We start from the raw sequence: 576,716 nt of genomic DNA, 5'->3' as shown, positions 1-576,716 counted from the left end.
TTGGTATTCTTCTCAGCAGGAGACAGGGACTAGTAGTTAATTAAACTGAGTAAATTTATACTTTTACATTCTTGGTGTAGCATCTATGATGGCGCTGGCCAAAAGTTTATCGCTAGTAAATCTAATCTTAAATGGTTGTAGTGTCACAAAACGAAAATAAATGTTGAATTCTTGGCGCTTTCACGTTCTCTTGACTACTCGGGAAGCAGGAATGCAGACATTGAAGGTTCGCTCACAATGTTTTGTAGCAGCATACGATATATATCTACATTATATGCATGTACATATTTGATATTTTGAATATGAAATTCAAAATATTGTGATAGCATCCAGCAAAGCTGCTACTAAAGTGCACACTACTAAAGCGTATATAAGATGATATTCTCATCAAATTACTTAATAGCAAAATATAAAGTATTGTAATGGAAAAACAACAACAAAATATGTTAATTGAATTATATCATTTGTACCAGAGGATTTCCAGGTTAAAGGTATTTAATCATGCACGAACTAATCAGATACAAGTACACTAATCTTCACTGAACTTTAAAAAGGCATTCACGTATTATTAAATGCATAAATTGTTGCCTTATTTCCACTACAGTGAATCCTAGCGATGTAAACTTGACACTCGATTGTTGAGTTACTGCTTACTTCAAAGTTGTCATTAAATTAGAATAAAATCGCTTCCACAATAGTCTTCCTATTTAAAGGATGACTGGCGAAACAAATTATTAAAACTCATTATTGAAGTCGATATTCAAGTATTATTTCATTGAAATGTACAGACATAATGCAATTTTTGACATTAATTTCAGGTGAATGGGAAAGTCAACAAAAACACTCTACATATAAAATTTGAATACGTCTGCTGATGAGTCAACGTCAAGTTTATGGATTTACAATGATAAAAATCTGAGGTTTGATTCCATGCAGTGGACACAATACAGATAGCCCATGGTGCAACTCTACGCTAATAAAATTAAACACGAGGAGGGAGTCACTTTAGCATATTAGAATTTCATGTATGATTGTATTTGAATATTTTGATTTTTACAATATTGTTTCTAAAAACAAACATGGAATATATAATTACAAATTTAAAAAAAAAAACGCCAGAATTTCCTTGTTATTGACCGTAATGCTGAATCCAAAGTTATGAGTATGAGACAACATCTTCATACAATGCTTAACGACATGTCGAAATATCAATAGTAGTTGAAATATGTGGTCAAAGGTCAAGAAACTTACGTGAGCATAATGAGAAGAAACGAAATAACACTGTGAATATAAGACCATTTATGAAATGTGTTGATGTTTATTGATTTATTTTATTATTGATATGTGTTGTATAATACATGAAATCAGTTTCATTTCATCTGAGGATACATTTGGAATCGTAAAGCTCACGTTAAAATCAGAACTGTGGTCGTATCCTATGGAACTATCTTGAGCTCTATTTTTTGTTACATCACATCATTGTTTCACAGTTAATAATTAGTCAACCATTTCTTACGTATTATAATTTGTCTCTGAAGTGTCAGAGACTTATTATGTGACGTACGTTAGGTATTACAATTTCAAATAACCAGAAATTTTAATTCTAATTTAGAAGTTGAATTCGATATGAATCAAATTTATGATATTTGTCAACAAGATTGATATAAACAATTTTCTTTATAAAACAAATATATTTTAGTATACAAATAGCAATACAAGTCATAATAACGATTATTATAAATAATAGTTTATATACAAGAGTTTTAAACAATGAGTCTTTTGTCTTGTCTAGAATTAGATATTTTATTGACGATTCACAACGAACAAATAATTTAATGTTGATATCTGTACAGTTTACTTAATAGGCAAGATATCTCTTGCTGCTAACACACGAGTTTTTCCGTTTAAGTTTTGCGATGTCTTCGTAAAATACTAACGGGCGAAGTTTATTACCTGAGATTGAATATTTTTAACGTTCATATCTATAAACATTCGCGGTCAAATATCTGTACTTCTGATCAGAAAGCGTTTAACACGATTATAGCTTCCAAGGTTTATAGTATACTGATTGTAGCGACCCAACAATATTAAAACTGTCTCTTGGCAAGTCGATTTGTAATCTTCAGGCGAAGTTCTCGATAGTTCAGTAGGCAATAATGTAAAACAGGGGTGTGCAACATTTTTCGTCGGTGGGCCATATAAGCAACTTCATCAATCAAGCGGGGCCACTTAAAAAACAAGCTTATTCGTGTACATGCACAATAAATTAAAAAAAATTCTCAAAATGCAAGCAATGATATTTTATATTTTTGCATGAGTGATCATTTTAGTGCGACACTTGAAATTTAGAGTCCTTGCAGAGCTTGTCAATATCAGCTTTGACAGAAGTGGTTGCCACTCTTAACTGACTGGTCAAATGTTCATCAGTCAGCTGACTTCTACATTTGGTTTTGATGAGCTTCATTTTGGAGAAAAATTGCTCACAGCAGTAGGTGCTACCAAAAAGGGAGGCAATTCTTTGTGCATGACGGGACAACTTGGGAAACTTTTCACGTACACAGAGTTTGTAAAGTCTAGCAAACTGTTTTCAGAGAATTTCCTTTTAGTGTCCATGTCAGCCTGCAGTTCAATGAGTTCCATTTGGCAATCATCAGGACTGTCTTCCACTGCCAAATCAAAAGGTTGAGCGAACAATTTCAATCTAATTTCAGTTTGTTTGAAATCTGGAAATCTGTTTGCAAACTCATCACGCAGCTTTTGTACACTAGTTCCATATTTGGTGCAATCCAGATTAGGAAATTCCAGTTTCCTGGTTGCAAGACATGTAAAATGGGTCAATATGGCTCTTCTCAACTGAACCTGGAAAAGTTCCAATTTCTTCTCAAAAGCACAAATATGCTCAAACAACTTATTCACAAGTTGACTTTTCCCTTGTAGTTTTAAGTTTAAATCAGACAGATGCTGTGTAATGTCTGTGAGGAATGCTAAGTCATTCAGCCAGTTCTCATTGCTCAAGAAGTCCACATTCTGACGTTTGCTCTCCATGAAGAACTTAATCTCCTCTCGCAGATTCCAGAATCTCTTCAAAGTAGCAGCTCTACTAAGCCAACGTACAGCAGAGAAGTACAAAACATCTGAATACTCACTGTCCAGCTCATCTAAAAAAGTTTTAAATTGTCGATGATTTAATCCTCGTGTTCGAATATAATTTACGCATTGGACGACATTTTTCATGACTTCTGCAAAATCCAGAACTTTGGTGCACAAGCTCTCTTGGTGAATAATGCAATGGCTTACAACTACGTCTTGTGCTCCAATTGCAGTTAGAAATTTCTCGGTGAATCCATTTGTCCTACCTGTCATGGAAGGAGCACCATCTGTTGTAACACCACATAATTTATAAGGATTCAGTTCAAACTTTTCTACAACCTTAAGCACTTGTTCACAAATATCCTGTCCTGTGGTTGTGGAGGAAAGGCTTGCCATATCTAAAACTCTTCGAAAACATCAAAGCCTGCAGTAACAGCTCTGATGAAAATGACAAGTTGGGATGTGTCATTGATATCAGTGCTTTCATCCAAAGCCAGACTGAAAGCTTCACACGAATTCAATCTCTCTTTCAAAGTTTCTTTGATGTCCTCTGAAAGATCTTTTGTCCTGCGTGAGACAGTAAAGCGGGAAAGGCTAGTTTGCTCCACCAAATATTTTTTCTCTGGACATGCATATTCTGTGAATATTGTTAAACAATTTTAATAAATTCTCCATCACTGAAAGGCTTTCCCTTTTCTGCCATACATTCACAAAGCTTAAAACTCAGTTTTGTCACCAGTTCTGAATTTTTCTTGAAAGTGGTAAAACACCTTGTTGCTTTTCAATGGATGTTTTAAATGTTTAATTTTGTCCTTTCGTGCCTGACCAACAATTTCATCAAACTGGGAGGAGTGCTTAGTTGCGTAATGTCGCTTAATATTGTACTCTTTCATGACTGCAATTGTAGTTTGACAGACGAGGCAGACAACACCTTGATTATGTGGGACAACAAGATATTTTGTGCACCATTCACTGTTGAATAACCTTCCCTCATCATCAATTTTTCGTTTCTTAACTGCTGACATTTTACTAGCCCTGAAATCAAAACAAAAATTATTCTCACGAAAATAGCAAAGTAGAAAAAACATAGAATTTATTTACACATGGAACCTCTTATGGACAGAAACACATGTTTCTAAATTGGCATCCCGATCATAGCCTTCCGGTACTTAAATTAATTGAGAATAGCAAAATACAGTGTGACCTCGCTTATTCGCGGTTCGCCATTCGCGGCCCCGCATATTCGCGGGTTATGCGCGAACTGCGTTTTGTAGGTCACAGAGACTGAAAGGGCTTTTCGAGGAGATTTCTGTTGTATTTACTCAATCAAGCCGTTTTATCAATTGTCGTCTTCACCAAACAAGATTGGACTGCTATTGGCTGACTGCCTCAGCTTCCCCAACAACGCAAACGGCAAAGCACAGCCCGGTAACGCACGGTACAATTTAGTGAAATACATAACAGTATGCAATATTGCTACATTATTACTGCATCAATGAGTATAAGTATCATTAGTGTTTGGGAAGCATTTCATATAGTATATAATCGCATACATATACGTTTTAAAACTGCATCCAATATTCGCGGTTTTCGCTATTCGCGGGAGGGTAAAGAACGTAACCCCCGCGAATAACGAGATCACACTGTACATAGAATCAGATGCATCTGAAAGCAAAAATTTTAATAAATTCAGTAAAGTCACAACAATATGCTAAATAATAATCAATTTACCTTCAATCTCTTGTAGTAACTGTAAAAGGTAATAAAATTTTCACCAATAATGAATGACGGACAGCAGAGGTTAGGGAAAATTGTCGCCAGCGGGCGAAGGCGAGGTTCAGGACATGACGTTGAGTCGTAGACAATAGTGCTAGTGCACGTCACCTATTCATGCCCTAAGGAGGCCGACCAATCGAATTCGGCCTGCTCCTCTCTAGCAAAGATAATTTTAGAAGTTTGTCGAGTCGAAGCCTGGGAATCCCGTAGGATCGATGCTTTTAAAAATATTCCATTTGCGTTGGATTACAGATCAGGCCACATGGTTAGATTACAACAACTAGGGCCACACTAAATGGCTTGGCGGGCCGGGTTGTGGCCCGCGGGCCGCCTGTTGCACACCCCTGATGTAAAACATATATTGTTGATTTTTACACTCAAGAATCTTTTACCAATTTTGAGAACATTTAACAACATATGTTACATGCATTTCTAAATATATATTAAACTAAAACAAACATAGATGTTAAAATAAATATATATGACATTAAATCCGTTACACATGTTATCTCTTCAACAAGCTATTATTTTGTGTTCTTACACATCAGAAAGAGCCAGTAATCTCGTTCATATTTTTTGACCCTCTACTTCTTTATTTTATGAAGGAACTGCTTTATATAATGTCTGTTTTAAGATCCTCTGGATTTTAACACTTAGCAATCTGAACTATTCGATACTAATACGAATATTGTAGTAGATGTGCAAATTAATCTATGAAGTGGCTCAGATATATTTCTAAAAACTATAACGGACCAAATCACACTTCTTGTACCTATCACGTAATGGTACTTGAATTGTCGGAATTATTTCGAATGATCCAACTGGAGGAAAATGTAAATAAAACATAATGACTGTATGTAACTAATATCTGTTCAGCTTTTCTTAATTTTAACTAGTTTACATTTCTAAATCATAGCTATAAAATTCGGGCCAGTTTTAGTAGAAATATTGGAATAAATTTTTACTGGTTAACTATGTGCTTAAGAAATATTCAAAGATCTTCTTAAGTTTTTAACGTAATGTTATTTTTAGGGACAACAATGGACCTATTAGTCTTTCCTATAAGTTAAATTTAAACTATTAAATAAAAAATAATAAAACCAGCCCTTATCATTCATATATCTATCAAACTTTCTTTTAAACTCACTCAAATTTGTGCCTCCACAACATCAGAAGGAAAGAAATTTTGTTGGTCAGCCACTCTATTAAAAAATAAAATTGTCTTAGCAGAAGATGACTCCTAACCTGCCAAAATGTATATCTGTGTCCCCAAATCCTACCATTCTCATTGCTAAGTATTAAAACAGATCATACTTCAGCACCATCAATTTTTTTTTATATTCATAAACACCTCAATCAAATACCCTAACTCTTGTTTTTCAAGGGTAAACAATTTGAGAGATTTCAGCCTCTCCTCATATGACAACCCCTCAATCCCAGGCACCTCTCTGGAAACCACTCTCTAAACCCTTTCCAATAATTTACTGTTTTTCCTAATGTAAAGAGCCCAAGATTGAACACAATATTCAAAATGTGGACTATACAATGGAATTATAACATTTTTAGACTTGCACTAAATATTTCTATAGATACAACCTGAACTTCTTTTTGCCTTACCACTAGCAACAACTCACTGCTTGGATGGCTTAAGAGGCTGGTCAACCATTACACCAAGTTTCTTTTCTTTCATGACTCTCTCAAGGTTATTAATATTCAAATTACAATAATCAACATGCAATATTTTGCATTTATCATAATTAAAACCCATTTGCCATTTAGTTGCCCAATCACTAAATGATCTAAATCTTTTGTAAAGCAGCAGCGTTTTCTTTACAGCCAGCTACACTTATGACCTTAATATCATCAGCAAATTTAAGTAATTTATTGACCATTCCTTTATCCATGTCATGAATGTCAATCGAAAAGACCAATGGTTTTAAGACTGAGCCCTGATGTACACCACTTGCAACATTAATCCAGTTTGACTGTATTCCATTGACAACAACCCTCTTACTTCTTCTATCAAGCCACTCTTTTATCTATTTAATTAACTTATCCCCCACCCCTCTAGAGATAAATTTCTTTACAAGCCTTTTATGTGGCGCTTTGTCAAATGCTTTCTGAAAATCCAGATACACCAAATCCAACACTTTTACCCTCATTTACAAAAGCAGTAACATTTTCAAAGCATGTCAAAAGATTTTTAAGACAATTTTTTCCTCAGTGAGACAGCGTTGACTAACTATCCTATAAAATTCTAAACTTTGCCAAGTATCTTTTATCACACTTTTCGAAACTTTTCCCACATCTGATGTAAGATTAATAGGCTTATTATTAGTGAGACAACTTCTACTGCTTACCTTGTAAATAGGAGAGGCATTAATTAACTAATGTACTTTTTAAAAAATCCTTACTATTATTTTTTATGTTTTCAGCCAATTTTTTTCGATACATCCTTTTGAATATCTTAAGTTCCTGTTTGACCAACTTGATCTCCTATAATCTTCTAACTGTTTTATAACACCAGTCAATTTAAATTTCTGACATTTGTGATGCTGTTTTTCATTAATTTTCTCTCATACTCTTTTTGAGCCAACCTGGCTTTTCTTTTTACTTGTTACAACCATTTTTTTCTATAAGGAATACATTTATTTTGAATATTGAAAAATATTTTCTACGTTTGTTCAGTTTCTCCAAATAACTCAGATGTCAATTCACAACAGATATTTCTTGTTGTGTACCTTCAAATTTGTTTTTTTAATTTGAAATTAAATATCATTATTCCTGATTCCACATACAGCAAAACATAAAACGTAATACAGCAATGATCACATGTACCTAGATGTTCTTTAATTCCCACCATCTCAACCATTTCTATATTAGAAGTTAACAATAAATCTAAAATAGTATTGTCTAGTAGGTTCCTTAAATAAATCTATCTTGAACAGTTTCCAGAAACCTTTCTCCCTCATGGTTTGACTCTATCGTTCCCTAATCAATGTGTCTGAAATTAAAATAGACCATAATTATGACTTCATTAAAAGCTGAAATATTAATATTTAAGTAGTATTCACTAATTTCATCAGTTTCATTTGGTAGGCTGTAACAACTTCCTACTAAGAGCTTTTTTCCTTGATGTCCATTAGCAGAAACTCAAACGGATTCACTCTCTTTGCTAATATCCTTAATATTATCAACTTCAACAGAATGTAACTTATGTATAGAGCTACTGCTCGCCATCTCTTTACTACTCTGTCTCAATTAAAACCATGTATTTCAAAGAAGTTTATATAGTTAAAATTTTCCTATTATAGCATTTGTATTCCCTTTTGTTTGTATGCTTGAAGTTAAGCATAAAGCTATACAATGAGCTATGTGTGCTCTGTCCACCACAGGCATCAAAACCCAGTTTATAGCGTTGTAATTCCTCAAATATACAGCTGTTCCACCGTGAGGGAGCTTTCTCTTTTGTCTGTAACAGTTTTACGTTTTCAGATTTTACAGATTTTTTTTATTGCTGGCGTATACATGCATGCGATTAACGACATTGTTTTACTACAAAATATTTGGGTCAAATATTTAGTTTCTTACACACAAACACATTTATACATATATATATATATATATATATATATATAATTACATATTAGTTCAAATATATTAGTCAGATGATTCTATTTCTTGTGTCGTAATTATTTATTCAGATAAGACATCTGTCGCTTTTAAATATTATTGTTTCTGTAAATACATCTATAAATAAAAATCGAAACTACGATTACTTCGTATATGCAATATGAAAATTCGAGTGCGTAAAAATACTCAAATATCAATATATTGGGATATTATTTACGTAAAGAGTTACTTAAGTTTGGTTTATACAGATAATTTTACTTTACAGTGCAAATTTATTCTACAATTTGTAGCTAATTTGTACCACAAGTAAATGTATGAAACTTAAAGACATAATTAAAGTATCAATAAAACTTAACAAAACTAAAATGAAGCTTTCTACTTCTTAATTACATAATTACGTATTCTATACTGCTACGAAACTATTATAAAATATATTTATTGTCTACAGTCTGATATTGGGAACAAATAGAAAAGTTCAAAAATCCAGCAACTGAACTGGTAAATCGAATCTTTGGTTTCAGATTATATTGGAAACTGAAGGAAGACAAAGAAGATAATTTTATTCAGTAATAGTAAGTCTTGGATATTAATGATATACAACTTAAAACAATTTTCAAAGTAAGATAAAATTAGAACTTTTATAAACATTTTATGAAAATAGTACATATTAATTTATCCACCATTAATCGAAAATTTTATAAGTTTAAAATAAAAAACAAGCAGAACTCTAAATTTTAATTTATCTTCTCATACTACTTTCAAGACTTTCATGAACTTCATGTTTTTCTCTATTTTATTAGGATAATAACGTTTTCCGATTAATATGAATGTAATATGTTGTGTTGTGAATAACCACAGAAGCTTCGAATAAAACAAAAAATGTCAATTTGCCAGCAGTTATCTGTAACAAAATCACAAGAGATTTTGAATACCTTCTCTTATTTCTAGTTATTTTATGCTTCAAGAACTCCAATGTCATGTTTTATATAGCTCAACTGATCCTTCATTCCATTATATTTGGATGTAAATAATGCAAATAAATAAAATATATATTAATGTAATACTTTCTTTAAAATATTTTATATAGTTCTGTTGCATTGTATCTGAGCAGAATAAGTTTGAAACTTATTCATTAGCCTTAACATTAAGGCTCTGTATATTGTAAGAAAATGATTTGAAATAAAAAAAAATTATTATTTTTACATTTTGAAAACGAAATATCAATATTCAACATGTTTTAAGAATTTGTAATGCAAACGTGTATAACTTTATCTTCAAGATAGTAGAACGTTCTAAAGAATGATGAAAACCTACGAGGTCTTCTATTCACATTTGCAACATCCATGGACGAACTATAAATCGTTAATTATAAATGTATGTCTGGTATTCCTGTACTATGAAAACTATTTGATACTTCAGTACTTTGAAAACTATTTGATGTTACTTTTTTTATTTTTGTGGGGAAGTCAAGTAAGTAAGGCTATTTAATTGGCGTAGCTTTTCAAAACCAGGAACTAGCCATGTGCATTTAGCTGTAATTACATAGATGATTTATTGTGCCTTAAAAAAAACACAAAAACATAATGTTTCAAGACGCCTCCAAGTCGAGCTGTGCAGAAAAGCAAACATCATTATCCAAATATGAAATGGTGTAACAACGTTCTGCTACAAACCATCCAGACGCTACCAATAATATATTCCTGTGATGTTTCTCACTTTAATATCTACGTAATGATTAGCGAAAAAAACCAAACAAGAAGAAATTTTCATTTTATGCAAATAATAAAAAATGTGTATATAAAAAAAATGAGCAACTAACAACAAAATGAGATTTGAAATATATGGAAGAAATGTATTACTTGCAAAAACGGTATAGTTTCCATGCAACATGTGTTATATTATGTGCTCTTAGAATCGTTTTTTTATACTTTTTTTCCTTGTTTTCTTTTTTAGTCAGTTTTCGTTTTCATATTATTCACTATAAAAGAACCTCTAATGTCTATAGACCTTAAGCTTGAGAGACGTAAAACAGTCAGATACACCTTGGTTTATAAATGTATGTTTGTTTGTTTGTTTTACATTTTAAACTATATACATTGATTGTTTTCCATTCGTATTATTTGACACTGACAAAAGTTTACATTAGAAACTTATAACAGCAAAAGTTTTAGATTAAGTATTTCAGTTAATCCTGTATTTAAGGTAGTTTTCATACGATATCGTTTTCAAGAATACAATCCATAAATATAATTGGTAAACACAGTACACTGGCAATAACTAAAATCCTGTAATAATGTAATTGTAGAGGTAAATCAATAACTCTTATAATGGTGAATAGAAGCAGCTGTAATTTCGTTTATTTTCATATTTAATATCTTGCCTACTGGAATATAAGACTAAAAAAACAAATCTAGAAATAAAAATTGCATAATCAAATAATTTTTATCAGTGTCCTTTTATTCGAAATATATACAGTCAAAATATGTATCCTCGCATAGCAGTAACATTTAATCAACGATAAAATGCCCAATACTTCAGAGGATTCCTTTCGTACTGTCTGGACGCCATTCCATGTTGCTCTTATCTTTAACATTTTAAAAAAATATAATTGTGCTTATTTCGACATTCATTAAGTATTCTTGAAGCGTAAAGCTACATCCAATGAAAAAAGAAAAAGACTTGAAATCCCTGAGGACTCAAAAAATATATATATATACTAAAAGGTTAAGAATGTATTTGGGCTTTCAGATAAAAAAGAATCGCTCTTTCTGTCATCTGTGCAGTATGCGTGAGTCCATTGATATCTACAGCTTAGCCACAACAAGGATCAATCGAAACCGTCGAGATATAATGGAAACTGACAATGTCCCAAGACAGAGTTCGTAATATAATCCAGTCACAGGGGAAATTTCATCTGTAAATTGTTTACTGACTTGGAAAGGCTTGTTCTTCTGAATCAGGTTCAGTAGGGTATCCCATTAACTAAATAACTTTTTGTTTGATTTCACCCAAGCACAAAAGTACTGATATCCTTTAAAGACTATATATGTGTGTATTTGTATATAAACCATTCACAATAATCTGGAGAAAAGATAACTCTTTAGCAGAATAATAAAAATGATAAATAAATTTCATTTCTAATCTATTTTATAATCAGTTTGACGTTTTCCATTATCTTTAATTTATATAACAAACTAAACATCTCAAAATTTTATCAAATGGCTCTGTTGTTATCTCTTGGACTCGACTTGAATTTAATGAATCAAATATATGAAACATTTCAAGATAGACAAATTAGATAGAAAATATGCTAAAGGTTACTGTGTCTTGCTAGAAAATCTGTCTGTAATCAATTACTTAGTAGAATCCAGTAAAATACCATTTACTTTTGCAATATTGTGCCATTGTGTAATCTTTGTTTGTTCGTTTTAAATTTTCGCGTAAAGTAACTCAAAAGCTAACTATATGCGCTAGCCATTCCTAATTTACCAGGGTAAGACTAGAGGGGAAACAGTTAGTCATTAGCTCTTGGAATACTCTTTCACCAAAGAATAGTAGTATTGACTGTCATATTATAACGCCCCCACGGCTGAAAAGGCGAGCATGTTTGGTGTGAAGTGGATTCGAACCTGCGACCTTCATAATGGCAGTCGAGCGCCCGAACCACCTGGCCATGTCGGGCCTCTTATCATTCTCCAAAGGGTTTTTAAGAATAGCTATTTATATACAAAAAGAAACTGAACTTTGTATTGTAAATAATAATTTATACTTACATGGATTTGTATATTCACTAACGTACAACATTCTTATATATGGGCACCCAACCCTGTACGAAAGGCGCAGCATCAGCCCCCCCTCCCCGAATAATTTTTTTTTTTCTGTGATCTTACAGTGTGGTGCATACATGAAATGCATTAACCATCCGAGTTGCGATTACATTATAAAAATTTGATATCAGTTACTCCTCTTAAAATGAGTAACTCTATGTTGAGAATTCTGCCTTGCCGTTTAAACCTTCGGAAGCAACGCATATTAATGCTTTGAAGCTTAATAATTCAACAATACGAAGGCACCACAGCAAGGTTTCTGTGGTGTACTCTTTCAGCAGTATTACGCATCCAGTAGGAGATACACACTATCGCAATGTCTTGTCTACTTACTGTAAATGTCATCCCTGTAAATGCATGGTGAGATAAGACAAGAGAGCAGGTTTATTAGTGTACCACAATTACCTGTTTAAATGTGTTCAGATTTAGTCATGTATTCCATCATACCTCCCTCCAAATCTTGCGACAACTGACTGCAACAAATATAGGATTATACTGGAAATTACTAGCTTCTAATCTGCGTCAACAAGATGGATATTTGTAGTTAACCGACTGCATCCGGTTTTACTGGTTGAACCGAGCAGCATTTTTCAGTTCTGATTAAGACGTTAGCACACAATCGCATATAAAAGTTGTAATAATTTTAAACAAAGTATAAAACTCGAGCGCTTTCGAAGAGTTCACTATTCTTCTTAAAAATGTGATCAGTATAAAGTTCACCTTTTTCACACTATCGCGGCTGGTTAGTCAGTCTATGACACTGGTCACACAAAACTAAGAACTATATTAACACCAACCTGGTGGAATGTCCTTACCCTACTAGACATCTCGGAACATCAGCTGGAATACAGGAGAGTTACCCTTTCTTTGCCAGACAGCTAACCATATGCAATGATGAACTTATACTTCGCATGGTTTATTTTAAAAAGTATCACTAAATTAATCTTCACGTTATTATTTTATTTAAAATAATTTAATTAGTATCACAACTTACAAAATGTTTTAGTTTGTAAAATTTGCTAACATTATATTGAATTAATGTTAAAAATTAAAATTATCTACAATAACTCTCTCAACTCGTGTGTCCCCCGCTAGTACAGCAGTAAGTCTACGGATTTACAACTCTAAAATCAGGGGTTCGATTTCCCTCTGTGGACTCAACAGATAGCCCGATGTGGCTTTACTATAAGAAAACACACACACTCACATTAGTAAAAAACTATTTTTATGACATATGCAAATCAGTGTTCCTTTATTTTCACACGAGTGTAACTAATTTTTATTAATACTGCGCTTAAAAATATAAGGACGACGCTGAAATGATTATTTGATGTTGACACTAGGCTAGCGGAAAACTAGCCCGATCAATATAAAACTGGTTTGTTTTTTAGAGAAAACTGATATTCAAGTTATGTTTATAAAATGAATTCCTAATGATTCTTTCCCAAAATTTAAACTACTTTTATTTGAATTAAAATTAATACCGTACCCTAATATAGTAGAAAGTAGTAAATATATCCTTTATATATATATACACACACTACTTAACATTAGATTGGTTATCCGATCGAACTAATGTCAACAACGTGCGAAAATATTAAGTAACTTTATACAGAAAGCAGTCTTTCTGTTTTGTTAAACATTTGCTCAACATGGAACTTTCAACAATGAAATCAACATATATACTAAACTTCTGATTTGATTTTCATTTTATTTCTGAATGATTTGTTCCAGTTACTTCAGAGTAATGATTCATCATTATTTTAGAGCTTATTTACAAAATAGATGCTTTAAATGAAACGGTACAAGTCAACTACCAACGTAACTCTATCCACCGAAGATACCTAACTGCCGATTTTAATCTCTAAGCACACATACTCGTTACTGGGTTACTAGGGTGGTGGTGGTAGGGGTCAACTACAGCCTTTTGAGGGTTTTGTTATAAATAATTTTTTAATTGGTTCTTATACAAAAAATAAATATTTCGAATTATTTTTACACATATATATATATATAAATTTAACCTTGCAACCAACATTGATTCAGATGTCTTGAGATTACGAAAGACTTACATCTATTTTATTCTCAATTGGTAATTTCATCAAATTGTCGTAAAATAGCTATAATTTTACTTGACTTTAAAATTCTAATGAACCCAGTTGTCACAACATCCTTAACATTTTATTCCACCATCAAGTATTTAATTGAGCGACATATTTTCCATAAAATTGAAGGTAAGACACAAATAGAAATCCCAAAAATCGGTTTGGTTGGTTGGTTTTTTGAATTTCGCACAAAGCTACTCGAGGGCTATCTGTGCTAGCCGTCCCTAATTTAGCAGTGTAAGACTAGAGGGAAGGCAGCTAGTCATCACCACCCACCGCCAACTCTTGGGCTACTCTTTTACCAACGAATAGTGGGATTGACCGTAACATTATAACACCCCCACGGCTGAAAGGGCGAGCATGTTTGGCGCGACGAGGATACGATCTCGCGACCCTCAGATTACGAGTCGCACGCCTTAACACGCTTGGCCATGCCGGGCCAGCCCAAAAATCGGATACACCCATTATTTTAGAGGTTAATTTATATTATGTAGGATTAAATACGTAATGTAAGTTTACTAAATTAAACTTGACATCTTCTGACTAACAGCATTCTTCATTTCGTGAGATACACTTGTTTTTGTTGTTTCTTGCATCTTCACTTTTAAAACCCTTACGCTGTGAAAGTTCTCATAAAAAATATGTGTAAGTGCATATATAAACAAATTTCTATGCATAAGGCCATGTTATATATGCAAATACAAATACCACATAAATTGACTTTGGTAGCAATGAGGTCTTACATTACAGAAACCACACCGATTTGTGTGCATTTCCGCTTCAATAAATTACAGCAGAAAAAGTTTAATACAAAATTTATTCAAGGAACATGCACGTGCATTAAAAAGAATTTTTGAAATAATCTATGCAGCATTTTTGTGGTGTTACAAACTCCCAGTCTTTCAGAACAACTTTTTCCCCGACAGTTGGTGGAGTGAAATCTTAACTTGAGCTACAAAAGAACTATTTTTAAAGTCTGGTTCTCATAATAAATGAATAAGTTACTTGCTATTTTAGTTGTCACGATTTTTTTTTATGCTTGTTTGTCAAATGTGCATTGTGGTTTTGCTATTTTCCCATATAACAGCAGCAACTAAAGTTTAGCTAAATGGATTACTTAGAAAATATTTATGTATTATTTTTTCATGGCGATAAGATATTAAACTCATGGTGCAAGTTTCAATCATAAGTTTCATTTAAAACGTTCAACTTCAGATTTTAATAATTTCCTTGATGATCACAATATGAATTGTAATTACAACAATTCTTCTGAATAAATACGTTTACTATTTTACTCTAACAAAACTATAACAGAATCTTTCAATTGATCTGACAGTATATTGCTGGTAAAGTTCTTTGTAAACAGCTCCATGTTTTAAGTAACATGTATAGCAAGAACATTTGACTTAATACATGCTGTATTACTTATCCAGCATTAATTCTAATTCTTTGACGTTAGAGTGTACACGTTTTGCTTTCCACTTTCTAACAGCAAAATATATAAACAATTGAATTCTAATCTACCACTAGAAAATCAAAATTAATAAGACAGTTTCAACTTAACATGTTTAATGTAGTTACCCTTCAATACAAAGAATTGTGTTCCGTAAAATAAAAACACTAATGTGCTTATAGAATCAAATCTCCTGAAATCATCTTAATGCTCCTTTTATCAGTCCGGGTCTTTATATTTGTTTATCAGTTCTACCATATGTTCAGCTGCACATACCTTAAGTCCTCTCCTAATACCATGTACAAGAATTCTATCCCATTATAGTGTATGTTTTTGTTGGGTTTTTTTTCTTCAGCTAATCTTATTTATTCTTCATTGTATGTAAGCTTATTTTCGTGAAATAATCCTTTCTAGAGTACTACCATTGTTTTCAAAGAACGTATGGACAAACAGTGCGTTTTCTTATAGCAAAGCCACATCGGACTATCTACTGTGTCCACCGAAGGAAATCAAACCTCTGATTTTAGTCTTGTAAACCCGTAGACTTACCGCTGTACAAGCGGGGAACTCGATAAAGAAAATAAGTGCACCTATGGTGGAGCTTATGATTTTTAAAGGTCATACAATAATGACCTTAACTTCTCAGTTTCACTGTTTTAGTAAGAACGTCATTAAAGAGAAATGAGGTGAAGCTGAAGCAAATATTGTGAAATCAAGAGAAAATGTTTCACATGAACGCTTTCTCTTTATATCGAAATAAATAATGTTTAAGTCTCGATAAAAATGTTATGTTCAACTTTAAGAAATAGTCATCATGTTCTCGTACGTTTTCTTTTTCCAGTTCAAACCTATCGCCTGAGCGTCCTAGGCACCAGACCCTGAAACAATAGGGTACAGCTTACGTATTTCTTCATCCCCTGCTGGTACTGAGGTAAATCTACGGATTTACAACGCTAAAATCAAGTGTTCGATTCCTCTCGGTAGACTCAACAGATAGCCCGATGTGGCTTTGATATAAGAAAACACACACACACATTATTTGTAAAAAGAGTTAAATATTGCGTAGTGCAATAAAAACGAACTACGTACATCGAAAACGACTTATAGCACTCCAATGAGTATATTTTACTGTTCTCCCCAGTTTAATATTCATTTTAAATTGAAATTTCCAAAAGAGAATATTTAAATATATTACTTTACATAACTCAGTAATTATAATATTAAAAGCTCTGAGTTTCTAAAGTAAAATTATTTTAAAAAATATTTTAAACATTTTCCAAGTTTTTTCTCTTTAATGACCTTAAGTGCTGGTTTGTAACTCCTTCTGAATGACAGGTAATGTAATTCTGGTAAAATAAATAAATTAATAATATTAATAATAAACAGTTTGGTGTTCATAGAAGTCACAAACATAATTAGGTTGTGTAATAAGTATAATTTATAACAAAAATTGCAATTCATGAACTTAGTCTAGTTCACATTAGAACAGTTGTTCATGAGATAAATAGCGTCTTGACCACTGGTACGTTTGTCCAACTTGTTCAGGGGAGTTGTGGTGTCGAAGGCATCGTCGGCACCAGATATTCTCACTCTTCAGTTTTAATAACTAACATTTCCGTTTTGAAATTGTGAAAAAAACATTGATTTATACTTTTGTAGTTATCTATTGTAATATTAATTTTAAGTGGAGAAACCTGACGATGACCGAAAAAGGTTGAAACGTTGTTCGCTCCTCTACATAGAGCTTTCTCTATCCATACCAGCCGTTTTTACATATATATATTTCTCTATAAGTGCGTTTTCTCGTCATCACGGATTATTATTTATGTGCAGAAATCAAGCACATTGTCGAAAGCAATTACTCCTAAAATTCTGGCCCGGCGGTTAAAACACTAGACTCGTCATTCAAGGATCAGGGGTTTGAATCCCCGTCACACCAAACATGCTAGCCCTTTTAGTCGTGGGGGCGTTATAATGTGACGGTCAATCCCACTATTTTTGTAAAAGTGTAGCCCAAGAGTTGGCTGTGGGTGGTGATGACTAGCTGCCTTCCCTCTAGTCTTATACTGCTAAATTAGGAACGGCCAGCGCAGATAGCCCTCGAGTAGCTTTGCGCGAAATCCAAAACAAACCAAACCTGAAATTGATTATTGAATTGCATATTTTTATGTACTTTCTCAACGCTGGATTCCCTAATGCATTGCAAGGCATTAGATCATTTTCTTTGTCACTAGAAAAGAGTCAAGAACATTTTGGTTTTGTAATATGCTTTTTCTTTATATTAAATTATTTAAAAAGTATCAATATTCCTATAAAGATTGGTAATCTTTACATCATCTAATTCTCTCGATTTCTTGCAGGTAATTTTTGTAAATGTGTTTAGAATATTCGCACAAATCTACACAAGACATATTTTAATTACATGTCTCTGAATAAAGCGTAGTTTGTCTTCTACAAATATGCACCACAGATTGGATATTTGCTCTTCCTGTGTGAAATCGCTTTTGACCAACTGTGACAATTTACACTACTTCACAGCTGTTAGAACGAAAATCGAAAATGTTGAGCTTCCAATGTTATAACAATAATGATTCGATCGATGAGTGAGGCTATATATCGAAATAAATATTATAATTTAAAGTACTTATTCACTGGCTTGTGAGAACATCTAACTATAAATTGTGTGTCTTTGTTCGCTCACCAGATAATTACATAATTAACAAGGAAAATATTTTGTCTTAATCTGATTTCTGAAATGTCAAAGTTCAGTGATAAAATATTAACAGGAGTCGATAATCATAACCAGAATTTTAAAGGCTAGTTTTTTACGTAGTTGAATACGCTAATAATATTCCTGATAAATATATTTACGTTTTCATGTCACATTATCCATCACAATAGCACCTGCATGCCCAGGTGGTTAAGGCACTCATCTCGTAATCCGAGAGTCGCGGATTCGAATCTCCGTCACACCAAACATGTTCCCCCTTTCAGCCGTGGGGGCGTTGTAATGTGACAATCAATCCCACTATTTGTTGGTAAAAGAGTAGCACAAGAGTTAAAGGTAGGTGGTGATGACTAGCTGCCTTCCCTCTATTTTTACACTGCTAAATTACGGACGGCTAGCGCAGATAGCCCTCTAGTAGCTTTGCGCGAAATTTAAAATAAACCATCATAATGTCCTATTGTGCATAAATGGCTTTTAAATAATCAAGCGAATATAGTATTATTTCACAAACCATAATACATAAACATAAATATGAAAATACTATACCCAATTTTTGAAATCAAAGTACTTGAAATAAAACAAAGTAGCGAAAACTACGCAGTTTTGACACAAGTCGCTTGAAGCTCAGCACAGAGATAGACCAACTTGTTTAAAACTAGTCACGATTCGTTTACGAGATAGGAATCTTATACTTCGATTTTGAAATAATCTATCATAATTTAATTTCTAACTTCTTGTTAAATGACAATTTGTGTTATAAAAATATACACAAATAAAGCCTGAAATTTGGAACATCTTCTATAATAATCCTTGTAAAATTTAAAGGTAGATGCTGCACGAGTACATTAGTAAAAGAAAGGAAACCCTACAATTCCTACAGCTCCTGGATAGCAACAGTCAATAAAAACTACCACTTATGCATTTTCTGAAAGTACAATAAAATAAATCACATAGATGTTATATAATTTATTAAGTATAGTAGCCTTATAGCAGTCAGGTACTTTTAATTAAGTTTTAAAAGAAGAACACCTTACAAAGAGACTTTTATTAGCATTTACTTACAATTATCATGTTTTAGTTAATAAACACTCATATATAGAAAATAAATATCATTAATGTGAATACGCAGATTTTCCGTAGGCCAGCGCAAATATTTAGTTGCTAAACAAACTATTACAATGTGATTTTTTTTTCCTTGTCGTAAAAGAACCAATCTGGCCAGGTGGGTTAAGGCGTTCGACTCGTAATCCCAAGGTCGCGGGTTCAAGGTTTCACCCTTTCAGCCGTGGGAGTGTTACAATGTGACAGTCAATCCCACTATTCGTTGGTAAAAGAGTAGCTCAAGAGTTGGCGGTGGGTGGTGATGACTAGCTGTCTTCCCTCTAGTCTTACACTGCTAAATTAGGAACGGCTAGCGCAAATAGCCCTGGTATAGCTTTGCGCGAAATTAAAAAAAAAACAAAAACAAAACCTTGTCGTAAAATCGTTACAGGCTACAAGCAGAAATACTATTTTCACACTTTTACTCGCATGATTCTTTACCTTAATGGGTTTCAGAATTACTGATGTGTTATTCATAATCTCGTTGAAACATAACTGCAAGTTTTAATTTCCTTTACTTTCAAAAGAAGTTTTCACTCGTATAACTAAACATTAAACGTACTCCATCTATATCATAATAGCATCGCTTATAATATTTCTTCATCTACTAATGAACGGACCTTACTTTTTTTATTCCAAAATGAAAACTCATTAAGAGAAAACAAACTACTACTTGGTTTGATTAAGCATGTAGACAAAAGAGTGCATTGAAACGCGACTTTAAACTTGCCCTAAAATCTTGGTTCTCCTCAGCTAGAATAGACATTAACTACATAAAATTTCTAAGCTTCTATTTTCTGAAAGACTAAATGACGTGGAGGACGAAGTGAAAAGGCTTTATCGCAAGGTGCAGAAATGTTTATGTTGTGTTATCACCACTACTGTCGTAGACTTGGAGAGCAACGTCTATTAAGATGGAATAACTTTCTACGAAATTCTATGTGGGCAAAGTTTCCTATGCAATAAAGGATTCTGTTAATAGCTTCATAAATCTGTTATCTCGGCTAATAAGTGCCGTATTTATAGAAATTGTGCTTTTCTTTCAGTGCAGTCTATGGGAGAGTATAGGTGGCGAAGAACTCCAATCACTGGTTCCCAGTTTCCAAGGCTCTGTGTACACTTGCATGTATTTTTGGCAGATGTTTTGTTTATGCCTAACTGGTTCCAATCAAAATACAAATACATTATTGTGTGTATCGTTTTTCCTTCACAATGTTCACAAACATATATGCTCTTATATCCTGCATAGCATCCAGGCTGAAACAAAACATTATGTGTTATAATATACAGATAAAATAACAATGTTTTAGCTCGGAGTAAATTTATCAAAAACAAAAAAGTATAAAATTTACAACAAATTAAATTTGTGAACAACTTGAATTTTAATTGTTATACTATTCATTGTGCTGTCACTGTTGTTTATAATTTTGGTTGTAATATTACCTCTAAAAATACTTTTAAACACCAACAATTAATCGCCTCTATACTTTTGTATTTAAATTTGCTAGAAATATGTTTTTAATTAATTATCACTTGCAAATAGATATCATTCGAATAAAATATTCTTATTTAATTCAATTTCAAAATTCGTTCAGAAACTTATTTGTAATTCTCTTATTTTAGAAACAGTTAGCATTTATACTTAAAGATTAAACGTATTCTCCTCAGATTTTATAAATTTATACTTAAAAATTAAACGTATTCTCCTCAGATTTTATAAATTGTTATATCTGAGTGTAAAGGTTTTGAAAAATACCAGAGTATTTTATTTTTTTATGCTAAAAATATTTTTTAAAATGTTCTTGAAGTATTGTAAATGCTCTACAGAAGTTATTCTATACAAATATTTATCTTATTTAAGGTAGATTAGTAAATGTCCTTTCCAGAATAGCGACTATAAGACATAAATTTGATACAGTGAAAGATAGCAGTAAAACACTGCAAGGTACAACGATGCAGAATTGTTCTATTTTTATATACTTTGGATAAGTACTCTTCCAACCGGAAGTTGGCCCATCACTAAGTAACCCATTCCTCCAAACTTATGTTCCATAACTACATTACAGACAACATGCTGGCCCTGTTTAATGGTCCTTAATAATCTATATCAATATGTTATATGTATATCTGTGATCATTTCCTCTGTCATGGTTTCTACTCAAGCTGTTTTACGAGCAATATGCGGCAAATTTGTTTTCCTTGTGTTATATCTTCTGTATTAGTACACAATGGGATGTCTCTTCACTATCAGTATACTATAATTCTATTTATACCTATCATTACTCATGAAACTTCGAAGTATTGCATCAGTTTATCAAAGTTACTTTCATTGGAAACATTTAGACCATTCCTAGAATCCCTTGCAATAGGTGCCCACGATGTGATGAGTAAACTGAACTACGTTTATCTGCTGACTCATTTTAGTCACCAAAGCTATTAATGTGTAGGTTTAAACCTCTCGTTTAACTTCGCTTCAGGCATTAACACGTTAATACAAGCCTTCGAAATTTAATGAAAGTCATCTCATGAGTCATATGAGCTTTCCTTTTCTTCGTGAATTCTTTTATGGCGATGACGTATTTCCATAACAAAAACTTTGAGCTTTGAACCTGTTCACTCCACTTGAAATCCAAGCTATTATCTCATAAGGTACTCACCTAAAATAATATTAAGATAAATTGAAGTGTTGACACGATATATAAAATGATATGTATTGAGACATCATTTTTGCAACATAATTTTGATATGCTCTGCGCAAAAATGTATTATCAAACTATTTGAAAATATAGAAGGCAGTAACAGTGTTAGAGACTAATTTTAAATGTTATAAATGAGATATATAAAAGCTGAAAAACAAATGCTGCTATTTTGGAGTAGTTTAGTAAAGTTAATGAAAGATATTTGAGAAATGTTTTCCTCTATATTTTCCAGTTGTAACTGTATCTGCGTTGCTTAAATTACATGAGATACTTCACTCTGAAACCAGCTCCTCGGCGCCGCAGCAGTAACTCTAAGAACTTATAATGTTAAAAAAATCATGTTACGATTCCCACAATGGGTAAAACGCAGACAATCCGTTGTGTAGCTTTGCTCTTAACAACTAATAAACATTTCCTGGTTAGCGTGTTATTCAGTTTGGATGCGCCAATAACAAAGTCTCTAAATCTCAACGTTGCAGAACAACGCTTGCAAATCGTGATGACGAGAAACCCACTTGAAGTCAAATTGTATCTAAGGACGGCAGGTATCAGTATTAACACTTTTACTAATAAAACAACGTTTCGACCTTCTTAGATCATCTTCAGGTTAACCTAAAAAGGTCGAAACGCTATTCTCTGCTTTATTAGTAAAAGTGTTAATACCCATGTCATCAGTCCTGAATTACAACGATTGTAAATATTATTGTACAATGTTATCTGAGAAATCGTTTTTCTTTTTATTATCTCAGACATCACACATAGGCGTTGCTAGTTACTTTAAAAAATCGGAGCTCAAGGCTACATGAATTTTTAGCGTTTCAGTATATTATCAGTTACGTTTCATTATATTATCAGTCACGTTTCAGTATCTTCTACTCTGATTTATTCAAGTCACCACCCGGGAATTTTGGACACTGTCAAATATAATCGGGATACGAGCCCCGTGTGTCATTGCCTAGTGACGCTTCTGAGTGCACGTACAATGCAGCGTACTTTGAATGGAACAAACACACGAAAGTTTGGGATAACGGTTCGTTTTATCCAAATATTTAGGGAAGTTAAATATACCTCTATCTATAGAGGTATATAACTCTATTAGAGTTATCTATAAAAACTTATTCATGCGAAGTCAACTGATTTATTTACACATATTCATCACATGTATGAAAAGAAAAAATTTATCTTCATGAAATATTCCTTTCTATATGTATCCAAGATTGTATACAGTTTTCCAAAAACGCCATCACAATTCACGGAATAACAATTTTTGCTTAGTAAAATCCCATACGGTATAACTTGTGGCTCAACTCGAATACATTAACTCTTCTTTTCTTTGTAAGAGAAATTGCATAAACTTTAAATACAAATATGTAAAAGAGATCCTCATAGTTCAGAAAAAAATATCCTCCTGAATCAAAAAGCTGCTTTATCATGCCCACACTTCAGCTTTCCGATAAAAATTGTATACCATTTTATACTATGCTGTTCACGTAAATAAAGATCATTACATTATATTTGCATATCCATCAAAGACACGTTTTCTTGTTTGTGGAGTTTACTGTATCATTTTATAATGAAAGCAGCATATTTACATTAAATACGCAAAAAATCATTCTAAATTGTTTGTTTTTTTTCGGACGCGCAAATCAAAATTTACTTTTAAAGCTATTTGTATTAAGAAAGAAGTCTAAATGCTTTTAACGTTGTTTGTAATCCATTTGTCATTAACACTTAATCGACCAATAATTTGCATAACACTTGTAATACCACACAGAGTCCATTAGATCTGTGGGTAAAATTATTTTTTTCTTACGCGTACTTTCTACAATGTGAGCGCTGTTACGTACGGTATGTCAATACTGAATAAACAAACCTTATATGAAAGAAAGTTATAATCGAAGACTATAGACAAATAAGTACATATTAACAAACTACTTTTTGATGCACCTGAGTAACACATAAAGTCTGATTATTTTTCCATTTTTCAGTAACCTACAATTTTATTTTGGAAATAACGTAGCACAAATTTATGTTTTTCTTATTAATCTCAGCAAATTCTACTTTGAAAACTGGTACATGTTTATTGATTCATGTGGGTCGATTAAGAATGCAATAAGCACCTCGTGTTTTATCAAAAGAGAAACATTTGATCCAACATTATTTATTCATAATACGAATTTCGTAAATACAGAGATAAATATCTCTATTACTGTATTATATAAAATTTACAAAAATAATGTTTGACTTTTGTCATTTTACTAGTTTGGTTTTGAATTTTACTCAAAACTACACGAGGACTATCTGCGCTGGCCGTCCGTAATTTAGCAGTGTAAGACTAGAGAGAAGGCAGCTAGTCATCACCACCCACCGCCAACTCTTGGGCTACACTTTTACAAAAATAGTGGGGTTAACTGTAGCATTATAACGCCCCCACGCCTGAAAGGACGAGCATGTTTGGTGCGACGGGGATTTGAACCCACGTCCCTCGGATTAAAATCTAATGCCTTAACCGCCGGGCCTCCGTTTGACTAGAAACATCGTTGTGTATCTAAGTTTTATTTTAATAATCACGCAAAACAAGACTAATTAATGAACAATTTCTTACATTGTTAACTTTCTGAGGTAGGAGAATATTTAAATACACATGCACATAATTTGTTGAATAATTTAAATTTTCAGTAGTATTTTAAAATACTACTGTATATTTATTAAGGTTATCAACAATTCGGTAGTTGAAATAAAATAATTATTATACTTTTGCTAGTTGCAATTTTCAGCCGTGATTATCATATATATGTATATCTTTCCTCCCCGATGGATCAGCAGTGGGTTAACGGACTTGTAACTCTAAAATCTGGAGCTCGAATCTCTACGATGACCAAAGTGAGATAGCCAATTGTGTAACAACACTAAGCAGTTCAATTTACATCATATATATATATAGGAATGCAGAACAGTAAATATTTTACCATCGACTAAGATGATTTATTAACAAATATGGATTTTTTACCCATTATCAAGAAGATAAAAGTACTTAGATGCTCTTATCATGGTCGTTTATTTTACTAGACATGAAAGTATGCCTGGTTCTTCATGTTTTTACAGGAGCTTAATGTTTCATACAGAGCTTGACAAAATCCATTAAGCTATCACGAACGTCACATCAGAAGCACTCTTGTTAAGTCTTTAATGCCATTTACTTCTGTTTCCTTATTCTAATTTGCTGTTAGATTCATTTATTACTAATAGCATAACATGTTGTTGAGGTATACAGGCAAAAAGTGTCCTCAGATGTTGGGTGGAAATTTTCCCTAAACAAAGTTATCTAATGTACTGTTATTACAGTTGAAGCTTTCACTAAATAGTTTTACGTATACAGCAGGAAAACGAATAAGCTTATACCGAGAAACGCCTCGTCCTTAAAGTACAGCGTAACATTTACTCAAACAACCGAACTACTGAGCTGAATAACGTACTATCATGGTGATACAGTGTTTTGGAGCAGGTCTTATTAAATCTTACATATTGTATAACGTTTTACAATAATATGCTAACCCTAACTTATGTGTTTAGTAATTTGTGAGAAAATCTGTGTTAGTTGTTGACGTACTTTGCTTCAGATGCTCGAGCGGCGGGAACAAGCAAATCATTCCAGTGTTAATTTAAAAATATATATATATATATTTAAAAACACTTGTATGACTTGTAACATATACATATAGTTGACTTTTAAAGTTTATTTTTACACCAAAAACTTAAAAATTTTAAAAAGTATAAATTATTAGGAAATTTAAAATAAAAATAAAAAACAGTTGCGAAAATATTCATATTTTAACAAACATTTAAAACTCAACAAAATAAAATACTCGAAAGAATTTTAGCGTAAATGTAGTGAAACAAGCCCTGCCCATAAAAATTTCAGATTTTAATGACGTTTGATAATAAAGATAATAAATTTGAAAAAAGTTCACATAAATATGAAAACAAACTCGGTTAACCTAAAAATCTACAAATAGGGCTCAATTTTAACAATGGATTTATTATGTGTCGTAAAATGATTTAAAATTATCTGAATAGGGGGTTTACTTTGAACAGTGGATTAATTATATGCGATAAAACAACTAAAAGTTCTCTAAATAACAGAATCACTTTGAAAAATAGATTAATTACGTGATAAAAGATGTAAGACTTTCGAATCAAAACAGCCATGAAACACAAACATTAATTTACCAATACACAGAAGCCTTATTTATTGTGTGTCTAACTTTTATTTTTTACATCAATACCGTTGGTTGTAATTATTAGTTATTATTTCACATATTATTTTAGGTATTTTGATGTTTTACTGACGTTACTAATCTTACCCAGGAAATGTTTTAGTATCTTATACATTCAATATGATCAACTCCTCTGTTATCTATTTATAGATATAAATACAGACATATAGATATATGTTACTGAAGCATTAACATCGTTAGAGACTTTTAACAAAAAATTAAAAACATAAATGGGATTTGTACCACTTTAAGCATATACCTAACTGCATATTTCAATTTCATTTCAATATTATTGTATTTTACATACAAATACGTATAAGTTATGATTTCAAAAGTTAATATTGGATGTGTACACACAAAATGTTCACTTTACAAAGATCTAGTTAGTTTATAATGCATTCAAGCATACAAAAAACACTTACTTTAAACTAATCGGTCTGTTAATATTATTTTACTTAAACTAACCTTTTAGTTAATTAAGACTCTTTATCAATATTTGAAAACTACACACATTATTGCTTTCACTATTCCATTAAAAATATTTTAAATTTTACTATCCCTTATATATATATATTTTACGTAAAATATATTTCGTCAAAAACGTTTGCTTATGGTTTGAGTAAGACATGCATATATAAGACAAAGATAAAAATTCTTAATAGATATGCATTGTCAAATCCATAAAATTGATCATAGAAAACATATCACTTTAATTTACATTAGTGTTATAGGCTATGCCAAGAAAACACAATCAGCATAGTTATTTTCTGTGCAAAGCTTAAAGACTCGCTACTTAGATTTTCTGTTCGCCATTTGAAGTGTGTCCTCTATCGGCTACATAACATATTTAATTTACGTCTGGCATGTCACCAGTTTGTTGCTTCTAAATGTCATTATAATGTATTATAATTAATAGAAGCCTCTCACTTTTGCATTTTAAAGGTGGGCAATCTAATTAGCTTCTGGCCCTAAGATAGCCTTTTGTTAATAAACATTTCAACGTGCTTGAAACAGACAGACCCAATTAGAATAAATGACATTTACAACTGGAAATACCTCGTTCCTTTTAGCTAAACTTTCACTGGATGTTGATGTATAATTTTCGTATTTTTGTCAAAACTCATTTGTAACATTTGTCAAGTCAAAACAATAACAAAATAGGTCAACTATAATTATTTCTTTATTTGTCCAGTTATGTTAGTAATGTTTTGTTTATTAGATCAACATTGATTTATAGTCTAACTTTTTTTACATCAATAGCTTGTTGGGTAGTAATTATTAGTTATTACTTCACATAAACATTAATTGTTTTAAAATATTTTCCAACTAAATTCTGAAAAGAAAATTTTATTTAACTGTATTTCTGTAAGAAAATTTATTTAAAGCTCATAAAATCTAAATAAATCCTATTACACATTCAAATAACCAAAGTATTAAAACTCAAATAAATACTAATTATTCTAGGTATTTTGATGTTTTACTGATGTTATTGAATTCACCCAGGAAATGTTTTAGTGTCTTATTTTTTCAATACGGTCAACCCCCTCTGCGTTATCTATTTTTGCAATTACTTCTCCAATTGACCGATTTGAGATTTTAAGATTAATTGTTTCGTATTTGTATAAATAATTCTGAGGATCTTCTAATACTTGAATACGTAAGTGAGAACTTTTGTATAGCTTATCAACATATTATTACATTTTATAAGCATTTTCTCCTCAGCTAACATCGTCAATACTGTGACAGCTTTTAGATCAAATGTGTAAGTATCGCTAGTCATATGCGAAATTACATTGAATCAAAATAATGTGGGGATAAAAAATAGAAAAGAAGTAATGCGTGACTTCAAATCTACAGCCATTTTTTATTTTTGAAAGGTTTCTGTACTTGTGAAAAAAAAAGAGATCATTATCAAGTAAAACATTAAACCAACCAGTCTCAGTTGTTTCTAAATCCGTTTACTGTATAAGATTTGGTAAGGAAGAACCGAAAAGCCCAAACAACGGAAAATGATTGATGTACACGCTTATACCCCAAATTCCACAGCCATTAGCACTAAATACACTGTTATGATAAGAGAACGTTATAATGTGCATTGTGAATGTTTAACGCGCATTTAGACCACTGTGATATACTTCCTTAGCGATACATCACAATACCACATTGACAAATTGCTCAGGTTCTATCTTAAGCCATATGATGACAGGTTATGAGACGTTGCGTCGACTAATGTTTCTCATGTCTAAACTTCGCTCTGTATAAATTGCACATATGAACTCATTAAAATGACTTTTACGATTAACGAAGAGCCAGCTTATAGAGTTTACTTATCTTTAATCACTTATATTTGGAAACGCTTCAATAGAACTTCAAAATAAGATACTCCTATAGGTATAACCAATATTAAATACATGGCTCATATAAAGGTAAATGAGTGCAAAAGCATGTTGCAATTAACATGACATTACCAAAATACTGGTTACAGTACACGTACAAGATCAGTTAATGGTTTTGCAATGACACGTGCAATTACAAATCATTTACTTGGATAATGATATTATGAAATACCAGAATTGTATTCCTAATACGTTCTTGTTATAGGAGAAGTTTACTGTAATAAAGAACTTTTTGAATAATATGTTTTTTGTTTAGCACAGAACTTTATTATGAGTTGATTGCATTGTGTTCACCACAGAAAATTTAACCCCGGATTTTAACGTTGAGAGTTCTATAAAACAGTCAGAAACAAATATACAAAAGTCATTTGCTTTCCTATAATGAAAATCTCATGAATGTTGCAATAGAAAAGCAAGGCCTATTCATTGGTAACTGCATCTAAAAAGAAATATTTAAATAAAATATACTCTGTGATATAACGCTGCGATGACAGCTAATTGTTAAACTAAAATTTTAATAAAACCTGTTTCATCATAAATGATAAACATTATTGAATGTCAAATGTGAGTACAATGTTATAGTACTATCAAAAAGTTCCAGAAAAGGTCTCAGGCCAGATAGCCTTCCGCAGGAATTAGCAGTTATACCTATCTGAAGACAGGTGATTCTGCTAGTGTATATACTTATTTAATAAATAATAAAAACATTTAAAAAACAGATTACGTCAAAAGCAAGGATAGTGTGAATTTTACACATCCAAACCTTAGATGAAATATAATTGAATATAATTTGATGAAAACAAAACAAAAATGTAGCCACAAAATAAGCATCGAACACCAGGGCACAAATCGTAAAGAGTGGACATTATATAATGAGACCTGTTTTTTGAGGAATCGGAAGAAGTACCGGCGTTGGGGGTACACCGTCTATTCTATTTAACCTCAACTTCACCAGTTCCATATACTTATTTTTAAAACAAAAGAGCAGAAGTGGACGCTCTAACCCCAAACATTTAACATATTTACCTCCTTTCGCGGTCTGCAATTAGATGTGGGAAGGTGGTTGCTTACGATAAATGAATAAATGTAATAAAAACAACAATAGGTTTGTTTATTTGTTTGTAGTTTCTAGCATTGTAAGTCTGCAGACATACCACTGAGAGTAGGGGAGCTCGTTAATTACTAATGAGAAGTACATAATTAGAATACAATAAATCAATGAAGGTGACAGAAAAATTGTCCTTGAAGTTACTATTCCAGCCCTGAAGATGATGGTTGAACATAATTACCAATAAAATAAGCCAAACGTAAATTATTATTATAGATTCAATGGATGTAAAACGACCCACACAACAATATTCCTTATATATAGATTTTGTTTTGGAATTTCGCACAAAGCTAACCTTATATATAGAAAGTGATATAACTACTATATAAGATACAATATGTCAAATAAGTAATGCTAATTTATTCTCCTACAACAAATTTCAGAATTTATTTATATTTTGTATATTATAATTTTGTTTAAGATATATAAATCTTTACAATTATTGTAAGATAATTTAAAATATTTAATTAACGTTTTGTCATCAAGTTCATTGAAACTCGGTTTATATACTAATATATTAATATTAGATATCAAGAACTGTATACTGCTGCACATTTTACAATGCCTAAGAAGCTGTGAATATATATAGTACTTTATATCTCATTTTGTGGTACATTACTATTTTAAGACTCATTATAAACGTTTTAATTTGTATTAATTTCATCATTGTTATATTGTGATGAGTTGTTCACTCATCAATGTAATCTATAGTACTAGATCTATTAATGTACATATATACACACACGATTTTTGTTATAAAACACAGTTTGCTTATCGTTGGCTTTCGTTTTTAGGCAAAGGAAAACATAACACTATTAAAGTTTGTAAATTTCACTTTCGTCATCAATCACTACTGCTGTCGATTCAATCTTATAGCAAAAATTCTAGATTTGCGTTTGAATTAGCGATAAGTTACATGTTATTCACTTACCATTGTAATCAGTCATGCACGTTTTGTTTCTTAAATTCAACATTAACGAATCTATCAGGTTTTTTGCATGATTAAATATTTGCTAGTTAAAAACTCGGCCATTTTAATTTACAAGCTTTTGTCGTTGTTGTTTCTCATTAAGCACAAAGCTACATACACGACTATCTGTGCTCTGCCCACCACGGTTATCGAAACCCGGTTTTTAATACTATAAATTCGGAGACATACTACTGTGCCACTGGGGGCTAATTTATAGGCATCATAAACCAGACGGACAAACTTGTGTTTAATAAATATAGATGAAAGGCGTGCGACTCGTAATCTGAGGGTCGCGGGTTCGCATCCCCATCGCGCCAAACATGCTCGCCCTTTCAGCCGTGAGGCGTTACAATGTGACGGTCAATCCCACTATTCGTTGGTAAAAGAGTAGTCCAAGAGTTGGCGGTGGGTGGTGATAACTAGCTGCCTACCCTCTAGTCTTACACTGCTAAATTAGGAACGGCTAGCACAAATAGCCCTCGAGTAGCTTTGTGCGAAATTCAAAAAACAAAACAAGCTTTTAGCACAGATAGCCCTCGAGTAGCTTTGTGTGAAATTCAAAACAAACAAACAAACAAATAAAATTCGTATTTCGAATTATTATAGATAACCTGCGAAAACAGACCTGTTTATACATCGTAATTGTCCTGTAAATTTTGAATACAAGTTCAGTAATTAAAGATTTTATTTAAATGCTGCTTTAAGCATAAAGTAGAATTTTTTTCGGAAATAAACATCCAATCAAAATATCTGTTTTTACTACTTTATATTCTGGAGTATTTTGTTAAAATTTATACTTGGAAGATCTTTCAGATGTCTCTGTTGCAAGCACCACAAAATAAAACCTATTAGTTTTTCGCCTTAGAAAGACAACCACTAGGAACAGACATCAGTAATTAAGTCCATGAGGAAACGATAGGTGATTTGTCTTCTTTCTGAATTTGGCCATGTAAGTTAAGGTTTGTTGTTCCTTCAAGCGTCTTTAATGGAGGTGTTTCTTTTTCAACATTGCTTAAATGTCAAAAGCACTCAATGTATTGAGTCACTAGGTGGCCAATGGTAAAAATACGAACAATGAGTTTTCACAGAAAATTTTATAGTTGTTTTTTATTAGTAGTATTAGAACTTGGAAACATTTCATAATTTTTGTGTATCAAAAGTATTAAGCCAAGCACGTGATATTCTTTTCACTATGTCACCGCACTCCAATATTTCAACATATTAGTGTTTGAGATTACAGTGCTAAAACATTCCTATTTAAACCAAATATTATTTGATACACGTTTATATTTAATTTCCCGGGTACTCACTGGTAAGTCTAATCATTTATAACGTTGAAAATCAGATTTCCATACCCACGATGTTGCAGAACACATATATCTTTCTTTGTGCTTAAACAAACTATCACTTATATTTTAAGATGTCTGATGATTAAATGCACAAAATATAACAATAAAAGGTTTGTGAGTCTGAAAATTTTCAACATTTGTAAGTGAAAATGCTGAAAACAAAATTAGAATATCTTTCATGATTGCGTCGAATAAATGTTATACACGAGAATAATAAACCATGGACACCATACCTAACACTAAACATGGAAGATTAACGCATTGAAGATCATTCAACTAATAGAATAAGCTAAATAAATCATCTTCGAATAATAATGCAAGGACACGAACTTTAATCGCACTGAAGTAAGATTCTGCAGAAATTAAAATTGTCATTTCGACAATCCTTTCTTTACATGTTACCTAGAAAGATCGATAAACATTTTTATTTAATCTTTCTAGAACAAACTATGTACTTTTCACTGAGTTTTTTTCTTTCCAAGATCCAGTACGAAAGCAGCAAAATTGATGTTCTGTTATTCCTTTTATATGTAGAATCAAAGATACAGGAACTTTCTAGTTCTAAGACCCTAAGTCCCGATACTTTGAGAACACGTTTAGGTGCCAGTATAGATTTTTATTTCATTTCCCTTGAGTACTATTCTTTTCAGATTGGTTACATATATCATTATAATAGTATCTAACCGTACTTTTCCTATATTAACGGTTCGTTCCCCCTTTCTGGAATAGTGAATGACATAAAATATCGATGTCTCAAAGTAGCAAGCAAACACGCAGACCCAAGTAACACCGAAATACGTAGAGGTAATTATTTTTTCACTGAACGTAACGCATAACAAGCTATGTTCATCTAGTATTTATCTGCCTTTACTAAACTGAAGATAGTAACATGAGAAATACTGAAATAAGGAAAGTTGAAAAGTGTTGGTACATGGCCGACGTTTTTTTATTGTTTTTATAAATAACGGAAGATTTTGTTTGTGTGCTTTCACGTACTTTAAAAAAAAATCTCTATTTACAACCGAGAAGACTACTTAAAGACGTAAAATGTTGAATGCATGAGGCCAAGTGGTATATTACAATTTTCTTGTTTTTTTTTAGGCATGTAAAAACTGTCTCTTTCAGATATAGCATTCAAACCTTTAATCTAAATAAGGCGTGCGACTCGTAATCCGAGGGTCGCGGGTTCGCGCCCGCGTCGCGCTAAACGTGCTCGCCCTCCCAGCCGTGGGGGCGTATAATGTGACGGTCAATCCCACTATTCGTTGGTAAAAGAGTAGCCCAAGAGTTGGCGGTGGGTGGTGATGACTAGCTGCCTTCCCTCTAGTCTTACACTGCTAAATTAGGGACGGCTAGCACAGATAGCCCTCGAGTAGCTTTGTGCGAAATTCCAAAAACAAACATTAATCTAAGTAATCAAACAAAGCAAATACCTTACCGTCTGCTCGTCGGTTACTGTTAACAATTATTTTAAATTAATCAAATAATTTGACTACAAAACAAACTTATTTGTAAAGTGCATATTTGAAAAAATTTCTAAACAATGTTTGAATGCAGACGTAACATACGTAATATGAATATTTTAACCAACACTTGTATCAATTTTAGCTGTGACCTTCATTTTCATGATTTTTCGCGTGGTTAAAAATATGCCTTTTTGCCAATTTTTTAAATATGGGTTAACTGTATATATTATACATTGTGTTAGTTTTGAGAAACTAAAGTTTCAAAAAGCCTCTGTATTTTTAATCTTTCTTTTCTGCGTATAATTTCTTGTAGAAAGATAAATGGTTTTCCCATATTTATATTTTAAAGTTTATCATTTACCAAGTAAATTACATTAAGGGATTTATGATTTTATAAATTGGCGGGTTTGATATTCGTGAAAAATTAGTTGGTTCTTTTGTCTGTTTTTTAATTGCAACGTTGAGCAGTCAGTACCAACAAGTAACATTGGAAACAATAACAAGAATTAAAGAGGTCGCTAAAACCATAAAGCAGGAAAGATCAAACCTTAAAGACGAAATGTGATTTATACTGTCTCACCAAGGCATGTCATGCGCTCTCATAGTATGACATATAAAACTGGCTCATAACTAACGTTATTTCGAGCTTTGGAATTATAGAATTGTATTCTCATAACTAATCCTTTGATGCATATGAGTATATATATATATATATATATATATATATATATACGTGTTTGTCTGTATACACTATTTACTATTACTACGAAACTATTTTTTATTTTTTTTAAATTAAAATTAAAAGATGCTATACACAAACCTATATTTTGTTATTTACGAAGACGATTATTACTAATACATTTATTTCATATTAAAATCCATCATACATCAAGTTTTATCGATCGATGGAATATAGTATTATCTGGAAGTATTCAGCTTCCACTACTAATTTTGATCTATAGATCTCTTTGAGTTAGTGTATGTGTTTCTTTGCAAAGTTCACCGAAAAGAATCGAACCCCTCATTTTAGCATTGTAAATCCGTAGACTTACCGCAGTACCAGCAGGGGACTCGATAAAGAAAACAAGTGCACCTATTATATATTTAAAAGCGGCTGGGTCCCCCGCTGGTGCAGCGGTAAGTCTACGGATATACAATGCTAAATTCGGGGGTTCGATTCCCCTCGGTGGACTCAGCAGATAGCCCGATTTGGCTTTGCAATAAGAAGACACACACAAAGACGGATGGTATAGATAAAGAAGGCACTAGTAGAGGAGCGAACAACGTTTCGACCTTCTTCGGTCATCATAAGGTTCACAAAGTGCACCTGTTGTAGAGCTTATGATCTTGTTTGGTTGTTTGTTGTTAAACACAAGTGTGTGCAGCGGTGTATCTGCGCTAGGTCCACTGCAAAGAATCGAACCCGAAATTTTAGCGTTATAGGTACCTCAAATTTAACGAGGACTTATGAACGGTTGTTTTAATATCAATTAGTTTTTACATGGTATTTATTGTGAAGCTGTATTTAGCAACATTTATATCTTCAACAACGGTAGATTCTGTCAGTCTAAATTGTCAATGAAAGTAAATATATAATTTGGTATTTCAAAAGTTTATGATAATCCTGGCAACTAACTGATCTCTCCTTTCAGTCAAGCAGACGTTTTAACACGATTACTACAATACAAGTTCCCCGCTGGTACACTCATAAGTCTATGGATTTACAACGGTAAAATCAGTTGTTCGATTCCATTTGGCGGACTCAGCAGATAGCCCGATGTAGCTCTACTATAAGGAAACATAGAAAAATGGTTTTCAGAATATTTTTCTCAAATAACACTAAATGTCGGAATGTAGTAAGAAGAGAGGAAATTACTTATATTTATTACCCTTAACAATTTAAAAACATTTCCTAAAAAATCCAATAACGCAAGGACGTCAGGCGTGTCTTGAAAGATATCTTAGAGTTTGGAGCTATTCAAAGCAAACTATTCTGAAGCTGCCATATTAATGGAGATAGTTCTCAGAACTAAAGTCGCGATGCATTTCCAATAAAAGTGATGAAGATATGTCATTCCTATATAAGGCAGAGTAAGATGTGCATTATTTTAGCTACGTCAAAACATTAGTTTTCAGGAAGATAATCAATGGAAGTGCTCTTCTATGTGAAACTTCTCAGTAAGACACATACATCATATCCTGAAGTTAACGTAGAATACTTCTATTATTTATTTTTATCTTATTTGTTCAGTTTTATATGTATCAAAATTGCAATTATCACGAGATTGGGCCATAACAGCTATGCCATCAATGTATTGTTTGTTACAAAGTTTGACAGTCTTATCTGTAATGTATTATCTATATTATAACATTGTCTAATTTAAGTACTTCACAACTATTTTTTTCGGATTTTCAGGTTTGATCAATTAAATGGCAACTGACAAAAGAAGTAGTCTCCTCAGTGGCATAGCGATGTGTCTGCGAACTTACAGCGCTAGAAACCGGGTTTCGATACCGTTGGTGGGCAGAATACAGATAGCCCATTGTGTAGCTTTGTGTTTAACTTTAAACAAATAAACAAACTAAAGAAGTAAAATAAAAAAGTTAATATCTATCTATTTTGAATTTTGCGCAAAGCTACACAAGGGCTGTGTGCACTAGCCTTCCCTAATTTTGCAGTGTAAGACTAGAAGGAGAGCAGCTACTCAGCACCACGTATTACCAACACTTGGACTACTCTTTTAACAACGAATAGTGGAACTGACCGTCACATTATAATACCCTCACGGCTGAAAGGACAAGCATATTTGGTGTGACGGGAATTCAAACCCGCAACCCTAAGATTAAGAGTCGAGTGCCTTAATCACCTGGCCATGCCGTGCCTTGTTATTGTTAACTTGTTATGTAACTTTACATGAAATGTTTTTAATAAAATAAATAAAGACAACATATGGTACTCAAGACTCATCTTTCTTTATTGGATTATTAATTTTTAACAAAATATATTTTATTAGAAATTCTGACTTTTTCTGTACAAAAGACATATCTTCACTAAAATGTTGCCAAATTTCATAAAGATACATAAATCTTATCGGACGCTATATCGATACAGCAATTATCGCCGTATCGTCACAACTTTGATAATTACTCAAAGGTTAGTCGTTTGTTCAGGTTCTTTTAAAAAAATAACAGTTGCTTATTTGATAGATACCATTATTTCTAGAGCAAATTTTGACGAAAAATAAAGTCCAATAGCGCATTTATATAATTAATGCAAAATAGTTATTAAAATAAAATCATGCAAAAGTCTATCAGTCACTGGAGTTACTTTTCATATAGGTATAAACACCTACATAAGACACAATAAATCAGTGTGAGGAGCTTTCTTTTTTAAATCATTTTGCTTTGTTTATTTTATTATAAATTAAACGTATTGGTGAATAATATTAAATCGTTACTGTTTGCGAAACCATATTATTATTACTTAAATCTCATTAAAGACTTTTAAAGTGAAAAAGCCTTTACGAAATAAAATAACTTACAATGATAAAATAAGTATCATTAATGTAAAGAAATAAATTTTTGGAAAGTCAGTAACAAATTGATTGGTTTGGAATTAAGTACAAAGTTACTCCATGGGTTATCTATGCTCTGTCCAAGATGGGTATCAAAACCCGGTGTCTAGCAATGTGTCCTCAGACATACAGCTGACCCAGTTGTTGGAATTTGGGAAGTGTAAAAACTATTTTCTGTGTCGTTGTTTTTTTTATTATTATTATTTAAATAAAATCTTTATTTTGTTTGACTGCTGTGTCACTGGGGAGCATTTAGAAAGTCTAAAAACTATTTTCTATGTTGTTGTTGATTTTTATTATTTAAAGAAAATAATTGTTTTGTTTGCTTGTTTGTTTTCAACTTTGCGCAAAATTATACGAGGGCTATTTGCGCTAGCTTCCCGAATTTAACAATGTAAGACTAGAGGGAAGGCAGCTAGTCATTACCATCGACAACTCTTGGGCTACTCTATTACCAACAAATAATGAAGTTGACCGTCACATTATAACGCTCCCACGGGTGAAAGGTCAAGCATGTTTTGTGTAACAGTAATCTGTACTCTCAGATTACGAATCGATCGCTTCAGCCATCTTGCCATGCCGAGTTGAAAGAAGACTTAGTATCAGTTCAGAGTATTACGTACGAAAGTGTCGTTCTTTAAACTGGATCACACCAATGTGACCTTGTCAATATTTTCCGCATCATTTCAGAAATAAAAACATTTTAAAGGTACTTAGTTATCCTAAGGACAATACCTTTTGCCTCATAGAGAACTTGATGAAAGGCAGAGTTACATTGCGTAGAAATCATCTGTGATTATATTAATGTATTGAAAGGACAAGTTGGTAGAAGCGAAATGAAATAATCGCAGATATATTTTGTGATAAATCACATAGAAACGAAACAGATCTTTTTTGTTTATTTCAACGAAATTTTGGGATAAAGTTACACAAAGGGCTATCTGTGCTTGTCGTCCCTAATTTTAAAGTGATAGATAAACTAGTGGGAAGGTGAATAATCAAAACTACTCCCCATCAGTTCTTGGGCTTTTCTTGTGGAACAGTGGAATTTGACTATCTCTCTTATAACGCACTTTTTCGAAGTACAAAGCATGATATATTTGAGTGTGTGCTTTCTTCTGTGTTTCTGTATAAAATGACGCAAACCGCTGAACACTAGTTCCACAATTCATTATGGTAACCATTAGTCTTAACTTTGAATTGATGGATAGAAAGAATGCGACGAATCAAAAGCGCCCACCGCAAACTATTGTATTGCTCTTAATTAACCAAATGATAGGTTTTGACCATCTTTCTTTTAACCCAGTTAAAGCCACAACTCGTAAATATTACATCAATTTAAAATACAGTGTAATAAAACCTTACAATCACAAAATTCATTTCTTCATACCCTGAAATCGGGGGTTGATTGTACAGAACTTGGTGGTTGTTTGGGCAGTTAAAATACTGTGAAAAAACAAAAACAGAAAGCATTAACGTTGCGTTTCGACGATAAATTAGTATTGAAGCTTTTGAATAATGCAAATGTTGTGATCTTCGTCTCTCCTCTTGCAAAGAACCTTCATTTGAAGATGAGTTTTTCTCCATCCCCATGTATGTATCTAGTTTGAGATGAAAGCACATTGCCTCTAGAAGCACATTTACTCCAGAAGAACTGTTTTCAGTGCTAAATTAGTCCTTAAACCCTGGGATAATATTCGAAAGTCATGTATATTTAAGTCTCGGGTGTCGGTAGAAGATTTAAAAGTGTGATATTTGCATGAACTTTCAAGCGTTGTGTAAGCCTTCACAATGTGATTCCTGTTGAAAGTAAAGCGATCAAGAGAGTTAGAATCCGATCAAAAGAGACCAAGAAAACTGCGAGGTAAAAGAAGCCGTAAAAATAAAATACTTTGTCTTGTCATTTTAACCACTGTGGTCACCTTGCATCGTTAGAGATTAACAGACTTAGATGTAATTAATTAGTCCTTCATCATCGAAAGTATGTGAATGTCCTAAATGTCATGAACATGTTCCGAACAATTTTTACAACGTAAATCAAAGTCTGTTGGTCTTGAACAAAAGTAGCCCCGTTTTTGGAAGACTTCACCAATGTCAAAACAACATTCTGCAAATCTCACTTGTGTTTTTTGAAGAGATGAAACCCTAAACTTAAGCAGAACTTTATAAGAGAATTTGATCCAATGGACTGAAGTTTCTTTTTTTAAACGTTTCCACCAAATGATAATTTCTATAGGATCGATTTATAATCTTAGTGTGTGAGTGTTTTCTTTTAACAAAGCCACGTTGGGGTATCTGTTGAGACCACCGAGGGAAATCGAACCCCTAATTTTAGCGTTGTAAATCCGTAGACTTACCGCTGTACTAGTGTGGGGGGCAAATCTTAGAGTTCAGTAGTTAATTACTAGCTATTTTTTTAATCAAGTCTGTTATTATAAATTCTGGTATTGATAGCAAAACTTCGTCAGTGAGGTGCATTTATACATTCTTATAAGGTCGAGCGGAACCTAAGATTAGCGTTTCCGAAGTATAAACCGACCATTTATGGTTCACGGCCCATTGATGCAAATTGCACTCTGCAATTTAGGGGTTTGCATGAGCTATCTGAGTGACAGTCAGTTAATTACGTATTTTAATTTATATTTAAATATCAATTAATTTATCTATTTATTTGAGTAGTAATACATTCTCTACGTAGATGGACTTACCGAATATGCAACTTAAGGTTCAAGTTTATGTGACTGTGTTCATTTGCAAAACTGAGTAAACAAATAAAACATGTTACAATATTGCTAAGTCCTCTACTTCGTTCTTCCTATTTAAAAATATTACTGTCTTCTATCGTATCGGGCCTGGAATGGCCAAGTGGTTAAGGGGTTCAACTCATTATCTGAGGTTGGTAGATTCAGATCTCCTTCACACCAAACATGCTTGCCCTTTCAGCCGTGTAGGCGTTATAATGTGACGGTCAATCCCACAATTCGTTGGTAAAAGAGTAGCCCAAGTGTTGGCGACGGGTGGTGATGACTAGCTCCTTTCCCTCTAGACTTATACTGCTAAAATAGTAACGGTTAGCGCAGATAGCCCTCGAGTAGCTTTACGAGAAATTCAAAACAAACTAAACCAATCCTATTTAAAAATATTGCTATCTCTTCTATCTTATCTGGCTTGACATTGCCAAGTGGTTAAGGGGTTCGACTCATAATCTGAGGGTGGTAGATTCAGATCCCTGTTACACCAAACACGATCTCCCTTTCGATCGTGGTGACGTTATAATGTAATGGTCAATCCCTCTATGCTAAATTAAAGATGGCTAATATAGACAACTCTCGCATAGCTTGGTGCGAAATGCAAACAAACAAATTTCTAAATTACCCTTAACTTATACATATCTACTCAATTTGGCATTGCTTAGATTCATTCAGTAGACATGATAATGTAGACAGTAGGATGGATTGATCGTGCTATTGTTTATAGTTCCTTCACTTGAAGGTATTATACGGAAAAAAGTTGACATGTTAAATATCTTAAGTTTGTTAACCAGACAGGTGTTCAGCCCTTTATACCAGTTTTATTTATAACATTATTACAGTAATCATATTCTATATGTTTTAGTGACAATACTGTTCTGATATATCTTTTTAACACATTTTAAACGTGTAATATATGAATGAATCTATTATCTATTAAGTTACATTAATTTTAATTTATTCATCAGTTTCTTTACATAAATTATATTTCCAATTGCTGATTTCTTCATTTCAAGATTAACTAAACTATTCAACTGAAATAACATAAAATGTAAAGTTAACTGTATGTGCTTCGTGCAAAATCACACTTGATGTTTTGTTTTCCTTGTGGATACTGCTAAAAGCAATCTATGCATTGTATACTCTCGTTTTCACCTTAGCTTTGTCCCTAAACTCTTATATATATATATCCATCAAAGTCTTCAATGGGCTTTTAGAGATTCTTTGCTTAAGTTATCTAATTGGAAGCTTTCAGGTTCGTTTTTATGCTTGACTGCTAGCATTTCACAGTTCAGTTCTTCCTTAATACTCTAATTAAAGTATCTCTTCTTAAGACATCGACTAGACATTTGAGCCTAAAAAGCATTTCTGTGTCATAGACACACACATCAAAGCACCACAGAAAACCAAGTCAAGCTAAATATGCATGAACTTGCTAAAGACTATGGCTACAGAAAAACAAAAAGAAAATTGAGATTCAAAACTTCGAACTGGAAAGAAAACCTTAATTAAACTGAAATTAAAAGAAAGTTCAGTTATTTAACGCCTATTTTGAGCTTAATTACAAATTTTTGGTGACACTTACACATTATGGAGAATGCTTTTAATGCTAAACACATAAAAATTATGCATGGGAGTTAAGCTGTTACTAAAACGTCATTTAACGCTTAATTAGATTTAAATTACTACATTATTTTGTCACATTACATGATAGAAAAATTATCACAATAGGATTTGTTATGAGTGTAGGAGCTTAGTCCTCTTGTTTCTTCTAAACTCAATGTCTTATATATATATATTGAGAAATAGACAAAAGTAAATAACATTATAACTAGAAAATAACTTATTCCTTATGTAAAAATAATCATTGAGTAGGTTCACTAGAAAATTATAGTTTTACTCCACTTTTTAAGAAAACAATTGTCAATTAAGCTGTAAATAAATCAATATATAAACAACTCTACTCACTCTGTTTATAATAGTACTACATGTGGTTCAAACAACTCATAGAGAACACAAATAATCAAACCAACTACTATATGTTTACAAATGTATTTAAATAATGCAGGAGGCCTGGCATGGCCAAGCGCGTAAGGCGTGCGACTCGTAATCCGAGGGTCGCGGTTTCGTGCCCGCGTCGCGCTAAACATGCTCGCCCTCCTAGCCGTGGGGGCGTATGATGTGACGGTCAATCCCACTATTCGTTGGTAAAAGAGTAGCCCAAGAGTTGGCGGTGGGTGGTGATGACTAGCTGCCTTCCCTTTAGTCTTACACTGCTAAATTAGGGACGGCTAGCACAGATAGCCCTCGAGTAGCTTTGTGCGAAATTCCAAAACAAATAATGTAGAAATTTTATGATGACAAAGGTAAGGTAACTTATAGATTTGCACGTATATTTAAATCTTGCAAGCAATAGAAATTATTAGGATTATTTTAATATTAATATATATGTGTGTGTGTGTATATACACAAATATATATTCTTTTTTCATTGGCTTAATATTTGCGTGTATATATTTATTTTCCTTTTTGATTAGAGACATTTACTTTGAAACTGCCCTTCCCCATGGCATAGCGGAATGTCGGCGGACTTACAACACTAAAAAACGGATTTCGATATCCGTGGCGGGCAGAGTACAGATAGCCCATTGTATAGCTTTGTTCTTACTTCAAAACAAGAACAATTTTGAAATTAAATTTAAAGTGAGTCTCCTTTATAAATAAAAGAATGTTTAAATGTATTACGAAAGAACAAAAATAATTGTTAATCACATGCTGATTTTCCTTTTTATTCTTTTACTTATACTTTCCAGTAGCTTCCGTAATTTTGAACGATTACATGCTAAAAATTAAGTTTCGATAACAGTTTTTGACAGAACACAGATAGCCCATTATGTAGCATTGCTTACAAATATAAACAAACAGCTCTTTAGTGAGTCCGTTTGACGAATATAAGAAAAACGATAACTGCTTCATGCTGAAGAAAATATTTTGATCTACAAGGGAAAAGTTATTACATAAAACTTATAAAATTATTTAAAGAGAAACGTATGAATTTGTATGTTGATTCATTTGTCTATTTTATTTACTGTTTTCAAAGGGGAAATATTCATTGCGGCCTGTATAAAACTTGTTACAAAACCAAACTTACTTAAAGTAAATATTACGTCTGTTAAAATAAATAAAGTATTAAAAGATATTTAGTGATGTAAATTCTTTCAGCAGAACATATTATATTAAATTAACAGCCATATAATTTAAGAACAATAAGAAATCTGTTGGTCTATCTAGGCTATCCTATCAAGTAAACTAATTCTTAAAAGAAAAAATAAAATGCCCAAAACCAGTTCTTATGATTCAAATATTTATCCAACCTTTATTTTAAATTTCTTTACTCGACTGCATCCTCCACATCTAAAGGCAACCCGTTTCAAAGGCCAATCACCCTGTAAAAAAGTAAAGCAGTCGAAACTAAAGACAACTCCCACGCTACCAAAATTTATATTTGTGTCTCCTAATTTTACCAACCTCACCAGTACTTAAAGATGATGCACATCAGGACCAATTCCTTTAACAATCTTAAACATCTCAAGTAGATCATTTATAACTATAATTTTTTGTCAAGAAAAATCAATGTCAGGGATCATAACCTATCCTTCTATATCAACCGTTCAATCTTAGTTATTATCCCAGCAACCCTTTTTTGAATCTTTTTCAACAATTCGATATTCTTCCTAGAATAAGAAACCCGAAACTGAAGACAAAGCTCCAAATGTCAAACCGATGTCTTATACAATGACATAATGACGTCTTTGCACTTGTACTTAATATATATATACAACTTAAACTCCTATTTGGCCTACCACTAGCAACATCCCGTTGCTTGGATGGATTAAGACACTAATCAGCCGGAACACAAAAATTTTTTTTCCCCTTTTTTGGTACTATTGTCATCTAGAAATTGTTCGAGATGAGGAATATGTTGTTTAAACTTTCATTAGTATAAATTGAAAAAGTATAGAATCTAACCAAATAGCCATCCTATAATCACCAGATATTAGCCTTTTTTATCATTCCTGATATATCCTAACATTTTACTTATCCTTAATATATTTTAGGAAACCCTCACTATTAGTACTTACATTTTCAGAAAAGATATTTTCACATAGGTTGTGACTTCCTAATTTCCTAATTGATCAACTCTTTTGACCTCCAAATACCCTATCACTACAGTTAACTTAAACTTCTTAAATGGTTTTCTATAATTTTATCTTGTATATATACCTTTTGTGAATCAACTTGACTTTTTGCTTGCAATATCCTTTTTTATCTAAGAAAGTCGCCTATCTTGAATATTTGATAAGTTATTTTAAAAATTTTCTTATTTAATCAATATCTCCAATTCATTGAGATAATTCATGTCTCATCCCTTCAAAAGTTCATTTTTGGAAATTTAGAACCAATCTTTTATTATTCCACACGCAAAACAACATGAAACCTAACAGAGCAATAATCACTTGACCCATATGTTACACATTTTAAATTTTATTAACCAGTTTAGTCAAAAGTTTACAATAAATCTAAAACAACATTGTTCCTAGTAAGTTACATAACCAGTTGGTAAAAACTAAAACAGCCTGAACGATATCTGTAAGTCTGTGTCCCTCATGATTTGGCTTTAACATTTCCCAGTATATACGCCTAAAATGAAAAACTCTCATAATCATAGCTCCATTAACAGCTGAATTACTTTCCTCGTTCCAGAATTTCTCTGTAACTTCATCAGTTTCAGTATTCTGTCTTTCACCTCTTTCTTGTCCTAGTTTAAATCTGCCCTTATAACTGAGTTAATTGTCAGCACAGCAGTTATGATGTACATGTTGCTAGTTACATATAACTAAGTGATAATCTGAAAATTTGCTAATGTATCGAATTATGAACAGCTTTCAAATAATAATAGAGTAATATAAAGTTTTAAATTAAACAAATCATTCTTAATTTATTTGCTTGTTTAGAATTAAACACAAAGCTACACAATGGGATAGATGTGCTTTGCCAATCACAGAGCTGGAAACCCGGTTTCTCGTGGTGTGAGTCTGAATACATACCGTTGTGCCACTAAGGGTCCTTAACTTATAATTCTGATGTTTTTCAAGCATACAATTCTAATTTATGAAACAATTAATTCTGTTTTTGTTATTAAGCACAATGAGATAGTGGTGTTGTGTCAATCAAAACCATCGAAACCCAGCTTTAGTACTATTATGTTTTGTGCCTTTAGTTTTAGAAATGAATTTAATACTTCCAAAATTTCTGTTTTGGAAGATATAATAGCCTTAATTAATTTACAGTCACATATTTTATACCATTATTAACTATGAATATGACATTTTCCCATCAGTTATATTTAATATTCCTGGCATTTACATAAAGAATTTTGTGTTTTTGCTTTATTCACATTATGTTCCGTTTTGTTGTTTTGTTTTTTTCCATCGTGGTTTCGCGGTTCATACAGTTGCTCTGAGTTTTTTGGGTTTTTTCAAGTATAATCTTTTCACTCATAGCTTCATCTATTGACGAATTTGAGATCTAATTACAACCGCGGATATTTAGAATGTTGTTTTAGAAACGAAACACATTGTGAATGTACCTCGTAATGTGACTCAATAATTTGTTGTTTCGATTAGTACTTTTAGCTTACTGAAGTTTCGATCCGAGTTATGCAATGTGTTAACATTTACTATCATCCTAATCAGTTCGACACTTCGGACTAGTATCTTCAAACGCCTGTGAATAGTCTTGTATTCCATTTCCACTGTAATCTGAAAAGATCCCTCCAAATTATTACTCCTACTTTTCATGAGTTATACCTGTGTGTCTTAATCGTGAAAGTGTTTCATGTATGCATTGTGTCCCAAAGAACCTGTTGTTGTTCAGTGTAAAAATGGTTATGGTAACTATACAAACTATTTTTCTTTTCTTTGAGTCTATAAACGGTTCTTATCTCGACTTTTCTGTGTTCTTAAATTAAAATATGTTTCATCATCCAACCGAATCCTTTCCAATTGATTTAAAATAGCAATCTATAATGAATGGTAATTTTTGACACTTAATGTTCTTGCAGCTCACTGTTCCTCTTTCAAATTCAGTCACTTGAGGAATAATCCCAAGTCAGTTTCTATACTTTTTAGAATAATTATTATTACAATTGCTTGAGTTTTCTTCGTTTCCGAAATGTTGAGGTGATCTTGAAAATCCTGCTGTTTAACGGTTTGTTAACTATATAAGAAGTTTTTGGGTATCTGACAAACGGAATTTCAATTGATATGGAGGTGATAATTGGAGTATTCTACATGAGTTTTAAAGCTCCAGATAGCATGAGGGCGGTGATGACTTCAAGTCCTATGTACATAATAACAGGAATCCATATAATTCATTTTTTGTATCTAATCGGATTAATTTGTTTGTTAGACATTTGTTAGGCCTACTACAACACTATTAATTGATAAATTTACAATTGCAAATTCATATCTTCATCAAGATCCTTTGACGAGGTAATATCACCACCTTTAGGATAAATCAAGCTCGATATCAGAGACTTTGGAAAAATACTGAACATCGTCAAGCTTATCAGTTTTTATTTTCAGTGCTCTTTCAACTCCATTTCATTCGCGTCCCGTCGAAGATGTTCGTCTTTCAAGCCGTAGAAGCATTATAAGTGACGGTAAATCCCATTGTTCGTTAATAAAAGAGTATCTCAAGAGCTAACAGTGGGCGATGAAGACTAATTACCTTCTTTCTAGTATTTAACATGGACTGATATGGAATTGTAGTTAGAGCGTTCGACTCCCAGTCTGTGGGTCGCGGTTCGAATCCCCTTCACATCAAACATGAATACCTTTCAGTTTTAGGGGCGTTATAACATGTTATTCAATTCCACTATTCATTAGTAAAAGTATAGCCCAAAAGTTTGAGGTGGGTTGTGTTGACTAGCTGCCTACTCTCTAGTCTACTAAATTAGGGAGAGCCAGCGCAAATAGCCCTAGTATAGTTTTGCGCGAAATTTTAAACCTGTACTAGAACTATTCTCTGGGCGCAATGATAAGAGTATTATGTTACTATTTACTTTTGTGAGGAGCGAAGAACAACATTTTTATGTCACGTGTAACATAACGTTTTGAGACAACATGGGACCTATTGGTCCATCTCGGCTGTTTAATCCTCTAAGTGGGTTAAGGCGTTCGACTCGTAATCTGAGGGTCGCGGGTTCGAATCCCAGTCGCACCAAACATGTTCGCCCTTTCAGCCGTGGGGGTGTTATAATGTTACTGTCAATCCCACTATTTGTTGGTGAAAGAATAGCCGAAGAGTTGGCGGTGGGCAGTGATGACCAGCTGCCTTCCTTCTAGTCTTACACTGATAAATTAGGGAAGACTAACGCAGATAGCCCTCGTGAAGCTTTGCGCGAAATATAAAAAACAAACAAACAACCTCAAACTAAATTAATATTATTAATAAATAAATTTAAGAAGGAAAATATTCAGTATGAGCCATTAACATTCATACACTTATGAAGGTTTTTCTTAAACTTGCTTAAATTTAGTTTCCACAACTTCCAAAGACAATCTATTCCAAAGACCAACCACCCTGTTAGAAAAATAAAATTGTCTTAGCAAATGATAATCCTACCTTGCCAGATTTTACGCTTCTATCTCCAAGTCCTGCTATTCTCACTGTTAAGTATGAAAAAAGATGATGCATCAAGACTATCAATATCATTCACAATCTTAAATACTGCTGGGTTCAAATTCTCGTCACATCAAACATGCTCACCATTTTAGCCATGGGGTGTTATAACGTAACGGTCAATTTAACTATTCGTTGGTAAAAGAGTAGCCTAAGAGTTGGCGGTGGATAGTGATGATTAGCTGCCTTCCTCTAGTCTTATACTGCTAAATTAGGAACGGTTAACGCACATAAACCTTGTGTAGCTTTGTGCAAAATTCAAAACAATCAATCAATAAAACTTAAACTTCAATTAGATCCCTCAAACTCTTTTTTGTAAGAAAAAACATTTTGACAGATTTTAACTTCTCCTTGTATGACAAACCCTCCATCTCAGGCACTATTATCGTAACTAACCCTTCCATGGGTTTCTTCCAATAATTTAATATTTTTCCTAAGGTGCAGAGCCCAAGACTGAACACAATGTATGATGTATATCCGTGCTTTACTAAAATATAAGGCCTGGCATGGCCAAGCGCGTAAGGCGTGCGACTCGTAATCCGAGGGTTGCGTGTTCGCGCCCGCGTCACGCTAAACATGCTCGCCCTCCCAGCCGTGGGGGCGTATAATGTTACGGTTAATCCTACTATTCGTTGGTAAAAGAGTAGCCCAAGAGTTGGCGGTGGGTGGTGATGACTAGCTGCCTTCCCTCTAGTCTTACACTGCTAAATTAGGGACGGCTAGCACAGATAGCCCTCGAGTAGCTTTGTGCGAAATTCCAAAAAACAAACAAACTAAAATATATAAACTTGTAAATATATATTGAATAGTTCAACCCTTAACCTTTGAAAGATATTTCAAAACGTATTACACTTACATTTGAAAATAGGCTTCGTTAGCTTGGAGATCCCAGTTAATATGGTAGTTGTTAATTGAGAATCAGAAATTTATATAGTTTTATTCTCATATATCAGATGATCGTCTGGTTGGCTCACTTTCTTTATCTGGTTTGTTAAAAAAGTTTTTTACATAATTATACTAATATAATAATTTTGTGCCATCTAGTGGTGACTTTAAGTTGACGAAATTAGTATGGCAGTACTACTGGTAGGACTTTGAAAACCTTTACTTTTACAGTGTGATTAGAAGAGGAAAGGAAGAGGTTGTAATAAGACAGTGAAGATGGCTTTTTCACTGAGAATTCTGAGTAATGGAAAGTTTTTTCCTCATCTTCCAAAATATTCTAAGAATTACATATTTTATGAGGCAAAACGATGGTGTACAGTAGCTCATACGCTTAGTGTAAGGCAAAGAATCGAAGAAAAACGTAAAGAAGCTGTCCTTGGTGGAGGTCAAAATAGGATTGATGGTCAACATAAGAAGGTAGGTTTCTTCACCCTCATCAACAACTCTGGACAAAGTCAAATGTAAATCACATTAAAATATTAAATGCAAAATGTGAACAGTTTTGGCAAAAATCTTGGTCATTAAACTTTGTTATTAGTATTTATAATCACTGTAATAATATGAGTGTAAAAGTCATGTACATTTCACTAATTCAGTAATTGTATTAAATTTACAGTCAAAGTTGGTTATTTTTAATTTTTGCTTGGTTTACATTAAATATGTAGTCCATTACTATAATTTATCCTCAAAGCAAAATCAAAATAAATATTAAATATAATTTCAGAAAATTTTAATTTGTAATTGTGCTAGCCCTTTTTTTTAATATAAACTTGAAAATTAAATAGTTGCAGCTGTAGCTATAAGTTATTGTTTCTTTATAAATTGCATTTAATGTTTTAATGATAAATAGTTGTACACATAAAGTACTAATTATCAAAGAAGCTACCTTCAAATGGAATATCTGAGGTACATGAGTTACTAAAATAACTAATAGAATGTTTCACAAAGTAAAATAATTATTTGCTATGCAAATTTCCGTAATACAGAAAATCAGTATTTCTAGTACTGGGGCATAATAATGTTGTTGTACATTATTTATGTCAAAATGTCACTATTTTTATGGGAATGTACTAGTACTAAACTCAGTTTGTGAACTTTCAACAGTATTAATGTTAGGATTTCAGAATGAACTGTTTATAAATTCTCATTGTGGCTTTATGAAATAATGAAGTTAAACAATTTTACGTTAGTTTTGCTTTAAATATTTGACCCTTGTTCTTCAGTCTTCTACATAGTGTCACTTTTTTTAACAGACATACTTTTGAAAGTAAGGAATTCTTGAAAGTGTTTAATGCCAGATTTAGTAGTGGTGAACAATAAATTTATAAACAAAAAAAAAGTGTGAATATAATTAACTTGTGCTAAATTTTGTTTTATGCATCATTGCAGTTGCATCTGAATGTACATGTAACAAGTTTTTTGTGAAAGATAAGTCTTTCATTAAATACAAGCGTTCCAATGTCTTCCATTCCATCAGTTCCAATTTACATTAAGTGCAAGACAAGGCAGATACAAAACTATAATAATATCATCCTATATAATTTCTAAACAAAATAGTTTTATGTGTATTTTACCAGGATAGCATGCTTTTGCTGAATGGTAATGCATCTAATAAAACTTGTATAACTAATTTGATTAACATTAGTGCTGAATAGGAAAGCTTTTTGCATTCTGTATTATATGTTTAAATATCAGATTATTTTTTAAATAAATGTGCAAGAGTAAAAATTTGAAATGTAGAAACAAATGCTTGTTTTTGCCTCTCCAGAATAAAAGTAAGCAGTTACTTCATACTTACATTCAGTACAATTTTCTCACATTTTTATATGAAAAAGAAATTCTATTGCTTCCTTGCAGGGTAAACTAACAGCAAGGGAAAGAATCAACATTTTAATGGACCCTGGTACTTTTGTGGAATATGATATGTTTGCTGAACATACCTGCACTTACTTTGGAATTGACAAAGAAAAGGTAATATAAGTAAGCTGTTTTTTTTATTTTGAATTTAATATTTTCATTGGGAAATAACATTCAATTACTTTTATTTATATTGATTGAGAAACTTGTAGAACTACTGTAATTCTTTTTATGTCATCCTTGTTTTTAATATTGACCTTAATTACCTGGTATATTGAGGGTTAATTCAAAATATTTATTTAAAAAGAGTAAATTATGTTGAATATATCAGTAATTACACCCAAGTAACTAAATGAATAACAATAATAATGTTAACTATATGTTGTATACTTATAATAATAGTCAGACAGAAATGCAATTATTTTGTGTACAGTAGTAAATTATCCATAACACTGTTTAACACAACATATCAAGGTTGACTAAACATTAGCTGATAATACCAAAAAATGTGTACGCAGTATTAAACAATAGTCCTTCTGCTTGATTGAGTTGACGGTTTCATTTTTTCTAACTGCTTCTGCACATTTTCCATCTTGGGATGTGAAAATGCAAATGAAACTAAAATAGTCCTAGTTGTTGGAATATTTCAATAGGGAGACCCAGTTAGTTTTAACAGAAATATTTTTTTATAAATTTTTGTTGTTGTTGTTGGAGGTAGAAATTGAATCAAAAACTATTTTGGAGGTAGTTAATAAATATAAAGTAATATTTGGAATAACTCAGTTATAAAAGTAGCTGTTACTCCCCCCCCCCTTTTTTTTTTCAGACTTCATAACTACACATTTGATTGTTACTATGGTTAAAATTTTGAATTATGTATTTAAGAAATTAGCTTCTAGTGTTCAGGGTTTTCAAAAATTATTTTTTATTTTAGGTTTATTTTCTGCATTGTATCTTTGATCTTTCTCAGTTGGTTTGTGTATAATTGTTGAAAGAATTTTGTAAACTTTTGTTTTCCTCTATCCTTAAATACAAGTTCTTTATTTTTGTCTCTTACCCCAAAAAATATTGTTAATTATAAGTTCATGTATTGCCTCTTTTTATACCTGCTTTAATGCTAGAGTTTCAGTTATCGTTCTTGGAACTTCTCTGACACTTGTAATTATTTTTTTTCAAATTTTGATTGTAGTTTCTGTTTTTGTTGAATATTCAAATGTTTTTAATTTTGTTACATATCAAAGTTGCAAAATAATATAGATAAGATATACTAGTTGAGATATTTTTGTCTAAGGTAATTCATATGGTGTTATAGAAGGTGTATGTCTTGTACTTTGATCACTTTATACTTATTTTATCTAGCCAACTTTGCCTAATAAATTCTGAATTTATTTACATCACCTGTCAGTAGAGTAAAAAAAGTGTGCTAATGAAGTATTTGATATATCTATTATTTAAGTGCTTGATATGAAAATTTGAGAATAATATCTTAAAAAATTTAGATTAAACAGTGTTATAAATAAACTTTGTACAATGTGTAGTATATAGTTTCAGTCATCTGAGATGTTTCTTTTACAGTTTTATTATTCAATAATTTTCAATTATTTTCTACCCATCTGTCTACTGCATATTTTTGTTGTAAAAATAGCTATAAATGTGAGAATTAATGTTTTACAGTTCATGAAAGAATGAATCTTGTTAGATGTAAAAGGTACATTTTATACTATACCAAATTATTTCAAACTAGTTGCTAAAACCAATTTGTTTCATTGATTTCTTAGTACCCTGGAGATAGTGTTGTAACAGGTCATGGATTGATTCATGGAAGAACTGCCTTTATCTTTAGCCAGGTAAAAATTCTTTTGTGTTAAACTAATTTTAACAGTAACATAACCATAAAATGTTTTAGGACTATTTGTTTTAAATTTCCCCCTGGGTGTGGATTCGTGTACGTGGTGAGGGGACCTCCCAGGGAAGGTTCTGTTCTATCTGGTTACCTTCTCTGGGATCTAAACATCCACCCACGTGTTTGCCGCGCGTGGCGACCCGTGAAAGGGAGGAGAGGATCCTGGTGGTTGAGGGGTCCAACCCTAACACACCACTTGCCTCAATTCCTGTAGACGGGCGGCCTTTGGGTGGCCCCCCTTGGGTCAGTCGGCTGGTCCACTTGGGCTAGAGTCAACCAAGTACCAGTGTTGGAAGTTCTCAACGGGTGTTGTGGACATTGTGCCTGATTCTGGTGTTTGGGTATAGTGCTCACGAAACCCTGGCGTTGCTGCATTGTCCTTGAGTGACTTTGTAGTGCGTCCCTTTGTAGGGCTCCATGGTGGGTTGGGTCAGTGGGTACCGAAATTTTTTCTTTTTCCTATGGATCCTCTAAAAAATTTAAATAAAATTGTAAAAAACAGTCAATGGGTAGCGACCACGCCTTGGATACTCAGAACAGCAATCTTCAACATCAGTAACACACGCACTTCATTTTCTTATATTACATTCTCTTCGAAAAACCTTTAGGGCAAATGTCCCCTTTTTTTATTCAAAAGGGACTAGAGGGAGTTGCTGGCTCTCCAAAATCAGTAAAGAAACTTCGATCTGGTGACATATTGGTTGAAACATCCACATCCCAACACAGTGAACTCCTCTTGAATTCAAAGGCAATTGGGGATATACCTATTGAGGTTACACCCCATACTACCTTGAATTCTTCACGAGGAGTTATTGATGAAAGGGATTTGAAGAACGTTCCGGAGTCAGAGATTCTCGCTGGTCTCTCCACTCAAGGAGTTTCTGCAGTGAGGCGCATCTCCACTCGCAAAGATGGAGTTACACTGCCAACAAATACCCTCGTTTTAGCATTTACTTCACCACGTGCACCTGCCACCATCAAGGCAGGTTATCTCATTTGCAGGGTTCGGCCATACATACCAAACCCCCTTCGATATTTCCAATGTCAGAGATTCAGCCACTCAAAGACATCCTGTCGTGGTTCCCTGACATGTGCTCGTTGTGGAGGCAAGGACCACGATGCCTATGACTGTGACATGAACCCACATTGCATAAAATGCAATGGTTCTCACCTCTCTTACTTTCATTCTTGCCCAAAATGGTTGAAGGAAAAAGAGGTGCAGCGTTTGAAAACGACACATAACATTAGTTATCCTGAGGCTCGGAAATTGCTGTCCACAACTCCATCTTGGGCATATGCTGCTGCACTTCATTCCACAACTACAGTGGAGTGCAGACAGATCTCTCTGTGCCTCCAAGAGAATCGTTTTTAAAACAAATGAAAAGCCTTTTGACCTCCGTGGTTAAAAAGGTTGATGAATCGACTTCCACACCCATCTCTGTTCCTCCCATACCTTCCAACAAACCTCAAGATCCACGTCCTTCAGTTTCAAATACAGGCATTTCTTCTCATACATCTTTTTCTCCCACCACAAGAGACAAAACAATTATTCGTTCGCGTACTCAGTCACTGGATTCCCCTTCCAATAACAAAAACCTGCCCACCCAACCCAGAGCAGGATCCATGGAGGTTGATAGACCTCCTCCGACTAAAGACAGTAAAGAAAAAAGACGTGGTCATAAACCGAAGGGTTCTCTAGCCACTTCACCTACCCGTTCTTAAAAATGGCCACCTTGATACAATGGAACTGTCAAGGTTTACGTTCTAATCTGGATGATATCAAAACGCTGATTGCTTCCTACCATCCTGTTTGTCTTTCTTTACAAGAAACATTTCTCAAAACTGCTGATACTGTCTCCATTCGGCAGTTTTCTCTGTACAGAAATGACAGGTTGTGTGATGGTCGAGTACATGGAGGGGTGGCACTGTTGGTTGATCAACACGTGCCCACACTGTCTTTGTCACTCAACACACCCTTGGAGGCTGTAGCCATCCGTGTTTCCTTGGGTTATACCATCACTGTTTGTTCTCTGTACCTGTCCCCTGGAGAGACATATGATCAATCAGATCTTGATGCTCTCGTTGAACAGTTGCCATCTCCATTTCTAATCCTAGGGATTTTAATGGACATCATCCCTCTGGGAAGTGCTATTATTGATGGGAGGGGCGATCTGTAGAGCGTATGCTCTCTGATCACAATCTTTCTCTTTTCAAAACTGGTTCTTCCACTTACTTTCATGCACCTAGTCAGTCCTTTACCGCTATTGATCTCTCAGTTTGCTCCCCTTCATTATTCTCCCATTTTTCATGGAGGGTTGACAGTAATCCACTAGGCAGTGATCATTTTCCGATCCTTTGAGAGAGACTGGCCATGGTCGATGCCACCCTACCAGCGTGCTCCCGGTGGAAGCTGGATCAGGCAGACTGGTCCACTCTCACTGCTCTCGCAGAACTTGATCCTGCCATCGTAAATCAGCCATCAATAGACGACTGTGTAGCAGCGGTAACGGACTGTATTACACATGCAGCTGCTCAGTGTATTCCTAAAACCTCGACACGTTTTCCACGATATCCTCGTCCGTGGTGGAATCCTGCTTGCCACTTAGCACGGAAGGCTCAAAAGCGGGCCTGGGATACTTTTGGTAGATATCCCACACTTTCAAACCGGTTGCTTTCCAACGGGCCCGTGCACATGCTAGGTGGGTAAGACGTCAAAGCCAGAAGGAATCTTGGATTAAGTTCACAACCAGCATATCTTCTACCACCAGTTCCAAGATCATATGGGACAGGATTCGAAAGGTTAATGGTCACTACAAATCAATCCCCCTCTTGATCTTACTCTCTGATGGTCAGGAAGTGACTGATGTTCGGAACATCGCTAACACTCTAGGTGAAAGCTTTTGCTGGGTATTTAGCACTTCTGCTTGTTCCTCCACCTTCCTGGCCATCAAGACTCGGGCAGAGCGATCACCTCTTTCCTTTCGAACTGACTGTTTCTTTGACTATAATTATCCCTTTACCCTGGTGGAACTAAAAATGGCCCTTCATCGGTCTGCCAGTATGTCTGTTGGACCTGATAATATTCATTATGACATGCTGCACCATCTATCTCCTGCTTCTCTTGATGTCCTTCTGATTGTTTTCAACCGCATCTGGCAGGAGAATGTTTTTCCTGATGCCTGGTGCCAGGCTATTATTTTACCTTTCTCTAAGCCAGGGAAAGATCCCAAGATTCCTTCAAACTACCGTCCAATTGCTTTGACGAGCTGTCTCTGTAAGACATTAGAAAGGATGGTTAATGCTCGTCTTGTTTGGTTCCTTGAATCAAACAACCTCCTCTCGCCCACCCAGTGTGGGTTTTGTCGACAGCACTCCACCACAGACCACCTAATTCGTCTTGAAACATCTATCAGAGAAGCCTTTCTCAACCGCCAACATCTTGTATCAATATTCTTTGACATAGAGAAGGCTTACGACACAACATGGAGGTATGGCGTTTTGCGAGACCTCCATACATATGGGTTACGTGGCCATCTACCCATGTTTATTAAAAACTTTTTAATGGACAGGAGATTCCAAGTTCGTGTGGGTTCGACACTTTCCCGTTCTTTTGTACAGGAACTTGGAGTCCCTCAAGGCTGTGTATTGAGTGTTACACTCTTCAGTATAAAGATAAATGCCATCACTGAAAAACTCCCTCTCACTGTTGCGAATGGGCTGTATGTTGACGACTTTCACATCTCATGTCAGTCGTCAAACATGAGATATATTGAGCGGCAACTACAAACTGCCTTCAATTGTGTACGGAAGTGGACTCTGGCGAACGGCTTTAATTTCTCTCTCTCCAAAACTGTATGCATGCACTTTTGCCATCGACGGGGGTATTCACCCTGATCCTGAACTTCATATCAGTGAAGTTTTGCTGCCAGTGGTCCCGGAGACCAAGTTCTTGGGGCTTATCTTTGATCATAAACTGACCTTTATACCACACTTAAGAAGCTTCGGGTCAAATGCACAAGAGCACTGAACATCCTCCGTGTTCTCTCTTCTACCAGTTGGGGGGCAGATCACTGTTCAATGTTAAAGGTATATCGTGCTCTTATTAGATTGAAACTCAATTATGGATCAATGGTCTATTGCTCTGCCAGACCCTCGGTCTTAAAGATGCTGTACCCCATTCATCACCAAGGACTTCGACTCTGCACTGGGGCTTTCCGTACCTCTCCAGTTCAAAGTATATACATTGAATCTCATGAACCTTCTCTACACCTTCGCCGTTTGCAACTATCTTTACAATATACTTCGAAACTTCATTCCTTACCAAAGCATCCCACCTGGAAATGTGTTTTCCTTCCTTGGTGGGCAGTACTTTTTCAGAACAGACGATCTGTCATTGCTCCGTTTGGCCTTTGCATCCGGGGGCAATTGGATGAATTGGGTCTGTCCTTGCATAACATTGCAGATTCCACAGGTCAGCCCATCCCACCATGGCTTATCACAGCCCCCAAATGTGACCTTTCTTTCAGTCACCTAAAAAAGGCAGATACTCCAGATTGGAAGTACCGTCTTTTATTCAATGAATATCTCTCAAACAATCATTCAGTTCCCATTTATACAGATGGTTCCAAATCAGGTAAGTAAGTGGGCTCTGCTATGGTTTGCTATGGGTCAGTAGTTGCGTGCAGAATCCCTTCTACTGCTTCTGTGTTCACTGCTGAACTGTATGCCATATCTCTTGCCCTGGATCATATTGCAGCTGAGCAGTACTCCAACTGCACTATTTATACTGATTCGCTTAGTTCTATACTTGCCTTGGAATCGCTACATGTTAGCTCACATCCTATTTTCGCTGATATTCGAAACCGACTGGCCCATTTCTCATTAGCAGCTACTTTAATCCAGTTTTTCTGGATATCAGGCCATGTTGGTATTCGCGGGAATGAGCTTGCAGACATGGCAGCTAAATATATCTGCTTCAGCACCATCACTCCTATGCCTATTCCGTACATGGACTATGGTGTTGTCTTCAAGGCTCGGTTCCGTGCCAGCTGGCAGTCCACTTGGAATGAGCAACGTGACAACAAACATTTTCAAATCGAACCCAAAATTGGACTTTGGCCATCTAGCTTCCGTAAAGTTTGGAAGGAGGAAGTTGTTCTCACTAGGCTACGCATTGGTCACAGTTTTTTAACTCATCATTTTCTTTTATCTGGAACTGATGCACCAATGTGTAGTTTGTGTAACACTAAAATCACTATCAGCCACGTTTTACTTTCTTGCCATCGTTACAATTCTCAACGACGGCAATATTTTAAACATATTTTTTCCCAGGGTCAGTCTGTAACATTGGACAGAGTTATTGGTGATGGTGACTCTGTCCACCTTGATAATGTTTTTAATTTTTTAATGGCCATTAACCTTTTTAATCTCATTTAAGTGTTGCATATTTATTCATTACACCTTTTTAATTGTGGTTCCTTTTTTTCAGTTTTAATCTCTCTCCTTCCATTTGACATTGGACAATGGCCAGAACATTAAATAACTCGACACCAGGACTGGAAAGGCCAATTCAGGGACTAACGCTACTGTTTGAACTACTCGTTAGTCGTCCTGGCGAGTTGTTATTATACTTTTGCTGCATATCACTTCACACTTTTACTACTTAATTTTTTAGTACTGGCCATATTGACTCATAACCCGGAACCAGGACTGGAAAGACCAACTTCAGGTGACTGATGGTGGTTTTTATACTTACCTGTTAGTCTTCATGGCGGGTTACGATCATTACCATTCTGCTACAGGTAGTCCTTTACAACTTTGTTGACTGGATGTCACCATTGGTTTTTACACCATTTTCTGTTTTAATTGCTGTTTTGTTTTTACCTTCATTTACTTTTACAAATTTTACTCCATTTACTTGACTTTATCTTTTTACTGGACATTTGGCTACTCATTGTTACAATTTTGCTATGTATCTTTTAAAACTTCTATTCTTTTACATTTTGATACTGGTTGCTATGACACATAACCCGGAACCAGGACTGGAAAGACCAACTTCAGGTGCCTGACGGTGGTTCTTGAACTTACCTGTTAGTCTTCCTGGCGGGTTATGATCATTACCTTTTTGCTAGAGCAAATACCTTACAACTTCTTATACTCTGCCTTCTATCTTAACATTGTAGACTAGGTGTCAACATTGGTTTTATACTTTTTTGTTTTACCTTCATTTCCATTTATGTCTATTACTACATTTATTTATTTATTTTATATTTTTTTTACATTTTTACCGAATGTCTGGCGCAGATAGCCTCGCTGCTTTGTGCCATAAAACACTAAATCGATCAATCAATCAATGTTTTTAATTTCACTGAAGTTATTGATGTACAAAATTAATATTTTTAATGTTCAAAATAAGTAAAAAGTCAAACAGTTCATTTTGTTTTTTTCTGTACCTTAAGAAAATATTTTTTGTGGAATATTTTTAAGAGTAATTTATAGATGTTTGATATAACCTAGAAATTCATAGCTTTTTAGTAGCAACAGTATTATATATAATCAGGAAAATGTAAAACCTGTATGTAAGATGACATCAGCATTATTACTAAAGCTCAGTACAATAATTAAATTGCACTTGCAACAATTACTTTTAAAATAATTAACTTTAAACATACTTGTGAAACTAAATGAACATTAGATACCAAATAACTAAATTTTACTGAAGTCTTATATTCAATAAGCTTTAATACCTGCCACATTAGCTTGCCCACCATCTTTATGTGGATCCAAAAAAATGAGTCATTATGGAAAGGTTTAAGTTATTTTCATCAGATAAAAAGAAGACATTTGGCACTATTTTCAAGGTTTCGATTCTCTGAATCATGTATAAGAAATCAATAGGTTTAGTATTGTGTGAAACTAATGGCACAACAAAGCTTTAAGTTGAGGCATATGCATAATGAATTGCAAGATTATTTCCCTAGCAATCTTCAGATTAAAAATGCCTTTTTTACAGGGAAGAGTAAATATGAAAAGGATTATATGATGTGCAGTATGGTACAGTCATAGTATACTGTATATTTCATGTCATGTTTTTATTCACATTTAAATTTGTCTTTTAGGAGTTGTGCTGAGTTTCATCCATTGAGATGTACTGCAGTAGCCCAAAATCAGTTTTTTCCACCTTTGTCTGTCATAGGATCTGTACTAAAATATTCTTAGCTGAATCATGAGGAAGGTGTTAATAAACTTTTTATAAAACTTTATTTACATGGTAAAGTTCCAGAATTTCTGGCTAAAGTGTTTAGGTATGAAATGTATAGAATAGTAAGTGAATGTATTGTCTGTGTCTAGCATTGTGTATGAATATGATTTTCAACAATTTCTGCTTTTCATAGGATTTTACAGTTTTTGGGGGTAGTCTGTCAAGTATCCATGCCAAGAAAGTTTGCAAAGTGAGCCTATAAATTTTATTTTTGTTCTATTAATGCTTATTGCATTTAATATTATAAAAAGTATACAGGTCTTGATATGAAGTAATTTTCATAATGTATTGTTTGTTCTTTCTTTTTAGTCCATGTTCTAACTCATTCTTAACAGCTGTACTTTGAATGCTAAAATATATGATAATGATGATGATGATAAAATAAGGGTAAAGACAATTTCTGTATTGTATTTAAAATGGATAATATGATTAATTTGTTTGGGTTAAAACATGAGATGTAAATTTGTTGAGATCAAAACATTTCATTTAAAAACAATTCCTTTATATTCTGAACATGTAAATATTTTGTCTTGGAACTTGTATATAAATATTCTCTTTGCACAGATTTCATCTTTCATTCCTGACAAATTAGATTTGATTTTTGTACTTTTGTACAAGTAACACTGAAATGATATTTGTTTTCAACTATTTGATCCATCAACTATAGTGGCTACATAATCAAATTAAAGTAAATAAACTTTTACATATTGGCAATGTCTCTTAAACAATCTTCTATTCATGAGACTTTTCTACACTGATAAACCAAGTACCATGTGCAAGGTACACAATGCATCTTTATGGTTAGATCACATAGTTGCTAATTTTGTTTACCTCACCAGTGCTGTTATACTTTATATTATGAGTTTTTCTATAGCTTTGTTCTTTCTGTTCATCAAAATAAATATGAAAGTATAAATAGAAGAAAAAAAAATACTTAGCAGCTGAGCTTATATTAAGGTTAATTTATTGCTAAATGTTTGAAGTACATTTTTTTGCAAATAATGCTAATTTTGTAACAGAATTTTTATATTCACTTGATTAAGTCTATACATGTTAGACATACAAGAAAATGTTCTGCCAGTTACACTTTACATTAGTGCTCAGAAAATATGTTAAAAACTGCAATTTGAAGTTGGGGAAAACTACAAGCTGCTTCTTTTTTTACACATCATACATGTTCTTATTATAGTATCTCATTTGTGATATGTTTATTTAACTATAATGTAACAAAAATGTAATATTTTAGTCATTGCTGAGTAAATCTTGTTTACAAATAAAATTTCCTTGTAGAAAGTGTTAGGAAAAAGGAAATAGTTATAACATTTTTTGTAAGAAAATGGAGGCATTACTGTGTTCTTTGGCCCATGAGCATGGGAAACTTTGGTAATATGATATTGATCATATCTTCTATTATGATGTTTCAAGACCACTAACTGGATTTTTGGGGCATGGGACCCATGTTCCAGCACCTACCAAACCTTCAACAAACACCTGTTGATTATAGGAATAAGATAATTTGCAAACTGAATCAAAACATCTTTTATTTTGTACTGTAGAGTAATTTAATAAATGAAGGGACAATTACTGTATGATTTTAACAGTTAAAATAGATTTAAAATAACTAATGAAGCATAACCCTGAGGTTTTTTTGTATGCTGGGTGCTTCAGTGCTATTTGGTAAATTATATTGGCTGTTTTAATAAATAAAAGATAATTAAAATTTTTTTTTAATAAGCTAACTCCTGATAAAATTCTAAGGTTATGGATCAAGCCATGCTTGTTGGTGCTCCAGTCATTGGTCTGAACGATTCTGGTGGAGCAAGAATTCAGGAAGGCGTAGAATCTTTGGCAGGATATGCTGATATCTTCCAGCGAAATGTCATGGCTTCAGGAGTCATCCCTCAAATTTCATTAATTATGGGACCTTGTGCTGGTGGCGCAGTTTATTCACCAGTTCTAACGGATTTCTTGTTTATGGTGAAGGCAAGTGTGTGTATGTTACATGAGAGCTTTATTGGTCATGAGTTTTTATTAATAATACCATCTCTCATCTGGAAATATATTTGTTTATTGATAAAAATGTGTGTAAGCATATTGATACAATGTTTATAAGATGTAATAAACCTATCTATCCTTCCAGCAAAATAAAGTATGTTAATAATGATTTATCATAATTTTATGTGCAGAAATTTTACTCTTGAACATTTGTTGAACTTTATCATAAACAAAAGAAAAAAAAGCAATTTCACTTGCATTTAAATTGTTTTCTGTTCACATGTGTTATTTGTATTTCATTAATTTTTAATACTATCAGTAAGTCTTGGCACATTTACATTAATATCTCGCCAATTTAATAATAGTACATTTGCAGTGCTTTTATAATAAAAATAAAAGTAGATTTATAACTAATTTTTATTTTCAGGACACTTCATACTTGTTTATCACGGGCCCTGAAGTTGTAAAAGTAAGTGTTTATTTTATAAAGTGAAAAAGGAAAAAAATTACATATTGCATGATATGAGGTAATGTGATATAATGGTAAAAGTAACATAAGCATTAGATATGCTGTCAATGTGATTTTTAGAACCTTGTATTTTAAAAATGTTTTTCATTTTGCATTTAAATAAGTAAAATGACAAATCAAGATATTTATTACAATTAGGTGAACAGGGTTCTTACTAGGATCCCATGCTGCTGTAATCTATTCCACTACTATAGTAGGAGTCCATACAGACATTACTGTGCCTCCTACAGAATCCTTAACAGCACATCTTAATCTAGTACTCTCCAAAATCAACAAAGTTAATGAATCAGTATCTACTTCTGTCTTTATCCCTACCACATCTTCCAGTCATTGCACAACTTCACGTTATTCAAGCTCATGTGTTTTCATGGGATCTTCCTCTCTTGACACCACAAAAATTAAACAACCCATTCATTCATGTCCTCAATCACTGGAACGTATGTCTACAAACTCCAACCTGCCTACTTGATCCAGAGCAGGATCATTAGAGAGTGACAGACCCACATCCATTAAAGAAGAAAAGCGCAGTTGTAAACAGAAGGTGTCTGTGCCATATTCTCCTCCAAAATAAAGAAAAATGGTCACACTAATTCAATGGAACTGTCGAGGTTTTCAATCAAATGTGAGTGACATCAAGGATTTTAGTGACTTTTATCATCCCAAATACCTTTCTTTACAGGAAAAAATTTTAAAACCTACTAACACAGTCACAATTCAACAATACTCCTTATACTGAAATGACAAGTCGTGTAGGACAAGGACATGGGGAAGTAGCACTGCTGGTTGATCAACATGTGCTCGCCTGGTCCTTGTCATTGAATATGTCCTTGGAGGCTGTAGCTATCCGTATCTCCTTTGGTCATACCATCACTGTTTGCCCTATGTACCTTATCCCTGGAAAAAATTGTCATCCCTTCTTAGACCTTGATGCCCTCATTGAACAACTGCCAACCCCATTTTTAATGTGGGGGATCTTAATGGGCATAATCCCCTCTGGGGTGGTTTTAAATATTGATGTGAGGGTCATGCTATAGAGCATATGCTCCTGAATTACAACCTGTCTCTCTTCAATACTGGCTCTTACATGTATTTTCATGCCTCCAGTCAGTCATTCACTGCTATAGATCTTTCTGTCTGCTTCCCTTTGCTTTTGACTTGCTTTTCTTGAGAGGTTTACATCATTTCATGGGGTAGTGATCATTTTCCTATCATATTAAGAGAGATTGGCTGTGGTCAGTGCCACCTGACCTGTGTACCTCAGTGGAAGTTGGACAAGGCCAACTGGCTCTCTTTCACTGCTCTCTCGGAACTTGATCCTACCATCTTATGTAAACCATTGATAGATGATTGTGTGGCAGCAGTAATTAACTGTATTGTCCAAGCAGCTGTTCAGTGCATCCCCAAAAACTTCAACATCTTTCCCACGGCATCCATGCCTTTGGTGAAATTCTGCTGGTTCTATGACATGAGAAGATCAGAAACGTGCTTGGGATAAATTTTGTAGATATCCCACACTTTCAAACCACATTGCATTTCATCAAACCCATGCACAGGCTCGGCAAGTTAGACATCAAAGCCAAAAGGAATCTTGAATTAAATATACCTTCAGCATTTCTTCAGCCACCATTTCAAAAGTCATATGAGACAATATCCTGAAGGTGAGTGGACAGTGTACTTCTGCCCCCCCCCTCTCTATTTTAATATTCAATGGCCATGAAGTTGCCGATGCTCAGAGCATTGCCAATACTATTGGTGCATGTTTCTGTCATGTATCTAACTCTTCAAACTCATCCCCTTCTTTTTTAGGTATTAAAACACGAGTTGAACATCTGCTTCTTTCCTCTTCGACTGATCATCCCTATGACAACAATTATCCTCTTACACTTGTGGAACTTGAACTTGTGCTTCATCGGTCTGGTAATACATCAGTTGGACCTGATGATGTACATTATGAGATGCTACACCACCTTTCTCCTGCCTCTCATATTATTTTCCTCCCCTCGGTGTGGATTCCTGTACGTGGTGAGGGGACCTCCCAGAGAAGGTTCTGTTCTATCTGGTTACCTTCTCTGGGATCTAAACATCCACCCACGTGTTTGCCGTGCGTGGCGACCCGTGAAGGGGAGGAGAGGATCCTGGTGGTTGAGGGGTCCAACCCTAACACACCACTTTGGCCTCGAATTCCTGTAGACGGGCGGCCTTTGGGTGGCCCCCCTTGGGTCAGTCGGCTGGTCCACTTGGGCTAGAGTCAACCAAGTACCAGTGTTGGAAGTTCTCAACGGGTGTTGTGGACATTGTGCCTGATTCTGGTGTTTGGGTATAGTGCTCACGAAACCCTGGCGTTGCTGCATTGTCCTTGCGTGACTTTGTAGTGTGTCCCTTTGTAGGGCTCCATGGTGGGTTGGGTCAGTGGGTACCGAAATATTTTCTTTTTCCTATGGATCCTCTAAAAAATTTAAATAAAATTGTAAAAAAACAGTCAATGGGTAAGCGACCACGTCTTGGATACTCAGAACAGCAATCTTCAACATCAGTAACACACGTACTTCATTTTCTTATATTACATTCTCTTTCGGAAAAACCTTTAGGGCAAATGTCCCCTTTTTTTATTCAAAAGGGATTAGAGGGAGTTGCTGGCTCTCCAAAATCAGTAAAGAAACTTCGATCTGGTGACATATTGGTTGAAACATCCACATCCCAACACAGTGAACTCCTCTTGAATTCAAAGGCAATTGGGGATATACCTATTGAGGTTACACCCCATACTACCTTGAATTCTTCACGAGGAGTTATTGATGAAAGGGATTTGAAGAACGTTCCCGAGTCAGAGATTCTCACTGGTCTCTCCACTCAAGGAGTTTCTGCAGTGAGGCGCATCTCCACTCGCAAAGATGGAGTTGCACTGCCAACAAATACCCTCGTTTTAACATTTACTTCACCACGTGCACCTGCCACCATCAAGGCAGGTTATCTCATTTGCAGGGTTCGGCCATACATACCAAACCCTCTTCGATGTTTCCAATGTCAGAGATTCGGCCACTCAAAGACATCCTGTCGTGGTTCTCTGACATGTGCTCGTTGTGGAGGCAAGGACCACGATGCCTATGACTGTGACATGAACCCACATTGCGTAAACTGCAATGGTTCTCACCTCTCTTACTTTCATTCTTCCCCAAAATGGTTGGAGGAAAAAGAGGTGCAGCGTTTGAAAACGACACATAACATTAGTTATCCTGAGGCTCGGAAATTGCTGTCCACAACTCCATCTCGGACATATGCTGCTGCACTTCATTCCACAACTACAGTGGGAGTGCAGACAGATCTCTCTGTGCCTCCAAGAGAATCGTTTTCAAAACAAATGAAAAGCCTGTTGACCTCCGTGGTTAAAAAGGTTGATGAATCGACTTCCACACCTATCTCTGTTTCTCCCATACCTTCCAACAAACCTCAAGATTCACGTCCTTCAGTTTCAAATACAGGCATTTCTTCTGATACATCTTTTTCTCCCACCACAAGAGACAAAACAATTATTCGTTCACGTCCTCAGTCACTGGATTCCCTTCCATAACAAAACCTGCCCACCCGACACAGAGCAGGATCCATGGAGGTTGATAGACCTCCTCCGACTAAAGACAGTAAAGAAAAAAGACGTGGTCGAAAACCGAAGGGTTCTCCAGCCACTTCACCTACCCGTTCTTAAAAATGGCCACCTTGATACAATGGAACTGTCGAGGTTTACGTTCTAATCTGGATGATATCAAAACGCTGATTGCTTCCTACCATCCTGTTTGTCTTTCTTTACAAGAAACATTTCTCAAAACTGCTGATACTGTCTCCATTCGGCAGTTTTCTCTGTACAGAAATGACAGGTTGTGTGATGGTCGAGTACATGGAGGGGTGGCACTGTTGGTTGATCAACACGCGTGCCCACCCTGTCTTTGTCACTCAACACACCCTTGAGGCTGTAGCCATCCGTGTTTCCTTGGGTCATACCATCACTGTTTGTTCTCTGTACCTGTCCCCTGGAAAGACATATGATCAATCAGATCTTTATGCTCTCGTTGAACAATTGCCATCTCCATTTCTCATCCTAGGGAATTTTAATGGACATCATCTCCTCTGGGGAAGTGCTATTATTGATGGGAGGGGCCGATCTGTAGAGCGTATGCTCTCTGATCACAATCTTTCTCTTTTCAATACTGGTTGTTCCACTTACTTTCATGCACCTAGTCAGTCCTTTACTGCTATTGATCTCTCAGTTTGCTCCCCTTCATTATTCTCCCATTTTTCATGGAGGGTTGACAGTAATCCACTAGGCAGTGATCATTTTCCGATCCTTTTGAGAGAGACTGGCCGTGGTCGATGCCACCCTACCCGCGTGCCCCGGTGGAAGCTGGATCAGGCAGACTGGTCCACTTTCACTGCTCTCGCAGAACTTGATCCTGCCATCGTAAATCAGCCACCAATAGACGACTGTGTAGCAGCGGTAACTGACTGTATTACACATGCAGCTGCTCAGTGTATTCCTAAAACCTCGACACGTTTTCCACGATATCCTCGTCCGTGGTGGAATCCTGCTTGCCACTTAGCACGGAAGGCTCAAAGCGGGCCTGGGATACTTTTCGTAGATATCCCACACTTTCAAACCGGGTTGCTTTCCAATGGGCCCATGCACATGCTAGGTGGGTAAGACGTCACAGCCAGAAGGAATCTTGGATTAAGTTCACAACCAGCATATCTTCTACCACCAGTTCCAAGATCATATGGGACAGGATTCGAAAGGTTAATGGACACTACAATTCTATCCCCTCTCGATCTTACTCTCTGATGTTCGGAGGTGACTGATGTTCGAACATCGCTAACACTCTAGGTGAAAGCTTTTGCCGGGTATCTAGCACTTCTGCTTGTTCCTCCACCTTCCTGGCCATCAATCAGGATTCGAAAGGTTAATGGACACTACAATTCTATCCCCCTCTCGATCTTACTCTCTGATGTTCGGAACATCGCTAACACTCTAGGTGAAAGCTTTTGCCGGGTATCTAGCACTTCTGCTTGTTCCTCCACCTTCCTGGCCATCAAGACTCGGGCAGAGCGATCACCTCTTTCCTTTCGAACTGACTGTTTCTTTGACTATAATTATCCCTTTACCCTGGTGGAACTAAAAATGGCCCTTCATCGGTCTACCAGTACGTCTGTTGGACCTGATGATATTCATTATGACATGCTGCACCATCTATCTCCTGCTTCTCTTGATGTCCTTCTGATTGTTTTCAACCGGATCTGGCAGGAGAATGTTTTTCCTGATGCCTGGCGCCAGGCTATTATTTTACCTTTCTCTAAGCCAGGAAAGATCCCAAGATTCCTTCAAACTACCGCCCAATTGCTTTGACGAGCTGTCTCTGTAAGATATTAGAAAGGATGGTTAATGCTCGTCTTGTTTGGTTCCTTGAATCAAACAACCTCCTCTCGCCCACCCAGTGTGGGTTTTGTCAACCGCACTCCACCACAGACCACCTAATTCGTCTTGAAACATCTATCAGAGAAGCCTTTCTCAACCGCCAACATCTTGTATCAATATTCTTTGACATAGAGAAGGCTTACGACACAACATGGAGGTATGGCGTTTTATGAGACCTCCATACATATGGGTTACGTGGCCATCTACCCATGTTTATTAAAAAATTTTTATGGACAGGAGATTCCAAGTTCGTGTGGGTTCGACACTTTCCGTTCTTTTGTACAGGAACTTGGAGTCCCTCAAGGCTGTGTATTGAGTGTTACACTCTTCAGTATAAAGATAAATGCCATCACTGAACAACTCCTCTCACTGTTGCGAATGGGCTGCATGTCGACGACTTTCACATCTCATGTCAGTCGTCAAACATGAGATATATTGAGCGGCAACTACAAACTGCCCTCAATTGTGTAATGGAAGTGGACTCTGGCGAACGGCTTTAATTTCTCTCTCTCCAAAACTGTATGCCTGCACTTTTGCCATCGACGGGTATTCACCCTGATCCTGAACTTCATATCGGTGAAGTTTTGCTGCCAGTGGTCCCGGAGACCAAGTTTTGGGGCTTATCTTTGATCGTAAACTGACCTTTATACCACACTTAAAGCAGCTTGGTCAAATGCACAAGAGCACTGAACATCCTCCGTGTTCTCTCTTCTACCAGTTGGGGCAGATCGCTGTTCAATGTTAAAGGTATATCGTGCTCTTATTAGATCGAAACTCGATTATGGATCAATGGTCTATGGCTCTGCCAGACCCTCGGCCTTAAAGATGCTGGACCCCATTCATCACCAAGGACTTCGACTCTGCACTGGGGCTTTCCGTACCTCTCCAGTTCAAAGTATATACATTGAATCTCATGAACCTTCTCTACACCTTCGCCGTTTGCAACTATCTTTACAATATACTTCGAAACTTCATTCCTTACCAAAGCATCCCATCTGGAAATGTGTTTTCCTTCCTCGGTGGGCAGTACTTTTTCAGAACAGACGATCTGTTATTGCTCCGTTTGGCCTTCGCGTCCGGGGGCAATTGGATGAATTGGGTCTGTCCTTGCATAACATTGCAGATTCCACAGGTTGGCCCATCCCACCATGGCTTATCACAGCCCCCAAATGTGACCTTTCTTTCAGTCACCTAAAAAAGGCAGATACTCCAGATTGGAAGTACCGTCTTTTATTCAATGAATATCTCTCAAACAATCATTCAGTTCCCATTTATACAGATGGTTCCAAATCAGGTAAGTCAGTGGGCTCTGCTATGGTTTGCTATGGGTCAGTAGTTGCACGCAGAATCCCTTCTACAGCTTCTGTGTTCACTGCTGAACTGTATGCCATATCTCTTGCCCTGGATCATATTGCAGCTGAGCAGTACTCCAACTGCACTATTTATACTGATTCGCTTAGTTCTATACTTGCCTTGGAATCGCTACATGTTAGCTCACATCCTATTTTCGCTGATATTCGAAACCGACTGGCCCATTTCTCATTAGCAGCTACTTTAATCCAGTTTTTCTGGATATCAGGCCATGTTGGTATTCGTGGGAACGAGCTTGCAGACATGGCAGCTAAATATGTCTGCTTCAGCACCATCACTCCTATGCCTATTCCGTACATGGACTATGGTGTTGTCTTCAAGGCTCGGTTCCGTGCCAGCTGGCAGTCCACTTGGAATGAGCAACGTGACAACAAACATTTTCAAATCAAACCCAAAATTGGACTTTGGCCATCTAGCTTCCATAAAGTTCGGAAGGAGGAAGTTGTTCTCACTAGGCTACGCATTGGTCACAGTTTTTTAACTCATCATTTTCTTTTATCTGGAACTGATGCACCAATGTGTAGTTTGTGTAACACTAAAATCACTATCAGCCACGTTTTACTTTCTTGCCATTGTTACAATTCTCAACGACGGCAATATTTTAAACATATTTTTTCCCAGGGTCAGTCTGTAACATTGGACAGAGTTATTGGTGATGGTGACTCTGTCCACCTTGATAATGTTTTAATTTTTAATGGCCATTAACCTTTTTAATCTCATTTAAGTGTTGCATATTTATTCATTACACCTTTTTAATTGTGGTTCCTTTTTTTCAGTTTTAATCTCTCTCCTTCCATTTGACATTGGACAATGGCCAGAACATTAAATAACTCGACACCAGGACTGGAAAGGCCAACTTCAGGTGACTAATGCTCCTGTTTGAACTATCCGTTTGAACTACTCGTTAGTCATCCTGGCGAGTTGTTATTATACTTTTGCTGCATATCACTTCACACTTTTACTACTTAATTTTTTAGTACTGGCCATATTGACTCATAACCCGGAACCAGGACTGGAAAGACCAACTTCAGGTGACTGACGGTGGTTTTTATACTTACCTGTTAGTCTTCATGGCGGGTTACGATCATTACCATTCTGCTACAGGTTGTTCTTTACAACTTTGTTGACTTGATGTCAACATTGGTTTTTACGCCATTTTCTGTTTTAATTGCCGTTTTGCTTTTATCTTCAATTACTTTTACAAATTTTACTCCATTTACTTGACTTTTATCTTTTTACTGGACATTTGGCTACTCATTATTACGATTTTGCGGAGTGTCTTTTAAAACTTTTATTCTTTTACATTTTGATACTAGCTGCTATGACACATAACCCAGAACCAGGACTGGAAAGGCCAACTTCAGGTGATTGACGGTGGTTCTTGAACTTACCTGTTAATCTTCCTGGCGGGTTATGATCATTACCTTTTTGCTAGAGTAAATACCTTACAACTTCTTATACTCTGCCTTCTATCTTAACATTGTAGACTAGGTGTCAACATTGGTTTTATACTTTTTTGTTTTACCTTCATTTCCATTTATGTCTATTACTACATTTATTTATTTATTTTTATTTTATTTTTTTTACATTTTTACCGAATGTCTGGCACAGATAGCCTCGCTGCTTTGTGCCATAAAACACTAAATCAATCAATGAATCATATTATTTTCCTAGCTATCTTTAAATGGATATGGCATGAGAATGTTTTTCCTGATGCTTGGTGCCAAGCTATTGTACTCCCTATTCTTAAACCTAGGAAGGATCCAAAGATTCCTTTGAATTACCATCCCATTGTTTAGATGAGTTGTCTTAGTAAGACCTTAGAGAAGATGATTAATGCTCGTCTTGTTTGGTTCCTGGGCATAATCCCCTCTGGGGTGGTTCTAAATATTGAAGTGAAGGTTGAATCAAACAACCTTCTGTCACCCACACAGTGTGGGTTCCGAAGACAATGCTCCACAATTGACAACAATTTCTCTAAAGAGAGAAAATGAATAACAAATGTTATAGTCTCATACTAGGGGAGAATGTAAATTGTTTTAATTTTTTTTAATTAATAATTTAAGCTTTAAATAATACTAAGCTTTGATTTATTATCTATGCCTTTGAGGTCAAGTTTATTCATATCTTTACATATATAACAAAGTAATTTAACTCTGTAAAAGGTTGTAATGTGCACACTTTGACCTACTCAAGGTGAATGGATTAATCATGTGGTAATTATACGTGTTTAAATTCATGCAATTTATTGTCATTGATGAAATATGTCAGAAGTTGATGATGGACAGCTGTGTGCAAATTGTATGCTGTTTAATTCATTATGGTGCAAAGTACTTGTGCTTGCCTCGTGTATGGGACATCTTGTGATGCATGTTTGGTACACTGTGGGTCAAATCTTAAGACCCAACAAATTCTCATGCATGCAGTATCTGAGAGATGGGTTTAACTAGAGTCTTGATGAATAAAAAAATTAGAATAATAGGAGTGAATTTTTGTACTTTCCAATTGAATCAAAACAATTTGATACATTTGTAACTCTGTTAGTATAATGACTATAATTATATGAATTATCAATTTCAAACACTATTTTGCTTACTTGCTACATATGTTTTTGCTGTATATATATAATATTTCTTTGCAGGTATGAATATTCTTTTATTGATCCAAAATGTACAACACAAAACATGTCAACAAAAACTAAGTTAGTCTGAAGCACTATTCAGTTGTTTTTTGTTTTTTTCACACATATTTATCATTTTTGGGTAATGTTTAAACTAACTCTTGAGCAATAAATGTTATATAGTGATCTTGGTTTTAAAAATGTGCTAGCTCCTCTATAATTTTATTTTTTATCTTCACATTTAAATATATTCGGCCCGGCATCGCCAGGTGGTTAGGGCGCTTTACTCACAATCTAAGGGTTGTGGGTTCGAATCTCTGTCACATCAAACATGCTCACTCTTTCAGCTATGAGGATGTTATTATGTGACAGCAATCCTGCTATTTGTTTATAAAAGGCAGGGGGTGGTGTTTAGAATTTGCCTCCCTTCTATCCTTACACTGCTAAATTAGGGACAGCTAGTGCAGATAGCCCTTGTGTAGCTTTGCACAAAATTCAAAATAAACAATTATTTCTTTGTTATCTATTATGTGGTACAGTATTCTCTAAAAATAATGTTTGTTTTTATTACTGTTTCATGGTTCTTTTTACCACAGTGTTTCCAATTTGTTATATTTAATGATCATTGAAACATTGAATACTTGTCTGAAATGGCTCTTAGATGAATAAATGGCATTTTGCTAGTTATTTTTATTGGTATGTTTATGTAGTAAATACTACAAAGTATCTTGAAAACATTTGAGCTTTTGAAAGATGTGATATCAGTAAATATTTGCTTAAACTTAAATTAACGACTTTTACGTTTTTAATATATTAGTGTATGAAAAATGTTTCCATGTAACAATCTTATTTAATTTAATAGGTTTTGCACTTGTAAAAAGATATTTTCATTTTCATCATTTCTACTCTTTTTAGGCAGTAACCAATGAAGATGTGACACAAGAAGAGCTTGGTGGTGCAAAGACCCACACAACAACATCAGGTTAGAATACACTAATTGTTAAAATGTACATGTCCTAACAAACAGTTATTTTGGTAGTATATTGTAAGAAGTATAAAGTATTTTTATGATTATGTAATATTCAAATTCTAGAGTCTCTTTTTTTATTTGTATATTAAAATTATTTTTTACTTTCATTAAGGAGGTGGCTAAAATATTTTGCCTCATTAAATTTTAACAGAAAAATATGTTAACAACAGTGTATATTTCATTTGTACTTTACTGTGATGTCTTTAAACCATAGTTAAAAATTGTGAAATTATCTGAGTTTTACAAGCATTGCTATCTTTATTTTTGATTAGGAATATTGAACTTATCAGAGAATCAGAGAGACACAAGTGCTCATTTCAGAACAAAAAATGAATAACTAATATTCCAAAAAATGGAACATCTTTGTTACAGCAACAATTGTTGTTCAAAATAGAGCAACTGTTAATTAAAAATATTTTTATTGCAAAAATACACTGTTAATTTTTAGTTTATCATGATACTGTGAATTTATTAAGAGAAAAAGATGATTTAAATGTAGAATGATATAATTGGCTTTTAGAGTTCTTTTCACAAAACTATTTATTTAACAAATTGTGAGTTCATGAGTGTTAGTTATGGCATACCTAATACATATCACCCAAAATTATATTTTAAAAAATACCATCAAATTGCAGTCCATTTCTGTAATTACCATCGAGATCCCATAAGTATATTACATACAAAATTTTAGTGGGTGATTGTACCCAGTGTATTTCCTCCTTGAATGTTATAATAGGTAAAAACATAGAATTATGTTCAGTATCATGCAATATGGGGATCCAACCAGTGGTAAAGAGTATAAAATAAAAGCCAACAAGATGGAGGTAAACACAAGTTTAGACTTCAAACATGATGCATTAACATTTCATTTACTACACATCCAAAAATACTTTGAGGATATACTCAAAACAGTCTGAATGTTCAAGGGATTTATTTCATTTTCTCTTTCTAGGAGTTGCTCACAAAGCTTTTGAAAATGATGTTCAAGCACTACTCCAATTAAGGAAATTTTACAATTTTTTGCCATTAAGCAACAAAGATCCAGCTCCTATTAGAGAGTGTGATGATCCTTGGTAAGCTTATGTAATTTGCAAGACATTTGCCTAAAGACAGCATATAATTTCTAGTAAAAGGTCATGATTATGGGTAATTTTAATTTCGAGCATTTAGATTGGGAAATGCTAGTTGAACCCTAAGGGAGAAAGGTTTTTTGAAGCTATACAAGATGGCTAGTTTTACCAATTAGCATAGGAAATTAGTATAGAATTAATTATAACAATTAGTGTAATTGTTACTATTTTAATGCTAAAAGTATAAGAAATAAAATAGGTGATGTTAGAGCACTGGCTAGTTTTACCAATTAGCATAGGAAGTAAGTATAGAATTAATTATAGCAATTAGTGTAATTGTTACTATTTTAATGCTAAAAGTATAAGAAATAAAATAGGTGATGTTAGAGCACTGGTAGGAATGAAGGAATTTAATATAATGGGAATAATTGAAATGTGGTTAAATATAAATAATTTTGATGACAGACATTTTTTTGAGATACAGGGTTACCAGCTTTTTAATATGGATATAGTAGTAAAGAGGACAGGAGTGTCTTTATATGTAAAATGTGAGTTGCATCTTGTTAAAGTCGATATCAAAGATAATAGCAAGGAGATTGAATTCATTGAATTTCTATTAGTGGATAGAAAAGGAAAAGGCTTTTAGAGGGAATTTGTTGTAGACCACCAAATAATGTTGGTAAAATTAGTGAGAAACTTTAAAATGAGATTAAGATTTCAGCTGTTAATGAAGTTATAATTATGGATGAAATATAATTCAAGGCATGTAGACTGGGAAATGCTAGCCAAGTCATGAGGGGGGAGAGGTTTTTCAAAACTGTTCAGGATGGTTTTCTTCACTAATTGGTATTAGAAACAATGCTATTTTAGATTTATTGGTAACTTGTAAAAATTGTTGAAAGGGTAAAAATTGAAGAACTTCTGGGTGCGAGTGATCTTTGATTTATTAGTTTTGGTATTTGTTTCATGTGGAGTTCAGAAATAATATTTAAATTACAAATTTCAAAAACAAGTTTTGAATTGGTGCAACAAGAATTACTTGTTGTGAAATGTTCAGTTGAGTTATTTGGAACTCATCAGATGTGAAAAATATTTAAGTATAAATTTTTAAGTATTCGAGGTAAACATATTCCTCATGTAAAGAAAAAGATAGCTGCAAGTAAAGATTCAGGTTGACTAACAAAAAGGTTAAAGGATAAAGTTAAAGAAAAGCATCACAAGTTTAAGAAAGTTAAATTGACTGGTATGACAGAAGACTTAGCAGATTATAGAATACTAAGAAATTAGCACATCAAACAGGATGTATGAGTAAAGGTCAGCTGAAAATGTAAAAAATTAACAATGAGGATTTCTTTAAATACATTAAGGGTAAACAATATATTAGAATGGAGGTAGAACCTTTGATGGATGATAAAGGAAGGCCAGTATCTGATGGTTATAAAATGACTGGGTTATTAAATTTTTGCCTTTTTTTCTTTTTCACTAACAAAGATTTAAGTGGTATTCCACATCTTGAATAGTTGATAACTGGAAACAAGATGATTGCATTAATTCTGAAGTTTTTAAGAAAAGGTAGGAAGCTCAAAGAATAAGACTCCTGGGCCAGATAATATTTCCCCAAGGGTTTTGAATGAGGTTAAAGATTGGAGATGTAAGCTGCTTACTGCATTTTTTTCACTTTTTATATAGTGGTCAGGTACCGGAGGATTGTAAGTTAGCTAACATAACTCATCTTTTCAAGGAAGTTGATAAAAATTGTCTCAGTGATTATAGTCTCAATAATTTGTCTTACATGAGTTGTAGGAAAAACTTTGAAACTTCTGTTAAAAGTATCTTTGCAAAGTAATTTAACAAAGCTTAAAACTTTATTGGATAGTCAGTGTGGTTTCACTAAGGGAAAATCTTGTGAATCTTTTGACATTCTTTGAAAAGGTTACTGTTTATGTAGGTAGGATAAAAGTGTAGTTTTGGTGTATCTGGATTTTTAGAAAGCATTTGACAAGATTCCACATAGAGTGTGTGTGTTTTCTTATAGCAAAGCCACATCGTGCTATCTGCTGGATTCCACTTAGAAGTTTTGTAAAAGATTTGGGGGATAAATTAGCAAATTGGATAGAAGAATGGATGTATGAAAGAGGAGCAGAGGGTTATTATAAATGGAGTTCAGTCAAACTGGATTAATGTCACAAGGGTGGTACTTCAGGTCTCAGTGTTAGGACCTTTTATTTTTTTATTTTATTTATATCAGCGACATAAATGAAGGAACACTCCATAAATTACTTGGAGCTTATTAATTTGACCTCTTAGACTGATGTTAACATTTGTAATTGTTCTTGAATTTTGTGTATAAGATTATACAAACCCTGCAAATAAAAATATTAATGAGAGCGATAAAATATAGAATTGATGTTTGATAAAGACCAACATTTAGTGGCTACTTTTTTATCCTCTCCTCCCCACCCCACTTACTCAAATAATGTTTGGTGGCACACCATTTACTGAAAAAATACTGTGGATTATGCATAATGCAGTTCTTGTCACATGCTTAAAGGTGTTTTTTTTCACAGCTCATTCATTAAAAAATGTGGTATGCAACTGGTTTGCTATGATTATGGATACTTCTGCAACAGATTTATTCTGTTCTGTTGTATGTGTTAATGACATGTTATAATTAGCCATCTTGTTTTAAACTAATACTAACAATGCTATGAGAAAAATAATTCAGTCAGTGAGCAGCTTCAAAATGTGTATGAATATTGTTTAGCATTTACCTCATCCTTTACGTTTCTGTAGAAATAAATTTTGCCTTTTATATATTTGTCTCACCTTTTTTTTTTATCATGCTTATAAATTTATTATTGTGATTTTGTTAGGAAGTAATTTTGTTTTAACCCTTTCGGCACAGTTGGCGACTGCGGTCAACTTGAAATCTCAGCACGGCAGGCAACCTTCCTTTATTCCTGTTATTCTTATGTATTGAATTTAACATATATAGTATTGGGTACAATCACTGAAACTTTCAGGGACTTTTGTTGAATTATTGCCAAGATGTCATGCTTTTAGTACTGATATCGTAATGAGTTGAAGTATCAAACATATATATTCAGCGCCATGCCAAACATTAAAATGTTTTATTCAGTGCCAAAAGGGTTAAAAACAAGAATAATTACAACAGTATTTCTTTCAAAGTTATGGTTTAGATACTGAAAAATGGAGAAGTGCTAGAAACCAGTGAGCTTAAAATTTGTAATAAAAGTTATGTGAACTACAAGGTTCTTTCCCACATTCCTCTTAATTTGTCCATAGGTATTCAAAATTAAAAATTTAATAATATCATTTCATATATATCTTAAGTCACTGCCAAAGAGACTTCATTCAATAACAACTCATTATTTGTGCTGGTTGATGAGAGAGAAAAATTCAATGACATTGTTTATATATATACATGCAGTATAGTACTTTAAAAGTTATGGTTTAAATGCTGAAAGTTTGTGAATAATTAGAATCCAGTGTGTCTAAAATTTGTGATGAGAAATAGATTTTAAATACAATTTTTTTACATTTCTGATTTTTAAAGTTTGATGGACAAATTAAGAAAAAATGTGGATAAAAATATGTTGGAGTTTGTCTTGGTGTATAATTAAGATGACTAAATTTGCATCTTCAGACCAAGTAAATTGGATATAAAACTAATTTCTTCATTTAATGTAATATCAAAAACAACGATATTTTCAAGGTATTAATTGATATTATACAAATTAGGATACTTTCATGAAACTTGTCCCCTGCTGGACAGCAGTAAGTCTACAAATCTACAATGCTAAAATTAGGGTTTCAATTTCCTTTGGTGAACTCGGCAGATACCCTGATGTGGCTTTGCTATAAAAAACCCATAGACACATGAAACTGTCAAAAGTTCTATTAATACAAACTGATAGAATTTGTCAATAAACTGTTCAAAAGATGTGATTTTGGTTGACTCCGATCCTATATTACAATTGAAATGTCAAGAAATAAGGAGTCTAGTTTTCTGACTATTTCTGAAGCTTCTATTTAATTTTTTATTATTATTATTATTTACAGGGATCGTATTGTTGATGGTCTGGAGACTGTAGTGCCACTGGAAAGTACTCAGGCTTATAATATGCTTGATGTTATTTTGGGAGTGAGTATCTTTGATATATCTTTATGTGCTACTCTTAGGCCATTCAAGCTCAACAGTTTTTTTTTTACTAGAGCATTTAACCTTTACTGGCAGCTCTCCAGGTTCAAAAGGTCACCATTGGCTTGCTTGTGTAACAGATTTCACAATTTAAACAAAAATAATAATTATAAATTCAGTTTGATAATAATTTCTTGCTCAAATTTATTCAAGAATTGATATCTTTTGACTTTGCAAATCTTATTCTGTGTAATATGCAAGTAAAACCCTAATTTAGATTGTTTCTTTTCCTCCATTTGAAATTGTTATGTAGAAATAGAAATGTTTAAATTCCCCAACTGTTTAAATAAAACTTGGGAACCATATAAAACAAAGTTGTAAATCTGTTGTGTTTTTACTTGTTTATAAATTAAATAGTTTGAAATAGTGAATTTTTCAAGTTGATGGTATTAAAAAACAACTAAAAGTGAATTCAGTTACATTTTCAGCAACTTTCACTGAGATTATTTTCTTCTTGTGATCTATTTGTTGTAAAAACTCATCTTTACTTGTTTTAGTTATGTGTGAAAGCCTTTGTTAATCACATGCCTTCAAATTGTCTATTTTGTGTGATATGCAAGGTTTATAATGTTGAAGATATTTCTACTTCTTTTATTATTTTGTTCAATTAGTTGCTTTAACAGGTTGTATAGCTCTACAAAACTTATAATTTAAAAGTAAGCCTTACAATTGGTTTTGTTTTGATTTGAGCTCAGACATAAATCTTTTTGAAACAGTTGTTTATAATTTTCTAAAAGGATTATATCAATAAATTTTAGCATGGTAGTATTTACCTACTGATATTATTTTGTAAAAATATACACAACATTGAAGAATTACTTTAATGAAATGGAACAGTATGTGACATCGTTAGGCCTGTGACTTTAATTTTCTAATAAGTGTTTGTGTGAAACCTAGCCTTCAGCTCAACAGTTATGAGTTTATGGACATATTGGCAATCAGAACAGGTCACATCGTGGATTTTTATTTCATCATGAAGTTTTAATTTTACCAGAAATTTATTGCCAGTAGTTGTAAGTGGCTAGTAAGCTCACCACCTTTTTACTGTTTACATATAATTTCCTGACAAGTTGTGTAATTAATTTTCACTGTGATGCATATCAATATTACACACAAAAAATGCATTTTTTTTTTTAATTTTGACTGTAGCCATATATATTGAGTTTGTAGTGGGTGATAATACCCCATATTGAAATGAATGTAGTCTTTCTTCTAAATATAAATAACAAAAACAATAATCTTTAATATCCTCAAAAACATTATAGTCTTATATATAGAGTCAATGTTCATTATTGAGTAGTTAAACAAATGTTTCTTACATCAGTAAATATACATTTGATCCATACTTAAATTTTGTTTAATGTATAATGTTCTTCTAAAAGGTCATTGAGTATAAAAAGTGAACTACCTGTTTTACTTGTATGAAATAATTACCTAAAGTACAGGAGTTATATATTCTTGCTAGACACACTTCTAGCATCTGTTCACACATTGGAATTAGTAATATATCTGCTGTGATCTTTATTTTCTGCAGAAACTCCACTTATATCCCAATAAACAAACTAAAATGTGAAACCAGAATTTGAAGCCAAATTAAATAAAGTGATGTGAACAGTATCAGAATAGCTAACAAAAAAAAATATTGGCTAAAAATCTTAAAAACTGTTTTAAAATATTTGGAAATAAATTAGTAGTTAACTAGAAAAATAAACATACTGAATAATTGAAATTGATATCTTTTGCAGAAAAAAAAATCCATAAACAACAAAATAGAATGAGAGATACAATACTATTTGAACCAGCCATTCCTTTGGTACTTTTGTGGACAGCTACTTTCTAAGTTATATGAAATGGTTAATATATTTCACATTCATTGCACACACTAAGTCAATTAATTTAAATCCTGATTTTTTTGTTTTCTCTCTGAAAGTAACTAGACAATATATCTCACTTTTACATTGCAGTACCATAATTCTACAGTGTAATTTCTGTTTGATATCATTCATCAAGAGAATGATTTCTGATTTTTCACAATGGCCAAAATGTAATACTTTTATTCAAGATAGGAAGTTAAAATGCTCCACAATTATAATTGTATACAGTAAATAACACCCCTTGTGGTGGATTTTACTTCTACAAAAAATAAAAGTTTTGGTACTGCTAATATTCTACAGAGATAAACTTGTGTTTTATGTCCTGCAGACAAAACATGTAAAGCATTCTGTTCACAAACAATAAGATTTGTTATAAATCCTGTGATTTTGTGAGTTTGTCTTGCTGATGCAATTCAATATTAAAAAAACTTCAATCTGCCACGATAGTATTCCTAATTTTGATTAGTTCTGTGTTTCTGAAAATCTATGAAAGAAATATTAAAACACTAAGTTTTTTTTTCAGGTAGTAGATGAGCGAGACTTCTTTGAGATCATGCCCAGTTATGCCAAAAACATTATTGTTGGTTTTGGTCGAATGAATGGACGAACAGTTGGAATTGTCGGAAATAATCCAAAGTCTGCTGCTGGTATGTGATTTATATTCAGGTTTACTTCTTTCTTCCTGAACCACATACTTTAAAACTTAAATGCTGAGAAAGCTAGGTACTATATTTTTTACGTGTATATGTACATGTAGTGCTTATGATGATGCTTGTTGAGCATCTGTATCAAGAACCTGTTAACACAGAAATCTGTAGGTGCTACATCCAATGATCACAGCAGTATTTCCTAATATGGTAAAACATGAAAATTTGTTTTAATCTCCAAGCTGCTTGAGTTATGTGATAAGTGAGTAGGAGTACATGATTAGAAGCCTCATCATGTTGGACCAGTTCTCATTTCTTATTGGCCTTATAAATGAATATCCTTGGTTGTGTTATGTACTGTTGCCTGGGCAACATGAACTGTTTTTACCATGAATCTTTATTTTTGTACATTTTTCTTTGTTACAAGATGCTATACTTTGCTTACCATGACAAGGGTACAACTTGTTGTATGTTTCTTTTTGCATTATCCACCTTCACCAAGTTGAACCATATTCTTTTGTTTTCAATGGGGTTAGGTAGAAGGAATATCACGATGTTGAAATTTCTAAATCCCTGACCTGAAGACATCTTTATGATCTGAATATTTTGTGTTGAGAAGGGTTGTTACATACCACAGCCAAAAGTGCTAAATGTTTAGTAGCATCACACTACCTGTGAAACATTAAACAATGTAAAAATGTGTTTCTGATGCATTTTTTTCCACCACAACTTCATATAACTCTTGGTAATCACATAACCTGAAATTTGTGAAATCATTTTAATATAATTTAAATTCAACCCCTTGTATTTTGTTTATTTGGAACTTGTTTGAATATTTTGCTATTAAAAGAAATAAGGTAAAGACATTTCAGTTTTGTGAATACACTAATTTGTTCTGGAATGGATGGAACAAATCCTTTATTTATTGACCACATGTTTAACTTATTCTATTCAAATACTGCACCCAAGTAGAAGAATTAGTGTGTTTAAGATAAATTGTAACTAAATGTGTAAATAAATATCAGTCAGGAATAAATGTTGGCAAAATATAACTCCATGAAGTTTGACAAAGGTAAAGGTGATTCTATTTTGAAAGATAAGGTCATTGTTCATCTTTTTCCTTTTTTTTTATAACTTATGTTAGGAAATAAAAGTACAATATAAACTTTGGATATTAAGATAAATCTGATTTTATATATAATTTCATATAATGAATTTCTCTGACCATAAAAAATAAATGTTTTTGTTGTTTTTCTAATCATGAAAGTGTTTCACAAGAAAGTGCTTGAAATTTCACAACCTAAAATTAGTTATGTTAAACAAATTTTGAAAATATTCTCTCAGAATGTAGACACTGTTTACAAAAGTTGTCACAAGTTTATTGAATCTGGGTAAATATTTTCAGTGTTAAGAGACCCATGTAATACATTTTGCATCTGTCATCCTTTAAGAGGTTAATCCTTTCAACAAGGGCAGACATGATTACCATCTGCTCAACTAAGGAAGCACATTTATGCAACAGATATATGGTAACTTACAAAAACTGCTAAGATTTTGTTAAAGTTTGAGTATCTTGTACCCAAAGAATTACATCAATTACATCTTTCTAATAAAAATGTTATTTATCTGTAGTTGTTATTTGTGCTCAAACTATTCAGTCTGAGTGTAAAGTGGTTTCAATTTTAAGTATAAAAATATTTTTCTCAGAGCTTTTGTATTTCATTCACATAATCTCAAGAGCCTCTTGAATGAATATCAAGTTTTTAAAGATAGATGTTTGTGTAGTTTCATTTTCTTTATTATATAAGGTATTACATCAGTGAACAATGTAATATAATGATTAAAACTTGGAATTAGATAAAAAACTTTTATTTTTTTACAATATCTTTAAAGGTTTTTCACTTTGTGAAATTCATAATTTCAGGTCATTTCCTTTTTAATGTTTTATTTTACATTTTTGTTCTCTACCACTCATTATTCTTTGGGAGATGCATGCAATCCTTCGGCAAAATTTCCATTCAGTGAGTAATATCATAATCTTTGAGAATAGGTGCAAAGTATAATCTATGGTTAACAAATGGTTAAACCATTCAATTATGCATTATAAAACATAACTAATACATAATTAACTAAAATATAATAGTAAAACCCAAGTTCACTTTAAACTGTATCTCTAATTATAACATATTTAGGTAAAGAAACAATTATAAGTGCTATAGTCAATCAAGCCAACAATACTACAGTCATTTATTTGTATTCCATGACAACAATTGTGCATCAATGTCAAAATAACCATTGTTAGATTATACTGTAAAAGTATCTGTGCCTAATGGTTAAGCACATGTATGTAACATCTACATATATTCTATAAAGCTCAAACAAAACTATTGAAGGTGGGTGTGGCAACTGCAATAGGTTGAAATGATTTATCACTTGTTCTAACTCTATTTATTCAGAGAACTTTGACATGTATGAAATAAAAGATTATGTAAGCATCTTATTGTCTAAATCTACTTCTGCTTAACTACTATTGTATTGTTGAAGATACAGAGAGCCAAAGTATAGAATTTTCATGGCCCATTTGTCATGTGACAGTGCATCTTAAGTTTTTAAGTAGTTTTTAAAAGCTTATTTTGATATAAAGGACTCAAAACATAGGCAAAATAAATCTTCAAATCAAAGTGTACATTATAATATTAACTTTATTCACATATATTGATAGTAAAGATGTTTAAGTTGTTTATGTATCACAGTGATTTGCACAAAAAAACATTTATAGGGGCACTAATTGTGTAATGTTTAAGAACAACTCTTGCTGAAATGTAATTTTTAAATAGAGAATGTGGAATATGACTCTCTGTTTCTTGGATGTGTTATAGTTGCATACAACTATGATTTTTGTAAGTTTTGCCCTGCTGCAACTCTTTAAAATGTACACCCATTGATATTATGTTTAGGTTGCAACTTAAGTTCAGCTGCAATTTCAATTTTTAAGAGGAGCTGATTCTTTGCTCCAAATCTTCCACATTATTTGAATGTGTGATAAACACCAAATATTGGATGTATCCTCAAAAAACAAAAAAATTATGTGAGACCTGGATGGTATGAAAGTCATTCCACTATCTTGCAATACTCTGTTCATCTGTTAGAAAAAGCAGCATTCATCTATTGTCTGAAATTCACTTCTTGGATGGACAACCCACTTTTCTACTGCAGTTACATCATATTTTATGCTTTATGTCCTGTCAGTGAAAAATTTACCAAAAACAGAGGATCCTATTAGGCCATCACTCTCATCTCTCTGGTTCCTGCAGCCCAATATTTGTTTTCTTAGGATCAGTATTGTTAATTCAATCTAACTGTTGAAATAAAATGCTTTTGTCATTGGTCCAAAACACCTTCTTTGTAAAATGTTTATTCAGTCCATGCTAAACCTTGAACCATTCACACAATTTCATATGCAGGTTTCTGTTATTTTCTGAAGTATGTTCAGTTTTGTAAGGTTTGAGATTCTGTTGCTTCAGAACTTAGAACATGTTTTAGCTTTTTCTGTTTGTTTTTTTGTGCAATTTGATGAATTTCAGTGTGAAGAAAAGGCTTTCCATCTTTTCTCAAAAATTTCATTTGTTATTGTAGAAGGTTATTCACTTGATTTATATTGGCAAAGCAGTTTCTTGAAACTTGGCAAGAAAATAATAAATACTTCTGTAAGACAAAAGAGTCTTCTGCTCAGGATGTGTCAAGATCTCTTGAAACCTGAATCCAGGATCACTTAGCATATTGTTGCAAAATTAATGACTTACCTGCTAATTATCGAAACCAGAGAAAAATTGTTAATAAAGCACAAACATGACTTCCAAAACAGGTCACAGTAAGAGTTAAACTTGGAAATATTGTGGAGGTGTATAACTGTCTATACCATATATGTACAAAGTGCATTTCTCCTTGCATGTAGTTTAAATCTTGGTCTGTAAGTGTATTTATTATTATGAACTTTTTTGTTTAAGTAACAAGTAATTTGGTTCTCTGTATGTAGGTAGATTGTGTGTGGTGTGTATCTAGAATGTTTTTCAAAAATCTAAAGAGTTGATGTATCAATTATTTTTTTACATTTGTCTTGAGTGAATGGTATTTCTACTCAGCATAATTCTTTTCATTTAACACATTTATATTCTGTTATTTCATCTTTTTATTTGTAACATATTCACACTGAGAAGTAGGCAGAGCAGAGTAAGGCCTCATGTGTGAATAAACTAGTTACCTTTCAAAAATAAAACAAACTAATAGATTTGATTTTGAAATGATAAAGAATGATGTAACTCAAGTGCTTTTGACAATACAGACATTTCTTCTTCAAGGGTAAACATTAAGCTTAACAATTTGTGTTGACAACAGTTTACTAGTGTTCACATTTAGTATAGAGTATTTATTCTTAGGATACAAATACAGTGGCTAAGACTAGTGTTGGAGGTAAGTATTCCCAGTTAGGTGTAATTGGCGCAATAAATGAGTTTTAACTGTGAACATGGAACTGGTATGTACTTTTAAGGAGGATAGTACTAATGGTGAATATGTATAATTTGTAGGTTGGAGGTTGTCCTAATTAAAGTGTAAGCAGCGGATAAAGAGAAGAGTAGGAAATGGCAAAAGAATTTTAAGAAAAACTTAAGCTTTTATATTAGCAAACAATGCCTTTTAGGAAGTTAGAGTATTATTAGGGTTAAAACTAAACATTGGATTTAGTTATAGTGAACCTGTTCTATTGAGAAATAGATTTCTGACATATGCTTGTACAGATGAGGAACTGTTGGGTAGAAACTTAAGAAAGTTATCTTTATAGGTAATTCATTGGAAAGGCATTTGTATAGGATAATCTATGGGATAATAATAAGAAAAGAATTAGATTGTTACTAAGGGGTACATGTCAAAAACATAATTAAATGAGCAAGAGATATAATAAAAGGAGCTAATTAATAAGTACACACTTTAGTTTAATTGTGTTCTGGATAATGCCAAGAATTAATTAGGGAGATGCAATTAGGAGTAGCTCAATAAGGTTAAATGCTAGGCTTAGGTTAATGTGTAAGAATTAAGCAGAGAGGCTTGTTGGACCTTTGAGAACAGTTAAATGAGAAAAGGGAGCATTTTTGAATGTATAGTTTGCATTTAAGTAGAGTAGTTTCTGGTTTGTCATTTAAAATATGACTAGACAGTGGTGAAGCTCAGGATAATCTAGCTCAGGGGTTCCCAACCGGTGGGTCGCGACCCCTTTGGGGGTCACGAAGCCTTGGCAAGGGAGTCGCGTAGCCTAGTTAGAAGTAGCTTGGGATAACATTAATTTTATTTCATCAATTACATTTTCATGTCGCGAGTGCCAAAAGGTTGGGAACCCCTGATCTAGCTGCAAGAAAAGTAAAATGTAGAGAAAAGTTTAACATGGGAAATAATTATAGAAGTAGTTCTGACGGTAGCTTTAATTGTTATCAGTGTAATACTAGAAGTGTAAGAAATAAAACATGACTTTAGGGTACTAGTAAAAGTGGAGGATTTTGATATAATGGGAATAACTGAAATGTGATTAACTATAGGTAACTGATGACAGAAGTTTCTTTGGAATAAAACATTACATACTATTTAATATTTATTAGGGATAGAGTACTAAAGAAAGGAGGAATTACATCCTGTTGAAGCAGAGGATATCAAAGACTATATCCATTTGGGTTTCTGTTAGTGGATAGAAAGGGGAAAATCATTTTGTGACAATTTGTTACAGACTCCCCAGATGATACAGGTGAAATTGGTGAGACATTTTACAATGAGATTAAGATCTCAGCTGTTAATGAGGTTATAATTATGGGTAATTTTACTTTAAGGCATATAGATTGGAAAATTATAGTAAAACCATGAGAGGGAAAGGTTTTTGGAAACTGTTAAAGATGGGTTTTTTTTTCACTAATTGGTGAAGGAACCTATCAGAATCAATGCTATTTTAGATTTATTGATAAGTTGTATAAATTGTTTAGTGGGTAGAAAATGGGTAACATTTGGGTGCAAGTGATCATTAATTGCTTTATCAGATTTGATATTTGTTGCATATGGAGATCAGAAATAATGAAGGGATGCAATAAGAATTATTTCTTGTGAATTGGGCTGCTGAGTTATTTGGAGACACTAATAAAATATGAAACAAGGGGTATAAGAGATAAAATTAAAGTATCACAAATTTAAGAAACTTAAATTGGCTGGTTTGATGAGAGGCTTGGAATATAGAAGATCAAGAAAGTTAGTCACACAGGAAATTGATATATCAAAAAGGTTGACTGAAGATGGAAAATTTAACAGTAACTATTTCTTTAAATACATAAATGGAAAACAAAACGTTAGGATTGGAGTAGGACGTTTGAGGGATGATTATGAGATGGCTGGGTATTAAATTTTGCTTTTTCTTCGGTTTCCACTAATGAAGATTTAATCGTTATTCCCGACTTCAAAATTTGGTAGGTGGAAACAAATGTGAATAATATGATTGTATTAATTCTGAGCTAGTTAAGAAGTTTAAAAACTGAGTTCTCCTGGTACAGATATTAATTCCTCAAGGGTTTTGAAGAAGGTTAATGGTTGGATATGAGAGCCACTTGCTACTTTTTTTTTTTTTTCTCAGCCCTTAAGTAGTGAACAGGTGCCCCATTATGGCATGACCTGAAACATAAGCAGTAACATTTGCAAATGATATCAAAATATTTTAAGGCAAGATTTTCCTTGAATTTTCATTAAGTCTTTGACAAGGTGCAATACAAAAGACTTGTGTAATAAAAAATATATATATTTTAGGGAGTTTGGGGCTAAGTTAGTTAATTGGATAGAAGAATAGCTGGATGGAAGAAAGCAGAAAGTTGTTATAAATGGAGTTCAGTTAAACTGCATTAATATCACAAGTGGAGTACCTCAGTGCTCAGTTTCAGAACCTTTGCTCTCTGATTTACATCAACAACACAAGTAAGGAATTGTCAGTAAATTACTTAAATTTGCTGCTGATATTAAGGTCTTGTATGTTGCTAGCTGTGAAGAGAATGCTGCTGATTTACAAAAAGATTTAGATCATGTAGTGGGTTGGGTAAGTAATTGATAGGTGGTGTTTAATTATAATGAATACAAAATAATGCATGTGGGTTATCATAATTTGAATTATAATTTAGATGGGAATAACTTTAACAGTTCACTAAAGGAAAAGGATCTTGTTGTAATGGTTGATGAATCTAAAACCATCTAAGCAGTGTGTTGTCGCTAGTGGTGGGGCAAAGAGGATAGTAAGTTGTATCTGTAGAAATATTAAATATAATTCCAAACAGGTTATAATTTTGTTATATAGTTCACTGGTTATGCCATGTTTGGAATATTGTGTACTATCTCAGGCTGTTTACCTTAGGAAGGGTCACTAGAATGATGCATATAGGATAGAGGGTTGTCATGTGAGGAGAGATTAAGATCACTGAAATTGTTTTTTCTTGAAAACAAAAGAGTTAATGGGATCTGATTGAAGTTTACGATTCTACAGGGAATTGGTAGTGTTGATGCATCATCTTTTTTCATACATAAAGGCAAGAATAGTAGGACAAAGGAACACAAATATAAATTTTGGCAAGGTAAGAATCGTCTTTTGCTAAGATAGCTCTTATTTTTTTAACAGATTGGTTGACCTCTGGAATGGATTGTCTTTGTATGCTGTGGAGACAGTAAATTCAAGTGAATTTAAAAGAAAGCTTAACTATACGAATGATAAGGGCTTGCTTTGAAGCTTTTTTGTTGTTGTTTTTTTAATTTATAATAGTCTAGTTTGGAGGATATGACATCCAAGATGGATAATAGGTTATTTGTTGGCCCTAATCATTGATTATTATGTTTTCATATTTCATTACTTATCTGAAACTTGAAACCTGTGGAAACCTTGTAGGGGAATAGCCTTTTTTCATGGGGTTACAAAATTCCAAACTCTGATCACAGTGGTCTAGAGGTGGATGCGTGTCCATGACAGTAAGAGTTAAAGAATACAGAAATAACTGATAAAAAGTATACGACAGTGAAAGAATTAGAACAATGGTGGGCGACCTAAACCAATCTGTGGGCTAGATGTGCAGTCATCAAACAACTCAAGGGTTTTAAACTTTTTTTATCAGCCAAAATTTTTATATTTTAATAAAAAATTGTCTACATATGAATTTTATTATGCTTGTAGTAACTGTACTGACAATTATAAAACATGCTATGTGCAAAGTAAATAGCTTTAAATTCCTGATATTAATGTACTTGAACATTGCATGCTGTCTTCACTTACTGATTACATTAATTCTTGAAAATCATTTGAATTATTTATTTGGGATGGGAGGGGACTCATCAGGTTTTCAACCACTACTGTATCCAGTGCTTTTGTGTTTGAGTACCTAATAATGGTTTCATGAAAATGCATTTAATGTTAATAAGACTTGTTTTACAGACATGCAAGGAAGCTAATATCTAATTAATTTATTTATTTTGGTTTTTGCAGAAGCAGAGTTAATATTTAATAACAAAGTAATTATTTAATTCACAATGTATGCAAGGTGTATGGACATGAAATCACAACATTCATTAAAATTATTAAAACATAAACATTCTTAGACTTGTTAAAAGTTAAATACTATAAAATATGAAACATCAAGTTCACAAAAATGAAACCAAGAGTGAGATTCTTTATTTCAGTGAGTAAATACAATTCATTAACCCTTAAACAGCAGGAATGTTATAGGTAGAAGCATCAATTGATGATGACTGCTGTTTAAGGGTTAAGTACGAAATTTGAAGGACAAAAAGAAGTTGAATAACCAAGTGTGTATTCCTACCTTGACAAATGAGTTACTTTCTTTGTCAACTATGTGCTACAAAATGGCACTAAACTTGTGTTCCTTAAACATTCAGTTTAAGCACTATAAAGTCAGTATTAATAATTTGTCTTTTACTCAACTGGCATCAGTAAAATTTCATTTTATCATTTCGTATGTTTTTTAAATATCATTAGGATTATAACAGTTTCTGAGTTTTGTCTGTATCCAACACAAAATGTTATTTAAAATTTGAATTGCAAACTCTTGAAATTTATGTAAATGTTTTATGTTTTACAGAAATTAAGTGATTTTAACAAAATACTTTTATAATTGTTGAATACATTATTCTATCATGTGATTCATATTAGGTAGATCTAGAATTTCTAACATATAGTGCATATATTCCAGTTACACTTGGAAGTATAATATTTGCATATTCCCATTTATAGAAAAAGTTCAACTAGTTTGAGGAGAATAAATGGAAAGTCATGTTCAGACATTTCATGTTTTTGACTTTTATAACTAACAAATTGTGAAAAATATTGCTTAGGCAATGAATATATTTTAAACATTTGTTCTAGTGTGAAGTATGGTACTGACAACCAGCTTTCTACAATTTTGTGTACTCCAAGAGTTTCAGGATATCTTCTGGAGTCATACAAATGTGGTAAAAAGCTATGATTAATGGATGATTTTTGAATTTTCACATCATTTTTATTTTACACATTTCATTATTATGTAGTATGTCAACATCCTAATACTTTGTTTTGAATGTTTCAGAGATGGATTATTTTGGAATAATTCAAGATATATTTTAAAACAATATTATGCATATCAAATAGAGACAGATGTGACCTAGTAGTTTGTGTTTAAGTTACAGATTTAAGGTTCCAAGGTTTGAGTTGCAACATGCCATTAAAAACACTGTTCTTTTAACTGTAAGTGAATTATAACCATAATAGTCAACACCATTATTCAAAAGATGACTGCTGGTTGAATGACCTACATCTGTTGAGCAGTTCTTAATTAGGGATGGTTAAGCCTAACTCATGTAGACTCTGATTTGGACTATCTAGCCAAATTTTCTTTAGTGCAAAATTATATATATTTGAAAGAATGGCAAATATGCAATGCTTCACCCTTGGAATTATTTTTATTTGTTTTAATTTCTTTAAAATGTGTACATATTTGTATGTCATTAACAAAAAAATGAAAAATAAAACTGATAACAGTTGTTGCAATACATTATAAGAGAGCATTCAGTTTGTTATTCGTGGCACATTTTAACCATTTAAAATAATTTATATTTCATTTATATGTGCTGGAGATACTTACACTTTATACCAATAGTAGTTATTTGATTGTTTAAAAGTGGTTCGTGGCCTTCAACATTTGATTTTAAAAGAAAGTTCTGAGAAGTATAGAATTATCTTTGCATATGTTTTCAATCAGGTAACCCCTTGAGGTGGATTCCTATGTGTGGTGAGGGAACCTACCAGAGAAGGTTCTGCACTTACAGTTTACCTCCTTTGGGATCTAAACATCCACCCATGTGATGCACCAATGTGTGGTCTGTGTGATGCTCAAGTTACAATAGCCAACATTTTACTGTCATGCTGTCATTATTATTGAGAGTGAAGACACCATTTTAAACATATTTTAACCATGAGTTCACCCTTGACGTTGGATAGTGTCATTTGCAATTGTGATACTGTACACCTCAGTTGTGTTTTTAACCCAGAGATTTTAATTTGAAAATTGGACTATGTTTTCACATATTTTAATGAATTTATCTTTTTATCAGTTGTCTGGTGCAGATAGCCCAGTTGCTTTGTGTCAATAAATGTTAACCAACCAACCTTCAATCAAGTAAAAAGTTAATAGATTATGAATATTTCCTTCAGTATCATACTTGGATCATGAGGACTAAAGATATTAGCGACCTTTTCTCACTTTTCTTTAAATAAGTCTTATATTGTTTTTAATAACATAATTGAGTGGTGGATCCATTTGAATTCTCAAACATTCTTTTCTTTTTGTTTTGTATCATTAGGTTGTCTTGATATCAATTCTTCAGTGAAAGGAGCCCGTTTTGTTCGATTTTGTGATGCTTTTAATATTCCAATCATAACATTTGTAGATGTTCCAGGATTTCTTCCAGGTAAGTACTCAGTTTTTTCCTTAATTGTAGGCCATGAGGATTAATTCTAGTTTAACTTCAGTTCTATATGTTTAGGAATTTGTAAACAGACAAACTGGAAAATGCACATAGTAATAATCATAACAAGACCTTTTATATATATATGTAATGTATATTTTGTGTAAATTGTTGTGAATTCTATGTTGGTGAAACAGATGACTTAAGATTAAAGATGAATTTGTATAAATATCATGTTAATTTCTCGGTAAGGTCCAGAATATATCAGCAAGCATGTGTATTTTTAACAAATTTAAAATTATGAAAGAACCTTATTTTCATGTGTTTCTTTTCAGGGCATATAATATAAAACATTATTATTTTTTTAAAAAACATTTCATAAGATTCTGGAGCCACTTTTAACCCTTTCACAACAGGCTTCTTATAATATGCACAAGTTCATCTGTACATTTTCACTATAACTTTTGATACAACATGTATGTCTTCACAAAAGTTGGTAGATTTTAGTAAAAAATTACAATTTTCTTTGTACACAAAAACTCCAATTTATTAATGAAATATTTTTACTAGAGATTTGTATGCGAAAATATCAAGACTGTTTCATTACTAGTTTGAGTGCAAGGTGATTTCATGTTAGGATTAACAAAACTATTCTTTGTCCCCAAAATATCAAATATAATTTGCATAATCTCTAAAACTTCCAAAATAAATTTCAAATATTTATCAGTAAAACTTTACATTTTGTTATTTTCTGTACCCTATCTGTGTGGGGTCTGTCACTTGACCAACCTTGTAACCATCATAAAAAAATTAGGGAATAAATTATGCTTTTTTCATGATTGCATGTTGTAATATGTAAATACATGTGTTTACTCTCAAGATGCTATATATTTATTGTGTTTTATTATATTGACCTTCCAGTTATTCCTAGTTAGCATTACATAATTTGCATTTTCACAGTGCTCATGCACTCATTACTTATCCAATAGCATAAAACTGACCCCTTCAGTCTTCCCTGTTTTAGCTGTGCTTTATGGGCTAGTATTTTTAATATACAGCCATTTCAACTATTATACATTATTTATAGATAGATAAGTTGTTACAGTTTAGAAATAAAGTATTAAACTTTTGTTTTTTAAATATAGAAAAATAAATAAAGTAAAGCAAACAATTATCTCTTCTAGTTATGACATTTAAATTCAGTTGCTGCTGGACATAGCTTACTAAGCTATTTAAAATTGTTCACATAGAGGATAACGAACAACTTTTTTAGGTTTTATGCATTCAATTGAATAACCAAAAAATTGTAAATAATTATAATGATACAATAGAGTTCCATTATCATTCTTTTTTTTCTAAATCTGAGTACATCTCAGATTTAGAAAAAAAGAATGAAACTTTGAGCAGACTAAAGACACAACCTATCTTCTTGAAATCTTGGTTCAAAAGAATGCAGTAGCCTTTTCCCAGATTAAACTGACTGAGAAAACTGCTAGAGAACATTCTGAGCTGTTCATTGGTTATTTAAATGTCACATACTGAAGTAAGTATGTATAAGGAACAGTTTTCAAAAATGGAAAGAAGTGAACAGGTCACTGTGTTTGATTTGGTACATAAGACATATCTCAGCAGAATAAAAAGATATAATGTTCTTATTTTATACTCTAGTTTGTAAATATTGGTAATTTGATTTCCTAATTAGTATGAAACTATAAACTTAGTATTTTGCCATTACAAATGCCTAATTTTAAACAGTGCTGCATTCAACATACTGTGTGACATTTTAAACTTGATATTTAGATGTGTTGTTTTAATATTATTTTTTTATATTAAGACATTATCTCATGTATAATATTAAAGTTTGAATTAAAATCTACGATTTGATTGTGAACTTATTGACATAAATTTATAAAATAGTAGTTCAATAAAACTTCGAATGCGAGTCAACAATCGCAATGACTTAGCCTTTGAACCATGACCTATAGTCAAAGGGTTAAATGATAGAGGTAAGAGGGCAGAAGTAAAGTTTTAGTCAAAATAAAAATGGTAAATTAATAGAAACGAAGGGAAGGTATAATTTGATAAGCTTAAAACTAATTTATTTTTGTATTTTATATTTTTACAGTTTAAAGTATATGTTTTACTTCACGCTATTTATGTTTAGTTGAAAACTGATATTTGAATGTTCATGAAGTATATATTCTCTGTAAAATTATGTCCTGAACAGTGACCTTTGAATATTTATATGTATAAAACAGGTTTGTCTGTCTTAACTGGTGTTGTGCCACAAGTGGTTGTTTCCTTTAATGAATTGGCTGGAAAATTTTGTAGAAAATTAGTAAACAAACTTGGATAGACTCCTACAGATGTGGATAAGCAACCAGATAAACTGTTTGAGTTTGAAAGCCATTTCCATTTTTATTCTGTGAAGCTAATGCCAGACAAAAATGATGTTTAATGTTGCTTTTATGTAGCATAACTGCTCTTCCTGATCACACGTACTCAGTAGGTCTGCTTTGCAGATATGAAATATTTCATATCACAGCCTCTTTGAGACCAACAATATGAATACCATACGAGGGTTTGGTACCTTTGCTAGTGGGTGTATGTATTAATTTCAGACATTTTAACTCTTTCTTTATTGTAGGAACCTCACAAGAGTATGGTGGCATTATTCGACATGGAGCCAAGCTTTTATATGCTTATTCTGAAGCTACTGTTCCAAAAATCACAGTTATCACTCGGAAGGTCAGTGTAGTTAACTTGTAAGGTGTAAATAAATATATTTCTTTGTGTATTCATGTGTTTGTTTTTCATTACATTAAAATTATTTTAATGATAATTAAATTGTTTGAACTTTTCTTCAAACACAGTATATAAAATATATCAAAACTAAAATAACAAGCATTATACACTCTCTCAGAAATTGAAAGACTATTGGTTGCTGTTATTTTTATTTTTTTGACAGTCGTTAATGGGAGTCCAGTAAGTACATATACTTTGCTTAATATTATCAAAAGTATTGCAACATCAAGCCTAAGATGAGATTGTGACCTGTTGTGCCACTGTAAACACATTTTAATAGGGTATTAACACTTTTACTGATAAAGAGAGAACAATGTTTTGACCTTCCTAGGTTGTTAATACCCATACCAGCTGTTCTGAGATACATTTTTATTTCAAGTGGGTTTCTTGTCATCAAGAGGGAACAGGCTCATTTGTATGGTTAAATTCCCTAATGTTATCAGTTTCTACTAAATATTACTGAAGATTTGATATAATAAACTAACATGATCAAAAACAAAGACCAGCTTCAAATGTTGTGAAGGTGCAGGTTCTGTCCTTTTCCACCCTTCTCATGAATGTTGAGTTACTTTCATGTTTGGGGCTTGACCTATCTAAAGCATTTCCTTAATGATATTTATCTGGAACTGCTGCAGGACATGGGAAATTATTGTAATGGAAAAGGTGTTGTCCTTTTTTATTGAGGCTCAGCATGGCCAGGTAGTTAAGGCATTCAACTCGTAATCTGAGGTTCACAGGTTTGAATCCCCGTCACACCAAACATGCTTGCCTTTTCAGCCGTGGGTGTATTATAATGTGATGGTCATTCCCTCTATTTGTTTGGTAAAAGAGTAGCCCAAGAGTTGGCAGTGGGTGGTGATGACTAGCTGTCTTCCCTCTAGTTTTACCCTGCTAAATTAGGGATAGCTAGTGCAGATAGCCCTCGAGTAGCTTTGTGCAAAATTCAAAACAAACCAAACCTTTCATACTGAAATCTTTCAATGTAGACAAAGAAGAATTGTGTAATATGGCTAACTGTAACAAGTTGTTGACAAATCCATTAACTGTAGTTAGTGGGCTAGGCTTAAAACAGCTAGGCCTTCACCATTTTACTACCTTCACTACTATTCATGTTTAAGCTACCAAAACCATTCTTCAGGTTTTCATTGACCCATTTCAAAAGTGAAATGAGTTTTGAAATGTACTAATTCACATTATGGTGTTGCACTATTCTACAGCTCACTTTTAGCACTTGGGAATCATAAGATGTTAATGCCTTTAATTCACAAAGTTGAGTAACTACTTATGAGCTAAAGTCCATCTAAAACATTAAGTAGTATGGTTCGCTGTTCATAATGAATATACTGGTATTCATTCCTGAAACATAATTAAAAAGCCTTATTGGTGAATTACCATATTTTATGCCTTGTGAAACACACTTTTTCTTTAAAAAAAAAAAACCTTGAAAAATCCCCATACATCTTCCAAGACAAAAATGATGGGTTAAGGCAAGAGGTTAGCTTAGGGTCTGCTCAAAACAGTCTCTCACATAAATCATAATCTCATTACTTACAAACTACTAGTATTTTCAGTTCATAAAACATTGAATTTAACTAATATTGTTGATATACTGTGAAGAAGAATATGTATTTGACTGTATTTATCAGTAGGTTGATTGAAAAAAGTCAAGGCTGCATCAAGGTATTGGTTGCTGAGTCAAAATGTTTTTTCTTAGTATTATCATTCCAAAATTAAGATGTATATTCCATGATGTGTTGTCTTACAAAGCGTAAAATACATTAATGCATGAGTGTAAAATATGGTAATGAATGATGGATAATTATCTTTTGTAGCCTGTTTCAAAACTGCTGTGGATGATTAATTTATGATGGCCAGTTCAACACCATAGAAATAATGTCCTAAGGCCTTTGATTTAAATAAATGTAAATGAACAGGCTCCAATTGTAGAATACTCCTGCCTGTAGTACTTTTTCTAATAATTATTAATCTTTGAAGGCTTATATACTCTTTCTTAGAACATCTCAGCTCCAAACTGGTTCCCTAGACCTCTATATAAGCCCTTTTGTCACATAAGTCTAATATATACATCTTTTTATTTAATGGTTGTAAACTAGTGTTAACAATAAAGTTTAAAAAATCTATTTTATTTAATCAAAATATGTGACACCACAAAGGACAGTGAAAAAAACATAACTAGGAAAAAGTTTCTTAATTTTGGAAATTTTTCACATAACTAGTTTTCCATCTGTTTTTATTGATGTGTGTGGTATGAGTTATAGATCTTGATATAATTGCTTCCAGCATAATGGTTCAAGAAAAAAAAACTAGATTGAATTTTTTAGTTTTAAAGCATAGAATGAGTCAGATTTCCTCATTCAAGTAAATAGGTGGGATCTGTTGACTAGCTTCATACCCTCTAGTCTATCAGTTTAAAATTAAGTATTGCTAGCATGCATAACCATCATGTAGTTTTTGTATAAATACCCAAAAAGAAATTGAGAAATGTTTAGTTTGTGTTTGTGAAAAAGTTATTATCAAAGCATAAAAACAGCATGTTTTAAAGTGGATGGATAGAATAAAAGGTAAAGACTATAGAGTAAAAAGCTTTTTACTGGTAGCTTATTTAACTTATTTCTCAGTTCTTAAAATTATGGGGAAACTTTTTTTATTATTATGATCATGTTTTAAGATTGTGTTACAGCAAATTTTGTATATTATCACATTGTGTCTCTTTTTAGCTTTACTTGTGGTAAAAATTAAATTGTAACAAAAATTGTTATTAATTACAGCTGTATACTGTTTTATATTGCTTTTATATCCTTTGGTCATTAAGAGTTGAGCTTGTATTAAACTTATAATAACTCTTGGATGCAGTGAAGAAAAGAGCCTAATTGTAACTGCTAATAAATAAGATAAATATTTCATTCAGTAGCTACTAATAAGTGTTGGCATGTTATGTTTACAAAGTTGTTACTCTGGAATGTAGTTTTCAAAAAAACCCAAACTGCTATGTTTAGTAAACTCAGCTATTTCAATGTGACTGGTTTGGTTGACTCCCATTCTGAGGATTGTGGGTTTGATTCCCCAACCACATCAAATATGTTTGTCATTTTCGTTGTGGGAGAGTTATAATATTATGATCAATCTCACTATTTATTGCTAAATGAGTAGCCAAAAAGTTGTGCTTGGTGGGGATTGCTAGCTGCCTTTCCTCTAGTCTTTCACTGTTAAATTAGGGATAGCTAGCACAGAGATAGCCTTTGCTTTGCATAAAATTGAAAACAAACCAAATCAAACTGCTTGTTAAATCCTAGTCTGGACTCTTTTTCTTTTTTTTAATATAAGTTTGATCTATACATTTTAGGCATATGGTGGTGCTTATGATGTGATGAGCTCAAAACATCTCAGAGGAGACATTAACTATGCTTGGCCAACAGCTGAGGTTGCTGTGATGGGGGCCAAGGGAGCCGTTTCTATTATCTATCGTGGCAAAGAGGATATAGAACGTTATGCTCAGGAATACATGGAAACATTTGGAAATCCTTTCCCTGCAGCCATAAGAGGTAAGGTACCAATCATACAATTAAGGTATTGAATGGTTACATTTTAGGCAACTTGAAAAGTACAGTTTTTCAAGTACTTAACAGGGGTCAAAGTGCAAAGGGTGTATAAGATTTAATTGTACAGATTAGTGTTCTTTTTTAGTTTGAGTCATGCATAATAACTTCAGAAATTGTTTTCAGTGCAAACTAAAACTACTTGTGATTCAATCAGTTATTTATATATATTGTTAAGGTACCAACAACTCATTGAATTTTGAAGATGTACATTAATATATTTAATTCTTTGATTATTAAAAAAAATCAAGTGTTAACAAGTTATTGTTTAATGGACTGTATATTCAATTAGGCCAGTTTATGTAATTCTGTTCTATGCATTGTCATATATATTAGTGGTATTATTTGCATTGTAGAATAATTCATGAAAAAAATTATAACATAAGGAAACTTACTGTGGAACTGTTTGACAAATAGTGAATTTCATTTCTTATGTATGTATTTGTGGTGAAATATTAGTTTTTCTAATGATCTTTAATTGATACACAGAAACAATCCCTCATACTGTTATTCCTGAGCATATCAATATTAAAACTTAATGCTACATTTTCATACAAACCAAAACAAAAATGAAATAAAATCTCTAAAATTTATGTGTTGCAGGATTTGTGGATGACATCATAGAGCCTCGCACCACAAGAATGCGTATTTGCCGGGATCTTGACTTGCTTCAGCGTAAAAAGTTAACTAATCCTTGGAAAAAGCATGGAAACATTCCTCTTTGAATAAGGAGGTAGATTAAATGTGTTGCTGTGATTGCTTCATTCATTGTGTTTGTTAGCTAATATTTTTTTTTATCTTTCAACTTTCCATTGCTGTTAGTGGGAATTAGGCTTATGGATGGGGTACTCTAATCTTAACATTTTTCATTAACATGTTTTTTATGGGTGTTAGATTATTTGTAGAAACATGTATTAGTGATATATACACATACCTCTTAAAAAAGTTAATAACCTATTAATTTCTATTACAAATATGTGTTTTAGTTATTTCTACAAACATTTATTTTTTACTGTTATTTTCATTAAGTTTGTAAACTTATAAATAAAGATAAGTTAAATTATGGTATTTCTTATCCCATTGCCTTCTAGATTTAATTTTAAAAATATTCTGATCACGTAAACATAGCTCTGCTGTGTTATTATGTTAACTGCCTTAAGAATTATTTTATGAAGAAATTAGGAAACATCAAAAAGTGTTAAATATTTTCAATATGTGCATGATGTGTGGAATATTAAAACTGCAAAACAATCATCACTGAATTAAAGAAAAAGTAAGTTTTTATTTGAAAGTTGCAAAGCAAACCTGTGAATAACAAAATTGTTTGTTCATAAAATCCTTTTTTTTTTTTATTGGAAATGGTGTTTTGTGTTTTCAAGTTTTTAAATTTTGAGTCTCATTTCCAAGATTGTATATAATAATACAGCTGTTGCAATTAATTTCTGTTCAAACCAATTTATACTACTTTCTGGTTTATTAATTATTTTGGTTCTTGGCTGTTTATAATTATTTAACGTTTTTATTATATGTTATAACAGTTGTCTTGGACCTCTACTAAAAAAATATCTAATCAAGTATGCTGTTGTGTTATCTGTGTTATAGGAAACAAGTAATGTTGACTATAGCAATGAGAATTAATTTGCTGTAAAAAATATTGTATTGTTTATTTGTTTATTATTGAGTAAAATATCCAGTATAAACACTCAAACTACATTGTCTTTTATTTTCAATGGTAAAATAAAATTAATTCAGAGCAACTGATCAAAGGAAATGGAAAAAGAAATTGATTTCCTTATAATGAAAAATGTTATATGTTTCAATGAAAGGTTAATGTAACTTTCTTTTACAATATGATTATTTATTGTGTAAAGCCTCATTCTTGTCAGCAGTGATAAAAAGTTTATCCTGTGAATTTTCTGAGCTCTACAGACAATTTTGTTTTAAGCATTAAATTATTTGTGTAGTTTTTATCAGTTTCAGAAATCTAATTGAGCATTTATAATTTTAATTTTAATTTTTTTTTTTCTCAGTTATGAAATACCTTAATTTATGAAGGAAATATATTCTCCATAGATCATGCAATGGGGTGAATAGCCCTGAGTGTCATATTTAGTATTTTTAATAAAAAAAAATTATTATAGAAGTTTGTATTAATGTAAGAAAAGTTATTAGATTTTTCACAATCACTATTATTGTTAATCAATTTTTCTTTGTGTCTGCTCAGTTTTATCAAATATCAATTAGTAGGAATTAGTGTAATGAAACTTACCGGTAGTCTTTTATCTAATTATCTTATAGTAAGTAGAATTAGAAAACAAAATCTTGTTTAAGGATTGCATGACTATCATTTTTGGCCAGTCTTATGTTACAAAACTGTTAAATATGTATTCTGTCAATGGAGTTTACAAAATGAAAATAGCAGTGATGTTTGCACATAGCTAAAATTAAATATTAGCTTAAGAGAAAATAGCCACTAATCCCTAGACATCATGAAGTTGGTAGATAACTTGAAAACTACTTCAAAAATGTCAGATTCATCTGTAGGTAAAACGAGACCACACTTATATCTAAAATCTTTTAATATTCTGATTACAGAACTAAAGATCACTTGATACTGTTTCAAACCAATGAATAATTATATTAAATTGTTAAAATTATATGACAAATATACATTTTACGACTTTTTTAAACTTAAGAGAACATTCAGTTGAAACAGCAGAATTTACTTGCATTTCTGTTTTAAGCGACTGAAAACAATAGGTAAAGAATCCAGATATTTATGTTTTAAATTACTATGATAACCAGAAAATAAAACAATACCTAGTAAAATTTTAAAATAATCATTTAATATATGAAATGTCTTCAATAAAACAAAATTTAAAAACTAGATAAATACAATAAGAATTTGCTCAAAATATTTGTTTCAGTAGTGTTTTTAAAACATCTAAATTATGGTTTTTGCTCTCAAGATTCATGGATTCAATGTTATTCCAAAAACAGTTTTACCACTTTTGAATAAAATGGAAATATGAGCTGAACAAACATCTAAAAAAATAAAAAGATCACAAAGAAACAGAAATAGAAATCAAGTTGTTAAGTTTCAACATGAATTAATTTGAAACAAAGCCAAAAAAGCTTACACGCACACTAAAATAAAGCAACTTTTCTATTTCTAACCCTTCCTGGGTGGTATATTGTATAATACTTAATCACTTTCTAGAGTAAAACGTTTTATATTGTCTGTTAATATTTGTTTCAAAATGAAAACAGTATACAGATTTTTCTCATTGTATCTTTTACTGAAGTTTTTAATCGGTGGCAGTATTTTCTTTCTAAGATTTTAAAACGATCAAAATATCAACAGTGGAGTTTAATTACAAACTTGTAAGAAATCACTCTGATATGAAAATTTTTCGTACAAAATAACTCGTGAAGTGATCAAATTTCTAGTTGGAAATGATTTATGAAAGGGGATCTTACAACATTTCATGCGTCATAAACCAAAAGATCGTGAATTGAAGAAATGAAATTAGATTTTATTACCTATCTTTCGTTTTCCTATTAACTGTTTTAGTATGACACAGATTAGGAGATAGAAAAACAAGAGGCAACTAGAAACGTATGTCAGCTTAATACTATACTTTTGTAGAAGTATATATATATATACAACTACTAAAAATACTTGTAAACAAAATCGCAGTCTTTTTTTTTTCTTTCACAATAAAGTACCAATGTTTTACTCAGAGAAGTGTGGTTGTTTTACAAATGTTATTTATTCGTCATAAAGAAACGATTTAATATGCTAAATGATCATAGTAAGACATTAACTTAAAAACTATATATATATATATATAATCCACACGATGAAGTGCTATCTAAATACACTGATGCTAGTTGATAATTTTGTACGTATCAGAATTATGCAAGAGTACTTCCCGTACAAGGATAATTAGAAATAAAAAATATTTGTGAGTTATTCACCTGATGAGTACTGAAATATATGCCAAATCTCGTGTTTAACACTAGCCTGACGTATCCTTGTATTGTCGAGTTTTTTTAATATCAATTCAATGATGAAACATTGAATAAGAAAACACTATACCTACACAGCTTGTCTGGGTACAAATTTGGTAGATCTAAATTATGATGAAAACAAAAGTTATTTAATTTACAGTCGGAAAAAAAAAATTGTTGATTAGCGTCATATGACTTCAATGATGCACTGAATACATGAGTGAAAAACTAAAACAGTAGTACTCGTTTGTCTGTACCAATTCGCTTCTGTGAATGTTCAGTTTAGGCTTAAATGATGAAAATGCATGACAAAAACTAAATACCCTGAAAGTGAAAAATGATATGTGCTGCGTCTAAATGCCATATGATAAAACTACTAATTTTCATACAGAATTGATGAAATACTTGAACGTTGATTGGCAAATAAATACTGATCCATAAATTATTATTTCATTTGAACCACAAAAATATCAAACCGAAATTTAAGGTTGTCAGATCTATTATGAAGGAATTATAGCTTACTAATAACTCGGAGTCATGTTAATTCTTATTTGCTTTGAAACTGTTATTTTGTGTGAGGTCCTCTGGTTCTTATTCATGAAACCTTGCACTTTATTCTGAAAAGTAAAAATAATGGTTTTTACTACGTCTAGAAAACGTTTATTTCTTTTAGTCATGTAATGACACTTACACTCGAAGCAGAACCAAAGCATTCGCACAAAACATATGAATATTTCAATTTAATTCTGAATGTGTCAAACTAAAATAATATAAATTGATTACAAAGCTTCTAAGAAAAAATACTATATGCACATGATATTTACTGGACGAATAAATGGTAACCACTACAAGTTTCTTCATTTTTACGCACTTCGTAAATAGGCCCTTGCTCTGTGATTTGCGGAGATTAAATTTTAATCGTTTGGTCACGATAGAACATACTGGTTTACGACTTACGCTGTTGAAACTTTGCTCATTAGAATTACTGATTAACATTTACGCTATACGAAATACAATTTGAAGATAGATTAAAATTATTTATAAATTATAGAAATAAACTTAATTAACTGTCTCTCGACTTGTGTAGGTTGTGTATATATACACAAAAATTTGAAAATTAATACAGGAAAACCGAAGCTAAATATCAAGTTTTTATACGAACAGCTAATAATTTGAAAGAAACTCATACCAATGTCCCCACAAATACAAATATTTTTCTCATGAACCGATTTTAAAACTTACTTTCAAAGGTCTACATATTTCTAATATTCCTTATAAATTTCCTCTACAAGAATGTTCTTGAAAGAAATAGCAAAATTGTGTATAAAAATGTCGATAAGTTTCTTTCATCAGGCTATTCACAGAATTTGAATTTTAGGAACATTCAGAAATCTTTAAAATACGCTAATCCCTCATCTTCTACTTTCTTCTTGTCGTTTTTCCACTTCTTGTCCGGAAAACGGTCAAAGTATCGAGTGTCGCCATTGTGGCTCACACTGGGAATGATGGGAGGCTGTCAAAGTACAATGTCACTAATCAGTTTTAATTATTTTTACTAGGTTGTCAATTCGATAACGTTACTAAAAAAGAAAAAGACATAACCGAAACATAAAATATTTGAACAAATAATATTATGTAATAAATTCGTTTTAACCAAATCAATACTTGATTATCTTTTTTTTATCTGAAGTTCTCTTAAACTGTGAGCAAAGTACAGATAACCCATTATTCAGTTTTGTGCTTAAGAACAAACAAACACAACATATTTTGTCTCCAAGAAAAAGTTTTAAGTTTCGGCAATATAACATATTTCTTACAATGTTACTGTTGTAATGAATGAATTATTATTATTAAATCTTCTGTTATGAAAGAATTTATTGTTAATATGTTAATAATGGTTTGTTATTTACACTGGACATAGTAATCATTGTGTCCTTCTCGCTAGTCATCAGGCAGATTTACTGATCCCATGAGTTCAGTATTTAGTAGATATTACATGCTAGTGCTAGTCTATGGTCACTTACCCTGACGCATCGAGGTCATCAGTAAAGCTTACTGATACACCTATGGAAGTAATTAATGGATTCTTCTTGTTAGTATTTAGTCAGTTCTAATGACCCATGGCGTTACCTAAAGAGCTAGCTTGTAACGACAGATGGCGATCAAGAATAGAGAATTTTCATATGTTGTTTGCATCTCTTATTTTTCAAACCTGATCCGAAACTGTCAACGTTATATAATGATAAGACACATATATACACATATGTATGTATTGTGTACCCTCTTTTGCACTTAGTCAATATGAGCCCAAGTAAAATAATAGATAAACTACTTGAAGAAGTTTAGCATATGACTGTTAGTATTGTATCAAGAAAATATTGATATGTATTTTTCAGATACATTAAAAACAATTAAAAATAGTAACGTTACTTTCAAAACCGTGCTTATTACTAATATCAGTATTGACTATTTGTTATAATGTGTTAATCTTTTTACTGAACCTCATATGAGCTGTTCTACAGAATAAACGCTATTACATTTTCAAGTGTTCCACCATATTATCTCTTCGTTTTCTTATGACTGTAAGCATATTAAATAACTATTTAATGAAATTTTTAATTATCTTTATTTTTCAGTTTGATATGCTAATAAAAAGCAATGCCACCATGCGATTCACTTACTGTAAATAACAACAAATTGGAGTTACTTTTATTAAATTGTGATAAACTGCAGTAGAAATTGAACACGCGCGCATATACGGGTTGTCATTACTTAATTTTAGTGATTTTAATTCTGGGGGTTAACAAAAAACAAAGAGATTAGTTACATTTTGGCTCTAGATAGTTGAACAGTTTGTGAGAGGAATAAACTGGGAATGGATGAATGCTAACTTGAAAACAAATCCAGACGCTTTATTAAAACTGCTTTTTAATTTTGCTTTTTTAATTCATATGTTTGTAGTTTTCTAGCTACATTTTCAACACGTTTCACGACCTACTTCTAGTCTATGTAGCCGTGCTTGTTATTTTGTTTTATTATTCGTATTTAATTAAAATGTAATTATGTCATTCGTCCTTATATGAAAGTATTTACTTCCTCTACCAGGAAAGCAAGAGTAAATTTTCAGCATCTAATACAGGGAAAGGGTTATTGGAACACGAAATAAAGAAAGTACAACACCAGGAAGGCAATCTTTTATACCTAAGTGAAGCAACTTAAGTCCTTATATATTAAGAATAGAGATCTTAAACTTATGTTACCAAACAATATCTAAAATGTAACTAATAACTACGACTACGGCATGAATTATTCCTATTACCATTTGATAGTTCCAACAAAATATTTTATGGTAATGTAACAATATTAGGCCCATATTTACTTGAGAGAAGTACGTCTGCCATTAATAATATGGTAGATTTTTCCAAAAGTCATTATCATTAACTTTTGGTTTTACGGCATTGACCATAACCATCATCAAAGATGGACATATAATATCAAACTGTCCTGCATTTAAAAGAAGTAACAACTAAATAATCATCTTCCAACTTTATTTTTGAGAAGAAAATAACTGAAACGGAAGTTTAACGAAAAAATGTTAGGCTTACATTAATGATCAAGAAAAAGAATAACTGCCTGTAAATTTGCATTTTAGTATGTCTAAGATGAATAGGAAATTCCTTGGAAATACAAGTTCATTTATACTGAACATTAATTTCATCAACATATTAAAAGATAGGTTCTGGGCTAGTGTTTTTCACTTTCACGTGTAAATTTTCTTCAAATAAGTTAGTCAAGATGGGATGAATTATTGCATTAAAGTAGAATTTATTAAATGTGTTTAATGGTTACTTGTAGAGATAAGATCCACAAATTACGTTTGAAATGAGCACTGTTGCTAGGTGAGATCTTTTGAGATTAAAAACACTGTAAAATCAAGCAGGAAAAAATAGATAAATATTAAATTGACACAAAAGAGATAAACTGTTACTCTACAGGGATGAACGTACTTTCTGTATTTACAAGCCAAGCTTATTTGAGTTGTTAATTTATAGAATACTTTATTATGTACATAATCAAACAAGTCTTCTTTAGTGTTCTAAAAGCCGTTGAAACTTTCCAGTTCGTTGGTATTCAGGAGTGGTGACCTCTTGAAGTGATCTTTCTCCGGGTAGTTATCAAAGTTCCTCGTATCTCCATCAGAGCCGACATATGGTAGTAGAGGAGGCTAGTTTATTCCAGAAAGAGAAACGTAGAGCAGAAGGTTGAAAGAGAAGAAACTTTGTTAGATATTTTTTTATAATCCCATCACCAGTTACATTAGATGAAAAGGAAATATCTGGAAATAGTTCTTAAAAGTATTCAGTATACGATAAAGAAAACTTGGTATTTGTTAAGTTGGAAAATATCGTACATAGCAAATAACTTTCATTAGAATAATAGCACGAAATATCTGTTAAACTGTTTTGGAAACGACTGTTGTGTTATGACTGAACAAAATTAATCTTCAGAAAAATGAGTCGTTTCACAATATTTTCCATAGATACTGAAGTGTGTACTAGGGAGAATATGTTTAAGGTATTAGAGTTAATAGGAGATGCTCTAACAGAACCTTGAAGGAAATTACTTTTAAAAAATTTCTAGATGTAAAAAAGGAGAGACAATCGAGAAATTAAGCCGATATAAAAATTTCTGGCATGTAATACCGTAAGTATTATTATGGCCAAAATCACAAGAAATTACAATATTTACCTAGCTACTCAACCCCCCCCCCCCCGCGGTGACTCAGTGGTAAATCCAAAGGTATATAACGCTAGAGAAACGCTTTCGATATCCGCGATGAGCAGAGTACTGATAGATGATTGTACAGCTTTGCGTTTAACAACAAATGTTTACTTCAGTGTGTTATATGGTAAAATTGTTCATGCACAAAACGCTATATTTAGAATTTTGTATTTATGGCAAAGACTTTAATCTTTAATTTTGAGAATATTGACCAGAGAGAAGCACCGTCCTACCATCCATGCGAGGACATTGACCATCTCTTGTAGAATGCAACCACGACTAAAATTGCGGGCCCGGCATGGCCAGGTGGGTTAAGGCGTTCGAGTCGTAATTAAAGGGTCGCGGGCTCGAATCTTCGTCGCACCAAGCATGCTCGCCCTTTCAGCCGTGGGAGCGTTATACATGACAGTCAATCCCACAATTCGTTGGTAAAAGACTAATAACTCAAGAGTTGGCGGTGGGTGGTGATGACTAGACTAGTTGCCTTCCTTCTAGTCTCACACAGCTAAATTAGGGACAAATTACGGTGGGACTCACCGTAACGTTATAACGCCCCCACGGCTGAAAGGGCTAGCATGTTTGGTGTGATGGGGCTTCGAACGTAAGTTCTACGGAAGTAAAGCTCCGAGACAAAAGTTTACCCTTGTTAAAAAATATGTAATCCACACTTCCTAGGCGAATCTTTCATAACCAGGAATAAATTATGAAATACAATTGTAACAGATAATTACATAAAGTTGGAAACTAACATTTACCTCTAGCTAAAGTTTACTGCAACTGTACATATGGATGTACATGCTACTGAGGAGATAAAAAGTCACTTTCTAAAACGATCTACAAAATATTGTATCAGATTTATCGTATTATAGTCTGTGAAAAATGTCCTTTAATAGCGCAAGAAAATGTATTTAAATATGATACTACTGTTGCTGTCATTAAAGGAGTGAATTTCATTTTACAATCTTATAATTTATATTTTTATATTCTTTGATCTATAGACTATAAAACCATAATGGCAGGTTTGTTCAATTCCGATTTTCTTAGACTAATCGTTTCCGTTAACGACATAAAACTGAAGGTTTCCTTATACCATATAAATCAAGAAGGCAACAACGTTTCCATCTATCCTTCACTTCTTCATTCTCAGACGTTTCAAACTGTACTTTATATTCGAGCAACCACTGATATTAATTATTCATATAATAATTATTTAATAGCCGCAAGCCACAAAACATTTGCGGTAGTTTTCATGCCTTTCGCTTGCATTTTTGTTATTATATCATTTTCACGCACGGCATTTAAACTACCCTTTCTTGCAGGCATTGTGTTATATCGTAAAAATCTTGATCTATTTAAAAAATATTTACACGGTCAAACAAACTCACGTAGATGCAAGTTTATTTACTAAAACTATATATAAATTAAACGATAAATCATGGTAGTGATATTTATAATAGTGTACAGAACATGAAACAACTTAAACCCAGAATAAACCAATATAAAGAAACGCCTTTATACCTATATTAGTATAATAAAATAAAATTATATATTCAAACATCTAACACCGCCCTCTACATTCCGACACTCAGTTACACAACCCTTTCCAAGCATGTGGTCAGCTTCCAGTCAGTTACCTCTTTCTTTCTTTGTGAACCTGACGATGACCGAAGAAGGTCGAAACGTTGTTCGCTCTTCTATGTAAAATATTTTCTCAACCCAAACGAGCCGTTTTTGCATATACATTTCTCTACAAGTGAGTTTTCTCGACATCACTGTACATAAACGAGTCAACAAAGTCCATAGCAAATGTCTAGAGTGTACAGTATACCCTCACCTGTTCGCGGTTCCCCATTCGCGGGTTAGGCTCTTAACCCTATCGCATCGTATGCCGGTATACCGGGCTAGCGTCATAACGTCATAAAAACGAATGCTCGGTAAACCGGGCTTTTGTAGGTCATAGAGACTAAAAGCGCTTTTCGAGGGTATGTCTGTATTTACTCTCTCAAGCAGTTTTATCGATTGACGTCTTTATCGAACAATGGGCTGAGCTGCTATTGGCTGACTGCCTCAGCTTCCCCCACAACGCAAAAAGCAAAGTACAGCCGGTAACGCACTACACACGCACACACACAGCGCTCGGTCCCGAGGAGGCTAGGAAATAGGTTTGAATTTAGCCAATGGCTGACAGCTTTAGTTTCTCCTTCTTGCTGATTGATACAGTAATACAGTATGGGTAACTATACTATGCGGGGTTACTGTCCTCCTGTACTTCCGTTTCTTTTTGATTAAAATATTGTTGCAGTACAAAATTAAAATGTGTTTACATTATCATTACTACATTAGTGAAATACATGACTGCATGGAATATTACTACATTATTACTGTATTAATGAGTAAGAGTGTCTTTAGAAAGTGTCTGGGAAGCATTCAGTACCGTATATAATCTCATACATAGAAGTTTTAAAACTGCATCCAATATTCGCGGGGGGTAAAGAACGTAAACCCCGCGAATAGCGAGGGAATACTGTAATACTAAGTTTTTTTTTATGAAAGTAAATGCATATTAAGCGTTATTTGTATGAAATAAAAAACCGAAAGCTCAAATCGAAATCAGTCTTAGCTATGAAAACAATATTGTGTAATCATGTACCATAAATGTTGCATTAAAAAGTTCAGCCACATAAAAATAGGTAAGATGATTCCGAATGTAAAAGCCAATATCCAATCTAGGATCTTCGAACAAAGGCCTTTCTATAATTTGTAGAACTTCGCGAAAAAAGTTCTGGACAGAAAATCACAAGCGTATTATTTATACAGGTAATATTAGTTGGCGTTGTTTATTCTCGATATTTACAGATGACTAGTGAAAAAAACACCTCGTTGTTTTTATTTGCAAAAGTTTCATATGTTTAAGTGCTTACTGACAATACCGTTCAACCAACACAAGTGTTTCATTTTAAAGAATTCTATTTTTAGAGAAAGTCCCATAGAAGTATGAATGTTAATTGACTGTGTATAACGATTGTTTCCCGTACAATATAATTACTTTATGCAGAGTAAAAAACTCTAGGTTCACTATAGAAGGAAAGAAAAACGTTAATCTTATTTATTGGAAAGTTTAGTAAGAGTTCCTTTTCCAGCTGTCTTTATGTTCTACTTACCAATACTAAATAACGTATTTCATTAGATTTTATGACGACTGAAATAAATACTCTCGTTAAGGGATTCAAAACTCCCTCATGATTCAGAAGCTTCAATGCATCAGTCAAACTCCTTCTTTAATCCCAGTTATTTATACAGTTATCCAAAGGGGTTCATACACGAAAACAAACCCCGTTAAGACAGCCGTCCGTTGCCACCTGAGGCATTACGTCAGTGAGTGACACCCCCCGAGATCTCTAGAGGGGCGAGGAACATATAAATACGATGTCAGATTTTGGCTTAGCAACCCTTAAACCATTCTATTAGGCTTCCATCTGTTTTGATGACTTTTCAAAGGCATTTTAACCTCCTTAGTAAGGAGATTATGCCATACAGATAAAAGTATACACATGTCTTTCAGGAGGTTGGCAGCGAAATTTGGTTCTACTACATCTGAAACTTCGGAAGGTGTTCACGACCAAGACAATAAAATAATAAACAGAGCAAATTAGTATGGGATAATCTAGAGAAGCCATTAAATGTCTTTTTTTTTCATTTTATGCATTTATAAAAGGTTTAAATTATCAGTAACAACGTCCGTAGAAGTGGACAGTTTTCAAAGATAACATTTAGGTTGAGCTTAAACCTAATCACGGATGTGACAGTTGAATACAGTATATATTTCCAAGGTTTTATTAATCCTGAGTAAAAATAAATTTTGATCCTATCATGAACTTTAACCTCGTGTAAATCATTCAAACATTAACATAAATAAACTGTGCATCTAGTAAATACAAAATATAAATTAATTCTACCACCAATTTTCAAAATGTCAAGAATTCTTAGTTTTGTACGTGTTTCAATTATATTTCTCAATTTAAAATAATTTATAATTTTGTATACTTTCAATCTTTAAGATTTTGTGTATGTAAATAATTTTACTGAAACTTAAATGACAATAAGTCCCCAACTGGCTCAGCGGCAAGTCTGTAGGTTAAGGTGCAAAAAAGCAAGTTTCCATACCAGTGTTGAAAAGAGCACAGACAGTGCAATGAGAATAATTTGTTAGTTTTATACAATTTAGTGGCGGAGTTTGTGTAATTATGAGAAGATATTGGTTTGTTAATGTTTTTCTCAGATTTATTTATAGTGCAACAAGAATAACTTGCTAGTTTCACACAATTTAGTAGTGAAGTTTGTGTAATTATAAGAAGATATTGGTTTGTTAATGTTTTTTCAGATTTATTTATAGTCCAATTAGAATAATTTGTTAGTTTTATACAATTTAGTGGTGGAGTTTGTGTAATTAAAAGAAGATATTGGTTTGTTAATGTTTTTCTCAGATTTATTTATAGTGCAACAAGAATAATTTGTTAGTTTCATACAATTTAGTAGTGAAGTTTGTGAAATTATAAGAAGATAATGGTTCATTAATGTTTTTTTTTTTCAGATTTATTTGTATTGTAATTTAGTGATACATGTACAAAATGTTTTACCTTAAAATGTTACAACAGTTTGTATGCTTTCTTTATATTTCAAATAAATCTATAAAAACATCCTTTTTCCAGTTTAATTAATTCTTATTATTTGCCTGTGATGTGATGTCTGTTTACTTGGCACAATGACAGACACATACATATATTAAACAATAATTTACAATGAAAAAAAAACATTGTGCAAATGTTTTATGCAGATTTAATATATATGTAATTATATATTACATATATTAAACAATAATTTACAATGAAAAAAAACATTTTATTTACGTACCTGTTCACTTTTTAAACTTAACAGCTTAATTAGGGACCATAAAATGTTTTCTATTGAAATAATTTTGTTAAGGTGGTGGTTTTCTTATAGCAAAGCCACATCGAGCTATCTGCCATATTCACAGAATGGAATTAAACCTCTATTTTTAGCCATGTTATAATCGAATTATCTTAGCACAGAGTCTATTTATGCACATAATTTCAAGACTTTTGAAGGGTTCATGTATAGATGTAATAAATTATTAATTGTTTCGTGTGCAAAGTAGCTAAATAATACATTATTTTACAAAATAAACATGCAAAAAGGAAAACTAAAATTTCAAAATTCAAAATCTGTGCAATCACATAACCTTCCTCAAAATTATAAAGGATATAGTCTGCAATGTCTTGCATACCTTGACTCTCTTGTTGAGCATGTCATCCCAGATGGTTCCCTTAAACCACCTGTGTCTTTTAACGTCTTCGGCTCCGTTCTAAAATAAGCAAAGATCAAGTTACATGACACAAAGAATAACGACTTTCTTCTTATAATTATGGAAATGTTGCTTACCAGGACTGATTTGAATGGAATTGAAAGTTGAACGGTAACACCAAATAAATACAGAAACACAGACATGATCTAACATTTAAGCATTAAGCAAATAATTCTGATTGTTTGCATGTGTGAAGCAATAACGTTGTTTGTTTGTTTCTGAATTTCATGCAAAGCTATACGAGGGCTTTCTACGTTAGCTGTCCCTAATTTAGCAGTGTAAGACTAGAAGGAAGGCAGCTAGTCTTCACCACCCACCGCCAACTATTGGCCTACTCTTTTATCAAGGAATAGTGGAATTGACTATTATAACGCCCCCACGGTTGAAAGGTCGAGCATGTTTGGTGTGAAGGGAATTTGAACTCGCGATCCTCGGATTACGAGTCGAGTGCTTTAACCACCTGACAATGTCGGGCCGTCAATATCGAAAGAACATTCAAGATTTTTAGCACTAGTCATACAGATTTTTCTGTTGTCAATTCTATAGTTTAACATTTAACTACTTCCTAAAAAATTACGTCATTTACAGTAAAAGTATTCATGCAAATTTGTAAGTTTAGATCTTAAATAAAGCAAAAAATTCTATTAAATATCTTACCTTCATGTTTCCTATTCTCTTTGTTCGATCTTGAACTAATAACTTCTTTATTAGATCTCTATAAAAATATACAGATACAGTAAAGATATAAAATTAATGATATCAAAATGTGTTGATGGTTTAACAGTAAACGTAAAATACTATCAGTATTAAGTTTCATATTCAAATGGGTTATTTATCTAAATGAAAACATTTTAAATTGCACATTGTTAACATGTATGATAAATAAGCCTGTTTGTTTTTGATATTGTAAGTGCCATATAATTTATGTGATTCTAGTCGAAATGTGGTATGTAATGACGATTTTTTTAAACTTAAACTGAACTGGATCATTCTGATAACACATAAAACAAACATAACGAATAGTGTTTTATCCGTCCTACCGTTAAAAAATATCTTACAGCAATCCCATCAATCTTTTAACTGAAAAAAAAGCCCCAAAACAAAACAAAACTGGTTTTCATATACATTAAATTGGCCATTAATGAAAGATTATATGTGAACTGGCCGAGAGAAAGAATTTTCTGCTTACTTGGCAACTGGGTCAATGTGTCGTGGCCACTCAATCTTTCCGGCCAAGATCTTCTCGTATATAGCAAACGGGTTCTCATCAAAATACGGTGGATACCTATTTTTAAGACATAGAGGTCACATTTCTGCAGTATAACTCTTTCCGATAAAATTACTTATTTTGTTTATTTAAAGAAATAAATTTTAATTGATCTATAATCATGCTATCTAAAAATTAGGGATTAATAAGTAATTATCTGTTCAGAGACAATAGTTCGTGTAATAAAATTATTTCTTTGTAAATAATTAATAATTATTTTTAGTTATAAACAGATTAATTTCAGATATTTAACAGTACCTGTAAAATTGTGAAGAGTGAGTTGACTTTACTAAATATATATATATACAGTGTCCCAAAAAATGTATACACACTTTGAATGATTATAACTCACTCAAACTTTCTTTTTTCAGATGTAACTGATTTGAAGTAATGGCAGAAGCAAAACTAAGCTTTGAGAAAAGGAAATTTATCTTAAAGTGTTACTGGAAGTGTGAGAACTTAGCTGAAGTGCAAAGACGGTTTAGAAGGGAGTTTCAAACAGATCCACAAATGCGACTCACTAATACTCGCATCAGAGATAAGTTTGAAACAAATGGAACTGTTCAAAACGTCCATAAAGGGCGTTCTGGAAAACCGCGGTCGTCCACCAGTCCCACACGAGAAGCAGAGCTGTTGGAAAGTTTCCACCGATCTCCAAGAAAATCTGTTCGGCAAACAGCCCGTGAGACAAGAATCCCAATATCGAGCGTCCATCGCATGTTGAAGCGCATTCATTGGAAAAGTTTTATTCCGGCATTAGTCCACACTCTCATTGAAGATGATCCTGACCGGAGAGTTGAATTTTGCAAGTGGCACCTGGCAAAACCTGCAGAGGATGCATAGTTTCAAAATAAGAGTGTGTGGAACGATGAAGACACATTTAAGTTAAATGGCTCAGTTAGTCGCCACAATTGCACTTACTGGGCCACTCAGAACCGGCAAGTTACGGTTGAACGTCACGTAAACTTACCAGGAGTTACAGTGTGGTGTGGATTATCAGCGTTGGGCGTAATTGGACCATTCTTTTTCAAAAACACAGTCAGTGGTATCGTTTATCTGAACTTGCTACAAGAATCTGTCATGCCACACATTCGAGAGCAATTTGGAGATGAGGAGTTTTGTTTTCAGCAAGATGGAGTACCTCCCAACTACCATCGTAATGTGAGGACCTATCTTGACGAAAACTTGCCGAACAGATGGATTGGGCAAAGAGGTAGCTCTAAATTTCCCCCACATTCACCAGACCTCACACCTCTGGACTTTTCTTTATGAGGATATGTCAAAGATAAGGTTTATAGTACAAGCTCTGCCGCAATCAATGAGCTGAGAACAGCAATTGAAAGATAATGCACCCAAATACCAACTGAAATGGTTCGTGAAGTTTGAAATTCCATCTGTCCGCATTATCAGCAGTGCCTGAATCAGAACGGGCATCAGTTCGAACACCTGCGATAACTCAATAGATTCTAAACGTTTATTCTTAAACTCGGATTATAAAACCTAGATATATCTTAATAAACATTGTATCTATAACCATTCAAAGTGTGTATACATTTTTTGGGACACCCTGTATATGTACAGCATAAAGTTTTCAAAGTAATAATTCATCCAAAATGAATATTTCACGCTTAATCTTGAAGTTAATACGTTATTACTATAGTATTAAAAAATGTATCGTTAAATGAAAATGAATGTATGTGGGCCTGAGCACATTGTTTATCGAAAGATTGGTGTTGGAGTAGAATCTCAGCCTTCATCATTATAGGCTTCTTTTAGTTAACTTTAGATTACTCATTTTATGACTATTTTACAAGTAGATAACTGGCATTTTACGTTTGGAAATTCTGGTTCTATTTGTTTTGCCAATGAGGAAGTTAGTTATGGAGGGATTTTATTCTTCATGTAAAATCGAGACAGCTATGTGATCAATAGCCGGAACAAGTGATATGTCTACTTCCGTCTCCATCTTATTTGGTTTCTTTTCTCAAGTTCAATAGCCAGCCTTACATTAATTTTTATTATTTAGCCATAATTTCCTCATACTTGTTTGTTTATTTTTTTATAAGATGACGAATGTAGCTTGCTAGGTTACAGAGTGTATTCTAAACCTTTATAAATTTTGTGTAGAATATTAATAAAATAGGTAGTCAAAGATTGTGAAAACTGTTTTACCCCACCAAGTGATAATAAAACCACAGTCACTGCTAGAACCTAAAAAAAAAAAAGATGACGTTTAACAAAAATAAAAAACCTCGGTTTCGACTATTCGCGAGTTTTTGATTTTGGAATAATCTGGATAGCTGAAAAGCGGCGTATACACTGTAGAGAGCAAATATGCCACTTATTTCTTCATATCTAGCTTTTAATGACCTGTAGAGAAGAAAACCCAGATAACGTTTGTATTGCTTTAATACAGGGGTCCATGCCATCCCTACACAGAACACTTTACGATAACTTTATGCAATATAACTATGATGGCGATAAATATCCACTGATATCATTATGAATATAAGGTTACTTTATACTGCATACTGTGAAAGTAAATGTTGGGTCTAACTTTGAAGATAGTATATCAAGTAATTTGTCTTTGTAATTAAAGAGCTGAGATTAGATTTACAAAGTTAAAATTAACGATGTAACGTTATGCAAACAGCAGTAGATATCCAACTGTATATATTCAGTCAATTTGCAATAAAATGGAAAAAATATCACCTTCACTTTAAATTTTAACAAAACAAACCTAATTGAACAGTCTATCAGTGAAAGATATTTTTAAGAAATTGATCGATGTATATTCTAATTACAACATACATAATATAAACCTTTTAGGGTTCTGATTTATTTTCATAAGATATACACTCATAATGCAGGTTTTCTTACAACCTATCTATAAAATATATTTCAACATATAATTTATACATAGAATATTTACTTATGAACCTTCTACTTGATACAGCTTACCAACAAGATATTTAATAATGAATATTCATATAAATATAGTTCAACAGCCGGATATTTATTAATAAAACTTCGTCTGGTATAGTTTACCAGCAGAATATTTATTAATAAAACTTCTTTGGAATGTACGTTTCCACAGCATTTTTTTTATTTCAGAATTTTACCGCAAAGATATAAAGAGAGCTACTAATGTCCTTAATTTTGCGCTCTTTATCTCCAGAAGGCAACTAGCCAATAGTACCTATCGCCAACACTTAGGTTACTCTTGTCTAATCGAACATTGTATGTGGCTGTCACTCACGCCGATGACATTAACGTGCGAAACGCGTTTATGCAGTAACGACCTGCAAACCTCGAACCATTAATTCACAGCCCGAGCATGCTAACATTAGGCTACGCATTGCCATTTATCTCCACATAATTTCTTAATAAATTTCATGGGCTATACACAAAATACTGGTTCATAAATATTTTGGATATAGCTTAATAAATGTTAATAAATCCTTTTTATAATATAGTTTGTTTGTAGGACCTTTATGAACAAACTTCTTTCGCATGTAATGTACCAACAGAACATTCGTTTATAAAACCATCTCACGGCGTATTCAGTATGTTATTATAATCTCTTTTGGATTTAATATTTTCAATTCAATAAGTTAAAGCAACCTTATATGACATCATACAAGTCACTTCTCCCTCAAACTTACAAAATATAGTGACATAACAGTACGTATATACATATTCTGACGGATTTTAACTGCAGAAGAAGTTTATTATGTCTATCAGTTCCAGTTGCTCTAATACCAACTAAACCTAGAACCAATAATGTTCAGTCACTTTTGCTGAAAATCACTGCCATAAGTCGTTTCAAATTACAATCCTTTGTCTTTTTCTGATACACACAAGAGAAGTTTGATATAAAAGTATCATCTCACCCGGACAACATTTCATATATGAGAATTCCTAAAGCCCACCAGTCTACAGCTTTATTGTGACCTTTGCTCTGGATGATTTCTGGTGCTAAATATTCCGGCGTTCCACATAAGGTCCACGTTCTGTACATAATGCAGAGTACAGAAAATAAAGAATTGTTAATGGAATTGTCATTTTTGGTAAGACCTTTTTACTCCTACACCAAAAGTTTGTACATACCGTCAGTATTTCTGTATCAAATAATCATATTCTTAATCACAGAAAACATTTGTATTAAATTAGGTAAAATTTTATCATGAAGATACAATACACAATAATTAAATTAAACGCTACAAAAATGTTCATCGACGTACAAATGAAATAACGTATTTTGTATATAAAAGCTAAATATTAATAAATCCAACAAATCAATGCTGCAAAACTACTTGGTAGTAATAACGCTTCTTGAACAATGTACATCTTAATAAAGCATACTATTAATGTTCATTATCTAGTTTTAATGATCTAAATACATTCTGTATATGGTTTGTTATCTGAAATCCATTCAAAATGGTTCTATTCAAATTGAATACAATTTTGACAAACGAAGTACTTCTTTACAAATCCGTTATGCAGCTTTCCCAAAATTTATGTAAGTATAGTGTTAAAGGATACAAACCTTAGGAGTGGTTACTTTAGTACAGATTATGCAAAAACATATTCGTTATCTTTCCCGCTAGATTCTAAAAGCATCTAAAAACCAACATAACAAACTCTACTTTTTATTCACTCTATAATGACAGTGGTATTTGGATTTACAATGCTAAAATTCTAGGTCCGATTTCCCGTGTTGGACACAGTGGATAGCATAAGATGGCTTTGCTCTAAAACAGAAGATGACAGTACCCACTGCCAACATGCTACGTATATTTTATATTAGCATTTCAAACTCACAAGAACAATATTCTGACACACAATACACAAAAAACTAGTCTGAGATATGATAGTATACATAAATAGTACGGTCCAGGAAGACTGAACTAATACATTGAATTAATATTAAAGACAGCAGTATAAACAATAATGCTATTATATAGTACCACTAACCTCACTTTCTCACTGTTTGAATAATCAACTCTAGAATGATATTGATACATTTAGTTAAATAGTTCTTCAGATTTCTGAAAAGAAAATCGAAAAGCTTAAGTTTGGAAGTCTATAAATGTAAAAGGTTAGTCACATGTAAAATTAATATTAATCTTATCATTCACACCTTCACAGTTGTAATATTAAAGTATTACGACAGAAAAAGTTTAAAAAGCCTTGTCATGGTAGCTAATAAGGATATAGGCACTGATAATTACCTATCATTCAGAATTTTGGCAAAACCAAAGTCGGTCAGTTTCAGATGTCCATCCCTGTCTAACAGTAGGTTTTCTGGTTTCAAGTCACGGTAAACTATTCGTTTCTTATGAAGGTATTCCAGGGCTAGCACTACTTCTGCAGCGTAGAAACTTCCAATGATTCCAGTGAAACGACCAGCGTTTCTGAGGTACGTGAACAATTCGCCACCACAAATATATTCGAATAGCATGTAGAGTGACGTATCATCGTGTGTTGTCCATACCCTTGAATGAGTCAACAACATCAAATGTATTCACCAAATGCAACACAATAAACATCTTTAAATGTCTTTAAGTGAAAGATGTAGTAAAATAAACATAATTTAAAATAAAACTGAATTTTACATCATCTTCAAGTTTCTAATCCTCTTCATTCAGACACCTCAGCCTTTGTAAAGAGGTAGCAAAAACAAATCTTAAACTATTTAAACATCTGATAACACCTATAATAAGCAGTTGCGAAAAAATACTGGGAATTACTCTACCTTCCTCGATATATTTTATAAACTACTTACATGTTGATTATAAAGGGGTGTCTAATTTGCTGTAAAATGGTCTTTTCGTTTTTTACATGCTCCACTTGCTTTAATCTAATGATATCTGCTATCTCTAAGATTTTCATTGCGTAATAGCTGGTCGTTACTTTATCTCTACACAGAGATACTCGCCCGAAGGTCCCTGTACCTAGTGCACAATAGAACAATAGGAATGAGTTATACAGAAGTAATTAATTTTAACTTCTTCACTTCTCTTCAGGTAAAACATTGCTGTATTACGATAAGAGTACAAGTTACGACTAACCATTGACTTTTTTTTTTTATCAGTTACTAAGTTTGCAAACAGAATACGTGTCCAAGAAAGGCAAGAAAACTCAGTGAATTTACACATGTAAATAAAAATATAAGAGGTACAAGTGTGTTAAACTGCAGGAACACAGGACGACTTCATACATTTAAGGTGCACCAAAACATTAGCTGCACCAGTGGTGAGAAAATATACTCTTCAAAACAAGAAACGCAAAAGGGATATTTTTGTTATTTTAAAGAGAAATATATGTAATAACGTTACAAGCTCAGAGTATGTGATGTTACACGTGTTAAGGAACTGATTGTCAGACCAAAATGACAATAAAAGTTGTGCACTTTGAAAACGGAGGAAAACGTCGGACTTTTCGCCAAAACGCATGCGTGTCCAATAAATTTGTTTGAGAGATCTGCATGTTCTGCAAGTGCAACATGTCCAAAATCCCTATAAAAGTGACGGGTTCTCGGTTTCCATAGCTCAGTGTTAAGCCACCGACACGCAATACATTTACGCCAAGACTATTTGAAGCACAACGCAACAACGCCATTGGTCGCTTGGATGTAGGCGAATCTCGATCAGATGTTGCCAGAGCTGTGAATGTCCACCCAAGCACCATCACAAGGCTATAGAATCGTCACCAACAACATGGATCAACTCGTGACCGTCCACGATCTGGCAGACCTCGTGTGACCATGCCCGCACAAGATCGCTACATCCGGTTACGTCATCTTCGGGATAGAACCACTACTGCGACGTCTACTGCCTCAACCATACCAGGGCTGCGTAGGATTTCCGATCAGACCGTACGCAACCGTCTACGAGATGCAGGAATCCGACCTCGACGTCCAGTCAGAGGCGTCATCCTCACCCAGCAACATCGTCAAGCACGGCTGCAGTGGACTCGGGCACATCGGGTATGGCCTCATCGACGATGGAGGCATGTTTGGTTCAGCGATGAATCACGCTTTATGCTTCGTAGGCAGGACGGAAGGACCCTTGTTTACCGTCGCCGAGGTGAACGTTTTGCAGCAAACTGTGTGCAGGATGTTGACAGATTTGGTGGTGGCAGCGTCATGATGTGGGCTGCCATCGCCTACAATGCCAGAACAGACCTTTTGCACATTCGAGGGAATCTTACAGCTCAACGATACGTCGACGAGATTCTTAGGCCCCATGTGCAACCCATCATGGTGAACGTCGACGACGTTTTTCAACATGACAACGCCCGTCCTCACACAGCCCGACTTACCACTGTCTTCTTGAGACACCACAACATCAACGTTCTTCCCTGGCCCTCCATATCACCAGATTTAAACCCCATCGAACATCTTTGGGACGAGTTGGACCGACGTCTGCGACGGCGACAACCTCAACCGCAGACTCTACCTCAGCTTGCAGCAGCTTTGCAGGCTGAGTGGACAGCCTTTCCACAGGATGTGATTCGTCATCTCATCGCTTCCATGGGCAGGAGATGCCAAGCAGTTATTGATGCTCACGGGGGGCATACTCGTTATTGACGTTGAGTGACGTTAAACTTCACCTCGTGAGCGTGGACTTCGCATTTGCAGACTTTGGATGTTCAGCAGTGAATGTGCAAAGTTTCACACACGTCATACAGAACTACCCAGAATAAACTTGTTAACAATTTGTCTCATATTTTGCCTTTTGCGTTTCTTTTTTTGAAGAGTATATAATCATTTCGTGGAAGTTGGGAGATTTTTAAGAAATCTAAAATTAAATCTGAGATTAGCGTTTACTTAAATCAAACTAATATTTTTACCTCAATAATTTTGATTGTTTAGGAAATACTACAGGCCACAAACATTTGACATAAAATAACAATCCTTTTCTAAACTTGAAAAAACACTCGTCACGAAAACTAATTTACACTAGTTTCAGTTCTACTCCTGGTAAATAGGAATTACTAACTAACGCCAGTAAGTAAAACTCAAGTGTACTGTCATTAACGTAAACTTTCAAAATCGTCTATGATAACATTTTTTGGGGACATATTAAATTATTTATAAAGAATACATCCTATTTAGCGGCTTACAATACATGGGGGTAAAGTTTAGGAATAATACGCTTCGTCCATTAGCCAGTACTGTAGATAGAGTGCTGTTTCACCTTCTGATAAACATGCGCAAAAATAATTATAATAGAAAGAGAACTTTCAAAACTTCAACGGCTCTACTAAGAAATGAAAATATGCTAACAGTATTCATGTAGTTTGGTGAAGAGGTAAAGAAATATTGACAGTGTACAGCACACAGGTTTTTGTTTATTTTTAAGCTGGTGTTGCACTACAGCTCACTGTTGATGCTATGACTGTATTAAAGGCAAGTAAAATGTCAAAATGGGTACTCAGATAAGTTTTTGGTAAGAAGACTATGAGATACTTCAACTTTTAAATATTCTGTTACTTTTTATATTCCAACAAGATACTCTACGAAAGAAGCTTTGAAAATCATCAAGAGAAATATGTTATCATATACTAAAATTAACGTGAATTTAGAAACGGAAGTTTTCATTTATTAATCTCTATTATGGAAGGGATGAAGACTTGGTGTTCTTAGATTTTAAATAGGTTTCGATAAAACATGATTTGAAAAAAAAAAGTAAGGAAATTATGATGGCTGAGGTTGGGTAAGTTACTTATAAGTTGCATTGTAGGAAGACTGGAGAAGCGAAACGATACACACAATTACCATCTCAGTAGAGTCGCTGTTCCCTTTTCCAAATAAGTATAATGCACGAGGACAGACATGGTTAAGTAAGATTCAAGGCACGCGATACATCAAAATATAGGTTCAGATTAACGAAATCACTCACCAAACCAGAAAAAACCGAATATAATAATGGCTGCCTTTCATGTGATGTGGCCAGTAGTTTAAGTACGGCTACAGTTAAACCTTAGAGGTCATTTCTAACTTGGACATTTGGTGACATTCTTATTGAAAATACCAACACCAACACAGCTAATGTATAAAATAATTACAAATTACAAGTTTCAATATTTATACAGGATATTAAGAAATCTATTTTTAAATATACTAACTTTACGGTTGGATTTAAAATGCACTCCACGCATTAAGTTATTATGTATAAAAACACAAGCTTCCACAATACGTAACAAATATCACAACCTCAGCAGCTGAATTTCATGGTATATATTTGGTTCCCACGAAAATTCCTTTCTCACCTGTACTAATTAATAATCTAACATCCAACTTCAACGCGCCCTACAATCCTGAACCGGTTTACACTCTTAAATACCTAACACATGCGCCCGGCAACAGTCAGTTGCAAACTCTCTCTTATTAATCTCTGTTACGTTTCTCTTTGGTTTATTTTGATAAAAGTGTTAATACCCATACTAGCCGTCCTGAGATACATCCTTTCACATCTGTCAGTAGGTAAAACCTACAAGGCAGAAATTAACAGCAAATCTAGATAAGTGGTCTATTACAGTTAAATTTAAACTTACACTTATAATTTACCTGAATGAACTCTGTTTAACCTGTGCCTCTACTCTTAGAAGAGGAAATGATATTTTACGAAAATAGTTATGAACCCTATTTCGCAAAACAGATATTTCCTACAGCAAAGAGAAGACTACAAGTTATGTTATATAAAGATGCTTGGACTCAACTTTCTGTAATTGATAACACGTAAAACGATATTTCACTTTATAAACAAAACATGTGCGCTATGATTATTACAGGGTGCCTGAACGGATCTGTTCTTGCTTCACAACGATCCCAACGACAATCTACATTAATAATAAGCCCCTAAATTTCCAGCTCGTTATACTCACGAACGCATACATATATAATACAATACTAACTAACTTTACTTTTCCGTCATGGAACGTGTAATGACGTCAGACATCTAATAGGTATGCAGCGTCGTGGCCTTGATTTGTATGTTAATACAGTGAAGGTGTGGGCTTTCAGAATTACAAAGTTTTTACAGTTTCGGCTCTTACGTACAATATACCAATTTATGTGTGTTTCTAATTCACTTAAGGTTCAAATTAGCCAACAACCATTCAGCCTTTGCTCAAATTTTTTATGCGGTAAATGCCTTATGGTCTCAACGAATAAACTTTACTTTATTATAAAATTAGCATTGACGAAATGCAACAATGTACCAGCAGAACAAATCAATCTATGGTTAAAATTCTATTCTGAATTCCCGACTCTTAGTTAGTATATTCTAATCATGCAATGGGATTTGACTAACATTCTTATAATACACCCATGGCCCCAGAATGCCAAACGTGATTTTGCGGCAACGGACGTGCATCATACAAACTCTGGCCAACAATTCAACACATTAAACAAGTGCTACGCCTGGCCACCATGGATCCATGAATGTTTGGCATTCTTGTGAGATAGAAATTCAGCTTCGTGTGATGTGTAAAAGAAATATCATGCAGTCTTTTTCATCAGAAATGTATTCAAACAGGATTTAAAAAGTTATTTTTTAACCACTTAGTAAAATTCGCTACTGTGTTGCGGCTCTGTTATACAGTTTGTTTACTATTCTGCTAAGTATACCGCATCTTAAAGTGGAAACAGCACTATTTGTGTAAACCGATAATTCTTTAATATAAACACTGAATAAAACTAGCTTTGTGTTTAATAAGAAACAAATAAAAAACATCTGTATATTTCAGAACGTTTCTGATATGGTAAAAAAGAAAAATGTTCGAACTTGGATCTTATACACATATTAACTTTGTAGCCAGATCACAAACTAATATCCAAAATATTTTTTCAATTATATAGAATGTCGTTATAAGGTTTGAGAAGAAATAAAAGTGTGACAGAGTTAGTTCCCTGCCGAACGTACATTTGCTATACAAAGTAATGAACCCGAATTTCATCATTGCAATTTGAATGTACTGAAAATGAAATTCGTTATAACTCTAAGCTCGTAAACATGAATTGGCCAAAACCCTATGGTTATAAAAACTAACGTATATGTTATTTAACTTCTAATTATTTTTACGAAACGACCTACAGTGAAAGCTACTTGAACATAAACTTTTAAAGCATCTTTAGTAAAAAATAACAGAAATATTACATCCAGCTATTCAACTATGTTGTTGTTTTTTAAGTCACGCATCGAAAACCCACACTTTCTCTAATGTATAGCCCGTATATTTTAGGATATCTAACTCTGAAAGTGAAGCACAAAAACACGAAAAGACTCAAGTGAATTCTCAGAATTAGTAGACAATATCTTGTCCTCACCCACAAGTCTTAATAAAAGGACCAAGAAATCTATAAACATGATACGGATAAAGAGAATACACTGATATGGAACGCCTTTCATCTAAAGTACATAAATACACTTCTATTTCCAGCAAAACAGTTTTCAGATGAATATCGCTCCTACTGATTCTGAAAAAAAAAAAAGTCACTTTTAAACTTCGTAAGAACTTCTATCTTTGAAGTATGCTCTACTCTGTTCGTTACAAAAACAAGCTATACTCTGAGTGATTTACAGGAAATACAGCAACATCCTGGTTGAAAAAAGTAAAAAAAAAAACAGTTATTGTTAGCAAAGTCCCCAAGTGAGTAAGCGGTAAGTTTTTGACTAAGAACGCTAAAACCCTGGATTCGTGGCGAATAACTTAAAACAAATGTAAAAGCGTCTTAGGAAAACTGTTATTCTTACAAACGGTATGAATTTTTTCGACCATAAACTAAACTAAACAAAACTACAAAAAATAAATTCGAATGTTTCAAATCACTTATTCTGATCTTATGTGCTTCATGTCTTTAATAAAAGAATATAAAAAACACATTATATAAGGTATTAATAGAATTTTAACTTGTTAATTAGATATTTGTTATCTCTAATGAAATGAGTACCTCAGTTGCTTATGATAAAAAGAAAAACATTATACAAATATTTTTGTCTAATTAGGAGTCATTCATGAACAGTTTTGCCACAACTATACTTTTAATAACAATAATAACACACACCAAACAGGCCTTATAACAAATAATTTTAGTTTTTATAAAACGACCAAGCTAAATGGGGCAGTAAAGGCATCAGAGCTTATTTCGTTATGTGAAATATTATTTTATTACGAGACCCCGAGTGGCACAGCAGTATGTCTACGGACTTGCAAGGCTAAAAACTGGTTTTCTGTACCCGTAGTGAGCAGAACAAAGGTAACCCATCGTGTAGTTTTATACTTAATTCCAAAACAAAGAACCATCATTACATGAGAAGGTCTAAATGGCCTTTTCTTATTGCAAATTCAGATAATTTACTCCTTAATATTTAATTGTTAATATTGTGTTCAATAACATTATTTAAGACAATCTGAAACTTGAGATCTACCGATGAGTTTTAATAATGAACAAAAATAATTCAATAGTAACCTCTGCACAAACTTAAGTTTGTTATAGAGGTAGCTTACAGAGATATTAACTCAATAAGTACAGAATGTATTTGATATACCTTTCACTGACACAGTGGTCCACACAATTTAATATTGAGAAACGTTATAATTCTCAATGTAAAAACTTAACCAAAACAGTGATAAAAATCATTCATTTTAAAAGGCAGCAGGAGGCAGAAACTTGTTTCGGTGAATGTTTGATGTTTCTTCATGGTTTTTGACTAATTAGAAAGTGCTGGTTACGAAACCAGAAAGTTCTAGAAAATATATTCTCAAGCTTATCAAAGATAATGAACCCAAAGCGAAAAGACAGTATATATTCATGGTTTGCTGCAATTGGTATAGTATAAATCTTGAAGCTATAACTGTGATAACGCTTATAAATCAGAAAACTACAGATACTTGGCCAAGAACATTTATGGATTTCTATTCCTATCGTTTAACTTAAGCTGATTACTATCGGACGTTAGTGTTTCTACGAAAATATTTGATAACTTTAACAGTGAAAGCTGACGGTGATCAGTGAAAAGTTAGCTAGCTACCCGTTAAATGAAGGTTATCAATATCAACTCGAAATTAATTCGCTCATCGTGAACCGTCGATAAAATATTCAGTTCCAGACCAGATAGAAGATTCAGTATTATTTGTAAGTTTGCAAAACGTGTGTATATAAATCACTATTTGTAATAAACATTATTATAAATTGTATTATTGTTTGTGTATTAAAATATATTTGTTTTAAGAAAGAAAACTGTGTGTATCAATATTATTGGCAAATATCATAAAGTTGATACATTTCGACATTTAATTAACACCCATAGCAACAGTATTTTTTTATATTATATTGTAGGCCAGTAAATACCATAAAACTATCCTATAATTAAAGAAACATTTTCCATATCATAATAAATATTATATTAATTTTGTACACCATAAAAACAGTTTAATACCAACAAAATTCTAATTGTCATATTAGTCAACAAATGTGGTAAAATGGATAAACATTATTAACATTACACACTAGTAACTAAAATACTACATAATGGATATTTAAACTTCGCCAAGAACGGACGCTAAACACACAACTGACTTAAAATAATTTAAAATTATTACACTTACAACTTTCGCAACACACTGTCCCACACATGTGTACTTCAACAGTTTCATTACTTTAAATGACATTATCGTTTTCATCAGTGTAACATTCGGCGAACTTTGTACATCTGTTTTTCTTACTGTTGAAGCTGAGGCATTTCCAAAATACTCGACACAGCAATTCATTTGTCACATATCCATAACTGGTCATTCAACAAGGCTGCTCTGTGATAAAGTACACAGCAAATCATCTGTAGAACCTCCTGTGGTACTGTGTGTCTTACTGTTGACACTCACTGGTAAATATTTTGGAAAATTCATTTCATATCCAACCACATTCAGTTAGATCAAGATCGTGTCTAAAAGCTACCTTCTGTATTCATGCATTGGAAATACATCTATTGTTGACAGCAAAGAACTTTGGATGGGATACTTTCTTTAGCCACAGCTAGTGTTACTGGCTACTGGCCTTGAAACCATAACATGAAACAACAAATACTATTGTCTCTTTCAAAATTATTTCCATGTTGCCATCCAGGATAGTGTTTCGCATCAGAAGTGTCTTGACCAATATTGCTTTGTCGCTACCATTATACATATAGGCTGTTGTGTAACATATGAGAAGAGCGTGGGTTGTTAAGAGTGGTAAAACAATATGAAAGGTTTTTGTTTTGTTGTTGCTTTTTTCTTGCATTAGTCCCAATATTCACATTAGTCCAGTGTGTATTAGTTACTTTAGTTGTTGTGATTGTAATACAATCGACCCCTTCACTGGAAACGCTTAACATTTGTTTCATCATAACAGCATTGGCCTCCTAGTGGCTTTTTCTAGTGTCCTCCTTCTGTATCATATATCCATTATTAACTTCTATTTTTATGGTTTACCAGAGCATATTCTACCACTGCAAATACATTGTGCACGATATTATTTTGAATGAGCATATATGTGTATCTTCTGTGGCTTCAACATTTCCTTGGTAGTCACTTTAGGAATTATAACATCACGTTTTAATTATATTACAAACTGTAATGCTTTGTTAATGTAAAATTCGAGTTCTTAAGTACCATAAAACTAAGTCTATATGTCAAAATTACTGGTCTTTATATTTTACATGCTGGAATATTGCCACTTTTCAGTAACAGTTATCTCGGACGCCATTTTGAATGTCTCAAAACACTCAAAGGTGCCGAGGTTTCAGATCCCGATTTGTAATCAACACATTCGAAATATGTAAAAACCGTAAAGAAAAATTATATATACACCAAAACAAGGTCATATCATAATCTAGGGTTTCAAAAGTTGACTATCTTGTACGTGAAAAAATCAAAAACCAGAAGATCAAAGAAGTAAATAGTGGGATTAAGTTAATAAGTAAGTGGTGATATTTGTGCTTACATTCTATTTTTGTGACTCATATTTTATTACTTGCCCTGTAATCAATACAATTATGAAGCAACAATCAATTTGGTGCATAGATAGTTCAGAAAAGCGTGTTTATCAAGCCTAGGGGTAAAGTGACACCAATAATTATCAGATTAATCCATTTTTATATACAAAAAATGTTGGCATAACTTTACAGTAAATTATATCATTCATACAATTTGACCGTGAAAAAAACCCCCAAAAAACAGCTACTTACGAATCAAATATATAGAGTATAATTATGAAATGCTACAACAGAAACAGTTACAAACTGTTAAACCTTTTTTTTTCACTTAAACATCCATCCACACAGAAATGACCCACCAGGATGATCCGTTTCTAAAGTCATAAAAACCTGTTTTGTCGCTAATGTTCTACTTAAAGCGGTTTACTGTTATCAAGAGCATTTTGTTATAAGACGTGCGACTGTGTTGCAATAGCCTGGAAGAAAATCGTGAGAAAACAAGGCCTGTAAAGTAATATGTGAAGAAAAAAAAACATTTTTAAACGCTCTGTGAAAAGTTACAAAAAGTTTCCCAAATTTGATGCATGCGAAAAACATATGAAGAAAAATATAACTTTTTAGAAAACCATATTTTTATCGTGGAAAACAACGTTTTGAAAACTTGTGAACGAAATAAAATGCTTGTTTAATACATAACTCGGAATACTGCAGTATTCCCACCATAAAACTGTGAAAAATGTTGGTAAATCGAAAATATTGGTTTGTGTTGAATTTCGCACAAAGCTACACGAGGGCTATCTGTGCCAGTCGTCCCTGATTTAGCAGTGTAAGACTAGATGGAAAGCATGGACTAGTTATCGCCACCCACCGCCAACTTTTGGGCTACTCTTTTACCAACGAATAGTGGGATTGACAGTCACATTATAACATCCCCACGGCTGAAAGGGCGAATATGTTTAGTGTGACAGGGATTCGAACCCGCGACCCTCGGATTACGAATCGAGTGCCTTAACCACCTGAACATGCCGGTCCCTGAAAATATTAACTTTATATGAAAGATATGTCCAGTTCCTTGTTTATTTTCGAATTATGCTTCTACTATTGTCGATTAAAGTCACTGATGATCATAAAATATGATTACACACTATTGCACCATGTCACAATTTCCAATGTAATAAATAAATTTTACATGAAGGATAAAGACGTCAATCTTTGAACAATACATATCGATAAACTTTGTACAAACCTTTCCTTTACGTATGTGGAATGCCAAAGGTACAAAATTATATTGCAAATGTACTTATGGGTTGTCACTTTTATAACGCTCCTGAAGCTTAAAGTGCGGCTATATGTGTGTGTGTGTGCGTGTCGTCGAATTTGATTAACTACGACACCAGTTTATTTTACCAATTTGCTCATGAAAGCAGTTGGTGGTTTCAAAATTTGATGGAACTTATGTTCAACTTTATCTCAGTGTTATTCCAACTTAACTTGGATTATGATTTTATAGCCCGCTGCTGTCCTAAACATTCTTTTGTACACGTTTATCCGCTTTGAGGAAAACAGTGGAGACTCCTCTCTTCAACATGTTGTGTTCTACATCACTTAAAAATCTCGCTTTACTAACATACTATCCAGGAAAGAGATTTTATATATAATAAGCTTTCCCATGATGGAATTGTTTTAAATGATTGGGAATTTATTATCAAAGTCGTTGGAAGATAAAACCAATAAACTAATTTTCTTAAATTATTATGCGTAAGTCCAAATCTCCTCTATGAAAAAAAAAATTCAACTTTTAGGAGCCAGATTATACTGATCTTAGAGTGTTGAAAAGTCTCTGTTAAGTGTATACCAAATAGAATATCTGATGGGCTATGTATATGTAACCTGTATGTTTTCCCTGTGAGTTTTTACGTAAACCGTACAAATCGGATTTTTAATTAGATACTCCAGTTTTATAGTTATAAGTGATAACGTTTAATTACTCTTAAGTTACTGACAAATGAACATCTTCATACTATAACTGCAGCAGAATAAAACTGAGATTAATTGCCAGAATTGTTTTAAAAAAAGAAATAAAATTTTACCTCAGTTAGTTGTGCAGACCGGAATCAAGTACTCTATCAGCAACTGTTTCAAATTTTATCACACAGTTACTCTCGGACAATCTCATCCCCTGCCTCTAGCATAGTTCGAAAGATTAACCACGTTATTGTTTTTTAGCTTAGTTATTAGAAAGTGATCAGTGATTTTCCTGGAAAAACAAAAACTCATTGCAGTACTAACTGGATAAGACTTCAAGGAATAGCTATTGTAAAGTGATTATATGTTTAAAGTATTAATTTGATTATTAAAACCAGAGATGAAAACCTAAAGAGCATATTAACGGATAAGTACTACCGTGGTAAATGGTTTCAGTGAACATTGCTTGATATCTTTAAAGATTCGACTGAAAATTTAAATTAAATTACTTAGCATTCTATCTCTCTTTCTTTCAAACATCTATATGTACAAGATAAGGAACAGGAAAAACACGCTCCAAATCCTCCTCGATGCTGGCTTTCAGCATCAATACTGAGTTCAGTTTCAATTTTAGGGCTGGTTGAATTTTAAGACGAATACATTTTACAGGAAGCCTTCAGCCATCTTTTATAGCTTGCCCAGTGTTAATACGAAACTATTATGAGGTATAATTAAAACCAAACTTCAAAACTGATTTTGTGCTCTGAAATAACTGGAATGGTTCTTATTGAGAAAAATCCAGCATGGCCAGGCGGTTAAGGCACTCGACTCGTAATCTGAGGGTCGCGGGTTCGAATTCCCGTTACATCAAACATGCTCGCTCTTTCAGCCGTGGAAGCGTTATAATGTGACGGTCAATCCCACTATTCGTTGGTAAAAGAGTAGCCCAAGAGTTGGCCGTGGGTGGTGATGATTAGCTACCTTCCTTCTAGTCTTACACTGCTAAATCAAGTGTATGTCCCTGCTAGGGACAGCTAGCGCAAATAGCCCTCGTGTAGCTTTGAGTGAAATTAAAAAAAAAGACAATCCCTGATCGAGCGCAAAAACACAAACAATAGAACTCAATTTTTGTGTTCAGTGAATAGTATCTACCTTTGTGGATTTAAAATAATTTGAGAAATTGCTTATGACGGATAATATCCGACTACGTGAAATTCAAACTAAACTTATTGAAAAATAACATAATAATATTCTTGTTAAAACCTTCCACCATATTTTGTTTCTAAGACAAACGTACTCAGTGCCGTCATGGAGAACTACGATACGTAACACCATTATCAAGCTCTTTCTAAGAAATGTCTTCAGTTTTTGTCCAGTCCCTACGTGTTATTCGGTATTTTTAAATTAAGTAAATTCTAACTGTTGATCGAGCAAGTAATATTAACTTCTGTTCAGAATAAGCCACCTGCGTGGAATGAAATTAAAATTCATCCTAATAATTAGTGTAGCTAGCTCTCTCTCTTATCGTTATTTAGGTATTCGTGTTTGTATACCCAGGAGGGTCAGGTTTCGTCGGCCTCTTCCTCCTTCCTTTGCATTGGTTTTAAAACTGTCAAGTGAATTTATAAATGTTACACGAGTGCCAGAGTAACCTGCACTTCTCAGGCCCCTTTCAGAGCAACGTCCATGCACTATCTACACATACACTTGATGCAAATAAATCATTTCTCTTATAGTTCTATAGCAGTTTGCACTATCACTAGATAGGCATTAACCATAAAAGATTTACATAAATCTCCTTTCAATGTTTATTTGTTAATCCCTAAACTAATATGGAGTCTAGTTTCCAGGTGACCCTTTTATTTTATTTGAATATATGTATTTACTGGAGAAAGGTGTTTAGGACTCTCCTCATCATGTATGCAGTATCTGTTTAGTTCGCTTACTAGTTCGATTTTTTTGCATTTTTTTTCTCAAAATAATTTATTGTACTATGTAGGATTCTATCTGTTATTGTTGCTATGTGTGCGTATTTATGCATGAATTCTGATGAGGTAGTTCTGGGTACTTTATAAGTTGTTGTGAGAAGTGAATTTTGTATTCTTTATAGTTTGGCTTGTAATAGTTTTTTACTTACATTTATCCATGCAGTGGATGCACAGTCAATTACGAGTCTAATGTATGTTTTATATACTTTTAAAATATCGTCCACTGTTGCTTCACTATATTTGCCAGTTAGACTTTTAGTATAGTTTGTTCTTCGCCAAATTTTTGTTTTAATATTATTAAGGTGGTTTATCCATGTTAATTTAGAGTCAAGTGTTAGTCCAAAATAATTTGCAGATGCAGCAGTCTGAAGAAGTGCTCCATTCATATAGATCTCTGGTTACACTTTTTTGTGTTTAGTTTTTTGTGAGTACTAAGAGTTGTGTGCATTTTGATTCTGTATTTTTGACATTATTCACTTATTCTATTTAATTGTGGTTGTATGTTTGTGGCTGCTATTGCTGATGTTGGTGCACTTTTCCAGACTGCCACATCATCAGTGAACTATGAGGAGTATCCATGATTTGGATCTTTCAGAGGCATATTGTTCACGTACATGATGAATAGGATAGGGCTAACCACCCCTCCTTGAGGGACATCAGCTTCTGGAGTGAAACACTCTAAGAAGGTTCCTTCAACATTAACTCTACATATTTCGTTTTCCAGAAAGTTTGACAGCCACCGAATAATTCTCCGCGGTAGTCCCATTTCTTTCATTCGGAACCGGAGAACATTATGCCATACAGTGTCGAAAGCCTTCTCAATATTGAGAATGGAAGCGACAGTGTATTCTCTTTTATTAAAACTATCTGCTATTGCTTCTGTTAGTCTAACTAACTGATCTGTAGTTTGTCTGAATTTTTAAAACTGTTTTGTTCTTTTGGGAATTTTGATATTATTTCCAGGAACATAGTTAGTCGGGTACTGATTATTCGTTCAAGAATTTTGCCTACATAGCTGGTCAGGCTGATTGGTTTGTTTGTTTGTTTTCAATTTCGCGCAAAGCTACTCCAGAGCTATCTGCGCTAGCCGTCCCTAATTTAGCAGTGGCAGCTAGTCATCACCACCCACCGCCAAATCTTTTAACAACGAATAGTGGGATTGACCGTCACATTATAATGCCCCCACGGCTGAAAGGGCGAGCATATTTGGTGCGACGGGGATTCGAACCCGCGAACCTCAGATTACGATTCGAACGCCTTAACCCACCTGGCCATGCCGGGCCAAACTGATTGGTCGGTAACTATTTGGTTTATCGGCTGGTTATGCTTCCTTGTGGAACATTAATACATTTGCACGCTTCCAGGAAACTGGGATATAATCAGAGTATAATGATAAATTAAAAATTGTCACTAGATGTTCAAATAGTTTCGGTGTGCCTTTTTTAAGGATGATGGCTTATATGCCGTCTTCACTTGGAGATTTGTTTTTTTCTTTGTTACTGCTTCTATGAGTTCTTGTACAGGAATTTTATTTGTTAGCATTGGTTTATGTAGTCGTTTGTGGTGTTGATGTTACAGTCACTTATGTGACTGAGAAGAGTAGTTCAAGTAATCCAATATTATTCATTATATAATTGTTTACTCTGTTATAAAAATATGTGTTTATGTTTAGGTCGTTGCGTGTTTTGAACGTGTTTAGAAGTTGTTGTTTGAATGCTTCGGCTTTTTCTTTGCTTGTATGTGCTGCGGTATTATTGTGTTCTAGTGTTGAGTATTTCCTTATTGCTGTGTCTCACATGTTTGTGAGTCTTTTTAAGCGTATCCAAAACTGTTTTGAATCTATTTTTTCATTTAGTTGGGAGCAGAAAATGTCCCATTTTTCTTGTTTTAATAATTTGACTTCTTTTCTGATTTGGTTTCTTAATTTATTTATTTATTTGTGTTTTTAATTCTCTGTCTCTTGTTTTTATAAATTGTCTTCTTAGTGTGATTAATGTTATTAGTTGTTTATGCGGTTTTCCTACATTATTTGTCGTTTTATGTTGTTGATTTAGTATTACTTTATTGGCTGCTGTTTGAAAGCACTCCGTGATTATTTGAAAGTATTTATCGATATCTGTTTTATTTTTGCATAATTTCGTTTGATAGCCGCTTGTTATAGCTCTCTCTCGGTGCTTGGGTAAGAAAAGTTCATACCCTGGAGGGTCAGGTTCTCTATGACGTCTTCCTCCTCCCCGTACTTATGGTCTTGCCAGATTGGTATTTGTAATTGTAGAAATGATTATTATTTTGATCCTTTTCAGGGCAACGTCCATGTATTGTGGCTCATATATAGTTATTATTATACTCTATCAGCAGAATATCAAGTTTGTTGGTGGTACTTTTATTATTATTATTTAATTATTATTATTATTATGTATTTATTTATTTTTATATTTAAAATATAAATTAACTAGGTACCTATCTAGTTCACATAGTAATTCGTTTTTCATCCAATTCTTATCTAAGTACATTATTGTAATATGTAGGAATCTATCTGGTGCGGTTGGTGTGTTCGAATATTTGTGAATGAATTGAGATGATATAGTTCTTGGAACTCTGTATGCTGTTGTGAGGAGTGTGTTTTGGATTGTTTGTAGTTTGGTTTTAATTATTTTATTGCTTACAGTTATCCATGCTGGAGCTGCATAATCTATTACTAGTCTAATATATGTTTTATAGATTTTTAGTAAGTTATCAGTAGATGCTCCACTGTTTTTAACAGTTAGACTCCTAGCATAGTTAGTTCTTCGCCAGACTTTATTTTTAATTTCGTTAACGTGATTAATCCAAGTTAATTGTGAATCATAGGTTAGACCTAAAAATTTTGCTGATGGGGCAGTCTGGAGTAAAGTACTCAGAAAAGGTAACCTCAACATTTACTCTGCACTTTCTACTTTCCAAAAAGTTAGATAGCCAGCGAATAATTCCACGCGGTAGTCCCATTTCATTCATTCGGAACGTTAGACCATCGTGCCATACAGTGTCGAATGCTTTCTCGATATCAAAGAAGCAAGCGACAGTACGCTCTTTTTTTATTGAAGCTATCTATTATGGTTTCGGTTAATCTGATTAAATGATCTGTCGTTTGTCTAAATTTCCTGAATCCATTTTGTTCTTCTGGTAATTTTGATGTTATCTCCAAGAATGTGGAGAGTCTATTACTGATTATTCTTTCGTGTATTTTGCCTATACAGATGGTCAGGCTGATTGGTCGGTAGCTATTAGGTTTATTTGTTGGCTTTCCTTCCTTCAGGAACATTAATATATTAGCAAGCTTCCAAGAAACTGGGATGTGTCCTGAGGATAGAGATAGGTTAAAAGTGTTTTTAGGTGGTCAAACAATTTCGGAGTGCCCTTTTTTAGAAGGATAGCTTCCATTTCATCTTCACCTGGAGCTTTGTTTTTTGTGTTTTTTATTGCTTCGAGTATTTCTTTAAAGGATATTTCATTTGTTAGTAACGTGTTTGCAAAATCTGTGTTAGGTCTTGTGTTTGACTTAGTTATGTTTATTGGAAAAATTGGTTCATAGCTAGCTGAAAGTTTGTTTGTTTTTTAATTACGCGCAAAGCTACACGAGGGCCATCTATGCTAGCCGTCCCTAATTTAGCAGTGTAAAAGTAGAGGAAATTGAGCTAGTTATCACCACCCACTGCCAAGTCTTGGGCTACTCTTTTACCAACGAATAGCGGGACTGACCGTCACATTATAATGCCCCCATGATTGAAAGGGCGAGCATGTTTGGTGCGAAAGGAATTCGAACCCGAGACTCTCAGATTACGAGTCGAGCACCTTAATCACGTGGCCATGCCGAACCTTAACTAGAATTACTTTTAAGTGCCCTAGTGGTTTGCGTTTCGGAATATGCATTTATATTCATGTATTTCGTGACCCGTTACCGTAAAAATAAAATAACGCTCTACACTTTCAGGCTATGAGTGCGTTATAAGAATGGTGGTCAAATCCATCTATTTAATATTACATAAGTTGGTGGTTGGTATTGCTGACTAGCTGACCTCCCTCTAGTCTGTCATTTCTAATTTAAGAATGGCTAAATCGTATTTATTTTGGTATGTATATTTGCAAAAAAAAAAATCATGAGATATTAACATTTTTTGAGGACTTACAATTTAATCCATTTTTAACATCTTATCAAAATTGTTTTATCATTTTGTTACGCCTTCATACTGAGTCGACTCAGCATTTTGAAACCCTAAGTGAGATGCAAGATTTTGTAGTGTTTTCTTGCAATTGATATATATATATAAAAGATTCATTAACATACACTCATAGTAAACACCCCAACACTTCATCGAACGTGTACGTCTTTGAAAAACTTGTATTTAGTTTTAATTAATTTGATTTGTATGATATTAAATGTTCTTGTAAATACATACTGAATCTAACATTGCTCCTATTTATCATAATTAACTTACTGTAATATTAGCTTTCTACATAGCTAACTGAACGCATCACGATCTGTGGTAGTGAGACGTGAACAACAGATCCTCAAATTCACAGTTTCTCCAGCTAATCACTGGGTCACGTCGGGCCTATCTATGAATAAATTCACTGAATTCTACTAAGGGTTACTATCTGTTGAACACATAAACGAACACACATATATGTATGAAACAAAACACTGTTTTGTTGTTTGTATTGTGGAAAAACACGAGTGATAAAATCAGTTACAGTTCACATCGTCCATACGGCAAAAATCTACAAGACTGAGCAAAATAATTTCCATCTACCTAATAAATAGAAGGTTCAGTTTCTTATAACATTGCTTAAGATAGTCACCGAATTTTTCAAAACGTATTGTCCTAGATTCGCAATATTCTCAGACATTAATTGTGTTGTATTATAAAACATTGATTCAGACTACTGTCACACATTAACTGAACTGTGATATAAATATTAATACAGAATACTGTCAGGCAAGAATTATATGTAGTGATATAAACACTAATTAAACGTTCTTTTCGTATTTAAAGACCCTATCAAAATAAATACATTTTTATTTTTGTTAAGTATCAGTAATATTATATGGTTTTAAAAAAATGTCGGAAATCTATGCAACTTACTTCTTATGGTTGTTGCCAAGTTAAGATGATTATCTATATTTTTATTTAACTGTGGAAAAAGAAACGTCACAGGCAGTACCAACATCGAAACGTAAAATATCTTGTCTTCAAGTAGGTGTTTTTTTTCAATTGCGATTAATCGAATAATGTTTTTTGTTCTATCGATATACAATAAAATACTAAAATATAGAATCAGCTATTCATAGTGTTTTTCCCTATGGTTATTTCTCTTCTTTAAGTGCAAAAACAAAGAAATCACATTCTTGTACGACCAACAACATAAAATCTAGCAAAGAACACAAGTCAGACCACAAAGTTATTTGACAAATGTGATATAATTCTACCTTACGGTAATTTTTTCGTGAGTCATATTAGAATACAACGTTGAACATAACGAATATAAAATTATTTAATTAATAATAGCCACACGATTTTGAGTTGTTGCTGTGTAACAAGTGTAATATAGTTATAGAGAGAAGGTGGGAAACAAAATTTACTGGTTTATTATTTAGACTCTGTAACAGTGAAACCCAATAACTGAAATAAAATTATGTCCTCTAAATTTGTTTAAAGCAAATATTAATTAATCGACCTCACGTGTTAAGCATGAGGTATTTATGTAAAGAAATACAATAATAACAGAGAAGAATAGAAACAAATCACATTGTACACGCCTTCCTATTGCATGGCCTTGTTTAGTGTTACATTATCTATATCCAAATGTTCACTTCGACAGCTGCTATTTTCGGAAGCTAAGGTCACCTCTCTTCTTTCACGAGGTGAGGCTGTATATTCTATTGGTTCGTTGTCTGAACAGGCCACGAAGAAGGAAAACCTAGGTCGTAGCATTGAACTGTTAGTAGCGACAAAAGAGTTTTCAAAGAAATAGTAAATTTCTTTTAAGAGAAATACAATGGAATAATTTAAGCTTAATACATAAAGTACAACACAATATAAATAATTTAAAATAACGAATATCTAAAAAATCTGCAGACTGGTTCTACAACGTTGATATAATGTAAGGTTTGTTTTCAGATCGCTTCAAATACTTTAGAGAATTCTATAACTGCAGTGTGTTCAGAGCGCTCGGCAACAATCACACAGGTCTGAAGTATTGTAATTTTATAAAGAAAGTCGTGTATTGTTGTTTTTTTTAATGGAACATTGCCAACTAAGCTTAAAAAAAGTGCAATACATTAGAACACTCATCTGCTACGTGTATGACTCAAACTGTCTAGCGTAAAGTTTATAATAAATGTGTCTTAATGTAAGTTTAAATTAGCAAGAGCACCTCGGGTGCTATTTAAAGGCAGGACAAATTCGTTTTATGATATATAAATTCACTTAGGTGTTTGTGGTAGAAACCATCTGCAAGTAAAAGTAAAAGAAATGGTTGTATGGTCTCATAAATTTACGAAATGTTTACAGAACATTCCTTTTACAGAGAGTATGTTTGTAAGTACACTGTTCTTGGCGAGAGATTACTTATAAAAGGCTGCTACTAGCTACTTTTTAATGTAAGTCTGCGAAATTCAGTCATAACTTGCAAAACACTACGAACTGACTTAAAAACATCACGGATCAATGCGTCATTGTACAAGAGGTAACGAGAGCTATTTTCTATTATCGAAAACTTTTAATGAAAACAAGGTACCCAAGTAGACCAGAGTACCTATTAAGGTTTGAACGTTAAGGTTAACCTCATAATGTATTATGTATATGTAAAAACAAGAAAACTTTGTGCATGTCGAAAGTAGAATTTATTATTCTTTAGAAGCCTTGCAATATTTTTTTACGATTTTTAATTTTTATATTTTCTAAGCTACAGGATAAACTCTACAAGCTCTGAGTCATTTGTTTGATTATAGAATAATCGGCACCTAAAATAACTTTCCAAATACTTCGAACATAATATTGTTGCTAACACTGCCGCACTAGTTTTGAATTTTTAACCTGCTAAACTTCTACAGAGAACATCTAGCAGTTAAAATGAACCAATGTACTTTTCAAATGAACTTCCTTCTTTTTTATTCGACTTAGTTTAACAATTCTACTAGAATCTCGCTACTCATGTATAGTTATGACTGAGTCATGATTCACTAACAGCTCCCTATACAGATTAACGTGGGCAGCAAAACTGTTTATCCTGGGGACAAACCTACGTTAACTATGTACACGTTAAATTAACAATTAATAACGGGAACATGGTACGCAAGAAACGTAACTAGTTCTTTATACTTGGATGGGTGTAAAATGTTATATACCATGTTTAAGATATTTTACCAGTTTAACTGAAAAGTGTAGTATTCAGATACACTGATATCCAATATACAAGTTTATAATATTGGTAAAATGCAGATTCGGCACTGTTAAGTGAACAATAAATCCAACAATAATATCAAATGAAAAAAGATGAACAAATATTAAAAATATTTATTTAAAATAAGATTTGGCCGACCATATAAATTCCATGATGTTTCTACTGTCTGCTAAGGCTGGAGAACGAAGCTCTTCCAATTTGTCTGCACAACTCGAGAACATGATGAATTATATCTCACCGTACATTCAAATCAGAAGAATGATCCAAATGCAGTATCTCATAATTCAGAAATAGGCACGTCGCTGATTATTCTAAATAACATATACAGGGCAGGAAACCCTCAACTCGTACCTTCTTTTAGAAGTATTTATTAGCCACTCGAGACGAGTTTGTACCCTCCCCTAAGGAGTGTACGCAAACACAAAGTGATACGAATTTCTAGCCATTTACGTAAGTAAAATGATTAGCACATCTTTACAACACTGGAATCTAGAAATGTACTCCTAGCAAATTGTTAAACACATAAAGAAGTGTTATTAAGTATATATATATTACATAAATTATTTAATTTAATAAAGAAAAGCTAATGGTTTTACACAGTGAAACTGAATCCGAAAATTTCAGTTTATTGCTTCAAAGGAGGAAAACGTACTCAACAAGTATTCATTCTGATAACATCCTAATAGATAACACTATGTAACTAATTTGTTACTTTTTCTTGTTCCTGAGCAGAAAGTGTTATTTTCCAATTGCTTATGCCTAAAGTAAATGGAAAAGACCTATTTTTCTCTTCACACTTTGCTTTTGTGACATGGGTAATGAAATTTTCAAATTTACCCATTTTCCAGGTAGATTCAGTGCTGAGTAGCTGATAGAGAATTTTCTCGAATTTACAAGAATTCTCAAGAACTTTCTAGAATGTTGTAGAACTTATGAGAATTTTAAAGAACCTTTTAGGATTTTCTAGAACTTTCCATAGTAATATATACAGGGGCTCACCACTTCAGTTTACTTCTAGCTGCCTAAGCTGCCTACACATCTGACCTATCTGATTTTATCAGAGATGGCATCAAGAAGCTGCAAGCATTCTCCAGACGCATTCTGCTATGTATGTGGCAATTTATCAAGACCAGAGCGAAAAAGCACTCTGTGATATCATCTGCTAAAATGTGTGAAACCTACAAGGTATATTTCAGCATGACTGTTGGGGATCAAGACAAACCCTGGATACCTCACTTTACCTGTGAGCACTGCAAAAAAAAAAAAAAAAATCTATAGAAGTTAATACGGACAATTTTTGCTTGCTTGAATAGTAACATTCTATATTATGCAAATTTTAGATCTTTTAGAATTTTAATATACTTTTTTTTAATTTCCAATAATATAGAAAAAATATTACATATAAAATATTTTGCATGAACCTCTTACACGTTAGTTGTGGATGAAATAAATTTATTCTTCATAATAACAATTTTATTTTGTTCTAGGATGGTACAGAGGGGAAAAGAGAGCCATGAAGTTCGCTATTGCAAGAATTTGGCGTGAACCCACTGACCACTCAAGCAATTACTACTTCTGCATGATGGACCCTTCCAAACGTCGGGCTGGCAAGAATGTATTTGCTATCATGTATCCGGACCTTCCATCATCCATCGCTAAAGTGCCACACTGCCCTGAGCTTCCTCTACCCACTCCGCCAGAGAGAAAGTAGCTATCCTCAGGAGAGAGCAACAAATCAGAAGAGGAGGTAGACGTTGAAGATCCAGATTACAATTTCAGAGGTGCAGCTGGTGAGAGAAACCCATGCTATCCCACCCAAAGAGACCTCAATGGCTTGATCAGAAATCTTGGTCTAACAAAGTCAAATGCCGAGACTATACTTGGGGGCTGATACGTGAAAGTGATTTACATTACAGTCGCAAATCTTAAAAAACTACTCACTTCTAAACATTTTTGTTCATTTCTGTATAACTTTAGTATAAATACATGTAAATCTTGATTCATATGTTGTTTTATTCAGACCTTATGTAAATGAAAATGTGCAAATTTGCCCGTTTTTACTTAAAAATAGGTTAATTTCTAAATTCCATTATCCAGGTCACAAAAGCTTGGGTCGAAGGAAATAATGACCGTTTTCTGTACTTTTACAACATAAGCAATTAAGAAATAACACATACTATCCAGGAACAAAATTTGTGTTACGTAGTGTGATGAATTAGGTCTAAAACGTTCCTGCTGTTACTTTAAAGAGACAGTAAAATAATCATCTGAAAATAGTAAATGTTATTGAAATATATTAGCAAAGATTTAATTTAAAGAATGGATGACCCGCAAGGTACTGTGATGTGTTGTAGAGTTCGTAGTGCGTTTTATAAACGTTTTCCAATTCTAAACCATCTACATTTAGATCTTGCTAACCATTCTGTTAAATACGTTTAATAAGCTACCAGCAATTGCATCCTTCCATCCAAATATCGAGTTCGCTGCTTAAGATAAACTGTAGCAAAAGTGACTCAGGTTAGAGACAATCTGAGACCGGCATGGCCAGGTGGTTAAGGCACTTGACTCGCAATCTGAGGGTCGCGGGTTCGAATCCCCGTCATATCAAACATGCTCGCCCTTTCAGCCGTGGGGGCGTTATAAAGTTCGGTCAATCCCACTATTTGTTGGTAAAAGAGTAGCCCAAAAGTTGACGATGGGTGGTGATGACTAACTGCCTTCCCTGTAGTCTTACACTGCTAAATTAGGGACGGGTAGCGCAGGTAGCCCTCGTGTAGCTTCGAGCGAAATTCAAAAACAAACAAACAAACTGGATGTTAACCAACAAGTACATTGGAATCACTAAGTTGCAACTTCGAAATGATACGTGTGTGGAATCCGAAGAAGAAAAAAAAGGCACAACCAAAAATGACAATTCGGAAAAAACTTATAACATTAAAAATGATAATACGAAGAGGAAAAATACAGAAAAGTGTATATTTATGGTTTCTACATTGTCCAAGTGAAAACGTTTTCCCACTGCATTATTGCTTTTGTTATTTTCATCAGTGCTGTTATTATCCTGACTATTAATGCTGGCTTTTTTATTTAGTATGTTTGCTTCTCCCACTTTGCATTATAGGAATTTTTGTTAAATACAAAGCTATACAAAATGACTCTCTGTGTTCCACCCACAGTGGGTTTTGAATGTGATAAGCTCCATGTTACGGCTGAACTATGGTTTAATTGCCATATTCGTTTCTCTGCGCTCATTAGAAACATATGAGAACCAAAAAAAAACAGAAATATTCAAATTCTACACGTGCATGAGCCTGACCTTCTAGCGGTTAACAATAGTATTAACATCGTGTAAGTAGGAAATTGTTGAATAGGCTCCGAGGCAACTACTATCACAAATGTTTTCTTTCTCAAAATACACTGTAGAGAAAGTAATCAAAAGCGTTAGCCAAACATATGCATTTTGCACTATAAGGTTAAAGTTGGTCAACCTAAGCATTAGCCACTATTTTACTATATTTTGTAGCGATACGCTTCGTTTTTCAGAAACAGAGTTTGAATAATCTGAAGTTTGAAAACGCAGTGTTCAAGTGAGCATATTACAAAGATAATGTGGCCCGGCATGGCCAAGCGTGTTAAGGCGTTCGACTCGTAATCCGAGGGTCGCGGGTTCGAATCCACGTCGCACCAAACATGCTCGCCCTCCCACCCGTGGTGGCGTTATAATGTTACGATTAATCCCACTATTCGTTGGTAAAAGAGTAGCCCAATAGTGGGTGTGGGTGGTGATGACTAGCTACCTTCCCTCTAGTCCTACACTGCTAAATTAGGGACGGCTAGCGCAGATAGCCTTCGAGTAGCTTTGCGCGAAATTCAAAACAAACAAACTTACATATAGCTTAGTAACATTCATCGCTGTTGCACAAAAGAGATAAAAGTACGAAATATATATAACATTCGAATCTGTTTTATATGTAGAAACGGCTCGTTTGGGTTGAGAGAATTTTTTTTATGAGAGGAGCGAACAACGTTTCGATCTTCTTCGGCCATCGTCAAGTTCACGTTTCTACATATATATATTTTTCTCTACAAGTGGGTTTTCTCGACATCACTGATTGAATCTGTTTTATGTGATACGTGTCACGTGTTTAAGTTACAGGATACTAAAATGTGACTATTGCTTACGATGGATAAGAATTCACAGAACAAACCAGGTGAAGCAAGTCAAATGTCACCAAATCAAATACACAGAAATGCAGCCTCTGGGCTATTTTAAACGGAACCTGACGGAAGACCTGTTTTTGTTTTTTTAAACTCCTATTAGAGAAACGGAAGGCTATGGCCGGAAGCTGGTAAATCCGGTCTTTATGCGGAAGTCATTTTTACTATCGTTTATCATTTATACTATTTATACTACAAGAGGTTCTACTGATGCATCTGGCAAAAAATTAAATTTACCATCACGAAGGCCAGAAGCTAGAAAGTAATTTGTTTGTAGAAACGGTTTTAACCTCATGAGGTGAATTCAGTACAACTTTGATATGTCTAGATGGACGGACCTTGGGTGATAAAATTAAACGTATACAGCTATGGTTTATAAAATAAAATATATAAAAGTGACGCTAGTTTCTTATTTGAAGAAAAAAAGTAATGATAGATAGTCTTTCGAGGTGAAGCTTCAACAAACGGTACAATGAAAGTTACTTCACGTTATTACATAGACAAAGTATTTGTTATTCAGATAAGAAAAAATTAAAAGTTAACAATCCTTTCTATCTCAGAACGGCTGGTATGGGTATTATCATTTCTATTGATAAGGAGTGTTAATACCCATACCAGCCGTTATGAGATATATTTTCAAGCGGGTTTCTCGTCATCAAGAATTTACGATCCTTTACCTAACGTTTGTGTAAGGTTAAACTATGAATTTCTAATACACATCCACTCAGATTTTGTTACAGTAAAGCGATAATTGCTTACAAAGCACTAGCAAATGTACCCGTTAATGTTGGATTTAAGAAGTAATATTATAAATGAAGGGTGTAGGCCAACCACTTCCTGCATTTTAAGCCACACTAGTCGAACCGTTCGTTCTGTACAATGTTACCCACGCCATGTGTGACATTAAGCGTCGCTTTTATTTGGCCTCAGCTTCAAAGTATTTTGTAACCTAGCTCCTCGCTCAGTGGAGCGCTCACTCATGGCTGGATACGATATAATTACTGTCAGCCCAAGTCAAACCGCGTAATCTCGATCTTTGATGAGTCTTCCCGAGCACCTGTATCGGGTTTAATCCAAAATAAGTTCATCCAATTCTTCACAAATTGTTATAACATGATGTTACCAAACAAACAGACTAACAATTGTATTTTATAGAGATATGTAGCAAAGGTACCTCGCGCCAGGTGTGGCATTTCGTTCGTTGTGATCATGGGGTTTACGAAAAGACGGGTGTGTGTGTCATTCGCCCTGCAGATCCATTGAATACGGTCGATAAGAATTTGGAAGGTAGACACTACGACAATAGCAAGGAACATATATTGAAGGGTTCAGGTGAATTCGTCTGTCAAATTTCATCGAAACTAGTTCAGCTAGTTACTCACACAAAGTTGTGACGTCAAGGCACACGGACAGATGTTCTGATGACTCTTTCATATACGTATATATGACGTTTCGAGAACATAAGGTTTAATGACCAATCGTCTTTTTCCTCCTTCACCCAAGTTCGACATAAAAGTAATGTCGACAGTTACAAACAGAAAATGTTAAAGTGGCGAATATTCTATTATTTTGGGTCTGAAACAACTTGTTCTTTTTATGAATAGGTTAATTTTGAAGAATCTCGGTTTAGCTATCTGACATAATGATTTATAGTAACGATTCAATTTTTATAAAAGCTTCTGAATGATAAAACAGTCCTTCCCTAAGCCTTAACTACGTAATCGTCACACTCTAACTAACAATTTGCGAATAAATGACGTAAACCACGCGCATTACGTATTGCTGTTAGTTCTACCACCCCGGTGGAGATTGGTTTAAAACACAAATAACCGATATTGGTCGTCTTGGATTACGTTCGTCACTTTTGTTTTAATAATTCCACAGCACATTCACATATTGTATAAATATATCATGTATGATGTTCGTTATAGAAGACTTCAGGACCAGATTTTTATATTTGTGATTTTTAAAGTTCGCCTCACACACATTATAAAACTTAGCTAAATTTTTACACTGTAATAATTTATCATTCTTAATTCAGCTGTCGTTTAAATACACTATATATATACAGGATGGCCCGTAAGTCCCTACCCATCCATATATCTTATGTATCCAGTGTATTTGTGTGCTGTCCCTCATTCTCGCTGCATAATATTATGCGACGCCATGTTCTGTGAGACATTTTCCTCAACATAGTATGGGTTATTGTTCCAAATGCCGCGGTAACAGCTGCCTTCAATTTATGATATATGGGTAATTGAATATAACATAATAACATATGGATGGGTATCGACTTACGGGCCACCCTGTGTATATATATATATAAAAGCAGTCTTAGATACATACAAAGCAATAAAAACTGACATCAGACGGGCTTCCAACCGCGTGTTCCCCCTAAGTACAGCGGTAAGTGTAAGGATTTATACCGCTAAATCAGGGGTTCAATTCCCCCTCGGTAGACTCAACAGATAGCCCGATGTGGCTTTGTTATACCAAACACACACAAACACTCCAACTGCGTTCGCCATCAATGTTTATTAGTCTAAATTCAAAAACATTTTAACTTCATAAGAGGGCGTGACACAGCTGGAAAACAGAAACGTAATTGAAAAGCCTTTTTTATAGTTTATACGCTTTACAGTACGAGTTAACTTTTTAAATATAATTTTTGCGTGTCTATAAAAAGAGATATACAATGAGGTGTTTTATAAAGGCTCTTTTATAATTTATGTGAATTGTTTGCTTATTTATGTTATATTTAATAAAGTTCTTTAATAACATTAATATAAGTTCTCCCTTTATTAAAAATCCATCTTATAAATGATCAACCTCAAATCTATGATTTTGCTACAGACTTGACTTCATTTAACCTATTCTTATATCAAATTATAACAAAGAGAAGGAATGATACGAAGCATTGTAATAGTAACAACAATCATTTGGGACTTCCCTTGAGCTTTGACTTCGAAATTAAACAATTTTCGGAATACTAAGTACATTATTTATCAATCATGTGTAAAACAGTACAAAAATATATTAAATAAAACCATAGCTTTAGTAACAGGCTGTGAATATTACAATAACTTATAAAATCAGTCTACATATATAGTTGTATATTAAAACGTTTTCAGCCGTTTCACCATTTGATTTACTTTACAATGTTCAATGTACAGCAGTACAAACCGAAGTGTTATTGATTAATACAATTCTGTGAGTAAAATAGATGTATGAAAAACCAATTAACTTTTTACAAAAAATTCCATTGAAAGAAATAAAAACGCACTGAAATTAGATTACAATTTACGTTTTTTTTTCTCAAAACAAAAATATATTATGCGTAAAACGACTTACCTATTGTTTTGATAATGTCAAATTCCTCAAGACGGAAAACCCTATCGCCGCTAACGTTTGTAATTACCGGTGGTTCTTTCATTGTTAGCGAACCAGCTCGTTTCAGCTTTCCACGATAAACTTTGTCTTTACTCGATGCCATGCAAAGAATCGACACAAACAGCTTGGGTAAAACTTTCAGTGAAATAGCAGAGCGGTAGGCGGTCCAGAGTACAATGACGACCTCAAACAAAGGACAAAAAGAAAAATGTCAGGCAGAGAACATACAACAGGACAGTTTGTTGTAGGACCGAAGATTGACCCACAGAAGGCGCACGAATATCCTGTATCAAATACTTAATTCAGATAGGTTAATTTTATACTTAGAAACAATAGTAACATAAACAGCCAGCATTTTCCCCGAACACACAGTAAGAAAAATACACAGCGAATTTTCAAGATAAACAGTTGTAATGAGATTTTGCTTCCAGTTTCACGCTAAATACTTAACGTTTCTGTCAATTCTCTCACGCCACTACATCTGGCGTAACTTCCTTCTTCGTGTACTACTACTAGCTTCAACGTAAATAAAAACAGGCTCTGCAGGACACTTAATGGTTTCGGATTCGTTATTGTGGCGTCCTCTAGTGGTTATTTGTTTTAAGTTTGTTGTGTGTTCCAAAATCCTAAAAATCGGTATTTCCAATACTGTAATTTCTTAAACTTCAGGAAACTGTATTTCACAGTTTATCCAGATATGCAACAGTTTTTATTTTTCAGATTGAGTTTCTTTTCTAAATATTCACCAAAGTGACTTTCGGGTAGAAATTTTCCTACAAACAAAGACCAATCATTTTATCCAAAAAATAGTTTATTCAACAACAGAAAAATCATTCTGCGTTTCATATTTTACATCAGGAAGAATTACGACTGAAGAAATTCTGAAATTGATGCTCATCTATTTTTAACTGTTTATATTATAATTTATAACACTTGTCTATTAACTTTTCTACATAAAATTACCAATAATTTTTCATGTGTTAATTTGTGAAAATCAGCTAAAAGCAAATATAAATAGAAGTTTTAACATAAATTGTTTTTCTTAAAGCTTATATCAACAAAGTTAACTGTGTATACTACAGAAGAAATATTGTTGAAAGAATTCAATCATATACGTCCCCTGCAGGTACAGCGGTAAGTCTACGGATTTACAACCCTAAAATCAGCGGTTCGATTCCTCTTGGTGAACTCAGTACATAGCCCGATGTGGCTTTGCTATAAGAAAACACATACACACACACACACACACACTGAATCACATACGAGTTTATGGGAGTTTGACAAATATATTCAGTTCTTAAATTATTATAAATCCATCCAGACATATTGACTGTAGAACGATTTCTGCTTGAACAGGGATTTCTAGAAAGAATTTAAATATAAATTTAAAATATTTGTTTAAATTGTTTGGAAACGCTACAACGTTAGAGATATTCTTCTTTGAACAATCTTGGCAGGAATCCAATGGATAGTATGACTGTAGAACTTTTCACTAAGACATGAAGTAATTTATACATCTAGAGGCGTCTTTGTGCTCTTTCAAGTGTGGCTGTAGTTGACCTGTTTGTTATTCCTATCCACGAGACAGTATAGATGTCAAATTTAAGGAAACAGACAACTTTGTTTTGAAGAAGGTTTGTTACGTATTATATTTTATTTCGGATGAGTCTCCGATTTATTATGTTACTTACGTTACGCTTTACTATTTCAAATAACAGGAATTGTAATTTGAGTTCAGTAGTTAATTAAATGAAATATATATTAACATTATGTTATTTGCCAACAATATTAACACACAACTTTCTTTTTTAACACAAGTATATTTTACTATACAAAGAAAAAAGCAGTTTATAATAACGGTTAGTACTAATAGTTTTTATAAATGATGGTTTATATACAACAGTTTTACAAACTTACAAACAATACTGATTCTTATGTCCGTTCTAGAACTAAATATTTTATCGATAATCCAGGTCCACAATGATCAAATTAGTTCTGAGTTGATATTGCCATACCTCGCTTAAACTAGCTAGCTTGATTGGTCTCACACCTTTACATGCTGACTTTTCCCTGCGATAACCTTTAACATCCTTGTAGAAATTCTAACATCCGAAGTAATTCACTGAAGTTAAACGGTTTGTCATGTTTGAAATCTGTAAACATTCTTAGTCAAATTCAGTACTTTTCCGATTAATAGGCGTTAATCCCAATTATAGCTCTCTAGGCCTATACTTTTTCTTGTTCCTGGGCAGAAAGTGTTATTTCCCAATTGCTTATGCCTAAAGCAAATGGAAAAGACCTATTTTTCTCTTCAGACTTTGCTTTTGTGACCTGGGAGCGTATAACAAAAACATGATGGGAGACTATATTTAGGTGCTGATACGTGAAACTGATTTACATTACAATCGCAAATCTCGAAAAACTACTCACTTCTGAATATTTTTGTTCACTTTTGTATAACTTTAGCACAAAATATGTAAATCGTGATTCATATGTTCTTTCATTCAAACCTTATGTAAATGAAAATGTGCAAATTTGCCCGTTTTTACATAGAAAATAGGTTAATTTCTAAATTTCTTTATCCAGGTCACAAAAGCAAAGTTTGAAGGGTTTGTTTTTGTTTTGAATTTCGCGCAAAGCTACTCGAGGGCTATCTGCGCTAGCCGTCCCTAATTTAGTAATGTAAGACTAAAGTAAAGGCAGCTAGTCATTATCACCCACCGCCAACTGTTGGGCTACTTTTTTACCAACGAATAGTGGGATTGACCGTCACATCATAACGTCCCTACGGCTGAAAGGGTGAGCATATTTGGTGCGACCGGGATTCGAATCCGTGACCCTTGGATTACGAATCGAACGCCTTAACACGTTTGGCCATGCCGGGCCAAGTTTGAAGGGAATAATGCCCATTTTCTGAACTTTTAGAACATACGCAATTAAGAAATAACACATACTATCCAGGAACAAAATTTGTATTACATAGTGTAATAATACTCTTGTTTTTCGGCGCGTCAGTTCTTTTATATCAGTCAAGTGAAATTCTAGAACATTCATCAAAGTTTGTTAGCAACAATACTGTAAATCACTATTATTACATACGCACCTACAGTTACAACACAGTTAAGTGTTCGTACCCCTGCGTCCCGAGTGGTTTTTTGCTCATAACTTAAAAAGTATCACAGGTAGGCTAATAGAAGTAAGGTATATTATAAATATTATACTAACATACATCTACATAAATTGTTATGTAAATTAAATGACAAATAAACTGTTTATAAACAAATAACCAAAAATAGGAGGAGCAAAAAGTGTTCGTACTGTTCAGAAAGTGTGAAAAAACTGATATTCCCGTAAAGATTTTGTTTAGTTTGGCGAATAAACTACATTATATCATTCCAGAACTAGACACTGGGTCCATAATTACTGGAAGTTAGCCAGCAAAAAATGTACTTCTGGCAATTTAGTGCCGTCTCCATCATTATCTGCTTGGTCAGCATGACGAACAGGAAACAACTGTCCAGTGATTTAAAAATCCGAATTATTGTAAAATACAAGTCTCGTGTGTTTCTTTCCGGTATTGGTACACAACTTAATGTGTCGAAATATACTGTTCAAAGCATAATTGCCAAGTTTAAGCTTACAGGATCAACTGCTAACCTCCCTCGTTCCGGACGCCTCACCAAAATACCAGGAGAACTAAGAGGAAGGTTCTCAGAGAACTTAGTAGGAACCCTCGTTTAACAGGTAATGATATACAGAAACTGGTAAGGGAAACTGGGGTTGAAGTAAGCATCTCTACAGTTATGAACATGTTACGCTCTTCTGGGTTCAAAGCATGCCGTTCTCGTAGAACTCCATATTCAAAGCCTGTTCATTTAGAAGCACAATTGAGGTATACAAGAGAGCATGTATATAAACCCTTTACGTATTAGAAGAGTATTCTTTGGTCAGACGAGATTAAAATCGAGCTTTTCGGCCACAATAATGTTCGTTATATTTTCTGTAAGAAGGGGGAACGGAATCTTCCAAAGAACACCGTCTCTACAGTTAAACACGGAGGTGGCTTGATCATGCTATGGGGTTCCTTCAACTCTTTTGGTGTAGGCAGCCTTCACCGCGTCAACGGAAACATGAAAAAGGAAGAGTACGTTGATGTATTAGGCACTTATATCAAGAATGATGCTCGGAACTTGTGGCTTGGGCGTCGTTGGATCTTCCAGCACGACAATGACTCTAAGCACACATCGAAATATGTGCAATCCTGGTTGCAGAGGAACCATATAAGCGTTCTGGAGTGGCATCGCAGTCACCCGATCTCAACCCAATTGAAAACGTTTGGCATGCGTTGAAGACCAGGGTTCATCAGCGTCATTCGACAAACTTGCAAGAGTTGGAGGCCTTCTGTAAAGAAGAATGGAAAAAAATACCAGTCGAGTACTGTCAAACGATCATGGAGAGCTATGAGGAGAGATTGGGCCAAGTAATTCACCTGAAAGGCTAGACAACTGACCATTAAAGTAGACGCACGAACACATTCTGCTTCTCCTATGTTTGGTTATTTGTTTATAAACAGTTTATTTGTCGTTCCATTTACATAATTATTTATGTAGATGTGTGTTAGTATAATATTTATAATATACTGTACCTTCATTATCCTAATCGTACTATTTTTTCAGTTATGAGGAAAACTACTCACGACGCAGGGGTACGAACACTTCCTGTCGTAACTGTAGCACATTTTTGATTCTTACGCACAACAAAGTTCTACAAATCTCGAGAACAGGCGGGACTTGAACAATATACAGTTAAGAATATTCGTCACATACAAAAAGGAAAACTATATAGGAATGAGCTTAGGCACTAAACTAAATCTACAACGGTAAATGTGTTACAGGCTTCTGAAGTTATATTAGATATTATACAGAGTAGTCATTACACAGTTTTCCAAATATATTAAATCAAAATTTATTCGATACCTTTACTTTGAATACACTGCTTTTTATCTATATGCTGAAACTCTACAAACTTTGTCAATAGCAAAGGAAACTCTATCAATATCCACCAAAAACGCTTGCAATCTCGATTTTAGAAATTTAATGATTTTAATGAATTTTCCACGATATCAGATAGAGCAAAGTGGTATAACTACAATACTAAGTATTAATTATCTACGTACATTTGTAGGTAATACAAGCTTAAAACATTTTTGAGAAAACTTATATAGAAAACGTTTTATAATTTGTTTGTTCTTCTGAAATTATCATTTGTCTCATACAGTTCTTTAATAAAATAAATCTGACGTATGGCATAGAAAATTCGAAGAACTTTTACAATATATTTCAAACACATAAAAACAACGGTTCTTATTGACTTCTAATAAACAAGCTAATATATAATGCAATTTACAAAGTGGTAGAATACAAAATAAAATAAGTATTGTCAGAAATGCATAATAGAAATACTTTTGTGTGTTTATACAAAATGTCTAATGCATTATATAAAAACGATTTTGTAAAATAATGTAAAATCCTATCCAACGCAAAACACTTATACACTCATGTTTGGTATTTACAAGACAAATAATTCCTTTAATTAAAGAGATTGGAAAACAAACGAATATCAGTGACAATGTATTCTAAAGACGGTTGGTATGAGTATTAAAACTTTAGTTAAAATAGAATGCAGAACAACGTTTCGACCCTATTATCCTACATGTACATTGTTCTTATGGGTTATGCGTAGATGACAACCATCGTACTATATTGTTGAGCATTTACTAGAAATTTATTTTTCAATTTATCGAACTTATAAAACCACTAAAGATGAAAATAATATAAAGACATTAATGTAAATTTTTAGTCAAAATCGTAACATATTCTTGTCAGCGACCCTGGATATGCTTATAAAAAAAGGGAAAGGTTTCTGGTTTTCCTGGCCAGATCTACTGGCGCATAAGTTGTGCCAACTGTAAATTTTTTTGTTGACATTATTTGGCGATGTTAAATACTGTTCAGATACTTTCTGTACTGCCACATATCTTTACATTGGTTCCAATGTTGTTGAACATGTTTGCTTGTTTGATTTGGTACGTTAATACTGACATAACAAACGTTTAACTAACAAATTCTCTCACATTACATTGTGATAATTAAAATTATAATGGTAAGTTTGGTGATTCAACGATTTTTTTAATGCAAATTTTACCTTGAAATGTCCAAAATATCTTACGCTAAGACAAAATTTTTTAGCGTTATCACCCAGATTATACAACGTTAAATCGAACACTGAGTTCTTGACAAACAAATATTTATTCTGATATAAATCAAATGTATTCAAAAACCTTATAATTCTTATAAATGTTACATAATTCGGAGCAGAATCTTCCTCTAAGTGTTGATAAAAGCAGAAAGAAATTTCAGCCTCCGTTCGGTGGGACAACAGCAAGTATACAGAATTACAAAGTTAAAATCTAGGGTTTGATTTCCTGCTGTAGACACAACATATAGCCGAATATGGCTTTATTCTGATATAAACCAACAAAACTTTCTCTGCTGTCGATTATACTCATTCTTATGAGTCCATGGTTATGCTGTATTAACTAACATACGATTTACATTGTAATGAGCTTCTACGTAGAACGATGGGATAAAACTTAGCATAAGCGTGTTGAAAAGTGTTCCTCAGATTCGCCACTAAGAAAGGACTTTGGCTTTCAAGACCACAGGGAAGTAAGCCGAACAAAGACACAGACGTCTACTGGAACAGCAAAGTTCCCGTTAGATATTTGTTTGAAGTTGATTACTATTATTTTAAATTTGTTTACCAGCCAAACCACTGATCCTCGTACCTTCGACATGGAGGATTTTATTTTCATGAGCCATGAGTGGTTTGTGCTACTACTATTAGGTATATTATGTCTGCCTGTAAACTTACAATGCTAAAATATCGAAACGGGTAGTTTCGATACCCGTGGTGGAGAAAGAATAGATAGCCACTTGTGTACCTTCGTGTCTAACTATAAACAAACTTATTTGAGAGGATACGATCAAGAAAACTGGTGAGGAGAAGAAATTCTGGGCCCGGCATGGCCAAGTTGTTAAAGCGCTGGACTCGTAATCTGAGAGTTGCGGGTTTTAATCCCCGTCACACTAAACATGCTCGTCCTTTCAACCGTGGGGGCGTTATAATGTTACGATTAATCCCACTATTTGTTGGTAAAAGAGTAGCCCAAGAGTTGGCGGTGGGTGGTGATGATTAGCTACTTTCTTACACTGTTAGATTAGGTACGGCTAGCGCAGATAACCCTCGTGTAGCTTTGAGCAAAATTTCCAAAGAAACAAACAAAATCTTTACTGTGTTACAACTTTATGGGTCTAGTCACAATTTTGTATAACAATCAGTAGGTGATAACTCGTTTTGTGTGTGTGTGTGTTCTAACTTGCCATTATCACGGACAACATTATTTAGTGTCGTGAATGTGTAAGTGACCATAAGTATAATAATTTGTAACAGAAGTCGCGCTGAAAGTGATTATATAAGAGATTATGTAATCCAGTGACACAGCTGAATGTCTGCGGATTTATACCGCTAGAAACGCTTTGTGCTTAATAAAAAAAACAATCAGATATTATTTTTATAATTTAGTCTGTTTCGTAGATCTGTAAGAAAACTCACACAGATAATATTGAAATTACAACTATATTGACAAACTGACACTACTAATCACTTCGTTGATATAATAATAGACAGTATCAAGTCGGTACGTGAGGACTTTTTTTTTAAATATAAAACTAGGTTTCTTACTGAAGTTAACAAAATGAAGCTCATGAAAAAATGTTCAAGATGTATATGTACTTCAAGGAAGTGATTACCAGGAAACCAAATGTTATTATGTGAGTATGTTGAAAACAACTCTTATATTTTTCTTTCAAACTTATATCTCTTCTCGATTCTCTTTAAAGTATTTTTTGCTCTCTAAGGTGAAAACCGATTAGTAAACTGATTCGTTTAAGCTTGGTTACTTGACATTTGATTGATGACGTGTCGAACACACCCACACACGTGGAGAGAAAACTGTGTATTTATTAATATGACATTTTAATCTGTTATTAAACTGTATGCACTAGTGAATATGCTATCGATGGTATACTTAGACTTGATATAATATCTGGAAACCATCATTATACAATCAATTTTGAATTTGACGACACTGTTACTTTATTCAATTGAACCGGTAACTGGCAAATTGTATGACTGCTCAGTGTAATGTTAAGAAAAAGAGTTACTGTAGTTTTCGTTGGAATTACATGCCTGGCAAGACGCGTTTCTCACTCGAGGAGGCCGCCCACGGCATCACGAAATGTCTATGTTTTCATTTTGGGCTGTCTGTTCGTGTTAAAAATCGCCAATGTTAATTGTGAAATAACTACACAAAAGAAGATAGGAATCCAAAATAGTGAAATATATAGGCTGATAAACATCAACAAAACTCTTCAGTAAGGTCGAACACAGGTTTTATCATTTATGTATGTAAGGTAACATACTCCACGTTTCAAGGAAAGTAATAGTTGGAACACATTACTTTAACGAATGTGCCTCGATGCTCATTTAAATTAACGAGCCGAGACATGTTTATGAAAAATTTCGAATCAAAACTTATGCCTACTTTTCTAGTTCTATGTTCAATTCACCTTAATTTTTCTGAACTTCCCAAAACTACTTTATCAAAAAGTTATAAGTTTGCTAAACTATATCATTATTCAATATTCATCTTTTGTAGTGGAATGGAATAAGAACACACGTTTAATTAAAATCAGATAAAATGAGAAACAAGACGACAATTAACGCAGTTTTTTAACAACAAAGAATTAGCAACGTCAACTATTGTTGAAATTTTAGCAGCTAGATGGCACTACCTCCAACATTTTGTTTTAGTTGTGTTTTGATAAAGTTTTTGTTTAACGGCATGACTGTTGACTTATCTTTTAAATTAATTTATGTATCTACACGTAAGAATGTAATTGTTTAATTATATCATTAACTTGCTTATCTTTATATATACTTATAATAATCTGTGAAATATGTTCTTATTAGTACTTAGAATTTAGTTTTCATAGTGTTGTTTACGAAATTTAGTGTACTTTACGAATTTGTTTGTTCGTAGTTAACCACAAAGCTACACAAAGGGCTGTCTGTGCTCTGCTCACCACTGCTTTGTATTTGCTGAACATATTTTTTGTATTTATTTTTTACGCATTTAAATTTCAAGTTCTCAGAGCCATGCAAAAATGTTCCTCTTGAATCAGGAAATGTTACATTTTTTGTCACTTTACATATTGACTGACTACAGTCCTTCTTTAGCATATTTTTTTCAGAAAAAAATCATCAACTTATTTAAAACGTTATTAAGTGAAAATCTTGTTTCGAACAATTCAAAATGTGACACTTTAAAAATTATTGGACTGAATAGAAAAATATTAATGTCATATTACTCTCCACGTTGTGTGAATCTCAGAAGAGTAGTTATAACAATTAACATTACATGTTACGTTTTATTAATTTGTATAGCATAGGATATAACATAGTTTTGTCACCTCGTAAAGTGCGTGTGTGTTTTCTTATAGCAAAAGCACATCGATCTAGCTGCTATGTCCACCGAGGGGAATCGAACCTATGATTTTAGCGATATAAATCCCTAGACTTACAGCTGTCATAGCGGGGGACTTACTTCGGTGAATAAATAATCTGAACACTACAGATCTCAATATCTTAAAATGTTTCGAGATAGAATTAGGCATAAATGTAAAAGTTATAGGTTTTATTATTCTTTTTTTTTGACAATTTTATATATATATATATATATATTTAATGAAAAAGGTGATAAACAATCAATTTTAATTATGCATCGTATTAGTATTAAATATATATGTATACGTGAAATCAATAAACGCATGACCTCTTTAAGTGCAATAACACGAGGGAGCAATAGAATACAGTTGTAAAAGTAAAGAACGTAAAACGATCTGAGTTCACATAATGGGCGGTTTTCATGTGATTTGAGGGAAAAAGAGAACGTGCCTTATATAATCGTATTTTACTCAACATTTAGTGCAACAGTAAAAATATGAATTTCATTAAACCAGTGTATAACTTAATTACTGATTATAAATATAAACGTTAGTGATGAAAAAAATGTCTTACTGAAGTATAATCCACTTTTTCAGAAATTTGAATGTTGTATATTCTCGTTTCTAACACCAAAGTAACGTGACGGTCAATCCCACTATTCGTTGGTAAAAGAGTAGTACAAGAGTTGGCGGAGGGTGGTGACGACTAGCTACTTTCACTCTAGTCTTACACTGCTAAATTAGGAAAGGCTAAGGCAGATAGCCCTCGTGTAACTTTGCGCGAAATTCAAAACAAACTGGCACCAACAACAGTGCAATTTACACCTTTTGCTTTAATTACAATCATTATAAAAAGTTTAGAATAAGCATGTCATTCAAATGTTAACACCAAATCTCTTTGTTGAACGATTCCAAAAGGAAAGTGCTACAACTCAATAGGTCTACAGTTTCACTTTTTTTCTGTTTTACTGGATAATGCTACGACTCAATACTTAATAGGTTCAGAGTTTTACAGAACATTCTTACGACTTAATAGGTCTATAGTTTCACATTGCGTTTTACCGTTTGCGATTACGGTAAAAATGTAAACAGGAAGAACAGTTGCCTTTATAATTTACTTTCGAGTGCTAGTTGTATTGAGAATGAAATTTTGTTTAAGCAATTTGTAACTCATTTGCAAATTCGGGATGGACGTGGCTCAATTATTCTGGAACGAGTGATATTCTGCTTAAATGTTTGATTCAGTTAGCACAGAAACTTGCTCTGTACTTTGAAATCATGGATGCGGTATAGGAGCAACAGTCAAGTCTCTCTGGTCGGTTAGACAATTAAAATCCAAGAGTTGGCCGGAGTTGACGTTGACTAGCTACTTTCCCTATAGTATACTGCTCTAAAACTTGGGTCAGTTACGCACAATAATTATAACAATAAAAAAAAACAACAACTGAAAAGCAACGAAGTACAAAATATAAATAAACTTCATTTATTGTGCAAAGTATAGAAGTAACTATTACAGTTAAATGGGTTTCTCTTGTCGTGCTAGCAATATGGCTATTATATAGAGTAATTTAACTTTTCGCAAGAAGTATTTTAATAATATTTCAAGGAGCACAGACAACTTGTTTCCACATTTGTTTAAATAGTCTCATAACATTGCTCGTGTTCTTCCCAAAATGGTGTAGGCATCAAAATTGTCATCAGATTCTGTAAAACTTGATGTCGTTAATATAAAAAAGATTGAATTCTAATAGAATAACAAGAAAAATGATAAAATAAGAAATAAAATGCATAACACTTATATTCGACATACAGTATTAAAGTGTCAAAATTCAAACACAGAAAGGCAGTATAAAGTATTTTTCTTTATATACAAAACTTTTATTGTATATGAAACATGGATTATTTAACCATTTATATTTCGTTAGAATTAATGAAATATTCCACACTTTTTCATATCCTTAAAAATGTTTCACAAAATCTGGATTGTTCTGTGGCTTGACACAAGTTCGAAGTGGAGACTTCTTGAAAACGCATTCTTATATTTTCTATATTGCAATGAAGTATATCCATTATCTACTCCGTATTATCCTTCATACTTAATCACTTATATATTTCATTTATTACGTTTCCTTTTTAATCGCTTAAATTAATAATTACACTAAATGACACATAATATTTTTTCTGTAAGCTTATCTAAATACTAAAGTTAATGCACTCTCAAGCATCTTACCTTCATTTTCACGAACACTTTGCATAACATTACTAAAACAATCAAGGGTAGCATCATCAAAAGCCAGTACAGCTGACTATAAGTATAAAGCATTTACTAATGTTAGCATTTACACATAATAAGACGATGATTGACCATGCGCTAATGCTTGTATAATCTTATATTTTTCACTAGTACCAGCATTTACGCATAATAATACGAAGACTGACTAGGAATCCCCAAACTTTACGGGATCAGTTACATATTAACTTGCGTGACTGAACTGTTTTCAAAATATTATTTTATTTTAATATAACAACAAATTAAAAATAATTAATCCATTTAAACTGACAATTTTATTTAACACAGAAATAACACATACCGTATAAAACACTTAGGATGTAGTATTCTGAAGAATAACAAAACTGTATAATACATTTTATAGATGGTAATATTTAGATATTGACTTAAAAATCATTTTCGTGTCTTAATGTGTACAAAACTATAAATATATATAATGATTGGTAGTGTTGTGTTTTTTTTTTGCCAGAACTGTTTTTAAATGCTTGTAGTTTAACCCAGTGGGTTCCTATTAACCTGTAGAAGTTCACAACAGAAAACACACACAAAAGAACAGTGGCTTGTTTATATATATATAACAAAATAAGTATTAAAGTAGTAATAGAGAACTTTTGACCTTTAGTGATTAATTTATTTTACATTATCTAATCATCTAGATGTCATGTAGCAATTTTGTTTTAGTTAATTTTAATTAAAATTTATGTAAACGATAATTTAATTTTTCTAACTACCGATGTAATTAACTAATATAAGCACAACATTCTGAAGCCTTGTTATATGCAGCGCCATTCAGTATTCCTTAAAAGAAAAATGAAAAACAGATACAAAGTCATTTTGACATAAATTATCATCTACAAAATCATCCAGTTGGTCAATGATAAGTTAACAAATCTACAATTAAGGATTAGGTTTCCTGTAATGGACAGAAATAACTTGCTGTATATTTTTGATGACGAGAAACACACTTGAAGTAAAAATGTATCTTCGCACAGCTGATATGGGTATTAACACTTTTACTAATAAATCAGAGAACAACGTTTCGACCTTCCTAGATCATCTTCAGGTAACCTTAAGATGATTTAGGAAGGTCGAAACGTTGTTCTCTGCTTATCAGTAAAAGTTTGAATAGCAATACCAGCCGTTCTGAGATACAGCTTGTTGTATGGCTTCATACTAAACAACAAAGAATCATTAAATACACAGGTCTACAAATTTCAACTTCATAAACTTTGTTGTAATTTAGTAACGGATTTTTCCATAATTCAACAATGGTATCCTTTATTTTTCCATAATTAAAAAATGGCATCATTTATTTTTCCCTAATTCAACAATAAAGTTTGTGAAAATCCTTTATTCTTCTTCACGTCAGGAATTTTTTACAAATCGAAAAGAAGAAAAACTCTTATTTAAATTAAATTATTATTATTTTTACAACATTGAACATTCTGTATTATTATGTTTGTTAATTTTTGGTTCTAGACGATCTATAAGACTTTTACGTCGCGATTGGTCTAGAGAAGTCTGTAACCAGTGGTTGTCAACATTTGAAACATAATAAAACGTGATCAGCTTTCATTGTAAATGATTCACTTATGTAAAAGTAGATATGACGTTTTGTGAACAATCTGTACGTGATAGAGAATAATGGATATCATTTTCGCATTCAACGTACAGGACTTATTGTAAAACCTACAAAAATTTTCAAGACAATCAAAACATCGCAGGCCTATTTAATCTACAAAATTATATCACCTTAATACAGTAACAAACTCACTACTTTTATGGAACATAATTTTTATATTCACATAAGTAAATGTTTTGTGTATCTTAACAGTATATGTTTGTTTATAATGTTAAATTTTCAATAACGTAGAGTTTTATTATTGTATAACACATATTCAACCTATGCTGTGCTAATCCATTTTCAAAACGTCTTTGTCAATGATATTATGTCTCCGGATTTACAACGCTAAAATCAGGGGTTCGATTCTCCTCGGTGGGCTGAGCAGATAGCCCTTGGTGGCTTTGCTATACGAAAAACACACACACAAACACACATTGTCAATGATAAAGCTGCCGCTCACAATGTTAAGTTCTTGGCTTCGATTCTCCGCGATGTACAAAATGCAGATGACCCACTGTGTAACCCTTCGCTTAAACAGTATCAATGATATCAAATGTGCACTGTATTTTTATCATCTGACAAGACAGAGAGATTTAACAACATTATTTTTCATTTGGTTTCGTTTCCAAAATCCAAATAGGCTATGCAATTGTCATCTATTGCTAAAATAGTTAACCAATGCTTCAATAAATAACCGAAACAATTGAAAATGGAAATATTTCTCCACATTTAGTATTTACGTCATGTGTTTGTCTACATAAAAAAAAAAATAAAAAAATACTATAACTTCTTCGGTAAGACTAAAACTTTGTACATTAACATCCTGATAGCTTAAATAAGAAATATTATATTTCGGTAATGAAATAGAATTATTCATGGAAGTTTGTTCAGCAAATAGGTGTAACTGGTTAGTGGTGCCTATTTCAGTCATTACATAGGACTAGGTATTGTTGTCCGTTTTAACTAATGAGATGAAAGATGACAGTGGTATTTACTCTGATAATTAGATAGAACTGGGCATTGGTCTCAGTTTCAGTAACAAGGTAGAAGATAATTGTGGACTCTGTTCCAGTAATTACTAATTAAATGAGAATAGGTACTGGTTACCACATCAGTAACAAAGTAAAATATGGTAGTGTCGTATGTAGTAGCATACCTTTTCTTAACAAGGTAAAATTACATAAGATCTGTAATTTATACTATGATTTTAGTTAGATTGGCTTGAATGTATAAGAGTTAACAAGTTTGTTTGTTTTGTTTTATTTTAAATTTCGCGCGAAACTACACTACACTAACATACGCTACATAATAAGTAGATGGTATTGATAATCAGTGTTTCGTGGTAAAAGTTAAATCGTATGAAAAGAAAAGGGAAAGACAGAAACTGACAAAGATCTTAGAGGTCTGAATTTTGCTCAAAGCTACACGAGTGTTATTTTCCCTACCCGTCCCTCATTTAGCAGCGTAAGACTAGAGAGAAGGCAGCTAGTCATCACCACCCACAGCCAACTCTTGGGCTACTCTTTTACCAACGAAGGGTAAGATCGACAGCCACATTATAACGCCCCCACAGTTAAAAGAACGAACATGTTTGGTGTGACAGGGACTCGAAGCGGCAACCTTTAGATTACGACTCGAGTGTCTTAACCAAATTGGACGCTACCAATTTTTTCACTGAAATCTATTCTCTAAGAAATATCCTATTCTCATATGTGGTGCAGGAAGCATCCAAGAGACGACGTTTACGAAAATTAAAACATCGTATACTCAGTGTGTGAAAATGATTTGTTTGTTTTGGAATTTCGCACAAAGCTACTCGAGGGCTATCTGTGCTAGCCGTCCCTAATTTAGCAGTGTAAGACTAGAGGGAAGGCAGCTAGTCATCACCACCCACCGCCAACTCTTGGGCTACTCTTTTACCAACGAATAGTGGGATTGACCGTCACTTTATACACCCCCAAGGCTGGGAGGGCGAGCATGTTTAGCGCGACGCGGGCGCGAAACCGCGACCCTCGGATTACGAGTCGCACGCCTTACGCGTTTGGCCATGCCAGGCCTTATGTGAAAATGAAATTTGAAAGTAATTGTAGAAAAAAACATTTGTTTTCTTATGTGTGGAAAAAATATGCATAATGTTTTACTCTAAGAATGAAGATATGATATAAAGATAAGATTTTGATTTAGTTTAGCGAATGAAATTGAAGAAGTACATATTTACAATAACAATAGACTGAATGAAATATTTATTTGATCAGAATTTTAAAGAGTCCAACCCACAATTTTGAAGCAAAGCAGTGTTCTCTAATGTTGAACAGTAATGGTGTACCTGCAGACTTGTACCACGAACTACGAAATTGATCCATACAAGCTGCATGCGCATGTAACTAGCTCGCTGTAACTCGTGCAGCACTAGGGGTCTGTGACGTGGATAAGAACGTGCTGGGTCCACAAACTATTCAGACAACAGCGCTTGCCGCCTCCTCGAAGAAGAAAATCTATACCTTAGAAACATTGAATCAGACCGTCCTTAACGTTGTAGGCGATTTTTAATAGAAATTCACGAAACAAGGAATTACAGGTTTCGGTCATCTTTTCTTTTCAACGTAAGTTACTGTTTTTTTAAATGTGTTACAACAACTGTTTATTAGTATATAACCATTTTTTATCACCTCGTAAGCAAATTTCCATTGATTATATTAATTATATTGTAACTGCAGAATCATTTTAAAGTAGAACTAGCATCTTGTAGTAACTTAGTAATAATTGTCTTCCATGCAAATTAAAATTGTCCCAACCTACATTCACTGTATTAGACCTTTCATGGTTGCTATTTTAGTATGTGTTTTCCTCAGTTTCTAGCACTTACATTTTCTTTTTAGCATTTAATTGTGTTAATTAAGTTGTTTCAATAGCAACATATATTAATATAACTTGCTGTCGTACGGTGAAGTTGTCACATCACAGTCAAAATATTGATGTTCATATTTGCAAAGTTATCTGTCTTGTTCTTCGCTTAAAAGATTTGAAATACTGTGTATTAATACAGAAATTCACATGTGTTTCAAGGATTGGAGAGAAAATAAACCTACACTAAATTAAAAACAGTGAAACTATGAAGGATTCCAAAGAGAAAACTAAACACGGTAACCCTTAACTTACTTTAGAAAACTGGAAAGTTATTATGATGTTTAAATGTTCATCTTAGTCTGGAACGTTTACAAACCATCCATAAAAATATTTTAAACTTCCGACTTAATTTATTAAATAGTTGTTTAGTGAGACTCCAAGAGATATTTTAATTTAAAATTTTAGAACCTGATTATTATAGATCCAAATTGAAATATCAATTTAAAATATATTGTCAATATTTCTTGTTATAAGAATAAAACAAGTTTAAGAGAAGTGTGATACTTTAACCGTCAACTTACAAAACAGACCTTATAGCTGATCACTAGAGCAACACCAATGAAACAGAGCATCAAGTCGTACTATAATTGACCATAAAATAGTAAAATTGCTAACGCACGTTTAGTGACCACTTATGGGACGTTATTTCACCCAGAATGTCGCTTTTGTGTGTATATAAACCATTAAAAGAAATATTTTTTGTTGGATGTGAAATACAGTTGATGAACCAGTAGACATGATTTTTCTATTATCGTATATAAATCTACAATGTATTTATAGGTCTCAGATTACCGTTGAAGTACAAATTGTAAATGACATTACATTTGTTTAGGTAAAAAAAAAAAATGGATGTGTTTGTATAAAATACAGTGTTAATGCCTTATGAAATACAAGTCAGCAAATTTATTGAGTCCTGGACGGCATGGCCAGGTGGTTGAGGCACTTGACTCGTAATCTGAAAGTTGCAGGTTCAAATTCAGTCTCATCAAACATGCTTGCCCTTTCTGCCGTGAGAACGTTATAATGTGATGGTCAATTCCACTATTCTTTGGTAAAGGAATAACCCAAGAGCTGGCGGTGGATGGTGATGACTAGCTGCCTTCCCTCTAGTCTTACACTGCTAAATTATGGTCGGCTAGCGCAAATAGTTTTGCTGGAAATTCAAAAAACAGACATTTAGATCTGCTTTGAAAACCTGTGCTTCGGACGAACTAAATATTTTTGTTCGCGATATTTTGTATTTTAATGCACAAAGTTTAAGAAATGTAAAGATAATGCAGTGTATTTAAAGTAATAAAAACAGTTATGATCTACCTATACTACTCATTTAAGATGATAAGTATGTTGAGTTCTGGACGAATCTGTTGGTCATGTGGTGCGTCTCGATGATTGTGATGTTAAACCTAAGTAATTCAAAAACTATCCCACAACACTTGTCAAAAACATCTAATATAATAGACACTCTTAGCCGAATAGTATGATAAAAAATGAGAAGCAGATAGCAAGAAGCACCAGATCTAGCAACACTTTCAAAATTTGAGTATCAGGACAAGTATAAAAACTCATTGATATTGCTCTGTGTAACAGGGTAACAGTAGCAGCACTGTACATGTTTATAAATAAATGAAGAAGGCCACATAAAATACCATATCACACAAACACTGTTCTCTGAGATAGTGCTCTGAGAGATGACCGATCCACTGCCCAAATACCTGTTTATGTACAATGTATAGTACTACTTTCACTCAATCCTCTTTTTTACACGGTGACGACCTTTGTACTCTCCTACTCCTAATTTCAGTTTTACATAGTTTAGTGATGTTTAGTAAGCTTACAAAGCAAAAAAAACACGTCATTCTTTTAACTATATATATTATTGGTGCATATATTTGGTTATTGCTAATCTTTTAAAAGGAAAAAAAACTCCTAAAATTATATAAAAACATTGATATCAAACAAAGCTGATTTCATCTTAACACTTGAACGTTTCTTTACAGAATAATATTTTTCGATGCTAATTAATTATTAATACGCTAATCAACAGAATGATGAAACAAGTAGTTCTAAAATGTTCAGTGCAGCTATCGAGAAGCGAAACAGCTTATGGCTAGAAAGTCATTCTATCGAACTATATTTATAATAAAAATCATCACACAGACAAGAAAAACAAACTCAAAAATTGATACTGAAAGTGACTTCTAGATATAGATTTCTTCTTTGAAGAGTAACAATTAAACTTTGCTTTTCTCTTACACTGAAAGAATCACATATGGCAAGAGGATTCTAAACTCTGAGTAGACAATAGTAGAAAGAAAACTATTTAATAGGACAAATATGTGGTTGTTGTGTATTACAGAATATTCTTTTTTCTTCTATCTTTACACTTATGTCGCAATACTATTTTAAACTGAAATAATTTACGTAAAACTAGAATTTGTTTATATTTCTATTAAATTTTGGTAATTAATTAATTCATTAATCAGTCTAAAAAAGTACTAAATATAGGTGTTCTGCAAATATCAGCTACACGTATGTTTAACTAATACTAACATTAAAACAGTAGAAAATAGTAGCATAATGAACAAAGTATCGTTATAATTATGTAATAATATCTTTTAATACTTCTGTTGAAATAACATAACCCATAAGTGAAGAAGCAATAAATATATAGTGTAGATACATTCAGAGAAAGAAAAAACAGAGAGCAGCAGTTCCCCCTTTTACTTTCTCACAAATCATTATAAAATGTTTTTAATCGTGTAAGGGAATAAAAGATGTATTGCGTACTATCTTTTAATATATTATAACTGATATACTGCGACTAACTTTCAACCACTAATTACTAGCCAAAACACGAGAACCATTCGGCAGTTCAATATTATTTTGATTCGATACAAGAGGTGTAAAAATACCAACAACATTTAATCATACCTTTTCGTTTCTATTTTGAATCATCTAAATTTTTTCCTTAGTAAAATTCAAGTGATTTATGCTGAGAATATCTGAAACCAAACAAAATCTAGTTTCTAAATGCATCAAAAACAACTAAACGTTTTCTTTTCTGAGTTAGTAGTTAATGTTCAATATGACATTCAGAAAAAAATATAAGCAGCTATAAGTGTAGAGTTTACGTGTACTGAACTAATAAATATTTAATATACAATATATATTTTGGTGTATGTTTGTGTCTGTGTTTGTGTGCTTAATGTGAAATTATTCTAATTCAGCAAAATTTGACGTGACTATATTCTAATTTATGTCTGTGCTTTTAATGATGAATTCATTTAGCATTATAAAGATATTAACTGAATATTAACCTTTTCATGAAGTGTTCTTGTTTGCATACAATGAAACTCCAATGTGGACTAATAATCCATATTTATTTTTCCTAATCAACGGAGAAAAAATATTTTAATAACCAAATATTTTATTTTTCAAATTACGTACGATCAGTAAATAAAACAGATCAATTCGGACAGTTGTGCACATGAAGCATCTACCAGGCTTACGGTTGGTATTGTAACTGGGTGTAATTAAGCACAAGCCTCACAAGGGCTATTGGTGATCTGCCCACCACGAGAACCAAAAACTGCTCTGTAGCGGTTGGAGTCCACAGACTACTTCTGTGCCATTGAAGGGCAATGATTGATAAATATAGATAGATGGGCATAAGAAACAGATAGAGTATTCGATGAATAATGCAATTTATAACAAACCTAGGTAATATTGACGTTTTACAGATAAATAGAAACACAAAATAAAGACAATAAACCTATCATATTAACCAATTAATGGTTTCATATGGAAAACCCAAGAAAAACAAAAGTTTCCATAAAAGATTGAATTCCCAGTATAAGTTAAAGAGTACCACCAAGACATAATAAACAGAAGTTTCGAATATTCATTGCAAACACGTGCTTATGTGAGGCCGCTATTAATATTGCATGAAGATATAACTAGACAATTTAACCTTCAATATGTACGTATATATAGCTTTAAACGTTTATATTTCGTTGTTTCTTTCAAATTTTGTACATTTGCAAAAACAAAGCTTACTCTATTACTTTGGCTCAGTCTATAAGAGAGAGAGAAATATAGAATTGGGCGTCGCGTGATAACGCATCTATTTAAACTGTAGGTTTCTAAGTTTTTCAGTGGAAGTTTCTACCAATGAAATTATGTCCCCATGTTGGAATTATGTAATGTCCTTTCAAAACACTTATTAAAGTCAAACTAAAGCTCTTTTCGTCATCGATTTCTTTTACTTTACGATAATACTTTTGTCACATTATTGAATACGTTGGAACAATTACGTTATCTCTAACTTAAACAAGTGATTCACTCAATAAAAATACTTAATTCCAGAAATATACAAATACATTTTGAAGCTTTAACATGCAAAGCATGCTTGACTGTAATCTCACAGCCTCAATAAACAAAGTAGTTATGTTACTTTCATGTAACAAAATTTTAATTTGCCAACTTAGCAACCTCAGACCTACAAGGGTTCATCTTTATATTTATGTCAATATTTAACACTTGAAACTTTCATCAGAGTTATTATAAGAATAGTTTATAACTATCTTTAAAAATAACTAAAACTGCCCCGTAAATGCTGTCATATCTTTATAAACCTTGCATTTATTTCTGTATCTCTAAAATCAATTGCGATAAGAAAAAATGAATTCACAGGAAAGGGAGCCACAAGACGTTTTCTGCACACAAGAAACTAATTTATCGATGAGTATATTTTATCAATACTTTGTTTTCCGATCAAAGTGCATTAACCAAAGTGTTGACAGCATCGCTGAACGTATGTCATCGTATGTCTTGATTTAATTCGACTGAAATATTTCAGTACAATACTCATATTTTGTTCTTTTGTCTCAGTTTTTGTTAGTTGGTACAAGTTGAGTTTTTAGGTACGACTGGCTTAATAGTAAATATCAAAGTATAGATTTTTCTTTCAAAGTTTTAAAAAAAAAAAAAAACCTCAAGAGATTTCCTAGATAGTGAACAAAAGGAAAACATGTACATGAATTCTGCGATTTCCAAACGTAGGCCTACCTAACACTCTAATATACTTTCTTTAAAACTGTGTGTCGAATGCTTCGAAATTTGTTACGGAGCTTTAGTAAAATCTCATCTTTCTGTATTGTTTGCGTTATTTAAGAGAGGCGAATCTTAATTCCAAATATAAATTTTAAACCTTTGGTATATTAGGGAAACGTAATACAGCATGGAATATGAAGGTAACCTATTGCAAATGATGATTAAATGTGTAGATATATCACCATAAAAACAAATATATATATACAAATATGTACAAGGGAAATCCTCAGAGTAAATACCAGTCATTTAAAATGTTTTAAATATTTTGTTATTGTTAATATCTTTCGTTGAGCTTAAACACTATTCTTCAGATTTGACATTTGTCAATTAGGCGACCCACGCGAATATTCCCTCTTAATTCTTTAGGCCTTTTCATCAATTCTCTTGAGATGGAAATAAAAACACGCAAGACTAGACATGATGGGTTTACGCAGTAAAATCTGTTTAATCAGAAGGATAACGATGTTATCTAAGAAAAAAAAACATTTTTTTTTTCAGCTAGTAATAATTTCCAACATGTTTATTTTTCCTTCTACCTAAATAAAGGTGGTGTATAACTGCTAAGGAAGTTTTGCCACATTTGTTGCCTAAGCAACATTAGGCTATCTGCTATGTTTACTACGGGGATTCGAGTTTCGGAGTTCAGCCTCGTAATTTCTTAGACTTACCATTTTCTCACCGGAAAACATTGTTCTCTGAAAAATCCTGAAACGATAACGTGTTTAACAAATTATGTGTAGTTTTAGATTAAAGATGAATGTGATTTTCAAAGTCCACAATTAGTATAGTTAAATGTTGATATTTTTGTTAATATTGTATTTATATATTTAACTTTTTTCTTCTCAGTAAGGTATATATAATATATTAAAAAATAAATACGCAGGGTTAATTTCTCATAATAAGAATTATGTTCTATTCCCCTATAAGTATTTCACCTATTGCTGAACATGCTCGGTCCGATGACCATAATTACGCACTGATACTATTTCCATTGTAAAACTCCTGTGAAAAACGTCGAGGTCAATGTTAGACCTCTCGTTTCAAGAAATTTTTTACAAACCTCTAATGTACGTGAAAGTGTAAATACATACCTCTACTGTACGTGAAAGTTTAAAAATTTAATATCACTATATATCTTATCCTGATAATAACTACAGTCCATAACTGCTTTACTGTGCTTCTTGCAAGTTTTAAAATTCTCCATTATATGAGAAATCTGTAACAGAGATAAAACATCCTTTTCTTCTTGCTCTCTTTGAACTCTATTGGAAGTTTTGTCACTTTGTGATTGGTGGTTAATCATCAGCTCTGTGTTGTTCAAATATTCGTCAAAAACTTTAATATTTTCAAGTGTTTGATGTTTTCTTTTACAGTTTCAAACAACTTTTCATTTTCTTATCTTTAAAGTTGTTTGTGTATTCAAGGTTTATAATTCTTCAAACAAACTTTTGAATGAACTTTTGACAGAAAATAAAAATATTTATAACTTGTTAGCAGTTGCTTTCTAGGACTTTGGGAATGGATCTTGGTTGAATAGTGTGCGGAATTTGGCAGTCGTATTTTTGGTGTGATGTTATTTATATGGTTTTTGTATTTTCATATATCTGTATGGATGATCTTTCCTTGCTGCGGTCCAGATTTTATATATTTTCTGTCATTTTGTTACATGATATTTTTCTTCAGCTATAAGTCTTTTCTTCGTAAAATTATACTGTCAAATGGTCAGAAATATGTCGTAAACCAAATATACAGGTGTTAAACATGTCCACTGTGGCTTCACAAATCGTATTTACTGAGATATATTACTGTATTAGAATTTGCAGGCTCGCTGTATTTGCTTATTGTTTTTCCTATTATTGCCACTTTGAGAAACGACAGGATAAAAGCGAAGAATGTTTATATTAGCATATTTGCGAAATTGTTCGTCTTTGTGTTCATAGTGTACAGAATTAGCTAAAAATTGTGTTTTTTTTTGTATCTCAGAACGGCTGGTATGGGTATTAACACTTTTACTAATAAAGCAACGTTTCAGCCTTTTAACCTGAAGATGACTTTGAAAGGTCGAAACGTTGTTCTCTGCTTTATTTGTAAAAGTGTTACACCCATACAAGCCGTTCTGAGACATATTTTTATTTCGAGTGGGTTTCTCGTCTTCAAGAATTGTGTTTCTTATGTGCATGTCCCTGAAATCGAATCCTGAATTTTAGTGTTACAACGCTAGAGCCAAAAAAAGGGTAATATGAAAAATAAATACACTATTTTTAACTAATAGACATATATATACATATAAATATTATGATACAATTCATTTAAGATAAATTAAGCACAAAACTGCACAATGGATTACCTCTGTTGTGCCTACCGTAAGGAATGAATAGCGAATGCTGTTATTATAAACCATAAGATTCATAACTAAGCCACACGGAGACAACATTAGCTTCAGAATTTGTTTATCTTATCATACATACATTGTAAATTCGATGTAAGTTCAGACATCTGTTATCGGTATAAATGCATGTAAATTATCGGCTTCAAGCAGTTTTATTTTTCATAAATAAATGCGATTTTGCATAATGCGCAATGCATATCTAGATTTATTTATGGTTTTGATATGCATTTGTTTTGCTTACTAAAATGCTAATAGATACAAGAGTCACTAATCTTCAAGTATTATATTGAAGTTCTTGCAAGAATATTCCGAATTAAGTGTTATAAACACTTCATACATTTTATGCTTCCTGAACTAAAACAAATATATGTCCTCAACTACTACTGCTTATGTATAAATATGTTTGGATTTGTTTGCCCATCACGGGGATCGAAATTCGATTTAGCGTCATAATTCTCCATGTTTACCGTTAAACAACTTGAGGAGTATTTAGGTATCAAGTTTAAAACATTAAAATCCATCCATTGTATTGTTTCTTTTTTGTTTTACTTCTTTATGACGTTAGTAGCCATACAGAAAATATTTGGAGGATTTCTAACGTTAAAAACTATACCCAATATTTTAGAAAATACATATATAAGTTATTAAGTCTAAAGTCAGGTGAATCTTCGAACAAATGAGCCACGTTTAATAAAAACAAGTTTGTCATATTTAGTTTCAGTCATATTTTTCTCGTATTTTAAATTTATTCGGTCATTTTAAACTCTTTTACGTTGTCATACATGCGTTTATTCAACAGCCATCCACTGCTCAAAAAAATACTCTAATGTTATTTTGTTCTGAGAAAACATACATCAATCAAGGTGAATTTATCATTTTATTTCCCTAGAAATGCTCACACGTTTTAATATTAGAAACTAGGCTTAAAATAATTACGCTGCTGCTAGATGGCTCAGATATAAATCTGAGAGCATATAGTGCTAAAATTTGAATTTCGATATCAGCAGTAGGTAGCGAAAAATAAGGTCATACGTAGCTCTTTGCTTAACAACAAAAAATAAAAAACAACGAATGTAATTGGATACTAAAACTGTACTTTATCACTGTTATCATTTACCAGCTCCTGATTTAAACGAGATTTTTAAGGCATATTCTATTCATCATATTTCTTTTCTATAGATAATTTGGTTCTCATAATATTTCAACGTAGCATCAGTTTTCATTAATAACTGAAACGTATCACAAGTTTGTAATTTATGACAAAAATTTCGAAATTTAAGACTCGAACGAACTCCTTTTATCTGTGAAACTGATAACAGTTTTAAAATGTTGTACTATTGTTTGAAACTGTTATTGTCATCTTTTAAAACTTATTTGTTTTATATAATAAAAATAAATGTGAAGCCCAATCTATCATTTGATTCACCATTTTTCACTGACTTATACCGATTTCAGGGAATTCCACCTCTTGCAGAAATCCTGGATAAAAGAAGATAGCAAAAAGATTCAAACTCATATAGTAGTGTAGTGTATCTTATGTGTATGGCACTTGGAAAAGTCTTTTACTCACCACATTGAACCTACATTTACATAGAACTGTTTGTTTTATTATAATTGTTCAACCTAGTAATGTAACATATCTGTTTTATTCAAATACTTGCAATGTAGCATCTTCGCAAGGAGCGTCTTCTGCATGATTAATAACCATAACATTTCAAACCTTATTTGTCATACTACTTTTATTCTTAATGACTCTTTCTGGACAGATTATACAGGTAGAGGGCCTTACGTAAACGAAAAGGGGCTATATTAAAATAAAGCACATCTACAAGCCTATTTTCATTTGGTAAGTCTTTTTAGAAACTACAATTGAAATTGTTATAAAATGTTATTTGAAGCTGTCATCTACCTTTTTTATTGTTGCTACAAGGTAAGTAGTAAAACGAAAGAAAAATGGCCCCGATTGTTATTCGTCCCCTGTTATGTATATTGAATCTTATTTTCATAGTCACATCTGTCTTGTTTCTTGATACACAAGATTACAGGTTCGATTTTATTATTTGAATTATTGAATTATTTGAAGTAATTAGAAAATTAATGAATAAGTAACACGATTGGAAAGAAAGTATCTGTGCACTTTGTTATTCCTTTCTGTATATGAAATGTGTATACCATTTTGGAATTCTAGGATATTAGCGAGTAGAATCCCTGAAAACAAAACAGTAAATAAAGTATATGTTGAACATTTACAACCATATAATAATATAGCCCTGTGTATAAGGAAATAAAATTCAAAACTTCGTTTGACTAAATACTGTGATGATAAACGCTTATGCTTACAAATAGGAGACACTCTTTAGGCCCAAGAAATATAAAGAGACATTAACTACAGAATAAAGATATTAATATATTTTTGAATATGTAAAAATACCATATCATATGTTATTGTTGTTTTGTTTTCTCTACCACAAGTCATTGTCAACCAAATATATTGGTGAATATTATGACTTGTTCTCTATTCTGGAAACGCAGCAGTCAAAAGCATGACTGGAATATATTTTATCTAAATTGCATCACTAAAACTAAAGTTCTTGATGTTAAGCACGTAAGCTGCAGTTTAAAGGTTTGCATACCAAAGCAACTTTATAAAACATAATATTAAACTCTAGGACTCTAAATTTAATTTAAAAAACATAATAGAACCACTAAGAGAATTCTAAAAATAAAGAACTAAAAACTTTGCTATATAACTTGATATTTCACAAAATGTTTTAAACCAAATAATCTATTCAGTTACCAGTTTCGACCTATTCTGAAGGTAAAATAGTAGTATATTATAATACATATATAGTCCCAACTTCACCATTTTAAAAGCTAGTCATTTCAAAAATATAACAGTTATTTTATGTCTAGCGAAATACTTCCCATAAAACATTTTACACGTAGGAACGAAAGAAATCATTCAAGTACATTCATATCTCTGAAACCACATTAAGAAACTGCAAGATATTTATATAAAAAATAGTTACAAATGTTATCTTTCTGTTTAGTACTTCCTTCTTAAAATTCAGCAATTAAAAAAGAAAAAAAGCACTACCTATCAAAACAAAAACGTGTATCTATGTAACTTGTTTTGTAATAGATATATATGTTCAAATAAATAGCTTACTGACGGACTAAAAACCTCTTTTTGGTATACACTCTTTAAAGTATTTGTTTGTTTTGCATTTCGCTCCCTATCCACCTGGGCCAACTTAAAGTCATTCAGTACTACTGGATCTTTATTAAATCTCAAATGCTACTTCCCACAAGTTCTGTCTGGGCCCGAGCATGGCCAGGTGGTTAAAGGCACTCGACTCGTAATCTGAGGCTCGCGAGTTCGAATCACCATTACACCAAACATGCTCCCCTTTGCAGTCGTGGAAGCGTTATAATACGATGGTCATTCTCACTAGTTGTTGGTAAAAGAGTAGCCTAAGAGTTGGCGGTAGGCGGTGATGACTAGCTGTCTTACCTCTAGTCTTACACTGTTAAATAAGGGATGGCTAGCGCAGATATCCCTCGAATAGCTTTGCGCAAAATTCAAAACAAACCAAACAAGTTCTGCCACTTTCTTCGGACTGAAGAATTCATACAAAAGTTCGTAAAACCCATTCTACATTTTCTATGTGTTTTGTTTATTTGGGGAGAAGAAGAAGAAATCAAGATAAATATTTATCATTTTCTGATGTTTTAACTAGTACAAAATGTAACGCTTTATTGTCAATGTATATTGAATTATTGGTTTACACAACCGCAAAGAAACAGATGACTTTAACAACCGAAACTGCCATAAGAATAACGAAAAAGTCCATACTCCATCAGATCTCCATTTTTTTTGTTAATTTTTCTTTGAATTTCTATAATCCTCCCAAGTGGCACACAGCACCCTGGATTGGATAATTACTACCATATAAAATATAATATAAGTGTGAATGAAAGTTAGAGCATATTAAAAGGATATTAAAAGCATATTAAAAAAGACATTTATCTAGATATTAGACTAAGTATTAGATTTTATAATACCTTTATAATATCCAGCTAACATTTATTGCTACTTTGCTATTACTGTCATTGAGAACATACACACAGGTTACTTTAATAAACGGTCCGGCATGCCCTAGCGTGTTAAGGCGTGCGACTCGTAATCTGAGGGTCGCGGGTTCGCATCCGCGTCGCTCCAAACATGCTCGCCCTCCCAGCCGTGGGGGCGTTATAATGTGACGGTCAATCCCACTATTCGTTGGTAAAAGAGTAGCCCAAGAGTTGGCGGTGGATGGTGATGACTAGGTGCCTTCCCTCTAGTCTTACACTGCTAAATTAGGGACGGCTAGCACAGATAGCCCTCGAGTAGCTTTGTGCGAAATTCCAAAACGAAAACTAAACTTAATTGCGATTGGAATAATCATATTAGTACTTTGCTTATTATGTCTTGTAAAGTATATGTGTACACAAGAATATATCTAAGAACGGCGGGTATGGGTATTACCAGTTTTATTGATAAGGAAAGAACAACGTTTCGACCTTCCTAGGTCATCTTGAGGAAGTTGGAAACGTTGTTCTCTCCTTATCAATAAAAGTGCTAATACCCATAGAAATCTATCGTTTATCTTATATCTCACATTAATTCATTTTTAAAAAATGCATTTGACGTATTTAATGAGCTCCATATATAGTTCGGTTGACTGAAAAATAGTTTTCTTTCCAAAACTGGAAATGGTGAAAAAAAATGTGATTAGTGTAGTTCAAATAATGATATTGTAAAAAAAATTGCATCATAGGACTTTTTATTTTAAACGTATTAATTAGGCCCGGCATAGCCAGGTGGGTTAAGGCATGCGACTCGTAATCTGAGGGTCGCGGGTTCGCATCCCTGTCGCAGCAAACATTCTCGTCCTTTCAGCCGTGGGGGCGTCATAAGTTACAATCAATCCCACTATTCGTTGGTAAAAGAGTAGTCCAAGAGTTGGCGGTGGGTGGTGATGACTAGCTGCCTTCCCTCTAGTCCTACACTGCTAAATTGCTAAATTAGGGACCGTTAGTGCAAATAGATCTCGAAATTCAAAAACAAACGAACGTGTTAATTAAACAATGTAAGATTATTCATCATACTTTAAAACTACCTGTGTGTGAATAAGAAAATATGTCACGTATATTTTCTGTGTATCGCATATCTCTTTTCTTAATCATGTATCTTTTATATGCATCACGTATTTTTTGTGTGTACCATATATCTTTTGTTTGTCTTACGTATCTTTTGTGTGTATCATGTATCTTTCGTTTTTGTAGCAAAAGTAAAACACATGAGACGGGGCATTATATACCTAGAAACATTCCATTATATTTTGTAGAATTTATACTGTTGGTAAAAATAACTACGTTTCGAGTTTGAATATGAAGTTGTACACAATGTATCGCCTAAAAAGCTACATCATAATCGTGTAGTTCGTGTTAACATTTTAGCGACTGGAGATAAATGAAATTTTTACATGTTCCATAATAATTCCTGTATATTGAATACGAAAACTATATCCATTATTCTTCATCAAGTACAGATTTTTTCACAAAACGTTATATGTAGTATTATACAAGTGAATCAACTTCGTTGAAATCAGGTCATATCTTGTTGAGGTTAAAATATTGACAACCACTGGCTATATCCGCCTTTAGACCAATCGCGACGTAAGAGTATCATCGAGCATTCTGGAACCCACGAAAACACACCACTAGTATATAAACGGTTAAAAGAGTGTATGACATATCCTTTCTGGATAGTATTTGTTTGTGCGTGCACCTTAACATTATTTTTTTTATTTTCAATATTATTATTCGTCGCTAGGGTGGGTAACAAGATGTTGTGTAAATGACACTAACATATTTTGACTTCGGATGAACAGTTCGAAAGGACAATAAAAAAGTTGAAAAATAGGCATGGTTTGCCTTTAAAGATGGTTTTAAAAATTGTCTAGGAAATAACAAGGACCCAAATTACTAAAATATTATTGATAACATGCTCGATAAATTCAAGGAGTTGGTTTGTAATATGAGTTGGGAAATTTTATTTCTTGCACTCAAATACTGACAATTTTCTTTAAAATATCGATGCCGTCAGGAAGAACAAGGAGAAAGGTTTCATCAAGGCATTGTGGGAATGAAGATGAAGTGGCAGGGAAGGTGTAACATTAACATGATGGTTTATTACTTATCGTCATTTAAACGAGATACTCCAGACGTAATACATAAAAGAAAGACAATAAAACGTGCTCCTGAGACTAAGAGACGTAAATTTCACACAATGAAAAACAATATAAATGAGGATATACGTGTTCATTTCACATCAATGTTCTTCCATTTTCTTCAATTTCTTTGGATTTTTACTTTGTATTTTTACTGTGGTAAACGAAATAATAATTTGATGTAAGCTAGAGTTTTTTCTTCCTGATATAGAATCGATTAAACCTAGCGTAAGCCGCTCTACTTACGAATGTTGATTTTTAGGAAGAGTTAATGAATCATCAAATCTTGTAAAGTTTTAGCATATCTTCAAAACTGAAATAAATAAATCTATACCTGTATAAAGAAATGAAAATATATTTTGATTTCCATATAGTTCCAAAACACGTCACTATAATTAAAAAAGTGAAATATGAAGTTGAATAAATAAGGAAAAAGATATACCGAAACTGCTTACGTTTAGAAGAAACTCTTTCTTTATAATAATTTGTCGTTTTAATAATAATTGTTTATAATTCTTTATAATAATTTCTTTATAATAAAACTGTCGCATGAGAAACTTCTTCAAACAATATAAAATATTGTTGTAAACTTAGAAATGAAAAGAGTTGTAAGAATGTCAATCAGCAACTAGATAATTAATTTTTCGTGATTATCTTCTAATATTTCACATGAAATGTCTATGATCATTCTGTTTGAGATTAAAGTTAGATAGTTTTTACCATGTTAATTTTAAGTACCATTGGCACTTGTAATGTTTTTCTAATATTCTTTTTAAACCCCCCAAATTACCGATTTGTTTAAATACCGGTCAGTATCGGTTTAGTCTACATATTGTATCATACTGAGTAATTTTATGAGTTGGCCTCTCAGATTATGCAATTAAAAGAATTGACAAAGAACGAAATGGATAAAATTATTCATTCTCTATTTTGTTTTTTGTTAAAACACATTGTGGCTCATATATCATTAGGAATTTTTTAAACCAAAAACATCAACTTAGTGCATAAATAATTTTAAACAAAAAAGTGTTTGATAAACCGATAAGGCCCTGGATTCAATTTCTAATTCTAGAATTAATATTCTTTCGTCTATATTTTCAGTAAATCCAGTAACATAGTTAATCTAAAGAAAAACCTTACTATAGGTAAACGACAAAAATGTTTATTCTGGAAATTATAACAACAATAAGGTATATCTTAAATTATTTTAGAAATATTTTGGTGTAGCCTATTGAAGTTAGTTTGTAGAGTATGATAATAAACATTTACCTTTTATATTTTGTTATCGTTCACGTTTGTGTGGATATGTCATGATAGGCTTTTATTATGTTATAGTAATATATTTCTTCTTTTAGAAATTCTCTAGTGGAAAAAAAACCTATGAAGTTTCATTAAAGTTTGTTATAACAAACTAAGTACATAAATGTTCACTGGTAGTTCAACAGATTTAAAGAGAATGTTAAAAAAGCATTGTTGTAGGAACAATAAAGTTAAGCAAGACGTTCGATTTGAAACCTTTCCTTGTTGTTTCATTTGTTCTGTTTTTTTTTTCTGTGTGCTGCTCATAGAGATAAGGAATCCTTACTATATAAGTGACCGCAAAAACCTATTTTCGATAGTTTATGAAGCATAGAGTGATTTCATTTAATATTTTTCTAAAATCAAGTTCCTTCTTATAGCAGAATCTTAGAATGGTCATGTACACAAATGGAAATATTTCTATAACGATCAGTTTTTCATTACTTCATGTTGTACATGGAATATAGTAAATCATGTAGCTATATTTTGATTTTTTTGTCACAAAGTATTCCTGTTATAGTTAATTAGCTCTCAAACAACATTCGACCATTTCTTTCTGTAATCTGTTTAGGAAGACGTTTATGAACGTTGATTTTGTGAGTTGTCGTTGAATAAGAATCTTTGGCGTTGCTTTTATTAAGTGTGTTTGACAACGGAATAAATATATTCCATGGTTGTATGGTCTAGAGAAAAAAAATACTTACAATCTACACACTTAATATTTTTAGTGTGTGAAAAATAAGCATTACTATGTTCTTTACTTCCACACACTTGAATATCTCAAAGTTGTAGTTATTATGAAGCTAAGCACAAAACTACACAAAGGACTACCTGTGCTCTGCTCACTTCGGGTATCGAAACCAAGTGTCTAGCGTTGTAACTTCGCAGACATTTTATGCCACTGTGGAGGAAGCGAAGATCTTATAAATTATTTCAAAATTCAGATTGATAATGTGTTTTACTTACAGTAATTCTGATGAGCAAATACAAATCAATAGTTAGCACATGACTATGCTGACTATGATGTTCTTCACAAAGTAACGAACACATTTATTACTTTAGCAGCTTTGCCATGAATACGCAATACAAATACAATAAATATTCGTGTTTCGTCAACAAAGTTGAAAATAGTGCAATTTTTAAGTAAAACAAGGCTAAAATCATAATAAAAAATAAATAAGGCTTGTCAATGTTATCAGTATGTTGTTATTGCCTCCCAGTAGCTTAGCGGTATGTCTGCGTACTTACAACGCTAAAAACCAGGTTTCGATACCCATGGAGGGCAGAGCACAGATAGCCCATTGTGTAGCTTTGTGCTTAATTCAAAACAACAACATTTTGTTGCTATTTGCACTTTATTTTTCCATCGATTCAAAACGTCACTGTGAGGGACTATTCGTTACAAATAGTCTGTACGTTTTAAGAAAATATGAATATAAATCTGAAAATTTCATAGAATTATACCAACGTGTATTAGAAACGTCAGAATACTGATATTTGATAATGGTGTATGTTAATGTATATTGATTATTTAATTATATTACTTGATTACTGCTTTAATTTATATACATTATCTTTGAAGTTTTATGGAAATGAAAGAAAAATGAGTAGTTCAGTTGTCAAGACAATATTAGGAAAAGAACAAAATACTTCATCTCTTTATTACATTATACGTTACTTCACTAGATTTATTTTGGTTATTTTCAACCAAATGTTTTGAAACATTATGCCCTCTGCATTGTTCTAACATCTCTGGCTTCACCAGCAAAATCAACATTTTCAATGCAAACTGAATTATTTCTTTCATATCTGTTTTTCTGTCCATCATTAAATACAGAATATCGTGATTTTCTTGGAAGGGCTCTGCATGAATTTTAACAAATAAAGTAAAAAATGCTTGTAATATAATAGTGTCACATTTCAGATGTGAAAAAAAAATTACTTAATTACATGTCAAGATCGTTGAAAAGCTTCTTCTCTATATAGATTTGTAAATTTTGAAATGGAAACAAACAAACTATTAATATTTGTGCTGTACTCTAATGGTACAGCGGTATGTCTCCGGATTTAAAATATTAGAAACCGGATTTCAATATCCATGGTGGGCAGAGCACAAATAGCTCAGTGTGTGGCTTTGTGCCTAACTTCAAGCAATTAATATTTGTTACAATTATTTTTATATACACTCTTAGGTAATGAGTCTTCCGGTAGGTCAGCGATCATTTTTCAGACTTACAACACTAAAATTCAGTGTTCGATTCCCCTCAGTGGAGACAGTAGATAGCTCAATGTGGCTTTGCTCTAAAACAAACTTAAAGCATTTTTAACGACTCGATCGCGAATCTCCTGGGTTTTATCATAATGTATATGACAAGCAGACGACCTTAATATGTGGGTTTTATCATAATGTATATGACAAGCAGACGACCTTAATATGTGGGTTTTATCATAATGTATATGACAAGCAGACGACCTCAATATGTGGGTTTTATCATAATGTATATGACAAGCAGACGACCTTAATATGTATAAAACACTTATAGTACAATTATTTCACAATTTTCGATTTCCAATCAATCATTCCAGTGGCTCAGCGGTATGTCTGCGGATTTACAACGCAGATACCCGTTGGGGCAGAGCACCGATAGCCCATTGTGTAGCTTTGTGCTTAATTCAAAAACCAAACCAATCATTCTTAAGTGTTATTACTCAATGGTTAAAGGGAAACGCATGATTGAATGTCATATTATTTTGACCCATAGTTTATCAACACTTGAGCGATTTTCTTTTACAGTTGAATTTGAAATATAATACTGATATAATATCAAACAAAATAAACCCGACAATTCACTGCTGGAACGTGCACACCACATTAAAGTCGTCGTTGGATGAACTAATGAGTCATTTGGTCAACTTTAGACTTAATAAAGCGAAAAGAACAAATAAAGCTAGAGAATTAAATGATTGAAGCATTGAAACACTATATCAATAAATCAGGTGAGAAAGGCTCAAGCTTTTGTGATAAAAATCACAGGAAATTGAAAAAGATGAGAACACAACGAAACACCGTAGAATTTCTTTCCTGAGCTTTTCATGATGAAATTTGTGTTTTGAAGATTAACCTGCATTTTGATTATTGTACTTAAGCCTGCAAAATACGTGGTAACTAGGAAAACCTCAGAGCTAACCATTATTCCTAAACCTGATATATAGATAATTTTTACACATTTAAATTTATTTTTCTCTATGTAACAGATTTACTGTTGTAGATTTAATTTAGTGCTTACGTTTATTTCAGAATAGTTTTTTATGTATGTGACATATATTGTTGGATGCATATTGCGCAAGACCCGCCTGTTCCCTAAATTTGTGAAAGATTCTTTAAAGTAAGAATCAACAATATCTGTCTTTCGAAAACGCTAATGTGTTCAAACTTTGTTGAACGTTCTAGAGATTCGCCTGATTCGTATAAAAGCAGCTAGCCAAGAGACATTAACAGAAGAATATTGTTAGTCAGCTACAGTTAGTGTGCTATAAGCCTCGGAAGCTATAATTGTGATTAACGCCTATTAATTGGAATACTACAAAACTGGACCAGGAACGTTTATAGATTTTAAAAATTACAAACCGTTCAACTTCGGTGAATTAACTTTAGTATTTTTACGAGGACATTAAATATCGTTGTCGGTAAAAAAGTAAGCTTTTAAGCAGTGTGGGGCAATTCAAGCTAGCTCGCTTAAGAGAGGTATGACAGTATCGACTCAGAATTAAGTTGCTCATTGTAGATCTGGATCTTCGATGAAATATTCAGTTCTAGACCGGATATAAGACTTAGTTATGTCTGTAAGTTTGTAAAATTCTTGATGATGAGAAACCTACTTGAAATAAAAAAGTATCTCAGAACGGCTGGTATGGGCATTAACACTTTTATTAATAAGCAGAGAACAACGTTTCGACCTTCCTAGGTCATCTTTAGGTTAAGAAAGGAAGAGTTTGAATGTGACCGTTGGCGGACATATATTTTAGAGACGAGAGTATAAACGAGTACCGGATTGTAGGGACATTGCAAGTGGATGTTAGGTTATTAATTAATATAGGTTTACTTTTAGTTTAGTTGCTGTATAAGTATGGCTTCTTTGATTTTGCGTTTGTTTATATTTCTTTCCCTACTTAATATTTGGGTGTTTTTTATAGAAACCAATATAATGGAATACCTTTATACCTATACTAATTAATAACCTAACATCCACCTGCAACGCCCGATACAATCCGGTACCCGTTTATACACTCGTCTCTAAGACGATCAATGATTGTGTCCGTCAATGATTACATTCAAACTCTTTCTTTCTTAACCTGAAGATGACATACGAAGGTCGAAACTTTGTTTTCTCCTTATCAATAAAAGTGTTAATACCCATACCATCCATTCTCAGATACGGTTTGTAAAATTGTTGTATGTGAATCATTATTTGTAAAACCGTTAATATCAATTGTACTGTTGTTTTTATATTAAAATATATTTGTGTTAAGAAAGAAAATTGTGTGTATCAGTCTTATTGAAAATATCATAAATTTAATACATATTAACATTTAAATAAAGTTGTTGAGAAACTGGGAACATTCAGAAGAAAACTTGTTTGTTTGTTCAGAATTAGGAAAGAAAGCTACACCATGGGATATCCATGCTCTGTTTACCAGGGGTATGGAAACCCGGTTTTTGGGGTGGTATTCCACAGATATACCCCTCTGCTACAGGGAGACTCAGAAGAAGAGGAAAAATGATTTTTTATTTTGTGAACTAGTAATTCTACTAAAGGTCAAGATTGGATTTTAAGATTTCATATGTTTCTTTTTTTTTTTACAATAAACAAATCTAACGAATGGATTTGAAATTTATTTACCTATTATTTCAGGTAATAAATGTTTAATATTTTGACTATTTCCATCTGAGTCACTCTTATGTTCAAAAACGGACTTGCTGTATTTAATCAGGTTTTTGTTGTGAAAGCACATAAATTCGAAAAGTTTTGAAGGTTAAATTTTAACCATTCACTAATTTCATATCTACACACTACCTAACAGTCTAAATAATTTTTTTTTAAATGTTTTCCTGTAAAGATGGTCAAAATTTGAAGTACGGATTTGTCTAATTTCAAGCCACCAAAAGTAGATCGTTAATATACATTCTACGACATTCTTTAGTGCAAGATCTACAAATTTTGAAGTCATTTTTGTATGATGTTTTTTTTTGTAATTGACTACAGAAACTGAAACACAACACAGTAAGAGCATTTTTAATAATTGATTTATTCTCTTTATAGTTTAACATTTAACAAGGACCTATATATGATGTATTTATATACCTATAATAAGCTCTTTTGATTAGTTTTTTACATTAAATACGGACAGGTTTTATAATATTTGCTGGACTTAGTTGGATTAGGTGGCCTAATGGTTTACTGCCAGGCTGCGGACCGTCAGGCTCAAAAGTTCGAGCTAGCAACATTTCGCTGAACACACTCCGCACAGTTTATAAATATTGCAGTTAGTTCTATTATTCAGTTTACAAAAACTATATCGGTGTCGAGTGTACTACTCAATGGTTACCATCCCTCTGTTTAGCAGTTCTAAATTAAGGACTGCTATTCTTGAATTTTAGGGTATCTAATTTAAACTTTCAGCTCATGTTTTGTTTAAGGTGCCATGCAGGTTAAATGTACCAAATACGAAAAGTTTTATCATTTTAATATATTTATGTGATTTCGAGCGAGAAGTAAGAAAAAGATATCGTTGAGATAAGTCTCGAATAAATTAAATAATTTCAGGTACATTGTTGGTTGTCGTTTGTTATTAAGCACAAAGCTACACAAGGAGCTGTCTGTGTTCCACATACGACAGACATCGAAGCCCGGTTTCTAGTGGTATAAGTCCGCAGACATACTGCTGTAATGATGAATTAATATTTCAGTGTTTCTCTGTGGAATTAATTAGGATTTTCACACGATTCTTAAAACTTTGAGCCTGTCGACTTCTTTATGATAGAATAAATTTGGTGTGACAATAATATACTCTTGAGCATTTCAACACTATGAAGCACATTCATTACCAATAATTAGTAAATATATTTAATTTCAGAAAGCGTCTGACGATACTCTAAACAGTTTTGTGTCACTTAGAAAAGCCAGTTCGCTGAGAACAGCTAATTAAGCAAAACGAGAAAAAGCATCATTCAGTGAGTAATTTTGGGCGTATGAATTAAATTAGGAACAAAGAACAAATTCCTGACAAGTCATTGAATGGAGAATGGACAGAGAATTTAAAACTTTTTCTATATAAGATATATTTAAAGGAGTAATTTGTTTTTTAAAGGCATAACGCTTTGAGTAAAACTGAGTTATTACTTATTATTGCTACATGAAAGGTTTTTATCTTTAGAATGCTCTAATTATTTAATGCATCATTTGTACAATTAATACGAAGAAAACTGCTGTTATGTCAAGGAATTAGTTTTAAAAATAAAGATAAAACGGTTATTAACTACGTTAAAAGATTTATCGATAGCTTCTCAGCAGTGGTACAATGATATTCTGATAGTCTGCGGATTTAAAACACCTTAAACATAGGTTTCGATACCCAGAATGGGCAGAGCACAGATAACCCATTCTGTGGCTTTGTGTTTAATTGTAAACAACAGTATCGATAGCTTTACATAATCTCTGAATAGTGTTTTCTTTATAAAGAAAGCATTGCTAAAACCAACAGTTTTAATAAAGATAAAAATATTACTAAATAATTTTAATCAATACAAAAAAAGAAATTTAAAAGCGATCTGTAACGTTGACACTGATAGGAGCCTAAACAGATCTGTTGACAGTTTGTTTATGTTAAACATATATACATATATATATATATAAATTTATCGAAGAAAGCATACCATTCTTAAAAACGCTTTAGATTTGAAAATAGTTTTTGACCATCTGACTAAATAGATGAAACTATTAAATGAAACTGTTTTTCTCTCGAGATTTATATACAATACTAACCCACCTAAAATTTGTGCTAGTACACAGAATATAGATAGAAATATAATTTTAAGAAGTCAAGCCTCTAAGATCTAATATTATATAACCTATAAGTACATTAAAAAAACTAATAATAAAATGCCATTACCACTGACCTGTCTGCCAACATGTATAAGCAAATCAGTTATTTTTCTGAACAAAAACAACCACAACAAAAAATCCAGACATTGATCTGAGGTGAGCAGAGTTTCAATGGAAATGAAGGGACAACTCACTGCTGGTGTTACATGCTCACCTAGGGACAACTCACCGCTGGTGTTACATGCTCACTTAGGGACAACTCACTGCTGGTGTTACATGCTCACCTAGGAACAACTCACTGCTAGTGTTACATGCTTACCTGTTTCACATATATTAGCCAATGCTTACTTGGATAATTTCAGAAATTAAATTTTAGTTCGTTTTCTAATCTCTTCCTTCCATACGCATACAGAAAAGATGTATTTAATACAACTTGTATTGAAGAAATAAGATTTTTAACGGGCCAAAATATAATTAAATTCAAATCTGAATCTGCGTTACTAAATCAACAACGTTTTAAAATTAGTTTCGTGCAATACCGGTAGAAAACTTTGACAGATATCTTTATCCTCGCAATAGAACAGTATCTTCCCTCTTCGTAATGGAAAATATTGACAGATATTTTATCCACTCTCATAGATCAATGTTCCATTATCACATAGACACATATAGGTCAGTAGTACTCGTTCCATCTTACAAACACTCATTGATTGTTATTCCATCCGTACTCACCCTTCTATTGAAACAAGCACACACATATGAATATACTTGTATTAGATCTTTCTCCCATCTTACATAAATAGATATAAATCAGTCTGGATTCTTTATTTTTATGCTCTTTATAGTCAGTCAAAGAAAAAAAACATTCTTGACTCTGGTTGGATCTTTTTATAAATATTAGCTAGAAATAAAGTATTCCTGTACGTTAACGATTTTGTAAGTGCAGGGGATGTTTGGATCGATCAAAATAATCCTCAGCCTATTGAACACCAGACTGCTATTTAATCTTTGCTCAACTAGCCGGTTCTCTTGAACGAGTCAGTTCATCTTTCGAGTACCAAGCAAAGTGTATTCAAGACAAACTACAAAGACAGGCAGTAAAAAAAAAGGTTTCTTACATGATAACATCCTCGTAAGCTTAAGAAATGTATGAAACATCTAAGGCATTTATTTTTCTTTTTTGACATGAGGCTAGTATTGCTTTTATATATCTATCAAAGATTCCTCTTACATGAGTATCGTTCTCTGGCAAACAGAAAGTAAAAATCAACTAAACCCCAGTATGTTATTGATAAATTACATATCAACGTAAAACACATTGTAACATAGTCACATAAGGACCTTATATTGGCTACTAAAGTACTTAGAGATAAAGACTAGTTTCATTGCAAAGAATATTTAAAAATTTACAGAAATGAAAGAGCATAGTATTCTTTCATATAAACTGACTGAATATATAGGAAAACATACACGCCAAGCTATAAAACGGATTTAGTAAAATATTCTGCTGATAAGACTCGGAGATCAATGATTTGGTTTACCAGATAAATACGGAACTGATACCTGGAATAAAGGGGATCTGATATGACTTTGAATTCTTACTTTATTCACGAACCCATATTTCATATTGCAGGTTATTAGCTCCTTGCATACAAAAACTTTACTTAACATATATTCTTCTAGTTTTCAAATTTTCAACAGGTTTATTAAAAGTTACTTTTCATTATAGGATTTTCAACTGCTTATACAGGTGTATTCAAATTTCTTATTTATACGAATTTATTCAAAATTTTGCTTCATTTATTTTTTCAACTATGCATACATATTTATTCAAACTTGTGTTTTGTTTCTTTCTTAAGGCCTACACAAATAAAAATATTTAAAATTTGAACACTCATAAAATTACTGGTAGAAATGTTCCTTTGAAACATTTGTACTTCTTTTTAAGTAGGTATTAAAAATAATTCTAATGTTATTTTATTTGATTATTACGCAGTTGTGTATATTTTTCTCCAAGTTTATTATTATGATTTCAAAATTATGAATAAATCAAATTTGCAATTTTTATTCTTTATTTTAAATTTTATGGAAAGAGTCAGGAATACGAATCCAAAAATTCGTTGCTCGCGTTATGTTGCGCTAAACAATGTCCAACACATTAGAGCCAAGAATGACAGTCAAATTCTATTATTTTACTGGGCAATAGTAGTTCAGAAGTTAGTGATGTGTTATGTTTACTAGTTGCTTTCCCTCTAGTCTGTAAGTTGAAAATTAGTGGCGGCTAAGCACAAAAAGTCCTTTATGTGGATTTGCTCAAAAAAGTCTAAAACAATAACAGCTATATTCATTGGTTACCAGTAACCAAGTTTAGATTTTTTTTAATAAGTAAAGTGTGTAATAAATATAAGTGGATATTCAAACTTTTATTGATAAAAATAACACTTTTGAGAAGATTATTTATTAAAAAATCCCTCAGCAAGTTTTACTATAATTCACCTGTTTCTACACAGCTGTTTCAAATAAAATTTTTAACTACAATCAAACCGTTAGCAAATACGCAATAATACTGTATAATAGCAAACAACTAGTCATTCAAACAAATATAAACTTAAGATAGATATATATACTCGTAAGGTATTCAATATAGACGCAGGACTGTAGTTTACACCACGTTTTCGCCAATAAAATAAATAAAAAAATACCCACTACGTGGATGTATTATAAAGTGACTACCAAATTAATTATTTTTCATTTGAAAATACACTCTGAACTAATGCTAAAATTCTTATTGTCCTAAAGCCTAAAAGACATTACGAAACAATGTGAAATAACATAAAGCAAACAAGTAGGCCCGGCAGGACCAGAGGATTAAGGCACTCGACTCGTAATCCGAGGTTTGCGGGTTCGATACCCTGTCGCGCCAAACATGCTCGCCCTTTCAGCCGTGGGGGCGTTATAATGTGACGGTTAATCCCACTATTCGTTGGTAAAAGAGTAGCCCAAGAACTGGCCTTGGGTGGTGATACTAGCTGCCTTCCCTCTAGTCTTACAATGCTAAATTAAGGATAGCTAGCGCAGATAGTCCTCGTGTAACTTTGCACTAATTAAAAATAAACAAACAAACATTTCGGTAGCCACAAGATCATAAAATTACACATCTCGGCCATAGAAGAAAACAGAATGAGTTCATCGATTTCTGCCTTTAGTGGCAACCTAAGCTAGACAGCTTCATCTAATCATTATCAATACGTATATATAATATGCTCTTAGGAAACATTTCCTAATATTAAACGAACATATACTGATGCTAGTACTAGATATAGGAACAACGTGTTAAGGATAAGGTCGGTTGGTTGTCCACACTGATCATATTATTTTTGATACGATACGTATCAGATGATCCTAAAAAGATGCATCTTTTCCTCAGATAACTAGATTTACTATTGAAGAAAACAAAATAATAATATAAGAAGGGATGTTTTATATGGCATACATATCCAGAGTTCTCGCTTTGTGTTCATCGCATCTAATACTAAACTTTATCGATAACCATTTTCTGTAATTATATATATTCAATCTCGCTGAAGAACTTTCTACAACTTAATTGTAGTTGTTATAATATTAGATCCATGTTATTATTTAGGTTAAGCCCGTGTCGTGGACTACCATTATTAAACTTCTTACGTTTAATAATAAACTATCGATTTCCTATATGTTTCTATACTAAGATTTAGTGATTTAAAGTTTGGAGCACAAATAAAACATATAAAGAACTACCTATATTTAAATAAATTATAGTTCCTAAGTATTCTGGTATATGTATGTTAGTTGGTTGAGTCGCACTTGGTTTTAAACGTATAGTTTGATCGAAATATTTGATAGACTTTAGGATTTTCTGTATAGATATCAGGAAACATTAATTTAAACATTATGATGAACCGATGTATGGGAAAGTCGCACAAAGTCACAGGTGTTATTAACTTGGATGTATAGAGAAGATTAATAAATAATTTCTTATGTCAAAATTCATGTATTATACACGAACAGTCTTAAATGAAATGTTGTTGTTTTTTCGTTTTAACTGAATTTTGTCAGTTGTCAAATGTTTCCATATTCAAAGTTTTACAAATATATAAATTGGCCACAGTGATTCCCTCACACAAGCACGGACCCGGCATGGCCAAGTGTGTTAAGGCGTTTGACTCGTAATTCAAGAGTCACAGATTCGAATCCCCGTCGCACCAAACATGCTTACCCTTTCAACCGTGGGGACGTTATAATGTGACGGTTAATCCCACTATTCGTTGGTAAAAGAGTAGCCCAAGAGTTGGTCTTGGGGGGTAATGACTAGCTGCCTTCCCTCTAGTCTTACAATGCTAAATTAGGAACGGTTAGGGCAGATAGCCCTCGAGTAGCTTTGCGCGAAATTCAAAAACAAAAAACAAACACATAAGCAGGAAAAGTTTGGTTTGAATTTCGTGCACAGTTACACAAAGGATATTTCCATAAACTATTCCCAATTTAGCAGTGAAAGACTAAAAAAACGACAGCTAGTCATTACCACCCACCACCAACTCTTCGGCCGCTAATTTACCAATGAATAGTGGGATTGATTGTCATTTTCTAACGCTCCTATGGCTGATAGGGCGAGCATGTTTGGTCACTGGGATTGGAACCCGCGATTCTCAAATTACAAGACGAGGGTCTTGACCAGCAGACCATACCAAATTATAGCAATTTCAACTCCATAAAAACCAGCACTACAACGCAAAAATAAATTCATGGTATTTATTATTAAACTACTGGGAAGGCAGCTAGCCAACATTACCCCTGCTAACTCTTATATCATTTACGATCGAGTTAACACATGAAGGTGTGTAATTTTAAAAAAATTTCAGAAAAGACAAGTTTTCGAAGGTTACCAGTCATCAAACTATCATAGATTCATGATCTCTTGAAGGTGGAGAAATAACGCTTTCATCAAACTTAGTATAAAGTACTGTGAATATCATAAAACAGACAGAAAATTTTCTGAAAAAAAGCTTAAGATAAAGTAATTTTGTTGTGTGTGAATAAGTTGTTCTTGTGTGTGAATAAGTTGTTCTTGTGTGTGACTAAGTTGTTCTTCACGTAAAATACAAACTGTCGCTAGAAAATATTAGGGGGGACTTGAATAGATATAATGTGTAAGCAAGACATGTTCAAATATTGTCCAAAAATCTTAACACATAAACTTGTATTACTACATGTAGAAATATAAAAAGTTTAGCAGATTATATTCGTGTAAACTACAATATGATAAATCTTTTTCTATAGATTACGTGTACTGAAGTTAAAAACAATAGCGATTAAACAGGAGAGGTGAATATCATAACTGTCTCCCCGACTTTTTCACAAATACTTTTTGTGTCTTGGAAGACATGTCATTAAAAGGTTTGTTACAGTTGGTATAAACACATTTAACTAGACATATACCACAATTTCTGGTCCGCTGAGGAGGAGTGTGGCCCAGTTGTTAACGTTTTTGAACTCTGAATCTGACAATTTATGATTCTCGTGAAGTCGACTTAAAACTTTGCTCTACACGTGAGAGTTTTCAGTATAAAGTGACCGTTTAATTCCAATATTCGATCAGCTTAAGAATCAAATTGCATATCATTAGAATGTCGTAAAAAAAGACTGCTTCGACATGATATTAAGAAATGAATCTACGTAATCCACATTAATCACGTAAGTCATTAAATTAATGAGTTTCTATTCCAATTTCAGTACTTCGTGTCAGAATTTCAACCACATTACTGTTAAGAGTCCAACAAATAATTACTACCAGAATGTCATTGTGCCTTATCTATATATCTGATATATTGAAAAGATTCCTTATTAAATACCTATGAATACCACCCTACATCACAAATATCTGTTGACATTTTATTATGTTTCCCAATTTGAATGTTTTTTAAACACATTAACAAGGATTCTTTTCAATCTCCAGCTCAACAGGCAAGCAATTTAAAGCTAGTTTTAATCAAGTCATATCTGCTAATACATTTAGTGATTAATTCATAATCAACTTATTTTTGGTTTGTTCACAGACTTTTTACTATTATTTTAAAGTGACTGAAAATACATAGTTTTATTACGAGAATATATTTTAGCTAATACAAGAACAATGAAATCAGACTTTGTTCATTTTAAAATGTTGAGGCGAAAACAAATAAAAACATAAAAACATCTGATAGTTTTTCACGTGTGTTTAGATTCACTGGCTTATTTAGAAAACGCTGCATACACCACAGACTTTTACCGAAAACCGTTGTCAATTCAGACATTCATAAAAAATAAGCAAGGGTTGTTTGTAATACCACAGAATTCAATAAATGTATAGCATGAGGGCCTATTTGCATCAACACAGATTTCAATACAAGTACATTAATCTCTGAAAGGTTCGGAACGTATTTAGTATACATTGTAATAACTGAAACTGATCTGACAAACTAAGTTTTCATTTATAATGAAAAAGTTCTTTATAACTTTATAAAAGAATTTCGAGTTATTAGTGGTTAGAAGTTATAGGATTTAGAATCCAAAAGGTTCGGGTTTGAGAGATAATAATATCGAACACACTTCACACTTGTGGGTGGATTATAAGAGAAACAGTCAATCCGATTATTCGATAAGGGTAGACGCTTCAGGCAGCAGGTGTTAGCAACTGGTTACCTTCCTTCTGTTCTCTGATCTGCAGCTTTCAGCCCTTGTGTCGCAGGAACTGCCAGCTAGGCGAATAATCAAATAAACATTTCTATTTCATATTGAAATATGAGCTGGTTATATAAATCGTTATTGAAATAAATTTCCATGTTACTGTTTCGTATTTCAACATATTTTCATTTATGATTAATGTTTCTGTGAGTTGTGAATTAATAATAAGTCTAATATACGGTTTCTAGTTATAATTTGTTTCTTTTGATACTCAGATGGGCAACTCAGACATAACAACAGACTCGATCAAAAAATAAAGCGAACGTTCTGTAGTTAATAAGCGAATTTTTTTAGTGCAAAATAAGGAGCCTGAAGAAATGTGAATAAATGAACAGAATTTTTATTATAACAAATATACGGAAAACACAGTGCGAACCTACATTGACGAAATGGTACTTAGTTCCACTAGCTTATTTTTAGCTCCACAGCTTTTCACGCCTAGAATTAATCTCCGTAAAAATAAAACATATTTTTGAAACACGTCTTCACTTGTCAATCTGAAAGTATAAAATGGGTACAAATAGAGCACCTGAATTTTAGTAGGTGGACTCGCTTTCTTTGTACAGTCGAGTCATGACCTTTGTTGCATCACAGAACTAATCAGCTGTTTAATTTTATCAACATCGTAATCAGTCAGCAAAGAATATAACAATACCAATTGTTTTATATTATTGCAATATTATCTCATGCAGAAGAGACATCACCAACTACAGAGAGCAAAGAAACTAAAACAATGTTAATCTTAAAAACCTTATGGACTACGTGTTTCTGTCATGACAGCACAAAAGCTAATAATCTGAAACAAGTAAAATTGTTTCTTTGTTTGTTTTTGAATTTCGCACAAAGCTACTCCAGGGCTATCTGTGCTAGCCGTACCTAATTTAGCAGTGTAAGACTAGAGGGAAGGCAGCTAGTTATCACCACCCACCGCCAACTCTTGGGTTATTCCTTTACCAACGAATAGTGGGATTGACCGTCACATTATAACGTCCCCACGGCTAAAAGAGCGAGCATGTTTGGCGCGACAGGGATGCGAACCCGCGACCCTCAGATTATGAGTCGCACGCCTTAACACGCTTGGCCATGCCGGGCCTCCACAAGTAAAATATGTACATCACAAAAGCAAGTAAAAAACGTGTTATGCCAGCAAAAAAAAATCCTTTATTTTATCCACGCTGGCAGATTTTTTCCTGCTATTTATATATTTCCTAGTTTCTCGTATTAAATACGTACTATAAATGGCTTAAAGCTCACTTACGGAGAAGTTTTTAGTAAGTTAATGTGACATTACTTCTCTTTCCGAAAGTATAGACAAACTCTGAGTACAAAATGAACAAGCGATTAACTGTATATTAAATTTAGAAGTGAGCACATTATCAGCTGGATCAACACTCTGATGTTCCAAGTATTCTTGAGCAAGACAGTTTCTTATCAAATAATTATAAGTAATGAATTTGGTGAATATCGAAACGTATAACTTTTAGTGTCTTTACCGTCAGGTTCTAGGTTGTTTAAGTTATGAGAATGTAGGCACTAAATTTATTAGTTAGGTATTAAGATTAAATAAATGGTGTTATTTTTATGTATGACTACACTTTATTTATTTTACTGCAATAATACACTGTGATATGTTTATCTATTATCCACAGCGAGAATATAACCTCGACAAGTTTAAAAATTAATGTTATACTTTCTTTATGTCTTCAATTTTCGAAGCAGAAACAGTTTTTGATTTTTATCATTCAGATTAAAAACTAATAGAAACTGCATAAATTTTGAGGCCTTATTTAGCTAGGTATGTATCTTCCTTACACTTCCTAGGTATGTAACTCAACAATGTATCTTCCTTACACTTATAAACAGCATATATTACAGTAGCTTTTTATTTTCTAATACAATTAACAAATCAGAAAGTTCAATATTTTCTTAACAAAGATGTTTATTTAACTACCTTGATGCAATATAAAATTCTTTCAGAAAAAATTTTAGTTTTCAACACCTGAGTGATAAAACTTTGTTGATAATAATCTATCGCTTAATCTAATCAGATAACTAGTTGGATGACGTTAAAAGGCAACTGTCTTCTTATGTTTTACCATTATACATATTTTAAAGTATTTTTAATCACAGTAGGTTCAGCCTAAATATATCTTATGTGTTGTGAAAATCCTCTAGTGAACGCAAATCCTTGATAAAATACTGTTAGTGACATAATATATATATATATATAAATCATTTTATGAACCAACAACAAATATATATATTAATTTTAAGAAAAAACAAAATAAAATTTTGGGTTAGTTAATGAAAATTCAAAAAAAATATTCGAATTGCTTAATAAGAATGGGAAAATAAAACTGATATGATAGTAATGTTAAAAAAACTGTAAGTTTGGATAAAAATAATTTTCAGTTGAAACAATTTCAATTCATTGCACTTTTGAGCCTTATTTTGATCGAAAGGTTTATATCGTATAAATATGCACATAATATCTTCTCTGGTCATTTAAAATTTTGAAACATATTACAAATAAAGTTCGCGTATCGATTTTCCAAAAGAGGATATGTAATGTCTTACTGGCAAAAGCTTATTTCTAAATCGATTAAGTACAGGTCTGTAATGTTATTAGCTTCTAAGAAACCAAAGTTTATTTATCTCAACTGAGAAATGTTCGATAACTAAACTTGTTAAGCAAGGCCTGATTCCTTAACGTACACACAAATCATATAACGTTGCTTTCACTTGGACAACCACACTTCATCAAGCTTTTCAAGTTTTGAGACTCACTAATGTCTAAAACCTTAATATTAACATTCCATTTCCCGTACAATTTCTCTAGACTTCGCACTGAAAGCAGAATTGTGACTCGCCTCAACCAATAATCTGGTTGTAGGTTATAAAAAATCTTAGGGTTGATCTGCTGTAACGTTTTCTCGAACAAACAAAAATTATTTCACGGTATTTTGCTTACAGTTGTTACACTGAGTTACCGAGTTTGGCTTTAGCTTACAGCTGCAGTGTAACAAAATTTGTTTCTATTATTCTTGGCACTCGTATATTAATTTACCTAGAACTAAAGTTTTGAAAGCTAATAAATGTCTTCATTTGTAAAACTGATGAAATATTTTTGTACGATTACAATTCTGCTCACAAACTTTTCATGCTCATTAAAGGCATCAAAACGTGTTTGACAGGAACTTAATTATCGAATTTTACTCAGTTTTGATAAGACAAGTCAAAATATTCAACGTGAGAAGCTAGAAACACAGTGAAAATGTAACCGATTGAAAAAAAACACACGAAAAAGACAAGGTTTACAAATAAAATAATCATACGTTATCCTTTGAAAATGTATCTATGCATTATATTCATTATATTTTATAAATCTTTAAACTTAACCATAGAAAACCTTTGCACGGTATCGTCAGGTTGTATCGCTAAACCAATAACACAATGAACCAAAATTCCTTATGATGTGAACAAAACTTGCACTAGAACAGGTCTGAGCTTCATATAATATTGTAAATCAAGACTAAAAGGATTAAAACCTGCACTTTTAGTTGCAGGAAGGTGCTATTGCCAGCTATGTTCTTAATATATCAGGCTAGATATTGTTTTTATTAATTTTCTTTTCATTGGTCTATTAAGATGGAAAACATGCTTGAATCTTAAACTATATCGTTCAGCTTTGGAAATGTGAATCCACCTACTGAACAATAATCTTTGTGACATTCTGGGTTATTGACTTTTCTGAGCCAAAACTATTGTTCTCAGACGGCAATGGTAAAAATATTGAACTATGTTTTATGTGGAATACTATATTTCTCTTAGAATGTTTAAAATATAGTGGTGTTGTAAAGTAAACATAGAAAGCAGATGCTTCAATAAATCAATCAGTGCTTACTTGCAATCTTCCACCCACTAATTCAAAACTTTATTTTTCTCATAAAACACACATAGACGTTAAACATACTTAATGTTTAAAGCACGGAAATGGGTGCGAGTTAGTTTGCGTTGTTAGTTATCTGCATAAACATTATATTGTTTTACAACTCTAACAATCGATTTACACACAAATGTTATGCTTAACAAACCTTATAGTTTAGATCTTGATATAGTCTGATAGAATATCGGTTATCTCGAAGTAAATTACAGACTAAAATCAGATATTTCCATTTTATGTTTTTGTTTTGAATATTAATATTCTACAACGAATTTTTAAAACTATGTTTTATTCTATGTACGGAAGGAAGGATTTCCAGAAAATTATGTATAATATTCATGTATATGTAGTCAATAGCTCGAGAGCATAGTGTTTCTTTGTTAAGAATGTTTTCGCTAGGCTAACAAGAGACCTATTTCTACATAGCCGTCTCTAATTTTAAAATAGATTAAAAGGTTGTTTGTTTTTTGGAATTTCGCACAAAGCTACTCGAGGGCTATCTGCGCTAGCCGTCTCTAATTTAGCAGTGTAAGACTAGAGGGAAGGCAGGTAATCATCACCACCCACCGCCAACTCTTGGGCTACTCTTTTACCAACGAATAGTGGGATTGACCGTCAAATTATAACGCCCCCACGGCTGGGAGGGCGAGCATGTTTGGTGCGATCGGGATTCGAACCCGCGACCCTCGGATTACGAGTCGCACGCCTTACGCGCTAGGCCATGCCGGGCCAGATTAAAAGGAAAGCAACTAATAAACAGCGCATATACGGTCCTAAAGTGTGAAACGCGTTTATGTCCCAACAAACTGAGAACAATGAACCCTAAGATTTAAAGTCCAAGCACGCTAATCGGTTGGTGAAAACATAAATAAACAACTCGGTTTGAGAATGCCTAATAATTAGTTTACACATGTAGAAAAGTACGATTGGTAGTTAGATAACTATATAAAAATCAAAATAAAGAATAGTAGTTCTGAGAAATAAGAAAGAAAATAATAATTATTTCTGGTAATGGGAATGTATATGAAACGTATACAGTGTCTCTGATAAGACTGGCACAGCCAACATCTTAGCACAGCCCTTTACACGGACGCAAGTCAGCTGTGTTCCTGCGTATTCTAATTAATGATGTTATTATCATTGTCTTTTGAACTACTCTGGTTGTAATAAGTTTTTCTCAGGTTATATACGGAAGCTCTGAACGAGAAATATGTTACAATTCTAAATTAAAAGGACCAAATATGTGTATTTGGTAGAGCTTATGTAGATTCTGGATTTATAAACTTCCATATAACTGGACATAATATTCGTGAAATGTGTAATCCTCTTATCCAAAAAAAATATGGATAGGACGCCACGTTGATTAATGGAAAGACTTCCTTTGATGCCAACTTGTACTGGATGAAGAGAATAATTAAAACGAACTTAATTATTAATGAGTAGGATTCCGATAAAAATAGATGTAATGTATCCTTTCCTTGATTTCTGTTACGATTTCAGCTTTTATGGCAGTACAATTCACGTGAGCTGTATAAAATAAAGTACTTTATAATCCAGTACTAATCAACGTAGAACTAATTACGTTAGTTCTTAGTTCGTAAAACCTATTATTATTTTTTCAATAAACGGTATCATCTTTTATATTTAAAAACATTACAATTTATATTAGTAAAATTCATGGAAGTTTTGAATTCTGTACTTTGAATCAATGACTAAAAAAGCACAATCAGAATACTTTCTCAGTGAAATATTTTCCATGAAAAAAATAGTTTTTCAGAAAACGTTTACTTTTTAATATTTTTTTTGTGAATGACGTATGAATGCTTCTATTAGCAACTGCTGGCACAAACTGTATCTTTAAGTTAACTAAAGATCAGTAGTTTTCCTTCTCTAGTTTGTTCTATCTATACAGGTATGAAAACACACATTAACTAAGTGTGAATAAATGTGAAATGTTAATCGTTTATAGTATCTTCATTACATGTACAGTAGCATAGCCATACAGAAAGAGGTTGTAATTATCTTAGGCTTGTTTATTTAAAAAAAAAAGTTTATTTAATAATACGAATGTTAGAGTGTTACTATTTACAGTCATATTCTTATATAATTATAAATCGACTTTCTTATTTGCAAGACAAGAATATATAATATTTTATAATTAATAGTGAACATTGCCTTATAATTGAATACTCCTTAGAAATTTGTGCATTTTAGAAATCATGCGATCGTTTACTGGAACGGAAGTGTAATTTCTAAATAGACCACTAAGTACTAATACAGTAGGTTATAAAACCACGTTTTATATCCAATAAACGTTTGTTATTGTCGTTTTTCATTGACTCTTAAGTATTTATTTGGACTTTTGACCAAATTATTCATTACTGTAGTTACAGGAAGTTAGGTATAAATCATGAATCTTTATTTTCAGCATCAGATACAAGCGATGTTAACATTAATTATCCTTAACTACCAGTATATCGAATATCTACTTCTTTATGATGGCGACTTATCGAGGGCACTTTATGCACCTATACATGACTTCCATCGAATATAGCGTGACTGCGTGTAGAGAACGATCTAACACATAGTAGGGTGGAGAAGGTTGGGTAAATTATCATTACATGTTACAGAAATGGGCAAAGAACTGATGACCTTTAAGGGTTTTCAGTGGATGTAATAACTTATAATACAAGTTTTACAGCAAATGTTACTTGTACTGAATTTAATAGAAATAAAAATATTCACATAAATAATGAGAGAGATGTTTATTGTACCTATGCAAGTTAACGTTTATTATAATAGTTATTATTATGAAATAAACGAAACATTTGACTTTCAACTGTACCCATGTGCACTGACTTAAAGAGCCGTTTTTCAGTTATTTAACTACTGTTACTGAAAGGTAAGAAATTTTCCATCTACCTCTCTTTTGGCTTCTTCCAACTGTGTTTGTTCATAACACATAACATTTCTTTCCTGCTCGCAGAGCTCTCCGCTCTTCTGCAGTCTGTGGAGTTTGCGCAGTCCAGAATAAGTTAGTTTCATCCATAATTCATTATTCAGCTTCTTGGCAAAGAGCAATTCTGCGGATATTAAAGTGTTTTATTTTTTTTCTCATTTGGAGACAGAATGGTTTCCAAGAATGACATAAAACCAGTGATGTCGAGAAAACCCACTTGTGGAGAAATATATATGCAAAAACGGTTCGTTTGGGTCCAGAAAATATTTTACATAGAAGAGCGAACAACGTTTCGACCTTCTTCGGTCATCGTCAGGTTCACAAAGAAAGAGGTAACTGACCGGAAGCTGACCACATGTTTGAAAGGGGTTGTGTAACTGAGTGTCGGAATGTAGAGGGCGGTGTTAGATGTTTGAATATATAATTTTATTTATTTTATTATATTAATATAGGTATAAAGGCGTTCCTGTATATTGGTTTATTTTGGGTTTAAGTTGTTGTATAAGTAAGGCTTCTTTAATTTTGCGTTTGTTTATGTTTGTTTCATAACCATAGAAAACACTCAAATACTAAATAAAGAAACAAACATATAACATCCTTTCATTGTTATAACAGGAGCTGCGTTTGTGGTTACAATACTTCCTTGTGCAAAAAACCCTATTGTTCTCTAACCCTCTACGAAACTTTACAAGTAAGTATTAAAGTTTTACATGGTAGAATACGTATTCATTCATGCCAACACTTTCCATAAATTCGAAGCTCAAAAGATAGTCTTTAAGTACGAAAAACTCTTCTCTATGTGAATATAATGGATAACGACGCCTGTCGGTATCGATCTTTCTATTTAATTCAATTTTACTGAAACGAAATTCTATTTTTTTTTGTTATTTACTTGTAAACGTGTGAATGTGTATGTATATATGTAAATTTAAAGTAATAAACTACCTACATCGAGTATGTATGCACTTCTCAATGTTATATTTCATTCCTCTAGACAAATACGATGTACCTATTTGGTTCTTTCCTATTTTCAAGCACTACGTCTTAGTAGCGATACAAAGTTCAAAAGATAAATTAAATTTTCCTTTGTTAGACACCAAATTTTTATTCTTTACACATTACTGGCTATCGATTTTAGCCAACGGTTCAATTTTCTGGGTTTAGATGGTCGATATACGTACTTTATGAGCAACAAAGCGTAACATTTCCACAAATAGTAACTTGTCAAGAGTTTACCAAGTTCTATTTTGTGAGGATCCAAAAAGTCCTCAGGGAAACTCAGTTCTCAAGTAGGTGTTGTGTCCTCTACAATGTATTTGACAGGTACAGGAAAATCTTAAAAACATACGTAAGGTAACCCTAGACTGCTTTTTTTTGGAAAACTCTCACACATGCTTTTCAAAAACATTTGGAAACGTTAGACATGCATTCATAGTAGAGGTCTTGTACGTTAAGTAAAATTAATAAAGGCATTTACTGTTTCAACAGTATTTGTTAAAAAAATGCTTTCAACCAAAATAACACCTTATCATGTTACTTTAAGAGATAAAACAACAATTGATGCCTAAATACGTCAAATGTACAACAATATCCTCACTTTATGAAATATATTCGTATAATATGCTTCTTTTTATAAACGTAAACAGTTCAGTTGCTTCATTGTTTGGAGATTTTCGAATATTCTAAATCATTGATTTTTCAGTATCAAAATACATCATTCAGATATTGGTATTTGTTAAAAATCGAGTTAAAAAGTTGTGTTAGTATAAAAAATGAAACAAAAATAAAATAATCGTTCATTGTTAATTATCTTTGAAAATAACACATATGCATCTTGACTTAGATTGATTATAAAATTATCAGTTTTAATTAATTTGCTCTGCAGGAATTTTCGAAGTTATTGGATCAAAACAGCATTTCGTAATTATTTTCATTAACGAAAAAAACGTTTTTTTAAATTTACAACAGGCGTTCTTTGACACTCAAACGCTATATAATCTCGTATCATACACAACACTAACATTAATGAGCAAAATATGATAAGAGTGGCAAGCAGTTTTACCTTTCAACTTGGTATCTTAGTAAACACGCACACACATATACTCCATTTTATGTTTTAGTTTCGTTGTAAACTTTCACGTGAAAATGTTTTCGTTCATTAACACTTTCAAATCTTTTCTGATAACATATTGCACAATGTTTTTCAATATAATAATTGTTTTAACATACTTCCAAACTCTTGCATTCGTGTCTACAGAGAAACAATGTATTAAAATGTTCCATTTTTATTATCATCTTACTTCTAAACAGAATCACAATTTAGTTTCCTCGTGGTGAATCGATAAGTATTGTATTCTCAAATTGATACACTAATACCTCAATATATTACATTTACCTCACAAATATGAAATCTATTACAGATACAGTTTCACAAAACTTCGTAAGGAGTAGATGGTTCATCAAAGGGGCGCACTCTAATTTACGTAACACCTCAGTGTACATGACTCTAATTTACGTAACACCTCAGTGTACATGCTTTGGTTTGTAAACTTAAAATTAATTTGGTGTTGACTATCTTTCTTAAATATAATTTTGTTGGAGCAAGCCTGTATTTTTCTTACCTAACCCTCCAGAATCATGTGAGTAGGTATGTATAGGAGTTTAAACTTTAGATATACGCAGGTTTCATTCAGTAATATCCCCTATATCTGAGCGTTATGCTTGAATGCATATAACACTAAAACTCGGGACTCAATCTCATGGGTGGGCGCAGACAAAGTGTGATATTTCCTTTCCTTGAGTTCTATTACGATTTCAACTTGCATGACAGCACAATTCATGTGAAATAAAAGATTTAATAATCCAGTAATAACCAACGCAGTACCAACTATTCCACTCTCCTTTTATTATTAATATTTTCTTCATGTGAGTAGTACGTTTTTATAAATTTGACTTTACTTGCTAACTGCCTAAATATCCAGTAGTCATAACGACGACTTCACTGGCATATCTCACTTAATAATATGCTTCAGTAGGAATAGGAGATACATATTTAAAGGTTAACTTTACTAATGTTCTTCCTGTCTTTAGGCTGGCTAAAGATTAGCAGCTTTCTTTGTTTTTATTCTTCTATTCATACAGGTACACATTAACAAGGAAATTAGTATATAACTTTGTTATCAGTTCTCTAAAGTTTTGGTACATAGATGTATAGAATCACACATATATTAAGAGTTTTATTTGTTTTGAATTACGCGATAAAAGTTACACCAGTGCTGTCTGTATCAGCTGTTTTTAATTTTGAGGTGATAGCCCAAAGAAAAGGCAGTTCGTCAACATCACCCACTGCCAACTCTTGAACTACTCTTTACCAACGAAAAGTGGGATTGATCCTAGCGTATGATTTCCTCAATAGTGAAAGGAGGATCATGACTCGTGGCAGGATTTTAACCTGCGATCCATATAATACGAATATAGCGCCCTAATTACTAGGCCTTACACGAAGAGAGAGTTGCTTAAACCCACTTTTATATTTCAGCCCCAAAGCTCATATTATTTCTTTAGACAGTAGAAAGTTACATGGCATTTCTTTGTAGAGTGGAAAATAATACAGTGTTTGTTAATGCAGTGAAAGGTTATGGGGCGTTTTTTGTGCGTTGCGGTGTTATAGAATATTTCTTTGTGCACTGAAGAGTTATTTTATATTTCTTTGTGCAGTAGAAAGCTATACAGTGTTTCTTGTACTGTAGAGACTTATTGGATCATATAAGATTGGCATGACTTGTAACATTGGTTTTTCTCATAGTTTATATCCTCAAGTAGATAACATCGTATCACTAGCTCATTTATGAAATCTCATATAAACTGAAATTTATGTTACAACATAAACTGTAAATTGTTCACGCTAAGCGGACAAGTAACAGTTGGTTTCTTTTGAATTTCGCTCAAAGCTACATGAGGGTTATCTGCGTTAGCCATCCTAATTTATAAGACTATGGGGAAGGCAGATAGTCACCACCACCCACTGAAAACTCTTGGGCTACTCTTTTACCAACGAATAATCACATGTTTGATGTGACGGGAATTCGAATCCGCGACCCTCGGATTACGAATCGAGTGCCTTAATCACCTGGCCATGTTGGGTCCCCATAGTTTATATACTTAAGAAGATAACATTGTATAACTAGCTCATTTATGAAATCTCTTATAAACTGAAATGTATGTTACAACATAAACTGTAAATTTATGGGACAAGTAACGGTCGACGTGAAGTAGTGGTAACAAATCGGCGGTGGCGAAAGTGGCAGACAATGTAGTGGTAGCGATCGGTGGTGGTGGTAACAAATGTAATGGTATTTGGGGGTGGTGGTAGAAATGACGAACGATGTAGTGGTAGAAACAGACATTTGGGTGCAATGAATCTTAAGCATTGCTCAGTTGTCTTACTCACAAAGATTTTTTTAGTTTAGTGACATATTCGTGAAGGTGCTATGTTTTTATGTGTGTTAGTGAGTTGAAAGTTTGTTTGTTTTTTGACTTTCGCACAAAGCTACTCGAGGGCTATCTGTGCTAGCCGTCCATAATTTAGCAGTGTAAGACTAGAGGGAAGGCAGCTAGTAATCACCACCTACAGCCAACTCTTGGGATATTCTTTTTGGGATACTCCGCATTTTGAAGCCGTGGGACGTTATAAGAGTGACAGTCAAATTCTACTATCTTATTATATAAGCATAATCTAAAAGAAAGTAAACCTTCCTCTTCCAAGTTAAAAAAGCGATTATATAACTTATTCGCTGCAGGGCAAATATGGTTATAAAAGAGAAACAGGAATTATAAAATAATTTTTCACTGAATTGTGAATAGGAAAGTGACTGTTTCTAGTATAACCTGTAGTGTAATTATAACTTTGTATGATTTTTCATTTAAAAGAAAAGAGTATGACTATTAATCAAACAAAATGGTAAAATAAAAGAGGTACTTTCTTTCATTTTGCCCCCTTGTGGCTCAACATGTCTGGGAGCCAATAACGCTAGAAATAGGGTTTCGATACCCGCGATGGTATCACGTTACCTTAGTGTATAACAACAAACGAAATAAAATATTTAATTCCTACAAATGAGTGATGACTGACTACAATAGCTGGACTGGTACGAACACATGAATCATTAAACTTGATGTTCTGAATCCATTAAATATGTTAACTTGATTTAAGGAAGGGAGTTATTACAAGCAAATTCGATTTGAAAATTTTTCATGAAATATTTTATACGAATAAGAACAGCCTTCTCTTTCCAAAGGATTTCTTTTTTATTTATTTAAAACTGCATATCCATTTTATGTTTTTATTAACGTTTACGTTGAACCGCGGCTGAAAACTCGTTAACGTCAACAACCAACAAGGAAAAAATTCCAGTTTCAGCTTCACACAAATAAATTGAGGATAATGTTATAGAATACAAAATAAGAATATGCAAGGTAAATGAAAGAACAATAAATTTTGGTATTCGCTTTTAGACTTTTATTAGCAGATACTATTTAAAAAAAAATGTGTGAGAATTTTAAATATTACATTCAACACTCGACTTCTGGTGAAACGAAACTAAATTATCCAAATACAATCATTACAAATACTCTAGGAAAGTGACATACAAAATGGAGAAATGCATCAAAACGCAAAGAAACTACTTGCAGTGAAACGTCTTGTTATAAATATTCTCGAGTAATATAACAGTCAGTTCAAAATAATTTAATGGAGTTGCCGTTAACACAATGTGGCACTTATCTTTAATAAAGATTTTAAGAGATAATATTCTTGAGGAGGTCTATAGTCGAGAAATGTTTAGTTTTAGTAGAATATGTGTATATATCTAAACTATAGAATATTTACTTAAAGTTATTGTTAAAGCTCATGTTTGTTGTTGAGCGCTAAGTTGCATAATGGCCTGCCTTTATTTGCCCACGTGTGAGATCGAACTTCGAATTTTAGCATTATAAGCACCCAAGCTTGTCGCTGAGTTATCGAGGAACATTACTGAAGGAAATTTACGTCTAGCTTTGTAACTAGTTCCCTACATGTTAAGTAAACATGATTCAACACTGTAGACAGTTGATCATTTAAATTTACATTAGCAATTTTTGTAACATTTTAAACGTCAACTCCTGCCTACAGTGGCTCAGCTGTATGTCTGCAGACTTACACCGCTAAAAACCGGGTTTCGATACCCGTGGTGGGCAGAGCACAGATAGCCCATTGTGTAGCTTTGTGCTTAATTCAAAACAACAACATCAACTATGTATAAATGTTCTTCTCGTAATAGTATATGTTAAAGTACATTTTAAATATTTATTAGTAAATAACAGAGGACATAAACTGCCACATAAATATATTTAATCTTTAGATTAAACCCCGCCTTCTGGTGGATCAGCGATAAGGCTAGGGGCTTATAAAGCTGAAAATTGAGCTTAGATATCAGCGGTGGACAGAGCATAGTTAGCCTACTGTGTATCTTTGAGCTTAACAGTCAATAAACAAAGTTTAATTCATGAATAACAAAAAATAAATTGAATTACTTGTATCGTGATGACGAGAAACCTAATTGAAGTAAAAATATATCTCAAAACGGCTGGTATGGGTATTAAATCTTTTATTAAAATAAAGTATAGAACAATGTTTCGATCTTCTTAGATCATCTTCAGGTTAACAAAGAGAATTTATAACTGACCGTTGCCAGGCACATGTTTTAGAGATGAGAGTGTAAACGGGAACTGGATTGTAGAGGGCGTTGTGTTAGATTTTAGGTTATTAATTAATATATGTGTGAAGATGTTCCTTTATATTAGATTAATTTTGGTTTAAGTTGTCTATGTAGGGCTTCTTTCATTTTACGTTTGTTTATATTTGTTTCCCTATTTAATATCTGGGTTTTTTTATGGTTATGTTGTGTTTGTTTGATTTGCAGTATTCAAAAACGAGTGAAAGTGTTTTTGTGTGTTCTTTGAATCTAATTTCCATTTTTCTGCTTGTTTCTCCAACATAGAAGTCGTGGCAGTTGTTGCATTGTAATTTCTAAATTATGTTGGTGTTGTGTTTGTTAATGTAGTTTTTACATAGTATAGACTTTAGTTTTGTACCTGGTTTTTGAATAAATTTAGTGTTTACTGGAATGTTGTGTTTTGTTATAAGTTTTTCCAAATGTTATCTGTTTTTCGCTGATGTCGGGAACATATGGTATACAGCAGTATAAGTTTTTGTAGTTTGTTGTATCTTTGGATTTATTTTTGTTTGTTTGTTGTTGATCTAGGTGTATGCGTATAATTTTTTTTCCACGTTTTTTTTTAAAAGAATTGTTGATGTTGATAAAGTGTTGCTTTATTTTGTTAATTTCATCTTTAATTTTATCAGATGAACATAGTTTTATGGCTGTGTTTATTTGGTTTCTTAATATGTTGATTTTGTTTTGTTTCATGTGATGAGTCTTAGAGAATGTATAATCCAGTATGGGTGATTTTTCCGTGGATTTCTGTTTTGAATTGTGTATCGTGTCTAGTGATATTGAGGCTAAGAAATGCTACTTGGTTAGTTTTTCCCTGTTCACAGATGAACTTAATGTTGGGGTGCACCGAGTTAACATGATTGAAAAAACTAAGTGTATATTCTGTAGATGTGAATCCAGCAATCGTATCATCAACATACCTGTACCAGTATAGTAGTGGGTGTAAGGCTGAATTGATGGCTTGAGATTCAATCTGCCTCATGAAACTATTGGCACGAACTGGTAACACAGTTTTGTCCTTACTTAAGCCTTTTATTTGTAGGTGGTTTTGATCATTGCACATAAATTTAGTTTTGGTGGTAGGGTATTGTATAAGGATTGCTAACTGGTTGCTGGGGATGTATATCAATGAGTTGCGACCTTGGATATAAAGTTCTAAAGCTATCTTGCTGGCTTCGGTAATTGAGAATTCTGTTACACATATTGAGGATTACAGTTGAAGTTAGTGCATATCTTTATTTCTAGATCGAATTTTGCTTTGAAGCGATATCCGTAGATTATAAGTTAGGCATATTTATTCAAATCACTTATATAAGTACAAGTTAAGTAGGTTGTAACAGAGAAAAAAAAATAACAATGGTTAGCCAATAATCAAGAGTTACTTAAAAAAAAACAGCAATAATATTTCTTTTTCACTTACTACAAACCACAACTCAAAACTTTACTAATTTTAAAGAGGTAACCAGAAATCGACCGTATCAAGAAATTGGAATGGAAGTTTTCACATGATACCAGTGTGCATAATCCAAGTCAAAGTGTCGCATACACGTGTGTTTCTTTTGTACACTTGAACTCCAAACGTAATTCTGCAAACAACAGCTTATTAAGAGTTTTTTTTTAATATGATCCTCGATCTATTGTTCCCTCGGAATCATTTGGTGCATTTCATCTGTGCCAAGATTTTTAAGCACAACGATGTTTGTAATACTCCAAACATTGCGAGGTTTTTATCATTGTTTGTACACAGCTGGTTACAATGTAACCAGTTAGGGTTCTGCAAATAACCCTAAGTAAAACGATCCATATAAAGTGCAGTTGTGTTACAGCGCTATACTTAGTTTTACAGGTGGCCAGTAGATATTTGTTAGCGTGATTCCCTCAAGTTTTAAAGGAATTTTTAGTTTAAGTGTTTGATACCCTTGTAAGGACAGTAATTCTGTGTAGGAATATGGATATCTTATGTAACAGTATTTTTGTATGTAAATAACTGATGTCTTGTGTAAATAATAACGATTCGTCACATTAATTAGTTTGGTTACTCTTGTTCGAAGCTGCTATTAAAACTTAATTTTTGCTATGAACAGATTAATATTTATTATTAATCATTACTAATTTGATGACTTAGAAATATCACACCAATAATTACTTTGTATTTGTGGTTTAATACAAAGTTAGCAAAAAAATTCATTTGTCTTTACTCCTCTTTACAATTTAAACGTAATGTATATTCATCGTTAAATCCTACTTTTGAATCATTTCATTAAAACAAATTTTATTTCAAGTTATTTTTGCCCTAATAACAATATAAGATTTGCTGAAGGACAAAAAAACGGAGTAGTAATAGAATTGTACATTGAATGAATTAGCAAAGTAAAGTCGATATTTAAACAAAGAAAGGTTTACGATTTCTTAGTTTGAAATTGTTGGATTATATCAAAGTGATAAAAGAAACACACTCTTGAGATGACCGTCTAGTAAAATTTAATATGAACTATATAAATTCCGCTGTTGTTGTTTTTCTCTCGCTCAGTTAAATTAAATCGTGTTCGATAAAAAAAAGAATACCAAAAAATGAAAATTTCCTTAACCAAACTGAAATCGGTGAGTTTAACTACTAAGTTTAATAATGAGATATTTACTGTATACAAGTTTGTTATGGTTGCATTTGAATTATCATGAAATGTTTATATGAACGACGAAAAGGTTAAATACTTGTTATATCAGCTATTTTGTGGGAACGTGGAAAAATAAAGTCTTACATCATTTATTATGTTCAAAGTTTAGTCTTCTTCCAAGAATCTTTGGACCATTCACTATAGCCAAGTCAATCAGTCTTCTTGCATGTACTAGTATGTTAGCCTTCTGTGTCCTGCAAATCCCCATGAATCAGCAAGTTTATTCTTTTGTTTTAGCTGCTAGAAGAGAAATGGGCTCCAATTACTAAGGATAAGGCCGTAAAAAAGGAACATAAAATTGCAGAATGGTCCATAAAAACACAAAACCAGATATAATGTATAGCAGACAAAAAGGGAAAAGAATTACTTCAGTTGTTGTTTAAGTTGCTATATTTATATATTTTACTGTGATGTCAGTCGTGGAGGGTGCGAAAAATATATTAATGTCTAAATAATCAGAGGAAATTCAGGTTTTCATTTCGTTATAATAAAAAAGAATATTGTGGATATTTGTTTCTCATTCGTATCTAAAGAACATGGTTTCTATCGTTTACTTAATAAATCGCATGAAAGAGTTAAAACATCTTCCCATATTTTCTTGTTTCTTTGTTTGTTTTTAGATTTTGCGCAAAGATACAAGAGGGCTATCCGCGCTAGTCATCTCTAATTTAGCAGTGTAAGACTAGATGGAAGGCAGCTAGTCATTACCACTCCCTCCAACTCTTGGGCTACTCTTTTACCAACGAATAGTGGGATTGACCATCACATTATAACACCCCCATGGGGCTGAAAGGATGAGCATGTTTAGTGTGACGGGAATTCAAATCCGCGACCCTCGGAGTACGAGTCAAACGCCTCAACTACCTGGCCACGCCAGGCCTACTTTCTTGTTAAACAATCTTTTGTCTTTCCAAGGATGCAATGATATAAATGTGAGGCTGTAAAGTACTCGATTTAGTCTTTGTGTAATCATTTTGTGCTCATACAGTGTTTAGACATGATGGATGTTATGCATCGTGGTATTTATTACATCGTAACCAGCTGTGTTAAGAATTAAGTTTGGAGTTCAAGTACACAAAAGAAACATACGTGTATTGTTTTAACATTTACCACAGTTTAATACTTCACGGCTTGTGTATGTTTTCCAGATGAACTCATGAGTCCCTTTAATATTTGAACTGAATTTGTTTTTCATTTGATTTTAGATGCGATGTAGCCAAAAGAATGATGTTGCCTTATGAATAAAAATATTACAATATTTCAAAAAACAACAATAGAGCTTTTGTGTTTTCTAAATAGATAAAACATAAAATATGTATGATTTTACAATCTATAATATAAACACTAATTTTTACAAAATTCTATCTGTTTTTTTATCCTCTTATTCGTTCGGAAGCTATAATGCTGCTAATTTGGTAATGTGCAATGCTTCAATGGTATTATCTTTTATCATCCTTTATAAACTGTAACATATAGTTCCCCCAAAATATACCTATTTGGTATATTTTGACAGTATTGTATTTGATATTTTCCCTTATAAATTAATTATTTTAACCAAAATATCTGCACCACGAATAATGTCATTATTAAAAGATCTAATTTGCGACTTTGTTATTAAAACACTACACATTTAAGTCCGTTATACAGATTTATGTTAAAAATATCTTTAAAACGGATAACTGTATGCTAAAATTACATGTCATAAGTACATGAAAATACTTTGAATTTTTGTTCCAGTGTTTCATTCATGCCTTGCCATAAAAATATTATTTGCACCTTGAACTGCGCATACGCTAAAGAATAATGGTGATAAAATCTTACTATTTGGTCAGACAGTAGTAGTCCAAGAGCTGGTTTTGAGTGCTATAGGTTGGTTGATTGTTTGTTTGGCATTAAGCACAAAGCTACACCATGGGCTATCTGCTCCCTGCCCATCACGGGTATCGAAACTCTGTTTTTAGTGGAGTGAGTCCGCAGACATAGCATTGTCTCAATGGGGATCACTCTGTTGACTAAGTTCCTTCTTTATAATCGCTTAGTATACTTCTTTATATGTCTCGGCATGCTCAGGTACTTAGCGGTGGACTCGTAAACTGAGGGTAACGTGTTTGAATCCCCATCACACCAAACGTGTCCTTTTACCCGTGGGGGCGTTATAATGTAACTTTCAATCCCACTATTCTTTGGTTAGAGAGTATCTCAAGGGTTGGCTGTGGGTGATAATTATTAGCTGCATTCCCACTAATCTTATACTGCTAAAGTAGGGACGGCTAGCGCAGATAGCCCTCATGTACCTTTGCGCGAAATTAAAAATACAAACAAACAAAAAATCATTATGTAGCTTAGCACGAAAATTCCGGAAAAAACAACAATAGCAGAGAAACCTTCATTCATGATATTCAATATTAATATTCTGCGCTCAAAGGTAGAGCAAGCACCTTTTGAAAGGAATAGTTTTATTGCAAGCTAAATGTATGTTACAAATATTATATTAATGCAGGGTTAAGTGATTCGACTTTCACTTAGTTCTCTACGTCTAGATATAATTCAGAGCGCACTGTTTACTCTCGAAACCTCCACTGTCTCTTCGTGTTGTAAACAGGTTGCAACCACGTCTATGAAAACATTTTATTAGCAACTAAATTAACACATGTCTAAAATATATGAATAAACTAAAGGTAAATATAAGCTTATTAGCTCGAAGCTAAACAATGATATATATACACTCAGTCCAGCTCAGGGAATTGAGCTCCAAGATTTTAGCATCAAAAGCCTATAAAATTACCATTGGTTCATTGTGGAGCTTGTTTTTGTTTTGTTTTTTTTGGAATTTCGCACAAAGCTACTCGAGGGCTATCTGTGCTAGCCGTCCCTAATTTAGTAGTGTAAGACTAGAGGGAAGGCAGCTAGTTATCACCACCCACCGCCAACTGTTGGGCTACTCTTTTACCAACGAAAAATGGGATTGACCGTCACATTATAACGCCCCCACGGCTGGGAGGGCGAGCATGTTTAGCGCGACGCGGGCGCGAACCCGCAACCCTCAGATTATGAGTCGCGCGCCTTACCCGCTTGGCCATGGCGGCCATCCATTGTGGAGCAAAATAGCTATTAATTAATAGAAATCAGTGACAAAGACAAAAAAAAAAAATTCAGATATAACCTAAAGGCATTGGAAACCCTTCTTTCTAACTACCATCAAGACAGTTTTTATTTTTATACCTTGTTCTGAAACTTTTCTCTTAAGCAGAGCCATTTATAAATGCCATAAATTCAAAATTCAGATGAAGTATATAGATCTCATGAGCAAAATCCATTCCAGTGAAAAACTCGTGACTTGCTAGGGTTAACTTGAAAATATCAAGAAACTGAACAGTTGTATGAAGATTCAAGCTGTTTGGCGAAAAGGTTTGGTAGTAGCATATAAAAAATAGTTTCAGTTGATTGCTTCAATAAAGTTTTAAAGACTGTCGTTTGAGTTGAAATATAAATATCAATTGTAAATATAATGTCCTGTGAGGTTCATTGTGTTTGGTTATCGTTACACCTAAATTATATCTTAATATAATGGGTGAAATGATTGCACATACCCATATACCTATATACCTCTTATCTATGACATAATTACAACAGCTATAGTATGGAATGGGGCATTATTTAAAAGCTAAATTCCTATACACTGGCAATAAAAAGTCAAACATTCAAAACATTGTTCTGTTTTATTGTAATGCTAATTTCAAATCCATATGTTATAAGCTTATCTCTAGCGTTGAAATAAGTATTTTGAATCGTCTATTATAATTTGAAGGCCTAGCATTTTCATTTGAACAGTAGATGCAATATTCTAGAACTACATAACAGAAAAATGAGATGTTTATATAACTTTAAATGCATTTTTACTAAGCTAGTTAAAACAGTAAAATAAGTTTGTTTGTTTTTGAAATTCGCGCAAAGCTACTCGAGGGCTACCTGCTCTAGCCGTCCCTAATTTAGCAGTGTAAGACTAAAGGGAAGGCATCTAGTCATCACCACCCACCGCCAACTCTTGGGCAACTCTTTTACCAACGAATAGTGGGATTGACCGTCACATTATAATGCTCCCACGGCTGAAAGGGCGAGCACATTTGGTGCGACGGGGATGCGAACCCGCAACCCTCAGATTAGGAGTCGCACACCTTAACCCACATGGCCATGGCGGGCCCAGTAAAATAAGAAAAAATATTTCTCCCGACATTAAACCACTAATTTTCAGTTATAGAAATGAGGCATTTGGATGATACTTGTGATACTTAAGTTTTCATTTAATATCAACCATAAGCAATTAAACAACTCTTCAAAACCGGAACAAATCTTATTAGCTACAGGGTTCACTTGAAAGGTACATATTTGAGCATAGGTTTGTAAAGTAATGGCACTTCTAACTGTAGACTGTTGCTAGTGTGGTTGTCTTTAGTTTTGTGTTTAAAACCTGATGCCAGTACCTGTAACTAACCCAAACAGAAGTAACTGACCACTATAAACTCTAACTGTAACAAACAAATCGTTAGTGTACGGTTAACACCAAAAAGTTAAAAATTTCTTTATTTATTTCAAAATTAAGCCCAAAGCTACACAAAGGGCTAAATACTCGTATCCCTCCTTCCTTTTAAATTGATAGATTAGAGTGAAAGTAAGATAATAGATACGTGGAATTCTGAACAAACATGATGGTTGTGAGGGACGTCACAATGGCTGTGAGATTAATCCTAAGTGAGTTAACACTATTCGTCTACATATGATACCTAGCAAAAAAATCCAGTTCGAAAGAGACTTTGAGTCGAATAATGTGATAAAAAATTGTAAAGCATCACATTTATCCAGTAAGAGACACGAGAACTGGCGATGATTTCAAAACCTGGATAATGGGAGCAAATATTAAAAGTTATCATAGTAACCATTAGTTTAAACATTTATAAGCAAAAGAAAAGAGTGTACACACAAACCTTTTACATGCTCTATCTGCTGTCTGAGATACATTCTCTAAATACCTTTCTTATTGCGATATATAGTACTATCTGCACCCAAACCTCCTCTAAGCATATGGTAACGTTGTCCCTAGTTTAATTTTTGCTTAGTTTAAAGAAGTTTACAAAGCTTCCCATATAAACATGATGACGTCACCCGTACCTTCTTAATTTTCGTTTTTTTCAAAGTTTAATGAAGTTTAAAAAGCTTCTCACGCACGCACACACGCCTTAGTCTTTTAATAATATGGATTTTTATCTTTTCTACAAATAAACGTTTTAACACTGGGAAATTAAATGTTTAAAACACTTTATTAGACATGGTAATTAATTTGAAAGTATATTTAATGATAGTTAGGTTTAAGTACAATACATTTACCAACACGTGAAAATTATGTTAGAATTATATATTCTCTAATCCAAAAGGTAATTTTATAATGAAAGGTCCGTGTTTCTGACGTCAAAACTCGTGTTTACATCATTTTAAGGTAAAAACAAGAAGGATACATTATCACAAAATAAGAATAGGATAAAAATGGTTTCCATAAATAAGTTTCAAATGAGGTGCTCTCACCAGTCTTATCGAGTGTATTTTCAAAGCATGTGTTATAAATTAAATAATTTTTCGGTTGGCTTTGTTGTTCGTTTTCAGAATTTAATGTTTGTACCAAACAAATTAATTCATCTTTCATCACAAAGTCTGCTTCCCTATCTGCTTGGTTAAAATTACTCAGAAATGAATTATTCCCAAACTAAATAAATTACATAAGCTGCTTACAGAGAAAGTCCACAAGTTGAATTTTTTTTTCAAATTCTCTTAACGTAGCAGACCTGTTTAAAGTATAACGATGATCTATTCTAATAAATGTATAATAATAATAATAATATAAACTGCACATGCTGCATAATATAAATAGACCGAAAATTCAGATAAACTGAATATTTTTACCATTTATGAAATTGTAGATGATTCCATTGAATCATTAATAATTTTCAACTGGTCGAAATTTCTTATTACAATCTCAGTAATGAGTATATTACTGTGAAATTGTATTGCCCAGTTTGTACATTTACACAACATTTTCACAAACGAGATTTTTAACACTCACATCATCGCAACAATTTTGATAACCACATTAATGTGAAATACGCCATTATAAGTAATGATGAAATTTTGTGATAATTTATGTCTTGTCATGTACAATCTGATGATCTCTCGCTTACTTTGAGAAGAGTGGAAAAATATTGAAACATATATGAATTAATCAAAATTATATGTTGACGTCAGTAGCTGCTGGCTTCTGATTTTTAATGGTTATGTGTCATCATATCGTTCAAGAACAAGATATGTGGATGTATTTAAGTTTCACTAAAGTTCGGGTCTGGCATGGCCAAGCGTGTTAAGGTGTTCGACTCGTAATCCGAGGGTCGCGGGTTCGAATCCCGGTCGCACCAAACATGCACGTTCTTTCAGCCGTAGGGGCGTTATAAAGGTACGGTCAATCCCACTATTCGTTGGTAAAAGAGTAGCCCAAGAGTTAGCGGTGGGTGGTGATGATTAGCTGCCTTCCCTCTAGTCTTACACTGCTAAATTAGGGACGGCTAGCGCAGATAGCCCTCGAGTAGCTTGGCGCGAAATTCAAAAAACAAAAACAAACAAACACTAGAGTGCAGTAGAGATATATAAAACAAATGTAAAACATTTTATATAGAGAAAAGTTGTCAGATGGGTTGGAATACCATGACCAGAAATTGAACGCTTGTCTTGAGGACACTTGAATCTTATGTTAAGACTAGTCAAGCTCGTAATCGTGTGGAATTTAAACTTTGCTACATTTCAAAGTTAAACTTCTTTTTTATACTAAAAATTAGGCTTCGTTGTGAGCAACAATTTATTGTATAGCTTTATGTTTAATAACAAAACATATTTTATTAAAATATCTTCAAATAAACATACATATATATATTTAATAAAAGTTTATTACATAGGTAATAATTGCAAATGTTAAGTGTAGCTGTCAAACGCAAGTGCAATTTTCTTTTGAAATACTTAGTGAATGTAATAACTTATTTCGTGTCTGATGTTAAGGTTGTTTTGGAATTTTTGTCTTTTTAGCTTAGATATGTGTATTACTATGATAATTTTTGAAGTGTTTTCGTTTCTTTAATAACATATATATATAATGACCTTGAATTTAATCCTTCAGTAAGGTAAAAAGACACAACCTCCTGTCAGCCTCATTTAGACTAATTGGTTATTTCATGTCTCAGTCTTTACATTACATGATACGTCAGTAAGAGTAACTGATACTAATAATACCTTACGAAATCGTACCTTACAAAAGAAAACTGATACTGGTAATGTCTTACGAAAAGTATATGATAATAGCTTTACGAAAGGTGAAACTAGTAATTTATTATGAAAAATTACTGCGCAGCCTTGTCACCTTAGCTTTATTCGGAAGTGGAAGGATTGACTTTACAATAATAGCATAAATAAATATTTTATGTATTCTTGATTAGTTAGTGGAAAGCAACTCGTTTATTTAACGCTTTGGGAAATAGGGTGATCTTGAGTGTTTTAACGCCAATTTCAGTTAGAAACTGTTTAACATACGTGTATATCGTTGGCTTTTTCTTTTGTTGTTTTCTGTTTGTTTGTTTTGGAATTTCGCACAAAGCTACTCGAGGGCTATCTGTGCTAGCCGTCCCTAATTTAGCAGTGTAAGACTAGAGGAAGGCATAGTCATCACCACCCACCGCCAACTCTTGGGCTACTCTTTACCAACGAATAGTGGATTGACCGTCACATTATACACCCCACGGCTGGGAGGGCGAGCATGTTTACCCTAGAGATTACGAGTCGCAAATGCCAGGCCCGTTGTTTTCTGTATTACTTTTATATTTGCTAATTTTCTTCAAATGTATTCATTTACTTATAATATTAGAGAAGAAATTAAGTACTGCATATCATTTAAATCACCGAGAGGGATAAAATGTTAATAAAAAATAAAGCAGGCTACACCACTGAAAGACAACATTCTGTACTGTAGGCCTTACCTTCTTGTTAATCACCGGTAATAACATTATATATTTTATGAATATTTCGTGCAGCAGTAGCACATACTGACCATGTGATAATTCGAAATAAGCTTACAGCTTTGCTTGGATAGATATACGATATTAAACTTGCTTTTGTACAAATATAGCATACTGATGTATTAAAACAATCTATCTTGACGTAGTAAAACATTTCTCTTTTATTAATAGGCAGAGCGCCAAGGTAAAGCATATTTTTACAGACACTTTCCTAAGATAAGACTGTAAACTAATGTTATGCCAACCGTTCACTTTCCTTAATAAATACCTCTATTTTAACCTACAATAAATTTGCGAATACAGGTTGCGAAATTGCGAAAACAATTATTTATAAAACCTTTGCAACCTCAAGTTCTAACGTCATAGAATGTACTTTTTATTTACATTCAGATGATTAGAAAAATCATATTCGTGTAACTTTAATAAAAGAACAAGGAAGACTGGTTTAAGTTAGTTTCATACTAGCACTGAATTATAAACTCTCGTTATTGTTTATTTATTTTACTTTTCATTCTCTAGTCTAGTCACAATATTAAAGCTACAATAACCAAATACAGTGCTAAATTCAGATATCACATTTTCTTTTCTATATACTAGGCTTATAAATAATCCTATTATAAATGTTCTATTGCTCTTCTAGACACTTGCTCTCTGGTTGTGCTTTGGTTTGTTAGATTTGTTTTGAATTTCGCGCTAAACTACACGAGGGCTATCTCCGCTATTCTTCCCTAATTTTGCAGTGTAAGACTAGAGAAAAGGCAGCTAGTCACCACCATCCACCGCCAACTCTTGGGCTACTCTTTTTACCAACGAATAGTAGGACTGACCGTACCATTATAACGACTAAAAGGCCAAGCATTTTTGGAGTGACGGAGATTCGAACTCGCGACCCTCGAATTAGGTACTTTGGTATATAGTATTTTCAACCTCTTGATATCTTACATGGCAATTTGGCTAAACGGCTAGGCCAAAGATCTCCGAGGGTGAGCCATCTTTACATGGATATTTTAAACTCAAGAACAGGTTTTGATTGTTAGGATTATAATGCTCTCTGAATCTTCGGACTTAAGTAAGTTGGTTATGTAACTAGTTTCGTGAGTTTGTTTGTTTTGGAATTTCGCACAAAGCTACTCGAGGGCTATCTGTGCTAGCCGTCCCTAATTTAGCAGTGTAAGACTAGAGGGAAGGCAGCTAGTCATCACCACCCACCGCCAACTCTTGGGCTACTCTTTTACCAACGAATAGTGGGATTGACCGTTACATTATACACCCCCACGGTTGGAAGGGCGAGCATGTTTAGCGCGACGCGAGCGCGAACCAGCGACCCTCGGATTACGAGTCGCACGCCTTACGCGCTTGGCCATGCCAGGCCAATAGTTTCGTGAAATACGAACATAGTAATCATGTAAAAATCTTCGTCCATTAGGGTAGAAATGCAGCAGTGTGAGATGAACAATAATATTAAGTTACCCCTTGGATGTTATTCCCTCTCTAAAGGCATAAAAAGACACAACCCTTATTTTTATTAGAATGTTACACCACTACACCGCATTCAATAAGTTACACACTTGAAATAACACAACTATTTCATGTCATTCTCTTTCCGTGCTCTATGTTATTATTGAGACAAAAAGGAATTGTATATAACTTGTTCATTTAGTGATAATTATCATAAAATATTTGATACTTGCTTTTTAATATTGTTTTTCAACGCAACGTCCTATCGCGATCTGATTATTTTAACACTTTTAGTAAATTAAAAAAAAACGTTCTTATTGCTTTTTGAAGTTAAGCTCAAAACTACACAAAAGGGTATTCGTGTTCCGTCCATCACGCGTAACAAATTCCAGATTCTAGTGTTGTAAGTACACAGACACACCGCTGTGCTACTATGGGAAGTTAAAAACATTGACGATCTACGTAAACTGTTATACCACACAGCAAAACGGTCTAGCTGGAACGTATTTCTCCTCTTTCTCGAAATGCATATAACCATATAGCGATTACAACATGTTCATCTCTAGGAAACGTGTCATTATTTTAGTAAGAATAACTACATCTCTTTTTACTAAACAATCTTTTTCCCTCGAAGGACACATTCATCAATATTCGTTAAAACCGATCATACATGTGGTAAATCAAATGAATGCTCTCACAGAAACTATTACAATGAGAAATTCCAAACCATGATATAAGTGACTAAACCATCCAAAGATAATATCGACTTCCTCTGTTGACTACCGTTCTAGAAAATAAACACAGGATAAATCACCTAGTGATTCTGACTTCTGATGTAATACCGACGTCTTTGTTACTACATCGTGTTCAAATATGTCGCTATAGAGTGAGATAACACAGAAAATTCCTCTTTCTCAGTGTCACTTGTACCATCATGGCCATTTAAGAACTTCTGTGATGTTTTATGAGCTGTTTTATTGCTTTCAAATCCAGTCGATTTACCATAACACTTAAAATTTAATGTTCATCCCACAACACGTGTAAAACCAACAAATATAGTCTTTAGGTTTGTTTGGAACTGATTTTTATCGATCAGTTTACTTCCCCTTTAATGGAATCCCTAGGTGTGGTTGTTTCCAATTACGTTTTGAGTTACTGAAGATTATGCAAACTTTGAAAATAAAATAAATGTGATTATAAATATTAACACATAAAGCGATATCACACAACGTTGAAATGTTAACACATAAAGTGATGTTATACAACGTTTAAGTATTAACACATAAAGCGATGCCATACAACCTTTAAATATTAACACATAAAGCTCTATTCTACAACGTTTAAATGTTAACACATAAGACGATATTAAATAACACTTAAACATTAACACATAATGAGATATTACACAATGTTTAAATATTAATTCTCAAACTGAAATATAAATAAAATGTAAACGTTTGGAGTTTAATTCATTAATAATTTTGTTTAATTTGACTAAAAATAATCAGGGTTTTAATTATCAATTTGTAAGAGGACAGTTAATTTATTCATCTCATTTGGTTTAATATATTTCAAACCCTCGAGTTACACAGCGGTATATCTGCAGAATGACAAAACTGTGGTTTCGATACCGCGGTAAGAAATGCGCTGATCGCCCATTATGTAGCTATATGCGTAATCTGAAATCAAACAATATACTTTAACATCTTTATGATTTTTGGTGGATTTTCTTCCAAAATTGTAGCGCAGATAATCATTAGATCTTCGTTTGGTTTTTCCAAAGTTGTTTTTAATAATATATACAAACTTCTAAACACCTTTGCATATTTCAAGATAAGTTTTAATTACTTATTTGAAACAGACTCAGTCATTCATTAAAATCTGCTGCATAGTTTATATTATTATTTAATATTTACAACAATATCGGGTTGAGTTTACCACTAGGTGGCATTTCCAAATTTTGGAAAGAAGATACTGACTCTTAATTCAGAAGCCAATTGCCTTTCTGGAAAGAGGAGAAAGTTTGTTTACTGATGTCACCAGTGGTCTTCCGGCTAAATCTAAATGGCATCGTATTGATTCCTCGCATTTTTCTTTTCCTAATTACGTCATACATTACCTTGTTTTCCAATAGTTTCATTCCCTCTGAATGACAATTAAGACTTTCTTCCATAGTAGCTATTTTCGCCTTACTCATGCACAATATTTGGTTGTTTTCGTTGTTGTTGTTTTTGTTAAGCACAAAGATCCACAATGGACTATCTGTGCTGTGCCAGTCACGAGTATCAAAAGCTGTATTCTAGCGTTATAAGCTTTCAGACTTACCTCTAAGCCACTAGGATTAGAGAGGCACTGATATAGAGGGAGGTTGACGTCTTGGCATTAGTGTTGTGCTAGACTTGATACAGAGGCTCTTTCTACGAGATTGTTAGTTTCTTCGTTAAGCCTTACTTCTGCACGGCCTGGTACATACACCCAGATGAAGGTCTTGTCGTAAGGTTGCTTCACTTTCCTGAATCTTTTCGGTACCAACCATTCTAAATTTTACATCGAAGTGCCTGTAAGCCTGTCTCGTATATTATGTTGATGGCACTATATATTTGTAATTCATTGATTTCAGAAACCTAGAGAAGCATTAACTACTTGTAACTATAGTAAATAAAACAAACCAAGGTATCGTAAGAACATTTTCAACAAATATTATTATACTTACAGATAATTGTTTGTTTATGTACTACCGCATTAATGCATTTCACACAAGTTATCTAAAGAAGAGCTCACTTTATGATTTCCATCTCCATCCTAGTCCTGCTTCCAAGCTTGAATGTTTCAACAGCCTTTTGACTAATGTTCTTTCTCTACAAGATAATAAACGTACGCCCAAACATTTTTCTCGCCACATGTGATGTAGGAATCACCTGTGCCTATAACAGGCGATAGTCCAGCATGATCTTCGCATAGATGCTGACAGGGTTTTTCTCTTTCGCCCTTGTCTAACATTTAAGTTTTCTGTCTAGATTGATATGCGTGGATCCTATTGGAATAAAATGTTTAGTCTGTATGAGGATGTCTGAAATCTGCTGCTTATTCTTTACTTAATTGGTGACTATATAGCTGCTACTCATGACTATATCCTAAGACGCCTATTTTGGTGTCTGTGGGGTCGTTTTGGAGTTTAAATGCTCCATTTAGAAAATTTTCTAAAACCCTAATAAATACGTTTATTTGTAAATTGACTTAGTGCTCTGTGGTAATGCTGAGACTTCTACGGTGTGATAAGACTTTGACTGGGGCAGTTGATTACAGCAAAAGGTATTTTGTATATTTTCAGTCGTATGCATCTGTAGCACGAATATTGATCATCGGCACTACATAATCCAAAATTAAGCTGATAAGACTTTGGTAAAACAAAATAAAGAGATATTATTTAGTTGTAAATTGTGCTACAATTGTTATTGCGTTGATACATTTGGTAGCTCTACCATATCATGATGTTAACATGGTTGATTAAATTGACTTGTTTATCAAACCTTACTCCCTGTTATTTTAATTTCTTTTCCAGAGTGATGACAATACCATGAAAGGATAGAGCTAATTTGACCTCATCAGCATTTTGTTGTTGAATATGTAAAATATGGCTGTAGCTTTGGCAGTATGAGTTGAGTCCAGTCCTATATCATAGCGTTATTTGTTTATCTTGCATCTTACTATCGATTTCAATGTTGTTAGAACCTCTGCTGTAAATCAGAATGTTATCAACAAGACTACTTAAGTCTATTAAATCATTACTAAAGAGATTAATTAATATTAATTGATTTACTACTGTTAAATCAACTAACAAGAACAACTTATTGGCAAATGAAAGTGATACGTTGTAAAAAAAAGTTTGCTCTGCCATCTAGTAAACATTTTAAGCATTGAATTAACTACTCAATGTACATTAATCCATACAGATTAAAGGTTGTTTATGAAGCAAAGAAATCTGAATGTATATACTTTATTATGTTCAAGTTAGTTACATAAGACATACTTTTGTACGTAACTACTGTTAGTAGTTCCTACATATTACAATATCAATAATGGCATCTAGGTGAACATTCTCAACATGATATGTTTTTTTTTTAAATATAAAATCACTTATAAAAGCTCTTAAACAAGAACTACTAATTTTTTGGAATTATTCTAAAAACTCTTTTACCTAAAGGTGCTCTTGGGAAAATGATTTAGTAGAGAACAAGATTCGTTCTCTAACATCTCATATTTAAAATCACAGTTTGTTTACATTTCTTTTCCACCTCCCAATTTCATTCTTTAACAAGAGATAATTCTTATAAAATGAGATTTTGTGTAAACATTTCACACCAAACCAATTATATGAAGCACGTTAAATTAAATCATCAACTTTGTTTTGTTCCAATAGATAGCATCTATGATCTTATTTAAGTTGGAGTACTTAAAAAATGCTTAAACCACCAGACTGAAGAGCCCTACAAACTCTTCAACGTAATGTCACTATAGTAGTCAACAAAAGTCACTTTTCAGCATTTTTAAGCTACATATTATTTTTACTTTCGTATTCTTACACTGCTATAATAAACTTTCCTTTACAAATTTTAAATATATCAATGTACATTTTGCAACAATTACACCTTTCTATCTCATATTCGTTAAAAATATTTTAAATAATGCCAGTTTCCTTAAACGGCCCAATAGCTAAACACATTTTTGTCACAGAAAACAATTAGTTATTTCTAGTTTGATCAATGCCTATTTTTCAACTATTTCTAGTCTTAACGAAATTAAGTCTTTAGACTAAGGACTTTCAATACATCTTACCGCATTTTAAATACTTCCTCTCCATGCACTTCTGTACTGTACTTCTTTCACAGCCCCAAATCGTTTTAAGGCCTCACTCTAAGAGCAGTCATCCTTTTATTAAAATATCTACATCAACAGTCAACCAACATAAAACTAATTTCCCAGCTTCTATATTTCTCTGATACTTCTTGGTTTATATATAGAAGTGCCACTCGTTAAAATCCTTCACACTGTCTAATCTATCATATTTCCTTTGCTTTAAAGCAAGGTAGTCACATATTATTAAGTCCGAGTTAGAAAGGCGAGTGTATAGTGACGTGTTTTTTTTCTGCATGATGCCCGTTTATGTCTGTGCTAAAGTTGAAATTTGTTCGAAAACAGATAAGTTTAGTTGCTTACTTTACATTTTTAGCAACAACAACAAAATGTATTTTAATATGTTATTCACTTTATTTTTCTTGCATGTGCTCCGATTATTCCTGTAACACATCAAATAGTATTGTTGATAAACAAAGGAGCAGTTCCAAAGACAATACCATCAAGATGATTGGTCGTCTCAACAGAGATAAGTATACAAACACATTTTATACGGAAAGTATTCCCATATATCCCGTTACAATTCGACTTCGTCAGTCAGTACTTAATTACAAGAAGGAAGCTTTAGCCCATAAAACTCAGGTGAGCGTATTATTTATTCTTTTCTTGTAAACGAAAATAATCTGTAGTTGTTGGTTGGCTATCTCTTTGTAGACACATTTAACCCTCTTTAGATCTGTAATACACCAGGTCCTCTCTAGGTTTTCATTTACTTATTAATATTTTGAAATAGAGATGTCCAATACTATATTCATGAAGTGTTTTTTTCTTTCTTCAGATTTATTGTGCAAGTGACTATTAATTAGTTTCTCATGTTCCATATATGTTACCATGGTAACGTTCTATTCTTGAGCAATTTTGGATCAGCCAAGTTTAAGAGTAATGCTAGCTTGGTTTCCTTTCTTTAATGTTGCCCTAATGACTTTTTCGTGTTAAGTTAAATTCTGTAGGAACGAGAAAACTGCGATAAACATATATGCATGGATGGATGAAAGTGCGGATAAATTCATCGATAGTAAAGTTTTTTTTTATTTTTGGTCAAAGCATTAACTCTATAATAAAATCATGATTTCAAATTATATGCTGGTGATAAATTTGTTTTAATCTATCACTTGGTTAAAAACGTGGCTAACTTGTAATATTTTAGTTAATTAATTTGTTTCGTAAGATATTCTAAGAAAAAATTGTTTTATTCTAATAACAGGTTTGTGATATGCATTGTTCTATATATGTACGTATTAATTAAAAAACAACAAAGACTTAATAAGCTGCGCAAAGTGCACAATAATGGCAATAAACGTCGATGTACAAATACTTGAAATTTATACAGAAAAAATAAAAATATATAAATTTAAAGTCAGTACAGATATTTCTACCATTTACAAAGCTCATACATTTGCTTACGAAAACTATGCAAGCATCTTATGAACCATTCCTTAATCTTCGTTTAATTCTAGAAGTTTAATATTGTTGACTAAACAACTGTGATTGAAATATTTTTGACATGACGAAAAACTGATATTTGAATTAAAATTTCTTTGTACAGATTACAATTCACTATACAAATCAAATGGATAGGGTTCCGATGTTGCATCACTTTTAGTTGCTATTGGAAAAATCTACTCACTAAATTACTAGAGATATGCAAAAAAATACATCAAGTTCTCTTGAAAATAATTCATAAACCATGACGTTCTATTTCTTCAATTCATAAACCATGACGTTCTATTTCTTCAATTCATAAATCATGACGTTCTATTTCTTCAATTCATAAATTATGATGTTCTATTTCTTCAATTCATAAATCATGACGTTCTATTTCTTCAATTCATAAACCGTGACGTTCTATTTCTTCAATTCATAAATCATGATGTTCTATTTCTTCAATTCATAAACCATGACGTTCTATTTCTTCATTTCATAAACCATGATGTTCTATTTCTTCAATTCATAAACTATGACGTTCTATTTCTTCAATTCATAAACCATGTTGTTTTATTTCTTCAATTCATAAACCATGACGATCTATTTCAGCAATTCATAAATTACGACGGTCTATTTCTTCAATTCATAAATCACGACGGTCTATTTCTTCAATTCATAAACCATGATGTTCTATTTCTTCAATTCATAAACCATGACGTTCTATTTCTTCAATTCATAAACCGTGACGTTCTATTTCTTCAATTCATAAACCGTGACGTTCTATTTCTTCAATTTATAAATCATGACGTTCTATTTCTTCAATTCATAAACCGTGACGTTCTATTTCTTCAATTCATAAATTATGATGTTCTATTTCTTCAATTCATAAATCATGACGTTCTATTTCTTCAATTCATAAACCGTGACGTTCTATTTCTTCAATTCATAAATCATGATGTTCTATTTCTTCAATTCATAAACCCTGACGTTCTATTTCTTCATTTCATAAACCATGATGTTCTATTTCTTCAATTCATAAACTATGACGTTCTATTTCTTCAATTCATAAACCATGTTGTTTTATTTCTTCAATTCATAAACCATGACGTTCTATTTCTGCAATTCATACGTCACGACGGTCTATTTCTTCAATTCATAAATCACGACGGTCTATTTCTTCAATTCATAAACCATGACGTTCTATTTCTTCAATTCATAAACCATAACGTTCCATTTCTTCAATTTTTAAACAAAAATGATCCGTACCTTCAGTAAGAAAGGTTTTCTAGACGCTTAGAGAAGTACTCGTGTTCTCCATTAAACTTATACTCACTGTATGTTTATGTTTTTAAAGTTCACACCCAAAATTTTATATTTTGATATCTAGTTGACTATGGACTCCTTATGTTGTTGATGCTATTACTACTTATTTTAGACTGATTTGTAAAGAATAATTAGCTTCAAGTGGTTTAGAGTTTATGAACCATGCTAAAAAAACAAACATGTTTAATGGTTATTTAAGGCATGTTTCAAATATAGAATAAGAAAATATTTGAAACTTTGAACAATATCGGGTTATAAGTGGTTACGAAACGTAAAATTTAACCACTAAAATAATTAACTCGCAATATCTCGATTTTCAAAAACATGCTGTATCTAAGCTTTCAAATAACTAGACAAAACCTTTTTTATGAATAGCTGTATATTTTGTTTTCTGGCAATAGAGAAGAAACATTAAAATTGCAGATAAAAAATTGTAAGTTCGTGATAATAAAAATAGAATAGGTAATAAGTGAGTAAATATCTCTGCCTTATTAATTTCTGGTTAATATGTATGTATGTATGTTAATGTAAGGAAAATCTAACGACCTTGTATAAATGACGTGATTGATGCCTCTTGTTATTTGGTTTACTGAAATTTTTAAGTTCTGCGAGTTTAAACCATCTGTGCTTTTAGATATTCTATATTATACACAATAAAGCTTTTATGGTTTTCGTTATAACCTTATATTCAACCCTCTAGGTGGCAGCACCATTTTCGAAAAGTAGATAGAACATCAGAGGTAATTTATTATATCGATCGTCGCTTTCTATCAGGTTATCATTCATTCCGGATGGTACTAGTAACATGGCTTCATCTAAGAAACCCCATATATATACAGATACGTATGTATTTCTGGTAAAGAAAAAGAAATAGCAAACGAGATATAAACTTCTGTGAAAGTTTCTATTTGAGAAAATATTACTTCCCACACTTCATGAAATATGACATTATATTAATAAATATTTCTTATATTTATATCACTTGAATTTAATCAATGACTAACTTCACTGTCAAGATAATATTTAAGTAATAATACTGTTGAATGGTTTGGAAATTAAAATAGAGAAAACAATTGTTTTTTGCTTTTTTCTCAATTACGTGAATCGGATATAAGTAGTATATACGAATTTATTTTAAAAATGCTAAATCTCTGGCATTCATGATACGAAAATCGGCATAAGATATACAGTTTTTTAATTAATTGTAGTAAAATGTATATTTTCATACCAAGTGCAATCCATCTATTTTCTACCCCCTCTCACTTCAATGACTCAGAAGTAAGTCCATGTACTTATAATGCTAAAATCGGGTTTCGAAATACGTGGTTAGCAGAACATAGATAACCCATTGTATAGCTTTGTGCTGAACAACAAGCAAACAAAAGCGATCTATCATTTGCTATTGTATAAAAACTTGTACTCGAAGCAATAATTCCAAATTTTTTCTAAAGATTGTGTTTACAGACATAAATAATTTCTATGTCGAAATGTCATACCACAAGAGAATTGAATTGCCTGATGTTTTACAAAAAATAATAAAGATTCACAAAAAATTATCTGTTTTTCATAAAATGCTGAGTACTATAAACAATATGTAAAAATGTGGTAAAATCTAGATTGTGAATTTCATAAAGCAAAACGATGTTATTTGATTGTGCAATTATGCACAAACTGAAAGCGATTTAGGTTATCACTGATTCTTATTACATATTTCGATCTGAAATTTGAGATATAAGGTATATTATCATCATATAAATTTATATAATTAAAAGAAGGGTCTTAAAAAGAAAATATTTTTGTGAATCAAAAACGGCGGTAGAAAAATATGTTTTTCTTTATTCCTGAAATACATTAGATTTTTATTAAACAACACAGGTCATGAACGCAAAAACTATAACACTGTGATTTTTATGTGAAACGTGTTCCATTTAAAATCTGTTTATTTATTTTTAAATCAGCCTGCACAATAACAAACTACTTACTCACCATGTAGAAACAATTATGGCTTCATGTTGCAACTAAAATCTCAGTTATTTCTTATTAACCACATTAATTGTGAAGATTCAAGTTTCCACATTTTAAAATAATCGAAAACGCTCTGTGTAAATGTGCGAACAACTAGTTCCAAATACCAGAGATGATAACAGTGGTAATGATTGTGTATTTAATACGTTTTATTTAAATTAACAGCTATATTGAATAAATTTTATAACCACAATCGTGCTTTCCTAATTCTGATGTTAAAATTATGGTTACCATAGCAATGAAATGGTGCGAATAAAGATTTACAAGATTAGAATGATATTCATCTTTATCATCTGAATGTACGGTTTCAACACAAAGTTATAAATATTGTAAACGTTTTCAGTTTATTATATAAAGACATGTGTACGTGTGTGAGTGTGTGTGTGTTTGCTTTCCCGCATATGCCAAGAAATTAGATTTTTTTAGAGTACTTTAATGTATTGAGGAACTGGCCAAAGGAAGATTTTATATTCATCATAGAAAATACACTGGAAAAAAATACTTCGAGAAAGAACGATATTATATTAAAACATGATACAAGAAATCAGGTTTGTTTAATAGTTTTAAAATATTTTCATGAAAAACAAGTTTATCACAAATGTGTGTTTTGGACTTTGAATGAAAACTCATTCCGGCACAATTCACTTACTTCAAAATAACGTGTGTGAAACATTTACTTTCATTTCTGGTTTTTTTTTTTCTAGTGCTGGTTTCATTATCTTTGTTGTGGTTTGAAGTTTAAAATATTTCCGTCTTTCAACGAAACTTGACGAACATTTCACGATGATTTCTGTTTGAATTATATTCAGTTGTAATAGTTATATTACTGATTATTAAAACCTCATTCTTCATACTGTAAAACTATTGCGAATCGTTATGATCTTATATTATATTTGTCCATAAGTGTTTCAAATTAGGTTTTTTTTATCTCAAGCGTTTCAACAAAACATGTTAAATCCTAGCCTTTATCATAAACATTTCAATGAAACCATAACTTCCTAATATTTATCTATATCGTTCCAGTTAGACTTATAACTTTCCAGTCTGTATCTATAACGTTTCAACGAGACTTGTAACTTTCCAATCTATATCTTAAAAGTTTTAAAAAGGCTTTAAATTCCCAGCCTGTACCTAAAACGTTTCAACGAAAGTTGTAACTTTCCAGTCTAAATCTGAGTGTTTGACTAAGACTTATAAATTCCTATTGTGTATCTAAAGCTTCTTTAGTGAGACTTGCTGGAACTTTATAAACAGTGCCAGAAAGTTTAAATTAAACTTTTAGATTTCTGTTAAGCACCAGAAATATTTTAATGACCTTGTACCTTCTTACCTAAAACTCGGAATGTTTGAACGTGACTGTTAACTTCTTATTGGATATTAGAAAACGTTACACGAAAGCAAAACTTTCTCAATCATTATCTGATACTTTCTAATAACACTAGTGCCTTAATAACTACTAACCGTAGTGTTTGAATGGCTTTAATGTCTTTCTATCCAATTCTTTTAAATCTTGGCATGAATCTAGTAACATCACGTTTCGTCTCACAAACGTTTCACCAGACTCGAAAGTAGAGTACATTAATAAAATTCAGTATCTCATAATAATGAAAAGAAAAACGTCTCCTCAACTAGCAAATTTCCCGAAATATTGGGTAGAAAATAAGTAATTCGAATTTTCATGTACTTTGTTCTACAACTGTCTCTTTCAATCACAGATTTTTTTATCATTTAACAGTTTACTTCTCTACCGGTTTGTTTATATGTATATATAAAGAAGAAATGTGTTTGTTTTAACCCTAACTCCTCTGAGCCTATTGGGCCAATTTCAACCAAAATTTGTGTATGAACACTATGATCTATGAGTAATTTTAAAGGGAGTCAAATTTGAATTTAATTGTTGGTTAATTACTCCCAATGTATTAAGTCAATCTCAAACAATCTTGGTTGATTGACGCTTTAGATAATGTTGAATATTTCTAAGGAAATTCAATATCAATGTATGAAAGTTGCTGGATTGTCGTTCAAACCATGCTTTTCTTATGATGAGCGAGATGTAGTCTGTTCAAGGATGGGATCACCTAAATATATTTGTTTGTTGGTTGATAGAAACCAAACTTTAAATTTTGTTTATGACGAAGCTTTGTTGTGATTTTAAAAACTCGAAATAAAGTTTATGTTCATGTTTTTATTTTGAAGTATATGATTGCTGTTAAACTCACGTTATTTTAACTACGTTTAAATATTCCCCGTCAGTTGACGAGTATTTTAGATTGTATGTATATATCATCAAACTGGTTCTGTCGTCCACATGCACAACTTCTGTTCAATAGCGTAGCTTCCGAACATTGGCCTTTCGTTATCTCTAACAAAACGACTCGTTTTGTTATAACACGCCTTTTACAACGCTCAAGACTCGCATGGCCTACGGAGAATTTCATCTTCACGGCCCGTCGACCAAGTGAGTCTAATCTCGTGAGGACGTCTGTAATGACATCAGCTTGTCAGTTTGTAAAGAACACAGCTTGCTAAGATTAGATTTTTCCAATTACTTCTGGTTTTGATTCTTGTATTTGAAATGAAACTTCTTTTAGCTCATGTAATATGAGCTTCTTCTTGGTTGCTAAGTTGTTGTTTTTTATCTTGATTGTTATGTAAGACCTTAAGAAATTATTAAACATTCCGTTTTCTAACATCAAGTAGAATTAATAAACTACTTTCAAACATATAAATATGCAAATAGAGCTTACTAATTTGCAAAAATGGTTGCTATTGACATGTTATAGAGAATAATTCCCACATTATGACTATAATATTATGTTATTTCAAGGTACTCTGTTAACTATTAGAAAAATTATATCTACTTGATGAAATCAACTACCGTATTTGAAATGTATTTAGCTGCTGCTTATTAGCCATAATACTTATTTCTTTCAGATATTCGCGTAATATTCACAAGGACTATATTTGCTATCTGTTCCTAATTTGGAACTCAGAGGTCAATGGTAGTTTCTACCAACTGTTAAGCTAGTTTTGTCAGACCCGAAGAGTGGAATTTGACTACCAACTTTATAACATACCAATTATCTCAAAATACAGATTGTAATATTGTATTTTTATTTTTGCATTAACAGAACACGATATAAAGATACGATAGTTGCTGAGCAAAACTCAGCTCACAAACCTGATATCCTTTTACTTGATTTATTGGATAGCATGTATTATAGTAAGATTACTGAAACAAGAAGTTATCAGTTTTAAACATGCACCTGAAGATGCTGTTATTTATCCTGCACATTCTAATACAATTCATCTCATAGTTATATCTAAATTATTCAATTATTAAACTGATGTGTGTGCGAGTTACGGACTAGATACAAAAACAAATATTTTGATTTTAAACAGATCTGAGAATATTATTGTGAAAAAAACGTTCTCAAATGCTCTTCTAAAACTCATATATTTTCTACTTTGATAAAACCATATAATTATGCTAATCAATAGGGGAATTGTTAATCTACAAATGGATAATCATGCTCTGTATGAGGAATTAATATGTTAAAATAGTAGTGTAATGGTGCAAGTACAAGTTGCAATAGCAGTTTTTAATGTGATCTTAATTGATATATTATATTAGGAGGCCCGGCATGGCCAGATGGTTAAGGCACTCGATTCGTAATCCGAGGGTCGCGGGTTTGAATCCCCGTCACACCAAACATGCTTGCTCTTTCAGCCGTGGGGTGGTTATAATGTTACAGTCAATCCCACTATTCGTTGATAAGAGAGTAACCAAGGAGTTGGCGGTGGGCGACAATGACTAGCTGCCTTCCCTCTAGTCTAGTACTGCTAAATTAGGAACGGATAGCGCACATAACCCTCGCATAGCTTTGCTTGAAATTCAAGAAACAAAATTTTATATTAGTCAATGATTTTTTCCCTCGGCCTTGACAACAATCCTGCAAATCGTGCGTGTTCTGTAACAGGAATTCAAACCCATATTTTTCAGGTTCTACGTTGAGTGCCCTAGCCACCAGGCTATGCCAGGCCCAACTATACAACCAATATAATGATGTATCTAGCACATCTGTATTTGGTTCGCGGAAAACTTCTACTTATCCATTAAACAGTGCAGATCACCATGGATACATTTGATGATGGCCCACAACGAAAATGCTAAAAAACTTCTAACCATACCTTGAACCAACAGTAGTTTTCATGAAGAAAGTGGCCGAATAAACTGTCTTTGTAACAATCCCATTCTACTACGCACTTGATAAATTTCCCGATGCAGCTGCGATGGTCTTTTTGTGTTGTTAGTTTACTTTAATAATGTCTTGAAAGTCGAAGTCCACGTATAGTAAAAAATCTATGTAGAATTCGCTATGATGTGTGGTCTAAGACAGGTCCCACACAATGGAAAAATCTGTGTCGAGAAAAGTGTGCAATCATGAACGTGAGGGAAAGCACGAATGACAAAAGAAGAAATAGTTTCGAGAGTAATGTAGAACCCGGACAACGTTCTCATAAATTACGATTAACATCATCATAACTGTATAATTATTTATACAACGAGAATTCATTATATAATACACGAATTTATTTTGTAATAATTTAAAAATATAAAACAAAAACAACAGAAGAGCAGAAGTATTTTTTTTATCCGTGTGTTCTACGTACCGTAAGTAATCTTCATAGAATTGAAGTTTACATCAGTATTATAGATAGATATGACGAAGTTGATTCATTCTATGATTCTGTAACCGCAGAAAGGCTAGTGTTTTTATGTTATATATATATATAACGGATAGTTCAGCTAACCCAACAGCACGGACCTGGAAACAACTTAGTAAAAAAGGATGAGTCTTTCATCGACTTTATAAGGAAGAACTGAGTATTGTTTCTAATTATTTTATAGAAATAACCTCTTTAAGAATATTTTCCAAATCAATAGAATATTTTTTATTTCAATGTAAGTATTAAAAACATCCAAGAAATAAAATTCCTATCATTTTTCTGAGCATAACTATGATCATTCTCGTGAGATCTTTAAAGATACTCTTTATTTCTTAAAAATTAAAAAACTTTCAGATTGTACAACAAAAGAAACTGGCCTTCTTGTTGAATATAACTTTATTTAATATGAGGCACATTTTTCATCTGATTAAATTTTACTAATAGGTATTTCACAGTGCTTTTATCGTGTTAATGTGTTTTTGTGTTTTTCTTATAGCAAAGTCACATCGGGCTATCTGCTCAGCCCACCGAGGGGAATCGAACCGCTGATTTTAGCGTTGTAAATCCGGAGACATACCGCTGTATTAGCGGGGGGGCTTACCGTGTTAATTTAGAAGTGTACTCACTCGCATTATTTTGTTTAAAAAATGCGAAAATCTACAACAAATATCTTATTATATGCCTTGCAAAGTAACCTTTTATTACATATTTTGAATCTCCGACATTTATTTTTCATAACCTAAAAAACCCACCAAATTCAGATAAATGTTCGAATTTCATGTCAACAGAATTCTTACTGTAAAGACACAAGGTACATCCTTCACAATCATTACGATTACATTGTAACAATCGAAGTACCAAAATATCACAAATATTTGTAACTACATGCACAAAATCTATAGCTTTTGCCTTCCAAAATGCTATGTTACTCTTACAATACCTTATTTTGATAAATGTGAACAGTTAGAATCAAATCAGTTTGGTTGGTTTATAAATCTAACATAAAAATAATATATACAAGAGCATGTATACTTTTGATGTTTTTATTTTGAATCAGCTAAGTCTAAAATAAACAGCATCGAACTAAACTAGTGCATAAAGATGAAAAGAAAAGCTGTTTGTCTGTCACATCGATGTCTCGGTACCAATCTACGAAACGACAGCACTTTCTGCTGTAAGAAGTTTTGTTTGTTTTTTAACCTTGCGCAAAGCTACACGAGAGCTATCTGCGCTAATCTTCTCTAATTTAGTAGTGTAAGATTAGAGGGAAGGCAGTTAGTCATCACCACTCACCGCTAACTCTTGGGCTATTTTTTTACCAACGAATAGTGGGATTGACTGTAACATTATAACAACCCCACGGCTGACAGAGCGATCATGTTTGATGTGAAGGGTATTCGAATCCATGACCTTCAGATTGCAAGTTGAGCGCCCTAACCACCTGAACAAGTTGCTGCGACAAGAAAGTTTGTATTTTTAAAATTCTTCTAGCCTTATATATATATGTATTAGTTTGTTACAACCTAAAAACAAGCCGAAACAAAAATAATAAACAAAAAACGCTGAGCTAATTAAAAAGATCCTAGGGTACGAGCTACAATGTGGGATGTAAAATGTACCCTAGGTTTTGGAGGTGACTGCAAAATTAGGACCCACATTGCGGTGAGAATACACCGTTTATCAGTCTTAACCTCCATTCACCAGTATCACATAAAGAAATAAAGTCAAGGACCAGTAATAGATATAGAAATATAAATTAGGAGAGCGTAATGTGGGTGCTCAAGTCCCCAACATCCCACATCTATACCATCCTTCATTGTCAGCAGACAGTTGTGGAAAGGTGACTGCTCTCCAAAGTAAAAAAATAATAATAATTGAGAAATAAAAATAAGAATATAAAAATTAAAAAAATAAAAGGTGCTATCATTTGGGGGTAAATAAGTTAAAACTTACCTCTTGAAGTTAGCATTCCAGCCCCCATTATGGTAGAAAGACATTAGCTGGTAGCCCAGTAAATAAATTATACTAGTACGAAGAACTCCATCCAGTTATTTAAATAAACTAGTAATAGCACCCAGCTATCACCCATTTATTAAGTCTACTGGGACTATCATGCTCTAAACAAGCCTTTATATGCGGCAAGGTGTACATCCGCATAAAGTAGTGCGAAGCTGTTAAATGACCTTATTCATAACTAAAAATAGTTATTAGAAATTTTTAGTAAATTTATTTCTCTAATTTTTATTTCTTTATATTTATTTAATACATTCTTATATTTGTTACAGAATAGTTTAATAATTTTATTAAAAGTTTCTTTATTAAATCCATTAACTATTAATTTTTGTATCGGTATTTCAATATTATTGATAAAATATTGTAATTTATTACAAATTTTACAATGTTTGAATAATTGCGAAGTTATAATGTTTATAACAGGAGATTAGGGTACATTACTATTAAAAGAGGGTAAACCATAAATTGTAAAGGCAAAATATTTTATTTTATCAAAAATGTTTACATTGATATCATGAGCTACCGATTAGTACCTGACAAACTTATATATATATATATAGTCAGAGGTTTGAATTTGCTGTTTTTAACGCAGTCTTTCCTTTTGATTTGTAATTAATTTTATCAGCATTAATTTTTAATTTTTTTTCTAACTGTGTGTTCCTTTGGGTATATAATTACATTGCGTTTGCTTGGTTGTCAAGGAGGTACAATGACACAACATCACCTAATTGTGTCCAGTCAAAACCCTCTGTTACAACTCTATATCAATCCATACATTTTACCCGCAGAACATTTTACTTTTGAAAATGCCAAAATGAAAGCACGCTTCTTCATTTCAGCAGATTAACAAAACCAAAACCAGGAAGGCAGTCCAAAGATTCCAAAATTCATAACAGTATTAACTGTTGTTACTATCACAATCAATAATTTGTAGGGTATTACAGTTGACCATGAAGAAAAATGCCTCTGAGAATCAGCTTTTCACATATTTCATTCTTTAAGGCTTTATCAAGAATATTTGAACATAACTTAACAGCATTCAATATGCTAATCAAGCAATACTTAAAGGAGATGACCAAATATAAGTGTGTTTCTTCGCAAAATAGTAGAAATAAATAAACTCAGTAACATCAATCACATAGGTCTAATGTAAATTTAGTAACACTATACGCTCAGATGAAGACAAATTACCAACAGTATCAACTGAAATGAAAGGTGAGCTTGGTAACTCTAGTCACTGAGATAGTAACAGAAGCCTTTCAGTTGTAAGGTGAACTTGGTAACACTGTCATTTAGATAGTCATTTTCCATACATGTATAGTTACTAGCTTAAAATTCATTTCTAGAGAACATGTTCATGAAACATTTACTTAGATTAATCATTATTTCCCAACACATGACGGACATTCAGCTTGTAAAAGACTAAGTACGAATTACAGTGTGAGAACAGTAAATCATATCTGCAAGGGAAGAAGATAACTGAAAATCAAATTTAACATCATATAAGGAGCGATAATCTTCCATAGGAACAACCACCTTCCCATAACAGGCTAAACACGGGTAATACTTGTAATACTGGTTTAGATGTAAGAACAACCACCTTTCTAGAACAAACTAAATATATGTAATACTAGTTTTAGATGTATGAAAAACCACCTCTCCACAGTAGGATAGACACGTGTAATACTAGTTTTAGATGTATGAAACCACCTCTCCACAGTAGGATAGAAACAGTAGGATAATAGTAGTTTTGGATTGGAGGACATCGTAAGCTTGAAGACTTAATATTATGGTTTATTATGTATACTTTAAGTATGTCAACCGCATTTCTATCTTTTAATAAAAAATGATGATTTAAGACTATATGTGTATATTCGTATCTAATAAAACTATATAAGCTTTTCTCCTACATATATATTTAAATAAAAAGAAAATGTTTGTGGATTTTCAACAAAAACACACTTCCTTTAAACTTATTCGAATGGCTTTGTCATTGTATGTAGTCGTTTCTTTGCTGACATATAATTTCTGTGTACCAAATTATAGAATCATTTATTACAGACAAAGATAGAGTTTATAGATGTAATAAATTATTCGCATGCTTCATAGATTGAAGGTTTGTAGCATCTGGTTAACAGTTTACGTTAGGTTTTATGTCAGTCAATAGTGGACCAAATGAACACCAAGATTCATCACATCACAGGCTGGGAAGTGATTACCAACATTCGAGGAAAATACTTGGGTAGTAATGCAAAGGGATAGAACAGAAACACAACTATCTAAAAAAAACACCTTAAATATATATATATACATCAAGTAGATACCATATAGATTAGAACAAAAGCTTTATATATCGCGCTGGAAATGACAATTGGTTATACGCTTTCTCCGATGGAACTATTGGATGTCATTAAACCGAGAATACAGAAAATACAGGAACGTTACAAGGCAAAAACAAAACCTTACAAGATAAATTCTTAACGTGGTGAAACTGGGTTATTCAATTAATAGTCAACAAAATTTAATACAAAATCGTAAAGTAAATATTTAATATTTTCTTACTTTGAGGTAAATTGTTTCTAAAGACCCGTGTTTGAGGCGTATGTTATAAAAATAATACACTTACAAATACAATTACTTTCTATGTAAGTAAAAATTAAAGTTGTAATTATTTCTTATGATTTTATAAAATTAAATTGTAATTTATAACTTAAAAGAAACAAACTATAAATATTGTTTCATATAACATGACAAAATATTTCTTTTTATTCTTTATATGTTAAATTTTCTGTTCGTGAAATAATACCTTCCCGTTAGTTTTTTGAGAGTGCATTTTTTTTTGTGAAAGATGATGCACATAGTCTATAATAAGTGCACGTCAGTCTATTGTGTGAAACCTTGAGTTTAGTAAAGGATACCTACCTGCCTGTTAGTTTTCCTAGTGTGAAACTTTTTGTTTCCGAAAGATCGCCTGAATCTTAGTTTTCGTTATGTAAAAGAACACCTGATTCTTAGTTCCTCCGTGTGAAACCTTGTATTAGTGAACATTTGCCTATTAGTCCTCATTATGAAACTTTGTAGCAATGAACATTTGTCTGTTAGTTCCACGTGTGAAACCTTGTATCAGTGAACATATATGTTTTAAGACTTATTTCTTGAAAAAGTACTTTGGTCAACTATTCACTCATTTCCTCATGCATTTTGATACATTTAAGTAATTTTATCACACTGAGAAGCTCCTCAGTGGCTCAAAAATAAATCTATAATCTTACAACGCTAAAAATAAGGTTTTGATATCGGTACTAGGCAAAGCACAAATAACCTGCTCTGTGGCTTTGAATTTAACAAGAAAAATCAAACACATACAACAGAAAATAATTATATCTAAGATTATTACTTGGAACTCAACTACTGATATAGTAATTGTTATAGATATCTCTTGTTCAGTAGGCAGCGTTGTTTGGTCGACATTTTCTGTTCAGTTAACGAAAAGTAATCTATGTACTTTTCTTCAACACCAAAAACTGCAAGACTTATTATATATACATATGTATATCAGTAGATTGTTTTTGTCACTTCAAATTACTACCTAATAGCTCAGCGATAAGACGAGTACTTATAGCGTTAAAATTCGAGGTTCGATCCTTTAGTTAGAGGAAACATAGACAGCCTACATACAGCTTTATGTTTATCAAGAAACAAACAGTTATTTACAAACATTAAACTACGAAACAATAGAATTCAAACCACAAATAAAGTACGTATTTTCGCAATGGCGTTGATAAATTATCAGAATTTTAAAACTATTCTTGCTTAGGCGATAATTTAGTAATTAGTAACTTGGTATTTTTAGAAGACATAGAAAAATATGCTTTTAGCCTGTGCTTTCCAAGAACTTACTACGAAAAGTAATTATAAATTAAACATGGATATAAATCTATGAAATTATAAACTTCGTGTACTTGATTTTTTATTTTCCTCACATCATGAAGTAAATTATTTAAACAAATATTATCTAATTATATTCATTATAAACTATCTCAACTTCAAAAAGTTATCATAAAAATACTGTTGGTTGACTTCGCTAAATTTTAAATGTCAAACATTTAATACGTAGCGTTATGCCGAGAAGCTAACGTAAAAGGTACTGTTACAAGAAGAACACAATGAGACGTATTATTAAAAAAACTAACATCAAGATGTTTACCTGGAACATAATTTTATTGGTACAACACCTAATTTGTTGGTTATTCCTACTTGATATGAGTGGCTTCTACATGATAATGTAGATATTTATTACGTATAGGTGAGTTCCCTAAAGCATGTCGTTGACAAGACAACAAAGGATATTGTTGAAAAAAGATATAGTGACTGACTTCTTTGTAATAAATGGAAGCAAGGTAAATGTCTACAAAAGAAATTTTCGCTTGCTTTATTTGCAGGTATCAAAAGACGTAAAACAATGTATGCTTGAATGATACAGACTAAATACATAACTAAATCGAATAAACATATTGAACTGGTATAATACACACTTCACAGACGGAACTTAAGTAACTATAAAAAAATAAATAAAATTTTAAAGGAAAGTAACGGCAAAATAAACGTAAAATACAGATTAAAGTTTTCTTCATGTAGAATGACCAACCAAGTCACCCGTTAGATTGAAGTCGGATCTATAAACAAAGACAAAATGGAATGACCAACCAAGTCACCCGTTAGATTGAAGTCGGATCTATAAACAAAGACAAAATGGAATGACCAACCAAGTCACCCGTTAGATTGAAGTCAGATCTATAAACAAAGACAAACTGATTCACTTGTAAGATTAGGGTTGGTTCTTTAATTTTTTTAAACAAAATCAAACCGAGTCACTTGTTAAATTGAAGTTGGTTCTCTATACAAAGAAAAATCGAGCTATCTATAGATTGAATTTTGCTCTATAAACAAAGTCAAATCAAGCCAGCTGTTAGGATAAAGTTGGTTCTTTGAACAAAGTTAAAACGGGCCACGAGTTAGACATGTCTTTGGTATTTTTATTTCGTAATTGGTACTTGACGTCACAGACAACCTTGCCTCTTAGACCTTAGTCAATTACATTTAATATAACCTTGTTTCCTTTAGCTACCTCTTTCTACGTTTTGGTTAATCACATAGTCTTAAAACATTAAGTAACAGTTACAAATGTCCGATTCGCCAACGATATGGTAGAAATAGTTTGGATTATCACCTAGATAGAGAGATATAAAACACATTTAGAGCCAAGTTTTATATGTAATATCCAATTTATTATATTTTTTTGTAACTATAGCATAGAAAAACTTAAAAGTTTTATACTTCTAGCTTCAGTGAAAAAATTAGAAGCATAACGTAAGAGATATTTGTATATCATAAAGTTATATTTTACTGTATTTTTTTTACGTTAATCTATGAGAGAAAAATGAAAACCATCTAAGCAAAATGTTTGAAAGAACTACATTAATAGAGGAAGTATTTATATAGTTTTCAAAAATTATCTCCCTTTTCTGTGAAAAAAAAATTGTTATTTGAAATTGCTGCATACGGAGTAGCCTATAACAGTATAAATCAGCTTGTTTTCGGCACACCCACATATCCGCATCAGCACATTTTCATTCTAGTAAATTATAACAATCCCACGCGCTAACACCAACATCTTTCCAGTCACTAACTTTCCCATAAAGTGAAACAGGCTGCAATAAATTTCTACATAATAAAGGAGAACTGTGGAGACCAGCACTTGCACGTTGTAACACTCACACGTCTCCAAGAGTAAAGAACTCGGTTTAACGAAATAAGAATGTAAATAATAAACTCGTATGTAAAATGTAAAAACGATTGTTCAACCAAAGTATTTATCAGAAAGAGAGATGTAACAATTCATTCACTGGTAACTTACTTTTGGGGAATTGTATATATTTGGTTTCCTGACTAACTTACCTTTATAATGAATCAACAATTATCTACTTACTTCACAGTTTTCTGTTTGTTTTCTTTCACTGATTGGATTGGCATACGTTATATGTTATGCCGTAATATTACAACGATCTTTATATTATTAAACGTTTAGTTATACAAAAGGTATAACGATTTATAGTTCAGATTGCAACTTTAATCGTGCATGTGCTTGAATATAGCAATGTTATCATAAAGAAAATATCACCCAGTAGTTAACTCGCTTGTCCTCACTGAGAGGTCGCCATCTGTGTGGATATCAAAGAATAACGCCTGAGGGATACATAAGTATCACATAATATACTGATACCTGAGTGTTACATAGTAATAATGTCATATATAAACCTGAGTTTACATAACTATTACATAATATCTAAACACCTGAGGTTTAAAAAAGGATATGTAACAGACACCAGGAAAAGATGACATCCATGGAATAAGAGGGTGAGGCTATCTTAGGGATGGGGAATATCATAGTTCAATACCAAAGGGATTGTAATTATATGCAGATGCTGCTACCAAGGCTTATATTGAGATATCATTAGTATGTCATTATATATTATTAGAGAATGTCACTAAAGTTCTGTGTGTGGACAGTGTTACTAAGATTTTACAAGGCCTGTTACTATTGGTAGATGGTGTTATTAAGATTTATAGAGAATGGTCTTATTAAGTTTGTACAAACAAATGATACTTCCAGACAAATAGTCCCATAGGAATGTATTCAAATTATAACTTTATATGGCTAGACCACTATGATTATCTCATCATACAGAGTCTCAACTTGTTTCAGCATTTTATCAATGTATAAATTTAATTATGTTCAAAAGTTAGAAGTGAAGCTACTATTTTAACATAACTGTTATGATAACACTGTTACATATATCAAATTTGATCACACATATAATTCGTTATTTGAGCAAAGCAAATGTTATGGCCAATACTTTAAATATTTTTACAATAATTCTTCACTTTATGTATATTTACCAATCCATGAGTTCTAAACTTGTCACTATTAAAATTTAACATGTATGACTTATGTCTTGTTGATTTTAAAGCTGAATAGTGTTATTATCACATTTAACAAATTTATTGTAGTTTTCACTTCTACATTTAATCATAGTTTTTGTATTTTCTGACGTTTTTCATTGTTATAACTGACGTTTAATTGTTCTGGAAAGGACAATTATTTTCATGATTATCTTTATAAGTCACTAGAGTTTAAAGGATTATTACTATAGAAAATCTTCATTCTGTTTATATCTTGAATATTAAGTGAACCACTATATATGAAAGTTCTTTCTTCTTCTAATTAAGGTAAATAACATTTAACATGAACAAAAGAAAGGTCAACACCAAACTGAGTGGACATTTGACTCCTGTTGGACATTTAGTCTGACGTTTTGTCAACCTCTTACTAAGAAGGTAGGAGGGGCTGATAAAATTTAAAGTTCAATAGGGCGAATCATTTTATGAAAAGAAAGGTTGAACAAGACAATTATAATACTTTAGTCACTATTATGTTTATACGTTCTTTACTAAAATATAAATATTATGTTTAATTTTGTTCAAACTCGATGTAAACACATATTTTCTGCATAAATTTAATATTTACCATACTTTAACTTAAAGAGAGATGATCAACTTTCTCTTTATGTAATGATACAAATCACTAAATGTGTGATCAAGATATACAACTCAATATTTGATGGGATATGTGCATTTCAGTCAGTGTACAACTCTTATACAATTTCTTCTCAATACTGTGCCCGAACTAACATACAGCCCCTTTCAGTAGCTCAGTGACAGTCTGAAGGCGTATAATGCTAAAAATCTGGTTTTGATACTCGTGGTCAGTGCAACAGAAATAACCTATTGTGTAGCTTTATACTTACAATAAGTGCGTGCACACCCACAAACCGTAAGGAGAAAAGAACTAATAAAATATAAAGTTTTACTTACAAACGTTATGTATTCATTTTGTAGGTAAGAGTTATTTAAATAAAATTAGTAAAGTGTAAGATGAAAAAAGTATTTTTAATCTTAGCATAAAAATCACATTCACTCGTACTATAACAGAATCTGAGTTACACTCTGACTCCACATATTTACAGATAAACATTTAGAAAAATACTTGATTAATATATTTGATTTTTGCGGACAAAAGACTGTTATTGCTTACTAAAATCTTACCAAATTTTGTAAAGATACACTTGCTACATTGAAAGTTATAGTATGGATACTTTCATGGTTACCTTGGTGATTGCAAGGTCATTCAAAATAACTAAACCCAACTATTCTTTTACTAATGAATAGTGAGATTCATTGTCACATTATAATGCTCCCATGGCTAAAAGGGCAAATATATTTGGTGGAACGAGGATTCGAGTCCTCGACCCGCAGATTGTGAGCTCTGGCAATACTCTAAGGAGCTCAGCCAGAACAAATGGTCCCATAACAAATTTTTATCATATGGATAGAATAATGTAATTTTTAAAAAATCGACGTCAAAGTTTTCGATTGTTAAGTTAATGTATTTTTATTCGTATCATAATGTTTCAGCAATTTATGTAAAACGTAAATTTAAAACTTTCAGGAACAGCGTGTTCAAAATATTTTTGTTTCTTTCACTGAATAAAAGAGCAACTAAAATGGTTTTTGAAAAATCTGAAACTTTTTACTTGCACATTTAATCGATTTTCCTAAGTAAATTGGTTGAACGATGGCTGTGAGGACGTCTTTCGCTTAAATCTGTTTTTTCTTTACTTCTTTTTGTGCAACTCGTAAATTTCTTGCATTGTGAGCGCTGATGTTAAGTTATCTGAAGTAAATGGTATGTAGTCAGAAGGCCACAGTATGAATTAAAAATGTTACTAGTTTGCTACCAGCAAAATTTCTCAGTAGATAAATCGTGGACCTGACAAAATAATGTCAAGAAAAGAGGGAACGACTATTAATCAAGATCAGATGAATTCATATGGTGTTTTACTGTGTAAAACTAAGTTTTTGGAAAGTTGTCTTTTTAGTTTATGACATTTATGTGCTAAGCAGGACAATTTGGTCCTTTTCTCATTCGAGATTGATTCGACAAATATAACTAATGTATCAAATATCTAACTAAATGCATTTGTTTTTCAATAGGCAACTAGTTTCTAGAGTTGCGTCTGCGAAACATCTCTCATAGATATAAAATAATAAATACAAGGCTCAGTACGTAATTTTAAAATGACTATGGATATGCAAACTCTCAAATCACTTGGCAACTACAGCAGATATAAAATTGAGGTGGATTATTGTGCCTCAGAACTACATTTTGACATTGCCATTCCATAGGTAACGAGATTTCAATGAAAATCAATCTCATTTAGGAAGGGTATGGAATAGCCCTTTCTAACACAAAATATTTATATAATCAGGTTGTAATATTTTGTTCAGATCAAGGATTTAGAATTTCCAGACTGGAATATCTCTTGGGCTTAATGCTATTGGAAAACAAAGATATATGGATCAATGTAAAGCCCCAGGACCAACCTGAAAGAGACTTGCAGCAACAAAATGCGACAACATAACAACATATAACAGATGAGAATTCACGTTCTTAAAGTCATTAGCAGAAGTCGTCCACGCGCCACAGGCAACGGTAATAGAGCATAATTAAGACGAATCTTTGCCTAAAAGAAAATAAGGTATGGGTTCATCAAGATAAGTCTTGCAGTCATAGCTCCCATCCAACTGTTGTATACCTCAAGCAGCTGGAAAATAAAATGGCTATTCATTTTGTTCCATACAAAAATCGGAACAACTATAGATTCATTAGCAAATGAACTGTTGAAATAAGCAGCCATTATTCTAGTACATGAAACTGATTATGGAAAGTATGCACAATGGAGTAACTAACTCTGGCCATGATAATCGTACGGCAGAACCTTTGCCAGGTCCCCCAGTGGCTTAGCGGTATATCTGTGGACTTACAACGTTAAAAACCGGGTTTCGATACCCGTCGTGGGCAGAGCACAGATAGCCCATTGTGTAGCTTTGTGCTTAATTCAAAACAACCTTTACCAGTAGAAACAACTTTACAGGCCTATTGCCTAAATGCAAAATCGTTAGGTAGAACGTGATTGGTATTGACTACATGGACTGTAAAGACATAGTGAAACTCCAAACCATTTTAGTAACACATACTCAACCATTTTTGTAGCTCTTGACAAGCAGCTTGTTTTGAAATCGTAATAAAGCATTTTATCTTATCTCGTGATACCCTTTATTGTGAACCATTGTGGTATTTTTACCCTGTTAGATATTATGGGTTTAACTTAAAAATTGATATACTTCTGTGGGTTTACCAAGAGAAGTTCTTATACATCTATTAGGTATTACAAAAATGCTCCGAAAGCTATTACACAGGCATGCAAATTTAAAATTCATAAAAATTGCTTTCATTTTAATAACAGATTTTCCATAATTTAGTTAATCAGATTTCAAAAAAAAGTCCGGATGGAAAAACTCTTACTGAAAACAAATTATTATTGTATTTATTAGAATGAACATTTTTTATTATTATAAAAAATGGTAGAACATTGACGTCAAATGAATATAAATCCTCATTCATTCTAATTATGTGAGAAATTTAAAATTTACATCTTTTACATTCAAAACTACGTTTTGTTGTCTTTGTTTTACGTATAGCGTCTGGAGTATTTTGTTTCAAGTAATCAGTCACTACGCTGATGTTTCACTTTTCCTGATATCTCCTCTCCATTTCCCTGATTTCCTTCGAAACCTTTCTCCTTGTTCTTTGCTGACAACACTGAGAATTTCAGGGAAATGGTTAATATATGAGTGTAAGAAATGAACTTTTAAGTTCATATTACAACCCAGCTCTTAGAATTTATCGAATTTGTTATTGACAGTATTTTCATAATTTGAGTCCAGTTGTTTCTTGAAAATTTATTAGTAACATTTTTAAAGGCAATCTATGCTTATTTTTCAACTTTTCTCATTGTCCTTTCGAACTGTTAATTCGAAGTCAGTTTCCTAATCTGAGGCCCAACAAAAATTCCTTCTTTAAGTTTCGTTTCTGAAAGAGCTGAAAATTACTTACATAAATACTTGAAACAGTCGTTATCTTTGTCCAAAACTTCTACAAGCTGATTAATGAAGCCCAGTCTAATGTAAAGTGGAGATAATATTACTTTGTTTGTACTGACAAAACTTTCGTATTCAATATATTTTATCCTGGTATCAGGCTGACTCTGCATGGCCACTGTTTCTTTATCCAGTGCTGATATCGTACTCAGCTGTCCCATTCACACACAAAGAAATGGAAACTTTGTATAACCGGATTGTTGACCCAACAATATACAAAATACTTTTAATTCTCCGCAAAGTAGCTAACCATGATTTTTGTATTAAATTTTATTAAGAAGTTCGAGATTTTCGTAAATTTTCTTCAAGTGAGCAATATATACATATTCTCGATGACGAGAAACCAACTTGGAATAAAACCCTCTCTTTGTTAACCTGAAGATGACCTAGGAAAGTCGAAACGTTGCTCTCTGCTTTGTTAGTATAAAGTATTAACACCCATACCAACCGTTATGCATTATATACATATATGTTCCCATTGTGAAGGAGAACACCTTTTAGGTTTCTTTTTGAGGAATCAAAGAAGAATATCCACTTATTTGGTTCATAGACTGTAGCTCATAGCGTTGATGCTAATTCAGTAATGTTGTTACAATAAACCAGTGAACCTTTTCATGAAAAGTATGGTATGAACTATTTCTCAAAATTTTTATACAAGGAAAATTATGTCTGTGTAGAAAGCACATTCTTAGGCGGAAGTCTGGATTCCAAGTTTTTTGAAAAAAGCCTTTGGAAGGCCCAAATCTCTCACGAAATCAATTGAGTTCATCTTTTGTAAAACGTTGTGGTTCACCAGACGTTTTAAGTTGAAAACTATCCCTATCATCATTTTTATTTATCTCAAATACAGAATCAGATGAAACTATGCCAGTAGTCTCCAGTGGAGCAGGTACAAGTACATCAGGTCCATGAGCAACAGATATTAAAGCAGATTGAAGGTTGAGATAGGAAATTTCCATTTTATTTTAAGTGGTATATTCTTGCACATTACATGAGCAAATTAGCATTTATCTTCGTGGTTTTTAAGCTCACGTCAGACCATTGAAATTCCAAAAGGCAAAGACTTTTTCTTACGTCTGTGTACTTTACTGTGTCAACTCTTCGACACAAACAGAGCAAACTTTGTGTGAAGCCCATGATTTATCTTGGAGCCAAGTTTTATTCCGAAATATGAATAATACGCTTTCTTGAGAAATTCTGTAATGTTTTCTCTTCGTTTCTTTACAACACATTTACCACAGATATAAAAGAAGATGTTTGGGTCATTTACACAGTCTCTTGTTGCCATAACGACGAAAAAATAATATTGAAAAAATAAAACAATGTCGAAGTGTACACACAAAAAATACTATCCAGGAATGACTCATCGTGCGGCCTGTTAACCCTTTATTTACTGAATGTATCTCAAGATAGCTGATATGGGTATTAAAACTTTTATTGAAATAAAGCAGAAAACAGCGTTTCGATCTTCTTCGGTCATCTTTAGGTTAACAAAGAGAGTTTGCAACGGAACGTTGCCGCACACGTCTTAAAAACGAGAGTATAAACGGGCAGGGGATTGTAGGGGGCGATGTAGTATATGTTAGGTTATTAATTAGTATAGGTATAGAGGTGTTCCTTTATATTGGCTTATATAATAGTGAATCCTAGAACAATCGCTAAGACTCTCAGGTCGCGATTGGTTTAGAGAAATCTATAGCCAGTAGTTGTCAACATTTTAAGCATAACAAAATGTGACCCGATTTCAATGAAAATGATTCACTTATGTGAAGAACATGTAAAGTTTTGTGAAACATCTATACGTGGTGGAGAAAAATTAATATTATTTTCAGATTCACTATACAGGAATAACTGTAGAACATTTAAAAAATTCAAGACAATAAAACCATTGCAGGCCGGTGTCATTATTTGTTTATCATTAATGGAAAGAAGATAGAGTTTGTAGAGTTATAATCTTATACATGTGATGGAATTTTCACTTGTTTTATAAAATAAATTCAGACAGATCCATTATTATTATTTTATAGTTACGTCTTGCTCAAGAGCTGATAATTGAAAATAATGCGGCTGTAGAAACAGCAGAGCCAATCTAAAATCAGAATGTATTTCACATAAAAATTGGTTCTATTTCCACCATATCGTCCCGTATTATTTTATAAGAATGATTTTGTTTCTGTGTATCTATATTATCTCACAGTTTCAAGCATCATATTGAAACATGTTTTTCAGAGATATGTCTAAAGCATTAGTAATACGTGATATAACGTATAGTTTCCATTTGTTCTTATACTGGGTAGACAAATGTACTAAAAGTGAGATTTTCGTTTACTTTCTATTGCGGTACAAATATTTGTTAATGAAATATAATTACATTTGTTAAGAAAAATTGTTTGAATATTATATTCAGCTATAAATTTGCAAAAATAACAGAGCATTAAAGTCCTGAATTCTACTCGAGCGATTAATCTTTCTTACTTGTGTTCAAACTTTTACATTGGGCTTCATATTATACGACACATTCAGTGACCGTCGTTCTGAAAGGTTTAACGTTTCTGAAGAATTGTGTGCTGACTTTGAAAACCTAATCGTTTGGAGACTGCGTTTTTCGAAAGTCTGCGTTAGTAACACATCTCGTTGGAAAATTGGCTACAGAATTATCACAGCTGAAATTGACATCATGCTAAGCTTTTTAATAAGGAGGGAAATCCAATGCGCTTAAAGTATACCTAAGATTTAGATAAATAAATGTTAGAAGCGAAACAAGATAATTTCGCTAATTTTAAGTTAGAAAATCTTCAAATTTCAGCTTTCGTGGGTCTAATATCGCATTTTGTGAATCATTTTGTATTTCATTATTATAGTACAATTTTATGTTGAAGCATTTTGAATGAAATGAAAAGCCACATTTGCCTTAAGATATATTTTCACTGTAGGTTGTAGGAGGTTACGGAATGAAAATACTTAAGGGTTAATTCATATCAGTATGTGATATCAGCTCCCAGAGATACATTCTGAAACTAACAACGATAATCAACTATAGCACATCAATCTTGAAGTATTCCGTTGTGTTCTAACACATTGTCAGTATTTTTGTACTTTAAACGATTTAAATATGACCCATAAATATTTGTGATACGTATTCATCCCATTATGTATCAATTATGTTTTAACTGTTCTGTCTTTTGTTGAGGCCCGGCATGGCCAGGTGGCTTAAGGCGTTCGACGGAGGGTCGCGAGCTCGAATCCCTGTCACACCAAACATGCTCGCCTTTCCCACTATTTGTTGGTAAAAGAGTATCTTAAGAGTTGGTGATGACTAATTGTCTTCTGTCTGGTCTTACACTGCTAAATTAGAGAAAGCTAGCGCAGATAACCCTCGTGTAGCTTTGCGCGAAATTAAAAAAACAAACAATTTTATTTATGGAACTTACAACAATCAGAATTATTCTAAGTGTTAATGCAACCTTTTCTGTGTTAGCATTGTACAAATACCATCTGAACAAGTCTATCTAGCTACAGAATGTTCTCCACAACATAGAGTCCTGTTATGGGGTTCTTCTGACCTTTCCATACTCAAGCATGTTATCAATAATATCACATATGGTTTAATATGTGATTTAAACCGGGTTTCGATACCTATGGCAGGTAGAGAACAGGCAGACTATTGCGTATCTTTGTTCATGAGTACAAATTAACATACTATATGCACAATCGTTTAGTGGATTCATCGTAACGCGAAAACTTTCCATTTAAAAAAATTGATGAGTTGAGTAATGTGTGTGTTTTCATATAGCAAGGCCACATCGGGCTATCTGCTGAGCCCACTGAATGGAATCGAACCCCTGATTTTAGCGATGTAAATCCGTAGACTTACCGCCGTACAAGCGGGTGGGCAAGTTGAATAAGGAAAAGAAAAAACTGGCACATACAAATGAACAAATAAACAAGACATTTGTTCACAATGATAAACCTAAAAACAACTGACCGGATTCATAGTTTCCTTATGACTAGAACTGACTACTGAGGTAAAGCACAATAATCATCAGAAGAAATCTTCGAGAGACAAAAATCAGGAGGATAGACATATAATTCTAACCATATATGTTACATATCTGTGTAGTTCTGAGAAATATAGAGAAACATGTACACGCTGAGACATAAGAGCGAAAGCTTCATGATTTAACTTCTACTGTGTAAAATAATTGGTACATTTTGACGACCTTATGGAATTCGGATAAGATAGATATAATTGAGAACGTGCATAGACAATATGAAAGCTCAGAAAAACACAGTTATATATATTATGTATATGATCAATACTAATTACAAAAGGTTAAAATGAGATGATATTTTGGTATTACACTTTCTGATTGATAGATTTTACGTAAATTAAATATTTAGATGTATGTTTAAGTCTAGCTACAGAAAACGAAGTATTTGGAACGTTTGTAATTCATTTCAAAATGATTACAGACACGAGATTCTGTGAGATTACTAGATGTAGCATATGTTGATGATTAGTCACTTAGATTTTGTATCACATACCTGATTTGCGTAACAAAGACTTAAGAAGGATTATAAGTTCTACTTTATACTAATGGTTTGTCTTATCATAATGAACCGGATGTGACTTGATCAACGTACTGGATATATGAATCCAACTATTCATGATTTGTATCTCACTGTCTCAAAAATGCGATCTATTCTCCATGGATGTTGGCGCTGTATAAGATAAACAGTCAAATCCCATTTTTCGGTTACACTAGAGAAACCCTACGTTGGGAGGAAGTTAATATTATTGACAAGTTTGCTTTTCTCTAGCTTATCAGTTTAAAATTAGGATCACAAATGTACAAGTAGTACTTTGTGCACTTTTGTGCGTAAAATACAAATGCAAATGATATATTATTTACCTTTTGTTTTATATAATTTTCAGTTTAGTGGTAGCTTTGATGATTTTGTTTGTTTTCTGCTAATTTTATTCAATGATAGACTAATAGTTTGCCATAAGATATCTTCGTCTATGAATTTTAGGTTTGAAAATTAGAAGCCAGAAATCTCAAAACTAAGTATGGTAAAAATAATTTTTATTTTCTAAATTAACGGCCAAAAGTTTGTTAAAAAGTTGTATATACCAGCTTTTACCTCAAAATGTCTTTGATTTTTCATTTATGGAGATGCTTACTACTCATATATAAACTAAGCTTCAAAGTAAGAATAATTTTATTAAAGCTTATACATTTGCTTTCTAACTGTATCGTCGTGTTGCATCTATCAGTTATTATTAACTATTCTTTTCAATTATCCAACTGCAATGTGATAAATTTGACAGTTCTCTATATTTTCTCAGCTATAAAACTTTGCTGCTATCCACTGCTTTATTACATTAACGGTAGTAAAATGTAATGGGTGTTTTGGTTGTTTTATGGTTCAACATTCATGTAGTACGTGGCTACACATTTAACTTATCTGATAATTTTTTTTTTTCAAAACACCTATGTTTATTCAACCTACAGATTCAACATTATTCTCTGAATAGAAAGTTAACATGGAAAAGCAGTTTTTAATATTTTTTCGCGTTTTTAGAAATCTTATTCTGTGTTTTCTTCAACAAGATTGTTTTCTAATGGGCCTGACTTGTGTTTTCTTATGGATCTGATATTTTTTTCATGACGGTAGCATGGGAAAGCACACATATATATTGTTTCAAATTTCTTTCTAATTATCTGAACGTTTTCTTCAGCTATTTCATCAAACTCAACCTAATAACCACGGTTACAATCCATTACAACATTCATGCGATTCAACTAAACTGTAAACATTATCATTCATTGCTAAATTAATGCTAAACTAATGCTTCAGTTTTATACTTATAAAATTTATGTTCCTTTAGATAATCTTTCGCCATATATGGAGATTATATATGACTAGCTAACCAATAATATTGCTTTGTTTTCAGATAAAGCCATTCATGTGAAGTATTATAACTTCAAATGGCGATTTTTCAGCAAAGTACACTTGCTGTAGAGGCTGAATTAGACAGTATCACATAAACTGCAGATATTAAATTAGTGTATGTAACTTGTACTTAAATAAAAGTAAATTATTTTCGAATCTTAAGGAATATTCAGTGTTTATGTCTAATTATTTTACTGGAAAACATTCTAAGTCAGTTTATTGAAAGTTATTGCTGATATATATAATACATATTTATGCATTTCCATTATTTATTCCCTGGAAAAACGAAAGAGTTTCAGAAACTTAAACCTAAATTAATGCAGTAGCTGGCATATAATGTGTTTAATGTGGCTGTTTAACATCAAACTCACACATCCAAACTAGTCAAGCGTGTATTGGGTTAAAAGCAGGCGTTTACTTTTTTGCATTTGAGAGAAATTTAGCGTGGGCGGGTAACACTCAAGCTCCTTATTTCAAGAAGACGCATATTCCAATGCTAGTTTTATGAACTGATCCGTTTCTGTGATACTAAATTATGTCATTTGAAGGAAACACAAATGTTGATTATTTCTTTATTACGTTTCGCTTAAACAGATGAATTTCAGATAGAAATACGAAGAAACTTGTGGGTTATAAGCGTTAAAGCTGCAGTTAAAAACAAAGAAACTCTGAGACGAAAACACAGTAATTAATGTAAGTAATTCAAATGAATTCTACAGAACATGAGTCACGTTCCTTTGTTATACGTATAAGTTTAATCTTGTTATGTAACACTTAACATGTATGAAAATATAGCATTAGTTAACTATAGAAAATTGATGTCAGACAAAAGTTTATATTGTTTTAACAAAATCCTATACCATTTTCTTCATAAACATATATATTGAATTAGTTTGACAGCATTGTGTAAAAACTTGGTTGTTTTATAAGAAAAATAAATATCAGAATATGACATTAAAGGAAGTAACTGATTTAGTTTTAAAAGAATTACCCCAGGTAATAAGAAGAATCATACCTCACGCGTCTTATCACACTCATAGTTTAACCCTTAATCCACACTTCTATTTTAACCCTTAATCCACACTCCTACTTTAACCCTTAATCCACACTTCTATTTTAACCCTTAATCCACACTCCTACTTTAACCCTTAATCTACACTCCTAGTTTAACCCTTAATCCACACTCCTAGCTTAACCCTTAATCCAAACCATCAGTATAAAAAATATACATTTTGTAACTGTTGACCCAAATAACTTTCCACCCCACCCCACCCCCCATTGGCACAGCCTACGAGCTCTCAACGGCTAAAACCGGGGTTTAGATAACCATCGTGTAGCTTTGTACTTAAATACAAACTAACAAACGCTAATAACCTTCGCGCAGTTTTACTATCAATCTATATTCTAGTATAAGAAGCATGTTTTATGTTGAAATATACATTTACAATATAGAAAGCATTTATCTAGTTATCGAAATGATATGTCTGGCACTTATAATGTATGGGGAAGGATTCATGTTAGATTTTTGAAAAATTTGTCTTCAAGGATACCGTGCCTTGACAATCTTTGTTGTGGAACCTTTGCATCTTGTAAGTAAAAATAGCCAAATCTTCATGACGTATGTATCAATATTTAAAGTAGGAAATCGCTACCAGTTTGTAACGGAATTTTGTAATTCGGGCCTAACCGAGAAGTCTATCTAACTTATTAGCTAAATAAATGACAACTAAAGTCTGGATAGGGACAGTTATATTTATCATGAAATTAGCAACTCCACGCGATCATGTTGCTGGTCATGAATGCCAAAATGATTGCTGAGAAGTCCGAAACGACCTAGACTGGCTACAATTATAGAGACGACATACCATAGGTCGCATTTCTGGGTGGAAAATTGTGGGATCTCTAACGTATACAACTAAAAAAATACATGAATTTTGTGAAATTTCTAAGAGAAACTGTTGAAAGATGTAAATCATAATAATTTATTTTTACAATAAACCTAAAGACACGTGCTTTAAATAGAATTACATTAAGAAATAAAACATTTCTAAATTTTAAAAGATGTGAGATTTAAAAAACAAACTTTTTAAACTTTTAGACAAAGAAAATACAACAGTTAACAATAAAATTAGTTTGTAGTGAAGGTTTCTTACTTGGACTTTACATCTATTTAATTTTTTTCTAGTATGTATTGTCTCTTAATCACCATTTTTATTCACCTTTGCTAAAGGTTTTATGCACATGACTTTGTGTAAATGATTCCAGAATAATGAGGCAGATATGCGTATTTTTATCGTTCATTTCGTATAGTTTTTTACTATGATGACAGGTTTTATATTAATGCTAATAATTTTTATCTGGATGCCACTTGGATCATTTGTTTAAATGGATATTCACTCTTTAACGCAGCTCCTCTTATATTGCTGGTTTCTAGTACCTCGTCGCTTTTAGTTCTAGTTTCTACCGTCTTATACAACGACTTTGTCTAGACCAGCTAACCTGTATGCATACTTAAGAAAGGACTGTAGTTCTATGTTTTGAAAAGGACTGTAGTTTTATGTTTAAAAAAGGACCGTAGTTTTATGTTTAAAAAAGCACTGTAGTTTTATGTTTAAAAAAGGACTGCAGTTTTATGTTTAAAAAGGACTGTAGTTTTATGTTTAAAAAGAACTGTAGTTTTATGTTTAAAAAGAACTGTAGTTTTATGTTTAAAAAAGGGCTGTAGTTTTCTATTTTTAAGTTGATTTTATTTCTTTAGTTTGAGCTTTCGGCCAAAAGAGTCAATATTTAATGGTTACCTTTAGAGGCTACAAAAACTGATTGGTAAGGTAAAGCTTATTAGGTTGCTAATAATAAGGTTCTGCATCGATGTCATTTAGGCCTTGTTCTATAGTTATGAACATATCACAGAGAATACAAAACTTGACAATGTAGACAAAATAAAGACTGGCCATCTTTACTTATTAGATACAACGATACAACAACAAAGTTTATCCAGGTTTGGTATCATCGAAAACACATTTTTCGAAAGTCTCAAGTGAATCCCTTGCTCTACATTGTGGGTGACAGGCACATAGTCTCGGCAGCTAAAACAATTGAACAAGCTACATCTTACAAAGTTATGAGACTAAAAACTGTAATAACTATCCCATGCTCCTCTACTCAGATTTTGACAGTTTTGTACTGTAAACATGTGTAATGAATACTAAAGGCTATTTTAAACATGTACCTTTATTATAAACAGTATTTGATAGATGATAATGGTCAGGTGGGTTAAGGCGTTCGACTCGTAATCTGAGTGTTGCGGGTTTGAATCCTCGCCGCACCGAACATGCTCGCCCTTTCATCTGTGAGGGCGTTATAAAGTTACGGTCAATCCTACTATTCGTTGGTAAAATAATATCCCAACAGTTGGCGATGGGTGATGATGACTAGGTGCCTTCCCTCTAGTCTTACACTGCTAAATTTGGGACGGCTAGCGCAGATAGCCCTCGTGTAGCTTTGCACGAAATTCAAAACAAAGAGTTATGGTGCTGTTTCAAAAAGTCAGGTACAAAACTTATTTAGATTAATTAAAGGTTACTTCCGTTACGACTCTCTCGCTCTTCCCTTTTTAAAACATGAATAGCAAGAACCAAACAAGAAATTCACAAACAATAAGTTAACGTTAGAAATAAAATTATGCAGAGATTATCAATTCCTTCGTCGCGTAAAAAAAAACATTCACACTATGATGTCACAAAGTGTTAATCTCGTATAACACTTCTTTTTGCTTCATGTTTTTCCACACTGCTAAATATTTTCACACTAGTACTGAACAATATTTATAATTGTTTTGACTGACTGCCACATCTACTACTATACACGTACAGTCTGATGAAGTTTTGAGTGTATTTCATCCAACCAAATGAAGAGAAAAATGTAGGATGTTCTATAGATAAATCTTCCATCAAGATGTCATCTCATTCTTCAAAATATATTTGCTTTTCATTAAAAAAAATAATAACCTTATGTTTAAGGGAGGAACAGTGGGCTTGCTTAATTAATCTTTTGCAGGTGCATGGCTGGAAAATCGATGTTTTTGGTTATACTTTTGTTTTGTCATATACTGAAACTTATGTTGATTAATTACTTTACGCAGTATAAAACGGTTCAATAGTTATACAGATAGAAAGTGTAATGGTTTTTTTCTACAGTTCTCAGGAGTTTAGGTATTTTTTAAGAATATACAGAAATAAGTAATGTGAAAATGATCCTGTTTCTAACGTGAGAAAAACTGTGCAATATATAGATTACATTAGTGTTTCGATTTTGACAATTCATAATTATTTTAGCTCAATCTAGTTTTTGATTTTTTAAATTTCGCACAAAGCTACTCGAGGGTTATCTGCGCTAGCCATCCCTAATTTAGCAGTGTAAGACTAGAGGGAAGGCAGCTAGTCATCACCACCCATCGCCAACTCTTGGGCTACTCTTTTACAAACGAATAGTGGGATTGACCGTAACTTTATAACGCCCCCACGGCTGAAAAGGCAAGCATGTTTGGTGCGACGAGGATGCGAACCCACGACCCTCAGATTACGAGTCGCACGCCTTAACCCACCTGGCCATGCCGGGCCTAGCTCGATCTATTTCATATGTATAGGCATAGGTTAAATAGTGCACTTCACTTTTTTCATAAATGCAACCGAATACAACTAGAGAAAAGGATATACGTAACGATTTATTTTGTAGTTAATACAAATTTTTAAGTGTACTCATATTTTGAGAAAAAATCGGTTGTGAATTTTTATGATATGTCATAAATGATTATAGCTTTGAGATCAATGACAACCATATTGTTTTTATTACGGTAATTTATTTAAAACTTCACGATATGTATATAGCTTTTATGTGCTTAATTTTAAAACAATCGCACCATATTTCTTTCACTTTATCATAGCCCATAAGTAAAAGCACTTAATCAAATATGCTTTGAAAACATAAATCCTTTAATCATATATTTTAATATTAATATAATTGAATAGAGCTAAATAGAAAAGGATTTACAATGGCTAATCATGCGATAAAAATATTAGGATAAAACCGTTACTAGCGACATACAAATCATTGTTATTCTTTGACTAATTTTTATTGCATTTATGTTTCGGTTGAAAATTTTTTAATTGTTAAATGTGATTTTTTTATAATTAATTGACTCATGGAAAGTAATAAGACATGCAAACACCCACAGAAAAGTAATATGTTTACTCTTACCACTATTTTTTGTAGCATTAGTTAAGAAGGAACTGTAATTTAAAATTTATTTAACTTGCGGTACACGTATACTTAATTTTCCAATGTTATATGGTTTATTGATTAGACTCGTATAATTCTTAAGTATTGTTATATTTTAATGTTTACTGGTTTTGAATTTCAACTAATTCACGGACAAAATACCAGCGTATAAATCAGGCTTCATTTACTGAAATATAGGCCAGGCGTGACCAGGTGGTTAATGCACTCGGCTCGTAATCTGAGGGTCGCGGGTTCGAATCCCCGTCACACCAAACATACTCGCCCTTTCAGCCGTGGAGATGTTTTATTGTATCGGTCAATCCCACTATTCGTTGGTAAAAGAGCAGCCCAAAAGTTGGCGGTGGGTGGTGATGACTAGTTGCCTTTCCTCTAGTCTTACACTGCTAAATAAAGATAGATGGCTAGCGCAAATATCCGTCGTGTAGCTTTGCGTGAAATTTAGAAAAACAAAACAAAAAGAGAAATCTAAAATTGACATAATAAAAATAAAGCAGTTAGTAAACACCGCCCAATGACATGTGGGATTTGCCGTCAAGTCTCCCACCCTACACTGGCACAGCAGAATGTCTACGGAATACAATACTAGAAAATGGGTTTCGATACTTGTGTTCGACAGAGGACAGATAACCCAAGACAACCTATTGTATAGTTTTGTCGTTAAATACAAACAAACAAAGGGAACAAACAAATTTGCCGTCAATTTATAACGCTCCTACGACTGTTAATGCTGATAAAGTGAGCATGTTTGATACAGAAGTTATAAGTTTAAATAATCGGTATAGATTTGTGCTATATTAATTATACCTAACGTGTTAAAAACTTTTTTTATCTTTAACCTTATTTTTAACATCGTAATACATTCTAAAGCAACAACGCACAACCAAATCAGTAGGTTATGATGTAATTTATGTATAATCATTGAATTACTCAACCTCTGTGTTTTAACATTGGACTAATAATTATCGTCCTGTAATCTATGATTACAAACAAAAGTGTCCACTAATCAACAACATGCATTACATAAAATAAACTATGAAATTCTTCTAGAAACAACAAGAAAGTTGTGTTACTGAGAGGCTAATAGTCCTTGATTGGTTTTCCTACTATTATTCCACAGCTTATGTTTCTAAGTTGTTGTTTCTATTCTTTCCTAAAGACGTGATAAGTTTACACTGTAAATCAAAGGATCGAATATGTGCTAGATTTTCTGTTTAAAACAACATCGTCTTACATTTTAATGTTTTTATAGAATTTCCATAAAACCCATTCCACTTTAATAATAGAATATTTCAACAAATGTAAACATCTAAATGTGAAATTACTCGCATCCCTAAGCCTCGCAAATAATAATAAGAGTAATTTCATAATGTCGTGTCTCCCAAGCATCTGAATTTTAAGTAGGGTTCTACATTCAGCAAACAAACGTGGTAGCTCGCAAACATTACCACAGCTTCAATTTTCTTTTTGCCTTTTAACGAGTATTCCACCACTTCTCAAACCCTACTCTTGTGACGTGATCTCGTTTCACGAGGTATCAGCTCACAACGAACGTGCGGCCATTTGTAGTCAGTCGGAACGTGGATGAGTACGAAGTAGTATAATCGGCATTACGTCTCATGAACGTTACCTAACAACGTAAGTTATCCTGTTTTTGTTCTTATCTTTATGACCTAAAACCTTTAATATTTTAATTAAATTAGTGTAATTGGTGTTTTTGGTATAAATGTCATTACTTTACAGCGTCTTAAACAAAATGAACGAAATATGTCTTGTACTTTTTTTCGATTAATTCAACAAAAGAAATATGACTGTTCGATATATGTAATAATATTACTTCTTTTAAGCTGAAAACTATAATCCCTTAAGTCAGACTAAGGCGAATAAATGTTCTATCGTGAACTTGAATGACCATTACTTCAAAGTAACGGGTCATAACTCCAGCTCTAGTGATTCAAAGATAGTTGCGAAATAACTTGATAAATTCAGCGTGAAAGATGAACACTTGTATATTAATGTTACCATGGTTAAACAGTATTTCACGAAAGAGGTAATGTAACACAAATTTGATAAATTCAGCGTGAAAGATGAACACTTGTACATTAATGTTACCATGGTTAAACAGTATTTTACGAAAGAAGTAATGTAACACAATAACTTGATAAATTCAGCGGGAAAAATGAACACTTGTATATTAATGTTACTATGGTTAAATAGTATTTTACGGAAGAAGTAATGTAACACAATAACTTGATAAATTCAGCGGGAAAAATGAACACTTGTATATTAATGTTACTATGGTTAAATAGTATTTTACGGAAGAGGTAATGTAACACAATAATTTGATAAACTCAGCGTGAAAGATGAACATTTGTATATTAATATTACTATGGTTAAATAGTATTTTACGGAAGAGGTAATGTAACACAAATTTGATAAATTCAGCGTGAAAGATGAACACTTGTACATTAATGTTACCATGGTTAAACAGTATTTTACGAAAGAAGTAATGTAACACAATAACTTGATAAATTCAGCGGGAAAAATGAACACTTGAATATTAATGTTACCATGGTTAAACAGTATTTTACGGAAGAAGTAATATAACACATTCTTCGACGGCATGAGAATTTAATTAAACAATTCTCATATGATCGTCTGCATTCTTTCCCAAAACTACTTCTCAAACTAACGAACCGATGTAGTTCAAATTTTAAAGGACTTTTTTATCCGTGAAGACATTCGATGGTCGACAAGAAACAATTTACGACGTTCTCTTCAATAATCTGTTCTCAAAAAAATTGTCATCTAATCTGTACTTTACTTTTGTATTGATAAGTTAAAAATACAAACTATTTGTACAAGTTATTTGTTGTTCAGAGAATTTATCCAATAAATTCAAGAGAGATTCCTTCCATCTCTATCATTATCTTTTGTTTGTAGCGTAAAGAACTTTAGTTTTAGTGTGTTTAAAATCTGTTTCATTAATTTGGTTTCATGTTTCTCTCTCTTCTTGACCCTTGTTTTCCTTACTTGTAATTTCCTCTCCGTCTGGTTCATCCTCATTGTATATCAACATAAACTGAAATTTTATCTCCTCTAATATTTTTATTGCTCTCGACCAAACCGTATGGTTAGAAACCATTAGTGTAATGGAGACTGTAATTGACAAACCAAGGGGTTGGTCTTACCATATTAATCCTACCACACGTTCTGCCTTCATCTTCCTAGTGCCTATATCTGCTGAGAATAACAAGCTGTAAATTGACCTAGAGATAATTCAATAAAAGGTAACAACTCAGGTATACTGCATGATAGATAGGTAATTGTTGGAAAGACTGCTACTTTCCTTTGTTATTTCTTCACACATCTCTACAACTAGCAGTCGTTTCATGAGGAACTTTATATGATAAGACAGGCAGACAGAGACGTTGTTCACGTTAATAAGATCCGCCGTATGCTTGAATCTGTAGGTTTCATGTGCGTTCTATAATGTCCCACGCACGCTTAAAAAAACTTTATTGATGGTATTTTGCTACGACTTTTCATGCAAAGAGAATACAAAAAAGGGTGAAAACACAATAAGCTCAATTATAAAGAGCAAAATAATACATAATGCAAAATTAATGTTTGTTAACTAGGTTGAAGTAAACGCTGAACGAATGTTTGTACCAAAAACTTTCATTTGCATGGTTTTTTTGTTCTAATTTTCAGTAGTTTCCTTATTAAGAAAAGTACAATAATAAATAGGTTATTGTCTTTCTTAGATTGTGAAAATATATCGACGGAAAATTCCAAGAATTAGAAGTTTATTTTCTTTTTTGAAACGATAAACACATTTTATATATATTGCTCTGTTAAATAATGAAAAAACACATTTTTTTAGAATTATACATAAAGATCTGCGCAAGAAATATTAAGAAAACAATTCCAAAATAATAAAGAAGAGTATTATGAAGTTATGTTCAAGTTGTTTTAAACAAGTGTGAATTTAAAAGGACACCACATAATAAAAACAGATGTATAATAAATAATCATTTCGTATGATAGTTCTTTAGTAGTTACAAAAGCCACTGTTCATTGAGATCAATTTTATAATGATGTAAATCAACCAATAATCTAAGTAAACTATGCTTCAAAGTTATATTGTGATAATTACCGTATGTTTTGGAAACTAGACGTTGGATTTGAATTTCAACTTCCAGGAGCATAAGATATTACAAAAGTACTTAACATTGACTGAGAAAGCTATGAAGCCTTTTCATGACATTTCAACAACATGATCATAGCAAGAGTCACAAAAACCTGTGTTTTTGTCACAAGTTTAACTCTACATAAGATAATGAAGATTAGTTTTCGATAGATGATCTCCCCGATCAGTCTGATGTCTTATAACTCTAAAATAGAGTTTCGAAACCCGTGGCGAGCAGAGCATGGATAGTCCATTGTATGCTTAACAATCGTTACAACTAAACACTATCATGAAAAGGTTTCTCGTCAGAGTTGATTACTAATGATTTATATTTCAATACCTTAAATGGTTTTTGTTGGATATAATTCAAGAGGAGCCATACATCAGATCAGATTAATATATAATCAAGTGTATATGTTTTTGAGTCGAAGTAACTTCTCAGTAGTTAATGTTTCAATTTTTCCGTTTAATATCACATTTTAGAGCATTCTATGTGTAAACTTCATTTGTTGTTCTGTATATTACAAATCAGCTCTATGGCACAACATGCTAGAACATTATTTCCTTAAGTTTGTTTGTTTTGAATTTCGCAGAAAGCCACTCGAGGGCTCTCTGTACTAGCCGTCCCTAATTTAGTAGTGTAAGACTAGAGGGAAGGCGCCTAGTCATCACCACTTACCGCCAACTCTTGGGCTACTCTTTTACCAAAGAATAGTGGGATTGACCGTCACATTATAACGCCCCCACGGCTGAAAGGGCGAGCATGTTTGGCGCGACCGGGATGCGAACCCGCGACCCTCAGATTACGAGTCGCACGCCTTAACACGCTTGGCCATGCCGGGCCACTTCCTTAAGTACGAATTATAAGCGGAAATAGCTTATATTTGTTGACTTTAATACACAACTGAGCGACTAAAAACGTTAAATAACAAGAACTAAACAAGTGATAAAACTTTAAATTGTTTTATCACAGAGCCCTCTAAAATAAAATATATCTGGGGGAAAAAAGTTACAAAAATTATAGAATAGAGATTAATAAATATTGTTACTAATTTAACTAACTAGATTTTACTATTTTCAACGTTAACCTTGATAACGTGAACAAGAATAGTATCAACCAAACTACTGTTATGTGCGTATTCTAAGATCCACGGCTCGTGTCCCATTGACGCAAAAACTTATTCCCGTAATTTGGAGCTGTGGTCGTACTATAAGAGTAGCGGTGAAAATCAGTTATTTGGTTATAAACGAGTATTACTCCAAGAATTTGCGGTGGATGCTTTTGACTAGATGTCTTTCCACTAGCCTATGAATTAAAAAGTAGGTATGGCTATGCTCAAATAACTCTTTGCATAGCTTTGCCCGAAAAGTCTGAAAAATTAAACTACTTTTTATTATTTTTGCTTCTTTTTAGAAACTAAGCTTGGATTGTAATAACAACATGACACTTGTTTTTTCGTTATTTTTAAGCAATGAACGGAAATAAAGTCTCTCTGGAGAATAATTCAGTGCAACAATTTATACTGTAATATAGTTACTGGTGGTTATTTTTTCACTTATTTAATGTATAATATTTTAAATGAATTCAATTTATCTATGCTACGGTCACAACGCGACGTTTCTATTGCGCTTATAATTCACAAAATCTGAATTTAATTGTACTAATTAAGCAGCATATCAATAAATGATATGAGTATATGAGAGATTTCATTACCTATGGCGTTTCGTTTTCCTTAGTTTCCTATACTATTTTAAAAAAAAACATCATAGCGAATAAATTTTTTTCAAGAGAAACATTGAGGATTCAAATTATGACAAGATGTCTTCCCTCTGGTTCTAAATTATGGATGGATACGTCTAAACGCTGTGATATTTTACCTTTATGTTCAGCCGATATGTCGTATGAGTTGTTCAGATGAAAACTACAAAATATCAAATAATTATTTTCAATCCGATTTTATGTTAATAATAAGAGGAAAGGGTATTTCAGACAAATGATATAATTAGGAGTGATATTCAATATCAGTTATGCACAGTGCATCACAGAATCATATAAAAGGATAGCAATTGCAATCACTAATTAATTTTTGCGCTAAAAGTACGTATTCTTGTTTTAATGTGTTTTTCACTTTTATGCTTTAAATATTTATGTTCCCAGAGCTTGTTATTTACTTTTACTACAGCAAAACAAGAAAAACGGGGTGACTAATAGCAAACACAAATAACGAAGGATCCATTGGCTAGAAATTTACTTGATTTATATATCACTTGCTTTCTAGTTAATTTAGTCATTTTATTAGCGCGAGACCTCCCTGTGAATAAGAATACAATACGGTCACTAGAAGTAAAGGGACTAAACTAACGAGGCTTAATGTGTTTCTTAGATATGTCATGTTATCTTTGAATAAATGGCATGTTTTTCAATAAAAATGTTTCATTAAAATAAAATTCGGTGTTTGATCCTTGCACTGGGCATCGTACCGATAACCCGTAGTGTTTGTTTTGTTTTTGTTTGTTTTTGAATTTTGCACAAAGCTACTCGAGGGCTATCTGTGCTAGCCGTCCCTAATTTAGTAGTGTAAGACTAGAGGGAAGACAGCTAGTCATCACCACCCACCGCCAACTCTTGGGCTACTCTTTTACTAACGAATAGTGGGATTGACCATCATATTATAACGCCCCCACGGCTGAAAGGGCGAGCATGTTTGGCGCGACCGGGATTCAAACCCGCAACCCTCGGATTACGAGTCGAGTGCCTTAACCACATGGCCATGCCGAGCCTTCATGGTATTAGTTCGCAGTTTTAAACTTTAACAAACTAGTTACAGTCTTTACGTTAAATTATACAGTTAATGTAAACACTGCATGGTTGTTGAATTTTGAGCAAAGCTATTACAGGACTATCTACACCAGCTCTCCCTAATTTTGAAGTAAGAAACAAAGGAGAAGACAGCTTGTCATCATTACCCTCCGCCAACTCTGAGGTTACTCTTTACCAACGATAGTGTTATTGATCGTCACATAACGTTCCCACAGTTGAAAAGGCGAGCACGTTCCATGACAGGATTCGATCCTACAACCCGTAGTGAAAGTTTGTGCTTGATAAACAACGAAACGTTACATTAGTGTCACAACACTCTGTGAAATATGAACGGCTTGTTTCATTGATAATGTGTAGTCCCCACAGAGCTATTCTAGTTTCGTTTCAAGTAACTTATATTTTATAAATATAGCTTCTTATGAGCTTCCGAATTTGTAAGAATGATGGATAAACTAGTAAATTTTGTATTTTACACTTTTTTTGCGAATATGTGTCAAAATAGAATAGTCTTGCAAACCAACAACCCTACAATTTTTACATGCAATGCTAACATGTTGTTTTCTGTAATATTTAGCGTACGTTTACATATATATACTTATAGTTTTTATTATTTTCTCTTTACAACAAGGCTTCTCTTTTTTCTCAATAACACAAAATGTGGGAAAACAACTTAAAATTGTCATACACGTTGAAATCTTGTGAGGGGGTTTTATTGGAAAATTTTAGCTCAAAAATCAATAATTAGATGCCATTCTATTTGCAGTTAGCTTGGCGACATCTGTGAAGTGGCACTAGAAGAAATCCTAACCAACTAAACTTGTGACTTCAATGATAATTTTGTCAGTTGTACCGAAATTTGCGTATATAACATGACAAAACAGTTATTTCGTTACTCACAAGATCTAAAATCTGTTATACCATTATATAATTATCTTAGCTATGTACCAGTTTAGACTTTGGATCTAAAACGTCCTAAGCATAGTAAACAATAAATGTTTGTCGTAATCCACACAACTGCCTATTTCAAAGTTTTCAAGTTCACGACCAATGTCTCAGATGTAACGCATTTAATTTCTGGAGCTTAGAATTTCTATATGCACGACATTTGAAACAAGAAATATTTTAGCATATAAATATATAAAATCGTAAATGAAAAACAAATCATCGTACGCTCTTTTGTTTCTAGATTTCACGGTACTAAAATGTTTGAATGCCCGTATTCTTTTAAAATAAATAACAGCAAATAGAGGACAGTAAATCTGGCTTTGATTTCCAGAGGCACTTGTTGCTAGTTGTGGTCACTTTTAGCACAGGCAGAACCCTGTGTACTTATAATGTTGTGTGTGTTTTATAATAAAGCCATCTCGGATTATCTGCTGTGTCCGCCAAGTGGTTTGGTTTTATTTTGAATTTCACGCAAAGCAACACGAAGACTACCTGCGCTAGCCGTCCCTAATTCAGCAGTGTAAAACTAAAGGGAAGGCAGCTAGTCATCACCACCCACCGTCAACTCTTGAGGTATTTTTTACCAACGAATAGTGGGATTGACCGTATAACACTCCCACGCCTGAGAGAGCGAGCATGTTTGCTGTAACGGGGATTCGAACCGGTGACCTTCAGATTACAAGTCGAGTGCCTTAACCACCTGGACAAGCTGGGCCTGTCCACTGAGTGAAATGGAACCTCTAATTTTAGCGTTGTAAATCCGTAGACTTAAGATTACTCACCGGGGGACTATAAAAAATTGGAGAAAGACTAATAATAATATTACGTTACCATACAAGAGTGTATTATTTTATTACACAATAATACAATAGTAAATGGTAACCTTAAATACTATTGAATTGCCACTTGAATGGATTTATACATTAAAGTATTGTTTGTATAAATATGTAATTAATGACATAATGCAAGTTATTTTACGATTTCCGATTAAATTCAAAAAACGATCTTACTCGGTTGTGATGAGTACTGGTTTGAGGATTAAGCGATTAAGTTAAAAAAAACAACAGGAAGGATTACAATTACACCCATAAATGTATATATATATAGAGAGAGATGAAAAACAAACAGATATTTCACAATAAAAACGGTAGCTTACAGCAAGCTGTAACTAACTATGTGATAAAACCCGCGTTTGGAAATAATGCTTTATGAATTCTTAACTGTACAATTGAAGAGTAGCCCTGACGTTAGGAAGCCAGTTGGACTTAATAGTAAAGAAAATATATGGATAGAAACAAAAAAATGGAGAAAAACTATCTTTATTTTTATACTAATATTCTAGAAATAAAATCCTGCGTTTTACTTATATATTACATACATAGCATACCTACTTACAACAGAGGGAATTCCCAGATGATACACTGACATATCAGGTTGTTCCACTTGTTACCATGGCTACGAGATGAAGATATCTTCATTTTGATGAAATGGCGGCTGTTTTTTTAATTTTTCCATATATATGTGCGATTTCGTTGCCAACGGTTGAGGACAAGATAAAAAACAAGTCGAGCCCACGAGAGAACTTATATTCGAAAGCTTGTTAGATTGCTTGCAATATTCGTATAGAAAATCTTCGACGCGTAATTAATATATACTCATTGCAATGCATTATTTTCTTTAAAAACCAGCATATTTAGTAATAATTAATAGCGCATAAGTTTGTTCAAAGTGCTTCGCTGTTTATGAAAGTCCTCAGCAGGTGAAGGAGTAGCTTTACAGACTTACAACGCTAAAATCTGGGATTTGCCTCTCTTCGGTGGACATAGTGTAGACGGCCTATTGTGTGTGACTTTGTGACAAAACAGACGAAAAAATTGTCTGAAGATATTAAGTGCTTCATATGGACGGCTATAATTACTATCTTATGGAAATATTCGAAGATGTTCTGCAACAGAAACTATTATCTGATGCATAAACGATAATAGAAATGAATATGATACCAAATAACAATCCTGTATAAAAACAATAATTCCAACATATTATAACATATAGACATTCGCTTCTCTGTAATGACCTTAATACTAAATAGTTTAAACTCAACAGATGATTTTTATAAGCCAAGGATTTTTACACCCAGGTGGCTAGACCACGTTCGGCGACGGGGATTCGAACTCGCGACCCTCATATTTGCGAATCGAAAGCCATGATCATCAAGCTATGCGAGGCCCAAAAGTGTCATCATGTGACACAGAAAACACGTTTCTTAGATTTCACTTCATAAAGTACCTTTATGCAGTTCTCTAGTAAGAACGAGAAAAGATCCATAAGATCTTAACACATTAAAACAAAGGGATTAGTTCGTTTTTCCATTTCCTTTCAAACTTTTTGGCTCCAAATTGGCAGTTCCGATATTTAAGAAACTTCTTTAATTTTTCTCTTGTGGCCATGATACAACTGTAGTTATGTTTCCAATGGTTAGATTTAGACTTCAATTTCCATTAAATAGCTTCTTGTTTGCTCAGCTTGAGAGCTTTCAGTTCTAAAATTAAATATCGAGTCTCTTCGATGGGCACAGCACAAATAGCTCACTCAACTGATTTCTGCCTAAACACACATTTTTCGCATAACTACTCAATAATTATCTGCGCATGTTATGAACTAGATGTAAGATAGTTAGTTAACACCACTCACTGCCAACTCTTGGGTTACTCTTTGCCAACGAATAATAGGATTAACCATCAGATTATAGTAACCCACAGCTTAAAGGACGAAAATATTAGATGCCTGATCGAGATACCCAAAGTTCATCACTCTATTCTTGTTAACCCAATAATCACCCCAGTGGCATAGTGGTATGCCTGAGAACTCTCATCACTAGAAACCGGTTTTCGATACCCGTGGTGGGCAGAACACAGATAGCCCATTGTACACCTCTGTGCGTAATTCCAAACAAAGAAACAAAAATCAGCCCCATAATTTTAATCAATATAATTGCATTAACATTTGTATTCAATATATAAAAAATGGTAGTTTTTAAACTATACTACTGTCGATGATTCTTATTATATGGTTGAGTTATTTATTGAACACAGGACACTGTATGTGTTGTTTTATAATGAAGCAGACTTCGCAAGTGTATGTTACATTCTATTATATATTGCACTTGTTATTCTGTATGTATATATATGCAAATATTCTCGCTTAAATATACCTTCTGGCCTGTCGTGGACTAACAGTATCGTTATAGTTTTGTATTAGAGTCCAAGAATCTATGGTTAGCTTTTCAAACCTAAACAACTACGATTCGTATTTTAGGCCTTGTGTGTGTTAAAGATTTCAGCTCAAATCACACTATTCGATTAGAGTAGTTGAGTATTTGGCGGATGGTACTGTTAACTAGCTGCCTTTCCTCTTGTCTATCAGTACAAAACTTGGAACGACTAGAGACAGGTAACCTTTAAATAGTGTTGATTAAATATCTAAATCAAACAAATCTAGTTCTCTTAGCTGTTAACTTAAGACTTAGGGTTAGTTTTTTCTTAATTTTCCAAAAACTCAAGCGTATTGAGAAAAATCAGAAGGTAGTATCTGGCAAAACATCATATCATATCACGAACACTATCGTTTATAATGAAATAAAAATGTGTAAGGTAAAAATATAATAATATACAACATTTTCTGAAAATTTTTGTCCGTTCGTAGTTCTAAGCCTAAAACTAAGCTTTTATGTAGTATATTTATGTAGATAATACGTGTATATATAGCAGTCCAAACCTCCGTTGATCTGATGGTTTTTCCAGGCAGTTTTCCTTGCACTGCATGTACTGATATCAACAACTAAAGTTACCATAGCAACGAAACCAAGCGGTTAGGGCCAGAAACAATGCGAGAACAGTTGATAGAGTGAATATGTTAATAAATAGTACATCAAAAATCGTGAATTTCACTCGCTTATAATCCGAGGTAACTGACTGACACAATTAATTAAATCACTATACGTATAAATAGCATTAACTTATAATTGAAGTGTATAATTTTTAACAGGTATTTCTAATTAAGCTTTTGTTCATCATAACCATAACATGACAATATTAACATCATACCTATGTTAAAATTCAGGTTAGCAATACGTCTCTAATATGACTTTAGACTTTCAGAATAAGATACGGCAAAAAATCTAATGGTAAAAACAAAATACAATAGCAATTGTCATAGGAATTTACTGTTATATCGTATTGCAATAACATACGTGTATCGTTAACCACTTCGATTGATGTATTAGTTGGTAACTACATTTTGTATGATTTTATCAACTATTCCGTGATACGATTTAGTACTTAAATCACTGTGATTGTTGCCGTTGCGTGTTGTATAATGTTTTATAGTTCAATGTTATTTATGAGGTTTTTGCTCTGTAGCTATACAACGTTATAATTTTGATTTAACAATCCAACCGCATACCGGTTGACGTGTCAGGCTGCGATCGAAAGGTTCACAGTTTGCGTCACGATACATTAAACACATTCCTTACTTTTAGCTTGTGAGCGCATTATAAGAAATGAAGAGCAATCTCGTTTTTCGGTTCAAAGCCAAACCAAGCCCGTATTTTCGAGAGCGCCTTTGATTGGCTGTTTTCTTTCAGGGTCAGTGGCTCAAAATTTATGAAGATCTGTACCGCTGAACCGTATTACGAACGCTGGTGATAATATATCTAAGTACCTCTCACTACTAAACCTGGTAAACTTATGTAATCTACACGAAGGCTGTATGCGCTAGCCGTTCCTAATTTAGCTGTGTAAGTCTAGAGGGAAGGCAGCTAGTCATCACCACCCACCGCCAACTCTTGGGCTACTCTTTTACTAACGAATAACGTCACATTATAACGCTGAACCCCCACGGCTGAAAGGGCGAGCATGTTAGTGTGAAAGGCATTCAAACCCCGCAACCCTCGGAGAACGAAGATATAGTGTTACTTTTATTTTAAAATAGGGTAATTATGTGAAAATAAGATTGGTGCTATTTGTTTTCAATTAATATTTGTGGAACTGTTAAAGTAAAGAAAAAATAATGTTGATAATGAAAAAAATAGAACTTTATATCGGTTGCTTGTTTATTTGGAATTAAGCACAAACTACACAATGGGCTTTCTGCGCTCTGCCCACCATATTTATCGGAACTCGGTTTCTAGCGTTGTAAGTCCGCAGATATACCGCTTTGCCACTGGAGAGGGGTGTTTATATTGAGAAACTCGGCATTATATACTCATGGTCCGAAAAAAAAGTCACTCACGTGTACGAGTGAACTATTGCTACGTGCATGCAGTAACTGCATGATGTAAGTACGTGTTTTCCAAGCTACCTGACCGTATTCTACTGAAAACGTAATGTGGGCTTCATCCGACTCTCAAGAACCATATCAATAGTCAAGGAGGAAGAGAAGTTAAGGTCCAGATGTACCTAATCCTCCAAGGTCACATGACTTAATAACGACCAAACGAAACAAGAAAGAAAAAGAGAGATAAAGCAACTGAAGCATAGGAGACTCATGTCACATGAAGTGGCGTTCAGGTCAAAACTAGAAATACCTTCTATATAGTATAAATGGCACATCTGTTGAGACTAATTTATTAGTTCGAATACTTTTTGCTTTAATATTTCATTTGAGACATGTTTCACTTAGATCTGCAATCAAACCCTCTACGTATCCATAATTCGTGCTACAGATATTGAAAACTAAATTTGTCTTAGTTGTGGATTTGTTTCTATAAAGAAGATGCTTTTAGGGGAAAATTGGGACGAAAATCAATCCTGACTAAATCTAAATAGAGAAATATGAATAAGTTTCAAGTATTTGCTTTACTGCACTTTAATAAATGAAAACGCTTGTCAGGGATAGGAACTATTGACAGAAGCATCAGTTACTAACCCTAATACAACAAAGATCTCTAGAAAATGCATGCAAGCCGAGAATTCTCCAGTGAGTCAGTCGTCAGGCTTCCGCTGAAAATGTATAGCGTTCTAATCCTTCATGGCTGAGGGACCATCAAGTATATCTTTCCTTGTCCTAATCCATGCATTTCTTATCAGTCCAGAAGGACGTTGGGGACCACCCTTATATGAATATATATTAAGAGCCTTTTGCATTTTTGAAGACGAAAGATGGAAGACTTTCAAACGTCGTCCTCTACACTGTACTCATCAGTCTTTTGTTCGTTGTGGCTAAATAAATTTACTATAACCTTTAACTACTCTTGTATTGAAACATGGACTATGCACAAAGTTACATTGTTTCTTGTGGAACAATTATCTATTCAGAGTTTACCCTTGTGATAAACTAAGTGTACTGCACATTTTTTGACAAATTATGAAAGTTTAATCATACAGTTTTTATAATTTTTGGATTATCTATTTTTGTTCTATTTCATTGTAGCAGATTTTAAACCGACCTAATATGCATTTCTCTAAGAACACTTTATATTCACAAAGAATTTCATTAAAAAAAATACAAGATTGAATATTTTTATAACCTATTAAATTGTTTTTTAACAATCGTGAGTTGAAATGTATTTATGAACAGCGCCTAGTTTAATCATAATTACAAGAAATGCTTACTGAAACCGTGTTTATAAGCAATGCCCAATTAAACTGTTTTTGTATATTGCTTGTTAAATTGTGTTTATGAACAATGCATAGTTAAACAATATGAGCAGTCACCCCTTGGGGACAGTGGTAAGTCCACGGTTTTAGAACGCTAAAACAGAGGGTTCGATTCCCCTCCGTGAGCACCGCAGAATAGCCTAATGTGGCGTTGATATGAGAAACACACACACTATATGGGTAATGCTCAGTTAAACTGTGTTTCTGAACGTTGCTTATTGAATTGTTGTTTTTACCCTTTTCCCATAACACAATCTATTCAATTCATTTAAATTGCTTATAGTAATGTATAAAATAATGTCAATAATAAATAATATGCAAAAGTTTCTTTTATGAAATATTGTTTCAAATATCCTTGTTAAACTATATAGCTTGCAGGAAACAATTAATTTTGAATGTCTTCACCTTTAGTCACATTGAATGATGTTTAAAAACATCGTTTTATGTACATATGTGTATGATACAGCTGTTTTTCAAAAATAATGATGGATAAATGTCAACGTTTCTAGCTAATTGTCTATAAAGCAATAGCTATTCATAAATAAAGAAAAGATAGGGAAGCTAATGAGGTTCTAATTATTTTCGTATTTTTTAAGGAAGTTTAGTTCCTCACAGTATAGAGCAGGCAATCAATGTGATTCTTTTGTTTCACTTTTGAGTAAAAAATAAGTAAATATTGACAATATTTATTTTATTCTTATTATTAACACGATCTATTTAATCAACATAATTTCTTTTCAAAAAACATAATAATCTGGATAAAAGGACAACGTTTTCAATGTTTAAAATCGATATATCTCTAAGCTTAAGTACATAATTGACATTTGTTTTGGAAAGCTTTCAAATTATCACTTAATTTGCCTTTATCTGACCAAATTTCAAAACTTTTTTTTTGCAAAAAGTAAATAAATAAAGCAAAGTAAATTAAAATACAAATATGGTACATGACAAACATATTACAGATTGCTATCCATTAAAATAATTACGAACTGCTTAAACTGAATTACTTATTTAAATCATAATAAAATTATATTAATCCGGTTTCTAGAATGGAATGTTCAAAACAGTACTTTATCCTTAACTTTAAATTTTAAATTTCAGAATATGTAATCCTTCTTTAGAGTTAATAACAGTAGCTGAAAACATTAAAATGGTGGTTATATATCAGTCACTTAATTTGAATAAACTCGTAGGTCAAAAAACAAAATTTATTGGTGCTAGCGCCATCTATTGTATATACTTTTTATTGCATGAAGTAATTTCTTTCTAAACTTAATTATTACCTTAAACATCAATTTAACTTGCAATATTTTTATTAATGAATAGAAACGCTATACAAATAGGAGAAATAAAGTAAATATTCGAAATTAATTTTAAAAATAACAATTAACTATTAAGTACAAAAACTGGTTATGGAGAGAAAGCAATGCACATTTCGTAACCAAAAATACTCGTTTCACTGTCCCTGTTAAATTGGTGTATAGAAAATTGAGTTCTTAGAGAAAAACCACATTATACTCAGACATATTGCACTTTCTAAAATATATAGTAATATAAACGATAAAAGTCAGAAATTTGAGCAGCAAAACGTTTTTGTGTCAATTAAGAAAAAATTATATCAAAAAATAACTGAAATAAATAATATTTTGACGATAACTTTAAAATATTTCAATTACTGCCCACTGCGCACATGTTCCAATTTAGTTTAAAGTAATTTGTAACGATTATTACTATACGTCATTCCTCGCACTTTGACTTGTGTATTTTTTCTACGTGTGAATTGGATCATTCCACTCTAAACTAAAGATAGGTAGAATAAAATACGTAAATTATCTCGAAAAGAAAATTTTGAATAATAATGAATATTTTCAAAACACGCTAGGTACCACTTACTGCGTCAGTAACTGGTACAAAGCTTTTCTATCTTAAAATAAAAAGAAATACAGAAGATCGAAAATGTATAATACTCCGTTAACTAAACATAATTTCATGAAGACTGCGTTCAGAAAGATTATTGTAATTCAACCAGTATATTGTTATAAGACCAGTTTATTGTAATAACTGGTAATAAGACCAGTATATTCGTATATTAAATTTTAGATTTTATAATGATTTTAGTAATACTATGCTGGCTTTGAGTGGTCTCGTTTTAGTAGAAAACTGTAAAAAAAGAATGAGTAACCATTATAAAATAGATTTACATGGATAATTCGTTAGTGTTTTCCCTTGTTTCTGTGTATTTAACTGAATGAATAAGTAAATTATCAGGTGGACTGTTTTTTGTTTTCATTAAGAATGTAAAGTTTTTGTAAGATTCTACCTTTCTCAAAGTTCTAAGAAACATTTCTAGTAAATTTATTTATTGAAATAGTGTACCTAGTGTATTACATATTAAAAAACAAGATAGTACATCCAACTTTCCATCTTTGGAAGTTGCGAATAGTCGTATATTTTATAGTAAATGATGTGAACAAAAGCTGCCTTCCCTCTAGTCTTACACTGCTAAATTAAGGACGGCTAGCGCAGATAGCCCTTGAGTAGCTTTCTGCGAAATTCAAAACAAACAAAACAAAACTGCGAGTTTAATTAGATACACATCTTGTACTAATGTAATAACACATAAGGTTCATTTAGTCTTACTAGACTTAACTTTAAAATCTGAACGAAATATATGTTTAATAAAGCGAGAAATTGACAAAATATTTTTATGGAAACTCAGTTCTCCTAAAACAACATGGTTTATGCCATTATTATTTCAAATGTGCAGTTTACTTCCTAGAAACCAACTTTATCATAATAGAATCTAAAAGAACATCTTTGCATACACTTGCCAGGAATTTGTTTCTTTGCATCTGGATAATTCTAAGATGCTCTTGCAGTTAACAATTTTGAAGTTTAATTGACAATTACTGTAAGTAAAAAAGGGACAAGTAAAGGAAAATGTCAGTGTTGCTGTGAGAAGTTATTTATCAAACTTTCAACCAAGTCCTTGAGTAGCACTAGTGATGGCTACACTATACGTGGTCGATAATAATAAACGAATACCACAGAATTTCAACTGAGGTTCCAAGGGAAAACTACACATAAATCATATCAAATGCTTAGAGAACACTAAAAATACCAGGCATTAGGAGGGATGATATTTATAAAGAGAGAGACGTATATATTTGAAGCTTTTGATATATATATATATATTATATTTTCTCAATCCAGTAGATTTTGCCAATATTTCACGAGTCGGTACATACTGTTCTTATAGATAAGAATTATTATCATTTTATCTTTTGTTTATACGTCACTGACGTGCAGTGAGTTCTACGCATTTATATTTCATTAAAAAAGATTGTTTAGTCGTATTTAAAATGAAATATGGTGCAGTTTAAAAACTTCGTTTCCCGGGTGAAAGAACTGTCAAGATAAGGTATGCATTCACCATACTTATGAGGATTCTCACGTCACTAATTATGTTTCAGATCCAAGCTCTCGTTATTGAATTTAACGATTGTATGAAAATGAAAATTAATGCCGATAAAAGAATCTTGCTAGTGAAGCATCTTGTAACTCGCTGGACCTTCAGCAAAGGATTTCTTTGGTAATTGCCAGACAGTTTTTACTCGTTCAAGGGGAAAATCCCATTAGCAAAAGAAGATTAACAGTGCGAATCTGTTATTTACGTAAATCCTGAACTAAATATTTTGTTTTAAATTGTTTATCTATCTTATTGATACGTATTTACTTAAATGTTCTTATGTAGTGGAGGTCCGGCATAGCCAGGTGGCTAGGGCGCACGACTCGCAATCCGAGAGTCGCGGGTTCGAATCTCCTTACATTAAATATGCTTGCTCTTTCATCCATCGGGCGTTATAATGAGACGGTCAATCAAACTATTCGTTGGTAAAAGAGTATTCTAAGAGTTGGTGGTGAGTAGTGATGACTACCTGCATTATCTTTAGTCTTAGACTGTTAAATTAGGGGCGGCTAGCGCACATAGTCATCGTGTAGCTCTGCGCGAAATTCAAAAACAAACAAACTTATCCAATACATGCACGGGTGTGTATGTGTCAAATAATAATGTATATAATTTTCTATATTTGATTTCAGCCGTTGTGTTAAAGAAGTTTAATTTTATATCTGAGAGTAGCTTCTGTCACACAACTACTGAGTTATGTGTATCTAATTACAAAGTACTGTTTTGTCATCCCAGTTTATGCATCAAGTTTGACAAAACATCATGTGAAACTGTAAATTTCTCCATAATTATTTTATTTCTTCACATGTCTTAAACCTTTAAAATCTTTCACACTTTACAATGTCACAGTGGTGAAACCAAGCTTACTGATTTTTAGTACTTCACCATATGAATATTGACATATGAATATTTTTACACTAAACCCACTTGAGCGGTGACTTATGATAAATAAAAGGTAGATACGAAATGGTATCTTTTTACATACCTTTGATTTCAAATCCATAATAAGCAAAAAAGAATTTCTCAAAATACTACAAACTACTAAAATCTCACCCATTTATAAGGGCGGTGATTCAAATAAAGTGAAAAACTATTGAACAGTATCTATTTTATCTGCATTTGTACGTATTGTTCAACGTGTTCTTTATAACAGAATTTTTGTTGTTTTTTTTTACAAAATAATAATGTTCTAAGTAGCTCATAATTTGGTTTTAGTTAGCACAAATCAACTGAAAAGTGTCTATTTGCAATTACAAGAAATATTATCAAGGCTTACGAAGCCAAGAAATCTGTTTTAATTTGCGCGTTAAACATTGCTAAGACATTTGATAGCATTAATCATGCAGTTTTACTTTTTAAACGTAATTATTATGGTCTACGAGGTAAAATGTATTACATCTTAAAGTCGTATTAAAAATTATAGGTAATGTTTTATTTCAATTAATGGTAATAAGTCTAATTTCCGTAATATTCATTGTGGAGTTCTTCAAGGCTCAATAATTGGCTATATCTTGTTTATTACTTATGTCAACGATTTAATATCTGTATATTCAAAAGATAGTTGCTACCCTTATGCTGACCACCTGACCCAGCAGATTCTCTTTATGAGTGTTACAATACATCGAATGATGAACTGCCTTCTATTGTCACTTGGTTCATTAAAAATTACCAAGTTTCAAACAATCGTAAGTCATATATCAAAGGAACAGGTTAATGCTGATTTGAAAGTGAAATGAAATACTTTATCATGATTGGTTGAATTAGTATTCTTCCAGTTATTATTTAGAACAATCTTAAACGGTATAAACAAATAGAAATAACTTCCAAACACTTAGAATAGTATATATTATGACATGATGTAAGAAAGTGTTTCCACTTCAAGCAAGTTATCAAATTTATTACACTTCCTTTTATAAACAAATGACTTATTGCATAAGTGTATGGGGCACAAATTTCTATGTATTAAGACCAATCTGTTTGGCCTGGCATGGCTAGGTGGTTAAGGCACTCGACTCGTAAACCGAGGATCGTAGGTTCGAATCCCCGTCACACCCACCATGCTCGCCCTTTTATCCTTGGGGGCATTATAATGTGACGGTGAGTGATGATGACTAGCTGCCTTCTTTCTAGTCTTGCACTACTAAATTAGGAACGGCTAGCGCAGATAGCCCTCCTGTAGCTTTGCATGAAATTAAAAAAAAAAAAAAAACAATCTGTTTATTAGAAAAGAAAGTCTTAAGGCTAGTGATTGGTCTCTCATATAGAGCATCTGTGACCAGCAAACTAATTATCAAGCCTGTGCTTCGTAATTCGTTTGTATTGCGAAGAATATTACAATATTTAATCCTGATTTAAACTTGTTAACTTTATCTGAAGAAAGTTTTAATTTCTTCCAGTAAAAAAACATTAACTCTACATATGTCCACAGCGTACTCACGTTATGTTTTGAGCTCCAAATATTTTTATTATTTGGATCCAATTATTATAAATATAATTCTATTATATGATTGGTTAACTCCCAGTACCAAGTTATTTAAAATAAAATGTCCAGTTATGTATATTCTAATTAATGTATGTTTGGCTCAACATATGGATAATTATTGTGTATAGTTGTTTTGTATTTATATTGTTTTTTTTAAAGTCACTTATACATTATGTAAGCAACTTTTTGAATAATTAAAAAATTGTGAGAGATATAGAAAAAAGTTCTTGTGAACAAATATGTTTTTATCAACTCCTCTATTGCTACATAAAATGTTTAACTCCATAATACATATATATATATTGTCTTACAAACTTTGATTTGTGTTCAACCATTTTACGTAACTGTTGCAATATTTCCTGCAAAACGTTTTTCCTTTCTTAATTATTGGAACAATATTTAATTCTAACAAAACGACTAAGTTTGTTAAGCCTATATAAATATAACAGTACTGTCTGTTGTACGTCCATGTAACTACTTCACAGGATGTGAATAAATCTTCACAAAAAATGGTATGGAGGCTCATTAGGTCCATGTGGGGGTATATACAAATTTTTAGTTTTGCGGTTTTTATGGGTGTTTTTTGCGCTTTCGTGTTTTCTACCATTACCTCATCACCCCCACCTTCTCTGCTGATGGATCTTCACCAAATATGGTGTAAAGGTTTATTGAATCCATGCAGAGATACATGCAAACTTCTGGTTTTACCGTTTTGTGTTTTGTAATTTGTATGAGTGTTTTCTACAATCACATATAAGGGAAGCAGTTTTCATGTCTTGAGGTAACCTTTCATTAATCATGAATTTACATAACTTCCGCCCAGAAGACGGGTTATCCAGCTAGTTATTATAATATAATAAAATCACCATAAAGACACAACGTTGAAATCTATTTTATCCAACGACGTTTTGAGCAACTGCTATTTGTCAGACTTATAAATGAAAGCCAGTCAAAAAATTTTATTCAAAACGAAGCTAGACAAATTAAGCTTTTTTCTACTTCAACGTTGAATTTTCACAGTAATTTTGTCTTATTGCGTTCATCTCCCAAAGTTGAGCAGGCATCGGTTATTCTTATGAAATTATTTGTTATTTATGCAAGTACCTGTACAGAAACTAACAATATTATATTAAAATTGGTTTTAGTGTGCAAATCAATAAGTCACCGGACAACCACAGCCTATATAAAAGTCAATGGAACAGCTTGTATCAGAATTACATTTTGACATTTCGTATGTACTGTGATACTACCGAAATTGATCGTTTTTTGAAGATGCGTAACAGCCTTTTCAGATGCAAAACATTCTTACACTCAGATAATGAAAATGCGTTCAGGTTGTAAAGTTAGAGTTTATAAAGTGGAAATATCTTTTGTACTTCGTATCACTGGAAATCAGAGTAATGTGGATTCATCTTGGGCGCTCAACCTATCCAGTAAGGGAACAGCAACACGTTTACACTAACCTTGTTAAACAAAATACGGCATGTTTTAACAGGTGAGAATGTATTATCAGAGTAATGTGGATTCATCTTGGGCGCTCAACCTATCCAGTAACCTTGGGAACAGCTTGTTAAAACACGTTTACACTAACCTTGTTAAACAAAATACGGCATGTTTTAACAGGTGAGAATGTATTATCAGAGTAATGTGGATTCATCTTGGGCGCTCAACCTATCCAGTAAGGGAACAGCAACACGTTTACACTAACCTTGTTAAACAAAATACGGCATGTTTTAACAGGTGAGAATGTATTATCACAAAGATGAATACAAAATGCCATCTACGCATCCAGGGCTGCAGGACAAAGTCATCCATGTGCCCTAAGCAGCAGTAGACATTGTAATTCAGATGGATTTCTATACGAAAATGTTTTTATTCGGAATATTTTAAAGTAATCTTATTCATAATTAATTAATATTATAATAACAGTAATATGTGTATTACTGTAAATCACATCCTTAAATCTCAATAAATACTGATGTTATTTAAATTATTAACCATCTATGTGTGATATTTCATCACACTTAGGCCCGGCATGGCCAGGTGGTTAAGGCACTCAATTTGTTATCAGAGGATCGCGGGTTAGAATTCACGTCACACCAAACATGTTCGTCCTTTCAGTCGTGAGGGCGTTATAATGTGACGGTCAATCCCACTATTCGTTGGTAAAAGAGTAGCCCAAGAGTTGGCGGTGGGTGGTGATGACTAGCTGCCTTCCCTCTAGTCTTACGCTGCTAAATTAGGGACGGCTAGCACAGATAGCCCTCGAGTAGCTTTGTGCGAAATTCCAAAACAAACAAACAAACAAACGTTTCATTTGGAAGCCCACTGAAGGTGGCGCTTAGTGAAGACAGGATGTGTTACACCAGAACATGCGTACCTTATGCTCTGACGCCTCACAACACAAGCGATGTGTTCCAGTTGGTCCAACGGAAAGCGATAATATATCATTGTAAGGAATTTTTTCCTTGTTACTGCGATGTGTTTATCGTTCTTTCAGTGTAAAGCGTCTCAACAGCTACGTAAAATATTCGTTTTCTCAGAACTACATAAACCCATCCGCATAGCCGTATCATTATGCCTGTCTTCCCAACAGCTACGTAAAAATGTATTTTTCTCTGGCTCAATATTATTCTCTCACAGTTTCATACAAGTCTTTCTTTACTTCGCTAATTTTGCACTTTCCTCATTCAACGGTACTCTAACATTATGGCTTAAAATTCACGTACTTTTTCAAATTTTCTTGGACGTAAAGCGACTAAGAGTAGCAAGGAATGAATAGGAAGTGGAATGGAAAAGGTTCAGGCAACTAAATAATGTTAACAAACCTTTGTTAAAGAAGCGCAATCCTTAATGGAAGAAAAATATTGGAGGTAAGTTTATAGCTGTTATTAGTTGTACCGTATTTATTCTAAGACGCAGCCTGTTGTTTTTTTGGGGGTAATGAAAATTAGTATAATATAAGCGATGCATTTGTAATTAGAACAACTTAAAAAACAAAATATTTTGGCCATTCACCCAAAATAACTTCAGTAATAAATAGTAATAAAAACAAAGTGCTACTAAAGAATCCCAGGCTTGTTGCCTGACTGTTTTCTACAGATAAAGGATAAACCAGTTTATCTTAGGATTGGATTGATAGTGCTTTATTAGGGACTTTTTGGGAGAATATATATATATCACAATTGGTTTGAAACAAAGATAATTTTCTCAGCGAAGAGTCATAGTAAAAAAATTAATAAATTCTGTGAAGTTGTGAATCCAGTAGTTTATCTGACACGAACACTTAAAATTTTGTATGTTTTAAAAAATTAAAACATTCAATTGCGTTGACTTTAAATCTTCCTTTTACAGTTTGTTGAATATTGATACTTCCATTTTGAGTTTACTTTCTGTTTATAAAAATTATATTATTAAGGAATTTTTTTTTAAACAGGTAAGACGTTTCAGTCGTTTGCTTGGTTATTCTTAAATGCAAACAAGAACAATTAGAAAGATTACACACCTTCATTCAACCCCTTCTTATCGAAATTCTTTGCATTTACATTAGATAACGTTAGATTACATATTCAAAATCTCAGGAAATTCACCTCAGATCCAGAATGATCAACGATCTGGATCAATTTTTGTAGTGTGACGAGTCTCAACATTAATGTGCCCGTGAAATGTGGCACACATCTGATCACATTTTACAGAGTTATTAACCGAAAACCGCGAAAGTGCCCGATATTCCCATATAAAGAATGCTTCAAAGTGATTTAGAATCCGGATGCGGACCAAATTTGTGGAGAAATTTCCCATAATAACTTACAATCTTGTGTAAAATGTTCTTACACATCGATCTACTTGCTTTCGAGATATGCACGCGGAAACGCAGGCAGACACCGACCCGACTGTAGTACCCCTCGCCCTCTCTCCAGGAACGAAAGTAAACAACAACCTTAAGAATGATTGCACTAGCAGTTGAAACGTCGAGTTTGTTTTTAAAATATTCTTCCTTAGCTTAAAAGCTGTAATTTTTAATAAAATAATTTCTTAATATCACAGTAATAAAGCAACATTTCATCATTAAGAGAATCCTTAAATTAAACATTGTGAAGTATGTTAAGGCCATCTTTGGCCAAAGTATGTATAGTTTTAGTAAACGTTCAACTGTATGGTAACACTGGAAAATATTTGTTTAACCCTAAAATTATTAATACGGTCTGAGCCTTATCGAATGTTTAAACTTTTTTATTTCTAGTCTATTTATACTTGCGTGCCCATGTTTTGTTCGTTACAAGATCGATAGTAACATATGGTTAACACACAAAAAATGCAGTAAATGTGATAATTAGTCTAAATATACTGATGGAACTTTCTAGAATTATCATCAACAAATGATTAAACTGATGTAGTTCCCCGCTGGGACAGAAGTTGGTCTATGGATTTACAACGTTAAAATCAGGGGTTTAAATCCCCTCGATGCGCCTTTGAATATGGTAGAATATACATGAAATAATTTAGTATTCTTATCACTCACTGTTTATTTTTATCTCACATGAATGTATAAATATTTTCTCACTTGTTTGTTTTAAGATAGCAGCACGTTTAAAAAAATCATGGTTCACCAAGTTTGGTAATATACATGATACAACTCGTTTCCTTATTATTTGTTTAGATGTGAATATGGCCACATAATTGGAGGGTCAATCACACTATTCGTTGGTGAAAGAGTAACCCAAGAGTTGGCCGTGAGTAGTCTTACACTGCTAAATTAAGGACGGCTAACACAGATAGCCCTCGTGTAGCTTTGCGCGAAATTTCAAACAAACATGTGAATATCGTGGTTAAAATATTTTCGGTTTTTATTACAAGCCAAAAGTATTTCCTAACTCTTTGAAATCCCCGATACAGGTAAACTTCTAAAGTGGTTTTTTGTTTTTGAAAATTGAATTTATAGTTATAGTTACCGAGAAAATGTTACAATGCGATACACTAGAAACTCGAGTTTGTGCTTATGTCTAATGAAAGCGCCATCTTCAAACACATGCTGAAACAGTAGTTGCTCTTTACGGTGTGGTGACCGAGTTAATATTTTGATCAACTGTTAAAGAAGCTTGTTTTTCACCACATCAGTAACCACTGTTAACGTAACTGCCAACTCTAACGAAAGGCTAGTAAGTTTTGTTATTTTTGTAACATTACAAAACAGTTGTGTCCAATAGCCTTAATAATCAAAATATTTAGTATTAGAAGCAGAAAGTAAATTAACTGGGTCGTTTGTTCACTTGGCAAAAGCGTCAGTTTTTCGTTATTCCCTCATGTGAAGGGGCCTGGTATGGCCAAGCGCGTAAGAAGCGACTTTTTCGTTACATAAGTTGTAATAATTTTTTAAAATATAATTAACACGGTTACTTTATAATTACTATTTCTTAATTCTGAGAATAGCAAACTAACCTACACAATTTCCTTGATATTAGTTAAACATTCATCAAAATTCATTACATTTGATTTCAGTTTCTTTCATCTGAGTAACTCCATTTTCTTTCTTTTAAAACCAAGTACAACTTTTAAATATATAAATAAAGAAATGAACTCATTGACCGGAACTGCGGAAGTTTAAATTAATACTTTGCTTTCAATATCACACGTGGCTCGTAAATGAAATACGGTTTTCGCAGCTAATTTTATTTGCTTACTTAAAATTATCTCTATATATTCCATATTTCTTAGAAACTTTGACTATACTTACATCGGCCCGGCATGGCTAGATGGTTAAAAGAATGGACTCCTAATCTGAGGGTCGCAGGTTTGTATCCCCGTGGTGCATTATAATGTAGCGGTCAATCCCACTATTCGTTGGTAAAAGAGTAGTTTAAGAGTTGGCGGTGGGTGGTGATGACTAGCTGCCTTCCCTTTAGTCTTACACTGCAAAATTAGGGACGGCTAGCGCGGATAGCTTTCGAGTAGCTTTGCGCGAAATTCAAAACAAACAAACACGCTCCTTGCATTGCACGTTCAACACAGTTTCCTTTCAGCAAATATGTATCTAACGAATTTCTCGTAACTTATTTTCAATAAAAACGTTCCTTTATGTTGCTATTGCTACAAAAGGTTACTTATTAGACTTGTTGAGTAATCTTTAGACGTTAAAACTAAGTTATCAAAACTTGTAATAATAACAATTGTCATTGAAGCAACTAAATATACGTTAGATAAACAAAATACATTTTCTTGTACCTTTCATGATAGCCACAGAAAGTATGCTGTGTTTTCACAGTTGTACTGACTTAGGAATGATCAAGCTGGTCCTTTACATTCTTGGGAGACTACATTTGTTGCTAACGCCATTTCCTGAAATAACGTAAACTTAGAAGATGACAGTCAGGGTTCATCCTTCCATTACACGCACAGTGTTAGTAAATGAACGATACAGTAAGTGAAGAATCCATCCATTAAATTTTCCAAATTGACTTTCTCAGATACGACAGATTAGTTGCGTTCTCTGAAAGCCACTGAGAAGAATCTATATATACAGTTACTATAAACGTCGCCTCTCGCTCTTTTTTTTTTTTTCAAACCGATCTAGGAAATCTACTAAAACGTTTTTCAGAATTACGCAAACTTCTTTCTAGCTAAACATTGTTTTGTTTTAGTTTGAGATTCTGCGACTGAATACTTGAAGAAAAACATTAACTTCGATAGCATTCACTCCCTGTCTTCTCATACAAAAAGATCACTTGACATAATAACCATCTTTAGTATTACCGAATATGATAATTCCTACAGAAATGTAGTTTAATTTCTGGATTTCTGTTTCCATACATTTAAGACGCAAAAATCGTTTATATTTTGAATTTTCATGTCAGTTATTTAATTTGCTTGCTCCCAAAAAGTTATAAAATGTTCTAACTGAAATAGTTCCTTTTTAAATTTTTATTACGGTTCAATAAATGGTTAACAATAGCAACTCTTAATAATGATACATAACATAATGAGTCCCAGAAAATCTCTGACAGGTGCATTTATCTCTCGAGTTTTTATTATTGAAAAGAATATAAATATTTTCTATAAAAAATTAATTGTAGTTATACTGTAGCTGTGGTGTAGTAAACCCACAAAGTTCTGATTGTGTTAATAGTCCGTATGAAAAAAACTGATATCCCAGAATGTATTATACAAAACAGAAATTTAACAATTAATGTGTAAAATAAACAACTCCTCTGACTTTCAATGTTTGCTTCACTACAGGGCTTTTAAAGTGTCTTAGAAACTTCACGACAGCGTTACTTGGACGATTTGAGAGATTTTTTTTTTCAGTATTATCAATGAAAAGATTTTATAAGAAAGCTCTATTTTTTAGATCTTACGAAGATATTACTTGGTTACAAGAATAAAAGTTATTCTTTATTCTGTTTGATAGAAAAATTAAAAACTAGAAACTTTGTCTGTGTAGTTTTTATTTTTTTATTGCTGATGATCTGTAGATACTTATAATTTTTTATTCATAATTACCAATTCAGTGAAGTGTTCGGAACACACCAAAGAACCAATTCAAACAGCCTAAATTCTTTTGCATCTCAGTGTAGTAATTAACACAAAGCAGAGGAAAATAGTTTTAAAAAAACGCCATTACAGGGGTAAGTTTACAGATTTACAACCCTAAAATCAGTGGTTCGATTCATTTCGGTGGATTCAACATATAGTCCAATGTGGCTTTGCTATAAAGAAAACACACACACAAATAGTTAAGGCTCTATTTAGAAATAGATATGCGGCAGCATATTTGCCATTGAGATAGGATGTTTGTGTTTATTGTCACAAGAAATTTCATGAATACTTAAGTTGTTAAACTCAAGAAATGTTTGCTTGAAAAGACACTATTAAAGTCCAAGTGGTCAATTTATATTCAGAATTCCATTTGCTGTGTCTGCCTTTTTTGTATTTTTAATAAGGTTTTATCATGAAATCATGATATATATATTTAATATACTGTCACAGAGCCTTCACTGAAGCATCTGTTTGGATTAATATCGCCCGTGGCACAATGGTATGTCTGCGGACTTGTACTACCAGAAACCGTGTTTTGATACTTGTGGTGGATAGACCACAGGTAGCCCTTTGTGTAGCATTGTGTATAAAAACAAACAAATCGATTAATATTTCTTCTGATGAGTAAACTTTTCTATATAAATAATATTTATGGTTATTATGCTACAAAACATAATATGTACAGTATAGTAACAATAAATTAATTGTAAATTGTTTTAACTTAACAAAACGTTCCTTAAATTTATTGTTCGAAATTATTGAATATAATTGTATGGATTATCCTACAAGTTATAACTCTCTACCTTCTATTAATCTATTTTATATTCTAGAAAATTCTCGCGTTTGATTTTTATGTTTTTTGTTCTTTTTTATTAATAAAACAAAACGAATTGTTGTACTTTTATCTGTTTATAACATATAGTAGGTAACGTCTTGTCATTACTTTGAAACTGAATCATTCCTATTATTTTGCCAATATCCAAAATATCCTTAAATAATTCAAAGAATACTTTTTACTGAATTTAAATATTCGAGGAATATCTTGGAATATTCTTCTTAAAAGTATTTTGACACTCTTTAACATTCAAACACGTAAAATGTAACAAGATACTGTTAGTATTTTATTAGATCTTTTGTGGCTGCCCTAAACAAGTACCATTAGATCTCCAGAAGTTTTATCACTTGTTAGTTACATAAAGTGTACCAAACGGGGATTGATTTATTTTGTTTTGAATTTATTTTGCGCAAAGCTACACGAGGTGTATCTGTGTTAGCCATTCCTAGTTTGGTAGTAATAGACTATACAGAAGGTGGATGGTATTGACTAATTGGTAAAAGAGTAACCAATGATAGTGGGATTGATCGTCACATTATAACATAAAATATGCTTTCCGTACCGCGACATTACAGTAACTGGCTGAATACTGCCTACATTTACAGTACTTTAACTGGTTAAGTGCAAGTTACATTTGCAAAGGTTTCCTTTGTTCAATATAAGCTACACATCCAGTAATTTAACTAGTTAAACATAAGCTAGATCTAAGAGCTTTCATTGGTTAAACATACGCTACACCTTTTCTTCTTTTTTAGTTGACAACAACTAAACTCAGTTTGAAATATTTATAACTCCAGCGACGTGTGATAGTTGTCATAGATATCAAGACATTTTGCAATTTGATCTTATTTCTTGTAATACAAATGAAACATTTCGATGACATTAGCTTTTTAATTATTTTGCTCAAACAAAAAAAATTGAATATATCCTATTTTCGTAATAAAACACAAACTGAATCTTATAGAAATAAAAAAAAGCAGAGATCTCTGGAACAAGTCTAGCAACTAATTTGTTATATGGCATAATGGTTTTTGCTTAACGATTTGATTATTTGGAATTAAGCACAAAACTACACAATGGGCTATTTGTGCTCTGCTCACCACAGGTATCGAAATTCGGTTTCTAGTGGTGCGAGTCTGCAGCCATACCACTATGCCATTGGGGTGCTTTTGCTTAATGCATTAATAACTGTCTCTTGTAGTCGTGCTTATAAATCCGTGTTTCAATTTCTTACATATATTATTGTTCTCTCTCTCTTATAGGGCCCGGCCTGGCCAGGTGGATTAAGGCGTTCGACTCGTAATCCGAGGGTTGCGGGTTCGAATCCCGGACGCACGAAACTTACTCGCCCTTTCAGCCGTGGGGGCGTTATAATGGGATGATCAGTCCCACTATTCGTTGGTAAAAGAGTAGCCCAAGAGTTGGCTGGGCTGTGTAAGAAAGGGGTTGTGTAACTGAGTGTCGGAATGTAGAGGGCGGTGTTAGATGTTTGAATATATAATTTTATATTATTTATTTTATTATTTTTAATATAAGTATAAATGTGTTCCTTTGTATTGGTTTATTTTGGGTTTAAGTTGTTGTATAAGTGAGGCTTCTTTAATTTTGCGTTTGGTTGTGTTTGTTTCTTTATTTAGTATTTGAGTGTGTTCTATGGTTATGTTGTGTTTATTTAACTTGCAGTGTTCGAAAACGTGTGAAGGTGACTTTTTATGCTCTTTGAATCTGGTTTCCATTTTTCTACTTGTTTCTCCAATATAGAAGTCGTGGCAGTTATTACATTGTATTTTATAAATAATGTTGATGTGGTGTTTGTTAGTGTAGTTTTTACATAGTATAGACGTCAGTTTTATGCCTGGTTTTTGAATAAATTTGGTATTAACTGGAATGTCATGTTTTGTTACTAGTTTTTGCCAAATGTTGGTTATTTTTTGCTGATGTCAAGAATATATGGTATCCAGCAGTGTATGGTTTCGTGGTTTTTTGATTCGTGAGATATATTTACTTTTGTTGGTTGATTTTGCTTTCTGTCTAGGTGTGTGTGTACAATGATTTCTCCGGTTTGTGAAGGAAACTTATTGATGTTGATGAAGTATTGATTTATTTTGTCTAATTCATCGTTAATTTTATCTGGTGAGCATAGTTGTATGGCTGTGTTTATTTGATTTCTTATTGTGTTGAGTTTTTGTTTTGTTTCATGTGCTAAGTCCCAAGGAATGTATAGTCCAGTATGGGTGATTTTTAGGTGGATTTCTATTTTAAATTGTGTGTCGATTCTTGTAATTTTAAGGTTAAGAAATGATATATGATTGCTTTCTCCCTGTTCACATGTGAAGTTAATGTTGGGATGTATAGAGTTAATGTAATTGAAAAAATTAAGTGTGTGTTCTGTAGATCTGAATCCCGCAACCGTGTCATCTACATATAATGGTGGATGTAATGCTGTGTTAATTGCTTGTGTTTCAACTTGTGTCATAAAAATATTGGCTAGGACTGGTGATACTGGGTTGCCCATGCTTAGGCCATTTGTTTGTATATAGTTGTGGTTATTGAACATGAAGTTTGTCTTCATCGTGGTGAATTCTATGAGGGTTGCTAATTGGTTGCTGGGAATGTCTATAGATGGGTTAGGGTCTCGGATATAGAGTTCTAAAGCTACCTTGCAGGCTTCAGTGGTTGGAACTTCTATAAAGAGGGATATAACACCGAAACTGGCCATTAAGGCTTTATGATTAAGTCGATTTAGATTAGACTTGAAATTAAAAGAGTCTTTGATGAATGAGCTGGCTGATGTTCATATTTGGAGAATGCCCGTGCTATGTATTTTACCAAGATTGTAATTAAACAATTCATATGTAGACATTATTGGTCGTAATGGACAATCTGGTTTATGAGGTTTGTGGATGTCGTATATTTGTGGTGTGCGTGAGTCGGTTTTACGTAGGTAGGAATAAAGTGTTTGTGAAATTGTGTTGGCTTTTTTCATTTTTAGTAATATTTTGTTTACTTGCGTTTCGTGTGTCTTTGTTAGATTTGTGTGTATTGATTTAAATTTGTTCGTGTCTGATAGGATGTTCTTCATTTTTCGGATGTATTCATTCGTGTTCATTATAACTATAACGTTACCTTTATCTGCTTTTAGAATTTTTATGTTTTTGTCTTATTTTAGGTTTTTAATGGAATTAATGTCTCTTTTTGTAAGATTGTTTTTTTAGCTTTCTGTTTTGTGAAATTATGTTGATGGTTTCGTTTAAGATGTTGTTTTTAGGTGTTTCTGGAAAATAGTGATTTTTAATTTTTCCTGGGAAGTTTGACTGTTGGATGTCAACAAAATTGTCTAAGTTGTCTTCTTTCTGTTGGTTGTTTTTGGTTGTTTTCTTGTTTTTGTTTTTTGTAGAAAGTATCACAAGTCTCCTGGCTAGATCTTCTAAACATGTTTTGATTTCTAAGGTTGGAATGTACTTAGGTGCTATTGTGAAGTTGAGTAGATGTATCTCGTCTGTGTTTAATCGTCGGTCGGATTTGTTAATTATATAATTATGAGGTTAGTCAGTTGTTTGTTGTGATGTCTTTTTGTGTTGTTTGTATCTTAGTTTTCTAGTTTTTGTTGTGGCAGATCTTTTTGTCTCTGTCATTATTAGTGTTGATTTGGTTTATGTTTCGTTGTATGTATAAGTCCATAAATCTCTGGTTTAATGCAGCATGCCAGTTGATAGTCTAGGTTCATTTTTTTTGTTTCTGGTAAGTCATGTAGTTCTTTGCATTTCGTGTTCAACATGGCTTTAAGTAGTTTTTTCTGTAAATTTTGGATTATGTTTGTGTATTTATTAAAATATTTTGATAGTTTTACCTTTATAAAATTGTACAGATATGTAAATGACAGGGATGCGGAATTCAGATCTACAAAACACACACTTAATTTTTTCAATCACATTAACTCTATACATCCCAACATTAACTTCACATGTGAACAGGAAGAAAGCAATCAAAATATCATTTCGTAACCTCAAAATTACAAGAACCGACACACAATGTAAAACAGAAATCCAACAAAAAATCACCCATACTGGACTATACATTCCTTGGGACTCAGCACATGAAACAAAACAAAAACTCAACATTCTAAGAAATCAAATAAACACAGCCATGAAACTATGCTCACCAGATAAAATTAACGATGAATTAGACAAAATAAATCAATACTTCGTCAACATCAATAAGTTTCCTCCACAAACCGGAGAAATCATTGTACACACACACCTAGACAGAAAGCAAAATCAACCAACAAAAGTAAATATATCTCACGAATAAAAAAAACCACGAAATCATACCCTGCTGCATACCATACATTCCCGACATCAGCAGAAAAATAACCAACATTTGGCAAACACTTGTAAGAAAATATGACATTGCAGTTAATATCAAATTTATTCAAAAACGAGGCACAAAACTGACGTCTAAACTATGTAAAAACTACACTAACAAACGCCACACCAACATTATTTATAAAATACAATGTGATAACTGCCACGACTTCTATATTGGAGAAACAAGTAGAAAAATGGAAACCAGATTCAAAGAACATAAAAAGTCACCTTCACACGTTTTCGAACACTGCAAGTTAAATAAACACAACATAGCCATAGAAAACACTCAAATACTAAATAAAGAAACAAACATAACCAAACGCAAAATTAAAGAAGCCTTACTTATACAACAACTTTAACCCAAAATAAACCAATACAAAGGAACACATTTATACTTATATTAAAAATAATAAAATAAATAATATAAAATTATATATTCAAACATCTAACACCGCCCTCTACATTCCGACACTCAGTTACTCAACCCTTTCAAACGTGTGGTCAGCTTCCGGTCAGTTACCTCTTTCTTTCTTTGTGAACCTGATGATCACCGAAGAAGGTCGAAACGTTGTTCGCTCCTCTACGTAAAATATTTTCTGAACCCAAACGAGCCATTTTTACATATATGTAACACGTTTATATAAAGTGGGATTCACCTTAGTTGTTATTGTTACAGGATAAAACTTTGGTGACTACCACAGTAATTAAAAATGTTCAAGACTGACTTTTAATATTCATTTTAAATCAACTATCCTCGACTGTTATTGAATTATATATGATCTGCTTTGAAGGTTGTAGAACAACGACTTACAGTTTCCATGTATTTCGTCTTTGAAAACCTCAAATATCTGGAGAAGAAATGAAATCAATGAAATACATTGTATTTCAAGACTCTTTACTATGTTTTACGTACCTTTTCCTTGCTTTTGTTTCATTTTGTTATTACATTATTTCAAAAGAATCGTCAGGGTTATTCTGAGTCTCAGTTTAGTAACACATACCTGCATCCAGAGTTGCTGTCTTTCATACAAGTTAAAATTGTATACACATGAATACGCCTACCAGCATTGAAAAGTAAAATTTTTATTCAAATCAAGTATGTAAACATTTATGTGGTGCAAATACTCTGAATTAATATATTTCTGTTTTGTCGTTTTATTTAATGTTAAATTATTATCAGTTTATCATGGTTAAGTCTTCTTTAAACATTTTATAACACCAAAAATACATATAAGTTGATTCCAAAATTGGTTCTCTCTTTCGCTGTAATGGACTACAGTTTAGAATTTCCACCATTTTATCATGTGTTATGGTGTAAGCATAATGATAATAATTTATTTTTAAGGCGTAACTATTTGACATTGGTGTTCACAAAAGTTCCAGTCAAATGTAGGTCCGCATTTCTACGTTAATTATCCTAAAGGTTGGAACAGATATCGTGTAGGCATGTATTGAAACAGTAAACACCTTAAAGCTGTATTTTACAATGAAACTAGTTACACTTGTTAATCTGATAACCTTCTGCTGTACCTTTTGAGAAGTGGTTAATGCTATATATTACGTGTCACGAAATTTTAGACAAAGTAAACTGCTATAATGATTTCAGAAAAATCATCAATAGAACCGCAAAACGGTTAGCACTACAAACCATAAAACTTGTATATAGGTAAGCACTAAATACCATAAGACTTGTATATACATTAGCACAACACACCATAAAACTTGTATATACGTAAGCACCACACACCATAAAACTTGTGTGTACGTAAGTACTATAACTTTACCATAAAACTTTAACAGTAGTACAAATGGGGCCTGGCATGGCCAAGCGCGTAAGACGTGCGACTAGTAATCCGAGGGTCGCGGGTTCGAGCCCGCGTCGCGCTAAACATGCTCGCCGTCCCAGTCGTGGGGGTGTATGATGTGACGGTCAATCCCACTATTCGTTGGTCAAAGAGTAGCCCAAGAGTTGGCGGTAGGTGGTGATGACTAGCTGCCTTCCCTCTAGTCTTACACTACTAAATTAGGGACGGCTAGCGCAGATAGCCCTTGAGTAGCTTTGGGACTGACTGTCACATTATAACGCCCTTACAGGTGAAAGGGCGAGCATGTATGGTGCGACGGAGATTCGAACGCACGACTCTTAGATTATAAATCGAGCGCCCTCACCACCTGGCTGTGTCGGGCCAGCAGGTTGTCGAACTGGAGATATTAATGTTCCTAAGGTAACGTCACATTTCATGAGCGTACTTTGGTTGTTGTATTTTTAAGCTATATACTTCCTAATATTTGAAAAAATAATCTGTTCATAAAACCAATATTTAACTGATTTTCACTGAATCTATGAAGAATATTTATAAGTGTTACATCACATTATTTAACAACCTCTTGCAAGAACAACTTCTGCACTATTGAAAGTGAAAAAGAGAACCACGTTATTAATCGTTAAAATGTCAGAACAAGTTAACAGTTCTCATCGCTTGGTTTACAACAGATATAAGAAAAATCGTATTCAGAAATTATTTTCGAGGTTACAGAGCTGATATACAACAAATAGCATACCAAATTTACATAGAATATGTTGTTACGGAAATGGTAATTCATCAAGGCTCTAAGCTCAATAAACTATTCAGACTACTAAGAATTTATTTAACGAGCTTAAGATTTGATGTTCTCTCTCATATCATTCGGAGTTGGTGCTGTCACTCGAGAAGGGATCAGTTTACGGAATCCCTGGAGATTTAGAAAGCTATTCCTTGTAACTAAAGTAATATTTTACTGAATATAGTAGGCCGTCTTATAAGCAAACACCACCTTTTCCTATTAGCTCACCACATGTGGTCCTCAGTCCAGTGGAATGTAGAATCTAGAAAGTAAGTGGAATTGATGGTATTAAAGGTGACAAGAGCCAGCGGTTCACGGTGACATATGGTGACGACTACGTTTTCCACAAGGATCAAGGAAAGGTTAACGTCATTAATCCAAGTGTCTCATGTGATAAACAGTTAGAAGTGATTGCAATTTTTCAATCCTTTCTATAACGTCTCTAGAGATACCAGAGTTAGTTTGGACTAAACCTGTAAATCAGGTTTCTTCATTTATTCTAATAACTTTCTGATTAAGTATGTTGTGCAGAAAATGGGAATATGCATTATAATAGATGCGAAGAAATATTACGAAGGTGAAAAGTATTGAAAGTTTGTTGTTGTGGACCACAGTAACAGGTCAAACGATTTTCTGTTTTAACGTGGTATTACATTGTTGTTGACAAAAAAGTAGATGAGGTCTATTGTAATTAGTAGCTGATTTTGTACAGCCAAGGAATGTTAGAAATTTTAATGATATTTCAACAGGAGTGTCATTGCACAAAAAGCCTGGGGAGGGGAACAGAGAAGGGAAACTCAAGTGTGCCCCCAATTTTGCTGGGACCTTTACGCTATGTCATAACTTCCATATATGTATTAATCTGACCGATAGAAATGTTTTCAGAAACGATTATTTGCGGCCCCCATCTCTTGTTTGTGAGGTACTGCCCCTTCTAGCCTGCCCAAATGACTCCATTTTACTGAGAAAGTGAATATTTGCAGTTTCATACTGTGTTTCAATGTAATTTATTAGGGCACTCGATTTATAAACTAAACATGCTCGCCAGTTCAGCAATGGGGGCGTTATAATGTTACAGTCAATCCCACTATTTGTTGGTAAAAGAGTAATCCAAGAGTTGGTGGTGGGTGGTGATGACTAGTTGCTTCTCTCTAGCCTTATACTGCTAAATTAGGGGCAGCTAGCACAGATAGCTTTCGTGTAGCTTTGCGTGAAATTAAAAAAACAAACAGTGTGGTATTCTCACACACAACTTCTAATGTACGTGTAATACTGCAATGTCGCTCGAGGAAAATTAGGAAGTGCGTTACAAAGATGAATTTTGTTTTCTTGAATCTGAGTGAGTTAGAGGAAATAAACCAAAGCAAAACGAAAAGTAACCTTTATGGAGAAAGAACAATCAAAGCCGAAAGAATATACGTAAGGATTTAACAACATTTTACTGAAAATTTGGCTCAATACTTACTTCCAGGTTAATACTTAGTTTTGAATCACTTTTTCCTGACGAAGAGAACACGGAATAACATGGGATATTATATAATGCCATCTCTCTCTCAGTCCGTTTGCTCAACTCACGTCATTCACTGATGATGGTTCCAATAGACGAATAACGGAAGATATACATATATGTCATCAGGATAGTATCTGACCTGTCACTAAAAAAACTATTGTCCTCTCTTACTTAGTATGTTATATTTGTTTGTTTGTTTTAAATTTCGCGCAAAGCTACACGAGGGTTATCTGCGCTAGCCGTCTCGATTTTAGCAATGGAAGAGTAGAGGGAAAGTAGATAGTCACCACCATCCATCTCCAACACTTGGGCTATTTCTTTACTAACGAACAGTGAAATTTACCGAAAGCCAAACGGGCAAATGTGTTTTGTGTGTTACACTATATAGCGATTTTTCACACGAGGAAACGTAAACAATACCATAAGTGAATGTCTCAAAGAGCAGATAAGTAGAGCGAAAGTACTTCAACCAACAATGTCAAAAACACATACACGTCTAGTAATGTTAATGTGTGAAAGAAAATTTGAAAACCCTAGGTGAACATTAAATGCTCACACGACTAAACTGAAAAAGACGAAAAATGTAAAATATGCTTTGCATACCCCGACATCGCTATAACTGGCTGAACACTGCCTACATTTGTAGTACTTTAATTGGTTAACCATAAGTTACATTTACAGAGGTTTCACTTGTTCAGTATAAGTTACACATAGAGTTATTTAACGTTTGAACATAAGCAACATTTAAGAGCTTCCATTGGTTAAACATAAGCTACGCTTGTACCACTTTATCTGGTTTAACATAAGTTACATTTACACTGAATGAACAATTTAGCATGGCCTACATTTATAGTACATTATCTATTAAATATAAATTACTTATCAGTTAGTCAACTTGCTCAAAATATTTTATTTCATGTACTCCAGCATATACTGCATTTCCAATAGTTAAAGAGCTTAATGTAAGTTACATTTATCACCTTTTAACTGTTTAAGGAAAACATCACTCATAGCAGTTGAAGTGTTCAACATAAGCTACATTTATTGTTTGTTAACTATTAAAAAAGAAAGTACCACTTATAGCAGGTAAAGTATTGAGCATAAGCTATATTTATCCTATTTTAACTGTTTATATCGCTTATATTAGTTATAATGCTCAACATAAGCTACGTTTATCGTCTTTTAACTGTTTAAGAAAAACATCACTTATAGTAGTTAGTGTTCAACAGAGGCTTCTTTTCTCATACGAATTATTTTCAGCATAAATAAATTACATAGTTAACCATTCCTTAAATTATGGATCTGTATAGATGTCTCACGCGAAACTATTTTTTAGCCAATTTTGTGGAATAGTATATTTGTTTGTTTATGTTGCTGTTAAGCACAAATTTACATAATGGTCTATTTGTGATGTGCCCATCGCACAGAATTTAGTCAGGATTTTAGCATGATAAGACCACAAACTTATCACTGAGCCACCAGGGGGAACTTAAACACTACTACAGCGTACTTGAACGATAAATTTTCATTACAAAGTACGTATCTACTTTATAATGAATGTGTTCTTAATTCGTTTTGTGTTTTGAAATAAAGATAGTTTCTTATGTTTCCATTTTAGTTTAAATTTTTCTTTTTCTGATATCGTTTTGTAGGATAACGTTCTGGCTAATAAATGTTCTTAATAAATTCATGGCAAGTCATTTCAACCGCGAAATGTAGAACAAAGTCTTTATTTAAATATGAGTTAGTCCTTCATAGTTAAATGTATCCGATATAGTTCATCGCTAAGAATAAAGAACATAAAATGAGTTTACAACTTTAAGAACTGATTTACTTAAACTGTACTCGTTCAAAGTAATATTTAAAAAGAAAAACTTGTAGAATAAAATAAAATGCCTATATTTATTTTTCGGACCCTTTACAAAGGTTGTAAAGAAAACAATTGTATCATAATGACATTTATAAAAAGTAGAAAATAGAGGTAAATATATGTATTCATGAAGTGAATACGTTTATATAAAGTGGGATTCACCTTAGTTGTTATTGTTACAGGATAAAACTTTGGTGACTACCACAGTAATTAAAAATGTTCAAGACTGACTTTTAATATTCATTTTAAATCAACTATCCTCGACTGTTATTGAATTATATATGATCTCCTTTGAAGGTTGTAGAACAACGACTTACAGTTTCCATGTATTTCGTCTTTGAAAGCCTCAAATATCTGGAGAAGAAATGAAATCAATGAAATACATTGTATTTCAAGACTCTTTACTATGTTTTACGTACCTTTTCCTTGCTTTTGTTTCATTTTGTTATTACATTATTTCAAAAGAATCGTCAGGGTTATTCTGAGTCTCAGTTTAGTAACACATACCTGCATCCAGAGTTGCTGTCTTTCATACAAGTTAAAATTGTATACACATGAATACGCCTACCAGCATTGAAAAGTAAAACTTTTATTCAAATCAAGTATGTAAACATTTATGTACTGCAAATACCCTGAATTAACATATTTCTGTTTTGTCGTTTTATTTAATGTTAAACTATTATCAGTTTATCATGGTTAAGTCTTCTTTAAACATTTTATAACACCAAAAATACATATAAGTTGATTCCAAAATTGGTTCTCTCTTTCGCTGTAAATGGACTACAGTTTAGAATTTCCACCATTTTATCATGTGTTATGGTGTAAGCATAATGATAATAATTTATTTTTAAGGCGTAACTATTTGACATTGGTGTTCACAAAAGTTCCAGTCAAATGTAGGTCCGCGTTTCTACGTTAATTATCCTAAAGGTTATAACTGATATCGTGTAGGCATGTATTGAAACAGTAAACACCTTAAAGCTGTATTTTACAATGAAACTAGTTACACTTGTTAATCTGGTAACCTTTTGCTATACCGTTTGAGAAGTAAACACGTATATATATACGTAAATACTTGTATATACGTAAGCACTACACACCATAAAATTTGTATATACGTAAGCACTAAATACCATAAAACTTGTATATACATTAGCACTACACACCATAAAACTTGTATATACGTAAGCACTAAATACCATAAAACTTGTATATACATTAGCACTACACACCATAAAACTTGTATGTACGTAAGCACTACACACCATAAAAATTGTATATACGTAAGCACTACACACCATAAAACTTGTATATACGTAAGTACTATAACTTTACCATAAAACTTTAACAGTAATTCAAATGATTTACAATATTTTCCAAAGTTTATCAATCAAATCAAAATAAATTGTACAATTAAGCTACTTTCGAATAATTGATCTATAAGAAAATAAGATAAGACACAACGGAAAAAAAAATCTAATTTACAAATGATGTAGACAAATAAGCTTTTTGTGTTAAAATCTAACAAAGTCTTGTAAATTAGGAAAAAAAGTCGCTAACAGTAAACACTTTACGAAAACAATAGGTCGCACCAAACATGCTCGCCCTTTCAGCCGGGAGAGCGTTATAAAGTGACGGTCAATCCCACTGTTCGTTAGTAAAAGAGTAACCCAAGAGTTGGCGGTGGGTGGTGATGACTAGCTGCCTTCCTTCTAGTCTTACACTGCGAAATTAGGGACGGCTAGCTCAGATAGCCCTCGAATAGCTTTGCGCGAAATTCAAGATAACAAATAACGAAGACAATAAATAAAGAAAATGATGTATTAAACAACTGGCGGCAATGTTTAAAATAAGCAAAACGATTTGAAATATGTAAACATACTTAGACAGCGAGATGTAAGAACAGAAAACAGTATCCTTAGTATGCTTTGTTTGTTTGTACTTAAGCACAACGCCCGGCATGGCCAGTTGGTTTGACTCTTAATCCAGAGAGACGCAGGTTCGAATCCCTGTTGCACCAAAAATGCTCGTTTTTTAAACGGGGTGTTATAATAGGATGATAAATCCCACTATTTGTTGGTAAAAGAGTACCCCAAAAGTCGGCGATGGGTGGTGATGACTAGCTGTCTTCTCTCTAACCTTTCACTGCTAAGTTAGGGATGGCTAGCTCAGATAGCCCTCGTGTAGCTTTGCGTGAAATTACAAACAAACGTAAGCACAAAGGGTTATTTGTTTTGTACTCTCCACGGGTATCGAGAGCATGTTTGGGGAAAGGTATAACTGTACGCATTAGATAATCATAGAAAATTTCAACTACACGAAATTAGCAAACTTATTAGGCGGCACTCTCCAAAACTGAAATTGAATTCGCCCGTACTAAATCTGCAAATGAAATCTATGGTCTATAGCTGTTTAAAGCTTATGAACTTCTACATCTGCCATAAATAAGAGTTGAACTCAAGATTCTACATACACACAAAAATAATAAAATATGAAATCGTATATCTTCAAAGAGAAACAGTTCTTGGACGCAGCATTGGTTGTAGAGTGTACGGATATTTCAGTCTACTTACTTGTAACCAAATTATTTTCGAGTAACGTAATAAAGAATAATTAAACCATTGGACTACTAATGTGAAACATGACCACTGCTCTGTCCATATAACTTTGAAATCAGATTGTGAAATGAAACCACATATTAAGTCAATCACCAAATACTTTATTTAATGAGAGTTTAAGATTGTATGCTACTAAGCCTGTTGTATATGGAGAATTCGATATAGCTAGATTTCAATGATGGATTTACTTGGTTGTCTCCAGTTAAGCACAAAGCTACACAATGGGTTATCACGGTTGTCGATATCCGGTTTTTAAAGTTAGAAGTCCGCAATCTTAATGTTATGGCGCAGGGGGCCACATATGGGCTGTATTCTATAAGGCGTCGAGTTTTATAGGGGATCCCGACCATCGAAATTTAGGTAAAGAATAGTGTTAATTCGTCAGATGGAGCAATTTACTGTCTCGCCACTCGGCACGTTTTAAAAAGCCCTGATGGAACAGTGGTAAGTCTACTGATTTACAAGGCTGTAATCAGAGGCTCTATTTCCTTTAGTAGAATAGCAGATGCTTCCGTTGTCGTTACTGTAAATGTAATGGAGGTACTATCAGAATGAAGGTCATTTTACCTAACTGGGCTTTGTATATTGGTAATAGTTAACCGAAATTAACATCTTGACGCATATTGTGGCATTGTTGAAAAAGTTACACTATCTTCATTGATGAAATTCCATACGGAAAGACTATTCCTTTTTCTACCTAATAATGCACCTTGTCGTACTGCCTGCTCTTTCCAAATAATGATTTGAGATAAATTACTCCTAGAATATACCGAATTTCAAACTTAATTTACCTTGAACCGTTGTGAAACGCTTTGTGATCTATCTATCCGAGGAACAGAACATGAAATCTAAACTTTTTACTTACTATGCAAAAGAAGCATCAATCCATTGAATAAATATTTACCAACGGTTGGTAGGAAATGTTACAAACAAAATTCAAGCTGTGATAAAATAAAAAAGTGGCTCCAACTCGTACTAAAATCTGACCCCTTGGTAAAACACAACACTTTGGTAATATGTCTGTTTACACGCATATATATATATATATATATATGTATTGATTAAAAACTGTTTGTCATTGGAAACATCTTATACGTGCTATCATATATTTTCGACCTCACTTGAATTCAGTGCGACGAGAACTCAGTATATAGATATCTCCATTTATCCTATGGCTTAGAGTATAGCAAATACGGTAATCACATTCGGTTGTGAGGTTTGCACTGTGTGTTTGCTGTAGAGTACAGTATACCTATAAAACCTTCAGTCTCTGGAATTCAATAGTTGTTTTTTTAACTCTAATAGAAAACTTTCTCTGAACGTGATCTTTATTTCGAGTGTTTGAAACTGGTTTCATTTTTTCACAAACCTTAAAACATTTTTGGCTGTGTTTTGATTAGTTTTACTGATAAATTTTAACGTTAGAAATACGAGAATATAAAAAAAAAATTGCGAAAAGGCACTTAGTTGTACTTTTAAAACCGAGGAACGTTTCTTTTTTGAATTCCTAAGGAATACATACATACATTAATAGTTAGCCATTAACTTATTTATGACACCCTCCTTTCTAAGTAGAAATTGTTAATTTAATCTCATAAGCTAACAAAACTAGTAAATTAATATCAAATTACGACAGATTATAGAACCATTTTGCATTTTTTTAAATGTTATTTTGGCCCAAATGGTGGTTGAGCTGACAATCGTGTCTTTTTTATTGTTTCTTTCAATCAAACTATATAATATGATTCACTAAATATCCAAAATGAAGACTGAAAACCGTGAAGATAATAACAGTATGCAAGTTTTTTTTTAGTTAGTTATCACCATTAGATTCCATCTAGGAACATAGGGCCGCAATCGCTTGCGGATTCTTCAACAAGTATTTAAGTGAGTAGGTTGTTAGCCCACTGCACCGAGCCGTCCCTAATTTAGTAGTGTAAGACTAGAGGTAAGACAGCTAGTCATCACCACCTACCGCCAACTCTTGGGCTACTCTTGTACCAACGAATAGTGGGATTGACCGTCACATTATAAAACCCACCAGGGCTGGGAGGGCGAGCATGTTTGGCGCGACGCGGGCGCGAACCCGCGACCCTCGGAGTACGAGTCGCACGCCTTACGCGCTTGGCCATGCCAGGCTAAGTTTTTTTTATTGCCTTTAAATTTATTTTTCTATTTTTGAACTTACAGTAATTGAAAAATTTATTGTATTATACCATCAACCATTTTTTTTACACTTGTCTTCCGAATTATCTTAATGCACATTGGTGAAAAATTGTTTTATGGATAATGCAATACTTTCTAACTATTACATCAACAGATGTATAAGATGTGTGGGTATTGCATTAGCCATTTTTCTTGTGTGTGTGTTTTGTGTTTTTTTGTATTTTTTTGCTATAAATAGAAGTTCTTACTGAGAGTCAGTGTAAAAGTCTATCTGCTACTACATGTGTGTGATGCTGTCATGGCCAATGTTAGCAACTTAACAGCAAAGAAAAAAAAGCAGGTAGATTTCTAGGTGAAGAGATACAAAGACCCTGACTATTTAGAGCTGCGGATGGGAAGTGGTGTGAAGAAAGCTTGCAGAATCATCGATTGTCATTAACATATTTCAAAAGACTGGCCCCTAAAATTTCGTGTCACAGCACACAACATCTAGCCTTGCGCCTCTGTTCAACCCAGCAAGATAGCCAAAAAGCAACTACTCTCCACCAACAAGACCAAGAAAATGAGGTTCAACTGGACCAAAGATCATGCTTACTGGACTGACAAGTATAAAACAAAGTGATATTCTCAGATGAATCAAGTTTAGCCTGCACGAGTCTGATAGGAACTACTTTGTGCGACGTCGACGTGGAGAAGAGTTTCATGCAGGGTGTTTAAATGCAGTTGTGAAGCACCCAAAACATGATATGGGATTATTTCTGGCCAAGGTGTAAAAAGTACTGTCAGTGCAAACAAGATAATCGAGGTGCTCCAGTTCTGGTTAAAGCCAACAATTTGAAATTACTTTGTTGGAGCTGACAAGTGCACCTTCCAGGATGTTTCTGCTCCATGCCACAGGGCTAAAAAGGTTGGACTCTATGTAGAAGACGTAAAATAAAGAGAAAATTTTATTATTAATGTATTAAAAAGACATCTTAATTTTTATCGTATTACTTTAGATGAAGGACTATCTTCAAAAGGACTGAAACAAGATATATGATGACCAAACAATAGCCCAGATCTCAAACTTATCGTAAACCGCCGGAAGATTTCTTTGGTTGTTTTGGAATTTCGCGCAAAGGTACACGAGGGCTATTTGTGCTGGCCGTTCCTAATTTTGCAGTGTAATACTAGAGGGAAGGTAACTAGTCATCATCACCCACCACCAACTCTTAGGCTTCTCTTTTACCAACGAATAGTGGGATTGACCGTGACATTATAACGCCCTCACGGCTGAAAAGGCGAGCGTATTTGATGTGAAGGGGATTAGAACCCTCAGATTACGAGCCAAGCACCCTAACCACCTGGCCATGCTAGACCATGCTGGAAGGTAAAAAGTAACAAAGTGCAAGAGAAAAAACCGAGAATCACTTCGGAACTGCAGTTAGTCCTAATCCTCGTGTGACATCTTGAACTCGCATTCAGTTTTAGTGCACTCTATGCCACGGTGATATGAAACAGTTATCAAAGACAGAGAACACAACCAGATATTAAAACCAAAAACATCTCTGATAACCTTTTGTTAATTACATTAGTTGCATTATCTGGGTTTTCTTACTCAGAGAACATTTTCTTATTTGTCAAGTATTTATTGATCATCTACTTTGGTGTATTTGTCACAGTTTGTTTGTTAATAAAGACATGTGTTAAAAGTCTATCTGCTACTACATGTGTAGTATGCCTGGATGACTCAAATATGAATGAGTTTACAAGCGTAACTGTTTCACACCAGTCATGACACTTCCATAATTTAAAATCTCGTGAAAACCTAAGAAACCAATTAAAGTGTGAACATTAATTGGGTAATGCAATAACTTTTCACTGCTTTAAAGGTTCTGAAAATCAGACAGCAAATCTGATTTTTATCTTAATTAAAAGCATTTCAATGGCTATAAAGCTTCAGTCAATGCTTTTTGTTCTCATTAAAAGTTGAATTAATCAAATTTTTTGTTCCCATTTGGAGTTAAATTTATCGATATTTTTTTCTCCTGAGGAGTTAAATTAAAATCTTTTAAACTAGCATGAACTGCAATCAGTTGAGAAGTTTTATATTGGTACTAATTTGGTATCCTATACTTTTTTTTCTAAGAGCCAAGAACTCTTCAATGTATCAACATTGAAAGACAATAATCTACTTATTATGAAGTTATCTGCTACTACAGAGACAAGTCTACAGATTTACAAGTGTTTAATGTTTTTATTCAATACAATGGTACTCTACGGGGTATTTGTGAAAAATCTATAGTTTCAAAGGAATAAAAGATCAGGTTGTTGACTAAACTTTAGTAGGGTACAATTGAATGAGAAAAGTATGTTTATACCATCACCTTAACCTGAAATCCAAGTTTGCTATCCACTGGGGTTATTTATTTAGTTGGTTCTATTAAACCATTCCATAAACTTCCCTTTTGTAATGGTGTTCATACTTTAAATACAGTAGCAAATCAAATGAGATTCTCTTCGCCTTCCTCTCTCACTCTCACTACAGAATCGTGTGCACTTTCTCTCCATATGTACGTCTTTGTATTTGTCTAGAGACACTAATATCTTTATATCTCCAAGTGACAGTATCACACTTTTACTTGATAACAGTTTATGTTTGCATGTTAGAGTCACATGGCATGACTGATACTTTTACCAACAAAGTTTTTTTTTTTCGTGTGTGTGTTCCAAAATTTCTCGTAAACTTACACAAAGGGCTAGTTGCACAAAAACAATCTTTATCATGAAATGATGGATTATAAAGAAGGCAGATACTGAGCAGTACCATTCCGGAACTCTTAGACTATTTTTGTTTGGCTGCATAGTGAAATTTGATAGTAATTCACATAGCTCATCTACAGTCTAAAACGTGAAGTCTGTTTTATGGCAACGATACGAAAACATTGAATCATCGAATTCAAAGCTCGATCGTGGTAAACATTAAGTCGTGACCTTGTTTACTTTGAAAGATACAAACCTGTTAAAAGTCACTTCAGTATTTAGTATCAGTGGTAAACAAACGCACATGTTGAGCTTTTATAATCAAAATGGTTACTAAGTATCAGAAAATGTGAATACATTTCTAAGTAAATTAAAAGTTAACCTATGTTTACCCTCCTGTTTCTTTATATTCTATAAAACACTGGGGTCCCTCAGTGGGACAGCAGTAAGTCTGCGGAATTACAACGCTAAAATCAGGGGTTCAATTCCCCTCGGTGAACGCAGCAGATAGCTCGATGTGGCTTTGCTATAAGAAAACACACACACAAGCCGATTGATTTTTTTTTACAAAATCGCTTGGATGGGATTATGAAACAGTTGGTATGCGTTGCAATAAAATCATAACAATAAATATATAATGAAATACTGCTTCAAATGTGAATTACTGAAACAACTACTTTAAGTAATCCAATAAAAACATCTAAGAATAATATCTGGAGTAATTTTATAAATGTTAAAATATGTCAAGTTGAATATAGTATTGATCACAAGAGTCACAATACTCCATTATGCTGGTTAACCTTTCTAGGAGCTGCCATTTGACGTCAGAAGTTTTATATTAGTATTTGCGAACCGTGCTAAATAAATGGGAAGATAAACAAAACAGTTTTATCAAGAGAACGTAGCATTATTCATAGAGAAACTGGTATTTCGTTACAGAACTGTCATAAGCGCCATCAATAAAGAGACAGAGGCAGTGATGGGAAAAATGTAAACAATATCAGACAAAAGGCTATAGATGTAAATCTGAGCTCTACGTGTTTAGAAATTCTAAAAAACACTAATCAGTAACCACAATAAACATCATGTGGACAGGAATGCGAAAATACTTTTGAAAAATGTTTTAAAAATCTTTGTCATCTACAACAAAAACATGCTATTACGTTATATGTGTTAAGTTTTATACTGTTACATTTCTATTGAAACTATGAACCAAATAAATCATAATACTTAGAAAGAGTTTGAAAATAGTCACTCTTTCTTTTGAAGAAATGACAGATTGAAAACTTGAGCCTCTTGTAGGAACAAGAGACGATAGAATCGAAAACTTTGTGTATATTGCTAAAAGGTACAGAGCAAGTTCATGTCTAAACGCTTCTAAAATTTGTAAACCTGGTGTAACTTAATTAAACGTGCAAGGCTGAGTGCGAGAGTTTATAGCTCACGTTTGACACTTTGGGGCATGTGTGCGTTATAAGAGTATTGACTAATCCCCATAATTCTACTAGAATAAATCAAAAGTTGATGTTGGATGTTATTCATTATATACATTTTCTGTAGTCTATCAACTCAAAAATCAGGGATGAATGCCGCAGTTAGACTTTAAATAGCCTTGCGCAAATATTCGAAACAGATGAAAGTTTGTTGAAAGAGGCTACAGTTTCAGCTATCCATATGTCTTGTAGACGTAACAGGCTATAGTTTCAATAATCCATAGGGCCTCTAAACATGACAGACTATAGGCTCAATTATCCTCATATAGTAGACGTGACAGATTATAATTTCATCTGTTCATAAGACCAGTAAAAGTGACAGAGTATAGTTTAATTTACCCATGTGGCAAGTAGGCATAACAAAATATAATTTAAGCTCTCCATATGGCCAATAGACATGACAGCCTAGAGGTTTAGCTCTCCATATGATCGGTAAGCGTGAAAGATTATAGTTTCGGCTGTCCATATGACTAGTAGACATGACAGAGTATGGTTTCAGTTGTTTCTATGGTAAGTAAATATGATCCACACTAAAGCAATATCTTTTTCTATTATATCATTGTACATTGGTTATTTTTTCAGAAAACTTTACAAATATACGAATCTTTTCCTTTCACTGAATTGCAAATTGTTTGCTTAAATACTTGACAGTGACATTGTGGTTGCGAGTTCATACTTATATCTTAGGTATGAAGAGCTGTACACTTTTTGTTAAATAGTGAGTACACGTTTTCAAAACATTCACTAAATTATCTTACTGGCAAGAAAATAATAAACTACATGATTATATCTCGATCGTAGTGACATATGCAACAAAAATAATGTTTAGGGTGTTTGTGTATGATGCTCATTATGTCTCTGAAGAGACAAACTGTTTTGCCATTGTTTTTCCTTCTTCTAACATTTTTTTTTTCTCTAATTAAGCGTCATTCATTCATTTCTCGTTTGAGCGGTTTGGTGCAAAGGTCTCTTACATTTACATACAAAATTGTAAGATATGCCCATTTTTGGTCATTTTAGGATCTAAAAGGTTAAACAAACTCATTATTTTAGGAGTTTTAGTCAAATACTTTGCCTTGTTTCGATAAAAAGGTATACTTTGAAAGCCCAAAACAGAAATATATAAAAAGACACTTCCTTCTCACCAAACATGCTCGCCCTTTCAGCTGTGGGGGCGTTATATAGTGCTGTCAATCCCACTATTTGTTGGTAAAAGAGTAGCCCAAGAGTTGTAGGTGGGTGGTGATGACTAGCTGCCTTCCCTGTAGTCTTACACTGCTAAATTAGGAGCGGCTAGCGTAGACAGCCCTGATGTAGCTTTGCGTGAAATTCAAAACAAACCAAACCAATATATAGACAATTTTGAAATTTTTTTTATTTTGCTTAATTTTCGGCGAGGATAATATAATTTAGGGTTTTTGTGAACTACTCATGTGTATGTCAACCAACTTACATGGGATTTGGCACAGGGATACCTTCTTGTTGGTGTCAAGCAATGATATAGACAGTTTTCGACTTTTCTGGTGTCAAAAATTGACCATGTTGGGATTGCTTAGTGGAAACATATTTGCATACGCATGCAAATGTTAGCATTTTTTTATGTTTTAAGAATACATTCAAAAATGACATTGAATTGATTATTTAATGTTTAGTAGTCATTATTACATATATATGTTTTAAGAAACTAAAACAGGGAGGAGAAGAGAAACAAAGTATGGGCATAAAATTAGTCATAATCAATTATATAAGATTATTTGAAAATGGTTGTATTAGTTTAATAAAACTATAGCAAGATTTAGACTATGTTTTTAATGCAAATATTTTGATACTATTTGAAAATGAATTTGGTGTTTTAATATAATTTATTCACCACAAATGGACATGGTCTAGTGTCTGAGCGTTCAACTCACAAACGGAGTTGCAAAACATTTCTGTCTTATATGATCTCCACCTGTGACGATCACCATGGACTAAATATTTTTGTAAACCAATTTACAACGCTAAAATTTGGGGTTCGATTCCCCTCGGTGGACACAGTAAATAGCCCTATGTGGCTTTGCTATAAGAGAAAAACACACACAAATTACAAAAATATTGGCTGACTCCAAGATAGTTGAGATTAAGGTCGTGACGAAAATTACGAAAAATATCACAAATGATCATTTTTCCTTCAGGTTCTTGAAGATCGCTAATGTTATTATTTAATTCCTGTAAATTATTCATATTTTATTTTCTTATCTCCTACTTCTTACTCATAACATACAACTAATTAAAATAAAGATAATGAGGTCTATTCTATTAATTCAGTACATATCACCAGTTTGTCCGATTTCAACCATTTCATCTTCTCTTATCAATGATTTATTACAAAAAAAAATGAAATAACCGGAGCTCAGTTTAAAAGCATGCCCGCATGAGGTGTTTTTTTCTTTGCTTCGAAAGTAATCGTAACGTTCATTGATTTTTATTAAACAAAAGCTCCAATGTTATTCAGTATTCTGAATCTCTTGAGGTAAAAATAACAATGTGTACACTACATTCAAGAGAACAGAAGTAAGAACTATTGAAAAAACGGACAAGCACATTTGTATTTGAATTTAAATTATCAATGCTTTCGTCGGTTTCACTACATAAATTTGTGATAAAATATACAAAATAAAAAACTATGAAATTAAATGTCTGTATCGTTTTCTATTATTCTTTGCCACTTAAACTTCATCTCTTCTAAATGAACACATTTTACAAGAATATGAAACTTTTTTATATGCATTTGCTATTTCTCTGTGTTGTGTCAAAAGTGCTTAAATCTATACAATGGATTTAAAATATAACTTATCTCTTTCGTTGCTTTATTTTACATTTCCACATATCACATTCTTTAATTTAGGCTGATGTCAGATACATAAATGGGTATTTAGTGTTAACTAGAACACATAAACAAGGATTTAGTAAATTATATTAATGCGATTTCGAATACACACAACATCGTTACAGTCCATGTCGCCACATGTGGTCATTCTCCACCTGACGAGTGTGCATCTATTCAATATCCCTACAGTGTATATTTCATTATAAAAGCTTTCACTATAAAGTTGTCACGTCTAAAGCAATCACTCCTCCCTGCGTACCTCCCGTTATCCATCTAGTGAACAATGACTAGGGTTTTCAAGCGTTCGTTTCAACAGTCCGAACGAACAGAAATCCATCGGGACTAGAACCTGTGGCATGACTACTATTGTTTCGCATGGAATAGTTTTGATAACAGTTTGATCTGCAGCTGCTTGAAGTATGCGATTGTTAAAAGAATATGCCATAAAAATATATGAGTACAGGCGACTCATGTGGCTTTTCCAAGCTGAGACACTTTTTTATTATTCTGTTTATTGTTGCCTGAGACACATGGATGGCTCATAGATTCTCACAAATTAAAGATGTTACACTTTGCTTACCACAACTAGAATAGAGCTCTGCAGATCTCTTTCTGCCTAATTGTGGTATTCAGTCTTTGTTTTCCGATATCATTATCTACTATACCCTCTTGGAAATTTTGCATCCCCGATCTGAACACATCTTTATGATCTGAGAGTATAAATATCATACGTCGAAAAGAATTGTTACATGTCCCTTTAAAATCCGGCCAGATTTTAATGACATTACACTATCTAAGTAATGCCAAAAAATGTCAAAATGTAGTTCTGATACATTTTTTAACCATGGAAATCTATAAAAAAGGGAATCGCAAACATTGTATAAATATTCACTTTTAGCTACCCAATAGTCTTAAGACCCAAATCAATATGTTTAAAAGATAACATTTATATGTTTGAACTGGTTTTATCTACCAGTTCTCATAAATGCATTTAGAGTTTAAATTATGTTTTTTCATAGAATTATTAATACTAAAGAGAATATTTTATTGTGAGATCTCAAAGTACAAATGCATGAAAAATAAAACAAGTAGAATAATAAACGTATACATTGATAATGTTGCCAATCGATATGTCCCCCGCTAGTACAGCGGTAAGTCTACGGATTTACAAAATCAGGGCGTTCGATTCCCCTCGGTGGACTCGGTAGATAGCCCGATGTGGCTTTGCTGTAAGAAAAACACACAAACGCCAGTCGATATAAGATTGACAGTTATATCAGAGTGTTCAAGATAAATGCAATTCATTGAAATTGTCGGAAATTCTGCAGATGTTTTTGTTCACAAACTAAATTACTTTCAAGATAAATACCCTTGGCTCACTAGTTAGCTCTGAGTTTTAATTAGAAGAGTCATCGAATTCCGCGGCTTTCAATCCTTCGGAGTTACTGTGGTGACACTATTTCAACCGAAACCTTTAACATTCAACCAATGTTTGTCATATTTCTTCTTCCCGTTTATATACTGGTTAGTTAAATGTTAGTGTTCTAATTAATTCTGCTAACCTCTTCATATTTTAACAAAATGTAACATTAGGATGTATCTAAAAGCGGAAAGTTGGCATCATTTACAAATCTTCGTAAGAAATTTAACTGATTCAGTGGTTGATAAAGATTTAATTTAACGAAGTGATTTCTTATCCCTCCCAAAATTAATTAATGCTGTATAAAAAACGTACGATGTTGTACAGATAACGTTTATTGTGTAAAATTACGGCACAATGCTTTAAACACATGTGTTTTAAATCCGTTGGTTAAATTTACGTATCATGAACACAAAAAGTAAACACAGCAGTTTTTCTAAAAATAATAAAAAAGTTATAAAAAGAAAAGAAAACCGTTAAGTCGAGGATCTTGTGGGCGAATATTTAGCTTTAAATTGTACAAATACAAACTAACGAAAGACTTGTAAGTTAATTATCCATTTTATTCTATTCGCAATTTAGCGGTTATAAAAAAATGTTGTACATATCTCTTTAATAAACAATATCGAATTCAATAGGTTATGCGCTATAATACATAACGCTGTACAACAATTTTTTGAAAAGTTTTTGGTGATTGTGATAGGTACTTGGTGGGTATGCACAAACATAGTTTTGGTTTGGCTTCATCACGTAGGAACTCTGAGAAATAGACAGTTAACTGTTTACCAGCATAAAAACGTATTTAATTGCGTTTATGTTTCTAATACGCTATTAAGTTCAACATAATTAAAAGTGTCCAACAGTAGTCAGCAAGCATTGATGGATTCCAGTTGCCCGGATATCGTTTTTCCATTGTAGCAGTGTCCTGGCGGAACCTTTCACCGTGTTTGTCACTGACAGCACCGAGATTTGCAGGGAAGAAGTCCAAGTGTGAGTGGAGGAACTGAAACTTGAGTGACATGTTGCACTTCATTGTTTTGTATACTTTGAGAAGTTTGTCTACCAGCTAAATGTAATGTGGGGCTCTGTAATTGCCAAGAAAATTGTCAACAACGTCTTTGAAGGCTTTCCAGGCAATCTTTTCCGGCCCAACTAACAGATCTTCGAACTACTTGTCACTCATAACATGTCTGATCTGAAGGCCAACAAAAATGCCCTCTTTGATCTTGGCCTCAGTTATTCTCGGGAACATCTGTCTTAAATAACAAAAACCTTCGCCTTTGTTGTTCATTGCTTTCACGAAATTCTTCGTAAGTCCCAATTTTATGTGAAAAGGAGGCAAAAAAATCTTTGCAGAGTCAACAAGCGGTTCATGCGCCACATTTTTCTGTCCTGGAACTAACTTTTTACGGAGTTGCCAGCTATTTCTAGAATAATGTGACTCTTTGGCGCGACTGTCCCATTCACAGATGAAACAACAGTACTTTGTATAGCCGAGCTGCAGTCCCAGTAACAGAGCAACGACTTTCAGATCTCCACAGATATTCCAGTTGTACTTGCTGTACTGGATGTGTTTCAGCAACATTTCCATGTTCTCGTACGTTTGTTTCATGTGTGCTGCATAGGTATTGAAGGGTGAACGTTGTCATTGTGTAACAGAACAGCTTTGAGGCTTAACATTGATGAATCAATAAAGAGATGCCACTCTTGCGGATCATGGTCACAACCCAAAGCAGAGAATAATTTTTCGATGTCAACACAGAAACAGAGACTGTCAACTTATGCAAAGAGTTTGGTTATATCATTTTGGCGGCTTCAAAAAACAGAAATTATCCTACCTGGTGACAGCAAACACCATTCCTGCAGTCTCGACTGGATTATGAGATGTGGATCGCCTGAGGAGCGCGGTTCAAAATCCGGATCAATGTCACTGCCAGTTCCCTGCATTGCAGTTTCTTCATCTGGTTCGTCTAAGGTCCATTCCTCTGGTGGTTTCGGAATTGGAAGACTGTCGTCATGTGGCACGGATCTCAATCCTGAAGGCAGATTAAATAGGCTATTCAATTGATTTCTTGTTTTTGGCAAAGAAACTAGACACATTAGTCAAACAGAAGTAACAGTCCGTCACATGGTCTTTCTGTTCTCGCCATATCATCGGGACAGCAAACAGCATTGTCTTTCGAGTGCCTTTGAGCCAAGCTCTCAAACAGGCAGCACATGTCGCACAACAAATGTGAGGCGTCCATTCCTGGTCTTGATCACCAATTTTACAGCCGAAGTGCAGATGATATGTTTTCTTCACAAGAGCAGTCATTAAGTGTCTCTGATGAACAAGCGTATACTCGCCACAAATATAGCAGAATGTATCGCGGCTGTTACAACATTGACGAGACATATTGACCAACACCAATCGTCCTGTAAAACGTCGATAACATCTAACTTACTTGTTACAGTGCTACTGAGGCAATGCTATATTCTGAAACAATACGTACACACTATAAGGTCTATATTAATCCAATGAGCAGCATCTGTGGAGTCAAGCTGGCTCCGACCTGCCCAGGCATGCCCGGGCTGCATACTTCCACAGAACAGCTTCCACTTTGGCCTGATTTCATGCCTGGACATGCCCAGACTGCACAAAACATTGTTCATAGGTCTCTTACAGAAACGAAATTTTTTGGACAAAAATATAAGAAAAAAACATGACAAAACTGAAGATTTCGATTAAACGGTAGGTGATGGGCAAATTTGGATATGGTTTTTGTAATCAGCAGCCAAAAATCTATAAGGAACACCAAACAGTGTTCAAGAAGCAAAAACTTTATTGTGCAGTATGATATGCTAAGCTTCTGATTTTGACATCAAAAGTAAGATTAAGCTCAAAATGGAAGCCTTTTTTTTGATTTTTAGTACCTTTCGTTCTTATTTAGAATATAATGAATCAACTTTAAACAAATTTAATTTATTTGTATGTTGAAAATGATGGGTTAAATTCCAAAACAACTACGACTTCTCTAAAGTGCAGTTAGAAAAGTGTTAATTTTGACACAATCTCACCTTTAGAATTTCATTAGCTGTTTACAGCTGAAATCAGTCTGGAATAATAAGCAACTTGTACCTGTGTTATACTTATGGATTACTGGGCTTCCCACAAAACTTAAAGTTCTTTTCTGTAGTGATTTATCATTGTCTGTTAGTGAATATACATAAATTATACCAAGAACATATTTCGGTGACTTCGTAACAAACATATTAATATGTGCTTAAGACAGTGTAACATTACTTATTTCAGTTTTAATCCGAACCTACATGGAACTTTGTTTTTGTGATATATTTCAAAATATGTTGTTAAGTTATATGAAATTTTAAATTATTAATTAATGAAGTTTAAAGAAAATAGGAGAAATATATTTTCATTATTAATATTGTTTTCACATTAATTTTAATACATATACGTGTACATCGTTAAATCGATGTAAACGAAAAGTAACTGAAAAAAAAAATCAGCACTTCGTTTAACAGCAACTCCTAAAATATTTATTCTGTTAATTGGAGCTTATACATTTTGAACGAGTTTTTAAATCATCACCTTCTAGTCGAACTTGATTTAGCGGTAATTCTGACTTGTCTTAGCGTGCGTCATTCTTCAGTAAGTATTGTTATATTATATACAAATACGTGTGGACATTTTCGTAGGCAAACATCTTAATCATTACGACAAATACCTTTCAGCGTGAAGAAATAATTACTTTCTAAAGCTTTTAATGTCCATATTTCTAGTATGATCACATGTTTTCATAGCATCACTTTTTATTTCAGGAAAGTGCCATGTGGCTAAATCAGCAACATTCCCAAGCACAGGATGACGTATTATTGGAAAAGTAAGTTATGAAACGTTTAGTGTTACGTAGCCAAGTTATTCTAAATGCTAACGAAATTTTGAATTTAGTTTAAAATTCATGCACGCACGCACATAAACTATCTTATTTACAAGTCCAAAACCAAGCGGTGTATAATCGAAATAGATGAATTTTGAGCTATGAGATTAAAAAACCATTTTTATGACGGTGTTTAAACCTTTAAAGTTTCAGAATGTTCTCACTTCAATAGTAAAATATGAGCAACTATATATTTTATTATTTTTATCACTGCTTTTAAGCTCCTCTGATAAGTTTTGTTCATAAAGATAATTTTAAGAGCTATCAAGTAGAATAAATTTTTGATACGTCTAACTTTCATAAAAGGAATATAACAAGTTCAAAGTATGATTCATGATATCTCTAAGGTAAAAAGGAAGAGAAACCACTAGAAACAAGCAGACCAAACCAGTTATAATGATAATATTTCTTATAACAGCCATAAGGATGTAGTTACACTTGTCATCGTCATGTGTTTACTTAGTTTTAATTACCTTTACATCCTTCGAAATTTGTTTTTGCTGTTTCCTTGTCTTATTTCATTTTAATTTCAGCAATGAAATAATGAAGAAAGAATTTACTTTGATTCAGTTAAACAATTTGATTTAACCTCTTTTTATCAACGAATAAAATACTGTACTTTAATTATGCTTTTACCTCTTCCCCGGAAATATTGTTCTGCTGTTAATATCTATCCTATATCTTCTCAGAACAATCAATTTTTTTTTTCATGCAATTATTCAATTATTGTTCAAAGAGTAAAAAACAAGTGAATCAACACTACTAAAGTAGTCTATGAAAATACAGTAAAATAAAAGCACAATAAGAGGATACATAATCGGAGACAAACGAACCGTATAGAAAATTCATAATAAAACTTTAAAATAGTTTTATTAGACACTGTGCATAAATATATTGTACAAAGCAATTAAAGTTTATTTAGAATTTTGAAAATTGTAATATATAACAATGGCCCCTAGTAGAACAGCGGTATCTGCGGACTTACAATACTAGAATCTGGTTTCGATACCATTGTGTTGTTTTGTGCTTAACTTGAAAAACAAACAAACAATATATAACAAAGCAACAACACTATTCTAAAATAATGTTCGTAATTCTCCTCAGTTGATTGTTAAGAAATCGGACATCTGATAACAAGTCATGCAATCTAAAATGCAAATAACTGGTCATTCAGTCTACTACAAAAATACATATATCTATATAATTGTCTGAAAGTGTCTACGCGCATTTGTCATTTAACCCTGTGGATCGTTATAAGAAGTTCTGTTCATGTAGAAGTGAGACGTATTTATCTGTAATTAGGAGTTGTAAAAAAATATAAAACACATTGTAATTCTAATTCTAATTTTTTTTAGATTTTTATCTGACAACTATTGTTTTTATTTCACAACGGTTCGCATTTGAAATTTTTATGTATAGTCACAGGTTTTACAACTCCTTCTTTTTTTTCAATAATCGATAAGAGATACTTATGACAGATCAGTTAAGGTTCCAAAACAAAACTTAATTTGTAATACTTTTGTGGTAATTATTGTTTATTAAAAGAAATTCAAATATGAAAAAAGTGCCTAAAACTCAACATAATTTCACAAAGATTAATCTGATACGTGGAGCGCATGCGCTGTAACATCGTAGTTACTGAGAGAAGAGGTATTAGCATTGCAGTGTACTTACTCTACAACTATAAATCATGTAATTAGTCTTAACGGCAAAGGACTGTTTATAGTTGAAAACGTTAAGAGAGAGAGTCTTTAAAAAGTTTTCTAACTGGTGACGTATTCAAAAGTAGTCTTTGACTTTTAAATATTCATTTTACAGAAATATTTCAAACGACACGAATTTTATCCCTGCCGCCATTAAGTGAAGCGAATGGAATTAAACAGCAACAAAATCAAACAGTATGTTTCTTGTATTACAATCTAAATCTGTTCAAACAAACTAATGTTCTTGTTATTTCAAGACAAAAGTTGTGTACGAAACAAAATAACTAGATATGACTTGTGTGTTCATGTATTCCTCTTCATTGATGTTTGTTTCCTCAAATAAGATAATTAAAATAAATTTAATGAGTATGTCAGTAACTAATCCTTAATAAAAACAACACAGATTTTTACAATTAAATGATGTAAACTCTACAAAAGGAAGAACATCAGAAAGGCATTTCAGAGAAAATGTGTATATGAACACTGGCTTCGTTTTTTTTGGTTTGTGCAAATGTTGCTGTGAATTTAAAGCTTTACTTTGGTGTAGCGATATTTTCGTGGTTTCCTAATCATATGTTCTGCTTTTAGTAGCTATAATTAACCTTGACATTCGTAGATGGCTCTAACTACATATCAGATATTATTTATATCTTATATATATATTATATCACATATTATTTAGGCAATTATAGCCAAGATTCCCATTTTTATTTGCCTATTTAAATCGTGCTCACTGATAACTTCTATATTAATAATAATAATAATTTGTGGTTCTTAATGAGCTAAGATCTAGGTGTTACATAAAAATTGTATTAAACAATTAAAATTAAACTTATCTAAAAATGGATAAAAATCTAGTACGTAAACACATAAACTATTTTAAGAAATTTATTATGAAAAATGAACAAGTTATAAACATATACAAATGAATGACTAAACACTCTACATACTCTAGGTTATGTACAAACTAGGTTCGTCATCACTCTCGCAGATAGTCATCAACAACCTTGTGTTTATTTGTTAAAAAGCACGCAATAAAACTTTATATCAAGTGTTAAAATTTAACGTAGAAACATTAAAACCTTCACGTAATGTTAAAACCGATAGAAAGAAGATCATATAAAACACATTTTAACCAGAATTTTTTAACTGTTTTCAAAACTCTCATGTTGCAATGCAGAAACTAGTTCAGGTTTATAAACTAGATAAACCCCCTTACAAATCACGCCACAGTGGTATGTCGGCGGAATCCTATCGCTAGAAACCGGGTTTCGATACCCGTAGTGGGCAGAGCACAGATAACCTGTTGTGGAGCTTTGTGCTTAGTTCTAAACAAATAAAGAACGATTTATTGTCAGTCCTGAAAAAAAACCTATTGCTAAAATTTAATTTCGGGCTATTACCAAATATACTTGTTCCCCAAAATTTACGTTCTTTCATTACTAAACATGCTACTCGAACTTAAATAGGAGAATTAATTTTGAAGTTGTAACTTTTTATAAAATATACAAATAATTCTTTGTTGAATTAGCCGTGGTCCGCAAAACACTTGCTATAGTTTCTATGCCTTAAAGTTTCCTTGTTCTATCATTTTCACACACGGCTTGTAAGCTATGCTTTCATGTAGATATTACGTATTAAACCGATAAATCTTAATTTATTTGTAAAAGTTTTACGTAGTCAGATAAACAAACTCTCCAAGATGTAATTTTATTTAATAAAACTATATGTGCGTAATTTTATTTAATAAAAGTACGCGTAAAGTAAATAATAATAGTATAGTAATGATATTTATAGTGATGTACAGAGTATGAAACAAATATTATAAAAAACGGTTAGTATGGGAATTAAAACTTTAATTAAAAACTACAAAATAACGTTTCGACCTTCTTAGGTCATCTTCAAATTAACAAGGAGAGTTTGCAACTGACCGTTGCAAATTCTTAGGGACGAGAATGTGAACGGGTAGGAGATTGTAGGGGGCGTTCCAGTTAGATGTCAAGTTATTAATTAATATAGGTATAAATGTTTCCTTTGTAATACTTAAATTTTAATTTGAGTTCTTGTACAAGTGGATTTCTCGTCATCATAAATTAATTCACCACGGATAGTATGAAAGTGTATGTCACAGTTTTACGAGTTGAAACAAAGAAACCCACAATAAACGAGAATAAAATTCGTAAAATTTTTTAATAAAGTAGATAAAAGGAATTTTTAATAGTTTTTGTAAAGAATTGAAGCAAGTTTCTTGCAAAGTAAAATTAATGTAAAGTTGTAATGAATGCAAACTTAGCTGTTCTGCAGAATCGTCTGAAGGCGTGTTTGCACATGTTTTGAACGAACTGCGCATGCGAATTTTATACCTAAACAAGTCGAGAAAACCCATAATAAATTTATTTAATGTAATGTTAATTTTTTATAGGGAGTTACATTCAGATTTAGTGTTGTTTTGGTGAAATGCTTCATAAAAAAAAAACTAAAGTTGAAATCGAAGACAGTCGTCACATGACTGATTACAACAATATTGTGCCATCGCTTACAATACCCATTGCATTGAAAAGTTTAATTAAGCAAAAAAACAAGTAAGGTGAATCTGAATGAAAAAGCCAATATGCAACCCGTACTCCTCCAATAAAGACCTTTTTAAAGATTTGAGATTTGTAGCGTTTGATCAAGAAATTGGTGAGAAAAGTTCCAGACAAACAAAGATAAACGCACTATTTATATAGCTTATAATTAGTATACTATTTTATTAAGTCTTTTTCGAATGAAGGCTGGTCCTGATCTAGTGGTTAGCGTTTCCGAATGTATATTAGAAGATACAAGGCTCCGATATGCCCCTGAACATGCTTCGCACTTTCATGTGTGATCAATTACTAAAAGTAACAGTTAATTCCATTATTTAGTAAAGGGGAATAAGATGCTGTTAGGATCACTTATTTGTCTTTAGCTCTAAATCCTATGCCTAATCTTTGATGTCTTTGTTGATCAATTTTCCTCTTTTTTGCCAACAGTTTTAAATTTTATTTCTTAACCTAGAGATCTCTTTGACCGATTGTTCTCCTTTTTATTGACTTAAATTGTATACCTCTAACGTCTCTAACCTAGTCGTTTAACCAACGTGACACATAAGGTGTAGTCAAGTTAAAAAAAAAACACTCACGTACAAAACTCTGTTTACAATTAGCAAATAAAATATATGTTGCACTTTTTTAAAGAAAGTTCTCTTTTGAATAAACACGTGTAATTCTAGATTTTCGATTATAATACTTAAAATCGACCTCAACAGTTTAGAGATTCTGGCAAATATTTTTTCTTCAAAGGACCAACCAAATATTCTTATGTTTGCGTTTTTTGTATTGTTTATAGAATAGCATATGTAAACCACACGAATGAAAGAAATATTCAGGTAAATATCTTAATTTTACAAAGTCGATTAAAAGCGTTTGCTTAAACTACGAAACTTTACGGAGCGTTATAGACTTTTATCAGCTGTCTATGTAATTACCTCAAGAATAGCAAATTTCGTGTTTTACTTGAAAGTCACTGACATTTAAATTATTAATTGCGTTAACTCTCTTATACTAAAGTAAATTTTGCAAAGGTCTGCATTTGATGCTTGTAGTTTAAATTTTAGCATTTTTTAGACTTTCACGATTTAGCGAATTTCATTTGTCTCGCAAATTAGTTATCCAGTTGTGTCTTGTTGTTTTTTTAAAGTTAAGAACCAGAAAACTTCTTCTTAGTAAGTGGAAATGATAGTTTAATTAAAATAGCTTTATAAGATGTATTGTCAGTTTTAAAATAATTAAAGCTACGATGCTACATTTGTGTTCAGCATCACACTAATCTAATGAAGAAAATATTTAAACTACTTCAAATGTTCATACTGTTGAGAAGAGCGAACAAAACATCTCGTTCTCATCTGAAACGGAAAAACGTCAAAAATTATCAATTATAACTTGAAGTAGACTGACTTACTGCGTGAAACTACATTTACCTTCCTACACTTAAACCTTGAAGTTTTTGATATATCCGTTTAACTCGTGTGTCGATTACGTTTAAAATAGAAAATATCATATTATTTTTAATGTACTAAATCAGCTAAAATATCAGTTTGCGCATTTTAAGAACATGTAGTTCATATATCTTATTGCTAATATCATGAAACTGGTGCAAAATTAATATTTTGTGTTTATAGTTTGATAACAGTAAAGATAAAGTAAACAGTTTAATAAAAGATCTTTGATAACTGCTTGCTGAGATTATTTCGTGGTGAAAAATATGGAAATCTTTTATAAACTGAAGTAGCTTATATTCTTCCTTCCTGTTCAATCAAATCTTAAAATTTATACTAATAATAGTATTTTGTTTTTTTTTATTTATTATTTGCTTTTTTCAGTCAACAGCTGTTGACGGCAACTCTGAAGAATAATCTTAATAACACCTGTAGTGGAACTTTGATCAGGTAAGATCACAGATCTCTCAGTTTCTAACAACCATCTTAACTGATTATTTCACGGTGAGCTGGGGTAAAATTCTAAATAATTTTTTGTATTAATTTGCCTGACGTAAATGTGTCAGTATATATTCTTTTCAACAAGGCCCGGCATGGCCTTGCCCTTTCAACCGTGGGAGTGTTATAATGTGACGGTCAATCCCACTATTCGTTGGTAAAAGAGTAGCTCAAGAGTTGGTGGTGGTGGGTGGTGATGACTGGCTGCCTTCCTAGTCTCACACTGCTAAATTAGGGACGGCTAGCGCAGATAGCCCTTGAGTAGCTTTACGCAAAATTCAAAAACAAAACAATAATTTCAATAAAGGAATTTCGTCCTTGTTTCAGTGTCGCTTATTCTACTGTAATTTTATTTAATGAGGTCATTTACACATAACTTACTTTATTTGGTTCGAGCTTAAATCATTTTATTTTAATCGTAGTAAAAGTGTACTTCTAGTAAATAAATCAACATGACAGAGTGTGTGTGTTTTCTTATAGCCACATCGAGCTATCTTCTGAGTCCACCGCAACACGACCGAGCAAAGTTCAAACACACGCAATAAACTGCTGTCAATTCATATAGAGGAAACTATAAAATTATTTAACACGATTTTACAGTTCTATAAAACTATTTATTGAACATGTTAAATTTTCTGTATTTCGTTATGTTTGTTCCAATCGATACTAGTAATTATATTTTAGTTCTCGTTTTTTAGTTTTAATGTTGATATATGCTAGGCACATACAAAAATTGTTTGCTTTTATAATTTCGTATGTAGCTCCACGAGGTCTATCTGCGCTAGCCGTCCCTAATTTAGCTGTGTAAGGCTCGACGGAAGGCACCACCCACCACCAACTCTTAGGCTACTCTTTTGCCAATGAATAGTGGGACTGACCGTACCATTATAACACCTCCACGGCTGAAAGGGCGAGCATGTTTGGTGTGACGGGGATTTGAACACGCGGACTTCCGATGACGAGTCGATCGCTTTAACCACCTGGCTATGTCGGGCCTACATACAATTAAATGGCTTATTTACAAAAATATAAACGTTAAAGTATGTTTTAGAGTTATGTTGGTATTATACAATGACGTATTTTTGTTTGATAAAAACAGCATAATAACAATCGTAAATGAACAGTAATTTCATTACTGCTATAAGTCACTTTCTTGTAAATATTGGAGAATACAGGTTGAATACTAACCGCCTTCCCTCTAGTCTTACACTGCTAAATTAGGGACGGTTAACACAGATAGCCCTAGTATATCTTTGCGCGAAATTCAAAAAACAAACAAATAAACGTATATACATTATTATGTCTAATTGCATGTGTTTACCTTGATGACTGAAAAATCACATATAGCCTATTTTATTAAAAAATCACCAGAATGCATTAAGACGGCATACGTCCAATATTTAAATTACAATTTAGATAATCATGCACATGTCTTTCATACAGGGAGCAGCAGAATTGGAAGAACCATCAGAACTCGGATCTACAGGTTAACAAAATTCAATCACCAATCTATAACTGTAGGTCAGTATCTCCACTCGAAGATGGTAGTGAACAGGCAATGTCACTCTCATCATCCGAAGACTTGTCGAAAAATGGGAACACTGAGGACGAAAGTTTCTCCGATCTGGAATATTCAGACAGTAGTCCTCTTCTCGATGGAGAGTTAAGCGAAAGTAGCCCTCTGTTGGAGAGGGAAAATGCAAATTTTAACACTAACGATCGTCTAATTAATGGAGATCGCTGTAACAACAACAAGTTGGCTTCTCGAGAAAGCATCCCTTATGAAAACCCATTTGATTCGATGTCTCAAGAATGTTCTGACTCAGAAAAGGTTTGTTTACTGAATAATTCTTTCAACAGCACTAATAACGCTAATTATAATGATAATAAAGGTGTTATTGAAACTTCGATTGTTATTCTTACACAAACTACACAAAACATTGCAACAAGAGATAACTCTTTCGTGCAAGAGAATCAACGTAATGGAACTTTTGTAACTTGTAAAAACGATAATTTGTGTATTAACGATTTCAACGTGTCTCTTACGTCTGAAGAAAACTACTTCTGCGACATTAGCCCAATGAGTGTAACCAGCTCAGAAGATAACATGGATATGAAATACATTGGTGATTGCTCAAATGTCACTAGCAAACATAACAACAATGAAGAATCTTCTGAGCAAGAAAATGTGGGCGTACTTATTGAAATTCAGGAAGATGAGGCAAGCATTGGTCACGACACTAATATACTGAAGATAAAAGATAACTTGCAGAAGAATAACACCAAAAACGATCAACTGAGACCTGAGAACGTTGATATTAGTGAACCTAAAGACGATTACAAAAAGCTAGATTTAAATATTCTCAATCAGTATGATACTAACAGAAGTGGTATGGATGTAACATCACCTAATAATAATACTTTCTGTCTTCAGAACTACAAGGGAAAGGTTGAAATTTCAGAGCATTCTGAAGTGTTCATTAATGATACAAAAAGAACATCAGTTTCTTTTGATACTGAAAATGTTCAAGGAATTCAGTTTAAATCCAAGGGTCTTCAAATAACAGCAAACGCTGCTTCTTGTGATTATGTTGCTCCGGAAAAGTTAGAAACGTTTATAAAAATTCCTGATGAATCACCAGAAGACAAACCTCTTGCCTTGAAAGATAAAAGCTTTGACGTAAAGAAAGAAGCAACAAAAACTAATGACGAACACGAAAATTCGGATTCAAGAAATAAACAATCTTCATCTATATCAACTTCCATTAAACCCTTCCAGATACATCATCCCAGCGGTCTTGCTGTGCTCTCATCTCTTCTGCAGAACGAATCATTGGGATCCAAACAAAATAATCGTCAGTTAAATCGGTGGTCAATTAAGGAAGATAATTCTGTTTTTACAGAAAACACCTTAAACAATAACAGCATTACTAACAGTATAGTATATAAAAACATGGTGGAAAAGGTGACTAAAGTACCACCGTCTCAAAACACGAAACCTAGTAACAATATTCAAATTCCGTCATTGAAAAATTCAATGAACCATGTTATTTCCAACAATCAAGCTAAACCAAAAAAACCACAGGAATTCTTAGGAAACTTTGACGTATATAATATCGAAACAGCTATGCCGACCATAGACTGGGCTGCAATGGAAGCTCATTTAACTGAAGCTGCAAAGGAAACAAATTGGTATTTACGTGTAAGTATTTCTAGTTATTTTAACAATGCGTTTTACAGCGGTAATTTTTGAAAATATTAACACTTAGAATTATTGACGAACGTTTTTCTTTAGTGGGTTTATTTTTTACCATTTCACTGATATGTAGTTTAGTAACGTAATTTAATAAGTTATAAAAATGAAAAACATTTCAACTATTTCTGTCCAATACTAGAAAAAGTATCGTATTTTTCTTCATGATTAGAACAATCCTGTGGATTTTAGAATTATAGATACGTCAATTTTTAGGAAATTTGTTTATCTTAAAAATTCGTGTTTTCATGTTTTGTTTTTCTAATATGACGACCATTTTGATATATGGGTATTAATAATGGTTTACAGGATTTACCTTATGTTTATTATTAAACTACTAAAAATATTTCTGCTGAAAATATTACTTTTATATGTTCGTAAAAATTTTGTAGAGATTGAATAAGGCAGAAGTACAGTATATATCTATACTACTAATATTGTGAAAATGTTATCCTGTTATACAGAATTTATAAAATAATGAAAAATGCTAAAAACCTGTGAATTTTAACCCCAACCTATTTCTGCTTTAGATATTCGTATTTACGCAATGATTTTGTTGTTGTTGTTGCTTTGAATTAAGCACAAAACTACACAGTGGGCTATCTGTGCTCTGCCCCCCATGAATATCGAAACCCGAATTTTAGCGTTGTAAATCCGCAAATATATCGCTGAGCCACTGGGGAAGCCAATATTTTGTAGTCGTATAATACGTAAAGTTAACCTGGTTTATAATTATATAGTCACATTTGAAATAAATTTTCAGTGAATTTGTGTTTAGCTGTTCGATAATTTCCCTTCATTATAAAACATCTGTTTAGTAACTTCATTTGATAAAGTATTAAGAAAGTTAAATTATCAGAATGTGCACAAGTATCAATTATTTTCTTTTCTCATATTGTTTTATTTTGCATTTCCAAAACTCTTTTCATATCAATATAAATTGAGACGGTATTGTAGAGCTGATTTAAATCAGCTTTGTATCAAATATTAAGAAATAATAGTGTTTCATGTACAGCCTTTTTAATTAACAACTACAACATTCAGTTCGATTGCGGAGCATCCCTAATTTGTAGGCCCGGCATGGCCAGATGGTTAAGGCACTCAACTCGTAATATGAGGGTTGCAGGTTCAAATCCCCGTCACACCAAACATGCTTGTCCTTTCAGCCGTGGAAGCGTTATAATGTTACGATCAATCCCACTATTAGTTGGTAAAAAAGTAGCCCAAGAGTTGGCGGCTGGTGGTGATGACTAGCTCTCTTCCCTCTTGTCTTGCATTGCATAATTAGGGACGGCTAGCACAGATAGCCCTCGTTTAGCTTTGCGCGAAATTCTAAACAAACCAAACCAAATCCTGATTTATAATTATAATTTTTTTATGTTACTAAACCATATAATTGTCTAGACAATTTTTCTACGTTAAACTCATAACAGTTCCACGTGGTTTCGTCTTCTACTAATATCTTTCTCTTCCTTTTCTCGTCTTCCGTGACGGCATTCTTTTGGTTTTGTGGTTTGGTTTTCCTCGGTAAAAAAAAAAAAAAAATCACGTTAACACAACATTTTGCTACTACAGTTGCAACGACTATTTTTGTAATTTTATACCCTCTTCCACGTTTGGGTTGAAGGAAAACTTTGGTTTCTGAACAGCCCTGGATAGTTGTTTGAGCTCTAACATACATTTTTGTTATGAGAGTTTAATACCTTTTAAACCTAAATTACTGTCAAGGATTTGGATAATCATTGTTGTTTAATTAAAATACGTTATTGCACAATAGTCTCAGCAACATTGTTTTGAAAGAAATATCCTTTGTTGAACATTAAACTGTCGTGTCTCATACACGAGAAGCAACGTCGTTACTTCTTATACTTGTTACGGTAGTACTTATAATATGAAATGGCCTGACGTGCAGTACAAGTTAAAATCTCAAATACACTGCAAACAGCATGCAAGTAAAACTTTATAAGCACGTTACATATAATGTTGAGTATTAATCAAACCAAGTGCGAGGTAACAAGTCACCAAAACACTTGAGAAAATCAGTAGTGTGAAATATAAGTTTCACAAAAACCAAACATTTGTCAGTTTTACTATCTAAATGACTGACTAACACTGTTGGAAAGGCATAACTTTCTCCTTTCTTCACCTAATACAAATCTATATGTACATGACGGAATTATGCTACCTTGGTTAAAAGCATTTTTTGCTTAGTTTTAGTTATAACCTCGATATTAACAAGTAATAACAATAGCCATTTTCAAACACAACTAACGAACTAACAATACGCTACTATCCATAATTTATAATTACAAGCACGCCCTGTGAATTGCCAAGTAACAACCCATCCATATAACACGTGCGGGTGCACAATTGTTTATGTATATCTAGGTTCTAACTATGATTTACATTTTTTGAAAGCAAAATTTTCAGTTCTATACATCTGACTTGAGGGTTGTGTGTTGGACAAAGCAATTCCATCATAGCGTCCAATGCTTAAGATGTGAGTCTCGTACGTAAGGACAAACGCTACGACTGTCGAAGTTTAACACGGCTTTGCCAGAGCATTCTGGACTGAAAACAAGAATGATAATTTACATAAAGTAGGGACGGCTAGCACAGATAGCCCTAGAGTAGATTTGCGCGAAATTCAGAACAAACTAAACTCCACTCATTGTTGTTTACTTAGTGGAACGCTTCACATTCTGTCAATCAAAAGAAATCGTGCTCCAGATTTCTCCGTTGTAAACTTACTGTTAACCGACCAGAGGGCATCATATGTTCAATGTACTGAAATAATCTAATGTGACTTACATTTCACTGTATTGGTGAATTGTGTATTCTAATTTAGTTTGTTTTTATCAGAGGCTCAAAAGGAAACGGACTAACAGGTTATTATGGTATGAACTCCTTTTACAAGCTGGCAAAGCATAATTATATTTAATTATACGTGTCATGAGACGTAATAGTGTAATAGACGTAATACTAATCTCGTATGACGAGTATAATTATAATGACAGGTTAACAGAAGCTGTTTTGTATATAAATAAAATAACGAATTTTCTAACTTTAGTTTATGTGAAAGGAAATATGACTTATAATCTTGTCGAGTCTGTTTCTTGCACATTTTTCAGCTGGAAAATTGTCTAATTAGGTTCACTTCTTGCCTTAGTATTGAGTCGTTAAAATGCACAGGTGGTTTTTACAGTCCTTGAATATGAAGCTTCATCAGAAGGTGTAAAAGAAATAAGCATTGATAATACAAACATTTTATCTAGCCGTCCCTAATTTAGTAGTGTAAGACTAGAAGGGAAGGCAGCTAGACATCACCATCCACCGCCAACTCTTGATCTACTCTTTTACCAACGGATAGTGAAATTGACCGTGAGTTTATAAAGCCCCCATGGCTGAAAGAGCGAGCATGTTTATAAGTCGAGCGTCCTAACCACCTGGCCATGCCTGGCCTAAAAGAAACGAAAAACTAGTTTTTGACCTTCGACACAATAATATTTTTGTTTGTTTTTAAATTAAGAACAAAGCTACATAATAGTGTTCTGCCCGCTACGAGTAACGAAACGCGGTGGGAGGCTACAGGCTGTACCATTGGGGGATCAATGGGTTTTTTTTTTTAATATCCACTAAACGCATCACAAAACACAATATGTCTTATATTAATCCTTTTTATTATAAGTTAAGAATTTACTAATACTGCAAAATGCCAGATTATGGTTAACAAAATATTTCTCTCCCCGGTGGGACAGCGATAAGTTTAGAATCTTACAACGCTAAAACCTAGAGTTCGATTACAGGCAGCGAATGCAACAGATAGTCCAAAATGGTTTTATTCCATGTTACGTATTGTAATTTATCTCGGACGAGTCTCCAGTTTATTACGTTATGTATTACGATTTCAAATAGCCGGAAATTTTTATTTTAATTTAGAAGACAATTGAATTTTGATATGTAATAAATTTAATATTTGCCAACAAGATTGATACACATATTTTCTTTCTTAACACAAATATATTCTACAATACAAACAACAATAGAATTTATAATAACAGTTATTACAAATGATGGTTTATATACAACAGTTTTACAAATTTATAAACTTTGTTAACTATTCTATCTGGTCTAGAACTGAATATTTTATCGACGGTCCAGGTCTACTACGAGCATATTCGTTCTGAGTTGATATTGTTACACCTCACTTAAGATAGCGCTGTCTTTTCTTGGCTGGCCTCACACCTTTACGAGTTGACTTTTTACCGAGAAAGATATCTAATGTTTTGGTAGAAATATTAACATCCCAAGCTAATTCACTGAAGTTGCAGAATTCGTAATGTTTTGTTTGTTTGTTTTGAATTTCGCGCAAAACTACACGAAAGCCATCTGCGCTAGCCGTCCTTAACTTAGCAGTATAATACTAGAGGGAAGGCAGCTAGTGTTCACCATCCACCACCAACTCTTAAGCTCCTCTTTTTACCAACGAATAGTGGGATTGATTATCACATTATAACGCCCCCACAGCTGAAAAGGCGAGCGTGTTTGGTGTGACGGGGATTCGAACCCGCGACCCGCAGATTACGAGTCGAGTACTTTAACCACCTGGCCATGCTGGACCTTCGTAATGTTTTAAATGTATAAACGTTTCTGGTCATATTCTGTAGTTTTCCGTTTAATAAGCGTTAGTCACAATTATAGCTTCCGAGGCTATTGACTGTAGCTGACCAATAATAACTACTGTCTCTCTGCGCGTCAGTTTTGTATACCAATCTCGTTAGATTCTCGAACTTTCAACAATGTTTGAAAATCTTTGTAAAATCAATTTTGTTGATTCTTACTGTTAAATATCGTCTACGTAGGTATTAAAATAAATCTACAACGTACATCTAAATATATATATATATTGACCAATACTTAAATTCTGGGCAATATACATCCAGAAAAATAGAAGAAAATTTCTCACAAAATAGCTGATTATGTATTTAGAAAAAAACCAACGAACACTTTTAAATGTTGATTGAAAGTTACTGTTATTGAGGCAGTTAAAGAAATGTATGTTTATTATATAGTACAACACATTCATAACACTTCATTTATAAGCAAAATTATGCTTCTAAAAACAGAATTCCCAAACTTAAATTCTGTACTGCTCTAACAGACTGACGATAATTTCGAGGATTTTTAACTATAACATTTAGGGCATAATCCCGACAGAGAACTTATATCCTGCTGTACAGGATTGCGCTTAAAACCAAGTAATAAACCTCTACCAAATATTTTTAACAGAACTTAAAGCAAATAAAAAAAAAGAATTTCATTACTTCATTTATGTAAATTACCTTACTCTATTATACTTTTAACTTTTTTAAATTGTAAAGAAAAAACCTTTAGTTTCCAAATCTGTTATGTACTTAATTGAATCATTTGTCTCGGCAGACAATTAACTTCTTGTAATTCACTGATTCCTTATTTATAGCAATTACCTGAAAACATCAATAATTGGCCCTTGTGCCTGTCTTTATCAAATCATTTTATTTGGAATCTTCATCCTATTAATTTTACGACAGCTTCTGTTTGGATTGTTTTCGCTTATTTTAACTGAATATTCTTTTTATTTTCTCTTTCAACACCTTTTTAATCTTACTTATCCTATGGTTTCTAGAAAGAGGTTTAACTACTTGTCTGTTTTTGAAATGTTATGGATTGTTGTTTTTTCTTTAAAGGGCATCAAATTTTCTTTCTTTGAGTACAATATATTTTATATCTCTTGAACTTTGTATGTAAATTTTGACGGATTATTTTTATTATCAAAATGTGGAGTAGAAATAAGCATTACATGTAACTGAACAATTAATTTGAATTGCGGTGAAACTGATAGTTCATTTTATATTTGTAAACAAATTTAGCTAAAATGACACATTTGATCTTATTATTGGCGAGTTAATGTTGTGTATTTTTGTCTTGCATTGATCTTAAATCCGTCATGCGTTTGTTTGCTTCTTTTAGATCAAAATATTATTGGACTATCTGGTGTGCTTACCAAAGAGAATCTAACTCTTGAAGTTCTTAAACATCCAGTTGTTCCACTTGGAGCCTTTCGTGCTAACTTAAATATTTATATTTTACTTTGATACCTAGAAGCAGAAGAAACTAAGTAGAATAGCTAGTCTTGCTTTTCTGTAATCAAGTCATCTTGAAAATCATGGCTTGCCAAAATTTTAAGATTATTCGCTATAACATATGATTCTGCATTTTAATTTTGTAGTTTGAGTTGAAGAGATTACTTTTTCACACAGTTATATCAATACTCCAGAAACATTATCGATAAAATAAAAATATTGAGAGAAAAATATTTCAAGATCTTGTCTTCGAGGCTACAATATTCCACAAGAGGGCTCAGTTATAACAAAAATAAATTTTATATTTTCCTGTTTGGAAAAATGTTGTATCGCTGTACGCTTTTATATTTTGATTTTCTTTTAGATTGTTTGTATTGAAAATTGGTTTAATGCTATTAATGTATATGTATATATATATATATATATATATGTATATATTAATTTTAAGCGTCGCCAAGATCGGGAAGAAATCCGTCGGAAACTAGCCATGGATTCGGACAACGAGGATTATTATTGTGGTGAGAAAGTAACTAAAAAACCTAGTCTCACCACTCGACTTCAGAGTGGCATGAATCTTCAAATATGTTTTATGAACGAGACTGCAAGTGACCAAGAAGGACAAGCCAGCGACCACGATACAGAGAACATGAATTTTAAAAACAAAAATAAACACATGCGGATGGGTTCAAAAAATAAAAATTTGCTTTTGAGCAATGGAGAGGATAATCCTTTACGAAAAAAGGTCAGTGCAAATTCGAAAAATAAAAAATTTCTATGCTTCTGATAACATTACAAATTTTACATGGTCCATTTAATGTACAGCGTTCTGTAAACTTTGGTAATAAATTGTAGTTTGTTTTTGTTTTCTTCCAATACAAAAATACTGAAGTAAATAACCTTAACAAAGAAAACAAAAACTTACATGTAAAGATTGATCATTCATAAAAAAGGCAAAAGTTGCAAATTAATTTTCTTTATTCGTTGTTGTAGTTCCTTACATCTACGAACATTTCTCGAACTATTAGTGTTTTTCCATGCAGTATAAAACATGTTTCTGGTCATTTTTTCCTTTTAAGAATAAGTCAGAAGCATACCTGAAGCTCTGTTTGAATGAAACTCGACTGTTAGACACCAAACGACCATCTTTTTTATTTACCCGACCACGAAGTTGGCGTTTGTGTTTCATTCAGAAGAAAGATGAAGATAAACGTAAGAAAGAAGATCTGGAAGAAGATTTCCTGACAAGGCACGCACGGCTACAAGCAGAGGCCAGAATGGCCTTGGCTCAAGCAAAAGAAATGGCTAGAATGCAGATGGAAGTAGAAAGACAAAGAAAGAAAAAATCTCCAATTGCTGAAATTGTAAGTATATAAGAAATGAATGTAAGAACAAACACGTAAGACAGAAATGTTTTAAGAAGTTTTAGTTACCCACTCCAACTTCCAAATTCTGTATCTTTTATATTTATTTCAAGCATAAAATTGTTGTTGTTTTTGGAATTTCGACATGATTTATTTTAAATTTTCCTTAACTGTTTTCCACTGAGTCACGAGATCTTAAACTAGAATGTAAGGAAATTTAGAAGGATTGATTTTTCCGTGCGGTTTCTTGTATATAAATCAACATTACGTTCACAAAGGAACCTTAAAACATTACAATCGTAGGCAAAACAAGTAAAATGCGTTCACTTTGAATGTGACTTTGGGGCATTTGGTTCATGTTTGTTTCCAATGGTCATCGTTTTAATATAATCAACTCATGGTTTTGTTACCGTATTTAATATAATTATACAAATATTTGTTGAAGTATTTTCTACACTTCATAGAACAATTATCAGCATTACAAATTATTTTTACAGGTTGGATTTCCCCTCCCAGACGGTCGACACCGGCTTAGCAGGCAGATTCTAACTGACATGAATATAGGCCAGTTGCAAGTTATTGTAAATGACATCCACACACAGATTGAAAGTAAGTGAAATTTATTGTAAGTTCGGCGACCATCAGAAATAGCGAAATGTATTTTAACATATGAGTTGTATGAACAACAATACAGCATTATGGACTTATGCATCCTTATTCTAATACTATTCCTTATACTTTTGTTGTTTTAAAAGGAACAAAGAAGTGATTATTTGGCAACTTAGATGGCTCGGTACAGTGACTAACTCAGTAACATTTTAATGTCGCCAGTTCACCTTCTTTGAGTATCCTCCATGCTTTCTTTCCATCAATATTCCTAGTGTAGTTTTTGGGTGCTGTCTCATTAGATGTCCGTACTACCTCATCTGTTGCAGAGTTATTAATGTTTTGTTTGTTTGTTTTGAATTTCGCGCAAAGCTACACAAAGGCTATATGTGCTAGCCGTCCTTAATTTAGCACTATAAGACTAGAGAGAAGGCCACTAGTCATCAATGACTACCGCCAACTCTTGGGCTACTCTTTTATCAACGAATAATGGGACTGACAGTCACATTATAACGTTCTACGGCTGTAAATGCGAGCATGTTTGGTGCGACAAGGATTCTGCAATGTGTGACTTTGCGATGACATTTGACTGTACGTAATGCAACCTCTATTGTTTCGTTTGTTTTTACAATAGCTATACTAACAGCTCTTTGACAATCGTTTGGTATATATTGTTTGCAAGTCACTTGTATGACCCTATGTTACCATTTCATTTCTGTTGCTTATGTTGTTTTGGTTATTTCTGCTCCAGTGTTGTCAAATCCAGAAGTTCTTCCAGTTGGTATTACCTTGAGCGTCTGTTTGACTTAGGTTCGTCATCTTCAAATTTCTGATATTATTTAGTGTATCGCTATATTATTTCCGAGGGGGTGAAGTTGATCTTCAGAGTACTCTTCGTACCTTTAGAGTTTTTCTTCACCTTTCCTAATTTTAACTCCATTTCTTTTGTTGATGGTATCTGTTGACCATACGTTCCGTTTCTTTTTTCAGTTGCTTTTACAATCTTATACAAGTCTTTGACGGAAATTTGTTTTTCTTGTTGTTAAGTTCATCACTGAATTTTTGCCATGATCCTATTAATGCTATGTTGGTAGTTCTTTTGGCAAGCCTTCTGGACACTCTGTATTGCATATAATCTTCTTCATTTCTAATCTTTCCCAGAGCTTGTTTTTTTATATTGCTTCTTAAACTTTCTTGTTCCACCACCTTATGTTCTTTGTGGTCTCTATTGTACATAACTGTCTTACTTTATCGTAAAGGACGTTCTTCTGCTGTTTCCATTCATATTTGTAATTTTGTTCTTCAGTTGTTGAGCATTGTGCATCTGTTGATTCTTTTTTCTTTTACTCTTCCTGTTCTTTTTCCCGAGCAGTTGTTACACTTATCTTGTAGTTTCAGTTTGTCAGCCTGTTAGAAAAATCTCTTTAATCCCTTATTTTCCTCCTGTTCCTTAGGATATAGTGGATCTATGCATCATACGGCATTAAATATATATATACATGGAAATTCAAGTGGTACGACCCAGATGGCATTACACTTGGGGAAACGCACAGAACCTATACAGTTAGCTTTAAGAAATAATTTTAATAGTTCATGCTGAAATATATGTTGTGGTTTTTCCAATTATATTGAGACATTTCAATTTTATTTTCAGACAAGCTGATAAAGCCCTGGTTAAGTCTTAAAACATCATATAATGACTGCTGGCATTACAATGAAAGTTTCTGAAAACAAATATTTTACTGCTACCTTACTGCATTTCATAATCTGGTTCTTTATAAAATTTTTGACCAATAATTTGAAGTAAACTAAAAACTGGATCATTTACCAAACTGAAGAAAGAACTATGAGTTATGATTGTTTGTTTGTGGAGAACGTCAATATTTTTAGTTTCGTTTATAGTTGGCATCAGGGGCGTAGATCCTGGGGGATGGGGGTTACATCCCCTTCATTTTAGATGGGGGTATGATTCATACAATCATCCCCCTTACAGTTTGTTGAATTGTTTTATTGCATCACAGGCCTACAAATTATGTGTTTATACTTGTGATTCTCGTGTTCTTACCAATCGAATTACATAATTAGGCCTAGATGTAGGCTTTTTCAGTAGCCGAAATGTACATCTTTAATATAGGCGTGCTTCTAAGCTTTTCGATCTAAGCGATAGTTCGTAAGTATCAGTCAGTAGGCCTAAGTATACATGCAAGGCTTGCAAGCACTATCACAGAGTCTACCTACGTCTTGTACGTAGTGTAAGATTAAGTAAAATTTTCATCACAACAGATTGAACAGAACATGAAATTCGAAAATATTACTCCCAAGCGTAAACTCCTGTGATCTAGATCTGGCAGGCCATTTGTAGCTTGTAGCTGCATCAATCTTATGTGTATATTGTGCGGTTTTCCTAGGTCATTTGTTCTTATGCATGTCTAGCTGGTTTTATTATCGAACGCCTTACTCTCCTTGGCTGCCGAAGCCGCTGACCATAGTGTACGTTTAGTGTACAGTTAACGACAGGTTCGGGTAACTCGGATCCAGATGCTCCCTACATCACCCCCTTCTGCTGAGCCTTGATTTTACAATAGAGCTCATTAGACCTGAGTATGTGGCCCTCATTAATCCATGAAATTTCAGATTATAACCGTCCTCTAATAAAGTTCTGGTGCTTTATGGTAAAAGAACAATATATTCTTTCATCATAAATAGTAAAAATATTATATCTTCTTGTATAATTAGAACACAAAAGGAGCGATTTCAACGACCTGAAGCCTCTCCTCGAATGGTATTGATAGTTTTTGTTTAGTTGTTTTTATTTAATAGACGTGCTTATAGACATTATATCACAACGTGTTTGTCTTTTGATGAGCTTTAACAGGAATATAATATATTTGTGATTGTTTAAGTATTTTTCGAGAAACTTGCAATTACTTTTGTTGTAACTAGCACACATTATTGTCCCAGCGATGCCCAGGCAGTCAGTCGGCTCGGTAGTCACTGTGAGGTTCGAGCGTTCGTCTTAAATACATTGTACAGTTCAGTCCTACTTCCATTCTGTTCTATCTTCGTTCGTTGTACGTTAGAGTTTTTCAATAAAGACTGTATTTTAGCCTGTTGAATCATCTGGGAAACAGATTCCAATTATGACAAGCAAGCGTCTGAAACTTTCCGATATTAGACAGTTCTGCAAGCCAGTTACTAGTACTACAAGTGACAATGCAGATGTAGATAATCCAACAACCTCAAGCAAAGAAATAGAAACTTGTTATACAGAGGAAATACTATGTTCATCAGAGTACGAGTCTGAAAATGCTTGTGCAGCTATTGCACATCATGAACCACCAGATAGTTGTGAAACAAGTTTGTGCAGCAATGTAAAATCTGACACTCCACAGATACAGTGTGGAAAGCCATATCATCTAATATCACGACAGAAAGCAAAATCTCAAAATATCAACTTCCAAGGCAAGTGGTTTGATGAGTCCCCATGGCTGCACTTCGATAACACTGGTTTACAAAGAAATTGACGCAAGCACAAAAATAGCTGTTTTAACCTAATTTGGGGGTGCTGAATTCAGATTTGAAATCCGTTTTTACTCATCACCTCTAGTTTTTTAGATATGCATACTGTACATTTTGTACACATACTGTACATAAAGGCGTATATGCATTCAGGGTTAATTTCTAATATTGTGTGACTTATGTCTTATTTTTTAGTTATTATGCAATAAATGTAAGTGATGGCATTACATTATATATATATATAGCTATATATCAAGACGGATTTTGGCAGTTAAGCGTAGCCAACACGTCTCAATCAACAGCCAGTAGTGCACTGGCAGTCAGCGCAGGAGGTTGGTGTCCCTCGACAATTGTGTTACACAATCTTTTGGGTATATATTTGTATTACAATTTCCAACGACGCACATAATTATTCTTGCCTTACATATGATTTAATTTTACAAAGTACTGTTGCTTTCTCTGTCTCTGGGATAGTCGAGCTGTATCCCAGCATTACAAGCAGAAAGACTGGGGGTCTAGAAGCACTTTCGTTCCTGGCGAACACAGCGTCAAGGAGAATCCTCTGGTTGACATGAAGAAGCTGCTTCTTCCTCCTCTTCACACCAAGCTTGGTTTGATGAAGAATTTCGTGAAGGCCATGGACAAAAATGGTGCTGCCTTCCAACACTTGTCTACTGTGTTCCCAGGTCTCAGTGCTGCTAAGCTCAAAGAGGGCATCTTTGTCGGACCTCAAATCCGAGAAGTGCTGAAGGATACTGATTTTGAGGAGCTTCTTATCTTAAAGGAACTGAGAGCATGGGAAGCATTTAAGTCAGTCTGTAGTGGCTTCCTTGGTAACACACGCGTACCAAATTACCAAGCCTGTATTGAGAAGTTGCTAAAGACTTATGAGGATATGGGATGCCGAATGTCACTCAAAATTAATTTTCTCCATTCCCACCTCAACTTCTTCCCTCCAAACCTTGGAGCAGTGAGTGATGAACACGGAGAAAGATTCCACCAAGACATTACGAAGATGGAAAGCAACTACCAAGGCAAGTGGAACCCCAGCATGATGGGAGACTTCTGCTGGATGCTCTTGCGTGACATCCCGGAGGCAAAATACACCAGATCATCTAAGAAAACACACTTCTAACTGTCTGCGGTACTATGAATTGTGTGCATTGTGTCATCCAAGTATATTTATTCCGTCAATGTTCTTTACCTATCCTGTTTTATCTGTAATAAGCTGCTGCAACTGTTGAAATAAGCACGTATATACTAATATACTAAATATACTAAAATGAGACTGTTTAAAAGCCAGAAAACTAGAGGCGATAGAGCAAAACTGTTTATAAATTTGAATTCAGCACACCCAAATTAGTAAAAAACACCTATTCACATTCTTGCCTCAGACAAAAAATATTTTTTTGTAAACCAGTGTAATCAGAGTCAATATCTTATGCTTTCATTGTGCCAAGGCAGAAAATAGAGGCCTTTTTACAGTGAAATTGGAAAGGCCAGTGGAGTATACCTTCATATCCACCGGTTTTTGCAACTACAAAAAGGCAAAACAGAAATTCAACGAACACCAATTCTCCTCTCAGCACAGATTCGCTATATTTCCAGAAGGTTCGCTTGATGTAACTCCAGTGACTGTCCAGCTACATGATAGAAAAAAGAAGCAGCAGGAAGAATGCAAAAGAAGTCTAGCCAAAATATTCAGAAGTTTACGTTTCTTACTGCGTCAGGGTTTAGCATTACGTGGACATACTGATAAGGAGGAGAACTTCCTGCAGTTAATGAAGCTCCTGGAAGAGGAAGATCCTGAGTTGACGGCCTATTTGTCAAAGAAAACCACATTCACATACCCCAGGCTCAGAATGAAATAATGGAGATGTTCAGCCATCACATACTGAGGAACATAGCACACGAAGTGCAGCAAAGTAAAATCTTTTCATTAATGGTTGATGGCACTCAAGATGTTATAGGTGCCGAACAGGAAGCAATATGTGTACGATACGTAGATGAGAACTTTGACGTCTATGAGACATTTCTTAGTTTGTAGAGTGTTTCCAATACAACTGGTGAAACAATATCCTCGACTATACTTGATGTACTGACTAGACTCAATTTGAACGTGACCTATATTTTTTTTTATTTACATCAATTTACTTTGGCAAAACTAGAGTTACTTGCATGCATCAAATATTACATCGTCATTTATCGGTTTTTGCTTTCCGAATGGGTTCTTACTTTATCATTTTCGGAATTATAGGAAAAAAAACACATTATATAAAGCAAAGCTTAGTTACAGCTATATAAGGAAAACCTGAAAGTAGGACGTGCTAAGCTAAGGGTTAAATAAATTTGTTTCTTTGGAACAGAGCAAATGAATCCTAATTTAAAAATTAACAAAGCAAAACGGAGACGCTTCTATAAAATATGATTGGCATTGACGGTAGAAGTCAGACGATATATTAATACTGATATTTGGTAACCGTATGGTAGAATGTTTAACTTATATTCCTAAAGCGTTAATTACACTGCACAACAAAGTTTTTGCTTCTGGAACACTGTTGGGTATTCCTTATAGATTTTTGGCTGCTGATTACGAAAATCACATCCAAATTTACCCACCACGTACCGTTTCATCAAAAATCTTCAGTTTCACCAAGTCATTGCTACAATGGAAAAATGGGCAACTGGAATTCGTCAATGCTTGCTGACTACTGTTGGGCACTGCAACGTGATGTAAAGGACATTGAATACAAACGAAAATCTGGAGCAAAACACTTTTAATTATGTTGAACTTAATAGCGTATTAGAAACATAAACGCAATTAAATACGTTATTGCCGGTAAACAGTTAACTGTCTATTTCTCAGAGTTCCTATGTGATGAAGCAAAACCAAAACTATATTTGTACATACCCACCCGGTACCTGTTACAATCAGCAAAAACTTTTCAGGAAGCAAAACTTTTCAAAAAAAATAGTTGTGCAGTGTTAATATCAACTTAGCTGACAACCATGTTCGCAGAATTTTGTAAAATCTGTAACTGTTTATATTTTAATTAAAATCTGACATTTTGATATAGCTATAATATAATTAATTAGAAATAATTTTACTTACATTCCCGTACGAACTGGCTACGAATAGCAAATACGAAAGTAAAAGAATCTCAGGAAAATGCTGAAACTGGCATCTTTCATATTAGAATAACATGTATATTTTAATTACGCTGTGATAAGGGCTCAAAAACGGGAATTTGATAATCAGTTTACGAGGCAATTAAACCTTTTCAATTTTTTAAACGAAGAGTGTCTTGGTTCATACGAAAATAAATCTAAACTGTGATTGTGTAATTCCCAAGTAAGAAGTTAAGTGAAGAAAATTGTTAAATAAATGTAAAGTATTACATTTAAACTAAGCAACCTAATAATTCACCATCCTTAGTGCATTAGAGTTTATGATGATATTGACAAGAATGGCAAGAACTTTCTATATTGACAGGAATAATGGAACTTTCCATCTACAAATCTGAAGTTGGTTTGACAGATATTTAATCAGTGCCACTAGGAGCTTCTCAGTGGAAGAGAAATTAACACGATACATAAATGTTATATTTTGAACATATGAAGTCGTATGATCATAATCTTAAATAGGCACATAAGGCTAAGAAAATATAATAAAACAGTGAATTAATTATAGGCGTGATTTAAGTTTTAAGAGTCAATGAATGTTGTTTCTTACAACTTAATTCCAAAGGTTTAAGCGAGTTGTTCACTTAAAAATAGATTTTGTGTGTGTGTGTGGTTTTAATTTATTTATTCGTTTTTTGCCTTGAATTAACTTTAGAAATATGTAATAAAAATCAGTTTTACGCTGTTTAATCTGTTCTTATTAATTTATATTCTAACCTTATTCCTCTTATTACAGGTTTAAATGAAGAGTTAGTGCAACTACTGCTAGAAAGAGACGATCTACATATGGAACAGGATTCTATGCTGGTTGACATTGAGGATCTTACACGATATTTGTAAGCGAAAAAAAAGTTAACATGCTATTTTCAATTATATTCCATAGCTATTACATGTGAAAGCATCGTTTTAAGAGAAAACACTTGTGGAGTCATATAGTTTAATATTACTGCACAGATGAAGTATCTAGAAACTAGAATACAGCTAAAAATGTGTTCGGTAACTTAGAGTTTACTGTTTATATCGATTAAACTCTTATCCATTGCATGGTTATCTGATGAAATAATGTGCACAGATGGAGGTGTTGTTTTTTTTGCGATGTGTTTAGTTTGTCCATGGTAAAATCAATATTTCGAACTGCAGACTTGTTAGTCTCTTACTGACATTAGGATTAGATATCAGTTTCTTATGTTTACTGCAGAAATTAGGATAAGATTATATAAAATAAACAGCAAGATATTCGGATATTGAACTTGAGGAAAACTTTGACTTGTGTAGTGACGACATTAAAGTGTCATCTAATGGCCTTTTGAAGTAATTAGTCCTCCGCTAGTACAGCAGTAAGTCTACGGATTTACAACACTAAAATCAGGGGCTCACTTCCCCTCGGTGGGCTCCACAAATAGCCCGATGTGGCTTTGCCATAAGAAAATACAAATACACGCTTGATATAATTAATTGTGTAATTATTATAATGGGATACTGAACATTTTATGCATAAAGTGTTTTTCGTCTGAAACATAACAGCCACAGAGCGACTTAAGTCGTTTTGAAAATTATATATTTATGTCTTCTGGCTAAAGTAATAGCTGTTGGTTGTTGTAAATAACTCCCAAACACTTAATTTGTCTAGTGTTTGTTTCAAAGAATTCTGCAGTCAATTAAAAGCCAGTCATTATGTTTTCGTTATTTACAAACATATACATGAAATTAACGATATTCTGAAAAAAAAACATATTTTATCTCTCGTGTCTAGGGGTGCGAAAGACGAAGCACTACGAACCCAGCAAACAACTGTTCAACTGTGCCGGTTGAAAATTGCAAGTAAATGATCCGGTTTAGAGAAATAGAAATGATCAACAAGAAACTAGCACAAAAATACGTTCTCTTCTTTATCCTGTGAACCCTGATTAACATTTCTTCCCTGGTCCATGAAGTGATTCGTGTTGTAAGTAGGGCTAGTTAACCTGCAGGTTACTGCATACTTTGGCTCTATACCTACACTACCTAGATTCTTCCTTATGAAGTCTTCATGTAAATTCAGCAGCAAATACTAGATGTTTTAATAATCATTACTTAAACATGGTAGAATCATCAGTAGTTTGTTCCAAAATAAGAGGTGCAAACTGCACCCAGTAGCCAGTCACTGTATTGTTAAACGATGTTATAGATTTTACAAATGTTTCTCATTCTATGTTCCAATGGTCCATACATGCACGATAATTTGCTTGTTAATAATACAACCAGCCAATGGCTTGACTTTCAAGTAAATTTCTTATATAATTAGCAATTAGTTTCAAATATCATAGTAGAAGAAGGCGTTGAAAACTATGATACATATTCACATATATATTACAAGCTTAAGTCCATTAAGATGTTAGTCAGCCAATTACAAATTACTTTTATTAAATTATTCTTTAATACTGGATTTGATATTTAAAAAAGAAAAGAGCATCATATCTACTAAGTCTAGTAAAGATAGTAATTAAAGGAACTAGCATATGGTCGGACAAATAAGTAGATGTTTCACAGTGTTAAAACTATGTTATTGTAATTTTAGTTTACGAAGGAATAAATATTAAATAATAATGACTGAAAATTATTTCCAAGAAGGTTGTGGTCCGAAGCAAAAATTCGGCAATCATGTTGGTTCGGAAAAAAAAAACAATTTGTCAACTCTCTAAACAAACACTGAAGAGAATTTTACTATATTTTACTTTAATTCCTATAAATATTACTGATAAACAAAGTGTTATAAGTATTGTTTGCCTGTTTTCTGTATTTTTGAAGTACACTAAGTTACCTACCGGCAAGAAAAAACAAAACTCTTAAAACCCTATTCAAACATTGTTGAAATTTATCAGAGCATGAAAGTTAACAAACATTGTAAAACAAAAAATATTATTAACTAAAAAGTCTTATATGTTTATTGTAACTAAAATATATCAAACTCGGCAGAGCTTAGTAATATATTCTGTAGATTACACAATTACTTTTGTGGAAATATTTTATTTTTTCCAAAAGTTAACAAAAACCAATGATTGTGAATAGGGTTTTGTTACTTTAAAACTTATAGTAAGTGCAATGCAAAGCGGTATGTTTCTTGTTCCTGAAAAATACCAAATTAGTTGTTTAAGTAATATTAGTAAGGCTGATAACAATGTTGTAAAATAAGTGCTAAAAATTTGCTGTAATAGAAAATGTTAATAAAATTAAAGAAACAACTCATTACTTGTTTTTTAATTATTTTTTTAAAATTTAAACAAAGTTTTCATTATGAACTTATTAATTTGTGATGTAAAAGATGAATTAATTAATGCAAGAAAAACTTGCACACCACTAAAATTGCTTTGAAAAATCTTAAAATTTATTTTCCTATTAATAACCCAATACGTATTTATTTGTGACATTAAGCAGGCCTTTTACTATATTCACGTATATGCAAAGCATACAAAATAATTCAAGGAAGCGTAATTACGTTTCAATATTTAGTTTATACAAATAGTGTTTAATTATTTCTGATTGGCCCAGCATGGCCTGGTGGTTAAGGCACCCGACTCGTAATCCGATGGTCGAAGGTTCGAATCTCCGTAACACCAAACTTGATCGCCCTTTCAGCCGTGGGGGCGTTATAAAGTCACGGTCAATCCCACTATTTGTTGGTAAAAGAGTAGTCCAAGAGTTGGCGGTGGGTGGTGATGACTAGTTGCCTTTCATCTAGTCTTACACTGCTAAATTAGGGACGGCTAGCGCAGATAGCCCTCGAGTAGCTCTGCGCGAAATTCAAAACAAAAACTTATTTCTGATCAGGCATTACGTATTGATTTTGCTTTTAAGATTTCAGCTTATAGAAATTCATTGTACAGAAAGTTTTCAAACAAATTTATGATTTCACTGTCTTGTGATTGTTTTTCTCAAACAACATAACTAAATTCTTAAGATATTGGTTGGCAAAAAAGACTGTGTATGTCTATACTTATATTTAAAAAAATCACATAAAATTTTAGCTAGTAGAGAATACTGGCTTCCTGTGGGTTAATTCACGTAGTTGACAACAGAATAACGCACGATAATATAACATCAATACCAATTACTTTCACTTATTTATCATATTTCTTTTCCTCTTTTATAGCTAGTTCCTTCTACAAAAGCTCGAGATATTGGATTTCTTGCAAACACATTATTTCTGCAACACAGCTAAATGTAATTAAATGTATGCTTGAAGAAATCTGGCAGGATAAAAAATTAGATAAACAAAACATACGTTATCACTGACACCTTATTTCTAATTTTCAGGTAGACAAGATAATGGTACTTCACTTAAATCTCTATGGTATGTTTCTTACATCAAATTTTATCTTACCCATTCCGGGCTTATTAACTCCCTACCCCTATGATTCTCAGATACATCTTTCCTGCGTAGTAATTTTGCAACCCAACTGGATACATTAAGTCCCCCATGTAAACATGTGTCTGCCTGACGTTATAAATCAAGTTAATTTTAGCATAGTTTTCTACTTGCTTTTTCTTTAAAAAATGAATTTAAAATGTTCGTATTGTGAATTACAAAACATTTCTGTGGTCACAATATTTATTTCTGTCAGCTATTAAAATGTTTCAAATATCTTCTTTTAGCGAATACTTTTAGTTTGTAATAAATCCGATCAAGTAGAGAGAAGTATATGTTACTGACATCACAACAGAACTCACCTGAACGACACAGTTTGCTCAAACCGATTAGCTAGAGTTGCATCCATTTGTGTTATCAGAAAGAGTGCTTTTCAACTTATAATTGAACAGAAACAAACTATAATACGTCGTCCAAGTGTTTTCATAGCTCAATAGACATGATACCTCTTCACTCCCCAACACTCCGTAATATTAATTGAAGCACTTACATCATTACACGTTTAAGTCACCTATACTTCTTAACTTTCTTCACAACAAACTATTATCAATTATAAAGTGAAAACACATGCTACTGGACCATGTGGAGCTACTTGTAAACCTGTTTCATTCTGAGAAACGGCAAAAAGTGAAACCTAAAGTTTAAACTATTAGTGTGTCATTAATTCAGGCCAACAACTGTTGTACATGATCCTTTGCGATTTTATTTGGTCTTTTTTTTTTCTGTAGTCACGTCGTTGCGATAATATAGAATAAGTATTTGAATATTGAAACTAGTTACTGTTGGTGGTCTTAATTTATTTTTTAGCTGTTATATATATTTAAATACGTTTTATACCAGTTACATCATTTCACTTGCATATCCAATTAGTATCAGTGTCAAAATGTGCTTAATGTATAATAAAACGCTCATAGGCTTCGATTCCTTATTTAGATTATACCAATATTTTTGGTCGTTTCGAAATATATGAGGTAATATTTTGTATAAAACATTATTAGTTCTGGTTTAGAATTACTAAAACGTAGATGTTTAGAAATTATACATTTTCTCTGAGTCATTTGAAACCAATTTGTAAATAATCAGTATTGTTGTTATAGTTAATCAACAATTCGTTAGCAATGTTGAAGATGCTTATTTACAATTTCAGTTTATTTCATATAATTTTAGATTTGATTAAATTGTTAAAATAAATGTTATATTTCAATATTTATTATATATCAACAAGTATATTTGGACTCTATACAAATATAAGTTAATATTACTTGCCAAACTTTTTCTCTGAAAACTTTAATCACCACACGTATTTTACACTATAAATTAACAAACCAAACAATTCGTATTCAATTTAATATTGAATAACTTGACTATGTTTTACTCAAAATATATCGTGAGAGTATAAATAAAACAGTTTAGAATTACTCTTTAATGTCTATTAATCTTTCTCTACATTGGTATTTAAATTGGAGAGAACAGAAAATGTGAATATACTTTAATCCTATAGTCTAGCAAACTTTAAAAACACACAAATTGTTATGAAAATTTTAATTTTAGTTTATATAAGCCTTAGTTTTGAATATGTATCCTTTTCCTTGCAATAAAATCTTTCACCCAGCTAACAGTGTCTCGGTTGTTTTAAATATTGTTAAAATAAATACATCATTTTTTTTCATAAGGTAAACAGGGTTGATTAGTGTTCAACAAGTAAGAGGCATACACAGATCTATAAGATTATTGGGAGAATCATTACAAGAAAAACGTAACAAAATCAAGTTTCGGATATTTTTTACCACTTAAGATTGATTGTTTGTTTGTTTTTGAATTTCGCGCAGATCTACACAAGAGCTATCTGCAATCTATAATCTGGAAACTTTGCTGGTATTAGCCTGGTCGAGATAATCCTATAAAATACACGCAATGTAGACAGTAGTATTATCTCTAGAACATAAAGCTATAGCCAAATCTTGACCTAGCAAACTGAAGAAACATCGTATCCATGTGATGCCAGTAGGATGCGCTAGAGGTTTCCCTGGTGAATACGAAGAGCAGTTTTCTCCATGACAAATAACTGCCTAAACATGTACTGCACCACTTCTTAAGCGTTTCACTGTAAGAAAGATAGTTTTTCCTCATATATTCTCCAGACAAGCGGCTAATATCAATCCTACCATTAGCTCTAACACCCAGTGAATTCTGGTTAATATCAGTTTGCAAAATAACCTTGTTTGGTCAATCTCCTATTCATTTTTCTTTTGGATATCCTGAAATGGATGTATCCATGCCATTCCACTCTTAAGGTATTGCAAGGCTTCTTTCGACCTTGACGTATTAACTTGATCAAAACATGCACATCTCAGGCAGTAGATTTTCGGAATATACCAATAGACTTTTCTGGAACAATATTTTTTGTAGTCTTACGAAGTTTTTTTTTTTGTTGTTGTACAGTAAAATTGTTTTGCAGACATGAGTGTACCTAACACTGTAATTGACTGATACTAATAATATTTCAACAGAGATTTTATGTTGCATTTTTAGCCAACTTAAAGAGCCTTAATACTCAGCAAAAAGCTTCATCGGCTGTGTTGTGCAGCACAAATAGTGTGGTCAAAATGTTATTTTGTCTTCTTGCTGGAAATCTATTATTGGTTAATTAAAAAACAAAGATATGGCATATCATTTCAATATTCACTGGAAGGACTTCTTGTTTTTCTTATTCAAGTACTTAAATTATCTTTTCATAACAGAGCATTAAGTTACTAAAATAATTACTTAATATAATAAACGTATATATACAAATTCAGAGTCCAATGTAAAGGTTTTTAGGTTTAGTGCTGTTGGTAAAAGTTGAAGGTATGAATATTATTAAGATTTTCATACATATTAGAATATGTAATTCCAGAATAACAATACAAGAAATACATACAGATTATATATAGAAATTAATATTTATTAACCCTCTTTCAATACAGCATACACATTAAGAGAATAGTGAAGATTACAAGTGAATTCGTTTAAATATACTTTTTTTTCACCTTGCATATGTTCAAGATCTTATATCCCTAACCAACAAATAATTACTTACATAAAATATTGGGAGGAGATCTGCTAACACTTGAAAACACAGATGAAGTAAAAACAAGTGCGACTCTATCTACAAGCTGTCCTAAAAGTGTTTACTCATTAAAACATGACATTTTTTTAAAGGTTGGACCCTAGTTTTGAAAGCACACATTTCGTTTCTATCTTGTGGTTTTTTTAGTGATCAAAATAGCAATTCTACAGTCCTTATCAAAAGATAGTCTTTCAAGTAATTCTGATGACATACTTGATCCTTAACAAATTAATACTGACAGCCAACATTTTTTTCATTATAATAATTTCTACTGGTTTTCATAGTTACGTAACTACATATAACTTACAAACGCATTCAGTGGCCAATGCACCAAACTATTGTCAAGAACTATTGGTGGAAATTATTAATCATACACAGCATTGTATTGTGTCCCATTTATATTTATTTACATGTTCAACAACATGACAAAAATACAAATATTAATTTAAAACTTACGTTCCAATCAAAATATTTTACTCATGATAGATTTTAGGAAATGTAGTGTAGTTGCTTTTATTACCACCAGGAGCATTTTCTAGTACGTAAAGGAAATTTATAGTATTTTAATTGTTTTCTTTACTAAACAGTATTACAAAAAACTTCAATTATATATTTGATAGAATTCCAGGTCCTTTTAATTTCAACTATTTGTTCTCAGCATTATCTGATGAGGGGTATCAGGTAAAAAATAACTACTGAAACAATTAGTCATATAGTCAAGAGAAACATACAAAACTAGTGCTAAAACTGGTCATCTTGTCAACAGCAAAACATAGACTCACTAATCATCCAGTTGCACAGAATATCTCCTGATTCGCTATTGAAGAATTTTCTAAGATAGTACTAATTATTTTGTCTTTTTCGTATGAGAAAAAGCTTATTTACCACTTACTCTAATGAAAATACAGTAATTATCCATTTTGATGTCTTGGCAAGAACAGTTTCCATTTAGGCTATGACTAAATTCATTAAAACATGATTAACAGTATGACAATGACAATAAACATGCAGTGTCTTGATACTAGTATTACTAATGTATAACACAGATTAGTTGTCAAACATTTAATTAGATTTAAGATATTATTCAAAAATTTACTTCCATAAAGTTCTATCCTGGTAAACCTTCTTACACAATACATGGACTATAATATCTAGTTACATGTTTTAGTCATACAACAGAAAGGGAAGAATGTGTTCTAACCAAAATACAGACATTATGTCTAATGTTCCAAACCAGATACAGGTTAACACTCTCTCTGCTAAACATTACCAGTTTTATGTTAGCTAGTAAAACAAGTCAACTTTTAAATAAGCAACATGCCAACTAGCAAATATCAGTAGTTGTTTCAATGCTAAGCATAACTATGGTCACATGTCTATGCAGTTTGTGTGAAATTCTAAATATTAAAAGAAAAACTTCTCAAAGCATGTTCTTAACAACAGAATGTTGTTGCTATTATCCTCTGCATGTTTTATTACCTCCCTCCTTTATTGTAACAAAATTAACTAGCAAGTCACTCAGACCTACACTCCAATAACAAAACTGGAGAATGTTTCAAGATAACATAACCAAAGAAACTATTCTCAATAAACAACACTTAATATCAAAACTGATAAATAAAAAGACAAGTTACACAGAAATTTCACATATGCCAACATTTTTACTTTCATTTATTATTTCCCTAAAGTTTCTTTTTATCTATATTATCTCAGATTTATTTGTATACCCTCCACCCGTACGGTTTTACTTTGTTATATAAAAAAGAATGTAATTACTATTGTTTTAAACTTAGACCAAATGGAATGTTACATAGGATTAGAATAGGCTACACAGTATGTAACACAATTCAAACCTAAAAAACTTCATTACTGCAAACTGTATGTTATTGCAAGTTTTGTTTTCTTTGGTTAATCAGTATGATTTAAGAGAATTTCAATATTTGTTGAAACTGAAATCATATGTAGCTCACCGGTATTCTCTTAAAAAGATTCAGTTTCAGCACACAAACAACATCAACTCCTTATGTGCCTTCAAGGAATGCAGAAAATTATATCTTAAAACTCAATTCCAACAGCCTTAACTAAACCAAACAACAAACTTAATTTTACCTCTTAATAAATTACTTATCCTACCAATTATCCTAACACATGTAAGTTTCACTGTACAAGACATACAGCTGTTTATTAATTACAGTTTTATTTTTGGTACAAAATTTGTAGACAGAGCATGTATTACCTAATCACAAAGATTAATTTGAACATATCAAATACTGGATAAATTCATGGTCTACCTGCATGTGATAAAAATCTTGGTTTGTCTTTACATATATATGGCAGATGTTATTTTTGCCAATAAAAATTACAGGTTAAAAATATTTAGAATTCTACAGACATTAAGAAAATTAATGTACAGTGCATTTGAAGTTGTGTAGAAAACTGTATAGACACTGCAAAACAACTTGGAAGAGTTGATTGAGTTGGAAATTACATCTGTACTTTGCAATAAACAATCACATCACAAAAATGTTTTTACTAGAGTTGATATCTGAAATTACGTGAAAAAAAAAAATCGCCTTAACACTATATAATGCAACTAATGAAATAACAAACCTCCAAATGTGCTACTACTATAACAAAGAATGACTAGGAAGAAATTTTCATTTCTGGAGCTAAATCAATAGTCTTTTTCCAGGTTTACATAAAAAGACAAAACACTTTAAATGGCAGCAAAAGAAAAATGCTGAAAACTGCAGATTTTAACCACATGAAAAACCTACATAATGATATAAATGTTTGTCATTCTGTGGCTCTTTCACTGTACTGGAGCACTTTTGTGTGAAATCACAACAGGTGATAATCAGAAGTATGGCTTGACTCGAACAGTGTTTTATGTCAGACTAGAGCAGGCCAGACCATCTATGTAAATAGTTGCCCCAGCCTTTTTTGGAATCTCTACTTGCAGCCTCACCTGTAATAATAAAATTAAAGAAGGCATTACACAAAATGTTAACTTTAGACTATACACCTAACAATACAACAGGATTATAACAAAAAATCATGTCTTACAATATTCAAAAGTTTGGTTTAATGAACTGACATTATTATAACACTTTATACACAAAAAGCCATTAAATCATTTAGTGATTATGCTCACAGTGTGATTGTTTGTTTATTTAAAAGCAAAGACACATTGAGCTATACGGTGTATCCACCATGGAGAATCAAACCCCAGATTTTAGCATCTTAAGGCTGTAAACTTTCTGCTGTTCCACCAAGGGATTAAAAACTCAGTAAAATATTTGTAAATATTCAAGATCTACTAATTACATTTCTAATTATCACATTACTAGATTTTATTAAGAATCTGTTAAAGTAACAAACAAATATATAAATGATTGGTCACAGATTTTGATAGAAACAAATGTAATAATAGGCAATAAATCAAAATTTCAAGAAAATGTACCTGTGGCTACCATATACAACTGTTGCTGTTCTTCCACACTTAATTTAAGAATTGTAGTAAGAACGGGCACAAGTCTCTCTCTCTCATTTCCAGTATCAAGAGAAATGAACTATAACATAAATATTACATAATATCATAATGAGGATTAAATAATCACCAAACTGACAACAACAAACTTTAAAACAAACATTCAGAATTTAAAAAGAGAACATTTCATTCTATATTACTTAAATTTGTATGTGGAAGAAAAACTGTTTTTGGGATTTTGACTTTAAAGATATATTAACTGATCACTGAATTACCATTAAATTTTATGGTATAAAAAGAGCTAAATTATTTCCAGATTAGCTACTCCACAAGACAAGATTTTAGTTTCTTACTTTTGGTTCATTAGCTTCAATTTATCATATTCAAATAAAAGTTTCAAGAAAAAAGAAATATGAAAACCATTTCTAGATTTATGGCTACTGTTTGTATTCTACAATATAAAATTATAATTTAGCTATATGCAGTTTTTTCAGGCAAGGTTTTGTAAGAGAAAAAAACTTATGAAATACCCTTAGACAAACATCTGCTACATATGTATTGTATTGCTACAAAATACTGTCTTGCTGTAGCTCTGCTGTATTGGAATTACTTTCATAACCTTTTTAAAAAATATAGTCATTACTTACATCACCTAAAAATACATAAAATGACTATTTTGATATTAAAAAAGATATTTTATCATTATGTTTTATGATGTTGAAGAAAAGGATATTACCATGATAATATATTGATACACATCATTTCAAGCTACCACCCTTCTTTAAACTTAAATACAGACTTTGAAGAAGAGAAGTGACCCAATATATTACCTATCTATAAATTATTTTGGCACAATATAAACCCTTAGTATTTTTATACCTTTTGACTGCCAAAGCAGAGTCATTTTCTATTTATATTATACTTTCAACTGAAGAAAAGGATACCTAAACATTTTTTTACAAAATATATATGTCAACTAACATAGCACTTTAGCATACAAAATTTCACCTATTTCAGTAAAGACATATTTTAAATATTTCATATTGGAAATATCTTGTCCTCTCACAATTCTTCTCCAAATTTCAAACTTCTTCCTTCAACACTTGAATATGGTGTTAATTACTTCTTTTTAACCAATATATATAATTAGACACACTATAATTTTCTACAAATTATGAACTCAAATGACTGATATTATCAAGCTAGAATATAAAATAAAACCTTGTATTTTTGTTATTTTGCTAAAATATATCTTATGCACTGAACCAAACACAGTGGTCCCGTTCACCTCTTTCAGTTTTTTGAAACAATCCATTGTATACTTTCACTACAATATATGACATGTGAATAACCAGTCAAGAGCTCAGAATGTTCCCCTAATGGTTTTCTAAGCAATTTTAATCTGTGAAAAGGCTACTACATTCTTTCAATCCAAGATTTCAAGGAGGTAGGTACTGTCTTTAGTCTGTTAAAAGTTTGGCACTTTTTAAAGACCTAAATACATTTTAGTTACAAAGTTCAATAAATTACAGTGGAATTCCCTGATATTAGTTACTTATTACTTTTTGGTTATTTCACTGTATACATAAAACCTAAAACAAATTATGCTTGATATCCTCCAAGTGCAAAGTTTTAAAAGGCTTAGCAACATATGTCCATCAGCAACTGAATTCAAAGGTTATAACTAGAAGAGATAATTGATTACTTTATTTCTTGATTTATCTTTCTATATTTTAAGGAAAACAAGTTTCATAACTTACTTCTAAATAGTAATAATCTATATAAATATATATAATAATTGAAATTTGACTGTATATTAAAAATACTAGTCCACTATAACAGAGCCAACACTGAGTCAGTTTTATATTAATGGAAACAGTAATGAGTGCATGTGCACCTGGTCAATGAAAGTTATGTAATGTTTGTTAGTATGTAAAAAATAATAAATATATACATTATGAGACTTAAGCCAGTTGGACTAAACATTTGTATTTTTGTGTTATAATATCTAGTCATTCAAGCACACCCAAAAAAAAACAGAATTTATATTTATTTCCTAATTCTTTATTATGGTTATGAGGTCAAATAGTTGACAGACTCCACATAAGGAATAGAAAATAGCATAAAATATACAGTTTTACTGAAATCAAACATTTGAAATGTATTTAGAGAGTTTTAGATATTAAACAAGTAATACTTGAGATTTTGGGGATGAAGAATAGTTTTTTAATTATAACATGAAATCACTTTGCACTCAGACTACTTACCAAACATACTTATTTTCACAAACAAATCTGTAGTAAAAATTAAAAATTATGATTCTTTATGTACAAAAACTTGTAATTTTATCTAAAAGTCTGCTAAAATTTTTGAGAGTATACATACTGTATCAAAAGTTAAGGTAAAAACTTAACATGTGTAAATGTGTAAATGAACTTGTGTATATTATACTGAGCCTGTTACAAAAGGGTTAAAGCATAATATAATGGATCATACTCAATATGAAAATTCAACATTGACAGGAATGCCTTGTTTTCATGGATAGCTCACTGGAAGAGGAGTGACCCTGTAAACCAGAGGACATGGGCTCCAAGTCAATTTTTACATATGTGTTTTTCACATAAAATTAAGTGTTAAATATTACCTTTGCTCCACAATGGAATTTAAAGACAAATATACACATACACATACTATTAACTCTTGAAGTATATAAAGGTTTGTGTTTGTCTATGAACTTATCCCACAGTTTTGGAGGTTAGTTTGTTTGTTTTTGAATTTTGCACAAAGCTACACAAAGGCTATCTGTGCTAGCCATCCCTAATTTAGTAATACAGACTAGAGGGAAGACACCAAGTCATCACCACCCACTGCCAACTTTATATTAGTTAAATAAAAGTTTGCCATAAAGAAATTATTGCAATTGAAAGACAGTGTGAAACAAAATAATTAAATACATAATTTCAACACTTACTGACTTAAACACACATCCTACTAATAACATAGGTATTCTGAACAGAAATTAACAGTAATACAAAATGTTTATAAATCTTTTCAAAAAGAAAAATTGAGCTAATACATGATATGTGAGTATACACAGTTTCACATACTTTAATGATGACATTTTTTAAATATTCCATATTAGCGATATGTTCCTCTCTCTCACGATTCTTCTCCAAACGTCGGATTTCTTCCTTCAACACTCGAACTTGTTCTGTCAGACGTAAATTATGAGCTTCACTGTCATTTAATAACTAATAAAAAGAATAATTAAAAAAATTAATTAAACTTAAGGTTATAGAATTAACTTTATAATAATTTGGCAGGGCTCATTAGTTATTAACAATATCAGAGATGCCAACTATTTCAAATGACTGAGCGTAATGATTGTAGACAGAGCCCTTTATCATTTGCGGCTACTAGGCCTGCCCAATGTCTCTAAGCTGTTTATTATTATATTATTATTATTATTATTATTATTATAACTATTATTATTTATTACTGCTATAGATTGCTCATTTATGACTGTGTTTTGTGTATTTAATAAATAAATTAAAAAAAATTATTTTTCCTATTCTGAATTCTCACTCATAAGAGTCATTATCTGCATCATTTTTCTCTTCTTCTCAGCATCGGTGAGATGCCGATTTTGTATGTCAGGAACAATCGTTTATCCGCCATGCGCCACAGAAAAATTGATGTGACAAACTGTACAAAACGCATGACTGTCACTGACTTTTGATGCAATGACTGGATATTTTGCACTGTACTCTTGAGTACAGTGAAATGAGAAATACCCATCTACACGAGCGCTGATTGGCTGATAAGCACTGATGACGTAACTATGGATTCCCCCATGTACCCAGTATGGAGAAGCACCACACTCAAACTGTTGGCAGACGTCAGAGATACAAATATTTTTTATTATTTCAAGGACAAACATGATTATCGCAAGTAGCCATTTGGACTATGTCTTTTATTTATTATAAAAATTTATTTGTATCCCACTGGAAATTTTCTTTTCACCCGTTCAAGCCCTGGGGGAACAATTTATCACTTTATTGTATAGGCCTATATAACATATAATAATTTGGGAGTTGCAACAAGTCGTAATATTTGTCTGTATGAGTGTATAGTCGTACAAAAATCATAACGATTACGGTCAAACCGTAATGGTTGGCATCTCTGCAATATATTATAAACATATGCTTCATCACTAAATTAACAACATCAAACTTGATATACGTGATTTACTTCAGGGTAAACTATTTTAGAACTTATAATAATTTTACAGCAGTCATTAGTTATTAACAATATATCATAAGCAAAGGCTTCATCACTAAATTAATAACATCAAACTTGATATACATGTGATTTACTTTAGGGTAAAGTATTATCAGGAGCTGAAGTACACATTGTAGTGCAAACTTCTTATTGATAGTTTAGTACAGATTAAAATATTTTCTAGTAAAAGATTTAACAGATGATAAATTCATGTTGTAAAGTGTTTTTTACCTTACAAGATAATGCACACTTATTAATTTTGTAAAATATTTCATGGATTATTTTTTAAATCCTAATGAACATTACTTAAACCAGTTTTAAATTAACCAGGATACAAAACAAAAAAACGAATATAGTTCATAAATAGGTCACAAGTTGTACATATAATGAGTTGTCACAATAGCTTGAAATAAACACACAAAAATTATAATCCAGTGAAAGCTAAATAATGAAAATACAGCAACGACAAAAATGTATGTAACAAATGTGAATAAGTTGAGAAGAGTTTCAATTATCAAACATGAAAGTTAAACCACGAAAGAATCAATTTTGATCACTTCACAATACTGCTAATCCTTATACAGCTGAATATAGCAAAACTAGTAAAATACAAGAAAGCTTTTGTAAATAAGCTAAATTAACAGTTTGCTACTAAAAGGCACTAAATAATTCATGGATGTTAATTTAAGCCAAATATTTTTCATTCTATTCCATACTTATTTATACATTTAGAACAAATCTCTTAACAAATATTTGCTTTTTCACCAATGACTAGAATGTAAAATTTAATACTGTTTAGTGTTTGAACAGTCTGTTAATCTTAATTAGTGGTTGCAATCTTTTACACAATATTGGAAACCAGTATTTCAAACATACACTTTTTCATTTTATAGTAGCCTTCAATTAAATTATTTGAAAATGAATGTATTAATAGCAAGAACAAGTGTGTAAAATACAAATACTGCAAGTTAACAAATATTTCAATAGTTTCAGTACTCTTAACAAGAACCATGCAAAAGAAATAACCACGATGATCTAGAATTTAAAAAAAATACCAAGAAATAAAAGAGAATTACTCTAAACTTTAATAAAACACAAAATATTTCCTTATCCAGAATATTTTGCTTGTTTTTTTATTTAGTCATTTTTTTTTGTACAGCTACTTGAGATGTATCTGCATTAGTCATCCTAAATTTAGAAGCAACAGACTACATAGGAAGTAGCTACTAAACAATATCCACCAGCAGCTCTCAGACTACTCCAACCAAACAGTGGGACTGGCCATCACATTATAATGCTTCAAAGCTGAAAAAGCGAGCACATTCAGTGATGGAGTTCAAACCTGGCTGGTCAGAATAATATGAACATTTTAAATAATTAATATTTCTACCTATCTATGTTTCAACATGACAAACAATTCATTCCTGATGAACAAAACATCAAGGAAAACAAGATATCTGATTTTGAATAACACTATTAAAAAACTGTCTAAACAGGTAACACTAACCTCTGTAACATGTTCAAGTTTCTTTTGTGCAATGTTTGATGTAGATGGAAAAGCTCCTGAATCATGCTGAAATATCATATCTGTTGGAGCTGAAAAAATACACATACTCTTATTTAAGCATTCTTGAACAATGTAGTGATATGAGATTTAAAACTGAAATAATTGGTCAGTTGGTTGATTTGGTGTTTTATGGCACAAAACAGCTAAGCTATCTGCACCAAACATCTGGTAAAAAGTTAAAATTAAAGTAAATTTAGTCAAATTCATAAAAGGAAATTAAGGTAAAACAAAACAAAAAGTTAAAAAAACATATATACCTTAAAACCAATGTTTACATCTAATCTACAATGTTAAGAGAAAAACTAAAGTAATACAAGGTGTAAAAGACTTTCTGTAGCATAGTTGTAATTATCATAACTCGCCACGAAGACTAACAGGTAAGTACAAAAATCACCATCAGTCACTTGAAGTTGGCCTTTGCAGTCCTGGTTTCAAGTTATTTGACGTTACGGCCATTTTCTAATTTCAAACTGAACTGGATGGACTGTGATTCTTAAAAGGGAATCACATTAAAAAAAGGTCAAATGTATAAATTAAAAAATTTAAATGGCACTAAAAAGATTAATGGCCTTTAAAAAACTAAAAACATTTCCAAGGTGGACAGTGTCACCATCATCAATAAAACAGTTTAACGTTATGGACAAACCTTGGGGCAGAACATGTTCAGAGTCCTAACGATGGCAAGAAAGTAATATGTGGCTTATTGTTACCTGAGTATTACACAAACTACACACTGGTGCATCAGTTCCAGATAAAAGAAAACGATGAGTTAAGAAACTGTGACCAACGCGTAGTCTAGTTAGAACAACTTCCTCCATCCGATCCTTACGGAAGCAAAATGGCCACAATCCTGAGCAAATAGATTTAGCTGCAATGATGACGAGCTTGTTCCTGCAAATATCAAACATAGCCCAGTATCCAGAAAAACTGGATAGAAGTAGATGTTAAAGAGAAATGGGCTAGTCAGTTTTCAATATCAGTGAGAACAGGGTGTGAACTAATGCAAAGTGATTCCAAAGCCAATAGAGAACTATATGAGTCAGTATAAATAGTGCAGTTTGAGTACTGCTTAGCTTCTATGTAATCCAGGGCAAAAGAAATGGTGTACTATTCAGCAGTGAACACAGAAGCTGCAGAAGGGATTCTGGGTGTAACCACAACAAACCATGGCAGAGCCCACACAGTCACCTGATTTTGAACCACCTATATAAATAGGAATGAAAAGATGATTTGAAAGATGTTCAGCAAATAACAGGCAGTATTTCCAATCAAGACTGTCTGCTTTTATCAGATGACTTAAAGATAAGTTACATTTGGGGACTGTAAAAAGCCATGGTGGGATGAGCTGACAGTGGATACAGCAATGTTATCTTAGGATAGACCCAATTCATCAATCTGCACCTAAATATGAAGACCAAAAGGCCAACCAGAAAACATCGTCTGTTGTGAAAAAGTATGGCCCACCAAGGAAGGGAAACACAACCCCAGGTGGGATGCTTTGGTAAGGAATAAAGTTTTCGAAGCATATAGTAAAGACAGTTGCAAATGGCAGAGGTGCAAAGAAGGTTCATGAGACTATGTATAAACTCTGAATTGGGGAAGTGCAAAAAGCCCCAGTGCACAGCCAAAGTCCATGACAATGAATATGGTCCAGTTTCTTTAATGCCGATGGTCTGGTAGAGCCATGGACCAGTGATCCATAGTCGTGTTTCAATCCAAAAGGAGCACAATATATCTTTAGCATTGAACATCAATCTGCTCCCCAAGTGGTGGAAGAGAGAACACGGAAGATGTTCAGTGCTCTTGTACATATGACCTGTAGTTACTTGATGTGTGGTATTAAAGGTCAGCTTACAGTCAAAGACAAGCTCCAAGATCTTTGTCTCAGGGACCACAGGCAGCAAAATCTTCACTGATAGGGAGTTCAGGATCAGGATGAATACCCCATTGGCAGCAAAAGTATATGCAAACTATTTTAGAGAAAGGTAAATTAAAGCCGTTTGCTGTGGTCCACTCCAGTAAACGATTGAGGGCAGTCTGTAGCTGCTGCTCAATATACCTCATGTTTGACAACAGACACGAGATGTGAAAGTTGTCCAAATTCCTGTAGAAAAGAACAGAAAAGTGTCAAACCCACATGAACTCTGAATTCACTGTGCATGAAAACGTTTTAATAAAAATGGGCAAATGACCACGTAACCCATATATATATGTAGGTCTCACAAAATGCCATACCACAATGTTGTATAATAAACCTTCTCAATGTCAAAGAATATTGATACAAGATGTTGTATTTTGAGAAAGGTTTCTCCGATTGACATTTCAAGTCGATTCAGGTAGTCCACGGTGGAGCACTGTCTTTGGAAACCACACTGGGTGGGCGAGAAGAGGTTGTTTGATTCGAGGAACCAAACAACATGATCATTAACCATCTTAATCGTGCTCTCTAAGGTCTTACACAGACAGCTCGACAAAACAATTGGACAGCAGTTTAAAGGAACATTAAGATCCTTCCAAGGCTTATGGAAAGGTAAGACAATAGCCTGGTGCCAGATATCAGGAAAAACATTCTCCTGCCACATCCAGTTAAAGACAATCAGAAGAGAAGCAAGAGAAAGATGACAGCATTTTATAGTGTACATCATCAGGTCCAATCGATGTACTGGCAGACTGATGAAGGGCCAGTTTTACTTCCATCAGTATAAAAGGACAATTATAGTCATAGAGACAATCAGCTTGAAAGGAAAGAAATGATTGCTCTGTTCAATTCTTGATGGCTCAGAAGGCAGAGGAAGAAGCAGAAGTACTAGAGACCCAGAAAAAGCTTTCACCTAGAGTGTCAGTGACGTTCTGGGTATCAGCTACTTACTGGCCATCATCAGAGAGCAAGATTGAGAGGAAGACAGAATTATATTGCCCATTGACTTTTTGAATCTTGTCCCATGTGACTTTGCAACAGGTGGTAAACTTAATACAATATTCCTCCTGGCTTTGACGTCTTACCCACCGAGCATGTACGCAGGCCTGCTGAAAAGCAATGAGGTTTGAGAGTATGGGTTACCTATGAAAATATCCAATGCCCATTTTTGAGACTTCCATGCCATGTGACAGGCAGGATTCCACTACAGACGAGGATACCATGGGAAACGTGTCAAGGTTTTAGGAATACATTGAGCAGCTGCTTGTATAATACAGTCAGTTACTGATGCCACACAGTCATCTACTGATGGCTTACAGACGATGGCAGGATCAAGTTCTGTGAGAGCAGTGAAAGAGGGCCAGTTTGCTTGATCCAGCTTCCACCAGAGCACATGGAATGGGTGGCATTAACCACAGCCAGTCTCTCTCAAAATTATATGAAAATGATAACTGCCTCATGGATTTTTGTCAACCCTCCATGAAAAATGGGAGAAGAGTGAACAAGAGCAAATTGAGAGATCAATAGCAGTAAGGGACTGACTAGATGCATGAAAATAAGTAGAAGAACCAGTATTAAAAAGAGAAAGGTTGTGATCAGAGAGCATACACTCCTATCAATAACAGCACTTCCCCAGAAGGGATGATGTCCATTAAAGTCTTCCAGGATTAAAATTGGAGACAGCAACTGTTCAATGAGAGCATCAAGCTCTGATTGATCATATGTCTCTCCAGGTGAAAGGTAGAGAGATTGGTTGGTTGGTTGGTTGGTTGATTTAGTGTTTTATGGCACAAAGCAGCTAGGCTATCTGTTCCAAACGTCCAGTAAAAAGGTGAAAATAAAGTAAATGTAGTAAAATTCGTAAAAGGAAATGAAGGTAAAACAAAACAGTATTTAAAAACATAAATAGCAGAAAACCAATGTTGACATCTAGTCTACAATGTTAAGAGAGAAACCACAGCAAGAGAAGTTGTAAAGGATTTTCTGTAACATAATGGTAATCATCATAACCCACAAGGAAGACAAACAGGTAAGTACAAGAACTACTATCAGTCACCTGAAGTTGGCCTTTGCAGTCCTGGTTCCAGGTTACGTGTCATTACAGCCATTATCAAAAAGTAAAGTAATAAAAATTTTAAAAGACATGCAGCAAAATTGTAATAATAACTCGCCAGGATGACTAATTGATAGTTCAAACAGCATCATTAGTCACCTGAAGTTGGCCTCTCCAGTCCTGGTTTCGAGTTATTTAATGTTACGGCCATTTTATAATTTCAAATTGAACTAGAAAGATTGTGATTCTTAAAAGGGAACCGTAATAAAAAAGGTTTAATGAATAAATATAAAACACTTAAATGATATTAAAAAGATTAATGGCCTTTAAAACACTAAAAACTTTATCAAGGTGGACAGTGCCTCCATCACCAATAACACTGTCTAATGTTATGGACAAACCTTGGGACAGAACATGTTTAAAATGGTGCCATCATTGAGAGTCGTAATGATAGCAAGAAAGTAAATTGTGGCTTATAGTTATTTAAGTGTTACATAGACTACAGACTGGTGTATCAGTTTCAAAAAAAAGAAAACAATGAGTTATAAAACTGTGACCAATGCGTAGTCTAGTTAGAACAATTTCCTCCTTCCAGATCCTTACAGAAGCAAGACGACCAAAGTCTAATATAGGGTTTTATTTGAAAAAGCTTGTTTTCGCATTGCTCACTCCAAGTCGACAGCCAGCTGGCACAGAGCCGAGCCTTGAGTACAGGACCATACTCCATGTATAGAATAAACACTGCTGTGATAGAGCCATAGCAGATAGATTTAGCTGCCGTGTCTGCAAGCTCGCTCCCGCAGATACCAACGTAGCCTGGTATCCAGAAAAACTGGATAGAAGTAGATGTTAATGAGAAATGGGCCAATCAGTCTTCAATATCAGCGAGAACAGGGTGTGAACCAATGTGAAGCGATTCCAGAGCCAATAGATGACCAAGCACATCAGTATAAATAGTGCAGTTGGAGTACTGCTTAGCTTCAATATGATCCAGGGCAAGAGAAATGGCATACAGTTTAGCAGTGAACACAGGAGCTGTAGAGAGGATTCTGAGTGCAACCACCAAACTGCAACAAACCATGGCAGAGCCCACAGAGTCAACTGATTTGGAACCATCCGTATAAATTGGAATTGAAAAATTCTTCAAAATATATTCAGTAAATAAAAGACCGTAATTTCAATCAGGAGTATCTGCTTTTTCAGATGACTTAAAGAAAGGTCACATTTGGGTACTGTAATAAGCCATGATGGGATGGGCTGGCCAAGGGATACTGCAATGTTATCCAAGGACAGACCCAATTCATCCAACTGCACCTGGATGCAAAGGCCAAAAGGAGCAATGGCAGATTGCCTGTTCTGAAAAAGTATGGCCCACTGAGAAAGGAAAACAAAACCCCAGGTGGGATGCTTTGGTAAGGAACGAAGTTTCGAAGAATATAGTAAAGATAGTTCCAAATGGCAAAGGTGCAAAGAAGGTTCATGAGACTCTTAAGTATAAGCTCTGAACTGGAGAGGTGTGGAAAGCCCCAGTGCAGAGCCAAAGTCCTTGATGATGAATGGGGTCCAGCATCTTTAAGGCTGAGGGTCTGGCAGAGCCAAAGACCAGTGATCCATAGTCAAGTTTCGATTGAATAAGAGCACAATATATCTTTAACATAGAACTTCGATCCGCTCCCCAACTGGTGGTAAAGAGGACACAGAGGATGTTCAGGGCTCTTATAAATTTCACCTGTAGCTCCTTAATGTGTGGTATAAAGGTCAGCTTACGGTCAAAGATAAGCCCCAAGAACTTGGTCTCGGGGACCACAGGCAGCATAACTTCACCAACACAAAGTTCAGGATCAGGGTGAATACCCTGTTGGCAGCAAAAGTGCATGCAAACGGTTTTAGAGAGAGAGAAGTTAAAACCATTTGCCGTGGTCCACTTCAGTACATGATTCAGGGAAGTTTGTAGTTGCTGCTTAATATATTTCATGTTCAACGACTGACATGAGATGTGAAAGTCATCAACATAGAGCCCACTTACAACAGTGAGAGAGAGTTGTTCAGTGATGGCATTAATCTTTATACTGAAACATCTGACACCCAAAACACAGCCCTGAGGGCCTCCAAGTTCCTGTAGAAAAGAACAGGAAAGTGTTGAACCCACACACTCTTGGAATCTCCTGTCCATTAAAAATTTTTAATAAAAATGGGTAAATAAACACATAACCCATAGATACGGAGGTCTCACAAAATGCTATACCTTCATGTTGTGTCATAAGCTTTCTCAATGTCAAAGAATATTGATACAAGATGTTGGCGTTTGAAAAAGGCTTCTCTGATTGACGTTTCAAGTCAAATCAGGTGGTCCATGGTGGAGTGCTGTCGTCAAACCCCACATTGGGTGGGCGAAAGAAGGTGGTTTGATTCGAGGAACCAAACAATATGAGCATTAATCATCCTCTCTCAGGTCTTACAGAGACAGCTCGTCAAAGCAATCGGACAGTAGTTTGAAGGAATCTTGAGATCTTTCCCAGGCTTAGAAAAAGGTAAAATAATAGCCTGGTGCCAGGCATTAGCAAAAACATTCTCCTGTCTGACCCAGTTAAAAACAATTTGAAAAATATCAAGAGAAGCAGGAGATAGAGGGTGCAGCATGTCATAGTGTACATCATCTGGTCCAACAAATGTACTGCCAGACCGATGAAGGGTCAGTTTCAGTTCCACCAGAGTATAGGGACGATTATAGTAATTGAGACAGTCAGTTCAAAAGGAAAGAAGTGAATACTTGGCCAGAGTCTTGATGGCCAAGAAAGTGGAGGAACAAGCAGAAGTGCTAGATACCCAGCAAGTGCATTCACCTAGAGTATCGACGATGCTCCGGACATCAGCTACTTCTTGGCCATCAGAGAGTAAAACCAAGAGGGGAATAGTATAGTGCCCACTGACCTTCCAAACCCTGTCCCATATGACCTTGGAACTGATAGTAGAAGATATGACAGTTCTGAACTTAATCCAAGATTCCTTCTGGCTTTGACGTCTTACCCACCTAACATGTGCATGGGCCCGCTGGAAAGCGATGCAGTTTGAAAGTGTCGGATATCTACGGAAGTATCCCAGGCCCGTTTTTGAGCCTTCCATGCCATGTGGCAGCACGATTCCACCATTGACATGGATATAGTGGAAAATGTGTCGAGGTTTTAGGAATACTTTGAGCAGCTGCTTCTATAATACAGTCAGTTACTGCTGCCATACAGTCGTCTATTGATGTCTAACAGACGAAGGCAGGATCAAGTTCTGTGAGAGCAGTGAAAGTGGACCAGTCTGCCTGATCCAACTTCCACCGGGGCACGCGGGTAGGGTGGCATCGACCACGGCCAGTGTCTCTCAAAAGTATAGGAAAATGATCACTGCCTAGTGGATTATTGTCAACCCTCCATGAAAAATGGGAAAATAATGAAGGGGAGCAAACAGAGAGATCAATAGCAGTAAAGGACTCATTAAGTGCATGAAAATAAGTGGAAGAACCAGTATTGAAAAGAGAAAGAGACTCTTGCTATCAATAACAGCACTTCCCCAGAGGGAATGATGTCCATTAAAGTCCCACAGGATAAGAAAGGGAGACGGCAACTGTTCAATGAGAGCACCAAGGTTTGATTGGTCAAATGTCTCTCCAGGTGACAGGTAGAGAAAACAAACAATGATGGTTTGACCCAAGGAAACACGGATGGCGACAGCCTCCAAGGGTGTGTTGAGTGACAAAGACATAGTGGGCACATGCTGATCAATCAACAGTGCCACCCCTCCATGTATTCGTCCATCACAGAGCTTGTCATTTCTGTACAGAGAAAACTGCTGCCAAAAGGTGACTGTATCAGCAGGATTCAAATATGTTGCCTGTAAGGAAAGACATACAGAATGGAAGGAAGCAATCAGTGTTTTGATGTCATCCAGATTAGATCGTAGACCTTGACAGTTCCATTGTATCAAGGTGGCCATTTTTAATGACGTGCTGACAAAATGGCTGGAAAACCCTTCTGTTTAAGACCACGTCTTTTTTACTCACTGTCCTTATTTGGGAGGGTCTTTCAACCTCCATGGATCCTGCCCTGGGTCGATTTGGTAGGTCTTTGTTGTTGGAAGGGGATTCCAGTGACTGAGGATGCAAACAAATTTTTTTTTTGACCTGGAACCAAAGGATGTTAATCTTGGGGTTTGTTGGAATGTATGGGAGGAACAGAGATGTGTGTAGAAGTTGATTCATCTACTTTTTAACAATGAAGATCAAAAGGCTTTTCATTTGTTTTAAGAACGATTCTCTTGGAGGCACAGAGAGATCCATCTGCACTCCCACTGTAGTTGTGGAATGAAGTGCAGCAACATATGTCTGAGATGAAGTGGTGGACAGCAATTTTTGAGCCTCAGGATAAGTAATGTTCTGAGTAACTTTCAAACACAGCACCTCTTTATCCTCCAACCATTTAGGACAAGAACAAAAGTAGGAAGGGTGAGAACCATTGCAATTGACACAATGTGGGTCCGTTAACATTCATAAGCATCGTGGTCTTTGCCACCACAACAAGCACAAGTCAGGGAACCACGACATGACGTCTCTGACACTGGAAACATCGGAGAGGGTTTGGAATATACGGCCGTACCCTGCAATTACCATAACCTGCCTTGATGGTGGCAGGTGCATGTGGTGATGTAAATGTCAAACAAGGATATCTGTCAGCAGTGTATCTTTACGAGTGGAAATGCACCTCACTGTAGAAACTCCTTGGGTGAAGAAACCAGCAAGAATCTCTGACTCTCGGATGTTCTTCAAATCCCTCTCAACAATAACTCCTTGTGATGAATTCAAAGTAGCATGAGGTGTAACCTCAATAGGTACATCTCCAATTGCCTTTCAATTCAAGAGGAGTTCACTGTGTTGCGATGTGAATGTTTTAACCTATGTCTCCAGATCGAAGCTTCTTTACTGACTTTGGAGAGCCTGCAAGTGCCTCCAGAATAAAAAAGGGGGACATTTGCCCTAAAAGTTTCTCTGAAAGAGAATGTAGGATGAGAAAATGAGGTACAACTGGTGGTACAGATGTTGAAGATTGCTGATCAGATTCTTCAAGACATGGTCATTTACATATTGACTGCTTTTTCACTATTTTATTTAATTTTTTATTAGGAGGATCCACAGGAAAAAACAATGCCAGGGTTTTGTGAGCACTATACCCAACACCAGCATCAGACACAATGTCCACAACACCCATTGAAAACTTCCAACACTGATACTTGGTTGACTCCAGCCAAAGTGGACCAGCCGATTAAACCTAGGGGGGCCACCCAAAAGGCCGCTTGTCTACAGAAATTCAAGGCCAAAGTGGTGTGTTAGGGTTGGACCCCTCAACCACCAGGATCCTCTCCTCCCCTTCAAAGGTCACGACACAATGCAAACACATGGGTGGATGTTTAGATCCCAGAGGAGGTAACCTAAAAGAACAGAATCTTTCCTGGGAGGTCCCATCATCACGTACAGGAATCCACACCAAAAAGACAAGTAGAGAAATCAAACAGTGATGGAACGACACAAGGAAACTTGGATGGCTACGGTCTCCAAGGGTGTGTTGAGTGGTTAATATAGAGTGGGCACATGCTGATCATCCAACAGTGCAACCTCTTCGTGCATTTGTCCATAACACAGCCTATCATTTCTTTACAAAGAAATCCACCGAAAAGTGACTGTATCGGCTGGTTTCAGAAATGTTTCCTGTAAAAAGAGACATACAGGATGTTAGGAAGCAATCTGTGTTTTGATGTCATCCAGATTAGAATGTACATCTTGACAGTTCCATTGTATCAAGGTGGCCATTTTTATTTATGTTTAGACGAATTGGGTGGAGAAGAAGATCCATCCAAGGAAATACCTATACCCGGAACTGAAGGAAGTGGATCTTGGGATTTGTTGGAATCTATGTAAGGGACAGAGATGGGTGTTGAAGTTGATTCATCAACTTTTTTTTACAAAGGAGGTTAAAAGACTTTTGATTTGTTTTGAGAACGATTATTTTGGAAGCACTGAGATCCATCTGCACTCCCACTGTAGTAGAGGAATAAAGTGCATCAGCATACGTCCGAGATGAAGAGGTGGATAGCAACTTTTGAGCCTCAGAATAAGTAATGTTATGAATCCATTTCAAATGCCATACCTCTTTTTCTTCCAACCATTTAGGGCAAGAACAAAAGTAGAGCCATTGCAATTGATGCAATGAGAGTCTGTTTCACACTCATAGGCATCATGGTCCTTGCCACCACAATGAGCACACATCAAGGAACCACAACGTGTTATCTTCGAGTGACTGAACCTATGACACTGGAAACATCAGAGGGTTTGGAATGTATAGATGTACCCTACAATTAAGATAACCTGTCTTGATGGTAGCAGGTAAACGTAGTGATGTAAATATCAGAATGAGGACTTTGGTTGGCATCGTAATTCCACCTTTGCGAGTGAAGATACACCTTACTGCAGAAACTCCTTGAGTGAAGAAACCAGTGAGAATCTGTGACTTGGGAATGTTCTTCAAATCCATCTCAATAATTATTCATGATGAATTCAAAGTAGTATGAGGTGCAACCTCAATAGGTATATCCCCAATTGCCTTTGAATGCATGAGGAGTTAACTATATTGAGATGTGGAGGTTTCCACCAATATGTCACCAGGTTGAAGCTTCTTTACTGACTTTGGAGAGCCAGCAAGTCCCTCTAGTCCCTTCTGAATGAAAAAGGGAGACATTTGCCATGAAGGTTTGTCTGAAAGTGAATGCAATATAAGAAAATGAGATACAACAGGTGGTACAGATGGTGAGGATTGCTGCTCAGAATCTTCAAGACGTGGAAGTTTACCTATGGATTGTTTTTTCACTATATTATTTAAGTTTTTATTTGGAGGACCCATAATGAAAAAAATAATAATATTTCGGTGCTCACTGACCCCACCCATCATGGAGCCCTACGAGGAAACGCACTATAATGTCAAGCAAGGACACTGCAGCAACAACAAGGTTTTGTGAGCACTATACCCAAACACCAGCATCAGATACAATGTCCATAACACCTGTTGAGAACATCCAACACTGGTACTTGGTTGACCCTAGCCCAAGTGGACCAGCCGATTGACCCCAGGGGTACCACCCCAAGGCTGCCTGTCTGCAGGAATTCAAGGCCAAAGTGTTGTGTTAGGGTTGGACCCCTCAACCACCAGGATTCTCTCCTCCCTTTCTCAAGTCTCCATGCACAACAAACACGTGGGTGGGCGTTTAGATCCCAGAGGAAGTAAAATGAAAGAACAGAACCTTCCCTGGGAGGTCCCATCATCACCTACAGGAATCCACACCAAGAGGAAAATTTAGTAGATGTCTTCATAAATTAAGTCAAATAACTGTAGCTGGGGATTGAATTATTTAAAGCACTAGATATAGAAAACCAACACTTACTCTCAGATCCATCTCTAGAATGAATCAGTTGTTCTAAAGGAGTAAATCCACCTGTTGATATAGTTGCTAGAGACAAAGCCTGACAATAAAAATATAGATACATGTTAGTAGTAACATCAAAGGATACAATAAAATTAATTTTACTGCATTACAATATATGCAACATCAAACTACTATTCAATATATCATTCAGTTATAGTTTTACAAACAAAACATCTCTAATACATCTTATGGACCACCATTTCTAAACCGTAATTCTTACCTTAAATGAATTTAAAGAAATGAACCAAGAGTTGCAAAGAAATTCTCTTGAATATACAGTAAAATTTTCTAGTGCCCTTACAATAAAGAATTCTGTAATGTATATAAGATTCGCTATCTGTATGGCACGCAACTCCTGTACGTTTGGTTGTACCAACAACTAAATGGTGCCATAAAATCATTTTCATCCTGACATTTACACAAAGGCAAAATTTTTCACCCCAGATGAGGAACCTGGAGATTTCCCACAAACTCTTTCTCCTAACTGCTGGACTCACTAAGTTATCAATGGTATCAAAATAACTGTCTCAGTCCTGAAGTTTGCACATAGGTAAAACTTTTCACCCATCCATTGGGAAACCCAAGGTTTTCCAAAATACCCTTCTCTCAAATTGTTAGACTCGCCAACTTTGAAACTGTGCCAAATGAAATGTTTTGGCCCCAAGGTTTGCAAAAAAGGTAAAACTTCTCACTCAACCTCTTCAGGACCCATATATTTTGCAAAACAACTTTTACAGGGATTCTCAGATAACAAACTCTAAACTTGTCACTGATTTACCTTATACCACATAAATAAGTAGGACTACTAATTACCATTCGTAACTTGGTTGAAGAAACTACACATGCATTACAGTAACAATGACTATTAAACTGAAAAAGAACAAAATAATAGTTAAGTATTAAATCTGTATTATAACTATTCTGTAAATATAGGCCATAGGCTCACAGATTTGCTCTAGAATATGTTGTTTAAATCAGTAGCCTTTACAGCCACGAAAAGAGTACATTTTAAAACAATTCAAATGCACATTAAAATTAATATAAAATTAGCAAGAACTACTCTAAAATAGGCATTTGCATTGCTGAAAAATTCTTATCCAAGTCTTCACATGCAGTACATCATTAAGTGTTAAAAGATGACATACCTTCATACTTGCCTTCACATCACTACTAGGTTCTATTTCTGTGGATTCTGAGCCCTAAAAAGACAAGTTAAAATTTTGTACAATATTTAAAGTGATTATTATATACAGTTTAGGGTGCATGTATAGTACACAGCATTATGTCACATACTATTATGATATAACTAATGTTAAACCAATAAATGTAAAATCAATGATACAATCTTAATATCATCATGACAAGGTGTTTAGAAGAACATTGAAAATTTTCTTTGAATACTTTTTAAGGTTAAATTCTGATAAAGATAATTAATTTTTGTATTGTATCTCTGAAATGCATATAGAGTATGTCAGTTTTTTGCACTTTATTACAGATGCAATAAAACTTGCAGTAAACAGTTGTACAAAATTACTTTTTATCATTATTCATAAATAAATTGATGGATAATGAAGATATAGAGTCTGATGTACCAGTTGAAAGTATAAATATTATTACATGTATCAAAACTCAAATTTACATATAATGCATGTACACCATTATTCCATACAGCAACATGTAACACAAAGTTTCTTCTCAGATTCTTAGAAAGTACACTAAGAATCACTGATGTACAACGTTTAAATTTTACATCAAAAATAATTAACTTGATCAACTACTGTATCATTACTTTCATAGTCAAACCACCTGACTTTGTTAATTATTGTAGGTGTATCTATCTCTGTAATATCATGCTTACATCTTCCACTTCTTATCATAAGTTTACCTCTCCTTCCTGTCTCTCCTGAGATGAGATGTCAAAAGACTCTTCTTGAGAAGACCACATGGAAGAGGACTTCTGTTGATCTCTCTGAAGCCGGGATATTTCTCTATCTGCATTTTCTAGTTGTTTCTGTAAAGTGTCTATTTCTATTTTGTACTCATTTTCTGTGAGCACAAGTTGTTCCTAAAACAAAGGTTATTAAAGAGAAACAAAGATATTTTGTTTTCAAAATAAAACTACAGTTGACTTAATTTTCTGTACACTACTTTAATAACAATAAAATAAACAATCAAAATAAAACTTTTCACTATCTTTGATATAGTGTGGTAACTATTATTCATTCTGTGGATAACTGTTTAGTGTCATAAGCAATGAAAACAATATAAACATTGAGCATGCCATATACAAAAAATAAGGTCATATTTTCCAGATCATTCAAGATCATATGTTTATGGTCAATATAACACCAACATAACATTCATACATGCCAACCGCAAGTGTCATTGTAATAAGTATTATAAAACTTTAAAGAAATGTTTAAAAAATGCTTCCAGCCACTAATATACATATGAATCATCATAGTAAATAATAAGCATGCATGAAAACAATGCACATGCATATAAATGACCTACTCATTTCATTACCATTTCAAATTTAATACAAGCAGTAACGAGTTCAAATTCTGATTCAACATACAAATGGTATGTACAGAATGATTTTACTTTTTTCATAAAAAAATATAATAGTAATTCACACAAACTCTTCAAATTATGATAACTATCAGAACAGATATACATACCTCTTAACTATATCAGCTACCTGACTAATCAACAAGTACAACATGCAAATGAAACTACATGCATGAAGCACCTATTATTCTGTACAACTCTAGTTATATGATTACTTAAAGTACAAGTTGGTTAAACACTAAATGTACAAATTTATAAGTTCATTTCTAAGAATTTATGTAGACTAAAATCAGAACTAATAGAGTTTTTCAGCCATTTTATATTCCAAAAATATAAGTTTCTATTTTGTAAGTAACTGGAAATGTTTGGTTTCAAACTAAGAAAAATTACTGCTATTAGTCAATGGGATAAATTACTATCCAAGAAAATTTCAATTAAACATCAATGACTTAAAGACTACTTACTCAAATGTTTACTTTATGACTCAAACTGCAATGAACATATATCTCGGTAAACATTTTGCAATTTGAAAATATATATCATAAAGAAAAAATGCACAGTTCATTATTTCCAGTTGTAATCTTTCAAACAAACACTCAAGACTTTGAAATGCAAGCTTTTTTTAATCTATGGCCATCATTCATTCATATTACCTGCTCTTTCATCAGTTTTTAATCCTGTGTTTTGAGCACAAACATTATTCACATTCCCCTTGATTTTAATGTAAAGAGTAAGACACTTATATTTCAACTCACTCTCAAGCTTGCTAAAGCATCAGTTTGACACCTCAATTGAAGGCCCAGCTCATTACGTTCCTTTTCTAGCACATCTCGTTCATGTGTAAGTTTCACTTGTCTAAAGAAAAAATAATAATGTACATCTCCTTACAACAAATCTTACTTCAAGCACTCAAGAGAATAAATATGTTTTAACGGTCATACCAAATGGTCTTGACTTACTAAACAAAGAACCAGATTTATTAGACATATTATGAATAAATATACTTAAACATAAGCAAAAAAGTTAAAAAAGAAAAGAAAGCAATCACTCAGGTTGCATTTCATACTACAAAATTTGTATATATATATATATTGAAGCATTAAAATTCATAATTGGAATCCACTGTTTGCACATTTTTAGAAAAAATCTGGTGTTCAAGAAATATTTAGATTGGTTGGATGGTTTGGTGTTTTATGGCATAAAGCAGTTTGGCTATCTACACCAAACATCTGGTAAAAAGTTAAAATTAGAGAAAATTTAGTAAAATCCATAAAAGGAAATTAAGATAAAACAAAACAAAGTTTAAAAAAACATAACTAGCATTAAAACCAATGTTTACATCCTGTCTACAGCAGCAAGAGAAAAACTACAGTAATACAACTCGTAAAGGACTTTCTGTAGCATAATTGTAGTTATCATAACTCACAGTCACCTAATTTTGAACCACCTATATAAATAGGAATGAAAAGATGATTTGAAAGATGTTTAGCAAATGACAAGCAGTATTTCCAATCAAGAGTGTCTGCTTTTCTCAGATGACTAAAAGATAGGTCACAATTGGGGACTGTAAAAAGCCATGGTGGGATGGGCTGACCAGTGGATACAGCAATGTTATCGAAGGACAGACTCAATCCATCCAACTGCACCTGGATATGATGGCCAAAAGGAGCAATGGCAGGTTATTTGTTCTGAAAAAGTATGGCCTACCAAGGAGGGAAACACAACCCCAGGTGGGGTGCTTTGGTAAGAAAAGAGGTTTCGAAGCATATGGTAAAGACAGTTGCAAATGGTGGAGGTGCAAATAAAGGTTCATGAGACTATGTATAAGAACTGAACTGAGGAAGTGCAAAAAGCCCTAGTGCAGAGCCGAAGTCCTTGATGATGAATGGGGTCCAACATCTTTAAAGTCGAGGTCCTGGCAGAGACCTGATCCATAGTTGAGTTTTGATCAAAAAGGAGTGCAATATATCTTCAGCACAAAACATTGATCCACTCCCAAAGTGGTGAAAGAGAGGACCCAGAGGATGTTCAGTGCTCTTGTATATTTGACCCATAGCTGCTTGATGTGTGGTATAAATGTCAGCTTACAGTCAAAGATAAGCCCCAAGAACTTTGTCTCAGGGAAGCAGCATAACTTCACTGATATGGAGTTCAGGATTAGAGTGAATACCTCATTTGTGGCAAAAGTGCATGCAAACCATTTTGGAGAAAAAGAAGTTAAAGCTGTTTGCTGTGTTCCACTTCAGTAAACGATTGAGGGCAGTCTATAGCTGCCACTCAATATACCTCATGTTCAATGACTGACATGAGATGTGAAAATCGTCGACACACAGCTTGTTTGCAAAAGTAAGAGGGAGTTGTTCAATGATGGCATTAAACTTTACACTGAAAAGTGCGACACTCAAAACACAGCCCTGAGGAACTCCAAGTTCCTGTAGAAAAGGACGAAAAAATGTCGAACCCACACAAACTTTGAATCTCCTGTTCATCAAAATGGGCAAATGGCCAAAAAACCCATATACGTGGAGGTCTTGCAAAATGACATAACTTCATGTTGTATGATAAGCCTTCTCTATGTCAAAGAATATTGATACAAGATGTTGTCATTTGAGAAAGGCTTCTCTGAATAACGTTTTAAGACAAATCAGGTGGTCCATGGTGGAGCAATGTCTACAGAAACCAAACTGGGTGGGTATAAGGAGGTTGTTTGATTCGAGAAACCAAACAAGACAAGCATTAAGGTTTTACAGAGACAGCTCATCAAAGCAATTGAATGGTAGTTTGAAGTAATCTTGGGATCCTTTCCAGGTTTAGAGAAAGGCATAAGTAAGAACATTCTCCTGCCACATAGGTTAAAAAAAATCAGAAGAACAACAAGAGAAACAAGAGATAAATGGCACAGCATTTCATAGTGTACATCATCAGGTCCAACCAATGTACTGCCACACCGATGAAGGGCCAGTTTGAGTTCCACCAGTGTAAAGGATAGATTATAGTTGAAGAGACAATCAGCTCGAAAGGAAAGAGGTGATGACTCTGCCTGAGTCTTGATGGTTAAGAAGAAGATGGAGGAAGAAGCAGACATGCAAGATACCTGACAAAAGCTTTCACTTAGAATATAATTGATGTTCCTGGTATCAGCTACTTCCTGGCCATCAGAGAGCAAGATCGAGAGGACACAGAAGTGTAGTGCCCACTGACTTTTCAAACCCTGTCCCATATGACTTTGGAACTGGTGGGATTCCTTCTGGCTTTGACATCTTACCGATCAAGCATGTGCTCGGACCTGCTGGAAAGTGATGCAGTGCAAGAGTGTAGGATATCTACGTAAAGTATCCCAGGCCCATTTTTGAGCCTTCCGTGCCATATGGGAGGCAGGATTCCACCACAGATGAGAAAAAAGTGGAAAACATGTCGAGGTTTTAAGAATACATTGAGCAGCTGCTTTTATAACACAGTCAGTTACTGATGCCACACAGTCATCTATTGATGGCTAACAGACAATGGCAGGATTAAGTTCTGTGAAAGCAGTAAAAGAGGACCAGTTTGCTTGATCCAAATTCCATCAGGGCACGTGGGTTGGTGGCATCGATCACGGCCAGTCTCTCTCAAAATTATAGGAAAATGATCACTGCCTCGTGGATTATTGTTAACCCTCCATGAAAAATGGGAGAATAGTGAAGAGGAGCAAATTGAGAGATCAATAGCAGTAAAGGACTGACTAGATACAAAAAAATAAGTAGAAGAACCAGTATTGAAAAGAAAAAAAGCTGTTATCAGAGAGCATACGCTCTACAGAGCAACCTCTCCTATCAATATCAGCACTTCCCAAGAAAGGATGATGTCCATTAAAGTCTCCCAAGATTAAAAATGGATATAGCAATTGTTCAATGACAGCATCAAGGTCTGATTGATCATATGTCTTTCTAGGTGACAGGTAAAGAGAACAAACAGTGATAGAACGACCCAAGGAAACATGGATGGCTACGGCCTCCAAGGGTGTGTCAAATGGCTGATATAGGGTGGGCACATGCTGATCAACCAACAGTGCAACCCCTTCATGCACTAGTTCATCACACAGCCTGTCATTTCTGTACAAAGAAAACTGCCAAAAGGTGACTGTATTAGCAGGTTTCAGAAATGTTTCCTGTAAGGAAAGATATACAGGATGATAGGAAGCAATCAGTGTTTTGATGTCATCCAGATTAGAACATAAACCATGACAGTTCCATTGTATCAAGGTGGCCATTTTTATTTACATGTAGAAGAATTGGGTGGAGAACTCTTCTGTTTACGGCCATGTCTTTTTTCTTTACTGTCTCTATTCGAGGAAGGTCTATAGACCTCCGTGGATCCTGCCCTGGGTCAATTAGACAGGTCTTTGTTGTTGGAAGAGGATTCCAGAGACTGAGGACGTGAACGAATGATCGTTTTGTATCTTGGGATGGGAGAAAAAAGATGTACCTGAGGAAATGCCTGTACCTAGAACCAAAGGAAGTGGATCTTGGGATTTGCTGGAATGTATGTTAGGGACAGAGATGATTGTTCAAGTTTATTCATCAACTTTTTTAACCATGGAGGTCAAAAGACTTTTCCTTTGGTTGAGTGCAGCAGCAGCATATGTTCGAGATGAAGAGGTGACAGCAACTTTCGAGCCTAAGGGTAAATAATGTTATGAATCATTTTCAAATGCTGCACCTCTTTTTCTTCCAACCACTTAGGGCAAGAACAAAAGTAGGATGGGTGAGAGCCATTGCAATTGATGCAATGAGGGTCTGTTTCACACTCACAGGCAACCCCAATGAGGCCACCGCAATGAGCACATGTCAAGGAACCACAATGTGATGTCTTTTAGTGACCAAACTGCTGATGCTGGAAACATCTGAGAGGGTTTGGAATGTATGGCTGTACCCTGTAATTAAGAAAACCTGTCTTGATGGTGGCAAGTGGACGTGGTGATGTAAATGTTAAAATGAGGACATTGGTCGACATCACAATTCCATCTTTGTGAGTAGATATACACCTCAATGTAGAAACTTCTTAGGTGGAGAAACCAGTGAGAATCTCCAACTCTGGGATGTTCGTCAAATTCCTCTCAATAATTACTCCTTGTGATGAATCCACAGTAGCAGACGTGTAACCTCAATAGGTATATCCCCCAATCGCCTTTGAATACAAGAGAAGTTCACTGTGTTGAGATGTGGATGTTTCCACCAATATGTCACCAGATCAAAGCTTCTTTACTGACTTTGGAGAGCCAGCAAATCCCTCTAGTCCTTTTTGGATGAAAAGGGGAGACATTTGCCCTGAAGATGTGTCTGAAAGAGAATGTAGTATAAGAAAACGATTTATAACATTATTTACCCTGAGGCTCAAAAGTTGCTGTCCACCACTTCATCTCGGTCGTATGCTGCTGCATTTCATTCCACTACTACAGTGGGAGTGCAAGAGACTGTCATGAGAATTTGTTTAAGAGTATAATGAGCATTTATAGTTTATGAGTAACCAAATTTTCTACATATAATACACAGAAATGGGCAAATATGCATTTAGACTAAACCAGAAACCTACTGAAACATATAAAATTTTACCAGCACAAAAAACAGCCTTTTCAACTAAACATATATAAACATCACTTTAAATAAACCTGTGTTTTTATAGTAATTATACTACAAATGTTTGTGATAAAATTTAATATTATGTGTATATAATATAATATAATATAAAGGGCTGGCTGCTCCCTTATCACACCAACTGTACAAAGCACTGAATATCTATATTAAAGTTATCTAATGTTTATCTATTATTGGCTGATAGTTCATTTATCCCCCTTACTTGAGTTTTTTAAAGGAAAATTAGATAATTGTAAGAAACCTAATTTCAAGCAGTGATGATATAACACCATTTACATTAGAATTAACAAGCTTTTTAGATTATACAAAAATACAAAGAAACCAATACAGTTTTCAATACCCCTACAACTTTCATAGTACTTTATTTAGTATTTTACAAAAGAGTTTGTTGTAATATGCCAAAATGTTTTTGTTTTAGGCTGACAAGAGAATAAAAAGAATTACAAACAGGCCATTTTAAGCAGATTTTCTTTTTCTTGTAAGCCTAACATGGTTGCTTTTCTGTGCACTTTTATGTGTACAACCTTAGCAGTCAATAGTAAAGGTTTTCAAGTGTTGTTTGAACTAAATCTTTGCTGTTTGAGGTGCATTTTGCTCAAATGTTCTATTAGAAATTTATACAATTACTTGCAATTTCTATTATGAACCATTATTTTGGTATATGATACTTAACTTTTATTTCTATGAAATTTATCTACTATCAACTTAAGATTTCCTACATATAACTTTTTTGAATGAAGATTAGTATTTTATTGCTCGTCTGAGGTGTGGCAGTCCATGATTTATGACTAAGATTTACTTTTTACATTATCATGTAATTCATTAAATTAGCAATTTCTTATACTGGGAGCTATCTCTTAGGTTGTTTTAATTTTGAACTGTTTTCTAACACTGCTTCAGTAACTTCTTTAGAATTATTATTTATATCTTAAGAAAAAGTCTTCTCTTTTCTATACATTACTGATGTGAGTTATAATACATTAAAAACTACCTAAGTTATTCTTTAAAATGTCTGGATAAGACACAAAGAGAATGTAATACATTTTTTTACCACACTTATGCAGCATAGTTGACTTACTTTGATGCATTTTAAAAGTGAATAATAAAATTTATTGTATTATATCCAATATGCCTTTTCTGAGCAAAAGTAAAAGGGAGTTTATTGATAAAGTCGGATATATGAAGCTTTCTTCCTTGATAGAATATAAAAATGTGATAATAAGAAGTAATTCCCTATGAGCTTCCTAAAATTATTGGGTTCATGAACAAGAATTTTATTTATATATTTTAATATCAGTTCCATATGTCTGAAAATGTTATATGTATATATGTTGTAAATATTTCTCAGAAAATAATGGTAATTTTAATCATATGCATTCAACTTTTCCTATAACAAATTTCAATCACATATTCACTATTGATAATAAAATGGTATTTACATAGTTCATTTTAAATACATATATAAACTGAAAAAAAATAGATTACATAATCCATTACTTACTGAGAAAATGAGCATATTCAATTTCATATTCAGACTGAGCTGAAGAAATTAAGTAAATATTATTTTACAGGTTTGTGATAGTGAATTACATTAACCTGTAAGCTTAAACTTTAGGGTGTAAATTACACTTTTTATTTTAAAGAAATTAAGATATTTTGCTTTCATGTAACTTGTGTTAAAAATGCTTTCCAATTTTATGTAAACTTACTTAGTAGCAAAATACTGGGAAAAAAAAGAAAAAAGTAGCTAACCTGCAAGTCCATGACTGACTTTTGTTCTGCAATTCTTCCACTATCTTGCCATGTCGCTGTAACAGTCTATCATGTTCTTTCTGAAGTGCATCATACTCCAACTGCACAGATTTTAGTTGAGTGCTGAATAAAAATAAATTAGACTGCAAGTATTTACCAGTGCACAAACACAACTTTTACTCTTTTTTTAGTGTTTAGTTACTTATTGATACCCAAATATTTTATCTGAAAAGTATGAATACTGCTCTTACAATTATTATAATTCTCTTTCTCTCATCTAGTAAAGCCCATAGATACTGATGGAATAGTACATTCATACCATACAAGCTTTCAACTGAAATTCATTTTAAAGTTTTGTCTACATTTTCACTCTCATTACAACTTAAAAGATGTCAGAGTGAAAAGTTATTTACTGGATTCTTCTACTTGTTGAATTACTCAACATTATTCTTGGAAAATAAGGACAAAGCAAAATATTCCAGCTATAGAAAGTGACACAAACAGAAATGCACATGGACAAACAAAAAAGTTATTAAAATCATTTCTTGGGATTTTAGTAAGTATTTACAAAGACAGGATTAAAAATAATTTTGGTAAAATTAAATAAAATCCAAATATTATGGGATTGCTCCTGTTTTGTATGAAATTGAGTTGCACAGTACAGTCAGATATTTAGTGAATGACTATCACCATATCAGCATAATGCCCCAAAAAATGTACAGGCAATCATACTATTCCCAGCAGTAGCATAAAGATTACAGTCATGGTTCTTAAGACAGAAATGCCACATGACAAACTTTTAGCTGGTGAAGGTTATCCCATGAGATAGATTCATGTGAAATTTCAGTATAACCTGTATAGAAACTCTAAAGAGGGTATGTGAAACTAGTGGATAATAGAAGCAGATGACATAGTGACTAATCTCTTTAAAATTGATGTTAAATAAAGTGGGGTATGGTTTTCAAATGATACACGAGAACCCAGTAGAGACCTAGTCAATGACTTGGCTGTATATACAGATGTGAATGTTACCACCAGAAATAACTACACATTATTATGAAGTGGTTTCAATCAATGTATAGTTGCTTTAAAACTATACTTTTCTTGTGGAGAAGCACCACACTCAAACTATTGGTAGACGTTGGAGATACAAATATTTTTTATTATTTCAAGCACAAACATGGTTATCGCAAGTAGCCATTTGGACTATGTCTTTTATTTATTATCAAAATTTATTTGTATCTCACTAGAAATTTTCTTTTCACCCGTTTCAAGCCCTGGAGGAACAATTTATCACTTTATTGTATAGACCTATATAATATATAATAATTTGGGAGTTACAACAAGTCATAATATTTGTCTGTATGAGCGTATAGTCTTAATGTATACACCAAAATTGTAACAATTACGCTAAAATCATATGGTTGGCATCTCTGTAATAGTGAACAAAAGAGAAACTAAGTCTTTATGTACAAAATATTTTCTTGATTATGGTATTTTGTATTTGAATCCACAAAACTTGTAAAATGTAAAGACAAAGCTGTGTATTTAAAGAAATTAAAAACAGTTAAGTCATCTGCCTTGACTATTCATATATGAAGTTAATTACATAAGGCTCTGAATGAATCTGATGGCCATGCAGGTGTCACAATGACTGTGAGGTTAAACTTATTCATCAACACGATACCCACCAAACACATTAGTACAAAATACACTAACCCAAATGGTATAGTAAAAATTGACAAACCAATTAAATTCTCTAGTAAGATTAAAGAAACTTTCAAAATCTAGTATGATGAACAAGTGCTAAAACTCAACAAAGTGATGGTATCCATACTTTAAATGTTTATAAACAATGAAGAAATTAACAAACAAAATCTTAACATGTAAACAATGTTATCTTAGATGGGGTTCTGAGGGATAACAAATCCGTCCCCCAAATATCTTTTATTTTGTAATGCGTATTGCCAGCTCCACCTTTCCCTTATCTAATGCACATAATGACATCATCTGTACTTTAATACTTCTAATTTCATTTTTGTATAGTTTAAAATGTTTCCAACACTCGCACACATTATTCTGAACCATTAATTATTGTTTCCACATGACTATCATCTGTGTCTCATACATTTCTCACTTACCTAATAAAATCAGTAACATTACTAGCTGAGGAGTATAATTCTTTCTACATCAGGCTGAACCTTATATGACTTTAGAACAAAAATCTGGTGTATTATTATAGCATTATACTCACCAACCCACCTGAATGAGAAAGTAAAAGGGAACTGTTTATATCAATGTACAATTGTGTGTTAATTATATAATGCTTCTTACTGTGTTATGTTTTAACAATACCCAGTGGATTTTTAGTATAAATTACAATAATTAATATATTTTCCTTCTTGACATAAATATGACCAATTACAAAACAAAAGTTAAGAATATTTAATATGTACCACTGTTACTCTTGAGAAAGACCTAAGCCAAAATCTCTGATTTTTTTTCATTCTGGAGTGTGATAGTTGTGTTTTGTAAATATGGTTTCAATCTTCCAATCTGATCTGCAAAGTTTGAAACCTAAAAACCTGATGGTTTTTAATAGTTACTAAAGATGCACCAAATTTTTGATAAAATACATTATTTGAATTATCATGTGTAGATTTTCATATACAATTTTTTGGTCATATAGCTACAAAAAGGGCATTTTTGAAATTAATAGAAATTAATAACATCTTAAAAAAAGATTCGTAAAAATAATACTTCAAGTGACCTACTTTAATTCTTCAATTTTCTCTCTAAGATGGTTTGCTGTCTTTTCTAGTCTATTAATATCTTTTTCTTTTGCATCCTCCTCTGGTAAAACTTGTTGCTTCTGCTGTTTAAGTACAGTATGAACACGAACCTGAAATTTAAGCATATTTTTGAACAAATGAAAAAGATATGGATGAAAATATGAAATATAAATATGTACCTCTATTGCTATACTATCATGAACTAGAAAATTAAACTTATAAGGTTTAATATCAAATAAAATGATGAAAACACATGCTACAAATAAATTAATTACATAGGTATTATTAATCTGAACTTTGTTTAATGCAAATTGGAGATCATTATGAGACATATTTAAAAACTTAAATAAAATTGTGACCTTTATCTCTATACTGTAACTCTATATGCTTAATATCTCACTATAACAGCTTTTTTCAGGAACTGTCAATATCTTATAACTGGATTAGTGAACTAGGATGTCCACAGTTTCTGACGAAGCTGTAATAGTGAAATATTGAGCTAATAAAGTTACACTGTGATAATACAGAATGTGATTTAGTTTATGTTTATATAAGTAATCACTTAGGTAATTTCTACATTAATACTGCACAAAAATATTCAAAAGATACATGCAAAGTGAGAGTGACCTAGTTACAAATGAACTACTTTTCACAGATGTTTGATTTTTTTTACCTTTTCTACATCTACCAATCACTACTCTTTCTTGTTAAAGTATATTATAGATAAAATGCCTTAAATTAATGGGGCAAAATGAGATTTCTACAAACATAAAAACTTGTTAACTTGTATAAAAACATATCATTAACAAAAACATACAATATGGTAAACAAGAGGAATTTTTAAAATCTGTAAGGCAGGATTAGACTAAAGTAATCTATGAGTCTTTTTCCTTTTTTTATACTTTTGTGCACCAGCAATACCAAACATGGAGAATGCTTATAACAAATTACACTTTAATATTCATCAGAATCAGAAATTCTTTTAGACAGGATTAAAGTAAATTAACCTATGAGACCTTGGGTGTGGTCAAATAGGTCAAGACATGGCAGAGCAATGAGATAAAATCTGTACATGAAAAACACAACAACAACAAAAATTAAAAAACACAGCTATTCAATGAGCTGTTATACTCCAGCTGAAAATAAAGATAAAAGTTCTGGAACTTTAAATTTTCAGGTGATCTTTTAAGACAAGTAGCTCCAGCTTGTTGACCCATTTCTAAATCCAGTAATATTTTTAATGCACACAAAACTTACAACCAACAACTATTTTTAATATGTACATGCACAATAAACAGTCATTACTGTTATTAATCTATTAAATTCTAGTACATTCATCACCAACGTTCTGAAAAACCTATTACTTATCTTTAAAATTTTCACACACATATTTATCAGTATCTGATGTAAACCTTCACTCCAAAACACTTATATACTCACACCATGAAAACATCATGGAGCATTATGTTTCTAACAAATGTGCAAACTACACTCAAATTTAAGATTCTCAGAAAATTAAAATAGCAGTTGGTATATTACTTAAACCTATAAGAACAGCAATGGTGCTTTACACCAATCTCAGTTTTGTAAAGCTATACATAATCATGTTTACTATAAAAGCAAAACTTCCTAAGTGTACATTTGCAAAATCCGAAATTTTTTTTATAAACATTACAAGTATACTGTACACAAAAAATAAAAATTTTAATAAAATATTTTTACACAAGATTTGGCTGCAAATTTACTGAGTCACTCTAACTAATCTAAAAGCAAGATGATTTTCATGTTGAGAATTAAAACATTTTTTCTAGCTTACAGTTGGTAATATTTCATTTCTAGAATCTTTAGAACTTCTTAAATGAATAGTTTTCTCAGTAAAACTTCATTTTTTTGTTATTTTCTCTACCCTAATACTAAATGTAGTACAATTAGTAATGTACAGTAAAATAAAAAGTAGAAAAATAAAAAATTACCCTTTGTTTTGTCCTAGAATGACTACATACTATAACAGACAACTAAAGAGTATTCATTCTTACAACCAAAACAAATAGATTTTTTCAAATCTGGGTTTAGTTTTATTATTTTACAGTTACACTTAAACAACTTCAGAGTATACCAAAAGCCATTTATTACAGCCAGACAATTTTGTATAAATAAATTATCAAATACAAGTACATCACAAATGAATTACAATCATACTTCCAATTTATGCATACTATGATGGAGTAACACAAGAATAATTTTTATTTAAGTTTTCTAATATAATTGGTTTCTAATGTTTACCTAGTTATTTGTGTAACAATAAATAGAAAATGTATACACAAAGTTAGAAATATCCTTCTCACAACTGAGCTCTTTTTTGTTGTTGTTGTTGCTGGCAGTAGCCAAAGTATTATAACCAAACTTTTCATAAAAATGCTGTTGTTTCAAAAATATTTGTTTACCTCAAAAATTAAATTTAGAATACAAAATACTGTCATGTGCAAAAATGGTATGTCCAAAAACTGCTATAATTTAAATATCTTTTTGACTAAGCTATAAATGGGTTAACAAATTTAATTAGCTGGTCAAGTCAAAAACTACAAAAGTAAACAATGAAAGTGAAGTCAAATATTTCCAAATCTGGCACCTGAGCAAACTAGCATGGTAAAAAATTCAGTAAGACAAAATTTCCTACTTCTGTTGGTTGTAAATAATCCAACAACAAATGTCAGAGAATTATAGACATTTCTTGAAAGTCATAATAAGATGAACGGGCACTGCAAATAGCTTTGAGTTTCTTGTTTATATCTCAATAAAGCAAAAAGCTTGGAGTAAAAATGTATTCTAAAGACAGCTGGTATGGGTATTAAAACTCTAACAGTAAAGTACACAACAATGTTTCAACCTTCTTAGGTAATCTTCAGATTAACAAAGAGTGTTTGAGCAAACTAACTGTAATACACTTATTGTTGGTGATGAGCCATTACAGACCCTGAAGATATATCTGATCTAACAGCAGAACTCTTGGATAAACAGAATCTATTCTGCATACCAAAGTACAGAGAGGTTGATATCAGGAGTCATGACCACAAATAGAAGTATAACTATAATCACTTGTAGGAACCTGTAAAATTTGAGACTCTAACAAAAACAGGGAGAAATGTAGAAGCCAAAAGCTGATCCAACATTTCTAACAATGGATCCAGCTTGTTATCAATGAAGGTCATGATCCTGAGAATCTTCTAACAAAATGAAGTGAAAGGAAACAAAATGCTATATTTTATAGTTGTAAGTCTACAGACCTACTCTATCCCATTAGGGGACATTGAAATATTCAGGTTAATTACAAGTTCCACCATAAAACCCTAATATTTGAGGAACAGAATGTATTGCTTGAGAGTCAGAAAATGCTTCCACCTGAAGGTGGCAGGCCAAATCACAAAGTTCTAACAAAGTGTTGGATAAGGTACAACTGTCCCTTCATATAACTGAGAGGTAAACCTTTCAAGATGAACTGAAGCATCAGTGCAAGGAGAGAAAATCTAAAATTTCACACCCAGACCTTTCAGCTATCAAGTAAGTGGCAGGCTAAAAAGCAACTAGGAAAAAGTTAAAACATCAAACACTCAAAGAACCAACAGAAGAAAACAAATCAAAGGCAACTCATCTTAAAGTGGCTTCCCTTTCAGTTGTTTTCAGTCATTTAAAGATTGTGTTCATTAGAGCAGCATATTGTGGGATAAACGTGTTAGAGCAAAGCAACATTAAGCCCTACCACCATGTCTACCCTAGGAAACAAAGCTGTGGACCATAACGCTATGAGTCCATAAACTCACCACTGTCTCAGAGTCTGAAAAGCAACATGAATTAAATATTTATTTTCTAAATTATGAAATTAATCTACATTTTATTGCCATGTTTATTATCACATGATAAAAATTACTTATATTTTGAATGTAACTGTAAAACATCATGACATGCACACTTTGACCCAGACATACACACAGGGTTAATCATACTTTGTAACTTTCAAACTCTTTCCTAGAAGCTTCCAGTTCTTCTTGGGCTCTTTTAACATCCTTCTGAAGTAGCAACACTTTATTCTCTAAAGACTTCACTACCTTCTCATGGTTTTCCTTGCTAACTTTTAAAAGGTCTGAGAGTCTTTGGTTCTCCAGTATATTTTCTGACAACTGAACCTAAAGGAAATAAAATGTGCATCTTCAAAATGCAAATTTTCAATTATTGGAAAAGAAGAAAAGAAACAGATGAAATTAAATTTTTCAGAGCTATGCTACCAGCTAATAATAATAATAATAATAGTGAGTTTCTAAAATATTTAATCACCAGAACTTTTTTCTTATTGAATATCTTGTTATGAACCTAGTAACAACTTAAACTAGTAGAAACAAATCAGCAAAACTTTTGATAAATATTTTCAGCACAGGCTAAACACCTTCAGTTGGATGTGTCAATGAAATACATATAATTTGTAATGCATCTTTAAATGATTTAGTTTATAATTATTCCATACTAATTCAAGAAGTCATACTGAAACACACCAAATACTTGTTCCCTCATACTACTAGCATGTATTTCTACAAAAATGTCTCACTGACTTAGCCGAATTACTACCATTAAAATCAAAATTCTAAGCCTAACTCTTACTTTTAACTCTTCACTCTTTTGTAAGGCTGACTCTAGATTATTTTTTAACTTAGCCTCGGCCTGAAGAAGGTCAGTTTCATTGTTCCTTGCTGCTGACAATTCAGATTTAGTCTTATCAAGAGCTTCTTTTAAATTATTTGCTCTCATCTCTTCCAACTGATGCTGACTATCAAGATGTTCTAGAAAAATGATATTTTCATAAATCATCATAGAATATAAGCATGTGTTTCATGAACTTTAGGATAAAATTAATTTTAATCAATTGTCGTAACATACAGGGCCATCCAACTGAAAAATCTCATATTTATTTAATCATGAAAAGAATATATGCTCTTTGGGCATTTTTTGTCACAATGAGCAAAAACAAAAATTTTTAATAATTAAAAAGTTAAAACATATACATTAAGCTTTGTAGATTCAGGATAAAATCAAACTCAATTGTATTGCTTAAATGTAAACATCAGTATTTTGACAAACTAAGTCAGAATAAGTACCCTAAGAAACATTACTCTTGAAAAAAAACTATGAAAGAGATAGAAGAAAAGTTTTCACATTGTTGTTTACAGCTAGTAAGAGCATACTCTCTTAAACAATTTTCCATCAAAAGAATTCAGATTAACACAGGAAAATAGTGATTTCAGTTAAAAATTTAACAAAAACAAGAAGAAATTGCAATATTACTAACACAAGAAGGATAGGTATACTGATCACAAAACTGAGAATTTCCAAAAACAAAACAGGGCAAGTATACTTGGTGGCAATGTAGTGACTGCAGGAACTCCTGAGGAGTTAGACCAGTTTTAAAACTGTTGATCTTAAATGAATTGTCATACCCTTCAGTTGTATTAGCACCACTGGTGTTATTGAGCTTGCTAGCAAGTTAAGAATAAAATACACTGGCTAAAACTGGCATCTTTCATGTTTCTGATGAGTTCACAACACTAATACAGCATGTCTTCACATACCCAATGTCAATTGTTTTAGAATGCATGGAACAGTAGACTCTGTCAATCATTCTCAGGGTCTCTTGAAAGTCAGTTAAAATACATTTCTTTTCAATCTAGGCTTTAATGAATAGGCATGACATTATCTTCACCTCCAAACCTTCCTTTTCTAGCCATAATGGACTACTGTGAAAATTAACACAAGTGCATAATTCTACAGATGTCAAAAGGGATGGACACAGAAATGATGATTCCAAGCATCCTAATAAACATGTTAATAACATGCTTTTATTTCATTAAGGCAGAATTTTTGTGACATTTTAAACCCCTAAGGTAAAATCCAATTTTTCCATATTCTTCTAATTCCTGGAAATTATGAATGTAATATTCCAAACTTTCCAAAATTTGTATGAACCCTGGAATAAAACTTTTAATAGTGGTAAAACACACTAAAGCAATCTAGTAGATCTTCATTACACTCTTTAACTTGGAAATTCTAGAGGTAGCATTTGTCCCAACCAATACCACAATCATCAGGTTAAGAAAATCTCAATGCATGCTATACTGCTGTATATCAACACAATATAATATGCAAAAATAGGTACATACTTTCAGGAGACATATTAGTGTAAATTATTAATCAAATCTAACAAGATTGATAAAATGTGAATCATCATGCCTTCTAATCTTTTATGAACAGAAAAGTTCTCAGAAGTATGTCAATACTTAACAAATTTACATAAAGGTAAATAATAAGTGATGTCAAGAAAACCCACTTGTAGAGAAATATATATGCAAAAACAGCTTGTTTGGGTTGAGAAAATATTTTACATAGTCTTCTACGTTTCAACCTTCTTTGGTCATCGTCAGGTTCACAAAGAAAGATAGAGGTAACTGACCGGAAGCTGACCACATGTTTGGAAGGGGTTGTGTAACTAAGTGTCGGAATGTAGAGGGCGGTGTTAGATTTTTGAATATATAATTTTATTTTATTATATTAATATTGGTATAAAGGCATTCCTTTATATTGGTTTATTTTCGGTTTAAGTTGTTGTATAAGTAAGGCTTCTTTAATTTTGCGTTTGTTTATGTTTGTTTCTTTATTTAGTATTTGAGTGTTTTCTATGGTTATATTGTGTTCATTTGACTTGCAGTGTTCGAAAACGTGTGAAGGTGACTTTTTATGTTTTTTGAATCTGGTTTCCATTTTTCTACTTGTTTCTCCAATATAGAAGTCGTGGCAGTTGTCACATTGTATTTTATAAATAATGTTGGTGTGGTGTTTGTCAATGTAGTTTTTACATAGTATAGACCTCAGTTTTGTGCCTGGTTTTTGAATAAATTTGGTATTAACTGGAATGTCATATTTTGTTACTAGTTTTTGCCAAATGTTGATTATTTGTCTGCTGATGACGGGAATATATGGTATGCAGCAGTACATGGTTTCGTGATTTTTTGATTTGTGAGATATATTTACTTTTGTTGGTTGATTTTGCTTTCTGTCTAGGTGTGTGCGTATAATGTTTTCTCCGGTTTGTGGAGGAAACTTACTGATGTTGATGAAGTATTGTTTTATTTTGTCTAATTCATCGTTAATTTTATCTGGTGAGCATAGTTTTATAGCTGTGTATTTGGTCTCTTAGTATGTTGAGTTTTTGTTTTGTTTCATGTGCTGAGTCCCAAGGAATGTATAGTCCAGCATGGGTGATTTTTCGGTGGATTTCTGTTTTGAATTGTGTGTCGGTTCTTTTAATTTTGAAGTTAAGAAATGATATTTGATTGCTTTCTCCCTGTTCACATGTGAAGTTAATGTTGGGATGTATAGAGTTAATGTGATTGAAAAAAATTAAGTGTGTTCTGTAGATCTGAATCCTACAACCGTGTCATCTACATATCTGTACCAGTATAGTGGTGGATGTAATGCTGTGTTAATTGCTTGTGTTTCAACTTGTGTCATAAAAATATTGGCTAGAACTGGTGATACTGGGTTGCCCATGCTTAGGCCATTTGTTTGTATATAGTTCTTAACCTCAAAATTACAAAGTTTTTCACATATAAAATGGCTGAGAAAACTACTAGTGGAACATTTTAAACTGTCAATTAGTTATTTTTATGCCATATATTGAACTAAGAGTATATAAGAAACCATTTTCAAAAATGGAAAGAGGTAAACATGGCCACTGTGTTTGGCTCAATACATAAGCCATAGCTCAACAAAATAAAAAGATACGAGGTTCTTATTTTATATTCTATTTGATAATATTAGTAATCTGAGGTCCTAGTTTGTATGAAACTATAGACTTAGTATTTTGACATCACAAACATCTAATTTTAAACAGTGCTGCATTCAACATATGACAACTCACTAAAATCTATATTTTAGATGGGTAATTTTAATATTTACTTTTTAATTAAGAAATTAACTCATATATAACATTAAAGTTTAAATTATAACCCACAATTTGATTCCAAACTTTCTGATGCAAGTTCATAAAATTCAACAAAATTTTGAATGCAAGTCAACAAATGCAATGACATGGTCTTTGGCCAGTTACCTGTCGTGAAATAGTTAACACAATTCGTTAGAAATTTTATTTTGACAAAAGTGGATATAAATCATAAAAACAATGGCAGAAATTGGTAAAAATTTATCACCTATTTAGGATTTTTCAAAATGGTTGTTCTAAACTTTATTTAGATTCCCTTTTTCATAACTGTACATTACTCATTCTAAAACATTTCAAAGATAAAATTACATAAGGTTAGAACTACTTTTTACTCAAATTTTGAAATTTGATATGCTTGTATTTACTCAATAACTTCAAAGCCGCTCACAGTTCATAACAGAATCAAAGTAAAAAGTATATACGATATATATTCTATGCAGTAAAGTTCACCATAAATATAAATTTATAATTCTCTGACAGTCAAGGATAACAATTACTAACTAAACATTCAAAGAGGAAGTCTTATTTTCTTGCACAAGAGTATAGGTAAACCATGTAATAAAATATTAATGAATGTTTACTGTAGCGTATATTACATTCCATTACTAATAAAAGAATATTGAATTTAATTGCATTTTTAAGTATGAATTTTGCACAAGTTTTATCTTACAAACAGCAAACATGGAGGTGTGTTATAAGCATCTAAATTACCAATTTCTCCCTGAAGTCCTGAAATTTTTTCCTTCAACCTAACTAGCTCTTCATTCATTTCTTCTTTTTCTGTAGACATCTGTTTCAACTGTTGATTAAGTTCCGAAATAGTTCGTTCATAATCGGCCATTTCTAAATCAAGTAAACTGTGAGCATTTTTCTTGGCTTCCTGAAACAAATTGAAAGTTTTAAATTAAAATAATTTCAATACACTTAAGTAGAAGAATCAGGGAATGCAACTACAGTACATATGAAAATGATAAATTACTGATTTTGCTATTTATACTTTACTAGTTCACTGAGACTTGCTATGGATAGCAACAAAAGATGAGCAAAATGCATACCTAATTCATGATCATGAATTCATAAGTAACCTAATCAAATATTTTAAGTCAAGCTGAAGAGAACTTACTGAAACTAGTTTATTACAATGAGCATGAATGATGTTTTATTCCACAGCCATGTTTGCTTGTGCAAATAGCTGAAAGAACAAAACAAGTAAAAACAAGACATTCTGAAGACTTCATGAATTTTAGGAAAAATGCTTTGTAAGTTATAATTGTCAAACATAACTAGAAATGTTAAAGCACCAATAACAAGATATTTTAGTATTTTTCTGATTTCAATGCAGTGTACGTGTAAGTAAGCATAATAACCGACAAAAACTATCCTTAAATTTACTGGTTGCAAAAAGAAAGTGCAATAATTCAAGCCAAAATGGATTGGAACACTAAATAAAGCAAACACATCTCTTTACATGTTAGTTGTATTTTATCAAATATACTATAAATAAGCATGAACGTTGAAACAAATGTCCCCCCCTCTTTTAGCTGCCTTGCATTGGTTGTCCTAATGTACAGTAATGCTTCACACTTAGCCTGTGTCAAATACGAAAAATATGAAACAGTAGCTAATGGCTTTCAGTTGCCTAAACTGCATAGATGACAGCAGTTTGTAATAAATATGTATTCTGTAAGTTTGAGCTTACAAACCATAGAACAGGGACTAAGTTAACCTAAAAATAAGAAACACTGTAAAGTTAGTAATGAAACAAGTAACACAAATATTTATTTTTATACAGTACTCAATTCAGAATTTCTTTTTCTAAATATAAACCCTATTGCTACTTCACAAGTGTTAATATGCAAACTGGCATATAAACTATCTAATAAAGAACACCTTAGGTATGCAAAAATGTTGCAGCCAAAAATGGATTGTGTGTGAATGAAATCAAACTTGATGATCAAATTCATACCTACACTTTAGTACTGATATGAATTTTTTAGCAAATAATCATTCATTGGATAGCCATGCCACACCTTTTTCTTCAACTTAGGGAATGATGGTGGGTAAAACAAAATATGCAGCATACCAACCTAACAAATAACTATTTGCTGTAAATGCCTTATCAGAGATAAAATTCAAAATATACAGCACAATTAACTACTGAATAATAATTTGCTGTAAAATTCTTATCAATGTTATTAGTGTAGGTGTCAGTTTGGTTGTCAATTTTGATTTAATTCTTTCAAGTCACACACTCAGTCCCCTTTTACATGGCTGCATCTTTTTTCACACCTAAGGTGTTTTTCATTAGATGTCAAGACTTTTTGTCATTACACCAACAAACCTAAGCAGGTGAGAAAGTAACACTTGACAGTAAACCACATCAGCTTTATGACTGCAACCAATTTTTTCAGAACAGAACTTTACTATACAAAAAACAATCAGATTCTTTAAAATACATAGTGGTAGTATTTCCTTTCTTAAACAGTGTTAATAGCTTCTTTTATAGTAATGTGATGTAACTTAGATTGGCATTTCTCGTCATCACCCCCATGTAATTGGTACACCTATATCAAGTATTATTACTTATGCTAATTGCTTAAGATAATATTTTATAAAAGTCAGCAGTAAGTAATCAATAACAACCATTCACCAATACAACCCTTTTGAAAACTTCAGCTAAAAACTCCTAATCTAGTTTGCTTGGCCAAACCAATACTTGTGTATCTGCACATCCTTTCACCTTATAGTTTTAATGTTATAAATTAGCAGTCTTTAATCAGAATGCCAAAAACTAAAAACTGTCCACTTTTACTCTTAGGTGAAACTGCAGTGAAAATGTTAAACCAATAAGTCATGTGACTTTTTGCATATGTGTGCACAAATATTTTCATTAAATATGAGCAGTTTTTATTAAATAGCATTGCACATGTGGCTTATATCTACACCAAATAAGGCTCCTAACACTAGGTGTAGAAGATCTATCAGTGTACCAAATTGGAAAAGAAAAAGAAATCCATAAATGTAGCATGTTTCTCCATCATAAAGTTTCTATACTTTTGGTGCAAAGAACAAAAATAAATAGGAAGAAAATCAAAACTGAGGATGTTATATCTCAAGTGTTTCTTAATGTGTTGCCTTGAAATTTCGTATCTGAAATAAAAGTCCAGTAGAGCGCATCCATTAGAAATATGTAACAGTGTGGATTACTACAGTCCATGACACAAGAAATGAAATCACTCCTGTCAATAACACACAGCATGTCCTGTAGCACATTGTTCTGGCCATATGATGCACTATTGTGTCTAGATATCAAGAGAAAAATAGCATGCTATAAAGCTTTCAATGTCAAATGTGTGAAATAATTTTTTCAAGCACTGTGCAAAAATTTAGAGTAAATATATTAAAGTGTTTTAAAAAAGTGCAACTTGATCTTTTTTAACATACATTTTCATCATTTAAATTTCCATGTGAAATGGTTACATGTAGGTAAAAAGCTACAATGTAAATATACTTTTCTAATGCAATAAAAAGTTTAATAGACTGATTATCCAGTCCAAATATATATAATTAAGTTATTTAAAAAGGTCAGATTATGTTGTACAATCTTCAAGAAACAAGGAAATAAACCATGATAAAGGATGTAAACTGTTTAATGATGAAACTTGTGCAACATTTTGAAGAAGTAATTAATATTTCTGAAACTGCTTGATGAACTTCTAAACAGCATAGGATTTGTACATTATACCTTTCATTAATCATTAGGCTTAGATGATTGTATAGCTTGCTGAACATGAACAGCAGTTACATACATATTTTAAAAATTTTTCACTTTTTGTGAAAAAAATGCAAAATATTTTATCTTTTTTGGCACATTACAGTACCAGCTTTTGATAACTTAAATTTTACTATAGATTAATATACTGTAGCTTGGTATGTAAATTTACCTTAAGCTCCTCTTCAAGTTTTTCCATTTTTATTTTACAAAGTTCCTTTTGAGTTTCCAATTGTTTTTCCAAAGTGTTGATTCTTTCTTCTTGTTTTTTAAAGTCACACTTTGTTGTTTCATGTTTCTTCATCTCTAAATTTTTTTCTGCTTCTAAAACAACTATTCTTTCCTCTAGATTTGTCTTGCTTTGCTCCAAAACCTAAATACCATACACAATTGCTAATGTCACTCTGTAAATAATTATTCCTAATACCACGTGTAATAATACATGAATAATTAAAAAAATTCAACTGATAGGTAAATACTAGGATTTTCAAAAGTCTAATGATACAATGTACTATTTCCTACCTACAAAGCTGAACCAACTTTATTAAACAATGTTTAACATTTGACTGTAAATGTCATATAATTTCACAAGTAATGAAACTGTCACTGTTATTAAGTTATAAAATTCAAGTGAACAAAAATGTCTTTAAAACAGTGAAATGTTATGCTTTATATCTAACTTTAAGTGTAAAACGTGTTTTAAAATCTGTACCAAATTTTCACCTCCATTTTTCACCAGTTCTTTTGACACCAGATGAGTTGACTGAACAGTGTTACAAAACTCAAACCATGATCCTTTGAACTGGTGTATAGTACTAATCTTTACACTTCAAAAACTTAATATACATTTCAGAATACAGAATATAATATTTGTTTGTCTTTATAACATGCTAAGCTATAAGAATCATAAAGACACATTTTTAAAACATAATAAAAGGAAAAAAATTACAATTTGTGTAAAGTTACAAGTATAATTAGATGTATAATGTCAATTTATTTACCGATATGAATGCACTATAACTGGTGAGCAAATGCGTTTTGAAATTATTCTTAAGACAGTTAATGCAGCAGAAACGTGATCATATTATAATTGTACATATACATGATCACAAAACTTTCGACCAAGTTTCTTTCCAGCTGAAGATAGATTACTATGAGTGCAGATATTTTAGCTCCATAATTTGATTGTTAAAGATACTTTAACTTCAAAATTGTACTTCACTCTAAGAAAAGATGGTTTTATTTCACAACATATACCTATCCATATGTCATCAACTAAATGATACAAAAGCTTGAGAAGTCATCACTTACAGCCTTTAAAATGTGGAAGCTACCAGCTAGCAGATATGTAAAGACAAAATTCCTCAAATACTAATTTTGTGTATGTTTGTAGTTATTCAAGGATTCTGCATTTTGTAGGCTTCACTAACTCCCACATTTTCAATGATGCAAAAAATACCCATAAAATACAAGGAAACTTCTATGTTAATAGCTACTGTAAGTAAATCTTGCATACGAGTACAAATATTTATAAATATATACCTTTTTCTGTGCTTGAATGGCATCTGAAGTTTTTTGTATTTGATCTCTTTCAAGTCTCACATTTTCTACTTGCTCCCAAACTTTGTTCAGCTCTGTAAGTGATGAAGTTACATCTTGTTCAGCTTGTTTTAATGACTTCTTTGTTACTTCATGTTCATCTTGTAATTTATCATACTCTTCCTGCAAGCTCTAAAAATTAAATCACAATTACCTTATACATTCGTGTTTATTCGTCTCTTAGAGGAAAAACTAATACATAAAAATGTGGATTAAATAAAATAGATTAGAATATAAATAGAATACTAGATGTTGTATTGAGCTAAATAAAAATCACAATAAAAAAACAAAATTCTTAATGGTAAACACTATCAAACCCACCCAACATCTGTAGGATGATTTATCTTATTGTTAAATATTGTATAAAGCAAAAACATCCAGTGGAATCACCTTGAATTGATATTGAGATAGCCAAGTGGGGTATATCCAAGCAAAAGCATTGAGGGAAAACCTTTTGGTATACACCGGATTATGTCAAGTACAATCCATCTGAGCAGAAAACATCCAGTGGAAGTGACTTGCATAATAGACATGGTGCCACATTGTGTGGCAGCATAATGACAACAGTTCCATTCTCATCAGTTGAATATATATGGCTATGAGATTTTGTTATTGTACAAAACACACTCTCAAGGAAACCTCCATGGTCCACCACTGGGAATTGGAAGTGAGAAAACTTCTGTGCTCCACTAGGAAAAGGAGAGATATGTTGGGGGTCTAGAGGAACAACCCACCAAAGACAGTGCAATGGGTATTTGAAATTCAAAAACGCCAAAGTTATAAGACTCACAGGTCAGTACGAATGGGCAAAATTCCATGTCTGCTTTACTCATGAAGTCTATGAGTAATAAAATTAGATATGGATACACCACCAGAAAAGTGTCCAGAAGTCTTACAGAAACACCCCATCTCAACAGTAAGCATTATAAAGAACCAGAGTAAGAGCTAGTATAAAACAAATAAACATACCGGACCAGGCAACACCCACTACCAGATGAGATCCAGAAGTGCAAAAGATGCATAAGTGAAAGCAAAATGTCAACTTACCCTAGTTACAGGTGAACAGACATGTGAAGAATCACCACAGGCTGAAGAAGATACCTGAATGAAGTGGATACAGCAATAACATGGTTGTACAATCTCTTCCAAAGGGCAATAGATCCAAGCAACTTAAGACAAAGTAACATGGCATATTTGATGTTCCCACATATTAAACTGCTGATTATCTTCCATCAACAAGGTCAGAACAAGATATAGATGGATGAGTTGCTGAACCCAGCCAGTAAGGGTAACAGAAGGAAGATCACAAAAAACAAGGGGGATACCCGGATATGAAAACATGGGTAAGGGAATACCAAAAATATCCAGTTCAGGACATATAAAGGGAACAGACAGGACAAAAAAAGATGATCAGGATTAGAATAGGAATATAAATGGAAATAGAAGGGAGGGAAAGAAGAGAGAAGGCAAAACAATCCTCATGAGAAGCAGATGTCTTGGGAAAGAATGAACAACATACGAAGTACGATAAAGGGTGCAGGAAACATTAAGAGAGTAAATAACAAAATGATGATGATCACTACCAAAATAAAGAAAAAATGGGCCTTAAGAGAAAGATGGTACAATGAAAACAGAGCAATAGATTTGAAAGAACAGGTAAGGGCATGAAGGATGACACTGAGGTCCCAGCTTAGAGGTCTCCATAGACAGGGTGAACAAACAAAAGGGAAGAAACAGAAAATAAAAGAAATAACAGGGGAGGAGAAGAAGCTATGAGGAACATAGCACCATGACAACTAGAAACAGCAAACACAGACAAACCTTGATCAAATAATTAGGTAAAGAACCTGGAAAACTGAAAAAACAGAAGGATGTGAAGAACAGAATCCCTGGTCAATGGAGTACTGGTAAAAGGAAGACCAATGATGCTGATACCTGGACAATAAGGAAGGATGTATGGATTGGCTGAGCAAAGAACCTAGTAGATCCCTAAGAGGAGGCAAAGGACCTGACAAAAGCAACACATGAAAACGAAGTTTAGCAACATCTGGATGAAAGAAGTTGCTGGTGTAAAGACCTGGACAGAGGTAAAGGAAGTGGTTGCTGCTCAGTAAAGGTCAAAGCTGACAAAACCACTGGGCAGGCCAATATGGAGTAACAAGTGACTGTTAAGAGCCCTGTTGAGGAACCAAACATGGTCGGCCTCGATACTTGGGAGAAGGGTAATAGGATGATCCAAAGGATTGTAGGAAAAGTTCCACTGGTTAAAAAGCATCCGCTGAAGGGAACACACATGTCAGTCTGAGAGCTTCCAGAGAGGTCTACATTTCCAAAAGAGAAAGAACTTCTTAAGCATGAATAGAAGACGAAGTCACAGCCCAAAATAACTGCTCATTCTCTATCCAAAAACTGAAGTGGAAAAGGCTGGAACTGGCCATGATGGAAATTGAAGAGGACCCCCAAATGAATGAGATGTTGAGTAGGAGTGAGAAGAAACTTCTCCATTTTGATGAGAAATGCAACCTGAGCAGATTCCCAAATAAAGAAACAAGTATTATTGATAGATTGGGCTTAGGAAGAGACAAGCAAAAGCCAATCATCCATATAATGATAAGTCCAAAGACCTAATAAATAACTATGATGTGCACAGGCATGGACAATCCAATAGAACAAATAAGGAGTCAAGGCAAGACCAAAATGTCATGCAAAGAACTGGAATACTTCTTCCCAGTGGAAAAACAAATGATAATGACGTGACTCTTGGGTAATGGGGTTATGAAAATAAGCATAAATTATTCTGAATTTGGTTATCCAAAGACCTAGAGAAAAATTTACCAAAGTTAGAGAGGTATGATAAATCCATGGGACATCAGGGGGGTGTGCAGAAAGGTATACAGCAAAAATAGATTGATAGTAGGTCTCCAATCTCCTGTCTTTTCAATAACTATAAACAGATTGAAGTAAAAATTCAAACAAAAAGGCACTGCACATTCTACAGCACCCCAGTGAAGGAGATTGAGAACTGATTGTACTAAATAACAGGACAAGACATGATCCCAAGTAAAGGAAAAGAAATCAGAATAGAGGATAGAGAAGGAGAGAACCAAAGTTGAATGTATAAACCTCTGGCAGAACATGTAATACCCTTGAATCCATTGTAAAGGGTTTTCAGATGACAGAAGAGAGTTGTAACCTGGCCCTCACCTGCCCATGAAAAATAATGGGAAGGCCAAGGAGTAATATTGCAAATTTATCTGTATTATTATTTTCATGAAAGTGAAAAAAATATCAAAGGTTTTCTTAACTACATATCACATTCAAAATTTCAAATATTCTATTGCTTTGTACAAATACTCTCATTAGATACTTAGCAGCCTTAAAAACAGTAATTTGTCTCTGTAGTGTCTAATAAGACAAAACCTAAAATACACAATTTCTATGATAATACAAACATGAAAATAAACAAATCACATCTCTAGTTATGATCAAAATTAGACCAAATAAAATATGCAAATGTAGCTTTAAGAATGTAAAGTAGTGAATTAGAATGCCATGTTATTCTAATAAAACATTTTCTCTAACTTTCCCTTGACCTTCTAGGCACAATACTAGATTTTTCATACTTGCACACACTTTTCCTCATAATTATGCCTAATTAACACCACTTTTGATTGGTTAGTTATAAAAGGAAAACACCTTAAAACATATTTACTTCATGCTATGATACTTCAGATTTTCAAACAAAGGCACTCAACTTGTTTATAATTAATAAAATGTTGCATTTTTATTTATAAAAGGATATTTTATCTAACCTCTCATCAGATATAACAAATTAAATTATCATGAGCTATAGCAACAGTGACTAAAGTTATATTACAATGTATCAATAACTGGCATAGCTTAGCAGCCTGACTCCAGCTACATTTTTTTTCCAATTTTCAAAATTTGGGGTTAATTTTTAATCATACACAATTTTTTCCTCCTTGTTCAAATTTCCCAATCTTTCCAAATATTCAAGTATAATCTGATCCCTGTGCATTCAAACTATAGGCAAAGAAATGTTCTTTTACCTGGAAATTAAGAACAGTTTGAAGAGACTTTTCATACAGTTGTTGAGTCTCTCTTGTCAAATTTTCTACTTTCTTTTGATGTGCGTCTCTCTCTTCAGTAACTCCAGTCAACTAAATTTTAATACAGAGAGACATAAGTATTATTAATACTATTAACATATTATAGATGTAACTACATACACTGTACTTAAATTACATGGCAAATAAAAATTCAATTTTTCAACACCTGGATATATATCTTGATGTGGATAAAAAAGTCATTCCAGTTTGTTTGATTTTTTTTAAATTTTGTGCAAAGCTACATTAGGGTTATTTGTACTTGCTGTCCTTAAGTTAGCAATGTAAGACTAGATGGAAATCACCAAGTCATCAACACCCACTGTCAGATCACATCATTATGCCCCTATGGCTGAAAGGGCAAGCATGGTTAGTGTAACAGGGATTTGAGCCCACAACACTCAGATTAAGAGTCAAATGCCCTAACCACCTGACCATGTCAGGCATCCAAGAAAGGAGTGAGTTGTTTTGGTTAAACAAAATAAAGATATTTGTTACTATTTTTGAGGTGTAAGTTAGTGGACCAAAACCAAGACCATGAAAGCTCACATGGAGAAGTTAACTTGTAAATGTAAAGTAAAATGATGTCATAATATTTGAAATAATCTTGATGTGGTTATGAATATGATGGTTTAAGTATAACACCCAAGTTAAACAATGGATCCAGGTCAAATGAGAGAAGAACTTATTTGAAGATATCCCACTCAATCTGACGTACCAGCTGAATCAGAGATTTATCAATTGATTATTGCTTTGATAGTGAAATATAAAATTAACAAATAGAATTGTTATTATCAAACATGGGAATTGAAATCATATACAAGAAATCATTAGTTGCAATATTTTGTGAAACTAATACCACAATGCTGAAGTTGGAGCAGATGCATGATGCATTACAAGATGATTTCCATAGCACTTCTCAAAAATATGAAAAATGGTATCACCATAGTTTAAACCATACATATTTAATTATGACATATTTTATACTTAGTTATTATTCCTTCCATTTTAGAAGTTGTGCAGAACTCTATTTGTCAACATCTATCAAATTATCTCTAAATTACCAGTTTCTAGAATGACCTCCCTGTTGACCTTCTGATGCTCAATAATGAAGAAAGCTGGACTGGTCCATGTGTTAGGTATTAAATGAAATGTGAGTTTCCAATAAAAAATAATAATCATGTTCAACATGTACAGTATTTTATATTATTTTAAAAGTCTGTGTTCTACACTAAAAATACAGTTCTTTATATACACACACCCGTGCGCAATACTCTCTTCTTAAACAAATGCAATAAAACATATGCATTGTTGTAAATCACAAGCTTCACAATACACTCTTACCCTCTTTTTAGTCTCTTCTAGTTCCTTCTTGACTTTCATAGCTACAGCCTTAAACTTTGCCATCTTATCTTCTGTTTCCTTTAAACGTTGACATAGTTCTACACTTTTCTCTGTGCTTTGATTTCCTGTATTCTCTTGTGATAAATTAGGGGGTAGTTTTTAATAAATTAAGTTCTTCTAGTAACTTACATTTCTCTGTCTCAACTCCAATGAGATCATGATTTACTTTTTCCAGTTGACTATTTAAAGTTTTGACCTCATCTTCCAGCTCTTCTAAAACATGAAACATATCCATTTTCTCTTTACTGTATTTTTCAGAAAGATCTATCTGTTGCTGTAATTGCATGTATAAATGAGTTTTTTCTTCCTCCCAAGCTTGGTTGCAAGTGTCTTGCAATTTATTACTAAGTTGCTGTAAATCTGCTTTTTCCTCCTCTAGAGACTTCATCTTTGCTTCTTCAGCCTCTAGCTTCAGCTTTAAGCTCTCAATTTCTTTTTCTTCATTGTTTTCTAAGTAATTTTCTATCTGTACTTCTTTGTCTTTTGTAACTTTCACCATGTTTACTTTGGCTTCTAATTCTGATTTTGCAACATTCACCTTTTCTAAGTTCTGCTGTACTTCTACCAAATTAATTGTTAACTGTTCAATTTCTTCCTTCAACTGTTCTATCTGCTGAAGGCTACTCAATTTCTCCTGTCTTAAGTCTTCCTTCTCATGCAAAACACATTCCAATTCTTTCACTTTATGCTCTAAGTTTTCATTTAAGCTGCTAATGTGCATTTCAAGATGCCAGTTTGTGTTTTTTAATTCCTGAAGATTCTTGGTCAAATCATTTATTTTTTCCCTAAAATGAAGACAATCCTTGTGTTCTTCAAGTTGACTACTCAGATTTTGATTTCTCTTTAACAGTTCAATACATTGCTCCTTAGATTCTTTTAACTCTTTGTCTTTGTTTCTTATCCATTCTTCAGAAATTTCCAATTTATGTACAGCTAAGATCAGATCTTGGTCTTTTTCTTCTAACTGTTTGTTTATGTTATATAAAAGGTCTTTTTTTTCTGTCAATAACTGGTTTAGCTTGGTTTCTTTTTGTTTTGATTCATCAAGGTCATTTTCCAAATCTTTCAACATTTTTCTGCATTCTTCAAGCTGTACTGTCATACTTTGCTTGGCATCTAATGTCTGTACTTTTGAGTCACTCGTAAGCAATGTTGAATCTTTTACAATTTCATTGACATTTAATTCACTGTCATGCTCAATAATATTTAACTTTTTTTTTATTTCATCATAAACTCTGCAAAGGTCTTCATATTTATTTTCTAACTTCTCTTTTTCTTCAATGAGGTTATTTTTCTCCTCAAGTAAAATGTCACATCTTTCTTTGTGCATAATTAACTGATTCTGAATCTCTTTTTTCTCAATAGTTAACTCTTCAGCATTATTACAGTTTATCTGAATAGCTTTTTTCATAAAATCCAATCTACTTAATTCTATTTCAAACATATCCTTTTCTGATTCATCAGGTTGTTCACTTCCTCGTAGTTCACAATTTAAATAATTTGAAAGATCTGTAAAAAAACAATTTAAACTATTCTTTATTAAAATGCCATTCTTTTCATATTCACTACAAGTTTCTTGCAGCTGAGAAAAATCAGATGAAAGTTGTTCAATTTGTTTCTCATAAGAAGCACACTGAGTGCAATGGTTACTTTCCTGCTGTGATTCATTATACAATGTTTGAAAATGTAGGCAGTTTGATTTTAGTTCATTATTCTCTCCTTTCAGCTCATCAATATATAGACTAAGCATGCCAATTTCTTTTTCTAACTCAAGTTTTTCTTTCTCTAGTTTAAAGCTTTTCTCCACTTCTCTTTCTAATGTTTTCCTTACTTCATATTCTTGATATTCTGTTTGTCCTTTCACTAAATTATTCTCTAGTTCTTCTAACTGTTTTTGAACTTTTTCAAAAGAAAGCTGAAATTCCTTCCCTCGCTTTTCTGCCGCTGTTATCTCCTTTTCTAGTTTGCTGATGTGCAAGCTATCATTCTCCAGATTGGCTTCTAAGCTCTTGATTTCAATTTTTAATTTTTCACATTCCAGTTGATATTCTTTAGCTTCATCTTCAACAAATCTCTGTAAATCTTTTACATGGTTCAGCTCCTCCACAAGATTGTGTTTTTCTTGGAAAGCAGAAGACAATGCACTTTCCAGATCTTTGATTTTCATCAAAGACTCCATCATATTAGCATTTAAATTTTTGTCAAACGTTTTAATGGAATCTAACTCAGTACGAATATTTACATTTTCCAGTCTTTGTTTTTGTACTTCTTCTTCAAAAGCCTGACAAGCTTCTGTTGAATCCTTTAGTTTTGATGTAAGACTTTCAAGTTGTTTTTGCATTTCATTAACTTTAGTAGTTTTTTCATCAAGTTCAGAAGCCATTGTTTCTTTTTCTTTTAATAATTCCACTAAACGATTCTCTAAGTTATTATTTAGCTCCTTTACACTACACAGTTCACTATTAACCATTACAAGTTCTTCCTTTTCATTTTGCACTTCATCTAATTTTAGTTTCAATGATTCACATTCAATTTGAGAAACTTCCCAACTCTTCTTACATGCAGTAATTTCAGCCTTCAAATTTTCTTTTTCACAATTAAGAGCATCAAAATCATGTTGTAAGTCATAATTTTTTTGGCAAAGTTCAGAGTTCTTCTGCTCTAAGTGAATTTTTTCTAAATGTAAAGTTTTAATATCTTCAAGATCATCTAGCTTAGGAGCTGAAGTTGTAGCATCACTATGACTATGATGAAGTGTCTTCAATGAGCTAACAGCTGCATCTCGAGCTTCAATCAGCAGACTGGACTGCTCCTTTAATTCCTGGAATAGATGTACATATAAAAAAGTGGAAGTAAACAATTTTCATATATACTTGACATTATTTTAACTATCTAATAAGTATAATGCATTCAACCACCAGTGGTCCAAAACTTCCAGTGTGCAAAAGAATGCTTGAAATTTATTGATAAAACAGTAGCATTAGCACAAATGGTAACTGTCAATGGCCCTTTGCTAATGTCTGAAGATCAACTCTGATTTTCCTAGTGAGCTTGTAAGCAAATTCTACTTTGTCAAAATTCAACTATAGTAGCTCTTAAATTTAATTTAATTTAACAAATCTTACCATCTTATACAGTAGCTCCTTTAGAAAATATAAAATAAAAATAAAAAGTAATCAAATTTATTTTTTAATTTCTTTCATCTTTCATCTGGTTAGTCTAAGATGTTAACTTAGTAAACACTTACTTTTTTGCACCACTGACTTTAATAAAGACAATGAACATAATTAACCGATTTGCCACACAGATTGGATATATCCAAATAAATAAGTACAAAATTTGGCTTTACCTCACGCCTACCAAAAAATAAAAGTTTCTCTTTACTACAACATGTGAAAATATCCCCCTGTACTTAAAACAACTACCAAACCTGCATGTATGCTGACATCTATGTTTTGAAACCTGGATGTTTATATGCATCACTACAAAATTGACAACTTTGAAGAAATACACAAAATCTATATAAAGACAGTGAAAGAGTTAAAGGAAATAACCATGATATAAGTGCATACGTTTTCAATCACCTACCATTTTCTTTATCAATATCATCTATTTGTCAAAACTCACAATCTTTTTAAGTTATACCTAACCCTTAATTAATGTGTAGTTTACCTGATATAGTCATCCACAATGCAAAGATATTTCACTTTTGTTTTTACCATGACAAACTTTCTTTGGATCAGAATAATGAAGTTTATCTGAATGACAAATGGGTCTCGAGAATTTATGTATGACTTATCTTAACAAAAAAAAATGTTTTACTATTACCAAGTGCACATGAAGCAAAATTTAACAGCATGTTGGCACAGGAATATCACAGGATATAAATGTAAGTTACATTTACAAATGTAAATAATTAATTATGCAGAATATAATCACAGTATGTATTTACTGGGAATGATTTGTTCAACTTACTTGATTTTCTTCTTGAAGTTTAACTATTTCACTTTGTAAGCATTGGCATGTTGCTGTCAGTGTATCCAGCTTCATATTCAGGCATTCCACTTGCTCCTTTGAACTAGCACAAAACTTTCTTATCACTTCATTCTCAGACTGAAGTTGTAACAAGTTACTCTCAAGTTTATGCTTCTCTTCTACAGCTTCTATGAGCTTTTCTTTCAAATTCTGGAATAAATGCACTCTCATAATCTTCTGTCTACATAACTCAAATAACAGAAAATATAAAATTTAAAAAATAGTACTTTTTTTTGATGGAATATAAAATTTTCAGGTCTGTATGCTAAACTGCTAACAATTATATATGTTAGCAAACCATATAACAACTTTATAAGATTAATAACAGATACTCAATTACCTAAACAATCACTCAGAATTTCAACAACTACAAAAAAATGAAACAAAATTAAGAACAAAATGAAAATAGTTTGGTTTGTTTTGAAACTTGTGCAAAGCTACTTCAGAGTTACAGGTGCTAGCTATTCCTAGTTTAGTATTGATAGACTAAAGTAAAACACCTAATCAACACCACTCATCAACAACTTTTGAGATACTAATTTACAGAAAATAGTGGAATTGACTGTCACATTATAAACTAATATCCTTATCATTTCAGCTGTGGGGATTTGAACCTGTGACCCATATATTGCAAAGCAAGTGCCCTAGCCACCAGGTCATGCCAGAACAAATGAAAAGAGAATAATGGAACTACTTTCGCACGAATGTTTAAACATTCTTGTGCATAGTTTGAACTGAAATATTTAAAGTAAGAATCCTCAAAACTAGAAAAGACAAAAAAGAAGCCCAACCATCATACTTTTATTACTTAAAAGTTTTTTTTAATAGTAAATTTCATAAAAGAACAATAAATTTTTTCTGAAAATACTACATGTTAAATTTTTCTTCACATATTCCTTTTCATGAAAAACTGCTTTTGACAGTACATAGCCATTACCTCTAAGCTGACCTTCTCATAAATAATGCAGGAAATATGCTAAAAATTGAAGTTCCTTGGCAAACACAAGTAACTCTATAAAAACACTTAAATATCTTATTATATTAGTCACTCAACCGATACAGAAATTAACAAAGCAATTTCCTTAATCCTTAAAGAAAAGGCTAATACCAGTCCTTCAAAAACAATGCAAGTAAGTTAGTTGGGATGCAACTATATCATTCTTACATAATAGCACAGGCAGGAATTAACATACAGTGACATAAACAACTACACAATCACAAATGAATTGATCCTATCTTTTTTAACATTTTACTACACTATGTAACTGTTATCAGGAATTTCAAGAGCCATTCCAGACTCCCAGAGTCAAAAACATCATTTGACCCCACTTTCATTCTATATTAACTTTTGATGACTTTTCATGAAAGAAATTTTGGTAACAAATTTCTTCATGAATTCATGAAGTAGCCATTTTAATGCATTAAGTAGTATGCATTTCTACTGAGCCTTGGAATATCTCATTACTGGGTCCCTCAACAGACCCCAGTACCCAAGACAGCTGCCCCTTGTTAACCCTGGCTGTGCTGTGGTGTAGAGATGATACAAATGCCATCCCTAGCATCTTATTTACATTATTTTTGAAAGCCTTTTGGACCTCTACTATAAACACTTATAATGATCACTGCTTTTCATTGTTCCTACCTGTTAATGAGCATAAATAAAACTTGAATGTTTATGATAGCACGTGAAAAAAAAGGTTGCATATCTTCACAAATCTACAGGATAATTTGTTATAATATTTAAGAATGAAAGAATCAACCCTATACATGAAGTCTTATTGGTTTGCAAAAGATCATGTTTCATTGATTGATTGATTTAGTGTTTTATGGCACAAAGCAGCTATTCTATCTGCACCAAATGTCTAGTAAAAACGTAAAAATAAATTAAATGTAGTAAAATACATAAAAGGAAATGAAGGTAAAACAAAACATCATTGAAAAACAGAAAAAGCATAAAACCAATGTTGACACATAGTCTACAATGTTAAGAGATAAAGCAGAGTAAGAGAAGTTGTAAAGGACTTTCTCTAGCAAAGTGGTAATGATCAATACTTGCCAGGAAGACTAACAGGTAAGTACAAGAACCACTGTCAGTCACCTGAAGTTGGCCTTTCCAATCCTGGTTCCAGGTTATGTTGTCATAACAGCCATTATCAAAAGGTAAAATAAGAAAAGTGTTAAAAGACATGTAGCAAAATCGTAATAAAAATTAGCCAAATGTCCTGTAAAAAGATAAAAGTAAAGTAAATGTAGTAAAATTCATAAAAGAAACAAAGGTAAAAACAAAACAGCAATTAAAAACAGAAAATAGCATAAAACCAATGTTGATATCCAGTCTACAAAGTTGTAAAGGACTTCTTGTAGCACAATTGTAGTGATCATAACCCGCCAGGAAGACTAACAGATAAGTACAAGAACCACCGTCAGTCAACTAAAGTTGGTCTTTCCAGTCCTGGTTCCGAGTTATGTGTCATTATGGCCAGTACCGAAAGGTAAAGTAATAAAAGTGTCAAAAGACATGCAGCAAAATTGTAATAACAACTCGCCAAGATGACTAATGAGTAGTTCAAACGAATAGTTCAAACAGCCTCGTTAGTCACCTGAAGCTGGCCTTTCCAGTCCTGGTGTTGAGTTATTTAATGTTCTGGCCATTTTCCAATGTCAAATTGAACTAGAGAGATTGAGACTCTGAAAAGGAAACCACAATTAAAAAGGTGTAATGAATAAATATCAAACACTTAAATGAGGTTAAAAAGATTAATGGCCATTAAAAAACTAAAAACTTTAATCAAGGTGGACAGTGTCACCATCACCCATAACACTGCCCAACGTTACAGACAAACCCTGGGACAGAACATGTTTAAAATAGTGCCGTTGTTGAGAGTCGTAACGATGGCAAGAAAGTAAAATATGGCTTACAGTGAGTTGAGTATTACACAAACTACACACTGGTGCATCAGTTCCAGATAAAAGAAAACGATGAGTTAAAAAACTGTGACCAATGCGTAGTCTAGTTAGAACAACTTCCTCCTTCTGAACCTTACAGAAGCTAGACAACCAAAGTCCAATATAGGGTTTTATTTGAAAAAGCTTGTTGTTACGTTGCTCACTCCAAGTGGACTGCCACTTGGCATGGAGCCAAGCCTTGAATACAGGACCATAGTCCATGTACGGAATAAGTAAAGTGGTGATAGTGTCAGAGCAGATAGATTTAGCTGCTGTGTTTGCAAGCGCATTCCCGAGAATACCAACGTCGCCTGGTATCCAGAAAAACTGGATAGAAGTAGATGTTGTTAATAAGAAATGGGCCAGTCGGTTTTGAATATCAGCAAGAACAGGGTGTGAGCCAATGTGAAATGATTTCAAGGCCAGCAAAGAACTAAGCGAGTCAGTATAAATAGTGCAGTCGTAGTACTGCTCAGCTTCAATATGATCCAGGGCAAGAGATATGGCATACAGTTCAGCAGTGAACACAGAAGCTGTAGAGGGGATTCTGCATGCAACCACCAAACAGCAACAAACCATGGCAGAGCCCACAGAATTACCTGATTTGGAACCATCCGTATAAATTGGAATGGAATGATTGTTCGAAAGATGTTCAGAAAATAAAAGACGGTACTTCCAATCAGGAGTATCTGCCTTTTTCAGATGACTTAAAGAAAAGTCACATTTGGGGGCTGTAATAAGCCATGGGGGGATGGGCTGACCAGTGGATTCTGCAATGTTATCCAAGAACAGACCCAATTCATCCAATTGCACCTGGATGCAAAGGCCAAAAGGAGCAATAGCAGATCATCTGTTCTGTAAAATTAGGCCCACTGAGGAAGGAAAAAACATCCCCAGGTGGGATGCTTTGGTAAGGAACAAAGTTTCGAAGAATACAGTAAAGACAGTTGCAAACGGCAAAGGTGCAGAGAAGGTTCATGAGATTCCACGTATAAGCTCTGAACTGGGGAGGTGCGGAAAGCCCCAGTGCAGAGTTGAAGTCCTTGATGATGGATTGGGTCCAGCATCTTTAAGGCTGAGGGTCTGGCAGAGCCATAGACCATTGATCCATAGTCAAGTTTTGAATGAATAAGAGCACGATAGATGCTCAACATAGATCATCAATCTGCTCCCCAATTGGTGGTAGAGGACACGGAGGATTTTCAGTGCTATTGTACATTTGGCCAGTAGCTGCTTAATGTGTGGTATAAAGGTCAGCTTACGATCAAAGATAAGCCCCAAGAACTTGGTCTCAGGGACCACTGGCAGCGAAACTTCACCGATACAGAGTTCAGGATCAGGGTTGTTGGTGGCAAAAGTGCATGCAAACAGTTTTAAAGAGAGAAAACTTAAAGCTGTTAGCCATAGTCCACTTCAGTACACAATTGAAGGCAGTTTGTAGTTGCCGCTCAACATATCTCATGTTCGACAACTGACATGAGATGTAAAAGTCGTCAACATAGAGCCCATTTGCAACAGTGAGAGGGAGTTGTTCAGTGATGGCATTTATCTTTACACTGAAAAGTGTGACACTCAAAACACAGCCCTGAGGGACCCCAAGTTCCTGTACAAAAGAACGGGAAAGTGTCGAACCCACACGAACTTGGAATCTCTTGTCCATTAAAAATTTTTTAATAAACATGGGTAAATGGCCACGTAACCCATATATATGGAGGTCTCGCAAAATGCCATACCTCCATGTTGTGTAATAAGCCTTCTCAATGTCAGAGAATATTGACACAAGATGTTGGCATTTGAGAAAGGCTTCTCTGATTGATGTTTCAAGTCAAATTCGATGTTCCGTGGTGGAGTGCTGTCATCGGAACCCACACTGGGTGGGCAAGAGGAGGTTGTTTGATTCCAGGAGCCAAACAAAACGAGCATTAACCATCCTCTCTAAGGTCTTACAGAGACAGCTCGTCAAAGCAATTGGACAGTAGTTTGAAGGAATCTTGGGATCTTTCCCGGTTTATAGAAAGGTAAGATAATAGCCTGGTGCCAGGCATCAAGAAAAACATTCTCCTGCCAGATCTGGTTAAAACAATTAGAAGAATATCAAGAGAAGCAGGAGAGAGATAGCACAAAATGTCATAGTGTACATTATCAGGTCCAACAGATGTACTGCCAGACCGATGAAGGGCCATTTTCAGTTCCACCAGTGTAATGGGACAATTATAGTCAAAGAGACAGTCAGTTCGAAAGGAAAGAGGTAAATGTTCTGCCTGAGTCTTAATGGCCAAGAAGGTGAAGGAACAAGCAGAAGTGCTAGATACCCAGCAAAAGCTTTCACCTAGAGTATTGGCGATTCTCCTGACATCAGCTACCTCTTGGCCATCACAGTAAGATGGAGAGGGGGACAGAATTGTAGTTCCCACTGACCTTTTGAATCCTGTTCCATATGACCTTAGAACTGGTAGTAGAAGATATGGTAGTTGTGAACTTAATCCAAGATTCCATTTGGCTTTGACGTCTTACCCACCTAACATGTGCACGGGCCCATTGGAAAGCGATGCGATTTGAAAATGTGTGGATATCTACGGAATGTATCCCAGGCCCGTTTTTGAGCCTTCCATGCCAAGTGGCAAGTAGGATTCCACCACGGACGAGGATATCATGGAAAACGTGTCGAGGTTTTAGGAATACACTGAGCAGCTGCTTGTATAATACAGTCAGTTACGCTGCCACACAGTCTTCTATTGATAGCTGATTCATGATGGCAGGATCAAGTTCTACGAGAGCAGTGAAAGTGGACCAGTCTGCTTGATCCAGCTTCCACCGGGGCACAGGGTAGGGTGGCATCGACCACAGCCAGTGTCTCTCAAAAGTATAGGAAAATGATCACTGCCTAGCAGATTATTGTCAACCCTCCATGAAAAATGGGAAAATAATGAAGGGGAGCAAACCAAGAGATGAATAGTGGTAAAGGACTGACTAGGTGTATGAAAATAAGTGGAAGAACCAGAATTGAAAAGAGAAAGATTGTGATCAGAGAGCATACGCTCTACAAAGTGACCCCTCATATCAATAGCAGCACTTCCCCAGAGGGGATGATGTCCATTAAAGTCCCACAGGATAAGAAAGGGAAACGGCAACTGTTCAACGAGAGCATCAAGGTCTGATTGATCATAGTCTCTCCAGGGGACAGGTAGAGAGAACAAACAGTGATGGTATGACCCAAGGAAACACGGATGACTACAGCCTCCAAGGGTGTGTTGAGTGACAAAGACATGGTGGGCACATGCTGATCAACCAATAGTGCCACCCCTCCATGTACTCATCCATCACACAGCCTGTTACTTCTGTACAGAGAAAACTGCCGAATGGTGACTGTATCAGCAGGTTTTAGAAATGTTTCTTGTAAGGAAAGACATACAGGATGATAGGAAGCAATCAGTGTTTTGATATCATCCAGATTAGAATGTAAACCTTGACAGTTCCATTGTATCAAGGTGGCCATTTTTAATGACGGGTTGGCGAAGTGGCTGGAGAACCCTTCTGTTTACGACCACGTCTTTTTTCCTTACTGTCCTTATTCGGAGGAGGTCTATCGGCCTCTATGGATCCTGCCCTAAGTCGATTGGGCAGGTCTTTGTTGTTGGAAGGAAATTCCAGTGACTGAGGACGCAAACGAATGATTGTTTTGCATCGTGGGGTGGGAGAAAAAGATGTATCAGAAGAAATGCCTGTATTTGAAACCGAAGGATGTGGATCTTGAGGTTTGTTGGAATGTATGGAAAAAACAAAGATGGGTGTAGAAGTTGATTCATCAACCTTTTTAACCATGGAGGTCAAAAGGCTTTTCATTTGTTTTGAAAATGATTCTCTGGGAGGCACAGAGAGATCTGTCTGCACTCCTGCTGCAGTTGTGGAACGAAGTGCAGCAGCACATGTCTGAGGCGGACAGCAATTTCCGAGCCTCAAGATAACTAATGTTATGAGTCGTTTTCAAACGCTACATCTCTTTTTCCTCCAACCATTTTGGGCAAGAACGAAAGTAGGAAGGGTGGGAACCATTGCAGTTGACACAATGTGGGTCCGTGTGACACTCATAGGCATCTTGATCCTTGCCACCACATGTCAGGGAACCACGACAGGACATCTTTGAGTGGCCGAACCTCTAACATTGGAAACATGTTACCCTGCAAATTCGATAACCTGCCTTGAGGGTGGCAGGTGCACGTGATGATGTAAATGTCAAAACGAGGATATCTGTCGGCAGTGTAACTCCATCTTTGCGAGTGGAAATGCACCTCACTGCAGAAACTCCTTGAGTGGAGAGACCAGCAAGAATCTCTGACTCTGGGATTATTCTTCAAATCCCTCTCAACAATAACTCCTCGTGATGAATTCAAGGGGTAACCTCAATAGGTACATCCCCAATTGCCTTTGAATTCAAGAGGAGTTCACTGTGTTGGGATGTGGATGTTTCAACCAATATATCTTCAGATTGAACCTTCTTTACTGTCTTTGGAGAGCCAGCAAGTCCCTCTAGTCCCTTCTGAATAAGCAAGGGAGACATTTGCCCTAAAGGTTTTTCTGAAAGAGAATGTAATATAAGAAAATGGGGTACAGGTGTTTCAGATGTTGAAGATTGCTGCTCAGAGTCTTCAAGACGTGGTTGTTTACCTATTGACTGTTTTTTCACTAATTTATTTTAAAATCTTGTTGGAGGATCCATAGAAAAAAAGAAAAATTTCGATACCCACTGACCCCACCCACCATGGAGCCCTACGAGGAAACGCACTACAATGTCATGCAAGGACATTACAGCAACGCCAGGGTTTCGTGAGTACTATACCCAAACACCAGCATCAGACATAATGTCTATAACACCTGTTGAGAACTTCCAACACTGGTACTTGGTTGACTCTAGCCCAAGTGGACCAGCCGACTGACCCAAGGGGGCCACCCAAAGGCTGCCCGTCTACAGGAATTCAAGGCCAAAATGGTGCGTTAGGGTTGGACCCCTCAACCACCAGGATCCTCTCCTCCCCTTCATGGGTCGCCATGCATGGCAAACACGTGGGTGGATGTTTAGATCCCAAAGGAGGTAAACTGAAAGAACAGAACCTTCCCTGGGAGGTCCCCTCACCACGTACAGGAATCCACACCAAGGGGATCATGTTTCAATAGAATTAAAATGTATAGGTTCTATTAAATATACAGATATTGGAATTTTATTCTTAAAAATACGCTGCAAATAGACAGAGCAACATCTTTTATCGTTTAAAAAAAATAGCCAAAACACATTATTTTCACCTTGGTATCTGTTGAACAATAAATAAATACAAAGTAAATACTCAGTATTTAAAAACCATCCTTCATTTTACATTTTCTACATTTACTCAGTGTTGCTTATATTACTTAAGTATTTAATAATGTGCATGTCTACACATGCATGATAGCAGATATGTAAAATGCAACAAATTAGAATTCAAACAGCAGTTTCCCAGCATACTTACAACACTTCTGATATTGTAGTAGTCTAAACCTTTAAGATCTTATCTATTTTTCATTTACTAATACATAAGTCACTTTAGCTCTTTCAGCATAGAACTGGTCATTGTGACTGACCTTGTAATCATTTTGTGCTTTTCATAGTTTTCATACCATAAATCTTACATTAGTAAGCCTATTTTAATGAAGTTTTGCATATTATAAGTAAACATTATAAGCCTTTCTTATGTACAAATTTTCAGTTTTTATTAATTTTCAGGTTTCTTTAGTAATGTTTTTCTCTTGCCTTTTTGAACATTGACTATCTAACAGGAAAAACAATTTTGATTTTAAGATTAAAATTACTTTCTGCATTACAAAATTTTTATTTCACAAGCAAAATATTTATAACCAAAAACTCAATTTTTTTTGTTTTAGAAAAAAAACATTATAATTTATTTGCTATTTTGACTGGTGTATCTCTGTAAGGGTTGTGTGAACCTGATCGAGCTTGCAACCATAATAAAAAAAATTAAGAAATACATGTAAATTATGCTTTATTTCATTCTAGAATGACTACAAATTATAACACAGACATAAATGTTTAGAAAAATGGCTTAAATCTCATAACATTATACATTTATGTATATTTATATTTATTAAACTGGCCATTTAGCCATGCCTTGCTGATATTACACGTTACCACATCAAAAAATATAAAACTGACTTGGCTTCATCGTGTTTTAATGAACTGGTATTTTGTAAAATATAGTCAAATTTCTGTTATTATACATTATATATGTATAAACATTGTTACATTTTACAAACAAGTTCTTAAACCATAGAAAAGTAAATAAAGCAGTTTAGCAAACATTTTTATCTTCTGGTTATGAACTTTGTGCTAATTTTTGCCTGTTATAGGTTGCTAAGCCTTATCAAATTTCACATGTGAAGGATGTGAAACAAAATTTTATTTCAGGTTTTATGTACACATTTTAAAATAACCAAAAATCATAAATTACTATTATCAATACCAGAGAATTCCACAATAATTTATCAATCTTAATGACTAAACTGCATTTGGGTCTAAAAAAAATATGAAATTTCGAGCACACTAACCCAGTAAAGAGGTAATAACCATAATGTTACACATAGCTTATTTCAATCTTCACATATATAAAACGTTACCACCAAACATCATAATAACATTCTGGTAACATTATCTCCACTCAGCAAACAAAACATTTTCATAACATTCTTTACAAATTGTATATTTGTTTTAAATAACATCAAGAAAACATTTTGCATGATGTTATTTGAATATTTTTCTAGGACATTTTAGAAACGTTTTTAAAACATTTTTAGAATACTTTATATTGCAGTACATTTCAACTTCTTGATGTTTATATGATTTGGTCTAACTAAAGCACTTCAAAACCAACATGTATTGAAAAACATTTGGCTTGTAAACTTTTCAATTAATTTGGCATATTAAACATACATATACAACTCCATTGTCATCTGTTTGTACATACTTAACAAATAAATAAATATGACAATGGATAACTTGTAGAAATTCTATATCAGGATGACTGTATCTTATATATAACACATGCTGCTGGAAAATCTATAATATTACATTTCTACTGCTGAAAATATAAAATAAATGGATGATAAATCTTTGACACCTCAATTTCCCACCTGGTAACAATATGCTCTCCCTCCCTTTCCCCAAGCCCATTCACACATCATGAGAAGCCAACTAATTACAGCCACACTGTAGAATTTGTAGAGCTGATATCAGGCACAGCCCACCAAAATTTAGTACACCAGCAAAAGTGTGATATTCAGATAACATAGCTGAAATATTGTATGTCTCCATTAATTACTGGAATTCTAGGTAAGTCTACATTTATCATAAAATGACAAATAAAAGCATATCCTAGAAGGTGTATGGATCACTTTTGTACAATTCTCTGCATGACTTGCCTACTTGACACATTTTGAATCAGCTGTAATTCCTGTAACTGTCCCTTTTTCCAGTGTTATCAGTATCTTACTGACATTTGTGGCTAGCACAATTTCATATGGGTTTGAAATAGAACTACTTATCCTAAAATAACTGCCAGATGTGCTCAGGGCTCAAAGTATTCTGTTGCCATAAATATGATTAGCATATATATGTGTGACACTGTATGTTAATATTTTCCTTTATTTCTTTTAACAGAAACTGCTAAAAAATCCTATGCCACAGTTAATATAAAAGATGTCAAGGACAAGACCAGATGCTGAATATTGCCTCTCACCAGGAGAAGCACTTACAAGTTAATTAATCTGCACATTTACATTATGTAAGGAAAATGAATAGAATTAAGTTGTACTTTTATTGAAAACAAAATATTATACATTTGATATTGTTGTTTTTTACTTTATTCAACCTAGCTAATTTACTATTCTTGTACAACTTACATAAAAACTATGGATGCTGAATATTTAGCCACATATAATGACAATGTAATAACAATGATAATATATTAATAATTACTATTTGTGGTAATTATAGATTATTTGTAGGGTTTTTTTTTTCAAGTGCATCTAGCCAAAGGTAGGCAGAGAGCAACTACAGAGAACACTAGGGAACATGAAGATATTAACTGATTCTATTACATGGAAAATAAATAACGAAATTAGCGCAACAATTGGCGTCATTTTTCATGCAAATTCATTGGTTAATTCAGTGTTACATAGTAGCATCAACATATACTGTTCTGCTAACCCAAAAATCTTTCATTGGTTACACTATGGTTTAGTTACCTGGTAACATTAATGTCAGTTACAGATTATGTTCTTGTAACATTATTATAATGTTAAATTGTTTGTGGGTAATGCTCAAAATCTAGCATGAAAAGAAAAAAGAAAGTTTGACACCCACATACTTTAAAAAATCTAAGACAATCACTAGGGGACCACTCTGAGCTTTTGATTGATTATACATGTATAATTGGCCAAAGAATGTGTGTATAAGAAGATATGTTTAAAAACTGGACAGGTGGTCAGGGCCACTTTGGTTGTTTCAATGTACACATATAGTAATATTTCACAAAGCAGAAAAAAATGGAAGGTTCTTATCTTATATTCTAGCTTATCAATATCAGTAATTCATAAGCACTGCACTTTGTATTTGGACATCACAAACATGTAATTTGAACCAACACTGCATTCAAAGTACCACAAGACACACATGAGTCAATACTTAACATTTTTTTTCTAAATATTTACTTTAAAAATTGAGAAATTAACTAATGTATGATACTAACATTTGAATTAGAATCTACAATTTGATGCCAAACTTACTGACATACATTCATAAAATAGTTCAATAAGCTTTTATCAGTCACAAACATGATGACATGGCTTCTGACCCATGACAATAGGGTTAATGTCTTAACAGCGTCCATTATAGGGTTGAAGCAATTTCAACACCAAATTAGGTAATCAGGGAAAATATTATATGTCTCAACACATTGTATTTTTTGAAAAAAAAAGTGACTGACATCATTATTTACATAGCTGCCCAACAAAATATTAAATGGTATTTATTTCTGACTCTCTTCTGCACTATTTTAACATCTTAACATTTATCTTTAAATGTTTTGTTTAGTTAGCCACCTAAACAGAGAAATCATCATTGCAACTACAATGCACATCACTTTATGCAAGTTTCTACTTTTAGAAGGCTGCTCCTTTCATCAAAAAAGACATGCAAAAAATACTTGAAATTTAATGAAAAACATAAAACCACCTAAATTCCATTCTACCACATTAATTTTGTATCTTTTAGATATTCTTGAACAGCTGTAAAGTTAATATGCTTGGTATGGAAACAGTTAACAAATCTATACAATTAACCCTAACAAAAATGTATGCATGGGAAGTTGTTTTATATTGCATTAAACTATCCAAAAATATAATGAGGAGTAGGGTAATACAGGCAATGTCACCAAGTGTGTAAGAGAGAGTGGAGTATATAGTATGATACATCATAAAGGAAAAGTATTTGGGGAATGGATCTGTCATCCCTCAGATTCCCATCTCAGACAACAGTGTTTATATGTTAAGGTTTTGTGTGTGAATTTCTTGGTTTGTTTACAAATGCTTACAATACAGTTACAGGTTTTGAGAGTTGATTATTATTTTTTTTACCATTTGACTCAAAATGTTTTTTTGTATTACAGGTGATTGATGGATATTATGTTGTAGAATAGATTTAACCCACTTGTGTATAACCTTGCAGTCACTGAGATACCACACACAGCCATCAGTTTCATTCAAAATTATACGTTCATATACGACTAGCCTAGGCAAATCCCTTAACAGTTTAATAACTATAAATACATGGTACAGCTTTCACATTTTATAAACTCTGTGCAATAATATCCAAAATACCACAACCAAAAATATATTTTGTACATAAAGCATGAATCTCCCCCAATAAATCATAAAATCTTGTTTTCACTCAGAGAATAATGGAGATACATACATGCTCAACTACATTTACTTAAGCAAGCATTTGGATTCAATATAAGAGCCATTACCTTCAGAAGCTAGCCTAAACAAATATAGTAGAATTCAAAAGCATTTTGTTTTACTTTATCAATACAATTGGAGCTTTAAAGAATACTTAATCTTTGTATTTATTGCAATTAAATCCTAAATTTCAAATACTGCCATTTCTCTGCGATACATACACGATGGGTACATACCTTAATCTCTTGTTCTTCCACATGGCTCCTTTCTTTACATTGAAGATCAGAATTTTCCAACATAGTTCTGCATTCAACATAAGATGTTGACTCTGAATTTTCTTCTCTGAGTTTGCACATTAAGTCATCTCGTTGTTTTTCTAAGTCTTTACATGATTTTGTTAACTCTGAAATACAGCACCCAAAAAGAACTCATTTGTACTCACACAATATGCATGTATAAAAAAAACTATTCAGTGAAGTCTGTACAATTTCATGTTTCATAATAATTCTTGCATGACATTTTTTTTTTAAGTTTTTACTTCATGTCAGTTTATAAACACTTTTATACCTATAACATAACTTAAATGTATTACAACTATTAGAAATTGAGTCATAAAAAAATACTTTACTTCGATGCTTTTACTGGTCATGATGAAAAAATATTATTGTTTCTCTGATTATCCTGAGTATATCTGGACCAAGTAGTACTGTAAACAGTTATTAAACTGTATTGAATCAGGTTACATGTAACCTAAAAGTTTTCACCTGAATAAACTAGATGAGAGACAGAAAATACATTTAATACCACTTCCACATTCCACCAGTAGATGTCAAAACATCTACTTGTAGTCTACTTCTAATAAAAAAAAAAAAACAAGATGCTAATGAGAAGAAAATCTGAAGAGAAAGCAGATTTTTTCTCACTTTTGAATCTATCATACCCCATCAAACATCGACTTAAATGTTAATATACTTGATATTAATGATGTTAAGAAAACATGTAGGTTAAAAAAAATCAGTTTAACACAATGATATGAAACCTTATAACCCCAGCATTTTCAAAAAGAAAAAAAAAAGGTTGACCTTTCTTCTTCAGAAGCAAACTTGGAATGTTTAGTTTGCTCCTGCAAAAAGAAAGGTCCACCTTTCAAAAATATTCATTTTACAGGATTTCATATCCTTCTGTTACAGACTTTATAAATTTTTACCTATTTGTCTTTTGTTGTGTAATTATTTCCTGCATATATATGGTATTTCATGCATATAAACCTAGATATATTATTTCCTTTACACTTTACTTGTACTTAATATCATACATAGTTTACAATAAAAAAAATCTTCCATATACTGGTTTTCATATAATAAAAATTAAAATAAACCATTAATAGATATTTCATTTCACTTTGCTTACATGTATATTTAAAAAAAAAGATGTTCTTTGGAATATACTTAGGGAAAAAAGGTATGAAACAGGGGTTAACTTCATTAAATGTTCAGTATACTAGAATGTTTTTCTATGAGCATCATAATTTTTTATTTTGACTTTCTTAATTGCATCTTAAGATCACTAATAAAACAAACATAAATTAGCTTGAAATTTTTTTATCACAGACTTTATGCTACACAATAATATTTCCTTTGACACTCTAAACATCAGAAGACTATGTCCTGAATGCACAAATGTGAAAATTTTATTATGAGCAGTAAAAAAGCAATTTTTAACACACCAATTTTAGCACTTAGTACTTTAAAAACTTGTAAAATAACCAACTCTAATATACAAAATTAAGAAGAAAAATATACAATACCTTTTACTTCAAAACATAAAACAAAAGAACCCACTCCAATATTAAATACAAACTGTTAAAATTTGCTTGTACATGTAAAACATCACTGTGCATTAGTCTGAGTAAAATAACTGTAATTACAAACAAATGTTAATAAGTTAATTTTGAAATACCAATGAGGAAGGATGTATACTTTTAGTGGTAGCCATTTGACCAGCTTTAAATAACTAGGAAAACATATAAACACAAATAAATTCTGAATTTGAGCATAAGCAACATTTCCAAAAATTACTGATGCTGCATCCTCACAACAATATCTATTATAACAAACTACTATTCACAATATTTATGCAGTAAAACTAACCTTAACAATAACAAATTCATAGTTTATGTAATCAGGGCAAGTATATTGTAAGAATACAAAGTCAACATACCATCACATTTATTCTTCGTTTTTTGTAGTAGTATCAACTGCTTCTTGCATTGTTTCACTAGATTCTCATGACTCATCTCCTCCAACTATACCAAACAATTTTAGTTTAAGAAGTTTTACTAACATACAAATAAAAGTGCAAGTGTTATTTAAAAGCTAATTATACTTGTAACTGTATAACTGTTTTAATGCCAAAAAAATAAAAAATTGGTCCGACCTTTATTTTTATTTAACTTCAGTGAAAAACGTTTAAGTTTGAATCCTTTAAACTGGCTTCAGCTAACCCTAAAACCCAAAGAAAGGTGAAAAATTGAATAAATAAAGCAATACTGAATAACCTTTTCATCTCCTTGATTTAATCAGCATATAAAATTGAAAAGTATCAGTATTAGCAAACACTAAATATCAAACCACAACAAAGCACTCACAAGTATTAAAAATGAACAAATGTCTACTCACCAAAACCTTACCACCTGGTTTCTGTGCTCCATTTTTCTGAGCATTTTGTTCACTCTCAGCCATGTTAAAGCAGCTCAAATGGTATTCAATAAAGCTGATAAGAAATAAAATAGTTCACTTTACACATTCAACTCATCAACTGCCTGGAAGCAAATATTTTTACTAGCTTTGTTCATAAATAAATCATCTATTCAGTGTTACCAGACACTTCAATATGTTCATCTTAACAGAATAGATAAGCAAAGCAAAATATAATTTGGGTAACCTTTATAACATATGGTTTAAATGATTTCATGATTATAATTGATCAAATATGCTTGGTATTACTTATAACTTTCACATACATTCTCTAACAAAAGTAGTTTCCACAAATTGTATAATTTTGTAGTGGCCTAAACATTAAGAAAATAAGATTTAGATTGCAATCTTTGTCTGTGATCTTACAGTACCATTATATTTCTCCACATCACCTATTATAGGTGAAATGTCACAGAAAAGAAAATATATTGGTGAACCTGGTGATAATCCAATTATTTGTCTGATATTAATTCCAAAAATGTTAAAGATATTTAAAAAAACTGTGTCAAAAAGAAACTTGCTTGACCTAAATAGAATCCTTCACTTTGCTATCTGCAAAACAGCATTTCAAATATGTTCAACTACTGTAAAATAAGTTAATAAACATCACTGTCCCTCACACTAAAGCACATAGTAATCCAAAATGCAAATCAATCAATGTACTGTATGTATTATTTGTTTTGAATGATATTTTGATTAAAACAAATGTTGTATCAATTAAAATAACATAAAGTGTAAAAGGTACTAGCCATGGAATTATCAATCTTTTGAAGAAACAATTTGTCCATGAAAGGTGACAGCACTTTACAGTCACTTAAAAATATCTAATTGGTCCATACTTTCAAAACTCATCTTCAACTTGTTGCATTGCAACTAAAAGTGGTTTTGAAAATAAGTTTGTCTTGCTTGTCATCCCTGCTGGTACACTGGTAAGTCTTTGAATTTATAATGCTAAAATCAGGGTTTTGATTCCCCTCGGTGGGCTCAGCAGATTGCTCAATGTAGCTTTGCTATAAGAAAACGCACACACTCTTTCTTGTCATAAAAGTTTAAAATGACCAAATAGCAAGCTTTCTGAAAGTAATTTTACATTGTAATGTATATAATGTATCATACTGTTAAAAACAGAGAAACATTTTCAAAGTATCTATGGGGGGAAGTCAACTCACCATAACAGCCAAAATGTCATTTAAGCAAAATAAACAGGAATAAAAAAGGGGTGTCAAATAATAACAATTTGAGCAAATTAGAACTGACAAGTTCATAACAAAACTTACCACCTTCTGTCTGAAATGTATACTAACTGTTGCTTTTACTTTGTAAATTCATGTTTTTACTGAAATTGAAATAGTAATGAATATTTTAAGCAAAAATGAATCATATAACAATCATCAATATTAACTAACTATTTATACATTAATATGCAATATACATTATAGTATTTCTTATGTAACCACCACATATTATAATTTGCTGTTTAATTTTAAATTTGGTGCAAAAGTTTACTGCCATTAGAAAGAGTTAATTTCTACCCCTGGTAAAATTATCTTTCTTTTAATATTGTCTATAACAATGATTGTTGACAGTAAGATGAAAACTAAATTATTACAGTACTCACATCACAAAAAATACTTTCTTCTCCCTAGTTCTGTTAACATAAATCTAAGAAATAAGTCATTTGTATACCTCTCTAATATTAAGTCCTCAGACAAATCCCCTTGCTCCCAAATATATTCTAATGATCTATGATTAAATCTAATCATTCCCCTACTCCTTCAAATCTACCACAGGTATTTTGACCAAGCCTCTCACAATGATGAAAATACAAAACAAGTTTCCTCTGGTTTTTCTATACTCCATTGGAAACAAGCTAAAACCTTTGAGTCTTTAAACTAAGAAAACTTTTTGTAGTCTGTATCTGGACTTTTTCCACTTAATTCTGCAATAATGGGATGAATACTTAACATAATACTTAAAATGAAGTTCTGTAATAATGGGAACAAAATGTATCATAATACTCAAATTGAGACTTAGCAAATTTTTTTGTAAAATGTAATGATAACCTCAACAGTCCTGAACTCAACATTTTTGTACATAGTTCCCCAAACCTTATTTGATCTTTTCACCAATTCTAAACATGTAGCTAAATGTCTGAGGCTTTTATCAATCTCCATTTTATAATTCTTATCACCCTGGAGACATACTAATATTCTGAAGGACTAACATTATGGAAAGTTTCCACTACTACTACTACAAGAATTCAATCTATTATTATTTAATATTTTTCATTCTGCTTCTATATAATTGACATGATTTAAAAACAACAACAGAAAGCTTTAATTGAGGGTAACAATAATATAGGTCTCTCAAATTATTATAAATATACCTCAAACTGTTATCAACTTATCTTCGTAATATAACATTATACTCATGCCACTCTTTATGTAACATAAGTCTGAATGAACATTAGGCCTACATGTGTAATTGCTTTTATGACAAATTTTCAAAATTTTGGCCTCGTCACACTTTAGAGCTTAGGCCCTTCAGAATAATGGATTGTAACCACCAGATCCAGGACAATTTACCACCTTTATGATTAATTCTCACTCGAAAACAAAGTAACTTGTGATGTTGCATTCCTGTTCATAAATACAGATTTTTGAAACATTTGGGAAAAATTATAGCTATAAGACTTGAATGCAATAATCAAATGAAGTCAACCACCAAAATTTCTCCAGTGTTTATAAATGTTCAGAAAGTTTTTGAATGATGTTTCAATTGTGGGCAATTGCTCTAAGTTTTTCTTTACATGAACCAAACTGTCATAGTCAGAAAAACACGTTTATCTGAACACAAAGCTATAACTATGACAATTTGGTTCATGTAAATTTTTCAAGAAGTGATTAGAAAATCACTTCTTGAAAAATTTTAGTCTCTTGTATTCAAATGAAAAATATGTTTGACAACTGTTTTATTGAAATAGAACCATTTCCTTCTGATGAGATGCCAATTTTATGCAACAAAGTGCCAAATATTTTGTGACAATATGTAATTTCTCAACAATAACATGATGAGGGCCAGTCTCAAAGACATTTGAACTTTAGAAATACTGCATTTTTTTGGCATAGAAGAAATATTAGTTTTTGTGGAGAGTGATGGTTACTGTATATGAATTACGTCTCACCCAAATATGTTTTATGTAGTTTACCCTTTTATTTTTTATCAGTTTTTTTGAAAATATTTTATTGAAATAGAACCATTTCCTTCTAATGAGATGCCATTTTATGCAACAAAGTGCCAAATATTTTGTGACAATATGTAATTTCTCATCTTGAAAAATACAAGCTATAATTACCAAATTACCCATTTAATTATATACTCATTTTAAAACAAACAAATTGAAGATATTTTCAAAAAAGTAATAACAAATAAATAAAAAGGTAAACTACATAAAAAATATTTGGGTGAGACTTTGTCCAATGAGACATAATTCGTATACAGTAACCATCACTCTCTACAAAAACTAATATTTCTTCTATGCCAAGAGGAATGTGTCACTATAATCATCTGCTTTTACCACTTGAAACCAGAGTTCCAACACACTGGCCTATATGTTTCCTAAGGCATAGCACAGCTTTAACTTCTAACTTATTTTCTGTAAATTACTGATTCCTCTTTTAAACTTATAAAAGTGCTAGCTTTTCTTACTGCTGACAGTGCCAGCATATCAATTTATATAACTCAATAAACATGTTATAAGTTTTAATTACCCATAAAATAGCCTTTTTATCCCTGGAATAATCCTAAAGTAGACCTCTTACAAACCTTTTCCAGCAGATAAATATCCTTTTTAGGGAGAGACAATAACTCTACACAGTATTCCAAAGGAGGCCTAACTAGTGATTTAGATAAGGTAATTATATGCCTCTTTTGACTTATAATCAATAGATTTACAAATTGTAATGTAGTTTTTATTATGTTTGCTATTACCAACACCATACTGCCTCAATTGCTTGAGGAACTTTACCACCATTATGCCAAAATACTTTTTTTTCATCCATCACAGTACATTCCATTATTTTAAATAAATGTGGGACCTAAATTTTTATCATGATTACTCCAATGCATTATCTTACACTTATTATAATTAAAAGTCCTTTCCCAATTATTGTCAAAAAAAAAAAAAACACTCATTCTGTGGTACCTCAATTCTTCAACAGAACTAAAAATACCCATGAGTTTAATATCCTCTACAAACTTTATGAATTTGCTAATTATACTCTTATAAACATCACTAATGTGACTTTGAAAAAGCAAAGGCTCAATAACTGACCCTTGAAGCATCCCACAATTAACAACAATCTACCCTTTTAATTTCACTTTCTCTCATACAACCAACATACAATCCAACTTGCTAAATATCAAAAATTTCTAAAAATCTCATTACACCAAATCCACTTAGATAACTTGCAGCATCCTTTAAAAAGAGAACATATCAATTAGGGTATATTTATATTAGTGAATCCATATTAATATCCTTTATGACACTATATTTCACAAGATAAATTTGCAAAGCTTCTTTTAACACTCTCTAGACCTTTTTCCACTATCTACACAAGTAAAACTACCTGGTCTATAATCTCTAGTGTACCTCTCATAACCCCTTTTAAAAACATGAATAACACAACAGTTCTTCAATCCCCAAGCACCTGAACACTATCTACTGATGTAACCCACAAGTCACATTTTAAGAATTTCTCATTTGCAGTTTATCACCACTTTTGCTTTTACCACAAAGCTAAATTTTCATTAAATTTCCTAACTTTTCCACCAAACAAATTAACTTTGTAGTATAGCTTAATAAAGATGCAAACCAGAGAAAGGTGCCTTCTTCCAAAATAAGAAAAGCACAAACTTAAAGAATTACACATTTATCCATACCCTGAAAGAACAAGTTACTTGAAAATTACTTTCAACAATTCTACTTGTGTCAAAAGAATGTAAATGTACAGCATCCCCTTATATATAAGTTATAGCAAATTAAAGCTATAATAACAACTCAAAAAATTTAATTATACCTTTAAAACAGTGATTATTTTACGGTTTCTTACTATAATGATATCACACTCTATTACCAGTTATTTTCCTGCTACAATTAGTTCACGTTTGATAATGTAGTTCAATAAAAATTCTCATGTAATAAACTTTATATTATTAATTTGCTATTATACATCACATAGTTTCAAGAAATACAAGTGTTATAGGCAAGCTCTCATTTTTTAAGTATCAAGCTAAACAGCACTCGTGTCTTATAAATTGGTCATGCAAGAAAGCCTTTTTATGAATACTAAGCATCATATACCAAACACCAGCTTAATTTACACAGAAGTTTACTATATTAATAACCATATCTTTCTCATTAGAAAAAAAATTACACTCAACAAACACACACAACTGAAAACTGAATTATGAAATAGTCAATGAGGTTCAACAGATAACAGCAACACAATAGTAATACATATATACATACACACACTACAAAAATATGCCACATTTTATACTGTTGCTAGTTATCTATGGTACTATTTAAATTTAATAAGATTAACAGTTCTTGTTTTTTCAATTAGATATTTCTAATCCTCTTAATTTAATGAAATACTTGAAATCAAAAGACATTTATTTCTAAAGAAATTACCAATGTCCTTACTGTGCACACTACTTACTCACTGCTAAGCTTAATTATACAAGGCACTAATTTTACTCGGAATGAAATGTTAATAAGAATACCAGTATACGGAAAGTAATCATTTTTCATTAAGCACGAACAGTATGAAATGAAAATATATAAATTTGCATAATTATGACATACTATGTTTTGAGTAATCGGTATGAACAGTATGAAATGAAAATATATAAATTTGCATAATTATGACATACTATGTTTTGAGTAATCGGTAAATGGGTCTTGGAAGAAAACATCATAACACTGCAAAAAACCAATTATATTTGTGAGGTTTCAGTTCTTCTTCAACCCTCAAATGTTTTTCTTTCTACACATTTTTGCAAAAATTGTGACAATAGATCAGTTTATCCAGTAAGAAAAATGGTCCCTGTTGGGATATTGACAGTATTTATGAAAAACTAAGTTTAACTAATTTAGTATTCAATATAAGAATATAAATATCTAAGCTAAAATAAGTTTTCCATTCATTACATATTTTTTACTTATGACACTATGTACTCCTAGATGGATTGATTTATTAAATTAACTAAATAATATTGTAATAACTTCAAGTTCTGGTTTTTGGTGCAGCTTGCTTTAATCAGAAAATAACGGTAAACTTGATAGAGACAGTACTCCTACCTGTGCATAAACTTAAAAACTAGGCTAAATACTCATTTGAAAACACCAAAAAACATCTAGCACAATATCCGGGCTACTACATGATAGGCACTGCTTTACATATGTGTTGGAGGAATTGACTGGGTTGCTTATATCTTTGTCATTACCTTAAATTAAGATCCAAGAGAGCAAAACAACAGTTTATAGAACTCCCAACAAGTGCAATTTAGGAATATGTCTCTGCACGTGTAATAATAATAAAAGAGTATGGAGTACAGTAATACCACCGTATCAATAATGGCACTTTATCGTTTAAAATTTACAAAATCATACTAAACCCTTTGGAATATGTAGTTCCATGCGATATTCCAAATTCAATTTCCGGCGAAATTATATTATGTACAACACGTAATAATTATTATTATAGTGTTATATTATTATTCGCGCGTAATTTTATATTGAAACCAATGGATACATTGCGAAGTGTTAACTCTTCCCAAGATAAACTTCACCCGAGATCAGGTGAGTATAACCTACTAACAGTATTATTAGTAATATTAAATTATTCGCATTACTAATATTAATGCCTAAAAAGGCCTATTAACAAGTTTAGAATATAGGTCTATCTTTTATTCTAATTGTATAAAAGTTGAATTTCACAGTTTGTAAATTAGAATTTCATTCTTAAAAACTCCTATAGATGAAAATTTTACAGTAGTTACCTTAAAACCGATAACTTCTAATTACACGTTTACATGATTACATAGCGAAATGAGTAAACTCTTCGGGAACTAAGGTGAATGTTTTTCCTATGTAGTTATATACAGTCTTTTATAAATTTGCTTTCTGTATTTTTAGTTCTAGAGAAAAATGAGAAAAAGTATATAATAACATTTTTATTATAAATAACAACATCTAATAAAGCAAATTTATCAAAAATATAAAATAAATTTTACAAGAAAAAATATTGCGATCGATTTTTCTATTTTGTGTAGTTAATCGCAAAGCTATACCTGGACTATCTGTGTTGAGCTCCTCACGGGTATTGAAACCCAGTTTTTAACGTTATAAGCCTTCAGACTTGTCACTAGGGGCTTTTATATGATGAGTTTAAGCGTCACATCATGGATTTCTACTCTTTATCTCTCTCTTTAGGATGCTTGAATTATTTTGTTCTAGAAATGCTTCTTAAATCATCATAAAATCTCTTGTGCGAAAAATTACTATTTCACAAGTTTTTACATGCCTTGTTTATCACACACATAAAAATTAACTCGATAGTTGTTGCTTTTATCTGCATACGAAACTTCAAAAAATTAAGATATATTGAGAAAAACATATATATACACACACACACCCGTGGGACAGCGGTATGTTTCCAGACTAACAACACTATAAACTGGATTTCAACACCCGTGGTAAGCAGAATACAGACACCCCATTGTATAACTTTGTGGTTGACTTCAGACGAACGGTTAAAAAGAACAAAACTTCAGCTATGTTTCTTTTCATAATAGCAAAATCTTTATTACTCTAGAAATGAATTTAGATGTCGAAAACAACATAATGGAATATTTGATGAGATATCATTATAGCCTTTATCAATAAAAGATTCATTACACAGAATTACGCCAGAATACCACGGCTACTTTATAGTATTATGGAACCAAAAACGTTGGCAAGTTCTTATAAGTTATCTGACGAAAATAATTAAACGTCCAAATTCACATAACAGTAATAATGTTCTTTATTTTATTCTCTGAACTTTGAAACAGGATCGCAGGGCAGATTTCCCAACTGGCGGTCAGTACCCTGACCTCTCCGAAAAAGCAACATTATATCTTTGTTATTAAGAATCAAACAACGTAAACTTAAATTTTCAGTACCCAGTTTGCTCCAAAAAATTAACAACATATGTTTGCTTTTAAGAACCAAAAACCGTAAATATAAGTTTTTCATTGCAGCTAGTGTTTTTAATTTTCCAACACATATAACATAAGACCAAATAAAATTCAAATAAGCAATAAGTTTTGATGATTTTGTTGTCCATCACAAATTTGTTATTTCCCGTTCCAATATTCAAAATGGTGACATGAGACAGTCATTTTTCTTCAATGGTAGAACGTATGTGACTTTTGATTCGACATAAAGAAGAAAATGATCTTTCAGCAAAACAGAATGTGGCTGGAACAGTGCTAAATTTTTGCGCTAAGTGAGAATAAGTTGAAAGGAGTTAAGAGACGCCATTCTCATAAATCAATTTTGACAAATTATATCCTGAAGACAAATGAGAATTTTCTTTTTCTTCATCGAGAAAACCAACCACAATCTTTCTTTTCGAAGATAATTTATTCTCATTCAGTCCATAAAAGTCACAAAGTAATGAGACATCATTTGTAACATCTTCTTTTTCTGGTTGCATTATGACAGGAGAAAGACTGCAAAAATTATTTTGATTATTTTTATCGAAACGAGATTGAATTTGCTCTTTAAAAGCTTGAACAGTGGGAGGAAAGATGTCGTCTCTAGCATAAGAATTTGGACTGTCAAAATCTGCAGTAGCAGATACAAATCCAGCTTCTAAGGTATGTTCTGTTGGTATTCAGCGGTGAAGAATGGTAAGATCTTTGAAACTGATACCTTGTTCTTCCTTAATTATTTCTTTTATGTCTTTCATCAAATTTGTGGCTTCTTCCCATAGCTTAGAAAAATTTTCGTTTGGCTCTAATGATTTAAGGTTGTTGATTGTCAAATCAGCAGAATTTCTTGCCCAAAACACATTCATTTTCTTCTGATTGAAGGTAAGATGACAAAGATGAAGTTTCATTTAAAATATTTTCCAAGACTAGGAGAGAGTGAAGATGTATTCTAAGTCATAGATTAAAATTAAAAGACCTTTATCCGTGGCCGAAGTGCTGGGATTTTTTGAAACAATTTTAAGAACGGCGAGAAATGTAGTTTCAATACGTTTCTTCAAGGCCGCCGTTGCAGCATGTCTTAAGGCCCAGCGGGTCTCACACTGAGACTAAAGTGCAATAACTTGCTCTCCGCGACTTTTTTTTTAATTTCATGAAAAATTTGGTGATGCTTGGAACTTCCCTCGACAAAAGAAGAAATTGATTGTATTGTTTCTAGAGTTTTTCTCAGTGATTGAGTTTTCTTTAGGGCTTTTTGAACTACTATGTAAAGCAAGTGACCAAAACAATAGACATAAATTGATTTTCGGGACACAATTTCGATTAGTCTTTGAAGAGCAGCATATTTGCCTTTCATGTGACTGGAGCCGTCGTATCCTTGGTCAACTATCAAAGAAAGATCGAGACCCTGTTACTTGAGAATTATCTTCACTAGTCGTCCCTAATTTAGCAGTGTAAGACGAGAGGGAAGTCATCACCACCCACCGCCAACTCTTGGGCTACTCTTTTACCAACGAATAGTGGGATTGACCGTCACTTTATGACGTCCCCACGACTGAAAGAGTGAGCATATTTGGTGCGACGGGGATTGGAACCCGCGACCCTTAGATTACGAGTCGAACGCCTTAACCCACCTGGCCAAGCCTGTTATTGAAAGATAATATTGAAAAAATCTATTATTTTTAAATAATATTATTATTTAACTGAAATTTGATAACATTTGAAGTGTGTATACAAACCAAAATGTAAAAGTATTCCTTATTACTGACCTTGAATTATGGTAATAAGTGCAGAGGGCCTGGCATGGCCTAGCGCGTTAAGGCGTGCGCTTCGTAATCTGAGGGTCGCGGGTTCGCGCCCGAGTCGCGCCAAACATGATCGCCCTCCCAGTCGTGGAGGCATTATAATGTGACGGTCAATCCCACTATTCGTTGGTAAAAGAGTAGCCCAAGAGCTGGTGGTGGGTGGTGATGACTAGCTGCCTTCCCTCTAGTCTTACACTGCTAAATTAGGGACAGATAGCCCTCGAGTAGCTTTGTGCGAAATTCCAAAACAAATTCCAAAACAAAAATAAGTGCAGAAAAAGACAAAATATTTTTGTCGACAAATAATGATGTTGCTGAGTCTATAAGCATGTTAATCATATGACTACCATCAAAGCAGAAGACTCCGAACAGCAAAAAGCTGTTTGCGTACACTAGATTTCTTGACTAGTTTATTAAAACTTTATCTAGGTGGAAAGCCAGAATACTGCATTTTGCAAAATAAGTAATTTGTTTGACATGTTTTAAAAAGTACAAAGAAAATAGCGTTTTCACTTTACTATACATAAAATAATCACCCTTCTCTGCAGAGTTAAAAGGATCCCCATAATTCACTGAGGCTCTAGTGTATCGATTAAACTCTTCAATTGACCAGAATTACTTTTGTAGCTACCCCAAGTAGGCTCTGTACACAAAAACAAACTGGGTAAAGGCACTTACTCATGTGAGTAGATTTTGTTTGTTTGTTTTGAATTTCGCACAAAGCTACTCGAGGGCTATCTGTGCTAGTCGTCCCTAATTTAGCAGTGTAAGACTAGAGGGAAGGCAGCTAGTCATCACCACCCACCGCCAACTCTTGGGCTACTCTTTTACCAACGAATAGTGGGATTGACCGTCACATTATAAAGCCCCCACGGCTGAAAAGGCGAGTATGTTTGGCGCGACCCTCAGATTACGAGTCGCACGCCTTAACACGCTTGGCCATGCCGGGCCCATGTGAGTAGAAGCATGGATATAGTTTCACACCTGATGCCCCTAAGATCTCAAGAAAGGTCAGAAATACAAAATTCGATACCAGATTCAGATTTCACAATCTTTAAACCTACCCCCTAAATCCTTATGCTTTGGCGACGTTTTGATGCGTTTTAGCTTCCTCTTTGGTTCTACAAATACATTATAGCAGGGAGCCACGAAGTCTAAATAAGGTCACTCCCCGGACCATTTCAAATCCATCTGTTAAGTTTGGTTCTATTAGACTTAAAACACGCAGCGTGAAACAATATATGTTTCATAACTGTAATGTAAAGCTATCATACTGTGCTGTGGTGTGTACACTAGTTTAGCTCCAGTTACACTATAGGTTATTTAGTAATTTATACATAACAATTCATTAAAGCTAGAAAATGTAATTCTCAAGAAAGTCGATTTTATGAGAAAGTTTTCTAGCCTAAGAGATGTCCTTTCCTGGAAATCTTACTTTTATTGATGATGCAAAAGCCCATAACTGATAATTCAGGAAAGAGAACTACCAGTGTTTGATGTAATCACTATAAATATTGGTGTTTTTTTTTTTCTTTTAGGACTGACCTAAATGCAAAAGAAACATGGACGACTGTAGTATTTGGTGAGTCTGCGACTAAGTGGTGTAATTTGTACCGAACTTCCAGTCTTATGCCATCTAATGTAATGCAACTTCAGTGCTGGTCAAAGCTGCAGAAATACTTAAAAAAATAAATACTTGAGGTCTAGGAAATTGTGAATGTATCACTCCACCAACATCTAAGTGAATGAGCATTTGGACCATTTTTGGGGGGCTTTCACACAGTTACTTGGCTGCAACAATTGAATTCTGGAACATGATACTGAGTCTAGATGATTAAGGCCTAGATTCCATCATACATTTGAGTAAAAAGCAAAAGTGCAATAGTATGACTTTGAAACAGTCATCATTGAGTTATACTAGAGGTTCGACCTGATGGAAAACAGAGCAACCCATCAGACTGAGTTCGAGGCTCAGAAGAGTTTGACCATTTAAACTGATTATTGTCCAATTCGCAAAATAAAGCTTACCCTCTGATGATCTCTGTGTATCACTATCCTCATTAAGAAGGTAGATGAAGAACTATCCAACGAAATAATGTGGTACCATCTAGATGTAAGAGAGCTAGTTTATGTCACAATGTAGTACAACGTACTGCAAATCATTCACAAGAGAGCAAAAAACCTTTAGTTGCAGTTGGTGCCTGGGTAAGATTTTCTATTGGATATGAAGTCATTGTAACAGATTCGGGTCCAATCTAGGGTTAACCAAAAATCCTCTTGGCATTCAGATACGAACACATTACTATCCATTGAATGAATAAGGCTATCCCAGTCCTTCTTTGGTTTACATACTGGAACCTATGCTGTCAATGCCTTCACTAGGATACCATTCTGGAGGGGTAGAGTGAAGTTTCTGATTTAACTGTGCAGTGCTAGGACTGGTCATATTTGGCCATTGAATTTTAATGAAAAACTTGTAAAAAAAAAAAAGTATAATGGATAGCCTATCTCTTTCAGGGCTAGGAAAGTCTTCATAAGTGCAAGGTAAGTGAAATGGGAGTGTCAGATTATAGCATTAATGTTAGGGCTGTGTCCATTGAATCATTATTATCAACATATCTGAGGTTGCTAATTCAGAATCGCGTAGAATTTATACAGTGAGATTAAATCAATGACTTGTAGGCAGAATATGTTGATGTATTTGTAGGGTTGGCTGGCAAATTGAATCAGGCAACAGTCCCTCAACATCAAATAGACTAATAATAAAACTTGCGACTATGAATATGGCTGGTGCTGAAATACAGTATGTGTTAAACGATGCGATAGTAAAGTATTCAGAGAGTACTTGGTCCAGTAGCATTTGGATACTGGCAAGTTAAGCTAGTTGATAAGAGTATACTGAGACTTCTTTTAGCATAAAAGGCGATTTCTACTCTTTTTTTTTGCATGCTGTTTGACCTGTATAAAACGTCTACCATGTTGTAAGGCTAATGGGGCTATAATGGAAGAAGCTCCTGGTCTATATTACTGACGTCTTAATGTTAATTCATACATTTAAGTCTCTGCTTGAGGACCTGTAAATAATATTTTAGTTGATAAAAATGATAGGCTTGAAACTAAAAACCAGAAATATATATATACTTTCATACGCAGTGAACTGAAATTTCTCAATCATATCGTAGGTAAAAAAGAAATATCCACCAATCCTGCTGCAATAACAGCAATATAAGATCAACCTCAACTAAATGAGAAGTCCACAATTTCCTCAGTTTAACATTATATATATTACTGATGATTTCATGTCAATTTATTCAAGGTCAGTTACTAAGGTCATCTCAAGGAATGCCTGCAAGGCATGAGGGGAGGTTAAGAGGTCAGTGACCTCCCTCTTCGGAGAAAACCATACGCTCTGGAAGGGAGATTGAAGAAACAACAGCAAGAGTGTAGAGTAGAAAATATCATATTATATCAATTAAAATAAGCTAAAATAGTTTTCTATTTGTATGATGATTTTTCTAAACTGAAGCTTCCTAAAAGGAAGCATCTATTTATTATAGTTAGAGGATTTTAGATGATTATTCACCTACGTAAAATTTATAAACATATCAGGTGATTTGATTTATACAGTTTAATAATTAAATTTAAAGTAAAAGTGACCAATATTTTTTTTTATTTCGTACAAAGCTACACGAAGGCTATCTGCGCTACGAAGACAGCTAGTCAATCACCAATCGCCGCCCACTCTTGGGCTACTCTTTTACCAGCTAACAGTGGGATTGACTGTTACATAATAACGCACCCACGGCTGAAAGGGCGAGCATGTTTGGTGTGAAAGGGATTCGAACCCGCGATTCGCAGGTTACGAGTCGAGCGCTCCTAAGCATAAACCATGTGTTTATTGTTAAAAACAATTATCGAAAACATAATTCAACATAAACATAGATGACCATCTAAAAACAAAACTGAAAAAAAGGTGTCAGCACTGATTGCTCCAATCTCTAAATGAGCAAAATGTAGAGCAAAAATAAACACAGAACATTTTAATAGAAAGCCAAAACAGTATCTTCATTCATCAACAGAGGGCGATTTATTACCCAAGAGTTTGAGATTGACGCAATTTAAAAACCAAAAACGATTTTCGCGTACAAACAACGCCGAGTGCAACGTGACATTTTTCGTCATTGTGCTATCACTCAGCCAATCAGCGAAGGACATTACGTATCACATTTTAGGTCACGTTGCAAGTAGTGTGGAATCTGGAACGTGTGGTCGGGCGAGGTAACCACTGAGAGTCATTTGGGAGAGGAAGTGCTTTACGTATAAGCTATATTTGAAGGAGTTGCCCAATTGTCCAGACGTTCATATAAAATATTAGACCCTTTTCTAGAGCAGTTGTGATGATGCTTTTACAGACTTAGCATATAATCATTAGTAGCAGAGAAAACATTTGTGTGAAATTGAACTTAGAACTAAATAGCCAGCATTAATAGGGGTATTTTGCGAGTTTATTGTCCTCAGCGCGTAATATCAAAATACTGAATACGCACATTTTGTATGCAATGTCTGCTCCCAAAGCAAAAAACTTGGTTCACTGGTTTAGACGCGGACTACGACTTCATGATCAACCTGCTCTCCTAGAAGGACTCGCAGGATGCACGACTTTTCGTTGTGTGTTTATTTTGGACCCTTGGTTCGCAGGTTCATCCAATGTTGGAGTAAACAAGTGGAGGTATGTAAATTATTTTATCTAATTATTTTTATGCTAGTAAGTTGTTGTTACTTTATGGTAGCGAAAATTTTAAAAAGTCATTACAGTTGTTGGTATAAACATGTTTTGTTTTATACTATTACTAGCGGCGTCCTCGTTATAAAGCTGTTTAATAATAACACAGTTTGAATTTCGCACTAATCTACAAGAAACCCTGACAAGATGTTCTAACCGTCCCTAGTTTTAGCAATGATAGTCTAGAGCGAAGATAGTCAACACCACCCATCGCCGACTCTTGGGCTACTTTTTACTGACAAATAATGTGTTTAAGCATGTTTGGGGTGATGGGGATTCGAGTCCGTAGATTACAATCCATCACACTAACCACCAGACCTACTAGTTATTTAGGAGAGGAAGTACTTAGGTTGGAGTGTCGAAGCGACTCCTTAGCTTTGTTAATCCCCTTTTCCTTCTCGTTCCAGTAGAATTACTAAATTGACTTTTTAAAAATTTTAAACACTTTTTCTAAACTACTAATGCATCTAACTGCATGTTGATCCGTTAGTTGAAATATGAGTCACATAAAATTTTTAATCGAAATTACCGTCAGTACTGTGATGTGATTTCCATCGATTATTGTTGTAGTCACCAACAGTATTTGTATATAAAATGAGTGATTTTACTGAATTTGTTCGGTCAATGCACTCGACCGCGGGGAATAGTATCTAAACAATTCTGAACTTAATATTAATTTCTGATAAACGGTAGCCACCTACATGTAACAGAGTTTAAAATATACGTAGCCATCAGTATAGTTATTACCATTAGATTCCATCAAGGAACATAGGGCCGCAATCGCTTGCGGATTCTTCAACAAGTATTTAAGTGAGTAGGTTGTTAGCCCACTGCACCGAGCCGTCCCTAATTTAGTAGTGTAAGACTAGAGGAAAGGCAGCCAGTCATCACCACCCACCGCCAACTCTTGGACTACTCTTTTACCAACGAATAGTGGGATTAACCGTAACATTATAACGTCCCCACGGCTGGGAGGGCGAGCATATTTGGCGCGACGCGGGCGCGAACCGCGACCCTCGGATTACGAGTCGCATGCCTTACGCGCTTGGGCATGCCAGGCCATAGTCGTTAGTATAGCTAATTAAATACACTCTTAAAATTATCATGCTTATGATTATTAGAATGCATCGGATCATCATGGTGTTTTTGGCCGTAAACCCAATAATACCTTACTAGATTCGGCTAACCTAGGATACTTAGGCTAGTTCTAAAATCATATACTAAGCTGATAGTGCAGAATAAACATTATAAAAAAAGCATTTCGTTATAACAGAATATTTGTAAAGATTGAAGGTAAGAAACTAGTAACACAGCAGGCTTGGAAAAACATTTATGTCACACAAATATTACCAAACGACCTGAATTTGTAAACAATTGCTTTTTATTTTTTATCTTCTTTTGATTTTGCGATGCATAAAGATATAATGGTAACCTGAAAGTTGTCGAAAAGTTCAACTGAAATATAATGTGTAGCTAATCAGATTTTAAACGAATGATACAGTAATGGTGTAACAGTGTACAAACATTGTCGAGATACGTTATTGTCACAGTTGTAAAGTTTTATTAGCTCTTCAATGAATGAATTTTAGCTAGACTTAAGATACCAGCAGTGGCGTAGTAAGGGGGAGTGCGAGGGGGCGGTCCACTTTGGGTGACAGCCAAGAAGGGGGTGCCATAGGGAGAGGTGAAATACCAGCAGAACTCTTCAAAGCAAATGAAAAATTCGCCAAAGTAAGAAAAAAAAAAAGCTCAAACTATTATAACAGTTTAATGTTAATTTCTACTATAAAATAAATATATAAAGTCAAACTCCGTAAAAGGATGCGAGGAGAGATGGCAAATGATGCTGGTTTCAAATTGCCAGAGGAAGTGAAAAGGACTATATTTGAATGTCTTGATCGCTTTCATCAATAATCGGAGATTTGTTCTAGGGCAATGGATCAATTTCTGTCAATCTTCGCTGTTATTCAGCCAAACACTTTAGTTGTTGTAACAGAAGTAAAACTTTGGAAGTGTATTCCAAATTTGACTCAGATTTTCAGATTCTCCGATGAAGATATCAATGTGGACATTGGACGACTTCGTAGGCATTTGGAAGCTGCCAAAATTACCGTTGAAGAGGCAAAGAAATGGACCGCATTGCAGTTTCTGGAGTTGATTGTGAAATGGGAATTTTTGTGAATCTCTGCCAAGCTTTTCACTGTGTTTGAGCTTCTTTTTGACTGTTTTTGTGTCTGTTGATTTATGTGAAAGTTCTTCCAAATTGAAACTGATAAAAAATGTATCTGTTCGTGAGACACACAAAATTGACAAATCTGGCTTTACTTTCAGTTGAACGTGAATATGCCAAAAAGTGAATTTTAATGAGGTCGTTGATTAATTTGCAGAAATTAAGGCTCGAAAGCAGATACTGTGAATCTTCTCTATCTAAATTTGAAGACAGGCTGAGCGTTGATACTGGATTTCGAATAATTATTGCCGTTATAATGTTACTTGTGATAGCCAGACAATTTAAAAGTGAGGAAGATGGGCCAAGACTAGATTTACAAAATTCCAAAAATCAAAACTAGGACTTTTTTCTCTTACAGAGAGACACCACATAATTCCGAACCAGTTTAAACTACATCACATGTGGTACATTCTATAAAACTATGGACAAACAAGAAATTGTAAGCATCTTATATTCATAAAAAAATGGTAATTTTTTTTTAAAAAACGCGCCTAAATTGTTTTGATCCTACTCAAAACAAAAATATCGCTTCTTCCTTTTCTTCTTTGATGTTAGGCAGGTCTTTAAATCTCAATTTCTGCGACTGTAATACTAAGACAAGTTAGGAAAAAATTGGGGTTACACTGTACCGTGTGATTTATTTTTGACTGTTTGTTTCAGAGCAATATCGTACTATCTGCTGCGTCCACCGAGGGTCATCGAACCCCTGATTTTAGTGTTGTAAATCCACAGACTTATCGCTGTACCAACGGGGAGCTTACTTCTGCTTGTAAAACGTAAAAGATCTTTTTATAACAAATCATACATAAGGAATTCACATTGGAGTGCAGAGACTCTGGGATAATTTGAAACTTTTACTTCTTAGAATCGCGACAAAAGAGATGAGAAAATAAAAATTGGAACGCCTGGAAACCCAAGGCTGGACTGACACCTTAACATTGGACGTAATTTTCACGAAAAGCAATTTTTTGAATGAACCATGTTTTATTATAGTCTTCTTTTCTAGTTAAAACATAGAATGAAATCTCTTTTCAGATGTAGAAAAGAATAAAACTCTTTTGGTTGTGGTCGTGGGTCGTTTTACCCATAAAATGGGCCCAAAATATGGCCGTCATCTACCTCATAACAACTGTCAACTGTAATTTAGAACAAATATTGTATTTGAAAATTTAATTTAAGCAACCATTAAAATGCTCATGTCAGGGATCGGGAAAGTGTGCAACACGTGAATGTTGTGCATTATCTAGGACAATGGCGTAAACGAACGTGGGAACTAATACAGATAGATGACGTACATTACGGCCGAATGTTTTGGCAGAAAATACATTATTGGTAGGGAGGTGACGACTCTGCGAGGGATGTGGAGTTTTTGTATTTGTAAAGCTGTTACATGTAATGAAAATTAAGTAAACTCGAACCGTGTATCTTTTATTATATAGTCGGCCGTCTATAAATTTTTATTGTTTGAAATCAATAAAGTGAAATTCTTTGAAATATGTACATTGTAACCATAAATGTTCAAAGTACTTACCTTTATGTTATTGTTGTTCAAATACAAAAATAAGAAAAGAAAAACTTTTGCATTTGCGCACATCCGTCAATGTGCACATGTATAGTTCATCCCTATGGCAGCACATCACGTATCACAAGTTATGATAACAAGGATGACTGGTTTCTCCTTACGTACAGTGGTCGAAGCGAAGAGTAACACGGGAATAAGCGTACCCTCACTTCTCTAATTTTTCATTTTGCTTACACACGCTTCTTGCACATCCTGATTAAGAAGTTCAAACAATGAAACACGCTATCATAATGTTATGCGTGAGCATAGTTCCACTTCTGAATTCTCACTTAGAGCATGTTTACGAATATCCTCTTTTTTTTCTTTTTTAACAGATTGAAACACTTAAATTGAATGGAAAACTTACGTATAGTTTAACACATATTCAGTGTCATGAGCTCCGTACTAAGTAGGCCTGGCATGGCCTAGCGCGTTAGGGTGTGCGCTTCGTAATCTGAGGGTCGCGGGTTCGCGCCCGATAGTCGCGTCAAACATGCTCGCCCTCCCAGCCGTGGGGGCGTTATAATGTGACGGTCAATCCCACTATTCGTTGGTAAAAGAGTAGCCCAAGAGTTGGCGGTGGGTGGTGATGACTAGCTGCCTTCCCTCTAGTCTTACAGTGCAAAATTATGGACGGCGAGCACAGATAGCCCTCGAGTAGCTTTGTGCGAAATTCCAAAACAAACAAACAAACCGTACTAAGTGATTTTCACTGCATTATCAAAGAACTCAATTGCCTAAATATACTAACCACATTTCTTACTTGAAAGATAACCCAGGTCATATATGATCAGTTTTGGACAAGAACCATCAGATATCCATATTTTAAGAAACAAAAACGATATTAAACTATTTTATACAATTAGTGTACTTTTTTCTTGTGCTAACTATATATAAGATTTTAATAGTTTTTAGTTTGTTTATCTGGGTTATTGATGTCACATGACCAATTATTATTAAAGTTACGCCAGTAGATTGTTTTCTTACTCTTCAAATATAATGTGGGAAATTTTATATTTATTAATTGATTCTATTACTCTCTTAAAATAAATATCACTGTACATTTGTTTTACCTTAATGTATGGTACTCAGTACTGGAGCTTTCTGATATTACAAGTCAAAGTTCTTTCTATAACTTTGGTAAACGATTTTATGTTTAATTGTGTATAGCACTAATAAATATGCCGACATCAAAAAAAAATAATTTTTTTTCAGGAATCATATGTTAAATAAAGGAATGTTTAAAATGTTTGGAATTGTTAACTACATACCAGATATACAATATTTGCTTGTATAAATATCAAATAAATGCATTTATTTTGGTGTGTTTGTTTGTTTTCTGAATTTCGCACAAAGCTACTCGACGGTTATCTGTGCTAGCTGTCCATAATTTAGCAGTGTAAGACTAAAGGGAAGGCAGCTAGTCATCATTACCCACCGCCAACTCTTGGACTACTCTTTTCCCAACAAATAGTGGGATTAACCGTCACATTATAACGCCCACACGGCTGAAAGGGTGAACATGTTTGGTGCGACCGAGATTCGAACCTGCGACCCTCAGATTACTAGTCGAACACCTTAACCAGCCTGGCCACGCCGGGCCTATTTTGGTGGGTAGACAATGTATGTTAACAAAACAACTCCCACACTCACTTGAAGGCAAATTAAATTATTTTATTTAATTATATACAAATCATTACTTGCTTTTACAGTGTTGTATGACGTACATAAAGAGATGTGTACAAAAATAGTTTAAGCAAACAAGTGTAATATATGATATTGTTATTATTACTGGTATGCATGAAGATTACTGTCATAATAATCATATGCAAAACATTAAATTATTTTAACCGAACTCGGATCAGTGAAGTATAATATTTTAATACTCTCGAATAGCCTTTTTAGAATCAAGACGTTTTTAGTACGAAATTATACCACTACACAAAATGTTCCATATACGTAATTTATATTCAGAGTACGATTTCGTATACGCGTTAATAAAGTTCAACGTAAATACATTGTAGAAGTTAACAGTAGTGTGTTTTATCGAGAGTTGTACATGATCTATGGTAAGGATCTGGATATCCAACCAACCGTGACTTGTGATTACATTAGTTAAAAGCTCTTATCCTTTTATCACAATTGAATAGAAGTTTAGCAGTTTGTAAATACAGGTGGCCCCTAAAATTAATTTTTGTATGGGAGGATAACATTACCAATATTTTACCGAAGGAAAGTGCTCCTTTTGTTCGATTCTAAAGTAAGAAAATAAGGGAGCATTTTGAAGGTAAAATGTCCCGTAATGTTGAACATGTGGAAAATGCAAGGGAAAACGTTAATCCAGAAGGAAAAATATAATAAGTAACACTGCAACCGGTTATTAGTTATACACTTTTAGCTGGAAATTTCTCTCTGGAGAAGGAGAAAAAAATCACAAAAAGGATTATTCAAATATTCCAGGTGAGGTGACAAGTGTTACTACTTCTGCAGTTTAGCTTTTATAAAGAAATCCTACTAAAATTCCTGATGAGGCTTAGCAATCAAGACACTTTAAAATGCTTAGTAAGTACAATTTCGGTTCTTAAAAAAAAATTCGCAATCCCTATTATAAACGTTATAGATAATTCATTTTAATCCCTTTTCATAAAATGTTTAAATATTATATAAATTCATAAAAGAGAGTTGAGCGTCAAGTTAAAAATATAAATAATTATATTATAACTTTAAAATGTTCGTGACGTGCACACAAAGGTGGCAGGGTGGGCTGAAGGCCCTGCCCTTCTGCACTTATACTCCAAAAGTGTTTTTTTTCCTCTGTCGTAAAGAAGATAAAAGACCAGTCTGATTTCACATCTTGCATGCTACAAATTATTAGGAACGAAAAATGGATTTCATCTTTAAAATAAAGTGAAACATTACCATATTGTTGAAAATTACATTCTGTAATGTCATGGAAGAATTAGTCCCATATGATGGAAAGAATGACAAAATATTCTCTTCTCCTAACACTTTTGCACAGTACTATAAGACCAACTGAACAGGAATCAAGAGGACTCGTTTGGTTCCTATGGAGTTTTACCCTCTGTGTATTAGAGGCAACTACAACCTCCTATTTCCTCCTCTAACCCCATCCCGTACAAAAAAAATGTTTGTCTTGAAATGCTTGAAAAGTGTCATCTTTTTATTGAGCCCCTGTATTTTTAAAGTCCTTTGAATGTTACTAGGGAATATTGTAGTTACAAATAATTCCAGAGTATTAAAATGAAGCAGGTTGTTAAATGTTTGAAAAACTTCATAGAACTGTTTAGTACTATGACCACAAGATTTGGACTGCATTTCATTACGAATGAGCGGAAACAAAGATTGAAAGAGGTATGTTTTTCATTTTTGTTTTTTTAGCTGCTTGAGCAAAAATATATATATTTTTTTGCTTTACCTTGGAAATTTTTCTGTTCATTAAAAGTCATACAAATAAGATCAGTAAACCAGCAGCAGTGAAAAGGAGTATTTATTTTTCTTTTCTAACTGCTTGCTGTAAAATATTCATGATTACATCCCTCTGGTTACCACATGATTAAATATACAGTCTTGTAATTCGTATAGATCTGGGTTATAATTTTATATATCCTGTCAAGATTAACTATAGATGTAGCAAACAAAAAATAACAACACACAAATACTTGGGATATCATGGCAGCTGGTTAATGAGAATGTTAGACAGTATATAAGTATGTGATTTATTGTAGTGTACACTTGGTAAATTATATATCAACTTGCTCAAATGACTAGTAATCTGGGATCTAGTGACGATCAAAAGGAGCGTAAATTTCTGGTTAAAACCTAGAGTTTGATATAGTTTGGTTACAAATGGTGTTTATAACTTTTTTGATCCCACATTATGATTCACACAAAAAATGTCATTGAACTTTATATTACATTCATTTATTTCCAAAACCATTATGAACAAGCTCTTTCCTAACACCCGATTTTCTTACAAAATAGTTCAGTTTTCAGAGAAATAAAAAAAGACAGCTTGTATACACGCATAAAGCATAAAATATTTGGAAGAGATTAGTTTTTATATTTATTAATTTTCTCGCAAAGTTACTTAGGGAAAGCACTATTCTAGAGGGAAAGCAGCTATTCAACACCAGCCATTTATTACCAACTCGTGAGTTACTTTAAATTTTGTTTTTGGTGGAGGTAAGAAGGAACTTTTTTTATTTACATAACATATTTATTTTACATAACATTATATATCTCCAAGACATGATTTAAAGATCTAACAATGAGTTTGAAAGGAATTAAAGCTTGGATAACTTATACTTTCATTACAATAAATGTATCCATTGGGGATTGTGTTACCGAAAATTATAATCTTCAACTACTATTAAAAAGGGCAAGTAGGTGAAGAAAGTAAAAGGAATATGATGTAATATGATTCCCTCATTGCTGTTGAGTTGTCTTTAAATTGAAACCTTATATGTTTATGTTAGGTTACAAGTACATTGGAAGTAACTATGGCAACGAACCTCCTTTGTTCTGCGCCAGCAAATGTATCATAGGGTGTTGTTATACATGCAGCAATAGACGTGGCTGAGACTTTCCACTACGTATTTTTGGAAGCTTTGAATTTGCACGAAGCGCGGTGTTTAACCTATGAATATACACGATATGTAAAAGTCAGGAGTATGCAAATAGCCGTTGCATATTAATGGATTATTTTGAAATTTAAATATATTACATGCATGATTTGAATGTGCTACATGTGTGACGTATACAGATTTCATGAGGTCGTGATGCTTGCACCTAGGAACACAGCATGAACTATGACATTCAAAGTAACACGTTTTACCACCTTCAGATAACTACAGTAATTGAAAGAACTATAATCATCTCTAACCTTTCACAATATATAAGCGTTCTTAAATGCAAGTGTTATTTTGTGCATGACATAAAGTATTTTTATGCTTAAATACATCAAGAGAGTGAAATGCATAATTTTAAAGCATTTTTATAAACAAAAAATTGTTGTCGTTCGTTTTTTTATTGCAAAACTACACAGTGAGCTATTTGCACTCTGTGTCCCGCGGGGAATCGAACCTTGTATTTTAACTTTGTAAGCCCATAAACTTATCATTGACCCATGCAGGGACATATATATAAACAAATATAAATTAGTAATTAAATTAATATATTTCTTCCGTACTATTGATCACATTGATCTTAACATCTAAGTTTATTTGATGTTCCTGTGTTTATATATAGACGAAAGTTAAGCGTTTGTGTCTTATCTTTTTAATAATTTTAACAACATTTTGTTAAATACCTAAATGGTGCAGTACAATACACGCTGTGACACAGCGTTCAAAACCAGCACGACATCAGTATTTATGGAATTTACTGAAGTTTTAGCATTAAAATGTGTGTTTTTACCATGATTTCAACAACCTCAATACATCAACATTTATGTCTAGCAAATAGAGTTAAATAGAACCTTACGTACACTTTCCTTTGTTAGTATACAGCTTTTTATAGTATTGAGATCATGACGTCTAAACGTCATTTTCAAATGTTTGCCTCAGTTTTGATAAATAAAGACAGGTAAAATTAGCATGTTCTTCATGCATTAACTGGCATTCTCTCTTTTGCTAAAAATACCAATATCTGCAGGTGGAAGTGACAAGAGAAATCTATACATGTACGATTTAGTTCTTTCCGGCTAGTATGCAAGAGCGCCCTCGAGTGTTAGCACCATTTATTATTAATGTTACGTATCTACGATTTTATTTGAAACTTAAAAATTGAATCTTTTCTAGCGAAGTTCTGAAACTGTACATACATATTGGATTTTGTTTAAAATAAAATTTATCAGATAATATTAATTTATAAATATACTTATTTTTTATTATTATGGATTGAAACATATTTTAGACGTTTAAATTGCCAGAAACACAGTGACGTAGTTTATATATATATTATGGAAATATTTATTCTAGATCTAGAATACTGTCATAATTACTTTCATGAGAAAAAATATACAGATAGAAGGAAATGAAATGCATTAAGTGTTAGGTGATATAAGTAACATTGTAAATTAAGCCAGAGTTGTTCAGAATTCAAAATGCGTAAACTGTATTTAGAAAAATTATTATTTGGTAACATGAAAAGGTTTAGAAGCCCTTCTTTAATAGTATTATTAGCTGAACTATATACTATTATGTTCAGCGTTTATATTTTACGCCGTAGTACTTTATGCCATATAAAGTTATGTAGCAAAGTGACACAGAAAAACAAGTTACTTTATTACCAGAGTTTACTATTAATAATTTAGTCTTTCCTTTAGTCATGTTTTTTTTTTTTTCTGTCAATAAATTATTAATTTAGAGATATACAGCAAATCAACCGCTGTGCTAATAAGGCCTTCCTTGGGTCAATATAATTATCTCAGTCTACAGAAGCTATTCCCAGGGACCCCCGGCATGGCCAAGCGCGTAAGGCGTGCGACTCCTAATCCGACGGTCGCGGGTTCGCGCCCGAGTCGCGCTAAACATGCTCGCCCTCCCAGCTGTGGGGGCGTATAATGTGACGGTCAATCCCACTATTCGTTGGTAAAAGAGTAGCCCAAGAGTTGGCGGTGGGTGGTGATGACTAGCTGCCTTCCCTCTAGTCTTACACTGCTAAATTAGGGACGGCTAGCACAGATACCTCTTGAGTAGCTTTGTGCGAAATTCCAAAAACAAACAAACAAATCCAAACAAACAAAATATTCTCAGGGGTATAGTGATAAGTCTAAAGGCTTATAACATTACAATACAATTTCAGTATCCAAGGTGAGTACAACATCGATAACCCATTATGTGATTTTATTAAAAGTTTCATAATTTTTAACACGTGGAAATAGTTGTTAACTATACTTGAATAAAAATGTTGATAACTGTTTGTGAAAATCATTATTTCTAACGAATAATTTCTAACTCGGTTTTGTACATCCTGCGCGAGCTTCTGTATTCCTATGATCAGGAAGGACTTAAATCTAATCTCAGTAAAATGTGCAGAAATGTTCTATATATGGTTTAAATATTTTAATCTCTTAATTCTACATTTGTTTTTCAGTATAATCAATAAGTGCAAAGTTTTCTCTTTGAAACATTATACCACTTTCGTTGTTAAAAAGTACGTGGTATCTCAAAACTAATACAATAATATATTTGGGATAGTTTTAAAACGTGATACATAACATAGGATTAACAATTTTCAACAGTGTACCAAACAACAGAAGCAGTCATCTATCGGAGAACTTCAATTTGTTTGCTATAGATAAATTTTCAGAAAACGAGACTGTGTATATTTATGGTTGTTGCTGTTCATGTTTTTAGATATATGTGTGTGTGTGTGTGTGTGTGTGTATGATGTTTCATAGTCATATAAAATTATTTTATTTATGAATTTCCCTTTAAATGTGTGAAATTATTTATTTGATATTATATATATCATTGGTGTAGGAAGAAGTTGCAAAGTGGGGTGTTTGCCTAGACATGCATAATTTATAGTAACATGATTTACACTTAGTAAATAAATCAAATATGTGTATGTATATAGATATCTTGTATACTTTCTGCTTCAGGCATCGCGACTTTGCAGTTAAGTTCTCTTTAGCTCTTACTTGCAAATTTAAGCGTAACACATCTAGTTCGACTTTATTACATACTTTATTTCCGTATCATTTGACGGTCTTATCCCAAGCTAATATTATTCTATGTTTAAAATATCTCAAAAGTACTTTCAAGGTAAAAATGGAGAAGGTGTGTTCATATGGTTTGTAACCATGCAGTCAGTCATATTTTCTAAAGCAAAGCCAGTGCTTTATCAAAAACACTACAAATATTTTAAGCAATGTTTTACTAAGTGAAATTCTTGAAGTAAAATTTAAATTTCTATATATATTTATTATTCTGCAATAAGTTAAAAATATTTTCTATAAACTTTGCACAAGTTCATGTTTTGAGTTGTTTTTGCTTTTTAAATAACATAGCGTTGCATTTTAATACATCTGTCAATTAATACTTATTCTACAGTGCATTCCCCAACATTTTGTTCTCGCCCACTCAGAAGTGTGTAAGAAAAATGTTTCAGTCATCCTGGGTGCAATGACGTACATACTGCTGAAAGTGTAAAGTTGTCATAGCAATACTTCTGTGAGATCATAGCGAGCCAAAATTCAAACTACGTTATCCGGGTGTTGTCCCCAGCTAAACCCCAGATCAAACTGTGTTCACGTGCGCGTACATGTGCTGTACAAGCATACAAAAAGTAACAGCATTTCTGTTTGTGCATTTTTTAACTAAGTGACAATTTCATAGGACTTTTTTAAATTTATAAAACAAATAATTCAGTGAATTAATTCTGAATTTGCTAATAAATTTATGTATTCTGATAAACTATTTAATTACCTGTGAACATACGTCCATCGATTTTTTACAGTGTATGAGCTATGTAATTCCGCTGAAGAAAAAAGTAATATAATTGGTTATACAAATGGAAGCTTCGAAGTGTTTCATAAGTAGAAGCTCGCATACTATAGTTAACACTACCTAGCTGATCTCAGACTCGTTAGGTTAAAACTAAGTTTGGAGCTGTGCTTTGGGGTTTTTCTTTTCTTAGCCAGGCATATTTTTTGATATTAGGACTTCTGATTTTTGTTTTTTGAAGTTGCCTTTCTGTACAGTTGAATAATATGCTCGATTTTGTTTTTTTATTTCTTCCGAGGGTTGGTGTTTTAAGTCATGAATTTCCGTAAAGTTTATGGCCTTCGTTTATAGTTTACTACCACATATGTATTTAAGATGAATTTAAAACGCTGCGTGTTTGTTTCTATCATATAAAAGTTTTAGTTTTGTTTAGGTTATAAAATAATGTTCTTAAAGCAATTGTAATGAGAGCTATATAAGAATATAGGGCAAACTGAACCTGCGTGATGTTCAGATAAGAGGAAATCGGAGTGTATTCTACACATATAAAGATTATGTTACTGTATAATGGTTTCAAACAATCACTCACGTAATCAGTGAATGACAGTGGGTTCGTGTGTCGTTGTGTAAAGTATATTTCACGTTTTCGTGTTGGATTTCCTTTTCGAGTGTTTCATGTTTTAGAATAAAGATGCTGACAAGGTTAATTTGACCATGCACGAAATATATACACGCAATGTGAATAACTAAGAAACCAAAGGTTAATTTAACATAAAACAATTTTAAGGCGTGTTGAAATACATACAAAGTAGTTGTAAGTGACATGATTCTTTACAAAGTTTACGAAATCGAATGTTGGAAAACACTGGCAAACGTACGAGGTTATGAAAACATTATATCTGCATTTTGCTTGGAAACATCCACGCAAAATCTTCAAATAATATTAGGTCTTAAACTCTTCTTAACGTTTGGACAAAATTAAACTGAGGTTTTAGCTCATCTCGATGACTACTGATTCCTATGTTTATTGTTAATTATCGAAATGTTTTCTCTTATGTTTTGTTGTATAATATAGTCTGACAAACAAAAGTACTTGTCTCCACTAGCGACGTGTAGCTTTGCGCGAAATTCAAAACAAACCAATCCAGTGGCGAAAAAAGTTTAAATTAATTTATCAGTTTAAATTACAGTATTTCATTAACTTAGTGTTGATTTCACTCAGTTGTTTGATATTCTCGTATGTTTGTCATTTGTTGGACACATATTGGACCTGTGGTAGAGCTCCAATCCTAAACATTCTCAGAACTTTAAGCTGTTGGTGTGTCATAAAAGTAACAGTTAAGTTTTAACGTAAGTGGTAGAGTGAACTGATTGGCTTCCTTCCTGTTGTCAGTAATTCAAAATTAGGGACAACCTTAGTTTTGCCATGAATACAAAATGCAAAGAAATATATATACAAGTCCAAATGTTGGCATTAATATTTTATTTATAAATACTAATGGTTGATGTTTTCACCCATAATTGTTGTTTATGCAATTGGCTTGCATAATTTTTTTCACTTGTTTCTTTTTGCTAGCTGTAATGCTTGTTGAAAACAGTTTCTTAAATATATTAGTTCATTGTAGTTTGTTGATTAAAACATAAGCATTTAGTTATAACCAGAACTTCCTAATCTACAGTTTTTGGCACATGCATAATAAGTTTGAAGCTTTCTGTTTCAGAGCTTTGGACAAATAACATACAATTGTTTCCAACATGCTTATTTCTAATATGTCTATCAGGTATTCCATTGGTCTGTGTTACACACCCTAGGTTTTGGTGTGATGTAAATTTTATAGGTTGGTTTGGTAAAACAGTACAACATCAACATAGCATATTAAGCATTAGTTGTAAGTTTTTTTTCTGGATACTGTTTATGGAGAAAATGACATGGTATAGTAAGTCATAATCCTGAAGTACCTCTTAAGTATAAATTAATATGTTTTATTAGAGTTAGCTTAGATATTTTCTAAAGTATTTTATAATGACTAATTCCAAAAATACAGTTGTGATCATGTTAACGTGGAGTGTTTTACCATAAACATTTTCAATGGTGTCTGGTAGTCCACACACTGATTTAGTCTCAACTGCAAAGTGATGAACAATAGTTGGTTCCTGTCACAGCTATATAGAGAAACATGTGACACTTAAGGCACTTGTCTCTTTCTTGAGGTAAATATTAAACCACTAATACTTTCTTATTTTTGATGCATGATATACATCTAACCCAGTAGTGTTACACTTAGTATTGCATGCCTTCCATTATTACTCACCATTTTCATGTTTACTGTATATACTGTATAAGTTTCAACAAAACAAATTCTGTGTGGAACAGTGAAACTTTGCACTAATGAAGATATTAATATGCAGCATGCCCCTACAGCTATTGATTCTGTACTCCAGAGAAAGCCATTCCAAATCATCTCATATCATTTTCACTGCACCTGCTGTGTTAAAATACAATTTTGGATCTTTCTATTATTAACTTTATATGAACAAAAGTAACTGAAATCATATTTCTGTCTCTTGTTATTGTTTTGTCATGTACTGGGCCATCACAGATTTCTAATGGCACTCATCCCCTGTTTGAGAAGATGAACTGTATTAACAAAGTAAAAAAGATTTATTGTTGGTAAACTAGAACATCCTTACCCAATAAATTTCTTGTACATCAAAATTAGATTTATTTGAATATAACATACAACAGTGTGTAAGATCTTTTGTTTATGCATGAGTAGATTTTGTATAAAAATTCTTTATTTCAGGTTTTTGTTACAGTGTTTAGAAGATTTGGATGCCAGCTTACGGAAACTTAATTCTCGGCTCTTTGTTATTCGTGGTCAGCCAGCTGATGTATTCCCTAGGCTTTTCAAAGTAATTTTTTTATTCTTGTCTTCCAATTTCTGATTAAGTTACTTTAGCATTCTAAAATCTATGTTCCTGGTTTAGTGGTTTAAAGTAAACAAGCTACAAAACTGTAATCTTCTAAAAAGGAATTCAATCAAGAACTTGCTAGATATAAATTATTCTAGCTGTAAAATTTAACATAATACAGAAACAACCTTAAATATGATATAAGAAAGCATTTGAATGTGTATGTATACATGTGGTTTCATTAAATAGTATTGTAGATTTCAATGAGAAAATACATAGCAGACAGGTATATAAAAAATTCCAATCATTATTATATTTTTTCAACTATGAAGTCCTGTTCAAATATGTATCAGAAGTACTGTCATGTGTACTAATAGCTTGGAAAATAATCTGACCAGTTCCAGCCAGTGTCACTAATTTAGTCAGAGAAAAATATTGACCCATGTTAGTTGTATGAACTTATGATAATATTCCTTAACTAAATACATTTATTTGTGTAATCTATGTAATTCCATTTCATCAGACAAATGTTAAAACATTTAGATAATGCTACATATTCTTTTCCCCAACATTTACTACTTGGATGTATTTAAAGAAAATAATTTTGGGTTTTCAAAATCATGATATTTAGTTCAAATCACAAATTCTAGAGCTATCTTTCTAGCTTGAACATTTTAAATTTTACTTTTCTTTATGTAGTTTTATATGTACATCTTCAAACCCTCTTTGAAAGAATCCTCAGACTTTTTTTCTATTTTGCTACTAAGCAAACTGCATAAATGAAGAGAGCAGTGAATGATAATGATTTTAAATCATGATCATTTACACAGTGTTAAGTGTGCTGACATCAGTTGATGTAATAATACATTGTGGTGATGTTATATTGATGGAAGTGAATAAAATAAATGAAAGTATAAATCACAAACATAATTTCTCTACAAATGTTTATTAATAAGTGGATTAAAATAAATTAGGAATGGAATGTCACTCACCTTACATTTGAGGAAGATCCAGAGCCTTATGGACGAGTGAGAGACCACAGTATTACAATAATGGCTCAAGAGTTGGGAATCAAGGTCATCTGTCGCACATCTCATACTTTATACAAGCTTGAAAAGTAAGTTCTAAAAGGTTTTCTTTTCTTTCTGTTGATTATTTAGAATTATTTTGTATAACTGAATGACATTGCAATGTCATCAATTCACCTTCTACAGAAAAATATGATTATTGCTGTTCAAAACACGAATTAAACTAGTAATTGTTAACCAAATGTAGAGATCACCAGTTATAACTATATTTAGTGTGTTATGTTGTAGGCTAGTTTCTCTATACAACTTAAAGAGAATATTGTTGTAAGTTAGAGGTGCATGTATAAAGTAACTGGTAAACAACACACTGATTGCCTTGAAACACAGTGTTTCAAATAATGATACAACTATCTCTAAAGATCAGTATTGGTATAACATGTATAATAATAATAATAATAATAAGTTAAAATCTGTTGATATTAATTTAAACTATGTAAGATCTAACACTATATTTTTTGAGAAATTATTATCTAATGTTCTGAATTCAAATTGAATAACAAAATGTATTTTAACTAGAGAAAGATATTTCATTCATTTTTCTTTCAACCTTAATGTAATTTAATTTTATAATTCATAAAATATACCACCAAATCACCAAGGAGATAAATTTTTGGCCATCAGCAAAACTTCAGTTCTTTTTAATAAATGTTCTATGCTCTTTTATTTTCTAATGTTAGACTATTAATCATTGCTAAATAGGATCATAGAAAAGAATGGAGGAAATGCTCCTGTCACATACAAAGAATTTCAAAATATTGTTGCATCAATGGAACCACCTCCAGGACCAAAACCACCAGTAACAGCAGAAACACTAGGCAGAGCCATCTCATCTATCTCAGATGACCACGATGAAAAGTATGGTGTTCCTACTTTGGATGAGTTAGGTAGGTTTTGAAAAGTTGTATGTATTAAAAACTATACTTTTAAAACAGAGAAAATGTCACTTTGAAGGGTCTAAGTAGAATCATTAGAAAAGAAAATGTCAATTACATTGGAATTTTAAATTGAATTATATGATAGAAATTATTAAACACCTATGATCTTTAACCTGTCTATTACCAGGTTTTCAACTGTTCTCAAAGTTTAAAAGTTGAATCACTAAAGAATTCTTGTACACAATCTTGTATCCCATCTGATGATGCCAGGTAAACTTGGTGAAACATGAACAAAAAACAAGTTATACTTTTTGCAACTGATAAAACTTGTGTAAAGTGCATATATTAGTGAGATCACTGATAAAATAAATATGATATTTAACTCATACGAATTGGTTTGAATGGTAGGTTTTGACACAGAGACATTAAAACCAGCAGTATGGCAAGGTGGAGAAACAGAAGCTTTGACTCGTCTTGAAAGGCACTTAGAAAGAAAGGTAAATTTACTTGCATATATATTTTTTCCCAATTTTGACCCATGTGATACACAGAAACAATCAAATTGATTGTTTAAAAAAAAAGTTTCTTTCTGTTTGACTAATTAAAATGTGTGGAACTTTAGATTAAAAAAATATTGTTGTATTATAAGATTTTAAGTAGCTTACAACTAAAGTTATGATTACTCACAGAATTAAAGCACACAGAAAAAATAATATACAGGATCATACCCTGTCAATAAATGTTTGGACACTTTTATTCCATTTTTAATAATATCTTTGCCTCTGTAGTATTTAATAGTTATCAAACAGCTGGTTTGATATGTTATAGTTCTGGATAATCAGACTGTTTACTTGTAATGTAAATTTCAAAGGGAAGGTGCAGACATTAGTAGTTATTATTTGTGTCTGATATTTGTAATGAATTTTGTTTGTGTATTTGTGTGCAATGGTTTCCACTTCCTGTTGTTTACAGGCATGGATTGCAAGTTTTGGACGACCCAAAATGACGCCACAGTCATTACTGCCCAGTCAAACAGGCCTAAGTCCATATTTGCGGTTTGGTTGTTTGTCAGCAAGACTTTTTTACCAGCAGTTAGCTGACCTATACAAAAGGGTGTGTAGTTTCCACTGATATATTTAGTATTCATTAATACAACATTAAATCCATTCCTCAAGTGATATAGTTAAAGATGTAAAATAGAAAATTTGTTTGTTGTAAATATAATTTCCACAAATGTTCCACTTAGTATCATTAGGATTGGCATTGTATATAGCTTCCTGTTTAAAATCATATTTCAGATTCAATAGAGCCATTACAGAACATATGAAAAAAAAAAAAATTTGAGAAAGTTACGATAGTTTTAGAAATATTTGAAATTTAGTTTTATGCAAAATAATGAATACTTCATAGTTGTGTGAAAACTGGAAAAATGTCATTATTAAAGATATATGATACCATGTAAATGTTTATTAAAACTTCCTGTAGTACTCATCTTTTGTATAATTTTGATAAATAGATTAAAAAAGCTAACCCTCCCTTATCACTACATGGACAGTTATTGTGGAGAGAGTTCTTTTACTGTGCTGCCACCAGTAATCCCAATTTTGACCGGATTAGCAACAACCCTATATGTGTTAAGATCCCTTGGGATGTTAATCCAGAAGCTCTAGCAAAATGGGCAAATGTAAGTACATCTAAACTGTACTAAAGCATTAAAAATAGTATTACTTAATATTTTCTTTTATTGGAAAGCAACATATAATTAATTCAAAGTAAAATAGTAAAGCATTAATTTTGGATAATTCTGGAAGTTCTGATTCATTTGAAATGTATATGTTGTTTTTAGATTTTTATTTTATTTTGCTGTTGAAAGTTACTGGTGAATAATCATTTAAATTCTATCTAGAACCATTTTGTTCTTGACTAAATATTTCATCCTATTCTGATAAGTAGTTTGGGTAGTTTCAAGTCCTAGAAAATACTTAGAAAAAGAAAGACATTTAAAATAGCTCATTAGTTGAAGTCCCTTCTTCATTTTCTTTAGAATAAACCTGTTTGCATGTAAGTTTGTTTAAGAATAATATTTTTACACAAAGTAAACAATTGAATATTGACTTTTCTTATTCTACTATAGATATTATTATCCTCATGTAAATATTACATTTCTGCTTTAATAAAATGTAATCTTTGAAGATGAGGGCTTAAGATCCTGCACAAAATGAGGTTGCATTATACACAATTATACCATAAAAAAGTTATTTCACCCACCTGTTTTGTATGATGATACAGTATTTATGACATGTCTTCAGTAGTTGTATGGTATCTGCCTACTTTTCAACTGATGAATTTGATTTGTACTATATTAAATTACTATACATTAAGTGAATTAATTTTAACTTGTGCTGTTAAACTGCTAGTTTGAAGATATTTATTAATTTTCCATCCATGATCCAAACTCTGTTATGTGGTAGTTACATTTTAGATTGCACAAAATGAATTGAGTATTGTAGGTAAAAATTAGGAAACCAGTGTTGTCACTTTGGAATTGTCATAACAACTGAAACATTTTAAAGATGCTATACCTCCAAAGTGTGAAAAACTATTCCTTTCCAAAGTGATGTGCAATGTAAAAGTCGTCAGCAATGAAGTGCACCAGAACTGACATGATCCACAACCAGACCAGCCAATTAGGAACCCTCTCTACAAAAAAAAAAGACCAATATTTGTGAGGAAAAAAAACTGCAACATTATTGTGTTATAACAAAAATTTTGCTGAAACGAGTCTGTTGTATACGGGTGCATCATGTCTTAAAGTTGAAGTGACATGTTGTATGCCACATTTTATAAGTAATTTTAACTACCTGAAATGTCTTATGTGTGGTAAAGTATGCAGCAGGTATAGAAGGAATCATTATTACCTAATAAACGGATGGAAGCGCACAGACAAGGAAGAGAGCACATTTTCAAATAAGAAATTCCAAAACAGCTTGATATAATAGTAACTAGCATTATCAAAAATGTTCATTAAGTCTTTTTGGAAAATATCCCCAACATCTAAAGCTGTTTCAAAATGATGCTATCTAACTTAGTTAGATAAGTCATAAACATGACTTCAACAATAAGAACAAAAATACATAGTGCTTCCATGTGTTTCTGATATATTATAGTAAAGTTTAACTCTTTGAAATATCTTTTGAACTTAGGAGTCTACATATATCTTATAAATTCTTCAAGGCTATAGATATATATAGAATTTAGTGACACTTACAGTACATACTCTTCATGCTTTTAAAGATGGTACATTATGAAGCCATCATCATGAACTTGTTTATACAACATATAAAATACTTTAGTAAAATAACAGTTTGATATTTCTGAAGTATATATTGAAGTACCATGAAAATTCAACAATCTTAGTTTTATTTAAGTAGCTTATTAAGCAGACATATAATATTATTTACATTATAAATAGTAAGCAGATACATGAGCAGTATGGTTTCTTGGAATAACAAAATACAAAGTTCAAGTCCTGTAATTTCATAAAAACATCAATAGTTCAGTGTTAGGTGTTTGAGTTGAATTACAATTGCCATTCAAAAAGACAAAAGTATAGTCAATGAAAGAACAGCATAAGGTATGACTATGTCCTACTTGAGTGATGAAGATTACCTAGTTGCTATCAGTGGCCTGTCTGTGAGAGAAGTTGCCCAGAAAATGAGATTTTCTACTTCAATAACAAGAAGACTAGTCCAGAGAAACCAGCTCTGTGAAGGATAGAGCATATCCTGGAAGGTAGACAGCCATCACACCAGCCTAGAATAGTCACTTACAACTGCAAGCTGATATGGAAATGTTAATTTTACAGTAAGATAATGCAAGATTACACAGTGCTAAGATTATAATGGTATAACTTCAAAACAACAATGTTAAATTTCTTGTCATGGCCAGCTGTTTCTACTGATCTGATTCCCACAGACTATGTGAGAATGACTTGTAATTGCCATAAATAGCAGACAACCAGGATAGGGCAATCTTTGTCAGTGGTGGAAAATCCCACAGCAGAGTATCAAGTTGCTAATAATATCTGTGCATCAAAGCTCCCATGATTATGTTAATGCTCTGGAAGGTTATACATGATACTAATTTTGTAATGGTTTCATTTTTACAGTATCATATTTCTTTTATCTATATTTTTGTTCAAGTTGTCTGTTATTTTGTTTGATATCTATTTTTACAATACTTGATTCTACCAATTAACCTGGGTGTTGCATTTCTTTTGTGCATTAGTATATGAACAATTATAATTACATCTTTTAGGGCCAGACTGGGTTTCCTTGGATAGATGCTATCATGACACAGCTTCGAGAGGAAGGTTGGATCCACCATGTGGCAAGGCATGCTGTAGCATGTTTTCTAACTCGGGGAGACTTGTGGATATCCTGGGAAGAAGGCATGAAGGTTTGTTGTACTCTTTATTTAGGCTCATCAAGTATGAGATTTTGCCCAACATTACCTTGAATGTTAGTATCTATAATATTTAAGTTTTAAATTGTATAACTTTTCACATTTCATTTTTTAAAATTAAATTCACTTCAGAAAATTAGTAGCAGAAACTCTTCATTATAATAAACCTATGTATTTTGATAAATATTAGCAGTAAAATTGCATTATTCTGTGTTTGATTTATATTTTATAAGTGTTTAAATATGGAATTTCCTTATTAACAGCTTACTGTGTGCCTAATTTACCTCTCTTAGTAACATAAGAAGCTCTCTCATTTCTCTATATCAAAGTACTCTTATCCTGTTGGTGGCATAACCCAACTGTGTACAGAACACAGACTTCTATTTATTTTGAAGGTTGTCCTTAATTATGTTCTTGCTAATAAATTGTAACACAGTGAAGTAATGTGATTTTCAAGTTTTTGAAATAAAAATAGAAGTATTTGCACAATTAAAAAAGTAACTTTATTTATAAGTCAACTGAGAATTGGTAAATTAGTTTTTATTTAAATCTAATGAATAATATGATGAACAAAATGCCATTAACCCTTTTACTACATGCTCAATATAACATACATGAGTTAATCTAGACATTTGCACATGTTAAGTATTTACACTATAACTTTTGATTTGTCATGTGTATCTTCATAAAATTTAATATACTTTTGGTAAACTTTTAATAAATCAAATTTCTTAATGAAATATTTTTACTAAATATTTGTTTGAAAGAACATGATAGCCTTCACACAGATTAAAATGTCTGAGAAAACCACAAAAAGGACATTATAAACTTTAGATTAGTTATTCATCTGCCATATACTGTAGTAAGAGATATACTCCATTTCAAAAAATGGAATGAATTGAATGAGGCCACTATGTTTGATTCAGTACATAAACCATACCTCAGCAAAATAAAAAAAAAAAATGAGGTTCTTATTTTATTTCAACATACCATGTGACTCACAAAAATCTATGTTTAGGTATGTTCCTTTAGTATTAACTTTTAAATTAGGAAATTAACTCATATAAAACATTAAAATTTAGTTTATAATCCACAATTTGATTCCAAACTGATTAAATAAATTCATGAAGTAGCAGTTCAATAAAATTTTGAATGGAAGTCAACAAACACTATGACATTGCCTTTGACCAGTGATCCATTGCAAAAGGGTTAAGAAATATTATTTAATTAAGATAAAGAAATAAAAATTAATGTAATATGAAAACATGCAAGTTTGCATTAGTAACAAAATTTGTATCACAACCATCTAAGACCTTCAGATTTGAGCATTGTCAACTTGCATCATTCTAATTAGGTCTGTCAAAGAGATTTCCACCAATGGATGTTTTTATTATATTAGTTATAGATGGTGGCTTTTCATAGTTTTTTGTATATACAAACCTTTAAATACTTCTTCATACTAGATGATCTTCAGCCATAAAATTTCGGGCAGAATTTGATATATATATATTTGTTAGATTTAGAATTACTGATTAAAAAAAAAAAAAAAGATTTTTCCATTTGAGTAAAGATTGTCTTCAGCTATAGTAGTTTACATCAAGTTGGAAAAGTATGAAGTATGTCTAAGTGTAGCCTTCAAATAATGTTATTTGAGGTGATATTGAAGCATTAAAATAAGTTATTTTCATACTTAAGGTATTTGAAGAGCTTCTCCTGGATGCTGACTGGAGTGTTAATGCTGGGTCTTGGATGTGGTTATCCTGCAGTTCTTTTTTCCAACAGTTCTTCCATCTTTATTGCCCTGTAAGATTTGGCAGAAAGGCAGATCCAAATGGAGATTATATAAGGTTTGTATAATAGATATCTCATATCAAATTATACCAGTAGTTAGCACAGATTTCTATCCCTCATTTTCATAAGAAAAGATAACATTTTCATGTAATGAGAGAAGCTCAGATGAAGTAGTCAGTTATACAGCAATTATGTAGGTCTGTAAATAATGTTATTTAAATTAATTTTCAAAGGAGAAACCTCCAACTGAGCTTAGAAGTTTTTTATTCTTTCTTTCCGTGACTGTCAACATATCAAAAGTCAGAGTGTAGTACATTAAAATCGAGAAATTTTAACATGAAAAATGACAATTTTATTTGTTGAAAATTCTGTGTTGACTTTGATAATCAATCTGCATCATGCTGGACTTGAGTTATTAATGCTGTAAAAATGTTTACTTATTTCTTTCATTTATAGAATATTCTAAATATACCAGAAACTAAATATAATGCTCCTGTAGTGTAGCTTCAAAGAGGAAAATGGATAAATATTAACAGTTTACTGAATTTTCAGACGATATCTTCCAGTGTTGAAGAATTTTCCTACTAAATATATCCATGAACCTTGGATGGCCCCAGAAAAAATACAAATCTCAGCTAAGTGCATAATTGGGAAAGATTATTCTCTTCCAGTTGTTAACCATCAGAATGTTAGCAGGATAAATCTGGAGCGGATGAAGCAAGTGCATCAGCAGCTCAGTCATTATCGTGGAGCAGGTTAGAAAGTAAACTTTTAGGTATTTCTTTTTTTTATGGGGAAACTCTTACAATGCTAAATAATCAGCTTTATAATAAATTTCAAAAGACAAATTGTAGCCAGAATTATGTCACATGTACTAATTTTGTGCATTTGTACAGGGTGTTTTTTTTTTTTTTAATGTGATGAACTGAACATGTATATGTGTGTAATAATTGATGTTACCACCTATAATGAATTAATTTTCCATTAGGTCTTTTGGCAAGTATTCCCTTGCAACCTCATCTGCTGACTTCCAGTGGTAACTTCATGAGTACTAGCAATAGCAAGACTGCTAAACGAGCAGCAAAAGAACAACTCAATGAGGTAATTTTTTATATTTTTTAAATTGCTTATCTCATAGACTGTGTAATTCTTTTCATAATTGTAATTATAGATGTATAATTTGTTGAACTTGGTAATTAATTAATTCTTGAGCTCATTAATTGATTACATTCAACTAATTAATTACTCTCACATTAGGTGGCTTTAAAAAGTAAAAAATAAAATAGTGGCAATGCTTGAATTACTTGGATGGTTGAAATAATCAAAGATAATAATAATAATCAGAAACACTAATTTTCATTAGCTGATTATTTTCATGAATCAATTAAACTGAATAAACTTGAATCACTGGATTGTTGGAATAATCAAAAACACCATTTTGATTAGTTTATGTGACACTAATCAGTGGCAACAGTAATTAGTTAATATAATTAATCAACTAGCTCTAATTGTAATATTGATTTCTTACAATATATTATTCTTTAGAAAATTAGCTATTTGTAAGGCATAAAACAATACATAAGTAATTTTCACATACCATTATTACTTATTAACTGATTTGTTACAAATCTAGCTTAAAGCTAAATATCTATTAAAATAATCTTGCTAATACATGATATTAATTGATTGATAACTTTTAGTGGTGAGAGCCTTCCTTCACATTTTTTATATTAATATAAAAGCTGTGTTTATTTTTTCTACAACATACTGTATGATACATTAAGTCTTCATAAAAACTTTGTTGAAATGTAGGCTAATCTTTTATGAAACTTGTATAGTTCCAACTACAGGAGCAAGACATATTGACAGAAAATATAAATGTTAGGGTAATGTTTAGCAAATAGCACAGGTGTCACTGTAACAGTAATATAAATAAAGAATGCTGAGAAGAGGGTGGAATTCTCCTCAAAATATTTCTGCACTAATAATGATACATAACAGTTTCATTATGTCTGTATATGTCAACCCAACATCAGGCATACTTCTAAACATATGAAATACACACTAATTCATACCTAAGTATTACAGGCATCATCTTGTAGTTTTCAATGATGCAATATCTTACATGCAGAAATTACTATTAGAAAATTATATAACACCTGCAAAGTGTGTTAAACTAAAGAATATCTCATTTCAAAAGTTTAGAAAATGGCCAAAATGGGATAGAAAAATGATGGGAGAAATATGAGTGCTATTCCAGTTGTTCACAATTTATCATGAACTGAGCTAAATGTTCAGAACCAGGTATTAGTAAAGGGGACTCAATTTTTCTATTTTCCTAAAAAGAACACCATTGTTAGATATAAAATCAGGATTAGAATATTTTACATGAAAAAGTAATTGTTCAGTTAACAAAAAAAGGATAAGAAAAATAGAACAACTGATTTTAGGAGGCTATCAGTACAAAATAATTTTGTTATAGGAACAGCTATGCCTACTTTCAATAGATACAATGGGTATTTATCTAATGTTCTCAGTGATTTTTCTGAGAAAATAAGAAGACTTGTCATTAATTCTAATTGTATTAAGCCTAATATAACAAAAACTGAACTGAACACCCTTTAAAAATTACAAGAAAAAAGAAATCTGGTTATTGTGGAAACTGATAAGGGTAATGCCATTGTAGTGATAAATTAGTGGGACTATTCGAGCAAAATGATTGAATTATTGAGTGACCAAAAGCAATATAAACTTTAAGCTAACAATCAAGCTTAAAACAGAGAAAACAAACTGAACCAATTTTTTTTATAAGATTTAAAGACAAAAATTTATTAAATTCTTCTCTTTATAATTTGTTTGAGATCCAATGATGCAAAAATGCCTTGGATTTATGGGTTTCCTAAGATAAATAAATAAGATGTACCTCTTAGACCTAAAGTATTCATTTGAATAGCATTTTATTATAAAGTGGGTAGATATTTAGTTTGGATATTGAGACCTTTTGCATTATAATGATAGTGTGGTACAAAAAAAAACAGAATATTTTATTTATATAATAGCTAAATGCAATTCTTCATTCAGAAGTTTTAAAATGATTATTAATCTTTACAACAGCACAAACTTATTTCAATTTAATGAAGAAGGTAGTCCATTAGTATCTGTTCTAGCTAATATCTTTGTAAACACACTTCATTTATAAAGGTTAATCTAGGACTATTTTTTCTTTTGTCAGAATGTTTATGATACATTTGCTGGCTTTGTTTCTCATCAAATGGTTTGACAGTTTTTAGTGTTTTTAAATTCATTATATCTTACTAGTAAATTTACTCATGAAAATTAGTTACTTATTATTAATGTCATGATTAGTAGGGTTAATAATGCTTTGAAAATGAAGATATTTAGAAAGGAAACACATACTAATCTTGGCTTAAATAATAAGTCTAAAACAAAAACAACCAATAATGTTGTTATGATTCTCTGCAGTTCAAAATAAGAGGTGAATAAAAAAAACACATTATTCAGAAAATATACATTAGTGAAAAGGAATGATTGTCCCACTAGTGTGGTTAGGAAATACTTAAGAACTGATTGGTTTACAGAAAAAAGAAAAGTCACTCACATGAATTGGTTTATTTGATAATTCTGTGTATATCTTCCTTATCAAATATGACAAAAATACCTGTGGGAAGAAGTAGAAAGAATCAATAAACTTACAATTGTAGACAAAATTATTTTTTACCAGGAAAAAGTTGTGTACAGTCTTGTGTACGAAAGATGAAAAAGTAATAGTTTTCAGAGTAGAATACACACACTGTAAATCTCTATAAAGGGGAGCCTGGTAGGAATTTAGGTACTAGAATAGCAGAACATGAACATGCTCCACCATGTTTACTGATATTTTAATGATACAGAAAACTGTAATGAAATTAAACTGATTTCACATTCCATAACTATTTATTTTAACTTTTATTAAAAAAATTAAGAATAGCACTGTCACAACAACTCTAAAAGATTGAATGGCACAGAGATATTGAGCAGTAGTAATGTTATGTCACACCAGTTGAGTATGTTTTATTGAAACAATGTTGGAGCCTCACATCATCTTTAATATTTATATTGCTGTGTCAAGTCATGCTCTAATTGATGACTGTGCGTCTTAATAATCCTGCAACATCTACAGGATCCATTGTAAGACTGTCATATTTAAAATACACTACTACTTGCATATTTTGCATAATTGTATGAGGACAACAGTTTCTCAAAACTCATTTCAATAGTTCTGTCACATAGAAATCAATGGCCAACTTGACCAGTATGTTTTTGTATGGAATAGCATGAATATCCATTTTATGAGATGAATCCATACCCTGTTTGGCTCATTTCCATAAAAGCCCATATTTCTTTGTTGTGCAAAGAGTCTAGAATATTGATCTGATATTAACCACAGCTCATCTTGATCATTGTGTTTGCTTCATCCTTAACTTTTCTTTGGAGCAACATGCAGCAATAATCATGGATCCCTTCAAAAAATGTTTTGCATTAACCTGTATACCACTTTTGAAACGTTATTACCCATTAACTGGTACAAAATGCCACAAGACTTGATATACTTACAAACATTCATCTGTGCCTTGTCAGATGTCACCAAATACTGCTATTTTCCCATGGCTAAGTACCCATTCATACAGTCTTCTACAGCTGTTCTTCTTTTTTTGGATATGTTGTGGAAGCAACTTGTATACACATAATGTGTTGATTTTACAGATGAAAATACTTTTTGATTAAGTTGTGTATTGTTGTCATGGCTATGTTGATGACTTTTTCACTGTTTTTATTTGTGGTTTATCACCTGTTACAAAATTTTGTAATTTCATTATAATGTTAGGAATATGACTTGTTGCAGGTCTCTTCTTGGATAGTTCTGGCTCTCTCTTTTCATTAAGTGCAAGAGGTGTACTTATCTTAAATTCTTAATCTTTTTTCTGAACACATCTTTATGATCAAAGCATATGGTTATTTTGCATCAGAAAGAATTGTTGCATACCATACCCAAAGACAATCAGATTTTGGTGGTATCATTCTATCCATGGAATGCCAAACATTGTCAAAATATTGTTCTGATAAATTGCATTTGACTGTGACTTTAAACAGTTGTTGTTGTCATGTGGCTTGCTGATTGGTTTATTCAAAATTGTTTCAATGTTATGTACTCTAAACTCTGTACTATACCAAAAAGGCCTTGTATAGGTGAGTTCCACAGATATCTTTCAGTAAGACATACTTGATAATTTTTTATCATGAACATGCCATAAGAATATAATCTTCCCCCAGTATCAATCTTTAAGTTTAGTTTAAACAGTAAAGCTTGATACACTTCAATGTTGCATTTCCAATCCACTTTACATTATCAAGATGTAATTAATCAAAAACATTTGTAACATGCTTCAACCACATGACTAGATTAACATATGATTTATAAGCCTAGGAATATTTTAGTTAGTACACAATACTTGGAAAGTGATTGAGTCTAACAGTGTGTCATACATACGTTTTTTTTTGTGAAACACTGTTACCCTTAATAAATGAAAATATAATGAAGAAATGCAATAGGTTTTTCACAATCTGTCAAAACCAAAACTTTTAACAGGACATGGTATTACAAAATGGCCCTGTGAGTTATGTTAGGCCTTTCATAGTTATCTTTGGTAGTTGCAAACTTTTATATTTAGCCTTATATCTATTCTGCATAGCATCCTGTAAGATAATCTTTAAAATGAAATGTTTTTATAACAGCTATTGAGTTTTCAAATTGTGTGACATAGCACATACGATTATTACACACACACACACACACACACACACACACAAACATACTACACAATGTGTATGTGTGTATATTTGTATCATTGTATTACTAAAATTGATAGCTTGGCCAACATATCCATTAAATTCTTAAAATATCAGTTTGTTTTATTATCTTGAAACTGACTATGTGATATTGGAATTAGTTAATTAAGATTTTAGGGTGAATCTAACACTTAAAACTGTTCTGATTTTTTTTTATTCAGGAAAGCAGGAAGCAAAGTGTCATATCCATCACCTGAGAAGTTTTTAAAAGACAGCACAGAGTCCTGAATTGTGGAAATCAATTCACATTGGGCATTGTTCAGCCAATAGTAATTGCTCCAAAGTTTTTAACCTTTTTAAGTTGATGACTTCATTCATCTCCTCAGACATCATTGTATATGATCGTACAAAACAAAATAGAAAATAAATGTTTGTGTGAACATGTTGTTTGCATCAAAGTGCCCAAGAAAATGTTAACAAAATGTACAAGTACTGTGGATTATGATGTGTAATGATGACAAACTGTTGATATGGAGAATGTGAAAATTGTATGTATTCTATATAATGTAACGATGCCATTGGGCTTCAATGTTACAATAAAACATTTTCAGTGGCATAAAACTGAAAGACAATTTTATAACTTGGATGTCTTTACAACATATTTGTGTTCACAAATACTTAATTACTTGAAGGTGATAAAGGAAAAATGAAGTACTCAGCATTACTTTTATTAATACAATATTGTTCTGTGTTTGTATTTCACTGATTGCAAGTTCAAAGTATAGATACTTATCAAGATACAATAATGAGGCACTACTTTTAAGAAGATGAAATTGTTTGTGAATGTTACTGCAGAAGAGTTAGAGATGATTTTTGTTTGGAGATGTTTTACTGACTGATCATTACTATGTTAATAATTGGCTAAAACAGTTGATAATATTACTGTTATATAACATCCAGTGTTAATATAAACACTTGTATGGTATTTTAATTTATTACAATCAATCATTTACCTGTCAAGAACAAGTTTTGTTGATGATACATGTTTCTTATGACTGGTTTATTTTACATTTCTAACTTACCATTCCCACATGTATCAAGTGTATATTTTTTCATCATGCATTTATGTCAAAAATTAACTGAAAATTCAATGTTATATTGCTGCTTTCCTCTCACTTTCAGGGTATTAAACTTCATTCCGATTATATTAAAACTTAGTAAATTAGTATCAGTTGTTTTAACATAACTAGCTAATATATGGAAATATAATTATAGTACATTTGTGCAATAGATGGCCAATACTGTGATACACAAGTTACAGTAGTTATTGTAGTATTAGTTATACAATAATTTAGAGTAAAGTTCATTGTACTTGTAAGTTTATTAAAAGCTTAAAATTTTGTATGAAGAGTACTTTTAACAATTCCATTTGATGAACAGTCTAAATAAAAACTACATTTTTTAGAAATTTAAGAATAACTATTTGACAACAGTCTCTCTGTAAAAGATTAAACCTACTTGTTTTATCTAAAAACATAATTATAACTTTAAATGTGATTTATATTGTCTTGCTTACAAGTGAAGGTTGACCTAAATCACTGGCAAATATTCTTTGAAAATATGATTCAGATTTTTATATGGCACGATTAAGAGTGATAAACAGTCTTTAACACTTTTAAGACCAGTTAAGAAGACTGGATTGGTTACATACCAGTGCTTTTTAATGACAATAAAATGAATTTACAAAATAATAAAAGTAAATAATCAGTTTTAAAAATAAATAATATTGCATTACTAACTCCTACCCTAAATATTTTTAGGGTAGGATTTCATTTGTAAGTGGCATAAATAGTATTGATATTAATTACAATTCAAATTACCTAATCTGGTTCTTACCATATTTGTTCATTAAGACTGATGATACAAATAGTGTCTAGACCACTGGTACATCTGTCACATTCTGGCCAGGCTGGTAAGTTCAGCTATTGATCAAAAGGCCTTATCAGCAATTAAGTAAAGCAGATGTAGTGTGGTTAATAAATTGTGGCATATTATTTTTTACTTTTTCTCAATTTCTTAGAAATACTTATGAAAATACATTAGTGCATTATAAGACTGCAAATAGCATTTGTGAGATTAAATTGAAATACAGGTATTATTGGTCATAAGTTAAAAAAGAATTATACAAGTTGTGAAAATAACTTTCATAATTCATAATGTTAATATAAATATTGAGACTACAAGTGTGCAATGTGTAAGCTTAAATATTTGCACTGAAATGAACACTTTTTGAAAATATTATTCTTATTTACTTTATGTGTATATACATGTTATCAGAGTATATATTGTCTTGCTTACATTAAACTTGGGTAATAGTACAATTGACATACATCAGATTTTTAAACATAATGTTTCCTTTACAGTCAAAAAGCTGAAATGTTCTATTAAGATGTGGAATTCATGAAAAATATTTAGCTAATTACTGTGAAAAAACTAAGATCTTTGTGTGTTAGTTCCTTTAATGATTGAATTATCCTATCTATGTATAAATATATTTATATATCTTGTTATGGAAGTACTTGGTAAAAAGTGAGAATATCTTTTTTAATCAGTAATATAGCCAGTTATTTGTTGTGTATTGCCTTTGTTGACTATCTTTATTTTTTTATTTTTTGCAAAGAAAAACAAGTGTTTTGAGATAATAAAGTTTCTAAGCCACATTTAAGATCTAATGCTGTAAGATCTGAAAATGTTTCACATTTATAAATTGTAATAGATGTAATTTCTGACAAACCATAAATGATTTTCTGCCAGCTTTCTACAGTTGAATACATAGCAGTACATAAAACTGTAATAGTAACTAAGAAAGTAAAACATTTTCTTGGTACTAGTTGCATTTTGTTTTGGAGAATTTATTAAATACTTTTGAATAAAAACAAGATATGTAAAACATGTTATTTCAAGCATCCATTTTGATATTAATCCTTGAAACTTTCTTTTCTCTGAATGATCCTTAAAAGAAAAATGAGACTCCCTCTTATTCATTTATTCTTATATATATTTATATACATAAATAGGCTTGTATACACTTGTAAATTATTCTCTTTGCATTACTGTGTAACAATTTTTAAAGTAATTTTGGAAAATAATTACTAAACAGTTTGAAATGTTAAAACTAACACTAAAGTAATTTTGTGGGCCTTGAAATTAAGGCTGTAATTTATAGATTGTGATCTTTGTAGTTAAAAATGCATTAAGGAAGTTGTGAAGTTGTTAATTAATCAAGTAGTACATTTTTTTTTATCACCATTTTATCAGTTTTTAAATTTTAGAGTGATGTGGACCTGTTAATTATTTTATTGCTTTGGGTTAGGACTGATGGTGATTTGGATGTGTTTTTCTTATTATTCACAAAGAAAACTGAATGCTCATTTTAACAATATGCATGTGTTGTATTCACTATATGAAAAGTGTCATCAGTTTATGCTTCCAGTAAAACAATCTGTTTCTGTTCATAATATGTTCGTTGTTTTATGTACTTATGCCACTGTCAAAATAAATGTTAATACAGTTATGATACATAACTGGAAGTGTAAGTAAATGTTGGTTCTAGTAATTGATTTACTCACTAACACTTGCAAGTAGTATTTCAATGTTTAAGATGTGACAGAGTTGTGGTGTTAGTTAAAAGGTGTTAACTGATTAGTTGTCCTTTATGTTGTCTGTAATTCTAAAATTTAGTGTTGGCTATAACTAGCTCTCTAGCAAAGCTACGAAAATACTGACACTAGTTACCAACAGAAGTGTTCTCAAACTTTTTTTTTCCTGGGTTGCAGCTCTGTTACTACTACTGGTAGTATTAACAGTGTAAGTATAAACTATGATATAAATTATTAGACCTATTAATATTAGCAGAACTACAATAAGACATAAAAGAAATAATTAAGAGAACTTTGTTTCTGTGTATTAAAATACACTGTAATTTTACCAACAGGTTTAGAAAAGAGATATCTTTTAATTTTTAGTAGCAGGTAAAAAAAAAGAAGCATATCTTATCCATTAGTTAGTTACTACGACTAAGGGTGACACCGATGGTGGTGCAGGCACTTCAACTTTGGGAGTGAAAGTGGGAAAACCCGAACTTTTGAGCGGTAAACAAGCAAGACATTTTATACTCACGTGTAATTCTAAAAGAATTCACTATGCTCCCCAAATTTTAGCATGCTACATTATACTGAGCCAACGTTTGGCTTCAAGAAATATTTTTCATTGAGTTTTGAGGCCTAAAAGTACTCGCAGACCTTGGAAAGAATCAAGCTTTTTTTGAGGGGAACGGGATAAAGTATGAACTTACTGAGACGCCAACCGGAACGCAATTATTTTCTTCGACTTAAAACCAATGTTAGCCTTGTATTTAGAAACAAAGTAACGAACCTGTCTACAATTTCATCAAGAACAATGGAAAGAGCACGTTCTCTGTGCAAGCTATTTATTGTTACACTCTTCAATCTTTTATCTGTTATATTGGTTCTAAGATGATTTTTGGTCAGATTTTGCTTACTAAAGCTCCTTTCACAATGGGTTATGCTATCTGGGAGAGTTATTGTTATCATTATAAACTTGTAAGGTTGGAGATGTTTTGCAGACTCATCGACTGCTCTAAATATCGCATCTTCCTATAATTCACTGCAATTAAGAAATTTAACGTTCTGAAAATCGAGGATTATTTGAAGTTTATATTATATACAATTTTCAACAGGAGCGGAACATTTGAACAATTGCCTCACTACATTATTTGTTTAGTTCTCCAAAAAAACTAACAATGGTTGCAAACAAGATGGTTTGTTTTATTTCAGAATAATCTCGTATAGCGTTCCGCTTCCCAAGTGTTAGAACTATCAAGCCATCCATGTTTAGGAGCGTGGAGTTCTGGAACTGACGCCAACGGCAACATTTCTAGTAATTTTCGACAGCAATCACAAGAAGGTTGAAAATAATGTGCAACTTTTTCGTCTCATCTGGAGGTTTGCAACTCTGCTAGAAGACTCTCAATAAGCTCTGTTGCTTTCAAGTAATCTAACTGGAAACTTTGCAGCATATCTAAAACTCCTTCTAGGAACAGGTAAGTATATTTAAAAATCATCAGACGGAAAATGTGATCATGAAACCAAAAGGTGAATAAAAATGGCAAAAGAAGCATATATCCTATAAAATTATGAGAAAAGGAGATATTGAAAATATCATTATGGCTGCAAAAATACCGGGAAAGGATAGGAAGACAAAAACAAATGCTGCTAGAAACAGTTGCCAAGGTACTAGATATTAACACTATAGAAATTATAAGAGTAAGGAGAGTCAGAGATCAGTGAAATACCATGTTCACCAACGTCCTAGATTGGCATGGCATCTATAGAGAGAGACTGGAGATGTCGTTCAGAAACAGCATACGATATATGAATGGTCAAGTTACGCCAAAATGGATCGATATTTAATGCATAGTCTCAATTGCTGTCAAGTATGTCAACATGCCCCAAAAATTTAATAAAACAGTTAAATATTGCTACAGTTGCACTTACAGCAAGCACTTGGTAAGTCCATTATGTTTACAACATTCTTTTAAATTTTACAGGTTTTTCATTTGGGTGCATGCCGTTTCTTCTTTGGAAATCAATCCATTCTGTGTGAATATTAGAGCTATTTAAAAATTGAGGAAGTCTGAAATATTGAGGAAAGCTAACCACAAGGGTAGTAGATTTTACATTTTCTATGATGACTACATTAAGAGGATGAGCAAAACAATAAATTTAGTGGCTTGAGATATAATTTATATTATTTATTGTTGAATTTCAGAACTTCTGCCATTCATGACTGTGGTGCCATCACATTCTTGACCAATCTGATTTGCGACATTAATTCCATTGTTCTTTAACTCATCCAGAATACATTTAACCAACGATTCAGTGTCGAGAATACCAGTGAGTTTAAAATCAAGAAATTCTTTATGAGCTTTTGAATAATTAAAGTATCAAGGTATCAAACTCATTTGCACTTTTTTGGATAGGTCCTCAATTTCATTGACTAAGACTGAAAAGTACTGAGTTTGCTTTATTTATTTTTTTATTACGCTTAAAGTTATATCACTGAGAAAATCTACAATGGCATTTTGTGCACTGTGGTGAATACATTTGGTATTTTTAGGCCCTTCACACAATTCCTCGTTCAGGATTTGGAAATAAGTCTTTATGATGTTCAATATTTTTAAAACATTCCTTTATTTTTCATCACGATGACCTCTGAGCTGTGTTTAAACAGCTGTAAGTCTCAATGCTTCTGCAAGTATTTTGATGTATATTCCCCTTTTTATGACTTTATTAACGCGGTCTTGTACTATTTTCTTTGGACGCTTTGATGCTAAATAAGCATTATATTTTCACAAGTAGTTTACATTTGTATCATACTACTTGTGTTTGAGAGAATTTTTTTTTAAGACTCACCCGTGAATTGTTCACAGACAAAAGTTTGCTCCTCTTGATACTTAGTGCCTGTAATAAAATGACGACAGACGAAACAGTATATTTTGTCAGTAGATGCGGAATATTCAAGTCAAAAGCTGTTCTTATACAATTCACGTATTGATTTCCCTCCATTAGTCCATGGAAAACAACAGGACTCATTAAGACCAAGCCAAACCTGCAAATTTATAAAAACCACTGATTCTTTTTCCGACAAGCACAGTAAAAAAATTTAAAATATCTAAAGAAATCACTTGTAAAATAAAAAACACCATTTATATTTATACAGTGTAAAAATGTAATTATTAGTATATAGGACATACACAAACAACTCTCACAGAACGTTTTAACAATCACAAATCCGCTATTAACACCGAAAAATATCTTGTCGTTCAGCACTTCAATCAACACGATCATTTCATTAACGATGCTACTCTCACTGGAATTGAAACATAATTCTAAACTAAAGCAGACAGAGAAATAAGAGAAGCATATTAGATTGCCAAACTAAACACTGTTCAACCTTTCATGAAATATCAAAGGTGAACTCTTTCTTAATGTTTTTAGATTAATTTATATAAAACATTTTTCTCAATCACTCTCCAGGTGTTATCTTTACTTTTTTCTTAAACACAGTTCTTTAAAACACACGCATATTATATTCATTCCAAAGTTAAAATACCACCAACACCTTCTCATATACACTGTTGCCATCGGCTACATAGCACCGGAAATGGGACGCTTACAGCACTACACGAAGAAATAAACAATCCCCGGAAAATCCGATGACCTCTATGACGTTACTAACCTAAATCTTTATGTATCGCTCGTTCAATTCTACCGAGCATTCCCAGATTGCCCCTGAAGAAGAAAGGCCTACCTTTCAAAAGCACTCGGGTTATAACTAACTAATCTAAACTAACGTGGCAGGGGTTCAGTTTAGAGAGAGAGAAATCAGAAGAGTTCTCTCCCCAACTGGGGTGTTCAGGAACTTTGTAGTTCCTCTTCGTCCCCTTACATGAGAAATGTTTTAAGATATTCGTGGAATTTTTACTTTGTTTTTAACATTTCAAAAAATGGAGTTGTGTATTTGTGAGTGAGAGGAAGGACGGGAGAACTGGACGAAATCAGCGAAAGTGAAGTGAGCCAGACCTTGGCTCGAGGATGGAGTACACTGGCGGCTGGCGAATTGGTTTTTAAAATTTACTGTAATTGATTAGATACCCTTGACTGGTTTGTTTGTTTGTTTGTTTGTTTTGGAATTTCGCACAAAGCTACTCGAGGGCTATCTGTGCTAGCCGTCCCTAATTTAGCAGTGTAAGACTAGAGGGAAAGCAGCTAGTCATCACCACCCACCGCCAACTCTTGGGCTACTCTTTACCAACGAATAGTGGGATTGATCGTCACATTATACACCCCCACGGCTGGGAGGGCGAGCATGTTTAGCGCGACGGGGGCGCGAACCCGCGACCCTCGGATTACGAGTCGCACGCCTTACGCGCTAGGCCATGCCGGGCCGCCTTGACTGGGAAAACGGCCCTTTTCAGAATGAGGCTGGGACCTACAGGTCCGATGCCAGAGATTTTGCTGTGGGGGGAAACGGGAGTGCCCCGAGAAAACCCACTTTCACGGCCTGGGCGCCGAATAATCTACCCAGACCGTGCCCGGAAGTAGCTGGGAAAGAAAAAAAAACACAAAATTAAAAAAAAAACAAAACAAAAAACTGATGAACTACGTTGATGGTGTACGTGGAAACTGTTAGCTGCAGTCTTGTAGATCGGGTGGTAACTTCATCATGAACTTGTTTCCACACTTGAAGCCCATTGGTGCAACTGAGAAACGTGGTCTTGGTGGTGGAACTAGTGGCTGTTCTTCGGTGAGTTTTTCTTCGCTGGTCTGTGATGCTTTGTTTCTTCTCGAGATTTTGGTTTGAGTTTTCTGCGTGGAGGTAGATTGTTTTTCAGTTTGTGCTGTCGCGTCGATGGTTATCTTCGTAATGGTTTGAGTCTGGCTGGTTGTTGAATTCTGTGGAACTAGGATTGAAGTCTGGCAGGAACTGTCCTTTTTCTTTCTTGAACTACTGGAATTTGGCGTGTTGCTAACAATGGGTGTTGTCTTCTTCTGAGTCGGGTTGTCTGAATCCGTCTTCATGTTTCTTCTAATACGGTCTGGACTCGGCGGTATTTTGGTATTTTCCTGTTGGAAGATTTCCGTTGGTTGTTTGCGATATCTGGGTGCTTGGTTTGAACCATTTTTGAGTGGTCGTCGATGACGGGTTATAAGGGTTTCTATTCCAGTTATATCAACACTTCTTGGACCTACGTGCTTTTAACACATCATGAATATCTTAGGTTCAATAGTTTATCCTCTGTCGGGTCTTCAGGTATGTATATTTCATATTTGTTCCTTCGGTGTTTCTTACTTGGTCCACTTGTCTCCTTGACCGTTCTTCTTTCTGGGAATCCTGTGACTTACGTGGTTTTGCAAAATTTTCTGATAGCCTTTTCCTTAATAGTAAGACTTGATGTGTTTACACATGTATGCAAAACGTTAACTTCATGTAAAATTAACAAGAGAAAAATGTATCATTTAAAAATACTTGCGACCTCTTTTCCTAGAATCTTGAAGAAAAACCTCGCAAAAAGTACTGGGGTACAAAGTAAAATTGCTGAAGATAGCCTGATACATAACAAGTCCGTACTTGTTACAGCTGTTTACCACAAAACGTATTTATCAACGTTTCTGAAAAACGCAAGCCTAGGTCTCTCTTTAACACTTTTGTGGAGGGCAGTATAATAACATCATCGCTTAAACAAAGCACAATACTTATAACGTTCAATTTTAATTAGTTACAGAGCTGTGGAAAAGAAAATCAGATTTCTCTTATCACGCCCATCTCTTAATCCTCCCGTTCAGAACTTGCCAACAGTTTTCTCTGACTTATAATCTCATGTATAATCAATAGATACTCTTCGCAATTGCGTATTACTCTACTCTTCTCTTTTCTCGATAGACAATGTGTAGTTTCCGTCCCAGTTTTACTATTGTTCTCACGGGAAACAGGTTGACCATATTTGGTTAATTTCGAACAACGTTTGTGACACAGTTAGAAAGTCAAAAAAAATTAATTAAATAATTATTTAGTGCAGTTGTACCATTGGTATATAAAAAGTAGGGTTAAAAGAATACTTATTATTGTAAGATGTATCTGGTTGACTTTTAACATACAAGAAAACAAAATGTTCCATAAAACGGCAGTGTCCCTAAAAAGTGTTTCCATATTATATATATTACATTTGTTCTATGTTTGTAGGATTAAATTTAGGGGTGATTTGATTGAACAAATGCCCCCTTGTCCACCAGTAACGCCACCACTCTGTGACCCTCACGTAAGTAAACATGTAACTTTAGAAATTAATGGAAATTTCAAATAAGACATTATTTTCACTTCATTCATCTTAGTGTCAATACGTCCACTATTATGAATTATTTTAAAATGTAATATAGTAAATATATTTTTTACTGTGGCTACCTTCAAGATGCTCACACTCAACAGATTGCGAATCATGAACGTACATTATTAAGTTTATTTCATGATCCAGCTCTTAATATTCTTCTACATTGTTTCATATGATTAAGTAACTGACGGTCATTGGCTCCAGATGTGTCTTACAGGCCGAAGTTGAAACGTCATGTGTCAAAATAGGAAGAGAATATAGCTAAAAAAAACAAACGTTTCTTTATATCAGCCTAATTGTGACTGTTGTAGAAGAAATTTCAGTTGAGTTTACGTAGTACTGCGATAGTGGCGCCCATTCGTTTGTAGTGTTCCTACATAGATAGTGCAAATGCACTCGTAAGACGTTTGTTTGTGTGTTCTTAACCCACAACGTGCGTATGTTGTTCTATAAAATTTCTTTTTTGTGCAAAACGTAGCGCCATCTATAAATATAGTTTACGTTAATTATGTCATAGAAAATATATGCTAATAAAAAGCGATAATGGGCAGTAGAGGCGGTTGTGAACCCCTCCCTCATTAATGTGCTCCTTTGTCCAAATTATTACCCCACAAAGTTTGCCCGTGATTGAACTGGCGACCAAGGAGTAGTTAGATAAGGGATAAACAGATAGACACACAGATTTATGTTATTTAAAGTCGTAGATATTTAGGTTATACAAGTAGAAACATCTAGTGACCACACGAAACCATACATTTAGTAGGCAAAAATATGCTATTGCATTTCAAACTCGAAGCCTCTGGTCTCACATGCTGAAGATGGGAAACATAAAATTAAATGAACCACTATAAATTTAATCTGATGCAACCACAAATATTCTCGAGTCATAAAAAGTGTCACATGGAACTAATTTTGGAGAGGTATCTTTATATATATATATCACATTTCATTCGGCTCGTATGAAAGTTCTTGTAACAACTACTAAAGGTAATATTTGTATAAATAAATTTATTAACTTAAAATAATTGTTTTACTCGGAACATATTTTATCGTACAGATGGCAGCAAGATCTAAATAAAGTGCTCCCCTTTATTGCAACGCTGTCGTTATCTTCAAGTTCAACAGCAAGGAATGATGAGTTCTTGGGTACATTTACGGGTCAAGAGACCTGAATATTTGGGTTTAGCCATCTCTAATTTAGGACTGCTAACCAGAGGAAGGGCAACTAATTTGAGCATACGCCATCTACTCGGCTATTCATAACCGAATAAAAGGATTGACTGACACTTATAGTATCACATAGCTAAAGAATAAATTGATATATCATGTTCTCAGGTGCTAGATATTGCTTCAAGTCATTCTTGTCTGCATTGAATCTAGTGGTCAGATGTTCTATGACTATGTCCACAAATTCAAAATATTAGCTTCTGTAGTAATCTATAGCTGTTGCAGAATGGTGTGCTGCGCCATCACCTGTGATCCTTCTGGGGGTCTGCGAATGCGTGGTAGTTCAATAGGCACCAGATCTAGGGAAGTTACCTTTTTCTCAGCTTCATCAAATATCTTGTTGTAATTTTCCTCTGTGCGCAATAGCCGCAGTTGCTCAACTGTCATTGCAGATGCTTCAATCATGTCAGATACTGTTGCTGATTGTGCTCAGAATGCACGGTTTAGTTCCTCTAATGCAGCTAATGGATGCTGAGCCATCAATAATCCTAAAACTGTCTTTCCTTTGTCAAATCTGTCCAGCAGACCTTGTGCTTTCACCGCTACATCTGATTTTTCATTTGCTAATTCAGACAAAGAATTAATAATGTCACTGTAGTGATCATTAGTACATGTAATTGCAGATAGGCGGCATAACCAGCGTGTTGGACACAGTGGGCGGATGTATTTAACTGGACCATTATGGCTGTCTGACGATACAATATTTTCAAAGATTGTCTTGTATTTGCTTGACCTCTGAAGCAAGTACAAGTTCATGTAACCACTGGATAGAATCTCGAACACATTCACAAGCTTCATCTGCATGTTGCATTATTTATTAACCTTGTGTGTTCCGCAGTGAAAAAACAAAGCTGACGGTTGCTTCTCTTTTATTTTTGCCTCTCATCCACCGTTCGCACCACTCATGTTAACGGCTCCATCATAAGTTTGTGCTCTTAATCCTAACAGTGGTAAATTGAGTCTAGTCAGTACATCAAGTATAGTCGAGGATATTGTTTCACCAGTTGTATTGGAAACACTCTACAAACCAAGAAATGTCTCATGGGCATCAAGGTTCTCATCTACATATCGTACACATATTGCTTCCTGTTGGGCACCTGTAATATCTTAAGTGCCATCAACCATTAATGAAAAGATTTTACTTTGCTGCACTTCGTGTGCTATGTTCCTCAGTATGTGATGGCTGAACATCTCCATAATTTCATTCTGAGCCTGGGGTATGTGAATGTGGTTTTCTTTGACAAATAGGCCGTCAACTCAGGATCTTCCTCTTCCAGGAGCTTCATTAACTGCAGGAAGTTCCCCTCCGTATCAGTATGTCCACGTAATGGTAAACCTTGACGCAGTAAGAAACGTAAACTTCTGAATATTTTGGCTAGACTTCTTTTGCATTCTTTCTGCTGCTTCTTTTTTCCATCATGTAGCTGGACAGTCACTGGAGTTACATCAAGTGAACCTTCTGGAGATATAGCGAATCAATGTTGAGAGGAGGATTGGTGTTCGTTGAATTTTTGTTTTGCCTGTTTGTAGTTGCAAAAACCGGTGGATATGAAGGCATACCACACTGGCCTCTCCAATTTCCCTGTAAAAAGTCCTCTATTTTCCGCCTTGGCACAATGAAAGCATATGACTTTTTGAGTCTGATTGTCGAAGTGCAGCCGTGGGAACTCATCAAAACATTTGCCCTGGAAGATGATATTTTGTGATTTTGCTCTCTGTCGTGGTATTAGTTCTGCGTCTGGATGATATGGCTTTCCACACTGTATCTGTGGAGTGTCAGATTTTTCATTACTGCACAAACTTGTTTTATAACTATGGTAGTTCATGATGTGCAATAGTTACACAAGCATTTTCAGACTCGTCCTCTGATGAACGTGGTATTTCCACTGTATGGCAAGTTTCTATTCCTTTGTTCGAGGTTGTTGGATTATCTGCATCTGCATCGTCACTTGTAGTACTAGTTTCAGACGCTTGCTTGTCATAATTGAAATATGTTTTCCAGATGACTCAACAGGCGAAAATACAGTCTTTATTGAAAAACTCTAACTACAACGAACGAAAATAGAAGAGAATGGAAGTAGGAAAAGAAAAATACTGGATAGGTATTTAGGTTAATTTATAATATAATTTAGTTCCCCAAAGGTGAACGAAAAATAACCCCTGGTTATTTCTCTTCACCCCACCCGAGACAAGAATAAATTAGTCAACTGATTACGAAGATAATTAAGTAAATTGGAGTGGCATGTTGATTGTTAATCAAGAGCGATGGTCACTAATGACCTTGAAGTTGACAGTTTTATGTATTTAACTGAGGAGCGCCGGGAAACAGCTGAGAAGTGGGCCGGCGAGCCGGAGAGAAAACGAAGGGAAAAGGTTCAACACAACATTCACAAGCGTCTGAAGAATAACGTGGTATAAACATTGTCGAAGTGAAGGGATCAGAGATATGCAAACACAGTGCGCCGACATAATTACGACTCATGATATGGATTAACTAGACTTTAAACACTTAAAATTTAGGTACTAAAGTGACGGACCTCTTTTCAGGGCTGGGATCTGTAGATCCTCTGAAACGGAACTTTTGCTATGAGGGGAAACGGGAGTACCCCGAGAAAACCCACTTTCACGATCAGGGCGCCGAATAAAGGCTCTGACAGTGCCCGGAAGAAGAGCTGTAAGGAGTGTGTGTGTGTTTGTGTGTTTTTCTTATAGCAAAGCCACATCGGGCTATCTGCTCAGCCCACCGAGGGGAATCGAACTCCTGATTTTAGCGTTGTAAATCCGGAAACATACCGCTGTACTAGCGGGGGGCGAGAAAAATACAAGGATTTTTATATTTATATTTTATATAAATATACAAGGATTTTATATTTTACTTACAATAATAAAGAAATGTGCAAATGATAAACATAGATTGCAATTAGGGTGCGTTTAAAACAAAGAAGACGAATGTTCTAAAGGACATGACGGATCATCTGTGATGCGTAGGTCTGATTCCAGCTTAGGCGGAGGAGAAATGACGATGGAATTCTTCTTTCTAGGCGGAAAGTGTATAATCTGGGTTTCTTCCTGTACTAACTTGCTGGATGCTCTCGTGAGTGGCATGTTTCCAGGAAACTGGGTTTCTTGATGATTCATGGCTATGTTTGTTTGAGAAACAGCGTCTACTGTTTGGACATTATCGGTCGAAGCAGAGGCTTCACGAGTTTTAGTCTCTTCAGTGGCAGTGTGGGTGCTCTGAGATGTTTTGTTACCGAAATCTGTTTGGGTACACTTGTGAGATGATTGATTTATAACTTGCGGAGGGTCGATGGGCGGAGTAGATACTACGTTAGGTTGCAAGACAGGTTCAGGTTGCTTGGGTGTCCTTGGTTTGGTTGGGCGGCATCGAGGGCGTTCGACACTAAAACGAAAGATGTGATAGTAGCAGCCATTCCGTAAAATGGTATCGGCAATAATAATAACTGGGTATTACAATTTTCATGAAGTTGGTAGCTTGCTGGGAGGATTTCGAGTATATCCGATGCACAGCGTATATCACAAATTTGGTTTGGTTTTCAACGGCGCATTTGATTTCACTTGGTTGAATGGAGTGATGTACTCCTCTCAGGAACACACTGAACAGGTTTGTAGGGCTCTTGGTGGGTGAACATCTGACTTTAATAAGGGTATTTCATGGCGCACAAAAGTAAGATAAGTCTTCAGGTGTTGACGGCTGGAGGAGAATTCTTCCACGGCGAAGAATTCGCGTTCTAGAAGGGTCTACGGAGGCGCCAGGCTTAGCCTGCGCGATAAACGTGGCAATTTGAAGAGGCAAAAGGACCAGGTAATGAGAACGTCATTCTGGTATAGCAGGAGGATAAAAACACATCTGACTAGTTCGGTGTCAAAACTGGGAGTATGGAAGTAGGAAGAGGAAATACTTGATAGGAATTTAGGTTAATTTATACTTTCGTTCACCAAAGGGAACGAAAAATAACCAGGGGTGTTCAGAAACTACTGTTTTTCTTCACCCCACAAGCGACGAGATAAAATTTAACGGAGTATGTGATTGGAGAAGTGAACTTGAGTGGCAAGATATTTGTTAATCTGGAATGGTGATCACAGATGACCCCGAAATTAACATGTGACTGTTTAAGGAGCGTCAGGAAAAGCTGCGGAGGAGGCCCCCGAGTCGGAGAGAGATCGAAGACTGCGGCGAGAGACTCAGCAACTCATTCATCCACTTGAAGGTTTGTTAGGCGTAAATGTAGTCGAAGAAAGATGAGATGAGACGAGCAGTGAGATGCAAACAGTACGTCAGCCTGGTTAAAACTCATGATCTAAATCAACCGAAATTTTGATACTAGAATTTGATGATGATTAAGATGCGTTCTAAGTGGCCTCTTTTCAGGGCTGGGATCTATAAATCCTAGGAGAAAATAATTTTGATGTGGGGGGAAATGGGAGTAACCAATAACACGTAGTAGGACTGAACTGTACAATGTATTTAAGTCGAACGCACGGACCTCACAGTGACTACCGAGTCGACTGACTGCCTGGGCATCGCTGGGACAATAATGTGTGCTAGTTACAACACAAGTAATTGCAAGTTTCTCGAAAAGTACTTAAACAATCACAAATATATTATATTCCTGTTAAAGCTCATCAAAAGGCAAACACGTTGTGATATAATGTCTATAAGCACGTCTATTAAATAAAAACAACTAAACAAAAACTATCAATACCATTCGAGGAGAGGCATCAGGCGGTTGAAATCGCTTCTTTTGTGTTCTAATTATACAAGAAAATACAATATTTTTACTATCTATGATAAGAGAATATATTGTTCTTTTACCATAAAGCACCAGAACTTTATTAGGGGACGGTGATAATCTGAAATTTCATGGATTAATGAGGGCCACAAACACAGGTCTAATGAGCCCTGTTGTAAAATCGAGACTCAAACTAAAGGCTTGTCAGATCTAGGTCACAGGAGTTTACGCTTGGGAGTAATATTTTCGAATTTCATGCTCTGTTCAATCTGTTGTGATGAAAATTTTACTTAATCTTACACTACGTGCAAGACGTAGTTAGACTCTGTGATAGTGCTTGCAAGCCTCACATGTATAATTAGGCCTACTGACTGATACTTACGAATTATCGTTTGGATCGAAAAGCTTAGAAGCACGCCTATATTAAAGATGTACATTTCAGCTACTGAAAAAGCCTACATCTAGGCCTAATTATGTAATTCGATTGGTAAGAACACGAGAATCACAAGAACAAACATACAATTTGTAGACCTGTAATGCAATAAAACAATTCAACAGACCAAACTGCAGGGGGGGATGATTGTTTGCACCATACCCCCACCTAAAATGAAGGAGGGATGTATACCCCCATCCCCCAGAATCTACGCCCCTGTTTATTACGCATTACAGTTTATTTCGAACAAGTCTCCGATTTATTGTGTTACATACGTTACGTATTACTACTTCATATAACCGGAAATATATTTTAATATACAAACTAATAAACAATCTAGAATGAAAGTTATTACAAATAATTATTAGAGATATTGGTTTATGTACAAAAGTTTTACAAACTTACAAACTGTACTGAGTCTTTCATCTCATCTAAAACTGAATATTTTATCGATGGTCTAGGTTCACGAATTAATTTTATGTTGGTACATAGATACACTTCATTTAACTGGAATGCTAGCTACCTCTATTCTTCACACGAGTTTTCCTGTTGGAGCTATGCGATGGCTTAGTAGAAACATTAACGTTCGAGGTTAATTCTCTGAAGTTGTACGGTTTGTAATGTTCGAAATGTATAAACGTTCTTGTAGTTTTTCGATTAATAAGCGTTTATCACAATTATAATTTCCGAGACTTATACTGTAATAACTTTAGCGACCAAACAATATTCTATTACTGTCTATTTATAAACTTTAAGGCGAAATTCTCGAAAGTTTACTTAGCCCAACAATATTCGAAAATACGTTCGAAACTATGAGATCAAATGCTTCACTAGCACAATTCATTAACCGTTTGCTTTGACTCACTTTGTGAAGTAGTAAATGGCAATAAAGACGACCAAATATCTTATCCAGTTTCTGGGAATGAATCAACAATATTCAACAATATTCTCTGAAGATTAAAGTCAATAATTCTATGCAGGAGTTACCTTGTCTTGACCAGTTCTTTTTCTGGATGAAACAGATTATTCAGTGTTCACACTAGTGCCAAACATATCGACTCGAATGCAACTATTAAAAATGCCATTGAGTGTAAGCATAAGTGATGGCAATATCACGATGCTCTGCAGTCTGTATATTATGCAAAGTCGAGAGAACCTCTTGCCTTAAAGTTTTTGGGATCACAAGCTGCAGCAAGTCTGAGAACCAATATTCAGTGGTTATAAAAGACAGTATAGCACAATTTCTTGCACTCGTAACTAACTGTAAAAGTACAAGTTACAGGTATCCATAATACTTTCCTATATTTGCATCATGGTAAGGAGTGTCCATGTTAGATCTGGCTATTTCATTTGGTTTTCCCGTGGCTCCCAAACCATCACTTATGACATCCACTCACTAATGGTTTCTCCTTCTACAAGACTTGACATTGTTACGGTAGAAATGATTTAAATTCCTTCATGTAGCCCAGGATTATGACATTCTCTGAACTAACAGCGTGTCACCATGCAACAAGGTAATTCATCTGAATATCTGTGTTGCAGGACTAGATGATGCATTATAATAAATTCATATTGTTGCTATATTGTTATTAAACATTATACTCTCCTTCCATATTTTAAAAGTTCATTAACAATTTCAGTAAAAGCATGTTCCACCTAAACAGTAAACCTCCTATCATATCAGCAATGGCAATATTTTATGAAGACACATACAACTCGATACAGTGCTTTCTTCATCGTACAGTAGTTGCGTTTATTAGTCATGAGCATTCAACGAATGTATGTAATTATACTGTCCTGATTAAATTATCGTTGTCTTGGTGTTAAAGGGGAATCTGCTGTTATTGTGGATATGTTAGCACAAAAACTTCCACTGAGGCAAGTTTTATGGATCATAATTATTGTTGACATTCCTCTCTCCATCCAACTTTGGTCAAAATATTAGTGAGACAGACATACTGCAGCTAACTTAGATAAGTTGGCCTCAAACCATTGTTAACACAATGAGAAAACAAGAAAATTGTGTACTTTTCACTTGGTCAGAAGTTGAGGCCAATCTTTCACTGCTACTATCTTAGTAGGGTCCTTAGACACTCTATCTATACCTACATTATCACCATAAAATTTCATTTCTGTATGCATGATCGCGTATTTTATTGGTTTTATTTTTAAGCTCGTTTTCTTTATGTGCTGGGATACTATTCTCAGGTTCTCAGCTTCAGATTCTAAGATGTGATTAAACACCAAAACATCATCCAGACATCCCTCCAATTGTATTCTCTACAGTTCAATTTTCATTTGCTTCTTAAAAGTAGTAGATACATTACACAGGCCGAATGGCATAATGCAAAGCTCAAATAAGTCATCTTGAATGTAAAGCACTGTTTTGGGTTTATTCTCGTCAGTCAGTTCATCTTGCCGGTGTCTGGATACCAGATCTAACGTGCTGAACTGATGTGAATCTTCCAAAATATCTAGAAATTGAAGTATTTATGGTAAATGGACGACATAAATGTTAGTTAAAGCATTAACCCATTTAAAGTTAACATAAAACATTGGTGTAATTTCGTTTTTTCTGGACAATCACTACAGGTGATGACCAAGTGCTTTCTCAAAGTTGTATAGTTCCGTCCTTTAATATTCATTTATCTCGGTACTAGCTACATCCTTAGCACTCTAAGAAATCGGGTATGGAGATTTCTTCATCAGATACGTATAGTTTATATGCATTTAGTGGTAAATTATTGCTCATTATTGGTGTTTCTAAACTTGCTGAGTTGTTAGTAAAACTCAGTAGTTTTACTTACGTTGATAGTCGATAAGGTGTAGTGTTAATTTGCCAAAGGATCAACATACAATAAGGGAAGTAGCTACTTAACTCCTCTCTTCCCAGGGAGCAGCAGATACTTTACTTGCATAGATGTGTTATACAAAATGCATTCGGACTGGGATACTCATGATCATGATACAACTCGTACTTAAAATGGTGAAGGTATATGAGTAGTCATAAACAAACCTGAGATTAAAAAGAGCAGCTTAATAAGCTGTCATTAGCAACTTGTTATCAGGATGTTCTGGACGAAGAACCAGTTAGTCATCCAAGGAATATGTATTTGTTTGCTTGTTTTGAATTTCGCGCAAATCTACTCGAGGGCTATCCGTGCTAGTCGTCCCTAATTTAGCAGTGTAAGACTAGAGGGAAGGCAGCTAGTCATCACCACCCACCGCCAACTCTTGGGCTACTGAGAACAAAATTGAAATTTAAAACCTAGAAAAAGTCGTATCGAATGAGATATATTCATTAACTTACTATACGAAATACCTTTAATGGTTGCAACAAAAGTTTATCTGTAAACACTTTAAAATAATTACCCAGTTCTGTTCACAAAACACCAGTTTACCCGTCTATATTAATTTATCATAAATTGTTTCCCAATTGTAATAAAAACACAAGCAGTATTGTTATATTTAAGATATAACAACTGATAAAAATGATTTTTATTGAATCATCTGATAACAAGAACAACAATGACTGGATTCAAAAATTCGAAAACCCGGTAGAGGAACGAGAAATTTTATTTGTTTTAATGTAATGTTACGCAATAGACTACCTGCTCGCTGTCCACTTTGTGTAATCGAGCTCAACGGGAAAGCTAAAGAATCTGTAAAGAAAAAGAAAGAAACTGGTTGAACTATGGCGGTCAGCACTTGTAGGTATGATTAGTAATTAATAAAGTCGAGTGCCTTAACCATCTGGCCATGAGGAGCCTATTAATCGGTGAAGATTATGAAATTACAAAATCAAACTTTAAATTGTTTGTTTGTTTGTTTTTTGAATTTTGCACAAAGCTACTTGAGGGCTATCTGTGCTAGTCGTCCCTAATTTAGCAGTGTAAGACTAGAGGGAAGGCAGCTAGTCATCATCACCCACCGCCAACTCTTGGGCTACTCTTTTACCAACGAATAATGGGATTGACTGTCACATTATAACGCCCCCACGGCTGAAAGGGCGAGCATGTTTGGCGCGACGTGGATGCGAACCCGCGACCCTCAGATTACGAGTTGCACGCCTTAACACGCTTGGCCATGCCGGGCCCATCCAAGGAACGAAGTCCTTGAGTATGCTTACTGCACTTTACCAAAGACATCAGTTGTCGTTTCATTAACAGTATGGCGTGAAATTTTGTCATAACTTTACGAAGTTAGCATTGTTTTACAATAAAACTGCTTTAATCTTCATTGTGATTCCCTCAATTCAAATGTCATTTTAGATTTCCAGGCTCACCCACTCTTTCAACTTAAGTCTAAAACTCAAGCTGCAGAAGTTGATTCATAATAACTGAAACGATTATATGAAAAGATTGTTTGCGTGAAAATTAAAGCTCTTCAAATGTAACGTGCAGCGTGAGTGGTCAAAAATGAACAAAGATTATAGATAACGAAAGAGCTTTACTGATTAAAAGCCAAATCCAATTATTCTGTTACACAAGCACAGTCCAAGATTTGACTAGCTAGCTTCCTTAAGAATAGTTATGCGCAAAAGTCTCTACCAAACAAATAATATTTTCATATTTTAATCCCTTTTTAACCAGTTAATTCTAGCATCGCTAAAATCATAATGGGCTTAAACATAGAAGCAAAATCCACAAGTTTAACAGTTACATGTCTATAATTAGTACCTCAATATTTATTAAATACTTAAAAAAATTTATTGGGCATATTCTAAACTCCTATTCAAAGTATCTAGCATTAGTTGAGGCTTGTTTTAAATTTATTACAATAATAGTTAATCAAGAATTAATTTACAGGTAATTTTTAACACTAACATTGCATGTTAATGAGACTATCAGTCAGAGAATGAGAAAAAATGTGAAAGAAAAACACTGAGCGTCAAGTGATAAGAATAATATAACAAAGTAAGATATTAATTAAACTTGTTACAAAACATTAGCATAAGACTTCAGGTAGCCCATAGTATAAAGTTACGTTTAATAACAAAGAAATCTCTATTTTCTCACTAATGTTGGACACAAAAGTTTCGTTATTATTTTAATATTTCACTGTATAAGTAGTTATAAGACTTTACATGAAACAAAGACGTTACATATACTACCTTATAGTTTAAAAGGTTCATAATGATTAATCACTACATGACATGCTCAAAATATTATTTTTCATAATTTTAATATTTGCCAGATTTTTATGGTATTGGCAGGATTATTTGTACAGTATGTTTCTGTGACTTGTCCATTTGTTTTAAAATAATATATATTAAAACTTGTCAAAGAAATATACAAATGTTCATTACGTTTCTAGTTACTGCTGATGTATCCAGAGCTTTATATAAGTGCCTTTTTTACATCAAATTCCATACAGGCTGGTTCAGTTACTTTGGAACACAATTTACAAGACAAATTATTCTTTTCCACTCCGTTATCATAAAACAGTCTGTGATCATTTTAATTTATAAATTTCTACTCTACACTCCTTATGGCTATGCTCACAATCACGCAGTCTAGATCATTCTATATACTTAACTATGTATTTCTGTATCTCGATTTATCTATGTATTTTAGTACTCGTATTTATAGCCAGACTGAAGTCTAGAACTTTCAGCTTACTTAAAGTATATTGATTGAATAATTCTCAATCCAATCAACGAGAAAAATCTTGGAAGATTCTAGTAACATGACGCAATAACACAACAAACGCCAATTTACAATAACTGAATTGCACACAGCTACGTAAACCTGCAATAAACTATCGCTTCTAAAAATAACTAACATCCACGTTATACTTAAACCATCTAAATCGTAACGCTTGCATTAATTTAAACAGTCATGTATAATAGTTAACACTACCATTTGAAAAGAACGAAGAAATAAAAACTTTATCCAACCAAAACAGAACACTGAGAACAAAATTGAAATTTAAAACCTAGAAAAAGTCGTATCGAATGAGATATATTCATTAACTTATTATACGAAATACCTTTAATGGTTGCAACAAAAGTTTATCTGTAAACACTTTAAAATATACTATTCAAAATAAGAAACGCAAAAGGGATATTTTTATTATTTTAAAGAGAAATATATGTAATAACTTTACAAGCTCAGAGTATGTGATGTTACACGTGTTAAGGCACTGATTGTCAGACCAAACTGACAATAAAAGTTGTGCACTTTGAAAACGGAGGAAAACATCGGATTTTTCGCCAAAACGCATTCGTGTCCAATAAATTTGTTTGAGAGATCTGCATGTTCTGCAAGTGCAACATGTACAAAATCCCTATAAAAGTGACGGGTTCTCGGTTTCCATAGCTCAGTGTTAAGCCACCGACACGCAATACAGTTACGCCAAGACTGACTGAAGCACAACGCAACAACGCCATTGGTCGATTGGATGCAGGCGAATCTCGATCAGATGTTGCCAGAGCTGTGAATATCCACCCAAGCGCCATCACAAGGCTATGGAATCGTCACCAACAACATGGATTAACTCGTGACCGTCCACGATCTGGCAGACCTTGTGTGACCACGCCCGCACAAGATCGCAACATTCGGTTACGTCACCTTCGGGATAGGACCACCACTGCGACGTCTACTGCCTCAACCATACCAGGGCTGCGTAGGACTTCCGATCAGACCGTACGCAACCGTCTACGAGATGCAGGAATCCGACCTCGACGACCAGTCAGAGGCGTCATCCTCACCCAGCAATATCGTCAAGCACGGCTGCAGTGGAGTCGGGCACATCGGGTATGGCCTCATCTCTTGTCGTCTCTCGGTGGCAATTTTAAATAAAATAAACATTTTAAAAATCAGTATAACCTTTTTTTTTCCGAAAATAAAACACATTAGACTTTAATAAATTGTGTTAAAATATACATATTACCATCTTCTCGAGAATTAAACACAAACAAAAAACTATAATTTTCTGGTATTAAATAAGTACAAATTTTAGATGCTTGAAAAGTTTTAAAGTTTGATTTTGTAATTTCATAATCTTCACCGATTAATAGGTTCCTCATGGCCAGATGGTTAAGGCATTCGACTTTATTAATTACTAATCATACCTACAAGTGCTGACCGCCATAGTTCAACCAGTTTCTTTCTTTTTCTTTACAGATTCTTTAGCTTTCCTGTTGGGCTCGATTACACAAAGTGGACAGCGAGCAGGTAGTCTATTGCGTAACATTACATTAAAACAAATAAAATTTCTCGTTCCTCTACCGGGTTTTCGAATTTTTGAATCCAGTCATTGTTGTTCTTGTTATCAGATGATTCAATAAAAATCATTTTTTATCAGTTGTTATATCTTAAATATAACAATACTGCCTGTGTTTTTATTACACTTGGGAAACAATTTATGATAAATTAATATAGACGGGTAAACTGGTGTTTTGTGAACAGAACTGGGTAATTATACTCTTCAAAAAAAGAAACGCAAATAGCAAAATATGAGACAAATTGTTAACAAGTTTATTCCGGGTAGTTCTGTATGAAATGTGTGAAACTTTGCACATTCACTGCTGAACATCCAAAGTCTGCAAAGGCGAAGTATAACGTCACTCAACGTCAATAACGAGTATGCCCCCCGTGAGCATCAATAACTGCTTGGCATCTCCTGCCCATGGAAGCGATGAGATGACGAATCACATCCTGTGGAATGGCTGTCCACTCAGCCTGCAAAGCTGCTGCAAGCTGAGGTAGAGTCTGCGGTTGAGGTTGTCGCCGTCGCAGACGTCGGTCCAACTCGTCCCAAAAATGTTCGATGGGGTTTAAATCTGGTGATCTGGAGGGCCAGGGAAGTACGTTGATGTTGTGGTGTCTCAAGAAGACAGTGGCTGTGTGAGGACGGGCGTTGTCGCGTTGAAAAAACGTCGTCGACGTTCACCATGATGGGTTGCACATGGGGCCTAAGAATCTCGTCGACGTATCGTTGAGCCGTAAGATTCCCTCAAATGTGCAAAAGGTCTGTTCTGGCATTGTAGGCGATGGCAGCTTACATCATGATGCTGCCACCACCAAATATATTTCTTATATTCCTGAGGAATAATGGCGCATAATTAGCTCTGTCATTACCTCTTACTTCAAGGACGAAACGTTTTCAAAAGTGTGAAAATAACGTAAGTCAAGCAATAGTAAATGCCACCGGAGTTAGTTTTTTTTAAATTCTGGTATAAAATGTCTGTATGTTTGTTTTTCTTTTACGTAATAAACATGTTTTCGTAAAAAAACAACGAAGATTTATAACCTAGAACAATCAAAACAAAATTGTTTTTCCCCCAAGTGGCTCAGTTTTAAGTCTGAAAGCTTATAATGCAAAAAATCTGGTTTCGATACCAGTTGTGGGTTTGGTTTGTTTTGAATTTTGCGCAAAGCTATACGAGGGCTATCTGCACTAGCCGTCCCTAATTTAGCAGTGTAAGACTAGAGGGAAGGCAGCTAGTCATGATCTCCCACCGCCAACTCTTGGGCTACTCTTTTACCAAGGAATAGTGGGATTGATCGTAACTTATAACGCCCCCACAGTTGAAAGGGCGAGCATGTTTGGTGTGACGGGGATTCGAATCTGCGACCCTCAAAATACGAGTCGAGTGCCTTGACAATCTGGCCATGCCGAACCATCAATAGTGGCCGCAGAAGAGATAACCCATTTTGTAGCTTTGTACTCAACAACAATGAAAATTTAAACCTGTCATCACTGATCGGATCTTTCTCAGTCTTTGATATGTGTATCATAGACAATTTTACAACTTAAATGGATAATGAGGAAAGTTTATTTCAACACATATCTTTGTTAACGGATAATATTTAATGTGTTTTAAATTTGTAATTGAGAAATGTCTGTTTTCGCTGACTGTGGAAAGGAATAAAGAGAGTTTTGAATATGTATACGCTTTATTTCACATATATGTAAAACTTCATTCTCGTATATGTTGTGAATGTAACAGTCGTATTCCATTCTAAGTAATCATACATTTCTCCATATTTTTTATTTGATCATGGATATAACAGTTGTAACGGATTTACTGTTATACATTTATTTTATTATCTACGTTTATTTCTGTTTAATAAATGTAACAGGCCCGGCATGGCCAAGTGGATAAAGGCATTCGACTCATAATCTGAAGGTCGCGGATTCGAATCCCCATCACGCCAAACATGCTCGCCCTTTCAGCCGTGGGGGCGTTATGATGTGACGGTCAATTTCACTATCCGTTGGTAAAAGAGTAGCCCAAGAGTTGGTGGTGGGTGGTGATGACTAGCTGCCTTCCCTCTAGTCTTACACTACTAAATTAGGGACGGCTAGCACAGATAGCCCTCGAGTAGCTTTGTGCGAAATTCAAAAACAAACAAACAAGCCTTCCCTCCTGCCTTACACTTTTAAATTAGAGACGGCTAGCGCAGATAGCCCTTGTGTAGCTTTGCGCGAAATTCAAAAAACAAACAATAAACGTAACGTATGTCGTTAAATGTGTATGACGCGAGTCATGTCTGCTTTCTAAATTTGTAGAAGATTTTCGAGAGTAAGAATCAATAATGTACTAGGTGCGTATGTAATACTAGTGACTGGCAGTATTGTTACTAAGTGAACTTTCGATAACGTTTCCTAAAAATGTTTGTATATCAACGCGCCAAGACGGAATAAATTGTTTGGTCGGTGCAGCTATAATTGTGACAAACGCTCATTAATTGCAAAACTACATATATTTGACCAGGAAAGTTTTTTATAGAGTTCGAACATTATAAACTTCAGTGAATTAACTTCTGATGCTAGTAATTCTACAAGGACATTACATATCGTCGTTGGTGAAAAAAACTAACGTAATAAGACAGCTGGTACTTTCGTCAAGTGAAGTGTATCTGTGTATCAATATAAAATTAATTCGCTGTCGAGCACCTGGATCATCGATAAAATATTCAGTATAGGTTGTAAGTTTGTAAAACTCTTGTATATAAAACAATATTTGTACTATTTGCAATAATAGTTATTAGAAATTATAATGTCGTGTGTATATTAAAATATATTTGTGTTGAGAAGGAAAATTGTGTGTATCAATCTTGTTGGCAAATATCATAAAGTTGATACATATTGATATTAAATTAACTTCTAAATTAAAACTAAAATTTCAGGCTATTTGAAATCGTAAGAGGTAACAAAATAAATCGGAAACTCGTCCGAGATAAATTATAATACGTAACAGTTTTTAAACACACGCATCTGCACCTCAATGATCTATTTTCTCCATAGTTATAAGGTTAATATTCAAAATAGTCTGAGAATATTTTTCTTTTAAACACTCCTGAAACCACATAAATTCACGTTCTTAACATGAAACTGGGAAGTTTGAACGGATTAAGCAAGATAAGATAATTGAGCTAACGGTCTTCCTCCTGTTTTTTCTCTGCTACTAACGTATGTAGAATTCAGGTAACACAGATTTTTAGATAAGTATTAATCTAGTTTAAAGCTTCATTGATTCGCATTGTAGTTTTCTGAAATAGTATATTCTACTTACATATTGCTCAGTACAATTTTATTTGCTCCTTGGTTTTCGTATATATATATTACATTTGCTTTGTTTAGTGATGCATAGACTGAAAAGATTAAAATTACCATGTGAGCCAAATATTATTATCTGATGCTATGAACAGGCCTAAATTATATACTTATATTCTTAGTTTTCCAACTAACTGAAGCGTCCAAAGTCAGTTATGTCGTCATTAGGTCTGGAATATGTAATACTTTAAATAAAATGTATAGTAAAGTTAATTTATAATTTTAAAATAACTTGTATTGGACTTTCTAATTGATTTATATCACATATTCCATTGTGAACTACAAAATATAATGAAAATATATCTCTGCATCGAACTTACGTACTAAAAACTCTAAAATATCCTTTTACATACGTGAGTGTGAGTGTAATTTTCACAAACTTTTATTAAATTCACTTTATCCTGCAAGTTTTAGAGATAAATCTAATAGTTATATTTTTTACATATTAAAATTTACTCTGGACAATTAGAAGAAAAAAATTTCTTCTGATGTAAAATGTGTAATCCAAGTATAATGAAATATTTGATAACAAAAGGCATTAGTATACCACAGCTTAATTGGCTCCCACCTCATTATTAAAATATCTATATAAATATGTTATTTACTGAAACATTTCGCGGTAAGCGATAAATCCATATTTAAGTTTCAGATGTATAATTACATACTTTAGTTAGTTGTTATGTGAAGTTTCCTATTAATTACGATGATACTGCAGTGTATTCTTAGATCATGAAAATATTGTAGATTCGAAAACGTTACCTCTCAACGGACTTATTGTTTTATATAAGGAATAGTTGATTGAAAGTTAAATAACAAATATTGTGTTATCGTTTTCAAGCGTCACTAACAGTAATGAGATATTTTAAAATGTGTTTACAATCATAATTAATTAAAGTTTTATGTTGTATAGTTCTATATTTATTTGTGATAAGTTAAGTTATTTAGTGAAAGGTGGCGATCAACATTTATATATTTAAATCGTAAATCTTAGAGTGAGAACTGGTACAGGGCATCTGAAACAAGTCTGTTAAATTATTATATCTAAATATCTTTCAAAGAAGGAGCACTATTTGAAACCGTTCTCTGTAATTTTTTATGGACAGCAAGTTCTTTGGAGAGATTAGTATAATATACCGTTATTAAAAAATAGTGTATTACAGTGTAATACACTATCATTTTGCACTGTTGTTGGTACAATGGCTTCTCCAGAATAGTTCTGATGTGGAACAATTTCAACGCTAGGAGTAAATCATAAAATATTTGGAACAAAATCTCGTTATTATCACCGACTTAAAAAAAACAAACTTGCTATGCTAGAAAATAATGTATTTCAATCGAAAATATAATCTCGAAGAAAAGGAAAATTCTGCTAGTGTACGTCTGAAGTATTTTTCGACTCAGATATGCCACGTATATGACATTTAAAGACACACAAATACGAACGCATAAAGCAAATGTGTTTTTTTTTTTTCAATAACTCGGTGAACTCTGTTTTGTAACTTACTATAGTAGTTGAAGAAACGTGTGGTAACTTTTAAATTCTTCCCTGTTATTTCAGGTAATACTGTGTTTTGAATAAAAATAACATGAACAACAGCAAGAAGAGACATAAGATACAAGAATATAAATTATATCAATAGGGTATAAAATTTAAATGATATCAAGGGACGCAGAAGTACTATATTTTTTATTATTTGAAGAAAATTATAAACATTTTCCTATTAATTTGATCATTTACATTTGCTCAGAATTCACTTAATGTATGACTTGTTGGCAACTTACTTTTCTGCTAAATCTAATCATGCAAGTCCTATTCTCCTGTTTTTTTTATTAAATCGATAGCTGTGTTTATCCTCGTTTGGACTCGGCACAAAATCAAATTATGCTTTGTCGTTGACTTGAGCTAAAAACTACTAACTATCTCCGCTTTTCTTCTGCTCGAAATAATACTTCTAGAAGAAATTCATTAGATAAGTAACAAGATACACAAAATTTAAATTACAAATAAGCGCTTCAAATTCAATTGAGTACAATGAAGAGCCATGCTTTGGGACCAATCTCTCTGCTCTTGTCCTTTAGGGCCTGTCTTCTGGTATAGGTTCATAACGATCATATATACGTACGTTCAAGTGCAGTCTGAAAGTGCATCAAAGTTTTGGCAAATTCTTAACCGTGTTTTTTGTTGTTGGAAAAAATATATGCTATATATTCATAAACACGATTCGATGTTTTAATACAAATTTTCAGTTTCTTCAGAGGGCTGAATATTTATATTAAAAAGATTTTGAATATTCAAATCAGCAAGTCACGTGACAACTACAACTGATATAAAGTTGTGATGGAACAGATTGTATCAGAAGTATATTTTTAAAGCATTTGGCATTTTGTAGATAGTGTGCTGTCAATAAAAACTGAACACTTTCGGGAAGGATATGGAAAAGCTCTTTCTGATGCAAAATATTCATGTAATCAGGTAAATGCAGATCAGGGATTAGAATTTCAAAGATTGGTAACAAGGCCACACCTTCCCTTTAACGGTTGAATATCTCAAACAGTTGGATAATAAAATGGGTACTCATGCTATTCTAAATAAGTAACATCTATAGATTTTTGTGCAATGAAGTTGCTGAAACGGGTATTGGGAAACCGTTTTTCTAGTACCTTATATGGCTTTGGGAAAGCGCACAGAGAGGGTTTGTATGTTTCAGGTATATCGAACTATGACAGAGCCTTTTGCAATGTAAACTAAGTTGCAGGGCTATCATCAAGATGCGCGGTCATTTCATAAAGTACGACCAGAATCAGCAAAAAAGATTTTAACAATATGATAAAATTGCTAAAACAAACATTTAGACGTCTTTTGCAAGTAGGCTTACATTGCAGGTAACAGTAGTATTTGTATATTCTTATAGATAAAGTGAGTAAACGTATCATGCAGATACGATTACATTTGGAAAGCTAGTATTTGAACAGTTTTCTGCTTTTAGTAAGCATGGCAAGATGCGTTTTTGTTGTTGTTTTGTCTAAATAATTTATTAGATTTGGTTTATTGTTAACATATTTAAACCATTTTGGACACATTCACATTAATGTGTACCATTGGATATACGATTATTTTTGTTTAAAGGATTGGGAAGAGAGACCAACCCCTTGAAAACTATTTGTTGGTGAAAGAGTAGCCGAAGAGTTGGTGGTGGGTGGTGATGACTAGCTGTCTTTCCTCTAGTCTTACACTGCTAGAGTAAGACGGCTAGAGCAGATAGCTCTCGTGTAGCTTTGCGCGAAATTCAAAAACAAACAAACAAAATGAATAAATATTCAAATATAGCATAATGGTTAGTGTGTCCATGTTGTGAAAATATCATAAACTTTATATGAACATAGCCATTTTACAAACGTTATGTGAACATAGCCGTTTCTAATTTTGAAACGATACTCAATTTAAATTTGACAACCATTTTTTAATAAAACATTCACGTCGCATTACCTTAAAACGCGAACCACAATTTGGAACCGTGAAACACAAAATATAGGAATTATGGTTTTTCAGAAATCCTGTATTTCTTGTTGAACTCACTACCATTACCAGTACAAATTTTAGAAATAGCCCAAGTACCTGAACTGCTTAAAATTTAAACTGGATAACCGAAGTGCATTCATAAACAATGTCTTTTTTTTAGAAACACTATGGAGATCAAATCAGTAGCCTCTGCTAAACATCGTTGTTCTCTCTATTTTTTATTGCTCAAACACAGTATTGTTTAAAACTGTTGTGTTACAGTCCACTGCTACTGATTGACATCGTTGTTACAAGAATATTTTAAGCTTGGTTTGGTTTGTTTTGAATATCGCGCAAAGCTATACGAGGGCTATCTGCGCTAGCCATCCCTAATTTAGCAGTGTAAAACTAGAGGGAAGGCAGCTAGTTATCATCATTCACCACCTACTCTTGGGCTACTCTCTTACCAATGAATAGTGGGATTGACCGTAACTTATAACCATCCACGGCTGAAAGGGCGAGCATGTCTGATGTGACGGGGATTTAAACCCAAGACCCTCGGATTACAAATCGAGTGCCTTAACCACCTGGCCATGCCGGGATAGTATTCTGAGATCGTATCCTTACTTAGTGACATATTAAAATAGATATATAGAAAAGATATTTCTTTAATTAAGAGAACGATCGTCAGAATAGTACATTTTGTGTAGAAACGTAAGACATCAGTGTCTCCGAATAGCTTAGTGGTAAGATTGGGCTCTTTTCATGATAAAATTCGGGATTTGATCATTTGTGATTGGCACAATGCAGATAGTACAGTTAGTAAAGCAGATAACAAAGTGTTTGAGAGGAATAAATAGTTCAAATGATGATCTAAAAATTAAATCTGGCATGAATACCTTCATTAGACCAATAAAAAACGTTAGTCACCTGATAATTCAAGATGGTTGTGGATTTTCGACACGGATATTAATATATTTGTTCGAATTCAGTGATGTTAGTGTTCAATTATCTGCTTTTAACCACATTGAAAACAATTCTATTGCATATGAACTGTCTTAATATTACTTTTGCTATCTTATATTCGCATGTGATGACAATGTTTCAATTATTTGGATGGTGAATAGGCCGGGGAGAGGCTTAAGTGACTTTGGATGAAAGATCGGACTGAGTGTAGGGCAAAATCATGAACCTAGTTGTATCTTATACGTTATAGGACATAAGGTATAAGGTGGTACAAGGATAAACCCTCGGACTTAAACCGTCGACCTGTTAGAATAAAAGGACAATATCTGTGCCTAGATGACAAATCTAAATGACAAATACACCGAAGTAAATGTTGCTTTTGTTACTAGGCTGGAATGTATTACCACTGCTAGAAGCTCAACAGAAAAGCTGGGATGTATTGCCATTGTTAAAAGCTCATCAGAAAGGCTGGAATGTACTACCACTGCTAGAAGTTCATCAGAAAGGCAGGGATGTATTACCACTGCTAGAAGCTCATCAGAAAGACTGGGATGTATTCATTTCTTTTAAAAATGATGTAGGTTCAGCTTGCTCTGTCACACACTTGTTAAAATAGTAATACGTTAAACCTAGCTGAAGTTGTTAAGATAATACATCGACAGATGCTTGATTACAAGTTGAAACCGGGTAATACATTCCATCAAGGATGTTAAAAATTCGATATTTCACCTGCACTTCTTCAGGTTGTATGCAGGACTGAATACGGTATAGATATCAAATTAAAGTTTCACAATGATGTATTCAAATCAGACCTAGCTATTACACAGCTGACGCAGTACAGCTGTTTCACAAAGTATAAAGAAAATGCTGACTTATATATTCCTTATATATATAGGGATCACATTATTAAAAAAAAGGATAACTAATATAAATTTTGCATCAGTATTTCATATGACAAGGTGTCAGGCACTTCATCACACCTAGAAGAAGTAACGGTATCTCAATAAGTGGACGATAGATTTGTGTGTCCTCCAATACGGATAAAAATATTATTTACATTATCTACGTTTACCAAAATTAACTAAACACCAACTGCCATTACAGCTAATAAGCCTTTGATGGTAATATTTTCCCTATCTTCAAATATCCTAATTCTTTAAATAAGGGTGAGGTGTAAGAATTACTAAAAATGAGAGATAAGGTGATGAAAGAAAGTTCCACAGACTTCAAATCCTTCATCAAAATTCAACCATTTACTTTATGAAGGAAAATCTATGCCCTACACCTGTACCGACAAGCTCTTTATCAAGCTCCTCCTTATTCGAAACCCCCTCGTTAAACCTAAGTATGATTGCATAGAAAAGGTAATGCTCATTAAAGAAGTAGGTGATGCTATCTGTATAACATGGTTAGCTTACCATGTATTACAAAAGAGAAGTCAAAAATCTAAAGTTGGCATCATTATTCCTTCTTCTAGAACAGGCTTATTCTTTTACAATCATAAAATATGTAATGAATAAAATTGAGTATGTAGTGACATTCTCAATCTGGGACAGACTCCAGTTACAGCTGCTGACTAAATCATCTTTGCGATAGCTACGAAAATCCAATGACACTTGTTAGTGTAGTATGGAGAGGACAAACTTATGGTAATGTTTGAAGGATTACACACTAAAATGGCTCCACTGAACACAATAGGAACAATATGTTAGAACAGTGGATAGACAATGCCTTTCTTTAGGCAATATTAGCCTCATCTGATACTGCAGAATCATTTCTATTAACTGAAACCATTACCAAAATACGGCAAGAGCATCTTATCACAGAGCATACTGTCGATAAAAGCTTATAAAAGTAGCATACAATGATTACAACAATCAGCCATTTTGCGAACCAGAAATCGTAAATTTTGAGAACTAGTGCGAGAGATAGTAACTTGACAGTTCACAATGTCAATTGCAGTATCTTGTTTTTTAACATAGAATGCACTAATCTCAAATTCATATGTTCATTTACAAAAGCAAATTTCACACAATAGTGAGACACTACTTCTTTGCCAACAGTAACGTTTATAGTACATGATGCTGGCATATAATGTCTATCGATCATCAACATACATAAATGATTAGATGGTTTTACATGAAAAACTTTATTTGTACCAAATGTGGCAGAAAATTCTCTAAACTAGCCATCGACTAAATATCACGAACAGACCACCCCATTGTTAAAAGTATTGGAGGAGCAACTGGTTTGACCCATCAGTGCTAAGATGATTAATAGTGGCTGGGCTTGTTGTAAACTGTGTGGTAGTCGTATATAGAACTATATCAGAAGCTCAAGATACAAAAAAATGTCAGATGTCGTGAATAGGCAGAAGCTATTCAAATGATATTCTTTGAAAATGTAACAAAATTCACCACAGTAATAAAATATAGGCGTAATTCTTAACATGAAAAGTGTAAGGGCTTGCTTGTTTTAGATAAAAAGGACAATGCTGACTCACTCTGGTGTTGATGAACTGATTAACACATGCTATAAGAGAGTTAGGGATCAGTTCCAATCATTTTTGTTGTTACGTATCACAATTCCAAATATCCTAAAAGTGGGTTATGTTATAATTTAAATTTAGAAGTTGAATGTCGATATGCATCCAATTTATGAACCTTGACAACACAGTTTTCTTTCTTAATAGAAATAGATTTTAATAACAAACAATGATACAATTTACAATAACAATTATTACAAATAATGATCTATATACAAAAGTTTAACGAACAATACTGAGTCTTGTATATGATTCGGAACTTCCTAGATATCTTATCGAGGGTTCACGATGAGTGAATTAATTTCGAGTTGATGTAGATAAATTCACTTAACTGGGATCTAGCTAGCTCTACATTTTTTGTTGATCACACATTCATATTTTTTCACCACTGAAGTTATACAATATATTCATAAAAATACTAATGTCTGATGTGAATCCACTGAAATTAAATGGATTGTAATATTCGAAACTTTTAAACGTTCCTGGTCGAATATATGTAATTTTCAATTAATAAGTGTTAATTACAGTTAGTTTCCGAGGTTTATAGTATACCAACTATAATAACTATATAGTGTCTATTGGCGCATCGCGTTGGTTACCTTTATAGACGTGAGGAGAGATTTTATTAATAAAAAGCTTGCAATACTGACGATACACTAGTGTTTACGTACTCATTTATTGTTGATTCTTACACTCGAGAATCTTCTACAACTTTAAAGAATAGGCGGGAATTTCGCAATACACATTTAACAATATAAGTTATGTACATTTCTAAACATTAACTTAATTTGAACAAAAAACACGATATTAAAATAAATTTATAATAGTAAACCTTTGCATGTAAACGCTACAAAGTGAAGAAAATTATTTATTCTATTAGTTAATCGGAAAGAATAAAATCACTTTCTTCAAACATACGTCAGTTGTTTTAAGATTCAAGATGAAAATACTGAAGGCAACTGTCAACTGTTCTCTTGACTCTTCATCCCAAAGTGACAGTGTAATGTACACAAGTTTTTTCACCAAGAGAACCAGCCAATCTCTACATCTCTTAGTGACAATACCAAACACCAAACCAGAGGCAGGTGCTACAGTCACTGATATTTCAGCATTGGTGAACATTCTGCTACCAATTACATTATGACATAGAAGGTATACTTCCTAAAACAGAATCATACTACACTATGTACAAAAGAAGTAGCAATGTGTTAAATGTTTACCAGTAGCCCAGCCCAATATTTGACTCAAGGTCTAAGCAGGAAAGAGAAACCAGGAGTAGGGTGCAAAAGTTGATGTAGTTACAAAAAACACAAAAATTATGTAAAAGTATTAATTTTTAGTTGTTTCTTACTAGTTCTCAAACTGTAAATATACATATTTATAATGACACAGAACACAGAATTTCTATATTTTGGATTATGCTCATCAATGTATAGCAGTTGAGCAGCTACGTAATAATCAGGCAAAAGAGCCATTCCAGCCTAAAAAGGTCATGCTTTAGCCATTATGTACCGTTTTGACACAATTTTGAACTTAACCACTCATTATTAGCATTTTAGCCCTTTATAAGGTCCGGTATGGTAAGGTGGTTAGTGCGCTCGACTCGTAATCTGCTCGCTATTTTAACTGTGAGGACGTTATAATGTTCGGTCAATCCTAATATTTGTTGGCAAAAAATAAGTATCAGAGCTGGCGGGATGGTTGTGGTGGTGAGGATTAGCTGTCTTCCCTTTTGTCTTACACTGCAAAAACTCAAAAGCAAACACTACTACTTTTTACTTGAAATCTATCTAGAAATCTATCACTTTGTATCTGGTATTAGACGAGATCACGGTAACAGCGTAAAATATGTTTATAATATGCTACATAAGATTCATAAATGGGTCATTTTTTATTGTAGTATGATTTGTAATTGATTCATGGATAATGGCAGGAAATTCTGGTAACAAATTTGACGTTCCCAAATACGCCCTTGTGTTAGGCAAGAAAGATGGATGTTGTAATGTAAGATCGTTCGAAAGGAATAAAAAAAATTCAATAAACATTTTAAAATTAATTTATGTCTAAAATGTTATAACCATATAAGGGTAAAAAAATAATTTTTTTATTATCAGCATTTCATCTGCAATGTTTTCGTCACTTATTTTAATGGACTTCTTGAATAATATTAATAATACGCTCAGCCTTATTCGCTGTCTGAGATCCTGGAATTTCCTGGAAAAGTGTGTATATGGCATTGACTATCATTTAGATTTTAGAATGTTCAAATACCATATGATGTTTTTATCTCATATGGTGCTCAACAATGATGCAACTGGTGAGGTAAACTCTTCGTCACATAACAGTAAACCAGTTCCATAATCAAGCTCATGGGGTTATTATCGATCATGCAACAATGAAACAGTTCGAGGATTAGATTGAAGAGATGATAATGAAGCAGTTCTATTATTGCACTGGCACTCATCAAATACCAATATAAATGTTTAATATTATTTAGATAGGTAAGTTATCAGGAGTGTAATAATGAATATGTTAAAAGAACAACAACCAACTGAGTAATAAAAGTCTATTAATTATCAGCTAAGTAACAAACAACCAGTTTGATAATAAAAGTGAATTAGTTATCAGCTATGTAACAAGCAACCTTCAAAATGACGAAAGTATGAATGTTAATTATAGTTCGTGTGATAATGAACCAATAGTGATCATCAAACTATAAACAGTCATGTTTGGTTATGCAATAGGTAAAAGCAGTTATATCAGTTAGTTTGATCATTAGGTAGAAATAACAGACGTAGGCCATCTAACGATAAATTAATTCGATTAGGCAATTGTAAAATGTATCTACTATTTATGTTACAATGAAGTAGATTAATAGTTGAACTAGAAATAACAGCGATCGTCTAAAGATAGCCCGAGTAATGTTTTCATCATCAGATTGAACAAATATAAAAAACAAAATACAAACAAACTGATCATTTTATTGTAGTTCCTTGCACTATTTTCACCGGAATATATATGTATGTTTAAGCAAAGGCATTTGCCTTGATAACTCGTTAAAGTTTAAAGCCAAATATGTGGCTTAAAATTATTTTCTTTTATTCTAAACGAATAAAAGAAAGTTTAACAACATAGAATGCATCCCGAGGCTTTTCTTTAAAAAACGGGTCATTTTTTTCTTTGGCTACACAGCTCAGATACTAAATATCAAATTACGTAATGTATTTATTTCTTTTACGTTTTCAGGCGTATGTACTGTATGAAAGAACTTCTTCATATTGTGGTGAAAAAAGTTATTTTTTAAAATCATACAATATCATATTATATTTCATGTATTCCACGTGCATTATCCTAATGACATAAAAAGAAAACTTACGTTTGCATAGCTTAATGAAAGTCCAATATATGACAACATTACCGAATGTTTCACTTTCAGGATAACAAGAAGACGCTTACGTTTCGAATGCAGAATAATTTAAGTTAAAAAGGTTCCCTGCTGTTCTATCATTCCATTTAATATTTAGTAAGTGAATAGTAAATATGTTTGGGTTTTCAACTGAACAGATACAATATAGGAGTATTAACAAGATCTAGGTAAAAATATAGATTTGCTATCCATGTTTGAATACTAATTCAGAGTTCATAACATTTAAATAGTTTTGAAATAGTGAGATCTTGATTTACTCAAAAGAAACAGCTCAGAACCCAGGTATAACTTCGTGCTTTGGAAATGACAATTTAATACTTTTTTTACAGATATAACTGGAACTTAGTTGGTTCTTAACTTATGATATTCTACTTCAATTACAAATGCTAAATTTAGTTCAAGTTTATTTTAAGAGAAGAAAGAATACTTATTTTAAAATTTCGCATCTAACAGTATATAACACTCTGTCTCTCAATGTTCCCTTTTCAAGTAGTTTGTAATAAAGAAAAATCAGCTATACTCTTTGTGCATTCTTATTAATAAGATCTTGTATTTGAAATGATACACCTTTAAAAAGACGCACATATATGTGTGACTTACCTGTTGGAACTGACTGTACATCAATACATACTTACTCACATACACACATATATTATTATGTGGTGTTTCTGATTTTAGCACAAAGCTACACAAATCCTGGATTTTTAGCATTGCATATCCTCGAACTTACTGCTAACCCACCCCGGGGAAGATATATAGTGTATCTGACAGTATAAAAGTATCTCTTCAAAATCTGGGGATCACACTGTTAACCTTTACATTCACGAACACGCATTTAACCTTCACTTGCACATTTCTTATTTTGAATACTTGCAACAGGACCATTACGTATGGGATGTAATTTCAATATAATTTTGATTTACCTCATAGTAAACTTCAAATTTACCTAGACACTTCAAATGTGCGTGCTACTTTTCAAACCCAGAGAAATAATTTGTGAACACTCTTTAAATATATTGGAACAGCTATAACAAATTATAAAATTGGTTTGTTAGAAAAATAGGAAAATTAGTTTTCAAACCAAAGTAATTTGTAAAATTGAACAAACAGAAATATGCACAAAGTGGACGATACTTATGTTACACCTTGTACTGAAAAGATCAAATAATATGCGACATCCAGGCAGTTAAATACAATAATTGCTATACTGAAATTGGATTTATCAATAATGAGCACTCCAATACGTCTACTTAAAGTAACACAGAAAATAAATTAAGACTGATTCTAATATGATTATTACTATTCTAGGTACAGTGTTGTAAATGTATTTCACTACTGTTTTAGTATTTGAAAAAGCATATTCAAGAAGAGACCATATATCTTAAAAATCTTTCCTGAGAGAGAGAGTCAAGCCACTTATAACTACTAAAACTGTGAAATGATGAATCCACTGTTCAACTGATTATTTTATCTTACGTTTTTGTACACGAAAAACATTAACTTTATTTACGAAATTTACAAAAAAAAAGTTATGATTAATAGTGCAAAACACTTTATAATTTTTCAAACTGATAAAATGTGTTTTAAACTTGTCAGTTTTTCAGTTTACTTACAGGATATTATTATGAGAGTAGAAATTGCTATGAATTTGTTTTTACTTAAGCACAAAGCTGCATAATTGACTACCTGTGCTGTTCCTACCAGGGGTATCGAAGCCTGATTTCTGGAGATGTACTAATCATGAAAAAATCAGAAGATATTGAAGGGAAAAACTATAGAAACGAAGTCATAGGGAAAGTAGTATGAACTGTTGAGAGTAATAAAATATTATATAATAATAGCTATAAGTTTTAGGGTCAAAAAAGAGATTGGGTTGTGAGACATTCTAAAGAAAAATCAAATATCTGAATTACAAGTTTTAAGTATTTACGGGAAGGCTGTGACGAGCGGGTATTAGTCGCTGTCGTGAATAGTATAGTGGCTTATACAATCACCGAAGACTAATTATCAGTTAGTTATATAACTAGACACTAAGTATTTATTAGCTTACATACTACATTTCGGCTGCTAATCTATTTCTGTCTCCAGGGATGGCTTTATAGGGACTACATTATACATATATCTACGTTATTTCATTATATATAGGAACATATGTAGTGATAGACGGCGCGATTAGATCCCGGATCTTCTTGTTATCAAAACTGGTGTGTCATCCATTTTTCTATGGTATTTTCGAGAAAAACATTCACGTTTTGCTAACATCTATGCTAGGTTGATTGAGTGTGATGTCTGTTAGTAGATGTAGAAAGCTTCTTTTATTTTTCGTTTACTCATATGGATTCATATCCCATAATTTTGTGATTGTTCCCTTTTCTTCTATGGTTTTCTTCTCTGACAGAATGGACTATTTTAAATTGATTAGTATTACATATGCTTGCTTGTCTACTATAATCCTAAATTCTAAATGTTATGGGTCATTTTAATTTAGTCCCCCTCTAGAACAGCGCTAAGCCTACGGATTTACAACGTTAAAATCAGGGGCTCTAGTCCCCTTTGTGGACACAGCAGATAGTCCGATGTAGTTTTGTTATAAGAAAGTACACACATATGTTGTAATGTTTCAGTGCACTGAAATATACATTCACAAGATATATGGTAAATAGTGTTTTTTTGGTGGTTTGATGTACGCTAACTGGGCTTGTAACGTGCTGTTTCTTCAGAATAATGGTCTAACATTATGCTATCCGTCTTTCTTCTATATGATTTCATAGATGCATTTTTACAAAGGGAAATATGGTTGTGTAGCTTTCACATTTTCCCCACTTATTTTTTTTTATCAAATATCCGGGAATTAAGTTGTAAGGTAAGTTATAGTGATGTGTTTCTCTTGCTTCTCTACATTTTCCAAACTGTAATTAAAACTTTTAAATAATAACTTAGAAAAAAATAGTATGTACTTAATATTTCATTTGCTTAAAATGAACTCGTTATTAAATCATGCAAGTTTAAATATTATCTAAGAAGTAATTTTCAAACTATAGCGAAAAAGCTTATAAATTGTTAATATTCAAATCAAATTATTAAACTTGTTTCTTCAAAAGGGTTAATATCACTTTAAATATGCAATAGTATTATAGCATAAAGTTATACAAAGCTTAATAAAGTTAACTCACTGTAAATTCATTATGACTAAATAGAGGGTGTCAGTGTTATGAAAACATCAACATCAAGAACAGAAGAGTTGCTTTGTTTTCATATTTTATCTCATTCAGAAAGTTTCGTATTCAATTGAAGTAAGAAAATTAGATTCTTAATGCAATTAATAATTCATTAAATTAATGCCAACAACTAAATATTTTAATAATAACTGAATCATATCCGTCTACATTCTGTTTTTAACTTTTCAGACGGCTAGTAAGTGTACACTTCAGAAAAAATGTGTGGGATATGTCTTTATCACATTAATCTGAAACAAAAATTGCTTGAAAAAAGAAAACTTGTAGTGTTTAAAAATATATCTTTCTTATATTAAGGAAACAGCAACTACTTAAGTTTAAATCATGTTTGATATGGATGATATTTTAATGTTTTAACACTTCAAAAGACTATATATTTACATATACTTATCACAAGTTTAAATGACTCGTTAAAAACCATACAGTTAAGTATCACCAACATCAATTATACTTAAATTAATTGTGCTCAGTCTATAGATCCGATAGTTTATGTTCCGTAGTCCCTTGTCGCTAAAACGCACTCCACATTTAGGGCCGAGTGCGCTATAAGAGTGACAGTCAATCTCACTATTTGGTCAGTCAAGTTTTGTCAGTGGATGCTGTTGACTAGCCCGCATACTCTCTAGTCTACCGCTTCAAAATTAGGGACAACTATACGCGGATAGCTCTTTCTGCGTCTCTGGGATAAAATTCTGAAAAAAAGTGCTATTTCAATTTCTTCTCCTATTATGTCAAATAAGGATGCTACAATAAGTAATGAAATATTTTGCTGCTATATAATGCCAACAGACATAAAGTTTTGATGGGATTCTAATTTCAAATTCAAATCTATTTACAGGAATATCTAATGGATGGATAACGTATTTTCTGTTTCTTTTTGGTTTCCATGCTGATTCTAGTAAAATATCATTCATTTGTACGTTTATGACATAAATATCTTTATCAGACATTTTTCTTACGAGAATAGCCTAAGTAAGTGGTTCATTCCTGTCTAAGTTTAAACTAAAAGGTGCTAATGTCGTTTTGATGAAAGCCTCGTGTTAGCCAGAGGAACAGACTGTAACACGGTTTTAACAGAAAACATATGTTTTAAAAGCATTCCGAAAAAAATGACGCCTCGTCAGTCAGCCGAATAAGGATCGTCCAAACCATCGTCAAAGCAGAAAACCCATTGACATGAAATCGCGTATAAAAGGCAGTTAAAAGCGATGGTATCGAGGCATGAATTGATTGATCACATAGCTCTGCCTTCGTGTCATCACTGCAGCTTGTCCTTTCTGAAACAACAAAAATCCTTCCTTCGTATTTCTTCCAGCGAAACACAATTGGTCACCTCGCTATATCATTGGGTGTGTACAAACAATCAGGTTTCAGTCCATTTCGGCTCTATTTTAGAGCAAATATGAGGAAAGTTTTCAAGTGTAAAATTCTGCCCCACTTTACAATTCTTTTTGGGTCGTCCAGTTAGTGTAGAGATAACCATGAAGGAGAAGAGGACCGGGAAGTGAGTGTAATCACGTTATATTGTCAAATGCACGTGTAACTAGATAAATGGGGTAGGCAGACACTTTACAATTTAATCCTGGGCTTAAAATCCTCCACTTATCCACTCACTTAGGATATTCTGTAAACTTCGTTTTATGCAGTGCTCGAATCAGGCTCGTGACAAAGTGATGGGAACTCATGACGGATGAGGTTTCCAGCTCTTTCGTCAGCTAAAGGCTCATGCAACTAAATAATGTTCGAGCGAACATATCAGAAACTGCCTTAAAACTTTTACATTAAGAAAAAAAGTTATTGTTAAAATTTCGTTAGAACGGGCCCATCAACACTAGTGACAAAGTAAAAGATCGAATCTTTTATAATCGAATATAATATAATTTTAAAGAGATATTGAATTTAGTGATCAGCTTCTCTCTATCTGCAATCTATTACATTGTACAATAAACAGTCAAATTCTTTTTAGAACAATAGATGTCACCAGAAGAAATTTAGATGATGGTCTTAAAAAAGTCTAAAGAAAAACGTTTGATAAATACCTATTTTAGTTTATGCGGATTTTGTGAATTTTTGCAACATGTTACGTGTCAGTTATTGATTTTGAAAAACTATAAATAAATTTAATGCATGACAATAATAATTTTTGGTTGGATTTTGTAAAATATATACCACGTAATTAATTATGTATTAATTATTTAAAAACATATGCATAGAATTACTAATTTGACATTACTATTTTATTTAACAGCATATATATCTCAAATGCTTCAGAAATATAACTTGTAAAAGTATAATATTCTTTTTTAAGAACAGTTTAATTTTTCGTTTTCCCTTAATATCAACCGCTTTAAGTAATTATTTGTTATAACTGTAATTTATCAATGCATTCACAGTGATTATCTAAACATAATTTTATATATATTTATTTAAATCATTTTACTTTTAAAGTCGTGAAATAAATTTAAAATTCCTAATTTGAAGTTTATTATATATATAAATACGCATATATTATGAAGTGCTGAGTACCAGAACAATAAATTTTAATACTCCTTTATATACTCCTTGCTTCAAAATAACGTTCATGATTTTCCGTTAATTAATGCCGTAAAAATGCGCTCCGCACAATGGGGAATTATTAAAGTTACCTTAAAATCTTACTGTTCAGTCAAACACGTGTAACCGAAGAATTGTGGATGGATGAAATTGATTAGCTGCCGTTCCTCTAGTAAAGTCTAGTTTATGTTTTGAAAATTAGAGATGGCTATGCGCATATACCCCTCGTATCTCTATGCGAAAGATATTCCGAAAGAAGCAAAACAAACCATTAACTGGTAGATTTGTTAAGTAGAAAAAGAAGGAGTATACTTTACTGCTGTAAAAATAAGTTTTACTGAAAGAAAAGACAATACAGTAGCTTATGAACGACTAGAATTCTTCGGAAACACTAAGTTCATCTATATGTTTCTTTTCTTGCTTATCGATTTGCTCGTTTGTTTGGAACTAAACACAAAACTACACAATGTCCGTCACGTGTATCAAAACCTGGTTTTCAGTGGTGTGAGTCCGCAAAAATTTGCTGTGTCACTGAGGGGATCTTGTTTATCAAAATATGAATTGAACTATAAAGAAAAAAGAAATGAAACATTGTGTCTCACTCTCTTACTATGTTATTTTTAAACATTTCATACGCATGCAAAACAATTTCAAAGAATTAAGATGCATCATTTAGAATTTATAAATGAATCCTTAAGAGTCATACCTTCAAGATATTTATATGAGTTATCAAAAATAAGATTAGGTGAAAGAAAATTCTCAAGTTTATTTAGAGTTCATAACTCACACTACAACTATATTAGCATTTTAAACCAAAATACTACTTAACGAACGAATGTAGCGTTATTACGATCATCATTTTGTCATATGAAAAGACTAAATCAAGACCTGGTTTGTTAATCAGCATTCCAATAAAAATAATCAAATAATATTCACAACTGATAAAATAAACTTCAAAGCTTGTTTTGATTTTTCCTCTTGTTAATTCTGTACGATAAGTATTTCTGAATAATGTTATACAATTAGATTCTACCTCGATATTCCTTTATTTCAATTGTTTTTAATTATTACTTTTTTACGTCTTTTCATAACAATTACATTAGAAGATAATTCGTTTATTTGGTAGTCTTTTTACATATGCATTATAGAAACACCTTAGAAAAGTTTCAGTTATAGAATCTAAGTTTTATATCGAGTGAGAGTGGACAGTTTAACATATTGAAAGCTATAACTCAGATCATCAAACTTTTTATTTGATATTGAAAGCCCGATATCATACAAGAAATTGTTGAACGTTTTCACAATTTGAAAGCCATGTAAAGAAGATATTGTTTTCCCTCATAAAAAGAAATCATTGTTTCCTAAAGTACTTTTCTCAGGTTTGTCATACAACCTGAATGTGAGGAAAAGCAAACAAATCTTTATTAAGGATCGATCAAGCCTAGAAAACCTTAACAGAAGGTCATCATTATTAGTAAGGACATAAAACATTACGCATATATTTAAATACAGAAGTGTCTAGGAACGCATTGTTTTCGTATATGTATACTGATTTAAATTAATTGCAAAATATTGAAACTATTTTAGCATATAATACAAATGAAAAAAAAGTAAAATCCTTTGATCTTTAACAAACCCAAACTTGTTTCAATGCATAGCTCATGATATTAAATATTAAGTTGTGAAAGTAATATACATAACCAATAACATATATTATTTTATAAAATTAAATTCATAATCATTAACGGCCCGGCATGGCCAGGTGGGCTAAGGCGTTCAACTTGTAATCTGAGGGTCGCACCAAACATACTCGCCCTTTCAGCCGTGGGGACGTTATAATGTTACGATTAATCCCACTATTCGTTGGTAAAAGAGTAGCCCAAGAGTTAGCGGTGGGTGGTGATGACTAGCTGTCTTCTCTCTAGTCTTACACTGCTAAATTAGGAGCGGCTAGCACAGATAGCCCTCTAGTAGCTTTGTATGAAATTCATAAACAAACAAACAATCATAATCATTCTATGAAATGTTCCTCAGTGGCACAACAGTATGTCTGCGGACTTACAACGCTAGAAACCGTGTTTCAATAGTCGTGGTGGGCAGAGCACAGAAAGCCCCCTGTGTAGCTTTGTGCTTACCTATAAACAAACGAAAATTTTATGAATAATAATGAATATAGAATGAGGCAAAATGATATGTAAATATATAATGAATTGTTTTGTTTTATTTTTAGCTTAGGCTTAAAGCATTTATTTATTATAGTATAAATCATTAAAAAAGCTCCAACCAATATCTTTCCAAAGTAAGTGAAATCTTTGTTCCCCGCGACAAACACAGCTCAGACATCTTTTGGGTGGGTGGGAGGTAGTTTTGCGCTTGAGAAAACAATACTTTAAAACATGCAAGTCCGACTATTCAGAAATAATGTATGGTAGCGGTTGATGTTAAGAACTGCTGTCACTAATCTGTTTTAAGCTTGCTTAAGCATCACTTTCGAATTTAAGGTTGTTGTCTTATAGTTACATAATAATTATAAATTGGTTTGTTTTCAGATATTCATGCAAAATTATACAAGAGCTATTTGCACTAACTGACGTTAATTTTAAACTGATAGACTAGAGAAAAAGCAACTCACCGTCTTCCCTTGGGCTGTTCTAATCGACAAGTGGGATTCTAAAAGCACTTTATAATGCATCCATGACCCCAAAGCAATTTCGTGGCAACGTAATACGAACCATCGACCCTAGGATTACCAGTCCTGCACGCTAACCGTTCGGTCATTTATAACTCGCTTAATGTGGAAATACACAATTTATTCTCCGATAAAAGTGCGATATATTTAAATAGCAATAACTTGAGCCGTATAAAAAAGTATAACCAGTTTAAAAACTTATTCCCTTTTGTGTTCGAATAATGGATAAAGCTCTTCCAGTAACGGGTGCTACTAGCTGGTAGTTCAAAAATAAGTATCGCTGCATCTGATCTGTAGAAGTTTCTGACTCGGGCGTTTAGCCCGCAGACGCATAAAGTGTATTCAGTTTGAAAAGTCTAATATTATTTTACGTGGTAGGTTACAGTCTAATATCACAGCACAACAACTTTTTTGAAAAGTTTTTGATGATTATGACAGGTATCTGATGGGTATGCACAAATATAGTTTTGGTTTTGCTTCATCACGTAGGAACTCTGAGAAATAGACAGTTAACTGTTTACCAGTAATAACGTATTTAATTACGTTTATGTTTCTAATACGCTATTAAGTTCAACATAATTAAAAGTGTTTTGCTTCTGATTTTCGTTTGTATTCAATGTCCTGTGCATCACGTCGCAATGTCCAACAGTAGTCAGCAAGCATTGACGGATTCCAATTGCCCTGATATCGTTTTTCCATTGTAGCAATGTCCTGGTGAAACCTTTCACCGTGTTCGTCACTGATAGCACCAAGATTTACGGGGAACAAGTCCAAGTGTGAGTGGAGGAAATGAATTTTGAGTGACATGTTGCACTTCATTGTTTTGTATGCTTTGAGAAGTTTGTCTACCAGCTAAATGTAATGTGGGGCTCTGTAATTGCCAAGAAATTTGTCAACAACGTCTTTGAAGGCTTTCCAGGCAATCTTTTCCGGCCCAACTTACAGATCTTCGAACCGCTTGTGACTCATAACATGTCTGATCTGAGGACTAACAAAAATGCCTTATTTGATCTAGGCCTCAGTTATTCTTGGGAACATCTGTCTTAAATAACGAAAACATTCGCCTTCTTTGTTCATTGCTTTCACGAAATTCTTCATGAGTCCCAATTTTATGTGAAAAGGAGGCAAAAAAATCTTTGCGGAGTCAACAAGCGGTTCATGCGCCACATTTTTCTGTCCTGGAACTAACTTTTTACGGAGTAGCCAGCTCTGTCTAGAATAATGTGACTCTTTGGCATGACTGTCCCATTCACAGATGAAACAACAGTATTTTGTATAGCCGAGCTGCAGTCCCAGTAACAGAGCAACGACTTTCAGATCTCCACAGATATTCCAGTTGTGTGGGTGTGGGTGTTTTTCGTATAGCAAAGCCACAAAGGGCTATCTGCTCTGCCCACCGAGGGGAATCGAACCCCTGATTTTAGCGTTGTAAATCCGGAGACATACCGCTGTACTAGCGGGGGGCTATTCCAGTTGTACTTGCTGTACTGGACGTGCTTCAGCAACATTTCCATGTTCTCGTAGGTTTCTTTCATGTGTGCTGCATAGCCAACAGGTATTGAAGGGTGAACGTTGTCATTGTGTAACAGAACAACTTTGAGGCTTAACATTGACGAATCGATAAAGAGACGCCTCTCTTGCGAGTCATGGTCACAACCCAAAGCAGAGAACAATCCTGTGACTGTCAACTTGTGCAAAGAATTTGGTTATATCATCTTGTTTTTGGCAGAGACACCAGACACATTAGTCAAACAGAAGTAACAGTCCGTCACATGGTCTTTCTGTTCTCGCCATATCATCGGGACAGCAAACAGCATTGTCTTTCGAGTGCCTCTGAGCCGAGCTCTCAGACAGACAGCACATGTCGCACAACAAATGTGAGGTGCCCATTCCTGGTCTTGATCACCAATTTTATAGCCGAAGTACAGATGATATGCTTTCTTCACAAGAGCAGTCATTGAGCGTCTCTGATGAAGGATTGTATACTCGCCACAAATATAGCGGAATGTATCGCAGCTGTTACGACATTGACAAGACATACTGACCGACACAAATCGTCCTGTAAAACGTCTATAACATCTAACTTACTTGTTACAGTGCTACTGAGGCAGTGCTATATTCTGAAACAATACGTACACACTATAAGGTCTATATTAATCCAATGAGCAGCATCTGTGTATGCAAGCCACTTTTATAGCCTGCTGAGACAGTGTAAAGCTGGCTCCGGCCTGCCCAGGCATGCTTCCACAGAACAGCTGATTTCATGCCTGGACATGCCCAGACTGCACAAAACATTGTTCATAGGTCTCTTACAAAAACGAAAAATTTTGGACACAAATATAATAAAAAAATGACAGAACTTAAGATTTCTATGAAACGGTACGTGATGGGCAAATTTAGATATGATTTCATGATCAGCAGTCAAAAATCTATAAGGAACACCCAACAGTGTTCAAAAAGCAAAAACTTTGTTGTGCAGTGTATTTAACGAGGAAGGTTACAGAACGGAAGGTCCAAGGTTTGCTTTTCAATTCTAATGGATACTCTCCGTACTTTCAGTTATGAGCGTGCTATAAGGGTAACAGTAAATACCATTTTTGGCTCAGAGCTGGATAAAACCTTGTGGTGGTAGGTGTTGATTATCGGCTACTTGCTTTTCCGGTCAGTAGTTCAAAACTAGGAAAGCTATAACTGAACTTTAGCCTATATGCTCATTAAGGTGCCGTTCGGACTTAAAATATGAATGTGTATTTCATTATCTGTGCTTAACTAAATGTTCCTACTTTTATGAAACTGTTTACTACACATCATACTTGAATATACTGTGTACTAGTTTTGAATGTATGACTGAATAAACATATTGGAAAGATATAGAAAAATGACGTAATGTAGTTTTATGTTGTGAAAATATTCATTTGATGTAAAGCAAGAAATCATTTGTAAAACAGATTTAAGTTTGACTGATGTTAAAAGTTGTTTTTTTTTTTAAATATTGTTCTGGTTACAGTTTCATATAACCTTTACTTTCTCCAAGACTCTAGAAAAAAACAGGAGAAGTTTATTAAAGCCAGAACCTACAATGCTTAATTATGGTTTGATGATGTATTTGGTTTCAAACAGAGGATATTATAAATTAGGTATATTACCATGGTTAACTCAAAGGTGGTCACATGTTATTTTGATATCTACAGCAATGTTTTTGTTTACTGTAATATCTTAAGACAGTTGTTCATATAGTAAGAAATGAACATTGTAAAATTGTTTTATCTTATTGTTTTAAAGAGTTTTTAGGCAGTCTAGATATAATAGAGAAAGGCTTCAGTTTAGAAAGCGAAACGTCGTTCCACTTTAGAAAGAGGCAAGAGTAGCTCATTGAAACCAAATCTCTAGAATGCTCTAGCCGTCCTCAGTTTAGCGGTGTAAGACTAGAGGGAAGGCAGCAAGTCTTCGCCACCCATCGCCAACTCTTGGGCTACTCTTTTACAAACGAATAGTGGGTTTGACCGTTACATTATAACGCCCCTCCGGCTCAAAGGGCAAGAATGTTTAGTGCGACGAGGATTCGAACCCATGACTCTCAGATTACGAGTCAAACGCTTTAACACACCTGGCCATGCCGGGTTCCTTTTGTATACATTAAAATAAAGAAAAGTTCTTGCCCTGTAATGTACTTACAGAAATGCAGTACTGAAGTAATTATTTACAAGTGATGTTGTTAATGTTTTCTATATCATTATAAAATAGTTTTTGGAAGTAATCACGTTTATGTTCCACTATATGATAAATTATGAGATAAGAGTAGTTGAAATATGACAAATATTTAACACAGTCAATTATTCTATCAGAGTGTATCAGAAAAAGTAACGCGAGATCTTAAATGGTAAGCATTACTATAGTAATTCAAACATTATTTTGTTTTAATATGATTAATTATTGTTATTCCAAGTAAGATTACTTCATAATTTATTATTTAGAATGACAAGTATTTTTATTTATTCTTTTTAATTCTCCAACTAATAGAATGGGTTTATTTTTATTTTTGTATTTACTTTTATCTTATTCTAATCTTAAGCTAATATTGATAACAATTATCAATATTCATAACTAAAATCTCGGTACGACAGTCTCAAGAAATAAAACATAAATTTAAAAAAACAAAGAAAAATTATATTATATTTAATTAATTTGAATGGAATACCAGCTTTCAGGCCACCCGCTGGTACAGCGGGAAGTACAGATTTACAACGCTAAACTCAGGAGTTCGATTCCCCTCGGTGGACTCAGCACTAGCTTTCAAACGTAATAAATATACTATTGCTTGTTCGGGATTATTCCTATGACAAAACTATTTTCAAAGGTAGTTATGGAACCCAGCAATAGTCTAGAGTTAGAAAATCTTCCTTAAGCGTGAAAAACTTTAGCTCTGGTGTGACAGTAAACTAAGAAGACATGTATATATAAATCGAAACTCAATATAGTTTTATTAACAGATGAAGGATAATCTAGAAGATGTAGGAATAAGCACAGGTAAATGGTAGATAGCCAGATATGTTTGTATAAAAATAATAAAAGAAAGTACAGAAAGTATAAGTGCTTGAGCAATATATATACTGGCCAAAATCTTAAGGTCAATGAACATAACAACAAAATATGTATTTTGCGTTGTTAGACTCAACCACTTATGTGAGTAGAGCTTCGAAAAATTAAAATATGAAAAGGGAAAATAAAAATAAATACTTTTTTGGTATTTAATATGGAAAATGTGAACACTGTGAAATTAGCCTAAATAATAGCTGCTCAAAAGTTTAGGACCACACTGAAACGAAGCGTTAACCGGTAAACACGTAACGACGTTTCGTCATTTGTGTTCAAGCATTAGCGTTGTCAACATCTCTCACTGACATCTCCTGTGTTACATTGGGTAAAAACATGGCAAAAACTAAAAAGTTGACAGAGTTTGAACGTGGCAGAATTGTTGAGCTGCAAAAGCAAGGTCTCTCTCAACGTACAATCGCTGGTGAGATTGGGCGTAGTAAAACTGCTGTTGCAAATGTCTTAAAAGACCCTAAGGGATACGGAACGAGAATTTAAAGTAGTCGGCCTAAGAAAATTTCGCTGGCGTTGAGCAGGAGGATTCGACGGGTTTTCCGGCAAGACACCAGTCGATCGTCGAACCAGATTAAGGCCCTTACGGACGCAGAATACAGCTCAAGAACAATAAGACGGCATGTTTCCATGGAACAATGGAGCTTCAGGTTATATAGGGGCGTTAAACAGCAGCTGGCTACATTGGCATGTTGGAGAGAGCATTCTTATTGCTGAAGGCTCTCGCTTGTGTGAAAATGACTGGATCTTTCAGCAGGACAACGCTGCAATCCACAATGTCCGCAGGACAAAGGTCTTTTTCATGGCAAATAACGTGATTCTTTTGGACCATCCAGCGTGTTCCCTCGAACTGAACCCATTTGAAAATGTTTGGGGGCGGATAGCAAGGGCAGTCTATAGAAATGGACGTCAATTGCAAACAGTGCATGATCTTCGTGAAGCCATCTTCACCACTTGGAATAACATTCCAGCTAGCCTTCTGCAAACGCTTATATCGACCATGCCAAAGCAAATGTTTGAAGTTATTCGCAATGACGGCTGTGCAACTCACTACTGAGACCTCTTGTTGGGCGTTTTCTACCCTGTTTAGGACTTTTTTTTGGTATGGTCTTAAACTTTTACCAGCTAGTATTAGGCTAATTTCACAGTGTTCACATTTTCCCTATTACATGCTAAAAAAGTTTTCTATTTTTATTTTCCCTTTTCTTATTTTCATCTTTCGAAGCTCTACTCAACTACGTGGTTGAGTCTAACAACGCAAAATGCATATTTTTTCTTTATGTTTATTGGTCTTAAGATTTTGGCCAGCAGTGTGTGTATATATATATATATATATAAAATTATAGTTCAAGATGGGTTCACGTGAAGATGAATGTATGTAAAAATCTTGAATCTTTTATTTTTTACTAACCTTTCTTTATTTATCAAACATTTCATTATTTTACAGGTTTAGTTGCATCATAAGTTACTTTTTAATACAAAAATTTGTGTTGCAAATAACCTTAATGGACTTATCCGTAATGTGCTTAAGACATATTTCTCGTTTTTCTAGGTGTATAATCTGCCTAACCATACATCCCAAATATCTTGTGAAACATTAAGTTATTTAGGACAAATGTTTATACTGAAGAGTAGCCTGTGATGTTGCAAAAAAGGTTGGATCAAAAAAAAAAAAGGAGAGACAAAGGATACCAGTTTTCTTATCTATATTGAAACCAATGTATTTTGTAACTAACAGTTTCCCAATAGCATATCAAGCACAAGCTCATCTACTTCTGCTACTCGGATCAACATCTTTTGAATAAATAGCTTACATTTCTCATAAGTAGTGTAAGTGCCCAAAGCATAGTCAGTGAAATTCACAACACCCTGGTCTTTGCATTATCCTACATATATAACAATACATGAAAGTAATCTCCAAGAAAAATTAATTACGTGTATAAATTTTGTTGCCTCAGTAATTAATATGGGGAGAGGTTTTACGGTATTCGTTTATTTTTCATAAAAATATGGTTTTAGTTTTGTTTGTTTTGTTAAGCGCAAAATTCTACAATGAGCTATCTGTACTTTTCGTATTTTGAGTGTTATAAGACTTCTGGCCCGCCACTGAGTCGCCAAGGCGAATAAACTGTGAGAATTGTGTTAGGAAAATATAGGAAATTTGTTCCTATTGTTTTATATATTGATAACGAATTCTGCTGATATTCAAGGCTATTTATTTATTCATTGTTAGCGCAGAGCTGCACAAATGACCATCCACAGAATGTACATTGCAAGGATCGAACCTCAAATTTTAGTTTTATAAGTTAAGTTTACTACTGAACCAAGTGGGAGGCTTCAAGACTCTTCTAACAATAATAATATATTTTCATCCAATTTATCTTTTTAATTTTTTAACAAATACTTTATCCAGAGTTTCTAATTTAAAGGAATGAAGCTAAGTTGCCGAAGTTCCATTTTAATATTATTCAGATCAGCACTAATTATACAGTAGATAATTTATGTGCTGTTTACATTATAGTGATGTTTAAAAGGAAAATATGTAGCTTGTAATAAATTAACCCAGTAATGTTTAAGTAACATATATATCAAAATCACGTTTGTTTGTTTTCCATATCTGAAAACACCTCAAAAAAATTATACTTAAGCCATGTTATCCCTTAACCTTACTATATGTCCATATAGAAGATACCAACCCTAATACATTAATCTTCACCTAAATTATAAAGGATTATTTTACCTGATTTCGAGCAATTCAGGCCTTTCCAAGACCACCTAAATTAATGAAAGTATACGGCTCTGCATGTTAGTATTAAAAGTGATAATTATTATATCAATATCAATTATATGAATTACCACCAACCCCTATCAAAGAAACTAACAGTTAAAAAAAAATAAGCCTAGACGCTTCCAATCAAAATCTCTTAAATAAATATGAGTAACTTGTTTCATACATACATTATTTACTTATATCCATTCAACCTGCTTACGAATATGAAATCAATTATGTTAAATCACTAGGACTCCGAGAGATACCAATAAGATTGATTAGTTTATCGATCTTTGCATAAAGTAGCTTATGAAAAAGAGTACTTAAAAATTAGCATTTAATAAGATACGTTTATTCCTTTTACTATACTGAAACCAGTGAAGACCATAGCACTAATGGAGAAGTAAGTAATAAATTATTTAAAAGATATTTTAAAAAAGTTTTCTGTGTGTTTCTTTTTTTTAATGGTGATATAGTTTTGAAGCTTGTGAGAGAATGAAATAAATAGAATTTCGACGTTCTAATTATAGTTTTTCTTATTTAATGATTAAAAGCGTCATCGGTATTAGTTGTTCAAATAAGACAACCGCTGGGATGATCAGCCTTTAATTACATTCAAATCTTACTCCATTTAGGCCTTTATAAGGATAATGTGATTACATTATGATGTTTGTGTTCATTCATTACATTTAGCACTGAAAGTGTTTGCTCACCTATTTTGTTATGCACATTAACTAACCGTGTAGTTAATATATTAACTTTTTATGTGTTTATGTACGGTAACGTCAAATCAATTTTGTCTATAAATTCGTTTATGACTAACGTTTTAAGACTTTTTAAAATATAAACTTAAGGGCACAAAATATATTTATCAAATACTTTGAATTAAACTATATAAACTAAAATAAATATAACCACAGAATCAGATTTAGAGAGCTGAGTATCAACATAAATAGCAAGTCAACTGAATGTATTTTTCATGTATATATGTTGCTGTAATCATTTGAATAAAAGCTATACGCTAGTAATTAGATATATTTGAAGTATTCTATGTTTTAAATGACTGTAAATGTACTGATTCATATTTCATAGCGATGACGAGTAATTAAATGAATGATATTAGCAAAGTCTCTCTGATGGAGAAAAGTTCGAATCAAGTAATTAAAAAACAACAGCTACTACTATGTCAGTCTAATTAACATCTTACTTGTAATTAAAAAACAACAGCTACTACTATGTCAGTCTATATAACATCTTACTTGTAATTAAAAAAACAACAGCTACTACTATGTCAGTCTACATAACATCTTAATTGTAATTAAAAAACAACAGCTACTACTATGTCAGTCTATATAACATCTTACTTGTAATTAAAAACAACAGCTACTACTATGTCAGTCTATATAACATCTTACTTGTAATTAAAAAACAACAGTTACTGCTATGTCAGTCTATATAACATCTTACTTGTAATTAAAAACAACAGCTACTACTATGTCAGTCTATATAACATCTTACTTGTAATTAAAAAACAACAGTTACTGCTATGTCAGTCTATATAACATCTTACTTTTACGGTTATTGTTTAGTAAACGTGTCGAAACGTTAAAAAATTAATAATTTATTTTATCAATAAGCAACAACTTTTCTGTTTTATTTCTGAGTTTAAGTATAGTTTAAGAATATGAAAAATAAATATTTATAGAAAACTCTCATCAAGGGTTTACACCAATAAAGAAATCCTATCTAATGGCTCAGTTTAAATGTTTACATTCATTTCAACTTTCAAAAATATAACTTATAGCCTAGAAACAAATGTATTTCTAATACAATGTGTTCAACTGTCTAGAAACAATTTATTTTAAAAGAAAACTAACTAAAGAGAGAATATTGTATATAATAAATAAATTAAGCGAGACGGACTTCATTTCTTGATAGACTTAATAAACATCAGTTGTAATCAATACATGCAAGATCCAGTGATCTGCATGCAAATATGAGTGTCATAAATGTTACATTCAGTTTTGAAAACATTAGACAGAAGGAAATTAATTTCCTATATAAAGCTATACAACCAAGTACGCCTAAGTGTAATGTTTGTATTACAATATTTTGATATTAGTTTATATTTGTCTGTATTATGTATCCTGATTGTCTTTTCATTACATTACGTATATATAGAGGTTGAGGACGTTATGATAAAACGATTTTAGAGCCTTACGACGTCGTTACGGTCCATGGCCCCATGTTCGGTCATGTTCTATCTGACGACCATGCATCTTGAAAATAGCACTGTACAGAAGTTTTCATATTAAAAGGAGCCGTCGTAAACTGTAATGCTCAAATCTCATACACCATACTGAGTGTTTTCACAATCCTTCTAATATGCCATGAAGACGGTTTCTCAACATCCATTTCAACAGTCCTATCCTACAGAAGTCTATAGGTGACTTTCCCGGTATATCTTCGTTTGATTGCACATAGAAACGGCTTTTGCCACCACTGGACTTTCATGTTCTTATCTATTACAAAAAACCTTACATTATTTGCCTAGGCTGTGGTACGAATTGTTGTAGGTTTGTTCTGTTCTCTCAAGTTGATTTACATTACTTAGTTTCTGAAATATAATTAATTACAAGAGGTACTTCCGTTCTGGAGATTCTAAATTCCCCAATGTGGATACATCTGTATAATCCGATTTTATAAATATTTTTGATTTGGAAAGAGATGTTGCATATATTTCCTGAAAAGCAATCAGTTTTCGCCAGCATTACACCATCTACGTAATGCAAAAAAACAAATGGAAAAATGTAGTTCTGATACATTCCGTTCTATCGCAAGTTAATTTAGATTGTTGTTATTTTGTAACTTCTTGGTTTCCGTATTGAAAATCGTCTTAATACAAAATGCTTAACCTTCTGTATATACAAATTAAGAGAGTTTGTTTTTTGTTGTGAAACTCAAGCTTTTCAATGGGCTATTTGTGTTGTACCCATCAGGGGTAACGAAACCAGATTTTTATCGTCATAAATTAGAGACTTATCTTCGAGTCACTAAAAAATGGAAATAGAGGGAATGGAGAAATATCATAACAAAGATTTTTCCATTATTTTCAAAATAGTAGGTTATATACCATATTTTACAAGTTTGTGATTTAGTTAGAGATCTTTATACCGAATTCACATAAGAACGTTATGATCAGGAATGATTATGGGGAATATGGAAGGATGATACTTACCATTTACCCTCAGATTTTACTGTATAGACTATAAAGCTACAATCCAATCCAATACTAGCCAAAATATTATTTGCATATTTCATTTTAGGAAAATTCAAGATATTTTAAGGGCCTTGCAGATCTCCGTAGGAATATGCCTTCACCCCTTCACAGTTATATTCCATATAATTTACTTGTTTAAACTTAACCACAAAGCTAAACAATGGGCTATCTATGCTTTGCCCATCATGGTTATCGGAACCAGGTTCCCAGCGTTGTAAGTCCGCAAACATGCCGCTGTGCCACTGGGGAGCATCTCATATGATATTGCTTGTTTTAAGAGTAATTCATTGTTACGTATTATCCCGAATAAATAATTGTAGAACTAGTGTATAAAATTACAGTGATACATTTATATGCAGTAATTGTATACACATTTTGCAGCCTATTAGATTCAACACGTTTCCTTATGGATTTTATGAACGCTAGAGTAAAATATTAACAAAGTATTTCTGAAATTAATACTGAAATTTAAACTACAACAAAAATTAATTTTGAAGTTAACCGAATTATTTTTGAATGTTAGCATGAATGACTTATTATTTGTCCGAGTTTAGAGGAAATACGAAGATCTTAGAAACTTCTGCTTTGACTCAAGTGAACTAAGAGTTGCTCATGCCCAGTTTAAACTAAGTAAAACGAGACAACCAATCAGCGATATCGAGGCTGGTGACGAACTGCGAATGGCCGAGAAAACGTGGAGTAAATAACACGATTAGGTTTGGTTGATATATATAAGTAAGCGGCGTCCTTATCTATTCTTAAACTGGTCGTAGGAGCCAGAGAAAGTACGGCACGTTTTTTTAAGTTATCTTATTAGACAGTGGGTTGTTTGGTGGCGTTTCATTTAAGGTCGGTATTTTTCATCAAGTACTTTTCGCTCATTCTCCTTTGTCTGTTGTTATATGCTGTTCTCATTATAACACGAACATTAATAATATCAAATGTCATACATAAACTGTATCTGATGGCATGACTGTTAAACCAAAAAAAAAATTTTATTAAACGAAAACATTTATATTTTTCCTGTGAACGATTGGCGAAAAAATGGTTTCGAGATATTTTATATATCCTAGATTCTCTTAACTGTTACGAGGTAATTTGTGAAACAAGGACCTATTTAACCGAGAAGTGCGTAATGGCTTTTGTTTCAGTAGAACAAAATATGAAGTGGAGATTTAAATAATATCCCAAAATATAATAACATGGAGCTTCTAGAATAATTTTATTGTTTAAAAGTCCCGAAAGTTAAAAAACAAAAAATAATTGGACACAGTGGCAAAATAATATATCATCTTTCGGAACGGAGACTCATTTACTAACACGCACCAAAATAAACAAGATGGAGCAATTGACAGAGTTTGTATCAAAATCCTTCTCCAACGAAGAAAGTTTTAGCTTTCCTACCACCATATCCCATCCTTTCATCCCTTTTCCCCGTTCTTTATCTGGCCGTTTTCCTTTTCCGTTTTCGGGAAACAATTTCTTCGCCTCAGGACTTCCCAGTCACTTGTTGCTCCCAACGATCACTCAACCGCCAATAATCAGTCCTGTTGCTAGTTACCCAAGTAGTTTGGAAGAGGAGGCAACCAGGGAAAAAGAAGGTACGCTTGCATATACGTGCTCAAAATATCTGATCTTCTAAACAATGTCACTAATGAGATCTCGATAGCTAAAATCATAGAGGTTTATTGTTCAGAAAAGGTATGGTGATGTAAACTTTAAAATGTTTTTTCTTCAGTTTTATCATACCGAAATTACTGTATGTTGCAATAATGACGTTGGTTAACATTATTGGGTGATTTTGAAAAAGCGATTAGAAATGGTTTGTAATCCTTAAATTACGGAAGTTGAGACTTGTATCTAGGAGTTTCTTGTTGAAACTATTTTTCGCCTAAAATAATATCAATAATAAAAGAATTCTTATGATTTACAGAATTAGATTTTAAACCAGAATTACTCCTGGAATTCATAAAGAATTTATATACTTTTTTAAACGTATGTGTGCTAAATTGTGATAGCTCATCTCACGAGTTTGTTGGTAACATACGAGTTGTACAAAACACTAACCAAAACCTCCAGTTTCTCAATTAATTACGCTAATTACTAATGGAGTTCTTTATACAGTTTACGTAAAAAAATGAATAAATTTTATCAATTTTTATTTGTCCAGCTTTACAGTGATTATTGTAACAGGCAAAAAAACGTGTTGTTACTCACAGCGATGAAATATGTGGACCTAACCGATGGTGAATTGCAAACAAAATAAATTAATAATTTAAGGTTTAAACTCCAAGAATGAACTCGTTAATATTGCGCTATTGCTTGAAGTTAATGGCGAAAATATATAAATATATATATCACTAAAAAGCAACATTAAATGGTCGGCTGACAAGTTATCAATCAATTTGTAACATAAGTTTATTTCAGAACAATCATAGGAGTGTTCTCATCTTGAGAATGTGACTGCAAGAGAAAATAATATTTTCTATGAGCTTGGGCTATACTACGCTCCCAAAAATTGTTGGTAAAATACTGTCTAATTATAGAATTTACTGCACTTCGGTTAAATGGTAGAGAGTTATGTAGAATGTCTTTACGAATCTAAAATGAAGACAGACGTCTGAAACTATGGTTGTCCTCAAAGTTCTTATCTAGGTGTTATACGTAAAAATAATTGTATTGAAAATTATACTGTTTCATCAAAGTCTGTTAGTAAACGTCTTTTGAGCGAGTACTAGTTTCCGAAGGTCTACAATTGGAAACTTACGCTATAGTTGTTAGTATGAAACTTGTCAATAAGCAAAGAATAATAATAAACATTCGACCTATTTGCTAGGACTGAAAAGAAATATTACAATGAAACAACCACTATATTATCTTAATATGAACCAAAGCAAAATGAATACTTTCAAAATATGTTTCATGTGTTGCAAAAAACGACAAAACAAAAACACGAGACCCAGTCTTTCACTTATATGCAGCGTTGTTTATAGTCTGTTTAGAGATTCTCTAAATTAAACTACAATTTAATATATTGTAATTATTTCATTATATTAAATAATTGAATTTTTGACATTTTAAAACGCACTTTTTTCTGAATGTTTGTTTGTAAACTATCTATTAATATATAACCTAAAAAAAAAGATATAATGTTATTCAAATTAAGATTAGTTTATGAAAGGTTAGGTTTGAATTTCGCGCAAAGCTACTCGAGGGCTATCTGCGCTAGCCGTCCCTAATCTAGCAGTGTAAGATTAGAGGGAAGGTAGCTAGTCGTCACCACCCACCGTCAACTCTTGGGCTACTCTTTCACCAACGAATAGTGAGTGGGATTGGCCGTCACAATATAATGCTACTTCGCCTGAAAGGGCGAGCATGTTTAGTGTGACGGGGATTCGAACCCGTGACCCTCAGATTACGAGTCGAGTGCCTTAACCACCTGGCCATGCCTGGCTTTATAGGTGTTGAGAATACAAAAATACTTGAAGTACACGTATGAAAGCTGTGAAGAAAAGAAAAACACATACTTAAAATTCATCAATATGACAAGAAACATGCATTCGTTGACTCAGTAGTACAGCGGCATGCCTCTGGATTTACAACTCTGAAAATCGGGTTTCGATATTCCTGGCGGGCAGAGTATAGATAGCCCATTGTGTAGCTTTTTGCTTAATTTAAAACAACAGCAACGATGACTACAAAGTAGAAACATTAATACGTTATTACAACTGAACAGTATATCTATTTAAAGAATTGCCTTTTAATTCTTTAACATCTCACACAAAAGAAACTTATTCACAGCAGTCCAGAAGCCAACGCAAGCAATAGTTAGAAAAATCAAATTGGTGCGACATATGTCTGTAATTGTAGCGTAGCTAAATCCACTAGGGACTATCTTAACGTTTTTATCTCTTACCAAACCGAAGAAAGATACTACATCATTTTAATCTGCGCTTCACCCTAGACGATGTGTACTCAGGTGTTTTACTTGTAATACTTTTCAAGATAATACTTACCTGAAGCACTTACTGAAACAGTAATTCAATCTAATAAGCAAAACTTTTCGAAAAAAATATTTACTTACTGTTTTCCTAAACCTAAGTTATATATTCATGACAATAGGTTAATTATTTTTTTTGAAAGAACACAGTAATTAAAAAAAAAAACACTATAAGAAAATACTACCATCGCTGAATACTCTTACAACAAAGAAAACTTGACTCGTAATCAGAGGGTCGCGGGTTCGAATCCCCGTCACACTAAACATGCTCGCCCTTTCATCCGTGGGGACATTGTAATGTTACGGTCAATCCCACTATTCGTTGGTAAAAGAGTAGCCCAAGAGTTGGCGGTGGGTGGTGATTATTAGCTGCTTTCCCTCTAGTCTTACACTGCAAAATTAGGGACGGGTAGCGCAGATAGCCCTTGTGTAGCTTTGTGCGAAATTCAAAACACACTAAACCAAACAAAGCTAGAGATATACAAAACTAAGAGAAGCACCTTAAAGAAAGATTAGTAAACTAAAACTGAACCAGTACTTTGACCTAGAAGTTAACAACATCTACAACCATGTCTTACAAAAATGTAATAATAGGATTTAACTACCATCTCATGACTAATCAAAATTCCTTACAGATGAAGAACTCTCCGTGAGAGCCGCGCTACTGTCTTATTTTTTCCTTCGTATCACAAAAGACAGACTTGAAGAAGGATTCAACACGGAAATCCAAAACCTTGCATGAGACGCTTATAGTAAACTACATGGGTTAAGCAAAGTACTAAATGTTTCATTCATCATCACATTTTGCAAAATATTCTTAGGTGCTTTATTAATAAAAACAAACAAACATTACAATATATCTATTTAGGTGTTTTATTCAGTATAAATCTTATATTACACACTCGAACTTTTTTTATAGTACCTTCTCTAAATTTGAATCCAACAAAAAGAAAATTAATACCACTTTGAAAAGCGCAACAGTAAGAACAGTATTAGCGAAACTTTAAGTGTCTTGTACTGAGTCTCTCTGTGTTATGTCTCCAGAAGCACAGCGACATGTCTGCAGACTTATAACACTAGAAACCTGGTTTCTGTACTCGTGGTGGGTAGGACATAGTTAGCCCGCTTTGTGCTTAACTTCAAATAACTTTTTTGAAAAAAAATTTCAAATTGTTTTGAAAAGACAATAAAACAGTTATTCATTTCCTAAATACCATCACAACATAGCTGCATGCCAAATACTTGGAACCTATGAATGAAGAATGATGTAGATTATTCACTGATACATATTTTCATAATAATACGTTTATTTTTTACATTTGCTTTGAGTCATCAATAGGCTTTTGTCAACTAAGTTAATCGCATTAAAAGAGTATAAGTTGACAGCATCATTCAAAATATTTTGTAAATTCATCAAAGCTGTGACGAGAAAATAAAAACACAATTTAGATTTAAGAGGAGAAAAAAGGGTACAATTTATTTATTGCTTTACACGACTGAAACATACCTCTGTTTTTATGCTACTCAAAAACTTAGTTCTTTGAATGGTGCCTTTCAAAGACTAACAATAGAGTATTATAAAATAGAAAGGCATTTCAACTCTGCTAAAAGAAAAATACATCTTAGAAAAATATTAAGACTGGAAGATAACGTAAATACGTAAATTTTAAACTGCAACTGATTCCAAACCATACTATAAATAAATTTAAATATACACGTTGAGTTTGGTGGCAGATCAAGCAATAAAAATTATTCGAAGGCGATAGAAAAAAAGTCATTTTAGATTGAGAAGTTTAAGCCACAAAAGCCTAATAGTTACCTTGTAAACGTGATGAGATATTTCAAATATATGTATATTTGTGATAATTTGCAAATTACTACAAAACTAGAAGAACGAAAAGGAGTTTGCAAAATTGAATGACAAAAAACAATAAAAAACTAGTCTTTTTGGAAATTCTAGAATGTAATTTGTGCTGAGACATGACCGTAATGACGGTGAAAAATTTAGATGTGAATATGTAATCAAATTAGTAGGATATAGTGAGTGTATAAAGGTGTGAAGATTTTTACATTATTGATGGTATTTTTAAAAAACACCATTATTGTAACATTTTGTTTTGTAAAACATTACTCATTAAAGATTTTCATTTGACTCTGACTTCAGATTTCGGAAGAATGATATTTTCAAGACTTACAAACGAGAGTAATTACCAACTGATAAAGTTTTTGATATCTAGTGATTTAGTTGCGGTTTAAGAAAAGACTAATTGAATATTGATTTTTTAAGTGTGTGTGATGTTTCAAACTGAATTGTTTACCTTGAACATTTAATATAGATATTAAAACGTAAGAAAAAAGAAAATTTTTCATTTGCAAAGACTTGGCCGAGTTTCTATCTACATCTTAGAGTTATAAATTTATATTAAATGCAATCTCATATCAAGTAATTGAAGTATAGACATGAAAGGTTTTGCTAAATCTAGGATATTTTTTTATGCATCCAAGTGCTTTTGTTTGTTTGTTTTTCTTAGCTACTCTTTTCAGGCTTTTTACAGTCAATATACGTTTTTCACAGTTGGGTTTCATCTTGAACTCTTAAATAGTATTTTTCTATATTTTTGTTTGGTTTCTGTTAATGTATACGCTGAAGTACTTATTTAAAACCTTATATGTTTTTAAGAGTTGATTATGAGTTGTTTTTTTTCCAAGCAATTGAAATGAAAATCTCGATATAATGCATGAAAAAAAGAGAGAAAGAACTGAAAACAATGTTAAGGGACAACTATATAGGGAAATGATTTTGGCTAAAATCCCATCTGACAGCAGCTGTACGTATTTTTACAAACGTCATTTCTCGTTAGAACGAAACAACAAACGTACTTTGGCACTTTTTAGTTGAAATTCAATTTCACGAATCGTTCATCATGTTGTTAGTGCTACAAGGCGACCTGTGAGACAGCTATGTCAGACCTTTCAGAGAATCGGTTATCCACTGCTAAGTCAGCTATTGCATCATGTAGCCTGTGTATGCAGATTTCTTCAGATAGATTAAGAAATATGAAGCCTGACAAGCCGCTAGTGGTTACGTCAACCTTAATATGTTACTCGGCGTTTTACTAGGAGCCAGCCAGCTCAACCCATTTCTAGTTCTCATGTAAAAGCGAGAGCTGGAAATTAATATCTGTCAACAAGCATGTTTCCTGTAAAAGCAGCAGCAAGGCTTACTGAATGCGGCAGTTAGCATATAAGTATCATTTTCGCCGAGTTTTTTTACGATTGTGGTAGCTAGATCATTCATCCTCACCGGAGCTGGAACGAGTGATGAACCCTGCTATTTTTAATGTATGTGAAGAATAAAACAAATCATTAGAACATTATTTATCAAACTTCTCTTTAAAATGTGGGATAACGTAGATATAAAACTTTTAATTGAGTTAGTTACATTTTAAGTAACTTATGTACAACCTGTGCCTTTTGTTGTCATGGGTAACTGATTAAGTATTCAATTAGTGGTGCATAGTATTTGTTAGCTGTCATATTTTATGACAATTATTATGTTTTTAGATTTGTTTAATATGTATATAACTCATAATGGTTTTATTTTTTCAGTAATACGTTTTTAATTTATTGCCAATCTATTAATTTTCCAGAGTAGCCATCTTTAGTTTTTGTACTTAACACGTGGTGATGAACGTTAAATGTTCAATGACTAGCTAGAATTAGAAAGACTAAAAAGTTCATGTTTAAATGAGGTGAACTTCTTTTCAGTAATTAAGAATATACTTCCACATAACACATGTTAGTCCCAGTACTGTTACAAAAGATATTAAAAATCAGATAAAGATCGTAATTTTGACCAACATTTTATCTCAACACTGTAGTAAGTGGTTCACAATATTTCTAAGTGGAACCTAACTAATCATCAAAAGGAACTAAAAAAGTAAAAAAAACAACAACAATTTATATGGTATAATCTATAAATTACATTTATTTAGGGAAAGTGTAAGCGTTTTGATATGAAATGTATTTATTTTTACAGGTTTTGGTTATTGTACCTCGTATACAAAACGCTAACAGAAAGTGTTCTGATGTTTGTGTTTCTCGTAAAAGTGAATCCTCAGTTAGCACGTAAAATATAATTTCCGCTGAGTGTTTACGCTCGTGGCAACTGGATCATCCATTTTCTCCTGAAATGAAAGGGATGGACCCTGCTAGTTTTGATTAATAAAACAAACTATTAGAACCTGATTTATCAAACCTCTCTTACACATGTGAGATAATTCAAAGATACGACTTTTAACTGGATTAGCGATATTTAACATAGCCGTTAAGAAACGAATGTATTAAAATAATTGAAAGAGATTAGATTTACAGTTTTACATTATATATATTGCCTTTCCTTGTGTTACCACTTTATATATTAGTTCAATACATGTGTGTAGTCTTTTATGTGTTAAATCTCTATCTCTCTTTTTCGATTAAAGTCAAATTAATTGATTAATTAGTTAATAAAATAAACAAATAAATAACAAAACATGAATTACGTTCTTAATGTTAAATAACTGAAGGCTGTTTTGTTATATTAAAAATAACTTTACCTTTCATTCATCAACGATACACTATTAGGAAGCAAAAGAAAAAAGTACTTATTAAATAATGTTTTCATACTTCGACTATTACAAAATCATTAATTGAAGGAAGAAATGCTACTTTTATATAAAAGATATTATTTTCGGCGTAAAAATGCTTCTTTTCGTTGATAAGGCCCACGGTTTATGCGTGTACTGTAGACAAATTTCAAACAAATTATTTTTCAATAAAATATCTTAAAACAGTACCACGAACTTATGAAATTGGGGTCTAAATTCGAGACGATTCCACACGCTTTTTGTGGTTTTTTTTTTTTCGTAGTTAGGCTGCGGATAGCCTAATGGTTATCATGCCTGAACTGTGCACTGTGAATTCGAGGGACTTTGTCCCGCGACCCGTTGTCGCGAAAATGCGTTCTCTAACGAATCATGAGGACACACACTATAAGAGTTACGGTCAACTCCCTCTATTCGATCAGACAAGAGTTACCCAAGAGTTAAGGAGGTTACTTTTGACTACCTGCCTTCCCTTTAGTATACCAGTTCAAAATTAGAGCCTGCTGTGTGCAGATAGCCCTTGTATAGCCTTGTGTAAAACGTATAAACAAAAAACGTTTCCGCAATAAATGTTACAATACCTTGAATAATACCAAAATTAATGTTACTTTAACATATTTTAACTGAATACTAAGCGTAAATTTGAAAAAGTCAACCTATTTAAATTTCTATAAAAATATAAAATACATATGTTGAATTGCAAATGGAAACTCTAATAATTTCTCTTACTGTCACAACCTGCTACTCGACAGACTTCCTTATTTAAATTATTTTAACATAGCTCATTTGAGAGTTTGAAAAAAAATCGAATTTTTTATCGTTAATATGCAAGAACGTAAGATAATTATTTATATTATTTCGTCCATCTTGCAATAATATCGTCTGTAAATAAGATGGAGCATTTATAGGTAAGAAATGTAAAACATACCTAATTCACACAATTAAATAGCATAACTCGTAACATGCAAAATTAACACAGAGACTTTCATATATTCTACGCAATGTTTGGCCACGAGTACCCTAGTAGTATTTTTATTTCAAAAGAAAAAATATTGACTGTTGTAATACTTAGCCAACGCTTACATAAGTCACAACACAAGCTTAGTTGTAAATTTTGGATAACGCATAAGTAAATATATATACAAGACGAAAATCAAGTTTCGAACAAATCTCAGCGTCTTTCTTTATATTTAAGCACAACACATTCACATTCTCATTCTATCTGTTCCCATGAAAAGATATTTATCATGAAAGGATTTATCACGAAAGTGCAATAAATTATTTAATAGAAAAACAACACATTAGACATGGCCGTTGAGAAACGACTAGCTCAGAGCAACTAATAGACTAGATTTACAGCTTGAGATATATTCTTCGTCTTTACTGTGTTGTATTTGCTGTAATATACTGTCTTCTTTCCTCGTATCAGACTTACATATGTATATACATAATTTTTTCTCATGCTGAATTTGACTAGTTTAGTAGATGTATGTAGTCATTAGTCATGTTAGATTTTCACTTTATTACATGCACGTAGTCTTTCCCCATGTTGACTTTACAGTTTACTATATGTAATTAGTCCTTCCCCTTGACAGATCTACAGTTTAATACATAGACGTAGTCTTTCCTCATGCCTGATTTACAGTGTGATACATGTTCGTAGTTTTCCTTCATACCAAATTTATAGCTTAATATATGTGCTTATTTCTTTCACTTGTTGAATACATATTTTATTCGTATAACTTCACTTTAAGTATATTGAGTACTAAACACATTAAATATTTATATTCGCATATACCCAATGATGTTCCACATATTTTTTTTTCTTTTCGATTGTTTCCCTAACATAAATTATTCTAAAGTGTTTAGTACTATACTAATCCTTCCAGTATGAATAACACTATGAAACACAAACTTTGTTCCTGGATAGTATGTGTTATTTCTTAATTGCTTACGTTGCAAAAGTGCAGAAAATGGCCGTTATTTCCTTCAAACTTTGTTTTTGTGACCTGGATAATGAAATTTAGAAATTAACCTATTTTCTATGTAAAAACGAGCAAATTTGCACATTTTAATTTGCATAAAGTCTGAATAAAACAACATATGAGTCAAGATTTACATGTATTTATACTAAAGTTATACAAAAATGAACAAAAATGTTTAGAAGTAAGTAGTTTCTTGAGATTTGCGACTGTAATGTAAATAACTTTCACGTATCAGCCCCCAAATATAGTCTCCCATCATGTTTTCGTTATACGCTTCTCGGTAGTGGAGTTCAAAGTACAGTATATCTTGGTGGAAGCGCTCGCCTTGCTCCTCTAAGTGTTCTCCCATTTTCTCTTTGAAATTATCAAGATGAGCGTCAAGGACATGGACTTTCAGGGACATCCTGCATCCCATTTTACCGTAATTATTCACCAGAGCCTCAAAAAATTCCGTATCATTTTCGGCCTTGTGAATGACCAAGAAGCCCCGAACGAATACAAAAGCTGCCCCAAGCTTTTTCTTTCCTTCCTATTGAGCTTCTTCGGGAATTCTATGCACTCCAGGATCTTCTTCATTTGTGGTCCAACGAAGACACCAGCTCTGACCTTTGCCTCAGACATCTTAAGGAAGAAGTTTCGAAGGTGCTTGAAGGCCGCTGACTCCTTATTAAGAGCTGTGACAAATTGTTTCATAAGACCCAATTTTATGTGCAATGGTTGGAACAACATCTTCTGGAAGTCTACAAGTGGCTCACACTTAACATTGTGCCTCCCCCTCACACACACACACAGAGAACTCGGTCCGTTGTGGCCAGTGCGTAGTGTACTTCAGTGTCCCTGCTGTCCCAAAGACAAAGATAACAGGGAAACTTGGTAAAGTCTCCTTGGAGACCCATCAGGAATGCCACCATTTTGAAGTTTACGATGACGTCTCAGCCATATTCATCATACTTCAAGGCTTCTAGCAAGGTCTTGACACTGTTGTATTCCTCTTTGAGATGCACCGATTGAGCCAGAGGAAGAGACGGATACTCATATACGTTATGGAGTAGCACAGCTTTGAGGCTTCTACAAAATTTAGAAAGTTCTTGAAAATTCTTGTAAGTTCGAGAAAATTCTCTATCAGCTACTCAGCACTGAATCTACCTGGAATGTTCTGGAAAATGGGTAAATTTAAAAGTTTCATTACCCACGTCACAAAAGCAAAGTTTGAAGAGAAAAATAGGTATTTTCCATTTACTTTATGCATAAGCAATTGGGAAATAACACTTTCTGCACAGGAACAAGAAAAAGTAAAAATTTTGTTACACAGTGTAATCACATGTGTTAAATATACATTTAACAATATTTTAATTTGACCTCTGAGAGGTAAGATGTAAAGTTATTTGTACAAATGATATGAGAATTCACAGAAAGCATTCGTCGAATCACAACATCGAAAATACGAAACATAATTAAATATTATTTCAAAGCAAGTTAGGCAATATATGGAACATACAACAAAAATGTTGAATAACTTCTTATATTAAGTGCTTCATTGCCGACGTTTGAGGTACTGTGCTTAATTCTTATCCATGGAAAAACTATTGTCTAGTCAAAAAACATTTCAATAATGTAGTTTTATCATCTTTAGAAACAAATTAACAGGACATACTTCGAAGTATATAACCAGCAAGGGTGCTTTTTTATTCCATTTTTAATTTTATTTTTCATAAGTATCTTCAACTTTTGTCTCAAAACTGCATTCAACACTAACAACACACACATGAATTAAATATACAGGCACTGAAGATTTAATATACTTTTTCCCTTTAGCAAACTTCTGTGGTCCGTTCTGTCACGTGACTGAATGCTGATAAAAGAAACATAACCATTTACTAGAGATTATAAGTTATACAAACAGGGAAGAATTTTTGTCTCTGATTTCATTTTGTTAACTGTAGCACTGATGTTTCTTCATTAGACCTTTCACAGTAGATCGACAGTTAAACCTTTATTGTAGAAATTGAGAAAGAAATGTAATCACAAAGTACTTATATACCTGTATTTTTGAGATCTGAAGAAGTTGTTTTGAATGTATAGAAACTCACTTGAGTGTAGCACATCTGACTGTCAGTCAGAACAAACTCAATAACCAAGCGTCTCCTACAGACATGTTATCAGTTATCTAAGTATTGTAAACATTATTGATACTTTTGTTCTAAGTTTACTTTCAATCGTATAACTTTTACAGACGTGGATTATATGAGCTTTTGATAGCAAGGCTTTAGCGCGAGAAGACTAAATTTTTCTCAAAGTTACCCGCCGTGGTTTCTATCAGGATTAAGTTTAATTCTCCACGTATTAAGTCAGGTTTCTAGAGATTTGGAACATGCTCAGATCGTTTGAGCAGATTTTTGCTAGAGCTACAGTTAACCCCATCATAGGCAAACTGTGAGAGCCAAGCTGATTAAAGTTAGTTCAATATTTATTTCATTACCGTAAGTAGTAAATCACACTTTGTCCAATGGCACCTTTTCATTCAAAATTTCCAGAATTTCCAGAGTTCACTTATATATTGATTTGGTTATTTTCGGTATAGAAACTCACCATAACGTTTCTCGAGAAAGACTATAAGTAGTTAATGAGTTAAGCTATTTCTAGCTAAGCAGGATACATTCAGGAAAGTATATCAGACAATTAATCAATTACACTAAATTGTTTGGTTTGAATTTCGCGCAAGCTGCACGAGGGCTATCTCCGCTAGCCGTCCGTAATTTAGTAGTGTAAGGCTAGAGGGTAGGCCGCTAGTCATCACCACCCATCGCCGACTCTTGGGGTACTCTTTTACCAACAAATAGTGGAATTGACCGTAACATTATAACGCTCACACGACTGAAAGGGCGAACATGTTTGGTGGGACGGGGATGCGAACCCGCGACCATCGGATTACGATTCGAGTGTCTTAACCACCTGGCCATGCCGGGCCGTAAACGAAATGAAACTTACTAGTTCTCTAATTGTTTTCGAACCTTTAAATCTTGGAAACAATTTTATAACCAGATATAAAATATAAGAGTAACAGTTGCGTAATGTGTTAAGAAAGGTAGGAATAAATGTTTAAATCAACAGTAAACAAAAATAAAAATATTCGTATTATATTTTTATGTTGTCAGTGGAACACAGTGTTTAAAATATTATTATTTAAGATTGAACTTAGATAACGGCGAAACCCTGCAAAACTGAAAGTAATATCTGTAAAACTATATTTTTACTAAAGACAAAAAATACAACGATAGAAGTACTCGGGGTACTCATTCAGAATACATGGCATTTCTTTCAAGTAACCTACACTTCTAAATTAGGGACGGCTAGCGCAGATAGCCCTCGTGTAGTTTTGCGCGAAATTCAAAAAACAAACAATGAGTATATAATTAAAACCTGCATATTTTCTTTGCAGTGAAATAATCAACTAAAACAACATGTAAGCGGAAAATAAAGAAGTAAAAAAATCCAATTCTTGGTTCACTTGGTAACGTTCCTAACTAATATAAAATCTGTAACAAGTTTTCTCTTTCAACAAATACCTTTGGTTGACCAAAGGAACACATTATCAAAATGACTCCATTTAAAGTCCTCGCTGAAACTCCGTACATCTCAGGTTGTTAAGTATATTACAATCATTAGTGGATTTTCAGCGTTCACTCCCCCCCCAGCTATAAAACATCAGATGATACAGCTGTCTAACAAAACAAACGTAGCCTTCACTATTCTGGTCATTTCACACATTTACAGAAACGTAAAACACGTCCTTAATAAAAGTTTCCAGTTTTGTAGCCTAAGTTGGTTTAGAATTAACTTAGGAACGGTACATCAATGTGCAACTACGGCATTATGAGAATGTGACTTTTCTTGCCCCCTGTTTCGAAGTACATCATTATCGCTAATTTATGTTGATAATCTTATTAGGTTCCAAAGTTTCCACTTTTTGTGCAATCCCAGGTCAATTTCAGCATAGCACACGCTTCATCGTAATTTATGGAATGTAGCACGTTTTTCATCCATACCATGAGTGAGAGGTCATTTTGGTATAGCACGTACGAATGCAAACGTGCCCTATGGAAAGCAACAACATACCTAGTTTTAGGAGATGCGTAAGTGGCAAAAGATTCGAAAATAAATTGTAAAGCTTTTCTGTTACTATTATCTTGTTATACTGAAAGTCACCTTTTAGATTTTTTATCCCAGCATCCATTGACTTAACACACTTCTATTGACACACTCATCTTAAACTTTTTATTAAAAAAATCCATCCCGTGGCATTGAAACGACCTAGCTGTTTTTTTTGTTTTTTTTATAAGAAACGATATAGCTTAAAACTAAACTCTCGGAAAATGATAACATGATTTTACTTTTAATTTTGATGGAAAAGTACCTTGTTTTATACAATCGTTTTATCTAGCTAGCAATAAAAATGTTAAACTAAAAGGAGTAAATAATTTACTTACCAAAATGTATCGTATTTCAAATAGTTTAGCGTACTTGTATTTGGGTAATTTCTGTAAAATATACGTCCAGTATGCAAATGTATTTAAAAAGTGCTCGAAAATTCTAATTTCAAAATACCACAAAAAGTCATTATCGTATGGTTAATTGCTTACAAAGAACGCTATCAATAGTGATAAAAGGTATTTTAGTTGTTATACCTGCGAATCAATGAGATTTTACTTCGAAAAGAAAGCAGACTACAATAAATATCAGAGTATTGCTATTCCATTACACTTTACAGTTCGCATTTAGGTTAACTGTTACTTTGTTGTAATATTAAAATATATTCTTCTGTTTCATTATACAATTTGCTTTACAGATTTGGTAGATAGGTAAGATCACGTATGGTAGGTATTTTATTTAGTTGTCTATGTAGTAAGCTTGAACCAAACGGTTCTTTTGACTTTGTTTAAGTGCGAGTTTACAAGGCTTTATAGTAATATACACACGTACATTACAAACCAATAAAAATGGAAAATACTGAAGCCTGGAGTTGTTCAATGCACTAACTGGTTGGTGTATCGTATTGTCGCAATTACGCAAAAAGAGTGAAATCCATTTATGTTCTGTCCTGATTAACCTAATAGCAGTTGCAACATTTTGCTATGTGTAATAAGCAGAAAGACGAAGGACTTCGGCAAAAGGTAAACCTAAGAAATGTTATACATGTAAATACATAACATTCAATTTCTGTTTCTCCGATAAATCGACAAATTTTATTTCTCAACAAGTATGGTGTGTCTTAATGATTTTGTTTTATTTTTATAAACAAGATAAAGCACTGAATGTTAATATAACGTTTCGTCATTTTCTTGTCATCAAAAGAAGTGTCTGGGAATTTTCTCAAAGACGACATAAGACAATGAAATATTCAATAGTTTCTATTTGTTCAACTTCGATATCATACATTGGACAAGATATGTCAATGTTTATAACCTTCGTCCACATTTCTGTTTACGTACAAAATAAAACACTGAAATAATAACATCTAGTAGACATTAAGTGTTACTTCTTCACAATAGAGGAAAGTGACCATAACTGCATGACCTCTTATGTATCATGGACAATATGAGACACTGAAACAGCAACTTCTATTGTTTAGTCATTAATCACGGATAAAGTAAGACACTGGAACTTTAATTGTCCATCTATTTGTTAATGAACAAAACGATATATAGAAGCAATAACTACTTGTGTCGAGCAAGTAGTTGTTGAAGAAGTGAGAAAATTTGATACCATAGTTGTTTAATTTTGTTTTATAGATGAATTATAACATAAAAATCATAACAACCGTCCAGTTATTACTTCGCGAAAAAGACAAGAGACTATAATCTAATCAGTAATTACACTGTATTTAGTTCTTTTTGTACGAGATAACACATCGAATCGTACCTATCGTAGAAACTTTTACTTAATTAATTATTCCTTTTTTTGTTAAAAATATAGCATTGAAATCTTATCCTGTGTTCAGTTACTAGGTTGTAGAAGTGAAACCTAATAGCTAGGTATTGTCTAGCCATTTCAACGACTCCTTTGTTTCGGTATCAAATTCGAGGATAAGCCTCTAATAAGAATCTATTTAGCTCTTGTGCTTTTCTCAATGGTTCTAAGTTGTTTGAATAATTAAAAAGTTACCTTTCGTATCCATTTCATTTTAAAGTTTAGAATATTATCTGTTAATTTTTTGAAGACAAAGATGAACAAATATTGCAGAAACAAACATGTGCTCAATTTATATAACAGCATATATTTTGGATCAATAAATATTATTTTTTTTTGTGTCACAACTAACAATGACTTTTTCTTCTGAAATTCTTTGAAGTTCCGAACTATTGAAAATATTGTTTTTTTTTCACTAATAAAATCCGATATCACACACACACATACATAATGGAGACTAGACTTTCAAATTAAAAGTAGGCATAACTCTATTCTTTAAAGAGATAGAGTAAAAAACAATCACTGCGATTTCCTATGTTATGATAATAAGCTAGCTAATGATGTTCTCATCTTGGCAAGTAACAAGCCCACAGATGAGTTTGTACTGTTACACAGCGCATAATACGTCAGTCTTTGTACAAAATATATGTATAATACATGAAGAGATAATAAAGGTGTATATTGGACTTCATCAACCAGAACAACACCTGTTGTGATATTTGTGTTAAGCGGCCACATCAGAAACTCGAAGATTCAGGCACAGCATATTCTGAAACAATCAGTTAACAACACCACTTCTCCCCGCTGTTACAGCGGTAAGTGTACGGGTCTACAACGCTAAAATCAGGGGTTCGATTCCACTCAGTAGGCTCAGCAGATAGTTTAATATGGCTTTGCTATAAGAAAACACACATACACACTTGACATAAGTAATTGTGTAAAGATTATAATGGGATACTGAATATCAGTTGCCTCCAAGACTTATCTTAATCCACACAGCATCTTACTAAAGCGCCTACAACTGAAAGTGAGAAGGCTATTTAGCGACATATCTCGGGCTCGAACTTTCATTTTATCGCCTAAAAAATAACCAATATGGTCATGCCTAGTCCAAAAAAGATCTGCGATATAATGTTACCAAATCTATATTTACTTATCCATGTGGAGTTGTTTTTGTGTTGTTTACAAAGTATACGGGCTTCTTGCAACCAACATTGACTTCGTTATTTAGTTTCATGAGTTTTACTTTTAGAAGCGGGAATATTTTTCTATTGTTTTACAGATTACAGCAGAATGACCTTTTATTTGTCATTACGTCATTTTATTATTATTATAATATCTTTTATTTGTACATAATTATTAATAAGAGGCTTTGTTTTTCTGTTTATAGTTAAGCACAAAGCTACACAATAGGTTATCTATGTTATGCCCTCCCGGTGTTTAGAGTTAAATCCTCAGACTTATCGTTGAACCACACATAACAAATCACAATTAGATACGCATTCGTGACGCTAGAATTTTGTCAGGGAAGGGTAGGTGGTGGGAAGTTGTTTCTTTAACAGATTGCATACGTAGGCCTAAATAAGCTGTAAGTCAGTAGCAGTTTAGTTAATGGCTTCTAGCAAGATTCATGTCAGGTTGAAAAAATAGAAATACATTAACAAAGGAAAAAGTTATGAATATAGAATTATGTCTTCTCAGTAGATACTGTTTCCAACATTAAGTGTAATTTTCAGTAACCATGCAATGGAATTTATAGCGATTGTCATCGCGATTGTCATTACTGATTTGACCCAAATTTGAAATATGTGTAATAATAACATTTAGTATACTTCATTTACCATTTGTTGTTGTGATCAAGCACTTTCGCTCAGTATCAAATCTCATCAGACCAGCTGGCTTTAAATACATAAAGTTTTAATTAAAGGCTATTTAATTTATTAATCTGAAATGCTCATATCTACAACTTCAGATAATCAAGAGCAAAAACGAGAATTTATTACATTTAACACCTTGTTTTTTAATACATTTAAAAGCCCGGCATGGCCAGGTGATTAAGACACTCGACTCGTAATCCGAGGATCGAGGGTTCGAATTTCCGTCACACCAAACATGCTCGCCCTTTCAGCCGTGGGGGCGTTATAATGTGACGGTCAATTCTATTATTCGTTGGTAAAAGAGTGGCCCAAGAGTTGGCGGTGGGTGATGATGGCTAGCTACCTTCCCTCTAGTCTTACACTGCTAAATCAGGGACAACTATGGCAGATAGCCATCGTTTAGCTTTGCGAGAAATTCAAAACAAACCAAACCATACACTTTTAAACAACAGTCAGTTGGTAATAAACAAGTCTAATTAAAGAAATAGTCATTATCCTTGTTTGTATTTCAATTACAAAGAAATGTTAAACTAAAACGCTTGACCTCCCTCTCTCATTAGTGACGTAAATTTGGGGTATATATGCATATTCTACTTATACAAATTATTCAAACAGCAAAACTAAAACAGCTCCCGTCGATACCGTAAGTCAGGTAAATCAATCCAGGGTACAAGTTACATTGTAGCTTTCTGGTTAGAACGAAGTTATGAATTGGACCTGAGACTAGAAATATGCATGTATATATTGAAACTCACATTTAGTGGTCATCAGCAAAATATTTAAACTCTAGATAATGAAGAACATATATACATTACTAAACAACAAAAACTGGTGCATGACAATACTGCATTATTAGAATGAGGAGGAAGTACTGATTTCTTGTTTAATAGCATATATATCATAATAATCTTCTGGACATCATTGTTGTGTACATATGTTTGTGCCAATAAGAAAATGGAATGACAACATAAGGATATTTACTTACCACTCCCATCGACTTGCGTTATACTAGTAAAATATTTAATAATGTTTATTGAGTTTAATGTTAATTATTATTCTGCTACATTAAGAAAATTGCTTTCTTAGAACTGGCTGTAGGCGACGAATCACAGGTTATATGCGGATCGTTGAGGGCTTAAGTACTTATATTAGCTCCTAATTATATTTTTATTCCATGTATAAATTATCCGCGATGCTTGCGGACAGGCTTAAATCTGAGATACTTTAAGCCGTTATTTAACGTGGATGATGAATAACAAAAGAAAATGTACATTATTTTGATATCTCGCATCCAATTTTTCACTGCAGCTATTTTTCAGTCTTTATGAACGTGATGTATTGCTTACCTTTGTTTAAACCTGATAGGATATGCATTGTATTCGTATAATTATTTTGCTTATTGCTAATTTATATATATATATATATATGTATGTATGTGTGTGTGTGTGTCTGCAACCTTAATTTTTTTCTTTTTAATATTTCAATGAAATATAAGTTCACTGAGAATAAGTTTATATTGTAATGGTCCGTACTATTTCTTTACAGGTTGAATCAAGGCTGTTTTTGCATTGTATAAAATACTAACTTTTTACCAACCAACTGTCTGCACGTATATATTTTGTACATTCGTACGTTTGTTATATTCCGCACAAAATTATACGAAGGCCAGCCCGGCATGGCCAGGTGGTTAGAGCGCTCGACTCGTAATATGATGGTCGCTGGTTCGGATCACTTTCCCACCAGACATACTCACCCTTTCAGCCGATAGGGCATTATAATGTTACGGTCAATCCCACTATTCATTGGTAAAACAGTATCCCAAGAGTTGGCGGTGGGTGGTGATGACTAGCTGCCTTCACTCTAGTCTTACACTGTTAAATTAGGGACGGCTAGCGCAAATAGCCTTCGTGTAGCTTTGCGCAAAATTAAAACAAACAAATAAACAGATAATTTTAGTGAAACGTTTGTTTTTATTAAATTTGTATTAACGATAGAGTCTATATGGATTCCATTGCTAAATAAACATACTCCTTTGAATTATTTATGCACTGAATTCATTGTGGTTCCATGTCTTTGCTGGTTACAGCGTCCCTAGATTAGCCATTAAAGAATTAACAAAACTAATATCAGCATAACACTTAACCCTTTCTCACTTTCTTGGTCAATTTTTTACACTGAGTTCTGCAACAGATACAAACATAAAATTATTTAAAATGATGCAATACATGGATCCTACCAGTGACGAAGGGTATAAAAATAAATCGGTAAATTCAGGGTTAAATTCACATAAACATAAAATTTCCTTGTATGGAGACTTTATAGTAAAAAACAACAACAACATATTTTCAGATTCTATTATGGAAGTTTCCCTCTCGGATCAGGAAAGGTCTAATCGGTCAACACCTTTAAAAACTGCAGGAACCAATAACGAAGACCTGGATTTAGTAACAAGCACTTACGCAGAGAGAGAAATCTCTCGTTCTGATACACCTAAAAATATAGATGTTGAAGACGACTCTAATGATGACGTTGGGAAGGATTTGAACCTGAAAGAGGCTAAAGTACCGAAACATTGTGACAACAATACGTCTACAAGCTCAAACTTTCTTCCTAAACAAGCCAAACAACGTCGATCTCGCACTAATTTTACACTGGAACAGTTGAACGAACTGGAGAGATTATTTGATGAAACTCATTATCCAGATGCTTTTATGAGAGAAGAGTTATCTCAGCGACTAGGTCTTTCAGAAGCACGTGTTCAGGTAGGAAGTTTGTCTGAGTCACTTAATATTAATATTATGTTAGTCAATAATGTAAGACCGTTTTACAAATGTGTATCTTATGTAAATCTACATTTCATTCTAAATAAATCAAATTTAACTATTTGGATTAATTTAAAAATGTATGAGAGTGACTATTTTTAGGATGCCATATGAATCAGCAATAAACTTCTAAGCTTTTTGTTATGCTTTTTTATTCTTAAGAGAGTTCTCTTAACAAAAATATTTACAGACGTTTAACTAAAATGTCGTCTATAGATCATGACTGAAAAATAAGTTTTTGCTTTTAATAATAACTGTGGAATGCACGTAAAACATCAATAATGCCATTAGTTTAAGTTAATTAATATTGGTGTAGTTTTAATGAGCAAAAATAAATCTAAAATAATATAATTTATCTTATGATATAGATTATTGCTTGGTACTTGTTTTATAAAACGTATCAGTTATTAATCTGTTCAATCAAATTACAAACTGCCAATATTTATTTAATCGTGTTACAAGCTGTTGTCTTTATTACATCACAAGTTATTTTAAAGACCCGTTTATTCATTTACAAGTCGATATATAATGTTTATTCAGTCAACCACAACTTGTTTTTAAAGGTCTGTTAAATATATTACAAATTATCAAAAACATGTTTAATCACATTATAAGTTGTCTTTAAGGATCCCTTACAACATATTACAATTTGTCGTTAAACATCTGTTTCGTCACACCGCAAGTTGTCTTTAAAGGTCCATTGAAGACACTACAAGTTATAAAAAATCTGCTTCATCGCATTACAAGCTGTCTTTAAGGTCCCTTATCACATATTTCAGTTAACATTTTAAAAAATCTGATCCATCACATTACAAGATGTCTATAAAGGTCTTTTACTACACATTAAAGGTTGTTAAAAATCTGTTTCATCATATTACAAGTTATCGTTAAAGGTATGTTCCGTCACAACACAAGTTGTCATACAGGTCCTTCACCATATATCACAAGATGTAACAAAACTACCTTATCACAAGTTATTGTTAAAGGTATGTTGAGTAGAATTAAAGCTAAAGTTCGTGATGCCCTTAGCATTTTGTTTATCATACCACTATTTATTCATTTAACGGAAAAATATCAAATAACTAAGAAGACTTGATGTCATACATACGATCACATGTGATATATAGTTAGCGTACCCAACCTATAAATCAGAGGATGTATTGTTCACGTCTCGCTGCCGAAAATCTGGCTCCGCACTTTGGAGTCGTGGGTGCACTTTGAGTGTAAAAGTCAAATCCCAGTATTCATCGAAGAATGGTGGCTTAATAGTTGGCAGCTCAAACATAGTGACGGGTATATGCAGATAAATAGCCCTTTGCATAATTTCACACATAAATTCTAAACAAACAAAATAAATAATATAGTTTGTGCACTGTGATATTCTATAGTTAATCATGCGTAGAGTTAAGATGGAAGCTACAAATAACCCCACATTTTGTTGATCATCTTGAAAAACATACCACAAGTTTTCACATTTCTTCATTTCTAGAGAATTACAAGTTTGACAAAGAATACCAGTAGAAAGAGAAAGATAAGATATGAAAGTTATTTTCCTTGTTGTAAGATAAATTTACTATTTTTGCTCCGTATCATTTATAATCGGATTCGTTACTAGCTGAAGTTCTAGTCTAATCTTTTGTATGTATATATTACTACCATATCTTTCAAATGTGCTTAAAATTAACAGCATTGTATTTATTTGTTTTTTTTCGGGTGGAAGGATTTAAGCACAAAGATACGCAATAGTTTTCTGTGGTCTGCTCATCACGGGTATCGAAACTCAGTTTCTAGTGTTATAAGTACGCAGAAGTACTGCTGTGCCACTGGAGAACAACAACACAGTAAAGTATATAAACATGAAGTTTTAGAATAAGTAAAGACAAAATCTTGATTTTTATTTGTGAGGTTGTGGAATGTTTTTCTTAATCTCAGGCTGATATTAAGAATGCTTTTATAGTTGAGTCACAGAAGCGCAAATAAATTATGTATTAGTTGAGGTGATGATCATATGACTCATTTTTATGTTTATTTTAATGCGAAGCTATCTAATGAATGAACTGTTTTCGTGTGTGTGTTTTTTTTATAACAGAGCCACATCAGACTATCTGCTGAGTCCACCGAGGGGAATCGAAATGCTGATTTTAGCGTTGTAAATTCATAGACTTACCACTGTACCAACAACTATTTTCGTATTATTTTGTTTGTGAAATCAAATTTCAGTCATTCTAAACACTCCCGCTAGACAAGAGTATGAAATATTATGTTACCATTAATACCACAGGGCAACGAAACTTATTTCCTTGTTACTAGAAAAAAATGCAACTATTTCTAAATAATTTATGACGTTAATTTTAAAAATTATGTTGACAATGGCTTATCATTTGTAGTTTTCAAGTAATGGTAGATATATAAAAAATATTGTCATATATAGTGAAAATAACTTTCTTTATTAGCTTTATTTATTTATTAAAAATTGCATTTAAGAATATTCAAAACCATAGCAATACCATTTTTATAAAAAAAATCAATGAGTATAATATGATTATGTACTGCAAATACGTTCACACTATGTTCAAAACTTTCATCGTGGTATTAATTTTTATGTTTTGTTACAAAATGCTTACTTGACTTGTTGCGCATTTTATGTATGTTCTCAGTTTCACGTTGTAAGAACCAACAGTGATCTCCCATCACAACAGGATTCTATCGCTGTTCTATTGCAGAAATACCTCGGTGTAAGCGTTCACCACGTTCATCGCTCACTGTACCTTGATCATTTGGAAAGTAGTTTAAATGGAATTGTAAAAAGTGCATCTCCAGTGACATCCTAGACACTATTTTCCTGTAGTTCTTGATTGTGTCATCAATCATCACAGAATATTTTTCATATCTTTGATTGTCTAAGAAACTTTTGACAACCAGTTCAGATTATTTCCAGGCAACAAGTTCTTTCTGACTCAGTACTGTTTCTATATTATCATCCATCAGCACTTCCCGAACCTATAGCCTGACAAAGATACCTTCTTTTATTTTGTTCCATTGTCTTTTTAATTTCGCGCAAAGCTACACGAGGGTTATCTGCGCTAGCTGTTTCTAATTTTGCAGCGTAAGACAAGAGAGAAGGCAGCTAGTCATCACCACCCACCGCCAACTCTTGGTTTACTCTTTTACCAACGAATAGTGGGATTCGCCGTAACATTATGACGCCCTCACAGCTGAAAGGGCAAGCATGTTTGGTATGACAGGGATTCAAACCCGCGACCCTCAAATTACGAATCGAGTGCCTTTACCATCTAGTCATGCTGGACTTTCTTTAATTTTTGCTTCACTGATTTTTGTAAACTTGTCAGACAGATAACTGAAAAGTTTATAGTACACCTATTGTAGCTAACCAACAATACAAACTGTCTTCTTCATGAGTCCTCCTTTAATATGAAGTGGGGGCAGAAGAATATTTTAAGGATTCACTAAAGGTTGATACTCCATATCCTGTTTCCCTGATATGTAATTCTCTAACTAGCCATTCTTTCATTTTGAAATGATTTTATCATCTTGGCTATGCCAGAGATAGAAAACCAACAATGTTTAATATACCACTCTGCAGGCAGAGGTGCAATAACTTTTAGATCACTACATATATATTCCGTCTATGGTGATAATCTTTTTTGGCCTCAAGTATAATCTTCGTGCTTGGATAAGTTTCTTTCACAGCAACAGGAATCGGTAGCGTAGTGTTTCCACTGTGCAAAAGTACATCCTTCAAACTAACTTTAGATGACTCGATAAAACATCTCCATTTTTGAGATGATGATCACTATCCAGTTCTTCCATTAAGTGCATCAACATTTGTATTAAAATACAGTATCTTGCATGCGGTACGAGGAGCGAGACTTTGATGGTGACTTTGGTAAATTGAAACCCTTATTTCTTGAGCTACTAACTTTCGTTGCCGTAAATGAGAGTGAAGAAGTTCCCGATGCTGCTTCGTTTGGAGGCAAGTCGTGAATCAGATAATTTATCTCTTCTTCTATGATTAATGAAGTAATTTGTATCGAAGTGTTACATTACTAGATAAAGAGGATGAAGATATTTCATTGTCTTTTACTGCAGGATAACTCTTCTGTTTCCCAGTTCACTAGTGTATGTGGCACTGAAAGACCATCCCCATATGGAATATCTGGATATTATTGTGTTGTTCAGATTTGCCTGAATATCCATAATTATTAGTTTTGCAAAAATGACAGTCCGTTAGATGATCTTTGGACTCGCTTTATATCACTGTAAATGCAAGTGCCGTTCTTGTACTATTCTTCTTCAGATGTGCAACTTGTACAACACACACGTGAAGCCAAATGTCTTCCTTGGTCACCATTTTCATCCCAAAAACAGTGGTAGTAATCTACCTTTACCATGTGTGTGATATTCTTCTTTCATGAAATTGTTATATAATTGTTATATATTTATCACAGATGCAGCAAAAACTGTTTGGACAATTTCTGCACTTTCGGACTTTACTTGAATTGGAAGCACCTGGTACTTCAAATGATTTGAAAAATATATATAAAATAATTCATGTTTACAGAATTAAAAATTAAAATATTTTGAAAAAGAAAATTTTGCAGAATTTGATTATATCATGGGTTTGATACGAAGAAAGAGATTGGAGGGAGACAAAGTAACCAGCTGACTGAGAGAGAGGCTTGGACTCTGTCCCTTTTATGCTAAGTCGAGGGACTTCTTGAATGTTCTACGAAACAAAGCGCCTGTGGGTTTCGTGATTCGAGGGCATATTCTCTTCAATTATATTGAGAAAAGTAGCATTTGTGAACAATACGTTTGGAATTTTACACCAATACAATACAGTCAGTGTTTAAAATTATCAAAAATTGTGCTTTTTGGCTAGTACACTTAATTTCACAGCATAAATCTATTGTAGTGAGTTAATTCCATGGTATTTCACATAGTTCTGGTAAAATAGTGAGATTTTACAATAACTCAGTGGAGGTGATGGAGAAATTCTGTCTGCCTGTTTGAAATCAGCAACATTAAATTACTGTGAATCACTTGAGTTTTCTCTAGTAGCATATTTTGTGTTTTCCACTATAGCTGAACGTATACCCCTCCTGAGTTTCATGTACTTTATAAGCCTGGCGATAACAAATATCTTAAAAAAGAACTCGAGAGCATTTTATTGGGAAAATTCCTCTCCACCAAGGAACATTTCTGTATATTTAGAGCATTGGCTTGCTTGCCACAAAATACATCAATTTACTTTAAATGCTTTAGTTTTTTTGTGAATTACATTCATTCAAGGCTTTTAGGACAGTCCATGCGAATTCCTGTGCAGTCTATTTTACTTGAATGAAAAATGGACTATATTTCATTTTATCTGAAACTTTAAACAGAAGCAATATACCAAACATTCATTATACAAATTAGAATTCATATCATTTAACAGTTCACAGTTTAAAATCGAAGATTACGTTGAACGTTTTTACATCATGAAAAACATATTCAAAACTACCAAAACTATTAATATTTACGTCTATTACATCGAAACAATAATCTTTTGTCCAAAATATATAATGCAGCATTGTGATCATGGTAGTAATAATCCCTATGGACTAACGTTTCTGTATACAAATAGTCCCTTTTCTCGACTTTACACGAGATTAAAGCAGTTTGGCTGTATCAGTTATACCCACTATGCCACGTGAATTTGTGAATGACACGAATATACAGAGGTGGAAGGTTTCCACCACCCGTGACGAAGCGATTAGCACAAGCTTTTACGCTGATTGAATAGTTCTTCCGATAATGTTACTTTTATAGAAGCTGAAACTTTTCATTAACTAGACTTAGTTTGTCGCTAAAGTGTCCAAGAAGATGCAAAGGGAAAAGTATGGGATCACTAGTAAATTGTGTTGTCTGCTTTATTCACCAATGTACCAGTAAAACAGGAGTAACATCTATGTTTCCGGCACATCATTGCGAAATTTCAAATGTACAAAAAAAAAAAAAAACAACACTGTCTTGTATGTGGACATATATGATATATAAGATAATTCCTCTTGATAAACACCGATTAAAATAAATCGTTGAGATAAAGGGGCAAGGGAACCGTAGAAGTGACGTTGGTATCTGGCTGTCTGAAGCAACAAACTATTTAATTTCAGTGATTGCATTTAACCGGATTAGTCCGAGTTTAGAAACTGACCAGTCGTTAACATCGTTAAAAGGCCTATTTGTTCCAAGATTGTGACCTTGTGAAAATATGCCTAACGATTCTAACTGGTGAGGAATAAGTACATGCCATTGCCTCTTTTCAGTAAAAAATAAGACGATCCCACTTCTGAGTCCGTCAGCTCAGTGTTTAAACTGATTAAGTAAACATTTCTGTCTCTTTTTTTTTAATGTTCCCTTGGGTTGAATTAAAAAACAAACAAATTACATGCATCATATTTTGCATACAGTAAATCATGTACAGAAATTATGTATTAATAATAAGCACTTATAATAAGAAATAATTTTGTTTCAAAAACCGGATTCAAAACTATCTAATAAACGACACATAATGTCTACTATATTTGACGTTAAACTCAAAGTTTGTAGTTTCATTTTCTGTAAAATAATGTAACATTTTGTATGAAAATATGTTTTCAACGGTAACTGGTGCTTCAGAATCAAGAAATTAAATTTTTATAGTCGTTGGAATCCATTTAAAGTTATAATAGCAAACGTTGCATTCGGCTTGGATAAACAATAAACCACAATTCTTCATAACTAACCTACTCGATACATACCATCATCGTAATCTTTTAGTGAAAAGTGGTTCCCCCTCCCCACTGACATGTCTGTGAATATATACTGCTAGAAAACATGTTTCGATACCCGCGGAGAGCAGTATTATGTAATGCATATATATAAATAGCGATTCAGAGAATAGTTTGTTTCTCGAGTTGTGGTATTAAATAAGAGGCCTCATGGGGAATAACTTGTGAGAAAAATGTTAGATCTAAAACATTATTTTTACACGTTATTGATTTAGAGTGTTTGATTTTTTAATTTCGTGGAAAGCTACACGAAAGCCGTCCCTAATTTAGCAGTGTTAAGACTAAGATTAGAGGGAAGGCAGTTAGTCATCACCACCCACCGCCATACCGAGCTTTCCTGATTTAGAAACCGCATGTTAAGAAGAATGTGTAAAACAAATATTTGCAGTTAACATGGATTCACTCCTACATTTTAGGACTATATCATAAAATTGATGGGAACGTCATCTAGGTAAGCTTCTAAATTTCATACTAATTCATAATATTTTTAAAATTGTGCTTAAAATATGCTCCAATGTAATTTCTTTATCTTTTACTTAGTGTTTCAGGAAAAGACTAAAATAGTTCAATAATCATCCTAATTAGTTTTTTGCTCTGTGTAATATACTACAAAGGTATATTCTTTTGGTATTTTTATTCATATAATGACAAATTTTGAGAGTTTGTTTCTTTTTTAATTTCGCACAAAGCTACTCGAGGGCTATCTGTGCTAGCCGTCCCTAATTTAGCAGTGTAAGACTAGAGGGAAGGCAGCAATTCATCACCACCCACCGCCAACTGTTGGGATACTATCTTACCAACGAATAGTGGGATTGACCGAACATTTTAACGTCCCCACGGCTGAAAGAGCGAGCATGTTTTGTGTGACGGGATTCCAACCCGTTACCCTCCGGTTACGAGTCGAGCGCTCTAACCACCTGGCCATGCTGAGCCAATTTATGGAGATATTCATTATTATTAGAGGTCTTTACACAACATTACATTTTTTAAATAATGATGACATGCTAATTTAGAATAAAATATTATGTAAATGACTGGTCTTTCTTTATAAACAAGCTTTAATCCTGATTATAGAACAACTATTTCAAGCATACACTTTCACCGAATTTGACGCTATAAACAAGTGTAATGAAGGCAACAAACCAAAACATGGATAGCTTTCACTTGTTCTAATGATGTGAAATAATTTCTCCCATCCATCGATAAACACACACAAGTTCGCGCTCTGTTCTATAATTTTAATCTTTTTCTTGGTTCATTGTATTTTGGGATTCCATTCAAATAAAAGATACAATCTGAAGTGTATGAAGATTATATGTTTTCTATTCGGTTTTCATTAATCATTTTAGGGACTTAAACTATTGGTGAACAATATAAACATTGGAGATGAGAACAGTACGGTAATTAGAATTACTCATAAAGAACGCACTCTGAGCGTCGAATCGAAAAAAAAGCGATCCCATTTTTCTAAATTCTTACCACACTTCTAATAAAAGATAATTTCAAAAAGGGAAAATTAATTAAACATCGAACAATCATGCCTATGTCTTATTTGGCATTTCGTGTTTTTATCGTTTATGTGTACCCATATAAACTCGTGTATAGAAAACTGAGCTAATGCAGGATTTCTCGCGGCCAATAATTAAAATATACTACCCTCAGAGTGTCATAAATTCATGTGCACATTGAGAAATCACCCAAACAAAGCAGAATAAATGCGGAGATTTCAAACAGGTAATATCATTAGCACCGCGGGTTTCAGCCGTATGGCGTAAAGCCTCAGGGACGAACGAATTCAATTAAGAAAGCAGCGTTTATTTCAAGTCGACTCAACGCAGCCGGATTTACATAATTCCAATTTAAATTTGGACTGTCGTACAACCTATTCATTATCAATTGTCGTTTAACAAGATTGAATTTATCAGAAACAAGTGAACCGACTAAAGCCATCCTATTAACGAACGTAAATAGTGATATGGCTCCAGTAACAATTGGGTTTGAATTTTGATAATACTTGATTAATATCTATTTCTCTTCATCTCTATGACAACGTATTACTTTAGTAAAAAAATCAAACAGAATACGTTTCGCAGTAAGGCGTGATAGAGAAAGCGCTCTATTCAAATTACATTTATATCCTCGAGACCACGTGCAATTTCATAGTATTAACCTTTAGAGCATTCCACTTTTAAATTTAAAAGTTCATTTATTTATTTATTCATTGTTTATGGTAGCAAAAACACAATATGACGGTAGTTTGAATCATGTTTCTGTTTTTCTGGCAGGTGTGGTTTCAAAACCGAAGAGCCAAGTGTAGAAAACATGAAAACCATGTTCAGAAGAGTAAGTATAAAAATCTTATAGCATCGTGTATCGGGGTTTTCTGTTCCCCTGTCATCTACACTGAGGAAAGCACCAACGTATTTATATTTCTGTTTCTTTCGTAAAGGACAGCTACAGTTGCATCTAGAATTTGGCATAGCCTCAAAGTATCCTAGTAATATTTTGACTAGGAATGTATGTTTGTAGACACAAGTGTAATTAATTATTTTAAAATATACATACAAGGAGAAGTATTTCAAGTGTAGCTTGACTTTAAGATATTTTAGACATTAAAATGTGACCGCACCTAATATTCAGATATGTTTCAAAAGGAAGATGCAACGAATATAATATCTTTAGGTTTAAACTGAATGGCTAAAATAATTCATAATTAAAATGTTTATCAATAACGACCATGAACAGATAGCAGAAAAAGACAAGTATAAAACGTTTATGCTGTTAGTTATTGTCTGATTAATATACTGAAATTAACTATATATATAATAAAAACAATATTTTAACTTTTTTACTTGCAATGCCGTTACCAACCTAATATTTTAATTATGATAGATGTTGTAATATCTAAGGTAATTTGCATCGGCCTGATGGTCAGGATGTTCTACTCGCTCTCTGAAGGTCGCAGACTGGAATACCTGTCACTGAAAACATTCGCCCTTTAAACACTGTCCATTGGTAAAAGAGTAGCCTAAAAGTCGATAGTGGGTTTTATTTATCACTAAGTTCAAAACAAATGAATTGATCAGTTTATAAACATCTTAAATATCCGCCAATTTCTAGGTAGGCCCGACAAGGCCAAGCGTTTTAAGGCGTTCGACTCGTAATCCGAGGGTCGCAGATTCGAATCCCAGTCGCACCAAACCTGTTTGCCCTTTCAGCCGTGGGGACGTTATAATGTTACGGTCAATCCCACTATTCGTAGGTAAAAGAGTAGCCCAAGGGTGGCGGTGGGGGGTGATGACTAGCTGCCTTCCCTCTAGTCTTAAACTGTTAAATTAGGGACGGCTAGTGCAGATAGCCCTCGAGTAGCTTTGTGCGAAATTAAAAAAAAAAAATCTAGATGTAAACGAAAATGATTTAGTTCTTATTTTTATTATGAGTTGATAATTATAAATCCAAAAGAGGAGTCTGTGTATGTACGTTAGGTCGCAATCCGTTAATTTTACAGGTCAATTAAATTTTGGCGGTCCAACACAAGAATAATCATTAAAGCTTATCATAACCAATATGTGTACAAAATGCAATCATTTACAGTTTATGGATTAAGCACATTCTTGACTAAGATTAACACATTTTGGTCCAGCCCCTATAATAATTCATTAAAGTTTAATAATTAGGTTATTTTCCTCATAACACGTGCATTAATTAAACTAATCAAGAAAGTTAACCGTAAATCAAGTTGACTATGTACATCAACTTGATATCTCAGTAATAGGTAACGGTGGGAAATTAAGATGATATGTAAAAGATTTTACGCCTGACTATCGTTTGTAGCTCTCTCTCTCTCTCTCTATATATATATATATATATATGTTACCTTCTAATTCGCACTCGAGAAATATAAAACATTTCGGAGTGTAAAGTTTCCTATAAACATAACTGACTCCCGCACCTCTCGCACGTTAAGCGAGTGGTACAAGCGAGAGTCAAAAAGCTAAACCAACTATCATTTGATATCAAAGTCATTTTCTAGCAGCGCAAACTAACACAAGCTTTCCCCTTAACCTAGGAGAGAATCTCGCGAATTAAACACTGTATGTTACTGTTCTACTGCGTTACGAGTGTTGTATTTAAAAAGTAAAGCTGTTTTTTAATGCTTCATGTTGGTCAATTAACACTGAACATTAAGGTTCTACTGCGTTACTACTGTAAAGCTGTTTTTCAATACTTTGTGTAGGCCAGTTAACACTGAATGTTAAAGTTCTATTGTGTTACTAGTGTTGTATTTACAAAGTAAAGCTGTTTTTCAAAACTTTGTGTAGGCCAGTTAACACTGAATGTTAAAGTTCTATTGTGTTACTAGTGTTGTATTTACAAAGTAAAGCTGTTTTTCAATATTTTGTGTAGGCCAGTTAACACTGAATGTTAAAGTTCTATTGTGTTACTAGTGTTGTATTTACAAAGTAAAGCTGTTTTTCAATGCTTTATGTAGACCAGTTATACTTATCCACTTTAATTCATATTTTACTTATACCCATAGTAATCGAATTCTTAAATCAAAGAAAAATATAAAACATTTCAAACAGAGGATAAATGACAGAAAACTACCTTAATAATTTTTCCCATTGTTAAAATCTTATAAGCCATCATAAATTAGCTAGTATTATGAAGATGTTAAAAGTTAATTTATTTTAAAATTAATTACGTACAAAAAATTAACGTTTTAACCAAATGGTTCAAGTTTATTGCTATAGAGAAATGTAAATTAAATTTTAAAACAATTTGATAACTTTTTCGGTGGGGTATGATTCTACATTACGGTTTTCTGATTTAAAAAAACATCGAAAAACTCTAAGTCTCAGTTAACTTCTTAACGTATACAGCATGCTAATATTTTAAATATATCCTTTCTTTCATATAATTAGGGACGGCTAGGACAGATAGCCCTCGAGTAGCTTTGTGCGAAATTCCAAAAAAACAAAAAACAAACAAGCGTCATTTTCGATTGAAAATGAAGGCGTGACCTGACACTTTTAGAAGCATTTTTCAACTATTGCCCAAATAGCTTTCGAATTTAACAGTTATAACAAATTTTGGTCAATAGTTATGGCCAGAAAAAAAAACAGCTAATTATTTATCTTCAAAAAATCGTTGCTAAATATCAAAACAAACTAAAAAACTCTGCGAAATATGGTATAAAATACTATATGGTGAATAAATAATAAGTCGAGAATGTGAATGTAAAATATAAATCTAACGCATAAGAACGTATCATTATCGTAAAACATAACATAAAAAAGCAAAACAGAACTGACTAGGTTTTTAAAATGCCAAAAATATAATGTTAAACAAAAATTAGTAAATTTCCCAAGAGTATTATGATTTTTATAATTAATCGTTTAACATAAATGTACAAGAACTATTATTTAGAATTAAAACAATATTATTATAGTAGTAACTTACATGATTGCCTATGGGGGTCGCGGGTTTGCGCCCGAGTCGCGACAAACATGCTCGCCCTCCCAGCCGTGAGGGCGTTATAATGTGACGGTCAATCCCACTATTCGTTGGTAAAAGAGTAGCCCAAGAGTTGACGGTAGGTGGTGATGACTAGCTGCCTTCCCTCTAGTCTTACACTGCTAAATTAGGGACGGCTAGCACAGATATCCCTGGAGTAGCTTTGTGCGAAATTCAAAAACAAACAAATACGTGATTGCCGAAGTTCCTTAGTCAATTATTAAGTTAATTACTCACTTTTTGTTACTAGCTGCTAATTACGTAGAACATGCAAATAAAGTATAGTAATAAAATTAACTAATTAATATTTAGACTTATATAGTCACAAAAGCTACTAATGATGACCTTGACTAACATCCGATTCGCTACAATCCTGCCGTAAGTACTTAATATCGTTGCAGAATTTTGACACTTTGTGACTAGAAACTTTCTGTTTGAACAGAGAACTTCAATGTCATTATTACATCAGAGAATAAGGCACTATAATATAATGTGAAAATTATCTGAATTTATAACATGAACATGCTGCATTAAAAATAGTGTTTTATGTTAAATGAAAATCTTTGACTCATGCACTACATCTAAATGTCGTCTGATAAAAATGTATATTTTGCTTACGTATTAGAGCCATAATAGGAGATTAACCTATAATGATCAATAAATTATGAGGAAAATGTCATACAATTTTCAGAAGGAAAAAAACGAATTTTAATGTTATAAAAGATTGCAATAACAAGTTTCAAAATATGCATATTGACAAAACTAGCCTTGACATTTGGTTCTATGAATTTTTATAGTTTTCTTTTTATAATTTAACTGCAATAAACGATTTCCAAGACGTACTAATAATATTTATTAATATGTAAGGATCAATTTAAGTTTCATTAGTTTTCATTCCAAGTTAAATACTAAAATCTACCCATTACATTCGAGAATACCTTATCAGTACTTGTATTTTAAAAGTATCGTCAACACCATAGTAAGTGTGAAAAAGCGCCAGTTCTCAGATGTTTTAATACTCAACCTCAGGCTTAGAGGGCAATGAAAATTTCCGAATGTAATGTATTCTTTGTGTACTGAATTAATTAAGAAATGGTTAAAATAATTGATGATATTAACAAAAAACAATGTCAGGCTTATCCAGATTTCAAATGAAAACCGGATCTCTAGGAATGATTTCTATTAAAGATTTTTTTTTTTAAATTTCGCGCAAAGCTACACAAGTGCTATCTGTGCTAGACGTCCCTAATTTAGCAGTGTAAAATTAAAGGGAAGGCAGCTAGTCATTACCACCCACCGCCAACTCTTGGGCTACTCTTTTACCAACGAATAGTACGATTGACCGTTACATTATAACGCCCCCACGGCTAAAAGGGCGAGCATGTTTGGTGCGATGGGGATTCAAACACATGACCCTCAGATTACGAGTAGAACACCTTAACACGCTTGGTCATGCCGGGGCCATTCTATTAAGGAATAGTTTTCGACATGAACGCCTTTTACCGCTGAATCATTATCTACATGGGAAATATTAGGCAAATGAGTAATCTAGTTATTTTTAAAAGCGATAACTGCTAACGAATCAAAAGTTGTGTAGTCCAATTGTTGTAAATTGAAGACTGTAATATTATTATGTCGTGTTACTAGAACATTCTGAGATTTTTTGTTGTTTTAATTGAATATTATCTTATACATATATATTGCAAACTATTTTAAGAGCTGCGCACATAGGCAGAGCTCTACATTTACTTTTGAAATGAGGAGGCATGAATAATGTTGATGCCAAATTTTATTTCGTAAGCAGGATATTCACACTAAGTTGTTCGGAAATAATCAGTGTTATTTATATTTTTAAATGTGACGAAACTTAAAGAATAAAAAATGCAGTTTTACCATATGTTATTACCGAAAAGCTGTTAGTATGATTGAAATGCTCAACAAGTACTTTTCTTGGTGGATGGTATAAGTAGCTCAGAGCTTTGGTTCTGTGTAAAACCAAGAGTACAACACAAATAACCTTTCTAATGACCATAATTTAATTTAAATTGATAGATTAACTTAAACTTTCCTGTAATTAGAAGCAGTTACTTTTCCTTGTTACATCATAAAATCTAATAGCGTGTGTAATGTTCTAGACCTCTATCGGAGTATGAATACGAGTTAAAAATTTAGTTTGAAAGATACATCTTAACTATGTGTTTGTGAGTTTAGTCATAAAAAAACGTATAGTGGGAATTATCAAAATAAAATTATCACAGATTGTATTGTAATAAGAGAGTATAGAATACTATTTCTTGTATACATTTGACTTGTTTTAATATATTATTTTAGAAAATAATTGTATTGTTTAAAAAAGTAATTAATATATTATTTTAAAACAAGTGGATTTTGTGCTGTATGTTTATTGTTGAAAGTTATCGCCAACGGTTCACAGACACCCACTGTAGAGAATTACAAATGTGCTCAGTCTAGGACTTTTCATCACACAAGGGTCTTCTATAAACCTGTATATAGTGTCAGATTATCTGTTTATATATTTTCTAATTCTAATATACCATATTTTGCATTACGTAGATGTGAATCAATTTTACTTTTATTTTCTGTAGGCAAATATTTCGTCATATTTTTGTGACAGTACATTATGATTGTTTAGTAAAATTAAAAATTCATTTGTCTTTGCACATACTTGACTTTTTTATCTTTTACAATATATATCAATAATAAAAATGCAAATTCTCTTGCATTTACTACTTGTAAACATACGGCCAGGCATGGCCAGGTGGGTTAAGGCGTGCAACTCGTAATCTGAGGGTCGCGGGTTTGCATCCCCGTCGCACCAAACGTGCTCGCCCTTTCAGCCGGGGGGTTATAATATAACGGTCAATCCCACTATTCGTTGGTAAAAGAGTAGCCCAAGAGTTGGCGGGGGGTGATGATGACTAGCTGCCTTCCCTCTAGTCTTACACTGCTAAATTAGGGACGGCTAGCGCAGATAGCCCTCGAGTAGCTTTGCGCGAAATTCAAAAAACCAAAAACAAAACTTGTAAGCATACGGTTACAGTCTACTCCTGATTGTGAATCAATATGTGAGCCACCTGTGTCGTTCTGATAATATTTTACATATTACAAAGGTTTATTTACATTTCAAGGAAAAATTATTCTACCTTGCAGAAAACTACTCGATAATAATTATAATTTTTTAAAAATATTTAACAACATCAAGGCAAGACCATTATAACAGTATAGTGTCAATCATCCCGACAGTTTACTTTTCTACAAATTAGACATTTTATTATCCGTAATCGGGTTTGGAAAACATATTACTGATCGTTCAACCTACGTTCGTAAATTAGCATTAGTTAAAGTAGCTTTACATTCTTTCAGTTTATGACACTTCACTTCAAAATGGAGTGTGGTCACCATAAACTGTAATGACTACCTGCTCTATTGTTGCATGCTTTAAATAAAATTATTGATAGTCGTTTCTCAGAAGAAGAAAAACTATTTACAGGGCATTTTAGTGTCAGGTAAAACAGTGAAAGTGTAGGCTACTTTTACTACTTCCAGCAATACGTTGATAAGTTAAGCATTATTAAGGTAAGCATTATTATTCATTTGGTTCAAGTCAAAACCAATTTCCCAGGCATAAAGCAGTACAAAAAGGTTGTAAAATGTGTTCTTTAAAAGGTGTGACATTAACAATACAGTTCCACAGGATGTAGTGTTTCTGGGTATCGTTGCTGGAAAGTGTCTTGTGCATTGCTATGAGAGGAATGCAACACTTTGTGATTTAGCATCCAGACTGGTCTCGTGGATGCTTATTCTAATCGTTTGTACATTGGCATTATTCTTGTTTTCAGCTGCGAAAATTCAGCCTTGACAAAAACCTACGATTGATAACAAACAATAAATGTCTCCCTTGTTCAGGTGTCCAACTCACTGTTTGGAAGTAATTCCGCTATGTTCTGCAAATAGACATTTTTAAACAGTTGCTGCCAAGTCATAACGGTGTGCTGTATTTGGCTGTTTTCAATTTTGTTCAAGGGTTCTACAGAGGAATAAAATATTTATCTTCTTGGATATCTATATAAGATCATAAACCCCATAGGAAACTTTAAGTTCTGTAGCTAACTTCAGAATGACAACATAAGTTAAACTGTATCTCATATAAATTACATATATAAGCTCAGTGGCCATTCATTTTTATTTCATATCATAAGTCAGACCATCAGAAGTTTTAAAAATGAACTGAATAAGCGATTGGCATTGTAACAGTAGTTCTGCTTTGTTACGATTATAACATTATAAATTTTAACCTCTCTATACTTTGTTTGGAAGTTTATATTTTGAATCTAAAGATAGGCCTTGAATATTAAACTTAACCTCAATATTTTGAAACTAAGTCGGTTCATTAGCATAATATAATATCAAATATTTTAATCCATTTTACTTCAACATTACCACTTGGAGCGTCTTATTACATTGTTTAACGTAAAAGACCTAAATCAGAGTTATATAAATTTTAAATTACTTCTTTCTTTATAAAATTTCAGGTTTGATGATGGCTACGAGTACGCCCATTGAATCTTCCCGTATAGCTCCGTACATGAATGTTAGCAGTGCCGCCACTCGGTTGTCTCATGAAAGATATCTGACGTCTAACCGACACTACTTGCAGTATCCTGACCCAGCATTTTTGGCGGCACTTCAGTACTACTCAACAGGAGCAGGCAGTCATGTGATCCAAGGAACCTCGCGACTTCATCCTAGCTTATTCTTCTATCCTTCAGCTCATCCTTTCACCCTTTCTGCTCTGATGGCTGCTGAGCGACTCAATAACAAAAGCTCAAGTATTGCAGATCTGAGGCTTAAGGCTCAAAAACACACTGCTTCCTTAGGAATTTAAGCCACATCATATAACAACATACATAATAGAAGGTTATATCTTACTTCTATAATATATAACTCAAGGTATGAAAATATTTATGACCGCTGAACACTTTTGGACCAATTTCGAAAGAAAACAAAAAACATTTTTTATGTTTAACCAATCACGTTCGTAGTCAACAAGATGGAAGCAACCAACACGGAGGCTCACGTTCCTATTTCTTGTCATTCCTTTAGTAGAGATATTCATTATTCTGATACAAAAGGTTGGCATGTTCCTATTTATTGAAAGATATGTCTTGAAACTAATGTTTTCCTGTCTAATCGTTCTATTAAACTAAGTTATTCCTATTTCAAAAACGTTTCTTGGTGTCCTATATAAGGAACAAAGTAAAACTCCGAAGAGTGTTCATCAGTGTCACCTACTAACATACATAATAGTGAGAAATTGAGCTGACGGGTTACAACATCTATACACGAAATGGAAAAATATATTCCAGTAAACAACGTGCTAAGTTACAGATATTCTGTGAATATTTCGTTAGACCTCAATATTTTAATTGCCCTCAAAACTATGACTCTACCCTGTAAAAAAGATCCGAGGAGAGATATATAAATACAATATATATCCAAACATACATGCAAATACCTAATAGATAGATTTTAACTTCTATACTCTATTCTCATGTACTAGTCCTCTGCTGGTACAGCAGTAAGTCTACGGATTTACAATGCTAAAATCAGGTGTTCGATTCCCACCGGTAGACTCAGCGGATAGTCCAATGTGACTTTGATATAAAAAACACACACACGTGTACAAATGTACATTTTTTTAGTTTTACCCATAATATTCAGTAAAGAATGTAAAAAGAAAAGAAAAGAAAGATAAAATGGATCAAGTCTTTTAGTTTTAATTACTTCAAAATGAATATAATTAAGTTATGTAAGCAACAGTTAGACAGTTGTTTCACAATAAAAATGTTGGGTATAACAAAGAAAAAGATTCGACAGATTTCACACCTATAGGACTTGTGTGAAAACTTCCTCTCGACTTATGGGTTATCATCAAGTAAAAGAAGGTAAGTTACGATAAGAGAATGTAACCTCATGTATCAGTCAAGGACAGTGATCTTCCTCCATCATATGTATATGGTACAAAGAAAACTAAAGTTACGCCTGGAAATTTTCCTGTCACATTTACTGATTACTCGATGTATATATTCTATTATTAAGTAAGCTGTGCTAGAAAATTAAAGAATTCTGAGATAATTAACCTAACTGTATACTACGAATTAAACATCCAGCTTCACAAAAAAGTTCACTAAATCGATACATTTTTATATGACAAGCTACGTTTGCGTTAATTATCTATGGCATAATAATAATAATTTATACACAAGCTAAACAAAAACTACTCAACCATTCTGATTGGAAATGTATTTGTTTTGAACACGTTGCCTAATTGTAATGTGTATTTCATATGAATATAAAATATTGAGCTCTGTGATTGATATCTGTTTTTATTTTTAGTATTTTTTATAATGAACGATTATGCTACAATCAAGTATTATTCAGTCTTCATTATATACCTTAAATGTTTGTTTTCTCCAATTGATAGTGAATAAAATGTAAACATTGCATATATACGTGTGCATCTGCGCTCTTTTGTGTATCAGTTACGATAAAAATTATTACGCAATTCACTATTTAAGATATCTTAATAGTACTTTCAAACGTTTAATTCATGCTACCTATTAGAAAGCTTCAAGAAATTAATTTATAGCTTCAATCTTAATTAAATATGTTAAAGAAATTCGTATGAAATGTCGTTTTTAATTCGCATTTCTAATGGTTTGTTCGTTTTTTTGAAGTTCACGCAAAGCTACACGAAGGTTACCTGCCCTAGCCTTCCCTAATTTAGCAGTGTAAGACTAGAGGGAAGGCAGCCAGTCATCATCACCCTACTACTCTTTTACCAACGAATAGTGGAAATGACTAACATTATCACGCTCTCATTGCTGAAAAGACTACATTTTTGATTCTAACTCTCGACCCTCAGATTGGGAGTCGAGTGCCCTAACCACCTGGCCATACCGGGCCATTTCTAATTCTAATGATCAGTAACATATTATTGAATCAACTGTCGTTCGTATAGAAAGTAACTATAAAATAACATTCGCTAAAAGTATATATAAATAAATACCTGAGTTACACAGGCATAAAACTCGTTGTAAGAAAATATGTTTTACTTTCATAATTACCATTGAAAATTCTCACTATATTACAAAATTGAGCTTTATAAAAATTCTTCTAGAAAAAAGGAAATAACTCTAATGTTAAAATCGGGATTTATAGCTCAGGTAACATAAAATCTAAAATATTTAAATTTATTGCGTGTGTGTGTTGTTTTTTTTAAAGCAAAGCCACATCAGGCTATCACATGAATCCAGGGTTGTAAAATCCGTAAACTTACCGCTGTACTAGCGGGAGACTAAATTTATTACAAAGAATAAGGTACAATTGGAATATTTTAATATGACAAAATAATAAAGGTATTATTTCATTCTACTCTTATTAAAAACAAAGTTTATTTCTTGTTTCTTATTGCTCCTAACGATAGAAATAACGTAAAACTGTAAAGCGATTTTTAAAAAAAAACAACTTTACTCAAAACAACCTTGCATTATGTCTTGCGACAATAGTTAAAACTTTTGACCGGCAATCAGGCTAAAATTATGAAGGGAAACCATATTTATGGACAAAACTATAACATATTTGTATCTTTGAAGATATCTAATTTGTTCTGACTTGGACATACGATAGAGCTCAGTTGTGTTATCTGTAAAGCAGAATGAAAATCCTATTTGCGGAAAGTGACCAAAAGTTTTCAAATCATAAGTTTGTAACGTTTTCGTTATTTGTTTTAGACCACATAAATAACTTGTTAATCATCTAAATTCTTATTAACATTCAACTAACTGTAGAGCACGTGTATTTGTTTTTTTCTTATAGCAAAGCCACAAAGGGCTATCTGCTCAGCCCACCGAGGGAAATCGAACCCCTGATTTTAGCGTTGTAAATCCAGAGACATACCGCTGTACTAGCGGGGGTCGACTGTAGAGAAGCATAGCAAGATTCGTTAACTGTAACTTTTATATCCATGTGTGAGTTTCATAATTCGAAGCATATACACTAATTAATTGACAAAAAATGATGCTAAACTGGATGCAACACATGTTATATAATAAGGCCAGTGTATTTATCATGACTGTTATTGTTATTATTGCATGACTTTTTGCTATGATTTTGTTTAATAAAGCTCTGCACCATATATTATTTGCACACTTGCACTGAATGTTAACAAGGGTAAAAATCCAACAGCATCTTGTAAAAATTGTTGAAGTGTCTTAAACTTAGGGATATGTTTGTGGATTTCAAATTATAAAGGTCTTATATAACCAAGCAATTGAAATTATATTCTGACGGTAGTCGCATTCAAAAAACGAGCATCTAGTGTTTTTATAGTACCTCAGTACGTATAAATAATCATGAATATTGTGGATAGCATACGTGAACAATTTGTTGGGATTAACTAAAGAAGTAGGAACCTTAGTTACAGCTTTATTAGTTTCAGGGACACAAACGTGTGTTGTTAGGGAACTAATGACCAATTTTCTCGAAAAAGTATTGTTTACACTTAATAAATTCAATAAATAGAGAACGTGTTTTATCATATTCAATATCAAAATAAGATATCACGTGCACTTTGTAATTCATTTTATGTCCTATAAGTAAATTTGCAAATGATTTTTGCTTTAATGTTAAGACAGATATGTTTCTAAAGAGTTTAGAATATTACTATATTTGAGGATTTTATGGATTACATACGTCTAGACAAGGACAGTCTTAGTTATTCTGGAGCCTCAGGTAGAATTCAGTAAATGTGGCCCCATAATGATAGAACAACTCAGAAGTATATTAAAAGACATAGATCAGAGAGCCTTCCGTGTGTGGGGCCCCGGACAATTCCCCAATATGTAAAACTGTTTATGCGCCTAGAGAGTCGAAATAAAGTCGTTTCGGTCTGCATGCTGAGAACTTTGTTGTGAGGACATCGCGATGCAGTTGTTTTTTCAACGTATTACAAGTTTGTCAAATTGTTTTTGAAATGTTTGTACAATACTGCACAAAGTGCTACCTGCCCACAACTGCCCTTAATATTTAGCTGAATAGACAAGATGTAAAACAGCTAGTAAACAACACCAATCGTAAATTCTTTGGCTACTATTTTTTGACCGTATAGCGGGATTTGAGCCTCACAGACTCAAAATTCGGTAGTGCATTTTTGTGTTAACGAAAATCGAACCACGAATCGTCGGTTTCACAATGGCACACAAATGATCAATTTCAAGTGTCTATTTGATTTTGAGCAGCCCCTATATTGTTAAATAATGAAACACTTTGGTAAGTCTGAGTTACTATTTTAAGATATCACTTTGTAAAAGTGTTTTCGTTTGATAAGATTTGAAGTCGTTATCTCACTCAAAAAGAAATACCAATGGGTTAAAATACTAGTAGTGTAAAAGAAAGTAAGAACTGAGTTCCAAACCACCGGTATAAATCTTCAAATATTTATAACAAAGTGAAAGGTAAACTAAACAGACCAAATATTAACAGTTTTATTTCAAATATTTTTATTGGCGAATAGTTAAAAATCTCACACTCACACACATACATGTATATATATCATCACTAAGTGTTTCGTAATCTACACAACACATATCAAAACAGCCAAACATGCTAAATGGATCTGCGTTCAGTCTTATGCTTCATCACGAATATTTGTTTTGAGAATATCGTTTAATAAAGACAAAGGGTACTTGGAGTGGTTTCAGCCAACAGAGTAGAAATACTAACTAAATATAAAACTAAGGTATAATCGAATTGTATTTATAATTCTAAAGTACAAAGCAAATCATATAGAAGTTTTCAAGTATTATAATAGTATAATCAAAAACCAGTACTAGATTCACGAATAGAATATTATACCATCCGTTTTTACATATATATTCTGCTCCTCTTACATATCTAAAACTCCATTGTTGCTCCAATGATTTTACAAAATGTTTACTCAAAATTACATTGACAGTGAACTTACGGTAGAGTGAGTCTTTATTGACTTATTTTTTATATAATCAGTTAGGTACAGGTTGCCACATTCGGTACGGTACCCTTGAATGGAAGGTTTTATAAGTCATGTCTTATCTTTGATAGGAATATTTTCCTGCTAATAATAGTTTTTAGCAACTTATTTTGCAACGTTTTGGTATTTATCTACTAGGTAATGATCATTAATACTCGAATGTTTATTACACTAATAGCATAAAATTATACGAAACGTGAATAGCACATCCCACAGATACCCATGGCCATGTTGAGTAACCTAATCAATTACTGTTTTTTTTATGTTTATTAAAAATTGTCGTGTATCTTGTGTTTGTCATTGCTTTTAGAAAAATAGCTGTTACCTATTATCTTTCTTTATAAACGCGGATATCATTAATAATGAGTCTTATTATTCTACTGTCGATAAGGGTGTGTTGGAGTTGGCGGCTGGTTGTCAGATGCAGCAACTTCTAGTCACTATTGTTGTCTTCTACTATAGTTTCTGCTTTCATTCATAACTCGAAATTGCCACTGTTGTTTGTTATGAAGTAATACGACATTCCAAATCGAAATTTTTTTTTGTTTTCGTCAAAACAATTAAGTTGTTAAAAATGTTATCAATAAACAAATCTTTTGACGTCACTGATAACTTGATAACGACAAACTATTTCGAAACTGTATGGCGAGAAGTGATTCTACACAGAGAAAGTCTCAACTGAGAACGCACAAGATCAGCTGAGAGCCACAGAACTGGCTCTGCAGGAGATATTATTTGCCTTGTCACAGCAGATTAAAAGAAATTTATGTATATTGTAGAGTCCGTCAATATTTTCTTGATATTTCACTATGATATTTTACATGATAAGAAAGAAAGGATAATTTATTCCAAACTTATCAAACTGTTTTTATTAAACATGCATTGTTTCAGTAAAAAAAACAGAAGTAAAACCTCTATATGTATTCTCAAGACAACTGCTATGGATAATAACACTTTAATTAAAATAAAGTACTGACCAACGTTTAGACCTTTTTAAGTCATCTTCAGGTTAATAAAGCTCTATTTGCTAATACCCGTACCAGCCGTCTTGAGAATACATTTTTACTTCAAGTGGGTTTCTCGTCATCACAAATTACTTCAGCACGTAAAACCTCTATACTTTATTAAACGCTTATAGTATGGTCCTGTTGAACGAAGATAATAAATATTGATGTAATCTAAAACAAAAGTAACTTTCATTGATATAGGTTTTATTGTCACAGTATTTATTAAGAGATACCAAACACACTGCGAGGTATACTTCATATTTATACTATAGCAGTTGTGCATGGAAAGAACACAACGTTACTTCAAGCTGTAGTCAAATTATGTTGATATAAAATGTGATAACATCATAATAAGCAAAAGTAATCAGTTTCTAGATACTACAGCTTATAAAACAATTTCTTAACACATCGGCCTATAATAATTCCTTATAATTAAGAACTTTATTTACAGGGGTTCATATTGCAATTGAAAAACTTTTATTGTACTAAGAGCATAAAAACCAAGCGGCAAATATGCTTTGAACAACCTGACAATATTTAGTGCGAAAATTTACAACTACGTCTACCACATTTTTAATTGTTATAACGGCAGTGATACATGTGTATTGCACAGGTTTATACTTCAGTCATTTGAAAACAGTGGTGTAAATATAATTTTTAGGCTTAAAAAAGATACAGACCTCATGAAAAATGGCAATTATCCGTTGAAGTATTGATTTGCAACTGGTTTCAAGGCATTTTCTATCAAGTTGAACTTAACATAATGTTTAGTGAAGTTTCATAAAGAAAGAAAGTGCCAAGATGAGTGACAGTAGCAATTGTTTGGTAAAGTAATACTTGTTTCCTTCTGTCGTAATGACGAGTAAAGAATATTGAATTTATTAGTCTAATTGTATGTGTTACGTTACTATTTCTCTAACAGAAAATCTCTTAAGAATAAAAGGTACATGTAAATAAAATAACGGGGAAACAACAAAAACCGATAAAGCACAGCTGCTTAAAGAAACAAGAAAAACAAACTATAAACAAAAATAAACGTTTACTTAAAGCAGCAATACAAAAAACATGGTTTTAGCAAATACTATGCTATACACATGTGACTTATACAAGTTATAATACTATTTTGGAAACATCTAATCATATTAAATATCTACATATCACAAAAATGTGATAATGGTGTTATAAAGACTACAATGAAGTCATCATACGGTGCTATAGTCTTAGCCAAAATGTTGGTATACTGTTCTGTATTGGTATTATTGTCTACATGCATGAAATAAGTATTGAGTAAATGCTCGAGTAGTGACAGAGGTGGTAGCGTATGATCCAACAAACATGTACGAATATCTGTATAACTTGTTTTGAACATTTATTTCGACAAAACACATATATACACTTGTTTTGTATGAAAGATAACCGTGTTTTGATTAGGTTAACACACCAAGGTCGAGGGAAATCTTGTAACACCTTACGACAGGAATGACTTGAACATATTTATTGCATTGCAGAGTATTCAGAAAAACAGAGAACAAGGGACTGTTTATTATACAAGAAAGGCTACTTGCAAACCGATATTAATCAGAATTTACCACCATCACCTTGTTACCTGGGCAAGACATGATTCCAACTTACGTTTAGTACCCTGGCTACACATGTCCTCTTTTTCAGGTGAGTCCTGCTTCCGGCTTTTTAAAGCTGATGGTAGGATTCGTGTCCATCGTTTACCTAGAGAACAGATTAAGGAAGGCTGTCTATTTTACAGAGAATACAGAGGAGGTGGTGCAGTACATGTTTGGGCAGCTATTTATCATGGTGTAAAAATTGTGCTCATATCATACATGGAAACTTTAAATTGCCTCCTAGAGGTATCATATGGAGATGATATTTCCATCATATGCTAGTCAGGTCAAAAGTAGAAAAAACAATTAACATCACCTCTCACCTACACGACTGAACAGTGAGACTCACTGTCACTTTAATAAAAAGTTAATAATTGATAGTGCTGAAAGTAATGAGTGGTATGTCGCAGCTCGAATCTTGTATCTTCTGCTAAGAATTTGGAAACGCTAACATTAGGTAAGACTCGGCTCATATTTTATAGTTCTTTATGGTATTTTGACTGAGTTTTTGCCAACAGAAAATCATAGTATTCGTATCATGATTAACGCTATTTCCATGAAAAAACTAATAACAACCATAAAAGGTCAAATACAACCTAGTGTTTAAGATGGTATTTAAAGATTTAGAGCTGGAGCTTAAGAACTCTTTAAAAGGTGAATAAAAGCTATACGTGTTGAAAATATCTAACAGTATGATGTACTATACTATTTTCGATATATATGAGCGCGTATATCTCTCTCTGTCTCTCGCATTGAATCTATTCTTTACGCACGGTCACATATTCAGAGCTACAAACTTTAAGTTCAGAATGCAGATATAACTTTTTGCGGGAAGTAACATGAGCTATATAGCCGTGGCCTTAGAGGCCATGTTTAGGCTGCATATCAAGACGAAATGACCAGTGTAGTAAGTTTTGACAAACATAACGACCAATTAGTCTCAGGTTGAAAAGACCGTTTTCTTTTTGTTTTTGTTAATGTGTGATCGACAAAGTTATCACTTACATTTCTTCTCTGTGCGAAGACTTCTTCTATTCGTTATATTTATGATCAATTATGTGTTAAAACACTTTGAAAGGTTTGTGAAGCATCTGTTTGCTTCTTTGCTTATAATCTCTTCTTCTTTTCACCTGACATCAAGATAAAAAGGACTGTTTACAAAGAAGCATTACAGTAGATCAGTAAGTTAGCATGTAAATACTGAACTAAATCAGTTAAAGCTATTTTCATCGGAACAAAGCCAGGAACTCTGCTACTATATAATAAAAACACTGAAACAGCGCATACGAGATGTACTTCGCCGTTGGGAATTGTGTTAACCTTTACTGGTAATCACAGCTAGATTGTTGAAAGATACTGTTCAAACAGGCAAATTTTTTGGCAAGATTTTTCTTGTATGACAATTTTTTCCAATTTCTTATATCGTCATCAAATGTGATGAAGTAGAAATAAACGGCACTTAATCATCATCTTACTAATAATGACTTTTATGAGTTAAATTCGAAACTGTTTAAAGTGCATGTCTAAAAGAATTTAACATAACCATTAAATACATATATTCTTGATAAATTCAATAATCATATTTATTTCGATTACTTTCTTGTACGTTTTGAGTGGACAGGCAGCTTATTATAAACCATTGCTTTTTATTTCAGCACAGAATCAGACTTTTCAGTAGTGGTTAATACTCTGGAATAGAGATGAGAAGATCTAAGGGTTAAGCAGGTTTATGTCCCTCAGAGAACTCTACACTTTCAGCTGTGGGTATTATAACGGGGTTAAGCAATAAAGTGTATATGATAATGTCACTAATAATTACTCCCCCTGTAGACTAGTATTTTAGCTTAAGTATCGCATGAGGCAATGCTTCAGTTGAAAATGTTTGTTTCTTTGGAATCAAGATGCTCAAAGGGCTATCTGTGTTCTGCCCATAACGTGTATCGAAACGCGGTTTTTAGCGGCGTGAGACCGCAGACATACTTCCGTGTTACTGGGGGGTAGGGGGGCTGAAAATATCAATTGTCATTCAAGCAAGAAGTGTTATGAATTTTTTGCATCAGGACAAAGAAAAATAAGGTCAAAATGAGAAACGAACATTTGTTTAGCGCAAAACTGCACATTAGGCTCACTGAAGCCATCAAACTACAAATGTTAGTGTTACAAGCTCTCTAGATTAACGCTGAGCCACTCTGTCTAGGGGGGGTGGGTGAAAAGGAACGTAAAAATATTTGAATTGACGTACGCTTATAAATTTGTAAATAACCTTTGAATTATTCCAGTAAAATGAGCTACATGATAACTATTACCATACTGAATTTGTAATTGATGGAATAATAGTACTTCTTACACAAAATTATTTGAGTCTCAGCAAAACAGTTAATTAATTAGTTCAGGTGAGCTTTTACTCAAAAAAATGAAAGTTGTATGAAAGTTTTACGTTTTATTAATAATGTTCTCCGAATTATAGTAATAGATATTTTTATTTCAAACAAAAATCCTGGCATGACATTATTTTTCTCGTAGTGTTTTTTAACAGGATGCTACATACTTAATTACTGATTACACTGTGTTTTCAGGCATATCTCTAGGTTTGTTAGTTTTAGTTGACAGAATAGGTTAGACAGGAATCCGTCACCATCAGGCCCATAGCAAAAATTTCTGTTCGGGAGAGGGGGAGAGAGGTTCTATGCCGAATAAAATACTCCTCTACAAAGCTTAACAAAAACAAACAAAGAAACCAAAATCACGCATTGCCGCTTCCAGCACTTCTTTTAGTTTATGCTTAACGCTTTGAGTATCTTTCCTTTCGGGAAAAAATTAACTATGATGGGGAAGATCTATTACAAAATAATTGAAATATAGTAACATAATGAAATAATACTTTAAAAAATATATATGTGTAATGCAAAGCAAACATTATACCCACATAAATGTTATATGTATATAAATACAGCACGCTTTGCAAAATAAAATGTTTTTCCTCTTTTTTCTTTTTGAACAGTTGTTGTTTTGAATTAAGCACAAAGCTACACAATGAGCTACCTGTGCTCTGGTGCCCGACATGGCCAAGCGCGCAGGGCGCGCGACTCGTAATCCGAGGGTTAGCGTCGCGCCAAACATGCTCGCCCTCCCAGCCGTGAGGGCGTTATAATGTGACGGTCAAGCTCACTTTTCGTTGGTAAAAGAGTACCCCAAGAGTTGGCGGTGGGTGGTGATGACTAGCTGCTTTCCCTCTAGTCTTACACTGCTAAATTAGGGACGGCTAGCACAAATAGCCCTCGAGTAGCTTTGTGCGAAATTCCAAAACAAATACCTGTGCTCTGCCCACCACGGGTATCGAAACCCGGATTTTAGCGTTGTAAGTCCGCAGACATACCGCTGAGCCACTGGGGGACTCTTTTTTTGAACAGAAAAATATCGGTGCTGTATCCTAAAGTTACTCCCCCGTCCTCTGTATGGACGGCCCAGGGGCCATTTTTTGTAAATTTATGAACAAAAATCAAGGTAATAGAAAATAAATTAATAACTATTTTGAAGAAACCTTCACATAATAATGTAGCAGGATTATATTAGAAAATTAATTATATTACAATTTTAGACTCTAACATATGTCTCATATCAAATAGAAAGCATCTTAGTTTTACAATTTTGATATCAAGATTAACTTAGGCTTAATTTTTCCTGGACCATTCTGGTGCCTTTAGGCTATATATATGTATATATATATATAATATTCAGTTTTTTAATTGTTTGTGTTTCTTCCCACATGCTTCGTGATCCACTGTGCAAATCTCATGTTGTTGAGAAAGTTTCAACTCGTTCTTCAAAACAAAATCACATTCGTATTGTTTGGAAATATTACGTTATTAACAGCTACATTTTCTATTATACTTTCTATACAGTGAGCAGTATCACATCGGTAGTTTATTATTTTCTCTAATAACAAAATAATTAACTGGTTTTCATGGTTTCAACGTCCATGTAGTTCTAACAGTAAAATATTTATGATAAATTATGAATTCAAAAATTATGAAATATAGTTGTTAAAGAAAGCATCAAAAAATAGTCTAAGATTTGTAAGTGAAAATTAATTAATATGCAACGAATTGAATATTTTCTGTTCTTTCAGTTGTGAGGCCCATCATGGCCAGGCGGTTATGGCGCTCCAATCGCAATCTGAGGCTCCCGGGTTCAACATTTCAGCCGTAGAGACATTATTATGTGAAAGTCAATCCTACTGTTCGTTGGCAAAAGAATCGTCCAAGAGTTAGCAGTGGGTGATGATGACTAACAGCCTTTCCTCTAGCATTCACTGCTCAGTTAAAGGCGGCTAGTATTGTTGAACCCATGTTCTCAGAGTCGTACAATATAACTACATAGTACCAATCATTTGAAACTGAAGCAATGCTAGAATTCTATGAAATATTTCCCCATTTGTTTTTTACACTAATTTTATGCCGATTTTCTCGGTCATCGTTTTGTGAACATGACGATGACCGAAGAAGGTAGAAACGTTGTTCGCTCCTCCACATAAAAAATTTCTCAACCCAAACTAGTCGTTTTTACATATATACATCATAACTGTCTGTGTAAATATGTTTTTACATGATGTCAAACTCTACTATTACTTCTGCAACTTATAACCGTAGGTCATAAATATGTTATTTAACTTGTATACTAACATCGATCACATTTTTCTTGAAATATATTATTTCATATTTACTTTTGCTCATAATTTTCTTGGTTTAATATGCCTCAGCCCCAAGCGGCATGTCTGCGGACTTATACTAGAAACCGGCTTTCGATACCCGTGGTGGCTTAACACAGATAGCCCATTGTGTCGTTTTGGGCTTAACTTCAAATAAACAAAGAAACAATTTGGCACATGATACTATGGTCAGTGGTATCTTATTTACATCAATTCGCTGGCAGTACCTAAAACTTGTAACTTACTTATAAAACAAACAATATTTCTTGTCAATTCAATTTTACTAAAACACCGAAGTGTATGCCTCTAAGAACTTAAGAGATTACAATGTGCTATAAAATAAAAAAAATAAATTTATATGTAATAATAAGTAACTGCACAATATATTGTATATTTAAATCTTAAAAGTTTTATGGATTTTTTAAAACGATTTTTATATCTGTTTAATTTAAACCAATTTTATTTCGTTTGATCTTGTCTACTGATCATTTTAGCTTCAGTGGTATGGTGTTTAAAAACTGGTTGAATAAAAATTAAGCAAATAATAATAATTCTTATTATGAAAATGAAAATGGATTTAATTATAAAAAAGTCTGAAGGTGGAACAGTATTGTGACATTATCAAATTAATACGAAAGCTATTTTTTAAAATATCTAGAAAATGAATTTGTGACATCCGAGAAGCAGAAGAAAGTAAATCGGGAAAGTTTAGCAAGGCTGAAAACACATAAAGTCTTACTTTGTTATCTAAAGCCCTGCAACGACGTTCTTTTTTATTAAAAAAAGAAATAAATGAAACACACGAAATCTTCGTATAATATGCACTGTAGTTAATCAAGCTATTACCAACCAGAATGTTTACCAATGGGAAAACTAAACAAAAACACAAACGAAACAAAGCTTTTATCTGATTCACTGAAACACTTTGCAAAATTCAATAAACAAAGATGTAGTTATTTAAAAATATAATATCTGTCCGAATAAAGATTAAAATCTTGGCCTCATTATAATATTTTTAAAGTAAATGTTAATACCTGAAGGTATATTTCTTCGTTTAAATGTAGATACATTTTGCTGTTTTCATTTTTGATATTAGCATGGACTATAAATAAGGTACTAAGCGTTTAAACTGCCGTACTAAAAGAAAAATAATCATAAAATAATAATAAAGAAAAAAGATTAAATAACTTGTTATTCTCTGTATTGATTATATTATTTAACTGAACCTAAAAGAAAAACAAAAACAACTATATGTAGATCATGTATCTTAAAACGGCTGGTATGGGTATTAAAAGTTTTATTACAATGAAGCAGAGAACAACGTTTCGACTCTCTTAGGTCATCTTCATGTTAGCAAAGAGAGTCTGCAACTCACCGTTGCCAAACACATGTCTTATCGACGTGTCCCTCTCTGGTATAGCGGTAAGTCTACAGATTTACATCGTTAAAATCAGAGGTTCGATTCCCTTCGCTAGACTCAGCAGATAGTCCGATGTAGCTTTGGTACAAGAAGACACACACACTTATTGGACAATAGCATAAACGGGTACGGGATTGAAGGGAGCGTTGCAGTATATGTTAGCTTATTAATTAATATATGTATAAAGGTGTTCCTTTTATAATAGTTTAATTTTGGTTTAAGTTGCAGTATAAGTAGGGCTTCTTTGATTTTGCGTTTGTTTATGTTTGTTTCTCTACTTAGTATCTGGATGTTCTTTATGGTTATGTCATGTTTATTTGATTTGCAGTATTCAAAAACGTCTGAAGGTGTTGTTTTTTTGTTATTCTTTGCATCTGGTTTCCATTTTTCTGTTTGTTTCTCCAATATAGAAGTCGTGGTAGTTGTTGTATTGTTGAGTTTGTCTTTTGTTTCGCATGTTGAGTCCCAGAGAATGTATAATCCAGTATGGGTGATTTTTCTGTGGATTTCTGTTTTGAACTGTGTATCGGTTCTTGTGATCTTGAAGTTGAGAAATGCTATTTGGTTAGTTTCTTTTGTGTTCACAAGTGAACTTAATGTTAAGGTGTATGGATTAACGTGGTTGAAAAGCTAAGTGTGTTCTGTAGATGCGAATTCAGCAACTGTATCGTTAATATATATACCATATATATGGTATATATGGATATATGGAATATACCATATATTCCCGATATCTGCGAAAAAATAACTCACATAACAAAACACAATATTCCAGTAAGCACCAAACTTATTCAACAACCAGGTACAAACCTAAAGTCCATACTATGTAAAAATTACACTGACAAACACAACACCAACATAATTTATAAAATACATTGTAACAACTGTCACGACTTCCATATTAGAGAAAAAGCAGAAAAATGGAAACCAAATTCAAAGAACATAAAAAGTCACCTTCACACGTTTTCGAACACTGCAAATCAAATAAACATAACATAACCACAGAAAACACCCAGATACTAAGTAGGGAAACAAACGTAAACAAACACAAAATCAAAGAAGCCCTGCTTATACAACGCAACTTAAAATTGAACCAATAAAAAGGAACACCTTTATACCTATATTAATTAATAACCTAACATATCTAACTGCAACCCCCCTACAATTCCATGCCCATTTATACTCTCGTCCCTAAGACACGTGCCCCGCAACGGTCATTTTCAAACTCTTTTTATTAACATAAGAAGGTCGAAACGTTGTTCTCTGCGTTATTTTAATAAAAGTTTTAATACCCATATCAGCCCTCTTAAGATACATTTTTACTTCAAGTTGATCCCTCCTCATCACTAATTGTACTTAGATCAACTACTTGAGAATAAATATACAGAAAATTTTAAGGCAGATTGTAAGACTCTTTATGATGTATTATTATTAACACACTTTATACTGTATTATTAATTCAGAAACTATGATTTCATCCAAAGAACAGTTAAATCAGTTTGAAATATGTTTTTATTTAAATTACATTTTGACGTTGTTCAGTGGGGCTTAGCTACAAGTTTAATGTCTTAAACTTACGACTTTGTCAACTAACTTTGAGTCATTCAAGCTATGCCTACTGAAAGAAATTTTTTTCAAATTATTCTAATTTAACTACATCTTTTTACTCGCGATATATTGTATTGATCTGTTATATCGAAATCACAAAATATTTTACTAATATTGTTAGTTAATAAATTCCATGAATTCAAATAAGTATAATTTATAAATGTCATAATTCGAAAATTAATATTCTTATATTGAATAAACAAAATTAGAAAATAGTTTGTCAGAAGTTAAACACTTTTCATTTTTGTGTTTGTCTTGAAGAAGGCTAATTTAAAACAATATTGACGAAAAAGCCAATTCCAATTCTGAAGCTTTAAGCTCTAATCTTTGTAATGTGCAAGCCTAAACTTAACCTATTTAATCCTTTTAAAGGAAGTAACTAGAAGATACCACTAGCAGGACATCTCCCATGAGACAAGGCCCGGTTACAAAAATCTTTTTCTTCACGCGTTCTTGTATTACAGGCTGCATTAACACCTGATATATAAGATACTAGCTTCCCCATTTCGGTTACTCTCCATTAAAGAAAGATGTAAATATATTATAGTTTATACTATCACGTTTCTATCTAAAACTGATTTGGCACAAAATAAAATAGAGAGAACAGACAAGATTACAGAATATTGTATAGATTTATTATCAAACTACTGGCTAAAGAAAAACAAAGACATTTTCACAAATTTCATACATGTACGTATGTTATGATAACATTTAACTCAGCACACCGTTTGCAAAATCACATAGAAAGATTATTTCATCCAGTCTTACTTAGAATTTGATAGGTTGATGATTCACCAATTTTCATACAAAATTCACATCTTACTTTGAGAAGTACTTAGGTTACTAAAAAAGAAGAGTAAATATCGTTTACAATATTTATCACCTACATTTCAACCTAGCTTCAACCTCTTTCTTACCTGTAAGAGAAATTATTATAAAAAGAAGTTTGATGAGTATTTACGTTGTAGCTCTGTATTACAATTCATGATTACCTAGTGCAGGACATAAAGAGCCTCACTGGTATTCAGAGTATTAATTTATTTTTTCTACTTTTATTCTTGTTGTTTTTAGGCATAAACTTTTAATGTGGTTTTGTGCAAATTGACACCCCGTAACAGCAAATCACAATTAACGAAAGTCCAGGCCATACAAAGTCACAGAGATGAAACCTGTTTTGTTATTTCACATAAACTCCAGTGTTGTTTTTTTAATATTGACATCGTATAACAGTTTACAGATATAGTTTGAAAGACAATGTTTTATTACCACGACAGTACCAGTTACTCATAACTAATCATGACATCGAAAGCAACGTCGTAGAAGTAATAATTGAAAATTATATTTTCTTATACACTACAGCACAAAAACTCTTACTATAAATAAATAAATACACGTTTACCCCATTCGAGCTAGTACTAATTTACTATCATAATCTAAAATTGTATCATAATTTCAGACTCTCCAGTGGCACAGCGGTTAGTCTACAAACTAACTCGCTAGAAACCGGATTTCAATACCAGTGGTAGGTAGGATGGCCCATTGTGTAGCTTGTACTCAACTTTAAACAAGTAAAACCTAATTTTAGGAATGCATGAACGGTTATTTAGCTGCATGAAACATGTCAAGGTAAATTTACTATGGAAACAAGACCGTAAGGACAAACAAGGGGAACTCCAAATGATGGTGGCCCGGCATGGCCAGGTGGGTTAAGGCGTTCGACTAGTAATCTGAGGGTCGCACCAAACATGCTCGCCCTTTCAGTCGTGAGGGCGTTATAAGTAACGGTCAATCCCACTATTCGTTGGTAAAAGAGCAGCCCAAGAGTTGATGGTGGGTGGTGATGACTAGCTGCCTTCCCTTTAGTCTTACACTGCTAAATTAGGGACGGCTAGCGCAGAGTCTTCGTGTTGCTTTGCGCGAAATTCAAAATAAACCAAACAATCCAGATGATAGTTTGGTTTATTGTGAATTTCACGCAAAGCTGAACGAAGGCTAACTGGAATAGCCTTCGCTATTTTAGTAGTGAAATATTAGAAAAAAGGCAGCAATTCAACACCACCTACCGCCAACTCTTCGGCTGCTTTGTTACCAACGAATAATGGGATTGACTCACATTATCATTCACTCGCAGCTAAAATGGCGATCGTGTTCGGTGACAGAAAGTCGATCCTTCGACTCTTAGATTGCGAGTTGAGGATCCTAACCAGTAGTCCATCCCAGACTAAAAACTAATAAATAAAACTGACGATTGACTAGTAATAGATAATTTAAAACATTCTTCCTCCCTCATTCCAGATAGTTCAATGGTAAGCTTATGGAGTTAGAACTTTAAAATCTGAGATTCTACTATTGTTAACGGACAGAGTGTAGATAGATAATTGTATAGCTTCAAGGTAAAAACAACATCAACCTTTATAAAACATAGTTGATGTAATTGGATATATCTGTGTTAACTAAATTTAAGCAAAGGAAAAGTAGAAAGCTATAGCTTGGATGAATAAAATAAGACAGAGTATAAACATACATACCTACGCACACACACACACACACACACACACCATATATGTATATATTATTTAATCCCCAATCCAACGTATAAACAGACAATACTAAATAATAGATAGTGTTTGTTTGTTTGTTTGTTTGTTTCTTTTGAATTTCATGTAAAGCTACATGAAAACTATCTGCGCTAGCCGTCTCTAATTTAGCAGTATAAGACTAGAGGGAAGGCAGCTAGTCATCACCCCCACTGCCAATTCCTGGGCTACTCTTTTACCAACGAATATTGGGATTTAGCGTCAACTGTAACGCCACCACGGCTGAAAGGGCGAGCATGTTTGGTGCGACAAGGATTCGAACCCGCGACTCTCAGATTGCGAGAGGCCCGTAGATAGTGAAATACGAAAAATATTACATTGAAAAAAGGAAATCTTTGTATCAAAACACATAGTATATATATAAAGGAAAATATACACGTATTTTAGTATTAGTTTTGTGAGAATCGTAGAAAACATGTAATGAAATGTAAATGTTATTAGTTTAAATTTTTATAAAGCAAAAGTGTCGTATGCTGAGAAATATAAACCTTCCAGGAACAGATAAAATGCTGGACAATTGTTTACGTTCAGTATTCCAGTTTTATAGATAATATTGCATGATGTGGAAGCATCGTGTTAGAAAACAAATTCATTGCACTCGTGATTGAAACAGCCCTTATTTGAAACGAAGGATCATTGGTTGAAGAATTTTCATAATTTATGGTTTTTAATAACGTGTATATTTAGAAGAAAGATAACATTGTAGTGTGTAGGTATCATGGTTAAGTTAAAATTGAATTGAAAATACATTAAACTTTTTATCTGAGGGACATCTAAAAAATATTGTAGATCTGTGTCATTTCAACAAAAACAACATCTCCAAACTTCATTCAAGGCGGTTAACTTGGCGTAATGTTTTTCTGCAATAATTATTACTTTAAGAAATTTGTTCTTTCTTTTACTAAGATAAGAATTTCGTTTCAAATTCTTCTGTCGAACACTCTTTTGTTGAAACATATGGTAAATAATACATTTGAATGAAGTCGTATTGAAAACTGTAAGGTCATTTTGGGCTTAAATAGCATACAGATCAAATAAGAATAAAGGTCAT

General features: G+C 33.1%; 6 protein-coding genes and 2 long non-coding RNA genes across 15 annotated transcripts; 5 read left to right on the top strand and 3 right to left on the bottom strand.

The window, feature by feature from the left end:
- The first annotated feature begins 49,075 nt into the window (after positions 1-49,075).
- Positions 49,076-99,976, top strand: LOC143236749 (propionyl-CoA carboxylase beta chain, mitochondrial-like). The gene is made up of 14 exons (XM_076475235.1): positions 49,076-49,410; positions 50,851-50,964; positions 52,629-52,697; positions 60,148-60,204; positions 61,773-61,997; positions 62,437-62,478; positions 72,903-72,969; positions 73,970-74,090; positions 78,171-78,252; positions 80,707-80,830; positions 91,742-91,849; positions 94,494-94,594; positions 98,016-98,214; positions 98,872-99,976. The coding sequence occupies exons 1-14, from the start codon at positions 49,210-49,212 to the stop codon at positions 98,991-98,993; spliced, it is 1,632 nt and encodes a 543-aa protein (XP_076331350.1). The 5' UTR covers positions 49,076-49,209; the 3' UTR covers positions 98,994-99,976.
- Positions 99,977-100,829: 853 nt separating this feature from the next.
- Positions 100,830-148,232, bottom strand: LOC143236750 (cAMP-dependent protein kinase catalytic subunit 3-like). Of its 5 annotated transcripts, none has more exons than XR_013019736.1 (9): positions 147,664-148,232; positions 119,503-119,671; positions 118,949-119,212; positions 117,608-117,727; positions 113,637-113,732; positions 113,105-113,162; positions 112,370-112,447; positions 106,290-106,507; positions 100,830-103,795 (listed from the first exon to the last, which is right to left on the bottom strand). XR_013019736.1 is itself a non-coding variant. In XM_076475236.1 (9 exons), the coding sequence occupies exons 1-8, from the start codon at positions 147,803-147,805 to the stop codon at positions 106,379-106,381; spliced, it is 1,056 nt and encodes a 351-aa protein (XP_076331351.1). In that variant the 5' UTR covers positions 147,806-148,232; the 3' UTR covers positions 100,830-103,795; positions 106,352-106,378. The 5 variants fall into 5 exon arrangements, 4 of the variants coding, with proteins under 4 accessions (XP_076331351.1, XP_076331353.1, XP_076331352.1 ...); XM_076475236.1 differs by having other exon boundaries at positions 106,352-106,507; XM_076475238.1 differs by lacking the exon at positions 106,290-106,507 and having other exon boundaries at positions 147,664-148,231.
- Positions 139,244-141,915, top strand: LOC143236752 (uncharacterized). Its single transcript, XR_013019737.1, has 2 exons — positions 139,244-139,377; positions 141,582-141,915. It is a non-coding gene; the product is annotated as an uncharacterized LOC143236752 (long non-coding RNA).
- A 15,402-nt stretch (positions 148,233-163,634) lies between the features above and the next one.
- On the top strand, positions 163,635-341,812 carry LOC143238084 (uncharacterized). 3 transcript variants are annotated; one of them, XM_076478018.1, is made up of 10 exons: positions 163,635-163,845; positions 224,312-224,492; positions 314,213-314,274; positions 320,437-320,502; positions 321,994-323,752; positions 330,374-330,667; positions 331,002-331,286; positions 331,784-331,895; positions 339,331-339,430; positions 340,348-341,812. In XM_076478018.1, exons 2-10 carry the CDS (start codon positions 224,358-224,360, stop codon positions 340,421-340,423), a joined length of 2,889 nt encoding a protein of 962 aa, XP_076334133.1. In that variant the 5' UTR covers positions 163,635-163,845; positions 224,312-224,357; the 3' UTR covers positions 340,424-341,812. The 3 variants fall into 3 exon arrangements, with proteins under 3 accessions (XP_076334133.1, XP_076334135.1, XP_076334134.1); XM_076478020.1 differs by lacking the exon at positions 224,312-224,492; XM_076478019.1 differs by lacking the exons at positions 163,635-163,845; positions 224,312-224,492 and adding an exon at positions 259,315-259,439.
- A 4,120-nt stretch (positions 341,813-345,932) lies between these two features.
- On the bottom strand, positions 345,933-424,794 carry LOC143236625 (uncharacterized). The gene is given in 23 exon segments (XM_076474961.1): positions 345,933-349,076; positions 349,572-349,680; positions 352,706-352,849; positions 355,387-355,475; positions 366,891-366,969; positions 368,078-368,131; positions 368,818-368,997; positions 370,259-370,358; positions 376,889-377,011; positions 379,663-379,790; positions 383,682-383,861; positions 384,331-384,509; positions 388,433-388,601; positions 391,666-391,866; positions 393,036-393,224; positions 397,163-397,273; positions 398,564-398,713; positions 398,715-401,444; positions 402,599-402,808; positions 415,843-416,009; positions 417,827-417,911; positions 418,285-418,378; positions 424,727-424,794. Coding segments are annotated over 23 exon segments (5,550 nt in total). The 5' UTR covers positions 424,735-424,794; the 3' UTR covers positions 345,933-349,005.
- A 7,885-nt stretch (positions 424,795-432,679) lies between these two features.
- LOC143236791 (cryptochrome-1-like) lies at positions 432,680-466,040 on the top strand. 2 transcript variants are annotated; one of them, XM_076475352.1, is made up of 12 exons: positions 432,680-433,155; positions 448,276-448,384; positions 449,359-449,501; positions 450,172-450,356; positions 450,756-450,844; positions 451,320-451,460; positions 451,903-452,031; positions 454,665-454,805; positions 456,507-456,658; positions 457,155-457,357; positions 457,591-457,703; positions 462,671-466,040. In XM_076475352.1, exons 1-12 carry the CDS (start codon positions 432,986-432,988, stop codon positions 462,704-462,706), a joined length of 1,611 nt encoding a protein of 536 aa, XP_076331467.1. In that variant the 5' UTR covers positions 432,680-432,985; the 3' UTR covers positions 462,707-466,040. The 2 variants fall into 2 exon arrangements, with proteins under 2 accessions (XP_076331467.1, XP_076331466.1); XM_076475351.1 differs by having other exon boundaries at positions 432,681-433,155; positions 451,864-452,031.
- LOC143236792 (uncharacterized) lies at positions 454,656-466,829 on the bottom strand. The gene is made up of 5 exons (XR_013019753.1): positions 466,629-466,829; positions 464,346-464,431; positions 460,222-460,281; positions 456,502-456,612; positions 454,656-454,786 (listed from the first exon to the last, which is right to left on the bottom strand). It is a non-coding gene; the product is annotated as an uncharacterized LOC143236792 (long non-coding RNA).
- A 52,924-nt stretch (positions 466,830-519,753) lies between these two features.
- On the top strand, positions 519,754-557,841 carry LOC143239566 (ALX homeobox protein 1-like). Its single transcript, XM_076480760.1, has 4 exons — positions 519,754-520,570; positions 539,794-540,206; positions 549,385-549,442; positions 557,170-557,841. Exons 1-4 carry the CDS (start codon positions 520,309-520,311, stop codon positions 557,520-557,522), a joined length of 1,086 nt encoding a protein of 361 aa, XP_076336875.1. The 5' UTR covers positions 519,754-520,308; the 3' UTR covers positions 557,523-557,841.
- Positions 557,842-576,716: the final 18,875 nt, after the last annotated feature.

This window comes from Tachypleus tridentatus, chromosome 13 (assembly GCF_004210375.1).
Source record: "Tachypleus tridentatus isolate NWPU-2018 chromosome 13, ASM421037v1, whole genome shotgun sequence".
Lineage (NCBI taxonomy): Eukaryota > Metazoa > Arthropoda > Merostomata > Xiphosura > Limulidae > Tachypleus > Tachypleus tridentatus.
Note: the sequence above shows the minus strand (reverse complement) of the source record. Positions and strands in the feature narration are given on the sequence as shown.

Coding starts and splice junctions, on each gene's coding strand:
- LOC143236791 (XM_076475351.1), top strand. CDS start 432,986: ATGTCTGCTCCCAAAGCAAAAAACTTGGTTCACTGGTTTAGACGCGGA. Junction 451,461..451,863: donor TAGCTGACCTATACAAAAGG/GTGTGTAGTTTC, acceptor TTTGATAAATAG/ATTAAAAAAGCTAACCCTCC. Junction 452,032..454,664: donor CTCTAGCAAAATGGGCAAAT/GTAAGTACATCT, acceptor TACATCTTTTAG/GGCCAGACTGGGTTTCCTTG.
- LOC143239566 (XM_076480760.1), top strand. CDS start 520,309: ATGGAGCAATTGACAGAGTTTGTATCAAAATCCTTCTCCAACGAAGAA. Junction 540,207..549,384: donor TTTCAGAAGCACGTGTTCAG/GTAGGAAGTTTG, acceptor TTTTTCTGGCAG/GTGTGGTTTCAAAACCGAAG. Junction 549,443..557,169: donor TGAAAACCATGTTCAGAAGA/GTAAGTATAAAA, acceptor ATAAAATTTCAG/GTTTGATGATGGCTACGAGT.
- LOC143236750 (XM_076475236.1), bottom strand. CDS start 147,805: ATGGCATCGAGTAAAGACAAAGTTTATCGTGGAAAGCTGAAACGAGCT. Junction 113,733..117,607: donor ATATATGAAATGTTGTCCGG/GTGAGATGATAC, acceptor TCTTAAAAATAG/GTATCCACCGTATTTTGATG. Junction 112,448..113,104: donor AGAGAATAGGAAACATGAAG/GTAAGATATTTA, acceptor TGCTTATTTTAG/AACGGAGCCGAAGACGTTAA.
- LOC143238084 (XM_076478018.1), top strand. CDS start 224,358: ATGATTGGTCGTCTCAACAGAGATAAGTATACAAACACATTTTATACG. Junction 314,275..320,436: donor GATGACGTATTATTGGAAAA/GTAAGTTATGAA, acceptor TGCTTTTTTCAG/TCAACAGCTGTTGACGGCAA. Junction 323,753..330,373: donor AAACAAATTGGTATTTACGT/GTAAGTATTTCT, acceptor ATTAATTTTAAG/CGTCGCCAAGATCGGGAAGA.
- LOC143236749 (XM_076475235.1), top strand. CDS start 49,210: ATGGCTTTTTCACTGAGAATTCTGAGTAATGGAAAGTTTTTTCCTCAT. Junction 91,850..94,493: donor TGTTCCAGGATTTCTTCCAG/GTAAGTACTCAG, acceptor TCTTTATTGTAG/GAACCTCACAAGAGTATGGT. Junction 94,595..98,015: donor TCACAGTTATCACTCGGAAG/GTCAGTGTAGTT, acceptor TATACATTTTAG/GCATATGGTGGTGCTTATGA.